This window comes from Narcine bancroftii, chromosome 3 (genome assembly GCF_036971445.1).
Source record: "Narcine bancroftii isolate sNarBan1 chromosome 3, sNarBan1.hap1, whole genome shotgun sequence".
In the NCBI taxonomy this organism is placed as follows: Eukaryota; Metazoa; Chordata; class Chondrichthyes; order Torpediniformes; family Narcinidae; genus Narcine; species Narcine bancroftii.
Genome location: NC_091471.1, coordinates 327,657,525 through 328,201,878, shown reverse-complemented (window position 1 = coordinate 328,201,878; position 544,354 = coordinate 327,657,525). Strand labels below are relative to the sequence as shown.

Sequence of the window (544,354 nt, the reverse complement as noted above, 5' to 3'; positions counted from 1 at the left end):
TATTGATATCTTTCCTGTAGTTCAGTGACCAAAACTGTACACAATTCTCCAAATTTGGCCTCACCAATGTCTTCTACAATTTTACCATAATGTTCCAACTCCTGGACTCAATACTTTGATTTATGAAAGCCAAGATGCCAAAAGCTCTCTTCACAACCCATGATTGAATGGTGGGGCTCACTTGATGGGCTGAATAGCCTTTTTCAGCTCCTATGTCTAGTAGAGTTGGGGAGGGGAATTATATACCGAGGGGAATTATATACCGAGGGGGTCTGGGAGCCAGTGACCTGCAAGGAGGCTCATTGATTGAGGAACTGATGCCGTATCCCCAAGGTGCCAGGGTTGGGGGGCGGGGTGAGAGCTTTGGGTAGCCGGGGTGGGGGAGGGGGGAGGGGGTGGGGAAAGAGGTCCTGCTCCCTATCTGAGCGAAGGAGGCTTCAGGCAAACCCACCGCCTACTGATGCCCAAGGCCGGAAGGATGCACCCCGCGGACCCCTCTGCCTCATCTTGCCTGGAGCAGTATCTTATGAGGGAAAGGTTGGCAGTGCTGAGACTTTTCTCTTTGGAGCGTCGAAGGATGAGAGAGACTTGATCGAGGTCGACAAAGTTCTGAGAGGTGTAGACTGGGTGGAGGTCAGCGCCTGTTTCCCAGGGCATGATCAGCAAACACCAGAGGACGTGTGTAGAAAGTGAAGGGAGGGTGTTTAGGAAAGTTCACAAAATAAAGGAACAGAAGTGGGCCATTCAACCCATCGAGCCTGCTCCGCCATTCCCCCCTGAACTGCACCATTCTTACCTCTAGTTCCAAATTCCGGCCTTTTCCCCTCGATTCCTGACTCATTAGACCCCTATCAATCTCCCCCAACGATTGAGCCTCCACGGCTGGACGTGGCAACGAATTCCCCAAACCCATGGCCCCTCTGGATCAAGAATTTTCTCCTCATCTCGGTTTTAAACGGGTGTCTTCTCATTCTAAGACTGTGGCCTCTTGTCCTGGATTCATCCACCAAGGGAAATATCTTATTCTGTCCAATCCTTTCAGCGATCAAAATGTACCTATGAGATCCCCTCTCATAATGAATGCAGTCTAAGAGCCGCTAAACGTTCCTCATCTGTTGGCCCAGGAATCATCCTGGTAAATCATCTCCAACATCAGTACATCCCTTCTAAGGGGCCCAAAACTGCACACGGTTCCTCCAAGTGAGATCTCCCCAGTGCCCCGTCCAGCCTCATCAACACCTCCTTCCTCTTAGACACTATTCCCCTTGACACAGAGTTGTGAGGGCCTGGAATTCATTGCTAAGGATGGTAGTGGAGGCTGGAACATTACAGGCATTTGAGAAACTCTGCAGCTGATGGGTTTCATTAGTCGGGGGGGGGGGGGGATTGAGCTCAGGAGTCGAGAGGTCAGTGAGACCCCACTTGGAGAATTGTGTTCAGTTCTGGTCACCTCATTACAGGAAGGATGTGGGAGATTGACTAGGATGTTGCCTGGATTGGGAAACATGTTTCATGAGGCAAAGTTAGCAGAGCTTTGGAGCATAGGAGGGTGAGAGGAGACTTGATAGAGGTCGACAAGATTCTGAAAGGCATAGATAGGGTGGACGGCCAGCGCCTGTTTCCCAGGGCAGGATCAACAACCACCAGAGGACATTTAGAGGAGACATCTGGGAGAGGTTTACCAAGATACTGGAGAATGGGTCTCATGAGGCAAGGGACCTTTCTCCTGGAAGCAAAGGATGAGAGGAGACTCAATAGATGTGCCTGGAATGCCTTGCCAGGGGTGGTGGTGGAGGCTGGAACATTTGGGGCATTTAAGAGACCCATGGATGGAAGTAAAATAGAAGGTTACGGGATAGGGAGGGGTTAGTCTTATTTTATGTAGAGGCCGGGTCATTGGGTGTATTTAAGGCAGAAGTTCTTGATTAGCCAGGGCATCAAAGGTTATGGGGGGAATACCTTGATGAAGGGCTCAAGCCTGAAACATCAGTGATGTATTTTTACCATTCCAGTATAAAGGAGTTTGACCTTCTGAGTTTCTCCAACGTCACGTTTTTACTTCAACCACGGGGTCTAAAGGAAAAGGTTCCATTATTGTCACACAATACCACATTTGGAACATAACGTACATGTAATTCTTTAACTTCCAGTGCCCCTCACCAAGTACAGCACCTGGTGTTCCTGGGCAATTTCCCCTCCAAGTACGAGCATCCGATAGTTCAGGGGTTAGAGCGCTGGTCTCGTTAAAGAAGGGGGGGGGTTGCGAGTTCGTCTCTTGCTGGGGCCTCATTTCTTGGACAAAGTGAGGCTCTGATAGCTCAGGGGTTAGAGCACTGGTCTCGTTAAACCAGTGGGGGGGCAGGGGTGGGGTCACAAATTTGTTCCTCGCTGGGGCCTTGTTTCTGTGAGGGGCACTGGACAAAGTGGAGATGCTCTTCCTTACGGTGGACAAAAGTTAAAAAGAATTTCATGCATGTTACATTCTAACGTGGCAATGATGGAACCTTTACCTTAAGTAATCCCTTGTTAATCACAGTAAAAAAAAATCACAGATTTCTGTAGAAGCTCGGCAGGTCAAACAGGGTCCTTTATGTAGCAAAGATAACGATACATCACCGGGCTCAAACCCTTCAATGTCGGTCATCTTTATCTCTTCCACATAAAGGACCCTGTTTGACCTGCTGTCTTTCTCCAGCATCATGTGTTTTTTACTTCATCTGCGGAGTCTTCAGATGGCCTGGGAGGTCTGTGGATGGCACACGAATTTGTGGATGGCCTGGAAGTCTGCGGATGACCCAATGTCTGCAGATGATCGGTGGGAGGTCTGCCGATGGCCCGGGGTCTCCAGAATCTTGTGATTTTTTTTTTCCCCTGACTAATCACAGAGACCTTAAGGTATAAGGCATCCCTCTCAGGGCTTCTGTACCCTCCCTCCTTTCTCCACCTATCATCTCCTCCCTTTGCCCTCTTCCCTTCCCCCCCCCCCCAACCCTTTTGTCCGGAAGCTTGCCAGCATTTTCCTGTTCTTTGATGAAGGTGCGAGCCCAAAACGTCGTTGATACATTGCTGCCTCTGCTACATAAAGGATGCTGTTTGATCTGCGGAGCTTCTCCAGTGTTGTGTGCTTTTACTTCAACTGTAGTGTCCGCAGAGTCTAGTGATTTACTGGTAGCACAGGGATTGCTTAAGGTGGAAGCAGAGTTTAGGAGGGGGCAGTTTGGAAACCTCTGAGTTATGAGAAGGCCAGGGGCAGCAGGGGGAGAGGGGGGTGCTGGGTGGGGCGAAGGGATCATCAGCTCATGACTGAATGACGGGACAGCCTCAATGGGCCAAATGCTCCTCCTGGGGTAATTCTGCTCCCGAGAGGGGGTATTTCTGCTCCCGAGAGGGGGTATTTCTGCTCCCGAGAGGGGGTATTTCTGCTCCCGAGAGGGGGTATTTCTGCTCCCGAGAGGGGGTATTTCTGCTCCCGAGAGGGGGTATTTCTGCTCCCGAGGGGGTATTTCTGCTCCCGAGAGGGGGTATTTCTGCTCCCGAGAGGGGTATTTCTGCTCCCGAGAGGGGTATTTCTGCACCCGAGAGGGGTATTTCTGCACCCGAGAGGGGTATTTCTGCACCCGAGAGGGGTATTTCTGCACCCGAGAGGGGTATTTCTGCACCCGAGAGGGGTATTTCTGCACCCGAGAGGGGTATTTCTGCACCCGAGAGGGGTATTTCTGCACCCGAGAGGGGTATTTCTGCACCCGAGAGGGGTATTTCTGCACCCGAGAGGGGTATTTCTGCACCTGAGAGGGGTTACTCCCGAGAGGGGTATTTCTGCACCTGAGAGGGGTTACTCCCGAGAGGGGTATTTCTGTACCTGAGAGGGGTATTTCTGTACCTGAGAGGGGTATTTCTGTACCTGAGAGGGGTATTTCTGTACCTGAGAGGGGTATTTCTGTACCTGAGAGGGGTATTTCTGTACCTGAGAGGGGTATTTCTGTACCTGAGAGGGGTATTTCTGCTCGTCCTGGGGTATTTTTGCACCCGAGAGGGGTCGAGCAGGCTCGCAAAGGCGGGTCGTCGCCACCCTTGCCGGGTGCCCCTACCTGAGCGAAGGCGGCTTCAGGCAACCCCGCCTCTCTAACGCCGGCGGCGCAGACCCCGCGGATCCCCGCCGGCGCTCTCCCTCGCCGGCCGGCGTAGCGGCGCACACCAGCGCGTAGTCGCGGCCGCCGTTGTTGGCCCAGCGCACGGCCGACCGGGCGGGGTCGTCGCCGGCCTCGTAGCGCACGGCGAAGTGCAGGCGGGCGCCGGGCCGGGCGTACAGCCGCGGGTAGGAGAGCACGAAGGCGAAGAGGTCGGTCTCGCCGTCCGGCGCTGACTCCACATAAGCAGCCGGGTGGTCGTAGTGGGTGGCCCAGCCGTCCAGGGTGGCCCGGGCGTGCACCGTCTTGCGGAAGGACACGTTCAGCACCCTGGCCAGCCCCCGCACTGACAGCGGCTCCCCTTCCACAGGCCGCACCGCCTCGACCTCCACGCCCTGCTCCCGCACCCGCTGCAGCAGGAGCCACGGCTCCGCCGGCACCTGGAAGTCGGGCAGCAGCCAGCAGACGGCCTCAGGCTTCTCCTCCGGGGACGGGGTCTCGTCAAACGGCCCGTAGCGGAACCAATGCTCCAGCTCCCGGCCGCAGGCATCGGCGAAGAGGACCTTACGGCGGCCGCCGGCGGGGGGCTCGTCCGCCTCGTCGCGGCTCCTATCCCGGCGCCGGGGGGTGGGCGACGAGCGGTGGCGGAGGTGCACGGTGAAGGCATCGCTGTCCTCGTCTTCCTCCTCCTCCTCGGCAACCCCGCTCCCCTCTTCCTCCGGCACCCGCAGCAGCAGCAGCCCCGGGCCGCTCATCGCGCTCTGGGTCCGGCCGCTGCAACGGCAGCTGTCAGTCATGGGCCGTCCGTCAGAGGTATGGGGGGGGGGTTCGGGAGATCAGCCAATCAGAGGGATCAGCGGCCTGTCCGACAGCGGGAGCTCAGCCGGTCGGCCAATCATAGAGGGCTGTAGCCTGTCCATCAGAGAGAACTCGACCAGTTTGCCAATCAGCGGTCAGTCCATCAGAGGGAAGAACAGAAGCCAATCAGAGGGAGGATCGGCCTGTCCATCAAAGGGGTGCTCGGCCACTCTGCCAATCAGATGGGGGAGGGGGCTTGTCCACCAGAGTAGGGCGGGGGCCGGTTGGAGAGGTTGGGCCGATCAGAGAGAGGCATGGCCTGTCCATCAGAGGAGGCTCGGCCAGTCTGCCAATCAGAATGGTCAGTGGCCTGTCCATTAGAGGGGGGCCGCGGCTTTTCTATTAGAGGATGGGCTCAGACAATCAGAGGGGGCCGTGGCTTGCCCATCATTGGTGGGCTCGGCCTGTCGGAGAATTTTGACCAAGCAGAAAGGGAAATCAGTCTGTCCATCAGAAGAGGCTCGGCCAATCTACCAATCAGAAGGGGCAGCGGCCTGTCCATCAGAGAGATAGTCGGGGCCAATCAGAGAGGGGCTCGGCCAGTCTTGAGGGGCCCTTGCTGCGGCCGGCCAGTTAGAGAGAGCCCGAGCCTGTCTTTCAGAGTGGGCACTGCCAATCAAAAGGATGGATTGACAATCAGAGCAGGCCCGACCAGTCGGAGACGGCCGGCCAACCAGAGGAAGTGGAGGGAGGGAGGGGGGGGCGTGAGGTTCATCAGAGGTGGTTCGGCCAGTCTGAGATAGCCGACCAAACAGAGGGCTTGAGCTGTCAATCAAATTGATCGACCAGTCAGAGTCGGCCGGAAGGTGGGACAGACACCTACCGGGGTCTGTCAGAGCGACTGCGGAAAGCCAATCAGAAAAGGTCCACGTTTGTCCATCAGAGTTGGCTCGACCAATCAGAGAGCTTCTAGGGGCGGGTTCTGTGGATCAGAACGGGACAGAGACGCCCCTGCACTTGCTGCGGCCTGTCATTAAAGGGGTCCGACCAATCAGAACGACCGCACGCTTGTCAATCGGATAGGCCGGGTCAATCAGAGCGGGACGGAGACGTCAGACCAATCGGAGAGAATCAAGGCTTGTCATTATATCGTGCCGGAATCGCCCCTGCCGTGGTCTGTCAATCACAGCGGGCCAGAAACACCACTTTCCTTGCCACAGCCTGTCAATCAGAGGGACTGGCCAATCAGAGAGATCTGTGGCTTGTCAATCAGAGGGGCTGGGCAATGTCCTAAACTTGCAACAGCCTGCTGCCAATCAGAATGACCTGACCATCTAGAGCACCTTGTCAATCAGAGCGGTGAAGCATCTGGCAACGCCCCTGCCGCGGCCGACCAATCAGAGCACCCTGGAGGCGCCCCTTAAATCGACCACTTGAGAACAATCCCTGTTCACCAATAGGAATCCAGACTGGGGACAGAGTGCACCAATAGGGGCACCTGCTGCTCAGCAGAATGCACCAATTGAAACCCAGCACAGCAGCAATGTGCAGATTTGTAGTCAGAGCCCATCACCTACAGCCCTGAGATTCTTTTGCACCTCAGCTCTGTCTGCGTGGATCTGCAAAGGGTCGCTCATTTCAATTCTCCGTTCCCTTGCCGGCGTGTCTGCCTGCAGTCTCATGTGTGACGAGACCGCCCGCAAATTGGAGGACCAACACCTCACTTTCCATCTGGGTCCTCTCCAACCGGAGGGCATTTAACATTGGCAAATGTGAGGTGATTCACTTTGGAATCGAAGATCGGGTTGTTATTTAAACGGCAAGCAATTGCAGCCTGCTGCCTTGCAGGAAGACCTGGGAGAGCTGGTGCATGAATCGCCAAAGTTTGGTCTGTGGGTTTGAAGGCAGATTGGTCTTCATTGCTGGAGGGGATTGAATTTGGGAACCAGGAGGTCCTGCTGCAACTGTATGAGGTCCTGGTGAGGCCGCAACTGGAGAACTGGGTGCAGTTCTGGTCTCCTGACTTGAGGAAGGATGTACTAGCTTTGGAGGTGATGCAGAGGAGGTTTACCAGGTTGGTTCCAGAGATGAGGCGGTTGGCCCATGAGGAGAGATTGCCTCGACTGGGGACTGGAATTTAGATGAATGAGAGGGGATCAGATAAAATGATGAAAGGCATGGATCAGGAGGGTAAGTTGATCCCACTGGTGGAGGAGACCAGAACGAGGGGACATCGCCTCAAGATCCAGGGGAGTAGATTTAGGTCAGAGATGCTTTTCCCAGAGGGTGGGGAAATCTCTGGAATTCGCTGTGTCGCCATTTTCAGGGAATTATATCTCTGTATTCCCAGATACCTCTGTTCTCCCGCACAGAGGGAAGGAGATGGAAGGAAGAAGAAGAGGGTTGTTCCTCCAATGTGCGGCTGGACTCAGTCCGGTCCGTGTGTGAGACCGCAGATGTCGGCAAGGGAACTGGACGGGGAAATTGAAACGGGAGGCCACCGGGAGATCCGCACTACCCCAGCGAACAGAGCCAAGGTGCTTGACAAAGTGACCTCCCAGAGGAGACTGCAATGGGGGCACTGGAGTCTTATCCTTTTCAGATGGAGTTGAAGCTGATTTCTCTGAAACTGGGGGTGGGGGGCTTTGCCTGCTTTTGCTTTCCAGGCGGGAAACGTTGATGACTCTCGACTTCCTACGGAGGCCACGAGACCTGCCAAGTTCGTGCATTGCTCTCGACCCCAGCGTCTGCAGGCCTCGTGGTTTGACAGGCCTGGTCGCCCTCTCCAGGCCTCCCTTCAGCACTCCAGCATCCCACACACCCCCCCCACCCCCGAGCTAGCCTCTGTACTTGCACCAGTAATAGCTCATCAAGGCAGTCGGGAGGGTGTGGGGGGCTCTGGCCCCATGGCATCCAGGTAGTCCAACAGAAAGGCGAAGGACAGCAGCAGGAGGCCGCTTGGCCTTCAGGAAGCGGCCATAGGTGGCTGTGTCACTCCTGCCTCACCAGCCGACCACCGTTCACCGCATCGAGCTTCTCCTTGTCTGGTGAAAGGGTTGCTAGTCTGGATGGTCCATCACATCCAGCAGGCTGGACTTCTCGATGCTGCCACCATTGCTGCCCTTCTCGAACAGCCAGAGGCATTGCACTGGGTCGTGGTCAGGGCGCCTTCCTTGCCTTCCTCATTGGGGGGCCGGCCTGTCCATGTAGTTGACAGGGGTCTCCTGACTCGGCCTAGGGCTCCCTTGCTAGGCTGAGTCCTCATATCCTGGTCTGGATCTTCCTCACTAGGTCAGGGTTTCTCTCAATAGTCCAAGGCCTCATGTCTAGGCCTCCCTCGCAAGGCTGAGGCCTTGTTCCTGTTTGGGCCTCCCTCCCTAGGCCAAAGTCTCATTTCCCCGTTTGGGCCTCCTTCACTAGGCTGAGGCCTCATGCCTAGACCTCCCTTGTGTGAGAGATGGGAAAATTGACCTAAAATTATGAACATGGAAGAAACTAAAGTTCATCAGTAAAATGGCTGAAACCAGTTCAAACAGGATAAGTTTGGGGCTTAGGATGCAGGAAAGCAGAGTCAGCACGATTAACATAAGAATCTTCTAGTCTTTGTGACAAGACCATAGGACTAAGATAAGGAATGGTAAGGTACAATAGAATGTAGGAAGTTGAGGTAGTCTGGATCAGATAAGGGTCTCCTAGCCCTGGACAGAAGTACCAAGTCATACATTTCTAATTAGCTAACCATACACAGATTTATACATATGAAATTAGCCAACCCTAGATAGAATGAGTCAACTCTGCATATTAAGAGACTGTAGCCCAGAGAATCAGGAAGGTGTGAATAAGGACAATGACATGATGGGGCACCCACAGGATACCCCCTGGTCCTCCAAGTGTACTGAAACTGCACGTAGGCAGGAAGAATTACCTATGCCAAACCCATCCAGGGGGCAGAAGAATGTAAGGGGGAGGGCATTCTGATACTGAAATTGACTGTATAAAAGTTGGGTGAGCCCCAATATGTGTGTGTATTCCCAGGGTAAGGGGAAGCACCCAACTTTGCATTGTTGTAGTAATAAATGTTCTTTGTTCTCAATTTTTGTCTCGAGCAATTTCTTTAAAGGTACTTTAATTCCTAACAAATGGGGGCTCGTCCGGGATCACACTCCCTCCACTGACAGAGTGCCCCGACGACGAGAGTAGGTGCACCCCGGCTGATTCAGCTGGACTCACGGGCGACGGGTGGCTGGTCAGTGGAAGAAGCGAGTGATATCCGAGAAGAGGCATTGAGAACAAACGGCGGAAGGACGCGCGCTAGAGCAGTACTGCCAGAACTCGGTAAGAGTATTTTACTTGTTCCTAAGTATGGGAATAGCGGGCAGTAGAGATGAGAGTCCTGACACAGGACGTGACCACCAGATAGCTACGTACAGCCCGCTTGGGATGATGTTATCTGAGTGGGGCACAGGAAAGACCCGCGGTAAAGACAAACTAGCGGGCAGTAGAGATGAGAGTCCTGACACAGGACGTGACCACCAGATAGCTACGTACAGCCCGCTTGGGATGATGTTATCTGAGTGGGGCACAGGAAAGACCCGCGGTAAAGACAAACTGACGACGGTCAGGTATTGTTGTAATGAATGGGTGGGATACCCGGTTAAAGGGAGCTCCGTGTACTGGCCAAAATTCGGATCCGAGGATGAATGGATGTGTGAAGCTTTGAACTTATGGCTCTATCAAAACCAGCCAGACAATGTTGAGAGCAGGGAATATGCAGCCTGCTGGCTCAAGGGATCCATTGAACAGCTGGTTTTGAATGAGAAAGAATCCAGGGATAAGAGAGACGAGGAACCTCTTGTCCCTGAATCACAGGGTTGGGATGTGTTACATTCCCTCCCTCCACCCTATGTTCCTCCTATGCCGGCTCCTATCTTTCCTTCCCCTCCTATGACCTACCCTTCTGCACCTTCCCCACCTCCCCCACCACTAGAGAAGAGAGAAGAGAGCAGGAGTGGTATGATAACTTGCTCACAAAGCACTCGATTACCACCTCTGTTGGCAGGAGAGAGAGGTAACTTTAATTCAGAACAGCGTGAGACTCTTCAGGAAGAAAGGGCAGAACCCTTTGATTCATTTCCCAGGGAGCAGGAACCCAGACCTAATAAGCCAGAAACCAATTGGATGAGACCACTGCGGGAAGTTCCCATGGGAGAGGGTCTCGGTTTCGTAAATGTGCCCCTGACCAGTACTGAAGTGTGTAACTTTAAGAAAGAACTGACCTCCCTGATAGAAGATCCCCAGGGATGTGCTGAACAGTTAGACCAATTTTTGGGACCATATATATATACAATATGGGGGTCTCGACATAGAATCCCCAGCAGGGGAACAATTGGTACTAACAGGTTTTGTTACCAACTCAGCCCCAGACATTAAGAGAAAATTACAAAAGACAGAAAATTGGCATGAGCAGGGAATAACCCAGCTTCTACAGATCACACAAAAAGCATTTGTCCAGACATCTGAGGATAAGCAGAAAGCAAAGGCTAACATTTTGATGCAAGCAGTTAAAGGAATAGTAGACGAGTAACATGAAAAAAAAAGGCAGGGACTGTGTGCCAGCTCCTGAATGTTGGGAGAAGTGCAGGGAGTGGGAGAGTAGAGACCAGAGATAATTTCATAAATCACGACTTCCCACTTCAGTCACTGACCAATATTGATTAAAATTCATGCTAAAATTTAAATGTCATAAATGATCGTTTTTCAATACTGAAGAATTAGCGAATTTAACTACCAGTTAATTCCAATTTATGAAATAAATTGTATTCAAATGTGATTTTGCACAGGGACTACCTGAGAATAGTGATGTTATAACATTTGCAGGGAGAAATGTTTGCGCAAATAGGGTGAGTTCTATACATCTTAACTTTAAGTGTATGTGAGATAAAGAAAGGATCTGATGTGTAAAGTGGCTGGATCAGCCAGTTGAAGGGGGAGTGTGCATGTCCCTTTAAGTGCACTGTGGCACTTGAAATTGAGGCTTCAGGCTCTTGTCTTGCAGTTAGAGGTATGGAGCCCTATCAACACATTTAATACATTTCTTCTACACATTCAGCAGTCAAGGTCCGTGAGTTTAAAGATCACCCACCTCTGGAGAATAAAGATACCTCTGGGGATTCCTATGGGGATTCCTATAAGTTTAATCATTCATTTCTCTGGTGCATTTTCCTCCGGAGTGAAATTAATGCCTCAGCACAATTTCTCTGTATTGCCGCTGTTATTTAATTCATGATAACTTTCCCCCATTCATCAGGTTTATATTTAAATCCGGTAGTGCGGAAGTTACATTGTAAATAATCACGGAGGTAAATCCTGCGCAACTGGATTCAGCTTAATGGAGAAATAAACCTGCGAACTGGTCTATGGTGGTGTGTGAGTACTGCAATAGGTGGAATATGATTTAAATTGGTGGCATCGTTCAGAACAATTGGGTGCATAAGAATAATAATATCATTAAGAACTCACAGATCTTGTACCAGATGCTATTCAGTACATCTTGACTTAAGGACTGGAGAAATTGGCATGTTAGAATGAGATTGGCATGGTACCAATATTTCTTGATTCAATAATGACTCCACAAGCTCCAGGATTCATGCAGCAGAACTTTTAAGTGGAATATAATAGAAACTAGCCTGTACTTAAATTATTGTGTGTGCAATCTTCATAAGAACATCTTTAACTTTTTTTGGTGCCTGTTTTACAGACTGTTTTAAATAAGGCCAGCTCCTGTGAGCTGTGGCACAAGGCATTTTACTTAAGGCAGAACTAAAGGTTGAATATGTTTCAAGTTCTCTTGCAGGGGCTCTTGTGCTGCAATGTCTGTTATGTACTCACTCTAACAAATTGGAGGGTTGTGCCCCATACAGACAAGCAGCTCCAACTGCATTTTAATAAGGTCTAACATATTCAAAACCCATGCAAATATGGTTTGTGTTTCATTTTACAATTTTTACACTAACACAAAGGAAAGTCAGATTGTTATTCATTTTATTAAAATCTAGTGATTGGTTATATGTAAAAGCATGGCAAGAGGATCAACTAAAACCTGCCTGGGATGGTCCCTTCTGTGTACTTTTAATTACAGACACCGCAGTAAGAACAAGAGAGAAAGGCTGGACCCACATTCAAAGAATTAATGACAAAGTGCCATAATGTTACAATTTTATTCGTTTTTTTTAATGGTTTATTCAGTTTTGTGTATTTTATTGCTGTTTTCAATGAGCTTTACATTTATCGTGGTTTATTCAGTTTTTGTGTATTTTATTGCTGTTTTCAATGAGCTTTACATTTATCGTGGTTTATTCAGTTTTGTGTGTTTTATTGCTGTTTTCAATGAGCTTTACATTTATCGTGGTTTATTCAGTTTTGTGTATTTTATTGCTGTTTTCAATGAGCTTTACATTTATCGTGGTTTATTCAGTTTTTGTGTATTTTATTGCTGTTTTCAATGAGCTTTACATTTATTGTGGTTTTATTCAGTTCTTCTTGCATTTTATTGCAGTTTTCAATGAGCTTTACATTTATTGTGTTTTATTCAGTTCTTATTGTATTTTATTGCAGTTTCCAATGAGTTTGACATTTATTGTGGTTTTATTCAGTTCTTCTTGCATTTTATTGCAGTTTTCAATGAGCTTTACATTTATTGTGTTTTATTCAGTTCTTATTGTATTTTATTGCAGTTTTCAATGAGCTTTACATTTTTTGTGTTTTATTCAGTTCTTATTGTATTTTAATGAGCTTACATGTATTCTTCATTGTTGTTTACTAATTTCTTTGGAATATTGTTCGTTAATGTTTTAAGCCCCCCTGGAATAGGGGCAGCAGAGGTTACAATTCAGCTCCTTTAGAATGTAGACAGGGCATAGATTTAATGTATAGTCATAATGGGATATAAGGGATCCCAATACGGACCAGGGGAATTAAACAGCTTTAGTGGAGTACTCTCGATGTTTTAAGTACTTCTGGAGAAGGGGTAGCAGAGGTTACAGATTGTACTGTTTTACAGGCTAGAGAGGGCATAGAGGCAAGGTATTTAGAATACGGATCAGGGAAACACAGTGGGGATAGGCAGTCACACAGTGAGGCACCTGTGTACACAGACTAACCGCAAAACAAACAATGTACATTTCACACAAAGGGGGAAACTAACAAGCTAACCGCAAAACAAACAGACACTTCACACAACCACGAGACACATAATCCCCCACCTGGCTCTCTCTCTCTGATCATCCCTGAAGGGGAACACCTGTTTTCAGGGAGCTGCTGCTCATCTGGTGGTTATATAACGTGGAAAGGAGCGAAGTAGAGTGCAGGGTGTCAAAATCCTCACAAAGGACATGGTGGGACAAAGACAGACAGAATGGTAGTCAGGATTGTACATGTAGCAGAGAGAGAGAGAGTTGACACATATGCTAATGTACACAGACAGGCTGCAACTCACAAGTTCAATGATATATATGCTAATGTTAGCAGACAAGCTGCAACACACAGTTAAATCACAAGAAACAATCCCCCCCCAGCTTGGTCTCTTTTCATCACCCCATGAAAGGGAGCACCAGTTTCCAACAACGTGAGCTGCTTGACACTTTAATATCAGGCTCCAAACAGCCTTCGGAGATCGGTGGCCCTAGGGTTCGGGGCTGAAGAGGACATCAGATACTAGCCACAATCAAACGGAACCGCCTGACTACTGCTACTCGTTCGCTGCTGAAGGCAGCGCTTCTCATAGACTGCGACTCGTTCGCTGCTGAAGGCAGCGCCTCTCACAGACTTCGTCGGGACAACACTTACAAAGGTCGTGTGCTTCAAAGACACTGCTTCAATATTTCAACGTATGGGATGGACTAGACTTTTTACTGAGAACTGGAGCCTGATACTCCAAACCCTAATAAGCAGCTGGACTCACTCCCCTGACCTTCATGGTGCTCCCCTACCTAAAGACTTTACACAGACATTACAATTCGGTTATTGACCAGCTGGGTAAAACTACACCTTACACTTGAAAGATCAGTGTTACTGATCTAAAAGAAAAGTGAGGAAAGTGGGGGGGGGGGGGGGGGGGATCAGTCACACTGACACTAGTAACCAAAGATCAGTAACACTGATCATGGTGAAAGATCAGTATTACTGATCTAAAAGAAAAGTGAGGATTGTGAGAGATGGGAAAATTGACCTAAAATTATGAACATGGAAGAAACTAAAGTTCATCAGTAAAATGGCTGAAACCAGTTCAAACAGGATAAGTTTGGGGCTTAGGATGCAGGAAAGCAGAGTCAGCACGATTAACATAAGAATCTTCTAGTCTTTGTGACAAGACCATAGGACTAAGATAAGGAATGGTAAGGTACAATAGAATGTAGGAAGTTGAGGTAGTCTGGATCAGATAAGGGTCTCCTAGCCCTGGACAGAAGTACCAAGTCATACATTTCTAATTAGCTAACCATACACAGATTTATACATATGAAATTAGCCAACCCTAGATAGAATGAGTCAACTCTGCATATTAAGAGACTGTAGCCCAGAGAATCAGGAAGGTGTGAATAAGGACAATGACATGATGGGGCACCCACAGGATACCCCCTGGTCCTCCAAGTGTACTGAAACTGCACGTAGGCAGGAAGAATTACCTATGCCAAACCCATCCAGGGGGCAGAAGAATGTAAGGGGGAGGGCATTCTGATACTGAAATTGACTGTATAAAAGTTGGGTGAGCCCCAGTATGTGTGTGTATTCCCAGGGTAAGGGGAAGCACCCAACTTTGCATTGTTGTAGTAATAAATGTTCTTTGTTCTCAATTTTTGTCTCGAGCAATTTCTTTAAAGGTACTTTAATTCCTAACACTTGCTAGGCTGAGACCTTATTCCCCAGCCTAGGTCTCCCTCGCTAGGTGAAGCCTCCTGCCCTGGTCTGGGCCTCTCTCACTAGGCTGCCTCGTGCCCAGGCCTCAGGTCAGGGCACCTTCCTTGTATTGCTCATCGGGGTCTGGCACATCCACGTAGTTCACCAGACTGTAAATGGATATGCCCATGAGAGTCCTGTCCCTTGGAGGAACCCCACCCCCCCCGCCTCTCTGCTGCCATCTGGTCCCCCCAGCCTGGCGCCCTTCTTCTGGTAGTAGTACTCGGCGAGAGCGCCCTGGCCAGGATCTCCCACTCGGGGATGGTCTTCCGTTGTAGGCGTCCAGGATAGCCGCCAGGAACTGGGTGAACCGCCAGTCGCGGCACCCACAAAATCCTTGCCACACACCACACCTCACTGGGTGAGGTAGCTCAGGCTCTCCCGGTACCTCTCCTCTCGTCACCTCCACCCCTCAGCCCTCTACTGTGGGCATCTCTGCCATCACATCTGTTGCCCTGGTCTCTCTTCCCCCAGCGCTGTCTCTGCTGGGCTCTCCACCCCATAGACCTCTCCTGCCAAAATCTCCACTCCACGGTGCTCTTCTGACGGGGTTTTCTCCCTGGAAGCTTCCCCTGCCAGGATTTCCCTGATATGATCCTAATTCCCTCATGTCCTCCCATAATCTCTCCCCCGGCGCCAACTCTGTCTGGATTGTTGCTGCTGGCTGTTCAGTCCCTCTTTTCCACCAGGATTTCCGCGCCTGGCATCTCCTTTGCCGGTGGCTCCTTGGGCAGCGCCGTCTCCTGCGATTTCTCCCCCCTCCCCCCCACCTCCACCAGTGACGTTTCCACCAGCATCTCCTGGCCCGGTACCTGCCTCAGGAGGCCACCCACCCGAGCCCCAGCCTCCTCCCCCCCCTTCACTGTCTTCCCCAACGTGTTCCCCACCGCCCCGGTCTCTCTGCCCTCTCCACCTCCACCTGGTTGCCAGCACCCCTCTCGTCTCCTCATCCCCTATCCCCTCCCTCCCCCCACCCGGGGTCAGCATGACCAGGGACGAAATCCCTTCTCTCAGGACAGACCCCCTCTTTCACCTATTATGAGTCCAGAGGACCCCAAAACCAAGCAGCAATAGATAAGCACCACAACAAAGGGTTACTTAAACAAAAGTTGCTTTCAATTATCTTTGAATGTGAAAATAGAATCAAACTTTAACTTATCTCTATTGACTCACTTAACCTACTTAACACCCTTCTAATTCTAAGTGCACTTATGTGTAATGTGTGTGTAAGTTCAGCAAAGTTATTTGGTTCACAGTTCAATTTCACTGATTGCAGGTAATTCTTGTACTGTGCACAGGAGTTAACATTAATAAAGTTCACCAGGCTTTGGTGCTTAACAGGTAAATGGTTACCACTCAGAATGGTTCTTGATGGTTTTCAGTGAGAGAGTTTTTCTTGTTCCAGGACATCCACAACTGATTCTTTTTTAATCAGCCACTCCGGTGTCTTGTTGATGAAACTTGCCCCCTTCAGGGTTCTCCAGATGTTTTCAGGTCACCACAGAGTTCCTTTCTGTTTCTCCTATTCCGAGGGAAAACACCAGACAGCCAGTCCTCTCCTTTGATCAGGCCGTCTTCCAAAGCTTGCCAGCTTGTCCCTCTGGAACCAATGTCTCTCCTCTCTCACTCTGAGAGCAAAGCAAGTTTTTTTCTGTTCTCTGCTGGCAAAGATCACATGACCTTCCAGACAGTAAGTTCTGTTTTCCAGACAGAGCTGCTACTGCCTGTTGTTCCATTTGTTGCCTTTTGCAAATGACAGTCCATCATGAGACTCTGAGTACTCTTGCAATAGCTCCTGCAAAGATTCTGTGTTTTAAAGTATTTGTGTGTGACCTACTCTAACAAATCTTTCCCAATTTATCTCCCAAACACCTCTATATACTCTATCATGCACCCCTTGCCTTTCCCCAGCTTCTGAACCACAGAACATAACAGACAGAAACAGGCCCCTTCTAGTCTGTGCCAAACCATTTTCCTGCCTCGTCCCACTGACCTGCACCCAGTCCGTACCCCTCCCATCCACGGACCTGTCCAAATTCTTCTTCAACGTTAAAATTGAGCCCACATTCCCCACCTCAGCTCATTCCACACTCTCTATGTGAAGTTCCTCCTAGACCTTTCCCCTTTCAACCTAAACCCATGTCCTCTGGTTTAGATCTCACCGACCCTCAGTGGAAAAACCCACCTACATTTACTCTGTCTAACCCCCTCATAATTTTAAATACCTCGATCAAATCTCCCCTCATTCTTCTACGCTCCAGAGAATAAAGTCCTAACATGTTTAACCTTTCCCTATAACTCAGTTCCTGAAGTCTGGGCAATATCCTAGTAAATCTTCTCTGCACTCTTTCTATCTTATTGATATCTTTCCTGCAGTTTGGTACCAAAACTGCACACAATTCTCCAAATTTGGCCTCACCAATGTCTTGTGCAACTTTACCATAACATCATGACCCTCCTTGAATCCCACTGTCACTGGGTTCCAGACGGAGAGGTCTACATGACCCTTCACGATCCCCACTCCCCCTGGGTTCAAGATGGAGAGATCCACGTGACCCTCCATGATACCACACTATGCCTCACCTGGTCCATCCTTGTGCTGTTCCTTCCCCTCCGTCCCTCCACCGCATCCTCCATCTTGCTTCCTCTACCACGTCCCACATGCCCCTCTGCAGCTCGTGCATGCTGCTGAACTCCACCATTTCCACACCCGAGCCTGGTGTGGACTCATCCTTCCCGACCGTGGTCTGAACCCCTCCACTCCCTGTTCACCCACCCCCCCAAACTCCGGGGTACCTGATCCACTAATTGTCCTTCATTATCGTCCCTTCTGCATTAGGGAGCTCCCTCCTCACTGCCCTCTCCCACAGTGTGAAGCTCCCTCCACACTGCCCCCTCCCACAGTGTGGAGCTCCCTCCTCACTGCCCATCCCACAGCATGGAGCTCCCTCCTGACCGACCCCTCCCACAGTGTGGAGCTCCCTCCTCACTGCCCATCCCAAAACGTGCTCCCTCTTCACCAACCCCTCCCATAGCATGGAGCTCCCACCTCGCCGCCCCTCCCTGCAGCTCGGAGTTCCGTCCCTCACCGTGGACCGCCTTGGTGTAACCCGTGATGTACCCCCCACGAACCACCTGGCGCATTCTGTTCCCGCACGCACTTCCCTCGAACCGGAGCGCCTCATTTCTCAGAACTTTGGGGAGGGTGGGGGGGGGGGGAAATGTGTGACGTTTACGTGAAACGGGCGTCTTTGCCAGGAAACCAGCAAGACCTGACCTTTTACCTGTTTGTGAAGCAAATATCAGAGCTGCATTTCTGGTGCTCTTTTCGTTCCTCCTCTCGTCTGACTTGAAGGTCGACCTTTCAGTGTTTTTTCCCTGCGACAAACTGCTGTGACATTGGGGGAGCAGGGGCTTTTGACGGGCGGGTGGTGGCTCAGGCCTGAGGCCTTCCTGGGCTTTAGAAGGGATGGGCCTTTACTGACCTCTTCATCTGGGACCTGGTGGGAGTGGGGATCATGAATGGCCACGTGACCTCTCTGTCTGGAATCTGGTGGGAGTCGGGATCATGTAAGGTCACGTGACCTCTCCGACTGAAACCCAGTGGGATTGTGGAGGGTCACGTGGACCTCTCCCATAATGGAGCCTCTGTTGACATCTCACATCCTGTCCCCCTCACCTCCTAGAGGGTCAGCTCCCCTCCCCCCACCACTTGCCATCCTGTCACCATTCCCCTCTGCCTCCGAACCATAGGACCTTCGGCCCTCTTGGTCTGTGCTGGCAGGGGGTGGTGGTCGTCGACAGCATCTGGCCCTCCCGTCGCAGTCTCATCATCTACATCATGGAGGCTGGGAGATCACTTTGCCAAGCACCTGGGCTCCATCCGCCACAACAGTGCAGATTTCCCAGTGGCCACCCGTTTCAGTTCCCCGTCTTGTCTGTGGTCTCGCACACGGCTGGGCTCAGACCGCCCGCCAATCAGAGGAATGGAGGTCATCTTCCGTCTGGGCTGGATGGCATTCACATCTAATTCTCCGGTTTCCATTAGAACCCCCATCTTTCCCTACGACTCCTTTCCCCAGTGCACGCTCTCTCTCTCTCTTTCTCTCTCTCTCTCTCTCTCTCTCTCTCTCTCTCTCTCTCTCTCCTTTTCCCATCTCCTTTCACGGAGCCAAAATCAATTCTCACCTCCCCTCTTATCTCCAATTAGCACCCTTTATCTGTTAGTATGGACTCCTCCCCACTCCCATTCTTCCCCCCCCCCCAATCTTTTCTCTCCCCTGGCCTTTAATTCAGACACCTGCCTGCTTTTTCAAGATGGGCTCAGACCCGAAACGTCGGTGATCTATCTCTATCTCCTACAGACGCCGTGAGACCGACTGAGATCCTCTGCTATTTACTGTGTGTTTTTGTGAACTAACCCCACTGACCTGCGACTAGTCCATACCCCTCCCATCACGACCCTGTGCAAATTTTTCTTAAAACATTTAAATCGAGCCAACATTAACCGCTCCAGCTCATGCCACAACCCCCACAGTTCTCTGTGGGAAGAGGTTTCCCCTAAACATTTCCCCTTTCACCCTTAACCCATGTCCCATAGTTTGGATCTCACCGACCCTCAGTGGAAAAAACCGACCGACATTTCAGCCGATTAAATCTCCCCTTATTATTCTATGCTCCAGGGAATAAAGTCCGAATCTGTTTAACCTTTCCCTGTAACTCAGTTCCTGAAGTCTGGGGAACGTCCCAGTAAATCTTCTCTGCACTCTTTCAATCTTACTGATATCTTTCCTGTAGTTCGGTGGCCAAAACTGTACACAATTTTCCCAATTTGGCCTCACCAATGTCTTGTACAACTTTACCATAACATCCCAACTCCTGGACTCAATATTTTGATTAATCAAGATCAGAATTTATTGTCATGAACATTCACAAAATTTGGTGTTTTGCAGCAGTGTCAAGATGCCAACATTCGTATAAACCACCGTACAACAATAAAAATAACTGGCATGAAAAGTCAGGCAGTGTCTGGGGTTCATTGTCCATTCAGGAATCTGGCAGCGGAGGGGAAGAAGCCGTCCTTGTGCCGCTGAGTGCTCATCTTCAGCTCCTGGACCTTTCCCTTGATGGGAGCAGAGTGAAGAGGGCCTGGCCTGGGGAGTGGTGGGGTCTTTGGGGATAGAGGCTGTTTTTTTAAGATGCTGCCTCATGTCAATGTCCTCAATGGAGTGAAGTCTGGGGCTGGTGATGTCACAGGTTGAGTTAACAACCCTCTTGTCCTGAGAGTTGCCGCCTTCGTACCAGGCATGGATGCAACCGGCCGGAACGCACTCCATGGTCCATCTGCATAGAGTCTCATACTGAATCCCCTAGACACCTTAGTGTATAGCCTCTGGTGAGCCTTCTTTGTGATTGCATTGACTTGGAGGCTCCAGGACAGATCCTCGGAGATGTTGACCCCGCCAGGAATTGCTATAAACTTACATTTAAAAATAAGTGAATTCGTGAAGAATAAAAGAAAGTGAGGTTGTGTCTGTGGATTGAGGCAGGGTCTTCATCACCTCCCTCTGCCCTCATGGGGCAGAAAACCCCACTGACAAGGGTGGGCCAAATGGTGCAGCATTCCTGACGTGGTGCATGAGTGTGCATGTATCTGCACAGCTCTGTGTGTGTGTGTGCGTATGCATGTGTCTGTGTATGTGGGTCTGTGTGTGTCTTTGTGGGTGTGTGTCTGTGTGTATGAGTATGTTGTGTGTGGGTCTGTGTGTGTTCATATGCGTGTGTGTGTGTGTGTGTGTGTGTGTGTGTGTGTGTGTGTGTGTGTAAGTGTGTGAATGTGCCCATGTGCCCTCTGTGGATACGTGTACACACCAGTGCATGTGTGAGTGAACTGCACAGTTTTTTTTTCCACAGAACCAGCTCCACCAAACAGGTTGTTGAGGCAGCCAGTCCCCCACCAACCACAAATGGCATCAATATCGAAAGCTGCATTGTTTATCTGATAAAGGTATGTTAAAATAAAAGGTTATCACAGTTTCTGTGGTCAGGATGTTATTTTTTTTTGGTTCTAGAAACCTGCCATGTTTTCAATGAACTCTTTCTGAGACACTAGAGGGACACGGGTGTTCTGCAGGAGGTCAACGAGAGCTGCCAGTGACTTGACGATCAATCCTCCCTCGGGAAGATATCTCAGACTCTTTGGTAAAGACTGAAATTATTAATTAGCGATTGATTGATGTCTTAAGGCTGGGGATCAGTGGGGGAATAATGTTTGGGAGCGTCAGCTGACAGGTCGACTCTGTCGCTCGATTGGACTGGGGTGTGCATGGTTGAATCCCAGTGTTTCATCAGGAGATACTCTTGGGAGTCAGCATGTTACGGTAAAGAGGTACAAGATATTGGTGAAGCCAAATTTGGAGAATTGTGTGCAGTTTTGGTCACCAAACCACAGGAAAGATATCAATAAGATAGAGAGCAGAGAAGATTTACTAGGATGTTCAGGAACTGAGTTATAGGGAAAGGTTAAACAGGTTCAGACTTTATTCCCTGGAGTGTAGAAGAATAAGGGGAGATTTGATTGAGGTGTTTAAAATTATGAGGGGAATCAACAGAGTAAACTTAGGTCGGCTTTTTCCACTGAGGGTCGGTGAGATACAAACCAGAGGACACGGGTTAAGGGTGAAAGGGGGAACTTCTTCACACAGAGAGTTCAGAACGAGCTGAATGCAGGCTCAATTTTAACATTTAAGAAGACTTTGGACAGGTAGGTGGATGGGTGAGGTATGGTCTGTGGGATGAGGCAGGATAATAGTTCTATGAAGAGTGCAGGGCTGGTCCTGCATGGTACCTCTGCTTGAAGGGCAGGTAGCAGGTTTGGGTGGGGGGGGGGGGATATGGAATTCGGGAGGGAAAGTGGGGGCAGGATGCGAGAGGCAGCTCTCAGAGGAAGCCAGAGCAGCACGTGGGCTTCTTTTCTTCCCGACCAAGGTGGAGGGGGCGCTTCGGGAAACCAGGGAGGAAGCAGAGGGTGCAATGTAGAGGTCAGCGCAATGCAGTTATGGCACCAGCGATGGGGACCTGCGGGGGTGTTCGAATCCCCGCGCTGTCTGTGAGGAGTTTGTACATTCTCCTGTGTCTGCTTGTGTTTTCCCCCCTGGGGGGGCTCCAGTTTCCTCCCACCATTCGAAATGTACCAGGGGGCGGGCTTGTAGGTTAATGGGGTGCAAATTGGGCAGCGCGGACACATGGGACCGAATTGGCTGGTCACGATCCTAAAACTAATTCTAGGGGTGCGGTGAGAAGATGGCAAAGGGGAAAACTGGCTTGGGGGGGATCCATGGGCCGGGAGAGGGGATGGCGAGAGGAGGTCTCACTGGAGCGGAGACGGAGGGGTTCTAGGGAAGGCAGCGGTGGGGAAAACCCTTTTCCCAGTGATGGGAGGTGGGGTGGGGTGGGATGGGGGGGGAGTGATGTGAGATCAGCCCTCGTCTCACTGGGTGCCCCTGTTATCTTGGGGGCCAAAGTGCCGGAGACGGAATTGCAAAAGGTTGGTCTGTGGGTTTGAAAGCAGATGGATTGTTGGCCTTCACGGCTGGGGGGATGGAATCTAGGGGCAGGGAGGTCCTACAAGGACCTGACGAGGCCACATCTGGAGGACTACATACAGTTCTGGTCTCCTGACTTGAGGAAGGGTGGACTGACTTTAGAGGTGGTGCAGAGGAGGTTCACTAGGTTGATTCCAGGGATGAGGCGGTTGGCCCACGAGGCGAGATTGCGGCGTCTGGGGCTGGACTCGTTGGAGTTTAGAAGAATGAGAGGGGAATCTGATAGAAATGTATAAAATGATGAAAGGCATGGATCAGATAGAGCTGGGTAAGTTGTTCCCATTGGTGGGGGAACCAGAATGAGGGGACATCGCCTCTGGATCTTGATTGAGGATTTAGATTTAGGACAGGGATGCTTTTCCCAGAGAGTGGGGAATCTGTGGAATTCGCTGCCATTGAAGATTTTTACATCATGGGGGAATTGAGGGGTATGGGGAAAAGGCAGGTGGGTGGAGATGAGCCTGTCATCAGATCAGCCATGATCTCATTGAACGGAGGGGCAGGCTTGACAGGCCAAATGGCCGACTCCCGCTCCTGTCTCTGACGTTTGGGAAATATGGGAGGGGGGGGAATTTCCCAGCGGAGGAGGGTTGGGGGATATCTTGGCCTGTCGTGGAAATCCCCGGTAGGGGGGAGGGTGTGTGTGCGAGCTAGCGCTGAACGGCGGGGTAGAGAGATTTCCGTCAGCTTCACCCCAAGGCAGTGGGGAATGCTGGGGGGGTGGTCTTGGGACCTTGGTGGGGGGGGAGTATGAGGGGAGGTGACATCTTGAGGGTCTGGTGGTGAGGGGGGGTGATCCTGGGGAGACTGTGGTTCTGGGTGGTGGAAGCGAGTGAGGCCTCTGACGTTACAGAATCGGAGCTGGGCTGGGGTGAGGGTGGAGGGGGAATTACCCCTCTGGAAGGTGGAGGCGGGCTGAGATGAGGTCCCAAGCATGGGGTTGCGTAGGCCAGCAGCTCCCAGACCCCTTGCCTGCCTCAGGGAGATACGACTGCCCTGCCTCGCAACCCCCCTGACCCATTTCCATCGAGCTATGAGAGAGAGAGAAACCCAGTCCTTTAGGGCATCAGGTTATGAGGTGGGAAAGGGGTGTGTGAGAGAAATGGAAAAGGGTGAGAAAGAAAGAGAGGGAAAGGGGGGGGAGAAAGGGAGAGAGAGAAGGGAGGGAAGGGAGAGAGGGAGGAGGGAGAGGCGAGAAAGAGGGAGAGGGGAGAGAGGCAGGAGAGACATTTCCTAATCCAGGTCAATTTCCTCTGTATGCTCTCTAGAGCGTCCACTTCCTTTCTGTCATGAGATGACTAGAACCAAACACCATCCTCCAAGAGGGATCTCACCAGAGACTTGTAGAGTTGCAACGTGACCCCATGACTCCTGAACTCAATCCCCCCAACTAATGAAGCCTAACATCCCATAGACCTTTTTAACTATCCCATCAACCTGCGTGGTAACCTTGAGGGATGTGTGGATTTGGACTCCAAGGACCCTCTATTTATCCACACTGTTCAGTAACCAACTATTAACCTTTCTGGTTTGTCCTTCTAAAATGCATCACCTCACAATGATACGGATTGAACTGCATCTGCCTCTTCTCCACCCAACTCTGCATCCTGTCTATATCCTCTTGAACCCTTTGACAACCCTCAACTCCGTCCACAACTCCACCAGTTGCAAACTGACCAACCTGTCCTTCTGCCTCTTCGTCCAGGTCATTTATAAAAATCACAAACACCAGGGGGTCCCAGAACCGTTCCCTGCAGCCCCTCCACCAGCCAGATCTCATTGAGGGTTGGAGCAGTTTGATTGACTGGATGGCCGACGTGTTCCAGCTTCTAATGCCCTGTTCCTCATGGATCAATCTTCTTCCACAATGACCACTCATTCCAAACCCTCTGTGTCTAAAAAATCATCTTAAAACTCCCACTTTCAACGCATGAATGTGATGTTTTCACCTTGTCTAACTTTACAATTCATCTCTTAACTTCACAAATTAGGGACCCAGGCTCTATTACCTCAGGAAAACACACCCCAAGTTAGACCAATCTAACCCTGTCACTCAAACTCTTCAAACCAGGTGACATCCTGGTGAACCTCTTCTGTATCAGTGCAGAGGGAACTTCACCCTGTATCCAACCCCGGGTGCGGAGGGAGCTTCACTCTGTGTCTGACCCCGGGTGTGTGTGATGGGACAGTGTGGAGGAAGCTTCACTCTGTGTCTGACCCCGGGTGTGTGTGATGGGACAGTGTGGAGGGAGCTTCACTCTGTGTCTGACCCCGGGTGTGTGTGATGGGACAGTGTGGAGGAAGCTTCACTCTGTGTCTGACCCCGGGTGTGTGTGATGGGACAGTGTGGAGGGAGCTTCACTCTGTGTCTGACCCCGGGAGTGTGTGATGGGATAGTGCGGGGGGGAGTTTCACTCTGTGTCTGACCTTGGGAATATGTGATGGGACGGTGCAGAGGAAACTTCACCCTGCATCTGACCATGGGAGTGTGTGATGGATTGGTGTGGAGGGAGCTTCACTCTGTGTCTAACCCCGGGAGTGTGTGATGGAGGGTACCGAGAGACACACTCTGTGTTTGACCCCGGGAATGTCTGATGGGATGGTGCGGGGGGAACTTCACTTTGCAGCTGACCCCGGGAGTGTGTGATCGGATGGTGCGGAGGGAGCTTCATTTTGTGTCAGACCCTGGGGAGTGTGTGATGGGACAGTACGGAGGGAACTTCACTCTGTGTCCAACCCCAGAGAGTGTGTGATGGGATGGTGCGGAGGGAGCTTCACTCTGAGTCTGACCGCGGAGTGTGTGATGGGACGGTGCAGAGGGAGCTTCACTCTGTGTCTGACCTTTTTAACTATCCCAGGGCGGATAGGGCGGAGGGACTTCACTCTTTCACTTACGATTTTGCCATTGCCCTTGTTCCAAGGGAGTGCAGGGTTCAAAAATCAGATGGGGGAAGGGAAATCATGAAGCAGAGAGTCTGTGCATTCGCCCTCCCCCCACCCACCTTGTCCCTCTAATCTCTGCGCATGTGCCCTGCCGTCTCAAAGCACTTGCCTCAGCTGAGCCTGCTTCTGTGCAGGGGCACATGAGCTGTCCTCCCTGAGGGCAGGGACATTCCCCATGGTCTCAGGGGAAATCACCTCCCTCCATCTCAGACACAAGGGAGTCATGAAAAGATACCCACCCCCTCGTCTGCCACAGTTTCCATCTCCCTCACACCCCCGGATAATAGTTCGAGCAGAGACCACACCTTAACAGATTCGTTCAGCGCAAATATTCCTTGGAGATGTCCCTGCCTGAGTGGCGTCAGTCACATTCTCGCTCAATTGCACTAGGTGTTGGCCAGTTCTTGTCAACTGGGATATAATACCACAGTTCTTTACCTGTCAAATTTTTGAGCATTCAAAATTCAATATTATGAGTGTTTATACGACAGGGTAAGGGTATCTTTACACTGTCCTACCCCTGATCTGGGAGTGTGTGATGGGACGGTGCAGAGGGATCTTCAGCCTGTATTGACCCCGGGAGAGGGTAACGGGATGGTGTGGAGAAACCTTCATTCTGTGTCCCACCCCGGGAGTGTGTGATGTGACAGTGCGGAGGAAGCTTCTATCTATGTCTGACCACGGGATAATGTAGCAGAAGAGTGAGGAGGGAGATTCCCTCTGCATCTAACCCCGGGAATGTGAGATGGAACGGTGCCGAAGGAACTTCACTCTGTGTCTGACCCCAGGAGTGTGTGATGGGACGATGCGGAGGGATCTTCACTCTGTGTCTGACCCCTGGACTTTGTGATGGGACAGTGTAGAGGGAGCATCACTCTGTGTCCCACCCCGGGAGTAGGAGATGTGATGGTGTGGAGGGAGCTTCACTCTGTATCTAACCCGGGAATGTGTGATGGGTCAGTGCAGATGGAGTTTCACTCTTTGTCTGACCCCAGGAGTGTGTGATGGGACGGTGCAGAGGGAGCTTCACTCTGTTTCTGTCTCCGGGAGTGTGTGATAGGACAGTGCAGAGGGAGCTTCACTCTGTGTCTGACCCCGGGTGTGTGTGATGGGACAGTTCCGAGGGAGCTTCACTCTGTGTCTGACTCCAGGATTGTGTGATGGGATCGTGCGGAGGGTGTTTCACTCTGTGCACGACCCCAGGAATGTGTGATGAGACGTAACGGAGGGAATTTCCCTCTGTATCTGAACCCAGGAATGTGTGATGGGACAGTGTGGGGGGAACTTTGCTCTGTGTGTGACCCCGGGAGTATGTGATGGGATGTTGCGGAGGGTGCTTCACTCTGTGTCTGACCCCGCTAATGTGTGATAGGACTGTGCGGAGGGAGCTTCACTTTGTGTTGACCACAGGAATGTGTGATGGGGCCGTGCAGAGGGATTTTCACTCTGCGTCTGACCCCGGGAGTGTGTGATGTGACGGTCCGAAGGGAGCTTCGCTCTTGTCTAACCCCGGGAGTGTGTGATGGGACGGTACAGAGGGGGCTTCACTCTGTGACTGACCACGGAAGTGTGTGATGGAACTGTGCGGGGGGAGTTTCACTCTGTGTATGACCCCGGGATTGTGAGATGGGACGGTGAGAAGGGAGCTTCACTCTGTGTCTGACCACGGGAATGTGTGATGGGACAAAGCGTGGGGAACATTACTTTGTGTGTGACCCCGGGAGTATGTGATGGGTGGGTGTGGAGGGAGCTTCACTCTGTGTCTGATCCCGGGAGTGTGTGATGGGACAGTGTGGAGGAAGCTTCACAATGTGTCTGACCCCGCGTGTCTGTGATGGGACAGTGTGGAGAGAGCTTCACTCTGTGTCTGACCCCGGGATTGTGTGATGGGAAGGTGTGGAGGGAGTTTCCCTCTGTATCTGAACCCGGGTATGTGTGATGGGACAGTGCGGGGGGAACTTTGCTCTGTGTGTCACCCCCGGATTTTGTGATGGGATGTTGCGGAGAGAGCTTCACACTGTGTTGACCACAGGAATGTGTGATGGGACGGTGCGGGGGGAACTTCACTCTGCGTCTGACCCCGGGAATGTGTGATGGGGCCGTGTGGAGGGATTTTCACTCTGTGTCTGACCACGGGAATGTGTGATGGGAAGTTGTGGGGGAACTTCACTCTGTGTCTGACATTGTGAGTGTGTGATGTGACGGTGCGGAGGGAGATACACTCTTTGTCTAATCCCTGGACTGTGTAATGGGACGGTGCAGAGTGAGCTTCACTCTGTGTCTGATCCCAGCAGTGTGTGATGGGACAGTGCTGAGAGAGCTTCTCTCTGTATCTGACCGCGGGAGTATGTGATTGGATGGTGCGGAGGGAGCTTCACTCTGTGTCTGGCCCCGGGAGTGTGTGATGTGAAGGTGCAGAGGGATCTTCACTCTGCGTCCCACCCCGGTAGTAGGTAATGTGATGGTGTGGATGGTGCATCACTCTGTGTCTGACCCCGAGGAGTGTGTGATGGAAAGGTGCGTAGGGAGCTTCACTCTGTGTCTGACCCCAGAATTGTGTGATGCAACGGTGTGATGGGAGCTTCCTTCAGTGTGTGACCACGGAAACGTGTGATGGGACGAAGCGAGGGGGAACTTCACTCTGTGTGTGACCCCGGGAGTATGTGATGGGAGGGTGTGGAAGGAGCTTCACTCTGTGTCTGACCCCGGGAGTGTGTGATGGGACAGTGCAGGGGGAACTTCATTCTGTGTGTGACCCCGGGAGTATGTGATGGTAGGGTGTGAAAGGAGCTTCACTCCGTGTCTGACCCCGGGAGTGTGTGATGGGACAGAGCGGAGGGAGCTTCGCTCTTGTCTGATCCCTGGAGTGTGTGATGGGACGGTGTGAAGGGAGCTTTTGTGTCTGACCACAGGAATGTGTGATGGGACGAAGCAGGGGGAACTTCACTCTCTGTGTGACCCCGGGAGTATTTGATAGGACGGTGTTGCGGGAGCTTCACTCTGTGTCTGACCCTGCGAATGTGTGATTGGACGGTGCAGAGGGAGCTTCACTCTGTGTCTGTCCACATGAATGTGTGCTGGGACGGTGCGGGGGGATCTTCACTCTGCGTCTGACCCTGAAAGTGTATGATGGGACGGTACCGAGGGAGCTTCATTCTGTGTATGACCCCAGGATTGTGTGATGGGACGGTGTGGAGGGAGCTTCACTCTGTGTCTGACCCCAGGATTGTGTGATGGGACAGTGTGGGGGGAACTTCACTCTGTGACTGACCCTGGGAGTGTGTGATGGGACGGTGTGGAGGGAGCTTCACTCTGTGTCTGACCCCGGATGTGTGTGATAGGACAGTTCTGAGGGAGCTTCACTCTGTGTCTGACTCCAGGATTGTGTGATGGGATCGTGCGGAGGGTGTTTCACTCTGTGTACGACCCCAGGAATGTGTGATGAGACGTAACGGAGGGAATTTCCCTCTGTTCTGAACCCAGAACTGTGTGACCCCGGGAGTATTTGATGGAATGTTGCAGAGGGAGCTTCACTCTGTGTCTGACCACGCTAATGTGTGATGGGACTGTGCGGAGGGAGGTTCACTCTGTATTGACCACAGGAATGTGTGATGGGGCCGTGCGGAGGGATTTTCACTCTGTGTCTGACCACGTGAATGTGTGATGGGACGTTGCGGTGGGAACTTCCCTCTGTGTCTGACATTGTGAGTGTGTGATGTGACGGTACGGAGGAAGATTCACTCTATGTCTGATCCCTGGACTCTGTGATGGGACGGTGCAAACAGAGCTTCACTCTGTGTCTGACCACATGAATGTGTATAGGACGGTGCGGGGGGAACTTCACTCTGCGTCTGACCCCGGGAGTGTGTGATGTGATGGTCCGTAGGGAGCTTCGCTCTTGTCTAACCCCGGGAGTGTGTGATGGGACGGTACAGAGGGAGCTTCACTCTGTGACTTAGCGCGGAAGTGTGTGATGGAACTGTGTGGGGGGAGTTTCACTCTGTGTCTTACCTTGAAAGTGTATGATGGGACGGTACTGAGGGAGCTTCACTCTGTGTCTGACCCCGAGCGTGTGTGATGGGATGGTGTGGAGGGAGCTTCACTCTGTGTATGACCCCGGGATTGTGCGATGGGACGGTGAGAAGGGAGCTTCACTCTGTGTCTGACCACGGGAATGTGTGATAGGACGAAGCGTGAGGAACATTACTCTGTGTGTGACCCCGGGAGTATGTGATGGGAGGGTGTGGAGGGAGCTTCACTCTGTGTCTGACCCCGGGAGTGTGTGATGGGACAGTGTGGAGGAAGCTTAACTCTGTGTCTGACCCCGCGTGTGTGTGATGGGACAGGGTGGAGGGAGCTTCACTCTGTGTCTGAACCCGGGATTGTGTGATGGGAAGGTGTGGAGGGAGTTTCCCTCTGTATCTGAACCCGGGTATGTGTGTTGGGACAGTGCAACGGGAACTTTGCTCTGTGTGTGACCCCGGGAGTATGTGATAGGAGGGTGTGGAGGTAGCTTCACTCTGTGTCTGACCCCGGGAGTGTGTGATGGGACAGTGTGGAGGAAGCTTAACTCTGTGTCTGACCCCACGTGTGTGTGATGGGATAGTGTGGAGGGAGCTTCACTCTGTGTCTGACCCCGGGATTGTGTGATGGGAAGGTGTGGAGGGAGTTTCCCTCTGTATCTGAACCCGGGTATGTGTATTGGGACAGTGCAGGGGGAACTTTGCTCTGTGTGTCACCCCGGGATTATGTGATGGGATGTTGCGGAGGGAGCTTCACTCTGTGTTGACCACAGGAATGTGTGATGGGATGGTGCGGGGGGAACTTCACTCTGCGTCTGACCCCGGGAATGTGTGATGGGGCCGTGCGGAGGGAGCTTCACTCTGTGTCTGACCACGGGAATGTGTGATGGGACATTGTGGGGGGAACTTCACTCTGTGTCTGACATTGTGAGTGTGTGATGTGACGGTGCGGAGGGAGATACACTCTATGTCTGATCCCTGGACTGTGTAATGGGACGGTGCAGAGTGAGCTTCACTCTGTGTCTGATCCCAGCAGTGTGTGATGGGACAGTGCTGAGAGAGCTTCTCTCTGTATCTGACCGCGGGAGTATGTGATTGGATGGTGCGGAGGGAGCTTCACTCTGTGTCTGACCCCGAGGAGTGTGTGATGGAATGGTGCGTAGGGAGCTTCACTCTGTGTCTGATCCCTGGTGTGTACGATTGCACGGTGCAGAGGGAGCTTCACTCTGTGTCTGACCCCAGAATTGTGTGACGCGACGGTGTGAAGGGAGCTTGCTTCTGTGTCTGACCACGGGAACGTGTGATGGGACGAAGCGGGGGGGAACTTCACTCTGTGTGTGACCCCGGAAGTATGTGATGGGAGAGTGTGGAGGGAGCTTCGCTCTTGTCTGACCCCGGGAATGTGTGATGGGATGGTACAGAGGGAGCTTCACTCTGTGTCTGACCCCGGGATTGTGTGATGGGACAGTGCAGGGGGAACTTCATTCTGTGTGTGACCCCGGGAGTATGTGATGGGAGGGTGTGGAAGGAGCTTCACTCCGTGTCTGACCCCGGGAGTGTGTGATGGGACAGAGCGGAGGGAGCTTCGCTCTCGTCTGATCCCTGGAGTGTGTGATGGGACGGAGTGAAGGGAGCTTTTGTGTCTGACCACAGGAATGTGTGATGGGACGAAGCATGGGGAACTTCACTCTCTGTATGACCCCGGGAGTATCTGATGGGACGGTGTGGCGGGAGCTTCACTCTGTGTCTGACCCTGCGAATGTGTGATGGGACGGTGCAGAGGGAGCTTCACTCTGTGTCTGTCCACATGAATGTGTGCTGGGACGGTGCGGGGGGATCTTCACTCTGCGTCTGACCCTGAATGTGTATGATGGGACGGTACCGAGGGAGCTTCACTCTGTGTATGACCCCGGGATTGTGTGATGGGACGGTGTGGAGGGAGCTTCACTCTGTGTCTGACCCCAGGATTGTGTGATGGGCTGGTGTGGAGGGAACTTCACTCTGTGTCTGACCCTGGGAGTGTGTGATGGGACGGTATGGAGGGAGCTTCACTCTGTTTTCTGACCCCGGATGTGTGTGATGGGACAGTTCTGAGGGAGCTTCACTCTGTGTCTGACCACAGGACTGTTTGATGGGATCGTGCAGAGTGAGTTTCATTCTGTGTTCGACCCCAGGAATATGTGATGAGACCTAGTGGAGGGAGTTTCCCTCTGAATCTTTACCCGGGAATGTGTGATGGGACAGTGCGGGTGGAACTTCACTCTGTGTGTGACCCCAGGAGTATGTGATGGGAGGGTGTGGAGGGAGCTTCACTCTGTGTCTGACCCCGGGACTGTGTAATGGGACAGTGCGGAGGGAGCTTCGCTCTTGTCTGATCCCGGGAATGTGTGATGGGATGGTACAGAGGGAGCTTCACTCCGACCCCAGGAGTGTGTGATGGGACGGTGTGGAGGGAGATTTCCTCTGTCTGACCCCGGGAATGTGTGATGGGATGGTACAGAGGGAGCTTCACTCTGACCCCAGGAGTGTGTGATGGGACTTCCCTCTGCCTGACCCTGGGAGTGGGTGATGGGATGGTGCGGAGGGAGCTTCACGGAGTCCGACCCCAGGAGTGTGTCATGGGACGGTGTGAAAGGATATTCCCTCTGTCTGACCCCGGGAGTGTGTGATGGGATGGTGCGGAGGGAGCTTCACTCTGTGTGTGACTCCAGGGATTGTGTGATGGGACGGTGCAGAGGGAGCTTCACCCTGTGTCTGACCCCGGGAGTGTGTAATGGGACAGTGCGGAGGGAACTTCACTCTGCATCTGACACCAGGCGTGTGTGATGGGAAGGTACGGAAGGAGCTTCATTCTGTGTCTGATCCCTCGAGTGTGTGATTGGAAGGTGCGGAGGGAGCTTCACTCTGTGTCTGACCACGGGAATGTGTGATGGGACGAAGCGGTGGGAACTTCACTCTGCGTCTGACACTGTGAATGTGTGATGTGTCGGGGTGGAGGGAGATTCACACTATGTCTGATCCCTGGAGTGTGTAATGCTACAGGGCAAAGTGAACTTCGCTCAGTGTCTGATCCCTGCAGTGTGTGATGGGACGTTGCTGAGGGAGCTTCTCTCTGTATCTGACCCCGGGAGTATGTGATGGGATGGTGTGGAGGGGGCTTCACTCTGTTTCTGACTCCGGGAGTGTGTGATTGGAGGATGCTAAGGGAGCTTCACTCTGTGTCTGACTCCAGTAGTGTGTGATGGGACGGTGTGGAGGGAGCTTCACTCTGTGTCTGACCCTGGGAGTGTGTGATGGGACGGTATGGAGGGAGCTTCACTCTGTGTCTGACCCCGGGTGTGTTAGATGGGACAGTTCTGAGGGAGCTTCGCTCTGTGTCTGACCACAGGACTGTGTGATCGTATCGTGAGGAGGGAGTTTTACTCTGTGTCTGAACCCGGGAATGTGTGATGAGACGTAGCGGAGGGAGTTTCCCTCTGTATCTGTACCCAGGAATGTGTGATTGGACAGTGCAGGGGAAACTTCGCTCTGTATGTGACCCCGGGAGTATGTGATGGGATGTTGCGGAGGGAGCTTCACTCTGTGTTGACCACAGGAATGTGTGATGGGACGGTGCGGGGGGATTTTCACTCTGCGTCTGACACTGAGTGTGTGATGTGACGGTGCAGAGGGATCTTCACGCTGTGTCCCACCCCGCTGGTAGGTAATGTGATGGTGTGGATGGTGCATCACTCTGTGCCTGACCCCGAGGAGTGTGTGATGCGACGGTGTATAGGGAGCTTCCTTCTGTGTCTGACCACGGGAACGTGTGATGGGACGAAGCAGGGGGGAACTTCACTCTGTGTGTGACCCCGGGAGTATGTGATGGGAGGGTGTGGAGGGAGCTTCACTCTGTGTCTGACCCCAGGAGTGTGTAAAGGGACAGTGCGGAGGGAGCTTCGCTCATGTCTGACCCCGCGAATGTGTGATGGGTCGATGCAGAGGGAGCTTCACTCTGTGTCTGACCACATGAATGTGTGATGGGACGGTGCGGGGGGTACTTCACTCTTCGTCTGACCCCGGGATTGTGTGATGGGACGGTGCGGAGGGAGCTTCGCTCTTGTCTGACCCCGAGAGTGTGTGATGGGACGGTGTGGAGGGAGCTTCACTCTGTGTATGACCCCGGGATTGTGTGATGGGACGGTGTGGAGGGAGCTTCACTCTGTGTCTGACCACAGGAGTGTGTGATGGGACGGTGTGGAGGGAGCTTCACTCTGTCTGACCCCGGATGTGTGCGATGGGACAGTTTTGGGGGAGCTTCACTCTGTGTCTGACCACAGAAATGTGTGATGAGACGTAGTGGAGGGAGTTTCCCTGTGAATCTGTACCCAGGAATGTGTGATGGGACGGTGCGGAGGGAGCTTTGTTCTTGTCTGACCTCGAGAGTGTGTGATGGGACGGTGTGGAGGGAGCTTCACTCTGTGTCTGACCCTGGGTGTGTGTGATGGGACTGTTCTGAGGGAGCTTCACTCTGTGTTTGACCACAGGAATGTGTGATGGGGCCATGTGGGGGGAACTTCACTCTGCATCTGACACCAGGCATGTGTGCTGGGAAGGTACTGAGGGACAGTGTCTGACCCCAGTTGTGTGTGTGTGATGGGACAGTGCAGAAGCAGCCTCACTCTGTGTCTGACCCTGTGAGTGTGTGGAGGGTGCTTCGCTCTGTGTCTGACCCCATGAGTGTATGATGGGACGGTGCAGATGGAGATTCACACTGTGTCTGACCCCAGGATTGTGTGCTGGGACAGTGAGATGGAGCTTCTGACCCCGGGAGACTGTGAAGGTGTGGCTGTAGACGGGGACTCCGTCTCTAGCCATTGGTGTAATGAAATCCTGTGGATTCTTTCTCAATTGCCTGCTTTCCTGTTTTCGGGAAGTTCAGTCCCACTGTATTCCTGCCTGTAGAAATGAACAACAGGGTTGCAAGTTTGTGTCCACTGTCACCTTGGTGAGAAGCCACAGAGAGACTCCCCGCTCTAGTTCTGGGTGATGAAGGAGTTCACTGTCTACATGGAAATTCACCGACCGCCTCAGCTCTGTATGCCACAATAGCACGGATCTCCCAGTGGTCACCTGTTTCAATTCCCTGTCCCGGTCCCTTGACGTCGCATCTGCCCGTGGTGTTGTGCACGGCTGGACTGAGACCACCCGCAACTTGGAGGAGCAACACTTTGTCTTTCATCGAGGGCCCCTCCAACTGGATGGGAGAGAACAGATCACAGAACATTACATGCTTACCCTTTCGTTTACAAGACCCTCCCTTCCCCGTGACTCTCTATTTTTCTTCCATCCGTGGGCCTGTCTCTTAAATGTTCCAGCCTCCTCCACCACCCCTGGCGAGGCTTTCCAGGACCCCACAACTCTCTTGTGTAAAAAAAAATTATCCCTAAGCTTCCCTCTTTTCATCTTGTACAGACGTCCTCTGGTGTCTGGGAAACAGTCGCTGGTCGTCCACCCTATCTAGGCCTCTCAGAAATTTGTCAACCTCTATCAAGTCTCCTCTCATCCTTCTACGCTCCAAAGCTCTGCTAACCTTGCCCCATAAAGACTTGTTCCCCATCCAGGCAATATCCTGCCCAATCTCCTCTGCCCCTTCTCCGTAGCTTCCACATCCTTCCTGTAATAAGGTGACCAGAACGAAACAGAATCCTCCAAGTGGGGACTCACCAGAGATTTGTAGAGTTGCAACGTGAGCTCTCGACTCCTGAACTCAATCCCCCCCAACTAATGAAGCCCAGCATTCCATAGACCTATCAATCCTATCAATCTGCGTGGCGATCTTGAGGGATGTATAATTTGGACCCCAACGACCCTCTGTTCCTCCACCCTGTTAAGTAACTGACCATTAACCCTTCTGGTTTGTCCTTCCAAAATGCATCACCTCACACTGATCCATATTGAACTCCCGACTCTACATCCTGTCTATATCCTCTTGTAACCTTCAGCTCCATCCACAACTCCCCCAACCATCCACAAACTTGCTGATCCCACTTCTCGTCCCACCTTGAGGAAGGCCTCAGACCCCGAACCTTCAGCAATATTCATTCACGTCCCATGCACGCCTCGAGGCTACCTGAGGTCCTCCAGCATCCGAAAGCTTTCATATTTGACACCTTCCCTTGCCTCCCCCTCCCACCCCCTGTGCTCCAGGAGAGGGGAGGAGAAGGGGAACAGAGGGGAGGAGACAATCACAAGGATTGATGGTCTATGTAGGACTACTATTGGCCAAGGATTAGCACAAAAGAAGATTTATAGTTATAATTAGGATCAGAAAAAAAGGTGGAATTTCCCCAAATGCAGATACGGGTGTTTGTTTTGTGATGTAGGAGCAGGAGGGGTTAATAGAGGGGTGTACACACACACACACACACACACACACACACGTATAAACACACTCACAGACACAGACATAAACACGTACACATACACACACACACACACACACACACACACACACACACACACACACACATAGGGGTGTAGGGGACTGGAGGGGGTGACAGAGACAGAGAGGGGTGTAGGGGACCAGAGAGGGGTTACAGAGACAGCGAGGGTGTAGGGGTCAAGGGGGGGGTGTTACAGAGACAGGGAAGGATGTCGGGGACCGGATGGGGTGACAGAGACATGGAGGGGTGACGGAGACCGGAGTGGGGGTTGCAGAGACAGGGAGGGGTGTAGGGAAATGGAGAGGGTTACAAAGACAGGGATGGGTGTAGGGGACTGGAGGGTGGTTAGAGAGACAGGGAGGGGTGTTGGGGAGTGGAGGGGGTTACAGAGCATGATGAAGATGATGTGAGTGCTTCTTGAAGAAGGATCTGGTTTCAGAGAAACTGAAATGAGAAATGTCACTGATTAGAGGGAGATTCAGTGAAGAAACCACCCCGTGCGTTGGAGAGTGGTTGTTTTGCAGCTGGGGATGTGTGTAACACACACCCCTCGTGTACCTGAAGTGGTGGTTCACATTGTCTTGCTGGGGACTGTACAAGGGGTACACACATACGCTCACACACAGACACGTATACACACACTCACAGACATAAACACACCCACACGTACACACACAGAGACACACACATACACACAGACATGTACACACACATAAACATACACGTACACACTCACACACACACACACGTACACACAGACACACACACACTCAGACACACATATACACACACACTCACATAGACACACTCACAAACACACACACACACACACAAATACACACTCACAGACACAGGCAGGATCCGGTTGTATGACAGTCGGGGGATGGTGGTGACAGAGAGGCCGTGAACCCCCTCTCACACCGTCCGTCTGTCTATCCACAGCTCCCCTGCAGCTGATGACGGGAACAGGCGATGGAGACCAGCCAGTGGAGACAGAGGTCCACCTCAACACCCCGACAGGTGGCACAGCGACCCTCCCTGCCGCTCAGATACAGGTGGGTGGGCCTTGGGGGTCAGGGGTGGGCCAGGGATAGGGTGACAGCTCTCCCTTATTCCCTCCCCTCCTCCCTCCCCATCCCCCACCCTTCCCTCATCCCCTCCCTTCCTCTCCATCCCCTCCCCTCCTCCCACCATCCTTACCCAATCCCCTCCCCTCCTCATTCTTTCCTCATCCCCTCCCTTCCTCCCCATCCTTCCCCATCCTCATCCCCTCCTCTCCTCCCACCATCATCCTTTCCTCATCCCCTCCCATCCTCCCCATCCTTCCCTCATCCCCTCCCCTCCACCCTTCCCTCCTCCCAGCCCCTCCTCACATTCTTCCCTATCCCCTCCCCTCCTTCCCCATTCTTCCCTCATCCTCTCACCTCCACCCCATCCCCTCCTCCCCTCACCTCCACCCCATCCCCTCCTCCCCTTCCCTCCTCCCCTCCCCCCTTCCCTCATCCCCTCCCCTCCTCCCCTTCCTTCCCTTATCCCCTCCCCTCTTCCCCCTTGTCCCTTCCCCTCCTCGCCATCCCCTCCCCTCCTCCCCATCATCCCTCATCCCCTCCCCTCCTCCTTCCCCCCCACCCCGGGGGAGAGCTGGGTAGGGTGGAGGTGGGTGGGGGGGGTGGGTTTGTCCACACCAGCTCTAACTCACCTTCTACCCCCCGTCTCCCCAGCAGGATCTGACTGCCGGGGGCCCTGTTCCCCATCGCAGGGCCCTGCACCTCCTGCAACCCCTTGGGCTGGTGGTCCTGAAGGCGGACCCCTTGGCTCTCACCCGCCACCTCATGCCCCAAGGTATGCGGGAGACTGGGGGGTGAGCAAGAGGGGAGGGGAGGTGGGAAAATCGTCCCCCACCCTACCCCCTATGCAGATGGTGAAGCTCAACAGTCTGATTCCTTCATTGGTGCCCCCCACTCCTCCTCTCCCCTCCCTCCCTCTGGTCTCACTCCTCTCCCTCCCTCCATTCTCCTTCCCACCCTCCCTCCAATCCCACTCCCATCCCCTCCCTCCCCCTGGTCCTTTTCCTCTCCCGTCCCCTCTCCAGACCCACTCCCCTTCCCTCCCTCCAGATCCCCTCCCCTTCGAATCCCTCCCTCTCTCTGTTCCCCTCCCTTTCCCCGTCGCCATCCCTCCCTCTCTCCGTTCCCCTCCCTCTAGTCCCACTCCTCTCCCCTCCCTTCCACCCCCTCTCCTCTGCCCTTCTGCCCATCCCTCCCTCCTATCCCAGCACCCCTTCAGCCTCTCATCTCCCCGCCCCTTCCCTTCCTCCCTCTCTCCAGTCCCACAATAGACAGCCCTTCTGGCCCCTCTATACTATCCCATCCTTCTCACTCCTTTCTCCATCCTATCCCACCCTCTTTTCTCCCTCCTGTCCCATTCCCTCTATCCCTTCTCCCTCTATCCCCCCCACCACTTTCTCCCCTCTCTACATCCTATCCACCTCTCTCCCTCATCCCACCTACTCTCCCACCTTTCTGCCCATCCCTCCCTACCCTGCCCTCTCCTCAGGGAAGATCTACCTGCTGATGGACTGCTCCTTCTTCCAGGGATGGTCCTGTCCAGCGAGACCTGGGCCCCTCACGAGGCAGACCCCTTCTTGAGAGAGGAGGAGCCCACCTACCCCATGAGCCTCCTCCTCCAAGAGCTGCCCTCGACTCCAGTGGCAGAGCCGACCCTCCGGAGGCCGGCCATCGTTCTCTGTTGTAGTCCCCCAGCCGGGGGCGAGGGGGTTTTGAAGGGCGACGGAGGGCTGTGAGTAAGGGCCGGTGAGGGAGGGAAGGGGGTGGGAGAGGGAGGGAAGGGGGTGGGAGAAGGAGGGAGAGGGGCAGGGATGGGGGCTGAAGGGGAAGTAGGGGGCTGAAGGGGAAGTAGGGGGTGAGGGGGGGCAATGAGCAGGGATGGGAGTGAGGGGGAGCAAGGGGGAGTGAGAAAGGGGAGGGGGAAGTGACAGGGAGCAAGGGGGAGAGAGGGGTGAGAGAGGGAATAAGAGGTGAGCAAGGGATGGTGAGGGGGACAGGGGTGAGGGAGGCGGGGGCATGGGGAGAGCGAGGGGAGAGGTGGGGAGAAAGGATGAGGGGGAGTGAGAAAGGAGTGAGAGGTGGTGGGGGGAGATGGGGTGAGAGGTGGAGAGGGGGGTAGTGAGGGGAGAAGGAGTAGGTGGAAGCATACAAATTGAATCCTCCTTTCCAATTCACGTTTCCCTCTCCTATCCCTCCTGCCCCCTCCTTCTGCCTCCCCTCCTGATCCCTCTCCCACCCCCTCATCCTGCCCCTCCAACACTTCCACTGACCACCATCCTGCCCTAAACTCCAACTCTCCCCAATCACTGCCTCTCTGCACTCTCTCCTGCCCCTCTTCCCTCCCCTACACCTCTCCTTCCTCTCCCCCCACTGACCCAACCTGCCCCATCCTCTCAACCTCACCCTAGGGAGCAGGGTGCATCGAGCCCTCTGTTCTCCCATGGTTTCTGCCGGTGGCTGGGGTGTGAGGAGGTCTTCAAGGAGTATGAGGTCTTCCTGAGGTAGGTGTCCCTCGGAGTGAAGGTGGGGAGGGAACTTGGTGGGAAGAGGGTAGGGTGGAACCTCAGGGAAGGGGTTCAGTGGGGTGGGTTGGGTGTGAAGGGAACCTCGGTGGAGAGGGGGTGGGAATGGGATGGGACACAGTGGGAGGGGATAACCTCTGTGTAGGGGGGGAGGGAGTCCCACAGCCCAACTGGAGGGGAGGGAATGTTGGAGAGTGGCACGAGAGGGAGAGGGGGTGTCTCCGCTGGGATCCCCGTGCCCTCTCTCTACCCTGCCATGGAAGCCCCCCGCATCCAAACCCTCCGCCCCTCCCACCCTGATGGGATGATTTGCTGCTGGTCTCCCCACAGGCACCTGGACCAGGTCCACGGGCTCGGACATACGAGCACAGCTCAGTGTCTCATCCAGAGGCAGAGGGTGGAGCAGATGCAGCGCGAGGTGGGTGGTCCGGCCAACACAGACACAGAGGTCAGGTGGCAGAGGGAAGGGGAGGGAGATTCAGGAAATTTTGTGTGTATGTGTCCGTCTGTGTGTGTGAGTGAGTGTGTGTCTGTGTGATTGTGTGTGTGTGAGTGTGTGTCTGTGTGATTGTGTGTGTGTCTGTGTGAGTGAGTGTGTGTGTGAGTGTGTCTGTTGCTGTGTGTGAGTATGTGTATCTGTGTGAGTGTGTGTGTCTGTCTGTGTGAGTGTGTCTGTCTGTGTGTGTTTGTGTCTGTGTGAGTGAGTGTGTGTGTGTGTGTGTGTATGAGTGTGTGTGCGTGTTTGCACGTGTGTCTCTGTGTGTGTCTGTGAGTGTGTGTCTGTGTGAGTGCATCTGTGTGTCCTTGTGTGTGTGAGTGTGTCTGTAAGTGCGTGTGTCTGTGTGTATGAGTGTGTGTGAGCGTTTGCATGTGTCTGTGAGAGTGTGAGTCTATGTGTCTGTGAGTTCCTGTGTCTGTATGTGTGTCTGTGAGTCTGTGTGCGTGTGAGTTAGAGAGAGAGGAAAGAGCGAAGAGAGTCAGAATGGAGTGAAGAAAGAGAAGTGGAGAGAAAGTGAGGGAGCGGGAGGACGAGTGAAGCAGAGAGAGGAGAGAGATGGACATAAAAATGATGCTGGGGCAATTCAGCAGGTCAAACCGCGTACTTTATGTAGCAAAGATAAAGAAACAGAACCAACATTTCGAGCTCGAGCCCCTCATCAAGGGATGAGCAAAGTGTCAGCATCCAAATGGAAGAGAGAGCAAGAGAGAAAAGTAAAGAAGAAAAACAGAGAGGAGAGAGAGAGAGGAGAGCGAGAAAGAGAGAGAGAGGAGAGAAGAGAGAGGGAAAAAGAGAGGGAGGGAAAAGGATAGAGATATGGGAGGGAGGGAGAACAAGAGAGAAATGTATGGAAGGGAGGGAGGGGGAGCAAGGTTTCAGAGAGGTCTGTGGAGGGAGCAAGAGAGCGAGGGGGGTAGGGAGGGGTAAAGAAGCAGAGAGTTGGGACAGAGGGGAATCAGGGGTTTGTGACTGCTGGGCAGAAGGGGGAAGGAAGGACGTGTGGGGTGAACGGGAGGAGCAGTGGTGTCACTAGGCTCAGTGCCGCCCTGCTCCCCACCCCCATGGACATCCTCCCATCCCAAACTGTACAGAATCCTTAGTGACATCTATTCACAAGATAAAGCAACAGAAGCGGGCCATTAGTCCATCGAGTCCAGTCCGGCCTTGATTCTCCCCCCCCCCACCCCCCCGATTCATTAGACCCCGATCAGTTCCCCCCTTAAACTCCCCCAGTGATTAGGCCTCCGCAGCCACACACGAATTCCCCAACCCCTCTGGCCGAAGAAATTTTCCTCAGTGCATTTAAAACAGCTCCCTTTGACCATACAGGTCATAAATTAGATCCTGGGTTCCCCAAGGTTCAAAATACGGTCACTTGGCGAATAAAATGATGATCTCAGGAGTTAGAGGAAAGGGGGGGGGGGGGTGTGTGGTTTGAACAATGTTTGGCGGCTGTAGACAAACTGGGCAACTTTAAAATCTATCTGGGCTGCCAGAGAATAGGAGTCTGGGGGAAATAGGGACCCTCTTCTTGGCTCCTGTCAGGAGCCTGGCCACCACATTCTCGGACCAGTTGCAGACGGGGTCATGACAGCCGACTATTTCCTGTGGAAAGGGAATTGGAGTGTCTAATCAGAAGAAAATGAGGGCGTGGATAACTCTCTCTCCAAAGATCTTTCAGTGAATTGATTTTATCAGAGCTGGAAACAGTTTTTGAAATGAAGGAGGGAGGAAATCTCAGAACCAAGGGTTTTGACATGAGGCTTTAATGACAGAAAATCACTTTTCAGAGTGTTTAGACAATCTCAGACAACAATAGTTTTATTCACGTTTACATCAATAACCAGCTGGGAGAATGAGCAAAAAGGTGGCCAATGGAGTTTAATGCAGACAAGTGTGAGGTGTTGCATTTTGGAAGGACAAACCAAGAAAGGACATACACGGTAAACGGTTGGACACTGAGGAGCAGAGGGATCAGGTAAACAGCCAGGCCTGGAGGAGCAGAGGGATCTGGTAAATGGCCAGGCCCAGAGGAGCAGAGGGATCTGTTAAATGGTTGGGCACTGAAGAGCAGAGGGATCTGGTAAATGGTCAGGCCCAGAGGAGCAGAGGGATCTGGTAAACAGTCAGGCACTGAGGAGCAGAGGGATCGGATAAATGGTCAGGCCCAGAGGAGCAGAGGGATCTGGTGAACGGTTGGGCATCTTGGCCCTTATAAATCAGAGTATTGAGTCCAGGAATGAGGATGTTTCAAAGAATGAGGAGAGATTTGAACCACTGGACGCTACAGCAAAGAAAACATGCCTTTCTAGTCTGTGCCGACCATCATCTCCTTAGCCCCACTGTCCTGCTCCCACTCCATAACCGTCCAGTCTGTGTATTTATCCAATTTATTCTTAAAACACACGATCGAGCACGTCACCACCTCAGCTCATTCCATTTGCTGTGTGAAGAAGTTCCCCCTAAACCTTTCCCCTTCCACCCTTGACCCATGGCCTCTGGTTTGGATCTCACCAACCCTCAGTGGGAAAAGCCAACCTCCACTTAGTCTGTCTGTCCCCCTCATAATTTTAAACACCTCGATCAAATCTCCCCTCATTCTTCTATGCTTGAGGCAATAAAGTCTGAACCTGTTTAACCATTCCCTGTAACTCAGTTCCTGAAGTCCAGTCAACATCCTAGTAAATCTTCTCTGCCCTCTTTCTATCTTATTGATATCATTCCTGTAGTTCGGTGACCAAAATTGCACACAATTCTCTAAATGTGGCCTCACCAATGTCTTATACAATTTTACCATAACGTCCCAACTCCCGGACTCAATACTTTGATTTCTGAAGGCCAATGTGCCAAAACTTCTCTTTACAACCCTGTCCACCTGTGACACCACTTTCAGGGAATTATGTCTCTGTATTCCTAGATCCCTCTGTTCTACCGCACTCCTCAGTGCCTGACTGTTCACCGTGTATGTCCTTTCTTGGTTTGTCCTTCCAAAATGCAACACCTCACCCTTGTCTGCATTAAACTCCATCGGCCATTTTCTCTCTAAAAATCATGTCCCAGTGCAGTCCATAACCTAGTGACACCAGTGCGTAAGGAGGGCTGGGGAGGTTGAGAGAGGGAGGGCGGGAGGTGAGGGTTGGTAGAGGGGGGTGTGGAGGAAGGCGGGATGGAGAGAGGGGTGTCAGGGAGGTCCGGCCTCCATCTGTCCTATCCTCCACAGCTGTCCTTCGAGAGGCAGAGGCTGGTGGCAATGCAGGCACAGCTGAGAGCCACTCCAGGCAAGGACTCGGCACATGGCAATGAGGTGAGTAGATGGGGGCAGGAGCTCCGTTGGGCGGGGACAAGAGGGCATGGAATATGTCTGACTCAGCCACACTGTCACCACGAAATAGTGCAGCACAGAGGCGTGCCCTTTTAATCTGTGCCAAATTATTCTTCTGTCTCGACCCACTGACCTGCACCCAGTTCAGAACCGTCCATAACCCTCCCATCCACGTACCTGTCCAAATTCTTCTTAAATCTTAAAACTGAGACAGGAAGGAGTGAGAGAGAGAGCGAGAGAGTGAGAGCCACTTCAGCTCATTCCACACCCCCACAGCTCTCTATGTGAAGAAGTTCCCCCTTAACTTTTCCCCTTTCACCCTTGACCCATGTCCTCTGGTTTGGATCTCACTGACCCTCAGTGGAAAACCCAACCTACATTTACTCTGTCTATCCCCCCCTCATAATTTTAAATACCTTGATCAAATCTTCCCCTCATTCTTCTACGCTCCAGGGAATAAAGTCTGAACCTGCTTAATCTTTCCCTGTAACTCAGTTCCTGAAGTCTGGTCAATGTCCCAGTAAATCTTCTCTGCCCTCTTTCTATCTTATTGATATCTTTCCTGTAGTTCGGTGACCAAAACTGCGCACAATTCTCCAAATTTGGCCTCACCAATGTTTTGTACAACTTTACTGTAACATCCCAACTCCTGGACTCGATACTTTGATTTCTGAAGGCCAAGATGCCAAATTTATGACCCTGTTCACCTGTGATGCCACTTTCAGGGAATTATGTCTCTGTATTCCCACTGTTCTACTGCACTCCTCAGTGCCCGACCATTCACTGTGTACGTCCTTGGTTTGTCCTTCCAAAATGCAACACCTCCCCTTTGTCTGTATTAAACTCCATTGGCCATTTTGCAGCCCATTTTTCCAGCTGGTCCAGACCCCTCTGCTATTTTTGAAAACCTTCCTCGCTGTCAACAATCTTAGTGTCATCTACCAACTTGTTGATCCATTTGACCACATTATCATCCAGATCATTGATATATACAACAAGCAACAATGGTCCCAGCACCGATCCCTGAGGCACACACTCTAATCACAGGCCTCCAGTCTGAGGAATTGTCCACCACCACTCTCTGACATCTCCCATCCAGTCCTTGTCAAAATCCAGTTCACTGCCTCACCATGAACACTGAGCGTCTAAACCTTCCTGACTAACCTCTCATGTGGAGCCTTGTCAAAAGGCCTCACTAAAGTCCACATAGACAATATCCACAGCCTTTCCTTCATCAACGTTCCTGGTAACCTCCTCGAAGACCTCTAGAACACTGAGACATCAGTAACTCTGATAAACCCCTTACCTTAACACCAGTGTTAGAAATTAAAGTACCTTTAAAGAAATTGCTCGAGACAAAAATTGAGAACAAAGAACATTTATTACTACAACAATGCAAAGTTGGGTGCTTCCCCTTACCCTGGGAATACACACACATACTGGGGCTCACCCAACTTTTATACAGTCAATTTCAGTATCAGAATGCCCTCCCCCTTACATTCTTCTGCCCCCCTGGATGGGTTTGGCATAGGTAATCCTTCCTGCCTACGTGCAGTTTCAGTACACTTGGAGGACCAGGGGGTATCCTGTGGGTGCCCCATCATGTCATTGTCCTTATTCACACCTTCCTGATTCTCTGGGCTACAGTCTCTTGATATGCAGAGTTGACTCATTCTATCTAGGGTTGGCTAATTTCATATGTATAAATCTGTGTATGGTTAGCTAATTAGAAATGTATGACTTGGTACTTCTGTCCAGGGCTAGGAGACCCTTATCTGATCCAGACTACCTCAACTTCCTACATTCTATTGTACCTTACCATTCCTTATCTTAGTCCTATGGTCTTGTCACAAAGACTAGAAGATTCTTATGTTAATCGTGCTGACTCTGCTTTCCTGCATCCTAAGCCCCAAGCTTATCCTGTTTGAACTGGTTACAGCCATTTACTGATGAACTTTAGTTTCTTCCATGTTCATAATTTTAGATCAATTTTCCCATCTCTCACAATCCTCACTTTTCTTTTAGATCAGTAATACTGATCTTTCACCATGATCAGTGTTACTGATCTTTGGCTACTAGTGTCAGTGTGACTGATTTCCCCCCCCCCCCCTTCCTCACTTTTCTTTTAGATCAGTAATACTGATCTTTCAAGTGTAAGGTGTAGTTTTACCCAGCTGGTCAATAACCGAAATGTAACACCTGTGTAAAATCTTTAGGTAGGGGAGCACCATGAAGGTCAGAGTAGCGAGTCCAGCTGCTTATTAGGGTTGCGAGTATCAGGCTCCAGTTCTCAGTAAAGAGTCTAGTCCATCCCATTCAGTCCGAAGTTGCCACGTCTGAACATGGGCATGGGCAGATTCACGTTGAAACATTGAAGCAGTGTCTTTTAACCACCCGACTTTTGTAAGCATTGTCCTGACGAAGTCTGTGAGAGACGCTGCCTTCAGCAGCGAACGAGTAGCAGTCTGTGAGAAACGCTGCCTTCAGCAGCGAACGAGTAGCAGTAGTCAGGCGGTTCCGTTGAATTGTGGCTAGTATCTGATGTCCTCTTCAGCCCCGAACCCTAGGGCCACCGATCTCCGAAGGCTGTTTGGAGCCTGATATTAAAGTGTCAAGCAGCTCACGTTGTTGGAAACTGGTGCTCCCCTTCACGGGGTGATGAAAAGTGACCAAGCTGGGGGGGGATTGTTTCTTGTGATTTAACTGTGTGTTGCAGCTTGTCTGCTAACATTAGCATATGTATCATTGAACTTGTGAGTTGCAGCCTGTCTGTGTACATTAGCATATGTATTAACTCTCTCTCTCTCTCTGCTACATGTACAATCCTGACTACCATTCTGTCTGTCTTTGTCCCACCATGTCCTTTGTGCTATCGCTTCAAAACTCTTGACTTTAATACCTGTGTAGGCTAAGATACAAATTAAATGTACTCCACTAAAGCTGTTCAGTTCCCCTGGTCCGTATTGGAATCCCTTGTTAACCCATATTCCACTATGACTATACATTAAATCTATGCCCTGTCTACATTCTAAAGGAGCACAATTGTAACCTCTGCTGCCCCTATTCCAGGGGGACTTAAAACATTAACGAACAATATTCCAAAAAATGAGTAAACAACAATGAAAGTAAAACCCATTGAAAGCAGCAAAAAAAAACAACAATAACTGAATAAACCACCATAAATGTAAAGCTCATTGAAAACAGCAATAAAATACAACAATAACTGAATAAACCACGATAAATGTAAAGCTCATTGAAAACAGCAATAAAATACAACAATAACTGAATAAACCACGATAAATGTAAAGCTCATTGAAAACAGCAATAAAATACACAAAAACTGAATAAACCACGATAAATGTAAAGCTCATTGAAAACAGCAATAAAATACACAAAACTGAATAAACCATTAAAAAAACGAATAAAATTGTAACATTACGGCACTTTGTCATTAATTCTTTGAATGTGGGTCCAGCCTTTCTCTCTTGTTCTTACTGCGGTGTCTGTAATTAAAAGTACACAGCAGGGACCATCCCAGGCAGGTTTTAGTTGATCCTCTTGCCATGCTTTTACATATAACCAATCACTAGATTTTAATAAAATGAATAACAATCTGACTTTCCTTTGTGTTAGTGTAAAAATTGTAAAATGAAACACAAACCATATTTGCATGGGTTTTGAATATGTTAGACCTTATTAAAATGCAGTTGGAGCTGCTTGTCTGTATGGGGCACAACCCTCCAATTTGTTAGAGTGAGTACATAACAGACATTGTAGCACAAGAGCCTCTGCAAGAGAACTTGAAACATATTCAACCTTTAGTTCTGCCTTAAGTAAAATGCCTTGTGCCACAGCTCACAGGAGCTGGCCTTATTTAAAACAGTCTGTAAAACAGGCACCAAAAAAAAGTTAAAAGATGTTCTTATGAAGATTGCACACACAATAATTTAAGTACAGGCTAGTTTCTATTATATTCCACTTAAAAGTTCTGCTGCATGAATCCTGGAGCTTGTGGAGTCATTATTGAATCAAGAAATATTGGTACCATGCCAATCTCATTCTAACATGCCAATTTCTCGTCCTTAAGTCAAGATGTATTGAATAGCATCTGGTACAAGATCTGTGAGTTCTTAATGATATTATTATTCTTATGCACCCAATTGTTCTGAACTATGCCACCAATTTAAATCATATTCCACCTATTGCAGTACTCACACAGCACCATAGACCAGTTCGCAGGTTTATTTCTCCATTAAGCTGAATCCAGTTGCGCAGGGTTTACCTCCGTGATTATTTACAATGTAACTTCCGCACTACCGGATTTAAATATAAACCTGATGAATGGGGGAAAGTTATCATGAATTAAATAACAGCGGCAATACAGAGAAATTGTGCTGAGGCATTAATTTCACTCCGGAGGAAAATGCACCAGAGAAATGAATGATTAAACTTATAGGAATCCCCATAGGAATCCCCAGAGGTTTCTTTATTCTCCAGAGGTGGGTGATCTTTAAACTCACGGACCTTGACTGCTGAATGTGTAGAAGAAATGTATTAAATGTGTTGATAGGGCTCCATACCTCTAACTGCAAGACAAGAGCCTGAAGCCTCAATTTCAAGTGCCACAGTGCACTTAAAGGGACATGCACACTCCTGCTTCAACTGGCTGAACCAGCCACTTTACACATCAGATCCTTTCTTTATCTTACATACACTTAAAATAAGACGTGTAGAACTCACCCTATTTGCGCAAACATTTCTCCCTGCAAATGTTATAACATCACAACTCTCAGGTACTCCCTGTGCAAAATCACATTTGAATACAATTTATTTCATAAATTGGAATTAACTGGTAGTTAAATTCGCTCATTCTACAGTATTGATAAACGATCCTTTATGACATTTAATTTTTAGAATGAATTTTAATCAATAATGGTCAGTGACTGAAGTGGGAAGTCGTGATTTATGAAATTATCTCTGGTCTCTACTCTCCCACTCCCTGCACTTCTCCCAACATTCAGGAGCTGGCACACAGTCCCTGCCTTTTTCCATGTTACTCATCTACTATTACTTTAACTGCTTGCATCAAAATGTTAGCCTTTGCTTTCTGCTTATCCTCAGATGTCTGGACAAATGCTTTTTGTGTGATCTGTAGAAGCTGGGTTATTCCCTGCTCATGCCAATTTTCTGTCTTTTGTAATTTTCTCTTAATGTCTGGGGCTGAGTTGGTAACAAAACCTGTTAGTACCAATTGTTCCCCTGCTGGGGATTCTATGTCGAGACCCCCATATTGTATATATATTTGGTCCCAAAAATTGGTCTTAACTGTTCGGCACATCCCTGGGGATCTTCTATCAGGGAGGTCAGTTCTTTCTTAAAGTTACGCACTTCAGTACTGGTCAGGGGCACATTTACGAAACCGAGACCCTCTCCCATGGGAACTTCCCGCAGTGGTCTCATCCAATTGGTTTCTTAGCTTATTAGGTCTGGGTTCCTGCTCCCTGGGAAATGAATCAAAGGGTTCTGCCCTTTCTTCCTGAAGAGTCTCACGCTGTTCTGAATTAAAGTTACCTCTCTCTCCTGTCAACAGAGGTGGTAATCGAGTGCTTTGTGAGCAAGTTATCATACCACTCCTGCTCTCTTCTCTCTTCTCTAGTGGTGGGGGAGGTGGGGAAGGTGCAGAAGGGTAGGTCATAGGAGGGGAAGGAAAGATAGGAGCCGGCATAGGAGGAACATAAGGTGGAGGGAGGGAATGTAACACATCCCAACCCTGTGATTCAGGGACAAAAGGTTCCTCCTCTCTCTTATCCCTGAATTCTTTCTCATTCAAAACCAGCTGTTCAATGGATCCCTTGAGCCAGCAGGCTGCATATTCCCTGCTCTCAACATTGTCTTTCTGGTTTTGATAGAGCCATAGGTTCAAAGCTTTACACATCCATTCATCCTCGGATCCGAATTTTGGCCAGTACACGGAGCTCCCTTTAACCGGGTATTTAACCCATTCAATACGACAATACCTGACCATTGTCAGTTTGTCTTTACCACGGGTCTTTCCTGTGCCCCACTCAGATAACATCAACCCAAGCGGGCTGTACGTAGCTATCTGGTGGTCACGTCCTGTGTCAGGACTCTCTTCTTTACTGCCCGTTATTCCCATGCTTAGAAACAAGTAAAATACCTGACCGTCGTCAGTTTCTCTTTACCACGGGTCTTTCCTGTGCCCCACTCAGATAACATCAACCCAAGCGGGCTGTACGTAGCTATCTGGTGGTCACGTCCTGTGTCAGGACTCTCATCTCTACTGCCCGCTATTCCCATGCTTAGGAACAAGTAAAATACTCTTACCGAGTTCTGGCAGTACTGCTCTAGCGCGCGTCCTTCCGCCGTTTGTTCTCAATGCCTCTTCTCGGATATCACTCGCTTCTTCCACTGACCAGCCACCCGTCGCCCGTGAGTCCAGCTGAATCAGCCGGGGTGCACCTACTCTCGTCGTCGGGGTACTCTGTCAGTGGAGGGAGTGTGATCCCGGACGAGCCCCCATTTGTTAGAAATTAAAGTACCTTTAAAGAAATTGCTCGAGACAAAAATTGAGAACAAAGAACATTTATTACTACAACAATGCAAAGTTGGGTGCTTCCCCTTACCCTGGGAATACACACACATACTGGGGCTCACCCAACTTTTATACAGTCAATTTCAGTATCAGAATGCCCTCCCCCTTACATTCTTCTGCCCCCCTGGATGGGTTTGGCATAGGTAATCCTTCCTGCCTACGTGCAGTTTCAGTACACTTGGAGGACCAGGGGGTATCCTGTGGGTGCCCCATCATGTCATTGTCCTTATTCACACCTTCCTGATTCTCTGGGCTACAGTCTCTTGATATGCAGAGTTGACTCATTCTATCTAGGGTTGGCTAATTTCATATGTATAAATCTGTGTATGGTTAGCTAATTAGAAATGTATGACTTGGTACTTCTGTCCAGGGCTAGGAGACCCTTATCTGATCCAGACTACCTCAACTTCCTACATTCTATTGTACCTTACCATTCCTTATCTTAGTCCTATGGTCTTGTCACAAAGACTAGAAGATTCTTATGTTAATCGTGCTGACTCTGCTTTCCTGCATCCTAAGCCCCAAGTTTATCCTGTTTGAACTGGTTACAGCCATTTACTGATGAACTTTAGTTTCTTCCATGTTCATAATTTTAGATCAATTTTCCCATCTCTCACACCAGTATGTCTCCAAATGCATGTCTCGACTTTCGGGGGAGGCCGAGGAGATTTGGCCCTCCATCCATCTGCGGGTTTACCATGGAAAGTGGGCTCCAGGCACAGCAGGGTCTGTCTCAGGCCCACCCCCTCCCGCCTAGTGCAGACGTCAATGTGAAAGCACGACCTCAAGGAGGCAGCCACCATTGTAACTGACTCCAACTTTGTATGTTTGTGGGTGACATGGAGGTCAGAGGAGTTGTGGATGGAGCTGAGGGTTGTCAAAGGTTACAAGAGGATATAGACAGGATGCACAGTAGGGCAGAGAAGTGGCAGATAGAGTTCAATCCGGATCAGTGTGAAGTGATGCATTTTGGAAGGACAAACCAGAAGGGTTAATGGTCATTTACTGAACAGTGTGGAGCAACAGAGGGACCTTGGGATCCAAATCCATACATCACTCAAGGTCACCTCACACATCAATAGGATAGTTAAGAAGACCTGTGGGATTCTGGGCTTCATTAGTCAGGGGATTGAGTTCTGGAGTCGAGGGGTCACTTTGCAAATTTACAAATCTCTGTTGAGATCTCACTTGTGTTCAGTTCTGGTCACCTCATTACAGGAAGAATGTGGAAGCTCTGGAGAGGGGGCAGAGGAGATTCACTATGTTAGAAATTAAAGTACCTTTAAAGAAATTGCTCGAGACAAAAATTGAGAACAAAGAACATTTATTACTACAACAATGCAAAGTTGGGTGCTTCCCCTTACCCTGGGAATACACACACACACTGGGGCTCACCCAACTTTTATACAGTTGATTTCAGTGTAGGAATACCCTCCCCCTTACATTCTTCTGCCTCCTGCTGGAGAGGTTTGGCATTAGGCAATCCTGCCTGCCTACGTGCAATTTCAGTATACTTGGAGAACCAGGGGGGGGTATCCTGTCGGTGTCCCTTCATGTCATTGTCCTTATTCACACCTTCCTGATTCTCGGGGCTACAGTCTCTTGATATGCAGAGTTGACTCATTCTATCTAGGGTTGGCTAATTTCATATGTATAAATCTGTGTATGGTTAGCTAATTAGAAATGTATGACTTGGTACTTCTGTCCAGGGCTAGGAGACCCTTATCTGATCCAGACTACCTCAACTTCCTACATTCTATTGTACCTTACCATTCCTTATCTTAGTCCTATGGTCTTGTCACAAAGACTAGAAGATTCTTATGTTAATCGTGCTGACTCTGCTTTCCTGCATCCTAAGCCCCAAACTTATCCTGTTTGAACTGGTTTCAGCCATTTTACTGATGAACTTTAGTTTCTTCCATGTTCATAATTTTAGGTCAATTTTCCCATCTCTCACAATCCTCACTTTTCTTTTAGATCAGTAATACTGATCTTTCACCATGATCAGTGTTACTGATCTTTGGTTACTAGTGTCAGTGTGACTGATTCCCCCCCCCCCCCTTTCCTCACTTTTCTTTTAGATCAGTAACACTGATCTTTCAAGTGTAAGGTGTAGTTTTACCCAGCTGGTCAATAACCGAATTGTAATGTCTGTGTAAAGTCTTTAGGTAGGGGAGCACCATGAAGGTCAGAGTAGCGAGTCCAGCTGCTTATTAGGGTTGTGAGTATCAGGCTCCAGTTCTCAGTAAAGAGTCTAGTCCATCCCACATCAGTCCGAAGTTGCCACGTCTGAACATGGGCATGGGCAGATTCACGTTGAAACATTGAAGCAGTGTCTTTTAACCACCCGACCTTTGTAAGTGTTGTCCCGACGAAGTCTGTGAGAGACGCTGCCTTCAGCAGCGAACAAGTAGCAGTCTATGAGAAGCGCTGCCTTCAGCAGCGAACGAGTAGCAGTCTATGAGAAGCGCTGCCTTCAGCAGCGAACGAGTAGCAGTAGTCAGGCGGTTCCGTTTGATTGTGGCTCGTATCTGATGTCCTCTTCAGCCCCGAACCCTAGGGCCACCGATCTCCGAAGGCTGTTTGGAGCCTGATATTAAAGTGTCAAGCAGCTCACGTTGTTGGAAACTGGTGCTCCCTTTCATGGGGTGATGAAAAGTGACCAAGCTGGGGGGGGTTGTTTCTTGTGATTTAACTGTGTGTTGCAGCTTGTCTGCTAACATTAGCATATGTATCATTGAACTTGTGAGTTGCAGCCTGTCTGTGTACATTAGCATATGTATTAACTCTCTCTCTCTCTGTTACATGTACAATCCTGACTACCATTCTGTCTGTCTTTGTCCCACCATGTCCTTTGTGCTATCGCCTCAAAACTCTTGTCTCTAATACCTGTGTAGGCTATGATACAAATTAGATGTACTCCACTAAAGCTGTTTAATTCCCCTGGTCCGTATTGGGATCCCTTATATCCCATTATGACTATACATTAAATCTATGCCCTGTCTACATTCTAAAGGAGCTGAATTGTAACCTCTGCTGCCCCTATTCCAGGGGGGCTTAAAACATTAACGAACAATATTCCAAAGAAATTAGTAAACAGCAATGAACAATACATGTAAAGCTCATTAAAAAAAAAACAGCAATAAAAGACAACAAGAACTGAATTAACCACAATAAATGTAAAGCTCATTGAAAACTGCAATAAAATACAATAAGAACTGAATATAACCACAATAAATGTAAAGCTCATTGAAAACTGCAATAAAATACAATGAGAACTGAATAAAGCACAATAAATGTAAAGCTCATTAAAAACAGCATTAAAATACAATAAGAACTGAATAAAGCACAATAAATGTAAAGCTCATTGAAAACTGCAATAAAATATAACAATAACTGAATAAACAACAATAAAGAAATGAAAAAAAATGTAACATTACGGCACTTTGTCACGGCGCAGTGTAAGTTTCAGGTCTGATGGATGAGGAACTGCACGCCAGGTTGAGGTTTGAATCTGTGTGTCGTGATGTTGTGGTTCAGAAGCTGTTTTAATTCTTTGAATGTGGGTCCAGCCTTTCTCTCTTGTTCTTACTGCGGTGTCTGTAATTAAAAGTACACAGAAGGGACCATCCCAGGCAGGTTTTAGTTGATCCTCTTGCCATGCTTTTACATAAACACAATCGCCAGGTTTTAATAAAATGAATAACAATCTGACTTTCCTTTGTGTTAGTGTAAAAAATGTAAAATGAAACACAAACCATATTTGCATGGGTTTTGAATATGTTAGACCTTATTAAAATGCAGTTGGAGCTGCTTGTCTGTATGGGGCACAACCCTCCAATTTGTTAGAGTACATAACAGACATTGTAGCACAAGAGCTCCAATTTGTTAGAGTACATAACAGACATTGTAGCACAAGAGCCTCTGCAAGAGAACTTGAAACATATTCAACCTTTAGTTCTGCCTTAAGTAAAATGCCTTGTGCCACAGCTCACAGGAGCTGGCCTTATTTAAAACAGTCTGTAAAACAGGCACCAAAAAAAAGTTAAAAGATGTTCTTATGAAGATTGCACACACAATAATTTAAGTACAGGCTAGTTTCTATTATATTCCACTTAAAAGTTCTGCTGCATGAATCCTGGAGCTTGTGGAGTCATTATTGAATCAAGAAATATTGGTACCATGCCAATCTCATTCTAACATGCCAATTTCTCGTCCTTAAGTCAAGATGTATTGAATAGCATCTGGTACAAGATCTGTGAGTTCTTAATGATATTATTATTCTTATGCACCCAATTGTTCTGAACTATGCCACCAATTTAAATCATATTCCACCTATTGCAGTACTCACACAGCACCATAGACCAGTTCGCAGGTTTATTTCTCCATTAAGCTGAATCCAGTTGCGCAGGGTTTACCTCCGTGATTATTTACAATGTAACTTCCGCACTACCGGATTTAAATATAAACCTGATGAATGGGGGAAAGTTATCATGAATTAAATAACAGCGGCAATACAGAGAAATTGTGCTGAGGCATTAATTTCACTCCGGAGGAAAATGCACCAGAGAAATGAATGATTAAACTTATAGGAATCCCCATAGGAATCCCCAGAGGTTTCTTTATTCTCCAGAGGTGGGTGATCTTTAAACTCACGGACCTTGACTGCTGAATGTGTAGAAGAAATGTATTAAATGTGTTGATAGGGCTCCATACCTCTAACTGCAAGACAAGAGCCTGAAGCCTCAATTTCAAGTGCCACAGTGCACTTAAAGGGACATGCACACTCCTGCTTCAACTGGCTGAACCAGCCACTTTACACATCAGATCCTTTCTTTATCTTACATACACTTAAAATAAGACGTGTAGAACTCACCCTATTTGCGCAAACATTTCTCCCTGCAAATGTTATAACATCACAACTCTCAGGTACTCCCTGTGCAAAATCACATTTGAATACAATTTATTTCATAAATTGGAATTAACTGGTAGTTAAATTCGCTCATTCTACAGTATTGATAAACGATCCTTTATGACATTTAATTTTTAGAATGAATTTTAATCAATAATGGTCAGTGACTGAAGTGGGAAGTCGTGATTTATGAAATTATCTCTGGTCTCTACTCTCCCACTCCCTGCACTTCTCCCAACATTCAGGAGCTGGCACACAGTCCCTGCCTTTTTCCATGTTACTCATCTACTATTACTTTAACTGCTTGCATCAAAATGTTAGCCTTTGCTTTCTGCTTATCCTCAGATGTCTGGACAAATGCTTTTTGTGTGATCTGTAGAAGCTGGGTTATTCCCTGCTCATGCCAATTTTCTGTCTTTTGTAATTTTCTCTTAATGTCTGGGGCTGAGTTGGTAACAAAACCTGTTAGTACCAATTGTTCCCCTGCTGGGGATTCTATGTCGAGACCCCCATATTGTATATATATTTGGTCCCAAAAATTGGTCTTAACTGTTCGGCACATCCCTGGGGATCTTCTATCAGGGAGGTCAGTTCTTTCTTAAAGTTACGCACTTCAGTACTGGTCAGGGGCACATTTACGAAACCGAGACCCTCTCCCATGGGAACTTCCCGCAGTGGTCTCATCCAATTGGTTTCTTAGCTTATTAGGTCTGGGTTCCTGCTCCCTGGGAAATGAATCAAAGGGTTCTGCCCTTTCTTCCTGAAGAGTCTCACGCTGTTCTGAATTAAAGTTACCTCTCTCTCCTGTCAACAGAGGTGGTAATCGAGTGCTTTGTGAGCAAGTTATCATACCACTCCTGCTCTCTTCTCTCTTCTCTAGTGGTGGGGGAGGTGGGGAAGGTGCAGAAGGGTAGGTCATAGGAGGGGAAGGAAAGATAGGAGCCGGCATAGGAGGAACATAAGGTGGAGGGAGGGAATGTAACACATCCCAACCCTGTGATTCAGGGACAAAAGGTTCCTCCTCTCTCTTATCCCTGAATTCTTTCTCATTCAAAACCAGCTGTTCAATGGATCCCTTGAGCCAGCAGGCTGCATATTCCCTGCTCTCAACATTGTCTTTCTGGTTTTGATAGAGCCATAGGTTCAAAGCTTTACACATCCATTCATCCTCGGATCCGAATTTTGGCCAGTACACGGAGCTCCCTTTAACCGGGTATTTAACCCATTCAATACGACAATACCTGACCGTCGTCAGTTTCTCTTTACCACGGGTCTTTCCTGTGCCCCACTCAGATAACATCAACCCAAGCGGGCTGTACGTAGCTATCTGGTGGTCACGTCCTGTGTCAGGACTCTCATCTCTACTGCCCGCTATTCCCATGCTTAGGAACAAGTAAAATACTCTTACCGAGTTCTGGCAGTACTGCTCTAGCGCGCGTCCTTCCGCCGTTTGTTCTCAATGCCTCTTCTCGGATATCACTCGCTTCTTCCACTGACCAGCCACCCGTCGCCCGTGAGTCCAGCTGAATCAGCCGGGGTGCACCTACTCTCGTCGTCGGGGTACTCTGTCAGTGGAGGGAGTGTGATCCCGGACGAGCCCCCATTTGTTAGAAATTAAAGTACCTTTAAAGAAATTGCTCGAGACAAAAATTGAGAACAAAGAACATTTATTACTACAACAATGCAAAGTTGGGTGCTTCCCCTTACCCTGGGAATACACACACACACTGGGGCTCACCCAACTTTTATACAGTTGATTTCAGTGTAGGAATACCCTCCCCCTTACATTCTTCTGCCTCCTGCTGGAGAGGTTTGGCATTAGGCAATCCTGCCTGCCTACGTGCAATTTCAGTATACTTGGAGAACCAGGGGGGGGTATCCTGTCGGTGTCCCTTCATGTCATTGTCCTTATTCACACCTTCCTGATTCTCGGGGCTACAGTCTCTTGATATGCAGAGTTGACTCATTCTATCTAGGGTTGGCTAATTTCATATGTATAAATCTGTGTATGGTTAGCTAATTAGAAATGTATGACTTGGTACTTCTGTCCAGGGCTAGGAGACCCTTATCTGATCCAGACTACCTCAACTTCCTACATTCTATTATACCTTACCATTCCTTATCTTAGTCCTATGGTCTTGTCACAAAGACTAGAAGATTCTTATGTTAATCGTGCTGACTCTGCTTTCCTGCATCCTAAGCCCCAAACTTATCCTGTTTGAACTGGTTTCAGCCATTTTACTGATGAACTTTAGTTTCTTCCATGTTCATAATTTTAGGTCAATTTTCCCATCTCTCACAACTAGGATTGGGAAACAAGTCTCATGAGGCATGATTTGCAGAGCTTCAGAGCATAGAAGGATGAGAGTGTTAGAAATAGAAGTACCTTTAAAGAAATTGCTCGAGACAAAAATTGAGAACAAAGAACATTTATTACAGCAACAATGCAAAGTTGGGTGCTTCCCCTTACCCTGGGAATACACACACATACTGGGGCTCACCCAACTTCTATACAGTTGATTTCAGTATAGGAATACCCTCCCCCTTACATTCTTCTGCCTCCTGCTGGAGAGGTTTGGCATTAGGCAATCCTGCCTGCCTACGTGCAATTTCAGTATACTTGGAGGACCAGTGGGTATCCTGTCGGTGTCCCTTCATGTTATTGTCCTTATTCACACCTTCCTGATTCTCGGGGCTACAGTCTCTTGATATGCAGAGTTGGCTCATCCTGTCTAGGGTTGGCTAATTTAATATGTATAAATCTGTGTAAGGTTAGCTAATTAGATATGTAGGACTTGGTACTTCTGTCCAGGGCTAGGAGACCCTTATCTGATCCAGACTACCTCAACTTCCTACATTCTATTGTTCCTTACCACTCCTTATCTTAGTCTTATGGTCTTGTCACAAAGACTAGAAGATTCTTATGTTAATCGTGCTGACTCTGCTTTCCTGCATCCTAATCCCCAAGTTCATCCTGTTTGTACTGGTTACAGCCATTAACTGATGTATGAATTTTAGTTTCCTTCATGTTCATAATTTTAGATCAGTTTTCCCATCTCTCACAAGAGGAAGCTTGATATTAATAGATTCTGAGAGTAGACAGGGTTGACGGCCAGTGCCTGCTTCCCAGAGCAGGATCACCAGTGGACAAAATGAAGGGAGGGAAGTTCAGGGTTAAGTATTTTTTCACACAGAGAGTAGTGGGGACCAGGAATGCCTCACCAGGGGGTAGTGATGAAGGCTGGAACATTTAAGAGACTCTTAGACAGGTCCACAGATGGGTCATGGGATAGGGAGGGATTAGTGTTTGTTTAAGGAATGTATGGGTCGGCACAAGATCGAGGGCCGAAGAGTCTGGACTGGGCTGCAGTGTTCGATGATCTAGGTGCATCCAGGTTGGGAAAACCCTGAACGATTTGGTGGGAGACACACTCGCCCGCAGCTGTTGACAGCCCGGGTGTAATCGTAGACATCCTCAGCCGAGTCCTTGAATGTTGCCCATTCTGCTAACTCAAAGATGCCCTGCTCTTGGGCATGAGGGTCACCGTGAGTTCCCTCCCCACTGCTGCCTTTATGAAGGCACCCATTGAGCCTTCAGGATTCAGGACTGACGGGAGCGAGCTCCCAATTGTCACCGTTTTACATCTCCCCTCTCCCCACCACCCCCCCCTCATTGCCACCCTCCGAATGCCGCAGGTCTCCGACTGGGTGAAGATCTGCGCGCTCCCTCCGGCCATGGACAACCCTAGTGACCAGCGCCGCAGCGAGAAGGAAGGCCGACGTCATCCCACAGGTGAGGCACCTGGGTGTCAGTGGGTGTCACTGTGGGATAGGTGAGAGGGGGTGGTGGGGAGGTGAAATGCCTTGGTGTGACAAAAGATGCCAGCTGCAACACCACACTGGCCAGGGGCATGTATCTGTCCGTGGGGAAATAGTGTTTCACCAACTTTAAAGGTTTAATTTACAAGATTCATCCTTCATTAGTTGGAGGATTGAGTTCAGGAGTCAAGAGGTCACATTGCAACTCTACAAATCTCTGGTGAGACCCCACTTGGAGGATTGTGTTCAGTTCTGGTCACCTCATTACAGGAAGAATGTGGTCGCTTTGGAGAGGGGGCAAAGGAGATTTACCAGGATTGGTGGGACTTTTCTCTTTGGAGTGTAGAAGGATGAGGGGAGACTTGATAGAGGTGAACAAGATTCTGAGAGGTGTAGACAGGGTGGACGGCCAGCGCCTGTTTCCCAGACACCAGAGGACAACTGTACAATGTGAAGGAAATTTTTTTCACACAGAGAGTTGTGGGGGCCTGGAATGCCTCACCAGATGTCTCAGTGGTGGAGGCTGGAACATTTAAGAGACTCTTAGACAGGCCCACAGATGGAAGGAAAATAGAGGGTTATGGGGCAGGGAAGATTAGGAATATATGGGTTGGCACCACATTGAGGACCAAAGGGTCTGTACTCTGCAGTCGCGTTCCATGTTCTGGCCCCATTCTTACTCCAAATCATTTCAGTAGGTTATAAAAGGCTCTGAACTCTGAGGCACTCCAGTTCCCAGCCCTACAGTCTTGGCAACTGCTCTCTCTACCCACTGTTGCTCACTTGATTTTCAAACCCAACCTTGTGGAACCTCATGAAATACTTTAATTTTAGACCCAGCGAGGTAAGAGGCCATTTTGGCCCGCAAGCCCATGCCACCCAAATTCATCCCATTAATCTACAACCCTGGCACGTTTTGAATGATGGGAGGAAACTGGAGCCCCCCCACCCCCCCAACCGGGTGGGGTGGGAAAGGAACTGACGTAGACACAGGGAGAACGTACAAACTCCTCAGACAGTGTGGGGTTGATTGCTGGCGCTGTAACTCAGTTCCTGAAGTCCAGGCAACATCCGGGTAAATCTTCTCTGCACTCTTTCTATCTTACTGATATCTTTCCTGTAGTTCGGTCACCAAAACTGCACACAATTCTCCAAATTTGGCCTCACCAATGTCTTATACAACTTTACCATCACATCCCAACTCCTGGACTCGATACTTTGATTTATGAAGGCCAGTGTGTCAAAAGCTCTCTTTACGACCCTGTCCACCTGTGACGCCACTTTCAGGGAATTATGTCTCTAGATTACCAGATCCCTCTGTTCTACCGCACTCCTCAGTTCCCGACCATTCACTGTGTATGTCTTTGTGGGTTTGTCCTTCCAAAATGCAACACCTCACTCTTGTCTGCATTAAACTCCCTCCCTTCATTTTGTCCAGATGTTCTCTGGTGTTACTGATCTTTCCCTGGGAAACAGGCGCTGGCCATCCACCCTATCTTTGCCTCTTAGAATCTTGTCAACCTCTATCGTCTCCACTCATCCTTTTACGCTTCAAAGAGGAAAGTCCCAGCTCTGTTTAACCTTGCCTCCTGAGACTTGTTTCCCATTCCTGGTGAATATCCTCTGCCCCCTCTCCAGAGCAATCACATCCTTCCAGCAATGAGGTGACCAGAACTGAACACAGTCCTCCAAGTGTGGAGAGTTACTGGGAGAAGCTGTTCCTCAGCCTGGTGGTCCTGGCTCTGATCCTCCTATATCTCTTCCCCAACAGGAGCAGCTGAAAGACGTTGTGTCTGGGGGAGGGGGGGAGCTCCTGGACGATTTTGTGTGACCTCTTCAGAAAACAATCCCAGTCGATCACATCGTTGGGATGGGGAGGGACACTTCTCTGTCGCTCTTGTGGTCCTGTGAATGGACCTCCGATCTGTTTCTCTGCAGCGACCATACCCACACTGTGATGCAGCCAGCCAGGATGCTCGAAATAGAGCTCCTATGGAAGGTTGACATGGCGGTGGCCTTGCCCACTTCAGTCTTCTCAGGAAGTACAGACACCGTTGCGCCTTCCTGACCAGAGAGGAGATGTTGAGTGTCCACGATGGGTCACTCGTTGAGTGAACTCCGAGGAACTTGGTTCTCACCATTCAAGAGTTGTTATGTGTAGTGGAGGGGAGTCATTCCTCAAGTCCACAGTCCATCTTTGTCATGAACAAGCAGGTTCAGCGGTTTAGGAAATGTTAACACAGAAACAGGTGAGGCTTGTCTCTCGAAATGAAAAGATGTAAAAGCTACCGTGTATATGTTTACAGGGCATAATCCCTACCTGGAATACTACAGAGTGTGTAATGCTCGGCCACCATTAACCTACGCTGCTCTCATCAGATGGGTAAGGCCCCAATCGGAAAATATCTCATTAATCCCCACATCCCCTCACTGTAACCCCCACACCCACCTCACTGTAGCCCCAACACCCCCACACTGTAACCCCAACACTCCCCTCACTGTAACCCCCACACCCCCTCACTTTAACCCCAACTCCCCACACACTGTAACCCCAACTCCCCACACACTGTAACCCCAACACCCCACTCACTGTAACCCCCACCACTCACTGTAACCCCCACACACCCTCAATGTAACCCGATACCACCTCACTGTAACACCCACATCCCCTTACTGTAACCCCCACATTCCCTCACTGTAACCCCCCACATCCCCTCACTGCAACCCCCACACACCTCACTGTAACCCCCACATCCCCTCACTGTAACCCCCACTCACCCTCATTGTAACCCACTCCACCCTCACTGTAACCCCCGTATCCCCTCACTGTAACCCCCACTCCCCATCAATGTAACCCCCACCCTCCCTCAGTGTAACCCCCAAATCCCCTCACTCTAACCTCCACTCCCTCCTCACTGTAACCCCAACACCACCTCACTGTAACCCCCACATCCCCCTCACTGTAACCCTCACATCCCCCTCACTGTAACCCCCACACACCCTCACTGTAACCCCACTCCCCCTCACTGTAAACCCGTCACCCCTCACTGTAACCCCGACAACCCCTCACTGTAACCCCCACATTCCCTCACTGTAACCCCCCACATTCCCTCACTGTAACCCCCCACATTCCCTCACTGTAACCCCCACATCCCCTCACTGTAACCCCCACTCACCCTCATTGTAACCCCCGTATCCCCTCACTGTAACCTCCACTCCCCCCTCACTGTAACCCCCACTCCCCCCTCACTGTAACACCCACATCCCCTCACTGTAACCCACACTCCCCCCTCAGTAACCCCGACATCCCCTCAATGTAACCCCCACTCCCCTCACTGTAACACCCACATCCCCTCACTGTAACCCACAGTCCCCCTCACTGTAACAGCCACATCCCCTCAATGTAACCCCCACTCCCCCCTCACTGTAACACCCACATCCCCTCACTGTAACCCCCACTCCCCCCTCACTGTAACACCCACATCCCCTCACTGTAACCCCCACTCCCCCCTCACTGTAACACCCACATCCCCTCACTGTAACCCCCACTCCCCCCTCACTGTAACACCCACATCCCCTCACTGTAACCCCCACTCCCCCCCAATATAACACCCACATCCCCTCAATGTAACCCCCACTCCCCCCTCACTGTAACACCCACATCCCCTCACTGTAACCCCCACTCCCCCCTCACTGTAACACCCACACCCTCCTCACTGTAACCGCCACTCCCGCCTCACTGTAACCCCTACACCCCCTCACTCTAACACTCTATCTTGTCCAGTCTCCGCCCTCGATTCGATCTGGGGGTCTCTGTTAGACCCTTTTCGTCCCCGTTTCTTGCGTCAGTCACCATCTCCCTCACCCCCTCCCCGCAGGCGATCCTGGAGTCCCCGAACCGTCAGCTCGCACTGAACGAAATCTACCGCTGGTTCACCAGCCGCTTTGCCTACTTCCGCTGCCACACCACCACCTGGAAGGTGAGGATGCCGGGGCGGTGGGGCGGTGGGTGGCAGTGAGAGGGTCCAGCTCGGGACCAGAGCCAGAGGGGAACTCAAGGGATGTTCCGATGGCGTTTCCCTGAACACTTTTCAGGGGCAGGGACAGGAGGGAAGGCGGGTTGGGGAGCGTCTGGGGCTGCGTCAGTGCGCGAAGCCCCAGGGAGTGCTGGATTGGATCGGAGTCGACGGGAGTGGGGGGGCGGGGGTCGCCGCTGAAGGGAAGCAACACCTCCCTTGTGGGTCCGCGTGGGTCATCCATTGCTCCCACTGTGGTGCCCTCTACATTGGCGAGCACCTCGGCTCTGACCATGACCACTGCAAGAGCACGGATCTCCCGGTAGCTGCCCGATTCAATTCTCCGTCCCGTTCCCTGGCCAACGTGTCTGTCCACAGTCTTGTGCACTGCTCGACTGAGACCACCCACAAATTGGAGGAGCAACACCTCATCTTCCGTTTCGGCCCCCTCCAAACGGATGGCATTAACATCAACTTTTCCGGTTTCCATTAGAAATCCGCCCCTTCTCCCCCATTCTTGGTCCCTGTCTCCTTTCCCCCAGCTTGGTCTTTCTCTCTTCCTGTCTCTCTCCCTCTCTCTCTTTATCTTCTTGTCTCTCTCTTCCGCCCCCTTTTCCCTTTGTCTCCTTTCACAGAGCCAAAATCAATTCTCACCTTCCCCCCCTCCTGTCATCATACCTAATTAACTCGTCTTGTCTGTATGTCTGGACTCCTCCCCCAACCTTTTAATACAAGTTGACGGTCTTTTTTACTCATACCGTGAAGACATGAATAAATACTCAGACTGGAGGCCTGTGCTTCAGGGATCGGTGCTGGGACTAGTGTTGTTTGTTGTCTGTATCTGGATAATCATGTGGGGAATTGGATCAGCAAGTTTGCAGATGACACTAAGATTGGAGGTGCTGTGGAACAGCTGATGGAGTTCAATGCAGACCAGTGTGAGGTGTTGCATTTTGGAAGGACATACCAAGAAAGGGCGTACACGGTGAACGGTCGGGCACTGAGGGAGAACAGAGGGATCTGGGAATCCAGAGACATAATTCCCTGAAAGTGGCGTCACAGGTGGACAGGGTCATAAAGAGAGTGCGAGAAACAGAAGTACCTTCACAGAATTTGCTTGAGACAAAAATTGAGAACAAAGAACTTTTATTATACAACAATGCAAAGTTGGGTGCTTCCCCTTACCCTGGGAATACACACACACACACTGGGGCTCACCCAACTTTTATACAGTTCATTTCAGTCTAGAAGCACCCTCCCCCTTACATTCTTCTGCCTCCTGGATGAGTTTGGCATTAGGCAATCCTGTCTGCCTACGTGCTGTTTTTGTGAACTTGGAGGATCAGTGGGTATCCTGTCGGTGTCCCATCATGCCATTGTCCTTATTCACACCTTCCGGACTCTCAGGGCTTACTAACTTCTTACACAGGTTAAGTGACAAGAAACACCCCTCCCCAACTTGGTCTCCTGTAAATCATCCTTTGGGTCACACAGACATTTGGAATGTTAAGAACCACCACTGTAAGGGGAGTTCCAGTTGTAAACGACGTAAGCTGCTCCAGAACACCACAGCTGCTTGGCATTTAAATCGTTTAATCAGACTCCAGCCTTGGAGATCATCACCGAACAGACAGTGATGGCCCTGAATTTATGGGCTTGCTAATTCTAAGGCTAGAAGACCCTTATCTTATTCAGACTAACATTCTATTATCTATCCTTATCCTATTCATACTGGCTTTATTCATTACACATATATCCATACTAGTTTTCTTCATCTTTTATATTTTCATATTAGTTTTACTCATCTCTCACAATCCTCACTTTTCTTTTAGCTACGCTTCGTGAATTCTCAACTGGAATGTATTACTTGTAAACTTGGTCTTTTTCCCAGCGGGTCAGTAAATGAACTGCAGTCTCAGCATCATCAGACAGAATTTGGGAAACATACATCCTTTGGGTTATAGTGTTCTGACGAGGGGTCTGTTGAATTAAATACTGCACACATCTTTTGGCAGGGGAGCACCATAATGGCCAGAATAGCGAGTCCAGCTGCTATAAGGGCTATGGGTATCAGACTCCATCCAGTTACCAATAAAAAGTCTAGTCCATCCCACAATGGACCGAGGTTGCCAAGTCTGAACCTGGGCATGGGAAGATTTTCGAACTCCTGAAGAAGTGTCTTTAACCGCCTGACCGTTGTGAGCATTGTCATTAACCAGTCTTTCACAAACGCTGCCTTCAGCAGCCAACGAGTAATCGAGAGCCAGGCGGTTTTGTTGAACTGTGGCTCGTATCTGTCGTCTTTCTTCAGCCCATAAATTCAGGGCCATCACTGACTGTTCGGTGATGATCTCCAAGGCTGGAGTCTGATTAAACGATTTAAATGCCAAGCAGCTGTGGTGTTCTGGAGCAGCTTACGTCGTTTACAACTGGAACTCCCCTTACAGTGGTGGTTCTTAACGTTCCAAATGTCTGTGTGCCCCAAAGGATGATTTACAGGAGACCAAGTTGGGGAGGGGTGTTTCTTGTCACTTAACCTGCGAGTTGCAGCTTGTCTGTGAACATTAGCATATGTATTCACTCTATCTCTGCTACATGTACAATCCTGACTAACATTCTGTCTGTCATTGTCCCACCATCTTCTTTGTGCTATCTCTTTAAAACTCCTCTTTTTAATATCTGTAGAGGCCAGAATACAAACCAAGTCTACTCCCTTAGGGCCGTTCTGTTCCCCTGGTCCATGTTGGGATCCTATATTAACCCATACTAAATAAGGTACCCCACTATGACTATACTCTATACCTGCACCCTGTCTGCATTCTAAAGGTAAATAATTGTCACCTCTGCTGCCCCTATTCCAGGAGGACTTAATACATTGTGAGCAATTTGGTGATTTCCCAAAAATTGGGAACCAACAAGTAAACAAAACAGCAAATGGTAAAAGCATTACAGCACTTTTTCCCGGCGTAGTGTAACTTTCAGATCAGAAGGATGAAGGACTGCACACCAGGTGGAGGGTAGATTATCAATGTCTTTAGTCTGTGGATCAGCAGCTTGTTTAATTCGTTCTATGTGAGTCCACCCCTTTTCTTTCGTTCGCACTGTAGTGCCTGTAATCAAAAGTACACAGTAGGGGCCGTCCCAGACAGGTTTTAGTTGGTGATCTTGCCATGCTTTTACATATACCCAATCACCAGATTTAATAAAATGAATAGGATGCTCCAGGGGTGGGTTTTGAGCTAATAAACCCTTCCGTTTTAATTCGTATAGACAGGCATAAAGTCCCTTTAAATATTTGGATATGTACTGGTCGTTCGCCTCAGGGGTAGGGGTATTAAAAGATGACACACAAGGTTCGAGTATACCATCTTTCACCAACTGGTCAATTACTGGCTGCAGCCCCTTTCGGCCAGCCATCGGAATTGGAACTGCTTTTGTCTAATTACTTGCTCAGGATCTTTTAAAGTAACTTGCAAGGGAGGAATATCTAACACTCCTCTATTGCCTCTTTTTGCCCATACTCCAGGATTTATTAGTTCCCGATCCTCCTCGGTTAATACATACAATTGAACCCCAATACCTGATTCCTGTGGTCTGGTGCCGATAGCCAATTGGTCCTGTAAATCTCGTCCTAACAAACAAACTCCAGCTTGGGGAACCAGTAGAATGTCCTCAGTTACTATCTTCTCTCCCATTTGTATTCTTACATCCCTTAATACAGGGACCATAAAATCTCTTCCTCCTACTCCCGAAATCATCACTGTCCCCTTTATCTTAACACCCTCGGGTGGTTGTAAAATACTAGACCGGGCTGCCCCAGAATCTACTAAAAAGGTCATCTTGTCACTGTGGGGTCCTATGCTTAAATTTACCAATGGTTCTCCGTGCAGCCCCACGGTGTGTATTGACTGTGACCTCCCCTATTCATAATCTGCTTCCATCTGTCTACCCTACCCTACCCTTAATTTAGTCTATGTGTCGTCTGAGTCCAGCGTGTTCGTTAAATGAAGTGATAGGAGAATCAGTTTATTACACAGCATAAGAATAAAGCTTAACAGAGCTCTGGTTCAGTCGTTAGTTCATAGGTCACCTGCACAGTGAGCTATTCCCCAAGACTGACCTCTACTGTCCAGTCTCTACAGTTTATATAGCTCAACCTTATCATACAGAACAAAAGTTGACTTCCTTTGCTAGATTTCTTGTATAAGATTCATCACAAGTAATTTCCTGCTCTGCAGTTATCTGGGGTGTAGAGCATCGGACTTGTCAGCCACAAACGAGCCTGCAGCTGACGTGGACTTTTTACCCCCTCCATAAATCTTCGTCCGCGAAGCCAAGCCAAAGAAAAAAAAAGAGCTCCCATCTTTTTTTTAATCCTCAAGGTCAGAATATCCTGTTGTTTTGATCAGAAATCAATTCATACCCCAGATATTTCTAATTATTTCTTTGTTCTCATCTGGCCATATTCTTCTGTTCTACTCAACACCTCCTTCTGTCTTAGCCTTCTTACTGAGTTAGTTTCCATTCTCTTTGTTTCTGACAGTCTCTGTCAGGATTCTCTTTGTTCTTGTCTGGCTCCTGTGCTAATCAACACCTCCTTTTGCCTTAACCTTCCTACTAAATTGTTTCAACATATCCTCTCTTTTGTATTTTGGGAGCAGGCAATTCTAAACCTACTGTAATCAGCCAACTTTGCTACATACTGTGGCTGCCCTTTACTTACATTACTCTTTCCCTTCACCATGAGGTAAATATTAAATTGTTACATGGTACTGAATTCATGTATACAAACTGAATAGTGCATAAGCATATATTCTACATATTTTCTATGATTAATTAACCCCTATATTCCAACACATCAGTGCGTAAGATCGCGTCTCCCTGGCTCGCATTGGGCATTCTCTCTTAAAATGTCCCTCCTTTTTACAATGGTAGCAAACTAATGCTCCTGTTTCCCAATTCCTACTGGGATTACGAGGTCCAGGGAACTGTCGTCGTCCCCGGAATTCCCCTCTACCCTTGCCCCTGCTCTGGTCTCTACTCTCCCACTCCCGGAGCTCCTCCCAATGTCCAGGAGCTGGCACACAGCCCCTACCCTTTCCTTGCTGTCCCTCCACGACTTCTTTGACTGCCTGCATCAAAATCTTAGCCTTTCCTTTCTGTTTATTGGGCATTCTCTCTTAAAATTACGCACCTCCATACTAGTCAGGGGCACATTTATGAAACCGAGACCCCCTCCCATGGGAACTTCCCATAAAGGTCTCATCCAGTTAATTTCTGGCTTATCCTCTCCTTTATAATGTCTAGATTCCTGCTCTCCGGGAAATGAATCAAAGGGTTTTGCCCTTCCCTCCTGGAGGGTCTCACACTGTTTTGAATCAAAGTCTCCTCCCTCTCTTGTCAATTGAGGTGGTAATCTAGTACTTTGTGAACAGGTCATCATACCACCCCTACTTTATTCTCCTTTCTTTAGCTGTGGGGGAAGAGGGGAAGGTAAGAAGGGTAGAGCATAGGAGAGAGGGGAAAGATAGGAGCCGGCATAGGAGGAGCATAAGGTGGAGGAAGGGAATGTAACACATCCCATCCTTGTGTTTCAGGGACAAAAGGTTCCTCATCCTTCTTGTCCTTACATTCCTTTTCATTCAAAACCAGTTGATCAACCGATCCACTGAGCCAGCAGGCTGGATATTCTCTGCTCTCAATATTATCTCTTTGATTTTGATAGAGCCAGATGTTCAATGCCTCTCACATCCAGTCCTCATCGGATCCGAACTTTGGCCAATATACCGAATTCCATTTTATCGGGTTTTTTAACCCATTCCAGAGAGCAATACCTGACCATGGTCTGTTTGTCTTTCCCGTGGGTTTTCCCCGCACCCCAATCAGATAGCATTAATCCTAACGGACTTTGCTTAGTTATCTGATTGTCCCGTCCTTCCTTAGGACTATTTCCTTTGCTACTCACACCTCCCATACTAACAGGTAAGTAAAATTCCTCTTACCGGGATCCAGTAGCTATTCCTAGCGCACTTCCTTAACGTCCTCCCGTCGTTTGTTCTCAGTGCCTCTTCTCGGATATCACTCACTTCATCCACTGACCAGTCATCCGCCGTCCGTGAGTCCAACTGAATCAGCCGGGGTGCACCTACCCTCGTCGTCGGGCACTCTGTCAGTGGAGGGAGTGGGATCCTGGACGAGCCCCCATTTGTGAGAAACAGAAGTTCCTTCACAGAATTTGCTCGAGACAAATATTGAGAACAAAGAACTTTTATTATACAACAATGCAAAGTTGGGTGCTTCCCTTTACCCTGGGAATACACACACAATGAGGCTCACCCAACTTTTATACAGTTTATTTCAGTATAGAAGTACCCTCCCCCTTACATTCTTCTGCCTCCTGGATGAGTTTGGCATTAGGCAATCCTGTTTCTGTGAATTTGGAGGACCAGGGGGTATCCTGTCGGTGTCCCATCATGTCATTGTCCTTATTCACACCTTCCTGACCCTCAGGGCTTACTAACTTCTTATATGCAGAACTTGCTAATTCTGTCTAAAAGGCTAGAAGACCCTTATCTTATTCAGACTAACTTTACTTTCTACATTCTATTATCTACCCTTATCCTATTCATACTGGCTTTATTCATTACACATATATCCATACTAGTTTTCTTCATCTTTCATATTTTCATATTAGTTTTACTCATCTCTCACAAGAGCTTTTGGCATATTGGCCTTCATAAATCAAAGTACTGAGTCCAGGAGTTGGGATGTTATGGTAAAGTTGTACAAGACATTGGTGAAGCCAAATTGGGAGAATTGTGAGCAGTTTTGGTACTGAACTAAGATAGTTCTATCAGTAAGATAGAAAGAGGGCAGAGAAGATTTACTAGGATGTTGCCCAGACTTCAGGAACTGAGTTACAGGGAAAGGTTAAACAGGTTCAGACTTTATTCCCTGGAGCGTAGAGGAATGAGGGGAGATTTGATTGAGGTGTTTAAAATTATGAGGGGGATCGACAGAGTAAATGTAGGTCGGCTTTTTCCACCAAAGGACACGGGTTAAGGGTGAAAGGGGAAAAGTTTAGGTGGAACGTCTTCACACAGCAAGTGATGGGAGTGTGGAACGAACTGAATGTGGGCTCACTTTTAACATCAAAGAATGGGAGGGGTACGGCGTAAGGAGGGGGATATCAGGGGAACAAACTGTTCCTCATCGAGAGAGACAGCAGCTTGTTGAGCAGTGCAACACCAACAACCTTGCGCTCAATGTCAGCAAAACCAAGGAGACGATTGTGGACTTCAGAAGGGAGGCAGGGGAACACGGTCCTCATCGAATGCTCAGCAACGGAGAGGGTCAAGTAGTTCCTGGGGGTCAACATCTCCATGGATCTGCCCTGGAGCCTCCACGTGGATGCCATCGCGAAGGAGGCTCGCCAGCAGCTACACTCTGTACGGTGTCTGAGGGGGCTACACTCTGTGTGGTGTTTGAGGGGATCTGGCCTTCCTACAGGTGGACCATGGACAGCATCCCTGCCTGGAGGGGGCTGTTAACTCGGCCTGTGACCTCATGGGCATCAGACTCCACTCCACTGAGAACGTTGATGATTACATTTTACGTAGGGCGGCATAGTTGGCGTGTGGGGGTTAACAACTTTACAGCACTGGTGACAGGTTCAAATCCCCGTGCTGTCTGTGAGGAGTTTGTATGTTATCCCATTATCTGTGGAGATTTTCCCTGGGGTCTCCCACCATTTGAAACATACCGGTGGCAATTGGGTGGCATGGGCTTGTGCGCTGGACAGGCCTGTTACCGCACCATGTCCACATTTAAAAATATATATTTAAATTGAATTTAGAGCTATATTCACACCAGTGACGCGCTCATGATGATAGATTCTCCTTCCCTCTGCTCCGCAGAATGCTGTTCGTCACAACCTCAGCCTGCACAAGTGCTTTGTGCGGCTGGAGGACATGAAGGGGGCAGTGTGGACCGTGGATGAGCTCGAGTACCAGCGGAGGCAAGCACGCAAGGCTGGCAGGTACAGACGCTCCCGGCTGTCTCGCTCATTCCCTGTCTCGCCCCACTCCCAGCCCTAACACACAGAAGACTACAGCACAGAAACAGGCCCCCTTCTAGTCTGTGCCAAGCCATTCTTCGTCCCACTGACCTGCACCCAGTCCGAACCCCTCCCATTCACAAAACTGCCCAAATTCTTCTCAAATGTTAAAATCGAGCCTGCATTCAGCTCATTCCACACTCTCCGTGTGAAGAAGTTCCCCCTAAACATCTCCCCTTTCACCCTTAACCCATGTCCTCTGGTTTGGATCTCACCGACCTACATTTACACTCTCTATCCCCTTCATAATTTTAAATACCTCGATCGAATCTCCCCTCATTCTTCTACGCTCCAGGGAATAAAGTCTGAACCTGTTTAACTTTTCCCTGTAACTCAGTTCCTGAAGTCCGGACAACATCCTAATAAATCTTCTCTGCCCTCTTTCTATCTTATTGATATCTTTCCTGTAGTTCAGTGACCAAAACTGCACACAATTCTCCAAATCTGGCCTCACCAATGTCTTATACAACTTTACCATCACATCCCAACATCTTTACGACCCTGTCCACCTCTGACACCACTTTCAGGGAATTATGTCTCTTTATTCCCACACAACAGACATACACGCATACACACACACAGTTCACACACAGACACAATTCACACACAGACAGACACAGGCGCCAGGTACCATGATACCAATGATATCCACTACATCCCCGATACCCACAGACAGACACAACTTAAAATGGGCCTTGGCCCTCCAATCTAGGTTATGAAGTGATCCCACCACCAGACACTCCTCCGCCTTCTGCAGGGACTACTCCCTCCGTGACTTCCTCGTCCACCCCCCCAACCACCAACCACCTGGGGCCGCAGGAGATGCTCCACTTGCCGCCCCCTCCCTCCCTCAGCGCCATTCGGGGCCCCAAACAGCCCTTCCAACTGAGGCAGCGCTTCACCTATGAATCTGTGGGGGGGGGGGGGGGGGAGTCTCCTGTCCGTCTCGCAGCGGGAGCAGTCGATGACCCCGCGGGCGGGGACACAAAGAAGTATTACTTGGCTCGGGAGGACAGTTGGTGAGGGGGCGGATACCGGGGGGGGGGGGCAAGCACGGCCCCTTCCCCAGAAGGCGATGGAAGGAGCCAATGGGAAGGTGGGGGCTGTTAAAGCAGCCAATTGATTTCGCCAGCGAGCGGGACCGATCCCTGAGGGTTGGGGGAGGAAGGTGTCGATGGGATCTTCTTCGCTAGAACCGGCCATTCCTCTCCGGATCCGGTGTCCCCATCGCCCACGGGTGCCCCGAGCCCCCCCGCCCCCCACTCCCTGCCCGCACCTCCCACCCGCCTTCACCGCAGCCGTTTTACAGGGACCCCGAGGCGCGGTGGAGCCCACAGGCGGGCCCGAGGTGATCGTGGCCGGTGGATGAAGCTGCGAAGAACAGGCCAGCTGGATCTCTACCTCACCCCCGCCCCCCTCGAGCTCCGTCGGGACCCACCGAGGGGCGACACGGCAGAGACCGGTGACGGGGGAAAGAAACCAGGACCTGGAAAAAGAAAAGCTCGCCAACGTCTTCATCTGCATCCTCAAGGCACTGATCGACCCACCCTGGCTCCACTTTCCCCGACACCGGCAAGGTCCCCCCCCTCCCTCCCCGACACCGGCAAGGTCCCCCTCCCTCCCCGACACCGGCAAGGTCCCCCCCTCCCTCCCCGACACCGGCAAGGTCCCCCCCTCCCTCCCCGACACCGGCAAGGTCCCCCCCTCCCTCCCCGACACCGGCAAGGTCCCCCCTCCCTCCCCGACACCGGCAAGGTCCCCCCCTCCCTCCCCGACACCGGCAAGGTCCCCCCCTCCCTCCCCGACACCGGCAAGGTCCCCCCCTCCCTCCCCGACACCGGCAAGGTCCCCCCCTCCCTCCCCGACACCGGCAAGGTCCCCTCCCTCCCCGACACCGGCAAGGTCCCCCCCTCCCTCCCCGACACCGGCAAGGTCCCCCCCTCCCTCCCCGACACCGGCAAGGTCCCCCCCCTCCCTCCCCGACACCGGCAAGGTCCCCCCCTCCCTCCCCGACACCGGCAAGGTCCCCCCCTCCCTCCCCGACACCGGCAAGGTCCCCCCCTCCCTCCCCGACACCGGCAAGGTCCCCCCCTCCCTCCCCGACACCGGCAAGGTCCCCCCCTCCCTCCCCGACACCGGCAAGGTCCTCCCCGACACCGGCAAGGTCCTCCCCGACACCGGCAAGGTCCTCCCCGACACCGGCAAGGTCCTCCCCGACACCGGCAAGGTCCTCCCCGACACCGGCAAGGTCCTCCCCGACACCGGCAAGGTCCTCCCCGACACCGGCAAGGTCCCCCCTCCCTCCCCGACACCGGCAAGGTCCCCCCTCCCTCCCCGACACCGGCAAGGTCCCCCCCTCCCTCCCCGACACCGGCAAGGTCCCCCCCTCCCTCCCCGACACCGGCAAGGTCCCCCCCTCCCTCCCCGACACCGGCAAGGTCCCCCCCTCCCTCCCCGACACCGGCAAGGTCCCCCCCTCCCTCCCCGACACCGGCAAGGTCCCCCCCTCCCTCCCCGACACCGGCAAGGTCCCCCCCTCCCTCCCCGACACCGGCAAGGTCCCCCCCTCCCTCCCCGACACCGGCAAGGTCCCCCCCTCCCTCCCCGACACCGGCAAGGTCCCCCCTCCCTCCCCGACACCGGCAAGGTCCCCCCTCCCTCCCCGACACCGGCAAGGTCCCCCCCTCCCTCCCCGACACCGGCAAGGTCCCCCCCTCCCTCCCCGACACCGGCAAGGTCCCCCCCTCCCTCCCCGACACCGGCAAGGTCCCCCCCTCCCTCCCCGACACCGGCAAGGTCCCCCCCTCCCTCCCCGACACCGGCAAGGTCCTCCCCGACACCGGCAAGGTCCCCCCTCCCTCCCCGACACCGGCAAGGTCCCCCCCTCCCTCCCCGACACCGGCAAGGTCCCCCCTCCCTCCCCGACACCGGCAAGGTCCCCCCCTCCCTCCCCGACACCGGCAAGGTCCCCCCCTCCCTCCCCGACACCGGCAAGGTCCTCACCGGCAAGGTCCCCCCCTCCCTCCCCGACACCGGCAAGGTCCCCCCCTCCCTCCCCGACACCGGCAAGGTCCCCCCCTCCCTCCCCGACACCGGCAAGGTCCCCCCCTCCCTCCCCGACACCGGCAAGGTCCCCCCCTCCCTCCCCGACACCGGCAAGGTCCCCCCCCTCCCTCCCTCCCCGACACCGGCAAGGTCCCCCCCTCCCTCCCTCCCCGACACCGGCAAGGTCCCCCCCTCCCTCCCTCCCCGACACCGGCAAGGTACCCCCTCCCTCCCCGACACCGGCAAGGTCCCCCTCCCTCCCCGACACCGGCAAGGTCCCCCTCCCTCCCCGACACCGGCAAGGTCCCCCCTCCCTCCCCGACACCGGCAAGGTCCCCCTCCCTCCCCGACACCGGCAAGGTCCCCCCTCCCTCCCCGACACCGGCAAGGTCCCCCCTCCCTCCCCGACACCGGCAAGGTCCCCCCTCCCTCCCCGACACCGGCAAGGTCCCCCCCTCCCTCCCCGACACCGGCAAGGTCCCCCCTCCCTCCCCGACACCGGCAACGTCCCCCCCTCCCCGACACCGGCAACGTCCCCCCCTCCCCGACACCGGCAACGTCCCTCCCTCCCTCCCCGACAGCTGAAAGGCTGCGGTCCCCGTGGTTGAAGTAAAAAAAAGTTGGCGAAACTCAGCAGGTCGAACAGCGTCCATTATGTAGCAACGTAACGGGCTTCATCAAGGCGTGGACAAAATGTCAGGGGGTTGGACGGGCAGGGGCAGGACCGCCATCCCACAGATCATAGGTGGATCAGGGAGGGTGGGGGACGGAGAAGGGGAGCGAGCTAACAAACCAGAGACCTGAGTTCCGTCCGGTTGGAAGGAACATTAGTCGTCTCCAATGTCCGGGTGGGAGCAGACAGGAGGATGTGGAAGTGGGGCACAGAATCGAAGCGGTCGGCCACAAGGAGGGCCCCAACGCTGACGTGGACAGAGCGAAGGTGCTCGGCAATCTCCCTGACATCGAGGGGGCCACGACGGGAGCACCAGACGCAGTGGGCGACTCCCGTGGGCACAGAAGTGAAGTGTTGCTTCGCTCGGAAGGGGCTGTCTGGGGGCCCCAATCGCCGGTGGGGAGGGAGGGGGTGTGGATGCAAGTGGACCATCTCCTGCGGTCACAGGGGCGATCGGCAGGGAGGGTGCACGAGGGAGTGGTCCTGATGAGGGGAAGATGCATCTGGCTGCAGGGTCACTTGGTGGTTGAGGGAAATTCTGGAAGTGGAGGAGGGGTTGGGGTGGGTGAGGACAAGGGGAATCCTGTGTTTGTTGGGATCTTGGGGCAGGGGGGGCCAGGGCAGGGCACCCCCCACCCTGGTTGATATGGGAACCCTACAAGGAGACCAGCCTAGGGGCTCAGCACGGGCATAAATAGGCTCACCGATGAGGAGGGGGGTTTGTGCTGGGAACTGAGAGGGCAAGAAGGGGCCTCGAGCGCTGATGTTCAAGCCCGGAGCTCGGGCAGCCGGTGGAACGAGCCCGTGTGGCTGCAGAAGCGCTGGACGACGAATCCACAAGCATTCGCCATTTCTGAGAGGGGGGCATTCTCTTCCTCTCGTGCTGCAAGGGGCGCCGGGCGTTTTGGTGCAACATGGCATGTTCTGCAAGGTTACAGGGCGATAAAGGGATCTGGAGTCTTGCATGTGGCTCCCCCCGCCCCCTCCAAGCATGAGAGACACCCAGCACATCTCTCCTCCCTACCCCCACTCAGGCTTTCATTCCAGCCCCAGGCGTAGGTCCCTCGCACGCACCCCCCCCCCCCCCCCCACCGAGTTGCCAGCAGCTCCGCTGCCTGTGCGGTTCCACTGCAGTGCCACCCCCCCCCCCCTCCCAACCCCCCCTCACTGGCCTGCCGCCGCGGTCATCGTCACCGCGGCTCTTCTCTGCTTCTGCTTAGATGGGTGGTGTCGGACTCTGGCTTTACCTTACTCTTAATTTAGTCTATGTGTAGTCTGAGTCCAGCGTGTTCTTTAAATGAAGTGATAGGAGAAGGTGTTTGGTTCAACAGTCAATTTATTACACAGCACAAGAATAAAACTTAACAGAGCTCTGGGTCAGTCCTTAGTTCATAGGTCACCTGCACAGTGAGCTATTCCCCAAGACTGACCCCTATTGTCCAGTTGGCTCAGTTTATATAAATCAACCTTATCATACAGAACAAAAGTTGGCTTTCTTTGCTAGATTTCTTGCATAAGATTTATCACAAGTAATTTCCTGCTCTGCAGTTATCTGGGGTGTAGAGCTCCCATCTTAATCCTCAAGGTCAGAATATCCTGTTGTTTTGATCAGAAATCAATTCATACCCCAGATATTTCTAATTATTTCTTTGTTCTCATCTGGCCATATTCTTCTGTTCTACTCAACACCTCCTTCTGTCTTAGCCTTCTTACTGATTCCATTCTCTTTGTTTCTGACAAAAGTTGTCTTCCTTTGCTAGATTTTTTTGCATAAGGGTTATCACAAGTCATCTCCTGTTTTGCAGATATCTGGGGTGTAGCACTCCCATCTTAATCGTCCAGGCCAGACTATCCTGTTGTTTTGATCAGAAATTAATTAATCCCCAGATATTTCTGATCACCATTCTGTTCCTGTCTGGCCAATTTCTGCTCTTCTCTTTAACACCTCCTCATGCCTTAATCTTCCTCCTAGACTGGTTTTCCATTCCCTTTGTTTCTTGCAGCCATTCTTTGTTCTGGTCTGGCCTGTGTCTCCTGTGCTACCCACCACCTCCTTCAGTTTGAGCATTCCTCCTAAATCGTTTTATGCATTTCCTCTCCCTGTATTTTGGAAGCAGACAATTTTGCTCAGCCAACTTTGCTCCATGCTGTGATTGCCACTTAATCACATTCCTCTTTTCCCCTGAACCATGCAGTAAATATAAAATTATTAATTAATCATTTCTTTCATAATGTTTTAACCCCCTAGATTCCAACAGTGGTCGTCTTCCCCCTCCTCGCCCCCGGTTTTCTAGTGCCCTGCACTGGTCCCTCTACTTCTCCCCCCCCCCAGTCTGAAAAACCCCGCTGGGCCGCTGCCCATCACAGGCACCGCCATCATGGGCCCACGTTAGATAAAGATACATCAGTCGTGTCTCGGGGCTTGAGCCCTTCGTCAAGGGGCAAGCAAAATGTCAGCAGGCGTCCAAACAAAATGGTGGATCAGGGAGGGAGGGCTCTGTGAATGGAGATGGAACAGGGTGGAGCGCTGGAGGGTAGGGAAGAGAGGGAGAACAGGGAGTGATCTCGCAGAGGTTAATGCCATCTGGTTGGAGAGTATCAGATATAAACAAACAATCATTTTTTTACTCTTCTACTGCAAGGTCATTGTTTAGGATCCGGGAGGTTCTTTTGCAACTGCACAAGGTCCTGGAGAACTGGGTGCCGTTCTTGTCTCCTGACTTGAGGGAGGGCAAACTGGTTTTGGAGGTGGTGCAGAGGAGGTTGATTCCAGGGATGAGGGGGTTGGCCCACAAGGAGAGATTGTGGCGTCTGGGGCTGGACTCATTGGAATTTAGACGAATGAGAGGGGATCTGATAGAAATGTATAAAATGATGAAAGGCATGGATCAGATAGAGGTGGGTAAGTTCCCATTGGTGGGGGAGACCAGAACAAGGGGACATCGCCTCAAGATCCAGGGGAGTAGATTTATGATGGAGATGCTTTTCCCCCAGGGCGGGGAATTGAAGTACTGGGGAGGACCTCAGTCGATTTATTTAAGATGATTTTTACGTTGTCAGGGAAATGAGGGATACGGTGAAAAGGCAGGTGGGTGGAGATGATCGTCAGATCAGCCACGGCCCCCTTGAATGTGGAGTACGGCTCGACTTTCTTGCTCCTGTTTCTGATGTTTTCATGCATCTCCGACATCAAGTTCACCAAGTTTGACCTGTTGTGTTTCTCCAGTATTGGGCTTTTACTTCTGGGGAAATGTATGCAGCTGACATTTTGGGCCTGAGGCCTTCCTCAAGGCCTGCCTGAATTGTAACACGAGTGCCCATGTAGTTGTACACACATTTTCACGCCATGAAACACAGTTGTTTCCAATAAATGCTGAGTTTGTCCAGGACGTCGGTATATTGCAGTTAAACATGAAACACAGGAGCTCAGATGTGATGGTAAAGTTGTACAAGACATTGGTGAGGTCAAATTTGGAGAATTGTGTGCAGTTTTGGTCACCAAACTATAGGAAAGATATCAATAAGATAGAAAGAGGGCAGAGAAGATTTACTAGGATATTGCCCACACTTCAGGACTTGCAGGTTAAACAGGTTCGGAGTTTATTCCCTGGAGCGTAGAAGAACGACGGAGATTTGATTGAGGAATTTAAAATTACGAGGGGACAGACAGAGTAAATTTAGGTTGGCTTTTTCCACTGAGGGTCGGTGAGATCCAAACCAGAGGACATGGGTTAAGGGTGAAAGGGGAGAAGTTTAGGGAGAATTTCTTCACGCAGAGAATGGAGGAAGTGTGGGACAGGCTGGATTTTAAGATTTAAGAGGAGTTTGGAGAGGTCCATGGACAAGAGGGGTAATAATACTAATAATAGCAGAATAATAATTCAATACAGAATCAAAGGCCGTTTTCTGTGCTCTATACAGTAAAAACAGAGACACTGGAGGAACTCCACAACTGTCACAACGTCCTGTAGGAGATATATTACCAGCGGTTTGGTTCTGTATTTCTTCCAACATATTAACGGCATCATGAAGAGCCTGTCAGTGCCTCTGCTTGCTCAGGAGTTTGCGGAGGTTCGGTACAACCCTGGTAAATTTCTACAGTGGTGTGGTGGAAAGTGCACTGACTGGCTGGTAGGGGACACCTGAGCGTAAATCCCTGTAGAAGGTAGTGGATGCAGCCCAACGACATCACAGGTGAAACCCATCCCCCACTGTCGAGGAGCAGCAGGGATCCACACCTGCCCAGCTCACGCTCCAATCTTGCCGCTGCCATTAGGAAAGAGGTCTGGGGGCCACAAGACTCATGCTAGCAGGTTCAGGACCAGCTGCTCCCCCTCCACCATCAGACTCCTCAATGACAAACTTTATTGACGTGCACTTTATTGATATTACCCTCTCTGTATCGCACAGTCAGTTTTTTCACATTTCTTTATCTGTGTACAGTTCGTTTTGCACTGCCAGTAAGTGGTAATTCTGCCATGCCCGCAGGATAAAGGACCTCAGGGTTGTATGTGATGTCATATATGTACTCTTGACAATAAATCTGACTGCAGTCAGTACGAATTGGAAATAATGTCTCCTCACTGATTATCAACACAGGCGCACCCCAATGGTGCGGGCTTAGTCCATTGTTCTACTCACTCTATACCCATGACTCTATGGCCAGGCACAAGCATCTACAAGTTTGGTGGTGACACCACGGTCATCGGCAGAATCCCAGACGGCAATGAGGAAGTGTGCAGGAGGGAGATGGATTGGCTCGTCGAACAACCTTGTAATCGACATCAGCAAAACCAAGGAGATGATTGTGGACTTCGGGAGGGAGTCAGGGAAACATGACCCAGTCCTCACTCGAGGGTTCAGTCGCGGAAAGGTCAAGAACTTCCAATTCCTGTGAGGGGTTGACATCTCCGAAGATCTGTCTACGTTGATAGTCACGAGGAAGGCTGGCCAGTGGCTAGACTTTGACTTAATTGTTCCTGAAATATTTTGCTTGAGAAAAATTGTCATTGATCCATTTTCTTTGGAGTTCTGAAATCATGCACATAACGAGTCAATAGGGGGAATTAAAACAGTGGTTTTCAACCTTTTTCTTCCCACCCACATCTCACCTTAAGCAACCCTTTACTAATCCCAGAGCACCAATGGCATAGGGATTACTTAAGATGGAATGTGAGTGGAAAGAAAATGGTTGAGAATCACTGCCATAACCTGATAACAACTGCCCTTACAAATCAATAATTCTAATTAATTCTGTCTAGGACTCAGTGATTTTCAACCTTTTTCTTTCCATTCACAGACCACTTTAAATATTCCCTAGGCCATCCCTAGAGACTTGAAGCCGGTAGTTTAAAAACAACCAAGAACTTTATTAACAAAATACAAACATCATATACCCTGCAGGAGAGCCCTGGAGGAGCTCCTGCTCCCGGCCAGCACTAGATTCAATTGGCACGCGTCTCTGCTGGTCTGATGCCACACGATTCTAACAGGGAAAGAACAGCCGATTGTACCAGCAACTGTGCATGAGGTAACATCAGACTAGGTGTGACAGATTATGTTACATTTTATATCATGTATAGATATATTTTTGCAAGATAGATAGGTTACAAACCGATACAAACACTTCAAAACAGATCTCATTTTAAGGTGGTGCCTACAAGTCTGCAAAGACAATAGACTCCTGGGAGTCACGTGATGGAGTAGTGGCCAGTAGGATAAAACCAGCCCTCTCCAGAAAAGAAAAAAAGTTAAGAAAAGACAAAGTTCAATAAATACAAAATATAAGAAATAAAAGATAAAGTTGTAGAGAAGAGAAAGAAAATGGCACCTACGAAAGGAAAAAGTAAAAACATCAGGAAAAAAAAGAAGAAAAGACACCGGAAAAGAAAGAAGAAGGCCTTACCTGCACGAAGGAACAGGGAGCCACGGTGGAGAAGAGCGCCCGATCTCCGAGGATGGTGACGGCCCCGCGGAGTTGCGACCCCCCCGACCGGTGGACTGCAAAAATGGCTCTCTGAACCAAACAAAAGTGCGCAATCTAAGGTAAAGGAAAACACCGACGGGAGGGGGGCTCAGCCAAGGAGCGGGCAACCACAGTGCAACCAGCTGAGGGACGCCCGATACCAGGGCTCTCAGCTGGAAGATGAGGAAAGTGGCAGGAAAGGGAGTGAGAAACCAGGTGAGAAAGAAAGTCGACAGGGTGAAAGGAAAGAAGAGCAGCAGCAGGAGGCTCAGATGAGCAGTTCAGAAGAAGAGGACCAACAGCAAGAGGCCAAGCAAGAAGAGGCCGGACAAAGTGAGACAAGCAACACATCAGGAAAATCAGAAGAGACACAGATACAAAGAAGAGAAGAAGAAGACACGAATACAGGTACAGATACAGAAGAAGAGAAAGAAGAGGACCAAGATCTTCACAGAGAGATAGAAGGTAAAACAGTTGGACAGAATATAGATAAAGCTTTTTTTGAAGAACAAATGAGATCATTTAAAGAATGGTTGTCATTAGAATTTAGTGCAATTAAAAGAAAAATGAAAAGAACAGAAGATAAAATGTAAAGATTAGAGTTAGTCATGACAGAAATAGGGAAAAGAGTAGAAAATGTGGAAAAATGAGAAACGGCTGTAGAAATGGAAATAAACGACTTAAGAGGAAAATTGGAAGAAAGTGATACAAAAATTGAAGAGTTGTTAGCTCAGAAAATTGATATGTTGGAAAATTATAGTAGGCAAAACAACATAAAAATAGTGGGCCTAGAGGAAGATGAAGGGCACAGATATGAAGGAATTTATAAAAGAATGGATCCCGAAGGTCCTGGGAATGACAGAAATGCAGGAAGGAATGGAAATAGAAAGGGCACACAGAACACGAGCTCCGAAACCACAGGCACATCAAAAACCAAGATCCATCTTAGTAAAATTTTTAAGATATACGGCAAGAGAAAATATACTGGAATGGGCAAGGAATAAAATTAGAGAAGATAATAAGCCATTGGAATACAAGGTCAAACAATATTTTTTTACCCAGATGTAAGTTTTGAACTCTTAAAGAAGAGGAAGGAGTTTAATACAGCAAAATCGATCCTATGGGAAAAAGGTTATAAATTCATATTAAGATATCCAGCTGTGCTTAAAATAGACTGTTCTCAGATCCGGAGGAAGCACAAGAATTTGCAGAACGCCTGCAGGACAGAAGGAGAGATGAAGGGATGTAACAAGAATGAAGAACGGCGATAAAATATATATAAAGATGTAAAAACAATGTATATGTAAAGAACTAATGAAGGGAAGGAAGGAAGTAAGGGAAAAAAGGGAGATCTTTGTTAAATGTGTAAAAAAAAAGTGTTTTCTGTGGGGGGTGTTGGGGGGGAGAGAATAACCGTCATTGCAAAATCATTTGACGTTTGCGAACAAGATCGCAATCCAAATGGGAAGGGGAGTTGTGGTTGCCCGGCAAGGGATAAGAGGCAACTCAGTATTTAGAATTAAGGTAATATTGGAAGTGGAAGTTGTTGGAGTATTTTATGTTTTAAATGTGTTGTCATACATTGAGTTTAAAAAGGGAAAACTGAGAGATGAAAATGAGGAAAAGGGGGATGGAGGTGGTGAGGAAGCAGAAAAGAGGTGTAAACAAGATATAAGATGACCACGTTGAACTATATGACTATAAATATTAACGTTTACATCCGGTACCGCACGGATGGCAGTCTCTTCAATCTGAGGCGCCTGCAAGCTCACACCAAGACACAAGAGAAACTTGTCCGTGAACTACTCTTTGCAGACGATGCCGCTTTAGTTGCCCATTCAGAGCCAGCTCTTCAGCGCTTGACGTCCTGCTTTGCGGAAACTGCCAAAATGTTTGGCCTGGAAGTCAGCCTGAAGAAAACTGAGGTCCTCCATCAGCCAGCTCCCCACCATGATTACCAGCCCCCCCACATCTCCATCGGGCACACAAAACTCAAAACGGTCAACCAGTTTACCTATCTCAGCTGCACCATTTCATCAGATGCAAGGATCGACAATGAGATAGACAACAGACTCGCCAAGGCAAATAGCGCCTTTGGAAGACTACACAAAAGAGTCTGGAAAAACAACCAACTGAAAAACCTCACAAAGATAAGCGTATACAGAGCCGTTGTCATACCCACACTCCTGTTCGGCTCCGAATCATGGGTCCTCTACCGGCACCACCTACGGCTCCTAGAACGCTTCCACCAGCGTTGTCTCCGCTCCATCCTCAACATCCATTGGAGCGCTTACATCCCTAACGTCGAAGTACTCGAGATGGCAGAGGTCGACAGCATCGAGTCCACGCTGCTGAAGATCCAGCTGCGCTGGATGGGTCACGTCTCCAGAATGGAGGACCATCGCCTTCCCAAGATCGTGTTATATGGCGAGCTCTCCACTGGCCACCGTGACAGAGGTGCACCAAAGAAAAGGTACAAGGACTGCCTAAAGAAATCTCTTGGTGCCTGCCACATTGACCACCGCCAGTGGGCTGATAACGCCTCAAACCGTGCATCTTGGTGCCTCACAGTTTGGCGGGCAGCAACCTCCTTTGAAGAAGACCGCAGAGCCCACCTCACTGACAAAAGGCAAAGGAGGAAAAACCCAACACCCAACCCCAACCAACCAATTTTCCCCTGCAACCGCTGCAATCGTGTCTGCCTGTCCCGCATCGGACTTGTCAGCCACAAACGAGCCTGCAGCTGACGTGGACTTTTTACCCCCTCCATAAATCTTCGTCCGCGAAGCCAAGCCAAAGAAGAAAGAAAGAAGAAATATTAACGGAATACATAACCAAATTAAAAGGAGAGGCTATTAAATTTACTGAAAAAAGAAAAAAATAGACATAGCATTTGTGCAGGAAACGCATCTAACTGAAGTGGAACATAATAAATTAAAGAGAGACTGGGTAGGACACGTAACGGCTGCATCATATAATTCAAAAGCTAGAGGTGTAGCTATATTAGTTAATAAAAATGTACCAATCAAAATAGAGGAGGAAATAATAGATCCAGCAGGGAGGTATGTAATGATAAAGTGTCAGATATTTTCAGAATTTTGGAATTTGATCAATATATATTCACCTAATGATGAGAATCAAAAGTTTATGCAAGATATTTTTTTTGAAGATTGTAGATACACAAGGAAATATATTGATAGGAGGGGATTTTAACCTTAATTTGGATCCAATGTTGGATAAAACTGGACAAAAGACAAGTAAAAAGAATAAAGTGGCAAAATTTATGGTTAAATCAATCAATGCAGGAAATGAAACTTATGGATATATGGAGGAGGCAGCACCCAAGAGAGAAGGAATACTCATATTATTCAAGTAGACATAAAACATACTCAAGGATTGATATGTTTTTGTTGTCGGCCCATATTCAAGGGAGAGTTAGGAAAATGGGATATAAAGCTAGATTGCTATCTGATCATTCACCCCTGTTATTAGCAATAGAACTGGAGGACATCCCACCAAGAATATATAGATGGAGGTTAAACTCCATGCTACTTAAAAGGCAGGAGTTTAGAGAGTTTGTTGAACGCCAAATTAAAACATATTTTGAAATAAATACGGAATCAGTGAAAGACACATTTATATTATGGGATGCAATGAAAGCCTTCATTAGAGGGCAGATAATAAGTTAACTAAGATGAAAAAGGACTACATTCGGGAAATAGAGCAGTTTGAAAGGGAGATAATAAGTACAGAAAAGGAACAAGTATTAAGGGATGATATAACAAAAAGGAGAGAATTGGCAGAGAAAAAAAAGTAAAATACAAAACATTACAAACGTACAAGGTGGAGAAGAACATAATGAATCTTCTTTTCTTTGGTTTGGCTTCGCGGACGAAGATTTATGGAGGGGTAAATGTCCACGTCAGCTGCAGGCTCGTTGGTGACTGACAAGTCCGATGCGGGACAGGCAGACACGGTTGCAGCGGTTGCAAGGGAAAATTGGTTGGTTGGGGTTGGGTGTTGGGTTTTTCCTCCTTTGTCTTTTGTCAGTGAGGTGGGCTCTGCGGTCTTCTTCAAAGGAGGTTGCTGCCCGCCGAACTGTGAGGCGCCAAGATGCACGGTTGGAGGCGATATCAGCCCACTGGCGGTGGTCAAAGTGGCAGGCACCAAGAGATTTCTTTAAGCAGTCCTTGTACCTCTTTGGTGCATCTCTGTCTCGGTAGCCAGTGGAGAGCTCGCCATATAACACGATCTTGGGAAGGCGATGGTCCTCCATTCTGGAGACGTGACCCACCCAGCGCAGTTGGGTCTTCGGCAACATGGATTCGATGCTTGCAGACTCTGTCAGCTCGAGTACTTCAATGTTGGTGATGAAGTCATTCCAATGAATGTTGAGGATGGAACGGAGACAGCGCTGATGGAAGCGTTCTAGGAGCCATAGGTGATGCCGGTAGAGGACCCATGATTCGGAGCCGAACAGGAGCGTGGGTATGACAACGGCTCTGTACACGCTGATCTTTGTGTGTTTCTTCAGGTGGTTCTTCAGACTCTTTTGTGTAGTCTTCCAAAGGCGCTATTTGCCTTGGCGAGTCTGTTGTCTATCTCTTTGTCGATCCTTGCATCAGATGAAATGGTGCAGCCGAGGTAGGTAAACTGGTTGACCGTTTTGAGTTTTGTGTGCCCGATAGAGATGTGGGGGGGCTGGTGGTCATGGTGGGGAGCTGGCTGATGGAGGACCTCAGTTTTCTTCAGGCTGACTTCCAGGCCAAACATTTTGGCAGTTTCCGCAAAACAGGACGTCAGGCGCTGGAGAGCTGGCTCTAAATGGGCAACTAAAGCGGCATCGTCTGCAAAGAGTAGTTCACGGACAGGTTGCTCTTGTGTCTTGGTGTGAGCTTGCAGGCGCCTCAGATTGAAGAGACTGCCATCTGTGCAGTACCGGATGTAAACACCGTCTTCATTGTTGAGTTCTTTCATGGCTTGTTTCAGCATCATGCTGAAGAAGATAGTCAAGAGGGTTGGTGCGAGGACGCAGCCTTGCTTCATGCCGTTGTCAAAGGAGAAGGGTTTGGAGAGCTCATTGCAGTATCTGACCCGACCTTGTTGGTTTTGTGCAGTTGGATAACCATGTTGAGGAACTTGGGGGGGGGGGCATCCAAGGCACTCTAGTATTTGCCAAAGCCCTTTCCTGCTCACGGTGTCAAAGGATTTGGTGAGGTCAACAAAGGCGATGTAGAGTCCTTTGTTTTGTTCTCTGCACTTTTCTTGGAGCTGTCCGAGGGCAAAGACCATGTCAGTAGTTCCTCTGTTTGCGCGAAAGCCACATTGTGATTCTGGGAGGACATTTTCGGCGACACTAGGTGTTAGTCTATTAAGGAGAATCCTAGCGAAGATTTTGCCTGCAATGGAGAGCAGCGTGATTTCCCTGTAGTTTGAGCAGTCTGATTTCTCGCCTTTGTTTTTGTACAAGGTGATGATGATGGCATCACGAAGGTCCTGAGGCAGCTTTCCTTGGTCCCAGCAGAGCATGAAAAACTCATGCAGTTTGGTATGTAGAGCTTTGCCGCCAGCCTTCCAGACTTCTGGGGGGGATTTCATCCATACCTGCTGCTTTGCCACTTTTCAGTTGTTCAATTGCCTTATATGTCTCTTCCCGGGTAAGGACTCAAGGGTTGTTGAGGGAGCTGGAGCAGGGCGGATTTTTGGACTTAGCGGTTGGCACTGAAAAGGGATTGGAAGTGTTCGATTGAGGATGGAGATCTTGTCGCTGAGGAGGATAAAGCAAAAGTATTACGAACTGGGAGAAAACAAAACACATAAAATATTAGCCTGGCAACTTAAAACAGAACAAGCTAAAAGAACTGTATTGGCATCAAGAAAAAGGACAACAAATTACATATAATCCAACAGGGATTAATGAGAACTTTAAGGAATTTTATGAACAATTATACCGAACTGAGAACGAGGGGAAAGATGATAAAATAGAAGAGTTTTTAGATAAAATTGAACTGCTGAAATTGCAAGAGGAACCAAACCAACTGATAAAACCATTTGAAATGGAGGAAGTACAGGATATATTAAAAAAGCTGCCGAACAATAAAATGCCTGGAGAGGATGGACTCCCAATAGAATTCTATAAAACATTTAAAGAGTTATTAATTCCTCCTCTCCTGGAAGTAATGAACCAGATAGAAGAAACACAAAGCTTGCCAGATTCATGTAAGACAGCAATAATTACAGTAATTCCAAAGACAGGGAAGGATCCATTAACACTAGCATCATATAGACCAATATCTCTACTTAATTCAGATTATAAGATAATAGCAAAATTATTAGCAAACAGATTAGCCGATTGTGACCCAAAAATAGTAAAACAAGATCAAACTGGATTTATTAAGAAAAGACAAACAGTGGATAATGTAAACTTATTAATCTAATTTATGCAGTTCAAGGAAATAAGAAGCCAACAGTGGCTGTTGCTTTAGTTGCGTAAAAACTCTTTGACAGAGTAGAATGGAATTATTTATTTAAAGAATTACAGAGGTTCAACCTACCAGAAAAATATGTTAATTGGATTAAAGCATTATATAATGGACCATTGGTGAAGGTAACAGTAAATGGATATGTATTGAACCAATTTAAATTAAGTAGATCAACTAGACAGGGATGTCCATTATCTCCCTCACTGTTCGCTTTAGCAATAAAACCATTGGCAGAACTGATAAGAACAGAAAATAAAATAAAAGGGATAAAAATAAAGGAGAAGGAGCATAAAATCAGTTTATTTGCAGATAACATCATAGTATACTTAACAGAACCAGAAATATCAATAAAAGAACTACATAAGAAATTGAAGGAATATGGAGAAATATCGGGGTACAAGATCAACACTAATAAAAGTGAAGTGATGCCAATGCGTAATGCGGATTATACAGAATTTAAAAAAGAATCACCATTTTAATGGCAAACACAAGCAATCCGATACCTAGGTATTAGGTTAGATAATAACTTAAGCCACTTGTACAAACTAAATTATCAGCCACTAATAAATAAATTCCAGGAAAACTTGGAACATTGGAAAGAATTACCGCTAACATTGATAGGGAGGGTAAACTGCATTAAAATGAACGTGTTTCCAAGGATTCAATACTTATTTCAAATGTTACCAATTCCTTTAACAGTAATTCTTTAATGAACTAAAGAGAATAATAAGGAAATTCTTGTGGAAAGGGGCGAAACCGAGGATAGCATTAGATAAATTAACAGAGAGGTACAACCAAGGTGGTTTGCAGTTACCAAACTTTAAAAATTATTATAGAGCAGCACAATTAAGGTATTTATCACATTTTTATCAGACAAGGGAAAAACCAGAATGGACTAAGATAGAGCTAGATAAAATATGAGAGAAGGTACCAGAACATATTCTGTATAAGTGGGATGAAAAACTGGTGAAAGAGCTCATCAGTATTGCATAATTTACTTAATATTTGGAAGAAGATTCATGTAGAAAGGAAAAAAATAAATTACCAAATACCAAAATTGTTATTGATGCAAAATCCACTTAATCCCTTTTATAATAGATAACCTTTCCTTTAGAAAGGTTTTATGGGAGAGAAAAGAATCAAAAGAATAGAAAATTGTTTTTTGGGAAATATTTTATTAACATTTGAACAGTTGAAGTACAAATATGGAATAACTCACGGTACATCAATTGAAAGCTTATTTAAAGGATAAATTGGGAAATAGACTGAGATTACCTGAAGGAAGCAACTTTGAATATGTGATTACAGACACCATGATAATTAAAAGATTTATAATGAACATGTACATTAAGCTGCAAGATAAAGAAAATGATGAAATAAACTATAAGCCTAAACAAAAGTAGGAAAAGGATTTAAACATAAAGATAAAAAAAATGAAACATGGGAGAAGTTATGTTCTGGGACTATGAAGAATATAATACGCATGATACAATATAATTGGTTACACAGGTTATATATCACATCCCAAAAGTTAAATAAATGGGACCCAACAGTATCAGACAGATGTTTTCGCTGTAAGAAGGAAATGGGAACAACAGTACATGTAATTTGGGCATGTGAGAAAGTGGAAAGGTTTTGGGAAGATCTAAATCAGATATTAAATAAAATCACAAAAAGCAACATACCAAAAAACCCAAAGATCTTTCTTCTAAATAATATAAGGAATTAGGCCTCAAACTGGATAAAGTGCAAAAAAGATTCATTACGATAGCCTAAGCAGTAGCAAAAAAATGTATAATGTCAACTTGCCTGGGAATACGGCAATGGTACATGGAAATGAATAAATGTATTCCATTGGAAAAAATAACATATAATTTAAAAAATAACGTCACATTATTTGAACAAATTTGGGAACCATACATGGAACATAACAGAATTATGGCCTCGGACCTCCACCCCCTAAAATGATAAGACAAAACGACTTGATCCAGTGTGTAAAAGTAATTGATACATTTTTCTTGTTTATTTTCATTGTGTGATGACATTGTTTAATGGTTTTATTGTATTGTATATGTTGAATGTTTATTGGTTTTGGAGGGGGGTGGGAAGAGGGGAGGGAGGGAAGGGGTGAAAAAAAGGGAGAAAATGCCACTGTGCATATTTAATGAGAAATGTTTGTATATATTTTGGTTGATATGGTTCACAGTGTGAAAAATAAAAAATATTAAAAAAAAGACTAGTCTCTTGTGCTGGAGATTTTCATAACGAGGTGCAAATGGAACGGCCTATCTCAAGAAATGGATAGGATCTCTCCACGAATTGAATTTGGGAGTCAGCAAGCTGTTTTGGTGGAGTGTGCTGTTTTAGGAAGGTCACATAGTTTTGCAAGTAGAGAGTCAAACAGGTTTTTCTCCAAGTGTGACAGAGAGAGACTGCTAGTTTTCTGCAGTGGCTTTTGGAAGCTGGTTTGAAACCCCATGTTGAAGACAGTTGTGAGTTCTGAGTTCAGCCTGTTGAAAGCCCTTGTGGTATAGACAAGAGGAGAGGACTGGCTGAGATAAGGGAAACAGAAAAGGAACTCTGTGGTGACCTGAAAGAAAGAGATTATCATCTGGAAAACCCTGATGGGGCAAGTTTCTTCGGAAGGACACTGAAGAGGCTGATCGGAAGGAATGAGTTTTCATCTCTCTCTGAAATCCGACAAGAACCTTCCTTTCAAGCACCAAAGCCTGGTGAAGATTCATAAATGTTAAATTCTGTGTACAGTGTAAGAATTGCCTGATCCCGTGAACTTGGGAGGAGTGAGAAGTGAGATTGTACTGTGAATCAAATAACTTTTCTGAACGTATACACACATTACACACATGTGTGTTTAGAATTAGAAGGGGATTGTTAGGTTAACAGTAAATAAATTAGTAAATTAAAAGTAACTTTTGTTTAAGTATTTATCTTGGTGAATTTCTATTGCTGCTGGGTTTTTAGGGTCCTCTGGGCCCGTAACATTGGACCAAGAAAACCTTAACCTGATAATCACAGCGAGAAAAATAAGTATTATCTACGTTAGGGTTCAATATTTTTCCCTCTCATGGACTCTGAGTTCCTCCCGGCTGTGTACTCGGCCCCAAGGCTTCGAAGGTGATTGTTGAAATAACCCTTTCTTTTCTCTTTGGCTTGGCTTCGCGGACGAAGATTTATGGAGGGAATAAGCACAACACCAACCTTCCCTCAGGCTGAGTGCCCGCAACCCATGTGAAACATGCCTACTTCCTGGAAATGGATCAGATGATGACGTAGATGAACACCGCCCAATCAGGCGGCAGCGCGGCCGTTGGATACATTGGGATCAAAGGTCGCACGGCCCCGGCGCTGCGGGAGATGGGCGAGGATGCGGATCCTATTAGCGTGATTCTGGTCAGCTCCGGGAGCAGGGGCAACAAGCTGCTCTTCCGTTACCCGTTCCAGAGGCACCCGGAGCAGCCGGGGGAACAGAGCAGTGAGTGAGGCCGGCTCCTCAGCCCCTCTTCTCCCGGGCGCGACACCCAATAACAAACCCCGCTTATAGGGCAAATTAACACCAGGAAGAATTCCCCCCGTCCCCTTTTCCCCTCTCTCTATCCCCCGTCTCCTATCCTCCAGCTCTTTCTCTATTCCCTTCCTCGTCTCTATCCTCCAGCTCCCTCTTTCTTGTCTCCTCCCTCTTCCTTGTCTCCTATCCAGCTCTCTCTTCCCTGTCTCCTTTCCTCTCTCTCTCTCTCTCTCTCCACCTTCCCCCCCCCCCCCCCTCATATCTCCTCAACTCTAGCTCTGTCCTTCCTTTCTTTAAATTTAAATGTAGACGTACAGCATGGTAACATGCCCTTCTGGCCCATGACCCCAATTTCACCCCATTAACTTACAACCCCCCAGTATGTTTTGAATGGTGGGAGGAAATCAGAGCCCCCGGGGGGGCATGAGACAGCGCGGGAATTCAAACTGTGCCAGCCCAAAAAAACTCTCTGGGGTTTTATTGTGGTGCCTCCGTACCAGGCATTGATGCCACTGGCCAGAACGCTCCCCACGAACACCTGTAGAAGTTTTCTAGGATCTTCAGTGATGCACCAAATCTCCTCAAACTCCTCACAAAGTACAGCCTCCTCAACAAATTAGATATGTTAAGAGGAGAGGTGAGAATTGATTTTTGTCTTTGTGAAAGGAGACAGAGGGAAGAGAGAAATATTGGGGAGGGAGAGGGGGGTAAGGTAGGAGAAGTGATTGGGGAGATCCTGGAACCCATCATAAAGGATTTGATAGCCATACACTTGAAAGTGTAAAAGAAAAGTCTATGTGGATCTATGAAAGGATCCATGTTTCATTAAATCTTGTGGCCGAGTCAGATTTGTTGTCCACGACATCACATAAAACCCTGAGATTCCTTTTTCCTGCACACAACAGAATTACCACTAATTAGTAGTGTAAAAAAACACTGTACTCAACGTACACACGTAAACAGATAAAGAAATGTGAACAAACTGTGATACAGAGAGGGTTTAAAAAAATGCAATAAAGTGCACAAGTCCTTAAGCGAGTTTGTTGTTGAGGAGTCTGATGGTAGAGGGGGAGCAGCTATTCCTGAACCTGGTGGGTGCGAGTCTTGCAGCCCCTAGACCTCTTTCCTGACCACAGCAGCAAGTACAGAGCTGGGCGGTGATCCCTGTCGACGTTCTCGACAGTGGGAAAGGGTTTTGCCAGTGATGCCCTGGGCTGTGTCCACTCCCTTTTGCAGGACTTCATGCTCGGGGGTATCAATGTGGGAGAGAGTAGTGGATGTGTGTTCAGAAGGATTTCCATGAGCTCTCACACAGGATTTTGTGGAACCTTGTGTACAGTTTATTTATTACACTACTAATTAGTGGTAATTCTGTCACACCCACAGGAAAAGGAATCTCAGGGTTGTTCATGATGTCGTGTATGTACTCTGACAAGAAATCTGAAATCTAAAGTGAAGGCGAAAGAAGGGGGGGTGGTTTAATGGAAACGGAGAAGTTGATGTTAGTACCATCTGGATGGAGGGGGCCCAGACGGAATAGGAAGTGTGGTATCTATCCCTCTCTCTCTGTCTCCCTCCTTCTCTCTGTCACCTCCCTCTCTCTGTCTCCCTGGCTCTTTATCTCCATCTACCTCACTTTTCCTCTATCTCAATGGTTTTCAAACCTTTTTTTCCCACCTTAAGTATTTCCTGTGCCATAGAGCAAGAAACAGTCAAAAATACATATCCTAAACTCTGTGAGGGTCTCAGACTGGTTCAGAACCCTAACACCAGTGGTTCTCAACTGTTTTCTTTCCACCCACATCCCACCTTAAGTAATCCCTACACCATCGGGGCTCTGTGATCAGTGAGGGTTTGCTTAATGTGGATGGAAAGAAAAAGGTTGAAAACCGCTGTTTTAATCATCCCTCATTGACTCGTTATGTACGCGGTTTCAGAATTCCCAAGGCCAATGACAATTTTTCTCAAGCAAAATATTTCAGGAACAATCAGGTCTAGAGCAGTGATTCTCAGAATAGTTTCAGCACAAAGCTGGAGAAACTCATCCTGTCAAACCGTGTACTTTATACGGCAAAGATACAGAACCATCATTTCAGGCTTGAGCACTTTGTCAAGGGGTGAGCAAAATGTTGGCAGGCGCCTGAACAAAATGGGCAGGAGGTCATAGGTAGATAAGGGAGGAAGGGCTCACCAGCAAACGGGGGGGAAGTGGGGCCGTCTCTGTGGATGGAGAGGGAAGGGGGAGGAGAGCTGGGGGATGGGGAAGGGAGGGAGAACGGGGAGTGAGCCAGCAGGAACTGGAGAGGCTGATGTTAACGCTGGAAAATCAGGGGTTGTTCTTCCGATTTGTGGTTGGTGTTCTTGGTGGGAGAGTACACGAGGGTGTGGACAAACGTGTTGGGGCAGAATGGAAGGAAGGTCCCCGTCACTGACGCAGAAGGAGCGAAGGTGTTCAACAAAGCACCGATGTCGAGGAGACCACCATCAGGTGCAGTCGGCATCCCCACACCCCCACTGCGGACGCACAAGCGAAGTGCCAATTCGCTTGGAAGGACCGTCTGGGGGGGCCCCTGACTGGTGGTGAGGGAGGAAGGGTAGGTGCAAGTGGGGGGGTGACCTCTCCGGCCTCTGCCAGCCCACTCCCCATTCTCCCTCCCTTCCCTGTCCCCTCTTTCCGCCAGCTCTCTGACTCCCCCTTCCCCCTCCATCAATGGAGCCATCCCCACCATTTACAACTGTGCCCTCCCTCCCTGACCCACCTATGACCTCCTGCCTGTGGGACCCCCTCCCCACCATTTTGTTGGGGCACCTGCTGACATTTTGCCCATCCCTTGACAAAGGGCTCAAGCCCGTAACGTCGGTTCTGTATCTTTACCTTTGCTGTATAAAGGACCTACTGAGTTTCTCCAGCATCACTTTTTTACTTCGACACCGGGATCTGCAGACGTTCGTGAATTCCAAGAGAGAGCTCGACCCACCCCCTCGCTCCTCTTCCGTGGTTATGACCCTTGAGTGCCTCCAACGTTCCCTCACAGAGCCCAGTCTGAACCTCCAGCATGGATCGGGGATCCTCCAACATTCCTCGGTGCCCTCTCGCCCTTCAGCCCACGCGGTTTCCTCGCCTCGAGCCACCAACAGCCCTGCTTGCTTGCCTGTGGGGGTCCTCCAGCCATAGAGCCCCCTCACTGGCCTGCCGCCGCGGTCACTATACCCGTGGGTCATCTTCTCTGCTTCTCAGACGTGGGGGGTTGGGGGGAATTGGTCTCCTCTGTGCTGGTCCTCCACTCCCCCCCCCCGGAATCTGAACCCAACGTGTCCACTGCTGATCACAGGTGCCGCAATCTTGGGCGGGATTTTAAATAAAGATGCCATTGGTTCCTTTAACATCCTGTGCGGAGACGGCAGCGGTCGGACACCGCAGGGGGTGGGGTTGGGGTAGAGCATGCTGGGTCTACTTGGATTCTCGTGGCTTCTTCCTCTGACGCACTGCCACTGAATTATTTCTGGCAGGCAAGCCCAGGAGCCCCTATGCATTCCACAGCCCGGCAGAGAGCGCCGATATTCAAGATGGAGACTCCAGGTGAGGCCCAGAGAAAGGGCTGTGTTGGGGGAAGGATCAGGTTCAGTGGGATCACAGAGAGACAAGGCCGGACACAAGGGTTACAATCGCAGGTAACTTTAGTGAACATTTGGGAGACAAATCGGGCAGAGCGTTAAATGATACTTGACCACGAATTCATGCTGGTGACATAAGTTAGACCACCGACAATGGTTAACCTATGCAGGTAGTCCTTAATTTACGAAGGGGTTATGATCTGGCATTCCCATCGAATATCGAAAAAATCATAAGGGCAATGGGATCAGTGTGGAGATTGACACGGAGCTGTGGGGAGAGAGCAGGGCAATGGGATCAGTGTGGGGAATGACATGGGGCTGTTGGGAGAGAGCGGGGCAGTGGGATCAGTGTGGGGACCGACACGGGGTTGTGGGGAGAGAGCGGGGCAGTGGGATCAGTGTGGGGACTGACACGGGGCTGTGGGGAGAGACCAGGGCTGTGGGATCAGTGTGGGGACAGACACGGGGCTATGGGGAGAGAGCGGGGCAGTGGGATTGGAATGGGGATTGACACGAGGCTGTGTTGAAACACTGAAATTTTGAAGTACTCCACGGATTCAAACCATCATAACTTTGAAAAGCCTACGTTGCACCTTTGTAAGTCGGGACTACATGTATTCGACCTCACTCACACATTACACATTGTTTCATTTCAATGACGATGCAGACATTCATCACGTCGGACATCAATAGGTCTCTGACTACGGTAAACCTATAACCAACCCCACTCACCCACTATAAACAGGGACTCTTATGCATGCTCCGGTTCCCTAATTAACGGGGCTGCATCTTGACTGCAAACACCGATCTATAATGACTCAGCTTTAGAACAATGCCCATCTCCCCACGATCCTTCCAGCATCATCCACAGTGGCCCCCTGCTGTGAAATGGTGCTGGCAGCTCAGACCATGAGGCAGGGACAGAGAATGTGCCATGTGCTGGCGTTCTATACAGGGCTAACCTGGCCTTCTAGCCAATAACGACCTGAGGTGATTTAAAGTAGCCAAGGGCAAGGTGTGCACTAATGGGTGGGTGAAGTCAAACTGTGATTGAAAGGTGACATAACTTCAGGATGTTTTGGACAGGGAGGACACCTGCAATCCACAATATCCCAGACAGATCATATCCTCTCCACGCACAACAGGCTGTCAGTCCCAAAGTCCCGGGACATCTAATGCCAACCAGGGCAAGGACCAATAGAGTGAGAGAGTGAGAGTCCAAAGGGTCCGGGTACCTCAAATGCCCTCCATCGTTTGGGACAAAGACTCTCTTTTCCTTCATTTGCCCCGTGCTCCACAGTTTTAACTTTGCAATCAAACAATTCACATGGAATTGAAGTGCACATTCCAGATTAGAATCAGAATTTATTGTCATGAACGAGTCACAAAATTCAGTGTTTTGCGACAGCATCACAGGGCAAACATTCATATTATAACCATCTTACAACATTACTGTAAAAATAAATAACAGTGCTTGGAAAGTGAGGCCGAGCCTGGGGTTCATTGATCATTCAGGAGTCTGTTGGTGGAGGGGAAGAAGCCGTCCTTGTGCCACTGAGTGCTTGTCTTCAGGCTCCTGGACCTTTTCCTGAATGGGAGCAGAGTTGGGGGCCGACTTTGAGGATTGAAGCTGCTTTTTTAAGACACTGCCTCATGTCGATGTCCTCGATGGAGTGAAGGTCTGGTGCCCGTGATGTCGCAGGCCGAGTTAACCACCCTCTGGGGTTTATTCTTGTCCTGAGAGTTGGCACCTCCGTACCAGGCAAGAATGCAACTGGCCAGAATGTGCTCCACCTGTCGAAGTTTACGAGAACCTTCACTGATCGACCAAATCTCCTCAGACTCCTCACAAAGTATAGCCGCTGGCGAGCCTTTTTCGTGATTGCATTGAGGTGGAGGCTCCAGGACAGGTCGACCCAAAGTTCTTGACCCTCTGCGCGACTGAGCCCTCGACGAGGACTGGGTCGTGTTTCCTCTGACTTACTGCTTGGGATATTTGAGATAGGATGTGCTGGCGTTGGAGAAGGTTCGGGGAAGATTTCCTGGAACGATACCAGGAATGAAAGGGTGAGCACATGAGGAATGTGTCCACTCTTGGCTTTCCTCATTGGGAGTACAGAAGGATGATTGGGGGGGGGGGGGGAACTCATAGAGGCATTTCGAATGCTGAAAGGTCTGGACAGAGTAGATCCCATGGAAGGGGAGTCTCAGACAAGAGGGCATAACTTCATGGTAAAAGGGCGTCAATTTAAAACAGATGCGGAGGAATTTCTTCAGCCAGAGGGAGGTGAATCTGTGGAAATTGTTGCCACAGGCGGCAGTGGAGGCCGGGTCATTGGGTGAATTCAAGGCAGAGGTTGATGGGTTCCTGATTTCACCACAAGACATAGGTACAGAAATGGGCCATTCAGCCCATCGAGTCTGCCCTGCCAATCAGTCATGAGCTGATCCGTTCTCCCGCCCAGCCCAGGGGAACGGTTGGTGAGCGAACATTTCTGCTGCAGCAGCTGAAGGCAAGAGGTGGTTTCCTGTCTAGTCTCGACTGTTGGGTTTCGTGTCTGGCCTTGTTGCCCCTTTCAGAAATTCGTCCACTCTCACTGACGAAGAGTTGGTGTTTGGGTAAGGAGTCAACCCTCACAATGCTGGCTCTCTGCCAACCCCCTCTCTCTCACTCCCACCACCCCACCTCTCCCCCCCCCCCCCGCCCATCTTGCCTCTGACCCACTCCCGGGGGTCTGATATTCAATATATAAACCCCTGGATCAGACCCCGGTCTGTAACCTACTCCTGGGGATGGGATATAAACCCCTCTGGATCAGACCCCAGCCTGTAACCTACTCTCGGGGATGGGATATAAACCCCTTGGATCAGACCCTGGCCTGTAACCCACTCCCAGGGATGGGATATAAACCCCCTGGATCAGACCCTGACCTGTAACCCACTCCAGCACTGTGATCTTGACCCCCTCCCTTGAGCTGCACAGCCGGACTGTGACCTTACTTTGTGATAAGTCCTGGTCTCGCTGTCCTGGCCTCTCTCTGCCCCGCAGTTTCCCAGCCTCTCTCTCTCCATTGCCATGTGACGTGTTTTGGGATCGATCTCCCTGGGGTCTTGTTTGCCTGGAGTAATTTTGCAATCTCCTCCAACTACCCCTCTCCCCCTCCCCAGTAGCATCACTAAGGTTGGTGTCAGTGCGGTAAGATGGTGTCACCCTCCCCCAGTGGACCTCCTCCCCTACCGGATCGTACAGGATCCTTAGTCATGTTTTTTGCACTAACTACCTGTGAATCATAACTCACTTACAAGATAAAGAACTGGCAAGTTTAAAGTTATACCTATAGTTACATCTTGATTAGTAACTGAGCGTAAACTTTCTCCTTCAATTCTCAAGAAAAAGTTATCGATCTCGGTTCACAATATTCTAGCCAAGCCACCAGAAAATTTGACAAAAACCGCAATCGCAAAAACTCTGGCAGCAACAAAAGCAACAGCGCTTGCTGATGGCACGTGCAGGCAAGGCCTCCTGATCGGAAGACTCGTCGGTGACAATGACGGCTCTGACCAGAGGTTCAAATAAAAAGAAGTAAACGAGCATCGGGTTTTTAGTCAGTGAACGATGACTGCGAACCAGTTTAAAAAAAGAGTTTATTACGCTAGCGAGAGAAAGGGGATACAAGAAAAAGTCGTGACTTCTATAGTGCTAAGTCCTTTCTCAAAGAACAGTCTTCAGGAGCTGATATATATTAGTCATTTGGATAGGTACCTATGTGCTGTTTCTCACATTCTCACTGATTGGAAACAGCTTCACACGTTCATTCAGAATTCGTAGCAGTTACTTTGATCAGTCAACTAGTAACGTACGTAAACCAGCAGTGATACAAGTTCACCAAGACCATGAGAGCTTCAAAACAATCATTTTTATTAATAACATAACTCTTCTTACTCAACTCTGGCTTCACCCCACGCTGCGGAAATGTATATACGGTACAACTCTGATGATCCGGGCCCATTTCGGATAATAAATGGTTCTTTCGAAGAATTGGTCATGTTTGAAAAACACCAGCCCAGTAGCCACAGCAAATCATTGGATTTTAAAAAACAAGCTTTTTCAACAGATGTAAAGTTTAATTCTCACCCCCCCACCAATAAAATGCTGGCCGCCACGCCGATCACCGAGGCCCCCTCCCCTCCGCCCTGCTTGTGCTGGGAGCCCGGGAAACAGAGGGGGGTCCTGTTCCTGCCCGGGAGCTTGAGGTCTGCTGCAGGGAGCTGGAGGTTCCTGCTGCCTCTGCTGGGAGCCCGACATCCTGGTCAGTTCGGCTCTGAAAAATATTGCGGATAACTGAGGATTTTGGATATCCTATCGTTTATCCAAAGATTTTTTTGTAAATTTGCAGATAGCTGAGGATTTTGGATATCCTCGTTTATCCAAAGAGTTTTTTTTTAAATAGCGAATAACAGCATCTCGGCGAATCCGGTTTCAGATAGTTGAAGTCTATTTGTGGCAGGTCCCAAAACCATTACAATTTAGGCCCAATTGCAAAAACGATAAATTTTTTTGTTAATTCAGATTTTGTGTTGATTCTGAAAATTGTTGCTCTGAAGTAATTATTGGATTAGGTGTGAGGCCTCGGTCCTCAAAACTCATAAAATTCTTGTCGGGTTGGCAGAGAGAAAGGGGGAGGGAAACTCAACTGGAAAGGCCTCCCCATCCCCCAATAGGGAAAGAGGGATTCCGACTATGGGGGATACCCTTTCACGTGGGCGGCCTACAGGGGGATACACGGGCCCGTAACCCCTGATAACCGGTACCCTGGTTAGCTTAATGGGTTTGCCCGTCCCTTCCCTGCGGCCGCATGTGAGAGAGGGAGTGAAACAGGGGCTTTATAACCAAGGGCTGTGAGGCTGGGGCTGGCCAATGGGAGTGTGTGCTGGTGGGCTCATGGCTGGGGGGTTGGGGGTTGCTGGGCGGTGCCTCGATGTTGCTGGGTGGTGCCTCGATGTTGCTGGGCAGCTGGCTTCAGCCCCGACGGGAAATGGTTACGTCCCCACCCCCCCAAACACAATTCCGTTGCACTTGCAAAGACGACACTGCTTTAAATCGACCATCAACGGTCAATCTGTGGAATGTCACACCTCAAACTCCCCCCCTCACCTTCCACTGGTCACAGGAATTGGTGGACAATTTACCGCTTCAGTGTCCTGGGGGGGAACCGGCGCCCACCAGCGGGGAAAAGTCGGGGGGGGGAGGGGGGTATGCTTGTTGAAGGCCCCGGTTGGTGGCTTGTGCCTGGGTTGAAAGAGGCCCAGTGGGGATGGCTTCTTTAATGGGGCTTCTACACATCCAAGCAGCTGGGATGCCGGTAGGAGAAGGGCTCAGATAAAACTGCGAATCCCTTCTCAGCTCCTCGACACAAAAAGGCCACAAAATATGTTAACTTGCCCTCAAACTATAACAGTTGGCGCTTTGGTCCATGTAAGGTAGGCTTACGAACAATGTTGCTATAATGACCCACCCCCCCGACGATGGTGCCCCTCCCTAGTGATGCCAGTGCCTGCCTCCCCTCTATAATTGAGGTCGATCGTCTATCTGGCATCAGACCTTGGTTCCGAATTGTTCTTCAGCAGGGCTTGGTGGGGGTGGGAAAGACATCAGGACCCAGCTACTCACTGGAGGACTTTTCTCTGCCTCAAGGTTCTCCGACGTCATGTTGGCTACCATCCTGGCCACCAAGTCGGATATGTGCGGGAAGAAGTTTGAGCTGAAGATAGACAACGTGCGCTTCGTGGGGCACCCGACTCTACTGCAGCAGCCACTGGGATTCCAGGTCAGGGGCTTCGCGGCTCCCCTCCCCCCTCCAACCAGTGCCGGCTTCCTCCCCACCCTCTCTGCTGCATCTACTGTCTGGGCACGTTCAGATTTCAGCCGTACCATCTTGGGGGGTGGGATGCAGAGCGGTGATCGGGACCGAGGTTCAGATCCTGGTGATCTTTGCATGCCCTCCCCGTGCCTGTGTAGGGTTTTCCGGAGGGAGGAGTGGGCTCTGGATCCCTCCCACCTTTCGAAACATACCAGGGGTGGGGGGGGTGTAGGTTAATTGGGCAACATGGGCTTGTGGGCTAAAGCAAAATACAGGCCCTTCAGCCCACTCAGCTTTTCCATCGCCCTCTATTTGTCCAAAAGTCTCTTCGAGAACCCCATCGGATCCACCTCTTCCATCATTAGCCATTCCGTGCACCCGCCACTCTCTGTGTCAAAAGGTCTTCCCCCCCCCCACCGACGTTTCCTCTGTCCCTACTCACCAGCACCTTAAACCCATGTCCTCTTATGGCCGCCCTTTCAGTCCTAGGGGGAAAGCCTCTGATGACAATCCACACGGTCAATGCCTTCAGATACCCCTCTCATCCCCAAGATTCTCTCCACTCTGTTTTCACGAGGCCTGATCCACAAACCAGGCACCCCCTCTGACTCCTTTCTACACCCTTCCAGTAGTGAGGTGACCAGAACACCAAGGGGGAGGTCTGACCAGGGTCCAATATAGTGGCAACATGCCTTCTCGGCTCCTCAATTCAGTCCCACCATGGATAAAGGCAGATCCACCGTGTGCCCTCTCAACCACAGGGTCAACCTGCATAGCATCCTATAGACTTGGACCCCCAAGACCCCTCTGCTCCTCTTCCCCGGAGTCTTACCGTGAATGCCACATTCTGCCGTCATGTTTGACCGACCGAAATGAACTGGGTTGAACTCCACCTGCCACTTCTCAGCCCAGTTCTGCATCCCATCAACGTCCCGCGGTAACCTCTGACATCCCTCCACACCGTACTCAAACCCCCCGACCTTTGCATCATCTGTTACCGAGCTGCATGTCTTAAGGAAAAAAAATGACATCACGTATGTCCCTGAAATTCTTTCTCCTGCGGGTGAGGCAGAATCACCACCCGCTGATCGAGCAAGAACAAATCTGACGTAACATACGCATGGAAACAGGTAAGGAAATAGGACCACTGAACTGTACATCACAGAAACAAGCCCTTCTAGTCCACGCCAAACTATTTATCTGCCTTGTCCTGCTGACGGTCCATCCACGTACCTGTCCAAAATCTTCCTAAATGTTAACATTGAGCCCGTGTTCACCACCACTCTCTGCGTGAAGAGGTTTACCTTTAACCCATGTCCTCTGGTTTGTATCTCAGTGGGAAAAGCCTTTCATCTATCTATTCCCCCCACCCCCTATTATTTTAAGTATCATATCTTCCCTCATTCTTCTACGCTCCAGGGAATAAAGTCCAAACCTGTTGAACCTTTTCCTGTTACTCAGTTCATGAAGTCCGGGCAAAATTCTAGAAAATCTTCTCTGTCTCATTGATATCTTTCCTGTAGTTCGGTGACCAAAACTGTGCGCAATTCTCCACTGCCTGACCTTCATGAACTGCCCTAATAACCGCCTCATAAAATCCCCTCATAAATCCACGCCGACTCTTCCTGATCAAGCCCTGCCTATCCAGGTTTCGAAATGTACCATCTCGAAGAATACTTTCCTTTAACCGTAAAGGGCAGGAGCACCTTTCCACTGTTCGACCTGCCGAGTTTCTCCAGCGTTGTGCGTTTACTGCGATCACGGTGTTTGCAGACTCTCGTGTTTTACTGCAGTTACTTACCACGATATTTTTGTGACCATGAATGATGATCCTCTCTCGCGTTTCCCGTCATGGTTCTCCCTCCTCCCCAACCAGGTCTCCAAGTTGGACCCCTCCCCGAAGCGTGAGATGCCCACCATGATCCTTTTCAACGTGGTGTTCGCTTTGCGGGTAAGCCTGGGGTTGGTGGGAGGGGCGGCTTTTCCAGAGCATCTACTCGGATCGCGGGAGGGACGGATTGGCCGTGGGGAGGTGGGGACACCTCAAATCCGAGGAGAGAGTGTCATTCGGCATTGCAAGGGGGGAGGAGTTTAATGGGGGAACATCCTTTTCCTAGGACCGGCCATCTTATGGAGATGGTGGAAGCAGGCAGGGACATCAGAGTGAGTCCACCCTGCCAGTCTCGTCATGATCCATTCAGCCCCACTCCCCGCCGCCCGCGGCCACAAGTTCCACAACCCTCCAGCTGAAGATGTACCTCCGCATTTCTTTGTTCTATGTTGACTCTGAAGTTGGGCCCTCTTGTCCTGGACTCCCCCACCGTGGGGAAAGACCTTTTGCCACATCTATTCTGTCCAGGCATTTCAGTGTTCGAAATGTGTCCCCCACCCCTTATCCTTCTGCACTCCCAACGAGTAGAGTCCAATTGTTCCTCGTATCCAAACCCTTTTGTCCTGGGATCAGTCTTCCCTGAACCCTCTTCAACAAAGCCGGCTCGTCTCTCCTCAATTACGGCTCCCAGAAATGGACACAGTTCTCCAAGTGAGGCCTCTCCAGCCCTTTGTAGAGTCTCAACGCCCATCCCTGATCTTGTACGTAATCCCAACACTGCATTCTCCTCCTTCTCCGCCAACCCAACCTTCAGGGGATCCTGCATAAGGACCCCCAGGCCCCCGCGGCACCTCGGGATTTTGAATTTTCTCCCCCTCAAAATAATAGTCCGCCCATCCATTTCTTCTGTCCCGACCACACACTTTCTAACACTGCATTTCACCTGGCCCACTTCTCTGCCCGCTCTCCGAATTTATCCAAGCTTCTCGGCACTCCCCTCCACCCACTTCGGTGTCGTCTGCACATTCAGCCATTGGTTCCACGGTCCAAAGAATTTCTGTCCAAAGTAGCCCAACACCGACCCCACCTCCCCGGGGAACGCTGCTGGTAACCCGCAGCTGACCAGGACAGGAACCCTCGATTCTGATGGTCTGTTTCCTGCTGATCAGCCAATGCTCTACCCGCAGAACGCTGCAGCCCCGAAAGTGGGCCGTTTGGCCCTTCTCGTCTGTGCTGACCACTGACCTTCCCCCATCCCATACCCCTCTGGGCCTCCCATCCACATATCCATCCAATCTGTTCTTAAACTCAAGATCAAGCCTGTGTTCACCACACTCATTCCACACCTCCACCGCTCTCTGAGTAAACCTTTCCCCCTTCAGCTTAAAACGACAACCCCTCGTATTGATCTCCCATGATCTAAGTGGGAAAAGCCTCCTCGTATCCACTCTGCCTATACCCCTCATAATCTTGTGAACCTCGATCAAATCTCCCCTCATTCTTCTACGCTTCAGGGAATAAAGTCCAAAACTGTTTAATATGACCAGGACTGGGGTCTCACCAGAGATTTGTAGAGTTGCAACATGACCTCTCGACTCCTGAACTCAATCCCCTCTGACTAATGAAGCCCAGCGTCCCATAGGGCTTCTTAATGATCCTATCAACCTGCACGGCGACTTTGAGGGATGTATGGATTTGGACCCCAAGGTTCATCCACACTAGGTACTGACCATTAACCCTGTACTCAGCCTTCTGGTTTGTCCTTTCAAAATGCATCACCTCACACTGATCCGGATTGAAGTCCATCTGCCACTTCTCTGCCCGACTCCACATCCTGTCTATACCCTCTTGTAACTTTCGACAACCCTCAGCTCAGTCTACAACTCCCCCAACCTTCACGTCATCTGGAAACTGACCAACCCATCCTTCCACCTCTTCGACCAGGTCATTTGTAAAAATCACAGAGGGCAGGGATTCCCAGAACAGATCCCTGCGGCCCCTCCACTGGTCACCGACCTCCACCACAACTCTATAGAAAACTATAACACAGAAACCAGACCATTCACCCCTTCTAGTCTATGCCGAACATCATCTCACTAGTCCCACTGACCCGCTCCCATTCCATAACCCTCCAGACCTCTCCATTCCATGTATCTATCCAATTTATTCTTAAAACTTGAGTGAGCCCACATTTACCACATCAGATGGCAGCTTGTTCCACCCTCCCACCATTCTCTGTTTGAAGAGGTTCCCCCTTTTCACCCTAAAGCCATGTCCTCTCATATTGATCTGCCCAATCTAAGGTGAAAAACCCAATCTACGTTTACTCCGTCTGTCCTCATAATTTTAAACACCTCGATCAAATCTCCCCTCATTCTTCTACGCTCCAGGGAATAAAGTCCAAACCTGTTTAACCTTTTCCTGTAACTCAGTTCCTGAAGTCAGGGCAACATCCTAGTAAATCTTCTCTGCCCTCTTTCTATCTTATTGATATCTTTCCTGTAGTTCGGTGACCAAAACTGCACACAGATCTCCAAATTTGGCCTCACCAATATCTTTACCAAAACATCCCAACTCCTGGACTCAATACTTTGATTTATGAAGGCCAAGTTGCCAAAAGCTCTCTTTACGACCCAGTCCACCTGTGACGCTACATTCAGGGAATTATGTCTCTGAATTCCCAGATCCCTCTGTTCTCCTCAGTTCCCAACCATTCACCGTTTACATCCTTCCTTCCAAAATGCAACACCTCACCCTTGTCTGCATTAAATTCCTTCGACCGTTTTGCAGCCCATTCTCCCACCTGGTCCAGATCCCTCTGCAAGCCTTGAAAACCTTCCTCACTGTCCACAACACCTCCAATCTTAGCGTCATCTGTGAACTTGCTGATCCAATTCCCCACATGATCATCCAGATCATTGATACAGACGTCAAACAACACTGGTCCCAGCACCGATCCCTGAGGCACACCCCTAGTCACAGGCCTCTAATCTGAGAAGGAATCGTCCACCACTACTCTCTGGCATCTCCCATCGAGGCCTTGTTGAATCCAGTTCACTGCTTCACCATGAACACCGAGCGTCTGAACCTTGCTGACTAACCTTCCACGTGGGGCCTCACTAAAGTTCATGTAGACAACAAAAAGCAAAAGACACTCAGCTCCTCCCGTTGTGGTCTCCTCTCTGTTGGAGTGACCGGGAGATCGCTTCGCCGAGCCCCTCGGCTCTGTCCAGTGCAGTAGCATGGATCTCCCAGTGGCCACCTATTTCAATTCTTTGTCCTGCTCCCTTGCTGACGTGTCTGTCCGCGGTCTCATGCACAGCCAGACTGAAACCGTCCGCACATTGAGGAACAACACCTCATCTTCTGGCTGGGTCCTCTCCAACCAGATGATGTTAATGTCAACTTCTCTGGTCTCCATTAAACCACAGCACCACACCCCCCCCCCCCCCCCAACCCCTTACTCCTTCCCCCAGCTCTCTTTCCCTCCCTTCTCGGTCTCCTCTCACACAGACAATCAATTCTCACCTCTCCTCTTATCACATCCAATTCACACCTGGTGTTGGTCTGGATTCCTCCCCCAGCCGGCACTCTCTGAATTCTGAGATTTCCTGCTTCTGGCTCATTCTGCTTCTTCCCTGAAGAAAGGTTCAGGCCTGAAAAGTCATCGATACAGCCATTCGCCGATGTACATCCAAGTTCTGTTCTGACCAAGCGGTAAGATCTCGAACTGGATGTTATCTTAGCATGGCATGTAGTCCCCACACTGATCCCACTGTCCCACTCATTCCCCACAGCCCCGTGTCAGTCCCATTACTGATCCCACTGCCCCGCTCTCTCCCCACAGCCATGTGTCAGTCCCCATACTGATCCCGCTGCCCCACTCTCTCTCCACAGCCCCATATTGGTCCCCATACTGATCGCGCTGCCCCACTCTCTCCCCACAGTCCTGTGTAACTGTACAACATTCTTTTATCCTGAGAACTGGGAGAGATGTTGTGATGTACACAATGTCGGGATATCGTCTGACGGTCCCCATCATGCACACCCGACCGTTCACACTGGTAGATGTGCGACCAAGTGTAATTTTATATTTACAAATATTTTTTCTTTTAAAAATGTATGCAGGTTTTTATTATCGATCGTACGTTTACAGATGGTCGTAAGACATAGGTCCAAATTTGGGAGAGGATGAATATCTTTTTCACCTACGGACACTGACAGACCGGCTGAATCCTCCAGTGTTTACGGCCTTGTCTTCCCCACGATCACCGCGTCTGCAGACTTACGTGTTTTGCAGAGTTTCTGTCCCCCCCCCCCCCCAACCTCCATCTTGACGGCTGCCACCCCTCTCTTCCCAGGCCAATGCGGACCCTTCAGTGATCGGCTGCATGCACACCCTGTCCCGCCGGATTGCCGTGGTCCTCCAGCATGAGGAGCGCCGATGCCAGTACCTGACCCGGGAGGCCAAGCTGATGCTTGCCATCCAGGACGAGGTGTCCGCCATGTCTGACGGTGAGTCTTGGACCAGTGGCAGGGGAGAGGGGGGGGTCCTTCCACATGGCCTCTCTGCTCTTTCCTGCTACATTAAAGGCAGCCACTCAGCCCATCGCTTGGAGCAGTTGTCAAACAATTTCTTTCCTCTCCCATCTCACCTTTAGTAATCCCTAGGCCATCGATGCTCTGTGATTAAGGGATTGCTTAAGGTAGGACTCATTATGCGCACGGTTTTCTAAGTCAAGAGGTTGCAGTTAAGAGCCGCGAGATATTGATGCAGCTCTACGAAACTCTGGTGAGACCACACTTGTGTCCAGTTCTGGTCACCTCATTTCAGGGACGACAGGAAAAGGCAGGGGTGGTGGTGGTGGGGGTAGAGGAGAATGACCAGGTTGAGAGAGGATGGATTCTGAGATCCAGGGAGCTCGGGGCTTTACTCTTCGATAGAGAAGGAAGGCGGGCGGGTGGGGGGTGAGGAGGTGTACGAGGAACAGATAGAGGGAATGGCCAGCGTCTCCTTCCCACCCAAGCGTGCCAGGCTTGAAGGGAAAAGGGAGTTTGAGGGAGATGGTGGAAGGACCCAGAGATTCTGAGAGATGAGGGAGATGTGAGAGGCAGGGGCCTATATTAATCCAAATTCTCCTAAATTTGCATCCCATAGCAAATCAATTCGGTACAATTAAAACAGTGGGGTTTTCAAACCTTTTCTTCCCACCCACATCACACCTGAAGCAATCCCTTACTAATCCCAGAGCACCGATGGCCTAGGGATGACTTAAAGTGGGATGTGAGTAGAAAGAAAAAGGTTGAGAACCCCTGGCTTAGATGTTCGCCAGTCTCCACCCCTCCCAATTCTTCCCTCTGGCCTCTCTTGTGCACTGTTAACCCGCATCAGCAATCTGGAAGAAGGGAGAATCAAAGTGGATCTTGTGTGCCCTAGGACGGTAGAGTTCAACACCAGCGACCAGGGTCTGAAACCGACGCTGTCTGTTGGCACATTGGTCTGCACAGGTTTCCTCTGGCCAGTCTGGATTCATCCCACTGATCCAGAAAAAGTACTGGGGGTGGTTTTACTGAGCCGTGCGTCTGCATTTAAAATCCACATTTGCTGCTGACACTAAATTGAGAGGAAAAGCAAATGGTGCAGAGGGTGCGGAGAGTCCACGGGGGGATATAGATAGGTCTGGTGAGTGGGCAAGGGTCCAGTGGGTGGAGAACAACGTTGGTAAACGTGAGGGGATTGACATTGGAAGGAAGAATGGAAGATCGGATTATTATTTGAACGGTAAGCGATTGCATCCTACTGCCGTGCAGGAGGACGGGAGAGCTGGTCCACGAATCGCAAAAGGTTGGTTTGCGGGTTTGAAGGCAAATGGAACGGTGGCCTTCATTGCCAGAGGGATCAAATTTGGGAGCTGAGAGGTTCTGCCGCAACTGTACGAGGTCCTGGTGAGGCCGCATTCTGGAGAACGACGTGCAGTTCTGGTCTCCTGACATGAGGAAGGACGTACTGGCTTTGGAGGAGGGGCAGAGGAGGTTCACCAGGTTGATTTCAGGGTTGGGAGGGGAGTTGGCCCACAAGGAGAGATTGAGTCGTCTGGGACTGGACGCTGGTTTAGAAGAATGAGAGAGGATCTGATAGAAACGTACAAAATGATGAAAGGCATGGATCAGGTAGAGGTGGGTAAGTTGTTCCCATTGGTGGGGGAGACCAGAACGAGAGGACATTGCCTCAAGATCCAGGGGAGTAGATTTAGGATGGAGATCCTTTTCCCAGAGGGTGGGAAATCTGTGGAATTTGCTGTCCATTGAAGCAGTGGAGGTGACCTCAGTAAATATATTTAAGTCAAGGTTGGATAGATTTTTACATCTTAGGGGAATTAAGGAATATGGGGAAAAAGCAGGTGGGTGGAGATGAGCAGATCATCAGATCAGGCATGATCTCGTTGAAGAGCGGAGCAGCCGCTCCTGTTACTGATGTTCTCGTATCTATGTTTTTGATGGTGACCCTTCCTCCCTGTGGGAGGGGAGAGAAGAGAGAGTGGCTGGGGTGGGAGGAGTCCATCAGTACGTTGGCTGCTCTCCTGAGGGGTGGGGGGGTTGACGGACTTTCTGAGGTCTCTAGGTGAGTGAAGGAAGCTCACCACGTTCCCAACGTTCCCTCACAGGCAACGGCTCGCAGTCACCTTTCCACCACGTCCTGCCCAAATGCAAGCTGGCGTCTGATCTGAAGCAAGCCTTCGACAGGTGAGTTCCTGGGGCTGCCCCCCCTTGCTGGCTCTCTCCCACCCTGGGAGGTCTCAGCTGAGATTCCATCCACCTTGCTTCTCTCCAAACCACGGCGATCGTATCGCAGTTTTGTGGCGTGTTTCACAGTGGTCAGAGTCTGGGGATTGTTGTGAACTATCACCTCCCCTCCCCCCCAGGGCTGTCCTTCCAATGGGGCCGAATCGTTTCCCTATTTGCATGTCAGGAGGTCGTTTATCATCAGCTGGCTAGACCCATTTCTTTCTTTGGTTTGGCTTCGCGGACGAAGATTAATGGAGGGGTAATGTCCACGTCAGCTGCAGGCTCGTTTGTGGCTGACAAGTCCAACGCAGGACAGGCAGACACGGTTGCAAGGGAATATTGAATATTGGTTTCTCCAGACCACAGTCTCACACACAATCACAGACACAAACAAAACACAGAGAGCGATACACACAGACAGAGAGAGAGAGAGAGAGACACACTCACACACAGACAGACACAGAGACACACACGATCACAGATACACACACAGAGACAGACACAGACACACAGAGACGCACGCACAGACACATACACAGACACCCTCACACACTCTCTTAGATGCACAGACACAAACATACACACACATACACATAGACACACATGCTTGCACGCTCATAGTCAGACACACATGTGCAATCACAAATGCTCACACACTCATAGAGGCATGAAGATACAGACACATGTCTGTGTGCACAGATGCAAACTATCTCGTATTCCTATGAAATCGGGCTTTACTATCTCCGTCCCAAACAGCCCAACACCTAATGGAAAGCAGCAACCACATTCGCAGGTCAGAAAATGGGATGGAAGGAGGCTGTTCGGCCCAACTCCTCTGAGCTGTCCACCTAGGCTAGTCCCATATGCCTGCATTAGCCCATATCTAAATTTAAAAATGTCTAAAGTTTATGTGGTAATTCTGCCTGCCCCACGTATAAAGAATGTCAGGGTTGTATGTGCCGTCATCTGTGTTCTGACGCGAAATCAGAACTTGGTGAGGATTCTGTTGACCTCCTCCATTTGCTCTCAGCCTCTGCACCTCAGGCATGGTTCACCTGCACGTCAACAACTGGCTGGAGCTCAGTTTCTGTCTCCCGCACAAGATCCACCGCGTTGGACCCGACCACATCCCCCCCGACGCCATTGAGCGCAGCCTCAAAGCTATCCGGTGCGTACCAGCCGCTGGGCCGTTCTCTTCCTCATTATCCCCCTCCCTCCTCGGGGCCGGCCGAGAGTGACCCCAGCGTTCGGCACACCTGACAGACTGCATCGATCGGCAGACTGGGCCTAGCTTGTCCCTTTAAAGTTTGATTTACTTTCATGTAACAAGACAGTGTAATATTACCCGGAATTTGCTTCCATTGGCCGTCAGACAGATTCGTCATAGACAGAAATTGCCTGAAGCCCCTCTTACAGTCAGAGAAAGAGAGTCACGTGTTTCCCCCCCCCCCCACCCGAGTCCCCGAGTGTCCATGCCTGAGCCCCAGATCTGAACCTCCAGCACGGATCAGGAAACCCTTAAGTGCCCATTCACCCACGTGTTCCAATACCCGGTGCCCCCTCCAGCTGCCTACAGCCCCACCTTCAAGTCCCTCGACTGTGGTTCCATGCCTCAAGCCGCCCATGCAGTTCCTTCCGTCGCAGAACCTTGCCGGCCCATCACTTGTGCGGGTTGTTTCCTCTGCTTCTCCTCCTCTTCAGACAAGGTAGGGGGGGTGAGAGGGGGAAGATTCCGTTTTGAGGGAGGTGGGGATGGTTTCAGAACCAGTGGTGGACTTCCTGCACTATCGGAAATGAGGACGATTGTACACAGCGAAATCTCAGGCCAAGCAGAAGTTGGCCTTTCGGCCCATCATCATGCTTGCTCGCCAATCAATGAGATCTGATGATCATCTCCACCCACCTGACTTTCCCCCTTATCCCTTAATCCCCCTACAATGTAAAACATCATCTTAAATATATTTACTGTGGTCACCTCCACTGCTTCAATGGGCAGCAAATTCCCCACCCTCTGGGAAAAGCATCTCCGTCCTAAATCTACTCCCTTGGATCTTGAGGTGATGTCCCCTCGTTCTGGGGATCCACTTTGGAAGGAAGAGTGGAAGATCGGATTATTATTTGAACGGTAAGTGATTGCATCCTGCTGCCGTGCAGAAGGACATGGGAGAGCTGGTGCATGAATTGCAAAAGGTTGGTTTGCTGGTGTAGCAGGCGGTCAATAGGACGTCGGCCTTCATTGCCAGAGGGTTTGAATTTAGGAACAGGGAGGTTCTGCTGAAACTGTACAAGGTCCTGGCGACGCTGCATCTGGAGAAATGCGTGGTCTCCTGACATGAGGAAGGACGAACTGGCTTTGGAGGCGGTGCAGAGGAGGTTCGCCAGGTGGATCCCTGGGACTTTACCTCCTGTGGATACTGCGAGACCGGCCGAGTTCCTCCACCTACAATCACAGTCTTCAGTGTTTTACCCTGATTCCAGAGATGAGGGGATTGGCCCACGAGGAGAGATTGAGGCATCTGGGACTGCACTCACTGGAGTTTAGACAAATGAGAGGGGATCTGATAAAATGATGAAAGGCGTGGATCAGATAGAGGTGGGTAAGTTGTTCCCATTGGTGGGGGAGTCCAGAACAAGGGGACATCGCCTCAAGATCCAGGTGAGTAGATTTAGGACGGAGATGCTTTTCCCAGAGGGTGGGGAATCTGTGGAATTCGCTGCCCATTGAAGCAGTGGAGGCGACCTCAGTAAATATATTTAAGTCAAGGTTGGATAGGTTTTTACATTGTAGGGAATTAAGGGATATGGGGAAAAGGCAGGTGGGTGGTGATGAGCCGATCATCAGATTAGCCATGATCACATTGACGGGCCAAATGGCTGACTCACATTCTCTACAAAGCCCCTGGTGAGCCATCACGTGGAGTATGGTGAGCAGTTTTGGGCTCCTGGTTGAAGAAAGGATGCGTGGACATTGGAGAGGGTTCAGAGGAGGCCCACTCCACGATTCAAAGGGTCATCATATGGGAAACGTTTGACGGCTCTTAGACTGAACTCGTTAGAATTTAGGAGAATGAGGGGGATATTGTTGAAGCATTTTGAGCATTGAAAGGCGTGGGCAGAGGAGATGGAGAAAGGTTCACTCCTCATTCCAGGAAGGATGTGGAAGCTGTGGAGAGGGGGCAGAGGAGATTGACTAGGATGTTGCCTGGATTGGGAAACAAGTCTCGTGGGACAGAGCTTCAGAGCGGAAAAGGACGTGAAGAGACTTCTTCGAGGTCGACAAGATTCTGAGAGGCATAGACAGGGTGTACGGCCAGCACCTGTTTCCCAGACACCAGAAGACGCCTGTACAAAGTGAAGAGAGGGAAGTGTTTTTACACACAGAGAGTTGTGGGGGCCTGGAATGCCTTGCCAGGAGCTGGTGGTGAAGGCTGGAACATTTAAGAGACTATTCGATGGGCCCACGGATGGAAGACAAATAGAGGGTTACAGGGTAGGGAAGGGTTAGTCTTTTTGGTTGGAATACATGGGTTGGGTCAACATCAAGGGCCGAAGGGCCTATATTGGGCTGTAGTGTTCAATGATGTTCCCCACGGTGGGAGAGCCTGGGACAACTTCAGGATTAAAGGGTGTCCATGTAGAACAGTCGCAGAGGAATTTCTTCAGCTGGAGGGCAGTGAATCTGCGGAGTTTGACATGGAGGCCGGGTCATTGGGTATATTTAAAGAAGATGGTTACAGGGAGAAAGGCAGGACAGGGAGGATGAGCAGAAGAACGGATCTGCTTGTGATTGGATGGAGGGGCAGAATAAATGGGCTGAATGGCCTTTTTCTCGGCATGAGGGGAAGGGAAGTCCTCCTTCTGCTGAGGAGCTGCATGGGGGGTGGGGAACATCATCAGGTGGCTAGGTCTTCCTCTGTCTCCTCCCCATCCCACTCACCACCTCACCACTCCAACAGACCGTACCACGCCCTGCTGCTGTTGGACGATGAGAAGTCACTGCTCGGCCAGTTGCCCGTCGACTGCTCCCCAGCCTTGGTGCGTGTCATCAAGAGCACATCAGCCATGAAGAACCTCCAGCAACTTGCCCAGGATGCCGACCTGGCCTTACTGCAGGTAGAGAAATGCGCTCTCTGTGTGCTCATGTGGGGTTTCCCCCGGTGTGGGGCAGAGGTGGTGGGCTCCACCGCTAAATAGGTCGTATTTAGTCCAGTAGGACTGGCCTGGAAGGTGTTTGTAAATCTGTTCACAGTTCCAGTATCGGTTGTGTTTAGTCCAGTGGGACTGGACTGGAAGGTGTTTGTAAATCTGGACACCGTTCCAGTATAGGCCGTGTTTAGTCCGGTGGGACTGGGCTGGACGATGTTTGTAAATCTGTACACAGTTCCAGTATCAGTTGTGTTTCGTATGGTGGGACTGGACTGGAAGGTGTTTGTAAATCTGTACACCTTTCCAGTATCGGTCGTGTTTATTCCAGTGGGACTGGGCTAGACGGTGTTTGTAAATCTGTTCACAGTTACGGTATCGGTCATGTTTAGACTGGTGTGACTGGGCTGGTCGGTGTTTGTAAATCTGTTCACAGTTCCGGTATCGGTCGTGTTTAGTCTGGTGGGACTGGTCTGGACGGTGTTTGTAAATCTGTACACCTTTCCAGTATCAGTCGTGTTTAGCCCTGTGGGACTGGACTGGACGGTGTTTGTAAATCTGTACACTGTTCCAGTATTGGCCGTGTTTAGTCCGGTGGGACTGGACTGGATGGTGTTTGTAAATCTGTACACAGTTCCAGTATCGGCCGTGTTTAGTCCAGTGGGACTGGACTGGAAGGTGTTTGTAAATCTGTACACCATTTCAGTATCGGCTGTGTTCAGCCCGGTGGGACTGGACTGGAAGGTGTTTGTAAATCTGTACACCTTTCCAGTATCAGTCGTGTTTAGCCCTGTGGGACTGGACTGGACTGGACGGTGTTTGTAAATCTGTACACAGTTCCAGTATCAGCCGTGTTTAGTCCAGTGGGACTGGACTGGATGGTGTTTGTAAATCTGTACACAGTTCCAGTATCGGCCGTGTTTAGTCCAGTGGGACTGGACAGGACGGTGTTTGTAATCTGTACACAGTTACTGCATCAATCATGTTTAGTCCAGTGGGACTGGACTGGACGGTGTTTAATCTGTACACAGTTACCGCATCAATCATGTTTAGTCCAGTGGGACTGGACAGGACGGTGTTTTTAATCTGTACACAGTTACCGCATCAATCATGTTAGTCCAGTGGGACTGGACTGGACAGTGTTTGTAAATCTGTACACAGTTCCCTTATTGGTCGTGTTTATTCCGGTGGGACTGGGCTGGACGATGTTTGTAAATCTGTACACAGTTCCAGTATCAGTTGTGTTTCGTCTGGTGGGACTGGACTGGAAGGTGTTTGTAAATCTGTACACCTTTCCAGTATCGGTCGTGTTTATTCCAGTGGGACTGGGCTAGACGGTGTTTGTAAATCTGTTCACAGTTACGGTATCGGTTATGTTTAGTCTGGTGGGACTGGACTGGACGGTGTTTGTAAATCTGTACATAGTTCCAGTATCAGTCGTGTTTAGACTGGTGTGACTGGGCTGGTTGGTGTTTGTAAATCTGTTCACAGTTCCGGTATCGGTCGTGTTTAGTCTGGTGGGACTGGACTGGACGGTGTTTGTAAATCTGTACACCTTTCCAGTATCAGTCGTGTTTAGCCCTGTGGGACTGGACTGGACTGGACGGTGTTTGTAAATCTGTACACAGTTCCACTATCGGCCGTATTTAGTCCGGTGGGACTGGACTGGATGGTGTTTGTAAATCTGTACACAGTTCCACTATCGGCCGTGTTTAGTCCAGTGGGACTGGACTGGAAGGTGTTTGTAAATCTGTACACCATTTCAGTATCGGCTGTGTTCAGCCCGTTGGGAAAGGACTGGACGGTGTTTGTAAATCTGTACACCTTTCCAGTATCAGTCGTGTTTAGCCCTGTGGGACTGGACTGGACTGGACTGGACGGTGTTTGTAAATCTGTACACAGTTCCAGATTCGGCCGTGTTTAGTCCAGTGGGACTGGACTGGATGGTGTTTGTAAATCTGTACACAGTTACTGCATCAATCATGTTTAGTCCAGTGGGACTGGACTGGACAGTGTTTGTAATCTGTACACAGTTACCACATCAATCATGTTTAGTCCATTGGGACTGGACAGGACGGTGTTTTTAATCTGTACACATTTACTGTATCAATCATGTTTAGTCCAGTGGGACCGGACTGGACAGTGTTTGTAAATCTGTACACAGTTCCCTTATTTGTCATGTTTATTCCGGTGGGACTGGGCTGGACGGTGTTTGTAAATCTGTACACAGTTCCGTTATTGGTCGTGTTTATTCCGGTGGGACTGGACTGGACGGTGTTTGTAAATCTGTACACAGTTCCGTTATTGGTCGTGTTTATTCCGGTGCGACTGGGCTGGACAGTGTTTGTAAATCTGTACATAGTTCCAGTATCGGCCGTGTTTAGCCCGGTGGGACTGGGCTGGACGGTGTTTGTAAATCTGTTTATTGTTACGGTATCGGTCATGTTTAGACTGGTGGGACTGGACTGGACGGTGTTTGTAAATCTGTACACCGTTCCAGTATCGGTCGTGTTTAGTCTGGTGGGACTGGGCTGGATAGTGTTTGTAAATTTGTACACAGTTTCGTTATTGGTCGTGTTTATTCCGGTGGGACTGGGCTGGACGGTGTTTGTAAATCTGTACACAGTCCCGTTATTGGTCGTGTTTATTCTGGTGGGACTGGGCTGGACAGTGTTTGTAAATCTGTACACAGTTCCGTTGTTGGTCGTGTTTATTCCGGTGGGACTGGGCTGGACGGTGTTTGTAAATCTGTACACAGTCCCGTTATTGGTCGTGTTTATTCTGGTGGGACTGGGCTGGACAGTGTTTGTAAATCTGTACACAGTTCCGTTGTTGGTCGTGTTTATTCCGGTGGGACTGGGCTGGACGGTGTTTGTAAATCTGTACACAGTTCCAGATTCGGCAGTGTTTAGTCCAGTGGGACTGGACTGGATGGTGTTTGTAAATCTGTACACAGTTACTGCATCAATCATGTTTAGTCCAGTGGGACTGGACTGGACGGTGTTTGTAATCTGTACACAGTTACCACATCAATCATGTTTAGTCCAGTGGGACTGGACAGGACGGTGTTTTTAATCTGTACACATTTACTGCATCAATCATGTTTAGTCCAGTGGGACTGGACTGGACAGTGTTTGTAAATCTGTACACAGTTCCCTTATTTGTCGTGTTTATTCCGGTGGGACTGGGCTGGACTGTGTTTGTAAATCTGTACACCGTTCCAGTATCTGTCTTGTTTAGCCCAGTGGGACTGGACTGGATGGTGTTTTTCTTTTGAAAATTTTATTTAAGAAGTTTACAAAATATTACAAAAAAGGAAAATACAAGATACAAATACAGATATATAAAAAAAGGAAAAAAAATATAAAAAATAATAATGGTACTGATGGTAAATATCCCCCCATCCCCCTCCCTTCCTCTACTTACATCATCTTAACTTCCTCCCTCACCCCTCGGATCCTTAAAAAAATTAGACATTTAAAATAAATTAATCAGCGTGCTAACTCTTTACCTCACTTTTACTTAAGATCACTAGCCATACAACCCAAATATAAACTCCACAATTTAACAAAAAAAGAATAATTATTTTGCAAATTGTGTTATTTTTTCCAAATATAAACACGATTGCGGTTCATTATGCCATCTTTGTATATTAATTTCCACATCATTTTTCCAAGTTATCGCTATGCATTTTCTTGCAACCGCTAACCATAACCGCAAAAATGCCAACTGTAGAACATCAAAAGTCTTTTCTGCATCCAACACCACTATCATTGGTTGATTAGCTTGTTGTCTAGCAGCATTAATTATAGAAATCAATTTAGTAATATTATCAACTGAATATCGACCTTTTATAAATCCAGCTTTGTCAACGTGTACTAATTTTGGCAAATAATTAGCCAATCTATTAGCTAATACTTTCACTACAATTTTATAATCTACATTTAATAGCGATATTGGTCGATAAGAAGACACTTCTAATGGATCTCTATCTTTCTTTGGAATAACAGTAATCAACGCCCTCGAAAATGATTCTGGAAATGAACCCACCTCAGTTGCCTGCTTCAAAACTTCCATATAAACCGGAAACAATCATTAAATTCTTTATAAAATTCTGCTGTAAACCCATCTTCACCCAGGGACTTTCCTCGCGATATTGATTGCAGTGCTTCCTTTAATTTCAGTTCCATAAAAGGACAATTTTAATCATTAATATCCTTCCCAGTCAACGATGGCAAATTTAAATTAGCCAAGAACAAGTTAATTTGCTCAGTATTTTGTCTACTAAAAAATTCCTCATTAATTTCCTGAGGTTTATAAGTAATCTCTGAATCTTTCCTAATTGCATTAATTGTTCTGGATGCTTGTTCTGTTTTTAATTGCCAAGCTAAAACCTTATGACCTCTTTCACCTAACTCATAATAACGCTGTTTCGATCTTTGTATCATTTTTTCATATTTATATGATTGCAATATATTATATTGTAATTTTAATTTAGATAAATGTATCTTATTATCTTCAGTAGAATTCTTCTGAAATTCTTTTTCTAACTTTTCAATTTCTTTTTCCAAATTTTGACTTTCAATCAAATATTGTTTTGTAATTCTAGCTGTATAACTAATGATCTGAGCTCTCAAATTTGCTTTTGAAGCATCCCATAAAAGAAATTTACTCTGAACTGAATCTTGATTCATTTGTAAATAAAAAGTAATTTGTTCCCTAATATATTTAATAAACTCAGGTCTTTTTAATAACCTCATTAAATCTCCAACGATAAATATTTCCTACCTTCTTAGTGCCCAAACAAGAGGCCAACAACAGTGAATGGTCAGACAAAATTCTACTTTTAGGCTCTGCTTGTATAAATCTACCTTGCAATTGAGCTGAAACTAAAAATAAATCAATTCTAGAAAATGAATTATGCCGTGCCAAGTGAAAAGAATAGTCTTTTTTTCAGTAGGGTTCCATTTTCTCCATATTTCCACCAAATTTAAATCCTTCATTGCCTCAATAATTTTCTTTGCCATTTTAGTTCTCTTCAGAGTCTTTGGAGATTTATATAACAAAGGATCTAAACAACAATTAAAGTTCCCTCCCACTAAAATATTTCCATTTGATTGGTTCAAATTTTAAAAAGTATCTGTAATAAATACTTCATAATTCTAATTCAGTGCAGAAACATTCATCAAAGTTCAGGCTTCCAAAAAAATTTTACAGTTCACCACCAAAATCCTACCAGCATTAACAAAAAAAAATCCAAAATAAACGATACTTTCTTATTTACCAAAATGGCTACTCCTCTGGCCTTAGAATTAAAAGATGAAGCAATCACATGTCCTACCCAATCTCTTTTCAATTTCAAATGTTCCTTCTCAGTTAAGTGAGTTTCTTGCAAAAATGCTATATCCTCCTTCAACATTTTAATATAATCCAATACTCGTTTCTGTTTTATTGGATGATTTAACCCCTTAACATTAAATGTTGCAAAATTCAAATTATTCATGATCACCTATAGAGTGGCGGTTAACAAAATTTTCTCTTACAATTAAACCGGCTCCCTCTCTATAAAAATCCCCAAAAAAAGGAAAAAAAGAAACAACAAAAACTCCCCCCCCCCCCCCACTTAATAACTCAACCATCAAATACAAACACAAAAATTCTCCACCTCCCTCCCAAACTGCTAAGCAGTCCCCCCCTCGTTGATCGATGTGGTCGATACCACTAGAAACAGCAGGACATCTGCCTCTCCCTGGCCAGCCTTCTAAAAAAAATTGAAAACTGATTGTCCAGTCTGCTTTATAATATCTTTCGCCTCATCAATCAGCTGTAGCATCTCCATCTTCTGCAGTTCGCTCTAATTTCCATTCTTGACTTTACGAACATTGATGCTGGTTTCTTGGAAAGATCAAAACTCAGCTTATTATCTGGGAAAGAATTAGCAAAGGTTAAGGCATCTTGATCTTTCTCAAACAACTGAAATGGAGACGGCCTGTAGAACACTTTCAGAACAGCCGGATATCTAAATGTCGACCTGTAACCCTTCTTCCACATCACCGACTTAGCTTGATTAAACTCCTTACGCTGCTGTATAACCTCCTGACTTAAATCCGCGAACCATTATTGGATTCTGATCAATTCGGGCTTTCTTCACTGTAAGATGCAAAATTGTCTCCCAATCTTGATATCTTAAACTTCTAATTAAAACTGCTCTTGGAGGTTGTCCTGGAAAAGGTTTTCTTCTTAACACTCGATGAGCCGTATCCAATTCCAATCCATCAGGAAACGCTTCCACCTCTAATATTTCTGGAATCTATTTATGAAAAAAATTTGTAGGGTCTTGACCTTCAAAGTCCTCTGGAAGTCCAACTATCTTTACATTATTCCATCAACTTTGATTTTCCGGAGGAGTCACGTGATGGAGTAGTGGCCGGTCGGGGAACTCCAGCCCTCTCCAGAAAAGTAAAAAAAAGACAGTGAAAAATCAAAGGCACAAACACAAAAAACAAAATAAAGTGAAAATAAAGGTGTGGAGAAAATGGCAGCGAAAAAAGAAAAGTCAAAAGCAACGGGAAGAAGAGAAGAAGAAAGGACGTCGGAAGAAGAAGGTGAAGGCGTTACCTGTCTGAGGAGGCCCGCCGCGGAGAGAGAAGCCCGCTCCCTGAGGTCAGTCGAAGCCCCGAACTCGGGACTACAAAAATGGCTCACGGAGCCAAACAAAAGTGCGCAACCGCGCATGCGCGATGCGCAAGACAAAAATAACACTGACGGGAGGGGGGACCAGCTGAGGAGTCGATCTCTACAGCTGAATATGACAACCACAACAAAGCAGCAAGAGGAAAACATAGAAAATAACGAGAACAAGAAAGAAGAGAGTAAAAAGAAATCAAAGAAACAACAGATGACTAACCCAGAGGAAGAAGACCAGCACCAAGACACTTCTAGTAAAAATAAGAAGACCAAAAATACCCAACAAAATAAAACAAGCAAACCAGCAAGAAAACCAGAAGAGACAGAGGTAAAGGACACAGATCCTGGAGTGGACTCAGAAGAAGAGGAGGAAGAACACAGAGAAATGGAAGATGAAGGGAAGGGCAAGTACATGGATATTTATTTTTTAAAGAATATATGGAAACAGTAAAAGAATGGCAGTCACAAGAATTCAGTGAAATAAAAAAAAGAGTAAAAAGTACAGAAGAAAAAATGAATAGATTAGAGATGATCATGTCAGATATAGGAAAAGGAGTGGACAAGGTGGAAGAACGAGAAACAGCCATAGAAATGGAAGTAGATGACTTAAAAAAGAAATTAGAAGAATCTGATAAAAAAGTTAGAGACACAAGAGCTGTTAGCTCAGAAAATAGATATAATGGAAAATTATAATAGAAGAAACAATATAAAGATAGTGGGCCTTAAGGAAGATGAAGAAGGCAAGAATATGAGAGAATTTATAAAAGAATGGATCCCCAGGGTCCTAGAAAGACCAGAATTACAGGAAGAAATGAAAATAGAAAGGGCACACAGAACATTACCCCCTAAACCACAACCACAACAAAAAACCAAGATCCATTCTAGTAAAATTCCTAACATATACAACAAGAGAAAATATATTGATCAAAGCAATGAAGAAACTAAGAGAAGACAAAAAGCCACTGGAATACAAAGGTCAAAAAATTTTTTTCTATCCAGACATAAGTTTTGAACTCCTGAAGAAGAGGAAGGAGTTTAATACAGCAAAAACGATCCTATGGAAAAAAGGATATAAATTTTTTTTAAATTTTTTTATTTTTCACAGTATAGATCACATTATTCAAGATATACACATTTCTCCTTTCAAATATATACAGTGTCGTTTTCTCCCCCCCTCCCTCCTCCCCTCCCCCCCCCACCTCCCCCTCCATCCATTCAAAACTCTGAGTCCAAGATACATCAAACCCATCAAACAATGTTGTCACTCAACATTAACGAACAAAAACTTCCACTGAGTCAATTCTTTCCATTCTCTTTTCCTTTTGTCATTTTAGGTGATAGATGTCCCGGTAGGTTTTCTCTATTATATTCCATGTACGGCTCCCATATTTGTTCAAATAATGTTATATTATTTCTTAAACTATATGTTATTTTTTCTAATGGAATACATTTATTCATTTCTATATACCATTGCTGTATTTTCAAATTATCTTCTAATTTCCAGTTTGACATAATACATTTTTTTGCTACAGCTAGGGCTATCTTAACAAATCTTTTTTGTACACCCTCCAAATCAAGTCCAAATTCTTTATTTTTTATGTTACTTAGGAGGAAGATCTCTGGGTTTTTTGGTATATTGCTTTCTGTAATTTTATTTAATATCTGGTTTAGATCTTCCCAAAATTTTTTCACCTTTTCACAAGTCCAGATTGCATGAATTGTTGTTCCTATTTCATTTTTACAATGAAAACATCTGTCAGATACTGTTGGATCCCATGTATTTAACTTTTGAGGAGTGATATATAACCTATGTATCCAATTATATTGTATCATACGTAATCTCGTATTTATTGTATTTCTCATAGTTCCTAAACATAACCTCTCCCATGTTTCCTTTTTTATCTTTATGTTTAGATCTTGTTCCCACTTTTGTTTAGTTTTATCATTTATTTCCTCATTCTCCTTTTCTTGTAATTTGATATACATGTTTGTTATAATTTTTTCAATTATCATTGTGTCTGTAATCAGATATTCAAAATTGCTTCCTTCTGGTAACTTCAGACTACTTCCCAATTTATCCTTTAAATAGGATTTCAATTAGTAATATGCCGGCACTGTATCTTGAGTTATATTATATTTATCCTTCATTTGTTCAAAGGATAATAATTTATTCCCCGAAAAACAATTTTCTATTCTTTTAATCCCTGTTTTCTCCCATTCTCTAAAAGACAGGTTATCTACCGTAAAAGGGATTAGTTGATTTTGCGTCAGTATTAGTTTTGATAATTGGTAGTTTGTTTTATTTCTTTCTACATGAATCTTCTTCCAAATATTAAGCAAATGGTGCAATACTGGAGAATTCCTATGTTTTACCAATTTTTCATCCCATTTATATAATATATGTTCAGGTATCTTCTCCCCTATTTTGTCTAGCTCTAATCTAGTCCAATCTGGCTTTTCTTTTGTTTGGTAAAAATCTGATAGATACCTTAATTGTGCGGCTCTATAATAATTTTTAAAATTTGGCAGTTGTAAGCCTCCTTGTCTATACCATTCGGTTAATTTATCTAGTGCTATCCTCGGTTTCCCCCCTTTCCATAAAAATTTCCTTTTTATTTTCTTTAACTCCTTAAAGAATTTTTCTGTCAAGTGTATTGGCAGTGCCTGAAATAGATATTGTATCCTTGGAAAAATATTCATTTTAATACAGTTTATCCTTCCTATTAGTGTTAATGGTAAGTCTTTCCAATGCTTTAAATCTTCCTCTATTTTTTTCATTAGTGGATAATAATTAAGTTTATATAGATGGCTGAGGGTTTTATTTATTTGTATACCTAGGTATCGTATTGTTTGCATTTGCCATCTAAACGGTGATTCTTTCTTAAATTTTGAGAAATCCGCATTATTCATTGGCATTGCTTCACTTTTATTTGCATTAATCTTGTATCCCGACACTTCTCCATACTCCTTCAATTTCTTATGTAATTCTTTTATTGATGTTTCTGGTTCCGTTAGGTATACCATAACATCATCTGCAAATAAACTGATTTTGTATTCCTTGCCTTTTATTTTTATCCCTTTTATTTTATTTTCTGTTCTTATCAGTTCTGCAAGTGGTTCTATGGCTAACGCGAACAATAAGGGCGATAGTGGGCATCCCTGTCTTGTTGATCTGCTTAAGTTAAAATGTTTTGATACATATCCATTTACTGTCACTCTTGCCAATGGCCCCTTATATAATGCTTTAATCCAATTAATATATTTCTCTGGTAAACTAAATTTTTGTAGTACCTTGAATAAATAATTCCATTCTACTCTGTCGAAGGCCTTCTCTGCGTCTAAAGCAACCGCTACTGTTGGAGTTTTATTTCCTTCTACTGCATGAATTAAGTTAATAAATTTACAAATATTATCTGTTGTTCGTCTTTTTTTTATGAATCCAGTTTGGTCTAGACTTACTATTTTTGGTACATAATCAGCTAATCTGTTTGCTAATAATTTAGCTATTATCTTGTAATCTGTGTTAAGTAGAGATATTGGTCGATATGATGCTGGTGCAAGTGGATCTTTCCCTGCCTTTGGTATTACTGTAATTATTGCTGTTTTGCACGAATCTGGTAAGCTTTGTGTTTTATCATTCTGGTTGATTACTTCCAGAAGGGAAGGAATTAATAAATCTTTAAATGTTTTATAGAATTCTATTGGGAGACCATCCTCTCCTGGTGTTTTATTATTCGGCAGATTTTTTATTGTCTCTTGTATTTCTACTATTTCAAATGGTTCTATTAATTTATTTTGTTCCTCTGTTTGTAATTTCGGTAGTTCAATTTTAGTTAAGAATTCATCTATTTTGCCTTCTTTCCCTTCGTTTTCAGTTTGGTATAATTGTTCGTAGAATTCTCTGAAATTTTCATTAATTTCCGTTGGATTATATGTGATCTGTTTGTCTTTTTTCCTTGATGCCAATACCATTCTTTTAGTTTATCTGTCTTAAGCTGCCACGCTAGAATTTTGTGCGTTTTTTCTCCTAGTTCGTAATATTTCTGCTTTGTCTTCATTATATTTTTCTCCACCTTATATGTTTGAAATGTTTCATATTTTATTTTTTTATATACCAATTCCCTTCTTTTAGTTGTGTCTTCCTTCCTTGCTAATTCTTTCTCTATATCTGCTATTTCCTTTTCCAACTGTTCTGTTTCCTGATTGTAATCCTTCTTCATCTTAGTTACGTAACTTATTATTTGCCCTCTGATGAACGCTTTCATTGCATCCCATAATATAAACTTATCCTTCACTGATTCCGTATTTATTTCAAAATACATTTTAATTTGTCTTTCTATGAATTCTCTAAAATCCTGTCTTTTAAGTAGCATGGGGTTTAATCTCCATCTATACATTCTTGGAGGGATGTCCTCTAACTCTATTGTCAATATCAAGGGTGAATGGTCCGATAATATTCTAGCTTTATATTCTGTTTTCCTAACTCTATCTTGGATACAAGCTGATAACAGGAATAAATCTATTCTTGAATATGTTTTATCTCTATCCGAATAATATGAATATTCCTTTTCCTTTGGGTGTTGTTTCCTCCATATATCCAAAAGTTGCATTTCTTGCATCGGTTCAATTATAAATTTGGTTACTTTATTCTTTCTGTTAATTTTTTTCCCGGTTTTATCTATGTTTGAATCCAAATTGAGATTGAAATCCCCTCCTATTAATATATTCCCTTGCGTATCTGCTATCTTCAGAAAAATATCCTGCATAAATTTTTGATCTTCTTCATTAGGCGAATATATATTAAGTAAATTCCAAAACTCCGAATATATCTGACATTTTATCATTACATATCTCCCTGCTGGATCTATTATTTCCTCTTCTATTTTAATTGGTACATTTTTACTGATTAATATAGCCACCCCTCTAGCTTTTGAGTTATATGACTCTGCCGTTACATGTCCTATCCAATCTCTCTTTAATTTCTTGTGCTTCACTTCAGTTAAGTGTGTTTCTTGCACAAATGCAATATCAATTTTTTCTTTTATCAGTAAATTTAGCAGTTTCTTCCTTTTGATTTGGTTATGTATTCCATTAATATTTAAAGTCATATAGTTTAATGTAGCCATTTTATACTTTGTTTATCTTTCCCTTCCGTTTCCTCATCATCACCTTTCTTTCTCATCCATTTCTGCTTTCTTTCTTTGAACAGTTTATAAGACAACATTTTTAACACATCAAACATTCCCCAAAAAAAGGATATAAATTTATGCTAAAGTATCCAGCGGTGCTTAAAATAGTTATTCCAGGGCAGCAAAACAGACTATTCTTGGATCCAGAGGAAGCACGAAAATTTGCAGAACAACTACAAAACAGACAGAGAGAGGAAGATATGTAATGAGAACCAAAATGACCACAAACTATATGTATGTGTGTATGTATATATATATAAAAAAAATAGAGTATAGGTAAGAACTAAGAAGGGAAGAATTAAGAGAGTGACCTTTGTTATACATGAAGATTAAAATCTTTTCTGGGGGGGGCTGGATGGGGAAGAATTATGGTCACCACGAAATCAGTTGACGCTTGCGAGTGAATTCGCAAATCCAAATGGAGAGGGGAGATGTGGTTGCCTGACAAGGGACAAAGGGCAACTCAGGAAGGGGAGGGGATAGTGGGGTTAAAGGAATTTTAGATAGGAGAATAATGGAAATATTTTATGTTTTAGAAATGTCTTATAATGTGTTCAAAAAAAGAAAGCAGAAATGGATAAGAAGGAAAGGTGATGATGAGGAAACAGAAAGGAAAGATAAACAAAGTATGAAATGGCTATGTTGAACTATATGACTTTAAATATTAATGGAATACATAACCAAATCAAAAGGAAGAAACTGCTAAGTTTACTGAAAAAAGAAAAAATTGATATAGCATTTGTGCAAGAAACACATTTAACTGAATTGGAGCACAAGAAATTAAAGAGAGATTGGATAGGACATGTAACAGCAGCGTCATATAATTCAAAAGCTAGAGGAGTAGCTATATTAATCAGTAAAATGTACCAATCAAAATAGAAGAGGAAATAATAGACCCAGCAGGGAGATATGTAATGATAAAATGTCAGATATATTCGGAGTTTTGGAATTTACTCAATGTATATTCACCTAACGAAGAAGATCAAAAATTTATGCAGGATATCTTTTTGAAGATAGCAGACACGCAAGGGAACATACTAATAGGAGGGGATTTCAACCTTAATTTGGATTCAAACATGGATAAAACTGGGAAAAAAATGAACAGAAAGAACAAAGTAACCAAATTTATAATTAAATCGATGCAAGAAATGCAACTTTTGGATATATGGAGGAAACAACACCCAAAGGAAAAGGAATATTCATATTATTCGGGTAGGCATAAAACATACTCAAGAATAGACCTATTCCTGTTATCAGCTCACATGCAAGAGAGAGTTAGGAAAACGGAATATAAAGCTAGACTATTATCGGATCACTCACCCCTGTTATTGGCAATAGAGTTAGAGGACATCCCACCAAGAATGTATAGATGGAGATTAAACTCCATGCTACTTAAAAGGCAGGATTTTAGAGAATTTACTAAATGACAAATTAAAATGTACTTTGAAATAAATACAGAATCAGTGAAAGATAAGTTTATACTATGGGACGCAATGAAAGCATTCATCAGAGGGCAAATAATAAGTTATGTAACTAAGATGAAGAAGGACTACAATCAGGAAACAGAGCAGTTGGAAAGGGAAATAGTAAAAATAGAAAAAGAATTAGCAATGAAGGAAGACACAACTAAAAGAAGAGAATTGGCAGATAAAAAAATAAAATATGAAACACTACAAACATATAAGGTGGAGAAGAACATAATGAAGACAAAACAGAAATATTATGAACTAGGGGAAAAAATGCACAAAATTCTAGCATGGCAGCTTAAGACAGAACAAGCTAAGAAAATGGTATTGGCATCAAGGAAAAAAGACAAACAGATCACATATAATCCAACGGAGATTAATGGAAACTTCAGAGAATTCTATGAACAATTATATCAAACTGAAAACGAAGGGAAAGAAGACAAAATAGATGAATTTTAAACTAAAATTGAACTACCGAAATTACAAACAGAGGAACAAAATAAATTAACAAAACCATTTGAAATAGAAGAAATACAGGAGATAATAAAAAAACTACCTAATAATAAAACACCAGGAGAGGATGGATTCCCAACAGAATTCTATAAAACATTTAAAGATTTATTAATTCCTCCCCTTTGGAAGTTATCAACCAGATTGATAAAACACAAAGCTTACCAGATTCATGCAAAACAGCAATAATTACAGTAATACCAAAGACAGGGAAAGATCCACTCGCACCAGCATCATATAGACCAATATCTTTACTTAACACAGTTTATAAGACAATATCTAAACTATTAGCAAACAGATTAGCTGATTATGTACCAAAAATAGTAAATCTAGACCAAACTGGATTTATTAAAAAAAGACGAACAACAGACAATATCTGTAAATTTATTAACTTAATTCATGCAGTAGAAGGAAAAAAAGCTCCAACAGTAGCGGTTGCTTTAGACGCAGAGAAGGCCTTTGACAGAGTAGAATGGAATTATTTATTCAAAGTACTACAAAAATTCAGCTTACCAGAGAAATATATTAATTGGATTAAAGCATTATATAAGGGGCCATTGGCAAAAGTGACAGTAAATGGATATATATCAAAACAATTTAACTTAAGCAGATCAACAAGGCAGGGATGCCCACTATCTCCCTTATTGTTCGCATTAGCCATAGAACCACTAGCAGAACTGATAAGAACAGAAAATAAAATAAAAGGGAGAAAAATAAAAGACAAGGAATATAAAATCAGTCTATTTGCTGACGACATTATAGTATACTTAACAGAACCAGAAATATCAATAAAATAATTACATAGGAAATTGAAGGAATATGGAGAAGTGTCGGGGTACAAGATTAACGCAAATAAAAGTGAAGCAATGACAATGAATAATGCGGATTTCTCAAAATTTAAGAAAGAATCACCATTCAGATGGCAAACGCAAGCAATGCGATACCTAGGTATACAAATAAATAAAAACCTCGGCCATCTATATAAACTCAATTATTATCCACTAATGAAAAAATTACAAGACGACTTAGAGCATTGGAAAGACTTACCACTAACACTGATAGGAAGGATAAACTGTATTAAAATGAACATTTTCCCAAGGATGCAATATCTATTTCAGACATTACCAATACGGTTAACAGAGAAATTTTTCAAGCAGTTAAAGAAAATAATGAGGAAATTTTTATGGAAAGGAGGGAAACTGAGAATAGCACTAGATAAATTAACAGAATGGTATAAACAAGGAGGCTTACAACTACCAAACTTTAAAAATTATTATAGAGCCGCACAATTAAGATACCTATCAGATTTTTATCAAACAAGGGAAAAGCCAGATTGGACTAGATTAGAACTAGATAAAATAGGGGAGAAGATACCTGAACATATATTATATAAATGGGATGAAAAATTGGTACAACGTACGAATTCTCCAGTATTACATCATCTGGTCAACATTTGGAAGAAGATTCACATAGAAAGGAATAAAACAAATTACCAACTACCAAAACTAATACTGACACAAAATCAGCTAATCCCTTTTACAATAGATAACCTTTCCTTTAGAGAATGGGAGAAAAAAGGGATCAAAAGAATAGAAAATTGTTTTTCGGGAAATAAATTATTATCCTTTGAACAAATGAAGGATAAATATAATATAACTCACGATACAGTGTTGGCATACTACCAACTGAAATCCTACTTGAAGGACAAATTGGGAGGCAGTCTGAGGTTACCAGAGGGAAGTAATTTTGAATATGTGATTACAGACACAATGATAATCAAAAAATTTGTAACAAACATTAAACTAATTAAACTACAAGAAAAGGAGAATGAGGAAACAAATGGTAAAACTAAACAAAAATGGGAACAAGATCTAAACATAAAGATAAAGAATGAAACATGGGAGAAGTTATGCTCCGGAACTATGAGAAATACAATAAACATGAGGTTACGTATGATACAATATAACTGGATACACAGGCTATACATTACACCTTAAAAGTTAAATAAATGGGACCCAACAGTATCTGACAGATGTTTTCGCTGTAAAAAAGAAATGGGAACAACAATTCATGCAATTTGGACATGTGAGAAAGTGAAAAAATTTTGGGAAGATCTAAACCAGATATTAAATAAAATCACAAAAAGCAATATACCAAAAAACCCAGAGATCTTCCTCCTAAGTAACATAAAAAACAAAGAATTTGGACTCGATTTGGATGGAGCACAAAAAAGATTTGTTATGATAGCCCTAGCTGTAGCAAAAAAATGTATTATTTCAACCTGGAAATTAGAAGATAACTTGAGAATACAACAATGGTATATAGAAATGAATAAATGTATTCCATTAGAAAAAATAACCTATAATTTAAGAAATAATATTACAATATTTGAACAAATATGGGAGCCATACATGAAACACAATAGAGAAAACCTACCGTGGACATCTACCACCTTAAATGAGAAGAGAATGAAAAGAACTGACTTAGTGGAATTTCTTGTTTATTTTTATTGAGTGACAACATTGTTTGACGGGTTTAATGTATCTTATTTTCTGAACTTTAAATAATTGGGAGTGGAGGTGAGGGAGGGAGGGAGGGGAGGAGGGAAGGGGGAGAAAATGACACTGTATATATTTAAGAAGGAAAATGTATGTATCTTGATCAATATGGTTTATAGTGTGAAAAATAAAAAATTAAAAAAAAACTTTTATTTTCCAAAGAATCAATTTTTTGCATAAACAAATTCTTTTGCATATCCCACCCAGATACTGATTTTTCCACTTTCTTGCATCTTTCCTTTACTTCGTCCACCGCAATAAAGCATTTTTTAAGATCTTCTTTCATAGCTGCAATTTCTCCACGCACATCTGAAATTTTACTTTTCACATCCACAAGTTGTTCATCAACATTATGAAAACCAGTGGTTATATAAGTCATAATATTTTCATTCTGTTTTGTTAACTCCTCAAACATTGTAACCACATCAGATCCAGGTGAAGGATTAGAAGTAGGTGAAGTAACATTTAAAAGAAGAAGCCATTTTTGTAGTTTTGGGCCTATCTTCCATTGTTTCAGCTGCCATCAATAACAATAACGGTGTTTGTAAATCTGTACACAGTTACAGTATCTGTCATGTTTTGTCCGGTAGGACTGCACTGAACGGTGTTTGTAAATCTGTACGCAGTTATGGTATCGGTCGTGTTTAGTTCGATGGGACTGGGTTGGATGGTGTTTGTAAATCTGTTCAGAGTTATGGTATCGGTTGTATTTAGTCCAGTGGGACTGGCCTGGACGGTGTTTGTAAATCTGTACATAGTTTCAGTATCAGTCATGTTTAGTCCGGTGGGACTGCGCTGGACGGTGTTTGTAAATAACATAACATATAACATAACATAACAATTACAGCACGGAAACAGGCCATTAGGCCCTTCTAGTCCGCACCGAACCAAACACCCCTTTCTAATCCCACCTCCCTGCACAATGCCCATAACCCTCCATCTTCTTCTCATCCATATACCTGTCCAACCTTTTCTTAAATAATACAATTGACTCCGCCGCCACTATTTCTCCCGGAAGATCATTCCACACAGCTACCACTCTCTGAGTAAAGAAGTTCCCCCTCATGTTACCTCTAAACCTCTGCCCCTTAATTCTTAACTCATGTCCTCTTGTTTTAAACTTTCCTCCTCTTAACGGAAATAATCTATCCACATCCATTCTGTCTATCCCTTTCATAATCTTAAATACTTCTATCAAATCCCCTCTCAACCTTCTACGCTCCAAAGAATAAAGACCCAATCTGTCCAATCTCTCCCCATACTCCAGATGCTTAAACCCAGGCAACATTCTGGTAAACCTTCTCTGCACTCTCTCCACTCTGTTTATATCCTTCCTATAATTAGGCGACCAGAACTGCACACAGAACTCCAAATTAGGCCGCACCAACGTCTTATACAATCTCAACATCACCTCCCAACTCCTATATTCCATGCAATGATTGATAAAGGCCAGCATACTAAAAGCCTTCTTCACCACCCTATTCACGTGAGTTTCTACCTTCAGGGAACGATGTACCGTCACTCCTAAATCTTTCTGCTCTTCTGTATTTCTCAATGCTCTCCCATTTACCACATATGTCCTATTCTGATTCTTCTTACCAAAATGAAGCACCTCACACTTATCAGCATTAAATTCCATCTGCCATTTTTCAGCCCACTTTTCTAAGCAGCCCAAATCCCTCTGCAATCCTTGAAAACCTTCTTCATTATCCACTATTCCACCTATCTTAGTATCGTCTGCATATTTACTAATCCAATTCACCACCCCATCATCTAGATCATTAATGTATATAACGAACAACAATGGGCCCAATACAGATCCTTGAGGCACACCACTGGTCACCGGCCTCCAACCTGACAGACAATTATCCACTACCACTCTCTGGCCTCTCCCTTTCAGCCAATGTTCAATCCATTTGACTATCTCAAAATTTATACCTAAAGTCTGCACCTTCCTAACTAACCTTCCATGTGGTTACTTATCGAAGGCCTTACTGAAGTCCATATAGACAACATCCACTGCGCTACCCTCATCCACATTCCTAGTCACCTCTTCAAAAAATTCAATCAGATTGGTCAAACATGACCTTCCTCCCACAAATCCATGTTGAGTGCTCCTGATCAGACCCTGTCTATCCAGATGTTTATAAGTACTATCTCTAAGAATTTTCTCCATTAATTTACCTACCACAGACGTCAAACTTACAGGCCGATAGTTGCCAGGCTTCCTCCTTGAACCCTTTTTAAATAACGGAACCACATGCGCAATGCGCCAATCCTCCGGCACTATCCCCATATCTAATGACATTTCTGTACACAGTTACAGTATCTCTCGTGTTTAGTCCGGTGGGACTGCGTCGAACGGTGTTTGTAAATCTGTACACAGTTCCCGTATCTGTCGTGTTTAGTCCAGTGGGACTGGGCTGGACGGTGTTTGTAAATCTGTACACAGTTACGGTATCGGTCGTGTTTAGTCCTGTGGGACTGGGCTGGACGGTGTTTGTAAATCTGTACACAGTTCCCGTATCTGTCGTGTTTAGTCCAGTGGGACTGGGCTGGACGGTGTTTGTAAATCTGTACACAGTTACGGTATCGGTCGTGTTTAGTCCTGTGGGACTGGGCTGGATGGTGTTTGTAAATCTGTACACAATTACGGTATCAGTCGTGTTTAGTCCAGTGGGACTGGGCTGGACGGTGTTTGTAAATCTGTACACAATTACGGTATCAGTCGTGTTTAGTCCAGTGGGACTGGGCTGGACGGTGTTTGTAAATCTGTACACAATTACGGTATCAGTCGTGTTTAGTCCAGTGGGACTGGGCTGGACGGTGTTTGTAAATCTGTACACAGTTACGGTATCGGTCGTGTTTAGTCCAGTGGGACTGGGTTGGACAGTGTGGTGTGATTGAGAGAACTAATGTGTGATCTCTCTGTTGCGATCCCCTTTGTGCGTTTTATTAAGGATCTTTCCTGTGTCCACTCTCGTTGAACTCACCGCACTTTTCCCTCACCATACAACCCCCTCGCAACCCCGCCCTCACAGGTCTTCCAGCTTGCTGCTCACTTGGTGTACTGGGGCAAGGCAATTGTCATCTACCCACTCTGTGAGAACAACTTCTACATGCTGTCTCCCGATGCCGATATCTGCATGTGAGTGATATTTTTAAAAATTCAGACGTACAGCCCTTCTGGTCTACGTGTCCGCGCCGACCAATTACAGCCCATTATCCTGCATTTTGAACGGGAGGAAGAATCCGGAGCCCTGGAGAAAACCCACGCAGACACAGGGAGAATGTACAAACTCCTCACCGACAACCCGTTCCCTAAAAATGTTTTGCTGCTGATTTTCGTTTGGACTCGACATCTGATGCCTCTCAGGTCAGTGTCCAACAAGAGTCGGTCAGCATTGACACATTGCAGCTTTCTACAGTTGCAATCTCCTAGTGAAACCTTTAACCACGTCCATCACTGACCACACCATTTGAGATCGGCCAGGATGAAGTCCGTGAGCGAGTGCAGAAAATTAATTTTCAAGGACGTGTCAAGCTTCCCAGTTCTTTCGGCTTGAAGTGGACTTAAAATATGACGGGAAATCACAGCAATAGGTTATATCTAACAAACAGGATGTGATGGGACATTTTAAAGGTGATTTTCGTGATCAGCAGCCCAAAATCTATTAAATACACCCCTAAGCATTCGTTGTCCAGTATTAACGTCCACGGCCCATCCCACCCCTCTGAGCCAAGATCCCTCTCGACTTTTTTTTTCAATCACAGTTCCTTTAAACATGACGGTTCCCCCCTCTGACAGCTTCTTCCTGACGTTCTGGAACCATAAGAACAATATGGAAAACAGGCCCTTCTCATCTGTGCCGAACCATTGTTTCTGCCCAGCCCCACTGACCTGCACCCGGTCCATATCCCTCCCATCTTCATATCTGTACAAATTCTTCTTAAATGTTAATATTGAACCCTTCAGCTCGTTCCATACTCCCACCACTCTCTGAGTGAAGAATTTCCTCCTAAATGTTTCCCCTTTCACCCTTAACCTCTGGTTTGAATCTCACCCATCCTCAGTGGGAAAAACCCGACCTACATTTACACTGTCTGTCCCCCTCATAATTTTAGATACCTCGATCAAATCTCCCCTCGTTCTTCTACGGTCCAGGGAATAAAGTCCGAACCTGTTTAACCTTTCCCTGTAACCAGGTAACATCCTAGTAAATCTTCTCTGCCCTCTTTCTAATTGATATCTTTCCTGTGGTTTGGTGACCAAAACTGCACACAATTCTCCCAATTTGGCCTCACCAATGTCTTGTACAACTTTACCATCACATCCCAACTCCTGGACTTTGATTTGTGAAGGCCAATGTGCCAAGAGCTCTCTTTGCAACGCTGTCCACCTACGACGCCACTTTCAGGGAATTATTTCTCTGATCCCGGATCCCCCTGTTCTCCTCAGTGCCCGAACATTCACCATGTATGTCCTTTATTGATTTGTCCTTCCAAAATGCAATACCTCACCCTTGTCTGCATTAACCTCCATTGGCCATTTTCCAGCCCATTCTCCCAGCTGGTACAGATCCCTCTGCAAGCTTTGAAAACCTTATTGCTGTCTACAACGTCTCCAATTTTAGTGTCGCCTGCAAATTTGCTGATAGAATTAGCCACATAATCATTGATACAAACGACAGCAAACACTGGTCCCAGCACCAATCCCTGAGGATACCCCTCATCACAGGCCTCCAGTCTGAGAAGGAATTGTCCACCACCACTTGCTGGCTTCTCCCGTCCAGCACTCCTTCACCATGAACTTCAGCAGCTGAACCTTCCCGACTAACCTCCCGTGCGGGACCTTGTCAAAAGCGTCACTAAAGTCCATTTAGGCCTTTCCTTCGTCAGCTTTCTTGGTAACCTCCTTGGAAAAACTCTACCAGATTGGTTAAACATGGCCTACCACACACAAAGCCATGTTGCTAATCAGTTTCTGGATATCCAAATAATTGTATATCTGATCTTCGAACACTTTCTAGTGATTTACGTCAGGCTCACCTGCCTATAATGTCTAGGGTTACTTTTGGAGCCTCTTAAACAACAGAACATCGTGAGCTACCCTCCAACCCTCCGGCACCTCCCCTGTGGCTAAAGGACATTTAAATATTTCTGCCAGAGCCCCTGCAATTTCTGCACAAACCTCCCTCAAGGCCCGAGGGAATATCTCATCAGGCACTGGGGATTTCTCCACCGTCATTTGCCTTAAGACAGTGAGCACCTCCTCTTAATCTGTATAGGTTCTATGACCTTGTTTTGCTGACTGTAAAAAAACACACAGTAAATGCTGGAGGGTCTCACCCGGTCTCGCAGCATCCAGCGGACATAAAGATATGAAGACCAATGTAGAGTCCAGCCCCACACAAGGTGTTAATTGGATAAGATAAGGGGAGAGGTGATGATTGATTTTTTTTGTCTGTGTGAAAGGAGGCAGAGGGAAGAGGGAGCCTTGGTGGTGGGAAGAGAGGGGGAGAAGGTCCCCTCAACATCGGCGAGCACCTCTGTCTGCCGCAATAACGCGGATCTCCCGGCGACCGTCGGTTCCAATTCCCTATCCCGTTCCCTTGCCCACATTGCTTTGTCTCCTACCAATGCCAAATAGGCTGGTTGAGATCCTCTGGTGTTTTACTGCAACCTGCTGTCTTCTCTCTTCCCTCCCACCCCCAACCCAGATTTTCTCCCCTCACCGAAAGGTTCTCCCAGCGATTCCCCAGGAACAACCTCCTTGGAGTCCTCTCCAAATTCTCACTGCCAACCTCCCTGTCGCAGTTCAAGAACCCCCTCGCTCCACCTGTCCAGGAGGTAGGTCCACTGTGGAAGGCTGAGGCCCAAGTTAACGGCAGGATTCTTGCTTGTGTGGTGGAGCAGAGGGACCTGGGTGGGGGGTGGGTGGTGGGGGGGGTGGTCTGTGACCATCATTCCCTGAAAGTTGCCTCACAGGCAGTTAAAGCTAATGGGGCATTAGTTTTTGTAAGTCAAAGGAGGGACACGGCTCCACAAGACTCTGGTTAGACCACACTCGGAGTCCTGTGTCCGGTTCTGGTTGCCTCCTTTCAGATTCATTTTATTGACAGAGTTATATGACAAGATATTTCATGATAGAGGGAACGGCCCAGTGACTCCTTCCCAGGGCACCCCTGCTCAATACAAGGGAGGCCTGGCTTGAGAGCGGGATCTTCAAGGAAAGTTTTAGAGCAAGGTGTTTTTTTAACCCAGAGCACGGTTGGTACAAGGAACACATGACCTGGGTCAGCACTGAAGACAGGTACCGTGGTGGATTCCAAGAGATGGCTTGTGGTGCCCACAGAGGAAGGGTCAGCCTGTATTGTCCTATGACCGAGGGGGAGGGTGAGAGGTGGGGCGAGGTGATAGGCCTGGTAATTCATGCTAGGCCATGGAGGGGGCCCCAGCGAGGGAAAGCCACCCGCAATGCCAGGGTGCACGAGCAAGAATCCAGGGTGATGGCGGCGGGGAGAGGGGAATGGGGGCGGTGGTTGGATGGCAGGAGCTCGATGGGCTGAAGGGTCTGGCCACGTGGTTGAAATTCTTTTCACACATTCAGCCTTTGCTTCCCTCTCCTTTGCTCTGACCCTCTCCCCCGGACCCATCTCCCCCCCCCCACCCCCTCACCCATCTGTCCTCCACCTCCCCACCCGTCTCGATCCCTTGACTCCCTCCCTGCTTTTTCCCCCTCTCTCCCCTCCACCATCCCCTTTCTCTTTCTCTCCCCTCCGCCTCTCTCTTCCTCCATCCCCTCCTCTCCTCCTCTGTTCCCTTTCTCTTCCTCTCCTCCTCTGTCCCCTTCTTTCTCTCCCTCCCCTCCTCCTCTCTCCCCTCATTCTCTCTCTCCCCCTCCTCTGTCCCCTTCTTTTCCTCCCCTCCTCCCCCTCCTCTCCTCCTCTGTCCCCTTATTTCTCTCCCTCCCCTCCTCCTCTCTCCCCTCATTCTCTCTCTCCCCCTCCTCTGTCCCCTTCTTTCCCTCCCCTCCTCCCCTCCTCTCTCTCCCCTCCTCTCCTCCTCTGTCCCCTTCTTTCTCTCCCTCCCCTCCTTTCTCCCCTCATTCTCTCTCTCCCCCTCTGTCCCCTTCTTTCCCTCCCCTCCTCCCCTCCTCTCTCTCTCGCCTCCTCTCTGTTCCCTTCTTTCTCTCCCTCCCCCTCCTCCTCTCTCTCCCCTCCTCTGTCCCCTTCTTTCTCTCTCTCTCCCCTCCTCCCTCTCCCCTCCTCTCTCTCCCCTCTTTCTCTCTCCACCCTTTCTCCCTCCCCCTTGCCAACTCCCTCCCCTTCGCCCCTGTCTCCCCCCTCTCCCCACCCCCCTCCGCAGGCCCAGCTGGTCCACATGGTGATCTGGATGCTACAGGAGCGGCTGCTTGTCCAGCTGCACACGTACGTCTGCCTGATGGTGCCCCCGAGGGAGGAGGAGGTGATGGGGCAGGACGACGACAACCTGGTGTCCTCCCGCGTCGGGGGCCGAAGCCTCAGCGCCCCCAACGCCCTGAGCTTCGGCTCACCAAGTATGTCCATTTGTTGGTGGGGGGGGTCCACTTTCAACAGCAGCCCAGCCCTTGCTTGTGTGGTAAACAAAGGAGACTGCAAGCCAAAGTCCATAAGACAAGGGAGCACAAATAGGTCATTCAGCCTGTCGTGCCTGCCCCGCTGCTCAATCACAAGCTGATCCATTCTCCCACTCAGTCCCACTGCCCGGCCGTCTCCCCATAACCCTGGCTCGTCCAGAACCTCTGCCTTAAATACTTCCAGCGACCCGACTTCAACAACCACCCGTGGCCACAGATTCAACACCCCACTCCGGCTGAAGGAACCTCCCCCTGCATCTCTGTCCTACGCAGACACCCTTCAATCCTGAAGTTGTCCCGGACTCTCCCACCACAGGGGAAGCAACCTCTCCAACGTCAGCACATCATCGAGGAGCCCAAAACTGCTCACAAATTCTCCCACGTGAGGCCTCACCAGGGCCTTGTAAAGCCTCAACATCACATCCCTGCTCTAGACCTCACCAGGGCCTTGTAAAGCCTCAACGTCACATCCCTGCTCTAGGCCTCACCAGGGCCTTGTAAAGCCTTATCATCACATCCCTGCTCTAGGCCTCACCAGGGCCTTGTAAAGCCTCAACGTCACATCCCTGCTCTAGGCCTCACCAGGGCCTTGTAAAGCCTTATCATCACATCCCTGCTCTAGGCCTCACCAGGGCCTTGTAAAGCCTCAACGTCACATCCCTGCTCAAGGCCTTACCAGGGCCTTGTAAAGCCTCAACGTCACATCCCTGCTCTAGGCCTCAACGACACATCCCTGCTCTAGGCCTCACCAGGGCCTTGTAAAGCCTCAACGTCACCAGGGCCTTGTAAAGCCTCAACGTCACATCCCTGTTCTTGGACCCAATTCCTCCCGAAATGAACATGGTGAGCTAGCTTGTGTCCACCCAACTTCCGCTAACTTCCCAAGAGATTAACTGGTTGCTACATCTACTAAATCCCGAGCCCGGTGCCAGCACATTAACACGCCCCTGCGGGACTGCCTCGATCACTCTCGCGGGTTGCTTCCCCCTTCCTTCTTGCCCTGTCCACTGGTCTCGTTCTGGTTCACGGTCGGTTCAGGGTCTTGTACTTTGATCAGAGACCTACCCTCACTCAACAGGGGTGTGCCTCAGGGATTGGTACTGGGATCAGTGTTGTTTGTCATCGATATCAACAATCTGGATGATCATGTGGGGAATTGGATCAGCAGGTTTGCAGATGGCACTAAGATCGGGGGCATTGTGGACAGCGAGGAAGATTTTCAAAGCTTGTAGAGGGACCTGGACCAGCTGGGAGAATGAGCTGGAAAATGGCCGATGGAGTTTAATGCAAACAAGGATGAGGTGTTGCATTTTGGAAGGACAAACCAAGAAAGGACGTACACGTTGAACGGTTGGGCACTGAGGAGTGCAGTAGAACAGAGGGATCTGGGAATACAGAGACATAATTCCCTGAAAGTGGCGTCACAGGTGGACAGGGTTGTAAAGAGAGCTTTTGGCAAATTGGCCTTCAGAAATCAAAGTATTGAGTCCAGGAGTTGGGACATTATGGTAAAGTTGTACAAGTCATTGATGAGGCCAAATTTGAAAAATTGTGTGCAGTTTTGGTCACCGAACTACAGGAAAGATATCAGTAAGATAGAAAGAGGGCAGAGAAGATTTACTGGGATGTTGCCCGGACTTTAGGAACTGAGTTACAGGGAAAGGTTAAACAGGTTCAGACTTTATTTCCTGGAGCATAGGAGAACAAGGGGTGTTTAAAATTATGAGGGGGACAAACAGAGTAAATGTAAGTCGGCTTTTTCCACTGAGGGTCGGTGAGATCCAAACCAAAGGACATGGGTTAAGGGTGAAAGGGGAAAAGTTTAAGGGGAACCTCTTCACACAGAGAGCGGTAGGAGTGTGGAATGAGCTGAACTGGTGAATGCGGGCTCAATTTTAACATTTAAGAAGAATTTGGACAAGTACATGGATGGGGGTACAGACTGGGTGCAGGTCAATGGAAATGGCTCAACACAGATTAGAAGGGACGAATCTGTCCAATGTCATAGATCAGAGGTACAGTCCCTTCGGCCCACTGAGAGTGCTGGCCAGTTGCGTTGACCCACAGGGTTTCTGGCTACCTAAGCTGGGATCCGAGCTTGCTTGTTGGGGTGAGATTAACCCCACCTCCCTTCCCCCCCCCCCTCTTCGCCTTGCAGCCAGCAGCGACGACATGACACTGACCAGCCCCAGCATGGACAACTCCAGCGCCGAGCTGGTCCCCGGCTCCGACTCCCCACTTGGTAAACGCCTGACAGAGAACCTGCTGGCCAGTCTGTCCGACCACGAGAGGAAGGTGATCCAGAACATTCCGGCCGCCCAGAACCCTGAGGACCTGCGCATGCTCGCCCGGTAAATGCTGGCAGAGGGAGGTGGGGGGGGAACGGTTCGCGGGGCAGCTCAATTGGTCACAAGGGGGCTGAAATAGGCTCATTCCAGCCCATCGGGTCTGCTCCGCCATTCTAACTGCGAGCTGATCCATCCTCCCACTCCCTGGTTTTCTCCCCGTCACCCTCAATGTTCTGACTGAACAAATACCTGTCAGTCTCTCCTTTTTCTCTTTGGAGTGTAGAAGGATGAGAGGAGACTTGATAGAGGTCAACAAGATTCTGAGAGGCAGAGACAGGGTGGATGGCCAATGCCTGTTTACCAGACAGCAGAGGATGTCCATAGAAAGTGAAGGGAGAAAATTTTTTTTTACACAGAGAGTTGTGGAGGACTGTAATGCCTCGCCAGGGGATGGTAATGGAGGCTGGAACATTTAAGAGACTCTTAGACGGGCCCACGGATAGAAGAAAAATAGAAGGTTATGGGGTAGGGAGGGATTAGTACTTTTTTAAGGAATGGGGCAGCATAACATGAAGGGCCAAAGGGCCTGTACTGTAGGTTTGAGGAAATACACCTAACGACCTCACCTCCACAGATGCACGACCCTTTGCCTAAAGAAACATTTCTAATCGTCCCTGAAGTTGTGGCCTCTTGTCCTGGACTCCCCCACAGTGGGAGTTACATCCTTGCCACATCCATTCCGTCCAGGCCTTCCAGCTTTGGAAAGGCCTCAATGAGGTCCCCCACCCTCACGTCTGCCTGTGGCCTCCTGCACTGGCCAAACCAAGACCACCAGTGAACTGGAGGAGCAGAACCCAACTTTTACACCCGAGCGCTCTCAAGTTGGGCAGCATCAGCACAGACGTCTCTGGTCTATGTTCACCCTCCCTTCCCCGTCTCCTATCCACCCCCTTCAACACTCTATCCCCCTTCTTGCTAGTGTGCCCTCCGTCCCCTGAGGGTCCCCCTTCACCATTTTGTTCAGGCACCTGCCGACATTATTCCAGGGCTCGAGCCCGAAATGTCGGTTCTGTATCTTTGCTGTGTAAAGGACGCTGTTTGACCTACAGAATTCTTCCAGTATCGTGTTTTTATGTTCAACTCCACCCCCCCCGCCCCCCACCACCTCCAACTTCCACTCACAGCCCAACTAAAGTAACCCTTGTGCTATGGGATCAGTAAGGGATTGCTTAAAGTGGGATTTGCGTGGAAAGAAAAAGCTTCACCCTGTGTCCGACACCAGGAGTGTGTGACGAGACAGTACGGAAGGAGCTTCACTCTGTGTCTGACCCCGGGATTGAGATGGGACGGTGCGGAGGGAGCTTCACTCTGTGTCTGACCTCGGGAGTGTGTAATGGGACGGTGCGGAGGGAGCTTCACTCTGTGTCTCACCCCAGGAGTGTATGATGGGACAGTGCGGAGGGAGCTTCACTTTGTGTCTGACCCCAAGATTATGAGATGGAACAGTACGGAGGGAGCTTCACTCTGTGTCTGACCCCAGGATTGTGAGATGGGATGGTGCGGAGGGAGCTTCACTCTGTATCTGATCCCGGGAGTGTGTGATGGGACGGTGCAGAGGGAGCTTCACTCTGTGTCTAACCCCGGGAGTGTGTGATGGGACGTTGCGGAGGGAGCTTCGCTCTTTGTCCCACCCCGAGTGAGGTGGCGTGAACTGAAGGGTCTCCTTGTCCTCACTGCCCCTCATAGGCTCCTACACTACTTTCGTGGCCACCACCACCTGGAGGAGATCATGTACAATGAGAACATGCGGCGCTCGGTCCTGCTGACGCTGATCGACAAGTTCCGCAGCGTGCTGGTGGTGAGGAACCACGAGGACCCCATCATCTCGGTCTTCCACTCCCCCTTTGTGTGAGGGCTGGAGAGGGAGCCGTGGAAGGAGACGGATGCCAGACCCAAGCCTTCTTTCCACCCACTCCCATGGTCCTGGGGCCGCTCAGAGGCCACAATGAATGTTTGTGGGTGAGAATCTATGACTCGAGGGTGTCTGACCCCGGGAGTGTGTGACGGGACGGTACAAAGGGAGCTTCACTGTGCAACAATTTTGTGGAAAACTTAACAGCATTTCCTGTTTAAGAACAGCAGAAAACTCTCAATACATGTATTTATTGCCTCAAATATTGTTATAAATTCTGGATAATAAAATTCAGTTCCGGCAAAGAACTGAAATGTCAAATTGACGCTCATCTTCACTTGTTATCTTACATGTTCATTCTGCTGAAGACTTTGTTGCTTTTCATCGCTGTGTTAAGGGTAGTCTTCAACCTACAATTAGCAGTGGGACTGACATGGGGCTGTGGGGAGAGAAAGGGGCAGTGGGATCAGTGTAGGGACAGACACAGGGCTATGGGGAGAGAGCAGGGCTGTGGGGAGAGAGCGGGGGAGTGGGATCAGTTTGGGGACTGACACGGGGCTGTGGGGAGAGAGCAGGGCAGTGGGATTCTCATGGGGACCGACATAGGGCTGTGAGGAGAGAGCGGGGCAGTGGGATTCTCGTGGGGACCGACACAGGGCTGCAGGGAGAGAGCGGGGCAGTGGGATCAATGTGGGGCTGACACGGAGCAGTGGGTCCACTGTACAATGTCTGTGTGTGGGTGTGAAGGTAACGTGGAATGGGGAGGAAAGGTTGCTTAGAAGGTTAGAGGGAGAAAGGTGTAAAGGGAGGGGCAAGAATGGAGAGGGGAACTGGGTTGACAGAGAGGATGGAGGGAGAGTATGCTGGTGAAGATTGGGAATGGGGAAGGGTAGAGGGAGTGAAAGACAGAGGGGAGGGAATAAAGGGAGAAGGAAGGTCAGGCTGGGGATGGGATGGCAGGGAGAAGGGGGAATGTGGTAAAAGGAGAGGGGGTAGAGGTAAGGGTTATGGGAGGGGTAGGGAAAGGGTGGAGGGAGGAGATGGGGAAGGGGAAGGTGACGGGGTAGAGGGAGGAGATGGAACCATACGAACATTACAGAAACAAGCCCCTTCAGCCCATCTCTTCTGTGCCGAACAATTTTTCTGCCTCATTCCCACTGACCTGCACCCAGTTCACACCCCTCCCATCCATGTAATTCTTCTTCAATTTGAGCCCACATTCACCTCATTCCACACTCCCACCGTTCTCCACGTGAAGAAGTTCCCCCTAAACCTTTCCGCTTTCACCCTTAACCTCTGGTTTGGATCTCACTGACCCTACATTTACTCTGTCCGTCCCCCTCATAATTTTAAACACCTCGATCAAATCTCCCTCATTCTTCTACGCTCCAGGGAATAAAGTCCAAACCTGTTTAACCTTTCCCTGTAACTCAGTTCCTGAAGTCTGGGCAACATCCTAGTAAATCTTCTCTGCCTTCTTTCTATCTTATTGATATCTTTCCTGTAGTTTGGTGACCAAAACTGCACACAGATCTCCAAATTTGGCCCCACCAATGTCTTGTACAACTTTACCATAACATCCCAACTCCTGGACGCAATACTTTGATTTCTGAATGCCAATGTGCCAAAAATTCTCTTTACGACCCTGTCCACCTGTGACGCCACTAAAGTGCACTCCTCAGTGCCTGACCGTTCACCGTGTACGTCCTTTCCTGGTTTGTCCTTGGAAGGGGAGGGTGGGTGAGGGAAGGTCAGGGTACGGGAAGGGAGGTGGAGGGGGAGGGTGGGTGAGGATAAGGGATTGGGTGAAGGAGTTGAACGGACCAAGTAGGGGTGCGACAGGTCTACTTTGCTAAGAATAAACTCACCTTGTATGATCTCCCTCATCCATACAAGGGGATGTGGAGGGACACCACAGATTCATCTGTCTCCATACGTAGCGGATCGCAAAAACCAGCCCCTTGCGTTGCTGCGACGTCCTCTTGTCTAAGTCTCTCCCCGCTGGTGGATGTCTGCCCTGTCGAGCACCCTTACAATCTTCAAGACAAGTTTTTGTACAAGTCCAACTGGACAAAACAGCATTCTCCGGTCTTTGGTGCAAAACACACAGTACATACACAGGACAGGACAAGTCTTTCATCTGAACAAATAAATATTGTTTCGTGACTGAGAGTCTTGCGGGGGTCCATATGAGTGATTCATTTGGTCGTTCAGCCCATGGGGAGAAGCTGCTCCTCAGCCTGGTGGTGCTGGCTCTGATCCTCCTGGTTCTCTTTCCCGACGGGAGCAGCTGTGAGCAGGAGTGGAAGGGGGTTCTTGATGATTCAGCGCACCCTCTTCAAATATCAATCCCAGTTGATCACATCAAAGGGAGGGGGAGGGAGACCGCTCTTACAGTCCTGTGGATGGATCTCCTATCCATTTCTCTACAGTGACCGTACCGCACCCCGATACAGCCGGCCAGGACACTCTTGATACAGCTCCTGTAGAAAGTTGACGTGACAGTGCCCGGTTCAGTCTTCTCGGGAAGTGCAGTCGCAGTTGCGCCTTCCTGACCAGTGATAAGATGTTGAGTGTCCGCTATAGGTCACTAGTTACACAAGCTCCAAGGAACCTTGTTCTCTCCACTACAGAGTGGCTGTCATGTAGAGGAGGGTGGCCGTTCCTGGTCCTCCCGACATCCACGATTATCTCCTTCATCCTGTCCATGTTGAGACTCAGGTTGTTCTTGAGATTTTTCACCTCTTCTGTAGAGCGACCCCTCGCCATTGCTGACGAGGCCAGCAAATGCCGCATGATTCGCCAACTGGCCGACATTGTTGGAGTTGGGTCTGGTGACGCAGCTGTGGGTCAAGTCGCATGATCAGGAGCGGGCCAAGCCCACAGCCCCACGGTGCGACAGCGCTCGATGTTCTGCTGCCGACCCAGACAGACTTTGTGTTGATAGAAACTCGCCCCTCATATTTTGAAACCCCTAAGTTCAGATCCCGGCCTCCACTGAGAGGGTACAGTGGCAGGAGCCACCACCCCGCCCCCCATCTCCCTCGTGAAAGCCACCAAAAGGGATTAAAACTTCAAATATTGACCAAACTAGAGAAGCAAGAGAGGGTTAGGGTGGGGTGGCGTTCATCGGCAAAGGGTAGTTTGTGTAAAGCTTGCGCCCGCAGCAACGGGACTGGAGCAGGACATGCGGGGCTCCCTTCCTCCTGGGCCTGGCATCAGGGCCTGTGATCGGTGTCCTTCCTTGCGTGCCAAGGGTTGAATGAGTCTCAGTTGCGCCAGAAGCAGACGAGGAGCAGGAGGGCAGCGCAGGTGGTGACAGTCTGCACCCGGGAGCTGATGAAGGGCAGCACCAGGGCCAACAGAGTGGACATCAGCATCAGGACGACGGCAAAGGCGATGAGCAGCAGGTTCATGGAATACTACAGTACAGTCCAGGCCCTTCGGCCCTCAATGGTGTGCCAACCCATGTATTCTTTAAAAAACACTAACACATCCCTACCCCATAACCCTTGATTTTTCTTCTATTTGTGGGCCCCTCTAAGAGTCCCTTAAATGTTCCAGCCTCTACCACCACCCCTGGCGAGGCATTCCAGGCCCCCACAACTCTCTGTAAAAAAAAACAACCCTAAATTTCCCTCCCTTCACTTTGTACGGATGTCCTCTGGTGTTTGCTGATCCCGCCCCAGGAAACAGGCGCTGGCCGTCCACCTCTCAGATCTAGTCGACCTCGACCAAATTCTCCTCTCATTCTTCTACGCTCCAAAGAGAAACGTCCCGGTTATGCTAACCTTGCCTCACGAGACTTGTTTCCCAATCCTGGTGAATCTCCTCTGCCCCTCTATCCAGAGTTTCCACATTTTTCCTGTAATGAGGTGACCAGAACTGAACACAATCCTCCAAGTGGGGTCTCACCAGAGATTTGTAGAGTTGCAACGTGACCTCTCGACTTCTGAACTCAATCCCCCCCCCCCACCGACTAATGAAGCCCAGTGTCCCATAAACTTTCTTAACTATCCTATCACCCTGCACAGCGACCTTGAGAGATGTGTGGATTTCGACCCCAAGGTCCCCCTGTTCCTCCACCCTATTAAGTAACCGACCGTTAAACCTTCTGGTTTGTCCTTCCAAAATGCATCACCTCACACTGATCCGGATTGGACTCCATCAGCCTCTTCTCCACCTGACTCTGCATTCTGTCCATACCCTGTTGAAACCTGGGAACATGTGAATTGTTTAATTACTAATTTAAAACTACATGATCATAAATGATTCTGGAGCCGTTGGGGCTGGAGACAGAGGGGGATGGACTATCCGAGACCAAGCACTGACTCCGCTCCTCTGTCACATGAAACAAATCTTTTTATTGGCAAAAAAAATGTCTGACCTCTGCAGCAGGTTAGAGAGAGAGCCCAGTGTCAGGCGGGGCCGTACCCACTGACAGCAACCTGGGTGGTCTCCCGGGGACCCGACATCCCTACTTGAGGTCCGTAGAACCTCTCCCACCCCGCTTGGGAGGGGGACAGGGTGGGGTGGTGTTCATCAGCAAAGGGTAGTTTGTGTAAAGCTTGCACCCGCGGCAAAGGGACTGGAGCAGGACATGCGGCGGCTCCCTTCCTCCCAGGCCTGGCATCAGGGCCTGTGATCGGCGTCCTTCCCTGCGGGCCAAGGGTTGAAGGAGTCCCAGTTGCGCCAGAAGCAGACGAGGAGCAGGAGGGCAGCGCAGGTGGTGACAGTCCGCGCCCGGGTGCTGATGAAGGGCAGCACCAGGGCCGACAGAGTGGACATCAGCATCAGGACGACGGCAAAGGCGATGAGCAGCAGGTTCATGGACTTGCCCAGGAGCTCCCGCGGGCTGAGGCTGTCGAGGCCCTCAACCTGAGACGCCTGCTGCTGCTGGTGCTCTAGTCGTGTCAGCTTGGTCTGGAAGCTCTCCAGCTCCTCCTAGCAGGACAGAGAGGGAGCACTGTGAACTCCAGGTGGGGGGGCTTCGATCCTCCCCCCTCCACCCGCTCTCCCCGTGGACCGAGATGCAGCGATTGTCTCACAAGATCGGAGGCGTTGTGGACGGCAAGGAAGGGTTTCGAAGCGTGCAGAGGGATCTGGACCAGCTGGAGGAAACAGCCAAATGGAGTTTAATGCAGACAAGGATTAATGCATTTTGGAAGGACAAACCAAGAAAGGATGTACATGGTAAACAGTCGGGCACTGAGGAGTGCAGTAGAACAGAGGGATCTGGGAATACAGAAACATAATTCCCTGAAAGTGGCGTCACAGGTGGACAGGATTATAAAGAAAGCTTTTGGCCTTCAGAAATTTATTCAATTTATTGTCATGGTAATAAAAGTGTTACAGAGTTCCTCCCCCCTCTCAGATGGTGGTGGGAGGGGGTGATCTTCCCATCCTCTGGTGCCCTGCTCCAGACCTCACTTCCCCAAAATCTGCAGCCCCTGGCGGCCGCTGCCGGAGAACAGGTGCTGCCATCTTGGCCACAGACCAGGGATTTCAACTAAACAATTCCACCCCCCCCCCCCCCACCGTCAGCTCCCTCAACAGGCCTTTCAAACCTCGCAGGAAACCGACGGCAGTCAATTGAACGGCTGGACCCATGGGGTGCTATTCTAAACGGCTGTTAAAACAGCAGCTCTGGCAGTGTCTCCATCTTATTGAGTACCCGGAGTTGGGATGTGATGGTAAAGTTGTACAAGACATTGGTGAGGCCAAATTGGGAGAATTGTGTGCAGTTTTGGTCACCAAACTACAGGAAAGATATCAATAAGATAGAAAGAGGGCAGAGAAGATTTACTAGGATGTTGCCCGGACTTCAGGAACTGAGTTACAGGGAAAGGTCAAACAGGTTCGGACTCTTTTCCCTGGAGTGTCGAAGAATGAGAGGAAATTTGATTGAGGTTTACAAGATTATGAGGGGGATTGACAGAGTAAATGTGAGTTGGCTCTTTCCACTTCGATTAGGAGAAATAAATATGATGGGACATGGCTTTAGGGTGAAAGGGGGAAAGGTTTAGGGGGAACTTCCACTCGGAGAGGGTGAATCAAGCTGCCCATCTGCCATGGTAAATGCGGGCTCACTCTTAAACTTTAAGAATAAATTGGACAGAAACATGGTTGGGAGAGGTCTGGAGGGTTATGGACTGGGAGCAGGTCAGCGGAATGAAGTTTTGGCACAGACTAGAAAGGCTGAATGGCCTGTTTTCTGTGTTGTTGTGTTCTATGGTTCTGTGCAGGCCAGATGGATATCTCGTACATAGAATACGACAGCACAGAAAACAAGCCTTTTAACCATCGCAACCTCTGGCAGCTTGTTCCCGACATCCGAGAACCAGATGACATTGCAGCACAGAAAACAGGCCCTTCGAGTCTGTGCCAAATTATTACCTTTCCCAGTTCTACTGACCAGAACCCGGACCATACCCCTCCCTTCCTTGTATCTGTCCAAATTCTTCTTAAATGTTAAAATCAAACCCACATATGCCACCTCAGTTTGTTCCATCGCTCTTTGTGTGAAGACGTTCCCTAAACTTTTCCCCTTTCACCCTTAACTCATATCCTCTGGTTGTATCTCACCAACCCTCAGTAGAAAAAGCCGACCTACATTTACTCTGTCAATCCCCCTCATAATTTTAAACACCTCGATCAAATCTCCCCTTATTCTTCTACGCTCCGGGGAATAAAGTCCGAACCTGTTTAACCTTCCCCTGTAACTCAGTTCCTGAAGTCCGGGCAACATCCTAGTAAATCTTCTCTGCCCTCTTTCTATCTTACTGATATCTTTCCTGTAGTTCGGTGACCAGAACTGCACACAATTCTCCCAATTTGGTCTCACCAATGTCTTGTACAACTTTACCATAACATCCCAGCTCCTGGACTCAATACTTTGATTTATGAAGGCCAAGATGCCAAAAGCTCTCTTTTACAACCCTGTCCACCTGTGACACCATTTTCAGGGAATTATGTCTCTGTATTCCCAGATCCCTCTGTTCTACCACACTCCTCAGTGCCCGATCATTCACCATGTACGTCCTTTCTCAGTTTGTCCTTCCAAAATGCAACGCCTCCCCCTTGTTTGCATTAAACTCCATTGGCCATTTTTTCACCCCATTCTCCCAGCTGGTCCAGATCCATCTGCAAGCTTTGAAAACCTCCCTCACTGTCCATGACGCCTCCAACCTTGGTTTCATCTGCAAACTTGCTGATCCAATTTCCCACATGATTATCCAGATCGTTATATCCACACGTGCTGGTTTTCAGCCTTCAGGGATGGTTGTGAGGCTGGATGTGTCTGTACAGACATGGTGGGATGTGCACCTGCACAGTGCTGCCTCAAGGTGGGTCATAAAGGACCCCCCCCCCCCCACTTCAATTGCTGGGTCACAGCCACCTTGGGGGAAGAAGGTACGGAAACCCTCTGGGTTCAAAAACAGGTTCTGTACAACATGTGTCCATTCCCCTTGCTGACATGCCTGCCCGCAGTCTCGGGTATGGCCAGACTAAGGCCACCCATAAATTGGAGCCTTGCGCCTGGCACCCTCCAACTGGACAGTGTTAACATCAACTTCCCCAACCTGTTAAAAACCCATCTTCTTTCTCTCACCACTTTGCCACCTCTGCCTTTGCCTCCCCTTTCCCTCCGTCCCCTCTCACAGAGCCAAAATCAATTCTCATCTCTCCTTGCCCAATTCACACCTTGTATCTGTTGGTCTGGACTCCTCGCCCCACCCATCAAACTTATAATTTTTTTAAGTTTCAACGTACTGGACAGTAACTGCCCTACGAGTCTGTGCAGCCTGATTTACACCTCATTAAATAACAAACGGTGGAAGGAAACCGGAGCCTCCCGGAGAAAACCCACATGGTCATGAGGAAGAACGTACAAACTCCTCACAGACTGTTTAGGGATTCGAACCCCAATCAGTGGGGCCGTAAAGGCACCACGCTGTTCACTACGGATTGCCTTTCTACTGCCCCCCTTTGATCGTTAATTAAGATGCCCGCCTGCTTTTTGCTCGTACCTTGAAGAAGGACCCAAAGCATCGGCGCTCTATCTCTGCCTCCTGTGGTTGCTGTGAGACCAGCTGGGTCCCCCTGCTGTTTCTGAGTTTTTAACTACAATCTCAGCGTCTGCAGGTTCCGTGTCTCTGAAATTCCCCCTTGTTACACTCATCAGGGACTGCTCCAATACCACAAAAGGACAGATTACTGTGAAACATTATCTGAGTTACGGATTGATCAGCCTGCTTAAATGTAATTAGTTCACTAACGCAGCTCATTTTCCACAGCAACTGATCAGCTGCAGGAAGTAAGAATCTCAGTAGGTACATGCAGTGTGCGACATTCAGGAGACAAACACATGGTCAGATACACATGGTCAGACGCACACTGACCACACACACACACACACACACACCCACAGACCACACTCACAGACCACACTCACAGACACACACACACACACACACACACACACACAGAACACACACCCACAGACCACATACCCAGATAGACACGATAGACACATACAGACAGACACACATACAGGCAACACACACAGACCACACACACAAACACACCCACAGAAACAGAGACCACACAGACACAGACACACCCACAGACACACGCACAGACCACACACAGCGCACACACACACGCACACAGACAGACTAGACACACACACACAAACATAGACACACACACAGACACACACACACAGACATAGACACACAGGCCACACATAGAAACACACACACACACACACACACACACACACACAGAGACACACACACAGAGACACACACACACACACAGACACACACACAGACACACACACACACACGGAAATGGTGATCGAGCATGAGGAGCCACGAGGCAGCTTCTCTCCCCACTGCCCCCACCATTCCCCATGGGTCTGATGGCAGAGACACCCTCCCTGTCCCAGTGCGCACTCACCCAGATGTCCCGGCCACTCTCGTACAATTGGTAGGCGATCTTCTCCTCCAGACTGGCCAGCTCCCTCTGGAGATTGCTGACCTCGCTGTCGTGGAGATCCATCAGGTCGTTCAGCTGAGCCTGCATCTGGCTGAGCCTGGAAGCAAGGGGGGCAGTCACCTCAGCTGCAGCAACTGCGGGAATGTCAGAGCGGGCAGGAGGGTCGCAGGTCCCCCCTCTAGGGCAGCGCAGCAGCCAGGAGATCAAGACCCTTCCACCCATCGAGCTCTGCACAGATCCAATATTTGCATAATAATTGACACCATGTAATAGTTGACCGCCCAACCCCGCTATTGTTGGGCCCGGCTGCACTCCCGTCGGAACTCCTGACACCCCGACCCTCTCCCCAGCCGCCCTGCCACCAGAGCTCCCAACACCTCAACCCTCTCCCCACAGCCACTCTCCAGCTGCAGCTCTCACCTGTCCGAGCTGCCAATGCCTTGAACGACGCAGGTACTTACCACGGTCAAAAGTTATGAGTGGAAAAGTTGGAACCCCCCCCAAATTTGACACGACAAATTGGTCCAAAAGATTCGACAATAATAAGAGTGCAGGATAAGTTTGGTCATGGCACAGTAACAGGCCACTTCATCCCATGAGCCCATGCCCAATGGACCTACAACCCCCAGTGTGTTTTGAACGGTGGGAGGAAACCGGAGCTCCCCCCCCCCAGGAAAACTCACGCAGACATGGGGGACAACGTGCACACATCTTACAGACAGTGCAGGAATTCAAACCCCAGACACTGGCCCTGTAACCACTACACCAACCAGGTCACACATGAGCCTATCGAAGAGTCTCTTAAATGCCCCTAACATTCCAGCCTCCACCAAGAAGGGGCATTCCAAGCCCCCACTGCATACAACACCTGCCCCCGACGTCTCCCCTAAACTTCCCTCCCTTCACTTTGTCCAGACGTCCTCCGGTGTCTGGGAAACAGACGTTGGCCGTCCATCCTGTCTACACCTCTATCTCATAGACCTCTATCAAGTCTCTTCTCATCCTTCTCCGCTCCAAAGCTCTACTAACCTTGCCCCATAAGACTTGTTTCCCAATCCTGGTGAATCTCTTCTGCCCACTCTCCAGAGCTGCCACATCCTTCCTGTAATGAGGCGACTAGAACTGAACACAATCCTCTAAGTGGGGTCTCACCAGAGATCTGTTGAGTTGCTTCGTGACCTCTCAACTCGACACAGGGGCATTGTAATGGTAATGGCACTGGGATCACCGTTAATGACAGTCGATTAACGCAGGTTGTTAGGAGGAAACCAGAGCACTTAGTGAGTGGGGGGTGGGGGGGGAACCCACAAGGTTAGAACGTGCTGTTACGGGCCCAGAGGATCCAAAACCCAGCAGCAATAGAAATTTAGCTAGACATATGGTTACTTAAACAAAAGTTACTTTGAATTATTTTTTAACATGAAAACAGGATCAATCTTTAACTTAACTAGCCTAACTTAACCCCCTCCTAATTCTAAGTATGTAATGTGTGTTAAAGTTCAGAAAAGTTATTTGATTCACAGTCCAATCTCACTCCTTCTACTGTGCACAGAATTTAACATTTATGAATCTTCACCAGGCTTTGGTGCTTGAAAGGTAAATGGTTACCGCTCAGGAAGGTTCTTGCCAGTTTTCAGAGAGAGATTTGTTGCTTGTTGGACACAAACTGATTCCTTCCGATCAGCCACTTCAGTGTCTTGCCGAAGAAACTTGCCCCATCAGGGTTTTCCAGATGATAACCTCTTTCTTTCAGGTAACTACAAAGTTCCTTTTCTGTTTCCCTTATTCACTCTTGTATGGACCACAAGGGCTTTGACCAGGCTGAACTAAGATCTTACAACCCGTCTTCAACATGGGGGTTTTCCACAAGTTTGCCAGCTCGTCCTGTTCTAGTCCCAGCTGCTGCTGCTGAACTGTAGAACGGAGTTCTCTCTCTCCCTCTCTCCCTCCCTCTCTCTCTCTCTATGTCCAATTAACACCTACTTGTCAAGTCTCTATAGGCATTATTCAAAGTTTTTGCAAAGGCACTCGAAGCCTGGACTGTCTGGCTGGAACAGAGCTCTGGCATTTTAACTTACATCTGTGTTGAAGTGTTTGTATGTGACCTACACTAAAAAACCTGCCACAATTTATCTCCTTTAAAACATATCTAAATACAATATAAAGCATAACATAATCCATCACAGCACCAACCCCAGACGCGAACAGTGGCGGGAGCTGGGGATCGAACCTGGGCTCTTGGAGGCTGTGGCACAGAGAGCAATACAAGCGGAAGGTCTGTGATGTTGTCGAGTCAAGTTTATCTTCATCTGATCGCACAAAGTACAACCCAACGAACACACATACAGACAATCAAATCATATTCAGGACAAGTCGTTCATCTGTACAAATAAGTATTGTTTTGTGACTATTAGAGTCTCGGAGGATCAGTGTGAGCATTCCTTTGGTCGTTCATCTGTTCCTCAGCCAGGTGGTGCTGGCTCTAATCCTCCTGGATCTCTTCCCCGATGGGAGCAGCTGTGAGTGGGGGTGGAAGGGGGTACACGATGATTCAGCGTGTCCTTTTTGGACAACAATCCTAGTCGATCACGTCGATGGGGAGTGAGACCTTTCTGTCGCTCTGTGGATGGATCTCCGATCTGTTTCTCTGTGGCGACTATACCGCACGGTGATGCAGCCGGCCAGGACACTCTTGATAGAGCTCCTGTAGAAGGTTGACGAGACGTTGGCCAGTAGCCTTGCCCACCTCATTCTTCTCAGGAAGTGCAGTTGCTGTTACGCCTTCCTGACAAGTGACGAGATGTTCAGTGTCCACAATAGGTCACTCATTAAGTGAACTTGAAGGAACTTGGGACCTTCCACAGCAGAGTGGTCAATGTGTAGAGGAAGATGGTCATTCCTGGTCCTCCTGACACCCATGATCATCTCCTTTGTCCTGTCCATGTTGAGGCCCAGATTGTTACCCTTGCTCTGCACCACAGGATCTTTCACCTCTCCTCTGTTGCAACTGGGAAAGAACTTGGTTAGACCCCTCTTCAATTGTCGTGCTCAGTTCTGATCACCTCGCTGCAGGAAGGATGGGGATGTGACAGAGAGGGTGCAGAGGAGACTTAAAGATTGGGGAGCACACCTTACGAGGAGAAGTTGCATGAACTTGGTCTATTCTCCTGGAACCTACGGAGGACTGGCTCCTTCACCGTGCCTTCCCGGTGAAACTGTGTGCCCTGAAAACCTGGAGCAACTCAGGGAGGTAAAGATATATCGCCGATGTTTTGGGCCTGAGCCTTTCATCAAGGTATGAGCAAAAAGCAGGCAGGCGCCTCAATTAAAAAAGGCTGAGGGGGGGGGGAAAGAAGGGAGGGAATGAGCAGAATGGACACAAGGTGTAAGTCAGATGTAAATATGAAGGGAGGGAAGGTGAGGGAGGAGGAGGAGGCTCTGTGAACACAGAGCTGGAGGACAGGAGACGGAGAGAAGGGAGAGACCTGATGGACATGTTCAAGATAATGAGAGGCATTGACCATGTGGACGGCCAGAGGCCTTTACCCCGGGGAAAGATTGAAGGACTACTAGAATGTTGCCTGGCCTTCAGGAATGGAACACAGAACACTACAGGCCCTTTAGTCCTCGATATTGTGCTGACCCATCAAAAACAAGTACTAACCCCTCCCTACCCCAAAACCCTCTATTTATCTTCCATCCATGGACCTAAGAATCTCTTAAATGTTCCAGCCTCCACCACCACCTCTGGTGAGGCATTTCAAGCCCCGACAACTCTCTGTGTTAAAAAAAAAACCCTCTCTTTTCTTTGTATAGACGTCCCCTGGTGTCTGGGAAATAGGCTCTGGCCATCCACCAGTCTCTGCTTCTCAGAATCTTGTCAACCTCTGTCAAGTCTCCTCTCATCCTTCTACGAACCTTGCCACATAAGACTTGTTTCCCAATCCAGGCAACATCCTGGTCAATCTCCTCTGCCCCCTCTCCAGAGCTTCCACGTCCTTCCTGTAATGAGGTGACCAGAACTGAACACAATCCTCCAATTTGTAGAGATTTGTAGAGTTGCAACATGACCTCTCTACCCTTGAACTCAATCCCCAACTGATGAAGCCTATTAAATGTTAAAATTGAGCCCGCATTCACCAACTCAGCTTGTTCCACACTCCCACCGTTCTCTATTTGAAGAAGTTCCCCCTAAATTTCTCCCCTTTTAAAAAAAATTAATATTTCACCGTGAACCAGGTCAATAACAATATAAGCAAATATTCATGATTAAAATATACACAGTGACATTTTCATTCCCCCCTTCCTCCCACCCTCGCCACCCCATATAACGTAAAGCAAGAAATAAAAAGAGAAAGAAAAATAGATAAACAATAGAAGAACGCAAAAGAAAAGAAGAAAAAGAAATCGTGTCGTCCAAAATTCCATTTGAAGTATTTTCGTACTTGTATCTGATCACTTTAAGAGATGGAGTCTGAAATCGGCGGTTTCTAATAAACTCCATGTGTGGTTCCCCAGTTTGTTCCAATAAAGTATATTTGTCTGTTAGATTGTAGGTAATTTTCTCTAATGGAAAACACTTGTTCATTTCTATTGGATTTTTAAAGTTGCCTCCGTTTTCCATGTTATTATTTTGCATTTTTTTAAAACGCAATCATAATAAATCTGTTTTTGAGCCCTGTCTGATTTTAGGCCTAATTCTTTATCTTTTATGTGGTTTAACAGGAAGATTTTTGGGTCTTTTGCTATCCTATTTTTTCTAATTCTATTTAATATTAGGTTTAAATCCTCCCAAAAAATGTTCACTTTTGTACATGTCCAAATTGCATGTAATGTTGTTCCAATTTCTTGTTTACAACGGAAGCTTCTGTCCGATATCGTTGGATTCCATTCTTTTAACTTTTGAGGTGTAACATTTAGTCTATGGAGCCAATTGTATTGTATCATACGAAACCGAGTGTTTTTTGTATAACTCGTGGTCCCTACGCATAGTTCCGCCCATGTTTCATTCTTGATTCCTATATTGAAATCTTTCTCCCAACCTTGTTTGGGTTTGTACATTTCTTCACCATTTTCCATGTTTTTAATAAATTGTTTTGCTATCCCAGTGTCTGTAATTAAGTTTTCATAGCAGCTACTCTCATGTTATCTTAGACTAGTTCCCAACTTTTCTTTAAATAAGTTTTCAACTGGAGGAGTCACGTGATGGAGTAGTGGCCAGTCGGGGAACTCCAGCCCTCTCCAGAAAAGTAAAAAAAAGACAGTGAAAAATCAAAGGCACAAACACAAAAACCAAAATAAAGTGAAAATAAAGGTGTGGAGAAAATGGCAGCGAAAAAAGAAAAGTCAAAAGCAACGGGAAGAAGAGAAGAAAGGACGTCGGAAGAAGAAGGTGAAGGCCTTACCTGTCCGAGGAGGCCCGCCGTGGAGAGAGAAGCCCGCTCCCTCAGGTCAGTCAAAGCCCCGAACTCGGGACTACAAAAATGGCTCACGGAGCCAAACAAAAGTGCGCAACCATGCATGCGCGAATCCTCGCGCTTGCGCGATGCGCAAGACAAACATAACACTGACGAGAGGGGGGACCAGCTGAAGAGTCGATCTCTACAGCTGAAATTGACAACCACAACAAAGCAGCAAGAGGAGAACATAGAAAATAACGAGAGCAAGAAAGAAGAGAGTAAAAAGAAATCAAAGAAACAACAGATGACCAACTCAGAGGAAGAAGACCAGCAGCAAGACACTTCTAATAAAAATAAGAAGACCAAAAATACCCAACAAAATAAAACAAGCAAACCAGCAAGAAAACAAGAAGAGACAGAGGTAAAGGACACAGATCCTGGAGTGGACTCAGAAGAAGAAGAGGAAGAACGCAGAGAAATGGAAGATGAAGGGAAGGGCAAGTACATGGATATTTATTTTTTAAAGAATATATGGAATCAGTAAATGAATGGCAGTCACAAGAATTCAGTGAAATAAAAAGAAGAGTAAAAAGTACAGAAGAAAAAGTGAATAGATTAGAGATGATCATGTCAGATATAGGAAAAAGAGTAGACAAGGTGGAAGAATGAGAAACAGCCATAGAAATGGAAGTAGATGACTTAAAAAAGAAATTAGAAGAATCTGATAAAAAAGTTAGAGACACAAGAGCTGTTAGCTCAGAAGATAGATATAATGGAAAATTATAATAGAAGAAACAATATAAAGATAGTGGGCCTTAAGGAAGATGAAGAAGGCAAGAATGAGAGAATTTATAAAAGAATGGATCCCCAGGGTCCTAGAAAGACCAGAATTACAGGAAGAAATGGAAATAGAAAGGGCACATAGAACATTAGCCCCGAAACCACAACCACCACAAAAACCAAGATCCATTCTAGTAAAATTCATAAGATATACAACAAGAGAAAATATATTGGAGAAGGCAATGAAAAAAATGAGAAGACAAAAAAACCACTGGAATACAAGGGTCAAAAAAATTTTTCTATCCAGATATAAGTTTTGAACTCCTGAAGAAGAGGAAGGAGTTTAATGCAGCAAAAATGATCCTATGGAAAAAAGGATATTAATTTATGCTAAAGTATCCAGCGGTACATAAAATAGTTATTCCAGGGGAACAAAACAGACTATTCTTGGATCCGGAGGAAGAAAGAAAATTTGCAGAACAACTACAAAACAGACAGAGAGAGGAAAATATGTAAGGAGAACAAAAATGACCACAAACTATATGTATGTGTGTATGTAGGTATTAAAAAAATAGAATATAGGTAAGAACTAAGAAGGGAAAGAAAGGGAAGAAAGGAAGTATGGGGGGAATTAAGAGAGTGACCTTTGTTGTATATGAAAATTAAAATCTTTTCTGGGAGGGCTGGGTGGGGAGGAGTTACGGTCACTGCGAAATCAGTTGACGCTTGCGAGTGAATTCGCAAATCCAAATGGAGAGGGGAGATGTCGTTGCCCGACAAGGGACAAAGGGCAACTCAGGAAGGGGAGGGGATAGTAGGGTTAAAGGAATTTTAGATAGGAGAATAAGGGAAATGTTTTATGTTTTAGAAATGTTGTCTTATAAAGTGTTCAAAAAAAGAAAGCAGAAATGGATAAGAAGGAAAGGTGATGATGAGGAAACGGAAAGGAAAGATAAACAAAGTATGAAATGGCTATGTTGAACTATATGACTTTAAATATTAACGGAATACATAACCAAATCAAAAGGAAGAAACTGCTAAATTTACTGAAAAAATAAAAAATTGATATAGCATTCGTACAAGAAACACACTTAACTGAAGTGGAGCACAAGAAATTAAAGAGAGATTGGATAGGACATGTAACAGCAGCGTCATATATTTCAAAAGCTAGAGGAGTAGCTAATCAGTAAAAATGTATCAATTAAAATAGAAGAGGAAATTATAGATCCAGCAGGGAGATATGTAATGATAAAATGTCAGATATATTCGGATTTTTGGAATTTACTCAATGTATATTCACCTAACGAAGAAGATCAAAAATTTATGCAAGATGTCTTTTTGAAGATTGCAGACACGCAAGGGAACATACTAATAGGTGGGGATTTCAACCTTAATTTGGATTCATACATGGATAAAACTGGGGGGAAAATTAACAGAAAGAACAAAGTAACCAAATTTATAATTAAATCGATGCAAGAAATGCAACTTTTGGATATATGGAGGAAACAACACCCAAAGGAAAAGAAATATTCATATTACTCGGCGAGACATAAAACATACTCAAGAATAGACCTATTCCTGTTATCAGCTCGCATGCAAGACAGAGTTAGGAAAACAGAATATAAAGCTAGACTATTATCGGACCACTCACCCCTGATATTGACAATAAAGTTAGAGGACATCCCACCAAGAATGTATAGATGGAGATTAAACTCCATGCTACTTAAAAGGCAGGATTTTAGAGAATTAATTGAACGTCAAATTAAAATGTACTTTGAAATAAATATGGAATCAGTGAAAGATAAGTTTATACTATGGGACGCAATGAAAGCATTCATCAGAGGGCAAATAATAAGTTATGTAACCAAGATAAAGAAGGACTACAATCAGGAAACAGAGCAGGGAAAGGGAAATAGCAAATATAGAAAAAGAATTAGCAATGAAGGAAGACACAACTAAAAGAAGAGAATTGGCAGATAAAAAAATAAAATATGAAACATATAAGGTGGAGAAGAACATAATGAAGATAAAACAGAAATATTATGAACTAGGAGCAAAAACGCACAAAATTCTAGTGTGGCAGCTTAAGAGAGAACAAACTAAGAGAATGGTATTGGCATTAAGGAAAAAAGACAAGCAAATCACATATAATCCAACGGAGATTAATGAAAACTTCAGAGAATTCTACGAACAATTATATCAAACTGAAAACGAAGGGAAAGAAGACAAAATAGATGAATTTTTAACTAAAATTGAACTACCGAAATTACAAACAGAGGAACAAAATAAATTAACAGAACCATTTGAAATAGTAGAAATACAAGAGATAATAAAAAAACTACCGAATAATAAAACACCAGGAGAGGATGGATTCCCAATAGAATTCTATAAAACATTTAAAGATTTATTAATTCCTCCCCTTCTGGAACTAATCAACCAGATTGATAAAACACAAAGCTTACCAGATTCATGCAAAACAGCAATAATTACAGTAATACCAAAGACAGGGAAAGATCCGCTCGCACCAGCATCATATAGGCCAATATCTTTACTTAACACAGTTTATAAGATAATATCTAAACTATTAGCAAACAGATTAGCCAACTATGTACCAAAAATAGTAAATCTAGACCAATCTGGATTTATTAAAAAAAGACAAACAACTGACAATATTTGTAAATTTATTAACTTAATTCATGCAGTAGAAGGAAATAAAGCTCCAACAGTAGCGGTTGCTTTAGACGCAGAGAAGGCCTTTGACAGAGTAGAATGGAATTATTTATTCAAAAATTCAGCTTACCAGAGAAATATATTAATTGGATTAAAGCATTATATAAGGGGCCATTGGCGAAAGTGACAGTAAATGGATATATATCAAAACAACTTAACTTAAGCAGATCAACAAGGCAGGGATGCCCACTATTGCCCTTATTGTTCGCGTTAGCCATAGAACCACTAGCAGAACTGATAAGAACAGAAAATAAAATAAAAGACAAGGAATATAAAATCAGTTTATTTGCAGATGACGTTATAGTATACTTAGCAGAACCAGAAATATCAATAAAAGAATTATATAGGAAATTGAAGGAATATGGAGAAATGTCGGGGTACAAGATTAACGCAAATAAAAGTGAAGCAATGCCAATGAATAATGCGGATTTCTCAAAATTTAAGAAAGAATCACCATTCAGATGGCAAACGCAAGCAATGCGATACCTAGGTATACAAATAAATAAAAACCTCAGCCATCTATATAAACTCAATTATTATCCACTAATGAAAAAATTACAAGATGACTTAGAGCATTGGAAAGACTTACCACTAACACTAATAGGAAGGATAAACTGTATTAAAATGAACATTTTCCCAAGGATATTATACCTATTTCAGGCATTGCCAATACACTTGACGGAGAAATTCTTCAAGGAGTTAAAGAAAATAATAAGGAAATTTTTATGGAAAGGGGGGAAACCAAGGATAGCACTAGATAAATTAACAGAATGGTATAAACAAGGAGACTTACAACTGCCAAACTTTAAAAATTATTATAGAGCCGCACAATTAAGATACCTATCATATTTTTATCAAACAAGGGAAAAGCCAGATTGGACTAGATTAGAACTAGATAAAATAGGGGAGAAGATACCTGAACATATATTATATAAATGGGATGAAAAATTGGTACAACGTACGAATTCTCCAGTATTACATCATCTGGTCAACATTTGGAAGAAGATTCACATAGAAAGGAATAAAACAAATTACCAACTACCAAAACTAATACTGACACAAAATCAGCTAATCCCTTTTACAATAGATAACCTTTCCTTTAGAGAATGGGAGAAAAAAGGGATCAAAAGAATAGAAAATTGTTTTTCGGGAAATAAATTATTATCCTTTGAACAAATGAAGGATAAATATAATATAACTCACGATACAGTGTTGGCATACTACCAACTGAAATCCTACTTGAAGGACAAATTGGGAGGCAGTCTGAGGTTACCAGAGGGAAGTAATTTTGAATATGTGATTACAGACACAATGATAATCAAAAAAATTGTAACAAACATTAAAATAATTAAACTACAAGAAAAGGAGAATGAGGAAACAAATGGTAAAACTAAACAAAAATGGGAACAAGATCTAAACATAAAGATAAAGAATGAAACATGGGAGAAGTTATGCTCCGGAACTATGAGAAATACAATAAACATGAGGTTACGTATGATACAATATAACTGGATACACAGGCTATACATTACACCTCAAAAGTTAAATAAATGGGACCCAACAGTATCTGACAGATGTTTTCGCTGTAAAAAGAAAATGGGAACAACAATTCATGCAATTTGGACATGTGAGAAAGTGAAAAAATTTTGGGAAGATCTAAACCAGATATTAAATAAAATCACAAAAAGCAATATACCAAAAAACCCAGAGATCTTCCTCCTAAGTAACATAAAAAACAAAGAATTTGGACTTGATTTGGATGGTGCACAAAAAAGATTTGTTATGATAGCCCTAGCTGTAGCAAAAAAATCCATTATGTCAGCCTGGAAATTAGAAGATAACTTGAGAATACAACAATGGTATATAGAAATGAATAAATGTATTCCATTAGAAAAAATAACATATAATTTAAGAAATAACATTACAATATTTGAACAAATATGGGAGCCATACATGAAACATAATAGAGAAAACCTACCGTGGACATCTACCACCTAAAATGACAGAAGGAGAAGAGAATGAAAAGAACTGACTCAGTGGAATTTTTTGTTTATTTTTATTGAGTGACAACATTGTTTGACGGGTTTAATGCATCTTATTTTCTGAACTTTAAATGAATGGGAGGGGAGGTAGGGAGGGAGGGAGGGGGGAGGAGGGAAGGGGGGAGAAAGTGACACTGTATATATTTAAGAAGGAAAATGTATGTATCTTGATCTATATGGTTTATAGTGTGAAAAATTAAAAAATTTTTAAAAATTTAAAAAAATAAGTTTTCAACTGATAGTATGAAAATATTCTACCACATGATATTCCGTATTTGTCTTTTAACTGTTCAAATGTTAATAAATTATTTCCCAAAAAGCAATCTTTTATTCTTTTAATTCCTTTTCTTGCCCATTCCTTTAAAAAATAAATTGTCTATTGTAAAAGGAATTAATTGGTTTTGCGTTAGTAGCATTTTTGGTATTTGATAATTTATCATCTTTCACTCCAGATCTATTCTCTTCCCTGTTTTTACTGTGTGATGACATGTTGGTAGATTGTTGTGTTGCACCAGTAGATTATTGTTTCTCATCCCATTTATAGAGTAAATGTTCTGGGACCTTTTCTCCTAATTTATATAATTCTATCTTGAGCCAAGCAGGTTTTTCTCCCTTCTGATAAAATTCTGATAGTTATCTTAACTGTGCTGCCGTATAACAGTTTTTCAAATTTGGTAGCTGCAATCCTCCTTGTTTATACACTCATGTTAATTTTTCCAAGGCCACTCTTGATTTTTTACCCTTCCATAGAAACTTTCTTATTAATTTAATTCATTTCATTAAAAATTCCCGTCAAGGGAAATCGGTAGCGTTTGGAACAGATATTGTAGCCGTGGAAATACATTCATCTTGACGCAGTTTACTCTCCCTATTAAAGTTCATGGTCAATCTTTCCATTGCTTGAAATCTTCCTGTATTTTTTTTATTAACAGTTGATAATTTAATTTATACAAATGATTTAAATTATTATCTATCCTGATACCAAGGTAGTGTATGGGCTGTGATTGTCATTTAAAAGAGGATTCTCTTTTATATTTTGTATAATCGACTTTGTTCATTGGCTTCACTTTTATCAATATTAACCTTGTATCCTGATATCGCCCCATATTCTTTCAATTTTGTATATAACCTTTTTATTGATTTATCTGGGTCTGTTAAATATACTATTGTAGCAGCTGTGTAGCGGGCTGAGCAGGCACTCAGCGCAGTACTGCGAACCACCACCATCAGTGCAATGCACAGACTTACCTAAGAGCTGGCATGCTAGCGGTACTGAGTGCTGAGGGGCGGCACGTTGATCAGCTGGGTCCCCTGCTGAAAGGCATGGGACATTAACAAGTCTCAATTTAAATCTGCTGGTACCATGGACCAGCAGCTGTTCCCTTAACAAGGTCCCACCTTGTCCCGTGGAGCCCGCTTGTAAAGCTTCAATAAACCAGTCTTTGGTTGACTATCCTGGTGTGATTGCTTTTTTCTCAGTAGCTCTACCATAGTAGCCACTACACTATAATATCATCCACAAATAAACTAATTTTAAATTCTTCCACTTTTACTTTTATTCCCTTTATTGTAGGTTCCCTTCTTATCAGCTCTGCCAATGGTTCTATAGCCAAAGCAAACAGAGAAGGTGATAATGGGCATCCCTGCCTAGCTGACCTACTTAATTTAAAGTGGTCTGAAACATATCCATTTGTTACCACTTTTGCCAAATGGCTGTTATACAGTGCTGTAATCCAATTAATACATTTTTCTGGTCATTTGAATTTCTGTAGTACTTTAAACAGGTAATTCCATTCCACCCTATCGAAAGCTTTCTCTGCATCTGCACCAACAGTTGGTATTTTATTTATTTGCACTGTATGGATAAATTAATAAATTTACAGACTTTATTTGCCATTCTTCTATTTTTTTTAAATCGTCTCTGATCTAGTGTCAGTAATTTTGGTCTACAGTCTGTCAAATTATTCGCTAATAATTTTGCTATTAATTTGTAATCTGTATGTAGTAAAGATATTGGTCTATATGATGCTGGTGACAGTGGATCATTTCCCATTTTTGGAATTACTGTAATTATTGCCGTTTTACATGAGTCAGGCAAATTCTGGGTCTCTTCCACCTGTTTCATTCCCTCTAAGAGGGGCGGGATTAATAGATTATTGAATAATTTATAGAACTCTGTCAGAAATCCATCTTCGCCTGGTGCTTTATTATTTGGTTGTGTCATTAGTATATCCTGTATTTCTGCAATTGTCAGGGGTTTTAGTAATTTATTTTGATCTTCCATTTGTAATTGGGGTAATTCAATATTTGACAAAAACTCATCTATTTTATCGTTTTTTTCACTGGGGTTTTCAGTTTGATACAATTTCTTATAATTTTTTAACATTTCCATTAATCTCTAATGGGTTATATGAGGTCTGTTTATCTTCCTTCCTTGTTGCTGAGATTGTTCTTGTTGCTTGTTCTGTTTTTAGTTACCAAGCCAATACTTTGTGGGTTTTCTCTCCTAATTCATAATCTCTTTGCTTTGTTTTCATAATGTTTTTCTCCACTTTGTATGTTTGCAATGTTGCATATTTTAATTTTTTTCTCTGTCAATTCTCTCTTTTCTCTATATCCCTTGTTGTTAAATCTTTCTCTATAATTACTATCTCTTTTCCCAACTGTTCAATTTCCTGATTATATTCTTTTTTAATCTTAGTCATGTAACTAATTATTTGTCCCCTAATAAAGGCCTTCATTGCATCCCATAATATAAATTTGTCTGTTACCACATTTGTATTTGTCTCACAATATATTTCAATTTGTTGTTCTACGTATTCCCGAAAGTCTCGCCTTTTTGACAATATGGAGTTTTGCCTCCATCTATATGTTTTCGGCAGAATATCCTCTAAAACAATTGTCAATAACAAGGGTGAGTGGTCTGATAAAAGTCTTGCTTTATATTCGGTTTTTCAAACTCTCCCTTGAATCTGAGCCGACAACAAGAACATATTAATCCTAGAATAGGTTTTATGTCTGTTTGAATAATATGAATAATCTCTTTCTTCTGGATGTTGTTTTTCTGCATGTATCAACTATCTTTATGTCATGCATTGAGTTCAATGTAAATTTAGCTGCTCTATTTTTTTATAGTTGTCTTCCTGGTTTTATCTGTTGATGGGTCAAGGTTAAAATTAAAGCCTCCTCCCTAGTAAAATGTGTCCCTGTGTGTCTGCTATCTTAAAAAATGTCCTGCATAAATTCCTGGTCATCTTCATTAGGTGCAAAATTTTTCCCCTTACCCCCTTAACCCATGTCCTCTGGTTTGTATCTCACCGACCCTCAGTGGAAAAAGCCGACCTACATTTACTCTGTCGATCCCCCTCATAATTTTAAACACCTTGATCAAATCTCCCCTCATTCTTCTATGCGCCAGGGATTAAAGTCTGAACCTGTTTAACCTTTCCCTGTAACTCAGTTCCTGAAGTCAGGGCAACATCCTAGTAAATCTTCTCTGCTCTCTTTCTATCTTATTAATAACTTTCCTGTAGTTCGGTACCAAAACTGCTCACAATTCTCCAATTTGGCCTCACCTATGTCTTGTACAACTTTACCGTAACATCACAACTCCTGGACTCAATACTTTGATTTATGAAGGCCAATGTGCCAAAAGCTCTCTTTACAATCCCGTCTACCTGTGACGCCACTTTCAGGGAATTATGTTTCTGTATTCCCAGATCCCTCTGTTCTACCGCACTCCCCAGAGCCCGACTATTCACCATGTATGTCCTTTCTTGGTTTGTCCTTCCAAAATGCAACACCTCACACTTCTCTGCATTAAACTCCATCTGCCCATTCTCCCAGCTGGTCCAGATCCATCTGCAAGCTTTGAAAACCTTCTTCGCTGTCCACAATGCCTCCAATCTTAGTGTCATCTGCAAACTTGCTGATCCATTTTCCAACATGATCATCCAGATCATTGATACAAATGACAAACAACACTGGTCCCAGCACTGATCCTTGAGGCATAGGCCTCCATTCTGAGAAGGATAAGCCACTCTCTGGCTTATCCCGTCCAGCCCTCGTCAAATCCAGTTCACTACTTCACCCTGAATACTGAGTGTCTGAACCTTCCCGACTAACCTTTCATGTGAGACCTTGTTAAAGGGTAGCACAGTTGGCGCAACGGTTTTTCCACACCAATGATTGGGACTGGTGTTCGAATCCCGCACTGTCTGTAAGGAATTTGTATGCATGGGTTTTTCCCAGGGGCTCCAGTTTCCTCCCACCATTCAAAACGTACGGTGTAGGTTAATCCACATGGGCTCGTGGGCCGGAAAGGCCTGTTACAGTGCTGTATGTCCAATTTAAAATTTAATAAATTTAAAGGCCTTTAAAAGACAATAAAGAAATCTTAAATCCCAAGGGTCCCAGTTAACTCAGACTTTGAGCCACGTGAGGAACCTGTGGTAGAATGTGCCAGCTCCGCAAGGACAGAGGGAGGGCCTATACCTGTAGGCATTCTCGTGCTTCAATCCCTCGAAGGCGGTGTGGTCCCGCCTGCACTCCTCAGTGACAAGCTTCAGACGGAACTCCAGGTTGAGCAAGGCCTCCTTCGCCTCAGCCAGCTCTTCAAGGAGGGAGAGAAGATCAGCTTCCTGCCCTCCGTCTTGAATCAGTGTGTCCTCCGAGCCATTGGTGAGCTGGGAGAGATGGTTGCCGGGGTTCGGCTCCAGGGCCTGGGCCTTGGGCAGGCCCATCTCTGGGTCTGGGGCACTGGGAAGGCCCATCTCTGGGTCTGGGGCGCTGGGCAGGCCTGTCTCCGGGTTCTGTGACTTGGGCAGGCCCATCGGGTCAAAGATCTGGTCCAGGTCATCCAGCCGCCTCAGGTGGCGCCCGAGGCGGGCCCGCTGGTTGGCGAGATGAGTCGACAGGCGCCCGTCCTTGGCCTGGAAGGCCTGCTCCAGCCTCCAGGCCTGCTCACTGTCCGCCAGGCTGCTGAGGCGCAGATACTCGGACATGTTGGCAAGGCGCGCAGCCTGGGTGTGCCGTGCCTTTTCTGTGAGCCTCAGCGCCTCCTGTTGCAATGCAGACCGCTCAGCTCGCACGTCTGCCGGCTGGGCCCCCTCACCGTCCACATCCTGCTTGGTGGCCTCTGGGCTAGAGTTGATGTGTAGCACTGGGACTCCAGGGTCCACCTGCTCTGGAGGGGGGGTCTGGGTGTGGGGTGGGAAGGGAGTGGGGATAGCGAGGAGGGGGATGGGGAAGAGGAGGGGGAGAGGGATGGGGTGGGAAAGTTAGAGGAGGGGATGAGATGGGGGGGGAAGGCAGACAAAAAGAATGGAGGGGAGAGAGGGTGAGCATCCACCCACACGAATGAACCACAAGACCATAAGACACAGGTGCAGAAATAGGCCATTCAGTCCATCAAATCTGCCCCACCACTCAATCATGAACTTGTACGTTCTTCCACTCGGCCCAACTGCCCGACCCTTCTCCCTGTAACCCTCGATGCCTTGGCTCATCAAGAATCTCTGCTTTAAATACACCCAATGACCTGGCCTCCACGACCGTGCATGGTAACAAATTCCACAGATTCTCCGACCCCCCCGCCCCCCACCTGAAGAAATCCCTCTGCGTCTGTTCTGAACGTATGCCCTCAATCCTGAAGTTGTCCTGGACTCTCCCACCTTTCTACATCTACTCTGTCTGCGCCATTCAACGTTCGAGATTCCCCCCTCATTCTCCTAAATTCCAACCAAGAGCTGTCAAATGCTCTCCGTAAAATAACCCTTTCCTTCCTGGAGTGAACCTCCTCCGAACCCTCTCCAATGTCAGCACATCAACAAGGATCCAAAAACTGCTCCCAATACTCCACAAGAGGGCTCGCCAGGGCCTTATAAGCCCTCAACATCACATCCCTGCTCTTGCAGAACACTATAGCACAATACAGGCCCTTCAGCCCTCAATGTTGTACCAAAAAATACTAACCCCTCCCTGCCCCAGAACCCTCCATTTTTCTTCCATACGTGGGCCTGTCTAAGAGTCTCTTAAAAGTCCCCAATGATCCAACCTCCACCACCACCCCTGGCAGAGCATTCCAGGCCCCCATAACTCTCTGTGTAAAAAAAACTTACACCTGATGTCCAATCTACACTCCTCCTGTCTCTGTAACCCCATCCAGTCCCCTACACCCCTCCCTGTCTCTGCAACCCCACCGGTCTCCAGCACCCCTCCCTGTCCCTGTAATCCCCTCTGGTCCCCTACACCCCTCCCCGTCCTTGTAACCCCGTCCGGTCCCCTACACCCCTCCCTGTCTCTGTTACCGCCTCCGGTCCCCTACACCCCTCCCTGTCCCTGTAACACCCTCTGGTCCCCTACGCCCCTCCCTGTCTCTGTAACCCCCTCCGGTCCCCTACACCTCCCTGTGTCTGTAACCCCCTCCGGTCCCCTACACCCCTCCCTGTCTCTGTAACTCCCTCCAGTTCCCTACACCCCTCCCTGTGTCTGTAAGCCCACCCCTAGTCCCCTACACTCATCCATGAATTTGTAATCCCCTCCAGTCCCAAAACCCCTCTCTGTCTCTGTAACCTCCTCCGGTCCCCTACATCCCTCTGTTTCTGTCACCCCCTCCAGTCCCCTATCTCTGTGGGGTAGACTCGATGGGCCAAATTGCCTATTCCTGGCCCTATGTTTATGGTCTTATGTGCAGAGGGAGCCCAACCTGTGGAGAGGACTGATCTGCATTCGGATCCCTGGAATGTCGCAAGGACTTGGATGGGAAAGGACATGGGCGGGGATAATGGGCCAAATCAGAGTGGAGGTGTTGAGTCAAATGAACTGATCCTTGTGTGGCAAAACTACATGACCGCTCCTGAGGCTAGGGACAGATCGTGAGAAATCTCGGCTGAGACCTCACTTGGAGAACTGCGTTCAGTTCTGGCCAACTCATTACAGGAACGATGTGGAAGCTGTGGAGAGGGGGCAGAAGAGATTCACCAGGATGTTGCCTGGATTGGGAAAACAGGTCTCATGAGGCAAAGTTAGTGGAGTTTTGGATCGTAGAAGGATGAGAGGAGACTTGATAGAGGTCGACAAGATACTGAGAGGTGTAGATAGGGTGAACGGGCAGCACCTGTTTCCCAGACAGCAGAGAATGTCTGTACAAAGTGAAGGGAGGGACGTTTAGGGGTAAGTTTTTTTTACACAGAGAGTTGTGGGGCCCTGGAATACCTCACCAGGGGCTGGTGGTGGAACATTTAAGAGAATCTTAGACGAGCCCATGGATGGAAGGAAAATAGAGGATTACAGGATAGGGAGGATTTCGTGTTTTTTTCAAAAGAATACATGGGTCAACACCACATCGAGGGCTGAAGGGCCTGTTGGATGATCGGGGAGGGAAGTTCTGCCTTACCTTCTGCTTCTTTGCCCCTCTCATCTTGAACAGGAGGTTGTGGAAGAACCTCAGGCTGTTGTCTTGATGTTGTCCCCAGGTTCCCGTGTTGATGCCTCTTCCTCCTGTTCCAATGACTCGTCCTCCCTGCTTGGCACGCTCCCCGCTGCAACCTGGCGCCGTCTGGCAGACCAGGGTCGTCCGGCCTCAACCCGAGGGGCCGGCTGCTGGTGAGTTGGAATTTCACTCCCCTGCCACTCAAAGTTTAACCTCCTCTCCCTCCCCTTCTTGGAGATCACTCGTTGACTCTCCCCCTTTGTGGAGTTCACTCGTTGACCCTCCCCCCGTGGAGATACCTCATTGACCCTCCCCTCTATGGAGATCCCTCACTGATCCCCCATGGAGATCCCTCGCTGACTCTCCCCTTGTGATCCCTCACTGACCCTCCCCCCTGGAGATCCCTCACTGACCCTCCCCCTGTGGAGATACCTCGCTGACCCTCCCATTGTAGTGATCCCTCACTGACCCTCCCCTCTGTGGAGATCCCACTGACCCTCCCCCCATGGAGATCCCTTGCTGACCCTTCCCTGTGGAGATCCCTCGCTGACCCTCCCCTGTGGAGATCCCTCACTGACCCTCCCCCTGTGGAGATACCTTGCTGACCCTCCCTTTGTAGAGATCCCTCACTGATCCCTCTGTGGAGATCCCTCACTGACCCTCCCCCACAGAGATCCCTCGCTGACCCTCCCCCTGTGGAGATCCCTTGCTGACCCTTCTTTCTTGCTCGTCCTTCGACAGACGACACCAAGGATCAGCCTCAACTCTGTCGGCCTCTCACCAATGCCAAACCTGTGGGGAAAATGACCAGGGTGAGGGAGGGAGTGAGGGGGGTGATAGGTGGGAGACAGAAGAGAGGGTACGAGGGGCGACGAGGGGAGCCAGAGGGTCAAAGGGCAGCGAGGGGAGCAGAAATTGAGGCCGGCAGAGTGGGGGTGGTGAGGGGGGGGTGAGAGGGAGCAATGAGGGTGAGGAGGGAGCAATGAGGGTGAGGAGGGGTGAGGGGGATGAAGGGGAGGGGAGGAGCGAGGACATGTGTGGGGCTGAGGGAAGGGTGAGGAGTGAGAGGGTGAGAGGAGGCGATGGGGTGGGAGCGGTGAAGGGGTGATGGGGCAAGGGAAAGGTGAGGGGTGAGAGGGGGAAGTGGGGAAGAGGAGGGGAGTGGGTGAGAGATGAGGGGATGAGGGAAGGGTGAGGGGGTGTGAGGGAGAGGTGAGAGGAGAGGGGGCAAAGGGTGAGGGGGGGACGAGGAGGGGTGAGGTGGGCGAGATGGAGGTGATGGGGTGGGAAAGGCAGTGGGGTGAGGGGTGCGAGGGGGAGGTGAGGGGGCAAGTGGGGGCAAAGGAGACGAGCACATGTTGGACAAGAACCAGGCTCCCCTCAGTTGGGAAGGCCGAACACCAGGTGAACCAGGCATCGCCCGGTCGGGCAGGGACCCTGAAGATCAAGACCAGAGGAACACAGAGAGGACATTGCTCATGGCAAGACCACTGCCCAGCACCAGCGGAATGGGCAGGAAGCTCAGGGGAGCACATCCCTGGGACTGCAGGGCCTCTCGGGAAAGGCCAGGGCCTTTCTCCCTGGAACGGAGGAGGCCAGGAGAAAGGCCCATCGTCTCAGGTCCAGGAATTGAAAACGAGAGATTTAAAGGGGGTCTTGTTTTCCCACTCAGAGGGTCGAGGGCAAAGAACAGTCCAACAAATAGGGAAAACCCTGGACCTTTGGAGACAAACAGGAAAGAAAGGAGGTGGGAAACAAGAGCAACAGTAAAAATGCTGAAGGAATTTGGAGTGGGAGTGCTTTAGGGCTTGGTGCCTTTGATGTGCACCAGAGAGGTAGTAGAAGTAATTATTTGGGATGCTTTAGGACAGATGCGTGGGGTCTGGGCCTAAGATGGTGGCGCCTATTCACCCGGCAGGAGCTGCGAGGGGCTGCAGACTCCAGGGGAGCAGGGCACCAGAGGACAGGAAAGATCACCCCCACCAGCCCTGGTGTGAGAGGGAGAAACGGAGGGGACGACCCGTGGGGACAGTGAAGATAACGGCTCCATTATTGTCACCTAATACTGCATTTAGTACATTAACTTTCTACCGTAAGAAAGACAGAGAACCCAGCACCCCTCAACCCCTCACAGAAACGAGGTCCCATTGATGAACAAACGTGCGACCATTCCCCCCCCCCCCCGGTTATCTCCCCCTTCCCTCCCTCACATCTGCACCCTCCATCCATGTAACTCAGAGTCTTTTAAATGCCCCCTACTGTTCCAGCCTCCACCACCACCCGCTCTGGTGAGGCATTTCAAGCCCACACAACTCTATGTAAAAAGAAAATTTCCCTTGCTCCACTTTGTACGGACGTCCTCCGGTATTTGCTGATCCCGCCCTGGGAAACAGGTGCTGGCCGTCTGCAGATGCTGTGACTGTAGTATGAATACAGGAAAATGTCGGGGGAACTCAGCCGGTCTTGCAGCATCTCTGCAGGAGATAAGGATCTATCGCCGACGTTTCGCCCTTCTTTGAGGGAATAAGCAAAGAACTGGGCGTCCATCCCTCCTCTCGTCCTTCACGTTGATGCAATCACGAAGAAGGCTCACCAGTGGCTGGACCTCGTGAGGGGATTGTTGAGATTTGTCACCCAAGACTCTTGCATGGTAAACCACTGTAATGTATAATGATCTGGTCAGCCGCATCTGTTGGCCAGTTGTCCCTGTGTCTGCTCCCCACAGGGTCCTGTAGAAAGGCAGCCCCCTCAGAGCAGGACAACTGAACCATATGTATGTGCTTGTGTTCTTAAGTGAATAAAATTGATGCACCATCAATTACTGGAAAAGCCTGTTGTTGTTTTTTGAGTTGGTGCTTTACCACGTAAATGTCAACAAGTGGACCGTAGGGAGTGTTCTGGCTGGTCACATCCCTGCCTGGTATAGAGGTGCTAACTCTTAGGGCAAAATAGTTGTTAGCTCGGCCTGCAACGTCCCAGGCACCAGATTTTACTCCACTGGGGACATCGAAAAAAAAAAGCAGCCTCTCTCTCCTCACCCTTCACTCTGCTTCCATCCAGGAGCCCGGTGTCGAGCACTCAGCAACACATGGCAGCATCCACTGTCAGGTTCCTGAACAGGCAACGAGCCCCAGACCCTCCCTGACTTTCTTTTTGCACTGTTAATGAGTGGTCACTCTACCACGCCCGCAGGGAAAATAATCTCGGGGTGAGAACATCAGAAACAGGAGTCGACCATCCAGCCTGTCGAGCCTGCTCCCCCATTCAATAAGCTCATGGCTGATCTGATCATTGACTCAACTCCACCCACCTGCCTTTTCCACATATCCCTTAATTACGTTTTATGTAGGGGGGAGTCACGTGATGGAGTAGTGGCCGGACGGTGAACTCCAGCCCTTTCCAGAAAAGTAAAAAAAAACAAAGGAAAACACAAAGGCACAGAAATAAAAGTTAAAGAAAAGTGAGTATAAAGGTGGAAAGAAGATGGCGACGAAAAAAGAAAAGTCGAAACCAACGGTAAGAAGAGAGGAAGAGAAGACAACGGAAGAAGAAGGAGAAGGCCTTACCTGTTCGAAGAGGCCCGCGGTGGAGAGAGAAACCCGCTCCCTCAGGTCGGTAGAAAGTGGACTACAAAAATGGCTCGCTGAGCCGAGTAAAAGTGCGCAACTGCGCATGCGCGAGGAGTCGCGCATGCGCGATGCGCATGAAAAAAACCACACTGACAGGAGGGGGGACCAGCTGGGGAGTCGATCTCCACAGCCGGCAACGACAGCTGCAGAACACCTGCAGCAAGAGGAGAACACAGAAGACAATGAAAACAAGAAAGAAGAGAAGAAAAGGGCAACAAAGAAACAACAGATGGCCAACCCAGAGGAAGAAGAAGAGGAAGAGGAAGAGTACAGTGAAATAGAAGAAGAAGGGAAAGGCAAGACAAAGGATATACTTTCTCTTATTAAAGGATACATGGAGTCATTTAAAGAATGGCAAACACAGGAATTTAATGATTTAAGAAGAAGAATAAACAACAGAGAAGAGAAAATGAATAAAATAGATATAACCTTAACAGAAATGGGAAAGAAAATGGACAAGATGGAAGAGCGGGCAGTAGCAGTAGAAATGGAGGTAGAGGACTTAAAAAAGAAATTAGAGGAATCTAATAAAAAAGTTATAGAGACACAAGAACTGTTAGCTCAGAAAATAGATATAATGGAAAACTATAACAGAAGAAATAACATAAAGATAGTGGGCCTTAAGGAAGATGAAGAAGGCAAGAATATGAGAGAGTTTATAAAAGATTGGATCCCTAGGATCCTAGGATGTCCAGAACTACAGCAAGAAATGGAAATAGAAAGGGCACATAGAGCATTGGCCTTTAAACCACAACAAAAACAAAGATCTATTTTAGTAAAATTCCTAAGATATACTACAAGAGAAAAGGTACTGGAGAAGACAATGGAAAAAGTAAGAGAGGGCAACAAGCCACTGGAGTACAAAGGGCAAAAAATCTTCATTTATCCAGATATAAGTTTTGAACTCCTAAAGAAGAGAAAGGAGTTCAATACAGCAAAGGCGATTTTATGGAAGAAAGGGTATAAATTTATACTAAAGCATCCAGCGGTATTGAAAATATTTATTCCAGGACAACAAAACAGACTATTCTCGGATCCAGAAGAAGCACAAGAATTTGCAGAACAATTACAAAATAGACTGAGGGATGAAGACGTGTAATGAGAGTAAAAATGACCACGATTTATATGTATGTGGGTAAAGAGGTATAAGTGTGTATATGTATAATGTGCATACGTGAATGTATCCGTATTTAGAGGAAAATATAGATAGTATAGACAAGAATTAATAAGGGAAGGAAATGGAATAGAGGGAATAAGGAGGGAACTAAAAGAGTGACCTTTGTTACATATGAAAAGTGAAATCTTTTCTGGGGGGGCTGGGTGGGGAGGAGTTGCGGTCACTGCAAAATCAGCTGACGCTTGCGAGTGAATTCGCAAACCCAAATGGAGAGGGGAGATGTTGTTGTCCGACAAGGGATAAAGGACAACTCAGGAGGGGAAGGGGAGATTGGGGCTAAAGAAGTTTTAAATAGGAGAATAAGGAAAATGTTTGATGTTTTAGGAATGTTGTCTTATGAAGGGTTTAAAATAAGAAAACAGAAATGGAAAGGGAGGAAAGGTAATGATGGAAAAACGGAAAGGGAAGATAAACAAAGTATAAAATGGCTACGTTGAACTATATGACTTTAAATATTAATGGAATACATAACCAAATTAAAAGGAAGAAACTGCTAAATTTACTGAAAAAAGAAAAAATTGATATAGCATTTGTGCAAGAAACACACTTAACTGAATTGGAGCACAAGAAATTAAAGAGAGATTGGGTAGGACATGTAACAGCAGCATCGTATAATTCAAAAGCAAGAGGAGTGGCTATATTAATTAGTAAAAATCTGCCATTTAAAATAGAAGAGGAAATAATAGATCCAGCAGGGAGATATGTAATGATAAAATGTCAGATATATTCGGAGTTTTGGAATCTACTCAATGTATATTCACCTAACGAAGAAGATCAAAAGTTTATGCAAGATATCTTTTTGAAGGTAGCAAATATGCAAGGGAACATATTAATAGGAGGGGATTTCAACCTGAATTTGGATTCAAATATGGATAAAACTGGGAAAAAAATTAACAGAAAGAACAAAGTAACCAAATTTATAATTAAATCAATGGAAGAAATGCAACTTTTGGATATATGGAGGAAACAACACCCAAAGGAAAAGGAATATTCATATCACTCGGCTAGACATAAAACATACTCAAGAATAGACCTATTTTTGTTATCAGCTAGTATGCAAGATAGAGTAAGAAAAACAGAATATAAAGCTAGAATACTATCGGACCACTCACCCTTAATATTGACAGTAAAGCTAGAGGACATCCCTCCAAGAATGTATAGATGGAGATTAAACCCCATGTTACGTAAAAGGCAGGATTTTAGAGAATTTATTGAAAAACAAATAAAAATGTATTTTGAAATAAATACAGAATCAGTGGAAGATAAGTTTATACTATGGGATGCAATGAAAGCATTCATTAGAGGGCAAATAATAAGTTATGTAACCAAGATGAAGAAGGACTATAATCAGGAAACAGAGCAGTTGGAAAGGGAAATAGTAAATATAGAAAAAGAATTAACAATGAAGGAAGATACAACTAAAAGAAGAGAATTAGCGGATAAAAATATAAAATATGAAACACTACAAACATATAAGGTGGAGAAGAATATAATGAAGACAAAACAGAAATATTATGAACTGGGTGAAAAAACGCACAAAATCCTAGCATGGCAGCTTAAGACAGAACAAGCTAAGAAAATGGTATTGGCATCAAGGAAAAAAGACAACCAAATTACATATAATCCAAAAGAAATTAAGGAAAACTTTAGAGAATTCTATGAACAATTATACTGAACTGAAAACAAAGGGAAAGAAGGGAAAATAGATGAATTTCTGACTAAAATTGAACTACCAAAACTACAAATAGAGGAACAAAATAAATTAACAGAACCATTTGGAATAGTAGAAATACAAGAGATAATTAAAAAATTACCAAATAATAAGACACCAGGAGAGGATGGATTCCCAATAGAATTCTACAAAACATTTAAAGACTTATTAATTCCGTCCCTCCTGGATGTAATCAACCAGATTGATAAAACACAAAGCTTACCAGATTCATGTAAAACAGCAATAATTACAGTAATAATAAAGCAAGGGAAAGATCCACTCTCACCAGCGTCATAAAGACCAATTCTTTACTAAACACAGATTATAAGATAATAGCTAAACTATTAGCAAACAGATTAGCAGAGCATGTACCGAAAATGGTAAATTTAGACCAAACTGGATTTATCAAAAAAAGACGCACAACAGACAATATTTGTAAATTTATTAACTTAATTCATGCAGTAGAAGGAAATAAAGCACCTACAGTTGCAGTTGCTTTGGACGCAGAGAAGGCCTTTGACAGAGTAGAATGGAATTATTTGTTCAAAGTATTGCAAAAATTCAGTTAACCGGAGAAGTATATTAATTGGATTAAAGCATTATATAAGGGACCGTTAGCGAAAGTGACAGTAAATGGACATGTATCAAAGCAATTTAACTTAAGCAGGTTAACGCGGCAGGGATGCCCACTATCACCTTTATTGTTTGCGTTAGCTATAGAACCACTAGCAGAATTGATAAGAATAGATAATAATATAAAAGGAATAAAAATAAAAGACAAGGAATATAAAATCAGTCTATTTGCGGATGATGTTATAGTGTACTTAACAGAACCAGAACTATCAATAAAAGAATTATATAAGAAATTGAAGGAATATGGAGAAGTGTCGGGTTACTAGATAAACGTAAATAAAAGTGAAGCAATGCATATGAATAATGCGGATTTCTCAAAATTTAAGAAGGAATCTCCATTTAGATGGCAAATGCAGGCAATAAGATACCTAGGTGTACAAATAAACAAAAATCTCGGCCAACTATATAAACTCAATTATTATCCACTAATGAAAAGATTACAGGACGATTTAGAACATTGGAAAGATTTACCACTAACACTAATAGGAAGGGTAAACTGTATTAAAATGAACATTTTTCCAAGGATATTATACTTATTTCAGGCATTGCCAATACACCTGACAGAGAAATTCTTCAAGGAGTTAAAGAAAATAATAAGGAAATTTTTATGGAGAGGGGGGAAACTGAGGATAGCACTAGATAAATTAACAGAATGGTATAAACAAGGAGGCTTACAACTGCCAAATTTTAAAAATTATTATAGAGCCGCACAATTAAGATACCTATCAGATTTTTATCAAACAATGGAAAAACCAGACTGGACGAGATTAGAATTAGATAAAATAGGGGAAAAGATACCTGAACACATATTATATAAATGGGATGAAAAATTGATACAACATAGAAGTTCTCCAGTATTACATCATCTCCTCAATATTTGGAAGAAGATTCATGTAGAAAGAAATAAAACAAATTATCAATTACCAAAACTAATATTGAAGCAAAACAAGTTACTCCCTTTTACAATAGATAAACTTTCCTTTAGAGAATGGGAAAAAAAAGGGATTAAAAGAATAGAAAATTGTTTTTCAGGAAATAGATTCTTATCCTTTGAACAAATGAAAGATATGTACAATATAACTCAAGATACAGCGCTGGCATATTACCAATTGAGATCCTACTTGAAGGATAAATTAGGAAGCAGTTTGAGTTTGCCAGAGGCAAGTAACCTTGAATATGTGATTACAGATACAATGATAATCAAAAGATTTATAACAAATATGTATATTAAACTGCAAGAAAAGGAGAATGAGGAAACAAATGGTAAAACTAAACAAAAATGGAAACAAGATTTAAATATAAAGATTAAAAAAGGAAACATGGGAGAAATTATGTTCTGGAACGATGAGAAATACAATAAATACGAGGCTACGTATGATACAATATAACTGGATACACAGACTATACATTACACCTCAAAAGTTAAATAAATGGGACCCAACAGTATCTGATAGATGTTTTCGATGTAAAAAAGAAATGTGAACAACAATTCATGCAATCTGGACATGTGAGAAAGTAGAAAAATTTTGGGACGATCTCAATCAGATATTAAATAAAATAACAGAAAACAATATACCAAAGAATCCAGAGATCTTTCTCCTAAGTAACATAAAGAACAAAGAATTTGGAATTGATTTGGAGGATGCACAAAAAAGATTTGTTAAGATATCTCTAGCCGTAGCAAAAAAATATATTATGTCAACCTGAAAATTGGAAGATAATTTGAAAATACAACAATGGTATATAGAAATGAATAAATGTATTCCATTAGAAAAAATAACATATAGTTTAAGAAATAATATTGAAATATTCGAACAAATATGGGAGCCTTACATTAAATACAATAGCGAAAACCTACCGGGGACAATCATTACCTAAGTTGATGGAAGGAGAAGGAAAGAAAAGAATGGACTCAGTAGAATTTTTGGTGTATTTTTGTTGAGTGACAACATTGTCTGACTGGTTTAATGTATCCTAGATTGTATACCTTAAATGGATGGGGGGGTGGGGGGGGGGTTTGGAGGAGGGAGGTGGGGAGGGAGAAAATGTCACTGTATATGTGTGAAAAGGAAAAAGTGTGTATCATGGCTAATGTGATTTATAGTGTGAAAAATAAAAAAAATTTTTTTAAAAATTACGTTTTATGTAGGAGTCACGTGATGGAGTAGTGGCCGGTCAGGGAATTCCAGTCCTCTCCGGAAAAGTTGAAAAAAAACACACAAAGCACAAAGGTACAAGAGTAAAAATTAAAACAAAGTAAAAATAAAGGTGAGAAAATGGCAGCGAAGAGAGAAAAGTCGAAAACAACGGGAAGAAGAGAAGATGAAAGAACGTCGGAAGAAGAAGGTGAAGGCCTTACCTGTCCGAGAAGGCCTGCCACGGAGAGAGAAGCCCGCTCCCTCAGGTCAGTGGAAGTCCCGGGCTCGGGACTACAAAAATGGCTCACAGAGCCGAGTAAAAGTGCGCAACCGCGCATGAAAAAAAACACACTGACGGGAGGGGGGAACAGCTGCGGAGTCGATCTCCACAGCTGAGAGTGACAGCTGCAACACAGCAACAGGAGCAGAACATGGAAAATAACGACAACAAGAGAGAAGAGGGTAAAAAGAAAACAAGGAAACAACAGATGGTCAACCCAGAGGAAGAAGAAGAAGAAGAACAGAAAGAAATGGAAGAAGAAGAGAAAGGCAAGACAATGGATGTATCTTTTTTTAAAGAATATATGGAATCAGTGAAAGAATGGCAATTACAAGAATTTGATGAGATAAAAAGAAGAATTAAGAATGCAGAAGAAAAAATGAATAAAATAGAAATGGTCATGTCAGAGATAGGAAAAAGAGTGGAAAATGTGGAAGAACGAGAAACAATTGTAGAAATGGAAGTTGAGGAATTAAAAGAGAAAGAAGAATCTAATAAAAAAGCTAAAGAGGCACATGAGCTGTTAGCTCAGAAGATAGATATAATGGAAAACTATAATAGAAGAAATAATATAAAGATAGTGGGCCTTAAGGAAGATGAAGAAGGCAAGAAAATGAGAGAATTTATAAAAGATTGGATCCCCAGGGTCCTAGGAAGACCAGAATTACAGGAAGAAATGGAAATAGAGAGGGCACATAGAACATTAGCCCCGAAACCACAACCACAGCAAAAACCAAGATCCATTCTAGTAAAATTTTTAAGATATACAAGAGAAAATATATTGGAGAAAGCAATGAAGTAAATAAGAGAAGACAAAAAGCCACTGGAATACAAAGGTCAAAAAATTTTTTTCTATCCAGACATAAGTTTTGAACTCCTGAAGAAGAGGAAGGAGTTCAATACAGCAAAAACGATCTTATGGAAATCTTATGGATTTGCAAATCCAAATGGAGAGGGGAGATGTGGTTGCCCGGCAAGGGATAAAGGGCAACTCAGGAGGGGGAGGGGAGAATGGGGTTAAAGAAGTTTTAAGTCGCAAAATAAGGAAAATGTTTGATGTTTTAGAAATGTTGTCTTATAAAGTGTTCAAAACAAGAAAGCAGAAATGGATAAGAAGGAAAGGTGATGATGGAGAAACGGAAAGGGAAGATAAACAAAGTATGAAATGGCTACGTTGAACTATATGACTTTAAATATTAACGGAATACATAACCAAATCAAAAGGAAGAAACTGCTAAATTTACTGAAAAAAGAAAAATTGATATAGCATTTGTGCAAGAAACACATTTAACTGAATTGAAGCACAAGAAATTAAAGAGAGATTGGGTAGGACATGTAACAGCAGCGTCGTATAATTCAAAAGCAAGAGGAGTAGCTATATTAATCAGTAAAATATACCAATTAAAATAGAAGAGGAAATAATAGATCCAGCAGGGAGATATGTAATGATAAAATGTAAGATATATTCGGAGTTTTGGAATCTACTCAATGTATATTCACCTAACGAAGAAGATCAAAAGTTTATGCAAGATATTTTTTTGAAGATAGCAGATACGCAAGGGAACATATTAATAGGAGGGGATTTCAATCTTAATTTGGATTCAAATATGGACAAAACTGGGAGAAAAATTAACAGAAAGAACAAAGTAACCAAATTTATAATTAAATCGATGCAAGAAATGCAACTTTTGGATATATGGAGGAAACAACACCCAAAGGAATATTATTCAGGTAGACATAAAACATACTCAAGAGTAGACCTATTTCTGTTATCAGCTCGTATGCAAGATAGAGTAAGAAAAACAGAATATAAAGCTAGAATATTATCGGACCATTCACCCTTGATATTGACAATAGAGGGGGGTGTGGCAAGATGGCGTAAGGAACAGACGTGCCTTCCAGTCCTCTCCTGACTCTAACTTATTGTTTTGTCTTTAAGTGCCCGTTAAAACTTTTTTTAAAAGTTTATAAATAGTATGAGATGTTGAATTAATACCTAATGGTACATTTGTTAAAAAAAAGTAAAAGGAAACATTAACAGATTGTTAAAAAATTATATTTTCCGAAATGATCTGAGCCTGCTTGTTTACAAAAAGCCACGACTCAGCGTGAAATGGATCCAGGAAAACAAGTGAAGAATTCGACCTTGGAGCTCCGTTCTGATTCCGTAAGTCTTTCTGAAGGTCGTTTTCAGCTGCCTTTAGAACAAGGTCTCCAAAGATGTAAGGTAGTATCCAGATTTTTAAAAGAAATGGAAGCAATGGTGATCGAAGTGGTAACGTTGATTTAAAAAAATAAATCTTTTATCTTTTTTTTGAAAAGAGTTTAAATAGTTTAAATAATGATGATAGTTTAATGAAATGGGAGTTGGGAGAGGGAACTGGGTGGGCACTAGTTTCCAGAAGTCATCAGCTACCTGTGAGTTATCTCACACCCAATATTTTGGGGGAGTTACCGCTTTGGTCGGTTTAAACAGGAGGAGGTAGTTGTGACCTCCGACCTGTTTTTTTTTTCTTTATAATTTTTGGGTTAAGAAGTGAAGGGATTTTTTTATTTTTTTTTAAATAAATAATTTTTTTTTAACTCTTTTTGTCTTGATTGTAATTGAAAGGGAATAAGGTTTTTTTTCTCTCCTTTTTTTTCTCTTTTATTGGGGTTTTTTTTCTATTTTTTCTTTCTTTTTTAAGAGGATGATGTCACAGAAGATAATAAGTCAAAAATTGAGGATGTTGAATTAGATGAAGAAGAAGATGAGGGGAAAGGTGATAAGAAGAAGAAGAAAATTAAGTACAAATACATTGAGGGAGAAGAGTTTAATAAAATTAAGTTAATTTTGATAGAGAATTTTGAAGATGTTATAAATGAAGAATATGGAGAATTTTATAAGAGTTTGAACTTTTTTTCTTTTTTTTCTTTTTTTATATAAGGGGAGGGGAAGGGAATAAAAAGTTTATCTGATTGTTTTTCTAAGGGATGTTTTTGTTCTCTCGATTAATTTTAAAGGAAACTTGGTATTAATGGAAATTCTGTATTTATGTATTATTAATTATGATTTTTTGTATAACAGATATGTGGTTGATATATGATTTTAATATTTGAATTTAGTTTTAAAGTGGATTTCATTTGTTAAATACATGAATTATGTTTGATTTAAATATATGTTTAAGGGTATTATTTTAGTATTGATATTTTTTTGTTGTTAGTAATTTTTTTTGTTGTTAAGTTTTATCCTTTTTTTCGTAAGTGGGGTTTTTTCTATTTTATTTACAACATTGTTAATTAATTCTTCACTCTTTATTTTGGGGGGGAGGGTTGGATTAATTTTAAATTACATGATTAATGTTGTGTTATAATTATTGGGGGGGTTAATTTGTGTAGTTTAATGATGTAGTATTCTAATTTTTATTATCTTATTTTTTATTATTTCTTTAAATGTAATTTTTATTTTATTCATGTCATAAAATTTTAAATAAAGTTTAAAAAAAAAGATATTGACAATAGAGTTAGAGGACATCCCTCCAAGAATGTATAGATGGAGATTAAACTCCATGCTACTTAAAAGGCAGGATTTTAGAGAATTCATTAAATGACAAATTAAAATGTACTTTGAAATAAATATGGAATCAGTGAAAGATAAGTTTATACTATGGGACGCAATGAAAGCATTCATCAGAGGGAAAATAATAAGTTATGTAACTAAGATGAAGAAGGACTACAATCAGGAAACAGAGCAATGTAGAAATGAATAAATGTATTCCATTAGAAAAAAATAACATATAATTTAAGAAATAATATTGAAATATTTGAACAAATATGGGAGCCATACATGAAACACAATAGAGAAAACCTACCGGGGACATCTACCACCTAAATTAACGAAAGGAGAAGGAAATGAAAAGAATTGACTCAGTGGAATTTCTTGTTTATTTTTATTGAATGACAACATTGTTTGACTGGTTTAATGTGCCTTCGATTTTGTACTTTAAATGAATGGGGGGGAGGTAGGGAGGGTGGGATGGGAGGAGGGAGGGAGGGGGGGAGAAAATGACACTGTATATATTTGAAAAGGAAAATGTATGTATCTTGGTCAGTGTGGTTTATGGTGTGAAAAATTAAAAAAAAAATTTTTTAAATTACGTTTTATGTAAAAATCTAACTGAACCATAAATAAGTTTAATGAAGTCACCTCAACTGCTTCCCTGGGCAGAGAATTCCGCAGATTCACGACTCTGGGAAAAACAGTTCTTCCTCATCCCCGTCTTAAAACTACTCCCTGTGTCCCTTAGTTCTGGTCTCACCTCCCAGTGAAAACAATTTTCCTGCCTCTGTCTTCTCTCTCCCTTTCATATTTTTAGATGTTTCTATAAGATCTCCTCTCATTCTTCTAAATTTGAATGAGTATAATCCCAGGCAATTTACTCTCTCCTGCTGTCCCTTCATCTCTGGGATCAACCTGGTGGACCTCCTTTGGACTGCCTCCAAGGCCAGTCTATCCTTCCTTAAATAAGGAGATCAGAACTGCACACAGCTCTCCAGGTGCGGCCTCACCAGGACCTTGTGTAGCTGCAGCAGAACCTCTCGACTCCTAAATTCAATCCCTCCGGTGATGAAGGCCACCGTTCCATTTGCCTTTTTTATAATCTTTTGTATCTGCAACCCAACTTCTTGCGATTCATGCACAGGCACTCCCAGGTCCTTCTTTAGACAGCAGGCTGCAGTCTCTCCATTTAAATAATAATCTGCTCTTCTCTTTTTCCTACCAAAATGGATGACCTCACATTTACTAATGTTATTCTCCATCTACCAGACCTTTCCCCATTCACCTACCTTCACTAGATCCTTCTTCAGCCTCTTCACCTCCTCTGCTTTTCTGCTCAGTATCATCCGCAAACTTGGCTACATGACACTCTGTCCCCTCTTCCAAATCCTCGGTGTAAATGGTGAACAGCTGCAGGCCCAAAACTGACCCCTGCAGCACCCCACCTACCACTGTTTGTCAATCAGAAAAACACCATGCATCCCGACTCTCTGCCTTCTGTCAGTTAACCAATCCTCAACCCATACCAATAGACTTCCCCAGACTACATTCATTGGTATCGTATTGATAAGTCTCTTGTGTGGCATCTTATTAAATGCCATCTGGAAATTCAAATAGGCAACGTCAACCTGTTCCCCTCTATCTACCGCACCCTCAAAGAACTCCAGCAAGTTTGTCAAACAAGACCTGCCCTTTCTGAATCCATGCTGCGTCTGCCTGATGAAACCCCTTCGTTCCAAATGTCTCTATTTCATTCTAATGACAGCTTCAAGAATTTCTCTGACTACAGATGTTATGCCTAAAAAGTGACGTGACATTTGCTTTCCTCCAATCCAGAGAATTTTAGTAAATGGTAACCAACGCAGTGAGATCAGTGTGGGAACAGATACAGGGCAGTGGGAAGAGAGAGGGGTCAGTGGGATCAGTGCAGAAACCAACACGAGCAGTGGGGAGAGAATGGGGCAGTGGGATTAGTGTGTGGCCTGAAACCGGGCTGTGGGGAGAGAGCGGGGCTTTGGGATCAGTGTGGGGACTTTCACAGGACAGTGGGGAAAGAGCCAGGCAGTGAGATCAGTGTGGGGACGGACAAGGAGCTGTGGGGAGAGAACGGGGCAGTAGGATCAGGGTGGGGACCAACCCGGGGCTATGGGAAGAGAATAGGGCAGTGGGATCATTGTGGGTACCGACATGGAATGTGGGGAGAGAACGGGGGAGTGGGATCGGTGTGGGGACTGACACAGGGCAGTGGGGAAAGAGCGGGGCAGTGGGCTCAGTGTGGAGATCGACATGGGACTGTGGGTAGACAGTCAGGCAGTGGGATCAGTGTGGGGACCAACAAGGAGGTGTCGGGAGAGAGCAGGGCAGTTAGATCAGCGTGCAGAATAACACGAGGATGTGTGTAGAGAGCTGTGCAGTTGGTTCAGTGTGGGGACCGACACGGGGTTGTGGGGAGAGAGCGGGGCAGTGGGATCAGTGTGGGAACCGACACGGGGCTGTGGAGAGAGAGCGGTGTAGTTGGATAAATGTCGGAACCAACACGGGGCTGTGGGGAGAGACTGGGGCAGTGGCATCAGTATGGAGATTGACATGGGGCTGTGGGGAGAGAGCAGGGCAGTGGGATCAGTAGTGGACTGACATGCAGCAGTGGGGTGAGAGTGGGGCAATGAGATCAAGGTGTTGACCGATACGTGGCAGTGGGGAGAGAGCGGGGCAGTGGGATTAGCGTGGAGTTTGACATGGGGTTGTGGGGAGAGAGCGGGGCAGTGAGATCAGTGTGGAGACTGACACGGGCTGTGGGGAGAGACTGGGGCAGTGGGATCAGTGTGGAGACCAACCTGGGGCTGTGGGTAGAGAGGGTGGCAGTGGGATCAGCTTGGGGACAGACATGGAGCTGTGGGGAGAGAGTGGCGCAATTTGATCATTGTCAGGACCGACGTGAGGTGTGGGGAGAGAGCAGGGCAGCGGAATCCATGTGGGGACCGACATGGGACTGTGGGGAGAGAGCGTGGCAGTGAGATCAGTGTGGAAACTGAAACAGGGCTGTGAGATCAGTGTGGGGACCAACACGGGGCTAAGTGGAGAGAGCAGGGCAGTGGGATGTATAGGGACCGACATGGGAGTGCAGGGAGAGAATGGGGCAGTGGGATCAGTGTGTCAAATGTAACAGGGCTGTGGGAAGAGAACGGGGCAGTGGAATCAGTGTGGGGACTGATATGGGGCTGTGTGGAGTCGGAAAGTGGGATCATTGTGGGGATTGACATGGGGTTTGGGGAGAGAGCGGTGAAGTGAGATCAGTGTTGTGACTGACACAGAGCTGAGGGGAGAGAGCGGGGCAGTGGGATCAATTTGGGTACTGACACGGGGCTGTGGGGAGAGAGCAGTGAAGTGGGATCAGTGTGCTGACCGACATGGGGCTGTGGGGAGAGAGCGGGGCAGTGAGATCAGTGTGGGGACCAACACAGAGCTGTGTGGAGAGAGCAAGGCAGTGGGATCAGTGTGGGGTCTGACATGGGACTGTGGGGAGAGAACGGGGCAGTGGGATCAGTGTGTCGAATGTAACAGGGTTGTGGGGAGAGAGCTGGGCAGTGGGATCATTGTGGGGACCGAAATGGGGTGTGGGGAGAGAGTGGTGAAGTGGGATCAGTGTGGGGACAGACACAGGCCTGTGTGGAGAGAGAAAGGCAGTGGGATCAGTGTGGGGACCAATATGGGGCTGTGGGAAGAAAACGGGGCAGTGGGATCAGTGTAGAAACCAACACGGGGCTGTGGAGAGAGCGGGGCAGTGGGATCAGTATGTGGCCTGATAAGGGGCAGTGGGGAGAGAGCGGGGCAGTGAGATCAGTGTGGAGACCGACATGGGGCTGTGTGGAGAGAGCAGGGCAATGGGATCAGTTTGGGGACGGACAAGGAGCTGTGGGGAAAGAGTGGGGCAATAAGATCAAGGTGTAGACCGACATGTGGCAGTGGGGAGAGAACTTGGCAGTGGGATCAGTGTGGAGACCGACACAGGAATGTGGGGTGAGAGCCAGTCAGTGGGATTAGTATGGGGACAGACAGGGGCTGTGGGGAGAGAACTCGGCAGTGAGATCAGTGTGGGGAGAGTTGGTTAGTGAGATCAGTGTGGAGGCTGACTTGCATCCATGGCATCAGTGTGGGCAATGACACGGGGCTGTGGGGAGAGGGTGGGGCTGTCGGTTCAGTGTTGAGACCAACATGGGGCTGTGGGGAGAGAGTGGGGCAGTGGGATCAGTGTGGGGAATGACACGGGGCTGTGTGGGGAGAGCGGGGCAGTGGGATCAGTGTGGGGAATGACCTGGGGCTGTGGGGTGAGAGCGGGGCAGCGGGATCACTTTTGGACTGTGGTTGACCATGGGCAACGTGTAACCATGAAAGTGAAACCACGAATAAGGAGGGAAGCTCTATAAAGAAATGTAAACAAAACTGTCTAATAAAGACAGAGAAAAATCAATAAAGTGCCCAAGTAAGAGTTCTTAAATGAGCCCCTGGTTGAGTTTGTTGTAGCGGTGTCTGGTGGGGAGGGGAAGGGGTAGCAGCTGTTCCTGAACCTGGTGACTTGTGACTCCTAGACCTCTTTCCTGACGGCAGCAGCGAGAAAAGAGCGTGTGCTGGGAGGGGTGGTTATTTGATGCTCGCCTCTGCTCTCCGATGGCAGTGTCCTCTGTAGATGTTCTCGATGGTGGGGGAGGGCTTTGCCTATGATGTCATGGGCTGTGTCCACTACCTTTCAGAGGGCTTTACGCACGAGGGTGTCGATGTCCCCTGTACCAGACGTTGAAGCAGCTGGTCAGCTCTTGCCACTGCATTTCTTGCTACCTACAGAGGTTGAATTTCCCCAACACTACAATCATTACATCTGTAAACTTTCACGTCTATAATTTAAACCTCTTGGTTGGGAAGGTTCAGATTATTCACCTAATCTCTGCCTCACAGTTTATTTATTTTTTAAAAGCTTCTTTCTGACCTTGGTCATTCCAGAGATTGTCCAAACTATCCCCAGTATTCATGTACTATAATCCAGACAATGTCCCGGTTAATCTCTTCTCAGCCATCCGTGTACCTTCCTGCAAACAGGGCCACACGTCATGAACTGCCAGCGGACCTGGAGCAGCTGGGGACAGCGAGTGTTTGAGAGTCTGGTGCGTGGAGAGGTAAATAAATATGGGCCAAATGTAGGAATCTGTGGTAACGGGCGGCGGCGGCAGGGGCCAGGTCATTGGATGTGTTTAAGGCAGAGATTTTTTTTGTTTTAATTTTTTTTTCACACCATAAATCACATTAACCATGGTACACACTTTTTCCTTTTCACACATATACAGTGCCATTTTCTACCCCCCCCCCTCCCTCCTCCCAACCCACCCTCCCCACCCCTCCCCCCTCCCATCCATTTAAGGTATACAATCTAGGATACATTAAACCAGTCAGACAATGTTGTCACTCAACAAAAATACACCAGAAATTCTACTGAGTCCATTCTTTTCTTTCCTTCTCCTTCCATCAACTTAGGTAATGATTGTCCCCGGTAGGTTTTCGCTATTGTATTTAATGTAAGGCTCCCATATTTGTTTGAATATTTCAATATTATTTCTTAAACTATATGTTATTTTTTCTAATGGAATACATTTATTCATTTCTATATACCATTGTTGTATTTTCAAATTATCTTCCGATTTCCAGGTTGACATAATACATTTTTTTGCTACGGCTAGAGCTATCTTAACAAATCTTTTTGTGCACCATCCAAATCAATTCCAAATTCTTTGTTTTTTATGCTACTTAGGAGGAAGATCTCTGGATTTTTTGGTATATTGTTTTCTGTAATTTTATTTAATATCTGGTTTATATCTTCCCAAAATTTTTCTACTTTCTCACATGTCCAGATTGCATGAATTGTTGTTCCCATTTCTTTTTTACATCGAAAACATCTATCAGATACTGTTGGGTCCCATTTATTTAACTTTTGAGGTGTAATGTATAGCCTGTGTATCCAGTTATATTGTATCATACGTAACCTCGTATTTATTGTATTTCTCATCGTTCCAGAACATAACTTCTCCCATGTTTCCTTTTTTATCTTTATATTTAAATCTTGTTCCCATTTTTGTTTAGTTTTACCATTTGTTTCCTCATTCTCCTTTTCTTGCAGTTTAATATACATATTTGTTATAAATCTTTTGATTATCATTGTATCTGTAATCACATATTCAAGGTTACTTGCCTCTGGCAAACTCAAACTGCTTCCTAATTTATCCTTCAAGTAGGATCTCATGCGATGCGCATGAAAAAAAACACACCGACGGGAGGGGGGACCAGCTGGGGAGTCGATCTCCACAGCCGGCAACGACAGCTGCTGAACACCTGCAGCAAGAAGAGACCACAGAAGACAATAGAAACAAGAAAGAAGAGAAGAAAAGGGCAACAAAGAAACAACAGATGGCCAACCCAGAGGAAGAAGAAGAGGAAGAGGAAGAGTACAGTGAAATAGAAGAAGAAGAGAAAGGCAAGATAAAGGAGGTAATTTCTCTTATTAAGGGATACATGGAGTCATTTAAAGAATGGCAAACACAGGAATTTAATGATTTAAGAAAAAGAATAAACAACACAGAAGAGAAAATGAATAAAATAGATATGACCTTAACAGAAATGGGAAAGAAAATGGACAAGATGGAAGAGCGGGCAGTAGCAGCAGAAATGGAGGTAGAAGACTTAAAAAAGAAATTGGAGGAATCTAATAAAAAAACTAAAGAGACACAAGAACTACTAGCTCAAAAAATAGATACAATGGAAAATTATAACAGAAGAAATAACATAAAGATAGTGGGCCTTAAGGAAGATGAAGAAGGCAAGAATATGAGGGAGTTTATAAAAGAGTGGATCCCTAAGACCCTAGGATGTCCAGAACTACAGCAAGAAATGGAAATAGAAAGGGCACATAGAGTATTGGCCTCTAAACCACAACCACAACAAAAACCAAGATCTATTGTAGTAAAATTCCTAAGATATACTACAAGAGAAAAGGTACTGGAGAAGACAATGGAAAAAGTAAGAGAGGGCAACAAACCACTGGAGTATAAAGGGCAAAAAATCTTCATTTATCCAGATATAAGTTTTGAACTCCTAAAGAAGAGAAAAGAGTTCAATACAGCAAAGGCGGTTTTATGGAAGAAGCGGTATTGAAAATATTTATTCCAGGACAACAAAACAGACTATTCTCGGATCCAGAAGAAGTACGAAAATTTGCAGAACAATTACAAAAATAGACTGAGGGAGGAAGACGGGTAATGAGAGTAAAAATGATCACGATTGATATGTATGTGGGTAAAGACAAAAATAGACTGAGGGATGAAGACGGGTAATGAGAGTAAAAATGATCACGATTGATATGTATGCGGGTAAAGAGGTATAAGAGTGAATAGAGACAATGTGCATACGTGAATGTATCTGTACTTAGAGGAAAATATAGATAGTATAGACAAGAATTAATAAGGGAAGGTAATGGAATAGAGAGAATAAGGAGGGAATTAAAAGAGTGACCTTTGTGACATATGAAAAGTGAAATCTTTTCTGGGGGGGGCGGGGTGGGGGGAAATAGCGATCACTGCAAAATCAGTTGACGCTTGCGAGTGGATTCGCAAATCCAAATGGAGAGGGGAGATGTGGTTGTCCAACAAGGGATAAAGGACAACTCAGGAGGGGAAGGGGAGATTGGGGAAAAAGAAGATAGAAATAGGAGAATAAGGAAAATGTTGGATGTTGTAGGAATGTTGTCTTATAAAGAGTTGAAAATAAGAAAACAGAAATGGAAAAGGAGGAAAGGTAATGATGGAAAAACGGAAAGAGAAGATAAACAAAATATAAAAGGGCTACGCTGAACTATATGACTTTCAATATTAATGGAATACATAACCAAATTAAAAGGAAGAAACTACTAAACTTAAATGAATAAATGTATTCCATTAGAAAAAATAACATATAGGTTAAGAAATAATATTGAAATATTCGAACAAGTATGGGAGCCTTACATTAAATACAATAGCAAAAACCTACCGGGGACAAACATTACCTAAGTTGATGGAAGGAGAAGGAAAGAAAAGAATGGACTCAGTAGAATTTCTGGTGTATTTTTGTTGAATGACAACATTGTCTGACTGGCTTAATGCAACCTAGATTGTATACCTAAAATGGATGGGAGGGGGGAGGGGTGGGGAGGGTGGGTTGGGAGGAGTGGGGGGGGGGGGGGGGAGAGAAAAAGTCACTGTATATGTGTGAAAAAGAAAAAGTGTATATCATGGCTAATGTGATTTATGGTGTGAAAAATAAAAAAATTAAAAAAAAAGGTTAAACAGGTTTAGACTTTATTCCCTGGAGCATAGAAGAACGAGGGGAGATGATCGAGGTGTTTAAAATTATGAGGGGGACAGAGTAAATGTAGGTCGTCTTTTCACATTTAGGGTGGGTGAGATCCAAACCAGAAGACATGGGTTAAGGGTGAAAGGGAAAAAGTTTAGGGGGAACTTTTTCACGCAGAGTGGAACGAGCTGAAGTGGTGAATACCGGCTCAATTTTAATATTTAAAATGAATTTGGATGGGTACGTGGACGGGAGAGGTCAGTGGGATGAGGCAGAATAATAGTTTGGTACAGACTAGAAGGGCCTGTTTCTGTGCTGTTGTGTTCAAGATTCCTTTATTGTCATGTAACAAAGACAGTGTAATATTACAGGGATTTTTTTTTTTGTTGGCCGTAAAGTGGACAGATTCGCCATTGGCAGAAATTGTCTGAAGTGCCTTACAGTCAGCGAGAGAAAAACAAGAGGGACCAACCCCCCCCCTCCAGCGAACCTCCACTCCCACCTTCTGATGAGCCAAGACACATCACGTCATCTTCTTGTCCACCCAAGGTCTTCGAGACTGACTGACCTCTCCTGAAGGAGAGGGATGGGAAATCGGAAATTTGTCATCCTCCAGGCTACGAGATTTGTTGTCCTTTGAGATTCCAGGATGCTTCTTCATGATAAACCTTACCGTGGAATATATTTAGGACTGGCCAGTGGTGTGGGATGAATTCCTGGCCTTCCCAGTCCCACAAACATTGCAGATGAGTGCACCACATCGATAGAGAACAGCAGCCGGGCCACCGCCAGTGGAGCATGTGGTCTCAGGGATGGGCTGCAGCTGGGTTTCTTGGACGGGACCAGATGGAGTGGGCAGAATTCAGGATGTTGGAGAGGGGGGGGGGGTTGGGGGAAACATTTGGCGGGGGGCCGATGCGAAGAGGGTGCAAGAGGCAGGAGTGGGGGACCATGGGATTATTTAGTTGAGTATTCAGACCCTGGAGGAGGTTGGACAAGGACCAGAATGGCCAAGGCACAAAGATCGGTAAATGGGACGAGCATTGATGTAAGGGATAGTAGGGAGCTGGTGGGCTGAAGAGCCTGTTACCATACCCTTTCAGAATTGCGCTGTGGAGAGGGCTCCTGTCGACGCGGCAACTGCTGCCCCTCACCCACCCCAACAGCAGTGACATCATGAAAGGGCGGGCCTCCCGGTGACATCACAAGATGGATTACATCAGCAGAGTGGGAATCCCAGTGACATCAGAGGAGCAGGTCTTCCAGTGACATCACATCAGAGGGGCAAGCCTCCTGGTAACATCACAAGAGGGTGACATCAATGAGGAAGGCCTCCTGGTGACATCACGAGGTGACATCAGAGGGGCAGGCCTCCTGATGACCTCAGGCCCAAAATGTTGGCTACCCTTTCCCACTGTGCGACCTGCTGAGATGTGTGTACTACACTACCATCTCATTGTCCACAGACTTTCCCAAACTCCTTCTGTCTGAGACTGCACTTCCTGAGAAGACTGAAGTGGGCAAGGCCACTGTCATGTCAATCTTCTACAGGAGCTCTATCCAGAGAGTCCTGGCCAACTGCATTACAGTGTGGGTACAGTCGCCGCAGAGAAATGGATCGGAGGTCCTTCAGCAAAGTGGCAGAGAGGATCACTGGAGTCTCCCTCGCTCCTCATCGGCGTGATCTACTGGATGGTTGTCTGAAGAGGACGTGCAAAATCGAGGACCCCTTCCACCCCGCACACGGTGTCTTTCACCTACTCCTGTTGGGAGATAGAGGAGGATCAGAGCCAGCACCACCAGGCTGAGGAACAGCTTCTTCCCATGGGCTCAATGATCAAAGGACTCTCAGTAACGAAACAATATTTGTACAGATGAAATACTTGTCCTGTGTTTGTATAGTTTGTTGTATGTGTGTTAAGTCTGGTTGTGTGTCTGCGTGTTTTGTACCGAGGACTGGAGAACGCTGTTTTGTTGGGTTGGACTTAAAACAATTGGACAAGAAGCTTGCTTTAAATCCCTCCTGCTGTACCAGCTGTCACCACCTCTCCCAGCAATGCATTCCAGACATCCATCACTTTCTGTGTGAAAGACTTACCTCTGATGTCTCCCATCACCTTTACACAACTCACCTTGTATAGATGTCCTCTGCTATTTGCTGTTGTCACCCTGGGAAGAAGGTGCTGGCTGTCCACCCTATCTAAGCCCCTCATCCACATCATCATTGTCTCTCATCCTTTGTCACTCCCAAGAGAGAAGCCCCACACTTGTGAAAATCTGAGGTTCAAGTTTGGAGGTGTAGTGGGGATCATGGTCACATGGACCTCTCCATCTGGAACCTGGTGGGAGTGGGGATTGTGGAGGGTCACGTTGACCTCTCCATTTGGAACCCGGTGGGAATGGGGATCATGGAGGGTCATGTGGACCTCTCTGTCTGGAACCTGGTGGGAGTCTGGATATGGAGAGTCACGTTGACCTCTCAGTCTGGAACCAAGTTGGAAGTCACATCACTTGCCAATCAAGACTGGGCTCTGCCCAATTAGAATAACCTCACCCGTGGCCCTTTTGATCACCTCATGATTACCTTGGTCGGACCTTCCCGTTCACTACACCATAAATTCCACCTCAGGCAGGTCGGATTTCCAAGACCATCACATTGTGCATGGGGGCCCCCACAGGGCTGCTTGCTTAACTACTGCTGTTCACTCTGTTGACCCACGACTGTACAGGTTGAACCACACCATCAAATTTGCTGACGACACAACCGTGGTGGGCTTGATCAGTAAGAATGAGGAGTCAGCGTACGGAGAAGAGGTGCACTCGCTAACAGACTGGGGAAGAGCCAACAACCTGTGTCTGGATGCTGGTCGATTTCAGGAGGGTCCAGGGGAGATCACACTCCACTGACCAGTCACGGCTCGACCGTTGAGGTTGTCAAGAGGATCAAGTTCCTTGGAATCCACCTGGTGGAGATTCTCAACACTAGCTCCATGGCCAAGAAGGCCAAGCAGCGCCTCTACTTCTATCTCCCACCCCCGTCCTCACTACATTCTACACAGGATGCATTGAAAGCATCCTGTGCAACTGCATCACCATCTGGCATCCCCTTAGATCGCAAGACCCTGCAGAGAATGGAGGTCAACGGAGACCACTGGGGGCTCTCTTCCTACCATGAAAGCCATTGACAACCCTTAATGCAGGCGGAAGGCAATAAACATTGCGAAGGACTCCACACACCCCTCGTGTAAACCGTTCTCCCTTCTGCAGTCAGGCAGGAGATACCGCAGCACTCGGGCTCTCAAGCCCAGAGTGGGAAACAGCTTTTCCCCCCTAGCCACCGGCTTCCTGAACTCCCAGTATAGATGTGGATAGTGCACCGTGGACTTTCAGTGTAACTTTTTCATATTTTAACGTGTTCACTGCTTTCCTAACTTGTATCTCTGTAAGTCTGGAGAACTGCAATCTTGTCTTTACTGTGCGATGCAGGGTATGAACGATCAATAAAGGAGACTTGACATGACTAGCTGCACTGTAATATTGTGTTATTCCTATTGCGATCCCCTTCAATAATTATTTCAGCCTGCGTTGAGACCTGCTATGAACCCTTAACACAATAGAAGGATATAATCTTCTCTCCACCTGAACGAACCCCGTAGGCCCCCCCCCCCCTTGTGAGTTCAAATTGCCCAAGCAGAGACCAAGCCCTCTCCAATGCCAGCACATCCTTTCTTAAATGAGCCCAAAACGACTCACAATGCTCCAAGAGAGCAGCACGTTTAGTGCAACGCTGTTACAGCGCCAGTGAGCTGGGTTCTAATCCGGCGCTGTTAGTGAGGAACTTGCTCATTTTCCCCATGTCTGGGAGAGTTTCCTCTGGGGGTTCTGGTTCCCTCCCATCCTTTGAAAGCATACTTGGGTGTAGGTATAATTGGGACAGCAGGGGCTCCTGGGCTGAAAGGGCCTGTTACGGTGCTGTTTGTCTGTACCAGTGTCTTTTCAAGCCTCAACGCTGCATCCCGGCTCTAATGTTCTATTCGTGACCCACCCCAGGAACTGGGCTGCACAGCCTTCGGCCCGCCAGGTGCCTGCTGACCCTCAGATCTTGTTCTGGTGCCTTTCAGTATGCCCAATTCCATCACCAGCTCTGGCCGAGGGATCCAGGACTCAAACTGAGTCAACTCTCACCACTCCGATCACCAAGCATTCCTCCTCTGGTTCTGCTCCATTCCCCCCCCCCCCCCCCCCCGACGAGCCGAGCTCGCTGCCACCCCCCCATCCCCCTGCTCCGGGGTCCCAGATGCACAGGAGGGATGGACTGGCCAGCGGGGACGCCGGTGAGCCGCACCCTTCCCAATCACTGCTCCTTCTCCGTACCAGGAATCTCCTCGCACGTTAGTTTGACACAAAGAGCACCCCCCCTCCACCTCGCCTGACAAGGGCCACTGGCATACAAATCACAACCTGTTCCTAGCGGTCGTGGAAATCAGATACCCTCCCCACCACCGGAGACTCAATTGCGCTTGGGAGGGATTCTTCCTCCCAATCCTCTGTAATGGGACAGTGCGGGTCCATGAGGAGAGGAATGAAAGGAACATTGTGCCTGACCGACACCCACTACTCCTCAAGTGCCCCCCTACCCGCCCAGAGCTGTGGCATGAGTGAGAATTTTTTAAAAATTCCCAATTTGATTGCTCCCCTCCTAAAAAAACCCTCAAATCCTCGCAGCAGAGAACAACAGACTCCTTTTTTCCAAACTAAACATTTAATGAATCTTCTTTGTATAATCTTGTTTATTTCTATTTCTTGGGCAGGACCGAACCCCCTCTCTCCTCCTCTCTCACACCCCTGAAACCCCCTGAGGCGGGCAAACAGACAGAGCTGATGTCAGGAGCTTCCCGATCCCCCTGTTGACTAAACCCCTCTCTTTGACCACTCAAGTGTAGAACTAAGTGAATCAAACCAGCTTTGTTTTTTTTTATTAAGTCCAGAATTGTCCAAAAATCTCAACGAATAAATATGGAAAAAAAAGAGAGTATGAACTTGGCTATTGACTGCATGTTTGCACATATTTTACAATTTTAAGCTTTTCTCCTGGATCGTTCTGTTCCCCCTCCTCACGGGAGCCTTTGCCTTTTAAAAAAAAATTGACCCCCCCCCCCCCCCCCCCATGTTACTGTCCAGTCGAAAACGGGGATCCGGTTAAAAGCCAACTTCTGCCCATGATTCACAAAAAAAAGCCCTCCCCTTGACCCCCTCCTCTTGCTGGCTCATGTCCCCCCTCCCCCCCTCCTTTCCACTGGCTGGATTAATAGGGACCACCCTGTGGGTCAGAACTCCGGCAATATTTATTTACATCTTCAGTATTTGCAATGGATTCAGCAGAGATCAACGTAATGGGGGAGGGGGGCGGGGGGGAAGTGACACGGAAACGGGCGGCCTCTGCAGCAGCTCTGGGGCCGGTTCTTGCTTGCAGGAGAGGCGGCGACTCCTCTTCGTCTGTTCAGGTGTGTGCAGGGGTTGAGACAACACACTCACGCAAACATAAAATGAAAAATGCTTCCCGAACAGGTGTGTGTGTGTGTGTGTATGTATGTATGTATGTGTGTGTGTGTGTGTGTGTGGGGGGGGTGGGTGACGTTTTGGGGAAATTTGAAAATAAAAAAAGTTTCCAAAGTTGGTAAGTTTTCCCCCCTCCCTTCCCCACCCGCCCTTCCCCTTCAAAGAAGCTCGCTCCAAAAATCCAGTCAGCAGGTTTGGTACCTCTCTTGCCACACGAGATTCCCCTTAAAGCGAGCCTACTGAAACAGTCCGACAGCAAGTTATGCGCATTTTACAGTCACGTTTTCTCTTTTTATAAATCTCCCCCTGGGTACTGCCTGCTTTCCTTCTTGTTCATCCACGTGCTCCTCTCCTCTTTCGCCGCTGCATCAGGCAAGGCCGAACCCTTCTGAGCACTCCTGGATTGCCAGCAGCAACATGTGACGGAGCTTCTCATAGCTCTCGTAGGCCGGAAGGTCCAGCTGGTTGAAGCTGCAAGAGAGTCAACAAAAGTCATTTGGAGGAAAGGGGAGGGGGGGGGAGGAAGAGAAACCAAATCCATACATCTCTCAAGGTCGATGTGCAGGTTGGTAGGGTGCTGAAGAAGGCCTGTGTGAGGCTGGGCTTCATTAGTCGAGGTGGGGATTGAATTCAGGAGTCAACTCTACAAATCAATGACACGTTATGTGCAGTTTCAGAACTCCAAAGAAAATGGGCCAAAGACAAGTGGGTGAGACCCCACTTGGAGGATTGCGTTCAGTTCTGGTCACCTCATTCCAGGAAGAATGGGGAAGCTCTGGAGAGAGGGAAGAGGAGATTCACCAGGATGTGGCCTGGATTGGGAAACAAGTCTTGATGATGCAAGGTAAGCAGAGCTGGGACTTTTCTCTTTGGAATGAAAAAGGATGAGAGGAGACTTCATAGAGGTCTATAAGATTCTGAGAGGCAGAGATAGGGTGGACTGTTTCCAGAAATTGCAAACACCACAGAATGTCTGTACAAAGTGAAGGGAGGGAAGTTTAGGGCTAAGTTTTTGTTTTACACAGAGTTATGGGGGCCTGGAATGCCTCGCCAGGGATGGTAGTGAAGGCTGGGGCATTTAAGAGGCTGTTAGCGCAATGTTGTTACAGCAATCGGGACCAGGGTTCGAATCCCACACTGTCTGCAAGGAGTTTGTACGTTCTCCCCGTGTTCTCCATAGGTTTTCCCCCAGGGGTTCCAGTTTCCTCCCACCATTCAAAATGTACCGGGGGTTGGAGGTCAATTGTGTGGCATGGCCTTGTGGGCCAGAAGGCCCTGTAATTGTCCTGTATGTCTAAATTTAAATTTAAAAAAATAATTAAATTTATAATCCTTCTTCGATCCAACGAAAAAAACCCAAACAGACTTTCTAAGTGAAGCAACACTTCATGTGGATCTGCAGGGTTTATCTACTGCGTTCAGTGCTCACATTTGTGGGATCCTCTACATTGGAGAGACCGGACACAGACTGGGTGACAGTTTCATTGACCACAATCACTCTGTCTGCTGTAATAACAGGGAACCTCCAGTGGCCAATTGTTCCATACACTATTCCCACACTGATACGTCATACACTGCCAAACTGAAGAGATCTACAAATTGGATGAGCAGCACTTAATATTCTGCAACCAGAAAGCATAAACATCAACTTCTCCAGTTTCCCCCCAGTGGTTCTCAACCTTTTTCTTTCCACTCATCCCATTTTAAGTAATCCCTGTTCCATCGGCGCTCTGTGATTAGTAAGGGATTGCTTAAGATGGGATGTGAGTGGGAAGGGAAGGTTGAGAATCACTGCTCGAGACACAATTGTTCCTGAAATATTTTGCTTGAGAAAAATTGTCTTTGGCCCATTTTCTTTGGAGTTCTGAAACTGCACATAACGTGTCGAGGGATGATTAAAACAATGGTTTTCAAACTTTTCCTTTCCACCCACATCCCACCTTAAGTATAGATGGCATTGGGATTACTTAAAGTGGGATGTGAGTGGAAAGAAAAAGATTAAATGAGAACCGCTGCGTTAAAGCCTTCCCCAAGTCTCTCTCTTTCCCTATTCTTTCCTCCAGCTCTCCACCCCCCTTCCCCTCTCCATTCAGTCACCTACCCCTTTCCTTCCATCTCCTCAGCATGTTTCTTTTCTAGCCTCCCACTCTGCTAACCTTGCCTCATAAGACACAATTTCCAATCCAGGTAACATCCTGGTCAGTCACCTCTGCCCCCTCTCCACGGCTTCCACATCCTTCCCGCATTGAGGCGACCAGAACTGAACATAATTCTCCAAGTGAACCTGGAATGAGCTGCCAGAGCAGACAATAGAAGAAGATCGATGGACAGAAAGGGATTAGAGACCAAAGACACGTAAATGGGATGAGCCCAGAATTAGCCAGCACGGTTGGGCCTGCCCTGAGCTGTGTGATTAAACAGTGAAGGTCAAAACTCACCAAGTATGAGCAGAGGGCAACCGGTCAGTGGAGCGATCGTCCCGATGAATCTGAAACTTCTGGATCCCGTTCATACCTTCCAGAGCAGCGAATCCCTGCAGGGGCACCTTGGAGGTGCCGGTGACGAACTGCAGGAACTTGGCCCGATCAGCCTGGTCGAAGGAACGCAGCGCCCGCCAGAACCACTGGATCTGTGGGTGATATGCGAGGCCTTTTACTCAGCGGGAAGGGGCTCTCAGGAGCACTCCCATCCACGAAGAGAGAGCAACAACGTGCTCACGGCCAGGAGCCCGTTCCCGCCAGTGGACCGAGTGACTCACATGGGAGGTCCCAGCCATGGAGAACAATGCAAGGAGTGCGTGGACTCTCATGGATCGGACACTAAAGGGCCAAGGTAAGCTCAGCACAGAAACGACAGATTGCACTGGACAATGAAGATTTTGCTTCCTGAAAACTTTTGGGTGCATTTTATAGATTTTGCGCTGCTGATCACAAAAATCACCTTAAAAATTACCTATCATGTACAGTTTTTGTTAGATAGAATCCATTATTGGGATTTCCTGTCATAATTTAAGTTTACTTCAAGCAAACAAAAACCATGAAGAGCAATGTATCATTGAAAATTCATTTTCTGCATTCACACAGACTTCTTCCCAGCCGATCTCAGTGTGCTCAGTGACAAACACAATGAACTGTTTCAGCGGGACATTGTGACTGTGGAAAGGCGGTATCAGGGCAACTGGAATCCATCAATGTCAGTCGACAGGTGTTGACATGAGAGGCATCAGATGACGAGTACAAACAAAAATCAGTAGCAAAACATTTTTAGGTCAGTTGAACTGATGCAACGTGTCGGCATCGTTATGCGATTAAACTTGCTCAATTCGATAAAAGTTAATTTAATGTTTCTCCACCTTCCTATGTGATATAGCAAATCTGAAATTATCTTTGTAACCAGATTGAAGCTGTCTATTATAATATCCAGTTTATTTTCAGGAAGCAAACCTATTGAAAGAAAATTTGTTGTCCAGTGTTATTGACCTGACCTGAATCAAGGTAAAATGTGTAGCTCGTGTACCTGACTGTTAGTCAGGCGACAGTTGCCTGGATTCTCAATTTTCTCCCTGGAGAAAAGAGCATTTTCTATAACATCCTGCCACACACTCCCCGGAACAAAGACGGCCAGGGTGGAATCTTGACTGAAGCTGTCTCTAAACTGTCCCATCTACACACTCAATTTGGGACGGAGTGAAGCTTCCTCCATACCGTCCCATCACACAATCCTGGGGTCAGACACAGAGTGAAGCTCCCTCCGCACCGTCCCATCACACACTCACGGGGTCAAACAAAGAGTAAAGATCCCTCCACACCGTCCCATCACACTCTCCCGGGGTCAGACACAGAGCAAAGCTCCCTCTGCACCATCCCATCACACAATCCCGGGGACAGACACAGAATGAAGCTCCCTCTGCACTGACCCGTCACACACTCCCAGGATAGGAACAGAACATTCAGATACATAGTGAAGCTCCTTCTACCTTGTCCCATTACACTCGCCTGGAGTAGGACCAACCCTGGGAAGAAATCACATTCCCTTCACTAACTATACACTGTCCAGGAGTAGTGTGCTCACCAGCCCTGTATCAGTCTTAAAGACCCACATTCCCCAATGGAATTCACCTGACCAACAGTAGAAGCCATGGGGGCCGTGTGAAGGGTGGAGGGGGTGGGGTGGAGATGGGTGTGAACTGCTGCTCACAGCTCACCTGTATGGAGTTAATCTGGTACTTGTGGTATTCGGTGTTGCCTTTCAAATCATCGATGTCAATCGTTGGCAAACCAGAGATGAGCAGCTCCAACTCCTGCTCCGTGAAAATCGAGATCAATCGCTTCGGAATAATCTCGTAGAAACCCTCCAGGAAGGCAGCCAGCTGTTTGCGGATGGCACCTGCCACAAAAACAGCAAGGAAGCAGAAATTATCCTTTCAACCCTCAAAAAAAAAAGGTCCTGGGTCCCACACTCCCAGCTGTCGCGGGGCGGTCTTGACTTACACGGGTGACCCAAAGGCTGGAGGTGTTGTGGACAGAGCAGAAGGTTGTCGTAGGTCACAACGGGATGCGGACAGGAGGCAGGGTTGGGTGGAGAAGCGGCAGATGGAGTTCCACCTGGACAAATGTGAAGTGATGCACTTGGGAAGGTTGAACTTGAAGACTGAGTGGGTGGTTAATGGCAGGATTCTTAACTGCGTGGGAGAACAGAGGGACCTTGGGTTCAACGATTTCATACAGGTTAACAGGGTGGTTAAGAAGGTGTGGAGTACACTGGCCTTCATTAGTTGGTGGGGTTGAGTTCAAGAGCCAAGAGGCCACACTGGAACTTCATAAAACTCTGGAGAAACCCCATTTAGAGGATTGTGTTCAGTTCTAGTTACCTCATTACAGGAAGGATGTGGTAACTCTGGAGAGGGAGCAGAGGAGATTGACCAGGATGTTGCGTAGATTGGAAAACGAAGCAAGGTTAGCAGAGCTGGGACTTTTCCCTTTGGAGTGATGAAGGATGAGAGGAGACCTAATAAAGGTGTGAAGATGAGGGGTTTTGACAGGATGGATAGCCAGCTCCTTTTACCGAAGGGAGACGTCAGGGTTGTTGTTTTTAACACAGAGAGAGGTAGGTATCTGGAATGTATTGCCGTGGTGTTGGTAGGAGGAAATTTAAAAGACTTGCAGACAGGCACATGGATGTCAGAAAAATATAGGGTTATGGGGATGAAGTAAGGAAGGATTAGATTGTTCTAGAATAGGTTTGCATAGGTCAGCACAACATTGTGAGCTGAGGGGCCTGGACTATACTGGAAGAAAGAGGTTAAGGCCATTCAGCCCCTCCATGGAAAGCATAGAACCAGACAGCACAGTGAAGAGGTCCTGCGCCAAAATATTATTCTATCTTGTTCCACTGATCTGTGCCCTTCCCAGACCCCTCCTGCCCAAATCTTTCTTAAGTGTCATTCACTGCTTCAGCTCGTTCCGCACTCCCACCACTACGTGTGAGGACATTCCCCCTAAACTTTCCCCCTTAACCCATGTCCTCTGGTTGGATCTCACTGACCCTCAGTGGGGAAAAAAACCGATCTATATTTACTCTGTCTGTACCCCTCACATTTTTAAACACCTTGATCAAATCTCCCCTCATTCTTGTACGCTCCAGGGAATAAAGTCCGAACTCAGTGGTTCTCAACCTTTCTCTTTCCACTCACATCCCACTTTAAGTAATCCCTATGCCATCGCTGCTCTGTGATTAGTAAGGGATTGCTTAAGGTGGGATGTGGTTGGAAGGAAAAAGTTTGAAAACCACTGCTTTAATCGTAATTAATTGACTCGTTAAGTGGTTCATATCCAGTATATCATGTTATATTTTGAAAGGATTATCACCTGACAATAAAAGGAAACATTGAACTCCACATTGCTGTACTAGGCTTGTGTTGACTTCATGGATTGCACACAAAACGACCCCTGCACACATGACAGACCTGGAGCCCTTGGCCACTCACCGGTCATCTTCATCTGACACACCAGATGGACGTATTCCTTCTTGTTTTCTTCCGTTGCGACGATGTGGGCTCCATTGGGCTTCAGCTCCCGCACCTCGCACACCCCAAACTCTTGAACCTGCGGCGAAGGGACATGCTGGGAAATACCGCTGCTCTTGGGAGAGGGGGGGCAAGGAGAGTGGGGAGTGCAGGGAGAGAGCGGGTGCAGGGAGAGGGGGGGTGCAGGGAGAGAGGGGAAGAGGGAGAGAGAGGGCAGAGGGAAAGTAGAGGGTGAGGGAGAGGGAAAGATGCATAGATGGGAGGGGTATGGAGGGCTATGGACTGGGTGCAAATCAGTTGGACTCGGTGGAAAATTGTTGGCACAGGTGAGAAGGGCTGAAAGGGCCATTTCTGTGCTGTGCTCTGGACTTCTAAGTAAATCTGATCCTTGTCAAAGTATTCATAAATGGAGTGGGAGAAGCCCAGGTGGGATATAAAAACATTCATGGAGAGAGTGCACAAGCTGACGTGGGAATTTTAAGGATTGACGTTAAGGAGGGCAGGGTACACCACAGGCAAGACACAGATAAGCAGCCCCGTTGGTGTAGTGGTTAGCGCAATGCTGTTACAGTACCAGCAATCGGGACAGGTGTTTGAATCCCTGCGCTGTCTGTAAGGAGTTTGTACGTTCTCCCCATGTTCTGCATAGTTTTCCCCTGGGGGCTCCAGTTTCCTCTCACTGCTTGAAATGTACTGGGGGTGGGAGGTCAAATGTGCAGCGCGGGGCTTGTGGGCCTAAGGGCCTGTTACCACGTTGTATGTCTAAATTTTTAAAATTTAAATTTTTACAGAGAGAGTGGTAATCAATCCTGGTTGGATAGTTCAATATTCACTCAATGGGATATTCAAGTCCTAATGGAGTGAAACAATGTTTTCGGCGGGAGGGTGGGGGGGGTTAATTCATGTGGAGAGGAGGAACAAAGTCTTCAGTGAGAGACAGAAGATGAAGGACTCCAGTGTAAGGAGAGTGGGATCAGCAAAGTGCAGCAGGATGCTGGGGAAGCCGGAGTCGAGAACAGCGTTCTCGTCACAAGGGCACAGGGCAGGAGATTCCCCTTGAAAAGCCTGCTGGGCGTACCTCTGTGCTGAAGGTGAGTTCATAGCCCAGAGTGGACACATCGTTTTCCAGCAGGTACACCAGACCCTGGTAAAAGTGGTAGTCTTCACTCTCCATGTCTGTATACCTGTCAAAACCAAAGGTGGGGGAAGAGTTTAAATTGATCATATTGAGTCCCTGTTTTACCACGAACATCCACCAACTTTACTGGCTGGGGAACTGGAGCATAGGCCCTGCACACAGCCTGCAATCACCAACAGTGGGAATGAGAAATGCAGGCAGCTGAACAAGCTGAAACCCACAGGTTGTAATATCCATGGAGAGGTCACTCAAACCCATGGGATAACTGCCCATGGCCTTGATGGTATCTGCGTGATGTCTTTATACCTCACGAATGGTACAGTAACTCAGACAGGGGTAAAGTGGCACATTAGAGACCAGGACGTACACGGTGAATGACAGTGCCATTGAACAGCAAATTCCCTGAGCATAGGGACACAATGAGACAGGGTAAAGAAGGTGCAAATGTCTGCGTGGGCAGGGACGGTTGGAGACAGGAGCTGGCTGCGGGCTGGAGGAGACCGGCTCATGGGAACCGGGTATTAGAGCTGGGATTCAAGAGGGTGCTGAGGGCGGTTCCTGAAGAGGCCTTGGGCGCTGAAGGCTTCCCGATCAATTTGGACATTGGTTTGGGTGGACAGCCAACATCTGTTTCCCCGGGTGGGATCAGCAAACACCAAAGGACGTCTGTACAAAGTGAAGGGATGGAAGTTTAGGGGTGTTTTTTTTTAACCAGAGAGTTATGGGAGTCTGGAATGCCTCATCAGGGATGGTGGTGGAGGCTGGAACATAAGGGGTATTTAAGAGACTCTTAGGCCCATGGATGGAATTAAAATAGAGGGTTATGGCGTAAGGAGGGTTGAGTACTTTTTTTAAGGAATATATGGGCCGGTACAACCTGGGGCTTGTACTGTGCTGCCTTGTTCATTCACACTGTTAAGTAACAAACCAATAACCCTGTATTCTGCCTTCTGGCTTGTCCTTCCAAAATGCATCACCTCACACTTATCCGGATTGAACTCCATCTGCCACTTCTCTGCCCGACTCTGCATCCTGTCTATATCCTTTTGTAACCTTAGACAACCTTCAGCTCCATCCACAACTCCTCCAGCCGCAAATTGACCGACCCGTCCTTCCGCCTCTTCGCCCAGGCCATTTATAAAGAGCACAAAGTCCAAGGGGTCCCAGAACAGACCCTTGTGGCACTCCACTCGTCATTGACCTCCAGGCAGAATATTTTCCTTCCACAGTGAGATACAAGAGGACATGGGTTAGGGTGAAAGGGGAAGAGTTTAGGGGGAATATTCAGGGGAATTTCTTTGCAAAGAGAGTGGTGGAGGTATGGAACGAGCTGAAGTGGTGAATGCAGGCTCAATTGTAACATTTAAGAAGAATTTGGACAGGTACATGGAAGGGAGGCGTGTAGAGGGCTATACCGGGTGCAGGTGAGGGAGACAAGACTGAATAATAGTTTGGCACAGACCTGAAGGCCCGTTTCTGGGCTGAAATGTTTTATGGTGCTTGGAGGGGTGCACAGAAAGGTTTTGAGGGATGTGGGCTGAATTACAGGCAGGAGGAGCTCAGGTGGGCTAACCAGTTGGAGCTAATGGGAACAGCTTCACCCATGATCAATGGCTTAACTGATCCCCCCCTCCCTCCCGGCTTCCTGCCTCACTTCCCTCCTCCTTCCCACCCCATCAAGCCAGCAAGGAGAGGGATAGAGGCCCTCCATACCTGACAGACTTGCCAAGGATGTGCTTGTAGAAGGAGCGGGTGAAGTAGCACTCCAGCAGGCGGTTGTCATAGACGGCCTTGGCCACGATGCGGCCCACGAACTTGAAGTAGCTGAGGTGGTTGGGGTTGCAATGGGACGAGGGGTTGATGGTGTAGGTGACCCGGTCGCCCGGTGAAGTGCGGAACAGGGCGTACATGGGGTTGAACATCTCCCGGGAGATGATCATGTACCACTCGCGGAGCAGGCCACCTGCGTCCTGACCTTCCTCCCCCTCGAACACAATGTACCTGGGGAAGCAGGACACAAATCAGAGGCTGTCAATGACACAAAATGCTCCCCTTCCTCAAAGCTGACCAACACTGATGAGGCAAGAACCCCATTTGGCCCATCTAGTCTGCTGCCCTTCATTCGACGAGATCAGGCTATGAACCATGCAGGGTCAGAAGTGGGCCACAGTGCCTGGCAAGGGCAAGGCCCCTCTCTGACGTCGGATCTCCCTCACTGAATGGTAGGCCCAGTTTGCCCCGACGTCAAGGGCCACAGCGGGTCTCAGTGTGCATGCTCACTTCAACCAACTGCCTGCCCACCTCCAACCCCCGTCTCTCTCCACAGGACGTCAGCTCCCCCATTGCTTCTTTCCACAGGACATCAGCCCCCCATTGCCTCTCTCCCCAGCACGTCACCTCCACCTCTTTCCCCAGAATGTCACTCCCACCTCTCTCCCTATGTTACCCTCCCTTTCCCTAGCACGTCACTCCCCTGCCTCTTGCCCTAACACACCCCCTCACCTCCCTCTGCAGACTCGGTGGGGGAGCTTCGACCTTGAACCTCCCTTCTGCCTCTAACCCTCAATGCCACTTCTGCTGGCCTGCTGTGCTGCCAGCTCATCCAAGGAAAACTTGGGATGAGGGATTGCAGAGGAGACCCACCTTACCTCAGGTATTGGCAATGAGGGCACCAAGTGATGGGGCAGCTCACACCACCCCCCCTCCACACCTTTTGGGGTCATCAGGTAAGAGGACATGGGCCACACATCCACTCCCACCCAGCGAGTTTTGGCCCGTGCCGAGTGCGAGAGAGATAGAGAGATGATGGGGAGTGGACTGGCCTTCCCTCCACCCCCCCCCTACCCCTCCCTGTAGTTTGCCACTGCACCGAGAGAGAGGGGTGAACCTGGGAGGCACTCTTACAGCCGGTTCTTCATCTCCTCGGGGGACTTCCTGTGCAGCTCGCGGTACGAGTCCTCAAAAACGTGGTCCCTTCTCACGTGCACCGCCAGGTCCTCCTTACGAATCCCCTCATCTAAACGTTCCAGCTCCTGGCGAAAGTACCTGGATGGTAGAAGCAGAGGAGGTGGGTCAGAGGACAGCGGGGGGGGGGGGGGGGGGGGGGGGGGGGGTGATGTAATCGAGCCTCCACAGAGGGCGACTGCAGGGGTGCTTTCCACCCACAGATCCAATCCTGCCTCATTTGCTCTGCCTGTGAAGAATTCAGGTGACAAGAATTTCTACATTTAGACACACAGCACGGTAACAGGCTCTTTGTGGCCCACAAGCTCCAATGCCAACCGATTACACCCAGTTAACTCTCAGCCCCCAGTACATTTTGAACAGTGGGAGGAAACCAGAGCCTCAGGGGAAAACCCATGGAGACACGGGGAGAACATATAAACCCTTTACAGACAGAGCGGGATTCAAACCCAGGTCGCTGGCATTGTAAGAGCGATGCTCTAACAGTTTCTAATCACATTATTGTCGTCTCTCAGTCCCTCCTATCTGATACATGACCACCTCCTTCCCACTTGTTCACTGCACAACACTGTGCCTCAAGGCAGTCCAGCCCCAGGAGACCAATGCTCCTTCACAGCGTCATACATGGTCGTAGACTCTGACAGTGACACCCTCCGATGTTGCCACACTTGGACACAACGTGTTCACAGGTACAGGTTTTCAAAAAAGATGGAGACACATTGATAACACTGGACAACAATTTTTTTCCTCCCAGAAAGTTTGCTTCCTGAAAGAAAATTGGGAATTATGATAGACAACTTCAAGCTGAACATAATGATAATTTCAGATTTGCTGTGACACGTATGAAGTTGGAGAAATGTCAACTCCAATTTAGCATGTTTAAACCCATAATGATGCTGACACATTATTTTAATTTAAAAAAAATTAGACGTGCAGCACGGTAACAGGCCCTTCTGGCCCATGCTGCCCAATTACACCCAGTTAACCTATAAACCCATGGTACGTTTTGTTGGGCAGATGTAGAAAGCCGGAGGTTGTTGACTAGCGGAGTGCCACAGGGTCCTGTTCTGGGACCCCTGCTCTCTGATTTTTATAAATGACCTGGATGAAGAGGCAGAAGGATGGGTCAGTGAGTTTGCAGATCTCACGAAGGTTGGAGGAGTTGTGGGCAGAGCTGAAGATTGTCGAAGGTTACAAGAGGATCTAGAGAGAAAGCAGAGTTAGACAGAAAAGCGGCAGATGGGGTTCAATCTGGATCAGTGTGAGGTGATGCATTTTGGAAGGCTGACTACAGGGTTAAGAGTCGGCTACTTAACAGTGTGGATGAACAGAGGGACCATGGGGTTCAAATCCAAATATGCCTCAAGGTCGCCATGCAGGTTGATAGGATCATAAAGAAGGTCAATGGGACACTGGACTTCATTAGTCGGGGGGGAGGGGGGAAGGAATGAGTTCAAGAGTCAAGAGGTCATGTTGCAACTCTACAAATCTCTCGTGAGACCCCACTTGGAGGATTGTATTCAGTTGTGGTCACCTCCTTACAGGAAAGATGTGGAAGCTCTGGAGAGGGGGGAGAGGAGATTGACCAGGATGTTGCCTGGTCTGGAAAATAAGTCTTATTGGGCAAGGTTAGCAGAGCTGGGACTTTTCTCCTTGGAGTGTAGAAGGATGAGAGAAGACTTGATAGAGGTCGACAAGATTCTGAAAGGTAGAGATAAGGTGGATGGTCAGCACTTGTTTCCCAGGGCAGGAATAGCAAACACCAGAAAACATCTGTACAAAGTGAAGGGAAAGAGGCTTAGGGGAGATGTCGGAATTTTTTTTTAACTATTTTTTTTATACACAGAGAATTGTGGGTGCCTGGAATAACTTGCTAGGGGTGGTGATGGAGGCTGGAACATTAGGGGCATTTAAGAAACTTTTAGACAGGCCCATGGATAGAAGGAAAATAGAGGTCAGGAGCATTTCGTTTTTTTTTGGATAGGGATATATGGGTCAACACAACATCGATGTTATGCCAGTCTTTTGGACTGGGGTTCAAACCCCCGTGCAGTCTGTGAGGAGTTTGTATGTTCTCCCCATGTCTGCGTGGGTTTCCCCCGGGGGCTCCGATTTCTTCCCATCCTTCGAAACATACTGGGGGTTTGTAGGTTATTAATCAGGTCTAATTGGACGGCATGGGCTAGTGGGCCAGAGGGCCTGTTACTGTGTTTACATCTAAAATTTAATTTAAAAAAGAAGTAACCAGACTGAACACAAAGTGTATCCAACCAGAGTTTTATCGAGTTGCAATGTTGCCTCACTGGTCTTGAATTCAACCCCCAACTAATGAGGGCCAGTATCCCACAAGTCTTCCCCATCAACATACGGCTTCGTACAGGCTGATCTCTTCTCACTGTAACTCTGCACCAAGGTTTTTCCAGGTCAAGACTCTAAAAATCTCCTCCCGTTTCCCCATTGCATTGGCAGCGATAAGTAGCAGTGGAGACCCGAATTTACGGCAGAGCTTGAACCAAGTTTACCGCAGGTCACAGGGTTCAGCAATCACCAGACAGGCACATACTTGCGTTTGACATCAAAATCGAGTATCCGGATGTAGTCCACGAGAACTGCAAAGGGACCGTCTGCCAGGTGTGTGGTGGACTGGCGTAGAATCTGGTTCAGCACAGTTCGATGGGTTTCTGCACAAAATATCAACTCAAATGGTGAATAGGGAGTGTCATTCACAACCTTATTGTGAGTACAATTATACACAGAGTGTAGCTCCCTCCACACTGTCCCATCACACACTCCTGGGGTCAGACACACAGTGAGGCTCCCTCCACACTGTCCCGTCACACAATCCCGGTGCCAGACACACTGCAAAGCTCCCTCCACACTGTCCCATCACACTCCCGGGGGGGGGGGGGGGGGTCAAAGACACAGCGAAGCTCCCTCCACACTGTCCCATCACACACTCCCGGGGTCAGACATAGAGTAAACTCACTCCACATTTTCCCATCACACACTTCCACGGTTAGCCACAGAATGAATATCCTTCCCCACCGTTCCATCACACTCTCGGGGTCAGACATAGAATGAAGCTCCCTCCACACTGTCCCATCACACTCCCAAGGCTTAGACATGGGAGTGAAGCTCCCTCCACACTGTCCCATCACACTCCTGGGGCTTAGACATGGAGTGAAGCTCCTTCCGCACCGTCCCATCACACACTCCCGAGGTCAGACACAGAGTGAAGCTCCTTCCACACTGTCCCATCACACTCCTGGGGATTAAACATGGAGTGAAGCGTCCTCCATACTGTCCCATCACACTCCCGGGGATTAAACATGGAGTGAAGCTCCCTCCACACTGTCCCATCACACTCTCAGGGTCAACACAGAGTGAAACTCCCTCCATCCACACTGTCCCATCACACTCCTGGGGATTAGACATGGAGTGAAGCTCCCTCCACACTGTCCCATCACACTCCCGGGGATTAAACATGGAGGGAAGCTCCCTCCACACTGTCCCATCACACTCCCGGGGATTAAACATGGAGGGAAGCTCCCTCCACACTGTCCCATCATTCTCCCGGGGTCAACACAGAGTGAAGCTCCCTCCACATTGTCGTGCCACTCGCACATCTTCAGAACAGTACAGGTAGAAATACCCAAGTTCTGTGGCATTGCTCTTACAACCAAACGATTCAACTACTGCCACGTTACAGCTCGCCAGGACGTGACCTGTCTCCTACCTGCAAAGCGAAGGAACTTCTGTGTGTCCGGAGGCAGGTTGGACGATATGTGCATAGATGAAGGCTCTCGGGAGAAGAAAGGGTCGAGGGAGGAAGGCGTCGCGGGGGTGACGGGAGCAGGTGAAAGAGGGGGTGCCTCATCCTTGATGTGTGCCAGCTGGCTCTCTCTCGTGTCACGCACGGGTGGTTTGCTCTCCCTCTCGGTGGCGTGGACCAGGAAGAAAGCCTCCACTGCGGGTTGTAACACTGCGGAGGGAGAGAGATAGAGATAGCTAAACCAAACCGTAACGAAGGTCACCCACTCTCCACTGCACACCAATGATTCCGTCGTGGAGAGCACAACATTCCTCAGTGCGTACAATGGACGGCCTATCAGTCCACAACACTTTCCCAGCAATAGTGCCTACACAAAGAGGTTGAAGAGGGCAAGAATACCAGCCCCCATCTCAACAACATTTTACAGGAGCACATTTGAGAGCGTCCTGCCCAGCTACATCATCGTGTGGGACAGTAGCTCCAAAGCATCAGACTGAAAGCCAATACAAAGGATCGTCAAAATGACCAAGCTCACTATGGCCTCCCTTTCCACTGTAGACAAAATTCACAGCACAGGTCCTTCACCCCTCTAAATTGTGCTGACCCATATATTTCAATCAAAGAAAAACAAAACCCTCCCTACCTCATAACCCTCTATTTTACTTCCATCCGTGTGTCTGTTTAAGAGTCTCTTGAATGCCCCTATTGTTCCAGCCCGGCAAGGTATTCCAGGCCCCCATAACTCTGCGTAAAAAAAACTTACCCCTAAACTTCCCTCCCTTAACTTTGTACAGACACACTCTGGTGTTTTCCGATCCTGCCCTGGGAAACAGGCACTGGACGTCCACCCTATCTACGCCTCTCAGAATCTTGTAGACCCCTATAAAGTCTCCTCTCATCCTTCTATGCTCCAAAGAGAAAAGTCCCAGCTCTGGTAACCTTGCCTCATAAGTCTTGTTTACCATTCCACCGGGAGCACTGCTTAAATCGGGCACAAAGAATGATCGAGGACCCTTTCCATCAAGCACACAGGATCTTTGACCCACTACCATCAAGGAGGTGGTGCAGGGGCATCAAACTCGGGATTGCTAGGCTGGGAACTAGCTCCTTCCTGCAGGCTGTGAGATTAGAACGATTGAACGCTACAGCGTAGAAATAGGCTCTTCGGCCCTTCAGGTTTGTGCTGCCTCGCCTTGCTGACCTACACCTAGGCCATACCCCTCCCATCCATGCACCTGTCCAAATTTTTCTTAAAATTCAAAGTTGAGCCTGCATTTACCGATTGGTCTACATTCCCACCACTCTCTGTGTGTGAAGAAGCTCCCCCTAATGGTCCCTTTAAACTTTACCCTCTATCCTCAGGCCCTCTTCATTGGGCTACCGTCAGGTAGGAGGTACAGGAGCCTGAAGACAAGCACCTACCCCTCCGCCATCGGATATCTGAGTGGACAATGAACCACAGACACCGCCTCACTTCCCCCCCACCTCCCCAATCTTCTTTTGCATTCATTTATTTTATTTTTTTAAACAGTGCATTTAGGGAAATGTTATTAATAGCAATTTTTGTACCTGTAATCCAAAATTATGCTACTGCAAATCAACAAATTACATGACACACGTTCATGAAATAAATTCTGGTTCTGATCTCTGGTTTGTATCTCACCTCAGTGGAAAAAAGCCCACTCGAATTTACTCTGTCTGTACCCCTCATAATTTTGTAACCCTCTCTCAAATCTCCTCTCCTTCTTTGTAAGTGAAGATGCCTGAAGACATAATGTTTAAAAGTGCTTGATAACTATTTCTGAACTGAGAATTTAAGATTTTCAAGCAAGACTGAAATGATGCTGAACTTTTAAAGATTGACTTTTCAGAGTGGGACTTTAGTTATATACACACATGCACATTTAGATTTCCGCATAGTGGGGTTAAGAAATGTTGTTATTAATAGTTTAATAAAAACTATTATTTTGAATTGCCATTGTCTGGTGAATTTTCCATTGCTGTTCCTGTGTGTGTGATAACAAAAGCCCTTCAGTCCCAAACATAATTAAAAAGGTTGTAGTGTGTAATATCCCCGTGTCCGTGTGTGTTTTCCCCAGGGGCTCCAGTTTCCTCCCACCGTTTGAAATGTACTGGGGGGGGGGGGGGGTAGGTTAAATTAGGTATAAATTGGGTGGCAGGCTTGTGGGCTGAAATGGCCTGTTACCATGCTGTATGTCTAAATTTAAATTTAAGATGAACATTTAATTTAAAATTATATCTATGCATATTCTAGCTGCTTTTCTCTGTACAGTCAGATGATAATAAATTTGAACCAACCTTGTTGCTCGTCTCCCTCCCACCCATCGATATGAATAATCGAGAATGTTGTTTCAAGAAGGCTCGCAAAATCGCTGAGGGCCCCTTTCACCACCGCACACAGCGTCTTTCAGCTGCTTTTGTAGGGGAAGAGATATGGGAGTATCACAGCCAGCACTACCAGGCTGAGGAACAGCTTCTTCCCATGGGCAGTGAGAATGAATGAGTGTTGAACTCTTGACTTCATTAGACCGTAGAATATTACAGCACAAAAACAGGCCCCTTCGGCCCTTCAAATCTGTGGCAAACCATTTTTTTTTGCCTCGATCCATTGATCTGCACCCAGTCCAACACCCTCCATAGATAGCTCTCCCATCCTTGTACCTGTCCAAATTCCTCTTAAAATTGAGCGTGCATTCACCACTTCGGCTGGAAACTCGTTCTACTCTCCAACTACTCTGTGCAAAGAAATTCCCCCTAAACTTCTTTCATTCTTAACCCATGCCCTCTGGTTTGAATCTCACTAAGCCTCAGTGGAAAAAGTTGACCTACATTTACTCTGTCGATCCCTCTTGTAATTTTAAATACCTCGATCAAATCTCCCCTCATTCTTCTACACTCTAGTTCCGGCAACATCCCAGTAAATCTTCTCTGCCCTCTTTCAATCTTATTGATATCTTTCCTGTAGTTCGGTGACCAAAATTGCACACAATTCTCCCAATTTGGACTCACCAATGTCTTGTACAACTTTACCATCACATCCCAACTCCTGGACTCAATACTTTGATTTACAAAAACCAATATGCCAAAAGCTCTCTTTATTTATTAGTTTTTGTTATATATGTACAGTAAAACCTCAGGTATCTGGAACTCAAGCAACCGGGAGCCTCAAGCAACTGGCAAAAAGATCGAGGAAAGTAAATTTTAAGAATTAAAATAAATAAGAAAAAAATACTGGGTTAAAAATACACGTTTAAAATTGTAAAAGTAAATGTTCACTGAAGTAACAGAAGATGGTAGCAAATATTCAGCCAGCGGAGTGCCTTGGTCAGGCTTGGCTTATAGTAGCTGTTGGAATAAAGTTGGGTGGAACTACGATGGCATCACCCAGCATCAAGAACTGGTCAATGCCGCTCGCTGATGGAGAGACTCTCTTAAAGTGTCCCCCTTATCCCTGCTTCGTAAGAGTCACCTCGGCCGGCCAGTCAGAGGCTTTATCTGTACATTTTGGGGAGGGAGGGGGGATAATTTATCTATAATGACTTTTGGGAGGCTCTGTAGGGGGGGAGAAACCTGCAGATGCAGCGACAGTTAAATGTTTTCAACTAATGTGACTGAAAACAAAGTAAAATGCTTTAAAGCTTATATATTCATGCAAGTAAAGTTTGTTCAGTGTAAGAACAGTATAATAAATTTAGATGACATGAAGGTCGGAGGCATTGTGGACGTAGCTGAAGGTTAACGAAGGTTACAAGATGATACAGATATAGAGTTGGGCAGAGAAAGTTCAATCTGGATCAATGTGAGGTGATGCATTTTGTAAGGACAAAGCAGAAGGCTGAGTACAGGGTGGAGGAACAGAGGGACCTTGGGGTCTAAATCCATACATGCCTCAAGGTCGCCACACAGGTTGATAGGATAGTTAAGAAGGCTTATGGGGTACTGGACTTCATTAATTGCGGGGGGGGTTTGAGTTCAGGAGTAGAGAGGCAATGTTGCAATTCTACAAGTCTCAGGTGAGTATTGTGTTTAGTTCTGGTCACTTCATTCCAGGAAGGATGTGGAAGCAGAGGAGATTGACCAGGATGTTGCCTGGAGTGGGAAACAAGTCTCATGGGGCAAGGTGAGCAGAGCTGGGACTTTTCTCTTTGGAATGTAGAAGGATGAAAGGAGATTTGATAGAGGTCTACAAGATTCTGAGAGGCATAGATAGGGTGGATGGCCAGTGCCTGCTTCCCAGGGCAGGATCAGCAAACACCAGAGGACGTTTGAACAAAGTGAAGGGAGGGAAGTTTAGGGGAGTTATCAGGGGTAAGTTTTTTTAAACAGAGAGTTGTGGATGCCTGGTATTTCTTCCCCGGGGTGGAGGCTGAAACAGTAGGGGCATCATAAGACAAACACATGGACGGAAAAAAAATAGATGGTTATAGGATAGGGAGGGGTTATTTTTTTTAGGAAAGAATATATGGGTTGGAACAACATCGAGGGCCCAACGGTCTGAACTGTTCGATAGTATTTTTGTCTTTTAAACTGTTAATTCTCTATACAGATGTATTTGGAAATGTAAGTCTCAAGCAACCAGAAAATGCACTTATCCAGCATCTACCCATAGGTGCCGGATACCAGGGTTTTACTGTATGAAGGTTATGTGTCTAGATATCATTCGTCTGTATGTGCGTAATGTTTGTCAGTGTATTTGCAATGTTTGGACACTGTTTTCTTGGTTGTTTTGTACAATCAGATGATAAGTGTATTTGAACTCGCTGAGTGTAGGATCGGTTCCACCTCCACGCCTCCTCCACCCCCCCCACCCTGAAGCTCACCCAAGACTGCATGCTGGTCGTGCGACTCCTCCAGCTCCTTCAGGCACTCGCCCAGCATGTCCCAGAGTTCATCCAGGCTCAGCTGCTCGCTCAGCAGAGGCAGCTCCGGCAGCCTCTCCTCCTCCTCCTTCTTCTCGCCGGCCTGGCCTGCCTCAGAACCTGCAGTGACAACACAAGGCCTTGAGATGTGGGTGTTTCCCACCTCTTGGAATGGTCACCGTGCAGAGTTTTGGACGGACACCGAGCTCAGACACTCCCCCACCCCGGTCCATTTATTCAGCAGCCCGATCCCTGGGGTAGATCACTGGTCACATTCCATCAATAAGGCGGGGGGAGTTGTGAAACTTTACTGTCACCTTTGCTCTATCCATAAGAAATAGGAGCGGGAACAGGCCTTCAGCCCATCGAGTCTGTCCCCACCTTCCCCCAGTCATGTATCTCTCCCAATCAAAGGTAAAGATTCCATTATTTACATTTAGAATGTAACCTTTGACTACTGTAAGGCAGACAGAGAGTCGCCACTTTGTCCAATGCCCCTCACAGAAATGACAGCTCCTGGCGTTCCTAGGTCGTCTCCCCTCCGTCCTCACCAGGCCTGACCCTGCTTAGCTTCTGATAACAGACAATCATAGGCATATTCAGGCTATTTGGCAATTAACACCTTTTGTTGGTTTGGAGTCCTCCCCCAAGCCAGCACTGTCTGTGTTATGAGATTTCCAGCTTTTTGCTCACTCTGCTTATTCCTGGAAGAGGGGCTCAGGCCCGAAACGTCACTGATAAATCTTTACCTCCTATGGACCGTGGAAGAGGGACTCAGGCCCAAAACGTCACTGATATATCTTTACCTCCTATGGACCCTGGAAGAAGGGCTCAGGCTCGAAACTTCACTGATATATCTTTACCTCCTATGGACCCTGGAAGAGGGGCTCAGGCTCAAAACGTCACTGATAAATCTTTAACTCCTATGGACCCTGGAAGAGGGGCTCAGGCCTGAAACATCAGTGATATATCTTTACCTCCTATGGACCCTGGAAGAGGGGCTCAAGCCCGAATCGTCACTGATAAATCTTTACCTCCTATGGACCCTGGAAGAGGGGCTCAGGCCTGAAACATCAGTGATATATCTTTACCTCCTATGGACCCTGGAAGAGGGGCTCAAGCCCGAAACGTCACTGATATATCTTTACCTCCTATGGACTCTGGAAGAGGGGCTCAGGCCCGAAACTTCATTGATAAATCTTTACCTCCTATGGACCCTGGAAGAGGGGCTCAGGTCTGAAACATCAGTGATATATCTTTACCTCCTATGGACCCTGGAAGAGGGGCTCAGTCCTGAAACATCAGTGATATATCTTTACCTCCTATGGACCCTGGAAGAGGGGCTCAGGCTCGAAACATCAGTGATATATTTTTACCTCCTATGGACTCTTGCTCAGTACCTCCACCATTTTGATGTGTTTTTGCCAAAATCACAGAAGCTGCAGACTTTCGTGCTTTACTCAGAACCTGTCAATCTCAGCCTTAAATGCACCCAATGATTTGGGCTCCACTACTGCCTGTGGGAACATATTCCACAGTAAGGCAGCACTGTGGGCGTTAGTGGTCAGCGTAACACCTTTCAGCGCCAGCGTTCTTGTTCTGCACTGTGTGTAAGGAGTTAGTGCGTTCTCCCTGTGTCTGTGTGGGTTTTCTCAGGGGGCTCCGGTTTCCTCCCACCATTCAAAAACGCATTGGGGGGAATTTAGCTTAATGGGGTGTAAATTGGGCGGCATGGACTCGAAATGGCCTGTTACCGTGCTTCACTCTCTGGCTAAATAAATTTCTGTGCATCTCTAAGTGGACCCTCTCAAATCCTGAAGTTGTGCCCTCTTGTCCTAGACTCTCCCACCGTGGGAAGCAACGTTTCCACATCTACTCTGTCCATGCCTTTCAACATTCAAAATGTTCCAATGAGATCCCTCCCTTTGATCTCCAAAATTCCAAGAGATGTCACAAGAACAAACAAGATGCAAGATTCCTTTATTGTCATTATTACAGAAGGTGTAATATGACTCACAAGGCTAACAAAGAGTTGCCAATAGTGTCGCCCGGTGCTCCTTACAACATGAGAAAGAGAAGCAAAAGAGTCCCTTCAGAGACACTGAGTGCCTGTAATTTCACCTCCAGCGCTCCCGCAGCCGCACTGATTCCTGTCGATCCATCAGCAACCTAACTCTAGATCCAAACCTCATGACAGGATACAAAGCAGAGGGGGCTCCTCATTAGAACATGTGAACCAGGATGGAGGGTGCTATCTACCCTGTCGAACCTGCTCCACCACTCAATGAGATGGCAGCTGAACTGGCTGTGGACTCGGCTCCCGTAACACTCAAACTCCCCTAAACACTCTCTCTCTCTGCTTTAAACACATTTAATAAGACAGCCTTTAGGTCCCTTGGGCAGAGTTCCCTGGATCCTCATCAGGCACAGAGTTCTTTCCGAAGAACGAGGAACCTGCACTGTCCCACATTCGCCTGTGTCTTTGCAGAGCTGCTCCGGGACGGCATCCAACAGCCTTGTTACCGTTCGGCAGACGTGGAGAAAGATGAACAGCAGCAGAAACACGATCTTCAGTATTAGCAAAGCTGAGGAACTGATTGTGGACATCAGGAGAACACGACCCAGTCCGCGAGGGCTCAGCAGTGGAGAGGATCAAGAACACGACCCAGTCCTCATCGAGGGCTCAGCAGTGGAGAGGATCAAGACCACAACCCAGTCCTCAACGAGGGCTCAGCAGTGGAGAGGATCAAGACCACAACCCAGTCCTCATCGAGGGCTCAGCAGTGGAGAGGATCAAGAACACGACCCAGTCCTCAACGAGGGCTCAGCAGTGGAGAGGATCAAGAACTTAAAATTCCTGGGTGTCAACATCTCCGAGGATCTGTCTTGGGGCCATGTCAATGCAATGAGAAAGAAGGCTCGTCAACAGCTATAGTTTGTAAGGCAATTCAGTAGGTCACCTATGACTCAAAATCTTTTACAGGTGGACCATGGAGAGCATTCTGACTGGCTGCATCACTCTCTGGTATGGAGGTGCTAACACGCAGGGGAGGAATGAACTCCAGAGGGTTGTTAACTTGGCCAGTTCCATCACAGGCACCAAGCTTCACTTCATCGAGGACATGACATGAGGCGGTGTCACAAGAAAGCAGCCTCTCTCCTCAAGGCCCCCCACCACCCAGGCCATGCCTTCTTCACTCTGCTACCATCGGGAAGGAGGTCCAGGAGGTTGAAGACGAGCACCCATTGGTAGGACAGATTCCTCCCCTCTGCCATCAGATTTACAAGCTGACAATGAATCACAGACACTCAGCATTTTCTCTTCTCTTGCTTATATTTTCTTTAAACGTACCCTAAATACCCGTGTTATAGTTGAGTTTTTTGGGGTCAAATTTAAGGCGGGTTGACTTTTAGGGTAAAACTTTTGCCCACGGTAAGTACCTGCATCATTCAAGGCACCAGGAAGCTTGGCCGCTGGGACCAGGTGGTGAGTCCATGTTTGGCATGTAGGGAGCTCGAATGGGCAGATGGATGGGGCCTGGGAGAGAGTCTGCGGCTGGTGGGCATTGGGAGCTCAGGTGGGCAGGCTGCTGGGGTGAGGATCCACGGATGGAGTGGCAGGAGCTTTGATGGACGGACAGCCGGGGTGAAGATTCATGGTTGTGTTGGGAGCTCCAGTGGATGGGCGGCTGGCCAGGGTGAGGGTCCGTGGTCGTGAGCTCAGATGGCCTGGACTGGGTGGGAAGTCCACGCTTGGGGTGTCAGGAATTCAGATGAGCGGGTGGCTGGGGTGAGGATCCAGTTAGGGTGTCGGGAGCTCTGGTGGGCGAGCGGACGGGAGCACCGGTGGGCGAGCGGACGGGAGCACCGGTGGGCGAGCGGACGGGAGCACCGGTGGGCGAGCGGTCGGGAGCTCCGGTGGGCGAGCGGTCGGGAGCTCCGGTGGGCGAGCGGTCGGGAGCTCCGGTGGGCGAGCGGTCGGGAGCTCCGGTGGGCGAGCGGTCGGGAGCTCCGGTGGGCGAGCGGTCGGGAGCTCCGGTGGGCGAGCGGTCGGGAGCTCCGGTGGGCGAGCGGTCGGGTCGAAAAATAGGGAAGGGTCGACTTTTACACATGTCATAGGCAAAACACACAATTACACGGAGTCGACTACTACATGAGTATTTCTAGCAATTTTTGGACTTGCAATGTTACTGCAAAACGACAAATTCGGTGACATGTCCATGACAACAAATTCTGATTCTAAGCCCACTGACCACCAATTCATAGCAAGCCCGCAGGGGGTCCCCAACAGCTCTGCCCTTGCTTTGCACAGGCTGTTCCTTCCTCACTGTGACCATGCACTTATTCTTCCACTTTACACACTTGCATGAACGTTGGATCTGACCTCCCTACAGACAAACTCCTCACCGCACTCCAGTGACACCAACTTCACTCTTTGGGCTCCATGTCCTGGCTTTCCAGGACAACCAACTAGGACATATACTCTGTGACCTGGTTTTCCAGGACATCCAACAAGCACATATACTCCATGTCCTGGTTTCCAGGACGACCAACTAGCACATATACTCCATGTCCTGGTTTTCCAGGACTCCAACAAGCATATATACTCCGGGATTGGTTTTATATGGGACTGGTGTATCTTTGCAAGATCGTGGAGTGTGGAGTAACCATATCCATACATCTCTCAAGGTCGCCGTGCAGGGTGATAGGATAGTTAAGAAGGTCTATGGAATGCTGGGCTTCATTAGTTGGTGGGGGGGTGGGATTGCGTTCAGGAGTTGAGAGATCACGTAGCAACTCTCCAAATTTCTGGTGAGACCCCACTTGGAGGATTGTGTTCAGTTCTGTCACTCAATACAGGAAGGATATGGACGCTATGGAGAGGATGCAGAGGAGATTGACCAAGACGTTGTCTGGATTGGGAAACATATTTCATGAGGCAAGGTTAGCAGAGGTGGGACTTTTCTCTTTGGAGTGGATGAGACGATTTAATAGAGGTCTACAAGACTGCCATCAAATTAGGGGAACAACCAACTGTGGTTTTATTTAAAATCCCGTAACTGTGGGGTCTGTGCTCAAGATGGAGGCACCTATGATCAGCTGCGTCCATGAGGGGTTGCAGCTTCCGGGGAAGCGGAGGACCGGCGCAGGGCACCATAACCCCCCCATCCCCCATTTGGAGAAAGAAAAGCAGAGGAGATGACCCACAGGACAGTGAGCACTGCGGCTGACCAGCGAGGGGCTCTGCGGCTAAAGATACACACAGATGGCGGCGTCAGTTGGCGACTTGAGGCGAGGAACCCACGCAGGCTACAGGCTGCTGGCGACATGCAGTTGAGGGACTCCTACCAGCTTACAGGCCGCTAGAAGCCAGCTGAAGGGGTACCGGGACGCGAGAAGGCGCCAAGGCACTGACACGTCTCCTGTCCCTGTTGGTTCGGATCTGGAGCTGATGGTTTGGACTGGACTCTATGTGGCTGTGGGAGCGCTGGAGGAAAATCCACGGACACTTTCTTTTGCTTCTCTCTCTCTCTCGGACTGTAAGAGGTGGGGTCAGATAGTGTCTGCCTTATGACACTAATATGACACTATTTTATTACAATGACAATAAAAGGAATCTTAAAATTTGCAGGCAAGGAATAAAAGGCCCTGGGTCCAACGGGGATGAGAGAAGGCAAGAAGAGACCAGGTAATCCGAGGACAGTGCAGAAAGTCTCCATGCTGCTGTCTCTCTTACTGACACTGGGCAGCCCAGAACATTTTCAGAGACAGAAGGAATATCAATTACCCCTCCCCTCCACCCCCCCCAGACTCCTCTGCATCTGAGGAAACCAAGCTTCCAAACTGACTCTGCAGGGGCAAGCCCACCTCCCTTCCCACCCACCCCAGGGAGCTTGGAATGGATTGGGGGGGGGTCCCGCGACACTCTGGCTGACCCACGGCGCATTTACCAAGTGACAGCGACTCCTGAGCAGCCGGCGAGGGCTGGTCCACATCCATGGGAGACTCGTCCCTCCGTGGGGCTCCCTCTGCTGGGGTCGACTCCGACTTTGGTGGGTGGTGGGGTGGGGGGGGGGGGAGAGAGAGAGAGAGAGAAGTGAATGATCAGAGTCAAAACTGGTGTGGAGGTGGGGGGGGGGGTGGGCAGTGGCGGAAGATGATTCGAGGACAAAGAGTGAGAGGGCGCCAGTCTGATCTTAGCTGGCTGAGCAGTGGGGGGCGGGTAGTGGAAGGGAAGGAGTCCCAGGTCTTCCCATTGCTGGATTCAACAGGCCTCTTGTTAACTCCCCTTCGTCACCGCCAGCTCCCCCACCTCCCACGAATGCGCACTCCACCCTCCAACCAGGATGAGGTCCTCAGTGCAGGCACTTCCCGATGTTTCCCCAGAAACTTCACCAGTGGGAGCTGCCGCAGTGGGGATTAGGAGACCCATTCCCACTAGGAGCCGTCAGGAGATGTAATGGGGTAGGGAGGGGACACTGATCAGGATATAGGCAGGAATACCCTGCCCTTGTGAGCTCCCCTGCCAAGGGCTGCAAGTGACCACCTTGTGATCATCAGTTACAACCTCTACATCCAAATTCCCAGAAAATGGGAGGATTCATCACTAGCCCCGTCAGAATGCTTCCCCGAGGGATACAAGCTTCCCGCAGAACTGATGGGGAGTCTGGGAGGGAGACACATTATTCCCCCCCCCACCTACCCACAAGTGCACTAGGGCTCCTCTGCCGCATCCTCAACACATGGGAAAGGTTGCCGCAGGTGTGTCAAAGGGAAGCGAGAGGTAGAGAGAGTCGCAAACTTCCTTGGATGCACCGGATCAGCCAACTTGCTGGCAGCTCACCAAGGCTGGAGGTGAAACGAGCCTGCTGGAAGATTCGGCACAATCCCCCACTGTGGAGGAGAGAGCAAATCAAAGCCCCTCATGGGGAGGGGGGGGAGGAAAGGAGGCAGAGAGTTAAGCTACGGGGTGCCAGCTAAAGGGAGAGGGGGTTTTGGGGTGGGTGGGAAGGTAATCATGTCAGTGGAAGAGGTGAAGAGTGAACACGGGATTTGTGAGGTGGGGTTTGGCCAGCGCAGAAGCCTTGGCACCTGCAGGGACTACGCAGGACAAGAGGCTCCCCACCCCACCCGGGTATCTGGTGGCTGACGAGGTCTTTGAATCGACTTGATGAGGCCAGGATTTGCCGACTCTCTCCTGCAGCCCAACGGATGTTTCGGGAAGCCACCCCACCCCCGCAGAACGCGTCACTTCGGCATGCCATTGACTAATCTTGGTCAGTGGGTCAGGCAGGGATGTCATGACGCTCGCTACTGCAGCGCCAGCGACCTGGTTCAAAGAGTTTGTGTGCACTCCCCTTGAGCTGCGCGGGTCTCCTCTGAGCACCCTGATTTCTTCCCACCTTCCGAAACCTATGGGTTTTCTATGTTAATTGGTCAGCATGGGACTCAACGGCCAGAATCGGCTTATTTCAAACCATTTAAATTTAAAACGATGCTTGTTGTGAAAGCAAAACTGGCACTGTTTTTAAAAACAATTCAACTGGAAGTTATTATCTTTTTTAATATATCAAGAATTGCTTTTTATAAGGTGAATTTTACAAAGCTGGGAGGATTTCACTGACCAGCAGAAATTTCCCCTCTGTCCCTATTTGTTTTGCCCAGCAGGTCGGTTGTATGAAGATCAGACCATTGGTTTGGAATGTGAACTAACACACAAATATCCGGCAAACTTAAGTTCTCTTAAATTCACTCCGACCCGTGCTGCCTGCTGCACTGTGTGGGAGGAATAAAACATTGCTCTCATCAATCTGCAAATGATGGCAAACCACTATGACTCGGCGTGTGAAGCCTGCAGACCCTGGGTCAAGGGCAACGCACAAAGGTGTTGGAGAGGGACTTTGGGGCCCAAATCCGCAGATCTCTCAAGGTTGCCTCGTGGGTTGATCTGTTAGTCGGGGGGACTGAGTTCAAGAGCCATGAGGTCATGTTGCAACTCTACAAGTCTCCTGGTGAGACCACACTTAAGAGTGTTGCTTTCAGTTCTGGTCATCTCATGATGGGAAGGATGTGGAAGCAGTGGAGAGGGGGCAGAGGAGATTGACTAGGATTGTAAAATATGTCTTTATGAGGCAAGGTTGGCAGAGCTGGGAATTTTCTCTTTGGAGCATAGAAGGATGAGAGGAGATTTCATAGTCTACAAGATTCTGAGAGGTGGACGGCCAACGCCTGTTTCCAAGACAGCAGAGGACGTCTGTACAAAGTGAAGGGAGGGAAGTTTAGGGCAGAAGTCAGGGGTAAGTTTTATTTTTTTTTTACAAAGTGAGTCGTGGGTGCCTGGAATGCATTTCCACGGGTGGTGGTGGAGACTGGTACAATAGGGGCATTTAAAACACTCTTAGACAGGTGCATGAATGAAAAATAGAGGGTTACGGGTATGAGGGAAGCAAGGTTTAGATTGCTGAGAAAGTTTATATAGGTTGGCACAACATCATGGGCTGAAGGGCCTGTACTGTGCTGGAATGGTTAGGACTAGGAAACATTGATGGACCATCTCTCCCCACGGATGCTGTCTGACCCACTGAGCCCCTCAGTTTGCTCAAGATTCCAGCACCTGAGGACTTTGTGTTTAGATGGGAGATTAATTGGCCACTGTAATTTGTGCTGGCAAGTGGCATAAAAGAAATCAGTGGGGAGTTCAGGGACGCACGAGAGAGGGAGGGAGAAGGGGGAGAGTCTGTCTCTGTGCCTCTCTATCCCCCTTGTTTGTCTGTTTCCTTGTCTCCCACTCTCTCTGTCTGCCTCCCTATCTCTCTCTCCCCCGTATCACCCTCTTTTTGTCTCTTCCCCGTCTGTCCCCCCCACTCCGCCCCAGTTCTCTTTCAGTCCCCCCTCTCTGTCCTCCCCTCTTTCTCTACCCCCTCTCTCCCCTTAGCCCTCTGTCCACCCCTCTTTCTCTGCCCCCACTCTGTCCCCCCCTTTCTCTGCCCACCCCTCTTTCTCTGTCCTCCCCTCTATCTCTCACCCTCTTGCAAACCCAAACTTTCCCCTGCCTGTGTTCTCGTCTGCAGAGCCAGGGTGGAGAGAGGGAAGAGAACAAGGCAAGAATTGATGAGGCCTAACCCAGCCACTGTTCCCACGTGATTGGATCAAGGCCCCGGTGCACCTCTCTCCACGAGCAGCAGAATGAAGGACACCCAGCCTGTCAGCGGTAAACAAGATGCATTGGCCTGGCAAAAGGGAGGGCCAGGTGAGCACACCCTCGGATCCAAGCGGGGTGGGTGATCACAGATGGCGGGGAGGAAAGGGGAAAACATAACCCAAACTTGAGGGGACAGGAGTGCGTGTGACGGAAATGGAAGAAGAAACAAAATTAAATCCACAAGTGCCCTGCCTCCGGCGCAGGCTTCATGCTAACCATGGCTGATTGCTGTTGTCTTCTGGCACGTTGGCCCTCACGTACCATTTGTATGATGGCGTCAGCCTCTGCCTCCAGCTGCCTCACAGCTGCCTGGATGCTGCTCGCAGAGCCCAAGGCCGAGGTCCCTGGATAGCGAGAGAGATTGGTTAGAGTTCCATCTAACCCAGTGAACAACTGAGCTCCACTCCACCTCCTCGTGCTGGGAAGTTCCGAGATCTCCACCACCACCAGCGTTTAACTCCCTTTCAACTTGTTAGAGGTAAGGCAAGAATACAAGGCGCATCGATCAACCATTTTCCGGGGTGGCGGGGTGTAGTACCAGGGGACAGCCATGGTGAGTGGAGGAAAGTTTAATATCTTTTCAAAACTGAGAGACATAGCACAGTAACAGGCCCTTCCAGCCCACAAGCCTGTGCCGTCCAAATACACTCATGGGACCAATTAACCCACCAATCCTGTGCGACTATGGAACGTGGTCAGAGACCCTTTTTCGAGGCATGTTTTTTTTTGTGGGTGCCTGATGGTGGTGGAAGAAACTGGTACAATAGGGGACATTTAAAAGACTCAAGACAGGATGTTATGGGTATGAGGGAGGGAAGTGTGAGATTGTGGAGATTTCCAATAGGTCGGCACAACATCGAAGAGCCGGAGGGCCGGTACTGTGCTTGTATGTCTCTACCTAAACCTTCGTCCTCGTTTCTGGTGCCAAGATCAGTTTTCACTGTTCTGAAACGGGAGGGTGACCCTGGTGTTCTTTGCTGCTCTGACCGGGGAGGAGGGGTTGATGTTACTGAGAGGAGTGTTCCCCCCACTCCTTCCCAACCTCTTCCATTGTAGGCCGCGCAATGGCAAGTACTCTGACACGTGCTTAACGTCTCGAGCAGAGCCTCACACACCACCTCTGCCTCGGTGGGACCGAACGCAGTCTGGGTAACTCCCTCGCCCAATGCCTGCACTGAGTCTGTGGATTCAAACTCCCAGGAGGCGACCACATCAAATGCCATCACCACTCTCACAGACACCTTTGTCCTCATTTTACTCCCCCGAATGCCATCCTCCTGTCCTCATTCTACTCCCTCGAACGGCATTCTCCTCCAATAGCAGTCAAAAGGTTTTTGCTTTACAAATTTTTGGTTTATGAACGGTTTCGTGTGAATGCTCTACGTCGTAAAGCTGGGTGGACCTCTTCTTTCCAAACACAATGGGTTGGGGGGGGGGGGGAAGGAAATCTCCACCCAGACCAGATTGAAGGTGCTGATGTGGAGATAGTGCAGTTTCCAGTTCCTGGGGGTAAATGTCTAACCAGGCCCACCCACAATGTACAGGAAAGTGGACCAGCACCTCTACTTCCTCAGAAGCCTGAAAAATCTGGCATGATCCCTGCACCCCTCGGCGAAGCTGTACTCTGTTGGGGAGGTATCTCTGCATGGGATGGGAACTGTTGCGCTCAGGACACCCCCCCCCCCCAACCGAGAAACTGCAGAGGTTTGCGAACAAAGCTCAGACCATCATGTGCAACCCCCTCCGACTCCTGCTACCCTGGAAAAGCAGCCGTCATGCCAAGAGGCTCGTCCCACCGCAGCTACAGGCCGTTTGGCCCATCGAGTCCACTCCGCCATTCCGTTCTCCCACTCAGCCCTGCTCCCCTGTCTTCTCTCCATCACCTTGATACCCTGATGAGTCAGGGATGAATCTCTGCCTTAATGACCTGGACTCCACAGCTGCACTTCTCTTCGCCACCCCCCTCCCCCACCACAACTACTGTTGAAGGAGAAGATTCACGACTGCAAGATCACCGGATCCGCAGACAGCTCCCTTCCTGCTGGAACCAGGCTCCTGCACGAATCCCTAAACGGCAAAAATCCTGCTGCCTTCGCTCCATACCAACCCACCTTCCCCCCTTGCAGCCTTGCGTGCTAGTCTTCCACCGCACTTGGGACAGCGCTCGAGATGTTTGACTGGTCTGTGGCGTCGCTGCGTCTGAGAGGCACAGTTAGCGCGACGCTATTACTGTTCCAGCGGCCCAGGTTCATATTTGTATTCTTCCCCGTGGGCTCCGGTTTCCTCCCACCCTCCAAAAACATATAGGACACGGTGCATTGTGGAGGTTCATGGCTATCACGTGATAAGATTACACTTAAAGCATTGTGCTCAGTTCTGATCACCTCATTACAGGAAGGATTTGGAAGCTCTGGAGAGGGGACAGAGGAGATTCCCTAGGATTTGGAAACAAGTCTTATGAGGCAAGGTTAGCAGAGCTGGAACATCTCTCTTTGGAGCATAGAAGGATGAGAGGAGACTTTATGGAGATCTACAAGATTCTGTGAGGTGTAGATAGGGTGGACAGCCCACGTTTGTTTCCCAGGGCAGGATCAGCAAACACCAGAGGACTCTGGACAAAGTGAAGGGAGGGGTTTAGGGGTGTTTTTTTTTAACAGAGAATTGTGGGGGACTAGAATGCCTTGCCAAGGGTGGTGGTGGAGGCTGGAACATTAGAGGCAATTAAGAGACTCTAGACAGGCCCATGGATGGAAGAAAAATAGAGGGTTACGGGGTAGGAAGGGTTTAGTACTTTTTTTTAAGGAATATAAGAATCGGCACAACATCAAAGGGCCTGTACTGTATTGACAGCACTGTCTGTTACCTGGTTGGAAGACACACCATCTGCCAATCAAGGTTTGGCCTCGCCCCACCCATCAGTCCCCACCTGACCATTAAGTATCCTTGTACTTGGCCCTGGGCCATTGGCAATGATTAGACTTTGTTGGAAGCGAGCCATCGAATCACTGTAGGTGACCTGGGCTAGACCCCCCCAGTCCTCCTGCACTTGGCCCTGGGACATTGTAATCGATCAGACCTGGGCTGGAAACCCCACCCCCCAAACCATAAAGGATGCCACATGTGCCCAGTTCTCTCTCTGCCATTTTCAAGGGACTGTCTGGCCTCCATGGAACGGCATTGGAGAATTGTTTGGTGAGGTGTGCAAATATTAAAGAGTTGTGGAAGCAACTTAGTTAGTGTCCCAAGTAGCATAGAGCTGTGCCTGCACTGAGTCAAGGGCTGGTGGGTATTGTATTGTATTTTCCCTTGATTGTATGTAACTATGTTGCTCGCATGTGCATGTGTTGTGATTTTCCCACCCTCATCTTCTATAAATTGTGTTCGTGTGTGCTTTATCTCCGTTGCAATGTTGCGATGAACAGAGTCCTTGCTTTTGAGCCCCGATTAATCAGTTCCCTCACTCACAACACGTGGGTTAATTGTCTTTGGACAGTGTGGGATTGTCGGGCCTGTCACTGTGCAGTATATCGACATTTTAAAAAATACACATGAAGCAGGTGGCAGGGGACAGAGGAGAGGAACACGTCTTTGGGGGTAAGGGGAACCACCGCTGCCTCCCTCATACCTAGTCTCCCCGTCTGCTTGACCTTCTTGTTGGCCCTGCGGGTCGCGTCCCGCAGCTGGATGATGACCTGAAGGATGCGGAGGAAGAACTTCTGAGTGGAGGTCTTGGACGTCAGCATTGACATGGAGGGCAGCTGGAGCTCCCGGCCGCCTAGTGGGCGCTTGTGGGATGCCACGATCACCACGTTCTCTGCTGTGTCAAACCTGGGAGCAGGGCGGAGGGAGAAGGAAAAAAAAAGTTCAAAGTCCGGTGAAATTATGCCCTGCTTCTGACCGACGATTTATCTCTCCCCGGAGGCCAAGCTTCTCGAACTCCTGAATGGTCTCGGTATTGGCCTGACTGGTTCATGGAGCTTTACAGGCACGAAAGCGGGGTGCTTCAAGTCTCCAAGATGGCCGGCGAAGTGGGCTCCATTCATTTGGTTGAGCACCTCAGCTCTGTCCACCGCATTAGCAGGGATCTCCCAGTAGCGGACCATTTCAAACCCCCACCCAATTCTCTTCCTGACATGTCTGTCCATGGTCTCATACACTGCCAGACTGAGACCACCCACAAATTGCAGGAACAACACCTCATTCCACACTCCCATCGCTCTCTGCATGCAAAAATTCCCCTGAACTTTTTCCCTTTCATCCTTAATCCTTGTCCTCTGGTTTGTATCTCACCGACCCTCAGTGAAAAAAGTCTACCATGTTTACTCTATCTACCCCCCCCCCATAATTTTAAACACCTTGATCAAATCTCCCCTCATTCTTCTATGCTCCAGGGAATAAAGTCCTTACCTCTTTAACCTTTCCCTGGCAACATCTCAGTAAATCTACTCTGCTCTCTTTCTATCCTATTGATAACTTTCCTGCAGTTCAGTGACCAAAACTGCACTCTGCAGTTTGACCAGCGGCATTGCAGAGGCCACACTCACCCTCTCTCCCTACCTCAGAGGTTTGACTGTACCAAAATCAATGGGGGGGGGGGGGGGGGGGCGGGGGCGGGAGGCTTGGCTTCCGTGTGCGTTGGTGAGTCAGTCACTGGGTCGGAGCGGAGCTGTGTGTCAGCCTCCCACCGCCCCCCCCCACTACCCCCGATGGAGGGGAGGAAAGTGGTGCCAGCCCCCCTCACCTGCTCTGCATCTTCCCTTTCGGCTTGGTCAGCTGGGGGTGGTCGTCGGATGCAGTCTCCGGCGACTGTCCATCACTTTGTGCCCTCCTCTGCTGCTCCAGGTTATACTCCCGCAGCTCAGCGAGCAGGGTACCTGCCGGGGAAAGGCAAGAATCGTCACTTAAAGACCTGGCCCAGGCTCTGATCCAATTCCCAATGTTCACAGGGGAGGAGAAAGAAAAAAATGTGGGACGATTCACAAGGGCTGGCAGAGAGATGTTGGGTCGAACCGCCCTTGGGTTCCGATGCAGATGAGAACTGCTTGGGAATTTGATACTTGCTCTGAACAAGCCAGTGAACAACACCTCGTATTTTGCCATGGCACTCCTCAGTCAAGTGATACTAACCCAACAATTGCACTTAGACCACACTGACACTCCTGTCAGTGGACCCGCAATGACACGCCTGTAGGTGGCCCCACACTGACACGGCTGTCTGTGGCCTCACACTGACACGCCTGTCTGTGGCCCCACACTGACACGCCTGTCTGTGGCCCCACACTGACACGCCCGTCTGTGGCCCCACTGACACGCCTGTCTGTGACCCCACTGACACGCCCGTCTGTGACCCTACTGACACGCCTGTCTGTGACCACAATGACACGCCCGTCTGTAACCCCACACACTGCCAAACTGAGACCACCTGCAAATTAGAGGAACACCCCATATTCCGCCTGGCACTCCCCAGCCAGATGCCATTAGTGTCTTGACTTCTTCCGTTTGTGTTAACCCCACCCCGAGTCTCTCCTTCTTTTCCTGTCTTCTTTCTACCCCTTTCCCTCTCCATTTAGAGAGCGACCACCTCCCTCCATCACATCTTCTACCCTTCCACCTGTAGCAACTGTTTACCTGTCAGCCTGTACATCTCCACATCTCCTCCTCCACCACCACCTCCCCCCCACCACCAACTCATTCAGGCACCAGCCTGTTTTTGGCTTGTACCTCGGCGAAGGGCCCAAGCCTGAAACATTGGCCAACTTTTAGTTTCTAGAACATGACAGCACAGTACAGGCCCTTCGGCCCTCAATGTTGCGCCAACCTATACATTCCTACCAACAAAAACAGTACTAACCCCTCCCTATCCTATAACCCTCTATTTTTCTTCCATCTGTCGGCCTGTCTAAGAGTCTATTAAATATTCAGCCTCCACCACTACCCCTGGTGAGGCTTTCCAGGCCCCCAAAACTGTGTAAAAAGAAACTTATCTCTAAACTTCCCTTCCTTCACTTTGTACAGATGTTCCCTGGTGATTGCCTATCCTGCCCCAGGAAAAAGGTGCTGGCCGTCCACCTCTTACAATCTTATGGTGTCTCGTCTCATCCTTCTGCACTCCAAAGAGAAACATTCCAGCTCTGCTAACCTTGCCTCATAAGACTTGCTTCCCAATCCTGGTGAATCTCCTTTGCCCCCTCTCCACAGCTGCTTCCAGATCCTTCCTGTCATGAGGTGACCAGAACTGAACACAATACTCCAAGTGTGCCTTTTATATAAGGGGGAGGGGAAGGGAATAAAAAGTTTATCTGATTGTTTTTCTAAGGGATGTTTTGGCCTCGCCAGGACCTTGTGCAGTTTCAGCAGAACCTCCCTGCTCCTAAATTCATTCCCTCCAGCAATGAAGGACAAAGTTCCATTTGCCTTCAAACCCGCAAACCAACCTTTTGCGATTCATGCATCAGCTCTCCCATGTCCTTCTGCATGGCAGCAGGCTGCATTTGTTTGCCATTTAAATAATAATCTTATCTTCCATTCTTCCTTCCAAAGTGGATCACCTCACATTTACCATCTTGTTTCACCAAAGGAAACAACTTACCAACCTCTATCATAATTTAAATGTTTTTATAGGAGCTCCTCTCATTCTTCTAAATTCCAGCGAGTACAGTCCCAGATGATTCAATCTTCTCCTCAGTCAGCTTCAATGGCCTACTGGTTGTGAGGGAAGGCCTCACTGGAAGAAAGGCAGAGGGTGGGGGTGGGGGAAGGAGAGACAGGTACCTATCTGCTGGCACAGGGTGTATCCCAACTGGCGAGCCCCGCTCAGCAGTAGCTTCAGAACGGTGTCCCTGGTGCCTGGCTCCCCCCTGGAGAGCTGGAGGAGGATGTTCGCTGCGTCTTCCAGACCTTCCTCTGAACACGAGTGGGACGTAAGCACCTGTCACACACAAAGCAGAGAGAGGGTGAGGGAAGGGGGGTTGGGTTCCCGGACAACGTCACCACCTCTGGTTGCTGTGCTCCTAGAGCGTCCAGCATGCAACAGCACTTTCACACTGCCCTCACGGAGATTTCATCTCATTGTATCTCCAGACAGGCAAAGGATCCACATGGGCATTGGGCAACCTGCAGTCGAAGAACCCACACTGGTTGCGGCTGATCTTGAGTTGGGAACCCACATGGGCTGTGGGTGATGTACAGTCGGGGACCCACACGGTCTACGAGTGACCTTGAGTTGGGAACCCATACGGCTGTGGGTGACATGTTGTCAGGGAACCTACATGGATTGAAGGTGACCTGCAGTTGGGGAACCAACACAGGCTGCGAGTGACCTTGAGTTGGGAACCCATACGGCTGTGGGTGACATGTTGTCAGGGAACCTACATGGATTGAAGGTGACCTGCAGTTGGGGAACCAACACAGGCTGCGAGTGACCTTGAGTCAGGAACCCACACTGAATGCGGGTGACGTGTGGTTGGGGAACCCACACGGACTCCAGGCGATGTGCAGTTGGGGAACCCACAATGGTTGCAGGTGATGTGCGATTGAGTGACCCACACGGACTGCGAGTGACCTTGAGTCAGGAACCCACACTGGCTATGGGTGACATGTGGTTGGGAAACCCACATTGGCTGCAGGTGACCTGTGGTTGGGAACCCACACAGACTGTGGGCGATGTGCGGTTAGAAACCCACACAGGCTGTGGGCGACCTGAAGTCGGGGAACCCACATGGGCTGCAGGTGACCTGTGGTTGGGAACCCACACAGACTGTGGGCGATGTGCGGTTGGGAACCCACACAGGCTGTGGGCGACCTGGAGTCGGGGAACCCTCATGGGCTGCAGGTGACCTGTGGTTGGGAATCCACACAGGCTGTGGGTGACTTGCGGTTGGGAACCCACACTGGCTGCGGGAGGCTGGCTTATGGTAACCAGGTATTGGAACTGGGATTTGAGAGGGCACTGAGGACAAGGAGGGCTCCCAAAGGCTTCCTCATTGTGTTTGGGGTTCAGATCTGGAACTCGGGTGACTGATGGATAGAACTGGTGAGGCTGCAGAAGAGTTGGAGGCGAATCCATGGACATTCAGCGTCTCTGAAGGGACCCTCTTTTGTTTCTTTTTCTCCTGTTGTTAGGGGTGCCAGGCAATGCTCACAGTGACTCTTTGCCTTTACGGCAAGGAAACACTGGAGGTGACATTTTAGATGTAATATTACGTGGCAATAAAAGAAACCTATGAAAGGCAGACAAGATTGAAGGCAAAGGGAAGAGTAACAAGGATGTGGCTAGGGCTCATGGAACTGAGTTACAGTGAAAGGTTAAACAGGTGAGGACTTTATTCGCTGGAGTGTCGGAGAATGAAGGGGGATTTGATTGAGGGGTACAAAATGACAGGGTACAGATAGAGAAGATGCTTCTTTCACTAAGGTTGGTCGAGACAAGAACTAACGAACGTGTTAAGGATGAAAGGTGAGATGACTAGGGGGATCTTCCCCATGCAGAGAGGGGCGAGGGTGTGTGACAAGCTGCCAGCTGAGGTGGTGAATTTGGGGTCAATAAAATTCAATAAAAATTTGGACGGGTACCTGGTCAAGAGGGGTGCGGAGGGATGTGGTAATGGAGGTCAGTGGGATTGGGCAGAATAATAGTTAGGCACAGACGAGAAGGGCCAAAGAGCCTGTTTACTGTGCTCTAATGTTCTATGGAGGTGCTGAATGGGACGTGATAGTAAAATTTTACAAGACATTGGTGAGGCCAGATTTGGAGAATTGTGTGCAGTTTTGGTCACCAAGCTACAGGAGAGATCAATAATATAGAAAGAGGGCAGAGAAGATTTACTCGGATGTTGTCTGGACTTGGGAACTGAGTTACAGGGAAAGGTTAAACAGGTTCGGTCTTTATTCCCTGGAGCGTAGAAGAACAACGGAGATTTGATCGAAGTAATTAAAATTATGAGGGGGACAGACAGAGATCGGCTTTTGCCACTGAGAGTCAGTGAGATATAAACCAGAGGACATGGGTTAAGGGTGAAAGGGAAAAGGTTTAGGGGGAACCTCTTCACACAGGTGGACCCTCTTCACACAGAGAATGGTGGGAGTGTGGAGTGAGCCGAGGTGGTAAATATGGGCTCAATTTTAACATTTAAGCAGAATTTGAACAGGACGGGAGGGGTATGGAGTGGGTGCAGGTTAGTGGGGCGAGGCAGGGTAATAGCCGAGTACATCGGGTTTTACCAAGGCGAGTGGCCACGTTACCTCCACAGAGAGCTGCAGCTGCTTCTCTGTCAGGCCAGAATTTGGGACCTTGCTGTCGTTGGCATTGATCGTCCCTTCCAACGTGGCCTTTGCAGGAGACTTGGTGGCCTTTGGAGTTGCTGGGAAGAATTAGAGCCAAGTTAGCCAAGCAGCCAGAGGGATCAGCTGTGTGCCCTCCATTGGAAAAGGATGCAGAAGTGATTCACGAAGATGGTGCTGGGATGGGAGGGAGGAGAAGCTGGGAAGTGTTTGCCAGGGGATAGGGAAGTCCATAATTAGAGGAGAGAGATTTAAGGTGAGGGGACATAGATTTAAATGGGTTTTCGGAACGATAAGAAGGGAAGGAGTAAAGGGGGAAATGAGGGAGGGGGGCACGAAGGAGGAGAGGAGGAATGAAGGAGGCAGAGGAGGAATGAGGGAGGGGAGAAGGAGGGAACCGAGGGAGGGGCAGGGGAGAACGAGGGAGGGGCAGGGGGAATGGAGGAGACCGAGGGAGAGGATGGGGAGGGGGTCAAGGGAGGGGAGACAAAGGGGAAAAGAGGGAGGGGAGGGGGAATGAGGGAGGGGAGGAGGAAATGAGGGAGGGGAGGAGGGAATGAAGGAGGGGAGGAGGGAATGAGGGAGGGGAGGAGGGAATGAGGGAGGGGAAGGAAACGAGGGAGGTGAAGAGTAAGGCAGTCAAGGGAAGTCAGACGGTGGGAGGAGACAGGGAGAGATGGACGAGCAGGATGGTGGACGGAGGGGGGGGAGGTGGATGAAGCTGGGAGACACAGAGGGGAGGAGGAGGCAGACCAGGGAGAAGGCGGACGAGGGGGAAGTCGGACAGAGGAAGCAGACGTGGGAGGGGAGAAGATGGGTGAGTGAGTAAATGGATAAGGGGAGGGAGAGACAGACAGGGGAGGTGGAGAGGGCGGGAGGAAGGCAGATGGAAGGGGAGGCAGACGGAACGGGGGAAAGCGGATGGGGGAGTCGGACCTGGATGGGGGAGGGGGTGGAATGAGAGGAGAAAGTGTACAAGGAGTGGAAGGCTGACGGGGCGGAGGGAGGCAGACGGAGGGGGGGGCGGGGCGGGGTGGTGCAGGGAAGGTGGACAAAGTGGGTGGTGGGGGGGTAGATGAAGAAGGTGCCAATGCGGGGAGGCACACAACTCACAGGTGACGGAGCCGACCATGGCAACCTCGGCACCCCCAGCCTGGCCTGCTGCCGCCTCTGTGGCCTTGTCAGGCAGGGCGATGGAGATGAGGGAGAGCAGTCTCAGCAGCTTCTCGGTAAGCAGCGAGCTGCGGCGGATGACCGGATGTGACAGCATGTTCATCAGCTGGCCCAGCGGTGAGGACTCCAGGCTGCCCGGACTGCCCTCGCCCTCGCTGGATGACAACGGCCCCACCTTCACCGACGTCTTGCCCTTCCGACTGACATTCATGTTGTCGAGCTTCACCAGCAGATCCCAGAAGTCGGTGGAGATGCCCATGCCAGTGCCGCCCGCTCCAGTCCCACCTCCTGCTGGCTGCCCCAGGCACGGGCTAGTAACGGGCTGCTTGTTCCCTTTCTCCTTTTCTGCTTCGCTGCTCCCCTCTTTGGGCTTCTGCTGCGTGAAGTGGCTCGGGAACACCTGCGGCAAGAAAAGTGGGACCGTCAGTGGGGGTGGATTGTCCAGGATGCTCGCCACTCCTTGCACCTCCTATTCTGGCTTTAGGAGACACACAAGCGGCGTATGTGTGATGGGACGGTGTGGAGGGAGCTTCATTCTGTGTCTGACCCAGGATATGCGTAATGGGAGTGTGCGGAGGGAGTTTCACTCTGTGTCTGACCCTGGGAGTGTGTGATGGGACGGTGTGGAGGGAGCTTCACTCTGTGTCTGACCCCGGGAGTGTGTAACAGGATGGTGGGGAGGGAGTTTCACTCTGTGTCTAACCTGGGGAGTGTGTGACGGGACGGTGTGGAGGGAGCTTCACTTTGTGTCCAACCCCAGGACCTAGAGGTTAGAGATAACCTGGTGAACTCTCACAGAACCATTCTTGTCACTGCTCCAACATGTCTCCCCTGGGCCCCAAAACTCCAGAGCAAACAACCTGACAATCTCCAACCCACCCCAGTGAGTTCCTCCTCTCCCATGCCTCAGCCCCCCTTCCCCATGGCCCTAGAGCACCCCCCTCACCTTGGCCAGCTGTATCAGTGTATCGAGGACGTGACGGCAGACCACGGGGGCAGCCTGGGGATGGATGTGCACAGTGGAGCCGCAGCCCGCGTGTTTCTCCGAGTGCTTGCGGCCGGCAGACCGCTGGATCTGGAAGATGTTGGTCCTGCAGCCTAGGGCGGCATCCATGGAGACGGAGAGCCAGGACAGCTGGCCGGTGGTCTTTGCCTCCATCTTATGCAGGAGGTCCAGGGGCCGGGGCTCATGTCCGGCCGATGCCTTGGCAGCCCTCTTGCCCTTCTCTTCGGTGTGTCGCGGCGTCTCGATGCACAGCTCACTCTCGCTGCTGCGCTGCAAGATGGACAGCAGGCTCTTGATGACCCAGCCACGGGTCTGCGCATGGTAGCACAGGTTGCGCAGCACCCGGTGCAGCCGGCTGGTGTTGAGCTTGGGCTCGTCGACAAAGAGCAGGACCAGCAGGCAGGACAGGGCCTCGTGGTCGAGGAGCAGCCGCCCCCTCAGCCGGAGAAGACTGTCCACGTTGCTGCTGCTCGAAGCCCTGCGAGAGGGAGAGAAAGAGAGGTGGCACAGGGAGCCAGAGGTCAATGAAACAGTTGAACGGGCATCGTGCAACCCCGCCAGAGGCCCTTCCACCCCTCGGGACAGTGACAGCCCCCTCACCCCTTTCAAAGTGGTAAGTCAGGCTGAACAGGCTTTCCCTGCCCAGAGGCTCCGAACCGACCTTCCTGAAACAATGAGTCTGTGTCCTATTGCAAGCATGCTTCAAGTCCGGTCCAATTTGCAATGGGTCAAATGTGTCAGAGAAACAGGTTTCCCCTTGTCCTCACCTACCAGCCCAATTATCTACCCAATTTCCACCACTTACTGCGTGATCCCACCACCAGACACATCTTCCCCTCTCCTCCTTCCCAGCAGACAACTACTTCAACCCCACTCTGACACCGACATGTCTGTCCATGGCCTTGTACTATCCCACCAAGACCGCCTGGAAATTGGAGGAGCAACACCTTATGTTCCATCCGGGCGCTCTCCAACCAGATCATGTTAACATCACCTTCTCCGGTTTCTGTTAGCTCACTCCCCGTTCTCCCTCCTTTTCCCACCCCTCTGTCTCCTTTCCTCCAGTTCTCCACCCCCTTTCCTCTCCCTTCACCCTTCTCCTCCTCTTCCCCCTTCTTGCTGGTGTGCCCCCCTCCCTAATCCACCTATTACCCCCTGAGTGAAGCTCCCTCTGCACCGTCCCATCACACACTCCCGGCTGCCTGTAGGACCGCGCTTCTCCCCCCGTCCTGCCATTTTGTTTGGACGCCTGCCTACATTTTGCTCACACCTCAATGACGAGCTCAAGCCCGAAACGTCAGTTCTCTTTGCTGAGTTAACCCAGCATTATGATTTGATTTCAGACACAGTGTCTGCAGACTTTCATGTTTTACTCCTGCGGAGAAACACAGCAAATTACGTAGCGTTTGTCGGCAGTCAAGGGTAGCCAAGGTTTCAGGCTTGGGATCCTTGGTCAGGCCTGAAAGGTTGTGACCCTTTGCTTTCCGTGGAGGCTGCACGACCTGCCAAGTTCCCTGTGACACATTTGTGACTCTTGCACTCAGCCCCAGGGGCTGCAGACTTTCACGTTCAGCTTCCAACTAATTCCGATCAAATGAAGACCCACCTCTCCGAAAGTCTGAGCACTGACATCTCTCCCGCCTCCCCCAAACACCCTGAGACATGTTTCCCCTTCAGGACCACTTTACGCCCTCTCCCCCCGGGGATTGGGGGGTAAATGGAGCAGATCGTCACATTTCAAGTGAGGATGGCGGTGGGAGGCCCGTGTTCCCAGACAAGGTGAAACGGGCAGCAACCAGGACGCAGGGAACCTCTAGTAGGGGTGCAGTAGTGGGGGAGGGGGATGGCAGACAGTGGATTCTGGATGGGGGATAGGGGGAGGGAGGGAGGAGGAGAGAAAGAGAATGGGAGGGAGAGAGAGAGAGATGGGGAGGAAGGAAGGGGAGGGAGAGGGAGGGAGGGGGAGCAAGAGAGGGAGGGAGAAACAGACATAAAAAGAGGACAGGAATAAAGGAGTGAAGAGGAGTTAAGGAATGGAGAGGAGTGAATGAGGAAAGAAGGTAGCTGCACCATCGAAGTAGACGATCCTGGGGCAGACGGTGGGAGAGCAGTTGGGGGTGACACGAGGTGGGAGGGGACAGAGGCAGGAGGGGGGCCTTCCCATGCTCAGAGGCAGCTGAGTTTTGCACTGTGCCTGCTCATCTCCTCCTGACCTCTGGCCCGCCCTCTGCCTCCGGGACGAGGGAGCCCGGGGTGAGACCGGCCAGCGGGAAAGACGCGCCGCTCCCAGGCAGAACCCCTTGCCTTGTGCTGGGACCAGAGCCTCGTTGCGGATCCCTGCGGCTCGACTGGCGCCGTGCCAGCCGGGAGTTCGCGGTGTACCTGTTGTGCGTGCCACTCCCCCACTGGAATGCTCCGCTTCTCTGCACGGCCAAGCGTGTGTATTGCACCCCTCGGTTTCCTCCCAAGCGACCGGTGAAGCCTGTGGTAACAAGGCAGAGAGTGAGGGAGCGCCGTGCGCCCACCCCCACTGAGGGATCCAGGACACCTTGGCAACCCCAGCATGGACACCACAAGGGGTCGTACTTAGTTTTCATCTCGTTGCCCCCCCCCCATCCCTGGAGTCAGTGGTCCTGGAACCGAACAGCTGAAGTTCGGGAGGAACCCAAGTGGGGAAGGGGTCTCATCTGGAAAGAGCCACAGAAACTTCTGACACTCAGGTGGACTGGGAGGGTTGGGAAGGGACCAGATGTGCGTGCAGTTGAATGAGCTGAAGGGCCTGCACTGTGTGCCCCCTGTGACCATTCGTTTAGTCTAGGTAAAGTAAATGTCACAGCTGAACTGGTCCGGGGATTCTCTGCTCTGCACAAGGAGACAAGGAAGCTGCCTCATTGGAACATTACAGCCCTTTGGCCCATCTTGACTCGATTTGCACCCTTATATCTGTCCAAACTTTCCTTAACTGTTAAGGAGCCTGCATTCACCACTTCAGCTTGTTCCACACTCCTGACACTCTTTGCGTGAAGTTGTTCCCCTGAATGCGCTGTCTGTACAGTTCTCCCTGTGTCTGCGTGGGTTTCCTCCCACCCTTCAAAACATTCCGGGGATTGCAGGTGTAATTAGGCAGCCAAAAGAGCCTGTTACCGTACTTAAGGCACAGACTGTAAATTGTAGTGGAATTGAGGGGTGACGGGGAAAGGGCAGGTCAGTGGAGTTGAGTCCACGGCCAGATCGGCCCCCATCTCATTGCACTGCGATTGGGGGGCAGGGGGAAGCAGGCTTGATAGGCTGGATGACCTCAAGGTTTCTTGTGCTCAACGCTGGATGTCAACGAGGGAATGGTAGGTTGGGGGCTACACATTAATCCAGTGGTTCTCAACCTTTTTCTTTCCACTCATCCCACCTTAAGTAACCCCTCTGCCATCGGTGCTCTGTGATCAGTAAGGGATTGCTTAAGATGGGATGTGAGTGGGAAGGGAAGGGATGGTTGAGAGTACTGCTCTGGACCCAGTTGTTCCTGAAATATTTTGCTTAAGAAAAATTGTCATTGGCTCATTTCCTTTGGAGTTCTGAAATCACGCATTTAACGAGTCAATGAGGGACAATTAAAACAGTGGTTTTCAAACTTTTTCTTTCCACCCATATCCCTTACTAATCACAGAGCACCAATAACATAGGGAATACTTAAAGTGGGATGAGAAAAAGGTTGAGAAGAATTGCACTAACCGCTCCAGGCTGCCATAATTCCCAGAAAGTGGCGTCACAGAGAGCTTTTGGCACATCGGCCTTCATGAATCAAGGTATGAGTACAGAAGTTGGGATGTTATGGTAAAGTTGTATGAGACATCAGTGAGGTCACATTTGGAGAATCGTGTGCAGTTTTGGACACAGAACTGCAGGAAAAATATCAATAAGATAGAAAGAGTGCAGTGAAGATTTACTGGGATGTTCAGGAACTGAGTTCCAGGAAAAGGTTAAATGGGTTCAGACTTTATTCCCAGGAATGTAGAAGAATGAAGGAAGATTTGATAAGGGTATTAAAATTAAGAGGGGGATCGACGAATAAATATAGATAGGATTTTTCCACTGTGGTAAGGTGAGATTCAAATCAGAGGACACAAGTTAAGGGTGAAAGGGGAAAAGTTTAGGGGAAACATCTTCACACAGAGAGTGTGGAACGAGCTGAAGTGGTGAATGCGGGCTCGATTTTAAAATTGAATTAAAATCTTTGACAGGATTGTTGGGGAGTGGAGAGATAAGGACTGGGGGCAGGTTAGTGTGAGAAAGCTGGAAAATAGTTTGGCGCAGACTAGAAGGGTCTGTTTCTGTGCTGTCGTGTTCTGTGGTTCAGTGACCCGACTGCAAGCACAGTGCCATTGGCCTCGCACTCCAGCGCCCCAGGTTCAATCCCTACCTCTGAAAAGACTGGGGGGGGGGGGGGGGGGGGGAGGGGGAAGGGGGCTGTCAGAGTGGAACTCTCCATGTCCCCCCAACCACAGTATACATTCCTTCCCCAGGGTTCTCTGTTGTCCTCTCCAGTACCAAAGGTGTGCTGGATTGGCAGTTGAACCCCATCCCTCTCTGTGAGCTCAGGGGTAAGTGAGAGGAAAGAGGGCTATGGGAACGGTGGGGAAAACAGGTCGCAGGGGGGAGGGGAAGATCATGTGAGCTCTGGGGACTTCACTAGGCTTGCGGACCCACCAGGGCCCCGCTCAGGGAGGATGACCGACGCTGTTCGGACAGGAAGGCAAAGAACCACACCAACCGAACCCCCCTCCCCCACACATGCAGAGTGCCCGCGAGACCGCCGAGGTAAGACTCTACCTGTGCTCCGCAGGATGGCGGAGAGGGCGGAGGAGCTGCTGTGGCTGAACAGGCGCTCGTGCATCAGCTGCCTTTGCCGGGCCTCCTGCTCACGGCGCAAGGCCTGGGCTTCAGCTGCGATGTCCGGCGGCATCACCGCCAGCACGCTGTCCTCCATGTCCTCCAGCACGCTCCGCCGCAGGTCGGATGGCAGTGTCTGGATGAAGGTGACTGGGTCCATGGGCGTGTCGGGGTTGGCCGTCTGTGCCAGCTCCCTCCGCTGCTGCTCCACCCTCTGCTGGGCCAGGACCTGCAGGAGTACGGGAAATGCAGGCCGCAGTTAGACCAACACTCGTTGAGGGGAGAGGGAGGAGGGGGAGGTAGGAAGTCTGCCAGGACCTATGGGGGTATTGGAATCACGACTAACACTTGTTGAGGAGAGAGGGAGAAGTGTGGAAGTCTCCAACTTCTGCTGGGCCAGGATCTACAGGAGAAAGAGGGGAACGGAAGGGATGAGGGAGAGGATGGGGGAATGGCCCAGACTCCCCCCACTTCCAATGCCAGGACCTACCACCTCCTTGATGCGGGGGCAGGAGACGGGAGGAGTGGGGATGACAGTGGGGTTGGGGTGAAGGGGGAGGGGGGGGAACAGCCAGTACACCCCTCCCCATCCCCACACCGGGGCCTATATCTTCCAGGATGGCGGGGGAACAGGACGAGGGACAGAGAACGACGGTCGGGATGGGGGAGGGGACAGGAATGGGGGAGGAAAGGCCTCGACTCCCCTCCCCATGCCGGGGGCCTATATCTCCTGGATGGCAGGGGAACGAGATGGAGGGATTGGGTAGACGGGACAGGGGGATGTTGGGGGGGGGGGGGAAGGGAAAGAGGGGGAGAAGGGCCCAGACTCCCCTCCCCAATGACAGGACCTACCTCCTCTTGGATGGTGGGGGGTAGAGAATGGTGAGGGGGAGCAAGACACAGACAGGGGACAGGGGGAGGGAATAGAGACACGGGATAGGCCCAGACTTGCCGGGACCTACCTCCTCCTGGATGGCAGGGGGCAGGGCAGCCAGGAATTCGGGGCTGACCTCGGTCACCCCCTGGGTGCCGACCAGGGCGGCGGCGGCAGCGGCAGTGGCAGCCACAGTGGCGGCGGCAGCGGAGGCAGCAGCACGGCTGGGGGGCCGGATGCCCAGCTGGTTCTGCAGCACCTCGCGGCGGATGTCATCCGGCAGAGCGGCCAGGAAGGACGGGTCCACTCCTTCCGGGAGGCTGATCCCTGCAGGGAGGGAATAAACAGAGGGGAGGGGTGAGGGGGGGGTCATACACCATCCCAGGAGATCACAATATCCCGGGACGCCCGTAGCTCACTCACAAACACTGGGGTTCCCACTTCACTCACGAGACTCAGAACTCCCAATCCACCTGAGACGCCCTTGGGCTCACTCCATCCCCATAGGCCTCCCACTCCGCCTCTGAGGACCCCCCCCCCTCCACCCCCGGAGCTCCCACTCTACCCGAGAACTGCTGGGGCTCCCTCTCCACCCTCAAGACACCAACACCCCACCACCTAGGGTCCCTGAGGCTCTAGCACCACCCCGAAAATCACACCCCACCCCTGAGCTTCTCACATCAACCCACCCCTCCTCGAGTACCTCACACCACCTCCCAGGATGACGCCCTGCACCAACAAGGTCCCTTGGATGCCAGGCGACCTGAGGACCAAACATTTTCTGGTCGTAGCAGAGCATGGGCGTGGGCAAAACAGTGAGGTTGTGCTACTGGAGAGACTCTGTTCCGGTCAGCATCCGTGGGGAGGAGTCAACAGTTGGGTACCCGTGGTCAAGGGCATAAGGGAACAAGTTGTACGGGGTTGGAGAAGGAAGCTGGTGGCAATGTAGTGGACGGAAATCATGGGGTGGGAAAGGTGAGAGGGAGAACGACGTTGGTGGGGGGGGGGGGGAGAGCAACGGGGGGAAAGGGAAGGTGAGGGGGAGCGCAAGAGGGGAAGTGGAAAGGCAAAGGAGTGCGCGAGGAGTAGAGGGAGAGGGGTTCTTCCATCTTTGCCCACCAAGTTCAAATATGGGGGAGCAATTGTCCAGTGACCATTGCTGACTCACAAGGCCTGCCTCCTCACGCAAGGTTCGAGTGTAGCCCATGCGCAGGGCTTGCTACTGAAGGGAAAGTCACCACAAACAGCTGTGGGGACAGCCCAGTCGGTGCCCAGTGAGGCTGTGAACCAGGCCTACCTGCCAGCGGGTCTTCGTCACTGTTCGAGGAGGGCTGCGCTTCAGAGGACGGAGCCGTTCCAGTGCCCGGTGTGCTATCCCTGGTAGGCAAGGCCACGGAGGAGGACACACTGTGGGTGGAGAGAGGTGCACACACACAGACGAATGCACACAGACACATGCGTGTACACAGAGATACATGCACACAAATGCATATATTCATAGACGCGCACACACGCATATATTCATAGACAGACACGCACATATACAGAATGACCCAGATGGGCACACATACACATACAGAAACACATACACATACACACACAAAATAACCAAGATGGACACACAGACAGAACAACCCAGATGGGCACACACACATATAAGGACACACACACACACACACACACACATATCCAACGACACAGACAAACAGACAGAGACACAGACATGGGGACACACACACAGACACAGAGAACAGGGTCAGCTTCGGTCTGGGGTTGTCTGCTCAGGTGGAACGAAACAAAGCCACTGGCTGCTCACCCCTCCAGATGGTAGTTTCACCATCACAGCAGAGCGGTCAGCGAGAACACCGGCATCTCTACACCCCCTCCCCAATCCCCGCTCCGCCAAGGGAGGGCTGGGTTATCACAACAGGTTCAATACTCTGACCCAAAGGCACAGACGGCTAGATTAGGGTCCTTCTTTAGGGAGGGGGATGGGGAGGTGACCACACACCAGGGGAGGCAAACATCACTGGATGGGACCCAGGGTGAGGGAGGTGACCCACAGAGCGGGGGGGACACTCAAACCTGGGGACAAAATACTCTCACCACTGAGCCAGGGAGGGAGGGGGGGGGATTCCGTTACCACCATGGTTCTGGAAAAGCATGGGACATTGGACACAACCACAGTGACGGGGAAGGTGAAGGTGAAATTCCGGCATGATCATGTGCCAGGGAGAGGGTGGGGGAAATATGGGGAATTCTGACACCGCCACGGTGCTGGGGAGTAGGAAAGGGGGATCCTGTCACGATCACGGTTCTGGGGGTGTAGGTAATTTCAACTCTGTCGCGGTGCTGGGGCCTCACCTCAGCTCTCCGGGCGCCTCTGGCTGGGCTTCTGGCGTGGCCACCAAGCCAGAGGACGGCCTTCTCCCCTCACTGTCCCGCTCACCGGCCCCAGTGCCCAGGCCCTCACCGGCAGCCTCCTCCAAGAGGCCGGACACAGGACTGCTGGTGTCCATGGGGGAACCTTCCAGCTGACTTCCTACTGATGCTGGGGCCTCCGTTCCCTCTGCTCTCTCTGGGGACTGGGATGCTGCGGAAAGAGGAGGTGCTGAGATTCAGCCTGACATCAGAATTTTGTTGTGAGCAATCACGAGATTCATTGCTTTGTGGCAGCATTACAGTGTAAGTATTGCTCAATCACATTTCAAAAATATATAAATAGTGCAAGAAAATAGGTGAAAGAGAGAGTATCTGCGGTTCATTGTTGGTTCAGGTACCTGATGGTTACCACAACGCTGTTACAGTGCCAGGGATTGGGACCGGGGTTCGGATTCCACGCTGTCTGTAAGGAGTTTGTACATTCTTCCTGTGTCTGCATGGGTTTTCCCCGGGGGCTCTGGTTTCCTCCCATCGTTCAAAATTGTGCCGGGAGTTGTAGGTCAATTGGTTGTAAATTGGGTGGCGCGGGCTCATGGGCCGAAAGGGCCTGTTACTGCACTGTGGGTCTAAATTTTAAAAAAGCGGTGAGGAAGAAGTTGTTTCTGTAGTGACGCGTGTTCGTCTTCAGGCTTCTGCACCTCCTTCCCGATGATAGCAGAATGAAGAGGGCATAGCCTGGGGGATGGGGGAGGTCCTTGAGGATAGAGGCTGTTTTTTTAGACACCGCCTCATGTCTATGTCCTCAATGGAGTGAAGTTTGGTGCCTGTAATGTCACAGGCCGAGTTCACTGTAGCCTTTCCCTGTCCTGAGCATTGGCATCTCCACACTAGGCAGTGATGCAACCAGCCAGAATGTTCTCTACGGAATACCTGTAGAAGTTTTTGAGTGACATACTGAATCTCCTCAAAAACTATAGCCGTTGATGAGCCTTCTTCTTGATTGCATTGACATGGAGGCTCCAATTCAGATCCTCGGAGATGTTGACCCCCAGGAATTTGAAGTTCTTGACCCTCTCTACTGCTGATCCCTCGATGAGGACTGCATCCCGTTCTCCTGACTTCATCCTGAAGTCCACAATCAGCTTTGCTAACGTTGAGTGCAAGGTTGTTGTCGTGTCACCACTCAACCAGCTGATCTATCTCCCTCCTGCACGCTTCCTCATTGCCATCTGTGATTCTCTGCATCAACGAAGCAGGGTCAGGCCACTGGGTCTGTCCATCCTGCACACCGCTCCCTCACCCTGGCCCTTCTATTTCCCATGACCCAGCTCGTGCAAATCCACGGGGCAGAGAGTTCCAGAGATTCAACCCCCCCTTGGTTTCACATCTTGAACATTCGCACCCCCATTCTTCTTGCAGACTCTCCAACATGTCAACATTGGTCAAGACCCTGCCAAGGCAGAGACTGATTAGTCAGGTTATGGGGGGGGGGTTGGGGTCGAATGGGAAAACGGATCAGCTCATGATTGAATGATGGGGCAGACTCGATGGTCTGAAGACCCCGTTTCTGCTCTTACGTCTTATGCCCCTTGTTGGGGCAACCATCTCATCCCAGGACCCAGCCTGGGCAATCTCCACAGCCTCCAGGACCACTACAGCTGGACAGACTGCACAGCAGCAGGCCCTTCTGGCCCATTTATACTCCCTGGTATGATGTAACTAGTAAGAATACGCTCTACGGTACACCTGTAGAAATTTGCAAGAGCCTTTGAACATGTACCAAATCTCTTCAAACTCCTGAGGAAATATAGCCACTGGCGAACCTTTTTCATGACATGATAGCCCCAAGGTATTTCCAGGCAGTGTCCTGGTAAATCCCCTCTGCACCCTCTCCATCGGTTCCACATCCTTCCTGTAGTGAGGTGGCAAGAACTAAACACAATCCTCCCAAGTGGGGTCTCACCAGAGATGTATAGAGCTGTAACATTACCTCACAACTCCTAAATTTAATCCCTCCAACTAATTAGTTAGTAACAAGGCTATTTCAGCCCACAGGCCCATGCCACCTGATTACACTCCATTAACCTACACCTTGGTACGTTTTGAATGGTGAGAGGAAACCAGAGCCCCCGGGGAAAATCTATGAAGATGCTTTGACCGCACTGTAAATAAAATTAAAAATGTACTGATGGGGACCTATCAAGGGTCTGGTTGAAGCAGACAAGAAATGGCCCTCAAGACTGGAGGTTGGTGTAAATGGCCTGACAGAAGTGGGGAGGAGAGTGCGGCCGGGGTGGGATGGGTCGACTAAATTGTTGGCAACGGGAGGTGCAGATAGGGGCTGGATTTGCGCAATGGGCTGAGCAGTCCCCTCCCCTTAGTTCCACCCACCCCACTAGCAGCAGGGACAGACGGAGAAGGAGGGAGTAGGTTTCTGCAAAGGTCTGAATGATCCCCTCCCTGCCCCACTACCGTCAGGGTCAGAGAAGAGGGGGTAGGTTAGTGTAATGGGCTGTGCGTTCCCCTTTCTATTCCCCTCAGCAGGAAGGGGGGGGGGGATTTGAATAATTGACTGAGCATTCCACCCCCCTTAGCAGGAAGGGCGGATGAAGGGGAGGGGAGTAGGTTTGTGTGATGAGCTGTGTCCTCCCTTCTCCTCCCCCATAGCAGCAAGGGCAGACAGAGGGGGAGGGGGGTGGGTTTGTGCGATGGGCTGAGTGTTCTCCCCTCAGCAGGAAGGACCGGTGAAGGGGTTTATTTGACGGTCAAACCCCCCCAGGCGAGGAAAGCCTCTCACCTGTGGTGGGTGCCGGCGACATTTCCATCTGCTGCAGAACCTCTGCCTCTCCGCCAGCTCTCTCCGCCACCACTGCCCCAGCAGCTTCCACTGGTAGCAGAGCGTGCGCTTCCTCCGCCGGCCGCTCGCCTGCCTGGGGCTGCTGGGACGTCTCCAGCCCAGTTTGGGGCCCGGCTCCCGAGCCCTCCATCTGGCTGGGAGCCGGCAGGAAGGTCTCCAGGGCTGGGGCATCCAGCCCAGTGGAACCCACCGTGGGTGGCTCCGAGTCTGTGAGAAGGGGGGTGGGGGAAAAAACGGACAGGTCACATGGCAGCATGGGACAGCAATGGCCTCCAGGACAGGTAAAAGGAGCGCACCCCTCCCCACTCCTCTCCCCAACCTCGTGAGCTCATCAACGGCTGCACCATACGTTCCAGCCCCAGGTATTCAGTAGTCCAGGCAGCATCTGTGGATAGGAATGGGTAATATTTCGGGACAGGGACCCTTAATCGAGGCAAGTGGGAAGAGGAGCAGGGTGATGGTCCCAGGACAGAAAGGGTGGGGAGACAGTGAGGGAGTGAAGATGAACTCCTCTCTCGCTTCCTGAGAGTCTCTCTCCCCTACCCCTCCCGCCTCTTATACCCCTGTCAATTCCTGATGCTCTCTCCCTCCACATCCCGCCTCCGGTTCCCCTCTCTCACATCCTGAAGGGGTCTGTCTCCCATCAGCAGGACAGCAGTGCTGAAGTGGTCTTCACCACAAGAGTTTTGAGCATCCTGTGTTGCTGGCAGAGATAAAGGAAACTGAGGGGGGGGGGGGGGGGTCAAATCGTGCACTGAGGGATGGGCTGTGGCTGCCATTTATGCTGTGTTAAACAGGTGCAAGCTGATTCTGTTGAGCCTGCAGCCCACACACTGTGCTGCTTAGCCGGCCAGAGCCGATTTTTGGACTCAATGCCATTTGAAGTCAGGGACCACCCCCACAACCCACGCCACTTCCTGGGAGAAAACTCACCTGCTAACTGGCCATGCGTCCTCATGGCCTCCAGTGCGGCTTCTGCGATCGAGGCAGCGATGTTGCTGATTGCTTCATTGGTGGCTGACAAGGCACTGGAGCACACGCCTGGGCGGAGGGAAAGAGAGCGCGGCTGAGAATGCTTCGCAGGCCTGGGGCCTAAAGGGCTGGGCAGGGAAGTGAGGGATCTCACACTGGCCCCTGATGTCCCTAACCCAGGGTTTGCCACATGTCCTAGCTAGGAGAGTGATTCGAGGCTCTGAACAGTGGTTCCAAAACAATATTCACAAACACACCATGGCAAAAACCAGAGGGTCTCAATGATTACCTGTCAGGTAACCGTGCAAACCTCAAAGTATTATGTCGGGAATCTCGCCCTATTACTTGATGTAGCTGATACTTTACCTTGCATCTTAGCAAGTTCAGCCCCTGCTCCAGGACCACGTGAAGGAATGGTGTGGAGGGAGCTTCACTCTATGTTTGACCCCGGAAGTGTGTGATGGGATGGTGCAGAGTCTGTCTGATGTCGGGACGGTGGACTGCCCAACGACCATCATATGTTCTTTGAATAACCAGCCAATTCAAAGAGCAGACAAGATTGGATACATTTCCACACACAGAGCACTGAAACAGCATCATCATTTCCCCCAAAAGCATTGCAGTTGCAATGGCACTGTTGGGAATTGGTCTGAGAGATGGCATGCCCATTGTCTGACTGCTCAGCGAGGAAGGCAGTAGGTTGTATAGTTATCTCCAGACAGGGCAAAAAGGAAATGCGGGGAATCACTGCCCTACAAATATACAACCTACTACCTCAGCATGCCAAAGCAGATGTAAACAGCTCCTCATGCCGGGCAGCACTTACAGGAGCCACGCGTGAAGCGATGCACAATCTCGACAAGGTGTTCACACTGAGGGACCTGAATGCACATCCCCATCCCCTTGCCTGTTGTTCACTTCCTGGTCCCAGCAGGGGTTTTTGGCCTCCTTTTGTCGATGACTCTTAACTCTGACCCTCCCACCACCAATCTACATGCGCTCGAGGATTCCAACGGTGGCGGGTGAGGTGAAGCAGTCCATCTATACGGACAGTGGGTGCTGCGCAGAGGAAGCGCAGTGGTCACTGTGCAGCCGGCACCAGGCATGCCGTGGGGGGGGGGGGGGGGGTGAGCGGGTCGAGCAGCGTCAGTGGGGGGTAAAGAGGAGAGGGGTCACTGCTTTGGGTCAGACTCCTCTTTCAGGGCTGAGCAAGGGAGAGCCAGCGGGACAATGACAAGCTGGGAGGGGAATGTGCGCAGAGTGCAAATCCAATGCTGGAAAAACTCAGCAGGTCAAACTGTCGCAAAGATAGATACATAACCAACGTTCCAGGCTTGAGCCCGTCATCAAGGGATGAGCAAAATGGAGGCAGGCACCCAAACAAAATGGTAGAGGGAGGAACACAGTCCCACAGGAAGGAGGTCGAAAATGGATAAAGGAGGGAGGGCACGCCAGCAAATGGGGGTGGGGGGGGGGTGGTGGGGAAGGCTCTGTGAATGGAGGGGAAAGGGGGTGGAGAGCTGGAGGAAAAGAGAGAGGGATGGGGGAGGGAGGGAGAACGGGGAGTGGGCTGGCAGAAACCAGAGATGCTGACATTAATGTCATTCAGTTGGAGGGCACCGAAACAGAAAATCAAGAGTTGTTCCTCCAACTTATGGGTGGTATTGGTGGGATAGTACATGAGGCCATGGACAGACATATCAGCACAGGAGAGGGGTGCGGAACTGATGGGGTTGCCCACCTGGAGATCCCTTTCACTGATGCGGACAAAGCGAAGGAGCTCAGCGAAGTGATCTCCCAGTCTGTGCCCAGCCTCTCCAATGTAGCAAAGGCCACAAAGGGAGCACCGGATGCTGTAAATCAATCCTGCAGATACACAAGTGGCGTTGCTTCACTTGAAAGGCTTGTCAGGGGCCCCAAACACTGTGGTGAGGGAGGAGGTGTGGGCACGTGGCACCCCCTGGGGCCACAGGGGAAGGTGGGGTGGGAAGGGATGAGTGCACGAGGGAGTCACAGAGGGAGCAGTCCCGATGGAAGGCAGAAAGGGGAGGAGAGGGAAAGATGCAATCCTGTTGTAAGTGCTGAAAATTACGAAGGATAATGATAGTGTGTTGGACCTGGAGGCTGGTGGGTGGTAGGAGAGGACAAGGAGCAGAGGGGCAGACCAGCAGAAAATGGAGGAGATTTTGGATGGTCTGGACTGGAAGACCTAATTTTGGGAACAGATGCAGCGGAGACAGAGAAATTGCGAGAAGGGGGTGGAATCCTTGCAGGGGATTGGATGTGAGGTAGTTGTGGGAGTTAGTGGGTTTGTAAAATAGGTCAGTGGTAAGCTTGTCTCCCGAGATGGTGACAGAGATCCAGGGAGAGTGTTGTCGTTGATGAACCAGGTAGAAGTTGGCAGCAAAGTGAATGAAGTTGACAAGCTCATCGCAGGTTCATAAGGAGTTCCTGATGTAGTCATCGATAGAGCGGAGGAAGGGTTGGAAGGGCCTTGGTTGCAGCATGGATTGCTCCACAAATAGGCAGGCTTAGCTGGGGACCCACAGCTCCTACTGCATGCGGACCCACATCCCTGCTCAGCAGCCTCCCTCGCACTCCCCATTACTGAAACGGTCTTCCAGACAGGAAGGCACGGCCAGGAGGCAACAAGCAACCCACCCCCCTTGCCCCTCCCCAATCCAGGCTATGAGGATCCTTTGGCCCCCTTGCAGGAACAGGACTGTGCTGGAGGACAGGCCTCGACTAGGGACACCGATGCAGATGGTAGCTGCGGCCCCAGTCACTAACCCTCCCAGTCGCACAGAGATCCTTGGTGAGAGGTGTCCACGCATCCTTCAGGAAGTCAGCATTGCCTCCGTGGGAAAGACAGTAGATTGTATAGTTAACTCCAAGATCGGGTATGACCCTAAAACTATACAACCTACTACCTCATCCCAAAGAGCACCATTCCATCTCCAGGCAGGCAGCGATGGTGAATGAAGACAAAGAGCAACAAGGAGAAAAAGGATCGTGGTCACAGAGACAACTCAGAGCTGTGTTGGTCAGTAGCTGCAAAGTGACGGATCGCATGTCAGTACAGAGGATCATCAAAACAACCGAGATGATTGATTGGGTCCCTCTTCCCTTTATTGGGAAAGTGCTTAAATTGGACTCAGAAGAATAAAGGAAGACCCTGTACATCCAGCACACAGGATCTATCACCCACTACCATCAAGAGGTACATGGCGTTCAGTTTTGGTCGCTTCATTGCAAGAAGAATGTGGAAGCTTTTGAAGGGTGAAGTGGATGAAGTCTGACCCCGGGAGTGTGTGATGGGACGGTGCAAAGGGAGCTTCACTACGTGTCTGAACCCAGAAGTGTGTGACAGGATGTCATGGGGGGAGCTTCACTCTGTGTCTGACCCTGGGAGGGTGTGATGGGATGGTGCGGACGATCTTCACTGTGGCTGACCCTGGGAGGGTGTGATGGGACGGTTCGGAGGGAGCTTCTCTGTGTCTGACCCCAGGAGTATGCGATTGGATGGTGTGGAGCGAGCCTCACTCTGTGTCTGACCCCGGAAGTGTGTGATGGGATGGTACGGAAGAAGCTTCACTGTGTCTGACCACAGGAATGTGTGATGGGACAGTGTGGAGGGAGCTTCACTCTGTGTCTGACCCCGGGAGTGTATGATAGGACGGTGCAGAGGGAGCTTCACTCTGTGTCTGACCCCAGGAATGTGTGATGGGACGGTGTGGAGGGAGCTTCACTCTGTGTCCGACTCTGAGAGTGTGTGATGGGACGGTGTGGAGAAGCTGGTCTGGATGCAAATGATTTTGAGCTTTAGTCATGGAATGTGGAAGAACAAGAGTGGTGATGATCGGGCAATTGATCTTCAGCATCCTGTCTCTCATATACAGTCCCCAGGGTCTGCTGAAGTCTCTCTGGGATCACACAGAAGCCACAAGCCATAAGCTGCAGACTGCCTGGTAACTAACCTGCCTGATTCTTGTCACCTTGAATGGATGAGTTGGCAGCACCGGTTGAACCTGTAGCCTGTTGGGAAAATAGTTCAGGAAAGTTGAATCAGTGACGAAACAAACCAAAGGATGAACACATCCACAGAAGTATCTTTCCAGCGGATAAAGCATCAATTCCAAGTAACTGGAGTTTGAGAGGCTGCAGGAGCGCTGGAGGCCAATCCACGGACACTGAAGAGCCTCTCTTTTGCTTCTTTCCCTCATGCTGCAAGGTGCGCCGGGCAATGCTCACAGTGCCTCTTTGCCTTACAGCTGGGAAAAGTTGAAGCTTATCTTGTCTATTACATTTTTATGTATTATTATGCAATGAGATAGACAACAGACACGCCAAGGCAAATAGCGCCTTTGGAAGACTACACAAAAGAGTCTGGAAAAACAACCAACTGAAAAACCTCACAAAGATAAGCGTATACAGAGCCGTTGTCATACCCACACTCCTGTTCGGCTCCGAATCACGGGTCCTCTACCGGCACCACCTACGGCTCCTAGAACGCTTCCACCAGCGTTGTCTCCGCTCCATCCTCAACATCCATTGGAGCGCTTTCATCCCTAACGTCGAAGTACTCGAGATGGCAGAGGTCGACAGCATCGAGTCCACGCTGCTGAAGATCCAGCTGAGCTGGATGGGTCACGTCTCCAGAATGGAGGACCATCGCCTTCCCAAGATCGTGTTATATGGCGAGCTCTCCACTGGCCACCGTGACAGAGGTGCACCAAAGAAAAGGTACAAGGACTGCCTAAAGAAATCTCTTGGTGCCTGCCACATTGACCACCGCCAGTGGGCTGATAACGCCTCAAACCGTGCATCTTGGCGCCTCACAGTTTGGCGGGCAGCAACCTCCTTTGAAGAAGACCGCAGAGCCTACCTCACTGACAAAAGGCAAAGGAGGAAAAACCCAACACCCAACCCCAACCCACCAATTTTCCCCTGCAACCGCGTCTGCCTGTCCCGCATCGGACTTGTCAGCCACAAACGAGCCTGCAGCTGACGTGGACTTTTTACCCCCTCCATAAATCTTCGTCCGCGAAGCCAAGCCAAAGAAGAAGAAAGATTATTATGCAACAATAAAAGGAACCTTTAAACTGGGCCACCATATGGTACAGGAGCAGAAGGCTGCTGGTGACTTCAGTTGAGGGATTTACACCAGGCAGTGCTCCTGATGACTTTGTTTGCCTTTACAGCAGGCAAACATTGAAAAATGTAGTACATTTCCCCATATCTGAAGTTCCATTAACCAAAATGATCCATTAACCAAAAAGGGAAAAGAGAGAGATACAGACAGACAGACAGAACTAGAGGGAAGGAGACGGGGCATTTCTCGGTTGAAGGGTGCCCAGATGGAAGATAAGGTGTTGTTCCTCCAGTTTGTGGGTGGTCTCAGTCTGATAGTACACGAGACCATGAACAGACATGATGGCAAGGAAATGGGATGGGAAATTAAAATGGGTGGCCACTGGGAGATCCCTTTGACTGCAGCGGACAGAGCTGAGGTGCTCGATTAAGCCATCTCCCAGTCTGCGCCCAGTCACATAGGAGGTTGCCAGATGCAGTAGATGACCCCTGCAGATTCGCAAGTGACCTGTTGCTTCACTTGGAAAAGCTGTTTGTAAAAGGGTGACCAACCCTTCAGTCCTGAGGTCCTTAAGGTGCACAATAAACCAGGCAGAGGCTGGAATAAAATGGGGGAGGAGGAGGAGGGGAAAGGAGCACAGGCAAGAGGTCATAGGCCCAGGCTTGAAACATCATCGACTCTTTTTATCGGCGGTGGGCAACCTTTAAATTTTAAATTTAGGCATACAGCATGATAACAGGCCAATTCAGTCCACGAGCCCGTGCTGCCCAATGAACCTACAACCCCGGTACCTACTCGTGGGCCAAAATGGCCTGTTAATGTGCTGTACAGTATGTCTGAATTTAAAATTAAATGGTCGCCCACCGTGGCTTTATGCCCTGAGTTTCTCCAGCACCACCCCAGCGTTGGCAGACTCTCGGGTCGAGCCCTGCAGGTTTTTGGGGATGGTGGGCTCTGCACCTCCTGCCATGACGGAGGCAGGGGAGGCTGGGGATTGGAGCCTAGAGCCGGAGAGGCCAATGCCTGGCAGCCACCCACTCACCGCTGCATTCTGCTCCTTGTTCTCCTTCTCCTCCTTGGCCTTCTCCTCCCGCCTAGCCTCTTCCTCGGCCAGCTGCTTTCTCCGTTTCTCCCGCCGTTCCTCCAGTTCTTCGTCGCGCAGAGATTCCAGGTGTTGGATAATGGGCAGCTTCACCACTGGGCCAAAAAGGAAATGGGAAGGTGGGGGGTTAGAACAGAGCTCTGAATGCTTCCAAAAGAAAAAGGAACAGGAGTCGACCATCTTGCCCATGACCGCCATTCAATGTGATCGTGGCTGATCTTATGATCAGCTCATCTCCTTTTCCCCACATCCCTTAATTCCCCTTCGATGTAAAAACCTATTCAATCTTGTCTTAAATATATTTACTGAGGTCTCCTCCACTGCTTTAATGGGCAGCGAATTCCACAGATTCCCTACCCTCTGATTCCCCTCCATCCTAAATCTACTCCCCTGGATCTTGAGGCGATGTCCCCTCGTTCTGGTCTCCCTAACCCATGGGAACAACTTACCAACTTCCATCTTATCTACGCCTTTCATAATTTTATACGTTTCTACAAGATCTCCCCTCATTCTTATCAATTCCAGAGAGTCCAGTCCCAGATGTCTCAATCTCTCCTTGTAGGCCAACCCCCTAATCTCTGGAATCTCCTCTGCGCCGTCTCTAAAGCCAGAACATCCTCCCCAAGTCAGGAGTCCAGAACTGCACGTGGTTTTCCAGATGCGGCCTCACCAGGACCTCCCTGCTCCAAAACTCAATCCCTGCAGCAATGAAGGCCGACGTCCCATTGGTCTTCTCAACAGCCTGTTGCACCCATAAACCAACTTTTTGAGATTCATACGACAGAATTCCCACGTCCTTCTGCACAGCAGCATTTAAATTTATTTAAACACCATTCCTCCTTCCAAATTTGATAACCTCACATTGTACTCCATCTGCCAGACTCTTGCCCATGCACCTAACCTATCTGTATCTCTCTGATTTCCCAGAGGGGAGAGGGCAGCATTTTTCTCCAACACAACTGTCAAAATGAGCCCTCCTCTGCTGACAGCAGAACCCAGGGAGCAACGTAGAACTGAGAAACCTGGGCTGAGGGAGTGAGGGAGGGGTTGAGGACAGGGGGAGAGGTGTTGGCCCAGTTTGACTACTGATGGCTCTGTACAGGCTTTAAACAGCCTTTTCAAGGAGCCAATGTCTAACAAAATCCTTCGACCATGGGGCCTGGGACCAAGATGGTGGCTTTTTTGGCAGCAGCCTTGAGGGGTGGCAGTCTCCAGAGAAGCAGAAGACTGGTGCAAGGCACTAGAAAATGGGGAGGACTCCCCCCACTCCCTTTTGAGATGGAGAAACAGAGGAGACTACCCAAGGGATGGTGACCACGATGGTGGACCAGCAAGAGGCTCTGCAGCTTTTAAGACACAGGTGGTGGGCTGTTGGTGACTTGAGATGAGGAACTCGCGCGGGCGGCTGGACACTGCAGTCAAGGAACTCGCATCGGGCTGCGGAAACTGGCTGGAAAATGGCTGAATGGGGTACCAGGTATCGGAACCAAGAGGGTGCCAAGGGTGCCGAAGGGTTCCTGATTGTGTTGGAGATTTGGATCTGGAGCTCAGACTGCCAGTGGTTTGGACTGGACTCTGTGTGGCTGTGAGAGCACTGGAGGCAAATCCAAGGGAACTCTCTGATGAAAGCGAATCTTTGCCTTATGGCAGACTAAATTCAATTTTGTGTAATATTACACCTTTGGTATTAAATGACAATAAAAGAATCTTGTGTAAGAAATCAAAGCCCAATCTGCAGGTCCACAAGAGCAGCAAACAGGATCACTGGAGTCTCCCTCTCCCCCACACTAAATCGACACAAACTACCGGGATTGATGTCTGAAGAGGGCGCGTAAAATCGTTGAGGACCCCTTCCGTCCCTCGTCTGGTTGTACTTGTTCAATCAGATGACGATAAACTTGGCTTAAAAGCATGGGTTTAAGAGGGGAAAGACATAACAGATGTGAAGGGCAAAGTTTTCCAGACAGAACAGAGGCTGAATGGAACGAGCTGCCAGGGGAAGTGGCGGAGGTGGGGACCATTCCCGTGTCCATGAATCAGGAAGGCTTGTGGGACAAACATAGGCCAATGGGTTGAGTCTTCATCAGCAGGGACAAGTTGAGCAGCATTGCTCATCTCTGTACTGTGAAACCTTGACTGCCATGGGTTCCAATCCCGCTCAAGTCTGATCCAAAGGGAAACACACTGCTGTCAGCATAAATGACACCGACACCATGATCGAGACTGCCCCAACCCACACCCCTCCCCACCGTGATTGGACTAGATTAATTCGGGAGTACCGCTTGCAATCTGAGGCCACCCATCACGCAAACTTACCCGCCACGCAGTCGTGCATGCTTTCTGCATCGAGCACCTTGCACTCCTCAGTCCAGCGGGTCAGCGCAGTCGGGATGCTGGACAGGGTACCTGTGCACACACAAACAATAAATAGAAGGACATCATCAGGACCGGGGAGGATGAGGTTGCGGGTGGAGTGGGGAATGGGATGGCCACCACTGGAATCTGCAGGGAGAACAGGGTTGTCAAACTAGGCTTGCGTGGTAGCCGGAGGGTCAGAGAACAATTTAAAGGCAAGGATTCACTGCACGACAGCCTGGGCAACGGACAGTTTCAATGTTTAAGGTCAGAAGGGGGGAGCGAGGACAGCCATTCAGACCGTCAAGCCTGTTGCCCCCTTCAGTGAGATTGGGGCCGATTGAGCTCCACCCAGCTGCCTCCTCCCCATAATCCTCCATCCTTCCTGCGTCTCGAACACATTTAATGGAGGTGGCCTCTTCTGCTTCCTTGAGCGGAGAATTCACCGGATTCCCTTCTCTCTGGCAGAAGCGGTTCCTCCTCACCTCCGCCCGAATTGTGCCCCACCGAATCTCGAGGCTCTTTCTAGCGTCACCCATCAGTGGAAATAACCTCCTTGCTTCAATCCGATCTATTCCTTTCATCATTTTATGTTTCTTTCTGATCTCCTTCAATCTTCTGAACTTCCATGGGCGTGGATCCAAGTGACTAATCTCTGGAAACAACCTGGTGGACCTCCTCTGCATCATCTCTAAAGTCAGTCTATTTTTTTTACTCAAGCAAGGAGAAAAGGGGCAAGAAGCAACTTGGCTGAACGGTACACAACAACAACCCCACACACAACGTTACCTAAACTAAGGAGCTGATTGTTGACTTCAGGAAGGGAAAGCCAGAGGTGCACGATCCAGTGATCACTGGGAGATCAAGAGGTGGAGAGGATAAGTTCTTTGGAGCCACTATCTCGGAGGATCGATCCTGAACCCCACACACTAATGGCATTGTGATCAAAGCACGTCAGTGTCTTGACTTCCTCAGGAATTTGCAGAGGTTCAGTTCAACACCGGAAACCCCGGCAAATTTCTAGATGGGTGGTGGAAAGTCTGCATCACAGTCTGGTACAGGGGACACCAATACCCCTGAGTGCAAAGCCCGCAAAAGGTAGTGGACACAGCCTAGGACATCACAGGCAAAACCCTCCCCCACTGTTGAGAATGTCTACGTGGCATGCTGGTCAGAGAGTAGCAGTGATCATCAAGGATCCTCACCACCCAGCACACGCTCTGTTCTTGCTGCTACCATCAGGAAAGAGGCCTAAGGGCCACAAGACTCACACCACCAGGTTCAGGAACAACTGCTCCCCCTCCACCGTAAGACTCCTCAACAACAAACTTAATCAGGGACTAATTTAAGGACTTGCACTTGTGCACTTTATTGATTTTTTTTTCCTCTCTGTATTGCAGTTTGTTCACATTTCTTTTCATGTATACATTGCGTATGGTTTTTTTACGCTGTCAATAAGTGGTGATTCTGCCGCGCCTGCAGGATAAAAAAATGTTGGGGTTGTATGTGATGTCACGTGTGTACTTTGACCATAAATCTGAAGTATGACATTGAGTGTGAGGTTATTGGTGCACCATGCAGTCAGGTTTTCATTCTCCCTCCTGTATGCTGACATCGCCCTTGTTTATACAGGTTGGACCTCTATTCCGGTGACGTTGGGACCTGGTCATTGCTGGACCACAGAAAAAGTGGGAAATTGACCCCCTAAGGGACCCCCCCCCTATGTAAACATATCAAAGGAAGACAAAGCTTAAAACAGGAAATAATTCTGTGGGGCAGCACGGTTAGCGTAACGATTGGCGCAACGCCTTTACAGCATCAGCGATGGGAATGTTAGTACAAACTCCTCACAGACAGCACGGGGCTTGAACCCCAGTCCCGATCATTGATGCTGTAAAGGTTGAATCTGCCACTGTTAGTACCAACTCCTTACAAACAACATGGGGCTTGAACGCCAGTCCCGATTGCAGCAGATTCGATCTTTACAGTGCCAGCGATCGAGACCAGGGTTTGAGCCCTGTGCTGTCTGTAAGGAGTTTGTACTAACGGCGGCAGATTCAATCTTTACAGTGCCAGCGAACGGGACCAGGGTTTGAGCCCTGTGCTGTCTGTAAGGAGTTTGTACTACCGGCGGCAGATTCGATCTTTACAGTGCCAGTAATCGGGACCAGGGTTCGACACCCATGCTGTCTGTCAGGAGTTTGTACTAACGTCGGCAAATTCAAAACTTGCCAAACCACAGGGCACCAGATAATAGATTCAACCTGAACAACCCACTACCGCGGTATTATCGGGAAAATTGGAGATGGTGTCATGTCATACTTGGTTTCGTTCAGATGTACTGTTGGCTGTTGGAGCCACTTTATTTTCTTGGAGAAAGTACTTGTTTGACTGTTGCAAGAATTTCAATGCCCCATAAACCATACTAATGCATTATCATCACTGGCAGCTGTCAATCAGACTCTGGAGCCCAGATTGAAGGGTGGGAATCTGGCGACAGGTGTGCCGAAGGGCCTCTGATGGTATACTGGGTAACACAAGCAGGGCGGAGGGCGGGAGGTTTACCTGCTTGGCTGGTAGTGGTGGTCTGGTCGTGGAAGAAGTCGTCCAGGAGGTCATCGTCGGACCGGGCGATGATATGCACATCGTCATTACCCACCAATAGCCGGGCCCGGCCGCGGCTCTGCAGAGGTAGGCTGCTGCTGAGCTGCAGGATGTCTGCGGCCGCTGAGGGTCCGAGCAACCTGGGTGGGGGAAGGCTAAGTATCAGCAGAGGCACTGGCAGCCCTGGTTCTCTGGGGGGGGGGGGTCACAGTCAGTGCAGGGATCTGGACACAACCACTCTAGGGTTTGGGACATTACCAATGAGGAGGGAGAAAAGATGGGAAGAGGGAGGGGAGGGAGAGATGAGGGAGGAGGGTGAGAAGATGGTTAGGGCAGGAGGGAAAAGATGGGGGAAGGGCAGGAGGGAAAAGATGGGGGAAGGGCAGGAGGGAAAAGATGGGGGAGGGCAGGAGGGAAAAGATGTGGAGGGCAGGAGGAAAAAGATGGGGGAGGGCAGGAGGGAAAAGATGGGGGGAGGGCAGGAGGGAAAAGATGGGGGAGGGCAGGAGGGAAAAGATGGGGGAGGGCAGGAGGGAAAAGATGGGGGGAGGGCAGGAGGGAAAAGATGGGGGAGGGCAGGAGGGAAAAGATGGGGGGAAGGCAGGAGGGAAAAGATGGGGGAAGGGCAGGAGGGAAAAGATGGGGGGAGGGCAGGAGGGAAAAGATGGGGGAGGGCAGGAGGGAAAAGATGGGGGGAGGGCAGGAGGGAAAAGATGGGGGAGGGCAGGAGGGAAAAGATGGGGGGAGGGCAGGAGGGAAAAGATGGGGGGAGGGCAGGAGGGAAAAGATGGGGGGAGGGCAGGAGGGAAAAGATGGGGGAAGGGCAGGAGGGAAAAGATGGGGGAGGGCAGGAGGGAAAAGATGGGGGGAGGGCAGGAGGGAAAAGATGTGGAGGGCAGGAGGAAAAAGATGGGGGAGGGCAGGAGGGAAAAGATGGGGGGAGGGCAGGAGGGAAAAGATGGGGGAGGGCAGGAGGGAAAAGATGGGGGAGGGCAGGAGGGAAAAGATGGGGGAGGGCAGGAGGGAAAAGATGGGGGGAGGGCAGGAGGGAAAAGATGGGGGGAGGGCAGGAGGGAAAAGATGGGGGGAGGGCAGGAGGGAAAAGATGGGGGGAGGGCAGGAGGGAAAAGATGGGGGGAGGGCAGGAGGGAAAAGATGGGGGGAAGGCAGGAGGGAAAAGATGGGGGAAGGGCAGGAGGGAAAAGATGGGGGGAAGGCAGGAGGGAAAAGATGGGGGGAGGGCAGGAGGGAAAAGATGTGGAGGGCAGGAGGAAAAAGATGGGGGAGGGCAGGAGGGAAAAGATGGGGGAGGGCAGGAGGGAAAAGATGGGGGAGGGCAGGAGGGAAAAGATGGGGGGAGGGCAGGAGGGAAAAGATGGGGGGAGGGCAGGAGGGAAAAGATGGGGGGAGGGCAGGAGGGAAAAGATGGTGGGTGGCAGGAGGGAAAAGATGGTGGGTGGCAGGAGGGAAAAGATGGGGAGGGCAGGAGGGAAAAGATTGGGGGAGAGCAGGAGGGAAAAGATTGGGGGAGAGCAGGAGGGAAAAGATGGGGGAGGGCAGGAGGGAAAAGATGGGGAGGGCAGGAGGGAAAAGATGGGGAGGGCAGGAGGGAGAAGAGGAGTGAGGGGAGGGCAGGAGGGGGAAGGGAGAGGGCAGGAGGGAGAAGAGGGAGAGGGCAGGAGGGAGAAGAGGGGAGGGAGGGAGAAGGGAGAGGGCAGAGAGAGAAGGGGAGAGGAGGGAGGAAGGGAGGGAGGGAGAGGAGGGAAGGGAAAGAAGACTGAGGAAGGGAGAAGCGGGGAGGGAGAGAAGAGAGGAAGAGGGAGGAGGAGTGGGGAACAGGGGCTGAAGGGTCAGTGGGGAAATGAGCAGCAAGCCGAGGGAGGGAGCGGGAGCTGAGGAGAAGAGCAGAGGCTTGGCGGGGGTGAGGGGTGAGTGAGTGGGAACAGGGCAGCAAGAGTATGCGACAAGCTTACCTCCTTCCCCCCCGCGGATCCAAGACCTTACCGTTGCAGGATGAGCGGTGGGTTGGGCTGCCGGTTGCCAGGGTAGTGCACATGGATGGTGTGGCCAGTGTTGGCTGCAAACGGCCGGATGGCCCGTTGGCTACGCCCGATGCCCTGAGTCAGCCGGGTGGTGGAGGAGCCTGTGCCAAGGGTCAGGGCGCTGTGGTCCGCATGCCGTACCATGAGCGGGTGTGTGGCGGGGATGTTGCCTGGGGCTGGGGGGATGTCGGCTGGGGGTGGGGGGGGGTGGGGAAGAGAGAGAGAGGTGGGGGGAAGGGGGGGGAAGAGAGAGAGAGGTGGGGGGAAGGGAGGGAGGGAGAGAGAGAGAGTTAGTGTGGAGACCATGACCCACCCAGGCATGGCATTCACTCCAATGCCTTCATGGACACTTCGAACACTATTTCGGCCCTTCTATTCTGTGCTGACTTATTATTCTGCCTCATCCCACTTATCATACCCCTCCGAACCAAATACCTGTCCAAAATTTTCTTAAATGTCAAAATTAAGCCTGCATTCAACTCGTTCCACACTCCCACAACTCTCTGTGTGAACAAGTTCCCCCTAAACCTTTCCCCTTTCACTCTTAACTCACATCCTTTGGTTAGTAAAAACAAAATGCTGCAGAAACTCAGCAATTCAACCACGGTGTCTAGAGGTTTTACTTCCTCTGGTTTGTACCTTACCTGCCCTCAGTGGAAAAAGCCGATCTAAATTTACTCTGTCTGTCCCCATCGTAATTTTAAACGCCTCGATCAAATCTCCCCTCATTCTTCTACGCTCCAGGGAATAAAGTCTGAACCTGTTTAACCTTTCCCTGTGACTCAGTTCCTGAAGTCTGGGCAACATCTCAGTAAATCTTCTCTGGTCTCTTTCTATCTTATTGATATCTTTCCTGTAGTTCGGTGACCAAAACTGCACACAATTCTCCAAATTTGGCCTCACCAATGTCTTGAACAAGTTTACCATCACATCCCAACTCCACAGAACACTACAGTGCAGAAAACAGGCTCTTTCGCCCTTCTAGTCTATGCCAAACTATTATTCTGCCCAGTTCCACTGACCTGCACCCAGTCCATATCCCTCCATACCTCTCCCATCCATGAACCTTAACCAATATCCTCCGGTTTGCATCTTCTATGCTCCAGGGAACAAAGTCCTAACTTGTTCAACATATCCCTGAGAATGGTGGCGGGGGGGCTTGGCGGAGGCAGAAAGAAGCCCCCTTCTGCACCACATTCACAGAATGACTCCAGACACTGAGCTCTTCCTAATGCCCCCCCTCCACTTCCTGAAGACCGGCCGGGGGGGGGGGGGGGGGGGGGGGGAGGGTTTGTAGGGGATGCAGAACAAATCCCCCTCTGTGATCACTATGCTCATCCCGATGCCCCTCCCCGGACACTTCTTGAGGACGGGGATGGGGGGGGAGGGGTTGTGGGAGATGTCGAACGAAGCTGCCTCTGTACTGCCCCACAGAATGAAGCAGCATGGGAGCAAGATGACCATCTCCAGGAGGCGGTAGAGACACGTGTGTGCTGATTCAGCTACTCGATCCATCTCCCTGCCAAATCCTTCCTGTGCAAATAATGGTCCGAATGTACCCGCCTTTGTTTGAATCGCATCAACAGATGACATGTGCTTGCAGACCGTGGTTTCAGCTGTGGAAAGTTTGAAGGAGATGCACGGGGCAAATTATTTTACCTTTCACAGAGAATGGCGGGTGCCGGAACGGACTGCTAGGGACAGCGGTGGAAACAGGTGCAACAGTCACGTCAATGAGACTTCTGTACAGATGTGGACGTGCAGGGAGGGGGCACAGCTGCGTTTTAATACAAACTGGGGGCCAAGGGAACCTGCTCCTGTGCTCTGCTCCTAACCCCAGGCCAGGCACGGGAAGGAGGAAATGAAACACTGTGAATGTCGTTCAGACCGCGATACCTTGCAGAAGGGCTCAGGACCGGAACGTCAGTAATACATCTTTACCTCCTGTGGACCTGCTGAGTTCCTCCAGTATTTCTGTGTGTTTACAGGCACTGAAATGAAACGTGGCATCTTCTCTGAACACGATTCACTGCCCATCCTTGTGAAATTCAACCTGCTTCTCCCACCACCAGGCCAGAGTCTGGTAAATGTCAATTCTAACATTTACAAAAATGGTTCAGAGCACAATGGTCCAGGTGCAGGTCAGTGGAACTAAGCAGAATGAAAGTGTGGCACAGATTATTTTCTATGCCATAGTGTTCTACAGTAGGATGGAGGCTTCTGCTTGACGGTAGAGAGTCAGGGATTGACCCATGACACCGTTCATGCAGAGTGAACAGTGACTCTGTCAGATCATGGTGGATTTGAGCTGAGCTTGAGCTGAGGAAACGAGGGGTTAGCGTGAAATGGAAGTGTGGAAAATGCGAGACAGAGCGGTCCACGTAAAGGCAGAGGTGATGGTTCAAGCACGGGCCCTTCCCTGCACCGGAAAAGGAGTGCGGCCCTCATTCATCCACCACTTATCAAACAGTGGGGTTTCGTTTCGGAGTCCCTCCACATGCTCCTACTGTGTCAGCCCTTGGATCAAGCATGGGATGCCGCCACACCAGTTTCTTCGGTCGAGAGTCCCCCACCCACCCTAAGCCAAGGTCCTACCTGCCGTGGAGAACATGTTGTCGAACTCGATGATCAGGTCGTCCTCACGGTCAAAGCGGACGAGTGACTCGTCGATGTCTGGATAGTCCTCATCCAGCTCCATCTCCGACCCCTCCTCATCCTCGTCATCCTCATCTCCCTCCTCTTCCTCTCCTTCCTCATCGTCCTGCGAAGGCAAGAGGGTGGCAGCCCAGTGAAGCACTCAGTTTCAAAATTCTCTTATTGTCAATTTAATGCAGACAAGTGTGAGGTGCTGCATTTTGGAAGGACAAACCAAGAAAGAACGTACACGGTGAATGGTCAGGCACTGAGGAGTACGGGAGGACAGAGGGACCTGGGAACACAGAATTAATTCCTTTAAAGTGGCATCACAGGTGGATAAGGTTATATAGAGAGCTTTTGGCATCTTGGCCTTCATAAATCAAAGTATTAAGTACAGAAGTTGGGATATGATGGTAAAGTTGTACAAGACATCGGTGAGGCCAAATTTGGAGAATTGTTTGCAGTTTTAGTCACCGAACTACAGGAAAGATATCAATAAGATAGAAAGAGTGCAGAGAAGAATTACAAGGATGCTACCCGGACTTCAGGAACTGAGTTACAGGGCAAGGTTAAACAGGTTCAGACTTTATTCCCTGGAACATAGAAGAATTAGGGAAGATTTGATCGAGGTATTTAAAATTATGAGGGGGACAAAGTAAATTTAGGTCGACTTTTCCCACTGAGGACATGGGTTAAGAGCGAAAGGGGAAAAGTTTAGGGGGAACTTCTTCACACAGAGTGATGAGAGTGTGGGACGAGCTGAGGTGGTAAATGCGGGCTCAATTTTAACATAGACTAGAAGGGCTGAGGTGGCCTGTTTCTGTGCTGTAATTGTTCTCTAAAACAGGTGAAATATTACACAAAATCTCCTTTAGTCCACCGTAAAGGATGATGAACACAGCATTGACATTACAGAGAACTTGCTGACACAAGGACACAATTGGCTGCTTGAAGTTCTGGAGTTTAGATATTTCAAGAGGAATAGGGAAGGAATGGAGGAAATGGCATTGGAAAGGGATAATATCACAGCTGTAGATAGGTAGATATGTGGGGGGATCTAGCGGAATTGTTTGAGTGAACCGGCGTGGACTTGAAGGGCCAAGATGGCCTGTTTCCATGCCATAAACTGTTATATAATTATATATGGTAAGGCAGACGAAGATTATCCATTAGCAAAAATTGTCTAATACTCCTTACAGTCAGATACAGAGAAGCAAATGAGAGTCCCTTCAGAGACATGAGTATCCATGTATTTGCCTCTAGCGCTCCCGAAGCCACAACACGATCTCCAGATCAGAACCTCCGACACAATCAGGAACGAGCCCCTCCCACCCAAGGCACCCTCTCACATCCCGGCTGATACCTGGTACCCCCTCAGCCAGTCTCCAGCAGTCGGAGCCTGTTGTAAATCCTTTGACCTCGCTGGTCCACTACCGTGTTAACGGTCCTGAAGGGATGTCTCCTCTGCTTCTCCTTCTCAAACGAAGTATTCTCCCCATTTTCTGGTGCCCATGCTCCAGACCGCTGCTCCCCACCCCGGAGTCCGTGACCCTTCGTGGTCTGCTGTCAGCACAGGTGTCTGCAACTCCCGCAGTTGCAGGATAAACCACCATCAACGTTTAAAGTCTGTGCTGAGCTGCCCATAGTTGGACTGGGCAGTAGGACCCTATGGAGCAGCGCTGGGTCTCCACTCCCCCGGGTCTGCACCAGCAGCAGCGCTACCGTTACAGCTGCTCCACCATTTGGCCCAGGGGAGGGCAGGAGCGAGTCAAGGATCCCCCACTGGTCCTGCAGGGTGTCGCCCTCAACTCCAAGCCTTCCAACACACAGGATGTGCACCTCCACGGAGGAGGAAGGTAAACACCCAGGTTGGGTAATGTGCCAAGGGTTGGAAAGACAAGAGCAGAAGGTGGGGGGGGGGAGAGAATATAAAATGGGAACTGGCAGTCTCAATGAAATCCTCACCACCCTCATTCTCGGATGCACACCTCGAAGTGCCATGACTCCCTGGGTTCTGCTTGGGGAGCTCAGCTGGGGTTTCAGGCCATGTCAGTGGGATTGACGTTTCATAGAACATAGCAGCACAGTACAGGCCCTTGATGTTGTTTCAACTAATGTATACTACCCCCAAAAAAAACCTAAACCCTTCCTACCCCGTAACACTCAATTTTTATTCTATCCACGTGTCTAAGAAGTCTCTTAAATGCCCCTATTGTTCCAGCTTCCACGGCAATGCATTCCAGGCCCACACATCTCTCTGAGTTAAAAAAAATATCCCTGAACATTCCTCCCTTCACTTTGTCCAGACGTCCTCGTGTTTGCTGATCCTGCCCTGGGAAACAGATGCTGGCTGACCACCTTATCTATGGCTCTCAGAATCTTGTAGAACTCTATCAAGTCTCCTCTCACCCTTCAACACTCCTAAGAGAAAGTCTCAGCTCTGCTGACCTTGCATCATAAAGATTTATTTTCCAATCCAGGCAACATCCTGGTCAGTCTCCTCTCCACAGCCTCCACGTCCTTCCTGTAATGAGCTGACCAGAACTGAACACAATCCTCCAAGTGGGGTCTCACCAGAGATTTATAGACCTCTCGACTCCTGAACTCCATCGCCCAACTAATGAAGCCTAGTGTCCCATAGGCCTTCTCAACTGTCCTATCAACCTGCATGGCGATTTTGAGAGATTGATGGATTTGGAACCCAAGGTTTCTCTGTTCCTCCACACTAGAGCCCTTCCTTAGGGCTTGGCGGCACAGGCAGCCAACTTGGCAATGAACTTGAAGGTGTACTCAAGTGCAAGGCAAGTCCTCTTCATCCCGTGGAAGCTGATCAACCTGCTGAGCTGTCCAGCAGTCTCCAGCGTCCTGCCAATACCACAGGCATGTTTATTGCATACAATGGTGAACACTTATTATTGTTCCCTTCCTTTTAGATTAATTTTTTCCTCCCTTTATGGCGCCTGGATCAGCCATTTTTCTGGCTGTGACCTCCTGAGACTCTGCTCAGAGTGTACTTCTCCCCTACCGACTACATAAAAAGGTTTATGTAACGTGAGGTGAAAGGAAAACAAGACTGTGGCCCCCCCAGGAAGGCAACGGGCCCCGGATAAGAATGGCTGGTCTAGAGAACTCTTAATTGTGTGCATCTTACATTCCCGTTAAATGCTCCTCGTATGAAGACCCTTTAATTCCTGGAATCATCCTTGTGAACCTCCTCCAAAGTCTTTAAAATGTCAGGACATCCTTTCTTGAAAGAGGAGCCCAAAACTGCTCACAAGTGAGGCCTTATAAAGCCTCAACATCACAACCCTGCTCTTGTATTCTATTCCTCTTGAAATTAATGCCAGAGATGCCCTCCCATTCAGGGTTGCACCCTCTTGACCTGGACTCTCCCACCGTGGGAAACAACTTTTCTACATCTACTCTGTCCAAGCCTTTCAACATTCAAAACACTTCAATGAGATTCCCGCCCCCTCATTCTCCTAAATTTTAGCAAGTACATGGCAAAAGCCATCAATCTGTATGATAATCCTTTCATTCCCAGAATCATTCTTGTGAATCTCCTCTGAACCCTCTCCAATGTCAGTACATCCTTTCTTCAACAAGAAGTCCCAAGCATCCACACGATCAACGTCTCTCATCTCGTACACCTCTATCAGGTCATCTCCTCACCCAGCAGATCTCCCAGGAAAAAAGACCAAGTTCACTCAGCCTCAAAGGCGTGGTCTCCAATCCAGACAGCATCCTTGTAAATCTCCTCTGCACCATCTCCAAAGCATTCACATTCCTTTTGTGACCAGAAGTGCACACAATATTCCAAGTGGGGTCTTACCAAGGTCTTGTGTAGCTTTTGTACCTTGTTCCACACACCCACCACTTTCTGTGTGAACAAGACGCCCCTCAGCCTCCCTTTAAACCTTTCCCCCCTCACCTAAAACCTATGCCCTCTAGTTTTAGACGTTCCTACCTTGGGAGGATAGGGGAGAGAATAAAGACTGACCATATCAATGCCCCTGATAGTTTTGTAAACCTCTATACATAACAGTACAGGCCATTCAGCCCTTGATATTGTGCCGACCCATATATTCCTTAAAAAAAAGTACTAAACCCTCCCTACCCTATAACCCTTTATTTTCCTTTCATCCATGAGCCGGTCTAGGAGTCTCTTAAATGCCCCTATTGTTCCAGCCTCCACCACCAACGCCGACCGTCGAGGCATTCCAGGCCCCCACAACTCCCTGTGTAAACAAAGCTCACCCTTAAAAACTTCCCTCCCTTCACTTTGTCCAGACGTCCTCTGGTATTTGCTGATCCTGTCTTAGGAAACAGGCACTGACCATCTACCCTCTCTCTGCCTCTCAGAATAGAAAGGTCCCAGCTCTACTGACTTTGCCTCATAAGACTTGTTTCCCAATCCGGGCGACATCCTAGTCATTCTCCTCTGCCCCCTCTCCACAGCTGTGGGAAGAGGTAGCTGGGGCAGTAGCTATGATCTTTGAGTCCTCTCTAGCTGCAGCGTAGGCACCGGAGGATTGGAGAATGGTAAATGTAGTCCCTTGGTTTCAAAAAAGGTAATCAGGAGAATCCTGGGAATTATAGAGTGGTGAGTTTCACATCAGTGGGGTGCAAACTAATGGAGAGGATTCTTAAGGACAGGATCTATGAGCATTTGGAGAAGTAGAGTCTACTCAAAGATAATCAGCATGGCTTTGTGAAGGGAAGGTCATGCTCACAAGCCTAATTGAGTTTATTGAGGAGGTCATAAAAGAAATTGATGAGGGGAGGGTGATAGATGTGGATAACATGGATTTTAGCAAGGCATTTGACAAGGTTGCCCTGGGCTCCCTTTGCTTCAAGGAGGAAAAAGCAGAGACAGGAAGAGCTGGGGCTTCACTCTAGCCTTTCTCCAGTCCAAGCCAAGACGTGGGAAATCTTACCTGCACCCTTTCCACGCACAGTGACACCCTTCCTGTGGCTGAGTGACCACAAGTGTAACACAAGATCCCAACTCCCGCACCCAGTGCCCCAACCGATGAAGCTTCTCTGGTGCCCTGTCCACCCCGTGGCTGCTGGATCCAGATTCCGGGACACCAGCAGTTGGTGAGGGTGACCCCAGGTCAGCAAGGGTGGATGGTGTGCGCTGGATGGGGGGGGGGGGGGGGGGGGGGAGGCGAGAGAAAGGGAAGAACAAGCCCCGAGGTACGTCCCCAGTGCCTCTCTCACCCCCTCACCTGATCGTCTTCATCTTCCTCCTCCTCCTCGTCCTCATCCTGGCTGTCATCGTCGTCTTCGTTGCTCCCACTACTGTCTTCCTCCTGCGTGTGCTCCTCGTCATCAGGATCCAGGATATTCATGGAATCTGCACGGAAGGCAAACCAGGTGAACCCGGGCAGAGCGGGCTTCACGCAAAAGGCCACAACCCCCACCCTCCGAGAAAGTCAACTTGCCAATCACTGACATCTCAAGTGAGAACCTTCTTAATGGGCAACCGTTCCTTCAAACAGCTGAAAGTGTTTTCTCGACAGCTGACGAGAAAGGGAGCGGTGCATGCAGCGACAGGATCCCATGCAGCTTATGCTCCTTCAGTGGGAGAGGCACCAAGCCCCTGGGAGGGATTCTCCTGCTCCTCTTCCAAAGGCAGGATCTACGGCGTCCCGCTCCACAGTTTCTCTGGCACTGTGCCTGCATTGTTCTCTGGCACACACATCGATGACACGCAACTCCAAGTCGCGTCGTTGCAGGGAGAGGGTCAGGTGCTAAGGGTGGCTATGCCAGTGCTTCTCAAGGGCCCGAATTGACTTCTCCCTGGGCGGGATTCCACCTATCAGGAGCGGGAGCAGGTATGCATCTCCAGGACGGTCCGGGTGAGCTGGTGGTGGGAGGTAACAGCCGAGACGGCTGACCACTTCTTCTGCCAGTTGGTCTGCTCTATGTCAGCACATGACATGGTACCTGCTCGTTTGATCCCAACAAACCTTGGCTTCATGGTGGCAGCTGAAGCTGACAAAGGGAATGCTGGGAACACCACAGTGAAAAGGTCTCGAAGTGAAGTGCCTTGAATGTCACACCCACGTACACTGGAATCTGGACTAGCAGGCAATCTCGGCTCTGACGTGGTGAAGGTGTAAGGTCCTTGGTGAAGTGATGATGCTCATGGCCCGGGGACATTGTCCACCCGTCTCCAGTGAAGGAGGGCATTGGGCCAATGGTCCACTCTGGTGCTGAAGGAAACATTATCGACCCCACGTGGTCCATCTGCTTGTCCCCAATGGCTCTGAACACGCCTCTCTCTCTCAAGTGATGGTCTGACCGATCTCGATCCTGGCGAGTCCTCTGGTCTCCGATACTAGTGACAGAACAACCTAGACACCGAGCAGCTCCCACTATCCCTAAGCAAATGCAGAGAGATCTCAGCCTCCAATATTCAAATGGGGTTGTGTGGAGCAAAGGGATCTGTCCCATCTTCTTCCCCTCCTCCATTCATCAGCTCGCAGTTCCAACACCCACCCAGACCACTGATAGCCACCGAACTCCCAGCCTCCCTGCAGAAGGCCTCTCGTGGAGCCTCCCCGCGGAAGGTCTCTCAGGTGGAGCCACTCCGCAGACAAGCCTGCCACACGCCTCTGCTGCTTGCTGTTGGCCATGCTGTTCCACAGGTCCCCTTGAATCCGATCCCGTGCCATAGAGGCCAAAGGGAGGTGCATGTGGGCGGCCCTCCCTTTATAATGCCGTCACCACTGACACGGACGGGACAAAAGCAAATGGGGATCATTGACTTGTGGGGGCGGTTTCCGTGCTGCATTGCACTCCGACAACAGCGGCAGAGAAGACAAGCTGCTGGAATGAACCCGGTTCCATCACCAATCCCCTCCACCTCCCCATCATCCCCAGCACTCCAACAGACCCCAAACACTGGCTCTCACGCCCATCGATGGAACCACAGGGCCAACAGCGAAAACTGGGTGCTTGTGAGGAAGTCCCTCTCATTGACGAAAGCCTTCCCGTCCGCTGCTTACTAAAGAGGGGAGGGGTGGGGGGTGAGGGGAGAAGGGCAGATGGATGGAGCAACTACTGGGAGGAACGGGGAGGGGGGTAAGACTGCCGGGTGGAGAGGTGGGAAGGTATTAGAACTGGTTGGGATGGGGAGAGAGGGGAAGAGAGGGAGATGAGACTGTTCTATGGAGAGGGAATGGAGATGGGAAATGATCAGACACTCGCCCCCTTCAATTTCCCAAGGTTTCGAGCACTGCCCACTTCTTTGCCTGCTGCACATAGAAAACTTTTCAAAAAAAAAACTCAGGTGGGAAAAGAGGGCTCTCCTTCTGCACAACAGCAAAGACGGTTGGTTCGTTTTCTTGTTGTACCTTCTCGGTTGGCCTGCAGAGTGGGCGCCTGACTGAGATTTGAGGGAGCCTCATCCATCAACACATCCTCCTGGGACTCATCCTCAGTACTCCTGCAAGCTGTGGCACCGGAGGGAGGAAATAAAAATACAAGACGTGAATGCAAGGCCGCGGCAGCGCATTCGACACTGCCCACGATCGCCTCCGGGACCACTCCGGAGCTCGAGGGCTCGGGCTGGGAGCATGCACTTGTGGGGGGGGGGGGGGGATGGGGGGGAGGGGGGGGCGGGTCAATAAGACTCTCTCGCCATCGCAGAGCTTTGAATTTTAATTTCAGAGATATTTCACTGGGTATTGGGGAAGGGGGGTGGTGGGTGCGGGAATGAGATCAGTAGAGAGGTCATGTTGCAGCTCTACAAATCTCTGGTGAGACCGCACGCAGGATTGCGTTCAGTTCTGGTCACCTCATTACAGGAAGGACGTGGAAGCTCTGGAGAGGGTGCAGAGTAGATTGACTGGGATGTTGTCTGGATTGGAAAATAAATCTTTATGAGGCAAGGTGAGTAGAGCTGGGACTTTTCTCTTTGGAGCAGAGAAGGAGACTTGGTAGAGGTCAACAAGATTCTGAGAGGCTTAGATAGGGTGGACGGCCAATTTCTGTTTGCCAGGGCAGGGTCAGCAAACACCAGAGAACATCTGTACAAAGTGAAGGGAGGGAAGTTTAGGGGTAAGCTTTTGACACAGAGAGTAGTGGGGGCTTGGAATTCCTTGCAGGGGTGGTAGTGGACACTGGATCATTAGGGGCATTAAGACTCTTAAGACACATGGATGGAAGAAAAATAGAGGGTTACAGGGTAGGGAGGGAGGGCCGAATGGCCTGTACTGTGCTCTAGTGTTCTATGTCATGTGCACTGGAGCTGGGCATCCCTCGCTGGTCAGTGTGGGGAGGTTCCAGAGTTCTCGTAAGGAAGAAGGGGCTCAGCAGTGGGGTGGATTTAAAGTCTCCTTGCAAGGTTGCTAGGTGCTGGCCCAGAGGCAGCTTGGAGAGGCAAACGGTTAGTCTCCCTTTGGTTCCTGGCAATGCCTGTTCCAAGCAGTAGTCCGGGGAGGTGGTACAGGTGGGAGTGTCTAGCCGCAGTGGGTAGAAGCTGCTTGAGGGCCGGGGAAAATCCACTGTGAGTCGCCAGAAAGCTTGCCGCAGTCAAGGTTGGGATGGGGGGATTCTGGTGGGGAGGGTGGAACAAAGGAGGAAGGGAACAAGCCAGGAACTCCCAGTTTCGCCGTTGTGCCGAGGGGAGCAAGTTCCTGTGGCAAGACTGGAGGAATAGGGAAGATCAGACAAAACGGTAAAGAGGTGGGGTTGGGGGGGGGGGGGGGGTGGGGAAGGAAGGAAAGTGAAGATGCCTTCCAACTCACAGCAGTAAACCATGTAGGCTCTTGTTCACCTTCCTGCGGCAACGTTGGTTGTTCAACGGTGTGGCATCACCTCCCCTTGGCTTCATCAACCCCTACCGAGTGTAGCATTTGCCCTGCCCTTCTACCATTTTTGGTATCGTGTTCCCAAGGCCACAGCACCCCCCCTTTCCTGCTCCGTGACTGGTCCCCTTCAACTTTGGCACCAGAGTCACAAGCTGGCAGCAAAGCCTTCAATTACCCTACCCCACTCTGGCTCTCCCTGGTGCTCAACCCCCCCCTCCCCCACCTACCGCCCCACCACCTCGAAAGTGAATGTAGCAATTGCGCCGCAAGCCACCAGCCTGAGAGGGAGGCGCCACAGCGTTCCTGCCCTCACCCTCTGTCGGTTCCCACTCTGGATGCTGCACAAATGACAGCCCAACAGATGTGTTCATTCCGAAATTCTGCAGTTTCCTGCCCACTTTCCCTCAGCCGGTCAGGAAAAGGAAGGCCGGGACCCTGCCTGGGGGGCCTTACCGATGATGGTGCTGCTCACGGTGTCTACGTCCCTCTCCAGCAACTCGTCGATCAGGTCCTCCAGCTCATTCTCCACCTGGAAAAGAGCAGCGAGAGGCACCTCAGGCTCAGCAGGCAGGCCAGATGCTGTTTTCCCATGCTCACACCAGGATTCGTCCATTCATAACGTGACCCACCCATCCCACGGAAGCAGCAACGAGTAGAGAACGTGGGAGTTTGGAGCCAGCAATCACATTCCTGCCCTGAACAATCTCTCCGAAAATAATTTAGACCCTTTGTGATGTCTGTCACCAAGACTATTTAAAAATTTCGCCCCAATTTCACTTGAATTATATTTTCTAAGCTGCTGCAGAGGAATTCGATCTGTCTTGGAATGAGAGATCCGCAACCCTACCCGCGCAGAAAGGCGATAATGCCTCTCCCTGTCTCACTTGTGTGCTCTGGCCTGCTGGGGCATGGCCCGCTTGACGTCGTGGTTAGCACAACTCAGTGCCAGCAACTGAGGTTCAAATCAGTGTCAGTAGTGTGTACGTTCTCCCCATGTCTGCTGTCTGCGTGGGTCTCCCCTGGGGCTCAGGTTTCCTCCCACCCTCCAAAACCTACTGGGTTGTAGGTCAACAGGGTGTAATTGGGCAGAACGGACTTGAGGGACAAAAGGGCCAGTTACCACACTGTAGGTCTCAATTTAAATTTAAAATTAAAAAGATAATTAAGTTTCAGAAAGGAACCCGGAGAAGCAGCCAATCTCCCCAACACTTGCTGCTTCAGGCCCACACTGACTTGCTTCTCTCTCTCTCTCTCAAAGGAACTCCTCACACTAACCATCTAACACTCGAGGGAAGGCAGCAGGCAGATACCTTCCTTTCTCAACAACATTCACTTATTTGTACAGATGAAATAATTGTCCTGCATATCATCGGAGAGATTGGGCGCAGATTGGGAGATCATTTCGCTAAGCACCTTCGCTCCGTCCGCACCAGTGACAGGGACCTCCCAGTAGCCAACCATTTCAACTCTGCGTCACACTCCCATACACCATGCCCTTATGTATTGTCCCATTAAGACAACCCACAGATTGGAGGAACTCCACTTGATTTTCTGTCTGGGCACTCTCCAATCGGATGGCATTAATATTGACTTTTCTGGATTCTGCTCTCCTCTTCCCCCTTCCCTCCTTCTCCTCCCTCCCTCTCCCTTCACCTTGCCAACCCTCGCCCCCTTGATCTCTGCTGTTCCCCCCCTCCCTTCTACTTTGCGACCACATCTGCCCCCAACTCTTTTGTTCGGACGCCTACCAACATTTTTCCAAACCTTGATGAAGGGCTCAAGCTTGAAACATCAGTGATGTATTTATTTTACCTTTGCTACATAAAGGGCACTGTTTGACTGGCTAAGTTTCTCCAGCTTTCAGCATTTTTACTTCAACTGCAGTGTCCAGATTTTCATGTTTTACCACTTGTCCTGCGTATGTATTGTTTGTCTGCATGTGTGTTATGTTTGGGGGTGTGTCTGCCTATTTTTCACCGAGGACCAGAGAACACTGTTGCTTCAGGTTATACTTGTGCAATCAAACAACAATTAACTTGACTTGTCTCTGAAGGGTTACTTACTGGATGTGTTAACTGGTACTGCTAGCGCTGGGGGTGGAGGGAGAGTCACAGGTCAAGGATTATCCTCTGCAGCTCAAACCTGTGTGTTACGCCTGCCAATCACCCTCCTCTTCCGAGGTGCAGCCCTGACTCATTGGCCCACGACCGTCACCGCCAGTGCGGGGCGTAACGTTGGGGACAGGCCGCTGCAAATCTAAATCAGGCTCCACTGGGGGTGACTGGACTCCTTTCTTCCCTTAAACCCAGGAGCGCCCACTGGATTGGGGGGGGGATTTCATCCCCGACCACCCCAACCAGGAATCAGAGCCAGGATTCGAGAGGGTGCTGGGGGGCGCAAGGAGAGATCCCCAAAAAAGACTCGGGTGCTGAGGGGATCCTGACCGTGTTGTAGGTTTGGATCCGGAGGCCGCTGTCAATGGTTTCAACAGGCGCATGTGTGGCAATTCTAATGGTTACACTATGTTTGCCTTAAGGCAGGGAAAATTATGGATTTTTGTGATTATTAGATTTTTTCTGTTATTACATGATGATAAAAGAACCCTGTACCCCTCTCCACTGGCCCCACAAACATTCTCCAGAAACACTTGATGTTGTCTGTTCCCAAATCCTATCTCAGCTTTACAAGTAAAGCAGCCCCATTCAGATCGTCCTCACAGCCTCCTGGCACTGCCAGGAAGGATTTGAACAGCTATCCATTCTACTCTTTCCTCTCTCACCAGGCTGACCCCCGCAAGGTCAGGCAAAGTGGGGAGGCAGTTACCTGCATCTCCTGGGCATTCAGCACCTCCGTCTGCCCAGTGATCACCACCGTGTCTGCCTCGGGCTCCCCATCCATGATGTCGCCATCCCCCACTCCGGGGGTCGCATGGCCTTCCTGCGCCTCTGCCTCGCCACTCTCACCTGGTCAATTTGAGGAAAAAGAAGAAAATTTAGAGCTGATGCCAGCCAGGGCCTCTGTGAACGTGCGGCGAGAGAGTGCCTGGGCAGCAGTGGTGAGCTGAAGCGAGCTTTGAGTCTACATCGCCAGCGACGCAGGCTGGTCCGCCCACCACGACACTACCCAGTGCTTTGCCTTCCTCGGAGGCAAAAGGAAGTCCAGCTCGCCGTTTGCGCCCCGCCAAACCAGGGCCACCCACAAATTGTTCTGTCTGGCCACCCTCCAACCGGATGGCAGTAACATCGACTTCTCCGGTTTTTACTAGCCCACTCCCCGTTCTCCCTCCCTTCCCCATCCCTCCAGCTACCCACCCTCTCCCTTCACAGAGGCATTCCCTGCTGTGCCCTCCCTCCCTTATCCTCCTGCCCAAAACTTCTCAGACTGTATGTTGGTGAGTTTTTCTGGCACATTCGTGCATTGGCCTCTCCCCTAGTACCCAACAGGTCTCAACCATTGTTGACCATGGGCTCGACAATCCCAGCGGCCTCCCTGTCACAGCCCTCCATGCACTCAAATCTATCTTACATACCCACTTCTCCAACCTCTCCCACACTCCGATATCCTCCTCCTCTGCCTGCGGGCTCTGCTGCCAGCCCATTCCCACCCACCCTCCTGCCTAAACCTTCACTCTGTCGGCTACAGTACCACAGAACTCCCATTGGCCGAGGCACTGTGTTTACAGCAGTAACACAGTACAGTGGTCTCTTAGCGTCCACGGCAAAGATGTATTGCCAACATTTCAGGCCTGAGCCTTTCCTTGCTGCTACCCTGAGGAAGGGCTCAGGCCTGAAATGTCAGCAATACATCCTTCCCTCCAATGGACGCTGCAAGATGTGCTGAATTCCTCCAGCAATTCTGCTTCTGCCTCTCAGTGGCCAACCATATCAATTCCACACCCTGCCTCCATTCCAACATGGCCTCACATACCATCAAACAGAGGCCACCCGCAAATTGAAGGAACAACGCTTTGTATTCCTTACAGGCACTCCCCAGTCAGACAGCATTAACATCGACTTCTTCAGTTTCCATTAGGCCACTCCCCTGTCACTGTCTTCCCCATCCCTGTCTCCTTTCCTCCAGCTTCCCTCCACCTTTCCTTCCCTCTCAATTCAGCTAACTCTTCCCCCATCTCTTCTACCCTTAGCTGTTGGCCTGTACTCCTCCCCCTGCCCCTTTCGTCCTATCCTCCTCCCCCTTCTCCTCCCCTGTCCCCTTCCTCCCTCCTCCCCTTCTTCCTCATTCTCCTGCCCCATCCCTACCCTTGACGATGCACCCAGGGTACACTTGATGAATGGGCCTTGGTCTTCCTTAACAATGAGCCCTGGATACCCTTTAGGCTCTAGACATTGCTTGACCTGTGGATTTTCTACAGCGATGTTTGTGTGTGGCCCTTGACCCCTACGCCTGCAGGCCACTCTGTTGAATCCCTGGCTGAAGGCATCACCAGGCAGGCCCACTGTGCCGAATCCAGGAGGGGGGGTGGGGGGGGAGAGCTGCACTCACCGGTGTCCGGAGGGTTGCCGTTGGCATCGCTGCTGGTGATGTTGGTGTCCTGCTCAGACTTGTTCTTGTTCGATGCATTCTTGCTGCCGAAGAGGCTGCTCGGCTGGTTGACAATGCGGGACAAAGTCTCCAGGGGTTTCAGGGCAGCATTCACCGTGTTCGCCATGTTGGGGCTGAAATACAACCATGTATGGTGCAAATCTCTCAGCTTCATTCCAACCAGACGAAACAGCGTTCCTCTGGACCACAGAGGGTGCACACACACACACACACTCTCTCTCTCCCATTCAACTCACTGAGGTCCCAGTTCTAACACTCAGACACATGCACACATCTGCCACATGGCATAAAATAATCACAAAAATAAAAATATAATTCACAATAAACATGCATATCAATTCTGGAATAATTTGCTCCATTTCATTTATAAGGATACAAAATTTATAGGATTTTGCCCGCGGCTACCAGCCTGGAATTTTGATGCTTTGCACATCCTTCCTAGATTTTGTAGATAAGGTGGCGGGGAGACCAGACCCATATCGACATAAGGCAGGACGAGGGAAATGGAGGGTAGCGGGTAGTAGGGCTGACTCACTGCCGCAGACACTGGGTTCAATCCCAACATCTGGGGCAGTCAGTGGTCAGGCCTTCTTCCCACTGAGTCTGGGGAGACAAGCAGGCCCGGAGAAGGGTGGTGAAGGATACCGCAGATGACCGGTGTGGGGTTGAGAGGCCAACCCCGGGAGTGTGTGATGGAATGGTGCGGAGGGAGCTTCATTCTGTGTCTGACCCTGGGAGTGTCTGATTGGACGGTGAGAAAGGAGCTCCACTCTGTGTATGACCCTGGGAGTGTGTGATGGGATGGTGCGGAGGGAGCTTCATTCTGTATCATGTTTCCAATGATGGGAAAATCCAGAGCCCGGGGCCATGGTTTGAGGATAATAGGCAAACCATTTAGGACCGAGATGAGGAGGAATTTCTTTACCCAGAGGGTGGTGAATCTGTGGAATTCATTGCCACAGAGGGCAGTAGAGACAGGTTCATTAAATATATTTCAGAGGGAATTAGATATATTTCTTCAGTATAAGGGTATTAAAGGTTACGGAGAGAAGGCGGGGATGGGGTACTGAACTTTAAGATCAGCCATGATCTCGTTGAATGGCGGAGCAGGCTCGAAGGGTCGAATGACCTACTCGTGCTTCTATCTTCTATGTTTCTATAACCCCGGGAGTGTGTGATGGGATGGTGCGGAGGGAGCTTCACTCTGTATCTGATGATGGGATGGTGCGGAGGGAGCTTCATTCTGTGTCTGATTCGGGAGTGTGTGTGGTGTGTGACGGGATGGTGCAGAGAGAGTTTCACTCTGTGCCTGGCCCCAGGGAGTGTGTGACAGGACAGTGTGAAGGGAGCTTCATTCTGTGTCTGACCCTGAGAATATGTTACGGGACGGTGCAGAGGGAGCTTTACTCTGTGTCTGACCCCGAGTATGTGTGGTGAGATGTTGTGGAGAGAGCTTCGCTCTGTGTCTGACAACCCCCCTCCCTTCTGGCTACACAGCAGTCATGAACATTCGTTTCTAAAGACCTGGGGTTGTGAACCCCCCTGCCCCTCATCTCCCAACACTGCCCCTTCCACTCCCCACCGCCCTTCACCGCCACCGAGGGCAGAGAGGGTAGACGCGAGGTGGAGATGGCAGGCTCGGTCAAGTGAACACAGGCCACAGTACCTTGACAGGTCGAGGCTGTGTGGCACACGGGCCAGGTCATTCACCAGCCCCTTCTTCAGGAAGAGCCGGATGATGTTGTTCATGCCATTGTGCTGCGACTTGACGGCATTGCTGCTGTAGAAGCTTGAAGTCGATGGGCAGGATTCCATGATGGTGCTGATTATGCACATCACCGCCTGCAACCTGTGTGGGGGGAAGACAGGAGGACACGATCAGCACTCGGGACTCCCACCCAAACGAGATGCTGCAGCCGGCACCCAACTGCCAATCACTCGTTTTCGCTGCGGTTCCCAGAGCTCTCAGAGGACAGAGAGCAGTTTCTGTCTTTGCATGATTTCAGATGTATTATCAAAGTACATACACAACATCACATACAACCCTGAGATTCTTTTTCCTGTGACCGTAGTGCAAAAAAAAACTGTACACAGCGTACACATGGAAACAGATAAATAAATTAAAAACAAACTGATTATGCCATACAGAGAGAGTACAAATCAATAAGTGCACAAGTCCTTAAATGAGTCCCTGATTGAGTTTGTTGTTGAGGAGTTTGATGGTGGAGGGGAAGCAGCTGTTCCTGCACCTAGTGGTGCGAGTCTTGTAGCCCCTAGACCTCTTTCCTTTTTTTTAAATTAAACTTTATTTGAAGAATCATTAATAGTAATACAGAATGCATTCCATAAAGAGAATTTTATATGAATATATATATATATTTTAAAAATATTTTAATAAGAAAAAAAAATTAAATTAAATCTCCACCCCCCTCCCAGCCCATCAGCCACTCTCTTAAGGAGAGCTAAAAATATATAAACAGAAACTAAAAGTATATAATAAATAAAAATATATCTAAATGCATCTATTCCAAATATGGTAACTACTTATTCACAAAAAAATAATTGTCATGCAGATTATATGTAATTTTTTCAACAATATAAGCTTTCAATTCATTCTGCCACTGCGTTATATTATTCACTATATTATCTTTCCATGTACTTGCTACACATTTTCAAGCTACAGACAATGCTAAATATATAAATCTAATTTGAAATTTATCCAACCTTAATCCCTTTAAATGAATCATATAACCCATTAAAAAAATAGATGGATCTAATGGTAACTTAAAATTATATAATTTTTTCCAAAATTAACTTAATTTCATCCTAGAATGGATGTACATACACACAACGCCAAACAACATGTAAAAAAGTTCCAGTACATACACCACATCTAAAACAAGAATCCAAATTACTAAAACCATATTTTTTCAATTTCTCTGGGGTTAAATACAACTGATGTAGAAAGTTATAATTAACTATTCCATACCATATATTCGTCAATTTATTAACACTATCATGACATGTATCTGCCAGTAGTCTTCAGGAAAAACAAAAGCTAAATCATTTTCCCATTTAAGCTTCGACTTCTCCCATTCCAACTTATCCACATTATCTTGTAATACTTGGTATATAACAGAAATATAACCCTTTTTTGGTATAGAAGAAATCAAAGACTTGAATTCTGTCAATACAGGTAAAATCATCTCTCTACCATACATATTTTTCACCAAAGATCGAAGTTGATAATAAACAAATAAAGAATTTTCAGCAATATCAAAACACTCTTTCAATTGATTAAAAGAAAGAAACTGTCCTTCTACAAAACAATCCTGTAATGTTTTTATACTCTTAGAATCCCAACTCTTTAAATGACTATTAAACATTGAAAAAGAAATAAGCTGTTTATTAAATAATGGAGTTAAAATTGACAATTTACCTTTTGATCCTCAAATCTTATATTTTTTAATCCATAGTTTTAATATCGTGATATTATATTCCCTCAACAAATTTATATTCCATCAAAATATAAATTGATACACCTCAACTTCAGAAATACAAGCCATCTCAACTTTAGCCCAACTCGGGGATTGGTCCAAATCCATCAATCAACTAATAAATTTCAACTGGGCTGCTTCATAATAATTTTGAAAATGAGGTAATTGAAGCCCACCTAACGCATACTTCCAAGTAAGTTTATATAATGCTACCCATGGTAGTTTACCTTTCCATAAAAATTCTCTTGTAACTTTATTTAAACCCTTAAAGAAACTCTTTGAAAGAGAACACAGTATTGATTGAAATAAATATTGAATACGAGGAAAAATATTCATCTTAATACAGTTAACTCGACCAATTAAAGTTAACGGAAGATCTATCCATTTAATTAAATCTACTTTAATCTTTTTTAATAATGGAACATAACTTAACTTGTATAAAGATTGATTCTCAGTATTTACAATTATTCCTAAATATTTAATTTTATCAGACCATTTCAGTTTTATAATATTTTTATACTCTGAATAATCTCCTTCTCCAACTGGCAAAATTTCACTCTTGTCCCAGTTAACTTTATATCCAGATAATGTTTCATATTGTAATAAACATTCCCGCAAATGTGGCAATGATTGTTCTGGGTTTGTTAAATATGTCAAAACATCATCTGCAAATAAATTAATCTTCTACTCTTCATCCATAACTCTCATCCCTCTTATCTGTTCATTCTGCCTTATTGTTTGAGCTAACAGTTCAATAGCCAATGCAAACAGAGCTGGTGACAATGGACAACCTTGTCGAGTTGAACATGTCAATTTAAACGTTGATGAAACTCGACCATTTGTCACAACCCTAGCAGTTGAGTTCATATATAAAACTTTAACCCAACCAATAAAAAAAGGGCCAAATTTAAAACTTCTCCAATACTTTAAATAAAAACAAATCCCATTCCACCCTATCAAAGGCTTTTTCTTCATCAAGATGGTTGGGCTGTTGTCGATATGCATTGACCAAATTAATCAATCGAAGAATATTATCTGAAACATTTCTATTTTTAATAAAATCTGTTTGATCAACATGTATCAATTTAGGTAAATACTTAGCAAGTCGATTTGCTAACACTTTTGCTATAATTTTATAATCAACATTCAATAAAGAAATAGGTCTATATGAAGACACTTTCAATGGGTCTCTATCTTTTTTCAAGATTACAGTAATTAAAGCACTAAAGCAAGATTCTGGTAACTCATGCTGTTCAGTCACTTGTTGTAATACTTCCTCAAACACTGAAGATAAATCTTTATAAAAAGTTTTATAAAATTCCACCGAAAACCCGTCATCGTCTGGTGACTTCCCATTGGGCATTTCCAATATAGCTGCCTTAATCTCTAATTCATTAAACGGAGCTTCCAGATCCATATCATCCTCCTCTTCTAATGCTGATAACGTTAACTTAGATAAATAAGAATCAATAGAACCACTATCCTGTTTCCCCTCAGAAGTATATAATTTTTTTAAAAAATGAATAAAACTGGTCATTAATTTCCTGAGGCTTAGAGGTAACTGTTGAATTCTTTTTTACAGCATTAATAATCCGTGAAACCTCTTCCTTCTTTAACTGCCATGCAAGTATCTTATGTGCCCTCTCACCCACCTCATAATAACGCTGCTTAGATTGATTAATTAAACATTCAAATTGATGTCTGCAACATACTATAACGCAATTTCAATTTAGTCAAAGCCACTTTTTTTTATCTTCTGTCACTTTCTTCTGAAATTCCTTCTCCAATTCATCAATTTGCTTTTCTAATTCTAAACTTTCTGCCATATACTGCTTCTTAACTTTAGTGGTATAGCTAATAATCTGTCCTCTTAAATAAGCTTTCAACACATCCCATAACACAAAATGACTTTTTACTGAATTAGCATTTTCAGACAAAAAAAGTAATCTGTTCTTTAACAAAGATAACAAACTCTGTTTTTTTCAACAACATTGTGTTAAATCTTCATCTATAAGATGAACATACCTCTTCTGAACTTACATAAGAAAAAAATAATAAAGAATGATCTGATATAACCCTGCTTTTATATTCTGCCTGTAATACCCTTCCTTGTAAATGTGCCAATATTTTTAAAAAATCTATTCTAGAAAATGAATCATGTCGAGACAAGTAAAAAGAAAAATCCTTCTCTGTAGGATTAACCCTTCTCCAAATATCCACCAAATTTAAATCCTTCATCAAGGCCCCAATTTGTATTGCTATCTTTAATTTCTTTATACTTTTTGGGGATCTATCCAACAAAGGATCCAAGACACAATTAAAATCTCCCCAACTAAAATATTTTCATTAGATTGATTTAATAACAAAAAAGCATCCAAAATAAAGCACTCATTGTCCATGTTAGGTGCATAAACATTAAGCAAAGTCCAAGATTCAGTAAAAATTTTACAATTTACCTTTAACACCCTTCCAGCATTCCCTTCCATAGTTTGCAACTCAAAAGACAAATTCTTATGAATTAAAATTGCTACACCCCTTGCCTTAGTATTAAATGAAGAAAAAAACACACGACCAACCCAATCTCTCTTCAATTTCAAATGTTCTTTTTCAGTCAAATGAGTTTCTTGTAAAAAGGCAAAATCAACTTTCATTTTCTTGATATAAGCCAGAACTCGCTTTCAAGTAATCGGATTATTTAACCCCTGAACATTAAAAGTTGCAAATTTCAAATTAGACATCCTTATAAACTAACAATATAATCACTTACTACAAAATATCACTCCCCTTCTAGTAAATGAAAACCACTCTCCCTCCCCTAAATATATATATATAAATTTAATTATCCCCCCACCAAAAAAAAACTACCCAAAGGTAGTAACGCCCTAAAAAAACTGGGTGTGGTAAACCCCACTAGTGGCAGATGACTACCAAAGATTTCAGTGATATCAACCACCCCCCCCAGCCAGAAATGCATCATTCACATCAATACAATCCAATACTGTAAATATATTCAACCCAATGACTCCAATCCCAATGATTGTTCCAGATCTTCAATGTCAATAAGACTTTGGGTTAAAACCTCTTTCTTTCCATTTGCCTTTTTTTTAGGGGACGGTGGAGAAACTCTTCCATGTCATCATAAATCCGGTAATGAATTAGCAAAAACTAATGCATCATGGTCATTCCCAAAAAATTGAGATTGAAAGTTACCATAAAAGACTTTTAACACAGCAGGATATTGAAAAGCAAATTTATAACCCTTCCACCACAGTACTTCTTTAGCCAAATTAAATTCCCGTCGTTGCCTAATAATTTCTTGACTCAAACCTGCGTAAAAAAAATACTCTGTTATTTTGAGTCATCATTGGAGATCGACTGTCGCCGTCTGTCCCGCCAACCGTAATATCATTTCTCTGTCTTGATAGCTCAGGCACCGAACTAAGACTGCTTGTGATGGTTGTCACGGTAATGGCTTCTTTCGTAATGCTCTATGTGCCCGCTCCAGTACTAAACCTTCCGAAAAAAACTCTTTGCCCAACACCTCGGGAATCTAACTCTTGAAAAGTTTTATTGGATCAGACCCTTCAATGTCTTCTGGAAGACCCACAATTTTCATATTTTTTCTCCGACTTTGATTTTCCAATGAATCAATTTTTTTCAATAAGTCTTTCTTCTGGATTCCCCAATCCACAAACGAATCTTCCACTTTCTCTATTTTTTCCTTGTTACGTTCAACTTGAATTTTACATTCAGAAAAAGCTGTTTCAATTTTTTTTAAAATTTTCTTGCACTGTATCCACTGACAATACATTTACTGACATCCCTCTTAACTGTAGATATATCTTCAGACATATTAGATATTTTCAGTCATTTGTTTAGACACATTGTCTATTTGATAGGCAATTCCTTCCAAGAATGTGCAAACAGACTCCATTCCGGATTCCAGTTCCACGTTTTGAGGCCTACCTTCTCTAGACTCCACCTCCAATTGTTCCCGTGAACTGCTCGTTAAAGGTAAGTTTTCCTCTTTCTTCTAACGCTGTCAGGCCCTTCCCGATGCGGCTGCGGATCTGCACACCCGACGGCCCATACGCGGTCCAGTAACTCATGGACCCTTGAAGCACCACGCATGCCTGGCAAGGCCAGGGACTGCGCAGAGGCAGCTTCCGGAGCCATTCTGTGTGTCCCCGGCTCACCTGACTGCAGCCCGGGCTCAAGGGCTCTTCTCTCAGCCAGGTCGCCCGCGCATCCAACATCGCAAATGCGTGAATCCACTCCAGCCGAGCTTATCAACATGCCGGCACCATCTTGTGGAGACAAGGTCGGCGCTGGTGTGATACTCAGCTTGGCAGGAGTTCTCTGTGCCTTGGAGGTTCCAAACGACAATTCCGTGGTTTCAGCTGAATAGGTAGGCCTCAATTCTTCAGCACTTTTAAAAAGTAATTTCTTCTGTAATTGACTTTCATTTTTTTAACATTAGTCGCCATTATGACCCACCAATGTTCCCTAAAATAAAGATTCAACTTTTAATCGCTTAGATAAAACTTTAAAGACTGGTGCTTAAAAAACTGGCTGAGGAGGGGTGGGATCGCACATCTGCCCTCTACCAGCTTGCCACGCACCCCCCCCCCCCCACCCCAGACCTCTTTCCTGACAGCAGCAGTGAAAACTGTGCTGGGTGGTGCAGATCCTTGATGATTTCTGCTGCTCTCCGACAACAGTCTTCCCTGCAGATGTTCTCGATGGTGGGGAGGGTTTTACCTGTGATGTTCCTGGGCTGTGTCCATTACCCTTTGCAGGGCTTTACACTCAGGGGTATTGATGTCCCCATACAAGATCAGGGTTGCAGCCGGTCAGCACATTTTCCACCGCATCTCTGTAGAAATTTGCCAGGGTTTCTGATGTCGTACCAACCTCCTCAAACTCCTGACGAATTAGAGGCGCTGATGTGCTTTCTTCACGATGCTGTGGGGGTTGGGTCCAGAAAAGATCCTCCGAGATAGAAACTCACAAGAACTTAAATGTGTTCACCCTTTCCACCTGATTCCCCAATGATCACTGGATCGTTCCCTCCCTAAAGTCAATGATAAATTACAAGATGTGCTTTTATAACATGGATGTGCTCTATAAGAGTGATAATTTTGTTGTGTTCTTTAATTTTTCACATCTCTGTTGTGTACTTTACAAATTTTCTGAATTTGCTTAGTTAAGTTGGTATTTGAGAAAAAATGTTTGAAAGCAACTGATCTAGAGTCAGAGGCTGAGGGAAGACCCAATAAAAGTTTACAATAACATGGACAGTTGGGAATCTTTCTCCTCTTCAGGGCTAAAAATGTCACAAACAAAAGAACACACATTTAAGGTGGGAGGGGGAAGCGCGGCCATGTTTGTTTTCTGCCCACAGATTGCTAGTAGGCAGGCTATGCAATAGCAATGGTCCATAGGAGGCAAGCAAGAGGATACGGAGGGAATAGGGATGTGTGCAAATGGCCAAGTTGTAGCTTCATTTGGCATCGTGCTTGGTGCAGAAACGGTGGGCAATTCCTGCACGTGGTTTTGTGTTGCATTGAGCTCTCTGCCCTCCGCCCTCAGTTTTTAGGCAACCGTCAAACATTCCACAGGCACGATCCACCACCCAACCTGTCGGATTAGGATGGCGGTTGCCTTGGGGTGAAGGGAGAGGACATACGACCACCGACGGGAGGGTGCGCCGTTAGTTACCTGGCGTGCTTCTCTGTACTCTCTGCCATTGCCAGCGCTCTGCTGAGGGCCGCCTTGACCTCATTGACCAACGCAGCCTGGGCTTCTGTGCTCTGTGTCGCTGCAGCCAGGCTGGCCAGGAAGAGCCTGGCCAGTGCCGGCGTGTCTTTGTCCCCTACGCTCTGAGTCTGGGGCAACAGGTGGTCCAGGACGAACGCCAGCACACTGCAATCCTATGGCAGAATGAAGGCACATGGTTAGCACCTCGGAGACAACCACTGACAAGTCATAAAGATGGTGCCCAATGCCAGCCAAAGCTCCCAGAACACAATCCCACAGGCCTTGTTGGCACCAGCCCGAGGGACTTTCGCTGGAGAGGAGGGCCACCCGAGGATTACGTGCGACGGTGATCAGCTAGTTAATTGGTCAGATCCAGCATTTCTTTGTCCACCACAGTCTGAGTGGGTCACAGCTGACACAACGCTATTACAGCACCAGTGACCCGGGTTCGAATCTGCCACTCTCTGTAAGGTGTTCATACCTTCCGGTTTCCCCCCCACCCTCCAAAAAATTGGGAATTGTAGGCTTATTGGGCGGTAAAAGAGGGAAGAATGGGAGAGAGAGGAGTCCAGACCAACAGACAAAAGATATTAATTGGTATGATAAGAGGAAAGGTGAGAATTGAATTTGGCTCAGTGAAAGGTGACAGAGGGAAGGTGGGGGGGCGGGGAGGAAGAGAGAGAGGAAAGATAGAAATACAGTGCGAGAGAAAGATGGAGAGAGAGAATAAGCAAACTAGAGGGAAAGAGATGGGGAAGAAGAAAAGGGGGGGGGAGAATTTCTTAACAGAAGCCAGAGAACTCGATGCGAATGCCATCCATTTGGAGGTTGCCCAGACAGATGAGTTGTTCCTCCAATTTGTGGGTGGTCTCAGTCTGCCAGTGCATGAGAGCAAGGACAGACATGTTAGCAAGGAAATGGGGTGGGAAATTGAACTGGGTGACCTCTGGGAGATCTGCGCTATTGCGGTAGACAGAGCAGAGCTGCTTGACGAAGCAATCTCCCAGCCTTTGCCCAGTTTCCCTGATGGAAGGAGTGCCAAATGCAGATGTCCCCCATTCACCCACCAAACAGACCCACCAGCACCCTTCACCCCCCCCTCCACCCCGGGCCAGGAGTCCCACTCGCTCACCTCTTTGATCAGCTCAGACTGGCCAGCCGTGTAGTTGTAGCCAGCGATCAGAGTGGCAATGCCAATGTAGGAGCGCACCAACTCTGCAAGAAGCCTCAGGATGGTGGAGGTGGGCATGAGGGGCTTGGAGCCTTTCGCCTTCTGCTTCCCATCCTCAGAGGCTTTGTCGCCATCTTTGTCCTTCTTGCCCTCCTGGCTCTCCTCCGGTGTAGGAACTGTGCGAGATGGGAGAGAGCTCGAGGCAAATGGTGGGCAGCCGCAAAGCGACCGTGTCACTGATGGGGAGGGCGAGACGGCACCAAGGAAAGGTGACGGGAGATTAAAATGGATGGAAGAGGAGTGACAGGGTGGGGGGGTAGGGGGAAGGAAGGATGAACGCAGACAGGGATTTGCAGTCGAGGAACTCCAGGTTGAGTCCGCAGTGAAGAAAAATAGATTAGCACAGATTAGAAGGGCCAAAAAAAACATTGCTGGAACGGGCAAGAGTATGTTAGGCATAATTGGGTCAACACATCTGTGAGGGAGGGAAACAGGTTGGCGATCTTCCATCAGGACTTTGAATGGTCTTGGAAGGTCAGAAGAACTGTTGTTTGAGCTGGCATTAGGGTTTCACAGCATTGTAGGAGGCCAGAGTGAGACTGGGATGGGCAATCAGAAGCTTAGATGCCTTGCAGCTTGGTCTGGGGATCTGCTGCAACTTGGTGGCTATGGAAGCCTTTCATTGGGAGAATTTAAGGCATAGAGTGACAGGTATTTGATTAGTTAGGGCCCTAAGGGTTACTGGGAGAAGGCCAGGGAGTGGGGCTGAGTGATGAGGAACAGCTTATGATTAAATGGCAGAGCAGACCCAGCAGGTTGATTGGCCTATTCTGCTCTTGTACCTAGTGAATAACAGTAGGCATATCTGTGACCGGACACAGAGGGCCAAAGCCAGATGTGGTCTGCAATGTCAAAAGGTGACCAGATCCCTCCCCAGATGGGAGAAGATTTGTTCCATAACCAACCTCTCCATTATCACAGCGCCAGCGACCTGGGTTTGAATTCGCGCTCTACGCAGTTTGTTTGTTCTCCCTGTGGATTCATTCCAGTTTCCTCCCAAGTTCCAAACACGTGTGGGGGGTTGGCAGATTAATGGGTCACTTGGATGTACTTGGGCAGTGTGAGCTCATGGGCTGGAAGGGCTTCTTAAGGTGCTATATCTCAAAAATTAAAAAACACGGTTGTGTCATCAGCTTGGAGACACTGAGGCAAGTCACTTTGCTTTTCTTAGGCACCAAAATAATGGATGCCCTCTTGAAGCAGGCAGAGGGAAGTAAAAGATTGCAAATGCAATGATAGCGTTCATTTCAAGAGGAATAGGGTACAAGAGCAGGGATGTGACATTGAGGCTTTATAAAGCCCTAGTGAGACCTCACTTGGGGTACTGTGAGCAGTTTTGGGCTCCTCATTTAAGAAAAGATGTAGTGACATTGGAGAGGAGGTTCACAAAGATGATTCTGGGAATGAAAGGGTTATCACATGAGGAGCGTTTGACGGCTCTTGGACTGTACTCATTGGAATTTAGGAGAAATTCTAGATCTCACTAAAACATTTTGAATATTGAAAGGCGTGGACAGAGTAGATGTGGGAGAGTCGAGGAAAAGAGAGCACAACTTCAGGATTAAAGGGCGTCTGCTAAGAAATTTCTTCAGCCAAAGGGCAGTGAAACTGTGGAATTGGTTGCCACAGGTGGCTGTGAAGGCCAGGTCACCCAATGACATTGGGTGTATTTAAGGCCAAGAATGATAGACTCTTGATTAGCCAGGGCATCAAAGGTTGTGGGGAGAAGAGCAGGCAGTGGGACTGAGTGGGAGAATGTGGATCAGCTCATGATTAAATGGTTGGGCAGACTCGATAGGCTGAACGACCCATTTCTGCTGTGTCTAATGCCGACAAAAACTCCAGCCAGTTTGTCCGTACGGGTTTAGGGGTACAGTCAGGTAGGCCGTCAGAGACTGATGCTTCTCGGAAACTGGGGCCATGAGAGTTCTTGCCATTTTAGCTTTCAAAGTGAGCAGAAGTGGCACTGAGCTCATCCTGGAAGGGGTGTATAGAAACAAATGGCTCTGCCTTGTTTCAGCAGATTTCACCTTCAAAGCGTCCGGGGGCCGTTGGTTAACTGGGTGGCTCAGGCTCGTGAGCTGAAAGGGCCTGTAACCTGCTAGATGTCTAAATTTAAAAATTTTAATTTAATATTTTATGTGATGAGGTACAAACCCTGCCACAGCTGCTGGGCACTTGTCTGAGACCCCAGCCTGGCCATGATCTGCCTCCCCCTGTGTCGGAACAGCGGCCAGTCTCCCAGCGACATATGACACCCAGTTCAACCCTTATAATATTCCTGATTTCCTGTTTCTCATTCTGCTGCAAAAAGAAAGTGAAGCCACTGCTGAGTCTGGAAACAAAGAAGACCAGGGACTGGGGACGGAGCAGATCAGGTATGGGAAGAGCGTACACCTGGAGAAGACCAGGGACTGGGGTCGGAGCAGTTCAGGTATGGGAAGAGCGTGCACCTGGAGAAGACCAGGGACTGGGGTTGGAGCAGTTCAGGTATGGGAAGAGCGTGCACCTAGAGAAGACCAGGGACTGGGGATGGAGCTGTTCAGGTATGGGAAGAGGCTGGGTTTGTGCTTTCGGGAACGGAGGTGGCAAAGGGAGGCCACAATGGAGGTGCTTCAAGTTGTGGGGGGGGTCATGGATAGGATTGACTGAAGGAAACTTTTCAATGTTGAGGTGGAGGATGTAGGTTTGAAGGAAAGGGAGCAGAATGATAGGGGACCAGAGATGGGAATTCTTCTTCACAATGGCGAGGTGCTGGAGAGTGTGGAAAACAGGGTGATGAATGGTTTAGATGAATCAGTCAGACATGAGAAAGTTACAGGCCCACTGAGGTCGATGGAACAAACAGAGGTAATATTGTAACTATATAGGACTCTGGTCAGACCCCACTTGGAGCACTGTGCACAGCTCTGGTCCCTCACTATCGGAAGGATGTGGAAGCCACCGAAAGGGTGCAGAGGAGATGTTACCTGGATTAGCGAGCAGGCCTTATGAAAACAGGCTGCATGAACTCGGCATTTTCTCCTTGGAGTGGTGGAGGATGAGAGGTGACCAGATAGAGGCACTGATCGCAGGAACAGTCAGAAGCTTTTCTCCAGGACTGATAATGATTGCCGCAAGAGAACATGGGTTTAAAGCAGTGGTTCTCAACCTTTCTCTTTCCACTCGCATACCACTTTAAGTATTCCCTATGCAATCAGTGCTCTGTCATTAGTAAGGCTGGGATGTGAGTGGGAAGGGAAGGTTGAGAATCACTGTTCTAGACCCAATTGTTCCTGAAATATTTTGCTTGCGAAAAATTGTCATTGGCCCATTTCCTTTGGAGTTATGAAACCGTGCACATGACAAGACAATGAGGGACGATTAAAACAGTGGTTTTCAAACATTTTCTTTCCACTCACATTCCACCTTAAGCAATCCCTTACTAATCACAGAGCACCGATGACATGGAGAATACTTAAAATGGGATGTAAGTGGAAAGAAAAAGGTTGAGAACCACTGGTTTAAGATGCTGGGGAGTAGATACAGAGGAGATGTCAAGGGGTTTTTTTTAAGTGCAAAGGGAGCGTGGAATGAGCCGCCAGCAGTGGTTATGGAGGCAGATACGATAGGGTATTTTAGGAGACTTTTGGATAGAGTCATGGAGGTTAGAAAAATAGAGGATGATGAGAAAGCCTAGTCATTTCTATAATAGGGACATGTTCGGCACAACTCTGGGGCAAAGGGCATGTATGTTCTAACTCAGCTCCAGGAACATCAACATCATTTAGAAATAGCCCAGATCACCCACCCTCAACCATTTTTTCGGCCAGGTCCCCCTTAGTCCCTGCTCAGAGTTTATGGGACTCCCTTCCCTCTGAAGCAGTCAAGTTTAGTTGTGTTCTTCCGCAGAGACAAAAACTCAGATCGTTTGAGCACAGGGCCAATGAGTTGGGCGATGGGGTTACCATGGAAGGGTCCCCATGGAAGAATGTGGACCAATCAGGCCGCAGGATTTTACCACCTTTGTCACTAATGCTTACCTTCTCCTTGAGATGTCCCCGGCTGAGTGGCATCAGCCGCTGCGCCATCCGCAACAAAAACCTGGGTCTGTGAGGAGCAAATTCATGGGTCACTAATCTGACAGCTGATAGGTACGCCAGCTTTCCCTCCCCTCTCTGGAGGGACAACCACGCTGCCCTGATATTAATAGGACTTAGCTTTCCTCCCAGTGTTACACAGTGACAGACCCGTCCCCACCAGTACTGTACCCCAGTGTTATACAGTGTCAGACCCCCGTCCCCACCAGCACAAAGATTATACAACGACGTGTTCTGTTTCCCTGACCTGCCCTCATTCCTTTCTGGTCATTCCTGCCCAGTGTCATGCGATTGCCGGGTGAACCTTGGCCCACAGATGGTCTGCGTATTTGAGGCTGACAGCCTCACTCAGTGCCTTGGAGCTAGGAGTGACTCACATTGATGGTGAAGCTCTGCTGTGAGTCAAAGTCACTGCCCTGCCGGGTCAGCGAGCGGTACTGCTGGTACATGTCATCGCCCACATCCTGGAGCAGCTGGCTCAGCTCCTGGTTCACGCTCACCAGCTTTACCTCCACCTTCTCCGCTGCAGCATTTGGGGAGGGGGAGAGGGGGGAAGCAGAAAGAGCAATCAGTCAGCATGGCAAGGGTTCCTCTGCCCATCAACCACCCACCTTCATCCATCTTTCCAATTGAAGCAACATTTCACCTGCGATTCTGTGGGGGCCACCTACTGCATCTGGTGCTCCCATCGTGGTCTCCTCTACATCGGGGAGATCGCTTTGTTGAGCACCTCGACTCTGTCCACCACAATAGTGTGGATCTCCCAATGGCCACCCATTTTAATTTCCCACCCCATTCCCTTGCTGATGTGTCTGTCCGTGGTCTCGTGTCCTGCCAGATTGAGACCTCCCGCAAATTGGAGGAACAACACCATCTTCCTTCTGGGCACCCTCCAACCGAATGGCCTTAACATTAACTTCTCTGGTTTTCGTTAAACCCTCTCACATCTTTGTCCCCCTGTCTCCTTTGTACTAGCTATGTCTGTCCCTCTCTCTCCCCTTTTCACATTAACTAGCCAGTAAATTGGCTGCTCAACGAACCGGTTTAAGAAGCCGTTTATGCCATACACACTGGACCCCTGTGAACTGGTTCCCTGTGTCCTTTCACCCTCACCACCCGGCATCCCAGGGGAGAGGGCGCCTATCCTCCACCGGTGACGTCCGCTATGCGTCACTAATTTATCCCATGTTCCCTCCCCACTGGGCTAACCGGCACGCAGGCATCAGATCGCCCCGCCAATGATACACACTCCCTTGGTGGTCCATCCCTGGGGCAATCTGACACCTGCGTGCCAATTCACAAGCATTCACACTGACACGTTAACTGGTAGATTGGCAGTTAATTACCCGTGTGAATGGGGCTTCTCTCTCTTCCCTTTTCTCCCTGTCCCCTTTCACAGAGCCAAAATCAATTTCCGCTTAAAACGTTTTGCCTGTTTGTCTGGGACCCACCATTCCTCCCCCCCCCCCCAATTGTTCCCCTTTCTTTAATTCAGACGCATGCCTGTTGTTTACTCATACCTTGAAGAAGGGCTCAGGCCCAAAACGTCGGCGATATATCTTTACCTCCCATGAATGCTGTGAGACTGGCAGAGTTCCCCCAGCAGTGGTGTTTCTATGTTTGTAGACTTTCATTCCCCAACTCAGCCCAGGTTCCACCGCCAGACACTCAGGGCAACGATCAACAGCACATTTATCCGCCATCCCTTGCGGAAACCGGTTCATCCTCACAACGAGGATGAGCCAGGTGACACAGAGGAGGTTCGGCAGCTCGTAAAACAGTGCATGATCAACAACCCGAGTCCCAACGTGGACAAGGAAAAGGAGGTGGTGTTAACCAAAGACTGCAGACACTGTGATGGTAGCTTGATACAAGTGGAGAAACTCAGCGAGTCACACAGGGCTCTTTATGTCAAAGATACATAACCAGTGATTTGGGTCTGATGAGTAGGAGGAAGGCAGGTGGCTGAATAAAATGGTGGGGTGGGGGGGAAGAGACATAGGAAATTATTGTGGACTTCCAAAGGGCAAAAGTCAACCACTCTCCACTTCACAGGAATGGCTATGTCGTGGAGAGCGCAAAGTTGCTTGGTATGCCTCTCAATAGATGACCCATCCTGGACCCACAACACCTCCTTGTTTGTCAGGAAGGCGCAGCTTAAACTTCCTGAACTGGAGGCTGGAAGCCGACCTGCCACCTTTGACCCCTGGGTCGAGGTTCCTTAGGGAGGACCAACACCTCACTTGCCAGGTCAGTTGCAGGGTCCCCATTGTCAGCCATTTTAATTCCCTTCGCCCCATCATCCACTGCAACGGTTGAGTCCAATCCATATACGAAGAGCAGCATATCCGACTACACCATCGTGAAGATTGGTCACCCCATCCACTCAGGTCCTCCCCAGACAAAAGATGGTTCCCCAGTTCCTACCCCTCCCCCTACCTGAACCTCCTTTCTGTGGGACCACCCATCTCATCAGTCCCTTACCCTGTCCCCTCTCGAGTTATCCCATTCAGATCCTGGGCTGGAACCAACCCTGGCACCCTCCCACAAGCCTTAACTTGCACCCCCTCCCCTCCCCAAAAGCAGGCAACGGAGCTGACAGACTTACCCTCATCGGGCGCATGGTACGCCGATAGCGCATTCAGCATGTCGTAAATGACCTCCTTGATGGTGTCCGGGATCGTTGGAAGTGGCGACGGCTTCACCGGGGTGGTCTTCACCAGCTGCACGGCATTGGGACCCTTGATGCGCAGGTTCTCAAACTCATCGTCGGAAGCTGGGTGAGAAGAGACGGAGGTTACCTTTTGGGCTCAGGGCATGGGAGCAGTTGAGTGCTGCCTCTGCTGCCGAGCGCCCCACACCCAAAACCCCTTCTCCCTTGGTTTCTTTTGTCCATCTCCAGTAATCCCTTCCCAATTGTTTGCACCTCCTCTGGATTTCAGAGCACCGAACTTCCCCTCCATCCCACACAAGGACATCTTCTTCCCCTCTGACAACAGATTTCCGAATGGACAATAAACCTCAGACTCTGCCTCATTTGGTCTTTTTCTTGAACTATTTTTATTTATTTTGTAGGATGGTTTGTTTGATCCATGACACTGCTGCAAAATAATGAATTTTGTGACGTGTTGATGACAATAAATTCAGATAAATCAAAGTACTGAGTCCAGGAGTTGGGATGTGATGGATGGTAAAGTTGTACAAGACATTGGTGAGGCCAAATTGAGAGAATTGTGTGCAATTCTGGTCACCGAATGACAAGAAAGATATCAAAGAGGACAGAGAAGATTTACTGGGATGTTGCCCGGACTTCAGGAACTGAGTAACGGACAGGTTCGGACTTTATTCCCTGGAGCGTAGAAGAATGAGGGGAGAGCTGACAAGAGGTATGAGGGGGCATAGATAAGAGTTAATGCAAACAGGCTTTTCCCACTGAGGTTGGATGAGACAGGACATGGATGAAGGGGGAGGGGTGGGAGGTGTGGGAACACAGTGTGGAACAAGTTCTCAAAAAAAATGGCAGTGATGGCGTTGGAGCAGACACACAGAGAGGTGAAGTCTCAGCGCTCCATCCGACTGCTGTCAGCTCTATACGGGCTTTAGAATCCCACGACCACAGAGTCTGGCCGAAAATGGCAGCACCTGTGTTCAGTAGTGGTCTTGAAGGGTTGCAGGCTCCAGGCAAGCGGAGGACTGGTGCAGAGCACCAGAAAAGGGAAGATTGCCCCCGTTTCAGAAGGAGATCCACAGCAGCTGAACAGTGGTTGGTGGGGGGGAGAAAGAAGGTCTGAAGCTGAAGGACACACGGGAGGCAGCGGGCTGTTGGTGACTTGAGACGAGGTAAAGGGCTGTGGACTGCTGGAGGGGTTTGAGGCAGAGAAACTAGGATACGAGAGGGCGCTGGAGGTTCCTTGATCATGTCAGAGATGTGCATCTGGCACTGGGAGTGCTGACGGTTCGGACCGAAGTCTGTGTGGCTGTGGGAGCACTGGATGCAATTCAGTGACCGGGGCTGGAGCTCTCTTTTGCTCCTCTTTCTCTGGCTGTAAGGGGCGCCGGACAATTTTTGCTAATGGTAAATAATTGTCTGCCTTTATAGTAGACTAAAGGAAACATGTGTAATTCCCATTTTCTGTTTTATTACATGTCAATAAGACACCCTTTTTTTAAAATTTTTTATTTTTCACACTATGAACCATATTGACCAAGATACATACAGATATTTTTTCTCTTAAATATATAGTGTAATTTTCTCCTCCTTTTTCCCCCCTCCCTCCCTCACCCCCTTTCCCATTTATAATGTATCTATAAGATACATTAAACCCATTAAACAATGTTGTCACTTAATAAAAATAAACAAGAAATTTTACTGAGTCAGTTCGTTTTGTTGTCTTCTCCTTCTGTCATTTTAGGTGGTGGAAATCCATGGTATGATTAATCTATATCTATATGTATGGCTCCCATATTTGTTTGAATATTGCAATGTTATTTCTTAAATTATATGTTATTATTTCTAATGGAATACATTTATTCATTTCTATATACCATTGTTGTATTCTCAAGTTGTCTTCCAATTTCCAGATTGACATAATACATTTTTTTGCTACAGCTCGGGCTATAATAAAAAATCTTTTTTGTGCTCCATCCAAATCGAGTCCAAATTCTTTATTTCTTATATTACTTAGGAGGAAGATCTCTGGGTTTTTTGGTATATTGCTTTTTGTGATTTTATTTAATATCTGGTTTGGATCTTCCCAAATTTTTTCACTTTCTCACATGTCCAAATTGCATGAATTGTTGTTCCCATTTCCTTTTTACAGTGAAAACATCTGTCTGATACCGTTGGGTCCCATTTATTTAACTTTTGAGGTGTGATGTATAGCCTGTGTATCCAGTTATATTGTATCATGCGTAACCTCGTGTTTATTGTATTTCTCATAGTTATGGAGCATAGCTTTTCCCATGTTTCATTCTTTATCTTTAGATCTTGTTCCCATTTTTGTTTAGGTTTACCGTTTGTTTCCTTGTTCTCCTTTTCTTGCAGTTTGATGTACATGTTTGTTACAAATTTTTTAATTATCATTGTGTCTGTAATCACATATTCAAAATTGCTTCCTTCTGGTAACCTCAGACTGTTTCCCAATTTGTCCTTCAAGTAGGTTTTCAGTTGGTGGTATGCAAAGATTGTATCGTGAGTTATATTATATTTATCCTTCATTTGTTCAAAGGATAATAATTTATTTCCCGAAAAACAATTTTCTATTCTTTTGATTCCTTTTCTCTCCCATTCTCTAAAGGAAAGATTATCTATTGTGAAAGGGATTAGTTGATTTTGCATCAATATTAGTTTTGGTAGTTGGTAATTTGTCTTATTCCTTTCTATGTGAATCTTCTTCCAAATGTTGAGCAGATGATGCAATACCGGTGAATTCCTACGTTGCACCAATTTTTCATCCCATTTATATAGTATAGGTTCAGGTATCTTCTCCCCTATTTTATCTAGTTCTAATCTGGTCCAATCTGGTTTTCCCCTTGTTTGATAAAAATCTGATAGGTATCTTAATTGTGCGGCTCTATAATAATTCTTAAAGTTTGGTAGTTGTAAGCCTCCTTGTTTGTACCATTCTGTTAATTTATTTAGTGCTATCCTCTGTTTCTCCCCTTTCCATAAGAATTTCCTTATTATGATCTTTAACTCCTTGAAGAATTTCTCTGTTAGGTGTATTGGTAATGACTGAAATAGGTATTGTATCCTTGGGAAAATGTTCATCTTAATACAGTTTATCCTTCCTATCAGTGTTAGTGGTAAGGCTTTCCAATGCTCTAAGTCGTCTTGTAATTTTTTCATTAATGGATGATAATTTAGTTTATATAGATGGCCAAGATTTTTATTTAGTTGTATACCTAGGTATCGCATTGCTTGTGTTTGCCATCTAAATGGTGATTCTTTCTTGAACTTTGTGAAATCCGCATTATTCATTGGCATTGCTTTACTTTTATTTGTGTTGATCTTGTACCCCAATACTTCTCCATATTCCTTCAATTTCCTATGTAATTCTTTTATTGATATTTCTGCTTCTGTTAAGTATATTATAACGTCATCTGCAAATAGACTGATTTTATATTCCTTCTCTTTTATTTTTATCCCTCTTATTTTATTTTCTGTTCTTATCAGTTCTGCTAGTGGTTCTATAGCTAATGTGAACAGTGAGGGAGATAGTGGACATCCCTGCCTTGTTGATCTGTTTAAGTTAAATTGTTTTGATATATATCCATTTACTGTCACTTTCGCCAATGGCCCCTTATATAATGCTTTAATCCAATTAATATATTTCTCTGGTAGGCTGAATTTTTGTAGTACTTTGAATAAATAATTCCATTCTACTCTGTCAAAGGCCTTCTCTGCATCTAAAGCAACCGCTACTGTTGGAGTTTTATTTCCTTCTACTGCATGAATTAAGTTAATTAATTTACAGATATTGTCCGTTGTTCGTCTTTTTTTAATAAATCCAGTTTGGTCTAGATTTAATATTTTTGGTACATAGTCAGCCAATCTGTTTGCTAATAGTTTAGCTATTATCTTATAATCTGTGTTAAGTAGAGATATTGGTCTATATGACGCTGGTGCTAGTGGATCTTTCCCTGTCTTTGGTATTACTGTAATTATTGCTGTTTTGCATGAATCTGGTAAGCTTTGTGTTTTATCAGTCTGGTTGATTATTTCCAGGAGGGGAGGAATTAACAAGTCTTTAAATATTTTATAGATTTCTATTGGGAATCCATCCTCTCCTGGTGTTTTATTGTTCGGTAGTTTTTTTAATATCTCCTGTAATTCTTCTATTTCAAATGGTTTTATTAATTTATTTTGCTCCTCTGTTTGTAATTTCGGTAGTTCAATTTTAGTTAGAAATTCATCTATTTTGTCTTCTTTCCCTTCGTTTTCAGTTTGATATAGTTGCTCGTAGAATTCCCTGAAGTTTTCATTGATCTCCGTTGGATTATATGTAATTTGTTTGTCCTTTTTCCTTGATGCCAATACCATTCTTTTAGTTTGTTCTGTCTTAAGCTGCCACACTAGAATTTTGTGCGTTTTTTTCAACTAGCGCATAATATTTCTGTTTTGTCTTCATTATGTTCTTGTCCACCTTATATGTTTGTAGTGTTTCATATTTTATATTTTTGTCTGCCAATTCTCTTCTTTTTGTTGTATCTTCCTTTATTGCTAATTCTTTTTCTGTATTTATTTCCCTTTCCAACTGTTCTGTTTCCCGATTGTAGTCCTTCTTTATCTTAGTTACATAACTTATTATTTGCCCTCTGATGAACGCTTTCATTGCGTCCCATAATATAAACTTATCTTTCACTGATTCCGTATTCATTTCAAAGTACATTTTAATTGGTCGTTCAATGAATTCTCTAAAATGCTGTCTTTTAAGTAGCATGGAGTTTAATCTCCATCTATACATTCTTGGTTTCTTCTCTGGACAGGACGGTTTTGTAAGGTGAGCCTTGTAAGGTGATGCCACCATCATCACCCTGTACAAAAACAAAGGCGAGTAATCAGACTGCTCAAACTACAGGGGAATCACGCTGCTCTCCATTGCAGGCAAAATCTTCACTAGGATTCTACTAAATAGAATAATACCTAGTGTCGCCGAGAATATTCTCCCAGAATCACAGTGCGGCTTTCGCGCAAACAGAGGAACTACTGACATGGTCTTTGCCCTCAGACAGCTCCAAGAAAAGTGCAGAGAACAAAACAAAGGACTCTACATCACCTTTGTTGACCTCAGCAAAGCCTTCGACACCGTGAGCAGGAAAGGGCTTTGGCAAATACTAGAGCGCACCGGATGTCCCCCAAAGTTCCTCAACATGATTATCCAACTGCACGAAAACCAACAAGGTCGGGTCAGATACAGCAATGAGCTCTCTGAACCCTTCTCCATTAACAATGGCGTGAAGCAAGGCTGTGTTCTCGCACCAACCCTCTTTTCAATCTTCTTCAGCATGATGCTGAACCAAGCCATGAAAGACCCCAACAATGAAGACGCTGTTTACATCCGGTACCGCACGGATGACAGTCTCTTCAATCTGAGGTCCTGCAAGCTCACACCAAGACACAAGAGAAACTTGTCCGTGAACTACTCTTTGCAGACGATGCCACTTTAGTTGCCCATTCAGAGCCAGCTCTTCAGCACTTGACGTCCTGCTTTGCGGAAACTGCCAAAATGTTTGGCCTGGAAGTCAGCCTGAAGAAAACTGAGGTCCTCCATCAGCCAGCTCCCCACCATGACTACCAGCCACCCCACATCTCCATCGGGCACACAAAACTCAAAACGGTCAACCAGTTTACCTATCTCGGCTGCACCATTTCATCAGATGCAAGGATCGACAATGAGATAGACAACAGACTCGCCAAGGCAAATAGCGCCTTTGGAAGACTACACAAAAGAGTCTGGAAAAACAACCAACTGAAAAACCTCACAAAGATAAGCGTATACAGAGCCGTTGTCATACCCACACTCCTGTTCGGCTCCGAATCATGGGTCCTCTACCGGCATCACCTACGGCTCCTAGAACGCTTCCACCAGCGTTGTCTCCACTCCATCCTCAACATCCATTGGAGCGCTTTCATCCCTAACGTCGAAGTACTCGAGATGGCAGAGGTCGACAGCATCGAGTCCACGCTGCTCAAGATCCAGCTGCGCTGGATGGGTCACGTCTCCAGAATGGAGGACCATCGCCTTCCCAAGATCGTGTTATATGGCGAGCTCTCCAATGGCCACCGTGACAGAGGTGCACCAAAGAAAAGGTACAAGGACTGCCTAAAGAAATCTCTTGGTGCCTGCCACATTGACCACCGCCAGTGGGCTGATATCGCCTCAAACCGTGCATCTTGGCGCCTTACAGTTTGGCGGGCAGCAACCTCCTTTGAAGAAGACCGCAGAGCCCACCTCACTGACAAAAGGCAAAGGAGGAAAAACCCAACACCCAACCCCAACCAACCAATTTTCCCCTGCAGCCGCTGCAACCGTGTCTGCCTGTCCCTCATCGGACTTGTCAGCCACAAACGAGCCTGCAGCTGACGTGGACTTTTACCCCCTCCATAAATATTCATCCGCGAAGCCAAGCCAAAGAAGAAGATACATTCTTGGTGGGATGTCCTCTAGCTCTATTACCAATAACAGGGGTGAGTGATCCGATAATAGTCTAGCTTTATATTCCGTTTTCCTAACTCTCCCTTGAATGTGGGCTGATAACAGGAATTGGTCTACCCTTGAGTATGTTTTGTGTCTACCCTAATAATATGAATATTCTTTTTCCTTTGGGTGTTGTTTCCTCCATATATCCAAAAGTTGCATTTCTTGCATCGATTTAATTATAAATTTGGTTACTTTGTTCTTTCTGTTAATTTTTTTTCCAGTTTTATCCATGTTTGAGTCCAAATTAAGGTTAAAATCCCCTCCTATTAGTATGTTCCCTTGCGTATCTGCTATCTTCAAAAAGATATCTTGCATAAATTTTTGATCTTCTTCATTAGGTGAGTATACATTGAGTAAATTCCAAAATTCTGAATATATCTGACATTTTATCATTACATATCTCCCTGCTGGATCTATTATTTCCTCTTCTATTTTAATTGGTACATTTTTACTGATTAATATAGCTACTCCTCTGGCTTTTGAATTATATGATGCTGCTGTTACATGTCCTATCCAATCTCTTTTTAATTTCTTGTGTTCCACTTCAATTAGATGTGTTTCTTGTATGAATGCTATATCAATTTTTTCTTTTTTCAGTAAATTTAAGTTTCTTCCTTTTGATTTGGTTATGTATTCCATTAATATTTAAAGTCATATAGTTCAACATAGACATTTAATACTTTGTTTATCTTTCCTTTCCGTTTCCTCATCACCACCTTCCCATCTTGTCCATTTCTGCTTTTTTTTTTTGAAAACATGAAAAGACAACATTTCTAAAACATAAAATATTTCCACTATTCTCATTTCTAAAATTCCTTTAACCCCAATAGTCCCTCCCCTTTCTCAGTTGCCCTTTGTCCCTTGTCGGGCAACCACATCTCCCCTCTCCATTTGGATTTGCGAATCCGCTCGCAAGCGTCAACTGATTTCGCAGTGACTGTTATTCTTCCCCACCCAACCCCCCCAGAAAAGATTTTAATCTTCCTATATAACAAAGGTCACTCTCTTAATTCCCTCCTTACTTCCTTTCTTCCCTTTCTTTCCCTTCTTAGTTCCTACTTATACTCTGTTTTATATAGACACACACACATATATATATATATAGTTTGTTGTCATTTTTGTACTTTTTTAAAAAAATTTTATTTTTCACACTATAAACCACATTCATCAAGATACATATATTTTCCTTTTCAAATATATAGTGTCTTTTTCTGCCCCCCACTCCCTCTTGCCCTCCCACCCTCCCTACCTCCCCTCCCATTCATTTAAAGTTCAGAATCTAAGATACATTAAACCCGTCAAACAATGTTGTCACGCAATAAAAATAAACAAGAAATTCCACTGAGTCAGTTCTTTTCATTCTCTTCTCCTTCTGTCATTTTAGGTGGTAGATGTCCCCGGTAGGTTTTCTCTATTATGTTTCATGTATGGCTCCCATATTTGTTCAAATATTGTAATGTTATTTCTTAAATTATAGGTTATTTTTTCTAATGGAATACATTTATTCATTTCTATATACCATTGTATTCTCAAGTTATCTTCTAATTTCCAGGCTGACATAATACATTTTTTTTGCTACAGCTAGGGCTATCATAACAAATCTTTTTTGTGCACCATCTAAATCAAGTCCAAATTCTTTGTTTTTTATGTTACTTAGGAGGAAGATCTCTGGGTTTTTTGGTATATTGCATTTTGTGATTTTATTTAATATCTGGTTTAGATCTTCCCAAAATTTTTTCACTTTCTCACATGTCCAGATTGCATGAATTGTTGTTCCCATTTCCTTTTTACAGCGAAAACATCTGTCAGATACTGTTGAGTCCCATTTATTTAACTTTTGAGGTGTAATATATAGCCTGTGTATCCAGTTATATTGTATCATACGTAACCTCATATTTATTGTATTTCTCATAGCTCCTGAGCATAACTTCTCCCATGTTTCCTTCTTTATCTTTGTTTAGATCTTGTTCCCATTTTTGTTTAGTTTTACCATTTGTTTCCTCATTCTCCTTTTCTTGTAGTTTAATATACATGTTTGTTACAAATCTTTTGATTATCATCGTGTCTGTAATCACATATTCAAACTTACTTCCCTCTGGTAACCTCAGACTGCTTCCCAATTTGTCCTTCAAGTAGGATTTCAGTTGGTAGTATGCCAACACTGTATCGTGAGTTATATTTATGCTTCATTTGTTCAAAGGATAATAATTTATTTCCCGAAAAGCAATTTTCTATTCTTTTGATCCCTTTTTCTCCCATTCTCTAAAGGAAAGGTTATCTATTGTAAAAGGGATTAGCTGATTTTGCGTCAGTATTAGTTTTGGTAATTGATAATTTGTTTTATTCCTTTCTACATGAATCTTCTTCCACATATTGAGCAGATGATGTAATACTGGAGAATTTCTGCGTTGTACCAATTTTTCATCCCATTTATATAATATATGTTCGGGTATCTTCTCCCCTATTTTATCTAGTTCTAATCTAGTCCAATCTGGCTTTTCCCTTGTTTGATAAAAATCTGATAGGTATCTTAATTGTGCGGCTCTATAATAATTTTTGAAGTTTGGCAGTTGTAAGCCTCCTTGTTTATACCATTCTGTTAATTTATCTAGTGCTATCCTCGGTTTCCCCCCTTTCCATAAAAATTTCCTTATTATTTTCTTTAACACCTTGAAGAATTTCTCTGTCAAGTGTATTGGCAATGCCTGAAATAGGTATTGTATCCTTGGGAAAATGTTCATTTTAATACAGTTTATCCTTCCTATTAGTGTTTGTGGTAAATCTTTCCAATGCTCTAAGTCGTCTTGTAATTTTTTCATTAGTGGATAATAATTGAGCTTATATAGATGGCCGAGGTTTTTATTTATTTGTATACCTAGGTATCGCATTGCTTGCATTTGCCATCTGAATGGTGATTCTTCCTTAAATTTTGAGAAATCCGCATTATTCATTGGCATTGCTTCACTTTTATTTGCGTTAATCTTGTATCCCGACACTTCTCCATATTCCTTCAATTTCTTATGTAATTCTTTTATTGATATTTCTGCTTCTGTTAAGTATACTATAACGTCATCTGCAAATAAACTGATTTTATATTCCTTGTCTTTTATTTTTATCCCTTTTATTTTATTTTCTGTTCTTATCAGTTCTGCTAGTGGTTCTATGGCTAACGCGAACAATAAGGGCGATAGTGGCCATCCCTGCCTTGTTGATCTGCTTAAGTTAAATTGTTTTGATATATATCCATTTACTGTCACTTTCACCAATGGCCCCTTATATAATGCTTTAATCTAATTAATATATTTCTCTGGTAAGCTGAATTTTTGTAGTACTTTCAATAAATAATTCCATTCTACTCTGTCAAAGGCCTTCTCTGCATCTAAAGCAACCGCTACTGTTGGAGTTTTATTTCCTTCTACTGCATGAATTAAGTTAATAAATTTACAAATATTGTCTGTTGTTCGTCTTTTTTTAATAAATCCAGTTTGGTCTAGATTTACTATTTTTGGTACATAGTCGGCTAAACTGTTTGCTAATAGTTTAGCTATTAACTTATAATCTGTGTTAAGCAAAGATATTGGTCTATATGACGCTGGTGCGAGTGGATCTTTCCCTGTCTTTGGTATTACTGTAATTATTGCTGTTTTGCATGAATCTGGTAAGCTTTGTGTTTTATCAATCTGGTTGATTACTTCCAGGAGGGCAGGAATTAATAAATCTTTAAATTCTTTTGGGAATCCATCCTCTCCTGGTGTTTTATTATTCGGTAGCTTTTTAATTATCTCTTGTATTTCTACTATTTCAAATGGTTCTGTTAATTTATTTTGTTCCTCTGTAATTTCGATAGTTCAATTTTAGTTAAAAATTCATCTATTTTGTCTTCTTTCCCCTCGTTTTCAGTTTGGTATAATTGTTCGTAGAATTCTCTGAAGTTTTCATTAATCTCCGTTGGATTATATGTGATTTGTTTGTCTTTTTTCCTTGTTGCCAATACCATTCTCTTAGGTTGTTCTGTCTTAAGCTGCCACGCTAGAATTTTGTGCGTTTTCTCTCCTAGTTCATAATATTTCTGTTTTGTCTTCATTATGTTCTTCTCCACCTTATATGTTTGTAGTGTTTCATATTTTATTTTTTTATCTGCCAATTCTCTTCTTTTAGTTGTGTCTTCCTTCATTGCTAATTCTTTTTCTATATTTGCTATTTCCCTTTCCAACTACTCTGTTTCCTGATTGTAGTCCTTCTTCATCTTGGTTACATAACTTATTATTTGCCCTCTGATGAACGCTTTCATTGCGTCCCATAGTATAAACTTATCTTTCACTGATTCCGTATTTATTTCAAAGTACATTTTAATTTGTCGATCAATGAATTCTCTAAAATCCTGCCTTTTCAGTCATTTTTGTTCTTGTTACATCTCTTCATCTCTCTGTCTGTTTTGTAGTTGTTCTGCAAATTTTCGTGCTTCTTCCAGTTCTGAGAATAGTTTGCTTTGCTGCCCCGGGATAACTATTTTAAGTACCGCTGGGTATTTTAATATAAATTTATAACCTTTTTTCCATAGGGTCGTTTTTGCTGCATTAAACTCCTTCCTCTTCTTCAGGAGTTCAAAACTTATATTTCTTTGCTGCCATTTTCTCCACACTTTCACTTTCAATTTGTTATGGTTTCTGTGTTTGTGCCTTTGTTTTTTCTCTACCTTTTTTTCACTTTTCTGGAGAGGGCTGGAGTTCCCCTACCGGCCACCACTCCATCACGTGACTCCTCTCAATAAGACAACCTTGAAGCTGTCAGATGAAGTGGTGAATGTGGACTTAATTTTGATGTTTAATTAAAAATTTGGACAGGTACTTGGATAGGAGGTATAAGGTCTGGGGGCAGGTCAGTGAGATGAGGTAGAATAATCATATGGCACAGACTAGATGGGCTAAAGGGCCTGTTTCAGTGTTGCAGCACTCGATGGTTCTCTGGCTTTGAAGAACTTTTATTAGTTGACCATTTAAATCAGTATCCCCCAACCAAAAAAAGTCCAGACACGAGGAAAATGTAAAATAGGTTATGAGATAGCTTAAAGAAAATATCCCGGTGGGGGGGGGAGGGGGATTAAGTCAGCTCCCCAACCCCCCACTTCGATGGTGGTCCACGTAGTTGCTACAGGTGGTCAGCGATAAGTAAAGGAATGCATGAGGCACCTCCTCACTGACAATCAACGATGCATGCTTTACCCGAGGCTCTACCCCAGTCCACACTCGTGACTCTGTGGTCAGATACAATTCCAATGTCATCTACAAATTTGACGACGACACCATAGTCGTCAGCAAAAATCACAGACGGCAATGAGGAGGCATACAGGAGGGAGATCGATCGGCTCGCTGAGTGGTGCCACACCAAAGACCTGCGCTCAACGTCAGCAAAACCAAGGAGATCAGGAGGAAGTCAGGGAACCTTAAGCCGGTTCTCATCGAGGGGTCAGCAGTGGAGAGGATATGTCCTGGAGCATTCGTATTGATGCCATCGTAAAGAAGGCTCGCCAATCACCATTTAGATGGCAAACACAAGCAATCCGATACCTAGGTATAAAACTAGATAATAATCTAGGCCAGGGGTGTCAAACTCAAATTCACAGAAGGCCAAAATTAAAAACTTGAACTAAGTCATGGGCCAAACTAAATATTTATTGAAAATTTTCAACAACATCTGCATGTTTTCTTTTCTTTCAACATATGTAATGTTAAACTTTTTCTTATTAAAATAAATGTTTAATAATAGTTTTGGTTAAACTCTTTCCAGAAGAAGCATTAACAAATGAGAAATAAAATATTCAATAAATAATATTTCTCCATAGCCTTTAAGCTCCTTTTAAATGTATTTTTTTTCACAAGCCAAAAAGTCAAAAAAATAACTTGCTTCAATGACAAACAGGTTTGTCTTTTAAAATGATGAACATATAGTCTCCCTCCCACCTGTCTTGAAAGGTCCTGTTTTCTGTCTTTCGTTTGGCCATTTTTCGTAAGGGGTTTATTACACGTGAGTTGGGCGACAGGTCGCAGATGCTAATGAAAGTAAAGAGAGGAGGTGGGGGCAATTAGCGGGCTGACGCCAACGCATTTGCAAAGCATTCTGGGATTTGTAGCATTAGCTGTGCTTGTGCTATACTGGCGCGGCCGCCAGCGGGCCAGCTCTAATACATATTTGATATGATCTTGCGGGCCAAATATAATTATATCACGGGCCAAATTTGGCTCGTGGGCCTGAGTTTGACATGTGTGATCTAGGCCATTTATACAAACTAAATTATCAGCCATTAATTAAGAAACTACAAGATGACTTAGAGCATTGGAAAGATTTACCACTAACACTGATAGGAAGGGTAAATTGCATTAAAATGAATATCTTCCCAAGGATACAATACCTATTCCAATCGTTACCAATTCACCTAACAGAGAAATTCTTCAAGGAGCTAAAGAAAATAATAAGGAAATTCTTATGGAAAGGGGGGAAACCGAGGATAGCACTAGATAAATTAACAGAATGGTACAAACAAGGAGGCTTACAGCTACCAAACTAAGAATTATTATAGAGCAGCACAAATAAGATACCTATCAGATTTTTATCAAATAAGGGAAAAACCAGATTGGACCAGATTAGAGCTAGATAAAATAGGGAAGAAGGTACCTGAACATATTCTATATAAGAGGGATGAAAAGCTGGTGCAACATGGGAATTCACCAGTACTGCACCATCTGCTCAACATTTGGAAGAAGATTCACGTAGAAAGGAAAAAAACAAATGATCAACTACCAAAGTTAATATTGATGCAAAATCAACTAATCCCCTTCACAAAAGATAACCTTTCCTTTAGAGAATGGGAGAGAAAAGGGATCAAAAGAATAGAAAATTGTTTTTCGGGAAATAAATTATTATCTTTTGAAGAAAGTGCAAATATGGTATAACTCATGGTACAATGTTTGCATACCACCAACTGAAAACCTACTTGAAGGACAAATTGGGAAGCAGGCTGACGTTACCAGAAGGAAGCAATTTTGAATATGTGATTACAGACACAATGATAATTAAAAGACTTATAACAAACATGTACATCAAACTGCAAGAGAAAGAGAATGAGGAAACAAGCTGTAAACCCAAACAAAAATGGGAACAAGATCTAAACATAAAGATAAAGAATGAAACATGGGAAAAGCTATGCTCCAGAACTATGAGAAATATAATAAACACGAGGTTACGCATGATATAATATAATTGGTTACACAGGCTATACACCATGCCCCAAAAGTTAAATAAATATGACCCAACAGTATCAGACAGATGTTTTCACTGTAAGAAGGAAACGGGAACAGCAGTACATGCAATTTGGGCATGTGAGAAAGTGAAAAAGTTTTGTGAAGATCTAAACCAGGTATTAAATAAAATCACAAAAAACAACATACCAAAAAATCCAGAGATCTTTCTTCTAAGTAATACAAGAAGTAAAGAATTTGGACTCGATTTGGATGGAGCACAAAAAAGATTTATTATGATAGCCTTAGGTGTAGCTAAAAAATGTATTATGTCAACCTGGAAATTAGATATAGCCTGAGAAAACAGCAATTGTACATAGAAATGAATAAATGTATTCCATTGGAAAAAATAACATAATTTAAGAAATAACATCACAGTATTCGAACAAATTTGGGAACTGTACATGGAACACAACAGAGAAGTCCTACCGTGGATCTCCACCGCCTAAAATGACAGAAGGAGAAGACGACGAAATGAACTTACCCAGTATGTAAAAGTAGATGACACAAATTTTTTGTTTATTTTCATGTGTGATGACATTGTTTAATGGGTTTAATGTTGAACGTTGAGTGGGTGGGAAGGGGGGGTGAAGGAGGGAGGGAAGGGAGGGGGGAAAAGGGGAGAAAATGACACTGTGTATATTCAAGAGGGAAATGCTTGTGTGTATTTTGGTCAGTATGGTTCATAGTGTGAAAAATAAAAAAAATGTTTTAAAAAGGCTCACCATAGTAGTTTTAGGGGATTCAGTAGGTCACCAAAGACTTTTGCAAATGTCTACAGGTGGACCGCAGAGAGCATTCTGCAACAAGAGGGTTGTTAACTTGGCCTGCGCCATCATAGGCATCAGACTTCACACTATCGAGGATGTCGACATGTGGCAGAGCCTTAAGGAAACAGCCTCTATCCTCAAAGACCCCCACCACCCTGGCACCACCTCTTCATTCAGCTCCCATCAGGGAAAAAATAGAGGAGGCTGAAGACGAGCACTCAACGACACAAGGACAGCTTCTTCCCCTCTGTCATCAGATTCCTGAATGGACAGTAAACCAGACCCGACACCACTTGCTCACTTTTCTAAAAAATTTAGTACAAAAACAAATTTATTGCAATATTTGCACCCGTGATGCTGCCATAAACAACAAATTTTGTAACTGTTCATGACAATAAATTCTGATTCTGAGGCTGTCCCTTGGGTTGCAAAGGCCAGGAATCACTGGTTTAGAACAAAGGCTGGTTTAAACTCACCAGGCCCCTGTCTCTCACCCTGGTTTTAGTCCATTGACTGCTCAGCCCATGCTATTGTTTTTCCCCCGAAACTCTGGGCACCAATCAACTGACCGATGAGGAGCGCATGCACTGCCTGGTCTGCATGCAAAGGTCAGGGCTGGGGTATGACCTGTGGATTCCGGAGCAAGGACGCACAAAGCCAAGGTTGGGGGGGGGGGGTTACTCACCGGTGCCGTTGCCTCGGGGTGCAGGAAGGGCGATCCTGATGCAGTTCTTCGCCACCTCAGTGAAGATGTCAGGGTTCCTGCAGGCGGCTGGTCCCAGCACCCTCAGGATATAATTGATCTCCCTGGAGCCCAGGCTCCCGGACACCACACCGGAGGTCGTGCTGCCGGCGCCGCTGGTGGCTGCCGAGCGCACCACCTGGAAGAGAGGGAGAGGCAGTGTCAGACCGGGAGCAACCAGAAGATGCAGAGGAGATTGACCGGGATGTTGCCTGGAATGGGAAACAAGTCTTATGAGGCAAGGTTAGCAGACCTGGGACTTTCCTCTTTGGAGCATAGAAGGATGAGAGGAAACTTGATTGAGATCGACAAGATTCTGAGAAGCAAGAGTAGGAAAGATTAGTGGAAGTAAAGGATTCTGCCTGCAGGTCCGTAACTAGTGGAGTGTCCCAAGGATATTTTCTGGGGCCCCTCCTCTTTCTGATTTTTATAAATGATCTGGGTGAAGTGGCAGGAGGATGGGTCAGTCAGTTTGAGGATGACACAAACGTTGGAGGAGTTGTGAATGGAGCTGAAGGTTGTTTAAGGTTACAAGAGGATCTAGACTGGATGCAGAGCTGGGCAGAAAAGTGGCAGAGCAGTGTGAGATGAAGCATTTTGGAAGGACGAAAAGAAGGCTGAGCACAGGGTTAATAGTTGGTTACTTAACAATGGGGATGAAGAGAGGGACCTCGGGTCCAAATCCATACAACCCTCAAGGTCACCGCGTAGGTTAATGGGATAGTTATGAAGGCCTATGGGATGCTGGGCTTCATTAGTCGGGGGTTTGAGTCGTGAGGTGATGTTGCAACTCTACAAATCTCTGGGGAGATCACATTCAGTTCTGGTCACCTCATTATAGGGAGGATGTGGAAGCACATGAGGGGGCACAGGAGATTGATCAGGAGAGTTGCCTGGATTAGAAAATAATTCTTATATTACAAGGTTAGCAGAGCTGGGACTTTTCTCTCTGGATCAAAGATGTCAGAAGACTTAATAGAGGTCTATATGATTCTGAAAAGTAGACAATCAATACTTTTTGCCAGAGCACGAGTAGCAAACATTAGAGAACATCTGCACAAGGTGAAGGGAGGAAAGTTTAGGAGAGGAGGTGGGGTAATTTTTTTTTTGAACGGAGTGATGGTGTCTGGAATGCATTGCCAGGGGTGGTGACAGAGACTGGTACAATAGGGGACATTTAAAAGACTCAGATGGGCACATGGCTGCAAGAAAAACTGAAGGTTATGGTTGTGAGGGAGGGAAGGTTTAGAATGTGGAGTAGGTTTATTTGGTCAGCACATCGTGGATCGAAGGGCCTGAACTGTGCCGTACTATTCTATGTAAATGGCCAGCCAATGCTTTGGGCTGGGCCTCAAGTGGGGGTGGACTCCACCCCTCCCCTTCGCACAGAGCCAGTGGCCTACCTTCTCCATGGTGTGCTTGAGCGTGCAGGGATCCTCGATGACGTGCCGGAACAGGAGGGTGACGAGGGGCGTGAAACCGGTGAAGCCAGAGCCCTGGGTCAGGCTGAGGATCATGCGGGTGCTGCCCAGCTCAGCGAACATCACGGCGCACTTGTGCTGGCGGGTGAGCCGCAGGCAGAGGCGCAGGGTGGCGTGCAGGGTGTCGGGGTCCACCGGCACACTGATCATGCTGACGCACGCGCGGATCAGCACCGTCATCTGCTCCTCCGTCAGTCCCTGGATGACGATATCGCTGGCCTTCACCTCCTCCCGCGGCTCCTTCTCCACCACTTCCTCAGGAACAGCCTCCACCTCTGGACACACACAAACACCAGTCAGTTCACATGCCGGCCGGTTCACCCACTGCGACCCCAGCCGTACAGGAGACCAGGAACCCCGGGGGGGGTAGAGGGTGGAAGGGGAGAAGAGGAAGGTAGGAAGAGAAAGGGGGAGGGGGAGAGTGGGAGATCGGGTGGGAGAGAGTAGGGAGGGAAGGAGAGAGGGTGGGAAGAATAGAAGGACAGAGGGAAGGAGAGAGGGAGTTACAGGTGCAGTGAAGTCGATGTGATTGCTCACCACTGCTCTTCTCTTCGCTGGGCTTGGCCTCTGGTTCTTTTCCCTCCTCCAGTGTCTTCTCCAGGTCCTGGACAAACTGCGAGCTGCCAGCTTTGGCATTGACTTCCTTCCGGGGCAGCCGCTGAAGAGTCAGCATCACTGGCCGCCTGTTACCCGTCTCTTCGTTAACCTGGAAAGGCAAGTGAGAAGGTGGGCTCTGGAACAGCACAGCACCACCCCACTGTGCCCGAGCCTGAACACGCTACCACCTGGCTAAACTGAATCTCTGGCTGCTTGCCCACGAAACACACCCCCTCCATCTCTTCATTCACCCGTAGAAACATAGAACAATTACAGCACAGAAACAGGCCCCTTCGGCCCTTCTAGTCTGTGCCAAACCATTCCCCCCCACCCCCACTGAGTCCCATTGACCTGCACCCAGCCCATAGCCCTCCATACCTCTCCTATGCATGTACCTGCCCAAGTTCGTCTTAAATGTTAAAATTGAGCACGCATTCACCACTTCAGCTCGTTCCATACTCCCTCCGCTCTCTGTGTGAATAAGTTCCCTCTCATGTTACCCCTAAAATGGTTCCCTTTCACCCTTAACCCATGTCCTCTGGTTTCAATCTCACCTACCCTCAGTGGAAAATGCTGACCTACATTTACTCTCTCTGTCCCCCTCATAATTTTAAATACTTCAATCAAATCTCCCCTCATTCTTCTATGCTCCAGCGAATAAAGCCCGAACCTGTTTAACCTGCCCCTGCAATTCAGTTCCTGAAGTCCAGGCAACATTCTAGTAAATCTTCTCTGCCCTCTTTCTGCCTTATTGATATCCTTCCTGTAGTTTGGTGACCAAAACTGCACACAATTCTCCAAATATGGCCTCACCAATGTCTTAATCACAATGGCTATCTCTTGAACAACTGTGTCTGCTTCCACCCCAGTTCTCTCTCTCTCTCTCTCTCTCTCTCCCATCCTCCCAATTTTCTCTCTCTTGTCCTCACGATTCTCTCTCTCCCTTTCCCAATTCTATTTCAGCCACACACCCCCGGATCTCTCTCCCTCCCATCTCCGACTTTCTCTCTCTCTGCCCTATCCTGATTCTCTCTCTTTGTGTCCCATCCTCCCCCGATTCTCTCTCTGCCTCGTCCCCTGGATCTCTCTCTCTCCATCCTGCCCCCCGACTCTCTCTCTCTCTCTCTCTCTCTCTGTGTACCCACCCCCCGATTCTCTCTCTGCCTCGTCCCCGGGATCGATCTTTCTCCATCCTGTCCCCGACTCTCTCTCTGCCCAATTCCCTGATTTTCTCTCTCTCTCTCCGTTCCCCGATTCTCTCTCTCTCCCCGTTCCCAGATTCTCTCTCCCCGTTCCCCAACTCTCTCCCCGTTCCCCAACTCTCTCCCCGTTCCCCAACTCTCTCCCCGTTCCCCAATTCTCTCCCCGTTCCCCAACTCTCTCCCCGTTCCCCAACTCTCTCCCCGTCCCCCAACTCTCTCCCCGTCCCCCAACTCTCTCACTCTCTCTCTCCACCCCATCCCCTATTTCTCTCTCTCTCTCTCTGTCCTGTTCCTCCCCCGATTCTCTCTCCCCATCCCCCGATTTGCTCTCTCTGTCATCTCCCAGATCTCTCTCACTCTATCCTGTCCCTTGACTCTCTCTGCCCCGTCCCCCGATTCTCTCTCTCTCTCTCTCTACCCCATCCCTCGATTATCTCTCTCTGTCCTGTGCCCCCGATTCTCTCCCTCTCTCTTTCTCTCCACCTCATCCCCTGGAACTCTCTCGCTTTATCCCATCCCCCGATTCTCTCTTTCAGCCTCTTCTCACAGATCTCTCTCACTCTATCCTGTCCCAACTCCTCCCTGTCCCGTCGCCCAATTCTCTCTCTCTCTCTCTCACCCTGTCTCTTTTTTGCTCTATCCCGACCCCCGATTCTCTCTCTCTCCTCATCCCCGATTCTCTGTCACGTCCTCAGATTTTCTCTCTCTGACCCGTCCCGATTCTTTGTTTCTCTCTGCCCTGTTCCCAGATTCTCTCCCTCTGCCTCATTTCTCCAATTCTTTCCCTCTCCCATCCTCCAAATTCTGTCTCTCTCTGTCCTGTTCCCCCAGTGTTCGTTCTCTCTTGCTCTCCCCCATCCTCCAGATTCTCTCTCCCTCTGCTTTGTTCCTCCGATTCTCTCTCTTCTGTCCTTCCAATTCTCTGTCTCTCTCCATCCATTCCCCCAGTTCTCTCTCTCTCCCAATTATCTCCCTCTCTTCTGTCCTCCCGATTACCTTCTCTCTCTCTTTGACCCATCCACCGATTTTGTCTCTCTGCTTCGTTCCCAGATTCTCTCTCCCTCCCATCTTCCCAATTCTGTTTCTCTCTCTCTCTCTCTCTCTCTCCCATCCCCAATTCTCATTCTCTCCCATCCCTAATTCTTCATCTCTCTCTCTGCCCTGTTCCCAGATTCTCTCTCTCTCTCCTGTCCCCCGATTCTGTCACTCTCTGACTCATTCCCAGATTTTCTCTCTCTCCCATCCCAATTCTCTCTCCCGTTCCTAATTCTTCATCTCTCTCTCCCGTACCCCGATTCTCTCTCCTATCCCCAATTCTTCATCTCTCTCTGCCTTGTTCCCAGATTTTCTCTCTCTCTCTCTCCTGACCCCCGATTCTTTGTCACTCTCTCTGCCCTGTTCCCAGATTCTCTCTCCCTCTACCTCATTCCTCCAATTCTCTCTCTCTCTCCTGCCCTTTCAATTCTCTGTCTCTCTCCGTCTCGTTCCCCCAGTTTTCTCTCTCTCTCCTGTCCTACTGATTCTTTGTATCTCTGCTCCATCTCCCAATATCTCTCTGTCACTTGGAGTAGCTAGGAGCAACAGGATGAGTACATTACCTGCACCATGGTGTTGAACTGCACAGTGTACCTCCGCCGACCGGCGGTGAACCGCACGCTGGTCTCTCCCACCCTCCATGCCGCGTCGATGGTGCTGTTGTTGCTGGCACTGTAGCTGCACCAGCGCCCTGATCGATCATCAAACCACCGCCAGTTGTTCCCTGTGGGCTGCAGGAACTGTGCAGGAATGACATTCTGTCAGCTGTGATCAATTCGCCCCCATCCCGTTCCAAGTCACAGGAACCAGCCAGGTTTCCACCTTTTTGCACCACCACACAGTTCACACGTTTTAATTTCAGGGGCCCCTGCGATTTATTTAATGACTACTGACCTACACCATTACGAAGTGCTTTGAGCGTCTGCTGATGGAACACATCTGAGACACTGGGCCCATTTCAATTTGCCTATAGAAGAAACAGTTCCACTAACGATGCTATAGCCTTGCCATTTCACTCCATCCCAGCCAACCTGGAGAATGACGCCTCATACGCCTGCTGTTCATTGACTTCAGCTCAGTGTTTAACACGATCGTTCCCTAGAGGCTGGATAAAGCTGTCCTTGCTGGGACTCAACACCCCACTCTGTATCTGGATCCTGGACTTCCAAATGAAAAGATTGCAGTCTGCCTGCCCGGGTCAGTAGCAGAATATTGAGCACTGTCACATCGAGCACTGGCGCACTCAGGGCTATGTACTCAGCCCGCTCCTATTTACCAAGATGTTGCCTGGATTGGGGAACTCGTCTTATGCAGGAAGTTTGGCCTACTTCAACACAAGAAACACCCTCAGCACAATAGATTTTTCCTCTCCTCACCGGTCTCATCCTAAACAAAATGGCAGTGCTGCCACTTGTGTGGACCCAAGGGGGAGTGGGGAGCAGAGACACAGCGCTGCTCCACTGGATCCTACTGCTCGGTCCTAATGCCGACAGCTTCGACCTTTGTGACATATAAAAAGTGAAATCTTTTCTGGGGGGGGCGGGGTGGGGGGAAATAGCGGTCACTGCAAAATCAGTTGACGCTTGCGAGTGGATTCGCAAATCCAAATGGAGAGGGGAGATGTGGTTGTCCGACAAGGGATAAAGGACAACTCAGGAGGGGAAGGGGAGATTGGGGATAAATAAGATAGAAATAGGAGAATAAGGAAAATGTTGGATGTTGTAGGAATGTTGTCTTATAAAGAGTTGAAAATAAGAAAACAGAAATGGAAAGGGAGGAAAGGTAATGATGGAAAAACAGAAAGAGAAGACAAACAAAATATAAAAGGGCTACGCTGAACTATATGACTTTAAATATTAATGGAATACATAACCAAATTAAAAGGAAGAAACTACTAAACTTAAATGAATAAATGTATTCCATTAGAGAAAATAACATATAGTTTAAGAAATAATATTGAAATATTCGAACAAGTATAGGAGCCTTACATTAAATACAATAGCGAAAACCTACCGGGGACAAACATTACCTAAGTTGATGGAAGGAGAAGGAAAGAAAAGAATGGACTCAGTAGAATTTCTGGTGTATTTTTGTTGAATGACAACATTGTCTGACTGGCTTAATGCAACCTAGATTGTATACCTAAAATGGATGAGAGGGGGGGGGTGGGGGGGTGGCTTGGGAGGAGGGGGGGGGGGAGAAAAAGTCACTGTATATGTGTGAAAAAAAAATAGTGTATATCATGGCTAATGTGATTTATGGTGTGAAAAATAAAAAATTTAAAAAAAAAGGAGCAGACAAGAAAGGGACTGTTAAAGGAGCTGATGGGGTTTTTTTTTAAAATAAAAATTCTGCAACCACGGAGGTCTGAGCCCAAGGTGGCCCCGTCTGTGCTGGGCACTGTACCATGAGGGGTTGCAGATTCCAGGAAAACAGCAGACCAGCACAGGGCATCAGAAATGGGGAGAATATCTCCTGTCTGTTGAGAAGGAGAAGCAAAGGAGATGGCCCTATGGGACAGTGACCACGGCAGCATACCAGCAAGGGGCTCAGCGGGTGAAGGATCCACACAGGCTGGAGGTGACTTGCAGTCAAAGGACCCATGTGGGAGGAAGGAGCCTCAGGCGCTCAATGCTACATGATTTTATTAGGAGGTTTGGATGTGGAGTTCAGGTAGCCATTGATTTGAACTGGAATCTGTGCAGCTGCAGAGCGCTGGAGGCAACACTCAATGTTTCTGGGGATCTCTCTTTTGATTCTCTTTCTCTGACTGTAATTTCTGATGATCTCCCTGCCTCATGACAAATTAAAGCAAAATTTTGAATAATATTATACCTGTTTTACTACATGACAATAATGGAATCTTGAAGGTACCACAGACAAATGGGCCTGGAGAACAACTCCACTCACCCGCCTTCTCTGAAGCGCATTCAATGGAATCTTTCACCCATTGCGCTGGGCCTTTCCGAGAAATACCCCTCCAAGAGGCTCAGCTCCCCTTCGCACCCACTCCCAGAGTGGGAGCCCAATAGGAAGAGACCCCCCCCCCTCCCCCATAAGCGAAAGCCAGGAAACCCCGCACAAGTGCTCGACGCTCACCTTGTTCATCTGCGCTCTCCTCTTCGAGGACACCGACATCTTCTCGTAGAAGTCAATGAGCAGCAGAACTGGGGTGATCCACCTAGAATGTGAGGGGAGGGAGGAGAAAGAGGAAGAGTCAAGCCAAGCTCCACTTAAGGGCTCACGGATCTAAGCAGGAAGCAATGGGCCTCCCGCCACAGAGCTCCTTTTCTCCGCGGCGCATGGAACTGTAGCTGTCGCAGGCCGGGAAGAAATTCCGCGAAACCGACAGAGGCCCAGCGACTCTCTGAGGACCTTGGCACGATGACCACAAGCACTCAGCAAGGAGATTTCATTTCATTCTTTCCAGAGTTTGTGCAACACTCTTACAGCACCAGTGACCTGGGTTCAAATCTGGTGCTGTTTGTAAGGGGATTGCAAGGTATTGAACACTGGGCGTGAAGCACTTACTTGGGCGTGTGCACTTCCTTCTGCTCTTTGGCTGCTTGAAGACAAGGCTGGGCAACCTCCAGCAACTTGATCAGGACATCCAGGATGCCGCTGGTCTCCACAATCCTGGCACAGGTCAGCTTGAGTTCCTGAACCGAGGCAAAAGCGCACGAGTGGTTAGACTCAGGAGTCTCCGAGGCACTGAGTGCGCACACCAAGCCTTCCACCAATCAGACACACGCCCCCCTCCCCCCTCCCGTCTCTTGTCACCCAGCTGTTGAAGGAGTCCAATTCGACCACACCAACCCTGGCCCCTGGAGTCGAGGGGCAAGAGGGAGCTGCACAGTTCCAGCAACATCTCGACCTCAGTGCCCAGTTCGCATGTGCTCCCTCTGCTCTTGCTTTTCATAAAACTATAGCTGGTCGTTCAGCGAACCTGAGAAATCGGCAGATCGCTTGTCATGCAACATACGCCCAGCACCCGAGACCAGGGGACCAACTCCAACACTGGGCCTTTGAGGTGACGATATTGCTCCTTACATCCTCAGTCCCTACGACAGGCTGCCCCAACAGGATGCCCACATCAAGCTCTGCTGCTTGCACTTGGGATTTCCCTCTGCCCCTTCATCTTCACCTGCTCGCCTCAAAGCCTCTCAAGCATGATGGCTGTACCTGCTTCTTCCACAGCCCCAGCAGCCCATTCCAAACACCAACCCCCACTGTGTAAAATAAAAAATCTCCCACTCATCCCAGCACGGTTGGCACAACACTGTTACAGCACCAGTGATCGGGACTGGGGTTTTCCCTGAGTCTGCATAGGTTTCCTCCGGGGTCTCTGGTTTCCTCCCACCATTCAAAATGTACTGGGAGTTGTAGGTCAACTGGGTGTAAATTGGGCAGCACAGACTCGTGGGCAAAAATGCCCAGTAACTGAGCTGTATGTCAAAAATTTCAACAAATTTAAATTTAAATTTAAAAATCTCCTGTGCTCTTCCACTTAAACACTTGCATCTTATGCAGTAAGGATGTCCGAGTTTGGCCCACTTCAACATACAATCATCATCGGTCTCATCCTAAATAAAACGGCAGTGCTGCCACTCGTGTGGACCAGAGACACAGCACTGCTCCTACTTCATGCTGACACCTCCGTACAGGAATTAAACAGACTGTTCGACCACGGAGGTCTGTGCCCAAGAAAGCCCTGCCTGTACTGGGCACTGTACCACGGGGGGTTGCAAACTCCAGGAGAGCAGCAGACCAGCACAGGGCACCAGAAACAGAGAGGACAAGGAGCCAACTGTGTTTTTTTAAAATAAAAATCCTGCGACCGATGTGTGCGATGCTTTTACAGTGGGTGAAAAGAGTCTGACTGCCCCCCTATCGATGGCACTCATGATTTTATAGTCTCCGACATTAGGGAGAAAAAGGGATAGAATTTGTCCCAACCTGTTCCGGCACTTCCCCCACCCCCCCACCTCTGATCCAGGCAAACTTCTTCCGCAGCCTTTCTGAAGCCCATATCCCCCAACCCAGTCCTTCCTGCTTTGGGGGGGGCCTGACCGGAACTGCACACATTGGGTCAATCATTGCGTGTACCTCAAACAGCAGGGTGAGCAGCAGGATCCTGGTGGCCAGGTTGGAGGCCTGCGGCAGCGTCGCCATCTGGCTGGTCCATTCCGCCACCGTCTTGGTGTCGCTGGTGGTCAGGGGGAGGGCTGCCTTGATGAGGACGTTGGCAGCTTCCCACACCTGTCGAGAGAAACCAGCGCTGATTCAATCTCCGCAACAATGAAGTTGGAACTTCAACCCCATCCTCCATCTCCCTCCCACCCCCGCATCTGATAATAGGACCCTCACCTGAAAAATAAACCTTCTCTTTCCATGTATGCTGCCCAACCAGCTGAGCTTTTCCGGCCTTACCATCTTCCATGCACACCAATCTCACGTACCAGGGAAGTCTCCGCAGCCTTTCTGTCAACAGCGCCTGACAGCAGCTTAACGTGATGACCACCATGTCCCCCTCCCTCCGTGAAACCACTGGTTCGCTCCACAACTCACTGCCTCCACCCACCTCGTTCCCAGATCTGATGATAGGCCAAAACTCCGCGGACGCTGCCCAACTTGCTGAGTGTTTCTCCCCAACTCTCAGTGTTTGTTTATTGCTAAATTTAGGTATACAGCACGGTAACAGGCTCTTCTGGCCCACGAGCTCGTGCTGCCCAATTACACTCAATTAACCTACCACACCCACCCCGGACCCTCCCACACCTCGAACACTTTGAAGGGTAGGAGGAAACCTGAGCACTGGAAGAAAACACATGCAGACATGGGGAGAACATACAAACTCTCTTTAAATTTAGATGTACCAGACGGTAACAGGCCCTTCTGCCCGACGAGTCTGTGCCACCCAATTTACACCCCATTAACCAACAACCCCTCCCCGCTAGGTTTCAAACAGTGGGAGAAAACCAGAGCCCCCAGGGAAAACCCACACAGATTCAGGGAGAGCATGCACATTCCTTACAGACAGCGCAGGATTCAAACCCCAGTCCCCATCGCTGGCGCTCTAATGGTGTTACGCCAACCACGCCAACTCCTTACATACAGCGTGGGATTTAAATCCTGGTCGGTGGTGCTGCATTAACTACCATGCTAACCGTGCTGCCCTTTAACGTGACATTCCAGCCCCGAACCAGGCCCGGCAGCGACTCACCTGCTCCACAACCTGCTTCAGAATCAGGTCCCTGTAGTCGGCCCCGTTGCGCTTGACGGCAGTCATGATCAGGTCGCAGACGCGGTACACCGTGTCTGGCAACTCGTCCAGCAGGTGGAAACACCCCGGCAGCATCTTCTCCGTGAAGGCATTCAGCTCTGGGGGCTCCAGAGGCTCGGCATCCTGGTACCGCTCCAAGCTCCTCGCCTCTTCCTCCTCCTGTCTCTCACGCGCTTTACGTTCCTCCTCCTCCTTGCGACGGGCTGCCTCCTGGGGCGGGTGGGGAGGGGGGAGAGAGAGGGGGGAACAGGTCAGAGGGCAAGTAGAGACATCCAGTTCTCCCGTGGCACGCAAGCATCAAGGTGGAGGCAAAAAAAAACAGCAGGCGCATGAATAAAGAGGTGGGGAGAGGAGGGAGGGAGGGACAAGGAGGAAGGGGCAGTGGGGAGAGGAGGCAGGAAAGGGTGGGGGAGGAAGGGATGGGGAGAGGAGGGATGGGGAGGAGGCGGCAGTGGGGAGAGAAGGCAGGAAAGGGTGGGGGAGGAAGGGGTGGGGAAAGGAGGGAGGAAGTGGCAGCAGGGAGAGGAGGGAGAAAAGGATGGGAAGGAAGGGCAGGGGAGTGAGGAAGGGGCAGGGAGGAAGGAGCGGTGAAGAAGCAGCAGCAGGGAGGAGGCAGAAAAGAGTGGGGGAAGAAAGGGTGGAGAGGGAGGGAAGAAGGGGCAGGGAGGAGGGGCAAGGGTAAAAGGAGAGGAAGGGGCAAAAGGAGAGGAGAGGAAGGGGCAAGGGGAAGAGGTGGGAGGATGGGGCAAGGGGAAGAGATGGGAGGATGGGGCGAGGGGAAGAGAGGAGGTGGGAGGATGGGGCAAGGGGAACAGAGGAGGTGGGAGGATGGGGCAAGGGGAACAGAGGTGGGAGGAGCAAAGTAGGGAGAAAGGGACAGGGGGATGCAAAAGGCAAGTTCAAAACAGGGTGGTGGGTATATGGGATATGGTGCCAGCAGTGGTGGTGAAGACTGGGATAAAAGGATCTTTTATGAGACAATTCTTTAGGTGCATGGAACTGAGAGAAATGGCAGGTTATGCAGTGGGGAAATTCTAGGCAGTTGTGAGAGTAGGTTATTAGGTCGGTAGAGCACTGAGGGCTGAAGAGCCTGTACTGTGTTGCGGATTTTTATGCGGTGGATCCCAAGGGTGGGGGGAAGAAGGTGGAGGAAAACAGAGGCACGGGAATGTACTCAGTCCCAGAGCAAACTTGTAAATTCCATTGCTGGCACACAGCGCTGAGAACTAACACCCAGAGGCCTGGACGACTGAGCAAGAGACAAGAGTTGAAATTCAAGAGATTCCAGGAGACAAGGCGGATCGGCTGCTGCAGTGACTTCTCATTTCTCCTCAGACACATGGCCAACCTCAATCAATAACTTTGCAGTTGCGTGGGCAGTCAAGGCCAGTAACCTCTTTGCCATATGAAGTGAGAAGGGGCAAGGCAGGCATTCCTTTGCTCCACATCCACCAGTGCTGGCAGGACAGTGAACGAGTTTGGAGGACAAACGAGGGTCAGAGTGTGGTGCTTCATAATTACCTCTGGTGATTCCGCGCTTTGGTCCATTGGAATATCCTGGCCCAGTGACATGGCTATGGCCCTCATCATCTGGTCCTCCTCTGACATGCTGAGTTCCTGTGCACACACGTGAAAATACGGCTTCAGGAACGCTCCTGGGGAATCAAATTGTGTACAGAATCCCCGAGCTCCTTGGGTCACATCCCAGCCTGTAACCCATTCCCGAGGATCAGTAATTCTGTACAGAATCCCCCAAACCCTTGGGTCAGATCCCAGTCTGTAACCCACTCGCTGGGATCAGTAATTCTGTACAGAATCCCCCAAGCTCCTTGGGTCACATCCCAGCCTGTAACCCATTCCCAAGGATCAGTAATTCTGTACAGAATCCCCTGAACTCCCTGGGTCAGATCTCAGCCTGTTCCCCACTCCCGGGGATCAGTAATTCTGTACAGAATCCCCTGAACTCCTGGGCTCAGATCCCAGCCTGTAACCCACTCCTGGGGATCAGTAAATCTATAAATAATCCTCCGAACCCCTTGATCAGATCCCGTCCTGTAACCAACCCACTCCTGGGGATCAGTAATTCTATAAATAATCCCGTGAATCCCCTGGTTCAGATCCTGGCCTGTAATCCACTCCTGGGGATCAGTAATTCTCCACAAAATCCCCTGAACCCTTGGGTCAGACCCCAGTCTGTAACCCACTCCCAGTAATCTGTTATTCAATATATATGGCCCCTGCCTCCTGAGCCCCTGAACTTGCCTTGACTCTGGGTATGAATTCAGGATGAGAAGCATCAAGGCAGTGTGTACAGAAGCTCCAGAGGTCAACCTCTGGGCCTCAAGGCCAATGAAAGAGCACAGAGACACAACCCAGGAACCCTCCCCAACAGCTCTAGCAAACCTGCCCACCAGTTCCCCTTGGCACTGCACGTCAAAATGTGGATACTTGCCCTCACGCGCACGGCACCGCCCAGGAGAGGTGGCGGGTGGGTCAGGAGGTATTCTGTCGCTTGCTCCATGCTGCTCGTGTTGAGCAGGGCCTCCATGGCGTGCTCGCGGGTGAAACCCATGTCCATGAGCTGGAAAACAAGAGCACAGTGCAGTCCGGCATTTCCTCAACACACGCAGAGACCTTGCATTCTCCCCCTACCTCCTCACCCCACCAAGGATGTCCAACTAAAGCAACCATCCTCAATGACGTCGTGCGCACAGCCAAAGAGCTAGAGCTGAAGGCACTGGTGGCAGGGGCATCAGAACACAAATAATCGATGGCAAGAGACGGCTATTGGCCTGTTGAACCTGCTCCATTTTCAATGATCCTACTGTGAACTCAGCTCCACTTACCCTGCCCATTCCACAGAATATTTAATTCTTAAAAAAACCTTTAAAAAAAAAATATTTGTAACAGCAGCGCTGCAGCTGATTTGGACCCTGAAGAGTGGAGACACACCAGGGTCCTCATGCAAACAGCATAACTTTTTGAAAATCCTGCAATCACAGGCTCTGTGCCTGAGATGCTAGCACCTGAGCTGGGCAGTAGACCTGCATACTCCAGGGAATCGTTGGTCCAGTGCAGGGCACCAGAAACCTCCCCCACCCCCCCCACCCCGTTCAGAAACACAGGAGACTACTCTATAGGACAGTGACCAGCAAGGGGCTCAGTGGCTGAAGGACCCTCACAGGCTGTATGCTGCTGGAGACTTGCACTCAAAGGGCCCACTTGGGCTGCTGAAGACTGGCTTGTACGAACCAGGTATCAGAGCAGGGATTCAAGAAGGAGCTGAGGGCAAGTAGGAGTATCGGGCGCTGAAGGCTTCCTGATTATATCGGAGACTTGGATCTGGAGCTCGGATTGCCGATGGATTGAACAGCTGCAGAGGCTGTGGAGTGCTGGAGAGGAACCCATGGACATTCAGTGTCTCTTTTGCTTTTCTTTCTCCTATTGTTAGGGGCTCACAGTGACTTTGTTTGGCTTTATGGCTGGGAGAAATTGAAGTACATCATCATCATTCAGGTGGCTTGCCATTCGGCATGGGCGATCATGTCTCTCTCCCCGTCACAATCTCTGACCCTCTGAATTGTAGTTGTTGCCTCTTCTCCTTTCATGAAGGCTCCATCTTTGAGCTGAGGTCATAGTCGGTGTTGAGTTCATGATCATACATGGAAAAATTCCGAAGTGGTTTCCCGTTGCCTTCTTCAGTTGCAGTGTCCATACTGGATGGGTAACCCTGGCCCATCGATCAGCAGATTCATCTGCCCAGCGTTTTTAGTTTTACAACCATAAATTCCAATTTGTAGAATCTGCTTGTAAAAAAAACCATTCACCATCTGCAATCCATGGCTTCACGTGACCCTGATTAGGAGGCTAAATAGGTACTACACCTTGCCCAAGGGTGACCTGCAGGCTATCGGACAGAAGGAGCATCTTACACCTCCTTTTGCTGAGTAATTGCACAGTACCGATGCCAGAGTCGTGCATGTTACATTTTTAATGTATTACTGCAGGACAATAAAAAGGAACCCTCGACATTTGAATTCAACAATCTCGTCACCTGTGTTTCAAATATATTCAACGAGACAGCCTCTCCTGCTTCATCGGGCAGAGTTCCACAAATTCACTTCTCTCTGGGAGAAGCGTCTCTGCCTCAAATCTATTGCCCCGAAACTTGGGGCACAATTTCATCAGATACAAGAGAAATCAGGCAGGCTGGGGGAGTGGAGGAAAGAATAGGGAAGGAACACAGGAAAGAGGTGACAGGTTTAGGAGGGAAACATTGGTCACTCTTTACTTCCCCTGAACACTGCGTGACCTTGCTGAGTTTCTCCAGGACGCTTGTGGGCTGCACTCGACCCCAGGGTCTGCAGACTTCCTTGTTTAACCTGGTACAGGTATGGCCCCCTTTTCGAAAGTTCACTTTTACAAAAGGCCTACATTAGTACCTGTTTTCGCTGACTGAAAGAATCCCGAAGAGGATTTTCGGTTCTACGAAAGAAGGCGAAAAGTGAGAATAGTATTCAGCGAGCTGTTATGGAGGCAGCGCACACCTTGAGCGGCAAGAGTGGCACCGCCAGGCTCCTTCCCCAGGAATTACACTCAGCATCAAGCCGCCAACAGAGCTTTGAACTGTGTCAGTGAGCACCAGTGCTCCACCACAAATTTATTTTGTGCATCCGTTAGCAAGATGTGCCCTCAGGTAAAGCCCAAAAGATCTCATAAGGGTGTTACGCTTAGCGTAAAACTGGATGTAATTAAGCATTTCGATCAAGGTGATTGAAGTAAAGACATTGGGCATGTGTTGAACTTGCCTGCACCAACCATTCATACTATTTTCATGCAGAAAGAAAGAATCTCGAGAGCTGCCGAAGTTACTATTGGCTCTGCTAGTAGCAAAGTGGTCTCTTTTAGTCGGCATCCAGTAATGGTTATTTTCTGGGTCAAGGAACACTCAAAAATGATTCCATATAAATTAATGGCAATTGCTTCATTGCTTTATGCCATTTCGGTTTATGAAAGGTTTCATAGTTTTGGATAGCAGGGGAAACCCGTACTCTGTCAGTGTACTCAGCCACCAGGCTGCATTCACATGGACTTCTCTGATCTCTGTTAACCCCCACCCACATCTCCCTCTGACAGCAAAAAAGTCCAGCTCTGGGGTGCTATTCATGCATCTCAACTCATGCAGTACAGAGTACAACAACTTGAGCGACAGTTAGCATGGCGGTTAGAGCAACACTGTTACAGCGCCAGTGATCAGGAACGGGGTTCAAATCCCGCAATGTTTGTAAGGAGTTTATACGTTCTCCCCGTGTCTGCATGGGTTTTCCCCTGGGGCTCCGGTTTCCTCCTTTCAAAATGTATCGGGGATTGTAGGCTAATTGGGCGGCACAGACTCGTGAGCCAAAGGGCCTGTAACTATGCAGTATGTCTAAATATAAACAAATACGGTTTAACAGTGAATTGTGTGACTAGCCAAGGGACTGAGTACCATTCGAGGAGGTTCTTAGGGATAGGTGCTTAACTGGGCTGGATAGAGCCACACCCAGCACCATGAAAGCAGGTGACCTCCCCCCCACCCCCTCACCTGCTGCAACTGCTGCTGATTGACCTGGGGCTCCCGTCTCGGCGCCGTCCCCTCCTCCTGTGGCCCTTCCTCCTCTGTCCGACTGCCTTCCTTCTCCTTGGCCAGCCGCTCGCGGATGACAGGCTCCCCCCTCAGGATGTGGCACAGGATAGCCAGCATAGACTCGGCCATGCGGCCGCCGTACACCTTCAGGGGCTTGCGGTTCCACAGGCTCTTGATGCAGTCGAAGGCTGCCTGAGAGGCAAGGGAGGAACAGTGAGCCGGAGGGGGCGGAGATGAGGTTCGGTGTCATACACGCGAGTACTGAGAACTCAGGAATATGAAATGGTGGCGCTGCTGGAACTTCTGTAGCGTTGCCGCTGGTATCGAGCAGGCGAACAACCAGACATCACATACATACAGACAAGCGATACATGTGTAGAATGGCATGGTTGCCGTAGCAGTCAGTGCAACGCCTTTATAGTGCCAGCAATTGGAACCAGGGTTCGAATCCCCGGACTGTCTGTAAGAGGTTTGTATGTTCTCCCCACGTCTGTGTGGGGTTTCCTCCCACTGTTCAAAACGTACTGGGGGTGTAGGTTAACTGGGTGTATATTGGGCAGCACGGACTCACAGGCCGAAAGGGCCTGTTACCGTGCTGCATGTCTAAATTTAAATGGATAAACATACAGTCCCCACCACCCCCCCCACAACATTTTGGACAAAGACACAATTTTCCCTTTATTTGTCCCTGTGCTCCAGTCCACATTCCAGATTTTATTAAAGGTTATTGAAATACATTGTGGTTTGACCATGTAGAAATTACAGCACTAACGATGGGAGTAGCGAAGTGAATTCTGAAGTGTATAGAAACATCTTATAAAATCATAGAAAACCTACAGCACAATTACAGGCCCTTTGGCCCACAAAGTTGTGCCGAACGTCCCCATCTTAGAAATTACTAGGTTTACCCATCGCCCTCTATTTTTCCAAGCTCCATGTACCTATCTAAAAGTCTCGTAAAAGACCCTATCGTATCTGCCTCCACTGCCATTGCCAGCAGTCCATTCCACGCTCCCATCACTTTCTGTGTAAAAAAAAATATCCCTGACATCTCCTCTCTACCTACTCCCAGCACCTTAAACCCGTGTCCTCTTGTGGCAGCCATTTCAGACCCGGGTAAAAAACCCCTGATGATCCACACGATCAATGCCTCTCATCATCTCTATCGGGTCAACTCTCATCCTCCGCCGCTCCGAGGAGAAAAGGCCGAGTTCAATTCACCTGTTTTCATAAGGTCTGCTCCCTAATCCAGGCAACCTCCTTGTAAATCTCCTTTGCACCCTTTCGATGGCTTCCACATCCTTCTGGTAGTGAGATGACCAGCACTAAGCACAGGACTCCAAGTGGGGTCTGACCTACTCAAGTTCGAGCAAATGCCTCCAAAATCATGGATGCTTTATCCTACAGCAAGACAATAATTCCAAACGTCCTGCTGAAGCAACAAAGCTAAAAAACTGGAAAATTCTCAAATGGCCAAGTCAGTCACCTGATCTAAATCCAATTGAGCATGCCTTCCATACGCTGAAGAGAAATCACAGTGGTACAAGCCCCCGAAACAAACAGGATCTGATGATGGCTGCAGTAGAGGCCTGGCAGAACATCTCCAGAGAAGATGTCTGTGAATCACAGTTTTCAGGCAGTCGTTGTATGCAGTGGATATGCAACGAAGCACTAAACATGACTAATATACATACCATTGCTATGTCCCAAGTATTACGGTGCCCTGAAGTGAGGGGATGATGCATAAAAAGTGCTGTAAATTATACATGGTCAAACCAAAAATGTACATAATTACACTTTAATAAAATCTGGAAAGTGCACTATAATCATGTATGAACTGATTGATTGCAAATATAAAACTGTACAGCACGGGGGCAAATAAAAGGGAAAAAAAGTGTCTGCCCCAAAGACCCCTGCTCTTTGTGATCTTTACAAATCAAGAGGGAGAAAGATGGGTCAGTCGGTTTGTAGATGATACAAAGGTTGGAGAAGTTGTGGATGGAGATGAAGGTTGTCGAAGGTTATAAGAGGATACAGACAGGATGCAGAGTCGGGAGAAGTGGCAGATGGAGCTCGATCCAGATAAGGTGATGCATTTTGGAAGGACAAACCAGAAGGCTGAGTACAGGGTTAAACCAAAATGTTAAACCAAAACCAAAACTTAACCGTGTGGATGAACAAAGGGACCTCGGGTTAAACCAAAATGTATACAAATAATCGTGTATGAACTGTTTGATTGCAAATTTAAAACTGTGCAGCACGGGGGCAAATAAAGGGAAAAAAGTGTCTTGATGGAAACTTGTCCTGCATATGCATTGTTTGTCTCTATGTGTGTTATGTCTGGGTGTGTGACTGCACCGAAGACCGGAGATCGCTGTTTCATCAGGGTGTACTTGTGCAATCAGATGACAATAAACTTGAACAGTCATACAAAGAGGTGCAAGAGGCTGATCATTGTTTTTTGGGGGGGGGGGGGGGCGGAGGAGAGGGGGTGAGGGAATGGAGCCTGTTCTAAAAACCTGCAGTGCTGAATTTCAGGCTTCTGTACCTTCTGCTCGAAGGGAGCAGACGGGCATTTGGACAGCAGCTTGGAGAGGGATGCGGATTTAATTCCGGCAAACGGGCAGAGCCAGAATGGAGCGCGCAGATTCCATGGCACCACCGAACCACAGAGGTCCACCTACCTTCTGGGTGACCACCAGGAAGCGCAGGGCACTGAACTGTGGGAAGTTCTGGCCTCCGGGGGGCTTGGCAGGCAGAGAGTGCGGGGACTCCAGCACAGTGGTCGGATTCACCATCTTCTCCACGAGCATCAGCCAGGCGTCGAGGAACTCACCCGTGCCATCTGGCAGGTCAGTGTGCTCCAGGCCTTCCGCCACTGGCACTTTCCCACCCATCGACAGGGCCCAGTTGAAGGTCCTGAGGGACGAGAGCAAACGAGGATGTTTGAAACTGGACAAGGCTTTCTCACAACTCGGGTTGTTTTTCATCAGATCCAAAAACAAGGGGGCTTATGAATTTGAGGGGGAGGGGGTGTGCAAATCGCTGACCTCCTCTCCCGGTCCAACTGTGCCGAAACAGAGAGCATGCCAGTGCTTCTGCTTCCTCCAAAGCCAGAGGAAATACAGCATGTCACTTGAAAGAGGATGGAGGTATGCCAGCAGGATACATCGACGGTGTGACACAGGAACTACTCCGCCCAAAGGGAGCAGGTGAAGCAAGGGTGGTGAACACAACCCTCTCCCCTCTGCCCACCCCTCTTACAGCCTCAGAAGGGTAGTTAAAGACATCAAAGATTCCTCTCACCCCCTCCCCCATCTGGAAGAAGATTCACGAGGGCGAGATCACCCCCACCCCCCCCCCCTCACTGGATTCAAGGACAGCTTATTTCCCGCCGTTAAAACTCCGGGAGACACCCCGCACTAGTAAAATTATGTTACCCTTGCTCCATTCTAACTAATCCCCCTCTGTTGTGTTATTTCATGAGGAAGTCAGGAGCAGGAGAACACAAACCAGTCATCATCGGGGGATAGGCAGAGGAAAGGGTCAAGAATTTCAAGTTTGCAAGGACCTGTCCTGGGGCCTCCATGTTGATGCAATCACAAAGAAGGCTGGCCAGTGGCTATACTTTGTGAGGAGATTCGGTACGTCACCGAAGACTCTCAAAAACATCTCCAGGTGTACAGTGGAGAGCATTCTGTCTGCTACAGAGGTTCCAATGCACAGGACAGGAAAAGAAAACTTCAGAGAGTTGTTAACTCGGCCAGCGACATCACGGGCACCAGTCTCAGAACGTAGAACACCACAGCACAGTACAGATCCTCGATGTTGTGTCAAACATATATTGCTTAAAAGATATTTTTTCACATGCATTGGACCATGAAGCACAGACTTTATCACTATATCCTATTTTCTTGAATTACTGTTTCAGCTGGTGTCATAGTCGGCCGGGGAGCGGCAGGTGGAGGTCAACTTTCACATGGGCCATACTTTTGACCACGGTAAGTACCTGCGACACTTAAGGCGCAGAGAAGGAATGGCCAGGACTGGGTGGTGAATCCACGCTCAGGGTGTTGGGATCAGTGAGTCAGGATGAGGAGAGAGTCTGTGTTCAGGGCATCAGGAGCTCGGATGGGCGGGTGATAGGGGGTCCAAGAGAGAGTTTGTGGCTGGGGGCGATGGGAGGTATTGTGGGTGGGCAGTTGGGGTGAGGATCCGCGGTTGAGGCATCGGGAGCTCCGAAGGGCGAGCGGACAGGGCAAGGATCCACAGTCGGAGCAGCAGAAGCTCCGGTGGGCAGGTGACCAAGGAGAGAGTTTGCAGTCAAGGTATCGGGAGACCTGGTGGGCAGACGACTGGGGTGAGGATCTGCAGTCGGGGCATCAGGGCAGCCAAGGAGAGAGTTCGCAGTCAGGACATCAGGAGCATTGGTGGGTGGGTGGCTGGAGCGTCAAGAGTTTGGGGCCAAAAAAAAAAAGGTTCAAAAAACTTTTACACGGTCACATGGAAAACATGCGATTTTAGTCATTGCCAACGTCCCAGGCAGGTATACTCACTCAAACAGGGCATCATGCCCTCCGGAACACAGAAACTTCTGCAGCATCAGGTGGTACGGGTACTTCCTCTCGTCGAACAGCATGGGTGATGTGAACCCAACGGAGCAAATAAAGAAGGTCAGCCTGAGGAAAGAGGAGCGAGTTACTCCAACGAGGATCAACTGCTGCCCATCTCCCCTCCCCTCCGAGGTACTGAAGGGTCAGTCGCATTGACGTGTCCAGAAACCCGTGTGTCAAAGATGCCATACTCCTTCCTCCCAAGGACAGCCAACCAGGAGTGTTGGTGAGTCGGTCTCTCACACTCTCCCCCTTGCACTCTCCATCTCTCGTGTGCCCCCTCTCTCGCTCAACAAATTCCTGGCGGTTTTGTAGCGACCCAGATTCCAAACCAGTGCTGTCTGTTTGGAGTTTGTATGTTTTCCTCGTCTGTGTGGGTTTCCTCCGGGAATTCCAGTTTCTACCCACCTTTGAAAATATACGGGGATTGGAGGTCAACTGGATGTAATTAGGTGGCACGGGCTCATGGGCCGAAAGGGCCTATTACTGTGCAAAACATCTAAACTTAAAATGTAAATAACCGGAAGACACCATTGAGGGATTTGAAGGCATCTGCGGACCGGTGGCCCCGAACCTGGCTGGCTGCCACTCCTGCACCTTCATCCTTTTACGCATCCACACACGAATCAGGATGGTGGGGGGGGGGGGGTGGGGGGGGAACAAGAGCACTGGGGGGGGGGGGGGGTGGGGTGGGGGTTGGGAGTGTCACCGTTTGGGTTCCTGGAGCTGGAGCAGCCTTTGTGACTCGGAAGTTGTTTGGCCCCCACCCCATCCCCATCCCTGCTTGAAAGTCGTGGCCCTACAAACATCCCTGTCTGTGACCATTCTGTGATTCGCTAAGGAAATGAAAATCCTAAATCTATTCAGGTTTCAAAAGACTGAGAAAGAGAGAAAACTTTAATTTTAAAGTAACAAGGAGAGTGTGGGAGGAACAAGATAGACAATAGGAATACAGTAGTTCCCCCCGTATCTGGGGTGAGGATGGGGGAAGGAATATACTCCAAGACCCCAACGGATGCATGAATCCGTCGATAGTACCAAATCCTATACCGGGTGCACGCCACTTAACGTCTACAACACAGTCTGTGAAATTGGGAATTATACAATGTTGACGTTGTGTGAACACCACGTCATATACTTAGCAAAGCTTTATGGGACACTGTAGGGTACCTATGTAAGTAGGGATCAGTGTGGGAACCGACAGGCGGCTGGGGCAGAGAAAGCGGGGCAGTGGGATCAATGTGGGGAGTGATACAGGGCTGTGGGGAGAGAACCGAGCAGTGGGATCAGTGTGAGGGCTGATAGAGGGCTGTAGGGACAGAGTGGGGCAGCCAGATCAGTTTCAGACCACAGTTGACCGTGGATAATTGAACTGCAGAAAGCGAAACCACAGATGGCATACTGGAAGGGGGAGGGAGGAGAACCACTGTATTTACGATTGGGTGGCCAGCTGATGGGCAGGAGAGAGAAGAGGGGAACGTTTCAAGTGGTTTCGTGCAGATGGGATAGCAAGAGTGGAGAGAAAAATCCCCTCGTCAGTATTAACCACAGCAAAATGGCTAATGACCTGAAATTGCCAAGTTTGGCTGAGTCCCAGAGACTGCGGTGTAGCCCAGACAGAGCAGGCTGCTGTTCAGGCCAACCCTGAAGCCAGAGCTGGGGACAAGGCTGAAGAATTCAAGTGACAGGAGATGGAAGTGTGGTGGAGAGAAAGTGGATACTTGGGAAATAAATCTGCACTTGGTTTCTCCAATGTAGCTCATGTTGCTCCATTATTTAAAACAGGTTGCAAAAGTAACCATGGAAATTATAGGCTGGTGAGCCGGACGTCAATAGTAGATAAGTTATTGGAAAGCGTTCTAAGAAATCAGATGTACAAGAGTTTGAATAGCCAGGGACTGATTCGGGATAGTGGTAGGTCATGTTTAAACAATCTTAAATTTTTCAAGTTTGCCAGGAAAGTTGAAGTGGATGTTGTTGTCTAAGGCCTTTAACAAGGTCCCACATGGGACATTAGACAGGAAGGTTCAGATGCTCGGTATTCATGGTGAAGTAGTGAACTAGATTCAACAAGGGTTGGATGGGAGAAGCCAGAGATTAGTGACAGGTGTTTGCTTCTCAGGCTGGAGGCCTGTGACGAGGGGCATGCCTCAGGGATCAGTGCTGGAACCTCATCTGTATCAATGATCATGTTGTCAATTGGATCAGCAAGTTTGCAGATTACACTAGGTTCGGTGGTGTTGTGGACAGCGAGGAAGGTTTTCAAAGCTTATAGAAGGATCTGGACCAGCTGGTAAAGTGGACTGAAAAATGGAAGATGGAGTTTAATGGAGATAAGGGTGAGGTGTTGCATTTTGGAAGGATAAACCAAGAAAGGACGTACACCGTGAATGGTTGAGCACTGAAGAGTGCAGTAGAACAGAGGGATCTGGGAATACAGAGACATAATTCCCTGAAAGTGGTAGATAGGGATGTGAAGAGAGCTTTTGGCACATTGGCCTTCAGAAATCAAAGTATTGAGTCCAGGAGTTGGGATGTTATGGTAAAGTTGTACAAGACATTGGTGAGGCCAAATTGGGAGAATTGTGTGTAGTTTTAGTCACCAAATTGCAGGAAAGATGTCAATAAGATTGAAAGAGGGCAGAGAAGATTTACTAGAATGTTGCCCGGACTTCAGGAACTGAGTTACAGAGAAAGGTTAAATAGGTTCTGACTTTATTCCCTGGAGTGTAGAAGAACGAGGGGAGATTTGATAGAGGTATTTAAAAAGGGATAGTCAGAGTAAATGCGAGCAGACTTTTTCCACTGAGAATGGGTGAGATATAAACCAGACGACATGGGTTAAGAGTGAAAGGGGAAAGGTTGAGGGGGATCATTAGAGGGAACTTCATAAGGGAGTGTGGAACAAATGCCAGCCAAAGTGGTGAATATGGGCTCAATTTCCACATTTCAGAAAAATGCCTGCATGGAGATAGATAGGGGACTAGATGAAGCAGGAAAAATAGGACATCACCATGTGGTCAGCAGTTCCAGATCTGAAGGCTGTCAGAAGTGGCAATAGATGCAGGCTCTGTGAACCATTTTAAACTACAGATTAGATTTGTTCAGAGATGAGGATCCCTGCGCCAGGATTGAAGCTGGGACACATAAGCAGATAGAACATTACAACACAGAAAGAGGCCCCTTCAAGTTTGAGCCGAACCATTTTTTCTGCCTAGTCCCACTGTCATGCACCCAGTCCATAGCCCTCCATACCCCTCCCATCCATGTACCTGACCAAATTATCCTTAAATTTTCAAATTGTGCCTGCATTCACCACCTCAGCTGCAAGCTTGTTCCACACTCCTACCACTTTCTGTGTGAGAATTTCCACTTCATGTTCCCCCTAAACCTTTCCCCCTTAACCCATCTCCTCTGGTTTGTATCTCACCGACCCTCAGTGGAAAAAGCCGACCTACATTTACTCTGTCTGTCCCCCCTCATAATTTTAAAAACCTCTGACAAATCTCCCCACATTCTTCTACGCTCCAGGGAATAAAGTCCGAACCTGTTTATCCTTTCCCTGTAACTCAGTTCCTGAAGTCTGGGCAACATCCCAGTAAATCTTCTCTGCCCTCTTTCAATCTTATTGATATCTTTCCTGTAGTTCGGTGACCAAAACTGCACACAATTCTCCCAATTTGGCCTCACCAATGTCTTATACAACTTTTACCATAATATCCCAACTCCTGGACTCAATACTTTGATTTCTGAAGGCCAATGTGCCAAAAGCTCTCTTTACGACCCTGTCTGTTCTATCGCATTCCTAATGCAACACCTCACATTTGTCTGCCTTAAATTCCATCTGCTATTTTTCAGCCCATTTTTCCAGCTGAGTGAGGGGCTGAATGACCTCCCCCCTTCACATTTTTGACCAAGGCCACACCACACAGTCTGAACAGACGAATCCTTTCCCAATTAGCCAGCAAGAGTGAGAATGGAACCGAGACTGTACCTGAATCGGGGAGTTGGCGTGTATGGGGGAGGCTGCCACGATAGCCCTTTGGTCAGCAGCTTGGTGAGGGCGGACGCTGTTCCCCGGGCTGCCGGTGTGGGCGCTGTCGTCGTGCTGGCAGGGTGATGGCTCCGTCGCTGCCGCACCGGTGATCCGACGCACAGCTTGACCAGCAAACCGAAGAGCTCTGCCAGTGCCCGGCCGAGCCTGGAGGACGCTGGGGAGGAGGCAGGAGAGTTGTTAAAGGCAGAGGGGAGAGCTAATCCAAATAAGGTCAAATAGGGTGTTGCGGGTATCTCCTTATCAGCACAGTACAGGCCCTTCGGCCCTCAATGTTGTGCCAACCCATATATACCTTTATAAAAAGTACTAAAACCTCCCTACCCGATAACCCTCTACTTTTCTTGCATCCATGGGCCTGTCCAAGGGTCTCTCAAATGCCCCTAATGTTTCAGCCTCCACCACCCCTCTGGGAAGGCAATCCAAGGACCCACATCTGTGTGAAATTTGAATATGTGATTACAGACACAATGATAATCAAAAAATTTATAACAAACATGTATATTAAACTACAAGAAAAAGAGAATGAGGAAACAAATGGTAAAACTAAACAAAAAAGATCTAAACATAAAGATAAAGAATGAAACATGGGAGAAGTTATGCTCAGGAACCATTAGAAATACAATAAATACGAGGTTACGTATGATACAATATAACTGGATATACAGGCTATACATTACACCTCAAAAGTTAAATAAATGGGACCCAACAGTATCTGACAGATGTTTTCACTGTAAAAAGGAAATGGGAACAACAATTCATGCAATCTGGACATGTGAGAAAGTGAAAAAATTTTGGGAAGATCTAAACCAGATATTAAATAAAATCACAAAAAGCAATATACCAAAAAACCCAGAGATCTTCCTCCTAAGTAATATAAGAAATAAAGAATTTGGACTCGATTTGGATGGAGCACAAAAAAGATTTGTTATGATAGCCCTAGCCGTAGCAAAAAAATGTATTATGTCAGCCTGGAAATTAGAAGATAACTTGAGAATACAACAATGGTATATAGAAATGAATAAATGTATTCCATTAGAAAAAATAACATATAATTTAAGAAATAACATTACAATATTTGAACAAATATGGGAGCCATACATGAAACATAATAGAGAAAACCTACCGTGGACATCTACCACCTAAAATGACAGAAGGAGAAGAGAATGAAAATAACTGATTCAGTGGAATTTTTTGTTTATTTTTATTAAGTGACAACATTGTTTGACGGGTTTAATGTATCTTAGATTCTGAACTTTAAATGAATGGGAGGGGAGGTAGGGAGTGTAGGATGGGAAGAGGGGGGGGGGAAGAAAACGACACTGTATATATTTGAAAAGGAAAATGTATGTATCTTGATCAATGTGGTTTATAGTGTGAAAAATAAAAAAAAAAATTTAAAAACTTCCCTCCCTTCACTTTATCCAGATGCCCTCTGGTGTTTGCTGATCCTGCCCTGGGAAACAGATGCTAGCTGTCCACACTATCTATGGCTCCCAGAATCTTGTAGACCTCTATCAAGTCTACTCTCATCCTTCTACACTCAAAAATGAAATGTCCCAGCTCTGCTGACCTTGCCCCATAAGACTTATTTTCCAGTCCAGGGAAGATCCTAGTCAATCTCCTCTCCACTCTCTCCATAGCTTCCACATCCTTCCTGTAATGAGGTGACCAGAACTGAACACAATACTCCAAGGGTGATCTCACCAGAGATTTGTAGAGTTGAAAGATGACCTCGACTCCTGAACTCAATCCCCTGACTAATGAAGCCAAGTGTCCTATAGGTCTTCTTAACTATCCTATCAATATTCCTTGAGAGATGTTTGGATTGGACCCCAAGGTCCTACTGTTCATCCACACTCCTAAGTAACCAACCATTAACCCTGTACTCAGCCTTCTGGTTAGTCCTTCCAAAATGCACCACCTCACACTAATCTGGATTAAACTCCTTCTGCCACTTCTCTGCCCGACTCTGCATCCTGTCTATATCCTTTTGTAACCTTAGACAACCTTCAGCTCCATCTACAACTCTTTCACCCATCCTATTACATCCTAAACTCATTGACCCATCCTTCTGCTATAAAAAAAAAAATCGCAAAGAGGAGGGGGTCCCAGAACAGATCCCTGCAGCCCCTCCACTAGTTACCAACCACTGACAGAATACTTTCCATCCACTACAACTCTCTGCATTGTACATGCAAGCCAATTTTTTTATCCACACAGCTAAGGTTCCATGGACCCATGACTTTCTGAACGAGTTCAAATGCCTTGCTAAAATCCACGTCATCTACATCTACTGCCCGGCCCTCATCAATTTCTTTTGTTACCTCCTCAAAAAACTCAATTCGTCTCATGAGGCACGACCTTCACTTCACAAAGCCATGCTGATATCATTGAGTAGACTGTACTTCTCCAAATGCTCATAAATCACATCCTTGTGGCTTATCGTTATGTGGGGTCAATGACGGGACCACTAGGGGTCTAACAGCAGGACCCATTGCAGTACGAATGAATAGAGGGATCTCGGGGTCCAGGTCCATAGATCCCTCAAGATTGCCCTGCAAGTTGGATAAGACAGTGAACAATATGCTGGTCTTCATTAGTTGGGGGATTAAGTTCAAGAGTAAGTTCATATTGCAGGTCTAAAAAAACTCTGGTAAGACCACACTTGGGAGTATAGTGTTCAGTTCTGGTTGCCTCATTACAGGAAGGTTATGGAACCTATGGAGAAGGGGCAGAGGAAACCAACCATGGTGTTGCCTGGATTAGAGAATCTGTCTTATGAGGCAAGGTAGCTGAGCTGGGATTTTTCCCTTTGGAGTAAAGGAGGAAGGGAGGTTACTGGGAGGGCTACAAGATTTTGAGTAGCTTAAATCAGGTGGACAGCCAGCACCTTTCTCCCCAGGGCGAGATTAGCAAACTCCAGAGGACATCTGTTTAAGGTGAGGGAAGGAAAGTTCAGGGGGGGACATCAGAGGCAAGTTTTTTTTAAATCAGAGAGTGAAGGGTGCCTTGAATACATTTCTGGAGGTGGTGGTGGAGGCTGGCACAATAGGGGCATTCAAAATTTCTCTTAGACGGGCACACGGATGTAAGAAAAATTGAGGGCTATGGGTGTGAAGGAGGGGTGAGACTAACTGTTGTGGAGTAGGTTTACATAGTTCGGCAGAACATCATGGGCTGAAGGGCCTGTACAGTGTTCTAAAGGCACCAACTGGTCTGTGCTAGAACAGAGGAGTGATGGAACCAGAGGCACCCACTGGTACCAGCATTTCGGGGTTTCATTGTCCCCACCCATCCATTCACCTGACAGCAAGGGCTTGATCTGCTTGATCCGTGCGGCCATGGCTGGGGTGATCTTGGACTTGCCCTTGGCATCGGCCGTGCTGGGCTCGTCGGTCTCCATCGGTGCCAGTGTGTCACCATCCAGGCTGATGCCCTCCAGGAGACCCTGCGCCGAAGTCTCCACGCCTCCTCCTGTTGCCTCCATCTCGGCTTCTGACAAGGTGGGGAGAGACAAGGTCAAGGATCGGGGAGTGCCATGCTTGAAAGGTGCCAACTTTGCAGTCGGTCTCACCGTCTACCCCATTCCTGGTCAAGGTACCTGAAACTTGGTTACTGCCAACCACCCCCCCAACTACCCTGCATCGGCTCTATCTCAGCTGATCATCTGCAAAGAGGGCATCACTGAGTTTTGGGCCGAGGCTGGAATGCCAGATGACCTCCCTCCCTGTAGCCGGCATTCCATATTGCACACAGACATGCCCTTCTATTCCGTGCCAAAATATTATTCCGCCTGGTCCCATTGACTTGAACCCAGATCTTATCCTTCCATACTGCTCCCGTCCAAGTGCTATGGAACAGAGAACAATGCAGCACAGAAGGCCCTTCTAATCTGTGCCGATCTATTATTCTGCCTCGTCCCCACGACATGCACCTGGGCAATATCCCTCCATAACCCTCCCATCCATGTATCTGTCCAAATTTTTGTTAGATTTCAAAATTAACCCTTCATTTACCAAGTCAGCTCATTCCACACTCCCATGTAAAGAGGTTCCCTTTAAACTTCTCCTCTTAACCTACCACCTCTGGTTTGTATCTCACCTAACCTCACAGGAAAAGCCTGCTTGCATTTACTCTGTTGATGCCTCAGTCAAATCTCCCCTTGTTTTTCTGCACTCCAGCTGGCAGCTCATTCCACACTCCCACCACTGCTCTGAGTGAAGACGCTACCCCTGAATCTCTCAGCTCTCTCACACACGAAGGGTGAGAGTCGATATGTCTGTCTCTTTGTGTTTTGTGCCTCATCCAACCTCAGTGGGAAAAGCCTCCTTTTATTTTCCCTATCCACATCCCTCAGAATTTTGTGCACCCATGTCAAATCTCCCCTCTTTCCCCAACCCTCCAGGGAATAAACCCCCAACATGTTAACCCTTTCCCAATAACTCAACTCTAAGTCCCGGCAACATCCTTGTAAATCTTCCATCTCGAGGCGGCTGGGCTAACTTCATACGTGCCCTCGGGGTGGGGAACAACAAGGAAAACCAGGGGAAGGGGCCTGCTCACCTGATCTCTTCAATCCGGCCACAGAGCCTGGCTGGGCAGTGGCCGCCGGCTTCTCTTCCTTGGGCACCAGTTTCTGCATGTCAGCCTGGCCGAACTCGCAGCCTGCGGGGAGACTGAAGGGGAGAGCAACAGGTTAGCCACATGCTTGACTCGGGGTGGGTGACACATGCCTACTCCGCAAAAGACATCGCATAAAATAAATGTCCCAACTTTATCAGAGGTCATTTGGATAGGAATGGTATGGAGGACTATGGACTGGGTGGAGGTCAGTGGGACTAGGCAGAAAAATAAATCTGCACAGACTAGAAGGGCCAAAGGACCTGTTTTGATGCTGTAATGTTCTATGGTACAGGGGGCCAGCGGTGAACACTCATCAACATCTGACTGCTGCCCTCAAAATGTGCTAGGACTGAGGCAGGGAGAAGGACTGGATGAATTGATGGGAGTGCGGAGGGAGCTTCACTCTGTGCCTGACCCCAGGAAGTGTGTGATGGGACTGTACGGAGAGAGCTTCACTCTGTCTGACCCCGGGAGTGTGTGATGGGACGGTGCGGAGGGAGCTTCATTTTGTGTCTGATCGCGAGAGTATTTGATGGAACAGTGCAGAGGGAGCTTCACTCTGTGTCTGACCCAGGGAGTGTGTGATGGGATGGTGCGGAGGGAGCTTCACTCTGTGTATGACCCCAGAGAATGTGTGACGGGACGTGCCACCCGCAAGCCACACTGTGCACTCTAGCAAAGTCTCTTGCCTCGCTGCTTCCACCATGCCTCGGCCTCACTCACCTGTTGGGGGTACAGAGGGAGAGGAGCACAGTGCTTTCCCACACCAGTGAGCAGTAAAGTTGGCTGAGCTTGTTCAGCACGTTCAGGCCCAGCTGGGAGCCCCACTGGTTCACTGATATGGAACGGATCTCGCTCTGAAATCACAGGGGAGATGAGAGGAGGGTCACAATATGTCAAAGCCTTAAAACCCACCACCCCTGATGGGAAAGCAGGCAGTATTTTTTTTTAAATTTAGACATACAGCACGGTAACAGGCCCTTTCGGCTCACGAGCCTGTCCCGCTCAATATAAACCCCATTAACCTATACCCCTCCCAGTACATTACGAATGGTGAGAGGAGACTAGTGCCCCTGGAGAAAACCCATGCAGACATGGGGAGAACATACAAACTCCTTTTAGACAGCGCGGGATTTGAAGCCCAGTCCTGATCGCTGGTGCTATACAGGCATTGCGCTAACCGAATGGCCTGAAGGTGTACACGTGTGTACCACCAAGCAATTTATAGAGGCCCTTCCACACCCAGCACAAGGCAAGGAAGTGAATTGCTAACCTTGACACCTTGAGTGTATCATTGCGGAGTAATTCAGACAGGTTGCGACGGTGCTTTGAGAAAGTGTGGGAGTATAGATCGCAAAGAGTCAGGAGCACAGGGCTCAATGAGGCTCCAGCAACCAGGGCACCAGGAGGGAACCTGTGCCCAGAAACCCAGGTCTGGGCGGCAAGAAACCGGTGGCCAGTTAGCACCAGCAACCCGGGTTTGAATCTGCCACTGACTGAAAGGTTCTTCCCGTGTCTATGTGGTTTTTCTCCAGATGCTCCAGTTTCCTCCAAAAAAAACCATACCTATTTAGGTTAATGGGTGTATTTGCATGGCACAGGCTTGGGACTTTTATCAAAGAAAAAAATATAAAAACCTTCACCCGGACCCACGGAATTTGGGAAACCAGGCGCCGGTCTGCTCAGGCGGTAGTCAGGGACCCTCAGAGATCTGGGAAACAACACGCCCAAACTCCGAGAGGTCGGGCACTAGAGGTGAAAGTTCGAAGGGAACCAGCAGAATTGTTTTCCCTCCTGGCTGGCATCTTGATCCTGAGTTTGGGGCCAGGCGTGGGTCAGGCCTCCGATCCATAGCAGCAGGGATGCCGGTTCGATCCTTGCCTCTGGCACTGTGACCATGTGAGTGTCTCTACCCACCACACTAAAATCTGCAGGCGCCGTGGTTGAAGTACAAACACAATGCTGGATAAACTCAGCAGGTCAAAAAGCATTATATACATAACCAACGTTTCAGGCTTGAGCCCTTCATCAAGATATTTGTCATATAATCTCAAATCTTGAGATTAGCAACGATTTCAGATGGGGATCAGAGAGGGAGAATCCCATGGAACTCCCTTCGGAGACCTTGGAGAACTTCTTCAAGGCAGGCATCCCTCGAAGAGATTTCAGAGTATACAAGACACAAAAGTCTACAGACACTGTGGTTGAAGAACACAACACTGAAGAAAGTCAGCTCGCCCAATGGGCTAAGATAAAGATACTTCTTCTTTCTTTCTTTGGCTTGGCTTTGCGGACGAAGACTTATGGAGGGGTATGTCCACGACTGCTGCAGGCTCGTTGGTGACTGACAAGTCCGATGCGGAACAGGCAGGCATGGTTGCAGTGGTTGCAAGGGAAAATTGCTGGGTTGGGGTTGGGTGTTGGGTTTTTCCTCCTTTGTCTTTTGTCAGTGAGGTGGGCTCCTTCTTCAAAGGAGGTTACTGCCCGCCAAACTGTGAGGCGCTAAGATGCACGGTTGGAGGCGATATCAGCCCACTGGCAGTGGGCCATGTGGCAGGCACCAAGATACTTAACCAATGTTAATCGAGTCAAAATGTTGTTTAACTTTAAATTCAGTCTTTCACATCCACTGTTTGAATTGCTGAGTTTCTCCAGCATCATGTTCCCAACTTGAGTGCTCTGATTTTCTGCCACATGCAGGTCGGAGGATGTTGCTCCAGGCATAGGGAAGGGAGTCGGGAAAAGACCACAGGACGGGAGTTGGGGAGAGGCTGACAGGAGCCGGAGCGCTAATAGGAGCAGGAGAGCGCTGACGGGAGCCAGGGAGAGGCGCTGGGGTGGGATTCGGGGAGGGTCAATGGGAGTTAGGCAGAGCCGACGGGAGTCAGGGAGAGCAGATGGGACGGGAGCGCCAACAGGACGGGAGCCGGGGAGCGCCGACGGGACGGGAGTGCCGACGGGACGAGAGCGCCGACGGGACGGGAGCACCGACGGGACGGGAGCCGGGGAGAGCCGACGGGACGGGAGCCGGGGAGAGCCGACGGGACGGGAGCCGGGGAGAGCCGACGGGACGGGAGCCGGGGAGAGCCGACGGGACGGGAGCCGGGGAGAGCCGACGGGACGGGAGCCGGGGAGAGCCGACGGGACGGGAGCCGGGGAGAGCCGACGGGACGGGAGCCGGGGAGAGCCGACGGGACGGGAGCCGGGGAGAGCCGACGGGACGGGAGCCGGGGAGAGCCGACGGGACGGGAGCCGGGGAGAGCCGACGGGACGGGAGCCGGGGAGAGCCGATGAGACGGGAGCCGGGGAGAGCCGACGGGACGGGAGAGCTGACGGGACGGGAGCAGGGGAGAGCCGACGGGACGGGAGCCGGGGAGAGCCGACGGGACGGAGGTTTGGACAGCCAACGGGACGGCGGTCGGGGACAGCCGACGGCACGGCGGTCGGGGAGTGCTGATGGGACGGCGGTCGGGGAGAGCTGACGGGAGTCAGGGAGTGCTGACGGGACGGGAGTCGGGTAGAGCTGACAGGAGTTGGAGAGAGTTGATGGGACAGGAGACAAGGAGAGTTGATGGGACAGGAGACAAGGAGAGTTGATGGGACAGGAGACAAGGAGAGTTGATGGGACAGGAGACAGGGAGGGTTGATGGAACAGGAGACGGAGGGTTGATGGGACAGGAGACAGGGATGGTTGATGGGACAGGAGACAGGGAGGGTTGACGGGACAGGAGACAGGGAAGGTTGATGCGTGAGGTGAGCGCAGACGGAGCAAGGGCCTCTGATGGCAGATCGCAAACATCCTGGTACTGTGGAGCCTCACCTGTCCCACCCGGCAGGTGTGCACGAACATCATGATGTAGGCATGGGCAGCAGTGAGGGCGTGTAGCAGTGGCGTGGCCTGGGCGGAGAGGGTGGCATCAGCCACATTGCCGGCGTTTGCCAGCTCGCGCAGCAGCACGGAGCCACCGGGGGCATCGATGGGGCGGTGCAGGGGCTCCAGCGATGACAGAATGGTGTCCAGCTGGACCAGTCCCTCCTGGAGAACCTTCAGCTCATGCGACAGCGTCTGCAGGATGGAGACAGCAGAGACCAATCAGTCAGTCGATCTGTGTCGTGGACAGACCCGTCAGGCGACCATTGCATGCCTCTTGGTCTTGCCCCACCCTCGAATTCTGTGGCAGTAAATTCCCCTCACCCAGCCTCTTGGTGTTACTAAAGCGATTCTGCTCAACAACGTCCTTCCAATTGCCAGTCAATCCAAACCCCATGCACTGGTTCTAGCATGGCAGGTCCAATGTCTTCTGCAGCGGCAACTGGAAGCTGCCACTCTTCTACTAGCTACTCTGACAAGTGAACTGGGAATGCCAAACAACCCCCCCAATGCTGGTGAAACCGCACGCGCCAGAACTTTCATCCGGGTCTTTGAAACCAAGTGTGCCAGAACTCACTACCAGGGCAACCGATGAAACCAGTTGTGCCTGAATCCCTCCTCCTTACAACATGAAGTGAAACCAGTCATGTCTGAAACCCCCTCCCCCCCAACCCCCGGTGAAACCAGTCGGGCCTGAACCCCCCTGTGAAACAAGTTGGGTCAGACCTCTTTCCATCAGCCAGTGAAACCAGTCATGCCAAACCCCCTTCCATCACCTGTTGAAACCAGTTGCGCCAGACCCTCCCTCCATCACCTGGTGAAACCAGTTGCGCCAGACCATCCCTCCGTCACCTAGTGAAACCAGTCATGCAAGACCCTCCCTCCAGCTCCTGGTGAAACCAGTCGTGCCAGACCCTCCCTCCAGCACCTGGTGAAACCAGTTGTGCCAGACCCTCCCTTCGTCATCTGGTGAAACAACTCATGCCAGATCCTCCCTCCGTCACCTGGTGCAACCAGTCATGCCAGACCCTCCCTCCGTCACCAGGTGAAACCAGTCGTGCCAGACCCTCCCTCTATCACCTGGTGAAACCAGTCATGCCAGACCCTCCCTCCAGCACCGATGAAGCCAGGTGAGTCAGACCTTCATTCCAGCACCAATGCATCCAGGTGAACCTGACCCCTTTCCCCCAACGGTGCCAGAAATCCCCCTCCAGCACTCTACCAGGCACGAGAGCAACCAAAGTCTACACCGTTTACTGCGGGTGGGAAGCCAACATATTACAGGTGAACATCTTAAGCAGGACTGCCCACACTAATGCAAACCCCCACCCTGTGCCACCTACCAGAATGGACTTGCAAACCCCTGCCACGGCCTGACAGGCAGCGGAGGTGGGGAAGTCGATGGGTAGGTTGGGAAGCCCCAGAATGCAGACCAGAGGCTGCAGCCCTTTCTGGGTCACAAACTCCTGGCAGTGATCGTCCGTCGTGTTGTTGCTGAGGATTGATTCCACAAACTTCATCTTCCCAAGAAGAGAGAGAGCCATGGTTAAAAGGGGGGGGGGGGGCAATTTTTATTAATAACGCGGCACATGCAGATTCCAGCCCACACCACCCTATCCCACCCAATTAAACAACAATCCCACACGTTGTTGGAAGGTGGGAGGAAATCTAAGCACCTGGGGACAACGGGCACATTTTTATTGACAGTGCTAGAATTGAACCTGGGTAGCTGGCACTGCGGACGTTGAGTACACAGATCCCTCAAGGCTGGCATGCAGGTTGAGAGGGTAGTTAAGGATTTAGGACATTTTAGCACTGGGCATTTTTCCACCCAGTTTGGCAGCAGACATTTTGGTGCTAACAGTGAGCTGGGTTTCACCGCGGGAAGAGGGGAGTGGGGAGATGTCACCATTGGGAAAGGGGAGTGGGGAGATGTCACCATTGGGAAAGGGGAGTGGGGAGACGTCACCGCAGAGAGAGGGACGTGGGGAATGTCACCGCGGGAAGAGAGTGGAACGCGGGATGAGGAGAGTGGGGAGATGTCACCATGGGAGAGGGGAGTGCAGACATGTCACCGTGGGGAAAGGGGATACCATGGGGAGAGGGGAGTGGGAAGATGTCACTGCGAGGAGTGGGGAAACTGCGAGGGAGACGGGAGTGCAGAGATGTCACCGCAGGGAAAAGGGTTACTGCGGGGAGAGGTTAGTGGGGAGATGTTATCGCGGGGAAAGAGGATACCGTAGGGAGAGGGGAGTCTGCAGGGTGAGGAGAGTGCAGAGATGTCACTGCGGGGAGATGGGAGTTCACAGATGTCACCGCGGGGAAAGGGGATACCGCGAGGAGAAGGGAGTGGGGAGATATCAACACGGTGAGAGGGGAGTGCGAAAATGTCACCGCGGGGAGAGGGGAGTGCAGAGATGTCTCCGCGGGGAGGGGAGTGGGGAGATGTCACCGCGGGGAGAGGGGAGTGCAGAGATGTCACCGCGGGGAGAGGGGAGTGCAGAGATGTCACCGCGGGGAGAGGGGAGTGCAGAGATGTCACCGCGGGGAAAAGGGAGAGGGGAGATGTTATCGCAGGGAAAGAGGATACCGTGGGGAGAGGGAAGTCAGCGAGTGGGGAGATGTCACCGCGGGGAGAGGGGAGTTCAGAGATGTCACAGTGGGGAAAGGGGATACCACGAGGAGAAGGGAATGGGGAGATGTCAGCACGGTGAGAGGGGAGTGCAGAAATGTCACCGCAGGGAAAGGAGAGTGCAGAAATGTCAACGTGGGGAGAGGGGAATGGGGAGATGTCACTGCGGGGAGAGGGGAGTGCAGAAATGTCGCCATGGAGACAGGGGAGTGCAGAGATTTTATTCCATTATATTTAATTTAAAATATAATAAATTAAATGTTTTGTCATCCGTCGCCAAAATACAAGTGCCAAAATATCCTGCGCCAAAATGTCTGATTCCAAGTTAAGAAGGTTTATGGTATGCTGGCCTTCACTAGTTGGGGGATTGGGTCCACAAGCTGTGAGGTACTGCTGGAGCTCTGTAAATCTCTGGTTAGATTGCACTTGGAGTTTCGTGTTCTGTTCTGGTCACCTAATTCCAGGAAGGATGTGGAAGCTATGGAGAGGGTGCAGAGGAGATTGACCAGGATGTTCCCTGGATTGGAAAATAACTCTTATGAGGCAAGATTAGCAGAGTTGGGGGATTTTCTCTGGAGCAAAGAAATATGAGAGGCGACTGAGGCCTACAAGAAGCATAGAGGGGACAGCCAGCGACTGTTTCCCAGGACAGAAGTAGCAAATACCAGAGAACATATGTAGAAGGTGAGGGGAAGAAAGTTTAGGGGAGACACCAGGGGTAAGTTTTTTTTTAACATTAGAGAGTTGTGGATGTATGGAATGCTTTGCCAGGAATGGAAGCTGGAACATTAAGAGCATTTAAGGGACTCTTGGCCTCATTAGTCAGGCATTCTGTTCAAGAGTTGAGAGGACAGGTTGCAGTTCTAGAAGCAAGAAAAATAGAGGATTATGGGCATGAGGAAGGGAAGGTTAAGATTGTTAAGTGTGTGTATATATGTCAGCACGACATCTTAACTGTGTTGGAATGTTTTACATTGTGGGTGAGGGCCATCAAACGATGACTGAAGCTGGTTCACGGAATGACCAGCCACAGATTAAAGGAGGCCTGGGTTCAATCGCAGGTCACAGATCACTCTTAGAGGGAGGAACTGTGGTCAACGTTGCACACAGCAGGCATCAAATCATTCCAAAGCATATTGGGCTGGTTGCTTAGTGAAACAACGAAGTTTGCAGATGCTGAGGTCAAGGGCAGTACGCCATCGTGCGGGAGGGAAACTCAGCAGGTCACGCAGAACGCATAGGGTGACCAACACTTCGGGATTGGGCCCCTTGTCAGGTGTGGGCTGGTAATCGGGCACTTTATGGGAAATGAAGGGAACTTCTACCACGTTGAATCATTTTTTTTAAAAACTGGAACTCACCAGGCGAGCATTAGAGTGTGATTAGAGGACTGGTTAGCGCTCAGGGTCAGAACCTTGGACGGGCACCCCATTCTTTTCCCGCCGCGGATGCTGTTCAACCTGCAGATACGCCTCTCCCTCCAGGTACAGGTGAAACAGGCATGAATCTTTGAGCTATGGCAGGGGCCCCCCAAAAGGTTTGAGACCATCAACTCCTTCATGGAATCCTTGATCTCTCATCGACCTCCAGGCATAGAATTCTCCCCACTGGCGACATTCTTGTACGTCGGGCAGGAGGGGGGGGGTGAGGGGTGCTGCATCACCACCATTCCCCCCAACATTCAAAGAATACACACCTCGTTCTTCTTCATTCCGTCCACCCTCCCTCATCCTGCTCTTCCCTCTCAACCAAGACCAAAGCCAAATACAACATGGCGGCCACCAAGGCCTGCTCTTGTGAGAGGTTGGTGGCTCTGCCATGGGCACTATTTTCTGTATTTTCTACTGCCCCCCCCCCCCCCCAAAACCAGGCATTTATCAACCCCCAAGGTTACTTTGGAGACCCCCTGAGCTACAGGGACAATTGGAAGGGGGGTAAGCTGATACAAGCATGGTTCAACCCAAACTTAGGATGCAAGAGTCTCAAAAATCATTTTGGCTTGTATGGAAAACCATTAAAGTCCGACTGAAATGGATATGCTCCAGTCCACATAACTAAACCCCTTTCCTCTGCATCTTGATTTACCCCTCCAACTCACCAGAAGTAAGAACGTCACTTACCACATTCAGGATGTAATCCATGAGAGGGATGGGAATCCTCTCCTCGGTCCCCACCACCCTGGAAAGTGCAGAAGGAAAGGAAAAAGTCGACTTGGGAAGCAGATGGCAGTTGAAAAGCAAAAGCAGCCAAGGTCCCGTAAAACCATAGGGAGCTGGTGCTGGCATCTCGGTGAGTGGCCACAAACACGAGGGAGAAACGCAGCAGGTCACACAGCATCAAGAGGAAGAGAAGGGTGTCCAAGGTTTCAAGCCTGATCAAGCTGTGAGCGAAGTCAGGCAGAAGGTTAAATAAAAAGATGGTGGAGGAATAGGAGAGCAAATGACAGGGTAAGGGAAGGAGAGGAGGGAGGAAGGGGCAAGAGGAGGAGAGGAGGGAGGAACTGACAGGGGGAGAAGAGGATGGAGGACGGGGCAGGGCAGGAGAGGAGGAAGAGGTAGGGGAGAAGGAAGGAAGGGGCAGGGGAGGAGAGGAGGAGGGAAGGGGCAGGGAGAGAGGAGGAGGGAAGGGGAGGGGGAGGAGAGGAGGAAGGGGCAGGGGAGGAGGAGAGGAGAGACAATGGGGTGAGGAGGGAAGATGGGGCATGGTGGAGAAGAGGGAGGAGGAGAGGAGAGTGGAAGGGGCAGAGGGAGGAGAGAAGGGAGGAGGTGCAAAGGGGAGGAGGAGAGAAGAAGGGGCAGGGAGGAAAGGAGGGAGGAAGGGGCAAGGAGGAAGGGGCAGGGAGGAAAGGAGGGAGGAAGGGGCAGGGGAGGAGAGGAGGGGGGCAGAGGGTAGGGAGGCAGAGGGGGAAAGGAGCGAGGGAGCAGAGAGGAAGGGGCAGAGGGGAGGAGGGAGGGGGCAGTGGGGAGGATGGAGGGGGCAGTGGGGAGGAGGGAGGGGGCAGTGGGGAGGATGGAGGGGGCAGTGGGGAGGAGGGAGGGGGCAGTGGGGAGGAGGGAGGGGGCAGTGTGGAGGAGGAAGGGGGCTGTGGGGAGGAGGGAGGGGGCAGTGGGGAGGAGGGAGGGGGCAGAGGAGAGGAGAGGAGGGAGGGGCAGAGGGTTGGAGCGAGGGAAGGGGCAGAGGAGAGGATCGTGGGAAGGGGCAGAGGAGAGGATTGTGGGAAGGGGCAGAGAAGAGGAGGAGGGAGGAAGGGACAGAGGGGAGGAGAGAAGGAAGGGACAGAGGGGAGGAGAGGATAGAGGAGAGGAGAGGAAGGGGCAGAGGGGAGGAAAGGAAGGGGCAGAGGGGAGGAGAGGAAGGGGCAGAGGGGAGGAGAGGAAGGGGCAGAGGGGAGGAGAGGAAGGGGCAGAGGGGAGGAGAGGAAGGGGCAGAGGAGAGGAAAGGGCAGAGGGGAGGAGAGGAAGGGGCAGAGGGGAGGAGCACAGGCTAATGCACAAGAGGTGGATCCAATGTTGGCCACTGCTGAGAGTAATCTGTAAGCTCCTCTCTTCCTTCCCTACCCCCTTATTAAGGGAAAAGCTGTGGTGATGGGAGAGGGAAGGGGGTGAGGATGCTGGAAGAAAGAAGACAGAAGGATCAGGACAGAGAGAGACTCAGGGAGGGGTTGAAGCCGACATGAATGCCATGTGGCTGGAGAGTGCCCCAGATGGAGTACAACGTCTCTCCTTCAATTTGTGGGCATTCTTGGTTTGGCTCAGGCCTGAAACATTGGCTGCGCGACCTTTATTGGCATTGGGAGATGAGTTTAACTTTTTTTCTGGAAATTAATACAGTGGCTTTGAAGCCCAGGGCTCAAAGAATTTGCTTTCAGGAGGCACAAAGGATGAGGGAGAAATTCCACGAGAGACAGAACCATCGACCATTACAGCACAGAAACAGGCCCTTTCGACCTTTCTAGTTGCTGCCAAACCATTTTTTCTGTCTCGTCCCACTGACCTGCACCCAGCCCATAACCCTCCCGTCCATGTACCCGTCCAAATTCTTCTTAAATGTAAAAACTGAACGCGCGTTCACCACTTCAGCTCATTCCACACTTCCCCCACTCTCTGTGTGAAAAGGTTCCCTTCCATGTTCCCCCTAAATGGTTCCCCTTTCACCATGAATCCACGTACTCTGGTTTACGATGGGCCGACTTAACGGTTTTTCAAAGTTATGATGGTTTGAATCCGTACTTTCAATTTCGAATTCAGATTTGTTCCTGAAAAGTGCGGTATATTGCTCTCTTGTAATGCTGGAAAATGGCAGCAACACATGAGAATGTCGTACAGCATACTTTTTCACGATGTTGACTCAACCATGTGTATGTTAATGGTTTTTTTAAGTGTGGGGTAAAGGTATTCAAACTTTAATTATAAAAAATGGTAGGTGCAGTCTTCTTTTCAACTTACGGAGGGTTTGGCGAAACATAACCCCTTCATAAGTTGAGCTGAGGTTCCCCCTCAGCCTTTCCCTTTCACCCTTAACCCATATCCTCTGGTTTGTATCTCACTGACCCTCAGTAGAAAAAGCCGACCTACATTTAGACCTCTCATCATTGTAAAACACCTCAATCAAATCTCCCCTCATTCTTCTACGCTCCAGGGAATAAAGTCTGAACCTGTTTAACCTTTTCCTGTAACTCGGTTCCTGAAGTCCTGGCAAAGTCCCAGTAAATCTTCTCTGCCCTCTTTCACATTGGAGCAGCCATCAAGACTGCCCTGCAATTCAATCATAAGCTGATCTACTCAGCCCCTTTGCCCGCCACCTTCCCCTCTCTCCCCGACCCTTTCCCTGTGCAGTCCACCTTAGCCTCTTGCAGCTGAGTTCTGGCAAATGCTGGTCCCCAGAACACATGCCAGCAGCACTTTGTAAAGGAATCAATAGTTCCCCTCGTTCCCAGCTGGTGGTACTAACCCTTCGACAACCACACTGCTTTTTCCCAGGCTAACGCCTCATCCTGGAAGTCAATCAGGTCAACTGATGAACATCTAAACTGGGAGTTCAAATCTCTGGTGAGATTGTGTCCAGTTCTGATTACCTCATTACAAGAAGGACATGGAAGCTATAGAGAGGGTGCAGAGGAGATTTACCAGGATGTGCCATGGATGGGAAAGTAAGTCTTATCAATCAAGGTGAGCAGAACTGGGACTTTTCTCTTTGGAGCAAAGAAGGATGAGAGGAGACTTGACAGAAGTAGACAAGATTCTGAAACATAGATAGGGTGGACAGCCAGTGCCTGTTTCCCAGGGCAGAATCGGCAAACACCAGAGGGCATCTGTACAAAGTGAAGGGAGGGAAGTTTAGGGGTAAGTGTTTTTTTTTACACAGAGAGTTGTGGAGGGCTGGAATGCCTCGCCAGGGGTGGTGGTGGAAGCTGGAACATTAGGGGACCTTTAAAAGACTCTTAGACGGGCACATGGATGAAACAAAAATAGAAGGTTACAGGGAAGAGAGGGTTTAGTACATTTTATTAGGAAAGAATATATGGGCTGGCACATCAAGGGCTGAAGGGCCTGTACTGTTCTAAGACAGCAAGGATTTTTTTTTCTGCCACATCAGAGCATCACAAATGGCAAGGATGTCCTTACAGAGCAGGGCGTCATCCTGAGTGACGAGGGCCACTTTGTGCACAGGACGTTCTTGGAGCTCACGGTGAGACCACTCTTGGGAGCGCTGGGTGTAGGTCTGGTCACCTAGCTAATCAGAAGGATGCCAACAAGTTGGAAAGGGGTGCAGAGAAGATTCATAGAACCCTTCAGGTCTGTACAGGCCTTTTGACCCTCGATGTTGTGCAATCCTATACATTCCCAGCAAAAAAAGCTAAACCATCCCTACCTTGTAACCTTATATTTTTCTTCCATCCATGGGCCTAAAAACCTCTTAAATGCCCCCTAAAGTTCCAGCCTCCACCACCAGCCCTGGCAAGGCATTCCACGCCCCCACAACACTCTGTGTAAACAAAAACTTACCCCTACAGTCTGCCCTAAACTTTCCTCCCCTCATCTTGCACATGTCCTCTGGTGTTTGCTACTCCCACCCTGGGAAAAAGGCACTGGCACCTTATCTATGCCTCTCAGAACCTTGAAGACAATTCACCTGGAGAAGTTCGAGTTTTCGGGAGAAGCTGGGAATTTTCTCTCTAGAGTGCGGGGGTGGGTGGGGGGTGGCTGAGGGGTGGACATCATGGAGCTCTATAAATCAAAATGGAAAGGAAAGAGTGAATGTTGGTGTCTATCACCCAGGAAGTCTATGGCACATATTCAGGTTAAAAAAAAGTTGCCCCTCGTCTCCCTTTTAGGGAGAAATTGTGGAGAGGGTGAGCATAGGGGAGGACCCACACACCAATGGCATCATGAAGAAAGCACCTTTACTTCCTCAGGAGATTGTGGAGATTTGGTACAGAGAGGCGGTGGGAAGGGTGCTGCATCACGGCCTGGTATGGGAACTCCGATACCCCTGAGCGTAAAGCCCTCCAAAAGGTAGTGGACACAGCCTAGGACATCACAGGCAAAACCTTTCCCCACCGTCGAGAACATCGACGGCGAACGCTGCCGTCGGGGAGCAGCAGCAATCGTCAAAGATCGACACCACTCAGCATACGCTCTGTTCTCACTGCTGCTGTCAGGAAAGAGGTATCGAGGCCACAAGACTCGCACCACCAAATTCAACAGCTGCTACGCCTCCACCATCAGACTCCTCGATTACGTACTCATCCAGGGACTTACTTTTGCACTATAATGAATTCCCCCCCCCCCCACCCACCGGCTCTGTAGTGCAGTTTGTTCACATTTCTTGATTTGTTTATTTGTACATTATGTACAGTTTCTTTATGCAGGACCAATAAGTGGTAATTCTGTCGGTTACAAGTGATGTCACATATGTATTGACAATAAATCTGAAGCTGAGATTTGTTAGGACAGAGGGGCAACTTTTCCCACTCAAGAGTAATCTGTATCTTGAATGAGCTGCCAGAAGGCCGGGCATGGGACTGAGTGGGAGAATGGATCAGCTCACGATTGAATGCCGGGAGTAGACTCGATGAGCTGAATGGCTCGTTTCTGCTGCTATGTCTTCTGGACCCTTTCCACCTTTCATACAACATTGCAGCACAGTACAGGCCCTCCAGCCCTCGATATTGTGCTCTCCTATAGATACTAAAGTAAAACCAAAGCCTCCCACCTCATAACCTTCTAATTCTCTTTCATCCATGTGGCTGTCTTAGGAGTCTGTGTCGTTAGTATGGACATGCCACCAGCGTAGCTACTTCAAGCACCAATTACCCCTTCACCCCCAGACACCATGCGTGCACGCGCTTGAGTGCATCTCAGCAAGGACTCACTGCTGGCTGGGCTCGGGGTCGCTCTGCTGAGCAGCCATGCTGCTGCTGAAACTCTGCATGGCCTGAACCTCCTCCTCCTCCTCGTCCTCACTGGACGCTTCCTCGGCAGCATGGCTAGACCGGGGGGGTGGGGTGCTGGCCGTGCCATCCGCCTTCTGGATGGACGGCTTCTGGCAGATGTACTTGGGGTCTCTGCCCAGGTTGCAGATTTCTTCCAGCAGCTGAATACAAGAGGGAGGCAGGCGTTAGGCTGGAGAAAACCCCTCTGTGCTCAACATCCTCCCCCCTTCCCCTCGTTCACCCAGCAGCGCAGGTGACAGCATTGCCCATCAGTCCTCGCTCCTGCTGGCGCTCAAAGCAGAGCTCAGAGAAGGGGTCTTCGGCCCATCTAGGGAATACCAGACTATCCGATGCCCTGAACTGTCTGAGCAAGGAACAGCCCCATCCAGGCCACAATGATGCCCCAGAACAAAACCAGGACGACAACACAGAACACCATGATTATCATGGCAGTCAGCACAACATGGTTACAGCACCAGTGACTGAAGTTCGAGTCTGGCACTGTCTGTAAGGAGTTTGTACGTTCTCCCTGTTTCTGCATAGGTTTCCTTCCACCCGTCAAAATGTACAGGATAGTAGCTCAATAGATTTGCACAGACTCAAGGGCCAAAAGAGCCTGTTACTGTGCTGTGGGTCTAAATTTAAACTTGGACCAAACCCACAGATGAGTTCAAGATGCACCTTGAAGTTGGGGTTTGTTTTCGGACAGAGTCGCTACCCTGCCAATGGCGGAAGAGGGGCAAGGACCCAGGTCAGAACAAACCTCACGCCACCCTCTTTGCTGTGCATGAACGGTTCTCTCCCCATCCCTCTGCCAGCACAGTCTAGCTGGGGCCCTGGCAAAAGAAACTTGGCATGAGCAAGTATAAACCTGGGTTGGGGAGGCGCCCAGCCGCACCATAGGCCTCTCAACAGCCTCCCAACGGCCGATGAAGCACCCCAGAGATATGGGCAACCTCAGAGACACAAGAGGGCGTGGAGCAAATCTGACACCCCCAATGCCTGGCTGCTGATACCATCCCAACCCATTTATTTCACATGGCACAGTGGCATAACAAATTCTGCTATGATTTTAAGGGCAGTGTGGAAGATATTTTTTTTTAAATTTCAACATCACAGGACGGTGACAGGCCCTTCTGGTCCATGAGTGGGCACTGGCCAAATGCACCCACGAGACCAATGAGCCAACCAACCCTGTACATTTTTGGAGGATGGCAGAAAATTGGAGCAGCCAGAGGAAACTCACACTGGTCTCGGGGGAGGAACATATAAACTCCTTGCACATGGCGCCGGATTCAAAGCTGGGTGGCTGGCGCCATAATAACCGAGGCCATGACCAAGGGGCAGCATCGTTAGCGTAGCGGTCCGCACCACGCTGTTAACAGCACCAGCAAGTCGGGTTCAAACCCAGCACAGTCTGTAAGGAGTTTGCACGTTCTCCCCGAGTCTGTGTTGGTTTTCCCTGGGGACTCCAGTTTCCTCCCACCCTTCAAAACATATGAGGTTGTAGGATAATTGGGTGTAATTGGGCAGCACGGGCTCGAAAGGCATATTACTGAGCTGTCCGCATGACTAAAACTATTGAGTCTGTGCGCATGGAGCAGCCCCGTTGTCCCTGAAGGTGGGAGAGTGTCGCACAGACAGCGCTGAAGGTGGAGTCTGAACTAGGGCAGCAGGAGCAACAAGGGTGCAACGGAGACCGAGATACACACTTTTATGATGGCTGTGGTGGCGTCAGTCTTCAGAGTTGGTTGGTGTCTCATCAGTTCATCCACAGCACTGCCGAGGTTCGACGCTGTGTCACCTGTGCAAGAGGTTTCAATGATACTTGCTAAGTCACCGCTTCAACTCACATCAGATTGCTCCGAATTTTGACCCGCTGTCCCTGTATCACCACAACAAAGTGGAGAAGGACCATCCTTCACCGTCATCGAGTCTAAATCCCAGGACTCCCCCAACAATATTGTGGACGAACCCACACCTGGTGGACTGCAGTGGCTCAAGACACTTTCAAGGGTAATGGGGGGGGAGAGAGCAATTAAATTAAGCAGGGAGATCCACAGACACTGGGGGTTGTTGCAAAATGCACAAGCGCTGGAGAATTTCCCCCACATCGCCCCCCACCCTGAGCCCCAACTGCGCACTTGGGCGGCACAGGCTCGTGGGCCAGAAGGGACTAATTCCATGCTGCATGTCTAAAAATGTTTCTGTTGTTGTAATGAACGACAGGGATATTTTTATCAAAAATCATAACTTTCTACTGAAGCACTGCACAACAATTTTATAGACGGTAATTTTGGTGTCTTCCACCTCCCCCCCACCCCCGTGATGGTGGGCGAAGCCAGAGTTGCATTGTGGTGGTGGGGGGGAATCAAAAACTGAGCCCGGAGATATAGCATGGGTTAGTGCACGTCCCAACAGAACAATTTTAAACATCGGGTTAGGGGTGGGGAATAGGGATGGGAGAAATGCTGACCTAAAGGGTCCGAACTTCTGCGTCTCCTCATTGCAGGCAGGTAGTCGGGAGACAGCAGCACCTTGAAGAGTCGCTCGAAGGGCTGGCACTGCACGAAGGACTGCAGCCCCCGAGCATTCAGGCACAGTGCGCTGAAAACATTTGGCAAGGAACCCAGCACTTCACGTGTGGCAGGCACCTGAGAGAGAGGAGGAAGGAGAACATTAGGAACTGGAGGTGAGGGCAGATTGCGCTGTGACACTAGGCTCCCTCATGAAATGGTACTGACTTACAGAGGCATACTGTGAAAAAGGTATAAGCGAATATTTACCTAATGAGAGGGCTATGGGGAGAACTGAAGGAATGAGGGGAAGAAAAGGAAGTTTATTTGTTAAGTTAAACCCAATACAGTGAGGTGTTGCTTTTATTTGCTATCAGTACAGGACTGAAGAGTGCCTGAGGGCAAGAAGGGCTCCCGAAGGGGCGTTGGGAGCTAAAGGCTTCCTGATCATGTTGGAGGTTCAGATCTGGAGCTCGGGCTGCTGTTGGCTTGGACTGAAGCACTGGAGGAGAAATCCACAGACAAAACAAATTCTATGTGATATGGCACTGTCCTTATAACATGACAATAAAATGAATGCGATGGTGATTTTAGTTTGCCTCTGCAGGGCATATAATGGAAAGAACTTGACCATTTCCAGCACACAACAATAAAATGGTTGAATCAAACATCTCTTTGACACCACGCCGGCAACCCAGGTTCAAACCTGGCAGCGGCTCTAAGGAGTTTGTACATTTTCCCCATGACCTGCGTGGGTTTCCTCTGGCTGTTCCAATTTCCTCCCACCCTCCTAAAATGTACAGGGTTTGTAGGTTAATGGGCCCACTTCGGCGGCACAGCCTCGTGGGCCAGAAGGGACTAATTTCATGCTGCACGTCTAAATCTACAAAGGAGACACACCTTTACACAAAGGGTAATCAGCATCAGTGGAATCCTCTGCCCAGAGACTGCCTCATTAAGTATACAGTAAAATCCTTGGTGTCTGGCACCTATGAGAATTGGGTGATGCTGGACAAGTGTTTCCGATTGTGTGATTGGAGAACAAAACAGTGAGGCACACTAATTTTAAACTTCTGTATTTTTTTTTCATATTAATTTTCCACTTTTTTTTTTTGCTGATTGCTTGAGGCCAACAGTTGCTGAATTCCAGATATCAGGCATTTTACTGTATTTAAGACAAATTTTTTTTTACATCAAAGCCAAATTTATGGTTATGGGGGAGGACAGCAGATCAGCCGTTACCTTGTTAAATGGCGGAGGGGCATAAGGAATGCAAGAGGTTGCAGACTATCCCTCCAGGGTTGGGGATTCTAAAACTGGAGATCATCAGCTTACGGGTGAGAGGGGAAAGATTTAAAATGAGCATGCACGCTGGGGCCAAGGGGGAAATTTGGGGCAAAATTGAAGGAGAAAGAGTGCTAGAGAGAAGACTCAAGCTGTTGAGGGAGAATAACCAGCGGGGTGACAGCAGTACTCGGTGTGGGAAGGTGGGCAGCAGTGAAAACTGAGAGACAGCCAGGATTTTAATGGGGGGGCGAGGGGGTGACTCACATCTTTTATCAACAAAGCGTGGAGCATGACGTCCGTCAGCCCGTTATCCTGGAGCGAGGACAGCAGCGAAGGCTCTTGGAACACAAACACCGTCACCACCTCTGTCGCTAGAAGGAAATGAACAAAGACAGACAGACATCAGCACTGCAACACAGACCAGCTCACAGTTCAAATGTCACTGGATCCGAAAGAGGATCAGAGTTGGTGGGGGCAAGGAACGAGAGGGGCTGAGGCAGGGTGGGACAACTGCAACATTTGAAAGAAACAATCAAAGAAAGTCAAGGTTTTAAAGTGATGCGTGCTGAACTCAGGCAAATGGGGCGAGCTTGGTCTGCGTGGCCAAGTCAGGCCAAAGGGCCTGCATCCGTGTTGTAAAACACCTTGGCCGACATCTTGGAAGGTAATTATCATCCTGCAATAATGAGGACCCTTACTTACAGTGGGCCAGCACCAAGAAGCAAATGAATAGTCAGATGCAAAGCATCTCGATCAGGGACTCGTTTCTCTGACTTGTGCACTTAATTAATTTGCTCTGTGTTGCACAGTCCGTTTGTTCCCACTTCTTTATTTGTTTACGTGCTGGGTGCAGTTCTTCTTTGGCAGTTCCTGCCAATAAGTGGTAATTCAGATATTTTGGACTTGCCCTAGTTTTGATGATTTTTGGAAAAATTATATTCTATCTTTATCAGTTCTTTTTAGGGTCAAGTGAGAACATATAACCCTGAACGCTAGATTCAAATCTGGGTGGCTGACACCATAATAACCGAGGCCATAACCAAGGGGCAGCATCGTTAGCGTAACCCTTAACTGCTCTATTTAGTTTTCTCAAGAAGAGGAAATAATATGGACTTCACTTCAGAGGCGAATGTTAGCGTTTACCTCATTGAAAGCTAGACGGGCAATGTTTTTTTTTAATTTTTTATTTTTCACACTATAAACCATATTGACCAAGATACCTACAGACATTTTTTCTCTTGAATATAAGGTGTCATTTTCTCCCCCTTTTTCCCCACTCCCTTCCCTCCCTCCCTCACCCCCTTCCCCATTTATTTGGAGTTCAATCTATAAGATACATTAAACCCGTTAAACAATGTTGTCACTTAATATAAATAAACAAGAAATTTTACTGAGTCAGTTCTTTTCGTTGACTTCTCCTTCTGGAATTTTAGGCGGTGGAAGTCCATGGTAGGATTTCTCTATTGTATTTCATGTATGGCTCCCATATTTCTTCGAATATTGTGATGTTATTTCTTAAATTATATGTTATTTTTTCTAATGGAATACACTTATTCATTTCTATGTAAATTGTTGTATTCTCAAGTTGTATTCTAATTTCCAGGTTGACACAATACATTTTTTTGCTACAGCTAAGGCTATCATAACAAATCTTTTTTGTGCTCCAACCAAATCGAGTCCAAATTCTTTATTTCTTATATTACTTAGGAGGAAGACTCTGGGTTTTTTGGTATATTGCTTTTTGTGATTTTATTTAATATCTGGTTTAAATCTTCCCAAAATTTTTTCACTTTCTCACATGTCCAAATTGCATGAATTGTTGTTCCCATTTCCTTTTTACAGCGAAAACATCTGTCAGATACTGTTGGGTCCCATTTATTTAACTTTTGAGGTGCGATGTATAGCCTGTGTATCCAGTTATATTGTATCATGCGTAACCTCGTGTTTATTGTATTTCTGATAGTTCCGGAGCATAGCTTTTCCCATGTTTCATTCTTTATCTTTATGTTTAGATCTTCTTCCCATTTTTGTTTAGGTTTACCGTTTGTTCCCTCGTTCTCCTTTTCTTGCAGTTTGATGTACATGTTTGTTATAAATTTTTTAATTATCATTGTGTCTGTAATCACATATTCAAAATTGCTTCCTTCTGGTAACCTCAGACTGTTTCCCAAATTGTCCTTCAAAGTAGGTTTTCAGTTGAGTTATATTATATTTATCCTTCATTTGTTCAAAGGATAATAATTTATTTCCCGAAAAACAATTTTCTATTCTTCTGATCCCTTTTCTCTCCCATTCTCTGAAGGAAAGCTTATCTATTGTGAAAGGGATTAGTTGATTTTGCGTCAATATTTGTTTTGGTAGTTGGTAATTTGTTTCATTCCTTTCTATGTGAATCTTCTTCCAAATGTTGAGCAGATGATGCAATACCGGTGAATTCCTACGTTGCACCAATTTTTCATCCCATTTATATAGTATATGTTCAGGTATCTTATCCGCTATTTTAACTAGTTCTAATCTGGTCCAATCTGGTTTTTCCCTTGTTTGATAAAAATCTGATAGGTATCTTTTTTGAGCGGCTCTATAATAATTCTTAAAGTTTGGTAGTTGTAAGCCTCCTTGTTTGTACCATTCTGTTAATTTATCTAGTGCTATCCTCGGTTTCCCCCCCTTTCCATAAGAATTTCCTTATTATTTTCTTTAGCTCCTTGAAGAATTTCTCTGTTAGGTGAATTGGTAATGACTGAAATAGGTATTGTATCCTTGGGAAAATGTTCATTTTAATACAGTTTATCCTTCCTATCAGTGTTAGTGGTAAGGCTTTCCAATGCTCTAAGTCGTCTTGTAATTTTTTCATTAATGGATGATAATTTAGTTTATATAGATGGCCAAGATTTTTATTCAGTTGTATACCTAGGTATCACATTGCTTGTGTTTGCTATCCAAATGGTGATTCTTTCTTAAACTTTGTGAAATCCGCATTATTCATTGGCATTGCTTCACTTTTATTTGCGTTGATCTTTTACCCCGATACTTCTCCATATTCCTTCAATTTCCTATGTAATTCTTTTATTGATATTTCTGCTTCTGTTAAGTATATTATAACGTCATCTGCAAATAGACTGATTTTATATTCCTTCTCTTTTATTTTTATCCCTCTTATTTTATTTTCTGTTCTTATCAGTTCTGCTAGTGGTTCTATAGCTAACGCGAACAGTGAGGGAGATAGTGGACATCCCTGCCTTGTTGATCTACTTAAGTTAAATTGTTTTGATATATATCCATTTACTGTCACTTTCGCCAATGGCCCCTTATATAATGCTTTAATCCAATTAATATATTTCTCTGGTAGGCTGAATTTTTGTAGTACTTTGAATAAATAATTCCATTCTACTCTGTCAAAGGCCTTCTCTGCGTCTAAAGCAACCGCTACTGTTGGAGTTTTATTTCCTTCTACTGCATGAATTAAGTTAATAAATTTACAGATATTGACCGTTGTTCGTCTTTTTTTAATAAATCCAGTTTGGTCTAGATTTACTATTTTTGGTACATAGTCAGCCAATCTGTTTGCTAATAGTTTAACTAGTATCTTATAATCTGTGTTAAGTAGAGATATTGGTCTATATAACGCTGGTGCTAGTGGATCTTTCCCTGTCTTTGTTATTACTGTAATTATCGCTGTTTTGCATGAATCTGGTATATTTTGTGTTTTATCAATTTGGTTGATTACTTCCAGGAGGGGAGGAATTAATAAGTCTTTAAATGTTTTATAGAATTCTACTGGAAATCCATCCTCTCCTGGTGTTTTATTGTTCGGTAGTTTTTTTTAATTATCTCCTGTAATTCTTCTATTTTAAATGATTTTTATTAATTTATTTTGCTCCACTGTTTGTAATTTTGGTAGATCAATTCTAGTTAGAAATTCATCTATTTTGTCTTCTTTTCCTTCATTTTCAGTTTGATTTAGTTGTTCGTAGAATTCACTGAAGTTTTCATTGATCTCCGTTGGATTATATGTAATTTGTTTGTCCTTTTTCCTTAATGCCAATACCATTCTTTTATTTTTTTCTGTCTTAAGCTGCCACGCTAGAATTTTGTGCGTTTTTTCTCCTAGTTCATAATATTTCTGTTTTGTCTTCATTATGTTCTTCTCCACCTTATATGTTTGTAGTGTTTCATATTTTTGTTTGTCTGCCAATTCTCTTCTTTATGTTGTATCTTCCTTTATTGCTAATTCTTTTTCTGTATTTATTTCCCTTTCCAACTGTTCTGTTTCCCGATTGTAGTCCTTCTTCATCTTAGTTACATAACTTATTATTTGCCCTCTGATGAACACTTTCATTGCATCCCATAGTATAAACTTATCTTTCACTGATTCTGTATTTATTTCAAAGTACATTTTAATTTGTTGTTCAATTAATTCTCTAAAATCCTGTCTTTTAAGTAGCATGGAGTTTAATCTCCATCTATACATTCTTGGTGGGATGTCCTCTAGCTCTATTGCCAATAACAGGGGTGAGTGATCCAATAATAGTCTAGCTTTATACTCCGTTTTCCTAACTCTCCCTTGAATGTGGACTGATAACAGGAATAGGTCTATCCTTGAGTATGTTATGTGTCTACCCTAATAATATGAATATTCTTTTTCCTTTGGGTGTTATTTCCTCCATATATCCAAAAGTTGCATTTCTTGCATCGATTTAATTATAAATTTGGTTACTTTGTTCTTTCAGTTAGTTTTTTTTCCAGTTTTATCCATGTTTGAGTCCAAATTAAGGTTAAAATCCCCTCCTATTAGTATGTTCCCTTGCGTATCTGCTTTCTTCAAAAAGATATCTTGCATAAATTTTTGATCTTCTTCATTAGGTGAGTATACATTGAGTAAATTCCAAAATTCTGAATATATCTGACATTTTATCATTACATATCTCCCTGCTGGATCTATTATTTTCTCTTCTATTTTTTGATGGTACATTTTTATTGATTAATATAGCTAATCATTAATATGGCTTTTGAATTATATAATGCTGCTGTTACATGTCCTCTCTTTAATTTCTTGTGTTCCATTTCAGTTAGATGTGTTTCTTGTACGAATGCTATATCAATTTTTTCTTTTTTCAGTAAATTTAAGTTTCTTCCTTTTGATTTGGTTATGTATTCATTAATATTTAAAGTCATATAGTTCAACATAGTCATATCATACTTTGTTTATCTTTCCTTTCCGTTTCCTCATCACCACCTTCCCTTCTTATCCATTTCTGCTTTCTTTTTTTGAACACATTATAAGACAACATTTCTAAAACATAAAATATTTCCACTATTCTCATATCTAAAATTCCTTTAACCCCAATCGTCCCTCCCCTTTCTGAGTTGCCCTTTGTCCCTTGTCGGGCAACCACATCTCCCCTCACCATTTGGATTTGCGAATCCGCTCGCAAGCGTCAACTGATTTCGCAGTGACTGTTATTCTTCACCACCCAGCCCCCCCCAGAAAAGATTTTAATCTTCATATATAACAAAGGTCACTCTCTTAATTCCCTCCTTACTTCCTTTCTTCCCTTTCTTTCCCTTCTTAGTTCTTGTTGTCATTTTTGTTCTTGTTACATCTCTTCATCTCTTTGTCTGTTTTGTAGTTGTTCTGCAAATTTTCATGCTTTTTCCGGATCCGAGAATAGTTTGCTTTGCTGCCCCGGGATAACTATTTTAAATACCGCTGGGTATTTTAACATAAATATATAACCTTTTTTCCATAGGGTCGTTTTTGCTGTATTAAACTCCTTCCTCTTCTTTAGGAGTTCAAAACTTATATCTGGATAGAAAAAAAAATTTTGACCCTTGTATTCCAGTGGTTTTTTTTGTCTTATTTTATTTTTTTCATTGCCTTCTCCAATATATTTTCTCTTGTCGTATATCTTAGGAATTTTACTAGAATGGATCTTGGTTTTTGTTGTGGTTGTGGTTTCGGGGCTAATGTTCTGTGTGCCCTTTCTATATCCATTTCTTCCTGTAATTCTGGTCTTCCCAGGACCCTGGGGATCCATTCTTTTATAAATTCTTTCATATTTTTGCCTTCTTCATCTTCCTTAAGGCCCACTATCTTTATATTGTTTCTTTATTATAATTTTCCATTATATCTATCTTCTGAGCTAACAGCTCCTGTGTCTCTTTAACTTTTTTTATCAGATTCTTCTAATTTATTTTTTAAGTCATCTACCTCCATTTCTATGGCCGTTTCTCATTCTTCCACCTTGTCTACTCTTTTTCCTATATCTGTCATGATCATCTCTAATCTATTCATTTTTTCTTCTGTACTTTTTATTCTTCTTTTTATTTCACTGAATTCTTGCGTCTGCCATTCTTTTACCGTTTCCATATATTCTTTAAAAAAAAATATATCCATGTACTTGCCCTTCCCTTCATCTTCCATTTCTCTGTGTTCTCCCTCCTCTTCTACTGAGTCCACTCCAGGATCTGTGTCTTTTTCCTCTGTCTCTTCTGGTTTTCTTGTTGGATTGTTTATTTTGTTTTGTTGGGTATTTTTGTTCTTCTTATTTTTATTAAAAGTGTCTTGGTGTTGGTCTTGTTCCTCTGGGTTGTTTCTTTGATTTCCTATTTTTATTCTCTTCCTTCTTGATCCCGTTATTTTCTATGTTTTCCTGTTGAGAGTCTTGCTGTCGTGTTATACTTGTCTATTTCGGCTGTGGAGATTTACTCCTCAGCTGGTCTCCTCTTGTCGGTGTTGTTTTTGTCTTGTGCATCGCGCATGCACAGTTGCGCACTTTTGTTTGGCTCTGTGAGCCATCTTTGTAGTCCTGAGTTCGGGGTTTCCACTGACCTCGAGGAGCGGGCTTCTCTCTCCACGGCGGGCCTCCTCGTACCGGTAAGGCCTTCACCTTCCTCCTCCGACGTCCTTCCTTCTTTTCTTCCGTTTGTTTTTGGTTTTTCTTTCTTTGCTGCCATTTTCTCCACACTTTCACTTTCAATTTGTTATGGTTTCTGTGTTAGTGACTTTGTTTTTTTCCCTAACTTTTTTTTAACTTTTCTGGAGAGGGCTGGAGTTCCCCTACCAGCCACTACTCCATCACGTGACTCCTCCCTAGACGGGCAATGTTGATGAAATGTTCACCTACTCACTCTCAACGGTCACAGGAGGTCACGTCCCTCCTAAGTTTAGAAAAGGTCAGATGCAACATGAAAGATTGAAAAGTGAATTTTTACAAAACATGGGGGCCTGTCATGGAGTATAACCATCATTTAAGTAATTAGGGTTTTTGGACGCTCCCAAACATTGCTGTCTGCCTTCCAAATGTCATCATTTGTTCCTTCAGGATTTCAGGTATACAAGCAAACCTTGTTTGAGGGTTTGATTAATTGGGGGTGGGGGCGTTCTTTTCTTTTTGCTTTCTTTTGAGATATTTTGGAAAAGGGGTGTTCTTTTTCATTATTATCCAGTGATTTACTTATATATGACGTCTCTCCCTCCCCCATTCCAACCCCCTCAACCCTCCCCCCAGGAAAAAAAAATAGACGTGATATAAAACAGAAAAGTTAGAAAAGGAGAAGAGTAAAGAGAAGAAACAAGAGGTTGAATGTGACGTCAGCATTTCTTTGGAAAAGGGGTTTGATCAAGGGGAGTACAACATAATTTTCCTTTGTATTGGAGAAGTATAAATTGTTTTTTTTAAATCTTTCAATCTATGTACTGGATCCATATGTGTGTACTTTTTTAAAATTAAATTCGATAAAGATATTTTAAAAAGAAAAGCGGTAACTTTGCCATGCCCGCAGAGAAAAAGAATCTCAGGGTTGTATGTGATGTCATTGTGTGCACTCTAACGATAAATCTGAAATACTATAGGTTTTTTTTTTAAAAGTACACAGGTTCATCGACTTTAGAAGATTCACATGATGACTTTTGGAATGAACGCATCAGCAGTCAAACAGGAAGGTCTGCAGACATTGTGGTTGTAGAAAAACCACAAAGCTGGAGAGACTCAGGAGGTCAGTGTCCTTTATATAGCAAAGAAAGATACATAACTGACATTTTGGGCTTGAGCCCTTCATCAAGTTAAGGGAGAGACTGGCAGGAGATTAGCAGACAACCAAAGCGTAAGAAATTAATTTTCCATCCAGGCACTCTGACCGGATGCCATTACGTCAACGTCTCCGGATTCTGCTAGACCCCTCCCCATTCTCCCTCCCTTTCCCCTCTGTCTCTTTACCTCCAGCTCTTCACCCCCTTCCCCCCTTTTGCTGGTGTGCCCTCCCTTATCCATCCATTACGCTCCTCCCCCTGTCCCCCCCCCCCATCCACTTTGTTCGAACGCCTGCCTGCATTGTGCTTGTCCCTTTAATGAAGGTGCAGGCTCAAAACATTGGTTATGCATCTTGATCTTTGCTATGACCTCTGATTTTCTTCAGCATTCTGTGTGCTTACTTCTATCACTGCATCTGCAGACTTCGAGTTTCACTCCGCAAGAAATTCTAACCCCTTCCAGCAACGCAGAGGGGCGAGGAACAAATGAGCCTTCTTACCGAGCAGAAAGAGCGATGGTCCGTAATACTCGGCATTGCTGATGACGTGCTTCAGTGAGGTAGGCAGAGATCCATCCATGACTGAAAGGAGAGACGCAAGAATTACAGTTAAACTCTGGTATCCAGCATCTACAGGCATTGGTGGGTAAGTGTGTTTTCCAGTTGCTTGAGTCTTGCTCTTACAAAGCCTAACTAAAGCGTCTACATTAAGAATAAACAGTTTAAAAGACCATACTGTACTTACACTGAACAAACCTCACTTGCAGGAATATAAACCTGAAAGTTCAGTGTCACATTCTGTGAAAACATTTAACTGTCAATGCATCTACAGGTTCCTCCCCCTCCATGGAGCCGTCCAAAAGACAAACAATATTATAGATAATTAACCCTCCCCCTAAGTTTTCAGATAAAAGCTCTGACCAGGGTGACTCTTACTAATCGGGGTTAAGGGCACATTTTAAGAGAGTTAACCCAAAGGCGAGAGGCATCGACCAGCTCTTCCTCCTGGGTGATGCCATTGCTGTTTCACGTAAAGCCTGACCACGGCGCTCCGCTGGCTGAATATTTGCTCCCATCTTCACCAAAGTTTCATATGCTACTTCAGAGAATATTTACTTTTAAAATTTTTAACTTATGTATTTTTTAACCTATTATTTTATTCTTATTCATTTTGATTTTTTTAATTTAATTTTCCTAGATTTTTTTTTCCAGTGCTTGAATTCCAGATACATGGGGTTTTACTGTACATCAGCACTTCTCCCAGAGTTGCACCAGGCCACGGGCTCGGAACCACTCCGCAGATCTGCACTCCTCTCCGGCATTCTTTTTGCAGGAGGGGTGATGGAGAAAGAGAATCCTTTGACAGTTAAATATCGGGTTAGGGAATGTCGGCGAAACAGGGCGTACAGCCAAACTCATCCACGCCAACTGAGCCCACGTTGAGGACCCCTTCAACTCTGCACACAGCATCTTTCAGCTGATCCCATCGGGGAAGAGATACAGGAGGATCAGAGCCAGCACCACCAGGCTGAGGAGGAGCTTCTTCCCACAGGCAGTGAGGATGCTGAATAACCAAAGGAACTGCTCACGCTAGTATTTAATGAACAATATTTATTATTTGTATATATGAATAATTGTCCTGCATATATATTGTTTGTCTGTATCTATTTTATGTCCAATTATGTGTCTGTATGTTTTGCACCAGGGACTAGAAAATGCAATTTTGCTATGTTACATGGTGTATATACTGTATTTTCACTCACTTAACACGCACACACACATATAACATGCAGAAAATCATAAATGTGTAAATATTTTTTCATATAACGTGCACATGCATATATTGTGCGAGTATTGTATTCTAATTTCTGACTGGCAGTAGCAATTTGCATTTCAGTGGGACATGAGACAAAGTACAAACAAGTATCTGCCACACAGTTAATCTCCCGTAATTAACACCCAATCAACTTCACCCAGAGGTGTAAATCGCCCATTACATAGATGATATCCTGCTGCAATACATTAACAAGCTTTGGAGAGGAATCGGTTAAATGGAATTAGAGTTAAGCAGGATTTTAATTCTAATGTTGTCTCAAATCAGAGGCACTTGATATGTTAATCTCCTCCCTCAGGGATGGGTCTGGGCAATTTACATTGATATGGTGAAGGGCCCTAGCCAGAATGTCCTGTTTAACACCATGGCACCTCTGTACAAAGAAATATTCCCAAGATCAAAATTTCCCATGCCTGCTATAAATTGCCGGTTCAACTTTCCCAAGGCCTCTATTAATTGAATGTGTTCTTTCAGTAAATATATCCTCGAATAGCATGGGGGGGGGGGTGGAGGAATGGTTTGTAAAATACACATAAAAAGAAAAATATGGTACTCGCACTTTGGGGGTCACATTTTGACCGCGGTAAGTACCTTCTTTGTTCAAGGTGTCAGGAGCTCGGATAGCCGTGGTTAGTCCATAGTCGAGGTATCAGTAGCTCCAGTGGGTGGGCGGCGGGGCGAGGATGGCCAGGGAGCCAGGAACTATGAGAGTCTGTGGTTGGGGCATCGGGAGGGTGGGCAACTTGGTTGAGAGTCTGGAGACAGGGCTTTTGGGAGCTCCAGTGGGCAGATAGTCAGCCAAGACAAAGAACTGTGGTTAGGGCATTGGGGCTCCAGAGGGCAAGCAACCGGGTCGAGGATCTGCGATCATGGCATCGGGAGCTCCAGTGGGTGGGCAGCTGGGGTTGAGGAGGATATGTAGCTGGGACGTGGGGAACTCTGGTGGGCAGGTGGCCGAGCTGAGGAGAGTTTGCAGCTGGGATGTGCGGAGCTCTGGTGGGTGGGCAGCCTGGCCAAGGCAAGTATGTGGCTGGGACGTCAGGAGCTCTGGTGGGCAGGCGACCAGGCTGAGGAGTTTGCAGCTGGAATGTCAGGAGCTCCAGTGGGCGGACAGCCAGGGCCAAGGAGAGTTTATGGCCGGGATGTCAGGAGCTCTAGTGGGTGGGTGGCCAGTCCGAGGAGAGTACGTGGCTGGACATTGGGAGCTCTGGTGGGTGGGTGGGCAGGGCAATGATCTGTTGTTAGGCCATCAGAAACTCAGATGGGCGGGGCAGCTGACTTTTATGCCGGTCATATGGAAAACACCCGAATTTTAGGCCAAGGGGGGGGGGGGGGGTCAACTATTACATGAGTATTATGGTACTTGTGCATTGGGATGATAATAAACGAATGTTGGAATGAACAACGGGGAAACTCATGGAGCGCCAACAAGTCAAGCGAGGGACCCTCCTGTACTGGTGACCGAAACGCCAAGCTCAATGCCAAGTTCATCAATTGAGCCCCCTCCCACCCACCGCCATCTGGTTCCCTATACTTCCATCCTACCTGCGCACTCCGCTTCCCGAAAACCCCATCACTCTGCCCCCTTCCATCCGCCCATCCCCCGATATACTGAATTTGCACAGAGCACGTGGGCACGGAGACTCCAAACACTTGTGGATATGGTGGATTGGACAGTGCTGGTGCACGATTCACGGGAGATAGATGAGTTTGTATATGCCAATGTCCAGACTCAGGTACTGCTTCCCTCCTGTCATTGCCAGAATTTTCAATGAATCCTAGCGGTCAAGACACAGTGCTTTTCTCTGGACCCTGCACTTTGCTCATTTGTAACACAACTATCTGCTCTTCTTGTTTATCTCGGCACGAGTCGCTGCAGGAGTCCACTCAGCCAGATGCACTCACAAACCCCAAGCTCGATGCACATGACAACACAACAGCCCATTACCGTGTCGAATGCTATCCGAGAAGGCTGGGTCTTGGATGGCCTTCTTCAGGAAGTTCAGCATTGATTTCAACAGGGCCGCACGCTGGGGGATGCACTGGACCCCTGCAGGGAAAGAAAACACTGGCAGTTCACGTCCACCCACTGACATTTTGATCCCACAGGAATCCGCAGTCTATGAACGAGGGGCATTGAAACAAGTTGGCAGCAGCCAAGCCACAGCTTTAGGTTAGTAGCTTACCTTCTCCCTCAGGGCCAGCTGGATCCCTTCCATCACCCAGGACAAAGTGACCTCTTTCCCACCCTCGCAGGCAGTGGGGACCTGAAAGACGGCGGCTCTTACCCGTTCTCGGTGGGTAGCTCATGACCGTGTTCGGGCCTCTGGACTCTGCCTCTGGCCTGGGTTCGGTGGACGAAGTCGATGGACCTGGACTACTCTCCATGGCGATATCTGTAACTGCAGACAGAACGACGAATAAGGTACAGAGGATTAGCGTACCACAGTGGGGGTGGAGGGCGGGGTGGAAGCAAGCAACCAGCAGTTACCTTCAGATTCTGTCTCCATCTCCTCACCCTCCTGAGCCATACTCGATCGCTGAATCTTTGGCTTGATGACAAAAGGGCACTCTTTCCGGCAAATATCAACTTCGTGCTGAAGAGGAGGAAAAAGTCCAAAGTGAGTTGACTACATCCATGACATCAAATACAACTCTGAGATTCTTTTTCCTGCAGGCCAGGTTTAGCAAATCTTAAGTGGAGTGAAACGAAAGGGTCTGCAGATACTCTGATTGCAGTAAAAACACAGAAATGCCGCCAGAACTCAGCCATTCTCGCAGCGTCCGTAGGTAAAGATATACCACCGATGTTTCGGGCCTGAGCCCTTCTTCAGGGTATGAGTAAAAAGCAGATATGAGGTGTCATATCTATTCCTTTGTCTCCTTTCCTCTTGCTCTCTCTCTCTCTTCACCCCCCCCCCACCTCTGTCTCATTTACCCCAGCTCTGCATTCACAGAGCAAAACCCCACCCCCGCCGATCATCGCCTTCCCTCTCCCCTGTCCGCCTGTACTCATCTCCATTGGTCGGTACTCCACCCCCTGCCCTCTCTTTCCCTCTCCCCAGCCTATTAATTCAGCCGCCTGCCTGGTTTTTACTCATATCTCCAAAAGGGCTCAGGCCCAAAACATCAGTATCTTTACTTCTTATAGACACTGGAAAACCTGCTGAGTTCCTCCAGCATTACACTTTTTAGCAAATCTTTAGACCAGTAACTATAAACTAACTTTGCAAATACTAGGTGAACAGCAATAAATCACAAGCATAAGGGTCTTTAAATAAGTCTCTGAGTGAGTACAGTTATCCTATTGTTGGGGGAGAGCAACTCTTCTTGAACATGGTGGCACAGAACCCAAGGCCTCTATTATTTTTCTAATGGGAGCAGAGAGAACAGAGCATGTCCTGAGTGATCCTGCTGCAACGTTTCAGGTAGATGTGCTCAAAGGTGGGGGTGAGTTTTGCCTGTGATGTGCTGGGGGAAGTCCACTACTTTAAGGTATTGGGGCTGTGATGCAAGCTAGCAGGGAAAGCAAGACAGGGAGGTCCAAGGAAAGCTCCGAGCTTTCCTTCCCCAAGGTGTGAGCCTGGACAACAGAGACAAGCTTCACTCTGCTAAACACAAAGTGAAGCTCCATCCTCACCATCCCATCGTCATTCCTGGAGTCAGAGTGAAACTCCCTCCACACCATCGCAGCACATACTCCGGGAGTCAGACACAGGGTGCAGCTCCCTCCGTATTGTCCCATCATACACTCCTGGGGTCAGAAACAAAGTGAAGCTCCCTCCTCACCATCCCATCGCCATTCCTGGAGTCAGAGTGAAGCTCGCTCCACACCATCGCAGCACACATTCCTGGAGTCAGACACAGGGTGCAGCTCCCTCCGCACTGTCCCATCATACACTCCTGGGGTCAAAAACAAAGTGAAGCTCCCTCCTCACCATCCCATCATCATTCCCGGAGTCAGAGAGAAGCTCCCTCTGCACCATCTCATCACACACTCCTGGGGTCAAATACAGAGTGAAGCTCCCTTCGCACCGTCCCATCACACACTCTTGGGGTCAAACACAAAGTGAAGCTCCCTCTGAACTGTCCCATCACACACTCCTGGGGTGAGACAGAGTGAAGCTCCTTCCACATCATCCCATTACACACTCCAGGATTGGACAGAGAAGCTGCTCCACACTCACACTTCCTTCAAACATGCGTGCCAGACCACACTTCCAGGAACACATTGCGAGTGTCTGCCTCCCCTCTGGCTCAGGTGCCACGTACCTCCAGTCGGTTGATGAAAACGGCCAGTCCGCTGTGCGATTGGAAGGCCGCCATGTCCAGGTTGGTGATGAGATCAACTACTCGAACAGCCCTGGTCACAAAAGTGATCTGATCCTGCTCATCACCAAGATATTTGATCACCTTAGGAAAGAGAAGACAACGTGGAAAATCACAACTGCGTCAATTAAATTTTAAGAGAAACACAAAAGTCTGCAGATGCTGTGATTGTAGTTAAAACATTGAAATCCTGGAGGTACTAGTGCTCCACAAGTTACGATAGGGTTATGTTGCATCAACCCCATCGTAAGTCGGAAAAAAAATCACGTTCAAAAAAAGAATACAGCTCCTACCATTTTTTATAATTATGTTTTGTATTCCTTTTTTCACAAGATAAAGGGTCAGAAGTAGGCCATTTGGCCCATTGAGTCTGCTCCGCAAATCCACCCTGACCTAAACCGTTCTTGCACCTAGTTCCAAATTCTGGCCTTTTCCCCACATCCCTTGATCCCCTAATTAGATACCTGTCAATCCCCTCCTGAAACTCCCCCAGTGATTGGGTCCCCTCAGCTGTACATGGCAACGAATTCCACAAATACCCAAACCTCAAGCTAAAGAAATTTCTCCTCGTCTCTGTTATAAATGGGTCCCTTCTCATTCTAAGACTGTGCTCTCTTGTCCTGGATTCACCCACCAAGGGACACATCTTTTTCACACCTTCTCTGTCAGATCCTTTCAGCATTCAAAATTTTTCTGAGGTCTCCTCTCATTCTTCTACACTCCAGTGAAGACAGTCCGAGGGCCGCTAAACGTTCCTCACTGAAAAACCATTAACGTACACAGCTGAAAACAAATTGGGCATGAAGAATGCTTGAAGCGTTGTACTAAAATTAATCGCTGAATGGTGGGGATGCTAAAGAGACAGGGTCATCAATTTCACTCTCTACTGATAATGCTTCAGAAGAGCGTCATCAACGCTCATTGACAGCCCCAGGGCATTGACGCTCTTGAAGACGCTGGGGTGTCAACGCTTGTTGAAGGCCCCATGGCATCAACGCTCTTGAAGACGCTGGGGTATCCATGCTCGTTGAAGGCCCCGGGGCATTGACACTAGTTTAACAAGCATCGTCTTCTTCAGGAAGATATAAATTTTTGACTAGAGAGTTTGTTTCTCCTTTATGTTGTAAATTTCTCTGCAGCAAGGGCATCCTGTATATGCCTGTCAGCTCTTACAAATCTCTTGTAATTGACATCCATTTCTTCTGACAGACCATACCACAAACGTGGGAACAGATCGGAATTCAAAATTGAAAATATGGATTTGAACCAACGTACGTTTGAAAAACCATAAGCAGGGGAGCACCTGCACTCAGCATGTGTCCATAGGTAAAGATAAAGATATAGGTAAAGATATATTACCGACATTTTGGACCTGAGCCTTTCTTCATGGTTAAAAAAAAGGCTGAATTAAAAAGCTGAGAGAAGAAGAGGCAGGGGGAGGAGCACAGACCAACAGACAAAAAGAGATAATTGGACATAGATAGGAGAACAGGAGGGGAAAGGTGAGAATTTGGTGTAACGGTTAGCACAGCAGGATTCAAATCCTGCAATGTCTGTAAGGAGTTTGTACGTTCTCTCCATGTCTGCATGGGCTTTTTCCAGCGGCTCTGGTTTCCTCCCACCATTCAAAACATACTGGTTGTTGAAGGTTAATGGGGTGTAAATTGGGCAGCACGGACTGGTAGGCCCAAATGGCCTTTTACTGTGCTGCGTGGCTTAAAAAAAATTAATTGGATTGAGGTGGCTCTCTGAATGCAGAGTTTGGAGAAAGGAGACAGAGGGAAACTGAAAAAGATGGAGTCACAAAGTTATACGAAGAAATAGGAATTGATGGCTGGGGGAATAGGGGGTGTGGGTGTAATGAAAACTGGAGAGGTCAATGTTAATGCAATCCAGTTGGAGGTTGCCCAGATGGAATACGAGGTGTTGTTCCTCCAATTTGCTGGCTGTCCTAGCCCAACAATACACGAGACCATGGACAGACACACGGCAAAGGAGTGGGGCGGCCAATGGGAGATCACGCTACTGCAGCAGACAGAGCAGAGGGGCTCAGCGAAGTAATCTCCCAGTCTCTCCAATGAAGAGGAGGCCCCAACAGGAGCACCAGATGCAGCAGAATCAGAAGTGAAGTGTTTCGGGCTCCGAATGGTGGAGAGGAAAGAGGTGGAGGTGTAGGAGGGAAGTGTAGCACTTACATACATACAGACATGCGGCACAGCAACAGGCCCTTCTGACCCATGAGCCTAGGCTGCCCAATTACATTCCATTAACCTACAACCCCCAGAGCGTTTTGAACAGTGGGAGGAAACCAGAGCACCTGGGGGTGGGGGGGAACCCATGGAGACACGGGGAGAACGTACAAACTCCGTGCAGATTAGAACCCAGGTTGCTGTGCTGTAACTGTGGCACCCTTATTTCCATCCTTTTCCAGAACCACCATCAAAAAAGATATTGGTTGGAGCAGGATCTTCCCAATTAGTGGCCACTAAATCTCCTAAGCACTGCAACCACACCATCCACTGCCCCCCCGTCCCAGTTTGAGAAGAAGCAGAAGAGGTGACCCATGGGACAGTGACAGACCAGCAAGCAGCTGAAGAACATGCGGACGGCAGGCTGCTGGTGACTCAAAGTGAGGGACCCACGCAGGCTGCGAGCTCCTGGTGACTACGGTCAAGGGACTCGCAGCAAACTGCAGGCTGCTGAAGACTGGATACTAGGAATCGGAACTGGAATGCGAGAGGGTGCTAAAAGCTTTCTGATTGTGTCAGAGGTTCGGATCTAAAGCTTGTGTTGCTAATAGTTCAGGCTGAAGGCAGTGTGGCTAAGGAGGGTGCGGGAATGCTGGGGGGGTGGCAAACCACAGGCACAGTTACTGTGAGGGGGGTTCTCTCTTTTGCTTCTCTTTCTCTAATTGTGAAGGGCACCGGGCAATTTCTGCCGATGGCAAACCTTTGCCCACCTTATGGCAATCAAAAGGAAATTAATTGTAATATCTCATTTTCTGCTTTATTACAGGACAATAAAATAATCTTTTTTTTTGGCAGCAGTTTTTTTTTAATTTTTTATTTTTCACACTATAAACCACTTTGATCAAGATACATACATTTCCCTTTTCAAATATATGCAGTGTCGTTTTCTCCCCCTCCCTCTTCCCATCCCACCCTCCCTACCTACGCTCCCATTCATTTCAAGTTCAGAAAATAAGATACATTAAACCCGTCAAACAATGTTGTCACTTAATAAAAATAAACAAAAAATTCCACTGAATCAGTTATTTTCATTCTCTTCTCCTTCTGTCATTTTAGGTGGTAGATGTCCACGGTAGGTTTTCTCTATTATGTTTCATGTATGGCTCCCATATTTGTTCAAATATTGTAATGTTATTTCTTAAATTATATGTTATTTTTTCTAATGGAATACATTTATTCATTTCTATATACCATTGTTGTATTCTCAAGTTATCTTCTAATTTCCAGGCTGACATAATACATTTTTTTGATACAGCTAGGGCTATCATAACAAATCTTTTTTGTGCACCATCCAAATCAAGTCCAAATTTTTTGTTTTTTATGTTACTTAGGAGGAAGATCTCTGGGTTTTTTGGTATATTGCTTTTTGTGATTTTATTTAATATCTGGTTTAGATCTTCCCAAAATTTTTTCACTTTCTCACATGTCCAGATTGCATGAATTGTTGTTCCCATTTCCTTTTTACAGAAAAAACATCTGTCAGATACTGTTGGGTCCCATTTATTTAACTTTTGAGGTGTAATATATAGCCTGTGTATTCAGTTATATTGTATCATATGTAACCTCGTATTTATTGTATTTCTCATAGTTCCTGAGCATAACTTCTCCCATGTTTCCTTCTTTATGTTTAGATCTTGTTCCCATTTTTGTTTAGTTTTACCATTTGTTTCCTCATTCTCCTTTTCTTGTAGTTTAATATACATGTTTGTTATAAATTTTTTGATTATCATTGTGTCTGGAATCACATATTCAAAATTACTTCCCTCTGGTAACCTCAGACTGCTTCCCAATTTGTCCTTCAAGTAGGATTTCAGTTGGTAGTATGCCAACACTGTATCATGAGTTATATTATATTTATCCTTCAATTGTTCAAAGGATAATAATTTATTTCCTGAAAAGCAATTTTCTATTCTTTTGATCCCTTTTTTCTCCCATTCTCTAAAGGAAAGGTTATCTATTGTAAAAGGGATTAGCTGATTTTGCATCAGTATTAGTTTTGGTAGTTGGTAATTTGTTTTATTCCTTTCTACATGAAACTTCTTCCAAATATTGAGCAGATGATGTAATACTTTAGAATTCCTACGTTGTACCAATTTTTCATCCCATTTATATAATATATGTTCGGGTATCTTCTCCCCTATTTTATCTAGTTCTAATCTAGTCCAATCTGGCTTTTCCCTTGTTTGATAAAAATCTGATAGGTATCTTAATTGTACGGCTCTATAATAATTTTTAAAGTTTGCCAGTTGTAAGCCTCCTTGTTTATACCATTCTGTGAATTTATCTAGTGCTATACTCGGTTTCCCCCCCTTTCCATAAAAATTTCCTTATTATTTTCTTTAACTCCTTGAAGAATTTCTCTGTCAAGTGTATTGGCAATGCCTGAAATAGGTATTGTATCATTGGGGAAATGTTCATTTTAATACAGCTTATCCTTCCTATTAGTGTTAGTGGTAAGTCTTTCCAATGCTCTAAGTCGACTTGTAATTTTTTAATTAGTGGATAATAATTGAGTTTATATAGATGGCCGAGGTTTTTATTTATTTGTATACCTAGGTATCGCATTGCTTGCATTTGCCATCTGAATGGTGATTCTTTCTTAAATTTTGAGAAATCTGCATTATTCATTGGCATTGCTTCACTTTTATTTGCGTTAATCTTGTATCCCGACACTTCTCCATATTCCTTCAATTTCTTATGCAATTCTTTTATTGATATTTCTGGTTCTGTTAAGTATACTATAACGTCATCTGCAAATAAATTGATTTTATATTCCTTGTCTTTTATTTTCATCCCTTTTATTTTATTTTCTGTTCTTATCAGTTCTGCTAGTGGTTCTATGGCTAACACGAACAATAAGGGAGATAGTGGACATCCCTGCCTTGTTGATCTGCTTAAGTTAAATTGTTTTGATATATATCCATTTACTGTCACTTTTGCCCCTTATATAATGCTTTAATCCAATTAATATATTTCTCTGGTACGCTGAATTTTTGTAGTACTTTGAATAAATAATTCCATTCTACTTTGTCAAAGGCCTTCTCTGCGTCTAAAGCAACCGCAACTGTTGGAGCTTTATTTCCTTCTACTGCATGAATTAAGTTAATAAATTTACAATTATTGTCTGTTGTTCATCTTTTTTTAATAAATCCAGTTTGGTCTAGATTTACTATTTTTGGTACACAGTCGGCTAATCTGTTTGCTAATAGTTTAGCTATTATCTTATAATCTGTGTTAAGTAAAGATATTGGTCTATATGACGCTGGTGCGCGGGGATCTTTCCTTGTCTTTGGTATTACTGTAATTATTGCTGTTTTGCATGAAACTGGTAAGCTTTGTGTTTTATCAATCTGGTTGATTACTTCCAGGAGAGGAGGAATTAATAAATCTTTAAATGTTTTATAGAATTCTATTGGGAATCCATCCTCTCCTGGTGTTTTATTATTCGGTAGATTTTTTTATTATCTCTTGTATTTCTACTATTTCAAATGGTTCTGTTAATTTATTTTGTTCCTCTGTTTGTAATTTCGCTAGTTCAATTTTAGTTAAAAATTCATCTATTTTGTCTTCTTTCCCTTCGTTTTCAGTTTGGTATAATTGTTCGTAGAATTCTCTGAAGTTTTCATTAATCTCCGTTCGATTATATGTGATTTGTTTGTCTTTTTTCCTTGATGCCAATACCATTCTCTTAGTTTGTTCTGTCTTAAGCTGCCATGCTAGAATTTTGTGTGTTTTTTCTCCTAGTTCATAATATTTCTGTTTTGTCTTCATTATGTTCTTCTCCACCTTATATGTTTGTAGAGTTTCATATTTTATTTCTTTATCTGCCAATTCTCTTCTTTTAGTTGTGTCTTCCTTCATTGCTAATTCTTTTTCTACATTTACTATTTCCCTTTCCAACTGCTCTGTTTCCTGATTGTAGTCCTTTTACATCTTGGTTACATAACTTATTATTTGCCCTCTGATGAATGGTTTCATTGCGTCCCATAGTATAAACTTATCTTTCACTGATTCCGTATTTATTTCAAAGTACATTTTAATTTGTCTTTCAATGAATTCTCTAAAATCCTTCCTTTTAAGTAGCATGGAGTTTAATCTCCATCTATACATTCTTGGAGGGATGTCCTCTAACTCTATTGTCAATATCAGGGGTGAGTGGTCCGATAATAGTCTAGCTTTATATTCCGTTTTCCTAACTCTGTCTTGCATGCGAGCTGATAACAGGAATAGGTCTATTCTTGAGTATGTTTTATGTCTACCCGAATAATATGAATATTCCTTTTCCTTTGGGTGTTGTTTCCTCCATATATCCAAAAGTTGCATTTCTTGCATCGATTTAATTATAAATTTGGTTACTTTGTTCTTTCTGTTAATTTTTTTCCCAGTTTTATCCATGTATGAATCCAAATTAAGGTTGAAATCCCCTCTTATTACTATGTTCCATTGCGTGTCTGCTATCTTCAAAAAAATATCTTGCATAAATTTTTGATCTTCTTCGTTAGGTAAATATATATTGAGTAAATTCCAAAACTCCGAATATATCTGACATTTTATCATTACATATCTCCCTGCTGGATCTATTATTTCCTCTTCTATTTTAATTGGTACATTTTTACTGATTAATATAGCTACTCCTCTTGCTTTTGAATTATATGACGCTGCTGTTATATGTCCTATCCAATCTCTCTTTAATTTCTTGTGCTCCACTTCAGTTAAGTGTGTTTCTTGCACGAATGCTATATCAATTTTTTTCTTTTTTCAGCAAATTTAGCAGTTTCTTGCTTTTGATTTGGTTATGTATTCCGTTAATATTTAAAGTCATATAGTTCAACATAGCCATTTCATACTTTGTTTATCTTTCCTTTTCGTTTCCTCATCATCACCTTTCCTTCTTATCCATTTCTGCTTTCTTTTTTTGAACACTTTGTAAGACAACATTTCTAAAACATCAAACATTTCCTTTATTCTCCTATCTAAAATTTCTTTAACCCCACTATCCCCTCCCCTTCCTGAGTTGCCCTTTATCCCTTGTCGGGCAACCACATCTCCCCTCTCCATTTGGATTTGCGAATTCACTCGCAAGCGTCAACTGATTTCGCAGTGACCGTAACTCCTCCCCACCCAGCCCCCCCCAGAAAAGATTTTAATTTTCATATACAACAAAGGTCACTCTCTTAATTCCCTCCTTACTTCCTTTCTTTCCCTTATTACTTCTTATCTATACTCTATATATTTTCTTTTAAATACGCACACTCATGTATACACATATATACATACACACACACATATATATATACCCATATACACACATACATATAGTTCGTGGTCATTTTTGCTCTCGTTACATGTCTTCATCTCTCTGTCTGTTTTGTAGTTGTTCTGCAAATTTTCGTGCTTCCTCCGGATCCGAGAATAGTCTGTTTTGCTGCCCTGGAATAACTATTTTAAGTACCGCTGGGTACTTTAGCATAAATTTATATCCTTTTTTCCATAGGATTGCTTTTGCTGTATTAAACTCCTTCCTCTTCTTCAGGAGTTCAAAACTTATATCTGGATTTTAAAAAATTTTTGACCTTTGTATTCCAGTGGCTTTTTGTCTTCTCTTATTTTCTTCAATGCTTTCTCCAATATATTTTCTCTTGTTCTATGTGCCCTTTCTATTTCCATTTCTTCCTGTAATTCTGGTCTTCCTAGGACCCTGGGGATCCAATCTTTTATAAATTCTCTCATATTCTTGCCTTCTTCATCTTCCTTAAGGCCCACTATCTTTATATTATTTCTTCTATTATAATTTTCCATTATATCTATCTTCTGAGCTCTTGTGTCTCTTTAACTTTTTTTATTAGATTCTTCTGATTTCTTTTTTAAGTCCTCTACTTCCATTTCTTCCCACCTTTACTTTCACTTTATTTTAATTTTCGTGTTTGTCTTTGCGTTTTCTCTGCTTTTTTTAAACTTTTCCGGAGAGGGCTGGAGTTCCCCGACCGGCCACTACTCCATAATGTGACTCCTCCACAATAAAATAATCTTGAATCTTGGATCTGCTCCAGCACCCAGGATTTTGTTTGTACATGTATATCACACACGCAATTCCTGAAAATTACTCTGTGTGTTTGTGTGTGTATACGCGCGAGAGCATGAAAAAATAAGTATGTGTGACTGAGAGTGAGTGTACATGTTTACGTGTAGTCGTGTGTGTGTGTGTGTGTGTGTGTGTGTGTGATATGTATGCACCAAATTCATACTTGCTGGAACCAAACTGGTATTTAAAACCCCGATAGTATGCAGGTATGGGCAACGTCTGACCCCATGTACGTCCATGGTCCGATAGGGTTATAATGGACTTCAGTCAGAAATCCCGATCGAAGAACGGGTAACCGCAATTGAATAAGAGGCGAGGGAAAAGGAAACTGCAGAAGGAGAAGAACAGGTGCAGAAGAGGTTCACTGTTAAGGCGTTAGTCAAATTCTTTGCAGACCTTAACAATTTGCTGAAGAGATGGACCCAAACACTGAATGCTTCTCACTGATAGAGAGGAATGCTAATGCAGTATTTGCTGAAGATAAAGACATTTATGAAGAAAAGGCAATCCCTTCGTACTGGAGGGATTTTGGAGGCAATCTAGGTAAACAACACTGGACATGTGCCTGAAGAAAAGCCTCAGCCAGGTCCTTCGGGCATTACAGCGTTACAGTTCATCAGTGGAGGCTATTTGACCTGAAACTCTTCACTCTGATTCTGCCGAGGTAGTTTGCTGCATCTGGTGCTCCTGTTAGGGCCTCCTCTACATCGGAGAGACTGGGAGATTGCTTCGCTAAGCCCCTCTGCTCTGTCTGCTGCAGTAGCGTGATATCCCATTGGCCGCCCCACTCCTTTGCCGTGTGTCTGTCATTGGTCTCGTGTATTGTTGGGAACACTATGAGGGAGTTGAGAACAGCAACTCGGAGGATTCTGATCCTCTTTGTTAAATTGTGTGTGATATAGGTTAAAAATGTCTTTACATAAAAGATTAAACAGTTTTTTAAAAAATTAAACAGTTTAATTTAGCGTAAGTTCAGAACCCATAGCTTTGCTAAGTATATAATATGGTGTTCGCACAATGTCCACATCACGTAATGCCCAATTTCAAAGAATGTATCATGGATGTTAAGCTGCGCATAATCGGTACTTAATTATAAAGATACTCAAAAGAGATGAATATTCGCAGATATCGAATGCAAATAAATAACTTCACAGTAGTACAATCGTTTTGTACCATCTACAGTCCAGGAACAAGGGAAGTTCAATGAACATTCCAGGGGTTTAAAAGAAAAATCGAGACTCCACCCATATACTGGAGACGTACAAGGGCAGCTCGTGATGGGACCAGAGGTTTAATCTGCAGAGGGAGATCAGCTAACACAGTAGGCCTTTTCAGGTGAACCATCCTCCTTGAGGCCGGCGACAGGAGCAGATTTAAAACTGCGAACCCCCACCTTTCAGGTGGCAGCCCTAAAAAGCTGCTGCAGCATTAACTGGTCCACCTGAAGGGCCTATTCATATCCAGGGCCGCCTTATAGCGTCTCCGGATCAGATGGAGTCAGGGCGACTGGTGCCGCAGCGCCACCCGTAATAAGTATGCAGCATAGCAATGGCCGTCTTTACTACCCATAATCTCTCACGCAGGTGGAACCACTCTGGGTTTCCCACAACTGTTCCAGCTGCGTGGGGGATTATGGGTAGGGAAAACAGCAATTGATGTGCCGCATTTTGAGCCGCAGAGAGCTGCCAGCCGGGCTGTGACATTGCATCAGCACCCCCTCCCCCCCACCCCCCCTCACCACCGACATCCCCAGACGGCCACCCCTGCTCTGACATCCCACAACGGTCACTGACAACCTCCCTTCCCCGGTGGGGCAGGGACTGTCAGGCGGTGGGGCAGGGGTGAGGCTGTCTGGGGCAGGGGGGGGCTGTCAGGCAGCAGGGGTGGGGGTGCTTCAGGCAGCGGTGAGTTAGGTCACGGGCTGATGAGAGTCATCAGCCCACCCCCATGCTGCCGCTTACAGCAGCTGCACATTCAAATGCGTCAGTGGAGCGCCTATTATCCTTCCCGGAAGAGGGTTGCCATCGGTGCCTCGGAGGCGCTTCCGCCACATTCAAGTGAGTATGTCAATAACCGCAAGGGGGAGGATTATGGTGCTTTACAAGGGGGTGTTCAGGCCACCATAAAGGGCCTAGAGGTTCTCAGCATCTTTCAACTCACATACTACTTTAAGTATTCCCTAGGCCATCGGTGCTCTGTGATTAGTATGGTATTGCTTAGGGTGGGATGCAAGTGAAAAGGGAAGGTTGAGAACCACTGTTTTAATCATCCCTAATTGACTCATGAGGTGCACGGTTTCAGAACTCCCAAGGAAATGCGCCAATGACAATTTTTCTCAAGCAAATTTTTCACTAACAATTGGGTCTAGAGCAATTGGGTCTTCCCTTCTTCCCACTCACATCCTACCTTAACCAATCCCTTACTAATCACAGCACCGATGGCATAGGGATTACTTAAAGTGAGATGTGAGTGGGAAAAAAAAAGGTTGAGAACCACTGAGCTAATGAATGCAAATTGTGGGGGTGGGAGCAGAGTCGGGACCTCTTGCGTTGTGGGGGGTGGGGATTGGAGAATTAAGATCGTCATGTAATAAACCAGAAAATGTGATAGAACACATTTTTGCGCGGTTGGCGTGACACCTTTACAATGCCAGCAACTGGGTCCTGGGTTCGAATCTTGTGATATCCTGTAAGAAGTTTGTACATTCTCCCCATATCTGAGTAGGTTTTCCCCAGGGGAGGGAAGGCACTCTGGTTTCTTCCCACCGGTTGAAACATACTGGAGGTTGTAGGTCAATTGGGTTTAATTAGACGGCACGGACTCATGGGCCAAAAGGGCCTGTACCATGCTGTATGTCTACATTTTTTTTAATTAAAAAAAATACACAAAAGGCAGAAATTGCCTAGTGCCCCTTGCAGTCAGAGAAAGAGGAGCAAGAGAGAGTCCCCACGAAGTCACTGAGCGTCCAAGCATTCGCCTCCAGTGCTCCCACAGCCACACAGACACCATTTAAAAGAGTGTCAACTCACAGTACATCATTGAAGGCCAAGACAATAACGATGAACTGTAAGGACAACATTGTAAACAGACTGGGTTCATGCAAGAGCAGCCAACTAGTACAAAGCCGGAGCTAATCAACTTTTCTCCCCCCACCCTTTTACTCAGGCACGTTCTTTTTTTGGACTTGTACCTTGACAGAGGGCTCGGGCCCAAAATGCTGGTTCCCTTTTCCTTCGTAAGGATGCTGCGTTACTTGCCATGTTTCTCCAGCATGTTTGCGCATTGCATTCCACATGAAGCTGAAGCCAAATTGGAGATGCTCATGGATCAAACAGGCCCTTTGCTCCAACCCATTGCCAACACGAGCTGGATGACTCCTCATCACAGCCAATCTGCCCTTTCCATGAGGAGCATCAACGGGAACGCAAGAAACGAGTGCAGGAGTCGGCAAACTAGGCCCCTGGAGCCTGCTCCAATGTTCAACAAGGTCACAGCTGAGCTGGCCGCGGACTGGTCTCCACCCACTCATCCATTCCTCATCACCCTTCATTCCCCTTCCACTCAATAGTCAGACTGTGAGATAAACACATTTAATGAGGCAGCCTCCCCCTGCTTCCCCAAGTAGAGAATTCCCCGGATTCATTACTCTCTGGGTGAAGCAGTTCCTCCTCAACTCAGTCCGAAATCTACTCCCCCCCAACCCCCGACACCCCTCCCAACCCACGGAATCTTGAGGCTGTGTTCCTGATTTCTTGTCTCACCAGCCGGTGGAAGCATCTCCTCACTTCTTTCTTTCAGAATTTTATACATTGAGATGTCTCGCAATTCTTTTACTCTATCATTTCACGACTTTCAAAACAAAATGTAATTCCAGAGAAGGTTTGGGAGCAAACCTGGAGGCTCTTGACCCAGGTACAATTCCACTGCATCTCATCTGCACCCTTAAGGCCTTGAGATCACCTTGTCCAGGTGCAGTTCCTGGAAGCAGGCTCACTGACCTGGGACAGGCCTTTCCAAGGGTTAACACACCTTTCTTGTTAAAACAGTTTCAACGTGGCAGACTGAAACCGTCACCACAAGAAGTGCCGTTTTACCTTGAGCAAGGCTTCCATCATTCCACAGGAGACCAAAGCTTCCCCGCCAGCGTCGTAACTGGCCAGGTGGTAGAGGAACGAGAATAGCGCTGTCGCAAACTGATGGGGATACGGCTCCATCGATGGATCTAACAGCAGGATAAAATTAAAATTAAAACTGATGCACATGAGATTCCCCCCCCCCCCTCACATACCACCTTAAGCAATCCCTTACTAACCACAAGGCATTGGGTGCTCTGTGGTTAGTAAGGGATTACTAAGGAGGTACAAGTGGCAAAAAAAAGGTTGAGAACCACTGATATAGAACATGTATTGGCTGACCTTCCATGGATAAGATTGAAATAGTGCAGAGAAGATGTACAAGCATGTTGTCAGGACTCGAGGAACTGAGTTACAGGGAAAAGTAAAACAGGTTAGGACTTTATTCCCTCAAGTGTTGGTGAATGAGGGGAGGTTTGACTGAGGTATAGAAATTTACGAGGAGTAGAGTGTAAATGTAAGCAGGCTTTTTCCACTGAGGTTGGGTGAGAGGCAAACCAGAGGACATGGGTGAAGGGGAGAAGTTTAGAGGTACTTCCTTCACAGAGAGTGGTGGGAGTGTGGAACCAGGTGAAGTGGTGAATGTGGGCTTGATTTTAACATTCAAGGAAAATTTGGACAGGTATATGGATGCAGGTCAGTGGGACGAGGCAGGACATTAGTTTGGCACATACTGATGAGGTCAAATTTGGAGTATTGAGTGCAGTTTTGGTCACCTAACCACAGGAAAGATCTCAATGAGATTGAGAGAGCAGATGTTGCCCAGACTTCAGGAACTGAGTTACAGGAAAAGGTTAAACAGGTTAGGACTTTATACCCTGGAGCGTAAAAGAATGAGGGGAGATGATAGAGGTGTAGAAAAATCAATCTTTTTCTTTCCACTCACATCCCACTTTAAGTATTCCCTAGGCCATCAGTGCTCTGTGATTATTAAGGGATTATTTAAGGTGGGATGTGAGTAGGAAAAAAAGTTTGAAAACCACTGTTTTAATCGTACTCGTTAGGTGCAGTTTCATAACTCAAAAGGAAATGGACCAATGACAATTTTTATCAAGCAAAATATTTCAGGAACAAATGGATCTAGAGCAGTGATTCTCAACCTTCTCTACCCACTCACATCCCACCTTAAGCAATCCCTCCCTAATCACAGAGCACCGATGGGAGTGGGAAAGAAAAAAGTTGAGAACCACTGGTGTAGAGTAAATGCAAGCAGTCTTTTTCCATCGAGTTTGGGGGAGACAGGAACTCGACAGCTATTTGAACCCTTTCTTAGCTATGGTCCTCTAGGACTCTGCTCAAAGTTAATGGGCCCCCTTCCCTGTGAGGCAGGCAAATTTAGTTGGTTTCCTTCGTATTTCTCTCCTACCAACTACATAAAAAATATTTTACAACTTCAGTCCTTGACCCCTTCCTTAAATGTGTTGTGGTCCCCGAGGGTGGGGCGAAAGCCAACTGAGAATAGCTGAGCTAGAGTACATAGATTTGAGGGTGAAAGGCAAGGTGCTTAGAAAATGGAGCGTGGAACAAGGTGATGAATGCATGATCAATTTCAACTTTTAATGGAAGGTTCCTGGATGGGAGAGTTTTGAATGGCAATGGCCGGATCAATGAGGCTTGGCAGATTAACAGTTCAGCACAGACGAGAAGGGCTGAAGAGCCAGTTCCTGTGCTGCAGTATTCTGTGGTTCTATGGAATGGCTTGTGCAATGCTGCAGAAAAAGGGATGTTAATGAGTGGACTACTTGTTGCTTGAATTGTAGGAGGACCAGAGGAGCGGACACGCAGTTGCCAGTCACTCCAGAGCTCTGTAGCCCTTCGGCCCAACCCACCAGTGCTGAACCAATTGCCTTTCTGAGCCCACCCGGTTTGGCTCAGATCGCCCTCCGATCTTGCGCCCCACTGACCAAAAGGAACATCGAGCTGCACCTCCCCCACACTTCCACCACAGACCAGCACCTCTCCCTCCTCGGTACCAAGCTTCGAGTCCATCCATTCACCTATCATGGCCTGGATGCAGTTCCGCACTAAGACAGGCAGGAAGCCGTGGTAAGAGGCCGTTCCTGTGCAGTCGATGATGCTGCTCAACTTGGGCGTGCGCTCCAGGTGAACGATCGACGTCAGCGTCCTCAAGGAGGCAGCTTTAATGTCCTGTCAATAAAAGAGCAGGGAAAAATCATTTCACGTAGGCAGCAAGGGGAGTGAAACCTATACCACATTGTACCCCAGCGGTGGGGTGGGCTCCACACCCTGCCCGTGACTTGAGAAAGCCAAATTGTAGAGCGACAGAAGTTGAGAGGTGGCTTAATAGCAGTCTGTAAAAAATGAGAGGCAGAGATAGGACAAAGTGTTGCATTTTGGAAGATCGAACTTCAAGGCAGACCACATTGTTAATGGAAGGTTTCTTAAAAGTGTGGAACGACAGAAGAGCCTTGGGGTCCAAATCCATACATCCATCAAGGTTGCCACACAGGTTAATAGAATAGTTAAGAATGCCTATAGGATGCTGGGTTCATTGGGTGGCATGGTTGGTATAACAGTTAGCGCAACGCCTTAAGAGCAATAGCAATTGGGGTTTGAATCCACGCTGTCTGTAAGGAGTTTGTGCTAGGTTTTTCCTGGGGGCTCAGGATTCCTCCCACCATTGGAAAAGTTCCGGGGTGTAGGTTAATTGGGTGCAAATTGGGTAGCAGGGGCTCGTAGGCCGAAAGGGCCTGTTACCATGCTGTATATCTAAATTCAATTTTTTCACAAGATTAATTAGTTGGAAGGATTCAGTTTAGGAATTGTGAGGTAGTGTTGCAGCTCTATACATTCCACCCAACACCCAGGCCATGCCCTCTTTACTCTGCTCCCATTGGGAAGGAGGTTCAGGAGCCGGAAGACGAGCACTCAGTGGCACAAGGGCAGCTTCTTCCCCTCTGCCGTCAGATTCCTGAATAATCAATAAACCAAACACTCCCACACCTTTTCCACTTTTTGCATGAATTTTTAAATACAGCATTTATTGAACTGTAATTTATAGCAATTTTGCACCTATAACACCCAAAACTGCTGCAGAAAACAACAAATTTTGTGACACATGTTCTTGATGATAAACCAGATTCTCACTGCCCCCTCGAATCCTACAAAACAGGTGCCGGAGGCCATTCGGTCCCTCATACCTGCACCACCTTCCAACCCGATCATGCAACTTCCAGAACCCATTCCCCTGTCCATCCATGCCCCCTGTCATCCCCCACAGGCTGCATCCAACTCCCGCATGGAGTCAGTCACCCAACAGTCTGGCCTTTGCAACTTGCAGTTGCGGGCAGTTCTCTCATTTCACCGCTCTTCAAATGAAGAGGTTCTCCATCCTTGATGGTTCTCCCCTCCCTCCTTTCTCTGCAGACAGTAACCTCCATGTTCTGGTCTTCCCCAGCTCCGGGAATGTTCTCGAGGCATCCAACGTGATTTGTCAGGACAGAGATTCAGCAAAAACCCCTCTCACATTAAAATTCCAATGAAGATGACCATGATCTATCCAGTCTTTCTCTACAGGGTCAATCCTCACAAGATCTAGGAGCAGGAGTAGGCCCATCGAATCTGCTGCACCATTCTATCATGAGCAGACCCATGCTTCCACTCCCCGGCTTTCTCCACGTAACTCTTGATGCCCTGACTGATCAAATATCTCTGCCGTAAATACACTCAATGAGCTTAATTCCATAATTACCTGTGGCAACTAGTTCCACACACTCAAGACCCTCCAGCTAAAGAAATGTTTCTCTGTCTTTGTTTGAAGTTGACGCCCATTTTATCCTGAATTGGGTTGGATTGGGAAATTCCTCCGTATCTCTGTTCCAGGTGGAGGTCCTTTTATCCTGAAGATGTGCCCTCTTGTCCTAAACTCCCCTACCGTAGGAAACAACTTTGCTGCATCTGCTGTGACCAGGATTCAAAATGCCTCCAAGTCCTCCCTTCATCCTTCTGCACTCCAATGAATACAGTCCAATAGCCGACTATTGTTCCTCAAGCTAAATAACTCTTTCATCCCTGGTATCAGTCAAGTAAAGCTCTCAAATGCCAGCACGTCTTTAGTCAAATAGGGCTCCCAAAACAATACACAGTACTCCAAGTGTGGTCTCACAAATGCTTTATGAAGTCTTAACAACAGTCTGCCCCAATCAGGTCAAGGAACAAACTGCAGCCCCTTTCACTGTCTTCTGTACCTCTTTCCACCCCCCACCCCACCCCCACCACTCCACACTTAGCCTCTGCCACGTTCCCTCTCATTTGGGGTCAGGTACGATCCTGGTCAGACACTCACCATCAGCTGCTTGTCAGCAATCTGCAGAACATCCACCAGCTCCTCAATCAAGCCATTGTACAATATGCTGTTGGCGGACTCTTGGAGCGCGTTAGAGTAAACTGGAGAGGCAAGATGGTACAAGAGGTCAGTGAATAGTCACCAGGACACACCTCATCCCTTTCCACTCCCCCACCCTGGTGACCTCATTTCTTTTCTCTTTGCGGACAAAGAACTGAAGGGCCAGTTTCTGTGCTGTATCGTTCTATGCCCCATAGGTTTTCCGGTGAAGGCTCTGCCCTTCCCCCTCCCACCCCACCACACACTTGATCACCAGATACCAGATTATCAGAGTTTCACTTGGGTAATGGTAATCCCTTTTCATGCCCACCCAAAGGAGTGAGCAACCTTCCTTCGGGGTCCTGGGCAGCTAGTGGACTAACAAACTGACTTCCGAACAGGTCTCAAGAAGGTTACTCAGCTGGGACATACTTCTGATGTGAGGTCAATGTTGTGGGGAAGCAAATGCTGCCATCCATTTTGTTCTCTCAGTGATTTTTAAATTTAAATTTAGACGTACAGCACAGTAACAGGTAATTTAGGCCCACAAACCCATGGCGCCCAATTACATTCGATTAACTTACAACCCTGGTACGTTTGGAACGGTGGAAAGAAACCCATGCAGACACGGGAGAACCTACAAGCACCTTACAGAAGGTGCGGGATTCGACCCGCCAGTCATGATCACTGGCGCTGTAACAGTGTTGCGTAACCACTAGGCTATCCGTGGTGTCCCCTACACTACTCGTGCCGCCCCATATGACAATAGTCAGATCGTTTGCAATGGTAATGTTGACTGAAGTATTAAGGTTGGCCCCAGAACGCCAGAGGCAACTCCCACTCCACTGTACAAAAGAACAGTGATCAGGGATCTCCGAGGGGCTCAGGATAGCACCTCTGACAGTGAAACCACCTCCCCCAAGAATGCTGGCCGAGGTAAAAAAAAAAGAAACACACGCTTTGGTCCATTCAATGATGGACCAAAGCGATCACATCTCCCTGGCTCCTTTCAGCCGGATGCACTTGTGACCAAGAGATATCCCCCGTGTTCTCCCAGGACACACAAAACACAAGCAACACCCTCCCATTTTCTTGTGACTGGTCGGAGTCTCTCACCTAATATGGAGATTGCGTGCAACCGGGCTTGTACTGCTTGAAGCCGCTTCTTGTGATTCGAGAAACCGTGAGCGAGCCTTATGTGTGTAAAAAGTAGCATCTATCGAAGGCAAAGAGAATTCAACGAACGTTTAAATCGTCGGCAATGTTATGGTAACAATTGTATAAGATATCGGTGAGGCCACATTTGGAGAATTGGGTGCAGTTTTGGTCACCAACTACAGGAAAGATATCAAAAAGATAGAAAGAGGGCAGAGAAGATTTACTAGGATGTTGCCTGAACTTCAGGAACTGAATTACGGGAAAGGTTAAACAGGTTCAGACTTTATTCCCTGAAGTGTAGAAGAACAAGGGAGATTTGATTGAGGTGCACAAAATGATGAGGGATATAGACCGAGTAAATGCAAGCAGACATTTTCCAGTGAGGTCAGGGGAGAACTGCTTTTCCCAGAGATTAATCTGTGGAATTCGCTGCCCATTGAAGCAGTGGAGGTGACCTCAGTAAATATATTTAAGACAAGGTTGGATAGATTTTTACATCATAAGGAAATGAGGGAATATGGGGAAAAGGCAAGTCGGTGGAGATGAGCCTCTCAACAGATCAGCCGTGATCTCGTTGAATGGCGGATCTTGTAGAAACAAAGGATATTACAGAAACCATAAAATTCTGAAAGGAACTGAGGTTGGTTAGTTGTTCCCATTCGTGGGGGAGACCAGAACTAATGGACACAGTCTCAAGGTCCAAGGTAGTAGATTTAGGATTCAGATGAGATGTTTTTCCTTCTGTTCCCTTTTGTACTCTTCCTGAAGGGAGGGGATGCATCCAGTTCAGCCAATCTCACTGGCACCAGTGACAGACGCCCAGCGTGGCAGAGTGGGGCACTCACCTGTTTATCCTTTGGGATACTGTACATTTTGGTTAAAGACTCCATAATTTCAGAAGGGCTTTCCGATATCTGAGAACAGAAACAAAATTAATAATTAAACAAGGCCACATATTTTCTTGGAAAAAGTCCGACACCCCAACTCAGGAGGGGAAGGGGAGATTGGGGATAAAGAAGATAGAAATAGGAGAATAAGGAAAATGTTAGATGTTGTAGGAATGTTGTCTGGTAAAGAGTTGAAAATAAGAAAACAGAAATGGAAAAGGAGGAAAGGTAATGATGGAAAAACGGAAAGAGAAGATAAACAAAATATAAAATGGCTACGCTGAACTATATGACTCTAAATATTAATGGAATACATAACCAAATTAAAAGGAAGAAACTACTAAATTTACTGAAAAAGGAAAAAATAGATATAGCATTTGTCCAAGAAACACATTTAACTGAAATGGAGCACAAGAAATTAAAGAGAGATTGGGTAGGACATGTAACAGCAGCATCGTATAATTCAAAAGCAAGAGGAGTGGCTATATTAATTAGCAAAAATGTGCCATTTAAAATAGAAGAGGAAATAATAGATCCAGCAGGGAGATATGTTATGATAAAATGTCAGATATATTCAGAGCTTTGGAATCTACTTAATATATATTCACCTAACGAAGAAGATCAAAAGTTTATGCAAGATATCTTTTTGAAGGTAGCTAATACGCAAGGGAACATACTAATAGGAGGGGATTTCAATCTGAATTTGGATCCAAATATGGATAAAACGGGGAAAAAAATTAACAGGAAGAACAAAGTAACCAAATTTATAATTAAATCAATGCAAGAAATGAAACTTGTGGACATATGGAGGAAACAAAACCCAAAAGAAAAGGAATACTCATACTACTCGACTAGACATAAAACATACTCAAGGATAGACCTATTCCTGTTATCAGCCCACATACAAGGGAGAGTTAGGAAAACGGAATATAAAGCTAGACTATTATCGGACCACTCACCCCTGTTATTGGCAATAGAGCTAGAAGACATCCCTCCAAGAATGTATAGATGGAGATTAAACCCCATGCTACTTAAAAGACAGGATTTTAGAGAATTTATTGAAAAACAATTAAAAATGTACTTTGAAGTAAATACGGAATCAGTGGAAGATAAGTTTATACTATGGGACGCAATGAAAGCATTCATTAGAGGGCAAATAATAAGTTATGCAACCAAGATGAAGAAGGACTATAATCAGGAAACAGAGCAGTTGGAAAGGGAAATAATAAACATAGAAAAAAAATTAGCAATAAAGGAAGATACAACCAAAAGAAGAGAATTGGCGGATAAAAAAATAAAATATGAAACATTACAAACATATAAGGTGGAGAAGAATATAATGAAGACAAAACAGAAATATTATGAACTAGGGGAAAAAACACACAAAATCCTAGCATGGCAGCTTAAGACAGAGCAAATTAAGAAAACGGTATTGGCAACAAGGAAAAAAGACAAACAAATTACATATAATCCAAAAGAAATTAAGGAAAACTTCAGAGAATTCTATGAACAATTATACCGAACCGAAAACGAAGGGAAAGAAGGGAAAATAGATGAATTTTTGACTAAAATTGAACTACCAAAACTACAAATAGAGGAACAAAATAAATTAACAGAACCATTTGGAACAGTAGAAATACAAGAGATAATAAAAAATTTACCAAATAATAAGACACCAGGAGAGGATGGACTCCCAATAGAATTCTACAAAACATTTAAAGACCTAATAATACCGCCCCTCCTGGATGTAATCAACCAGATTGATGAGACACAAAACTTACCAGATTCATGTAAAACAGCAATAATTACAGTGATACTAAAACAAGGGAAAGATCCACTCTCACCAGCGTCATATAGACCAATATCTTTGCTAAACACAGATTATAAGATAATAGCTAAACTATTAGCGAACAGATTAGCAGAACAGGTACCGAAAATGGTAAATTTAGACCAAACTGGATTTATCAAAAAAAGACGCACAACAGACAATATTTGTAAATTTATTAACTTAATTCATGCAGTAGAAGGAAATAAAGCACCGGCAGTAGCAGTTGCTTTAGACGCAGAGAAGGCCTTCGACAGAGTAGAATGGAAGTACTTGTTCAAAGTATTGCAAAAATTCAGTTTACCGGAGAAGTATATTAATTGGATTAAAGCATTATATAAGGGACCGTTAGCGAAAGTGACAGTAAATGGACATGTATCAAAGCAATTTAACTTAAGCAGGTCAACGCGGCAGGGATGCCCACTATCACCATTATTGTTTGCGCTAGCTATAGAACCACTAGCAGAATCGATAAGAAGAGATAATAATATAAAAGGAATAAAAATAAAAGACAGGGAATATAAAATCAGTCTGTTTGCGGATGATGTGATAGTGTACTTAACAGAACCAGAACTATCAATAAAAGAACTATATAAGAAATTGAAGGAATATGGAGAAGTGTCGGGATACAAGATAAACGTAAATAAAAGTGAAGCAATGCCTATGAATAACGCGGATTTCTCAAAATTTAAGGAGGAATCCCCATTCAGATGGCAAACGCAGGCAATAAGATACCTAGGTGTGCAAATAAACAAAAATCTAGGCCAATTATATAAACTCAATTACAATCCACTAATGAAAAAACTACAGGACGATTTAGAGCATTGGAAAGAGCTACCACTAACACTGATAGGAAGGATAAACTGTATTAAAATGAACATTTTTCCAAGGATACTATACTTATTTCAGGCATTGCCAATACAACTGACAGAAAAATTCTTCAAAGAGTTAAAGAAAATAATAAGGAGATTTTTATGGAGAGGGGGGAAACCGAGGATAGCACTAGACAAATTAACAGAATGGTATAAACAAGGAGGCTTACAATTGCCAAACTTCAAAAATTATTATAGAGCCGCACAATTAAGGTACCTATCAGATTTTTATCAAACAAGGGAAAAACCAGACTGGACGAGACTAGAATTAGATAAAATAGGGGAAAAGATACCTGAACACATATTATATAAATGGGACGAAAAATTGGTACAACATAGAACTTCTCCAGTAGTACACCATCTCCTCAATATATGGAAGAAGATACATGTAGAAAGAAATAAAATAAATTACCAAATACCAAAACTAATATTGACGCAAAATAAGCTACTCCCTTTTACAATAGACAACCTTGCCTTTAGAAAATGGGAAAAAAAAGGGATTAAAAGAATAGAAAATTGTTTTTCAGGAAGTAGATTCTTATCCTTTGAACAAATGAGAGATAAGTACAATATAACGGGAGATACAGCGCTGGCATATTACCAACTGAGATCCTACTTGAAAGATAAATTAGGAAGCAACTTGAGTTTACCAGAGGGAAGTAACCTTGAATATGTGATTACAGATACAATGTTAATCAAAAGATTTATAAAAAATATGTATATTAAACTGCAAGAAAAGGAAAATGAGGAAACAAATGGTAAAACTAAACAAAAATGGGAACAAGATTTAAATATAAAGATAAAAAAGGAAACATGGGAGAAGTTATGCTCTGGAACGATGAGAAATACAATAAATACGAGGCTGCGTATGATACAATATAATTGGTTACACAGACTATACATTACACCGCAAAAGTTAAATAAATGGGACCCAACAGTATCTGATAGATGTTTTCGATGTAAAAAAGAAAGGGGAACAACAATTCATGCAATCTGGACATGTGAGAGAGTAGAAAAATTTTGGGATGATCTCAATCAGATATTAAATAAAATAACAGAAAACAATATACCAAAGAATCCAGAGATCTTTCTCCTAAGTAACATAAAAAATAAAGAATTTGGAATTGACTTGGAGGATGCACAAAAAAGATTTGTTAAGATAGCCCTAGCTGTAGCAAAAAAATGTATTATGTCAACCTGGAAATTGGAAGATAATTTGAAAATACAACAATGGTATATAGAAATGAATAAATGTATTCCATTAGAAAAAAATAACATATAGTTTAAGAAATAATATTGAAATATTCGAACAAGTATGGGAGCCTTACATTAAATACAATAGCGAAAACCTACCGGGAACAAACATTACCTAAGTTGATGGAAGGAGAAGAGAAGAAAAAAATGGACTCAGTAGAATTTCTGGTGTATTTTTGTTGAATGACAACATTGTCTAACTGAATTAATGCAACCTAGATTGTATAACTAAAATGGATGAGAGGGGGGAGGGATGGGGGGGTGGCTTGGGAGGAGGGAGGGGGGAGGGAGAAAAAGTCACTGTAAATGTGTGGAAAAGAAAAAGTGTATATCATGGCTATTGTGATTTATGGTGTGAAAAATAAAAAAAAAAAAAAAAAAAAAAAAAAAAAAAAAAAAAAAAAAAAAGAAAAAGTCCCAACCTGGCAGCAGGGAAGTGGCCACAACCTATAGGAGACACCAAGGCCTGGCAGGACTCTGCACTCAAGTCCCATAACAACCCTAAACCTGGCAGTGCACAAAGATCACCAAGCAAAACTTCCAACAATCATCTATTATTTGCTATTTTATTCACTCCACTGACAAGCTGCGCAGATGGCTAAATGAGACCCCTTCAGAAGTCAAAAACAAAGCCATCTTTAAAACTAGAAATTTTGTTATAGGTTGGAGGGAGCTTCACTATGTGTCTGTCCCTGAGAGTGTGTGATGGGATGGTGCTATTGGAGTATCTCTCTGTGTCTGACCTCGGGAGAGTGTGATGGGATGGTGTGGAGGGAGCTTCACTCTGTGTCTGACCCCAGGAGTGTGTGATGGGATGGTGTGGAGGGAGCTTCCCTCTGTATATGACCCAGGAGTTTGTGATGGGCGGAGTGGAAGGGGCTTCACTCTATGTCTGACCCCAGGAGTATGTGATGGGATGGTGTGGAGGGAGCCTCCCTCTGTGTATGACCCAGGAGTGTGTGATGTGACAGAGTGGAGGGAGCTTCACTCTGTGTCTGACCCCAGGAGTGTGTGATGGGATGGTGTGGAGGGAGCTTCCCTCTGTGTCTGACCCAGGAATGTGTGATGGAATGGAGTGAAGGGAGCTTCACTCTTTGTCTGACCCTGGGGAGTGTATGACAGGACATGTGGAGGGAGCTTCACTCTGTGTCTGACCCTGGGGGGTGTTTAAATATACTTTTTTTTGTTTTGTGGCATGTTATGGTAATTTACAAGATCATTTAAGATTCCCTTAGTGTCATGTACACTTTTCCCTCCTGTACAAACCATAACATATCGGAGCAGAAGAAGGGCATTCAGCCCATCGGGTCTGCCCTGCCATTCTTGAGCTGAGCTACTGTCCCACTCAGCCTCACTCCTCGCCTTATCCCCATAATCTGATTTCCTATTCAGATTCCTGTCAATCTCTGCCTTAAACACAGCTAAGGACAAGGCCTCCACAGCTTGCCCATGGCAGCAAATTCACAGGTTCACCACCTTCCAGCTACAAGAAAGACATGCTCAACTGCTGTTGGTGCATATTGTACACCCGTGTGGAGGTACAGTTATCCGAATTCAAACAATCGACAGCCTCAAGCAACTGGGAAAAAAAATAAGTAAATCAGTAAAATAATTGGTGTGCCTCGCCGTTACTCCACCAATCACACAAACTCAAGCAACCGGAAAAGATTCTCATCCGGCATCTACTCATCCCCAGATACCAGGGGTTTAACTGTTGTTACAGGATAGTTATTTTTTATTTGTATTTTTATATATATTTTAGAAAATTATTTTTGAGGGTGGGGCACCATTTTGAAACAGACTCAGAAGCTCCGTCAAGTAGAAGCCGTAAAAAACCTTGTTAATGTTCCACTGAAAGTCTGAAACAATGGAATGTCCGCTCAAAGACACCTGTTCAAACAAAAAGGATATGTTGCATGTTGACTCGTGCTTAAGAGGACTGAAGCTAAAATCCAAGTATGACTCAAGAAAGTCATGTGATTAAAGACGCTTCGAAAAGCAGCTTCAGTATCATCGACCACGGTCATATGAAGACATGCAGTGAGATGAACACAGCTGTTGTGTTCTCCTTCCTGGGGGAGGAATAAATGATTTGCTGTGGCTTTTGTAATGGTCACTTGTGACTGACCCATATCTGGGTAAAGAAACAAAGATTATTCTTGCATTTGGATCACAACCATTTCAATGTGGTGTTCTGTGTGTTTCACTGTCCAACATTTCCGCCCCCCCAAAAAAAAAATAAAAATACAACATAACCTGTAACAACAGTCAAACCCCCTGGTATCTGGGGATGAGTAGATGCCGGATGAGAATCTTTTCCAGTTGCTTGAGATTGTGAGATTGGCGAAGTAATGGCGAGGCATGCCAATTTTAATCCTTGCTGGGTCCATAACAGCATCGTGGAGGTCACAGATGCATGAAAGGGGGAAGTTGTTGAAAAATCATTCGTATAAAGAAACAGTTCTCTGAAAGCAACTCAACAGGAATTTGCGAGTTTTGAGAAATCTGATGACTCAGTGTCTCAACTACTGCCTAATTACTTCTGAACAACAGTTTCAAGATTCTGAATTTCAACCCAAGATTTCTAGTCTGAACTTTGAATTTGATTTTTCAGAATTGTGCCTAAGCTGTAATGGTTTGGGTGATCCATACACACATATATATACATTTACGCATCGTTGAGGAGAAGTTTAGAGTTAAGTAACATGTCATATTTTTAAGTTATTATTAAAAATTATTGTTTTATAGATACCATTGCCTTGGTGAATTTACATTGCTACTGGTCTATGATGGAACCCTGTACATCCACTCTACTTAGATATGTGACAATGTCCCCAGACCCTGCTCCCTGCACTTGCGTATTTTTTGTTGCACTGCCTGCTGTAAGAGCTGACTTGCCTGGACAGTGTACAAAACAAAGCCTTTTAATGCACCTCAGCACACATGTCAATGAAGAATTCAATAAGAGGAAGCACTGCACATTGATCCAAAGAACATCCCGTGGTGCAACCATTTTACAGAGACCCAGGATTCCATGCACACTGTGTTAACGTTGCTAACCCACGAGGTTGACCAGCAAACTATCCACAGACAGCTTAAAGCCATCTCTCCCATTCTCCGACTGCAGAAGTAGAAAGTGGAAGGACTCACCTTGTCTAATTGTTCTATGTGAATGTAATGTAGTGTGTTGTTTGTGGTGGCCTGCAAGAGAGGAAAGGTACAAAATGGGGGTCAATTCGACTTCACACAATGCGATGCAATTGGCAAACGAGAGTCCCTTTCAAATCAAAAGCAAAGACGATCTTTAAAATAAGAAACTTAGTTATTGGGGTGAAGAAGCTTCATTCTGTGTCTGACCCCAGGAGAGTGTGATGGGACAGTGCAAATCGAGCTTCACTCTATCTCTGACCTTGGTAGTGAGTGATGGAACGGTACGGAGGGAGTTTCACTCTGTCTCTGACCTTGGGAGTGTGTGACGGAATGATGTGGAGGGAACTTCACTGTGTCTGACCACAGGAATGCGTAATGGAATGGTACAGAGGGAGTTTCACTCTGTCTCTGAGCTTAAGAGTGTGTGATGAGATAGTACAGAGGGAGCTTCACTCTGTGTCCCATCCTGGGAGTATGTGAGGGGATAGTGATGAGGGAGCCATGACCTGCTCAAGGCTCTCGGCACAATGCCATCTGTCAGCGGCGGTCATGCAGGACAAGGTGACAGCAACACTACCAAGGAAGAATGCATGGCTCTGTGGAAGAATGAGAAAAAGACCATTTCACAAGGGGCCAGCGCCTTCCACAAACTTATGTTTCCAAAAAAAAGACCAGAGTCCCCATGGAAGGCTGTGGCACAGACCTGCAGCCAATGTGTCACCGGATACCCAACAGGAAAAAACCAGTCAGAGGTGAGAGTGGCCGACCTTGAGGCTCACTTCATCCATTGGTGGTTGGGGGAGGCGGGGGGGGGGGGGAGGGGGTGGGAGGGAAAAGAAAGGATTTGGAAGGCTGTCGTCCATTGAGCAGTCAATTGCACTCCCAACCTACAATGTTCTCATAAGAGAGGAGTCGACCCCGTGATCTCAGCAACCCCGGAACAGATGGCAGGTCCTCGCTGTTGGTGCACTTCCAAACGAGTGCTGTTCATTGGCTCCCAACCTTGGTGATGTCACTGAGCCACTCCCTTTGGATTCAAGGGAGGATTTCGAGGGTTGGGAATTCTTCTTGCAGGAGAGCCCAGTGTGCAACCAATGTGAAGTGGAGGGATGGTGGGCGAAGCAGATTCAATCCTGGCCTCCGGCGATGCCTGAGTGGAGCGTGAACATCCTCCATGATCAAGGGTAGGAGAGAGTCGCATTCCGGCTCCCTCCCACCTCCCTGAGACTTGCTAGGTCGCGAGGGGCAACTAGCCAAAGAAGCATGTGCATGAGACCCAAGGGGTGGGAGTTGGGAGGAATGAGACCAACGTCGGATTAGTCATACAGCACGGTATCAGACCATTTTAGCCTCACGAGCCCGTGCCATCCAATTTACACCCCATTAACCTACACCCTGATACGTTTTGAACCATGGGAGGAAACCAGAGCCCCCAGGGAAAACCCATGCAGACATGGAGAAAATGTACAAACCCCTTACAGGCAGCGCAGGATTCGAACCCTGGTTCCAATCGCTAGCACTGTGAAGGCATCGCGCTGACCGCTAAGCCAACCATGCCACCCCGAAATTAATTTTTAATTCAAATTAGCATGAATGGCTGGACTCTTGATGAGCTAGAGGGTCTAAATGGTGTGGCTTGTCCGGACCTCAGCAGATACTCCATCTGTGAGTCAAGGGCACATCATCACAGCGTTACAGTAGGACGTTCGAAATGACTTCTGCTTCCAGATATTCCATTCGGTAAACAAGCATGGAAGACATACAACTGAGAAATGACTGGCAGGTCTGAAGGCTTAGACTGTACGTCGAGGAATGACATGAACTAGCCATTCTCTGAGTCCTCTTGGCAGCGATTTGTTAAAACATAGGAGGGTACCCCGGCTTCATTTCCAGAAATGTCGCTGGTGTTCCTCGACTTCTGGGATCAGAATGTGATCACTGTGGAGAAACACCTTGAGGGAGACGAGCGGAGCTGGAGGGACGCAGTGGATCAGGCAGCAGCCGGCGCAGTTGGTGTGGCAGTTAGCGCAACGCTGTTACAACGGCAGTGACCTGGGTTCATATCTAGCACTGCCTGGAAGGAGTATGTATGTTTTTCCCATGTCCCACAGAGGGGGTGAGGGTTAAAGATCAATTAGGCGGCACAGGCTGGTGGGCATGTTACCGTGCTGTATGCCTGTATGATATTTAAAATTTAAACATTTCAAGTCAGGTCTCATTGCCTTGATGAGGAATCCCAAGCAGAAACACTGACCAACAATTTCTCTGCCTGACCTACTGAGTCTCTCCCCTCCATCTCCAGCTAAATTATTTCCTTGAATCAAGAAGCTCCACCAAATTACAACCGGGGAATGGAGTGGGGGAAGGGGAACGGTCAGGTGCAGCTGCTCTCTCCAGAGGGCTGTGTACATTCATGGCCAAGCAACACTGTTTCAGGCTGCAGGGCGAAGTGGCGGTCGAAGTCGGCCGGCCAGGTTGACAGGTTGGGACGTTCTCCCATGCCAAGGGTGGCACCATAGTCGAGATTAGAGTGATGGGGAGAAATTCCGCTGTCTGCACCACAATAGCTCTGCTTCCCCTCAGCAATCACATCAGCACCTTTTCCTGTAGGACTCTGAGGTTACCAAACTTCGGACCCTGCACATCTTTCTTCCACCCCTCCTCATCAGGACTGCTTACGCTTCAACAGACTGTGAAGGTGCTCCATGTTGTTTGGATGGGAACTGGAGGGCTAGCCTACTCCCAGAGATCCTATGGCAAGACCGCAATTTATTCCCACACGCAACATCAACCCACCCACAAGATATAGGAGCAAAAAATAGGTCATTCAGCCCATCAAGTTCCCCACCATTTAAACATGAGCTGATCAATTTTCCCGTTCAGCCCCACTGCCTGGCCTTCTCCCCATAACCCTTGATGACCTGGCTAATCAAGAACCTCTGCCTGAAATACACCCAATCACCTTGCCTCCACAACTGCCTGTGGCAACAAATTCCACAGATTCTCCGCCCTCTGGGTGAAGAAATTCCTCCGCGTCTCTGTTCTAAGTGGACACCCTTCAATCCTGAAGTTGTGCCCTCTTGTTCTAGACCAGTGGTTTTCAAGCTTTTTCTTTCCACTCACATCCCACCTTAAGTAATCCTTACGCCATAGGTGCTCTGTGATTAGTAAAGTGGGATGCGAGTAGGAAAAAAAGTTTGAAAGCCACTGTTTTAATCGTACTCGTGAGGTGCACGGTTTCATAACTCCAAAGGAAATGGGCCAATGACAATTTTTCTCAAGCAAAATATTTCAAGAAAAATTAGGTGTAGAGCAGTAGTTCTCAACCTTCTCTTCCCACTCACATTGCACCTTAAGCAATCTCTTACCAATCACAGAGCATGTATGGCATAGGGATTACTTAAGGTGGTATGTGAGTGGAAAGAAAAAGTTTGAAAACCACTGTTCTGGAGACTCCCACCGTGGGGAACAACCTTTCTACATCTATTCTGCCAGTGCCTTTCAACACAAGATGGGATTCATTAAGGTATGTTATGTAGGACAAGATGTTAATATCCTCAGGAGTCAAGAGGTCATGTTGCAACTCTACAAATCTCTGGTGAGACCCCACTTGGGAGGATTGTGTTCAGTTCTGGTCACCTCATTACAGGAAGGATGGGGAAGCAGTTGTGGAGAGGGTGCAGAGGAGATTCACCAGGATGTTGCCTGGATTGGGAAACAAGTCTTATGAAGCAAGGTTAGCAGAGCTGGGACTTTTCTCTTTGGAGGGAAGAAAGATGAGAGGAGCCTTGATAGAGGTCAACAAGATTCTGAGAAGTGGACAGCCAGTTCCCAAGGCAGGAATAGCAAACATCAGAGGACGTCTGTACAAAGTGAAGAGAGGGAAGTTTAGGAGAGACGTCAGGGGTGGTTTTTTTTTAAACACAGAGTGTTGTGGGACCTGGAGTGCCTTGCCAGAGGTGATTGTCGAGGCTGAAATATTTAAGAGACTTCTGGACAGGCACATGGATTAAAGAAAAATAGAGGGTTATGGGATAGGGAGGAGTTAGTTTTTTTTTAAGGCATATATGGGTCAGCTCAACTTTGAGGGTGAAAGGGTCTATGCTGTGCTGTAGTGTTCTCTGTTTCCATGAGATCCCCCTCGTTCTTCTAAATTCCAATCGAGCTGTCAAATGCTTTCATTCCCGCAATCATCCTTCTGAACCCTCTCCAATGTCACCATAAGCGAGGGGCCCAAAACCACTCACCATGCTCCGAATGAGGATCCCCCCCCCACCCCCCAGTCTCCAGAAACCCTGGCTGCTGTGTTCCTCCCAACACCCCCACCCCCCACCACACCAGCCAACATGCTTCAAAAAGTCCCTCACCGCCCCGCTCCACCTAGCGGCAGAGGATGCAAAAAGGGCGACTGGAATGCCGGCCCATCCTTGCCCTTTGACCTAGTGCTTGTTCAAAATTTATCTTTGGGGATTTGAAAAAAAAAGAAACCTCACCTTTTTGTCCAACTTCACCTCGGCACTTGGCTCTGCATAGAACTCAAAGTGTAGTGTTGTTGCACTAGGTGGGTATTTCTATATAAAAAAAGGATAAAAAAAAAAGGGAATTTAATACCCAATTTATGGTTTCCACTCCATGAGCTACTTTAAAATGTGAACACTCAATTAAGCTAAGGTTTAATGAAGCATCCTTGCCTGGCAGACAAGAGTTAGCCCCAAAGACTGAAGAGGGAAATGGCCGCTAATGACAGACCAGAGCTGGAGAAAACAAAACTGACCTCAACAGCTCTGAAATCAGATTGCTGATATTAGGGGTAACATCTCTGCTTGGGGTGGCAGGACAGGATGAGATGGGGAGGGGAGGGCACTCAGGACTCTTGGCCAAATGCTTGCGCTTTCAAGATCTGCTGCCCGCCTCCCGGCGGCACGAATCCAGGGCCCTGGCCTTTGTCCGGCAAAGAGAAAGCACAACACGCCAAGGGGTTCAATCACCGAGGGCTCGTTCCGCCGACACTGGCTGAAGTGCTATCCTTGGGAAGCAACACAAGACTTCACAAATGAAAACAGAGTGTTTGCTGAGCGCCGCTCTGTCGTATCAAACGCTCCCACTCCCTTACACGGGCTGGCAGAAGGAGCCCGCAGTTCTTTTGACGTTTACACAGCTGCAAAAGGAGTGGGGTGCAAAGTTGACAGCGACGCAGGATGGGAAAAGCCACGGAGATGGTGGAAGCCACGGAAGATGTAAAGCTGGGGCAGAGCAATCCATGGAAGCTGCGTGCGCTGAGCCCTTGCACCTCTGGGTCTCACGCCGAGATAACATTTAATTCCTGCCCAGCCAGTCAGTTCTCCTGCTATGAACGTGGCTCCTCTTGGGTGAACCACGCCTTCCAAGTTTGAGCCCACAATTTAAAGGGGCTTTGGGAAGGAGAGAAAAAAAAAAGGAGGGTGAGGAATTTGACCTCAAGACAGCAGCTCATTTACTGTAGCGTTAGCACAACACCGTTACAGCACCAGCAGTCGGGACCAAGGTTCGAATCCCACGCTGTCTGTAAAGAGTTTGTGTGTTCTTCCCGCGTCTGCATGGATTTTCCCAGGGGATCTGGTTTCCTCCCACTATTCAAAAATGTACCGGAGTTTTATGTCCATTGGGTGGCATGGACTCTTGGGCCAAAAGGGCTTGTTACCATGCTGTATGACTACATATTAAATTTAAATTTTAAGATTTTTCCCGTTTTATCACGAACTGGAACAATACCACATAATTCTTGTAAGAATGGCACGTGGTGTGCTCTCCACCCAGAACAAGACACAGAGGCCTGGTTGATGCAGAGCCTGGGCCGCATCCAGGTTCTGCATCAACCAGGGATCGTCGGCGAGAACAAGCCACAAAGGGGGAAACCCCGGGGTGCAGGGAAACGCTTGTACCCATTTCCTGGGTCTCCGCAAAGCCACTTACCGACATCTGCAAGTCACGGCAGCATTCGGCAAGACCAAAACCATTCTCCTTTCCGCCCCAGCTCTGCAGAAACAAAGACCCACATTCCTCGTCATACAAAGCGGTCTGCAAGATCAAGTAAAGCCTTCCACTTCAGTGACACTGTGAAGAGCATCCAGTGCAGCACACAAAAAAACATGCAGGAGAAAGTTGGCGAGTCGCGCACTATCCACAGGAAGTGAAGGGTGACCGATTTTTCGGAACTGGGAATAAGAAACGTCAGTTCTCCTTCACTTCCAATGGACACTGCTGAGTTGCTCCAGCATGTTCCTGTGCTGCACTCGCCCCCAGCATCAGGAGACTTTTTTGTTCAACTCCAGTGACCAGCTTTTGATGGCTGATAAATTGCACTGCAGACTCAAAGTCCTGTGGCTCCATAGAATTCGAGCCACACTGAGAAAGCTGGTTAAATTAGAACCACAGAACAATTACAGCACAGAAGCAGGCCACCTCGACCTCTCTAATCTGTGCTAAACCACTTTTTTCCTAGTCCCACTGACCTGCATCCTGCCCATAGTCCTTTATACCACTCCCATCCTTGTATCTGTCCAAATTCTTCTTAAATGTTAAAAATGAGCCCACATTCACCACTTCAGCTCATTCCACACTCCCATCGCTCTCTCTGTATGAAGAGGTTCCCCCTAAACTTTCCCCCTTAACCCATGTCCTCTGGTTTGTATCTCACCAACCCTCAGTGGAAAAAGCCAACCTACATTTACTTTGTCTGTCCCCCTCAATTTTAAACACCTCTGATAAATCTCCCCTCATTCTTTTACACTCCCGGGAATAAAGTCCTAATTAACGTGGAACAAAAAAGTAGCATCAATTTGGTGATCATGAAAGTTGTTCAAAGGAGGTTCACCAGGTTGATTCCAGAGATGAGGTGGAGGAGAGATCGAGTTGTCTGGATCTGGACTTGCTGGAATTTAGAAGGATGAGAGGGGATCTTATAGAAAAGTACAAAACTATGAAAGGCATAAATAAGATAGAGGTTATTAAGTTGCTTCCAATGGTGGGGGAGACCAGAACTAGGGGACAAAACCTTAAGATTCAGGATAGTAGATTTAGAACGGAGATACTTTTCCCAGAGGATGGTGAACCTGGGGAATTCGCTGCCCATTGAAGCAGTGGAGACGACCTCAGTAAATATATTTAAGACAGGGTTGGATAGATTTTTACAAAGATGGGGAATGAAGGGATCTGGGGAAAAGGCAGGTTGGTGCACGTGGCATAACGGTCAGCACAATCGCCTTTACAGCACCAGCGATTGGGTCTAGAGTTCGAATCCCCATGCTGATTGTATGGAGTTTGTATGTTCTCCCTGTGTCTGCGTGGGTTTCCTCCCACTGTTCAAAATGAACAGGGGGTTAATTGGGCGGTACGGCTCATGGACCAAAATGACCTGTTGCCATGCTGTATATCTAAATTTTTAATACAACTTCTGCACCTATTTCTCATAGGCCGTAAAAGTCATCCTCATCTGTAACTCCAGATCCACAGCAATGTTGTAGATTCTTAATGGCTTTGCAAATGGGCGTGCAAGGCACCGTCACAAGGATAAAATATGCCTCACTCTTCAGCACCAACACCCAGACAGCAGTTGTTTCAGGTTTTAACTAAGTTCCTCACACCCCTAACAGGAAGGTGACCACAGCAGTGGACCAGTGAGGGGCTCAACGGCTAAGGACCTACACAAGCTATGGGCTGTTAGTGAATTGTGGTTGAAGGACCCGCACAGGGCTGCAGGCTGCCGAAGACTGGCTCACGGGAACCAGATCTCGGCACCAGGATTCAAGAGGGAGCTAAGGACAAGAAGGGCCTCAGCTGCTGAAGACTTCTCAATTGTGTCAAAGATATGTATCTGGAGCTTGGGTGGTCGATGATTTGGACAGGAGTATGTTTAGCAGCAGAGGGTGCAGGAGTGCTGGAGGCGAATCCACACTCAGTGACTCTGAAGGGCTTTTCTTTTGTTCTTCTTTCTCTTGTATGTACGGAACGCCAGGCAATACCAATGGCAACTCTTTACCTTACAGCTGGAAAAAGTAGCTGCATATACTCTTGAAATCATCAACCCTGCCTCGCTTTGTGGCCCAAAAATCTGATGTTTTCTATATCACCCATGTAAGAGTTGACTCCCCTGTTTTTGGCCCAGGCCACTCTCCCATCTGAGCTCCAGTTGCGCAAACTGAACCCTCAACTCGGCCACCCCGACTGCAGATCCTCACCTCAGCTGCTCTCCCATCCGAGCTCCCGATGCCCCGGCCACAAACCCTCACCCTGGCCGCCCTCCCATCCGAGCTCCCGATGCCCCAACAGCAGACTCTCATCCTGGCCACCCGCCCACCCGAGCTCCCGACACCCCAACTGTGGATCCTCGCCCCGACCACCTGCCCATTCAAGTTTCCGAAGCCCCATCCAAGCTCCCAACCACAAAAACTTGCCCCAGACAGCCACCCGCCCACCAAGTTCCCGACACTCCAACTGCTGATCCTTGCCTCAGCTGCCCGCCCACCAGAATGCCCCAACTGCAGACACACCACCTGACACTTCAACGATGCAGGTACTTACCGCGGTCAAAAGTATGACCCATGTAAAAGTCGAAACCCCCCCCCCCTCCAAATTTAACCCAAAAATTTGGTTCAAATAATTCGACAATTACACGAGTATAATCAGTAAAGTATATATGCATGTTTCATTATTGTGACAATAACTATGGGATAAAAGGAATGGAAGAAAAGCCAACACATCTTACACGGTTCAGTCCGGAGGTGGGGAAAACGGGAGAGGGAATACACCAATGGAAGGGAGACGGAAGGCTCTCTCAAACTCACCTCTGCAAGGTGCTGCAGCCTTGACAACAAAGGTGTTCTCTTATCAGATCCAAGGCGAGTGATATAATTTGACCTCTTGCTGAAGACATACAGCAGATTTAATACAGCCAGCACCACTTGCATGTCGCAAGAGGCTAACAACGTGGTCAGGTGCTGCAAAGAAAGGAGGAAGATTTAGTTAGTACATTCCATCTGCAACCCAGCTTCGGGCAATCAGAACACCGGCACACCTCAGGGGTGGAAACAAACCAATGGGTGGGCCCTGTGTTGGCAGGATATAGCCAAAGGAAGTTTAGCAGAGACATCAGGGGTACTGTATATACCAATGACGTGGCCAATCCTCAAAACTTTAACATTGGGGGTGGGGGGTTGTCCTACACGCCGGGTCTAAAATCCAAAGCTTGACAGCGAAGTCTCAACATCACTGCCATCTCCAACGCAATCTCGCACATGCCCCAGTAGTTATCAGCGGTCACTGCGCTCCTCCGTGGGGTCCATCCATCCAGTCCAACTGCCGTTAGCTCTGCACAAGCTTTAAACAGCCTGTTGCAGGAGACAATGGTGGTTTATTTACAGAGTTTTGGGTGACTGGAGTGTTTGCCAGGAGTGGTGGTGGAGGCTGAAACATTGGGGCGTTTAAGAGACTCTTCAACAGGCACGTGGATGGAAGAAAACAGAGAGCTACGAGGTAGGAAGGGTTTAGATTATTTTTGTAGGAATATATTGGTCAGCACAATATCGAGGGCTGAAGGGCCTGTACTGTGCTGAGGTGTTCTATGAAGCAACACAAAGAATCGCTAGCTCTGAGCACACACCTGCCGAGGTTCCTGACGAGTTCTCCATCCCAACTACATACCCAGCCTGCTCCCTGAGCAACGCAGCGCCATCGTCTAAACACTGGGCTCTAGGTATTGCAGGAAGGAGGATAACAAGACCTCTACATACTAACGAGCAGGTCAGATGCAGAACGGTGAAGATTTCCAAATAGTCAGATACTGGATTAACGGAGCAACACATTGGGAGGAACTCAGCAAGTTGAGCATCACAAGTGGGAGAAAAAGAATGGACAGAACAGGACAAGAGCACAGAGGGGAGAGAGATCTGGTATAATGAGGACAGGGGCAAGTCATAGACCTGTGAAGGGCAGCAGGGAAAGAGGTGACGGGCATACAGGCAGGGGAAAATGTTTTCACCAAAGTGCTGGAGAAACTCAGCAGGTCACGCAGCACTTCATGGTGCAGAGATGTTTCAGCCCGAGCCCTCTGTCCAAGCTACGAGCAAAAAGCAGACAGGTTCCTGAAGAAAATTGAGGGGATGGGGCAGGGGAAGGACCACAGGCCCTCAAGCAAGAGATAGAGTAAAACACCAAAGTTTGCAAACACAGTGACTGGAAGTTAAAAACACAATGCTGGAGAAACTCAGCAGGTCAAACAGCGTCCTTTTAATATAAAAAACCCAAAACTCAGCTGGTTTGACAAAAATATTCTCGATGCTGAATAAACCAGCTGAGTTCCTGCAGCATTTTCGGGGTTTTTACAACAATTGCAGCGTCTGCAGCCAATTGTGTTTCTCTCGGTGTACTTTTTTTTACTGTCAATACTAACTTTATTGAGATTTGCCCTGCCTTATATAGGCCCACTGAGCCTGGTGGTTACACTGCTTCCAGCAGAAATGACATTGCCAGCCATGGATAGGCTGGAAGTCCCGCCGGTGCTTGCTGTTTCCCGCCATGCAGCTGGCAGCTTGTGAAGAAAGCCAACTTAGTTAGCTTGGCTCTTACAGGATTGTCGTTTTTGGACATCATCTTGTGTGTTGGGCTACCACACGACTCCCACCCCCAGAACTGATGATCCGGGTGCTGTCCTGGTTTTGGGCTGCCTCCTTCTGAGATGTGGGGCTGGTGGGTTGATTGGCTGGCTGGTGTCCATATGTGCTGGTTTGAGGTGGTCAGTGGTAAATGTTTCCTCCTTGTCACTGATGTACAGCAAATGTAGTCCCGTTATGCCTGACCACGTGGTTTAGCTCCTCGTATGGCCGCTGTAGCAGCCCCTCTCTCAGTGTACTTTATACAGATCCAGGCATGGGAAGATGGAAATCTATTAAATTCCAGTATATGGGGGAGCGATACCCCGAACAATCCAAAACACTATACCTCTTTTTCTAGTTTTATTACTAATATATATTATTTTTTGAGAGGGGTTGAGAGAGGGAGGGGAGGGGTTATAACCCTCATGTAACGAAGGAAAATGTTTCAATTTAATCAGTAATTAAATTAATCAGCATGAAGATTTATTAATTGCATGTATGGAAAAAACATTTAGATAAAATATTCAAATAAAGTGTACTTTATATAGCAAAGACCCCTCCACCACCATGATCTCTGACATCCACCCTGACCTACTCCACCCTGACACAAAATAAAAAGAGGGTTCACCTTGTCCTTGCCTCCCCCCCACCTCCACATTTGCTGTCACCTACAACATGATCCCACCATCAGACAATCTTTGCCTCTCCACCTTTCCGTAGGGACTGCTCCCTCCGTAACTCCGTCATGCACTCATCCCTCTCCCCTTTTTCTCCTTCCCTTCATCCAGCCATCCCTCCTCTCCTTGATTGCTGCTGTCCCTTTCCTCCCTTCCCCCAACCATCCTTCCTCTTCTTGATTGCTGCTGTCCCCTCCCTCCCTTTTTCACCAATTGCCTCCTGCCTTTACGACCACCCTTTCCCCTACTCTTTTGTACGGAAGCCTGCCGACATTTTTCCATACCTTGATGACGGGCTCAAGCCCGAAACGTTGGTTATGTATTTTTACATATTGCTAAAGTACACTGTTTGACCTGTTAAATTTCTCCAGCATGGTTTTTTTTTAACCTCCTCACCAATCGCCCCCTTGGCACCTTCTCCTGCAACCGTGGGAAAGTACCACACCTCCTTCCTCATCACCATTCGGGGCACCAAAAAGTCCTCGCAAGAGAACCAATGCTTCGCTTGTCAATCTGCGGGCATCATTAGCTGCATCCCATTGCGGAGAGACTGGGCTTGGCACTCACCTCGATGGAACTGTACAGATGCCTCGAAAAGCTGTACTCGATGAGCAGGGCGGTGAAGTTTAAGACAGCCAGGAGGAGGGCTTTGAGCTGCTCGTTTTCTGGTCTGTCGCACACCAACATCCAAGACATGGTTTCCACCGTCTGACCAGCGTCCGACAGAATCCCGTCGAACCGATCCAGCATGTCCACCCAGTGGTACAGCTCGCACTGGTGGGAGGGAAGAGGAATCAAGCTCAAATAGCAATTTAACTCACTCCTGCAGAGAACACTTGTAGCACAGTATCAGCCCCTTTGGCCCATCTGCCACTGATACCATCAAAATTGGCCTTTCGCCAACTGAGAATCTCAACTAGAGGATCAAACCCACCGCATGTGCCATCATACAGGAAGATCCTCAAAACATAAAAATTTCATCTTAAAATCAGGGCGTCCTAGACACCAGGTCTAAAATCCGTTCCGTGACAGAGAAAACTCAAAACCCACCGCTCCCAAAGCAATCTCACGTGTTAGTTATCAGCGAAGTCTCAGTTCTCCTCCACAGGGTCCATCCACCTGGTCTGACTGCTGTCAGCTCTGTGCAGGCATTAAATGCCCGCCAGTGGTTTATTTTAAAATATCCAAACAAAATTGAAACCTTTACATGATCATGTGTTATTAAACTATTGGGTATCGCTCAAAACCAACATTTTAGGGGGAAATTTTGGGATCTTCAGATACACAGTTGTCCTACATGCTGGCATATACGGTATCCTTACTGTGATCAGTCTGGTCACCTCATTACAAGAAAGATGTGAAAACTTTGGAGAGGGTGCAGAGAAAATTGTCTGGATTGGGGGATATCTGAGGAAAAACTAACAGAGCTGGGGGGCTTTTCTCTTTGGAGCAAAAGAGGATGAGAGATGACTTAATAGAGATCTACTAGATCAGGGGTGTCAAATTCAAATTCACGGAGGGCCAAAATTAAAAACTTGGACTCAGTTGAGGGCCAAACTAAATATTTATTGAAAATTTTCAACAACATCTGCATGTTTTCTCTTCTTTCAACATATGTAATGTTAAACTTTTTCTTATTAAAATAAATGTTTAATAATAGTTTTGGATAAACTCTTTCCAGAAGCATTAACAAATGAGAAATAAAATATTCAATAAATAATATTTCTCTATAGAGGATTTGTCAAATGTTGCTAGTGTGCTGTCGAATAGTAAAATCTGAGGGCTATTGAGAATGTGGGAGAATAACATGATTCCTGAAACAATCAAATGGGTGACTGATTGTAGGCATGAACTCTAGCAGGGTTATTTGCCATGCCCTTTTTCCATTGGTACAGATATCATTTGATTTACACACTTTTCAAGTTTTATGCCTAATGAGCTTGTATCCAGGTGCAGGACCATTTTTAACCAGGAATATATTTATCACTGTGACATGAAACTATTGGAAGATCGTTTTATCCTGAGATTAAAGTTCATAATACTTACTCAGGCCTGTGTGTGGGAGGGCGGGGTTTGCGGGCGATCGGGTTGGACAATGACAGTGCGAGGGCATTGACTCTCGCTGCAGGGCGGCATCTCGGCGGATCAGAGGCCCCGTCACCGTGAGTGAAACTCAGCAGGTCGGCCTGCGGCAGGGAGGGGGTAACGGTCCTGGCGAGGTCAGGCCCCCCCTGAGTTTCTGCCGGACCCCCCTTGACCTGCTGAGTTTCTCCCGGACCCCCCTTGACCTGCTGAGTTTCTGCCGGACCCCCCTTGACCTGCTGAGTTTCTGCCGGACCCCCCTTGACCTGCTGAGTTTCTCCCGGACCCCCCTTGACCTACTGAGTTTCTCTCAGACGCCCCTTTGACCTGCTGAGTTTCTCCCGGATCCCCCTTTGACCTGCTGAGTTTCTCCCGGACCCCCTTTGACCTGCTGAGTTTCTCCCTTCTGGTGTTTTTACGAGAACCACAGACTTTCGCTCATTCATTGATGAGGGGGATCAAGGGCCAAACATTGTCAGGTACCTCTCTGCTGGATAAAGGATACGGTTTAACCTGCAGAGTTTCTCCAGTTTTGGGTTTTCACGAGGTAGAGTCAAAGGGCCGAAGGGCCTGTTTCTGATCTGTAATGTTTTACGGACCCTGCTCTTCTTTCCGTGCCGGTATCCCAGGACCTTTCCAGGGCAGTCTCCGCGCTCAGGACCGCGCTGGGATCCCAGTCAGCGGTGGAGGAGCAGGTGAGTGCGGCTAATCCCGATCCAGCCCACGCCACTCCCAAGATTGGCGGGGGGGGTTCCACCCTACCTGCCCGACCAGCCTCGCTCTCCACGTGTACTCCGGGCACCCACCGCTGGTCCGGTGGGAAGGTGCAGGGCAGCCGGCGGCCGGCACCCCCATCGCCCGGCGGGGAGCCCCAATCTTCCCTCCGGCACCCCGACTCCATCTGCAGCTCCAAGAAATGCTGTGCCACTGGGGTTCCGGGCGCTGGGAAGCGGCCTTGGCTTCCCCTGACACCAGCCAGGCCGCGCTGCGGTGGGGGGGTGGGCGGGGGAACACGACAGCGTGTTTATAAGACCACCCACCACTACTTTTCAAGGACCAGGATTTTTCTCTCTCTCTCTCTCACCCTGGGACACAGCGGTTACTGTGCATGCGCTATACTGGCGCGGCGGCCAGCGGGCCACCTCTAATACATTTTTGATATGATCTTGCAGGCCAAATATAATTATATCGCGGGCCAGGGTTTGACATGTGTGTACTAGATTATGAAAGGCATCGATAGAGTGAGCAGCCAGCACCCGTTTCCCAGGACAGGAGAGGCAAACACCAGAGGACACATACAAGGTGAGGGGAGAAGTCTGGGATAAGCTTATTTTGTACAGAATGAGTGGTAGGTGCCACGCAAGAAAAATACGGGTTATGGTGTAAGGGAGGGAAAATTTAGATTGTTTAGTAGGTTTATAAAGGTTGGCACCACATTGTGGGCCAAAGGGCCAGGACAATGCTGGAATGATCCATGTTCTTTTATGCTGAAGCTAATGGCATTACAGGCAGTCTCTGGGTTACGAACAACTCGTACTTACAAATGGGCTGTTCCCCAATTCGCTTGTGTGGATAAATGTTACCTCACGAATGCTAAATAAGGACCATTAGACCATTAGTTCTGCCTCATGTACAAATTCAGCTTATGGACAGACCCAGTTACCGGAACTCGTTCGCAACCTGGAGACTGCCTGTATGATCTTTACATCCAATTATTCCCGTACACACACTTCCATGACCTGTCTTGCTCTCTAAAATGAGATTCAGTATCACCCTTTCTAGCTGGAACCTACAATATTGGTTTAGGAAACTTTCCTCAACACATTTGACAAACTCAAACCATCTTACAGTGTTCTCATGTCCTCATGTTTCTTGCAACTGTCTACTATCTCCCTACAAATTTGATCCTCCAATTCCCATCGATTATTGGGAGGTCTATTATACAATTCCATTAATGTAATCATTCTATTCTCATTCCTCAGTTCCACCCACATAGCTTCAGTAGACAAGTCAAGTTTATTATCATCCGATTGTACAAGTCCAACCAGACGAAACAGCGTTCTCCGGTCCTCAGTTCAAAGCACGCAGACACGCACCTAGACATAACGCACATACATACAGAGAAACAATACATAGGCAAGACAAGTATTCATAGATACAAATAAATAATTATTGTTTCATGAATACAAGTCTCAGATGGTTAGTGTGAGCAGTTCCTTTGGTTGTTCAGCATCCTCACAGCCGTGGGAATTCTCATACCCTCTAATCTGTCCTGTCTGAGCACTGCGTTGACATTTTCCCCTTCTAGCAAAGGCACCCCTGCCCCTTTTATCCCTCCCACTCCATCACACCTGAAACAGAAACCCAGAACATTGAACTTCCAGTCCTGCAGCCAAGTCTCACTGATGGCTCGATCCCATAATTCCACTTGCTGAGCCATGCTCTAAAACCTCCACCTTTCCTATGATACCCCTTGCACTGAAGTAGACGGAACACAGACCATTATTCCCACCATGCTCAACCTTTCTATTTATGTCTGCAGGCTTCACGTCTTCTGTCACCACCACTCTGCTATCTCCATGGGTTCCCATGTCCCTTCAACTCTCATTTAAACCAGTTTTTTAAAAAACTTTATCCTCTCTCTGGCCCATTTTCCACTGGCACCCTGTTCCAGGAATTTACTGGGACAGGGTCCATGGAAAAGGAACACTGTCCGAGTGCTGGCGTCAAATGACATCATTTCACATCGGGGATTAATCATCTCTATCCCTACTCATACCCCCAGCGTATGGTGACACCAGCGTGCTGATAAAACCAGTGGAAAAGGGATGGCAGAAAGTCACCCATTTCCAGTTGAAGGGAGAACACTCCAATCCCCAGGGATGAGTGTGTTCAGTGGAAACGGCACAAAGGGCTTCCTATCCCAGGATAATGCACGGCTAATTAACTGGGATGCCAGCGGGAAAGGGGCTTATTATTCTGGAGAATTCAATAACCTGTCCTGCGTACTTCACCATCACATCAACCTTCTGCAGGAGCTCTATCAAGAGCGTCCTGACCAGCTGCATCATGGTGCGGTACGGTTGCTGCAGAGAGGTGGATCGGAGGTCAATCCAGAGGACCATAAGAGTGGCAGAGAGGATTAATGGAGTCCCCTTCTCATCCTCCTCCCCCACATCGATGCGATCTATCGGGATTGTTGGCTGAAGAGGGGGGCACAAAATTATTAAGGACCTCCTTCCACCCCACACACACAGCATCTTTCAGCTGCTCCCTTCGGGGAAGAAATACAGTAAAATCAGAGCCAGCACGACCAGGCTGAGGAGCAGCTTCTTTCCACGGGCAGTGAGAATGCTGATCGACCAAAGGAACGGCTCACACTGACCCTCGATGAATCTTATATGTACAAAACAATATTTATTTGTATAGATGAAATACTTGTCCTGCATATGAATAGATTGACTGTATGTGTGTTTTGCCTGGTTGTGTGTTGGTGTGTTTTGCACAGCAGACCCGAGAACGCTGTTTTGAAAGGTTGTACTTATGCAATCGCATGCCACACACGCCACCCTCTTTTCAATCTTCTTCAGCATGATGCTGAAACAAGCCATGAAAGACTTCAACAATGAAGACGCTGTTTACATCTGGTACCGCACGGATGGCAGTCTCTTAAATCTGAGGCGCCTGCAAGTTCACACCAAGACACAAGAGCAACTTGTCCGTGAACTACTCTTTGCAGACGATGACGCTTTAGTTGCCCATTCAGAGCCAGCTCTTCAGCGCTTGACGTCCTGCTTTGCGGAAACTGCCAAAATGTTTGGCCTGGAAGTCAGCCTGAAGAAAACTGAGGTCCTCCATCAGCAAGCTCCCCACCATGACTACCTGCCCCCCCCACATCTCCATCGGGCACACAAAACTTAAAACGGTCAACCAGTTTACCTATCTCGGCTGCACCATTTCATCGGATGCAAGGATCGACAAAGAGATAGACAACAGACTCTGGAAAAACGACCAACTGAAAAACCTCACAAAGATTAGCGTATACAGAGCCGTTGTCATACCCACACTCCTGTTCGGCTCCGAATCATGGGTCCTCTACTGGCATCACCTACGGCTCCTAGAACGCTTCCACCAGTGTTGTCTCCGCTCTATTCTCAACATTCATTGGAGCGACTTCATTACCAACATCGAAGTACTCGAGATGGCAGAGGCCGACAGCATCGAATCCACGCTGCTGAAGATCCAACTGCGCTGGGTAGGTCACGTCTCCAGAATGGAGGACCATCGCCTTCCCAAGATCGTGTTATATGGCGAGCTCTCCACTGGCCACCGTGACAGAGGTGCACCAAAGAAGAGGTACAAGGACTGCCTAAAGAAATCTCTTGGTGCCTGCCACATTGACCACCGCCAGTGGGCTGATATCGCCTCAAACCGTGCATCTTGGCGCCTCACAGTTCGGCGGGCAGCAACCTCCTTTGAAGAAGACCGCAGAGCCCACCTCACTGACAAAAGACAAAGGAGGAAAAACCCAACACTCAACCCCAACCAACCAATTTTCCCTTGCAACCGCTGCAACCGTGTCTGCCTGTCCCGCATCGGACTTGTCAGCCACAAACGAGCCTGCAGCTGACGTGGACATTACCCCTCCATAAATCTTCGTCCGCAAAGCCAAGCCAAAGAAAGACTTATGCAATCAGACAATAACAAACTTGATTCAACTCCTATAAGGGATCCAATTTCCAATCTGTTGAACCACCCACCCACCCCCACCCCCCCCACCACCGGGTTAAAAGCCCTAACTGCTTATGTGATTCTCTAGGACCCTGCTCCCAGCACAGTTCAAGTGAAGCCTGTCCCATTGGAGCAGCTCCCCTCTTCGCCAACACTGGTGACCGTGCCCCACGACCTCAAACCCACTTCTCCCTTCAAGCCATGCATTAAACTCCCTAATCTAATCAATCTTGTGCCAATTTGCTCATGGCTGCTCAGGAAGCAATCCAGAGATGATTACCTCTTTGGTTCTGTTTTTTAATTTAGTCCCAGGCTGTTTAAATTATTTCAGTGGAACCTCTTTCCCAGTTCTACCCATGTTGTCAGCACATGTTGTGGAGAGGGAGAGCAAATTTAAGTTTTACCCAACACACTAAAGGCATCAGTAAGAGAGCACGTCAGCAACTCTACTTCCTCAGGAGTTTGCGGAGGTTTTGTACGACACCAGAAACCCCGGCAAATTTCTAGAGGTGTGGTGGAAAGTGCGCTGACCGGCTGCATCATGGTCTGGTATGGGGACACCAATGTCCCTGAGCATAATGGCCTCCAAAAGGTAGTGGGCACAGCCCAGGACATCACAGGCAAAACACTCCCCACTATTGAGTAAAGAGAATGCTGCAGGTGGAGAACAGCAGCAATGATCAAAGACCCTCACCACCCAGCAAACGCTCTGTTTTCGCCGCTGCCGTCAGAAGAGGTCTAGGTGCCACAAGAACTCGCACCATCAGATTCAGGAACAGCTGCTACCCCTCCACCATCAGACTCCTGAACAACAAACTCAATCAAGGATTCATTCAAGGACTCTTACTTGGGCACTTTATTTTCTTTTTGTTCTCTCTGTATTACAGTTTGTTTACATTTGTCATCTCTTTACAGTTCTTTGGTTGTTTACACTGTTTACAGTCAATTTTTTTCACTACCAATTAATGGTAATTCTGCCGCGCCCGCAGGAAAAAGAAATCTCAGTGTTGTATGTACTCTTGACAATAAATGTGAAATCTAAATCTGACCCACGTGGACCACGACAACTGGATCTTACCCCCCTCCCTCTCCCCCTTCCTCTGTGGGTCATGTGAGATGTCCCAACTCCAGGCACCACCTCCGGGACTCTGGATCCTCCCTATAGAGAGGAGTGTCCACACCCCTGACAATGGTATTCCCTATTACCACCGCGTTTCTCTCCTCTCCCCCATCTTGAGCACCGCCCTAAACCATGGGGCACCGCAGTTTGCTTGTCCATCCTGCAGCCCCACAAGGTGCGATACTCTCCAACCCAATGAACGAGCTCAAGGGCCGAGGTGCCTCCAGCGCAGCTGCTTGGATCCTCCAACCTGCCTCACCAGCTGCCCCGCCCTCGCCCCTGACCACAGGTCAAATTTAAAGCAGTCAATTACCCCTTTCACACAGACAATTAAAACTGGGTATTATCCACCTTTCGAACAATCACCTAGCTGTGTGAACACATTGAAGGTGGATTGGGGGAAGGGGGGGTCTGAACTTACCTGGCTTTAATCCACCAAGGTAGGTAGCATCGAGGTGAAGCGGGGTTGTACTGTACTACACATCCCGCCTCCTTTGCTTCAGGAAGCCGGCTTGCTGTGTAAAAGGACTCACCAGCCCAGCTTTTCTACTGTTCTGTGTGAACAAGCGAGCTGGGTTCCGGACGGAGATGGGTCGCGTACACGGCAATAATGCGGCCTTTCAATGTAAAAAGGGCTAATGTTAAGGGTGCGACTGTCTCTTGATACACAATCCAGGAATTGTGGAAGTGTCAAGCAGGGCTGGATAAGAGAGATGCAGTGGGTGTTGTGCACTTGGATTTTCAGAAGGCATTTGACATTAACAAGATCCCATGGTATAACAGGAAACATACTAGCATGGGTAGAACATTGGCTGTTTGGCAGGAAGCAGAGATCCTAGAGTCCAAGGATCATATTCTGATTGGCTGCCATATGCTAGGGGGTTGGTGTAAAAGCTGCTTCCTTTCATATTGTATACTAGCAGGGTACCCGGCTGGCCCGGGAAATAAAACACTGTTATTCACTACATGATGGAAACAAAAACCCCAAAATACCATGGTAATTCTGCATAAATATATTTTTTCCTTGTCTTGCTGCCTGCTCCTTGTTTGTCTGGAGACCTGAGCACGGAGACAGGCCCGGTGTTGCTGTTCTGTTTCCCGCTGCCTGCTCCTTGTTTGTCTGGAGGCCTGAGCACGGAGGTGGGCCTGGTGTTGCTGTTCTGTTTCCCCTTGCCTATGTAGAGGTCTGAGCCCTGAGACGGGCATATCGTTGCTGTTCTGCTTCTCACTGTCTGTTCGTTGCATGTCTGGAACCGTCAACAGCGAGGTCAGACTGCTGTTCCCCCGCTGTCTCCTGCTTTCTCCTTTGTCTAACTCTACAGGCTTGTGAAGAGATTCTGCCAATGTTGCTTCACTTTTTTCGGGCCCAGATTTAACTGGGTTTGGTTTTTGAATGTACATTGATGCGCAGCACCGTAACTAATTGAAGTGTGCCTCGTGCAAGTTCAATTTATTTTTTGATTTTTGAACGTCATATGACCTTAAAGGTTAAATTCAATGTGATCATCATATTCAGCATCAAATGTTACCACAATTATAATAAACAGTAATGCAAGTCAGTGCTAATAAATACTTGTATAATAATGCCAGTCAGTGCAAGCTGGTCAAAAAACACTTTTTAACTTCATACGATCTTCAAGGTTAAATTCAATGTGGACATGACATTCAGCATCAAATGTTACCCCTACTGAACCACCCTGGACATTTCTAGAGTGCTCCAGATTGATTTGCATGGAGAACAGACAAACATACATGCACCAATATATATTAGAACAGCTTTGTGGCCAAGTTTGCAGACGCGACAAAGGTAGGTGGAGGAGCAGGTCATGTCGAGGAAACACGGAGGCTGCAGAAGGTCAGAGAAGTGGCAAATGAAATACAATGTTGGAAAGTGTACAGTCATGCCAGAAGGTAGAAAAAACTAAACGAGCAGACTTTTTATTTTACATGGGGATAAAACTGAAAATTCCCAGAGGACCTGGGAGTCCTCGTGCAGGACAGCCTGAAGGTCAATCTGAAGGTTGAGTCAGTTGGTGAAGAAGGCAAATGCAATGTTGGTGTTCATTTCAAGAGGAATAGAAGAAAAGGGATGTGACTTTGAGGCTTTATCGGGCACTGGTGAGCCCTCATTTGGGAGTATTGTGAGTAGTTTTGGGATCCTCATGGAAGAAAGGTTGTGCTGGCTTTGGAGAGGGTTCAGGTTCACAAGGATGGTTCTGGGAATGACTCACTAAAGTAAAAGATAAAATTCGGCTCTGAATGGATCAGTAATACATCATTCCAAAAAGAGCAATTAAAGGGCAAGGTTCCAATTTTAAAATCAAAATCACGGATAGTGTTTGAAAAACATCCTTCCAAAATTTTACTAAGCTTGGGCAGGCCCAGAACATATGAACTCAAGAGCTATCACCTGTTTTTCATTAATCACATGAAGGATTTATATCTGATTTTAAAAACGGGACAGTTTAACTTTAGACATATGTGCTCGGCTTTAAATTGCAGCAGACAAGGCTGGTGCACAAAGAGATGTTGTTTTAATCAGTTTAAAATTCCCAAACCTCATTGAACAGTTCAAATCCTGCTCCCAGGAGTTCTTGATTTTAATTAACAGGGCCTGTCTTAAATCAGCCAATTTGTCATAAATAAGAGATATTAAGTCTTAATAAGGAGGTTTAGTCCACAAAAAATGTATCAAGAACATTCGCCTTGGAGATTACGGGAAAATCAGAAATCTGAGATCGAACAAAATGTCTTAATTTTTCAATATCTAAGAAAATGAATGTTAGGCAAGTTCAATTTTATCACCAATTGTTCAAAAGATGCAAAACTGTTACCAATAAAAAGATCTTTAAAACATTTAATACCCAACCAGTGCCAGCCATTAAAAGCAGTCTTGCAAAGAAGGTTGAAAAAGGCCTGACAAAAGATAAACTCTGAAATCCAAAAACCTTCTAAATTGTGGGCATATTCTCAAACTGTGTTTAATTATCAGATTATCAGCTCATTTATATAGAGAAGAGGGTAAAGAGGATCCTAGAATTGCCAACATGGAAGTCTTCTTAGCCAAATTTAGATCCATTTACTTAATCTTTTATTGATTAAATTGATTTGTTTATATCTTTTATATGGCAAGGAAAACACCCCCACTTAAATAAAGATCATCTTCAGTCAGCCAAAAGGTACAGTGGTTTGGCATTTCATAATTTTTGATTTTATATTGGGCTGTCAATACTCCTAACTTGATTCTTTTGCTACAATTTGATAATTGAGTTAACAGCAAAATTTTGCTAAGAATACTTCCATGATGAAAGAGTTATCGCAAGAGGAAAATTGGACAGTTCTTGGCCTGTATTCGTTAGAATTTAGGAGAATAAAGGGGGATCTCATTGAAACTTTTTGAATGTTGAAAGGCGTGGACAGAGTAGACGTAGAAAGGTTGTTTCCCCATAGTGGGAGAGTCCAGGACTAGAGGGCACAACTTCAGGATCAAAGGGCATCCACTTAGAACAGAGATGTGGAGGAATCTCTTCAGCTGGAGGGCAGTGAATCTGTGGAATTTGTTTCCACAGGCGGTTGTGGAGGTCGGGTCATAGTGTGTTTTTAAGGCAGAGATTGATTAGCCAGGGCATCAAAGGTTATGGGGAGAAGGCCGAGCAGTGGGGCTGAGTGGGAGATGGATCAGCTGGCTCATGATTGTATGGTTGGACACACTCAATGGGCTATTTCTGCTCCCAAGTCATGGTCTTAAGATAACTCTCCCCCTTCGTCAAGCAGCCAATACTATCTGCAGACGTGGTCACCTGGAACCAACAGCTCCACCAGCCTTGCATCTGGCCCGCATACTTATTTTATTTTTATTTAATTTGTGGTAATGGCTTTGTTCCTGGTTCACAAACCGCCCACGATCGCCGACTCATCAACGTCACCACTGCACCCACGACCCAAGGAGACAACCTACCTTTCCAATGTTCCATGTCTTGATCTGCTGTAGTTCTGTCAGGAGCTGTTCATCATTGCAGGCTTTCAGCTTATCAATAAGAGCTCGGCAGTCAGCAGGCTGGAACAGATGGGAGAAAACATCACCTTAGCTTTGTCGAAGCTCAATGAAGTGCACCCCTATTCAATGAAACCAGCATTGATCACTGTTCACATCTCCCGCGATCCTATGTGACACACAAAGGTGCTGGAGAAACTCAGCAAGTAACGCAGCAGCCACAGGATGAGTAACCAACGTTTCGGGCCTGGGTCAGATACAAGTAAACATAGGCAGGCGCCCAAATAAAATGGTGACAGGAGGGGGTGGTGGTGTAGGGAGAGAGAAGGGGATGGGAGCTCCAAGCAGAAACAGCCAGGCACTCAAATATAAGGGTGATGGGCGCGGGGTGAGGAGAAGAAGGGATGGGAGGAGCACGGGTCACAGGTGGGAGGGTACAAGAGAAAATAGCTGAAAAGTAGTAAAGGGTAGCTCTCTGATAGAGAGAGGGAAAAGGCCAGTAAGCTGGATGGAAGAAGACAGAGAGATAGGGAACAAGAGACTCGAGGGAAGACGCCAGTTGTGTATCCGTAGGAGTTGTCTTCTACATCTAGTATTCCCGTTATGGCCTTCTCTACATCGGAGAAACTGGGTGCAGACTGGGAGATCCCTTTGCTCTGCCCGCATCAGTGACAGGGATCTCCCAGTGACCGACTATTTCAATTCCATGCCCCTCTCCCATGCTCAGGTGTCCGTCCATGGTCTCATGTACTATCCCACCAAGACCACCGGTACATTGGAGGAATAACACTTGATTTTTCCATCTGGGCTCTCTCCAATAGGATGGCAATGACATCGACCTCAGCTTTCTGCTAGCCCACTCCCCATCCTCCCTCCCTTCCCTATCCCCTCTGTCTCCTTTCCTCCAGCTCTCCATCCCCTTCTCAGAGCCATCCTTTCTCCCTCATCCACTGATTACCTCCTGTCTGTGGAACCATGCTGCTCCCCCCACCATTTTGTTCAGGCGCCTGCCGACATTTTGTTCATACTTGATGAAGGCGTCAAGCCCAAAACACTCATTCTGTATCTTTCTCTTTGCTCTATAAAGGATACTGTTTGACCTGCTGAGTTTCCCACTGTTGTGTTTTAACTTCAGTCATGGTATCTGCAGACTTTCATGTTTGATTCAGGCGGGAGGGGGTGGTTGACGGAAGTTGGAGGTTAATGTTAATGCCTTCTGGTTGGAGGGTGCCCAGACAGAATACAAGGTGTTCACCCAATTTGCGGGTTGCCTCAGTTTGGCAGTGCATGAGGCCGCCGACAGACAGTTTGTGCAAACCCACATTGGGTGATCTCAGTCTTCCTGCATGTACATTGTTCCTGCTTTTCTTTCAAAAACTATTGAAAACCTCTGCCAGTGGACCGTGGAGAGCACTCTGGTCAGAGGCTATGGTACAGAGGCGCTAATGCTCAGGACAAGAATAAATTCCAGAAGGTTGTTAACTCGGCATGCGACATCACAGGTACCAGACTTCACTTCATCGACATGAGGTGGTGTCTTAAAAAAAGTAGCCTCTCGACCCCCCCCCCCCCCCCCTATTCCCCAGGCCATACCCTCTTCACTCTGCTCCCATCAGGGAAAAGGTACAAGAGCCTGAAGACGAGGACTCAGCAGCACAAGGACAGCTTCTTCTCTTCCACCAATAGACCCCTGAATGATCAATGAACCATAGACACCACCTCTGACATTTTCTTGCACTATTTTTATTTATTGTGTAAAGTGTTTATAGAAATGTTTGCTCTGTGATGCTGCCGCAAGACAACAAATTTTGTGACAAGTTCATGTCAATAAATTCTGGTTCATAAAACTAATCTCAATGGCATTTAACAGGGATATTAAGTCCAAAGCCCCAAGTCCAAAGCCCCAAGTCCAAAGCCCCAAGTCCAAAGCCCCAAGTCCAAAGCCCCAAGTCCAAAGCCCCAAGCCCCAAGCCCCAAGCCCCAAGCCCCAAGCCCCAAGCCCCAAGCCCCAAGTCCCAAGCCCCAAGTCCCAAGCCCCAAGTCCCAAGCCCCAAGTCCAAAGCCCCAAGTCCAAAGCCCCAAGTCCAAAGCCCCAAGTCCAAAGCCCCAAGTCCAAAGCCCCGTCCAAAGCCCCAAGTCCAAAGCCCCAAGTCCAAAGCCCCAAGTCCAAAGCCCCAAGTCCAAAGCCCCAAGTCCAAAGCCCCAAGTCCAAAGCCCCAAGTCCAAAGCCCCAAGTCCAAAGCCCCAAGCCCAAAGCCCCAAGTCCAAAGCCCGCTGTGCAGCTCAGACGGCAAAGTCCTCCTCAGTGACAAGATCTCCATCCTCAACCGATGGCCAGAACACTTCCAATCTCTTTTCAGTCCCAACCGCTCAGTCAAAGAATCCGCCCTGCTCCAGCTCCCTCAACAGCCCTTGAGGCTAGAGCTGGATAATGTCCTCACCCGGGAAGAGACATATAAGGCAATTGAACAACTGAAAAGTGGCAAAGCAGCAGGTATGGATGGAATCCCCTCCCCCACCAAAGGTCTGGAAGGCTGATGGCAAAACTCTGCATGCCAAACTGCATGAGTTTTTCATGCTCTGCTGGGACCAAGGAAAGCTGCCTCAGGACCTTCGTGATGCCATCATCATCACCCTGTACAAAAACAAAGACGAAAAATCAGACTGCTCAAACTACAGGGGAATCACGCTGCTCTCCATTGCAGGCAAAATCTTCGCTAGGATTCTCCTAAATAGAATAATACCTAGTGTGGCCAAAAACGTTCTCCCAGAATCACAGTGCGGCTTTCGCGCAAACAGAGGAACTACTGACATGGTCTTTGCCCTCAGAGAGCTCCAAGAAAAGTGCAGAGAACAAAACAAAGGACTCTACATCACCTTTGTTGACCTCACCAAAGCCTTCGACACCGTGAGTAGGAAAGGGCTTTGGCAAATACTAGAGCGTCTCGGATGTCCCCCAAAGTTCCTCAACATGGTATCCAACTGCACGAAAATCAACAAGGTCGGGTCAGATACAGCAATGAGCTCTCTGAACCCTTCTCCATTAACAATGGCGTGAAGCAAGGCTGCGTTCTCGCACCAACCCTCTTTTCAATCTTCTTCAGCATGATGCTGAAACAAGCCATGAAAGACCTCAAAAATGAAGACGCTGTTTACATCCGGTTCCGCACGGATGGCAGTCTCTTCAATCTGAGGCGCCTGCAAGCTCACACCAAGACACAAGAGCAACTCGTCCGTGAACTACTCTTTGCAGACGATGCCGCTTTAGTTGCCCATTCAGAGCCAGCTCTTCAGCGCTTGACGTCCTGTTTTGCGGAAACTGCCAAAATGTTTGGCCTGAAAGTCAGCCTGAAGAAAACTGAGGTCCTCCATCAGCCAGCTCCCCACCATGACTACCAGCCCCCCCACATCTCCATCGGGCACACAAAACTCAAACGGTCAACCAGTTTACCTATCTCGGCTGCACCATTTCATCGGATGCAAGCATCGACAACGAGATAGACAACAGACTCGCCAAGGCAAATAGCGCCTTTGGAAGACTACACAAAAGAGTCTGGATAAACAACCAACTGAAAAATCTCACAAAGATTAGCGTGTACAGAGCCGTTGTCATACCCACGCTCCTGTTCGGCTCTACTGGCATCACCTACGGCTCCTAGAACGCTTCCACCAGCATTGTCTCCGCTCCATCCTCAACATTCATTGGAGCGACTTCATTACCAACATCGAAGTACTCGAGATGGCAGAGGCCGACAGCATCGAATCCACGCTGCTGAAGATCCAACTGCGCTGGGTCAATCACGTCTCCAGAATGGAGGACCATCGCCTTCCCAAGATCGTGTTATATGGCGAGCTCTCCACTGGCCACCGAGACAGAGGTGCACCAAAGAAGAGGTATAAGGACTGCCTAAAGAAATCTCTTGGTGCCTGCCACATTGACCACTGCCAGTGGCTGATACGCCCTCAAACCGTGGCGCCTCACAGTTCGGCGGGCAACAACCTCCTTTGAAGAAGACCGCAGAGCCCACCTCACTGACAAAAGACAAAGGAGGAAAAACCCAACACCCAACCCCAACCAACCAATTTTCCCTTGCAACCGCTACAACCGTGTCTGCCTGTCCCGCATCGGACTTGTCAGCCACAAACGAGCCTGCAGCTGACGTGGACATTGCCCCTCCATAAATCTTCGTCCGCGAAGCCAAGCCAAAGAGACAAGCACCAACTGAGGTGTACCTGGACCCAAGAGACTAGAATTTGAATTGGCAACAGTATATGCACTCAATGGACAAGTGCACAGATTAGTTTCACCTGAGCATTAAATTTTCCAATTCCAGGTGATCTCCATCTCAATCTAGTTTCATTGTTGGCTCCAAGAGCCAACAATCATTCTCAAAATGCTAACCCTTTCATTTCTGGTATCATTCTAGTGTTTCTACCCCAATATCTCTCCAACTCCAGCACATCTTTTCTCAAATACGGTGCCCAGAACTGAACTCCACGTGAAGTCTACCCAGTGTTTTATAAAGTCTCCCCATTACATCCCTTCTCTTGTATGCTGTCCCGCTAGAAATGAATATTGACATTACATTCGCCTTCTTCATCAATGAATCAACCTGGAGGTCAACCTTCAGGATATCCTGCTCGAGGACTCCCAAGCCCCTTTGCACATCAGAATTTTCTCCCCATCTAAATAAGAGTCGGCCCATCAATCACTTCGACCAAAGTACACGACCGTCCACTTCCCAATAGTGCATTTCATCTGCCTCCTCTTTGCCCACTCTCTGAATCTCTCCAAGTCTCTCTGCAGCCTTTCCGTGTCCTCAGCACCGCCTTCCTACCACCTATTTTGGCCACAAAGCCTTCTATTCCATAATCCAAATCATTAATATATGATGTTAAAAGAAGCAGCCCAACACCGACCCATGCAGAACACTGCTTGTAACCAGTAACCAACCAGAATAGGATCCCTTGCTACTGTTTCCTGCCGACCAGCCAATGCTCTACCCATGCTAGTTTCCTTCCTGCAATTCCATGGGCTCTCGTCTTGTTTAGCAGCCTTATGAGTTGCATCCTGTCAAAGGGCTTTTGAAAGTCCAAATAAACAAGATCCACTGTATCTCCCCTGTCTATCCTACTTGTGACCTCTTGAAAAAAGATTATAATAGATTTGTCAGGCATTGATTTTCTTTTTTTAAGGCTTGCTGCCTCTCCTTCTCTCTTCAGTCTTAAGAAAGTGTCCCATTCCGAATCACTGACTGTCACTTTCCCTGCTGAGTTACGACAATCATATTTCCCCAGCACACTTGTTCCCTGGCACATTTGTGGATTGTACAGGGAGTCCCCGGGTTACGATCATCCAACTTACGACAACTCGTACTTATCAACAAATTGTGCCCCCAATTCACGCATGCACACAATGTTACCTCACGAATGCCCCTTCCGGAATGCAAGACATTGATGGAATGAGAGTAAGTGTCAACTTATTATCATTATTTTTTTTTCTTTCCAAACTGTTTTAAGAACTGTTTCTTTTTTTTTTACAGTACTAAGACAAACATTTGACTCTAAATACGAACCGTATCTACCTGTTCCAACTGACCTACAAATTCGACTTAAAGACAGACCTAGGAAGGGATCTCATTCATAACCTGGGGACTCCCTGTACTACCACCTTTTGCTGTTTCATGCCTTTGAAGTGCTGGGTTGATGTGTCATAAAACACACAGTCTGCAACCCCAGGATTGAACAGAAATTAAAACCATTAAAATGCTAGAGGATATCAAATGGTCTTCCTTGCGCCCATATCTCGCCAACGTTTTGGGCCTGAGCCCTTCTTCAAGGAAGAAGCAGATTGAGCCAGAAGCAGGAAATCTCAGAATTCAGAGAGTGCCGGCTGAGGGAGGAATCCAGACCAACACCAGGTGTGAATTGGATATGATATAGGGAGAGGTGAGAATTGATCATGTCTGTGCAAAAGGAGACAAGGGAAAGACAGAGCTGGGGCAAAGTATCAGAGGAGAAGTGGGGGGGGGGTGGGAGATATTAATGCCATCCAGTTGGAGAATGCCCAGTTGGAAGATGAGGTGCTGTTCCTCCATTTCGCAGGCGGTCTCAGTCTAGCAGTGCATGACATCATGGACAGACATATCAGCAAGGGAATGGGGAGGGAAATTGAAATGAGTACCCACTGGGAGATCCATGCTGACAGAGGCACTCAACGATGCGATTTCCCAGTTTGTGCCCCCAGTCTCTCCGACATCGGGGCGACCTCAACAGGAGCACCAGATGCATTAGACAACACCTACAGACTCACAAGTGAAATGATGTTTCACCTGGAAGGCCCCTAAATGGTGGTGAGGGAGGGTTGAAATACTAGTCAGAAGAGAAAAATTCCCCACACATTCTGGCAGTCACAGAACATTGGTGGAAACTCCCAACTTTTGTAGATTGCGAGATTTTTGTATCTTTGAGAAGCAAATCACAACATCCCTTGCAAACCAGGTTTCACAGCTCTCACTGCAGCTCCCTTTAGTAGACACGTGAGAACTCAGCCAATTTTGTGGGAACTCCAGGGGAAACTCCTAGACTTTGTTTAAACAAAATGACAATAAAAACACCAAGGGCAAGAGACCACCAAAGGTCATCCATCTTTCTCTGGAGCCAAAGCACTTGGAAAGTTTTCCTTTTAACTCGATGTTCTCAGAATTGAGCTCAATCAATGGGGGGGAAATCAACAAAAGAGCAGATGCTGGAAGTCAGAAATAAAATCAGAAAATGCTGAAAACACTCAGAGCTCAGAGACAAGCAGTGAAGACCATGTCCTGTAAACACCACCAGCTCCTAGGAGTAAAACACCAAAGTCTCCAGCCACCATGGTTGAAGTAAAAACACAATGCTGCAGAAACTCAGCAGGTCAAACAGTGTCCTTTAAAGAGCAAAGATAAAGGAGCATGACCAATGTTTCAGGCTTGAGCCCTTCATCAAAACATTGGTGATGTATATTTATCTTTGCTGTGCAAAGTACACTGTTTGACCTGCTGAGTTTCACCAGCATCGTGTTTTTTATCAGCTCCCAGTTGTCCAATGTCTCCAACTTAAAGTCCTTCCCTCCAATCTTGTAACTCCATTACAGTGAAGGACAGATATGCAAATGACAAAAATATAATCACTTTCACCTCCACTTCCTCAGGAGGTTTGGTATGACATCTGGCAAATTTCTACAGAGGTGCGGTGAAAACTGTGCTGACCGGCTGCATCACGGTCTGATATGGGGACATCAATAGCCCCTGACCGTAAACCCCTGCAAAAAGTAGCAAGCACAGCCCAGGGCATGACAGGTAAAATCCTGCCCACCATTGAGAACATCTACGGGGAAATGCTGCCATCGGAGGGCAGCACCAATCAAGGATCCGCACCACCCAACACACACTGTGTTCTCATTCCTGCCATCAGAAAAGAGGTATCGGTGCCACAAGACTCACACCACCAGGTTCAGGAACAGCTGCTCCCCCTCCACCATCAGACTCTTCAACAACAAACTCAATCAGGGACTCATTTAAGGACTCACACTTGTGCACTTTATTGATTTGCTTTTTCTCTCTCCATTGCTGTTTGTTTACATTTCTTTATTTTTAAGTAATTTGGAAAGGCCCTTTCAGCCCAATTACTCCAACAACCCACACAGACACGAGGTGAACATAGCTTCTTGAGTATAGATTTTTGTACCACTGCCTCTCCCACAGAATCTCAACATTGCATGTGATGCCACGCACAGGTACTCCCCGACATACGTCTGTGTTCCATTCTGGACAACTGGTCGTACCTCGGAATGGACATTTATCGGGGAATTGCATACTTACCTTGTTTGTCGGCATCATCCAGGGGTCCATTGGCTGGGCGCAGTCATCTTGATTCCTGTGCGCATGCATGAGTCTTCGGTTGGCACATGCCCCAGTGGGTTCATGAATTGGAGTCCAGTTGGTGTGGGAGTGAGAGTTTAGCACCCTGACGATATTGAATTTGCACCCTTAACTCTTGCGTACCCGCTAACCGAACTCCAAATCGCGAACCCACCAGGCATGTGCCACCTGAAGACTCGCACGTTCACACAGGAATCAAGATGGCCGCACCCAGCCAACGAAACCCAAGACGCCGACTAACAAGTCCGCATGTTTTGACTCTTACATGCCCTGTATCCCTGTTATAGTTTGTCAAATACAACATAAACTGTGTAAATATTATATTTTTCTTTATTTTTTTTTAATTTCAGTTGTTTGTGCGAATGATCGTAGGTCGCATAGGACATTTGCCGATGAGTATCTGTATGTACTCTTGACAACAAATCTGAACTCCCAAAATAAATCATGTGGTAACCAGACATAATTGACAACAAAATTACCCCATCACAACCTCTCTGACAGGGAAGTGCCTAACAGCCACCTCGTTCTATATTAACAGGCTGAACTACAGCCACCATAACCATAAGATAACAGAGCAGAATTAGGCCATTCAGCCCATCTTCCCTGTCATTTCATCAAGAGCTGAACTAATTTACCCCTCAACACCACACCTTACTCCCCATAACCTTTGTTGCCCTGGCCAATCAAGAACTTCTACCCACTCAATGACCTGGTCTCCACAACCACCTGGGACAGCAAATTCCACAGATTCACTGCCCTGCAGCTGAAGAAATTCCTCCACATCTCTGTTCTAAGTCCACGCCCTTCTATCTTGAAGTTGTGCCCTCTTGTCCTAGATTCTCCCATTGTGGGAAACAACCTTTCTACATCTACTCTGTCCACACCTTCCAATATTCAAAATGTTTTAGCGAGATCCTGCCCCCCCTTATTCTCCTAAATTCCATTGAGCTCAGATCATCAAATACACCTCATATGATAACCCTTTTGTTCCCAGAATCATTCTTGTGAATCTCCTCTGAACCCTCTCCAAAGTCAGCACACAAGTCCAAAATTGCTCACAATACTCCAAGTGAGGTCTCACCAGTGCCTTATAAAGCTTCAACATCACATCCCTGCTCTTGTATTCTATTCCTCTTGGAATGAATGCCAGCATTGCATTTGCCACCTTCACCCTCGACTCATCCTGCAGGTTTACCATCAGGCTGTCCTGCATGAGGACTTCTGGGTCCCTCTGCATCTAAGAATTTTCAATTTTCATTTGGAAAATAGTCTGCCCGTTCATTTCTTCTACCAAAGTGCATATCCACAGACTTTCTGACATTTGTGTTTCATCTGCTACTTCTCTGCCCAATCTTCTAATCCAATAAATACTCTATCACCTAACAGCAATCAACAGATTATTACTATTTGTCACCTTAGCTAGATTGGGGTATCAACCAAGGAAACATATAGTGGGACAGAAAAATACCAAGCCAACCAGGAGACCAAGTGGCCTGAACTCACCGCTTCAGTCGGAGTCTTCTTCAACTTTGTTCTGTCGACTTTCATTTTTCTTTCTGTTTCTACAATCTAGTTCTGCAAGAAATGGGAAAACCGTTTGAGCAAGCAGCAAAGTTTGGCTGGAATAAAATGTGGACACAATAACCTCTTAATTAATGGAAAGCAGGAATTTTTAAATCATAAAGAAACTACCATATATTTGGGCATTAAAGACGACCCCAATTTCAGTCTGAATTTCATGGTTTTATCTTACATTGGCTGACCATCGATGGCTCCACCGTCGAGGTAGTCAAGAGCTCCAAATTCCTTGGCATGCACCTGGCGGAAGATTTCTCCTAGTCTCCAACACCAGATCCATTGCAAAGAAGGCCCAACAACACCTTTTCTTCCTGCAGAGGTTGACGGAAGTCCAGCTTCCACCCTCACTACATACTACATTGAGAACAGCCTATATAACCACATCATCGCCTGGTTCGGGAGATGCACCATTCCAGAACGCTAGTAAATATTGCTGAGAGGATTACTGAGGTCTCTCTCCCTGCCACGATGGACATTTATAATGGCCGTTGTTTGTGGAAAGCCATAAGCCACCCCTCCAGCAATCTGTTTGCCCTCCTGGCATCCAGGAAGAGGTACTGAAGTATTCAGGCCCTCACAACCAGTTTTTTTCCCCCCAAGCCATGAACTCTGGGGACTTAGGGCTAGCATATGTATCATAATATTTAATAAGTGATATTTATAAAAAGTTCTGAGGTAATTTATCCATGTAAATAACCAGCTCCATAGTCCGGAGAAACACTATCTTGTTTTCACTGTACACTGCAATGGTTATGGTATGAACAACAAATAAACATGACTTGACTTGATAAGATAACCCCCCCCCCCCCCCCATACATGTGTTGACTGTGCTGGTGTCACGTTGACTGAGCTGTTGGGCGTGGCTTGAAGGTGGGTGTTATCATGGAGCCTCCAGCAAAACAAAGCAAGTTTTAAGTTCAATGTCATTGAAGTAGCCGAGGAATCTACCAACTGTGCTGCTGTGAGGACATCGGAAATAAACCGAAGACGGGAAGAGAGTGGAGAAAAATGCCAAAGAAACAACGAGTTGGAAAAGCATGCTGCAGAAGGGGTACTCGAACAGAGACAAGATTGCTAATATAGTCACAAGAAATGAAATCAGAGCCTGTGCACTGAACAGTGGAGAGTTTAAAGAAACAGTAGGGAGGTGCCAACCATTTCACAAACCGGAAAAATCTGGTAATACGACTTTTAAAAAAACAAAAATTGCTCAGAAGATCCTTATGACAGTGTAAACAGCAAGACCCCGGATGTGCTTGCTGAGTTCTTTGCTTGATGGTGATATTGAAGGATTTTAGGTGTGTTTATTTTAAACAATAAAAATTACTTTCTAATACATCAGTAGCTTGAAAATTTCCTGTAGTGTGGGGTCTGAGTGGGGTCTGGAATCAATCGAGTGGTGTTCTGTATCTGGCCTCTAAGACGACTCTTTTTTTTGGAATGCTTCTACGCCAAAATATACAGTAGTTGCAGAAGCAAAACCGAGGATTGCACCCACTCATTTTTGTTACCTACAGCCAGAAAATATTTAGGATAATATTGGTAATCATAAAACAGAGACTCGCGAGAATCCTCAGCAAACCATGGAGAGTCAAGCCAGGACCGTGAGGTTTATTGTCACCTGATGTACAAGTACAATGCAACAAAAGAGCGTTCTCTTTATAGGGGAATTTAAAATGAGGCTGTCAAAATATCAATTAAAATTCGTTCCTCTCGCTTTAGCAGTGGCCAGGAAATGCAGAGCAATTACTTGAAAATCTGATTCCCAACAAAGTTTAGCCCTGGAGAAGATCAGCTAGAACCTCAGAAACAGGTAGGATGTAATTTCAAGAACATGGAATTACCTAAGGTACATCGGGGTAAATCTTTAACAATCCCCCCCGTCTGTCTCTTCCCCGGTTCTCGCATGCTGCGAGAAGGACCCTAGATGTCAGGTTATTTGTCCCTTGATGGGGGTGGGGTTTATCTGAGGTGAAGCCAATCTTTTTCTTATTCTTTCTCTTTGTTCTTTTGGGGGGGAGGGTGTCCTCTTATTTTATTCTTCTTTCTATGATCTTTTTCTCCCTTTGGTTCAACATGGGAGTTGCATTTTTGTAGTAATAATGTAATTTTTCATTCTTTATAATAATTGAATCACACGTGGACTCTTTTTTCCTCATTTTATTTAATATCGACGTGCAGATCGATGTTTGTATGATTTTGTTAATATTATGGATATCGATGTTTTTCTTTTTGATTATTCGACGTTTTGACTGCATGTCGATTGAAAATTCTCCAAATAAAATTTTTTTTTTAAGTGTTCTCTGGTCCTTGATGCAAAACACACATACAATACACACGCAGGACAGGCATTTCATCTCTACAAATAAATAAATTAGTATTATTTTGTACAAATGAGAGTCTCAGAGCATTGGTGTGAGCTATTCCTTTGATCGTTCAGCGTTCTCACTGCCCGTGGGAAGAAGCTGTTCCTCAGCCTGGTGGTGTTGGCTCTGATGAGAGAAAGCAGAGCACAAAAACCAAATCGCCAATAACAACAGGTCCTAGCTGTTGCAGCGGACAGAATGAGAGGTGCTCCGCTGCCCTCCTACAGTATCTCGAAGGGCTGGTAACCTCTTAAGAGGGGTGACCAGCTAGAGGAACTCCTCAGCCCATCCATCCTTGGACTGTGATGAGAATGAATGAGAATCAAATCCCACGATGTTTGTAAGGAGTTTATATGTCCTTCCCCGTGTCTGCATGGGTTTTCTCCTACCCATTCAAAACGTAGAGGGGATGTAGGTTAATGGGGTGTAATTGGGTGGAACGGATTCATGGGCCAAAATGGCCTGTTATCATGCTGTATGTCTAAATTTAAAAATATATTTTTTTAAATTTTTTGAAGCTTGCAGACACTGTGATTGTAGTCAAAACACAGATAGGCTGGAGGAACTCAGCTGGTCTCACCGTGTCCGTGGGAGGTAAAGGTGTATTAACGACGTTTCAGGCCTGAGCCCTTCCTCGAGGCATCAGAATAAAGAGTGAAGAATGAGGACTTCTTCCTGGCTGATCTTGGTGCAGTCAGTCACAAGCTCGATGAAAGGTTTCAGCAGGACATTGCATCTCTGGAAAAGCGGTATCAGGGCAACTGGAATCCAACAATGTTGGCCGACTGTTGGACAGTGACCAAGAGGCATCAGGCACAGAATATAAATGAAAATCAGCGGCAGAACAGTTTTAGGCCAGTTGAACTGATATAATGTGTCAGCATCAAACATGCTGAATTCAATAAAAGTTAATGTAATGTTTCTCCAACTTCCTACGTGATAGAGTAAATTTGAAATTATCTTTGTCTATCATAATCCCCAAATTATTTTCAGAAAGCAAATCTTTTGAAAAAAAAATTGTTGTCCAAAGTCATCAACCTAAGAGTCTTTCCACGTCTCCTTTATCTCAAAATATAGTGAGCAGAACTATACGTAGAATTCTAAAGCAGTCTAAGATAAAATTACAATTAAAAAACTACATTCCGAATGACTTGCTCTAGAACCAAACTCTGCTGCAGAGCTCCTCTACTGCTTTGGCTACACGTGTACTTCCAGGCTTGAAATGCACCTAGCCGTTCGTCACACAAAATGCAATCTTGACAAGCTGCATATCTTCCTCGTTAAATGTGGCTACTCGACTCGCAAACATCATGACCAAACCACCGAAGTTGACAAATCCATTTCAATTTCCCCGCCCCATTTCCACACCGACATATTGTCCGTGATCTTGTGCACTCCCAAATCAAGGCAAACTGGAGGAACAGCACCTCGTATTCCGGCTGGGCACCCTCCAACCGAATGGCATTAACATCGACTTCTCCAGCTTCCGTTAGCCACCACCACCCCCCCCCCCCCCCGCCATCTTTCCCTACGTCTCATTTCCTCTAGCTCTCATTTCTTTTCCCTTGGATTTCTTTCAAAGAACCAAAAACAACCCCCTCCCCCAATCGTCTCACTTTCCTCTCTCCTGCCCTCCTATCATATCCAATTAACATCTTTTTTCAGTTGGCTGGGCTTCTCTCCCTCCCATTCTTCTCTTTAGCTCAGACTTTTAATTCAGGCGCCTACTTGCTTTTAACTCATACCTTGAGGAAGAGCTCAGGCCCAAAACATCGGTGGTACATCTTCACCTCCTATGGGCGCTGTGAGGACAGCTAAGTTCTGTCTGTGTCCTTGCTTTATGACAACTGGCCACTTTTAAATGAATAGGGATCAGCTGTAGAGCTGCTGACTCCACACCGGTCGGTGAGAAGAGGGTTGGCAGGTCGATTGGCCACTAAAGCTTTGACACGAATGCGGAGTCGAGTAGGGCTGCTGATGGAAATGCAATGACACAAAAAGATGGGATGTGCAAGTCGCTATGTGAAGGCTAGCACAGACTATGTGGATTGATGGGCCCATTTCTCAACTCTGAGCCCTGACAATTGAATACTCATATAAATGGTGGCGGGGCAAGAAACTCATCTCAAATCTTTGTACAGGACATTAAATTTAATTTTTCTTTATTGAGACATAACGTGGTCACCGGCCATTTCGACCACCCCAATTGAGCTTCAACCCCTGGCACATTTCAAACGGGGGGAGAAAATCAAAGACACCAAGGAAAACCCAGGCAAACACAGGGAGAACGTATAAGCTCCTTACAGACAGTGCAGGAATACAAACCTTAGTCCTGTAACAACGTTGCGTTAACTGCTGCACCAACTGTGCCATCCATTAATTATTACATTATTAAGCAGCCCTCCACAACGAAGTCTTACTTTCCACATAATTTCACAAGATAAAGGAACAGAGTCTGTTCCGCAACGCTACCCTAAGCTGAACTATACTCACATCTAGTTCCAATTGCCAGCCTTTTCCCCATATCTTCTGATGCCTAACCAATTAGATACTTATCAATCTCCTGCTTAAACTCTCCCAGTGATCGGGCCTCCATCACTGTATGCGGCAATGAGTTCCACAAAGCCACAACCCTCGGACTAAAGAAGTTTTTTTTCTTATCTCTGTTTTAAATGGATAACTTCTAATTTTAAGACTGTAACTCTTTGTCCTTGATTCACCCACCAAGAGAAGCATCTTATCTACATCTACTCTGTCAAAACCTATGATAATACAAAATGTTTCTGAGACCCCCTCTCTTTCTTCTGTTTTCTTTGGCTTGGCTTCGCGGACGAAGATTTATGGAGGGGGTAAAAAGTCCACGTCAGCTGCAGGCTCGTTTGTGGCTGACAAGTCCGATGCGGGACAGGCAGACACGATTGCAGCGGTTGCAGGGGAAAATTGGTGGGTTGGGGTTGGGTGTTGGGTTTTTCCTCCTTTGCCTTTTGTCAGTGAGGTAGGCTCTGCGGTCTTCTTCAAAGGAGGTTGCTGCCCGCCAAACTGTGAGGCGCCAAGATGCACGGTTTGAGGCGATATCAGCCCACTGGCGGTGGTCAATGTGGCAGGCACCAAGAGATTTCTTTAGGCAGTCCTTGTACCTTTTCTTTGGTGCACCTCTGTCACAGTGGCCAGTGGAGAGCTCGCCATATAACACGATCTTGGGAAGGCGATGGTCCTCCATTTTGGAGACGTGACCCATCCAGCGCAGCTGGATCTTCAGCAGTGTGGACTCGATGCTGTCGACCTCTGCCATCTCGAGTACTTCGACGTTAGGGATGTAAGCGCTCCAATGGATGTTGAGGATGGAGCGGAGACAACGCTGGTGGAAGCGTTCTAGGAGCCGTAGGTGGTGCCGGTAGAGGACCCATGATTCGGAGCCGAACAGGAGTGTGGGTATGACAACGGCTCTGTATACGCTTATCTTTGTGAGGTTTTTCAGTTGGTTGTTTTTCCAGACTCTTTTGTGTAGTCTTCCAAAGGCGCTATTTGCCTTGGCGAGTCTGTTGTCTATCTCACTGTCGATCCTTGCATCTGATGAAATGGTGCAGCCGAGATAGGTAAACTGGTTGACCGTTTTGAATAATACCTAGTGTCGCCGAGAATATTCTCCCAGAATCACAGTGCTCTTCTGTACTCCAATGAAAACAATGCAAGAGCTGGCAAACGTTCTTCGTATGTTAGCCCTTGTATTCCAGGAATCATCCTATTAAACCTCCTTTGCACTCTCTCCAACAACATCACATCCTTTCTAAGATAGGGGGCCCAAAACTGTAATTTATTGTCATCGAATATTTATTTCCTATATTGCACAGTTTGTTTGCATACCCTTGTTTACAACTCTCACTTTTGTGCACATTTTTTCTCAAGCAGTTTTTTTTATTTAAATTTAGACATACAGCACAGTAACAGGCCCAAGAGTCCATGCTGACCAATTACACTCCATTAACCTTCAACTCCCAGTACATTTTGAACAGTGGGAGGAAAACAAAGCCCCCAGGGAAAACCTATGCAGACACGGAAGAATGTACAAACTCCTTACAGACAGTGCAGGGATTCGAACCCCCCTTCTAGATCATTGGCGCTGTAACAGCGATGCGCTGACAGCTATGCCAACCATGCACTATTGAAAAGTAGAAATTCTGCCTGGCCTGCAGGGAAAAAAGAATCTCAAGGTTGTATGTGACGGCATCCATGGACTCTGAAAGTAAATCTGAACTTTGAACTTGAGATAGGAGATGCTGAACCAAACCTCCAGGCAGCCACAAAGGAACCAATGCCAGGGTAAGACGCTGATCAGCATGGTTCAAACAGCACCACTGATCTCACCTCAGCTTCCTCAGCAACATCCCACCCCCAATCCCACTCGAGAGAAAATTGGGTCATGGTGAACATATCAGGTAAGGCCCTTGAACGTGTCCATTATGCTCATAGTGGACAGAGCAAATCCATAACACCATCAACACCAGACAATTCACATTTTCCACACAGACCACCAGACTTGGTACGTCACCAAAGACCATTGCAAACTTCTACAGGTGTACTGTGGAGAGCATTCCCACTGGCTGCATCACTGCCTGGCGTGGAAGTGCCACTGCACAGGAAAGGAAAAGGTTACAGAGAGTTGTGAACTCGGCCTGCAATATCACCAGTCTTCTCTCCATTGAGAACATCAACAAGGGATGGTGTCTCAGGAAAGCACCCTCTCTACTCAAGGAACCCCCATCACCACCTAGGCCATGCCCTCTTCACTCTGCTCCCACCGGGAAGGAAGTACAGGAGCCTTAAGACGAATATATACTGGCACAAGGATGCTCTGCCACCAGATTCCTGAGCGGATAATGACCCACAGACACTACCTCACTTTCTCTTCTTTTTTTTTAATGTCATTTATGGCACTATTTGCACCTCCAACGCTGCTGCAAAAACAATGAATTTCATTACCCATGCTCATGACAATAAATTCTGATCATTTTTTTAAATGTAGTGTCTCACACTTGTCTCCTAAACTGTGGCAAGTTTTTTTTTGTCCAGTCCACAAGTTTAATCTCTTGGTGCTGACTGCTGCCCCTTGATTATCACCCGGTATCATATGTCAGACTTAGAAATTGTTTTCCGTCACCCAAATATCACATAGGAATATTAAAAAACTGTCACTATGTATGCTTGCTGAACCTGCGAGACAAGTTACCACCTCGTGAGCTGGCAACACAACATTCCTGCGGTGCTGGCACTGAGGCTGTCAGAGGAGACTGTACACTCTAATGCCACATGGTGGTCAAATCTTTCTCTGAAGGCAAGAATACCATTACCAAGATAAGCCAACCCCTCCCCCAGCATCCAAAACCGCTCTGAAGTGAGAGACACACTCGGTAACAGGCCCTTCCGGACCACGAGCCCACACTGCCCAAATACACCTGCGAGTCCGATTAACCTGGAGCCTCTGTAAACCTTTGGAACATAGAAGGAAACAGGGAAAATGTACAAACTCCATGCAGACGTCACTGGAGCTGAAAGAGGGAATGGAGCCAACTGGGCATATCTGGTACTCAATTAGCACCAGATTATAACATTCTCCCAGTCTTGTAGTGTGCTCTTCCTGTCACATGTTGAACGCTCAACAGGTCCTGATGTCCTCTAAATACAGTAAATACCCTGGTATCTGGAATTCAAGCAACCAGCAAAAAAAAAACTAAAAAGAATAATAAAAGGTAAAAAAAAACAGGAAAAAAAAATTCAAAACTTTAAACTTTAACTGTTCTCTGAAGTAACAGGTAAACCTTTGGTGAAGATTGGAGCAACTATTCAACTGGCAGAGTGCTTTGCTCGCAGCAGCTGTTTGAATAAAGTTGTGTGAAACAGCAATGGCATCGCCCAGGATAAAGAGCTAGTCAATGCCTCTTGCTATTGGGGTGACTCTCCTAAAGTGTCTCTATTGCAGTGGACAGATTCGAGGTGCTCATCAACATGATCTCCCAGTCTGCTCCAGTCTCTCCATTGTAAAGGAGACCACAACAGGAGCTCTGAATGTAGTAGATGACCCCTGCAGATTCACAAATGCAATTATTCACTTGGAAGGGCTGTTTGAGGCCCCGATAGGTGGTGAGGGAGGAAGTGTGGGTGCAAGTAGAGCATCTCCTGCAATCACAAGGGGATGATCGGTGGGGAGGGAGAGGTCCCTGCAGAATGCAGGAAGGGGAGGAGCAGGGAACATGTCAAGAGATGGGATCACGTCATCGGTGGCAGAAATGGTGGAAGTTTTGGATGCGGAGGCTGGTGGGGTGGTAGGACAAGGGGAATTCCTGTTATTGATGTGTGTGGGGGATGAAGGGGGCCAGGGCAGATGTGCAAGTCACGGATGATATGGGGATGATTACACCCTTAACTTCAAGATGGGCTTGCAAACTGCCACAGTGGCTGAACGTCACGGGTATGTGCATCATTCTCACTGGCGTGTTAATAACGGCACCTGATAGTAGTTATTGGCCCTTCTTATCTCTCTCAGCTCAATTAACAATTTGAGTTCTCTGATGCAGGAGCTTGCTCGACAACATGCTAACAAACCTGTCATGAGCTCACGAATTAGACAATGTATGGAAAGCATCAATCAAGGCAAGCAGCTAATTCACGAAAGTTCTGGAGAAATTCAGCAGGTACCACAGTGTCCATAAGAGGCAACGATGCATGTAATCAACGCTTCAGGCCTGAGCCCCTCGTTAAGGCAAGGACTCTGTTCCAACAGCAGCAGATTTTACTTGGGCACTGACTTGGGAGGAATAAGAAGGGGGGAAAATGGTTCTGTTGGAATGTTGCCACCTCTGTGCTCAAATGACCCTCCCCCCCCACCGAAACCACAAGGGAGGCCGGAGGGGAGAACATATAATAGAGCAACCATTCTGAAGGGGGCCACAACACATTCTAGTAAAAGGCCTGTTTTCTTTTCACTTCACGTAACATTTTCTAATGTATTCGGTAGAAGCACAGAAGAAACCAAGCTTGACTGCTTCGCAGGGAAGGGAATTCATAAACTTTGAGCAGAGTCTAAAACAAAAGTTGAGCATTTTAAATGAAATTTTAAATTTAGGCCTACAGCCATTTGGTTCCACGAGCCCATGCCAACCTACAACCCTGTATGTTTCGAGCGGTGGGAGGAATCCATGCAGACACAGGGAGGACATACATACACCTTACAGGCAGCGCGAGGGTTCGAAACCTGATCCTGATCACCTTGATCTAACCATGCCAAGAATGGCTTCAAATGTCCATTCCGCCGCCCCTCAATTTCACTCAATTAGGACCATTAGCATTCACTTGCTCTCAAAGGGGAGTGAGGGAAAGGGGTAAAGAGGACAGTGAATGAATGATCGAGGGTTAAATCTCTTCACACTTCCAGTACTCAGAAGATTTTCACATGGTAAATTCAAGAGACACAACATTCCTCTTCTGCCACAGATATTGCATTGATCAGCGGTGATGTATCATGGTTCTAAAAACATGCAGCAACTAGTCTCAAAATCCTGGAAGCATTTACTGTGGGAACATTCGGAGGCTCCCAAATATAATTTGTGTCATCTATTATTCATTAATTTTCAATTTTAACCAATCCTAGTGTATTTTTAGATCACACCAAGATGCAAATTACCCAAGATACATGGAGCACAGATCTTATAATGCAGTGTGCTTGGAGACATCAGCCAGCACCCAGACTAACAACATTCAGAGGGACCTTGAATTTCAAATCCATACATCGCTCAAGGTCGCCGCACAGGTTGATAGGTTAAGAAGGCCTGTGGGATACTGGGCTTCATTAGTCAGAGGATTGAGTTCAGGAGTCAAGAGGTCATGTTGCAGCTCTACAAATCTCTGGTGAGATTCTAATTGGTTCAGTTCTGGTCACCACATTACAGGAAGGATGTGGAAGCTCTGGAGAGCGTGCAGAGAAGATTGACCAGGATGTGGCCTGGATTGGGAAACAAGTCAAGGCAAGGTTAGCAAAGGAAGGTTTTTCCTCTTTGGAGCATGGAAGGATGAGAGGAAACTTGTTAGAGGTCTGCAAGATTATGAGAGACATAGGTAAGGTGGATAGCTAGCCTGTTTCCCAGGGCAGGAATAGCAAAAACCAGAGGAAGGGAGGGAAGTTTAGGGGAGGCATCAGGGATGTTTCTTTCTTTTACACAGAGTTATGGCTGGTGGTGGAGGGCATGGGGGAAATTGCTCTCCGCTAACTATTGATGACTCGACCATTGAGATCGTCAAGAGTATCAAGTTCCTTGGTGTGCACTTAGCGGAGAATCTCACATGGTCCCTTAACACCAGCTCCATAGCCAAGAAGGCCCAGCAGCACCTTTACTTCCTGAGAAGGCTGGGGAACGTTCATTTCACACCCTCTGTTCTCACTATATCTACAGAAGATGTTTTGAGCACATCCTGTGCAACTTCATCTCCCACCCTCCCTCTGTGCTCACATTCTACAGAGGATGTATTGAGAAGATCCTGTGCAACTGCAATACCATCTGGTTGGGAAGCTGTACCCCTTCAGACCTCAAGACCCTGCAAGAGGAGAGTGGAGTCGGTGGAGGTGATCATTTGGGTCTTTCTTCTAACCATGACGGACATCGACAACACCCAATGCAAGCAGAAGGCAAATAACACTGTGAAGGACTCCACACACCCCTCACATAAACTTTTCTCCTTTCTACCATGTGGTAGGAAGTACCACAACATTTGGGCCCACATGTCCAGGCTGTGCAATAGTTTTCACTTCACTACCCACCCACCCCACCCCACCCCGCCCCCCCCACCCAAGCCATTACGCTGCTCAAATCCTAGAACATTCCTAGTACTAGTATATCATAAATTTTGAATAATATTTAACTCCTATTTATGTAAATCTGCTCCATAGTCCTGGAGAACCCGTATCTCATTTTTACTGTGCATTGTTTTAGCAGTTTTGGTATAAAGGTGACTTAACTTGACAACTTGGAGGCTGGAAAATTAAGAGCCATTTAAGGGACTCTTAAGCAGGCAAATGGATCAAAGAAATATATAGAGAGTTATGGGTTTGGTCCTTTTTTTTAAAAAGATATGGGTTGGCACAATATTGAAGGCCAAAGGCCTCGGTGTTGTTGTGTTCTACATTCTATTCCTTTTAATGTCTTATCATAATACAAAAAAATGTAATATAATCCCAAATGTCCGTTAGCATTGCCGAGCACTACCGCAAGAGAGAGAAGCAAAAGACAGTCCCTTCAGAGAAACTGAGTGCCCGTGGAATCGCCTCCAGTGCTCTTGCAGCCTCCACAGCTGAACAGACTGTTCGGTCCATCAGCAACCCGAGCTCCAGATCCAAACCTCCGAAACGATCAGGAAACCTTCAGCGCCGAAGGCCCTTCTTGCCTTCAGCACCCTCTCAAATTCCAGTTCCAATCCCTGGCTCCCATGAGCCGGTCTCCAGCAGCCAGCAACCTGGTGTGGGTCCTTCGACCTCAAGTCGACTGGAGCCGGCAGCCTGCACAAGATCTCCAGCGGCTGAGCCCCTCGCTGGTCCACTACCGTGGTTTACTGTCCTGTACAGTCGTCTCCTATGCTTTTCCCTCTCAATAGAGGTATTTTCCCCGTTTCTGCGTCGGTCTGCTGCTCCCCTGGAGTCTGCAATCCCTTATAGTCCGCTGCCCAACAGAGGCGCCGCCATCTTGGGCACAAGCCCTGCAGTTGCAGGGTTTTTAAAAACTCATTTAAAGGCTGTTCAGAGCAGTCGGCATTAGGACCAGGGCGTAGGGCCCTGCGGAGCAGCACTGGGTCTCCGCTCCCTGGGCCAGCACCAGCACTGCTGTTACAGCATCTCTGGCAGCACCGCCATTTTGTTCCCTTGCTTGCATGCCATGCTTAAAGAATACACGTTTAAAACAAAATCCACTACTTACAAAATGATCTTTATCTGCTCCATTATTTATACCAGTTGATCAAAGTTAAACTGACATTATGTGAAAAAATGAAGGCTTTATAAAACTTGCACAAAATACCTTTGAAAGAAGCTGCCTGTGTCCAAATACAAGTTACCGTATATGCTGTTTTAATAGGACAATACCAAAATTTTCCCCTAAAATGTTGGTTTTGAGTGATACCCTTTGTATAAGACCTCAAATCTGGCACTTACCATTGTTGCTGTTAAAAGAAAATCACAATATTTTCATAACAAATTACCACGTAAAGCTCTCAATTTTATTTGGATATTTTAAAATAAACCACCGTCAGCTCTTGTAATAGGCCGTTTAAAGCTTGTGCAGAGCCAACTGCAGACAGACTGGACGGATGGTCCCCGCAGAGGAGTGCGGAGACTTCACTGATAACTAACGAGGGAACGGGTGAGATTGCGTTGGAGCCGGGGGTAGTGTTGAGTCTTCACTTTAAAACCCGGGATGCAGAACTTCAAGGTTTTGGGTCGTCCTATATGACCAAGTTGAAATACAGAAAAATTTCAACCACCGTGACTTCGCCTGGCAAATATAGATCAACGGATCACTCAAATGGAAGATTCCCTTATTTACAACTTGGGATGCATCCAAAATGTATTTGCAAAGATGAAAATAACCATTTCCTCCTTGCCTTAGTCCAGGGGTCACCAACTCTTAATTTTTAATTTAGACAAACAGCACAGTTACAGGTCATTTCGGCCTCTAAATCCATACTGCCCAATTAATCTACACCCCTGGAATATATTTAGTCAAATGCAAAGAATATCTCGTTCTGCTCATTTGTCAGTCATGAGACTCTCATAATTCATGAAACAATATTCATGTATGTATTTGTAGAGATAAAATGCTTGCCCTGCTTATGTAATGTTTGTCTTTGTGTGAGTTACGTCTGGTTGTGCGTCTGCGTGTTTTGCACCGAGGACCGAAGATCACTGTTACACTGTTTCGTCGGGTTGTACTTGTGTAATCAGATGACAATAAACTTGCGTTGCAGCCCTGTTTTTGCAGTCTGTGTGCTTTCTGAATTTGGTCACAAGATTAAAGTGTGGTAGGCAGGGCCAGTGTGTTACACAAGCCTGTTTATCCTGGATTTGACTTGTCTTGTCTGCCACTGCATAGGCCAGTTAAAAATCATCCACCTCGTGGGCTGGAGCCTACCTCGTTAGGCCGGGAACAACCTGCATATCGTCTCAAAGTTCACATATATTGTCAGAGAACGTACATGTCATCACATACAACCCTGAGGTTGCTTTTCCTGCAGGCGAGGCAGAATTTCTTACTCATTGGTAGTCAAAAAACTGTACTCAAGAAAAGATATGTATACAAGAGGAATGTAAACAAAGAAAGAAATGCAAACAAACTGTGCAAAACAGAAAATAAAAAAATTAATAATAAATAACGTGCAAAGTAAGTGCCCTCAAAAGAAATGGAGTTTAATGTTTGGGAGTCTGATGGCAGAGGGGTACCAGCTGTTTCTGAACTTATGGGTGCAAGTTTTAGAACCATAGAATAATACAACACAGAAACAGGACCCTTCAGCCTCTCTAGTTTGTGCCAGTCCATTTTTATCTCCCTCGTCCTACTGACCTGTACCCAGTCTATATCCCTCCCATCCATGTACCTGTCCAAATTCCTTTTAAATGTTAAAATTGAGCCCGCATTCACCACCTCAGCTTGCACCACACTCCCACCGCTCTCCGTGTGAAGAAGTTCCCCCTCATGTTCCCACTGAATTTTTCCCCTTTCACTCTTAACCCATGTCCTCTGGTTCATATGTCACCGATCCTCAGGGGAAAAAGCCAACCAACATTTACTCTGTCTATGCCCCTCATAATTTCAAACACCTCGATCAAATCTCCCCTCATTCTTCTACACTCCAGGGAATAAAGTCCTAACCTTTTCCTGTAACTCAGTTCCTGAAGTCCGGGCAATTTCCTAGTTAATCTTCTTTGCCCTCTTTCTATCTTATTGATATCTTATGGCACCTATACCTCTTTCTTGATTTGTGCTGGGTGGTGTAGATCCTTGATTGTTGTTGCTCTCCAACAGCAGCGTTCCCCATAGGTGGTGAGGAAGGTTTTGCCTGTGATGTCCTGGGCTGCGTTCACTTCCTTTTGCAGGGCTTTATGGCCGCATATCAGACAATGATGCAGCCGGAAAGCACACTTTCCACCACATATCTATAGAAATTTGCCAGGGTTTCTGATGTTGTACCAAACCTCTGCAAACTCCTGATGAAGTAGAGGCACTGACGTGCTTTCTTCACAATGGGTCCAAGAAAAATCATCCGAGATGGTGACTCCCAAGAACTTTATTTGGTCACCCTCTCCACCTCTGATCCCCCAATGATTACTGGATCATACATTTCTGCTTTTCCCTTCCTGAAGTCATCAATCAGCACCTTGGTTTAGTTTCAGTTGGAAAGCTCCTTTGAATAAATCAGAGTAAGGGCCCACTTCACTTACTGTGAAAGAGAGGGCAGCTGATTTAACAGGAAATCAATACAATTTCATGATAAAGACCACATCGATGAGAGGTCAGTGCAAGCAGATCACACCCAAGGTAGACACCCAAAAACAAATGCTGCACTGTGCCAAGATCAAACAGTGCTGGATGACTGTAAGAAAATTTCCTCTCACATTCTAAAGACGACAGGTTGTGTAGGTTAATTGATCATGGGGGCACATTTGGGCAGCGTGGGCTCATGGCCGCAAGGGCCTGTTACTGTGCTACATCTCTCAGTAAAGACAAACTGCAACTCTCAGAACATCTGATGACTTTGTCTCTAAATTTGCAGATGATACCAAAATAAGTGGTAGGGGAGCCAAAAGGCTGCTGAGAGACTTGGATAGATTAGGAGAACTGCAAATGAAATACAATGTTGGACTATTATTTAGCTGGGGAGAAAATTCAAAGTTCCAAAGTGCAACGGTGCTTGGGACTCCTCGTGCAGGATACCCTAAAGCAGGGGTGTGAAACTCAAATTCACGGAGGGCCAAAATTAAAAACTTGGACTAAGTCGAGGGCCGAACTAAATATTTATTGAAAATTTTCAACAACAACTGCATGTTTTCTCTTCTTTCAACATATGTAATGTTAAACTTTAGGATATAACTTTAGGAGGATAATGTTACAGGTCAGGAGTAGGTAGCTCAAGTTCACCCTTTGCTTGACCTGAGGGAAACCTATTTGGTCCCTGTGGAGATGTAGTCAGCATTCACAGGCTGTGTCCATTTTGGCCTGCATCAGGACTCAGCATTTCCTGCTCACTCCTCAGGCTCTAGGCCTCTTTTCACCCTCGACCCACCATCCCTCTATCTGACCAGTCCTTTACCCAAACTCTACTCACCCCTCACTCCACTCGCTCTGCCTCTACCCACCCCATCCTATACACGCCCCTCTACTGCCTTTCCCCTCAACCTGTTCCTCCCTCTACCCGTCTCTCACCCTCTAATCACTCCTCCCCTACTCGCCCTGCCCCTCCCCTTTTACCTCTTCCCTATCCACCCCTCCTTCTACCCATCCCTCCCTCTAATTGCCCCTCGCACCACCATAACTTCCCCTGCCCATTACTCCTCACCTACACCCTCTGCCCACCCCTGCTTACCCACCCACTCAGGCCCAGCGCGCTGCCGATCAGCCTTTGCGGACAGCCACCATCTCTCTCTTCACGTGCAGGGCCGAACCAGCCGTCCCTGGGGTCCACACGGGTGCAAGCGCTGAAGGCAGTGGTGACCGGGAGAAGTGCGCTCGCGCTGTGGAAGGGCCGTCCGGTGCCAGTCGCGCGGGGCTCGCGCTGCCCGGGGGCCGTGCGCAGCCTGCCATGCCCGTCGCGCCGACAGGAAATCACAGGCGCTCGCCCATCCGCCGCACCGCTCGACAGGTGGGAGAAGTGACTGGTTGTGCAGGGAGCCTTCCAACTGGCTTGCCGGCTGATGACATCGACAGACTTCTCGTGTTACAATTTCTCGTGTTACAATGGGGAAGGATGTGCAATGAAGGGGGAGGATGGTGGGGGTGACATTACCAAAAAACAGCATCGGCTCTCGCTGCAGGGCGGGCCACCTCTAATACATTTTTGAAATGATCTTGCGGGCCAAATATATATATATCGCGGGCCAGAGTTTGACATGTGTGCCCTAAAGGTCACCCTCCAGGTTGAGTCAGCGGTAAAGAAGGCAAATGCAATGATGCCATTCATTTTGAGAGGGATGGCGTACAAGTGCAGGGATGTGATGTTGAGACTCTATGAAGCACTGGTGAGACCTCACCGGGAGAGCTGTGTACAGTTTTGGCCACGTGCTGGCGTTAGAGGTTCAGGGAAGATTCATTATAATGATACCAGAATGATTGTTGTCTCTTGGTCTGTACCACTTGAAAAGCCAAACCAAGAGGTAAAATTGTCAAACCAAGCTACTCATTAAATTTAAATTTTTACTGAGCACAGTAACAGCCCCTTCCACCCAACGAGTCCGTGCTGCCCAATTACACCCAATTAACCTATACCCCAGTACGTTTCGAACTGTGGGAGGAAACCGGAGCCCCCTAGGGAAAACCCACGCAGACACGGGGAGAACGTACAAACTCCTTACAGACAGCGCAGGATTCGAACCCCGGTCCCGATCGCTGTAATGACATTGCACCAACTGCCATGTCAACCATGCCACCCTTGTTGAAGTCTTTAAGTTGACATGCCACTTTTAAAATAAACTTTTTCACTGGGTACAATGATGGGCAATTCTGCATCTGCTAAAAAAGCACAGATTCCAACTCCAAACGGAATCAGACGGATGATGGGCGCTAACGGATGATGGGCGCTAACGGATGATGGGCGCTAACGGATGATGGGCGCTAACGGATGATGGGCGCTAACGGATGATGGGCGCTAACGGATGATGGGCGCTAACGGATGATGGGCGCTAACGGATGATGGGCGCTAACGGAAGATGGGCGCTAACGGAAGATGGGCGCTAACGGATGATGGGCGCTAACGGAAGATGGGCGCTAACGGATGATGGGCGCTAACGGATGATGGGCGCTAACGGATGATGGGCGCTAACGGATGATGGGCGCTAACGGATGATGGGCGCTAACGGATGATGGGCGCTAACGGAAGATGGGCGCTAACGGAAGATGGGCGCTAATGGAAGATGGGCGCTAACGGATGATGGGCGCTAACGGATGATGGGCGCTAACGGATGATGGGCGCTAACGGATGATGGGCGCTAACGGATGATGGGCGCTAACGGATGATGGGCGCTAACGGAAGATGGGCGCTAACGGATGATGGGCGCTAACGGATGATGGGCGCTAACGGATGATGGGCGCTAACGGATGATGGGCGCTAACGGATGATGGGCGCTAACGGATGATGGGCGCTAACGGATGATGGGGGCTAACGGATGATGGGGGCTAACGGATGATGGGGGCTAACGGATGATGGGGGCTAACGGATGGGCACTAACAATGCTTTCTTCAATTTTTAAGGAAAATTACCCATAGAACAATTACCGCACAGAAACAGATCACTTCAGCCCCAAACCACTTTTTCTTGCCTAGTCCCATTGACATGCACCCAAATCCATAGCCCTACATACCTCTCTCATCCATAGACCTGTCCAAATTTCCGATAAACGTTAAAATTGAGCCCGCATCTACCACTTCAACTAGAAGCTCGTTCCACACTCCCACCGCTCTCTAAGTGAAGAAATTCCCCCTCATGTTCCCCCTAAACTTATCCCCTTTCACCCTTAACCCATGTCCTCTGGTTTGTAGCTGATCTACATTTACTCTATCTGGCCGTCCCCCTCTAACTACCTCGATCAAATCTCCCCTCATTCTTCTACGCTCCAGGGAATAAAGTCCTAACATATTTAATTAACCTGTCCCTGTAACTTAGTTCCTGAAGACCAGGCAACATCCTCGTAAATCCTCTCTGCAGCCAGGTGACCAAAACTGCATACAATTCTCCAAAATTGGCCTAACAATGTCTTATATAACTTTAACATAACAGCCCATCGCATGTACTTTGATTTATGAAGGCCAATATGCCAAAAGCTCTCTTTACGACCCTGTCCACCCGTGACACCAGTTTCAGGGAATTATGTATTTGTTCTTCCACACTCCTCAGTGCCTGACCATTTACCGTGTACGTCCTTTCTTGGTTTGTCCTTCCAAAATGCAACACCTCACCCTTGTCTGCATTAAACTCCATCTCCCATTTTTCAGCCCACTTTACCAGTTGGTCCAGATCCCTCTCCAAGCTTTGAAAGCCTTCTCCCTTATCCATAAAGTGTCCAAACTTAATATCACCCACAAATTTACTAATCCAATTTATTACATTATCATCCAGATCACTGATGTATAATCACAAAAAACAATGGTCCCAGAGCCGATCCCTGAGGCACACCATTAGGCACAGGCCTCCAGTCTGAGAAGTAATCATCCACCACAATCTCTGGCTTCTCTCATCCAGCCATTGTCAAATCCAGTTCATTACTTCACCACGAATATCTAGCATTCCCCAAAATTCTGTTTGAAAACAGAAATTTTGTCTGGTATTAGTAATTGGGTGTCATTTATTAAGAATTTCATGTGAAAATAACACTGGAATTCGATGCTTCAATTGCTTGAATTAAATTATCAGAACATTTTACAATTAACTGGGTTATGTAGACTTGCTTCCTATACTGTCAAATGGGACAGTATTCAGCCCAAAGTTAACCCTTTCGACTTCAGCTGTTTTTAACCTTTCAGAAAATACACTCCAGACTGGGTCCATGAGTAAACTACAGTATGAACACCAGTATAAATTAGCTGGTTGGGTATAAAGCCAGTCTCAGAAAACCAGGACACGGAGTCATCCGCTTGTTGATTGTCCCAGAAAACTGGGACACAGATCACCAGGTTCAGGAATATCTGCTACCCCTCCACCATCAGACTCCTCAATGACAAACTCAATCAGAAACTCATTTAAGGACTCTAACTTTTGCTCTTTATAATTTTATTTTATCTGTACTGCAGTTTGTTTACATTCATTATCTGTTTACATGTGTACGTTGTGTAGAGTTTTTTTTGCACTGCCAATACTTCTGCCTGCCCACAGGTAAAAGAATCTCAGGGTTGTATGTGACGTGACATCATGTGTGTACTCCAACAATAAATCTGAATTTGTGCTTGTTGGTAGTCCCAGAAAACCAGGACATGGAGTCCAAAGGGTTAATACAGATGTAAAAACAGCATTTCTAGAGATTTGCAACAGTAAAATCTAAGATCTGCTACGCGATTAATAGCATTTCAAAACCACTCCAAAATGTTGAGACTCAGGGTTGGGGGGGAGGGAGGGGGGAAAGGAGGAAACACAGAGTGTAACAGAGAGGGAGTGAGAGAATCCTTACTAGCCATTTGGTGATGGAATTACACAGACCAATAATATTCTACAAATCGAATCTCTGCTCGACTTTCTTTGCTCCAGGGAGCGCAATCCCAGCTTCTCTGCTCTAACCTCAGAGCTGAAAGCACTCATCCCTGGAACAATTCCAGTAAATCTTTTCATATCCTTCCCAATGAAGTTTTACCAGGATCAGAGGGTGCTCCAATTGTGGCTTTAAACCTGTGCCAAGTTATTTTTTTAAATCTCCATGGTAGAACATACACAACTTTATTTTTAAAATGCAGGATTTAGAATGCTCCATTCCTGAAATGAATCTTAACTTTGTTTCTTTATGTGGTTCTTTTTTTTAATTATTTTCAAAATTTGTAAGATTAATTTGTTTCTGGTTTTTGACCCCATTGTTTATCTTCTTTTTTATTAATAGTAGTGGACTGTTTATGTTAAGCCAGGAGCCTCTGAAGGGAGGGGATCAATAATTAGTATAGTGGATGCCAGATATCAAATGATTCAATACAATTTTCTACATCAACTCCACTACACTCCATATAAATTAAATGGACTTAACTCCAATTATTCTGATCAATGTTTTCGATGTAATAGGGACTTTTTTTTTACATTCAGTTTTATCCTGTGTAAAAGTGAAAGAATTTTGGAAGGATTTGAGTATATTATTAGGACAAATTATGAAGATAAAAATACAAAAAGAACCGAAAATATTTTTAATTGGTAATATATATGAAGCAAATACAAAATCAAAGTTGGATAAACATCAAACAAAATTTCTGAGTACAGCAATAGCAGCAGTGAAGAAATGTGTAGCAACGTGGAAAACTGAGAATTTTGTAACAATGGAATATTGAAATACAAAATTGTATATCATTAGAAAAAATTACTTTTAGTTTAAGAAATCAGATTGGGAGTTTTTATAAGATCTGGGAACTGTATATGGATTTTGTGAATAAAAGTCCATCCACATCCTTCACATCACCCGCTCCTCTCTGTTAACAGTTAATAATTAATGGTTAGAAATAAAATAACTGTGGTAATAATAGCAAATGCAAAGATTTAAGTGTTTTTCTTTCTTTCTTTTCTTTGAGGGGTAAGAGGGAGGGGGTGGGGGAGAAAATTGATTAAAATTTTTGTATCATTTTGTAATATGTTGTTATAAGATATTATCTTTATTGAGCTAATTTTTGTATAAATATAGTGGGGGGCTTTTTTACTTTTTTTCAACATGGGTTTCAATACCATTTTAATTACTATGTAAGATTTGTTAATATTTTATTTTATTGTCATGTACCTATGAAACATTCAATGAAACCAATAAAAATATTGAAAAAGGAAATGCAGGATTTAAAACATCTAGGAGCAAGAGTCAGCTTACAACCGCGTCAGGCTTAATTTTAATAAAAGCAGTGTCTGGCCCAAGCAAATTTCTACGGGTGTACCATGGAGAGCATTCGAATTCCTGGTATCACTGTCTGGTGTGGAGGTGCCAATGCAAAGGATAGGAAAAGGCTTCAGAGAGTTCTGACCTCGGCCAGTGCCATCAAGGGCACTCCATCGAGGACATCTACATGAGGTAATGTCTTAAGAAAGCAGTCTCCATCCTCAAGGAACCCCCATCATTCAGGCCTTGCCCTCTTTACCGTGCTACCACCAGGAAGGAGGTACAGAAGCCTGAAGCGGCACAAGAACAGCTTCTTTCCCTCCACCATCAGATTTCTAAACGGACAACAAACCACTGACACTCCCTCATTTTCTCTTATTTTGCACTTTTTTAAAAAATTCAAGATTCAATTTATTGTCATGGTACTAAAGGTGTCATATTACATAAAATTCTTGTTGCCAGGAAGATTCACCACCGGCAGGAATTTCCTAAGTGAGAGGTCCCCCCCCAGAATCTCCAGCACTCCTGTAATAAAATGTAATTTATAGCAATTTTGCACCTGTACTGCTGCCCCAAAACAACGAATTTTGTGACTTGTTCATGACACCAGCGCTCATGGCTTAGAGGACTGGTCTTGCTAAATGAGGGGCTGCGAGTTCACTCTTCACCATGAAGGACGCTGGACAAAGTGGCGACTTTCTGTCTTCCTTATGGGAGACCAAATAAAAAATTTCATGTTTGTTACATTCTAAATGTAGTATTACATGACAGTAAGGGAACCTTTACAATAAATTCTGATTCTAAAGTCATTGCCTGGCATACTAATAATTCTCCTTCAGCTGAGTTGTGTGCTTAAACAGCATCTTTAACTTGACAGGAAGAGATTTTTTTTTAATCTGACTACTGTCGATGACCAAAATTTCCACAAGAGTTAGGTTGAAAAGAATGGGGGTGGGAACGGAAGGTGACTTGAAGGAATAACAGGAGGCAATTATTGTGCATGAAAGCCTGGCATCAAATGGTAACTCAATTAAATTCAGGGATGTTCAGGTCAAAATAAAGTTAGCGGCGAATTAGCCTTCTTTCTTCATCCAATTCCCATCAAGGCCTTGTCTTGTAATCTACGCACCATCACCTAAAACCTCACTGAATATCTCCTCAAATGTCAGGAAGGTGCAACTGTGACTGCACGTCCTGAGAAGACTGAAACAGGCAAGGTTACCAGCCACCGTTATGTAAACCTTCTAAAGGAGCTCTATCGAGAGCTTCCTAGCTGGCTGCATCACAGGGTAGCACAATCGCTGCAGAGAAATGGATCGGGGGTCAATCCACAGGGCCATAAAAGAGGATCACTGGGGTCTCCTGACAACCCCCGCCCCCTCCCAAATCGATGTGATCTACCGGGATTGTTGTCTGAAGAAGGTTCACAAAATCGTTAATAACTCCTACCACCCCAAACGTAGCATCGACCATCTACTCCTGTCAGGAACATCAGAGCCAGAACCACCAGGCTGAGAAACAGCTTCCTCCTACAGAAAGTGAGAATTCTGAACAACCAAAGGAAACACTCATGCAAACCCACCAAGACTCTACCATTTATGTATCAAATATTTATTTATATACTGCATATGTGCCATTGTGTAGGACGACCCTGGAACGTCCACTTAAAATATTGGTTTTGATACCCTTTGTATAAGACAACACCTCCCTCCCAAAAGAAATCTGGCACTTACCGCTGACCAGTGCATGCTGATAAAAGCCAAATCACAATATTTTAACAACAAATTATCATTTAAACGGTTAAATTTAATTTAGATGTTTTAAAATAAAACACTGTTGGCTCCTGTAAAAGGCCATTTTAAAGCCTATTCAGAGCCAAGGGCAGTTGGACAGGGCAGTCAGTACTGGAGCCTCTACTAGTACGCCTATTAAGAACCCTCCTTTGACATAATAGATATATTACCCACATCAATGCCACGGATCCTAAAATGAAATTTTTTTAAATTTCTCATACTGTGATCCATATCAACCAAAATATGTAGAAACGTTTCTCATTAAAAATCTAAAATGAAATCTTAACTCTGCCAGACTTGCTGGAGTCTTTCCAGCTTTTTCCTATTTCCAACAATGCACCAAGCCCACATTAAATGTTCTACTTGACACTCTTCAAGAAATAAACATGTTATTGACCAAAACAAACAAGTATCAGTTCTTAACATACTGTACCTGCAAATAAATGTAGGCATTATAAAGAGAACTGATTTATCAGTGCCCATTTTTTTTTGCTTCTGAAATTTTCAACCACTTTTTTTCCTTTAAAATACATTTTTTTTGCTTTCAGAAGGTGGACCACTTTAGAACTCTTTTTCAAAGGACAATCCAAGCAGTCTTTGCCCTTTTCACATTTGCCAGTGATCCCAGGAACTGAACGCCAATCGGCCTTTAAAGTGGCCTAGTGTGAAATCAAAATCTGCTCAATGCCAGTGCCAGGTGATGTCATCTCACGCCGGGGATTGCTGGCTTCAACCCCTAGTACAATTCCTGGCATCTGGAGACGCCAGCGTTGAGATCAGGGAAGTGTGAAACATGCAACAACTTTGCAGGCACTTCCGATTAAAGGGGATAAAGCGTTTAAGTGTCCCGGTTAGTTTAGGAGGTCTAGTGTGAAAGGCCAAACCCCCATTCCTATCCCCAGGACAGTGAATGGCCGATTTACTGGGATGCAAGTGTGAAAGGGGCTTTTAAGTATTCAAGGGGTATTCAAGCTTCCAGTTAATGACCTGGAAAAGAATAATACTTGATAATCATCAACCGGACAAATTTACGCTGGTTGAAGCCTAACTGCACGCTGTAGTCTTGTTTGTTGAAGGGCTTTGCAGGAAATACCCAAGAGGAATATTGGTTTCTATTTCACTGAAATGCAGCAACTCAGCGACATAGGAAAGATAACAGAACAAAAATGAAAACAGCAAGTTTTGTAGACTAATTGGACAGTGAGAAAATTAAAAGAATAAAGGGGAATAAACAAGCTGATTTACTGTTGGTCAACAGAGTGGATTTGCCAGACATGTAACAAGTGCACATACGGTAGAGGGAATAGAGGAGTGGCGCCCCACATTCTGATACTTAGTAACAGATTATGCCAGCCAAACCTGCATACAGTATCTGCTGTCTTTTTATTCATTACTTGATTTTGTACACAATCAATGACCCCCACATTGGCAAGGAGGGAATGATAAATATCTTACTATAAATACCTCACTGCAGACATGGTGGCATCCAAATTTTAGGTAAAGGGATACCATGCCAGCAGGGACATACCTCTTGCGAGGAGGCCATTTTTCAAGTTTATAATTAGCTATTTTTCTTTTTATTTAAAGACAATACTGCTTTAACTGATAGTTAACATTTTGTTTTACTGCTTTCACTGTGGGTTTAAAATAATTCCTTGCTATGGACTGCCTGAAGCACTGAGTTCAGATAATGTAGCCAAGATTAATGAAAAATTGTATAAGGAATTGGGGTTCCACTACTCCCATTTAACCCCAGGCAGCAGGAATAGTGGAAGGTGCAAATCAAACACCTTTTCAAGCTGCCATGTAAAATGGGGTTAACTGGGCAATTTGCCCAGTTTGCGCCCCACTCATGGCAGCTTGAAAGAGTTCGACCCAGTCAAGGTGGTCCAAATCCAACTAGGTCCCTGACCTACCTCGGAGGTAGTCAGGGAACCCAGATAAACTTACCTAGGTCCCGTCCACCGGCAGCTTGAAAACAAAAATGGCCGACCCGGTTGTTCTGGTGACGTCTGCACTTGCTTCCGTGCGCCACCGGACTGCATCGACTAAAATGTGCAGTGCTTCCATCCAGCTGCTCCTCCAATGACTGCAGCATTCGACTGACAGCGGTGGTCACAACAGTTGCCTGCTGTACTGCAGCACAGCAGTTGCTCAGCCAGCATCTGAAGATCACTCCTATTCACCATTTAGACTTCAATTCGTCACTGCCGGTAAGTGTGTTGTGCGTCATTCAACGCATCATCGTGGGGACGGGATTCCCCTTAAATCACCAGGTTGGCAATTTAATGGGTTCATCCCCCTGCAGCTTAAAAGGTGCTGAAAGGTCCCAAGAGGGATACCAGGTGCTGCAGCTTAAAAAGTGTCTATTAAAACAGTGCTGGTGAAATTACTACCCCTAGTATTGTTTAAAATGCAAATGACACTGCAGGCTAAGTGTGGGAAATCTGCTGCAGAGATGGTTCACCTGGGGAAGCAAAGCCCACATCGCCAGTAGGGATGGATTTATTATCATCGGGCACTAACATAGCAAATATTTGAGTAATCTAAAACTTTATCAAGCGGTGCATTCACAGGTATATTAAGCTCACCTAAAGGAGGGTGATCCAACAGATCATAATGTCAAACCTGAAAATTACATTCTTGTAAGGAATTGGGATCAGAAGAAATTGCTAATTCGGTGGAAAGGGCCAATTGCAGTAAAGCTTGAAGGACAGCCTCACATACTGAAGGAAAAAGGCCCACCTAAAACCTAGACTTTTATTAAAACAGGTTAAAAAAAAAAGAGCCCACCTACAACATGAGAACTTTATTGTTATGCCTTTTTGTCACCATGACATTTAAACTTAATACCAGAGTTGTGACTGAAAAGAGGAATTTTAGATGGCAGCATAATACCTTTTAAATGTGTCTCATCTGTATGTTGAATGTTTATAGCTGTTGAATCTATTCCCATCTTCTAACCAACACAACGGGAGGTATCCCCTCAAGACCCAGCCCCTACCCCATACAGGAAATGATAGAATAGATTTTGAGACAGAACAGTTCACAGATAACAGATAAAATAAGAATATGTACATGTGGAGGAGAGCAGGGTATAACATGACATCTTTTATTAAATGGTACATAGACCAAAACTAGGAGAAAGTTGATATTAAGCCTTTTACTGTTTACAATGAAACTTATTTAATTTTTGACATAAGACATATCCAAGGCTGACTACTAATTGAATGGGGTCCTGTCAATTGGGATAAGTGATTACCTATATACATCATGTACAGATTGGCCAGATGTAAGCGGGTTCAGGACAAAGAGAGGTATCTCTAAGATGGAGCAGGTCTTTATGATTCTGCTCCCCTTTTACGGTACTGCAAAGGCATCCAAAGAGCTGATTCACCATCTTAATGTAGGAGTTATTGGCTAATGACAAGGCTAAGGGGCTCCAAGGAGCTGGGATGGCAGTTCCTCAACTGCCAGCAGAAATGTTTGCCATCCATACTATGACGATTCAGTACCAAATGGACCCTGGCTTTATTTTGGCTGGTCGTGGGGAGACTTGTAAAATTATAGATCGAGATTGCTGTACAAATAGCTCTGACAACATCCCTAAATTGATGAGCCATACGGAAAAAAAAGATACAGGACTTGTGAGAAATTGGTGCGAAATGCCTGACTATCACGTCTACCCTTCTTAGCACATTGCTTTGCCACTGGATAGATCCAATGGCTAGAAAAAGCTTTACTGTATTATACACCCAGTTATTCTTGTAGATTAACTGTTTCTATGCTGTCCAAGAATCTACTCAGTCCTTTCAGTGGTTATCAGTGAATGATATAAAGGAGGGAAAAGGGAGGGCTATGGGGACCCATCTTACATTATGGAAGCATTTTACTGTTGATCATCTTGGTAGCAATCTTGTTTAAAATGTTCAAAATGTTTATCTATGCCTCTCATAATCTTGTAGACCTCTATGAAGTCTCCTCTTGTCCTTCACTCCAAAGAGAAAGGTCCCAACTCTGCTAATCTTGCCTCATAAGACATTTTCCAATCCAGGCAACGTTCTGGTCAATCTCCTCTGCACCCTCTCCACAGTTTCCACATCCTTCCTGTAATGAGGTGACCAGAAATGAACCCAATATTCTAAATGAGGTCTCACCAGAGATTTCTGGAGTTGAACATTTAAAAATTTTAAATTTAAAAAATTGAAAGAAAGAGATTTCAAGAAAAATATTGGGGGAATGGGAAGGCTCTGCGATTTAGATCACATGGGGCAAATGGACCATGAGGAAAGAAAATAAAATAATTCCCACAGGAAATATGTGCCCACGAATGGCTCTTTTTCTCTTTAAAATTCAAGATTTTTTTATTGTCGTGTAATAAAACACACAAGTGGAGGAGGCAGACAAAGATTCACCATTGACAGAAATTGCCCAGTGCTCTTTACAGTCAGAGAAGGAGAAGCAAAACAGAGTCCCTTCAGAATCACTGAGTGTCCATGAATTCACCTCCAGCGCTCCCACGGCTGCAGATAGATTGATGTTCAATCCATCAGCAGCCCAGATCCAAACCTTCCACATGACCCGAAGCCGCTCAGGAGCTCATCCAGTCCTCGGCACCCTCTCTTATCCCGGTCCAGATACCTGGTGCCCCTTCAGCCATCCTCAAGCAGATCGCAGCCTGGTGTGAGTCCATTGCTCCTGCAGGAGCACTGTATTTTTTCTCCTCGCTCTCCGCGGGTCTGCACCATTGCCACTTTTTTCATCCAAATGACATCGCTGACCTGCATTCCAGCCCAGTAAGTTGACACAAAATGACATCCCTCAGTTTTTAACCCAGATTAATTCCTCAAACCTGCTGGATAAGCTCTTGCAACAGTCAGTGAGCCGACAGCAATGTGTCAACAGCAAGATTAGGTGCAGGGAAAGTGCAGCAGGAATGATTCTAAGATCTAGCAGCTTTCAGATTCAGAATTACTGGTCAGAGAACAGACATGACATCACATACAACCCTGACATTCTTTTTCCTGCGGACCAGATAGAATTACCACTTAATGGTCGTCCAAAAAAACTGTACCCAATGTTCACATGTCAACAAATAAAGAAATGTGAACAAACTGTGCAATAAAGAGAGAGAAAAAAAAAATCAATAAAGTGCAAAAGAGTCTTTAAATGAGTCCCTGATTGTTTGTCTGGCAGCAGTTCCTGAATCTGGTGGTACGAGTCTTGTGGCCCCTAGACCTCTTTCCTGATGGCATTAGTGAGAACAGAGCATATGCTGGGCAGTGTGGATCCTTGATGATCACTGCTGCTCTCTTGACAGCAGCATTCCCTGTAGATATTCTCGATGGTTGGAGGAGGTTTTGCCCGTGATGTCCTGGGCTATGTCCACTACTTTTTGCAAGGCTTTACACTCGGGTATTGGTGTCCCTGTACCAAATGCAGCCAGTTAGTACACTGTCCACCACATCTGCAGAAATTTGCCAGGGTTTCTGATATCATACCAAACTTCCACAAACTCCTGAGGAACCAGAGGCACTGACGCATTTTCTTCACGATGCCATTTGTGTGTTGGGTCCAGGAACAATCCTCTAAGATAGTGACTCCCAAGAATTTAAATTTACAGTCCAGTGATTTAGAGGAGGGGACATGACAAAAAAAATTAAGCAAACTAAAAGGTCACAGGTACTTCGTGAAAGACATTTTCTGTGGAGTTGAAGGTGTGTTTCTCAAAAAAAAAAATCAGGATTGAGAGCAAAAGACAAGTTCAAGCAGCAGGCAAGAAAACTGAATTTAGCTCACTGGAATAAAAAGGCGGTGTCAGCAAGTGCGATCGTGGAACCCCGGTTATTAAAATACATCTGCTTAATTAAGAGGGATTCCGAATGTACGGTCGTAACATGCTCCACGAAATTCATTTTGTGGCAGCATTATAGATGCAAAAATTGCTATAAATTACAGCTTTAAAAAATAAATAAATTAGTGCAAAAAAAGGTGAGGGAGCATCTGTGGCTCACTGTCCATTCAGAAATCTGATGGTGGAGGGGAAGAAGCTGCTTTGGTACTGTTGGATGTCGTCTTCAGGCTCCTGCAACTCCTTCCTAATGGGAGCAGTGAGAAGAGGGTGGTGGGGGGAGTCCTTGAAGAGAGGGGTCGCTTTCCTGAGGCACTGCCTCTTGTAGACATCCTCGATGGAAAGAAGGCTGGGGCCCATGATGGCACTGGCCAAGTTCACATCCCTCTGTATTTTTTTTCCAGTTCACCATGCAACCAGTCAGAATGGTCTCCACAGTACACCTCAAGTCTACAAATTCCTCACAAAGCATAGCCACCGGCAAGCCTTCTTCATGATTGCAACGAGATGGAGGCCCCAGGAGAGATCTTCAGAGATAGACACCCAGACCCTCTCTAAGATCATCACTGTGACACCGCCCAACCAGCTGATCTCCCTCCTGTACACTGCTGTCTGTGATTCTGCCAATGACCATGGTACCATCTGCAAATTTGTAGAATCAAAACACTTGGATTTCTTCCATTCTCTCCGTTACAGTCAGTTATGGAAACCTGGTCATCAAGTGCCTTCAAGGGCAAGACTGCAAAATTTCTGCACTGCCTCATGGGTCCAACACCCAGACATTGCATGTGTTCAATGTGGCTTCTAATACCTTCTCCCATCAGCCCCTTGGGCTGCCTGCCTCCATCCCCCCCCCCCCCGCTGCTCCCCCCCACATTCTCTAGTTTCCTCCTGCATCCCAAAAACACCCAGTATGCTCCCTCTCCCCACTAAGACGAGCCATCCTCAATCTTTTTCCAGCTCATGCTCCACACCCCCACAACTCTACTCAAAGTTTATGGACTCCCAATGAAGCAGTCAAGCTTTGTATTCTTCTATTCTTCTATCGACGATATAACAAAAAGATATTTATGCTACAAGGTGAAAATAAGGCTTTTATTTAAATGTGCTGTGGTCCACAGGGCTCCCAAAGAATGCTACAGTACAGAAAACAGGCCATTCGGCCTTCCTACTCTGTGCCAACCATCATCTCATTAGTCCCACTGACCTGCTCCCATTCTATAACCCTCCAGACCTCTCCCATCCATGTATCGATCCAAAATTTGTTCTTAAAACACACGATCGAGCCCACATTCACATCAGATGGCAGCTCATTCCAACTTGCACCACTCTCTAAGTGAAAAATTTCCCCCTAATGTTCTCCCTAAACCTTTCTCCTTTCACCCTAAATGGAAAGAGTCTACTCACATCTACTCTGAACCTCTCATAATCTTGTAAACCTTGATCAAATCTCCCCTCATTCTTCTTTACTTCAAGGAATAAAGTCCTAACCTGCTTAACCTTTCCCTGTAACTCAACTCCTGAGGACCCGGCAACATCCTAGTAAATCTTCTCTGCATTCTTTCAATCTTATTAACATCCTTCCTGTAGTTAGGTGCCCAGAACTGCACACAAGATTTCAAATTTGCCCTCGCCAATGTCTTAAACAACTTCAACATAGCATCTCATCTCCTGTACTCAATACTTTGATTTATAAAGGCTAAGATGCTAAAAGCTTTCTTTACAACCCTGTCCACCTGCGACACCACCTTCAGGAAACGATGTCTCTTTATTCCCAGATCTCTCTGCTCCTCCGACCATTTACTGTGTATGTCCTACCTTGGTTTGCTCTTCCAAAATGCAACACCTCACACTTGTCTGCAATAACTCCATCTGCTATTTTTTGGCCCATTCTCTCAACTGGTCCAGATCCCTCTGAAAGCTTTGAAAATTTTCCTTGCTGTCCACAACACCTATCTTTGTGTCATCAGCTTAACAAACAACAATGAGAATGACTGACCTAATGACAGGAGTTGATGGGCATGGGAAATAAATGAGTGGGATTAATGGAATGCTATGAAACTCAATGGGCTGAACAGGCTCCTTGATTGACATGTAAATATGAAGTTTGGTAAGCAAGAAGAGACCTTAAAACTTAGGCAGCATGGAACCAGGCCCTTCCAGCCCTTGCTGCCCAAATACACCCAATTAACCCTGTAATTTTTGGAGGGTGGGAGGAAACTGGAGCACCCAGAGGAAAACCACGCAGAACATGGGCACTCAACACCCGATTTAAAACCAGGTCATCCTTACCGAAAGGCAGCAGGCTCGAGGCAATCAAATGACAAGAACCAGTTCCAGACATCCTCTCCGATTTCCTTGGCCGCAATTCAGAACATGCATTTTATTGTACCAACGGGTTCTTCAAGCCGATTTTGTCTGCCGTATGGTTAAGCGAGCCATTTTACATGGACAAGAACTTTGAGTGCAGCAGAACGTATTCTTCTGCTAAAGCAAAGCTGCCAGTATATGACCTCAAAGCGGCTTGATTCAAACTGATGTGAAGACTGGCTGCTGGAGTTCAGTTTAATAATAGGTTGGCTGCTAAAAACAATCTGCCACGATAAAACACTGTTCAATCAGAACAGGAAGTAGGCGGCTCTAAGTCACAGCCTTGCTCTTCAATTGCTTAGATTCTGTGAGGTCTACATGACTCATGTACGATGACAGGGTCCTGGATTATATCACCAAGATTCTTTCCTGCTCTTTTACAAAACAATATTCCACGATTGTATCACAACCACAGCAGTATGGTCTTTTTCCTGACACCACCTCAATCCCTCTGTCATTCACCACGATGTCAACGTCCAACTGAAGGAATCGGAGCCGGAATAGGTTTTCAAGTTTGTGCTCAAACTTCAAAAAGGCTCAAAGGATACATTCCTACTATGACAATTGCTTGATCCACACCACTGACAGAAACCTCCCAGTAGCCATTTTAGTTCCATGTCACACTCCCACACTCATGTGTCTGTCCATGGCCTTATGTACTGTCCACCAAGACCATCCATAAACTGGAGGATCAACACTTGATTTTCTGTCTGGGTACTCTCCAGCCAGATGACATTAACGTGGACTTTTCTGGATTCTGCTAACTGGCTCTCCTCCCCCTCTTCACCCTTTATTCACCAACCATCCCTCCTCCCTTTGCTTCCTGCTGTCCCCTCCCTCTCTTCTCCACCTATTACCTCCAGCCTCTGTGACCACACCTGTCCCCTACTCTTTTATTTGGACACCTGCCAACATTTTTCCATACCTTGATGAAGGGCTCAAGCCCAAAACGTCGGTTATGTATTTTTTTTAAAACCTTTGCTAATACAAAGGACAATGTTTAACCTGCTGAGTTTCATCAGCTTTGTGTTTTTACTTTATCACAATTATTTTGCTGCTTTAAATAGGTGGGTCAACAAGATATTGATTACGCCTCGCCTTAAACATAGGCCGAGATTCTTGACGGGAGTGTTAAAATTAGAGGCACACAAGGCAATAGCTGGTCAACAATGTTTTAAGGGAGAGCATCAAAGAAGGGAGAGGATCTTGCCTTCTATGGCTCCAGTCACCTGGAGTGAAGCAACAGAGGTTTAAAAGTTGGAGGTGTGGAAGGGTTTTTTAATTTCAACATGCAGGCCCTTTCTGCCCAAGAGTCTGTGCTGCCCAATTACACCCAAATGGCCTCCAACGTCCGGTACATTTTCAAGGATGGGAGGAAACTGGGGGGGATGGGGAGGAGAGAACATACAAACTCTTTAAAGACCGCGCTGGATTCAAACCTGGTCGCTGGCGCTGTGACAGCTTTGTGCTAACTATGCCCACCCATTTTGATCACAGACTACAAAAATTAAAATTCTAATTTCTGTATCATCACGGCTTAACCAGCAGTGATGAATAAGTAGAGGTTGAGTCTTCTTTTTCTTTGGCTTGGCTTCGCGGACGAAGATTTATGGAGGGGGTAAAAAAGTCCACGTCAGCTGCAGGCTCGTTTGTGGCTGACCAGTCCGATGCGGGACAGGCAGACACGATTGCAGCGGTTGCAAGGGAAAATTGGTTGGTTGGGGTTGGGTGTTGGGTTTTTTCCTCCTTTGCCTTTTGTCAGTGAGGTGGGCTCTGCGGTCTTCTTCAAAGGAGGCTGCTGCCCGCCAAACTGTGAGGCGCCAAGATGCACGGTTTGAGGCGTTATCAGCCCACTGGCGGTGGTCAATGTGGCAGGCACCAAGAGATTTCTTTAGGCAGTCCTTGTACCTTTTCTTTGGTGCACCTCTGTCACGGTGGCCAGTGGAGAGCTCGCCATATAATACGATCTTGGGAAGGCGATGGTCCTCCATTCTGGAGACGTGACCCATCCAGCGCAGCTGGATCTTCAGCAGCGTGGACTCGATGCTGTCGACCTCTGCCATCTCGAGTTGAGTACCCCTTATCCAAATACCCGAAATGATCCAAAGTCCAAAAAATTTTTTGTCCATGGTCCCATAAGGTAATACAGGACGTAGCGGGCGCAAGTAGTGCATTAATGAGTGTAGATTTTTCCCTGACATACGTCCAAGTTCCATTCTGACCAACCAGTCGTTCCTCGAGATGAACATATGTTAGCATGACCTGTAGAAGTCAAAAATCGTCATTTTCAATTCCAAATCGAGCGCCTTTCTCGGCTTCTTGCCAGATCTATCAGCAGGGGATGGGTTTTTCCTCTTGTTCACCATCTTTATTGGAGAGCTTACCGAATGGCAACTGAGAGACAGTCACTATTGTATGCATGCAGCCGTTATTTTTCTTCGGTCATATGTATGGATGGTCACGTAGGTTGTAAGTAGGGGAGAAGATGTGTATATTGACTTCAGTTAATTTGTCCTTAGGTAAATATTTGTATTGAGATGTGAATGCGTGTTTATTTAAGTCTGAATGAATGAGAACATTTTTAAAATGGTAAATCCTAAATCCTAAACACTTCTGGTCCCGTGCATTTCAGAAAAGGAGTACTTGACCTGTATTTAGTAAGATGCAGAATTCAGACAATGCTGGATCATCTCAGGTTAGCAAAGGATAGAGTAACGAACAGGACCCATTTACCAGATTACAACATACACTGGCACAGTCAAAGGCACTTTCAAATATGCTGATGAACAGATTTTCAAAACTCAATCAAAGAGAAAAGCAATTACAGGTGCTGGTAATCTGAAATTAAAGCAGGAAACAGTCAGAGCGGGCAGCTTCCACGGGGAGAGAGGACAGGGGTCGACATTTCAGGATCTCACCTTTCAGAGGAATCAGGAAGAGCAAGAGATGCTAGAATTTTGTAGCTTGTAGGGCGAGGTGGGAGAACAAAGGAAATATCTACGACAGAGACCAAGAGAAAACGATGCAAGGTGGTGAAAATGTGCTGATCACCACTTAGCTACTTGGAGAAGTTCTAAACAAGACAACAAAATCGATATTTCGTTCAGGCGCCTGCCAACATTTTGCTCACACCTTAAAGGGGTCAAGCCTGAAACATCTTTATCTTTGGTATACAAAGTTCACTGTTTGGCCTGCTGAGTTTCTCCAGCTTTGTATTTTTACTTCATGAAAATCTACAGGAGTTGAGTTACAGGTTAGGACTTTATTCCTTGGAACAAAGAACAATATGGGGAGATTTGATGGAGGTTTACAAGATTATGAGAGTTACAGAGTGGACGTGAGTAGGCTTTTTCCACTTAGATTTGGAGAGATAAATACGAGAGGACAATAGCTTTAGGGTGAAAGGGGAAAGGTTTAGGGGAAATATTAGGGGGAAGTTCTTCACTCAGAGAGTGGTGGGAGTGTGGAATGAGCTGCCATCTGACATGGTGAATGCAGGCTCAATCTTGAGTTTTTAGAATAAATTTTGGATTGACGTAGATGGGAGAAGGCTGGAGGGTTATGGAATGATAGCAGGTCAGTGGGACTAGCGAAATGATGGTCAGCACAAACTGGAATGGTGGAATGGCCTGTTTTCTGTGCTGTAGCGTTCTATGATTCTACTGCATACTACAGGCCCTTCAGCCCACAGTATTGTGCCGATTCAAAATCCTACTCTAACAACTGCCTCGAATTTCCGCACTTTGTGTCCCTCCAGTTCCACATACCTTATCGAACAGTCTCTCAACAGATCCGCCACTCAGTATGGAAAAACATACCTCTTAGATTCCCCAGTGCTTGCCCCCAAACACTTTAAATATGCCCCCTCGGGGCCATTTCAGCCCCCGGGAAAAAAGCTACTGACCGTTCAATGCCTCTTTATCATCTTGCACACCTCTATGAAGTCACCTCCCATTCTCCGTCATTCCAAGGAGAAAAGACAAAATTCAATCAACCTATCCTAACAATCCAGGCAACATCCTTGTAAATCTCCTCTGCACCTACTCTTTAGCATTCACATCCTGCCCCCAGTGGTGGACCCCAAGAGGGGTCTAACTCCGGTCTTATAAAACTGCAACATTATCTCACACAGGGAAATCCAACAAAAAAGGGATATAATACATTTCAGTTGTTGAAAACATGAAATAAATATTGCTGGAAATTCTCAAGCAGTATGGATCTGAGGAGACCACAGATTTGTGATTTTTTGTTACAAGTAGGCCAGTCTGACAAAAAAGGCTCATCATGCAAAATTACTGAATGTAAGAGTTCCGAGGTCTGCAACATTCCTTGTTGGAAGATGAGGTACTATTGCCCAAACTCTCAAAAACTTTCATAGGTGTACAGTGGATAGCATTCTGTTTGGTATGGAGGTGCTAACAATCAGGACAGGGAAAAACTCCAAGGGGGTTGTTATCTCGGCCTACACCAGTCTCCAATCCATTGGAGACATCAACAAGGGGCACCCTCTATCCTCAAGGACCCCCACCACCCAGGCCATGCCCTCTTCACTCTGCTACCATCAAGTAAGAGGTACAGAAGCCTGAAGACGAGCACTCAACAACACAAGGACAGCTTCTTCCCCTCCGCCATCAGATTCCTAGATGATCAATGACCCACAGACACCTGCTCACCTTGTCTTTTCCTTTTTCTTACACTATTTATATTTATTTTTAAATGTGGTTTGCACTGTGATGCTGCCACAGAACAACAAATTTTGTGACATGTTCATGACAATAAATTCTGATCCTGGCTTCATGCTTTGCTGATACACCTTCTTCCTCTCCAACACATCACCTCTGTGACTCATTTGATCATGCTCTCAGTTTAGGGTCCAGGACTCTTTCCCCTACATTTGACAGGACAGGTTAGCAGACATCCATCAGAAGCCCAGCAACTCCTGATGTTGCCACCTCCCTCAGACTTCCTGCCCATGTGTATCCATTCCAATTTGTCCAGCTATGTCCACTGTGTGTCTACACTGATGCCAGTGCTTCCAAGGTTATTTTCTTCCAACCATCCATGTTCCATTCCCAACATTTCATGCCTTAAGAATATTACAGCACAGTATAGACCCTTCAGCCCACAAAATTGTGCAGACCCATATAAACCTACTCAACAATCTGAACCTTCCTTACCTCACACCCACAAAAGCTCTATTTTTCTTGCATCCATGTGCCTAAGAGTCCCAGCTTCCAACCCCACCTTGGCAATGCACGGGCAGGATGGCTAACGTAGCCAGATGGCACTGTCAGTGTAGCGGTTAGTGCAACTGTGTTACAGCAACAATGACCAGGATCTTGGTTCAAATCAGGTGCTGTCTCCAATGAGTTTGTTCGCTCTCCCGGTGTCTGCGTGGGTTTCCTCCAAACATTCAAAATCGTACTGGGAGTTGCAAGTCAGTTGGGTATAATTAGGCGGCACCGGCTCGTGGGCCGAAAGGGCCTGTTATCATGCTCTATGTCTGAATTAAAAAATTTTAATTCCAGGCACTCATTACTCTATGTAAGAAAAATTTACCCCTGACATCTCCCATCCTTATACAGATGTCCTCTGGTAGTTGCTACTGTCACCCTGGGAAAAAGGTACTGGCTGTCCACATTATCTGTGCCTCTCAATCTTGTAGAGTACCTTTTATGGATAGGGCTCCCCTGGTCTTTGCTTTCCACACCACCACCCTAGATTAATCCCTCCGCGATGCCCACCTGGCTGCTATCACTCGACATCTCCCGCCTCTCTTTTTGAGATTCCTCCAGCAACTCCCCAAGTCACTTTTCCACCTCAACCACTGGCCTCCAGATGTCACTGGGGCAATACTGCTCCTTCACCTCTTTTCAGAACATGCCCGTCCGATGAAGAAACAATTCATGTTGTCCTCATTTTAACATGACCCGCTGCATTCACTGTCCAGAACCCTTCGATTCAGCTGGCATTGAGGCAGGGGAAGGAGGAGGGTCTATTGCCTATAAACCCATACAAGTATAGTCTGGTGTAGCGTTACAAAATTCAAGATTCAGAGCATGGGTGGCCAAACCTGATGAATGCAAGAGCCACATAAGATATTTGAGACCCTCAAGGCACGAAAAAATATTACATACACATTTTCACTCTTACATGCACATTTTGCTATTAAAAAAATTTAAATAATTATTAAGAAATAATGTATAGGTTGAACCTCTTTAAGCCAGTGACGTTAGGACCTGGCCATTGCCAGACCACATAAAATCGTTCTCAAAGGTGAGGCAGGTGCCTCGATCAGATCCATTTTCTGAGCCAAAAGGATCAAATGTATCACCATCAAATCCCAGTTGGTATAGTGGTAAGCGCCACGCCTTTACAGCCGCAGCAATAAGGACCGGGGTTTGAGCCCCACACTGTCAGAAGCTTGTACTGATGGCAGCAGATTCAACCTTTACGGTGCCAGTGGACCGGGGTTTGAGTCTCGCGCTGTCTGTAAGGAGTTGGTTCTGTCAGCAGCAGGTTCAACCTTTAGAGCAACAGTGATCGTGACTAAAGTTAGAGTTCCGCACTGTTTATAAGGAGTTTGCACTAATGGCGGCAGATTCAAAACGTGCCGGACCATGGGAGTTGCCAGACCACAGAGCACTGGATAATAGAGGTTCAATATGTATGTAATAATATTTATTCATGTGTGTAGTTTGTACTAGTTTCAATAATCAAAAAGTACACTTACTGAATATGTGTGTAATAGTTCAATTTTCTGGACCAGAATTTAGGGGTCAACTATTACACACGTACTAGTTTTGACCACAGTAAATGCCTGCATCATTTTGGGCGTCGGGATCTTGGATGGGCAGGCAGGTGGCCGGGACCGGATGGTAAGTACACCTTCAGGGAGTCAGGAGCTCAGATGGGTGAACAGCTGGAGCACCAGCTCAGACAATTCCTGTATCAACCAACATATTCCGCAACCTATGTCAAAGAGCCACATGTGGCTCACGAATCGTGGTATGGCCACCCCTGGTATATAGTAAAAACAGCGCAGGGCCATCATCTTTTACCAACGAGGGGTCAGTTTCAGAGACAGACAACAGAAGAAAAAGAAACTGACCTTGAATCTAGTGATTTGTATTTTCAAGCTTGTGCACATTCTGACCAAAAGAAGGGGTGGGGGAAGACCAAGAAAGAAAACCAGGGTTGGATGGGTCCTTTCAGATCTTGGCAGCTTTCCCATGGCAGCAGTAGGCATAGAAGGAAAATTGGCTTCACAAGACCTGGGAGCAGAAGTAGGCCGATTGAGTCTGCTCCATTATTCTAATTGTGAGCTGATCCATCCTCCCACTCAGCCCAACTTTCTCCCCCTAACCCTTGATACTCTGGCAAATCAAATACTTGTCAATCTCTCCCTTAAATACATCCAAAGACCTTGCTTCCACAGCCGCCTATGGCTACGTTCCACAGACTCACAACCCTCTGACTAAAGAAATGTTTCCACGTCTCTGTTTTAAATTGACGTCCTTTTATCCTGAAGTTGTGCCCTCTTGTCTAGACTCCCCTGCCATGGGAAACATCCTTGCCACATCCACTCTGTCCAACCTTTCAGCATTCAAAGTATCTCTCTGAGGTTCTCCCCCCCCCCGCCCATCCTTCTGTACTCCCAAAGAGTACAGTCCAAGAGCCAACACATTCCTCATATGCTAACCCTTTAATTCCTGATTTCTCTCCAGTAAATCTTTCCTTAACCCTCTCCAATGCCAGCAAGTCTTTTCTCAAGACATGGTTAGTACAACACTGTTTGAATCCCGCACTCTAAGAAGTTTACAATTTCTCTCTGGGTTCCCTCCGACCACCCAAAACATACCAAGGGCTGTGTCAATTGGGCCAAGGCCCAAAAGGTCTGCCACTGTGCTGTTCATCTAAATGTCAAATAAAGTGCCCAACTCTGTATATAGTATTCCATGTGGTCTCACCAGTGCCCCTATTATTCTCAACATCACATCCCTGTTTTTATTTGTTATCCTTCTAGAAATGAATGCCAACATTGCATTCGCCTTCTTCACAAGCAACTCAACTTGGAGGTTAACCTTAAGGGTAGGGTATCCAACCTTTAGGGCTCACCCCCCATGAACTGCATTCACAACCCTCTGCGTTTTCTTGCAGTCTGGTGCACAGCAGGTCCCCAGACCAAGCTGCAAGGCATCTGAGCTTCCAGTGGCCACCACTGATTCCCAAGCCCAGTCTCACACTGGCCTCTGACAACACTCCCTGTGAAAGTCAGCACCAGCTCAAGTAACTGGGCGTCACCTTCCGACCTTCCGAGACCAGACAATGCGCTCAATGTCCTGATGGAAGGTCAACAACCTGTCTCTTCCCTCCATGGATGTGTTGACCTAATTATGCCCAATTCCTCCATTGCCTATTCCAGCAATGTTTTCAGTCACTCATTTCCATAGAACCATACATTACAGCACAGAAACAGGCCCTCTGGCCCTTCTAGTTAATGCCAAACTATTTTTCAGCCTCGCCCCACTAACCTGAATCCAGTCTCTATCCTCCATTCTTCTTAAAATTTAAAATTAAGACCGCATTCACGTCAGCTCATTCCACACTCCCACCATTCTCTGTGTGAAGAAGTTCCCCCTAAACTCTTCCCCTTTCACCCTGAACCTATACCTTCTAGTTTGAATCTCACCTACCCTCTGTGGACAAAAAGCCTATCAACATTTACTGTCTATTCACCTCAATATTTAAATACCTCTATCAAATCTCCCCTCACTCTTCTACTCTCCAGGGAATAAAGTCCTAACCTGTTTAACTTTTCCCTGTAACTCAGTTCCTCAAGTCCCAGCAACATCCTGGTAAATCTTCTCAGGCAATCAAAACTGTACACAATACTCACCAATGTCTTGTACAACCTTATCATAACATCCCAACTCCTGTACTCAATACTTTGATTTATGAAGGCCAATAAGCCAAAAGCGCTCTTTACAACCTTCCACTTTCAGGGAATTATGTGTATATATTGCCAGATCCTTCTGTTCTACCGCACTCCTCAGTGCCTGACCGTTTACTGTGTATGTCCTTTCTTGGTTTGTTCTTCCAAAATGCAACACCTCAATCTTGTCTGCATTAAATTCCATCTGCCAGACCATTTTTACAGCTGGTCCAGATCCCTCTGCAAGCTTCCACAATGCCTCCAATCTTAGTGTCATCTGCAAACTTGCTGATCCAATTTGTCACATTATCATCCAAATCATTGATATAGATGACAAACAACAATGGTCAAAGAACAATACAGCACTGTACAATACAGTACAGGCCCTTCAGTCTTCAATGTTGTGCTGACCCATATATTCCTTTAAAAAAGTACTAAACCCTCCCTACCCCATAACCCTCTATTTTCCTTTCATCCATGTGTCTGTTTAAGAGTCTCTTAAATGCCCCCAATGTTCCAGCCTCCACCACCATCCCCGGAAAGGCATTAAAGGCCCCCACAACTCTCTGTAAAAAAAACTTACCCCAAATGTCTCCCCTAAATTTCCCTCCCTTCACTTTGTGAAGATGTCCTCTGGTGTTTGCTGATCCTGCCCTGGGAAACAGGTGCTGGCCGTCCACCCTATCTTCACCTCTCAATCTTGTCAACCTCTATCAAGTCTCCTCTCATCCTTCTACGCGCCAAAGAGAAAAGTCCCAGCTCTGCTAACCTTGCCTCATAAGACTTGTTTCCCAATCCAGGAAACATCCTGGTGAATCTCTTCTGCCTCCTCTCCACAGCTTCCACATCCTTCATGTAATGAGGTGACCAGAACTGAACACAATACTCTGTGTGGTCTTACTGAATTCAATCCCCCTATTAATGAAACCTAGCATCCCATAGGCCTTTTTAACTATTCTATCAATGGCGACATTGAGGGATATATGGATTTGGACCCCAAAGTCCCTCTGTTCATCCACAATCTTAAATAACCAGTTTGTCCTTCCAAAATGCATCACCTTTCACTTATCCGGATTGAACTCCAATTTGTCACTTTTCTGCCCAACTCTACATCCTGTCCATAATCTTCTTGTAACCAACAACCTTCTGCTCCATCCTCCAACCTTCATGTCATCCGCAAACTTACTGACCCATCCTTCCGCCTCTTCATCCAGGTCACTGGCTTAAAGAGGTTCAACCTATACATTATTTCTTAATAATTATTTATTTTTTTTTATAGCAAAATGTGCATGTAAGAGTGAAAATGTGTATGTAATATTTTTTCGTGCCTTGAGGGTCTCAAATATCTTATGTGGCTCTTGCATTCATCAGGTTTGGCCACCCATGCTCTGAATCTAGAATTTTGTAACGCTACACCAGACTATACTTGTATGGGTTTATAGGCAATAGACCCTCCTCCTTCCCCTGCCTCAATGCCAGCTGAATCGAAGGGTTCTAGTCAGTGAATGCAGCGGGTCATGTTAAAATGAGGACAACATGAATTGTTTCTTCATCGGACGGGCATGTTCTGAAAAGAGAGCGGGGGGGGTCCCAGAACAGGTCCCAGGGACCCTCCACTAGTCACTGACCTCCAGGCAGAATACTTTCCATCCACTACTACTCTCTGCTTTCTTCCTACAAGCCAATTTTTTTTATCCACACAGCTGAAGTTCCACTGATTCTGTGCCTCATGAATTTCTGGATGAGTTTCTCATGGGAAACCTTGTCAAATGCCTTGCTAAAATCCATGCAGACCACTTCTATAGGTACAAATGTGTAAAACATGAAGTACACAGCATAAATGATCACAATATACCAAAAGTCAGAAAAAGGTAACACTTACTTAAAAGATAGATTAATATTCACAGCTGGTGGAACAAAAATTTTATGCTTCAACTGTGCAAACAGATCTTTTGGTGGACCCGGGCCAGTTTGAGATTAGGGTAGTGTGAGATTTAACAGCCTGTCAACGAACGCAAATTTCTTGGCCTGAGATGTACCAAACTTCAGACTTCTATCCTTCTGCCTGAAGGGTGCAGCAAGAAGAGATTGTGACCAGGGTGATGAGGATCCTTTAAAACGTTGCCCACCTTCAGGAGGCAGCATCTCACGAAGATGTCTTCAGCAGACTAGAGGTCAGTGTCCATGATTGCTTTGAGTCGGTTTGCCACTTTTATGTGGCCAGGAATGCAGAAGGTTGGAGACTCTCCAAACCAAGCCACGATGCAGCACCCAGTCAATATACTTTCCATAGCATTCCCAACAGCCCCGTCACACCCGAACCATCGTTTATTCCTTATTCATGGACAGCACAGTGAGCATAATGGCTAGTACAAATGCTGTTAGAGCAACAGCGACCCAGGTTCGAATCCCATGCTGAGTTTGTGCATTCTCTCCATGATCTATGTGGGTTTCCTCTGGGTGCTCTAGTTTCTTCACACCCTTCAAAACATATGAGGGTTGTAAGTGAACTTGGGATATTTGGGCGGCATTGCCTCATGTGCCAGAAGGGCCCGTTACCGTGTTGCACGTCTAAATTTTAAATTTAAATCCCCATTCAATGAAAACAGCCTCACTGGTCACCATCACAACTCTTTGTGGTGCACTGATCTGTACAAATTAGCCAACATGACCGTCCGTGAACTCATGCACTGCCAAACCAACACAACCCACAAATTGGAGGAGCAACACCCAATATTCCATCTGGGCACTCTCCAGACAGATGGCATAAAGATAGACTTCACTGGTTTCTGTTAAAGGAAGACAGAGGAAGGACCTATCTCCTTTCCTCCCTCTCCATTCAGAGAGCCATCCCTTCCTCTCCCTTCACTTCACAGCTTCTTTTCCTCTTTGAGCCACCCTCCCATATCCACCCATGACCTCTTGCCTGTGGGCTTGTGATCCCCTCCCTGCTCCTCCCACCCACCCATTTTATTCAAGTGCCTGCCTGCTTATTGCTCATACCTTGACAACGGGCTCAGGCCCGAAACGTTGGTTACATCTTTATCTCTGCTACATAAAGTACATTGCATGACATCTTGAATTTCTCCCGCATTTTTGTATTTCAAATTATCTGCCCCATTTTTTAAAACTGCAACTACATTTTTTTTTAAATGCTCTGGGACTTTCAAATTAAAATGTTGCTGCAGAGAAGTCCAAATTTCCTGATGCAATGAACCAGAAGCATACACTCTTGTTCTTTTTGTTTAAATCAACACCTTAGTTCAAAAGATTGAAGACCAAACAACAACTTTCCGTTGTTGCAGACTTGCAGCTATTGAAGACGATACCAATCAAACACACAGGCGGTGGGGCTGTTGCAACTCAAGTTGAGGAACCTGCGCAGGAGACTGCAGTTGAGGGATTCACACCAGGCTGGAGACTATAGGATGTGAGTAGGTGCCAAGAGTCCCTGATCGTGTCGGAGGTTCAGATCTGCTGATGATCTGGGGCTGGAGTCTGGATGGCTATGGGAGCACTGGAGGGGAATCCACACACACTCGACCACTCTGGGGGGGTGCAGGGTGGGGGGGGAACTTTCTTATTACATGGCAATAAAGGAATCTTAAATCCTGAATTTAACAAGAATATCAATGAATCACATGGTTCAGCTCTTCACCTAGGAGAACAAGTACTCCTGACTCATGGAATGCAGAGCATTGCAGACAAGTCCAACATTTGACAAACTTGAGACAGGACTGAGTCATGCTCTTGAACTGCTGCAGATAATGTGATGCAAGCATCCCATGGGAGAACGATCAGTCATTTCCTCCTTCCAAATCGAGAGAAACACATAGCACAAAAGGGAATCTCCATGGCAGTGACGACGCTCCAATCTGACCAACTGACAACATCATTCCACTAAGCAGAAGCCACAGGCTCAAAGGGCTGCTGTGAAAGCATTTACAGCAATTGATACGATAGTTAAAGTTCTATCCAGATAAGTGTGAGGCATTTTGGAAGGTCAACCGTGGCTGAGTACAGGGTTAATGGTTGGATCCTTAACAGTGTGGAGGAACAGAGGGACCTTGGGATCCAAATCCACACATCCCTCAAAGTCGCCCACAGGTTGATAGGATGGTTAAGAAGGGCTATGAGATGTTGGGCTTTATTAGGCGGGGAATTAAGTTCAAGAGTCACGAGGTCACGTTGCAACTCTACAAATCTCTGGTGAGACCACAGGGTATTGTATTCAGTTCTGGTCACCTCATTACAGGAAGGATGTGGAAGCTCTGAAAAGGGTGCAGAGAAGATTTACCAGAGTGTTGCCTGCATTGGAAAATAAGTCTAATGAGGCAAGATTAGTAGAGCGGGACTTTTTTCTTTTGAGCAGAGGATAAGAGGAGACTTAATACAGGTTATGAGATGATGAGGCAGAGATAGGACAGGCACATGGATGAAAGAGGTGGGAAGTGTTTAGTACTTTTTGGTGGGAATATATAGGTCGGCACAACATCAAGGGCTGAAGGTTCTGTACTGTGCTATAATGTTCTATCAGCAGGCCAAAAGATACTGCAAGATGATGACAGAGAAGATTGGGCTTTGTGAATTGTAACTGCCAGAAACACAAGTACTGGTAATTTCCCAATCACTGAAGTCATGGATGAGCAGAAATGAGGGTGCTGCAGAGCACAGGCTTTGATTTGACAGTTCAGTTGAAGATGGAGATGGTAATGTCAAACCATACACCTGAAAATGGGTTTGACCCCATTGAAATTCACCTCCCACACCCTTCATATTTAAAACTTCTAATGTTTTGGGAAGCTGAGGGGTCGAAAGTTTAAGATCGTTGTAAAAACAACAAAAATGACAAAGGACTTCATTGCTCGAATACAAGAAATGGCCCATCGAGCCTGTTCTGCCATTCAAATAAGATCCACGCTGAGCACTTTTGCTCAGTCGGCACCAATGACCAACCTTTTCAATTCCACACCTCACTCCCACATGTCTGTCTGTGGCCTCATGTACTATCCCACCAAGATGACCTATAAATTGGATAAACAACATTTGATTTTCCATTTGGGCTCTCTCCAACCAGAAGGCATCAATGTCAACTTCTCCAGTTTCTGCTAGCCCACTCCCTATTCTCCCTCCCTTCCCCATCCCTCTGTCTCCTTTCCCTTCCATTTACAGAGCCATCCCCCCCTCCCCCTGCTTGCCTGTGTGCCCTCCCTCCCCTGTCCACCTATTACCTCCTGCCTGTGAGGCCACCCTCCTCCCCGCTGCCCCTCTCCTCCACCATTATGTTCGGGCACATTTTTCCATACCCTGATGAAGGCTCAAGCCCGAAATGTTTGCTTTACAAATTGCACTGTTTGACCTGCTGAGTTTCTCCAGCATTGTGTTTTAACTTCAACCACAATGTCTGCAGATTCTCAAGGTTTACTTCAGATCCATGGCTGATCTGGCCATGGACTCAGTTCAAATGACCCACGTTCCCCATAACCCTCCAAAACTCTGTGACTTGAATACATCGAATGAGGCTGTTATCACTTGGTAATATTTAGATCAGTAAACATCCATAAAACAAAGATCCATGCTTTCCAAAATGGCCACAATAATTGTCTTTATATACAGTCCCACAATTAAAAGCAAGCTTGCACCATTAAAACCTGACCAATTTTCACCTTAAATATCTGTAACACAAGAGTGCTACAGAAATAAAACCAAAGTCTCTTGAAAATCTGAAGGCAATTAGCGGATTTTAAAAAATATAATTGGGGAGATGGGGGGGGTAAATCTTAACATCTACATCCTTTTCCAATATCAAAAATACTTAAATTATCTTAAAATTGGACATTAACTTGCATTACAGAAAAAAGTGGGTTCAATGGCTTTGGACTAATCATTTAAAATTAACCCCTTATGCTTTCAAAATTACTCCTACACAAATGCTTCGTCAAAATTTCAATTCTTTGTATGCAAAATTCCAACTGATTTAAACCACCCAAAGAGGAAAAATCAGCTTTTTGAAACATCTCCCAGAAGAGACATGACTTTTTTTTTTAAAAAGACCCTCAATAAGCAAGCAACTAACAAGATTTAAGTTCTTAACCGCTACGTTTGCTGCAAGTAACCAGAATCTGAAAATTAGGGAGGGGGAGGTGAAATTACCTGGATGGAATTTCTGACAAGGAACAGCAGTTCAGAGTAAAGGCACACCATTCCTTAAAAATTCTGTGGCATCCTCCCATATTGTTTTAAAAGTCTTCTGAAAGCCATCTTAAGCACAGAGGGTGGCGAGGGGGAGGAAATTAAAACATAATAATTGTCGAACAGGTTTTAAAATAAAGCAGAAGCCTGAATTCCATGAAGGATGTTGAAGTGAAAGGCTGGGAAGGCTGTGTGTGTGAGAGCTCCTTGGTGCTTAGTCAGTCCCACCATCAGGCCTCAGGCTTCACTTGCAATAACCAACTACCACCACGCATACGCCTTCTCTCGCTCCCCTCTCTCTACACCCTCTTTCCATTCCTTCCCTTTACCCCCTCTTTCCATTCCTTCCCTCTCCTCCCTCTCTAACCCTTCCCTCCCCCTCTCTCCATCTCTTCCCTCTCCCTTCTCTCACTCCATCCTTCCCTCTCCCTTCTCTCACTCCATCCCTTCCCTCTCCTCTCACTCCATCCCTTCCCTCTCCTCTCACTCCATCCCTTCCCTCTCCTCTCACTCCATCCCTTCCCTCTCCTCTCACTCCATCCCTTCCCTCTCCTCTCACTCCATCCCTTCCCTCTCCTCTCACTCCATCCCTTCCCTCTCCTCTCACTCCATCCCTTCCCTCTCCTCTCACTCCATCCCTTCCCTCTCCTCTCACTCCATCCCTTCCCTCTCCTCTCACTCCATCCCTTCCCTCTCCTCTCACTCCATCCCTTCCCTCTCCTCTCACTCCATCCCTTCCCTCTCCTCTCACTCCATCCCTTCCCTCTCCTCTCACTCCATCCCTTCCCTCTCCTCTCACTCCATCCCTTCCCTCTCCTCTCACTCCATCCCTTCCCTCTCCTCTCACTCCATCCCTTCCCTCTCCTCTCACTCCATCCCTTCCCTCTCACTCCATCCCTTCCCTCTCCCTTCATCCCTTCCCTCTCCCTTCATCCCTTCCCTCTCCCTTCATCCCTTCCCTCTCCCTTCTCTCCATCCCTTCCCTCTCCCTTCTCTCTCCATCCCTTCCCTCTCCCTTCTCTCACTCCATCCCTTCCCTCTCCCTTCTCTCACTCCATCCCTTCCCTCTCCCTTCTCTCACTCCATCCCTTCCCTCTCCCTTCTCTCACTCCATCCCTTCCCTCTCCTCTCCTCTCACTCCATCCCTTCCCTCTCCTCTCACTCCATCCCTTCCCTCTCCTCTCACTCCATCCCTTCCCTCTCCTCTCACTCCATCCCTTCCCTCTCCTCTCACTCCATCCCTTCCCTCTCCTCTCACTCCATCCCTTCCCTCTCCTCTCACTCCATCCCTTCCCTCTCCTCTCACTCCCCCTTCCCTCTCCCTTCATCCCTTCCCTCTCCCTTCTCTCCATCCCTTCCCTCTCCCTTCTCTCTCCATCCCTTCCCTCTCCCTTCTCTCACTCCATCCCTTCCCTCTCCCTTCTCTCACTCCATTCCTTCCCTCTCCCTTCTCTCACTCTCACTCCATCCGTTCCCTCTCCCTTCTCTCACTCTCACTCCATCACTTCCCTCTCCCTTCTCTCTCACTCCATCCCTTCCCTCTCCCTTCTCTCTCTCCATCCCTTCCCTCTACCCATCCCTTCCCTCTCCTCTCTCTCCATCCCTTCCCTCTCTCCTTCCCTCTCCCTTCTCTCACTCCATCCCTTCCCTCTCCCTTCTCACTCCATCCCTTCCCTCTCCCTTCTCTCTCCATCTCTTCCCTCTCCCTTCTCTCTCCATCCCTTCCCTCTCCCTTCTCTCTCCATCCCTTCCCTCTCTCTCACTCCATCCCTTCCCTCTCCCTTCTCTCTCCATCCCTTCCCTCTCTCTCACTCCATCCCTTCCCTCTCTCTCACTCCATCCCTTCCCTCTTTCACTCCATCCCTTCCCTCTCTCTCACTCCATCCCTTCCCTCTCTCTCACTCCATCCCTTCCCTCTCTCTCACTCCATCCCTTCCCTCTCTCTCACTCCATCCCTTCCCTCTCCCTCACTCCATCCCTTCCCTCTCCCTCACTCCATCCCTTCCCTCTCTCTCACTCCATCCCTTCCCTCTCTCTCCATCCCTTCCCTCTCTCTCACTCCATCCCTTCCCTCTCTCTCACTCCATCCCTTCCCTCTCTCTCACTCCATCCCTTCCCTCTCTCTCACTCCATCCCTTCCCTCTCTCTCACTCCATCCCTTCCCTCTCTCTCACTCCATCCCTTCCCTCTCTCACTTCATTCCTTCCCTCTCTCTCACTCCATCCCTTCCCTCTCTCTCACTCCATCCATTCCCTCTCTCTCACTCCATCCATTCCCTCTCTCTCACTCCATCCATTCCCTCTCTCTCACTCCATCCCTTCCCTCTCTCTCACTCCATCCCTTCCCTCTCTCTCTCTCACTCCATCCCTTCCCTCTCTCTCTCACTCCTTCCCTCACTCCATCCCTTCATTCCCCTCTCCCTTACTCAATCCCTTCATTCCCCTCTCCCTTACTCAATCCCTTCATTCCCCTCTCCCTTACTCCATCCCTTCATTCCCCTCTCCCTTACTCCATCCCTTCATTCCCCTCCCCACTGGTCCCTTCCCTCTCTCCCCCCTCCACACTTATTTATCGCAGCAACCATTTACAGATAAAGGAAAAAATTAAATGACCCGAGCTCGATCGAGAAGGGGGGGGGGAGTGGAAAGAGAGAATTAAAAATCCTATTCTATCTCCCTGAATAAAAAAGGAAGCGTTTTTTTAAAAAAAATACATTTCCCGGGCTCCAGAAAGGGGGGGGCGGGAAGAAGAGCCTGATTCTGACCACACAACAACTTTTAACCCACCCCCCCATCAAAAACAGTGAGGGGGAAAAACCTAAAATGGCGGCCCTGGGCCTCCCTCCTGAAATTTTCAAGTAAAATGCATTTAAATCTTCTCCCACCTTCATAACGAACCGTATGTATTGATTTGAAGAGGAAGGGCTGTGTTTGGCGTCTGCTGCGAGGAGATGAGTGGGATGATGATGATGGGGAGGTGGAGGGGGGGAAGACATGAAGTAAAATGGTGGGGGATGGGGAGGGAGGTCACTTTAACCACGTAAAATAGGGGCTCTCCTGACCTTCTGCCTCCTCCCTGCCTCAACTTTCCTTCTTGGACGTTCCCCCCTCCTTATTCGGGGAGGCGGGAGGAGGGAAGGGGCTCCAAAGGGGGAGGGAAGAGAGAGAGCGCGGTCCCCTCACCTGAACAACGTCGGCCATGTTCCCGCCGCAGTGCCCGGATGATGGCAGCCGCGGCCCGGCCACAGAGCAGCCGAGGGGGCGCGCGCCGCGCTCGCGCCTTGAGGCGCGACGGGGGGAAGGTGGGGGCTGGGGAGGCAGCGAGGCGCCGGCGATGTCGCCGCCCTGCCGGCGGGGCGAGCAAGCGAGCGCGCGCCCGGCTGCCCGTCCTTCCCCCGCCCCCAGGCTGGGGCATGCGCCCGCCCCGCCCCACGGCCGGCCATGCGTGCCCCCATCCGGGAGACGCCGCCGGCCCCGCGCCTGCGCCCTCCCGGGGAGCGCAGGATTCGACGGCAACGCCGCCGCCCTGTGGCCAGGAGGAGAGGGGTGGTAGACAATATCACGTCACCCATGGACGTCACCCTGGAGAACAACATCAACTTGAGTTGAAAAAGTCAAGTTTATGATCACCAAATTGACCAAGTGCCACCTTTTTTTAAAATTTTTTATTTTTCACACCATAAATCACATTAGCCATGATACACACTTTTTCCTTTTCACACATATACAGTGACATTTTCTCCCCCCACCTCCCTCCTCCCAACCCACCCCCCCCCCCACCCACCCCCTCCCATCCATTTAAGGTATACAATCTAGGATACATTAAACCAGTCAGACAATGTTGTCACTCAACAAAAAAAACACCAGAAATTCTACTGAGTCCATTCTTTTCTTTCCTTCTCCTTCCATCAACTTAGGTAATGATTGTCCCCGGTAGGTTTTCGCTATTGTATTTAATGTAAGGCTCCCATATTTGTTCAAATATTTCAAGATTATTTCTTAAACTATATGTTATATTTTCTAATGGAATACATTTATTCATTTCTATATACCATTGTTGTATTTTCAAATTATCTTCCAATTTCCAGGTTGACATAATACATTTTTTTGCTACGGCTAGAGCTATCTTAACAAATCTTTTTTGTGCATCCTCCAAATCAATTCCAAATTCTTTGTTTTTTATGTTACTTAGGAGAAAGATCTCTGGATTCTTTGGTATATTGTTTTCTGTTATTTTATTTAATATCTGGTTGAGATCTTCCCAAAATTTTTCTACTTTCTCACATGTCCAGATTGCATGAATTGTTGTTCCCATTTCTTTTTTACATCGAAAACATCTATCAGATACTGTTGGGTCCCATTTATTTAACTTTTGAGGTGTAATGTATAGTCTGTGTATCCAGTTATATTGTATCATACGTAGCCTCGTATTTATTGTATTTCTCATCGTTCCAGAACATAATTTCTCCCATGTTTCCTGTTTTATCTTTATATTTAAATCTTGTTCCCATTTTTGCTTAATTTTACCATTTGTTTCCTCATTCTCCTTTTCTTGCAGTTTAATATACATATTTGTTATAAATCTTTTGATTATCATTGTATCTGTAATCACATATTCAAGGTTACTTGCCTCTGGCAAACTCAAACTGCTTCCTAATTTATCCTTCAAGTAGGATCTCAATTGGTAATATGCCAGCGCTGTATCTTGAGTTATATTGTACTTATCTTTCATTTGTTCAAAGGATAAGAATCTATTTCCTGAAAAACAATTTTCTATTCTTTTAATCCCTTTTTTTCCTATTCTCTAAAGGAAAGGCTATCTATTGTAAAAGGGAGTAACTTGTTTTGCGTCAATATTAGTTTTGGTAATTGATAATTTGTTTTAGTTCTTTCTACATGAATCTTCTTCCAAATATTGAGGAGATGATGTAATACTGGAGAACTTCTATGTTGTACCAATTTTTCATCCCATTTATACAATATGTGTTCAGGTATCTTTTCCCCTATTTTATCGAATTCTAATCTCGTCCAGTCTGGTTTCTCCCTTGTTTGATAAAAATCTGATAGGTATCTTAATTGTGCGGCTCTATAATAATTTTTAAAGTTTGGCAGTTGTAAGCCTCCTTGTTTATACCATTCTGTTAATTTATCTAGTGCTATCCTCGGTTTCCCCCCTCTCCATAAAAATTTCCTCATTATTTTCTTTAACTCCTTGAAGAATTTTTCTGTCAGTTGTATTGGCAATGCCTGAAATAAGTATAATATCCTTGGAAAAATGTTCATTTTAATACAGTATATCCTTCCTATTAGTGTTAGTGGTAAATCTTTCCAATGCTCTAAATCGTCCTGTAATTTTTTCATTAGTGGATAATAATTGAGTTTATATAGTTGGCCGAGATTTTTGTTTATTTGTACACCTAGGTATCTTATTGCCTGTATTTGCCATCTAAATGGAGATTCCTTCTTAAATTTTGAGAAATCTGCATTATTCATAGGCATTGCTTCACTTTTATTTACGTTTATCTTGTAACCCGACACTTCTCCATATTCCTTCAATTTCTTATATAATTTTTTTATTGATAGTTCTGGTTCTGTTAAGTACACTATAACATCATCTGCAAATAGACTGATTTTATATTCCTTGTCTTTTATTTTTATTCCTTTTATATTATTATCTATTCTTATCAATTCTGCTAGTGGTTCTATAGCTAACGCAAACAATAAAGGTGATAGTGGGCATCCTTGCCGCGTTGACCTGCTTAAGTTAAATTGCTTTGATACATGTCCATTTACTGTCACTTTCGCTAACGGTCCCTTATATAATGCTTTAATCCAATTAATATACTTCTCCGGTAAACTGAATTTTTGCAATACTTTGAACAAATAATTCCATTCTACTCTGTCAAAGGCCTTCTCTGCGTCTAAAGCAACTGCTACTGTAGGTGCTTTATTTCATTCTACTGCATGAATTAAGTTAATAAATTTACAAATATTATCTGTTGTGCACCTTTTTTTGATAAATCCAGTTTGGTCTAAATTTACCATTTTCGGTACATGCTCTGCTAATCTGTTTGCTAATAGTTTAGCTATTATCTTATAATCTGTGTTTAGTAAAGATATTGGTCTATATGACGCTGGTAAGAGTGGATCTTTCCCTTGCTTTAGTATTACTGTAATTATTGCTGTTTTACATGAATCTGGTAAGCTTTGTGTTTCATCAATCTGGTTGATTACATCCAGGAGGGGCGGAATTAATAAGTCTTTAAATGTTTTATAGAATTCTATTGGAAATCCACCCTCTCCTGGTGTCTTATTATTTGGTAATTTTTTTATTATCTCTTGTATTTCTACTATTCCAAATGGTTCTGTTAATTTATTTTGTTCCTCTATTTGTAGTTTTGGTAGTTCAATTTTAGTCAGAAATTCATCTATTTTCCCTTCTTTCCCTTCGTTTTCAGTTTGGTATAATTGTTCATAAAATTCTCTAAAGTTTTCCTTAATTTCTTTTGGATTATATGTAATTTGGTCGTCTTTTTTCCTTGATGCCAATACCATTTTCTTAGCTTGTTCTGTCTTAAGCTGCCATGCTAGGATTTTGTGCGTTTTTTCACCCAGTTCATAATATTTCTGTTCTGTCTTCATTATGTTCTTCTCCACCTTATATGTTTGTAGTGTTTCATATTTTATTTTTTTATCCGCCAATTCTCTTCTTTTAGTTGTATCTTCCTTCATTGCTAATTTTTTTTCTATATTTACTATTTCCCTTTCCAACTGCTCTGTTTCCTGATTATAGTCCTTCTTCATCTTGGTTACATAACTTATTATTTGCCCTCTAATGAATGCTTTCATTGCATCCCATAGTATAAACTTATCTTCCACTGATTCCGTATTTATTTCAAAACACATTTTTATTTGTTTTTCAATAAATTCTCTAAAATCCTGCCTTTTAAGTAACATGGGGTTTAATCTCCATCTATACATTCTTGGAGGGATGTCCTCTTGCTTTACTGTCAATATTAAGGGTGAATGGTCCAATAGTATTCTAGCTTTATATTCTGTTTTTCTTACTCTATCTTGCATACTAGCTGATAACAAAAATAGGTCTATTCTTGAGTATGTTTTATGTCTAGCCGAGTAATATGAATATTCCTTTTCTTTTGGGTGTTGTTTCCTCCATATATCCAAAAGTTGCATTTCTTCCATTGATTTAATTATAAATTTGGTTACTTTGTTCTTTCTGTTAATTTTTTTCCCAGTTTTATCCATATTTGAATCCAAATTCAGGTTGAAATCCCCTCCTATTAATATGTTCCCTTGCGTATTTGCTACCTTCAAAAAGATATCTTGCATAAACTTTTGATCTTCTTCGTTAGGTGAATATACATTGAGTAGATTCCAAAACTCCGAATATATCTGACATTTTATCATTACATATCTCCCTGCTGGATCTATTATTTCCTCTTCTATTTTAAATGGCAAATTTTTACTAATTAATATAGCCACTCCTCTTGCATTTGAATTATATGATGCTGCTGTTACATGTCCTACCCAATCTCTCTTTAATTTCTTGTGCTCCAATTCAGTTAAGTGTGTTTCTTGCACAAATGCTATATCAATTTTTTCTTTTTTCAGTAAATTTAGCAGTTTCTTCCTTTTAATTTGGTTATGTATTCCATTAATATTTAAAGTCATATAGTTCAACGTAGCCATTTTATATTTTGTTTATCTTCCCTTTCCGTTTTTCCGTCATTACCTTTCCTCCTTTTCCATTTCTGTTTTCTTATTTTAAACCCTTTATAAGACAACATTCCTAAAACATCAGACATTTTCCTTATTCCCCTATTTAAGACTTCTTTAGCCCCAATCTCCCCTTCCCCTCCTGAGTTGTCCTTTATCCCTTGTCGGATAACAACATTTCCCCTCTCCATTTGGGTTTGCGAATTCACTCGCAAGCGTCAGCTGATTTTGCAGTGACCGCAACTCCTCCCCCCCCAGCCCCCCCAGAAAAGATTTCACTTTTCATATGTAACAAAGGTCACTCTTTTAGTTCCCTCCTTATTCCCTCTATTCCATTTCCTTCCCTTATTAATTCTTGTCTATACTATCTATATTTTCCTCTAAATACGGACACATTCACGTATGCACATTATACATATACACACTTATACCTCTTTACCCACATACATATAAATCGTGGTCATTTTTACTCTCATTACACGTCTTCATCCCTCAGTCTATTTTGTAATTGTTCTGCAAATTTTCGTGCTTCTTCTGGATCGGAGAATAGTCTGTTTTGTTGTCCTGGAGTAAATATTTTCAATACCGCTGGATGCTTTAGTATAAATTTATACCCTTTCTTCCATAAAATCGCCTTTTCTGTATTGAACTCCTTTCTCTTCTTTAGGAGTTCGAAACTTATATCTGGATAAATGAAGATTTTTTGCCCTTTGTACTCCAGTGGCTTGTTGCCCTCTCTTACTTTTTCCATTGTCTTCTCCAGTACCTTTTCTCTTGTAGTATATCTTAGGAATTTTATTAAAATAGATCTTGGTTTTTGTTGTGGTTGTGGTTTAAAGGCCAATGCTCTATTTGCCCTTTCTATTTCCATTTCTTGCTGTAGTTCTGGACATCCTAGGATCCTAGGGATCCACTCTTTTATAAACTCTCTCATATTCTTGCCTTCTTCATCTTCCTTAAGGCCCACTATCTTTATGTTATTTCTTCTGTTATAATTTTCCATTATATCTATTTTCTGAGCTAACAGTTCTTGTGTCTCTATAACTTTTTTATTAGATTCCTCTAATTTCTTTTTTAAGTCCTCTACCTCTATTTCTACTGCTGCTTCCTGCTCTTCCATCTTGTCCATTTTCTTTCCCATTTCTGTTAAGGTCATATCTATTTTATTCATTTTCTCTTCTGTGTTGTTTATTCTTCTTCTTAAATCATTAAATTCCTGTGTTTGCCATTCTTTAAATGACTCCATGTATTCTTTAATAAGAGAAAGTATATCCTTTATCTTGCCTTTCCCTTCTTCTTCTATTTCACTGTACTCTTCCTCTTCCTCTTCTTCTTCCTCTGGGTTGGCCATCTGTTGTTTCTTTGTTGCCCTTTTCTTCTCTTCTTTCTTGTTTTCATTGTCTTCTGTGTTCTCTTCTTGCTGCAGGTGTTCTGCAGCTGTCGTTGCCGGCTGTGGAGATCGACTCCCCAGCTGGTCCCCCCTCCCGTCGGTGTGTTTTTTTTTCATGCGCGGTTGCGCACTTTTACTCGGCTCTACGAGCCATTTTTGTAGTCCACTTTCTACCGACCTGAGGGAGCGGGTTTCTCTCTCCACCGCGGGCCTCTTCGAACAGGTAAGGCCTTCTCCTTCTTCCTCCATTGTCTTCTCTTCCTCTCTTCTTACCGTTGATTTCGATTTTTCTTTTTTTGTCGCCATCTTCTTTCCACCTTTATACTCACTTTTCTTTTACTTTTATTTCTGTGCCTTTGTGTTTTCCTTTGTTTTTTCCGACTTTTCTGGAGAGGGCTGGAGTTCACCGTCCGGCCACTACTCCATCACGTGACTCCCCCCCACCAAGTGCTACCTGATGAAACAATGTTCTCCAATCCGCAGTCACGCAACCAGACATAATGCATGTACAGACAAGCAATACATTCAAGATTGAAAAGGAATTAGACGGATTGAAGACTATTAGGAGGAAGGGCTACTGATTACCTTTGAACAACTAAAACAGAAATATGGACCCCACCATGGTCCTGCCCTTCAACTAACCAAGTGGAGGGGATGCTTCAGCTGGGAAATACATCTAAATTTATAATTGGGAGGTATTCGCTAAGCCAGGCCTACAAAAGTCGAGGGCAGGGTTGGTGCCAGAATGTGTTGGAGGAGCATTAGCGAGTTAGAAGGGGAGGGAAAGACCGACATCAACAGGGTTGGGGGGTTTGCTGGCAGGGTCTGACCTGTCGCTGAGGCTATCACTCCAGCGTGGGACAGGAGGGCGCAATTTTCATTGCACCAAGCGTCACTGGATGATACTGACGCTTGACGCACACTCATGACACGGCCGGGGGGGTGAATTCTTGACTAAGAACAATCCACGCAAGACCTCGGCAGAGGCGGACAACGTTACTCTGAACTCAATGGCTGTGAAACATAGAAAGTAGGAGGGGGCCATTTGGCCATTTGACCATTCAAGCCTACACCCTCATTCATTTTGATTATGGCTGATCTTCTCAGTACCCAGTACCTGCCTTCTCCTCATACCCCATGATCCCCTTAGCCACAAGGGCCAAATCTAACTCCCTCTTAAATATAGATAAGGAACGAACTTCAACCACTTCCTGTGGCAAAGATTCCACAGATCCACCACTTTATGAGAGAAAACTTTTTTCTCATTTCTGACCCCTGGTTCTGGTTTTCCTCAACAATGGGAACAACCTTCCCACATCCAGCCTGTCCAATCCCTTAAGAATTTTATATGTTTCTACAAGATCCCCCCTCAATCTTCTAAATTCCAGTGAGAATAAGCCTAGTCAATGCAGCCTTTCCTCATATGTAAGTCCTGCCACCCCTGATATCAGCCTAGTGAACCTTCTCTGCACCCGTTCCATGGCAAGGATGTCTTTCCTCAGAGACAGAGACCAGAACTGTGCTCAATACTCCAGGTGTGATCTCACCAAGGCCCTGTTACAGCTGCCACAAATCTGTCATCTCCAGTCATCGTGGTTTCAACGCCATTGGAACGAGATGGTTGATTTGTGAAGTATCACATGCTCCTTGGAGTGCAACATCAAACAAGTCTACACACATCCCTCTGGTGGAAACGGTGAGAAATGGATCCAAAGCCATCATCCTTGGCCAAGGGATAGCCATGGCCGAGAGTGTGATGTCAACCATCAATGCAAGATAATGAACTGGTTCAATACCAGAAAAACTGCATAAATTAAAATCTGAAATATCCAAAATGTGCTTCAGATGTGGCATATTTAGTTACATATGCTAGCCATGTGTCCACGGAGTTCAGAAGCCTCACAGCTTGGGGGAAAAGTCTGGTCGTGAGGGCCCAAATGCTTCAGTACCTCTTCCCGGGTGGCAGGAGGGCGAACAGATTGAGGGAGGGGCACGTGGAGGCCTTCACAATGTTCATGGCTTCCCACAAACATTATAAATCACCGCCATGGCCAGGAAGAGAGACCCCAGTCCTTACTATTCACCGCAGGGCCTTGCCTTCCAGGATTGCTGTGGCTCCCGAACCGGGCAGTGATGCTATTATGTAGGAGGCTTTCAATGCATCACCTGTAGAACGCAATGAGGGTGGGATCTTCCTCAGCCTCCGCAGGAAGCAGAGGCGACATTGGGCCTTCTCGGCAATGGATCTAGTGTTGGGGGGGATTGCCAGGAGAGATTCAGTGCCAGGTGCCCCATCATGTTGGGTTTGCACACACACAATAAAGACCACGTTGAGCTTAGCGTTCAGAACCTTTATTGGAAACGACCTCTCGGTACACTTTTCATGTGGGGCCTATCCTTCAGCTCCATCACCCCCCCCCCCATCTGAAATACACAATACTGAAGTCCCCACCTATCATCAACAGGTGAAATGCCAAACTAATAACATTAGACCACGTCCCCCTTACTTTAAGTTCAAAATTAGCAGTGGCTTCAGCTCACTTCAATTAACACGAAAAACATTCACAATGCATCTTTCCTTTGAACTCTTTTCTTTATTCAATCTCTCACGGGTTAAGGGTCCCTGCTTTTATAACTTTTCGACCTGACCTCGTTCTCATGATGCCAGGCATACTCTGGGATTTTGTAGCTGGTGTCAAAGTCCCTGAACCTGCTTCTGCAGGAGTGTTCACTTCCGGCAGGTGCTCTGGTGGATTCCTGAGATGCCGGCACCAGTGACAGTTATTCCTCAGTCTTCCTCATGGTCCACTGCCCAGCTATGAGTATGGGCCGCAGTGTATGGATGCCTCACACCCTTGCATCAGGGATCCCAACAGGGTCCCCGTGTGACAGCTTTTTCAGGCCACTGACATTGAAAGGCTTTCCATCCATCCCTCTCCTTGTGACAGAGCTGTAGCAGGGCTGAGGAGAGCCAGCTGCAACCACTCTGGAAGGGTCCCAAGGTGACACCCCATGAGTAAATGGGCAGGGCTGTAGCTGTTGCTCAGAGGTGTGACTAATAAGGCACAATATGGATCTTTTTAAGCAAGTTTTTAAATAGTTTGAACAGCATGTTCTGCCTTGCCATTATTCTAGGGATATTTTTACAAGCTTCTTACACTCCACCAGCAGTATCTGAGAGACACACAGATGAATGGGTTGAGTTTAACACAAAATTTATTAACAAGCAATGACAGAATTAACCCGATAAACTTAACACCTGAACACCAGCATTAATGGCAACTCTATATAAACAACAGATTATTATGCAGTGATGAATTGGGTGGGGGGGGGGGGGGGGGGGAACCCCAGACCATTACAGTCCAAGCTCAAATGCCCCAAAAAATCAATAAAATTCCCAAACAAAACCTCCCAGGTCAGTCATATCAAGTCTGTCAGTCCAGAAGGATCAGTTCACGGATCTGGTCTCCAGGCTTGGGATGATTTGTTTGCTTGCCCATTGGTCTTTTAGTTTGAGGCTGTATCCAGATGACTGTGGTCCCTGTAGACTTTCAACCCTGTCAGGGGAACACAAGACTGGCTCGAGTTTTGAATGGGGCAATGACCATCTTTACTTCCTTCAGCCAGGAATTTTCACAGTGACCTCTGAAGACCTCCTTTGGGTTAACAAGTGACCTTCTGTCACATGAGTCCTTTCCTTTGGACACCCTGACTTGAGTGGTCACATGACTCCTGCCACACGAAGTCCTCCTCTTGAAAGGGGACGGGAGAGGCACTGGTCAGTCCCACACACACTCTGGGTATCACAGTTCCCCAAACTGTCAGGACAACAGAGGTGGCACCCGTGGACAAAGTTGCTCAGTCCTCCTTTTCCCACTGAAACTACTTGGTGAGCACACTGACATACAGTTCCAGACGGCAGTGTTGGCACCTGTGAACAAAGCAACTCAGCGTGGGGCTCGCTGAAGTTGCACAGTCAGACCAACTGTCTAACTGCCTGCAGTCCAATCCACCGACTAATCTCTTCAAAACCAGCACGCCGGACTTTTTAAACTGCCTAGCGCTGCCTCCAGCTCTCCCCGGAGGTTAACAGCTGCAGACTCGCTCTCCTGTGAGCCCACGGACTTCCAGCGCATGGCTCCCATGCTTTGAAAGGCCCCTAGCAGTAGCCCAGTGCTACCACAGCTCCTAGCAGCTGTCAAAGCCCCTGCAGTAGACTGAGCTGCCCTATTTCTATGCATCTGGAGAAATAGTCCATCACTAGCGAATAGGAACAGTCTCTGAGGGTGAACAGACCTGCACCTAGTTTTTGTCTGGGAATTTGGTTGGCATCAGAGATTCTGCTGAATTTGCCCTTTCCTGCATTTAAGGACAAGCTCTCCAGTCCAGGCCACCACACTGTCTATCTGGCGCGTTCCCCTGCACTTTACTACCCCCTGATGGCCCTCGTGTATTTCTCTCCAGTACATTTCTTTGGATGCAGAAAAGGCCTTTGATAGAGTAGAGTGGAGTTTTTTTATTTAAAGTTTTGGAGAAATTTAAATTTGGCCCCTTTTTTATCGGTTGGATTAAGACTTTATATAGAAGTCCTGTTTGCCAGAGTCGCGACAAATGGACATTTATCATTACCTTTTATGTTGACTAGATCAACTAGGCAAGGCTGCCCTTTGTCACCAGCTCTATTTGCATTAGTTATTGAATCTTTGGCTCAGGTGATTAAACAAGATAGTAATATTAAAGGTATTAAGGTGAAATCTGATGAATTTAAAATTAATATGTTTGCAGATGATGTCTTGATATATTTAACACAATTTCAGAATCCTTTGAGGATCTTATATCATAGATTGAAACAGTACAGTGAGTTATCAGGTTATAAAATTAATTGGGAAAAGAGGTGAGATTATGCCCTTAGCTGAAATGGATTATTCTTCATGTAGGCATATTGTGAAATTGAAATGGTCAGATCAGATTAAGTATTTAGATGTTAAGGTAAATTGTAATTATAGTTATTTATATGAATTAAATTATTTGCCTTTATTGTCTAAAATTAAATATAATTTAAATCAATGTAAAGATTTACCGATTACATTAATAGGATGAGTTCATTGTATCAAAATGAATTATTTTTTCTCAAATTCAGTATTTTTTTCCTTTACTTTGTTAAGGATTTAAATGCTTTGGTGAGGAAATTTTTATGGAAGGATAAAATGGTAAGGGTATCTTTACAAAAATTAACTTGTAAATATGAATTAGGAGATTTGCAAATTCCTAATTTTCAAAATTATTATGAGGCACCACAATTGAAATTTATTAATAGGATGTTTGAAATAAATAAATCTTTGATATGGGCTGATACTGAGTTATCTCAGATTGGTGAGAGGAAGGTGGATCAGTTTATCTATAGATGGAATCCTCAATTACTGAGTAATTATAATTTACGTTTTTAGAAACATTTAATGGATTTATGGTATTAAAAAAAATGAAGCCATAGGTACTTGAAGCCAGGGTAAGATTTCAGGTAAAACTCCATTGTATTAAAATAAGCTTTACATTTAATAATCAACTTTTGAAGTTATGGGATCAAAAGGATATTAAATTGGTGCAAGATTGTTATGAAGCAGGATATTTTGTTTCTTTTCAAAGAATGAAAGAGAAATATAAAAAAAAAGAATGAAAGAGAAATATGATATATCTTCAAATACTCTTTTTTCTTACTATCAAATTAAAGCTTTACTGTTAGATAATTTTGGACATATTTTACAGTTACCTAGACGAATTAAGTTTGAAATTTTACTTATTGAGGGTGGTAAGAGGGATTTATATCTGAGATGTATTACAGAATTTATTACAGAATAAAATGCTTAAGTCGGATATTCATAAATCTAGATCGAAATGGGGGGGAGTCAGAGGTGATGGAGTAGTGGCCGGTCAGGGAACTCCAGCCCTCTCCGGAAAAGTTTTTAAAAAACACACAAAACAAAAAGGCACAAACATAAAAATTAAAACAAAGTGAAAGTAAAGGTGGGAAGAAAATGGCAGCGAAGAAAGAAAAGTCGAAAGTCAAGAGAAGAAGAAAGAACGTCGGAAGAAGAAGGTGAAGGCCTGACCTGTCCGAGGAGGCCCGCTGCGGAGAGAGAAGCCCGCTCCCTAAGGTCAGTTGAAGTCCCGAGCTCGGGACTACAAAAATGCTCGCAGAGCCAAGTAAAAGTGCGCAACCACGCATGCGCGAGGAGTCGCACATTCGCGATGCGCATGAAAAGAAAAATACTGACGGGAGGGGGGACCAGCTGAGGAGTCGATCTCCACAGCTGAGAATGACAGCTACAACACAACAACAGGAAGAGAACATAGAAAATAAAGAGAACAAGAAAGAAGAGAGTAAAAAGAAAACAAGGAAACAACAGATGACCAACCCAGAGGAAGAAGAAGAAGAACATAGAGAAATGGAAGAAGAAGGGAAAGGCAAGACAATGGATATATATATTTTTTTTAAATATATGGAATCAGTAAAAGAATGGCAATTACAAGAATTTAGTGAAATAAAAAGAATTAAAAGTGGAGAAGAAAAAATGAATAGATTAGAGATGGTCATGTCAGATATAGGAAAAAGAGTGGACAAGGTGGAAGAACGAGAAATAGCCATAGAAATGGAAGTAGAGGACTTAAAAAAGAAATTAGAAGAATCTAATAAAAAAGTTAAAGAGACACAAGAGCTGTTAGCTCAGAAGATAGATATAATGGAAAATTATAATAGAAGAAATAATATAAAGATAGTGGGCCTTAAGGAAGATGAAGAACGCAAGAATTTGAGAGAATTTATAAAAGATTGGATCCCCAGAGTCCGAGGAAGACCAGAATTACAGGAAGAAATGGAAATAGAAAGGGCACATAGAACATTAGCCCAGAAACCACAGCCACAACAAAAACCAAGATCCATTTTAGTAAAATTCTTAAGATATACAACAAGCGAAAATATATTGATGAAAGCAATGAAGAAACTAAGAGAAGACAAAAAACCACTGGAATACAAAGGTCAAAAAATTTTCTTCTATCCAGACATAAGTTTTGAACTCCTGAAGAAGAGGAAGGAGTTTAATACAGCAAAAGCAATCCTATGGAAAAAAGGATATAAATTTATGGTAAAGTACCCAGCGGTACTTAAAATAGTTATTCCAGGGAAGCAAAACAGACTATTCTTGGATCCGGAGGAAGCACGAAAATTTGCAGAACAACTACAAAACAGGCAGAGAGATGAAGACATGTTACGAGAGTAAAAATGACCACGAACTATATGTATGTGTGTATAGGGGTATATGTGTGTGTATATATATATATATATATATATACATATATATATATATATATATATATATATATATACATATGTGTGTGTGTATGTATATATGTGTGTACATGAGTGTATCCGTATTTAAAGGAAAATATGTAGAGTATAGAAAAGAATTAAGAAGGGAAAGAAAGGGAAGAGAGGAAGTAAGGAGGGAATTAATAGAGTGACCTTTGTTACATATGAAAATTGAAATCTTTTCTGGGGGGGCTGGGTGGGGAGGAGTTACAGTCACTGAGAAATCAGTTGACGCTTGCGAGTGAATTCGCAAATCCAAATGGAGAGGGGAGATGTGGTTGCCCGACAAGGGATAAAGGGCAACTCAGGAAGGGGAAGGGATTGTGGGGTTAAATAAATTTTAGATAGGAGAATAAGGGAAATGTTTGATGTTTTAGAAATGTTGTCTTATAAAGTGTTCAAAACAAGAAAGCAAAAATGGATAAGAAGGAAAGGTGATGATGAGGAAATGGAAAGGAAAGATAAACAAAGTATGAAATGGCTACGTTGAACTATATGACTTTAAATATTAACGGAATACATAACCAAATCAAAAGGAAGAAACTGCTAAATTTACTGAAAAAAGAAATAATTGATATAGCATTCGTGCACGAAACACATTTAACTGAAATGCAGCACAAGAAATTAAAGAGAGATTGGGTAGGACATGTAACAGCAGCATCATGTAATTCAAAAGCTAGAGGAGTAGCGATATTAATCAGTAAAAATGTACCAATTAAAATAGAAGAGGAAATAATAGATCCAGCAGGGGGATATGTAATGATAAAATGTCAGATATATTCGGAGTTTTGGAATTTACTCAATGTATATTCACCTAACAAAGAAGATCAAAAATTTATGCAAGATTTTTTTTGAAGATAGCAGACACGCAAGGAAACATACTAATAGGAGGGGATTTCAACCTTAATTTGCATTAAAACATGGATAAAACTGGGAAAAAAATTGACAGGAAGAACAAAGTAACCAAATTGATAATTAAATCGATGCAAGAAATGCAACTTTTGGATATATGGAGGAAACAACACCCAAAGGAAAAGGAATATTCATATTATTCGGCTAGACATAAAACATACTCAAGAATAGACCTATTCCTGTTATCAGCTCGTATGCAAGACAGAGTAAGAAAAACAGAATATAAAGCTAGAATATTATCGGACCACTCACCCCTGATATTGACAATAGAGTTAGAGGACATCCCACCAAGAATGTATAGATGGAGATTAAACTTCATGCTACTTAAAAGGCAGGATTTTAGAGAATTAATTGAAAGACAAATTAAAATGTACTTTGAAATAAATACGGAATCAGTGAAAGATAAGTTTATACTATGGGACGCAATGAAAGCGTTCATCAGAGGGCAAATAATAAGTTATGTAACCAAGATGAAGAAGGACTACAATCGGGAAACAGAGCAGTTGGAAAGGGAAATAGTAAATATAGAAAAAGAATTAGCAATGAAGGAAGATACAACTAAAAGAAGAGAATTGGCAGATAAAAAAATACAATATGAAACACTACAAACATATAAGATGGAGAAGAACATAATGAAGACAAAACAGAAGTATTATGAACTAGGAGAAAAAACGCAAAAAATTCTAGTATGGCAGCTTAAGACAGAACAATCTAAGAGAATGGTATTGGCATCAAGGAAAAAAGACAAACAAATCACATATAATCCAACGGAGATTAATGAAAACTTCAGAGAATTCTATGAACAATTATACCAAACAGAAAACGAAGGGAAAGAAGACAAAATAGACAAATTTTTAACTAAAATTGAACTACCAAAATTACAAATAGAGGAACAAAATAAATTAACAGAACGATTTGAAATAGTAGAAATACAAGAGATAATTTAAAAAAACTACCAAATAATAAAACACCAGGAGAGGATGGATTCCCAATAGAATTCTATAAAACATTTAAAGATTTATTAATTCCTCCCCTTCTAGAAGTAATCAACCAGATTGATAAAACACCAAGCTTACCAGATTCATGTAAAACAGCAATAATTACAGTAATACCAAAGACAGGGAAAGATCCACTCGCACCAGCGTCATATAGACCAATATCTTTACTTAACACAGATTATAAGATAATAGCTAAACTATTAGCAAACAGATTAGCCAACTATGTACCAAAAATAGTAAATCTAGATCAAACTGGATTTATTAAAAAAAGACGAACAACGGACAATATTTGTAAATTTATTAACTTAATTCATGCAGTAGAAGGGAATAAAGCTCCAACAGTAGCAGTTGCTTTAGATGCAGAGAAGGCCTTTGACAGAGTAGAATGGAATTATTTATTCAAAGTATTATAAAAATTCAGTTTACCAGAGAAGTATATTAATTGGATTAAAGCATTATATAAGGGGCCATTGGTGAAAGTGACAGTAAATGGATATATATCAAAGCAATTTAACTTAAGCAGATCAACAAGGCAGGGATGTCCACTATCTCCCTCACTGTTCGTGTTAGCTATAGAACCACTAGCAGAATTGATAAAGAACAGAAAATAATATAAAAGGGATAAAAATAAAAGACAAGGAATATAAAATCAGTTTATTTGCGGATGATGTTATAGTATACTTAACAGAACCAGAACTATCAATAAAAGAATTATATAAGAAATTGAAGGAATATGGAGAAGTGTCGGGTTACAAGATTAACGCAAATAAAAGTGAAGCAATGCCAATGAATAATGCGGATTTCTCAAAATTTAAGAAAGAATCACCATTCAGATGGCAAATGCAAGCAATGCGATACCTAGGTATACAAATAAATAAAAACCTCGGCCATCTATATAAACTCAATTATTATCCACTAATGAAAAAATTACAGGACGACTTAGAGCATTGGAAAGACTTACCACTAACACTAATAGGAAGGATAAACTGTATTAAAATGAACATTTTCCCAAGGATACAATACCTATTTCAGGCATTGCCAATACACTTGATGGAGAAATTCTTCAAGGAGTTCAAGAAAATAATAAGGAAATTTTTATGGATGGGGGGAAACTGAGGATAGCACTAGATTAATTAACAGAATGGTATAAACAAGGAGGCTTACAATTGCCAAACTTTAAAAATTATTATAGAGCTGCAGATTTTTATCAAACAAGGGAAAAGCCAGATTGGACTAGATTAGAACTAGATAAAATAGGGGAGAAGATACCTGAACATATATAAATGGGATGAAAAATTGGTACAATGTAGGAATTCTCCAGTATTTCATCATCTGCTCAATATTTGGAAGAAGATTCATGTAGAAAGGAATAAAACAAATTACCAATTACCAAAACTAATACTGATGCAAAATCAGCTAATCCCTTTTACAATAGATAACCTTTCCTTTAGAGAATGGGAGAAAAAAGGGATCAAAAGAATAGAAAATTGCTTTTCGGGAAATAAATTATTATCCTTTGAACTAATGAAGGATAAATATAATATAACTCACGATACAGTGTTGGCATACTACCAATTGAAATCCTACTTGAAGGACAAATTGGGAAGCAGTCTGAGGTTACCAGAGGGAAGTAATTTTGAATATGTGATTACAGACACAATGATAATCAAAAAATTTGTAACAAACATGTATGTTAAACTACAAGAAAAGGAGAATGAGGAAACAAATGGTAAAACTAAACAAAAATGGGAACAAGATCTAAACAAAGATAAAGAATGAAACATGGGAGAAGTTATGCTCAGGAACTATTAGAAATACAATAAATACGAGGTTACGTATGATACAATATAACTGGATATACAGGCTATACATTACACCTCAAAAGTTAAATAAATGGGACCCAACAGTATCTGACAGATGTTTTTGCTGTAAAAAGGAAATGGGAACAACAATTCATGCAATCTGGACATGTGAGAAAGTGAAAAAATTTTGGGAAGATCTAAACCAGATATTAAATAAAATCACAAAAAGCAATATACCAAAAAACCCAGAGATCTCCCTCCTAAGTAACATAAAAAACAAAGAATTTGGACTTGATTTGGATGGTGCACAAAAAAGATTTGTTAGGATAGCCCTAGCTGTAGCAAAAAAATGTATTATGTCAGCCTGGAAATTAGAAGATAACTTGAGAATACAACAATGGTATATAGAAATGAATAAATATATTCCACTAGAAAAAATAACATATAATTTAAGAAATAATATTACAATATTTGAACAAATATGGGAGCCATACATGAAACACAATAGAGAAAACCTACCGGGGACATCTACCACCTAAAATGACAGAAGGAGAAGGAAATGAAAAGAATTGACTCAGTAGAACTTCTTGTTTATTTTTATTGAGTGACAACATTGTTTGACGGGTTTAATGTATCTTAGATTCTGAACTTTAAATGAATAGGAGGGGAGGTAGGGAGGGTGGGATGGGAAGAGGGGGGGGAGAAAATGACACTGTATATATTTGAAAAGAAAAATGTATGTATCTTGATCAATGTGGTTTATAGTGTGAAAAATAAAAAAATAAAAAAATAAAAAATCTAGATCGAAATGGGAGAAAGATTTAGGTGTATGTATTTCTCAGGATGATTCGATGAGTTTATGTTGGGATAGTATGACTAAAATTGTAAATGTAAGGTATCGATTGGTTCGTTATAATTTTATTCATCAATTATATTTAACTCCGGAAAAATTAGGGAAATATAATTTTATTTCTTCGGATTTATGTTTTAGATGTCATAAGGAGATAGGTTCTTTTCTACATTCTACTTGGTCATGTGAGTCACTGAAACCCTTTTGGAATAATCTTAAGGAATTTCTAGAAGTTATTTTGAAAGTGAAATTTTATTAGATCCTGTGGTGTTCTTGTTGTGTAATATTAAGAGAATTTGCTTCGAATCAAATCACTTTTTTGAGATTGGCTTTAGCTGTGGCCAGAATATGTTTGGCAATTACTTGGAAAAATGGGCCTGATTTGAGTATTCAGCGATGGCATTTGGAGTTGAGGTCTTGTATTCTATTGGAAAAGATAATATATAATTTACACAATAATTATCTTTTTATTGCTGTTGACAAGAGCAGCCGGCGATCAGTAAAGGTAAATAAATACAAAATCATGGGTGTGACCCACAGAGTCCGTAAGTTACTGGAAAGTCTGTGCAGCATTTCTCAACCCAAAAGGTATACGCAGAAATTCAAAAAGGCCGAATGGCGTCTTTAGGATGTCATCAGGGTAAATTAGAATTTGATGATATCCCCTCAGCAGGTCAATTTTGGAGAATACCTAGGCACCATCTGGGTTTGCAGTGAAATCCTGGATGTGCGGGTCAGATGTCGTGATGCCGTTTAACTGGCGATAATCTCCACGTGGCCTCTATCCTCCAGTAGCTTTCGAGCGACGGACTATGCCCACATCCTCCATTTTACAGAGCTCCCCTCTGGCGATTTGTAGTCTGCTTGGAGGTAGTCTGCATCCCCTGGCATGCAGCGGTGCTTCTCCTGTGGGATACAATGCTAGGACCCCCGTGCTTGGGTCGAACAGCAGAGGACTGTGGGGTGACTATGGCTGAAAATTCTGCCAAGATCTCGGCATGCTCGTTCTAGGAAAATGTGACTGAATCCAAATGGGGAGCCAGCAGAATGGCCTGACGCAAGGCAAGCGATTCAAATGTTTTGAAGTTAACCAACCATTTTCCCTTAAGGTCCACTAATAGAGAGTTAGCTCATGGGAAATCTGAGCCCACCGGAGGTTGTGTTACATTAGCCATCGTGAATGTCCATACCAATCAGTGAGGGCTGAATTCGTGGAATAATCCACACCCTATATGTGTTAATATTGCTGTTGTTAGTATGATGGGCCCAGAGGACCCCAAAACTCAGCAGCAATGAAATTTCACCGATAAATAGTTACTTAAACAAAAGTCATTTTTAATTTTCTTTAAACATATTAACTTATTAGACAATAGACAATAGACAATAGGACAATAGGAGCTGGAGTAGGCCCTTCGGCCCATCGAGCCAGCACCCGCCATTTTACAGATCATGGCTGATCACTACCATCAGTACCCCTTTCCAGCCTTATCCCCATAACCCTTAACTCCTTTGCCCACTAGAGTCTTATCTAACTCTCTTTTGAACATAATCAGCGAATCTGCCTCTACCACCCTCTGTGGCAGAGCATTCCACAGATTCACACTTCTCTGGGTAAAAAAATGTTTTCTCATCTCCGTCCTAAAGGGCCTACCCTGTATTCTTAAACTATGCCCTCTAGTCCTCGTCTCCCCCATCATTGGGAACAAGTAATCAGACTTCACCTTGTCTATCCCCCTGATGATTTTGTATACCTCAATCATGTCCCCCCTCATCCTTCTAAACTCCATCGGATACAAGTCCAGTTTTTCTAGCCTTTCAGCATATGTCAACCCCGCCATCCCTGGAACTAACCTTGTAAATCTGCGCTGCACACCCTCTATAGCTAGTATGTCCTTCCTCAAAATTGGAGACCAGAACTGGACGCAGTACTCCAGGTGGGGTCTCACCAGGGCCCTGTACAACTGCAGAAGGGCGTCTCTGTTCCTATACTCCAATCCCCTCTTTATGAAAGCCAACATGCTATTAGTCTTCTTCACAGCTTTCTGAACCTGCATGCTAGTCTTCAGTGACCGGTGAACAAGTACTCCCAGATCCATTTGCTCCTCCCCACTCCCTAGCTTGTCTCCATTTAAATAATACTCAGCTTTCCTATTATTGCCCCCAAAATGGATAACCTCACATTTGCTTACATTGAACGTCATCTTCCATTCAGCAGCCCACTCCCCCAACCTGTCCAAGTCCCTCTGCATTTTCCTGACATCCTCCTCACACCCCACACCGCCACCCAGTTTCGTGTCATCTGCAAATTTGCTTAAATTATTAATAATCCCCTCATCCAAATCATTTACATAAATTACAAACAACTGTTTGTAAAATACCGATCCCTGCGGCACTCCACTCATCACATCCTGCCATCCTGAAAAAGACCCGCTTACCCCAACCCTTTGTTTCCTATTTCTTAACCAATTTCCTATCCATGTCAGCACCTTACCTCCAATACCATGCTCCCTGATCTTGCCCACTAGTCTCCCGTGCGGTACCTTATCAAGGGCCTTCTGGAAGTCCAAATACACCACATCCACAGGCTCTCCCAAGTCCACCATTTTTGTCACATCCTCGAAAAATTCCAGAAGGTTAGTCAAGCATGACTCACCCTTAAGGAATCCTTGCTGACTAGCCCTTATACTATTATTTCTGCCTAAGTGTTCTGCTATTACTCCTTTTATGATAGACTCCAATATCTTCCCCACCACTGACGTCAGGCTGACCGGTCTATAATTTCCCATTTTCTCCCTCCCTCCCTTCTTAAAAATCGGCACCACATCAGCCACTCTCCAATCCTCAGGGACCTCCCCTGAATCTATGGAACTTTGGAAAATGTTGACCAGTGCTTCCACAATTTCCAAAGCAACTTCTTTAAGCACCCTGGGATGCAGCCCATCAGGCCCTGGGGATTTATCAGCCCTCAGTCCCAACAATTTACTCACAACCTCCTGTTTCTGGATCCGGATATCCATTAGATCCCCTACTTCCCCAGGAAAGTTCCCCAAGTCTCTTGACACTGCATGACCATTACCCCCTAACTGACCATAACCTATATCCTCCTTGGTGAAGACAGTTGCAAAGTATTCGTTAAATTCCTCAGCCATCTCCTTGTTTCCGGTAATAATTTCACCCTTTTCCATTCTTAATGGACCAATTTTGGACCGAACCAATTTCTTCCTCTTCACATATTTAAAAAAGCTTTTGCTATCCTCCATTATATTATTTGCTAATTTCCTCTCGTACTTAATTTTCCCCTCTCTTATGACTTTCTTAGTTACCCTCTGATGCTCTTTGAAGGTTTCCCAATCCTCTAACTTCCCACTCCGCTTCGCTATCCTATACTTACTCCCTTTGGATTTGATATTACACTTGATTTCATTAGTTAGCCACGGCTGCCATTTGCATCTCCTAGAGCATTTCCTCCACTTTGGAATAAATTTGTCCTGAAACCTGTGAAAAATGTCCAAAAATACCAGTTGTCCTCCCAGCTAGTGTATCTTTCCATTTTATTTTGGCTAGCTCCTCCCTCAGAGCTGCATAATCCCCTTTATTTAACTGCAGTACAGATGCTTCCGACTTCCTTTCTTTTTCCCTTTCTAATTGCAGCTCAAAAGCAACCATACCATGGTCACTATTCCCTAATGGCTCCCCTACATCGAGGTCACTTATTAACTCTGCGTCACTGCACAGCACCAAGTCCAGAATCTACTTCCCCCTGGTAGGTTCCTCCACTAGCTGCTCCAAGAAAGTATCTCGTAGACATTCAATAAACTCAGTCTCTTGTGCTCCTGCCCCCGTCTGATTATCCCAGTCCACCTTCATGTTAAAGTCCCCCATAACTACTAAATTGCTACCACTTTGACATGCCACTCTTAATTCCTGATTTATACTTCTACTGATATCTAAGCTACTTTTCGGAGGCCTGTAAATGACCCCCATTATGGTCCTCATGCCTTTACAATTTCTTAATTCTATCCAAACAGACTCTGCCCCACCTGTTTCAATGTCTTTCCTTTCAAACGCCTGAATTTCATTTCTTGCCAACAGAGCTACCCCACCTCCTCTTACTAACTTTCTGTCTTTTCTATAGGACGTGTACCCTGGAACATTTATTTCCCAATCCTGCCCTTCCCACAGCCATGTCTCCGTTACTCCGACAATATCATAACCTCCCATTGCCATTTGTGCCTCAAGCTCATCCATTTTATTTCTTACACTCCATGCATTCATACACAATCTCTCTTCTTCTCTTTGGCTTGGCTTCGCGGACGAAGATTTATGGAGGGGGTAAAAAGTCCACGTCAGCTGCAGGCTCGTTTGTGGCTGACAAGTCCGATGCGGGACAGGCAGACACGATTGCAGCGGTTGCAGGGGAAAATTGGTGGGTTGGGGTTGGGTGTTGGGTTTTTCCTCCTCTGCCTTTTGTCAGTGAGGTAGGCTCTGCGGTCTTCTTCAAAGGAGGTTGCTGCCCGCCAAACTGTGAGGCGCCAAGATGCACGGTTTGAGGCGATATCAGCCCACTGGCGGTGGTCAATGTGGCAGGCACCAAGAGATTTCTTTAGGCAGTCCTTGTACCTTTTCTTTGGTGCACCTCTGTCACGGTGGCCAGTGGAGAGCTCGCCATATAACACGATCTTGGGAAGGCGATGGTCCTCCATTCTGGAGACGTGACCCATCCAGCGCAGCTGGATCTTCAGCAGCGTGGACTCGATGCTGTCGACCTCTGCCATCTCGAGTACTTCGACGTTAGGGATGTAAGCGCTCCAATGGATGTTGAGGATGGAGCGGAGACAACGCTGGTGGAAGCGTTCTAGGAGCCGTAGGTGGTGCCGGTAGAGGACCCATGATTCGGAGCCGAACAGGAGTGTGGGTATGACAACGGCTCTGTATACGCTTATCTTTGTGAGGTTTTTCAGTTGGTTGTTTTTCCAGACTCTTTTGTGTAGTCTTCCAAAGGCGCTATTTGCCTTGGCGAGTCTGTTGTCTATCTCATTGTCGATCCTTGCATCTGATGAAATGGTGCAGCCGAGATAGGTAAACTGGTTGACCGTTTTGAGTTTTGTGTGCCCGATGGAGATGTGGGGGGGCTGGTAATCATGGTGGGGAGCTGGCTGATGGAGGACCTCAGTTTTCTTCAGGCTGACTTCCAGGCCAAACATTTTGGCAGTTTCCGCAAAGCAGGACGTCAAGCGCTGAAGAGCTGGCTCTGAATGGGCAACTAAAGCGGCATCATCTGCAAAGAGTAGTTCACGGACAAGTTTCTCTTGTGTCTTGGTGTGAGCTTGCAGGCGCCTCAGTACCTTGCAATACCTTGATACCATATCTCCTTTCTCCCTCCACCTTTGTTCTCGATGCACTTGCCCCAACTCTCCTATTCTTTTTAGTTCCCTTTTTCCTTATTGTTTCACCCTCTAACGGAAACACCCCTATATTCACTCTCCTATCTGCTTCCCTATCAGTCCTGTTCCCTTCCCCCTGCCAAATTAGTTTAAATCAAATCTGACAGCATTTTTAAACCTAACTGCCAGTATATTGGCCCCCATTGCATTCAGGTGTAAACCATCCCTCCTGTAGAGGTCTTGTCTTCCCCAGAAGAGATCCCAATGGTCAATGAACCTGAATCCCTGCACTCTGCACCATTCCTCCAGCCACACATTTAGCCTCCTGATTTTATTATTTTTGCCCCCACCCATGTACAGTACAGGTAGCAGCCCCGAGATTACAATCCTGGAGGTTCTGCTTCTTAACCTCCTTCCGAGCTCACGGTAGTCCCTCTTCAGGTTCTCCCCTTCATCTTATCCACGTCATTTGTACCCACGTGTATCAGGACTTCTAGCCGTTCACCTTCCCCCCCCAGGATACTCTGAACCCTATCCAAGATGTCTCGCACCCTGGCTCCTGGGAGGCAACACACCACACGGGAACACTTGTCAGGTTCGCAGAATCTTTTGTCTGTTCCCCTGACAATGGAGTCCCCAATGACCACCTTGTTCCCCTTCCTTCCTTTCCGCACGACCAGTTCCCTTGGTGCAACCTCTGGCAGGTTATCTTCCCCAACTACATCCAATACACTATATTTGTTGCTAAGAGCAGTAGCCACCGGGGTGCTCACCACAGAGCAAGCAATTATCCCCCCTCCCCTGACAGTAGTCCACTTACCTGACCCCCCAAATCCAGGGGTAACCTAACTTAACCCCCTTCTAATTCTAAGTGTATATGTATGTAATGTGTAAATAACTTCAGAAAAGTTCTTTGATTCGCAGTCCAATCTCACTTCTCACTCCTTCCAGTTCACTGGTATCAGGCAATTCTTCTACTGTACACAGAATGTAACATTTATGAATCTTCACCAGGTTCTTGTGCTTGAAATGTAATTGGTTACCGCTCAGGAAGGTTCTTGTCAGTTTCTGGAGAGAGATTTGTTGCTCGTTGGACACATGCAAACTGATTCCTTTGGATCAGCCACTTCAGTGTCTTGCCGAAGAAACTTGCCCCATCAGGGTTTTCCAGATAATAACCTCTTTCTTTCAGGTAACCACAGAGTTTCTTTTCTGTTTCCTTTATCTCAGGTGAAACATTATGCAGCCAGTCCTCTACTCTTGTATTGTCCACAAGGGCTTTGAACAGGCTGAACTAAGAACTCACAACCAGTCTTCAAAATAGGGTTTCCACAAGTTTGCCAGCTTGTCCTATTCCAGTCCCAACTCCTGCTGCTGAACTGTAGAACTGAATCTCTCTCTCCCTCTCACACAGAGAAAACTACATGACCCTCTTAGAACAGCAAACTGCATTCAGACAGACTACGGCACTTCTGAGCCAGTTCATTTGTTGCTTTCCGAAACAATAATGCATGACTCCACAGCATGTCCAATTAACACCTACTTGTGAAATCCTTCAGCAAAGCAGTTTCCATTGTCTTTACAAAGACATTGGGAACTTGGACTGTCTGGCTTAAGCAGAGCTCAGACATTTTAAATGGGATCTATGTTGTGAAGTGTTGGTGTCAGTTTGTGACCTACACTAAAAAAAACCCCACAATTTATCTCCTTTAAAACATATCTATATACAATATAAAATATAACATAGTCTGTCACACTGTAATGTCCCAGACTACAGGAATATTATAATTAAAATAATATTATTAATTAACAATAATTTGACAAGTAATTTATCTAACTTATCCAAACATCACCCAACTCTGCACAAATATACGTGGGCGCGCGTGTGTGCGTGCATGCGTGCGTGTTTGTGTGTGTGTGTGCGCGCATGGGTGGAATATCCCTAACCACTACAGCTCAAGGCACAATTCTCAAAAGGCAGTTCCAAGTTCTGCCTCAGAACATCCAATATCAACCCGTAGACTTTAGATGGGTGTGAAGCAATTCACGAAGTGAGTGGGAGAAACCGGGGATGTTTCTCAACTCACGAACCTTTGTTGAGCTGCTTCCGGTGAAACATCCCCCTCGAGACGAGTGCCAGCCAAAACCCCGCACCCCCCCACCCTTCTTTGGCATAGAGAACATGATGATCCGTGGGTCAGCCAATCAAAGTGACCTTAACTTTTTGGTTTTTTCATTCCATGATAACCTGGGGAATATCAGACAGTTTGTCTAGAACTACACATGAGGCCACATTCAGCACGAAATTACTTCCAAGAGCCCTGCCCCACAGAACTACTGGAAGAGGGAATAAACAGGCAGATGATTATTTGGGGGTGGAATTCAAGATTCAGAAGTGCAAAGAGACTGGGGGGGTCCTCGTGCAGGATCACCTAAAGGTGAACCACCAGGTTGGATTAGCAGTAAAGAAAGCGAATGCTATGTTGGCCCTTGTTTCAAAGGGAATACTGTCTAAGAGGGAGGAGGTGTTGATGAGTCTCGATGGGGCACTGGGGAGACCTCATTTCGAGTAACCATGTGCAGTTTTGGGCCCCTTATCTTAGAAGGGATGTACTGATGTTGGAGAAGATTTACCAGGATGATTCCTGGGCCAATATATGAGGACTGTTTAGTGGCCCTCAGACTGTATTAATTGGAGAGTAGGAGAATGAGAGGGGATCTCATTGAAACATTTTGAACACTGACAAAAACTACACTAAAAAAAACCCCACAATCTATCTTCCACATATCTATATACAATATAAAATATAACATAATCTGTCACATTAGCAGCTGTAAGGGTTGGTCCAGACTTTCCATTGTGGGTGTTCTGGCCTGTAGGAGGTAAAACACTGACCTGTACTCCTCTGTCCACAAGGCACTGCCAACCCGAATGCCAGTCCCCTAGGTAGAGGAGGTTGTCTTGATGGCCGGCCACCACAGACACCATCGACAACCAACCTGGGCATTTGCCCAGTATGAGCAAGATGGGCAGCGATGGCATGGGGGGGTGCGCAGAACCCCCAAGTCCAATAATACTAGTCCTTATTTGGAAAGCTGTTATCACTGGTCTACATCCCACCGAGTGCTCTAGAGTGGAGCAGCAATTAAATACATGGTGGATCCCATCATGTTGTCTCGCGTGCCAGAGGATATCAGCATGGGCCACCAGTTCACATTGGGGGGGAGTCATCAAAATCATCAAAATGTCCTCAGGGAGGGGGAGTCACGTGATGGAGTAGTGGCCAGTTGGGGAACTCCAGCCCTCTCTGGAAAAGTAAAAAAGTGAAAAAACAAAGGCACAAACACAAAAACCTAAATAAAGTGAAAGTAAAGGTGTGGAGAAAATGGAAGCGAAAAAAGAAAAGCCAAAAGCAATGGGAAGAAGAGAAGAAGAGAAGAAGAAAGGACGTCGGAAGAAGAAGGTGAAGACCTTACCTGTACGAGTAGGCCCGCCGTGGACAGAGAAGCCTGCTCCCTAAGGTCAGTCGAAGCCCCGAACTCGGGACTACAAAAATGGCTCACGGAGCCAAACAAAAGTGCGCATGCGCGATGCGCAAGACAAAAATAACACTGACGGGAGGGGGGACCAGCTGTGGAGTCAATCTCCACAGCTGAAATTGACAGCCACAACAAAGCAGCAAGAGGAAAACACAAAAAATAACGAGAACAAGAAAGAAGAGAGTAAAAAGAAATCAAACAAACAACAGATGACCAACCCAGAGGAAGAAGACCAGCATCAAGACACTTCTATTAAAAATAAGAAGACCAAAAATACCCAACAAAATAAAACAAATAAACCAACAAGAAAACCAGAAGAGACAGAGGTAAAGGACACAGATCCTGGAGTGGACTCAGAAGAAGAAGGGGAAGAACACAGAGAAATGGAAGATGAAGGGAAGGGCAAGTACATGGATATATTTTTTTTAAAGAATATATGGAATCAGTAAAAGAATGGCAGTCACAAGAATTCAGTGAAATAAAAAGAAGAGTAAAAAGTACAGAAGAAAAAATGAATAGATTAGAGATGATCATGTCAGATATAGGAAAAAGAGTGGACAAGGTGGAAGAATGAGAAACAGCCATAGAAATGGAAGTAGAGGACTTAAAAAAGAAATTAGAAGAATCTGATAAAAAAGTTAAAGAGTCACAGGAGCTGTTAGCTCAGAAGATAGATATAATGGAAAATTATAGTAGAAGAAACAATATAAAGATAGTGGGCCTTAAGGAAGATGAAGAAGGCAAGAATATGAGAGAATTTATAAAAGCATGGATCCCCAGGGTCCTAGGAAGACCAGAATTACAGGAAGAAATGGAAATAGAAAGGGCACACAGAACATTAGCCCCTAAACCACAACCACAACAAAAACCAAGATCCATTTTAGTAAAATTCTTAAGATATACAACAAGACAAAATATATTGGAGAAAGCAATGATGAAAATAAGAGAAGACAAAAAATCCACTGGAATACAAAGGTCAAAAAAATTTTTTCTATCCAGATATAAGTTTTGAACTCCTGAAGAAGAGGAAGGAGTTTAATACAGCAAGAACGATCCTATGGAAAAAAGGATATAAATTTATGCTAAAGTATCCAGCGGTATTTAAAATAATTTTTCCAGGGCAGCAAAACAGACTATTCTTGGATCCGGAGGAAGCAAGAAAATTTGCAGAACAACTACAAAACAGACAGAGAGAGGAAAATATGTAACGAGAACAAAAATTACCACAAACTACATGTATATGTGTATGTATATATATATAGAAAAAAATAGAATATAGGTAAGAATTAAGAAGGGAAAGAAAGGGAAGAAAGGAAGTATGGGGGGAATTAAGAGAGTGACCTTTGTTATATATGAAGATTAAAATCTTTTCTGGGGGGGCTGGGTGGGGAAGAGGTACGGTCACTGCGAAATCAGTTGACGCTTGCGAGTGAATTCGCAAATCCAAATGGAGAGGGGAGATGTGGTTGCCCAACAAGGGACAAAGGGCAACTCAGGAAGGGGAGGGGATAGTGGGGTTAAAGGAATTTTAGATAGAAGAATAAGGGAAATGTTTTATGTTTTAGAAATGTTGTCTTATAAAGTGTTCAAAAAAAGAAAGCAGAAATGGATAAGAAGGAAAGGTGATGATGAGGAAACGGAAAGGAAAGATAAACAAAGTATGAAATGGCTATGCTGAACTATATGACTTTAAATATTAATGGAATACATAACCAAATCAAAAGGAAGAAACTGCTAAATTTTCTGAAAAAAGAAAAAATTGATATAGCATTCGTACAAGAAACACACTTAACTGAAGTGGAACACAAGAAATTAAAAAGAGATTGGATAGGACATGTAACAGCAGCGTCGTATAATTCAAAAGCAAGAGGAGTAGCTATATTAATCAGTAAAAATGTACCAATCAAAATAGAAGAGGAAATAATAGATCCAGCAGGGAGATATGTAATGATAAAATGTCAGATATATTCGGAGTTTTGGAATTTACTCAATGTATATTCACCTAACGAAGTAGATCAAAAATTTACGCAAGATATTTTTTTGAAGATAACAGACACGCAAGCGAACATACTAATAGGAGGGGATTTCAACCTGAATTTGCATTCAAACATGGATAAAACTGGGAAAAAAAATTAACAGAAAGAACAAAGTAACCAAATTTATAATTAAATCGATGCAAGAAATGCAACTTTTGGATATATGGAGGAAACAACACCCAAAGGAAAAGGAATATTGATATTATTCAGGTAGACATAAAACATACTCAAGAATAGACCTATTCCTGTTATCAGCTCGCATGCAAGACAGAGTTAGGAAAATGGAATATAAATCTAGACTATTATCGGACCACTCACCCCTGATATTGACAATAGAGTTAGAGGACATCCCACCAAGAATGTATAGATGGAGATTAAACTCCATGCTACTTAAAAGGCAGGATTTTAGAGAATTCATTGAACAACACATTAAAATGTACTTTGAAATAAATACGGAATCAATGAAAGATAAGTTTATACTATGGGACGCAATGAAAGCATTCATCAGAGGGCAAATAATAAGTTATGTAACCAAGATGAAGAAGGACTACAATCAGGAAACAGAGTAGTTGGAAAGGGAAATAGTAAATATAGAAAAAGAATTAACAATGAAGGAAGACACAACTAAAAGAAGAGAATTGGCAGATAAAAAAATAAAATATGAAACACTACAAACATATAAGGTGGAGAAGAACATAATGAAGACAAAACAGAAATATTATGAACTAGGAGAAAAAACGCACAAAATTCTAGTGTGGCAGCTTAAGACAGAACAAACTAAGAGAATGGTATTGGCGTTAAGGAAAAAAGACAAGCAAATCACATATAATCCAACGGAAATTAATGGAAACTTCAGAGAATTCTATGAACAATTATATCAAACTGAAAACGAAGGGAAAGAAGACAAAATAGATGAATTTTTAACTAAAATTGAACTACTGAAATTACAAATAGAGGAACAAAATAAATTTACAAAACCATTTGAAATAGAAGAAATACAGGAGATAATAAAAAAAACTACCGAATAATAAAACACCAGGAGAGGATGGATTCCCAATAGAATTCTATAAAACATTTAAAGATTTATTAATTCCTCCCCTTCTGGAAGTAATCAACCAGATTGATAAAACACCAAGCTTACCAGATTCATGCAAAACAGCAATTATTACAGTAATACCAAAGACAGGGAAAGATCCACTCGCACCAGCGTCATATAGACCAATATCTTTACTTAACACAGATTATAAGATAATAGCTAAACTATTAGCAAACAGATTAGCCAACTATGTACCAAAAATAGTAAATCTAGATCAAACTGGATTTATTAAAAAAAGACGAACAACGGACAATATTTGTAAATTTATTAACTTAATTCATGCAGTAGAAGGGAATAAAGCTCCAACAGTAGCAGTTGCTTTAGACGCAGAGAAGGCCTTTGACAGAGTAGAATGGAATTATTTATTCAAAGTATTATAAAAATTCAGTTTACCAGAGAAGTATATTAATTGGATTAAAGCATTATATAAGGGGCCATTGGTGAAAGTGACAGTAAATGGATATATATCAAAGCAATTTAACTTAAGCAGATCCACAAGGCAGGGATGCCCACTATCACCCTTATTTTTCGTGTTAGCTATAGAACCACTAGCAGAATTGATAAGAACAGAAAATAAAATAAAAGGGATAAAAATAAAAGACAAGGAATATAAAATCAGTTTATTTGCAGATGAAGTTATAGTATACTTAACAGAACCAGAAATATCATAAGAAATTGAAGGAATATGGAGAAGTGTCGGGGTACAAGATTAACGCAAATAAAAGTGAAGCAATGCCAATGAATAATGCGGATTTCTCAAAATTTAAGAAAGCATCACCATTCAGATGGCAAACGCAAGCAATGCGATGCCTAGGTATACAAATAAATAAAAACCTCGGCCATCTATATAAACTCAATTATTATCCACTAATGAAAAAATTACAAGACAACTTAGAGCATTGGAAAGACTTACCACTAACACTGATAGAAAGGATAAACTGTATTAAAATGAACATTTTCCCAAGGATACAATACCTATTTCAGGCATTACCAATACACTTGACAGAAAAATTCTTCAAGGAGTTAAATAAAATAATAAGGAAATTTTTATGGAAAGGGGGGGAAACCGAGGATAGCACTAGATAAATTAACAGAATGGTATAAACAAGGAGGCTTACAACTACCAAACTTTAAAAATTATTATAGAGCCGCACAGTTAAGATACCTATCAGATTTTTATCAAACAAGGAAATTAGAACCTGGAAATTAAAAGATGGCCTGAGAATACAACAATGGTATATAGAAATTAATAAATGTATTCCATTAGAAAAAATAACATATAATTTAAGAAATAACATCACAATATTTGAACAAATATGGGAGCCATACATGAAACACAATAGAGAAATCCTACCATGGACTTCCACCACCTAAAATGACAGAAGGAGAACACAACGAAAAGAACTGACTCAGTAAAATTTCTTGTTTATTTTTATTAAGTGACAACATTGTTTAACGGGTTTAATGTATCTTATAGATTGAACTTCAAATAAATGGGAAAGGGAGTGAGGGAGGGAGAAGTGAAAAAGGGGAGAAAATGACACTGTATATGTTCAAGAGAAAAAAATGTCTGTATGTATCTTGGTTTATAGTGTGAAAAATAAAAAATTTCAAAAAAAAATGTCCTCAGGGCCAGGTGCTGACCATTAGTGCCATCATTTCAGTCATAAGGGCAGATGGTATTCGATCGCCCAGGCCATCCATCTTTAGCAGCCTCACAGCTCGTTCGCAGCTGGACAGCCTGAATGTGCGAATCAGTAGTGTCTTAATGGCATCGTACCTGTTATCCTCAGTGGTTGGGGGGGGGGGGGAGTGGGAGGGGGGTTGTCTCAGGAAATCGACAATCCTTCCAGCCATGTCCTGGTCCAGTGAACCGACCAAGTAAGAGTACTTGGTGGAGTCCATTGTGATCTTATGAACATGGATCTGGGCCTCTGCCTAGGCCATGGGGCCCAGAAGGTAGGCAGTTTGAACGCCCCCAAGTTCTGAACGTTGTCTTCAGTCACCTTGGGTCCAAATCGCCGAATGGGCCCGTTGTGATCATTAAGTGATGAACTAAACTCACTGTCATTGTAGTTAAGACCAGCTGCCTCACTCAACCCTGACATGCATTTTATTTCCAAAATGCCCGAGCTCCACAGCCTTCGTGATGCTCGGACCGCAAATGACATAATCTCTGACAACCGGCACTCCAGGTCTTCCTGGTCCTGCTGACTCAGACCTCCGGGACCCAGTTCAGCCCACTACAGCACATTCATTACAGTTATGGCAACCATACTTGGATCACGTGGGGGGTTCAGATATAAATTTGACCCTTCAATGTGTTTGACGATGTAACATCATCCCCTAAAAAGAAAAATTAGATGGTGCGAGAAGTTATATTTTACTATTCCTTGGGTGGTGGGAAGGGAGGGGGTGTTTGTGGGTCATCTTCTCCTTCTCAGGTTGGTGTTCTCCCCATTTTTTGCGACAGTCTGCAACACCTCATGGGCGCTGCTGATCACAGGCACCGCCATCTTGGGCACAGACCCAGCGGTCATGGGAGATTTAATTAAAGCCACCTTTAAGGGGCTGGTTAAACCCTGAACGGAGCCGCAGACTGGGCGGTTGGACCCACCAGAAGCGCTGTATCTCCACTCCTCGCTGCCCGCGGCTGCACCATTTTCTACCACATACGCCGGAGGGCCCTCAAACAGCCCTTCCGTGTGAAGCCACACTTCATTCATGTGTCTGTGGGAGTCCTCCACTGCATACGGTGCTCCTGAAGTGGTCTCCTCTCCGGACACAGACTGTGAAAGGGACCTCCCTGTGGCCAACCCCTTCAATTCCATGCCCCACTCCCACTTCTGTCCACGACCTTGTGTACTCTCCTACCAAGACCACCCGTAAATTGGAGAATAGCGCTTGATTTTCCGTCTCCAACCCGATGGCATTAACATCGATGTCAGAATCAGAATTTATCGTCAGGAACGTCACAAAATTCGGTGTTTTGCGACAGCATCACAGGGTAAACATTCATATCATAACCATCTTACAACATTATTGTAAAAAATAATAGTGTTCAAAAAGTGAGGCCATGTCTGTGGTTCATTGATCATTCAGGAATCTGATGGCGGAGGGGAAGAAGCCGTCCTTGTGCTCGTCTTCAGGCTCCTGGACCTCCTTCCCAATGGTAGCAGAGTGAAGAGGTTATGTCCTGGGGGGGTGGGGGATCCTTGAGAATAGATGCTGCTTCCTTGTGACGCCACCTCACTCGATGGAGTGAAGTCTGGTGCCTGTGATGTCCTGAGCGGTTCTGGCCACCAAGGTGGGCAACCTCACATTTGGCTGCTTTGGTTGAGCAGTGTCTTGCCCTGAGCTGCACTTTCAATCCTCCTGGATCTTGGGCAGTTCCTGTCCCTGCCAGACAGGGTGCTTTCAGATTTAGTGTCCATACTTCACATACAACCCTGAGATTCCTTTCTCCTTTTTACCCCATAGGGGAATTAAGGAATGTGGGGAAAAGGTAGGTCGGTGGAGACGAGCCTGTCATCAGATCAGCCACGATCACATTGAATAATGGATCTCCTGGTCCTGCTTCTAATGTTATGAGAGGTTGTTGAGATTGGGGAAGGAATTTGGATGGCGAGGGGCAAGAGAATGGCTGAGACTGTCGACTACCATCATCCCCTCAAAACTGATCAGCAAACTCCAAGACCTGGGACTCAACACTCCCACTGTGTAGTTGGATCATGGATTTCCCCATAATCGGTGAAGAACTTCTCCTCCCCAATCTCCATCAGTACTGGACCACCACAGGGCTATGTTCTTAGCCCCCTGCTCTACTCACTTCATACCTGGCTCGGGAAAATGTTAAAACCATCTATAAATTTGCTGACATCCCACGTGGTGGGTTATATAAAGGAAGGGGATGAGTCGGCCTACAGGAGGGAGATTGAAAACTCGGCCAGATGGGGCACCAACAACAACCTCATGATCAACGTCACCAACACCAAAGAGCTGATTGTTGACTTCAGGAAGGGAAAACCAGTGATCACTGGGGGCATCAGAGGTGAAGAGGGGGGAGCAAATTTAAATTCCTGGCTGTCACTATCTCAAAGGATCTTTCCTGTGAATGTGAAGTATGCCCAACGGCATCGTGAAGAAAGCCCGTCAGCACCTAGACTTCCTCAAGAGTTTGCGAAGGTTCGGCACAACATCGGAAACCCCAGTCAAATTTCTACAGAAAGTGCTGACTGGCTGGTATAGGGACACCAATTTCCCCCCCTCCAACCCCGAGCATAAAGTCCTTGAAAAGGTAGTGGACACGGCCCAGGACATCTACGGGGAACGCATCGAAGAGCAGCAGTGATAATCAAGGATCCACACCCACCCAGCATGCACTCTGGTCAGGAAAGAGTTCTAGGGGCCACAGGTCTTGCACCATCAGGTCCAGGAACAACTGCTACCCCTCCACCATCAGACTCTTCAATGACAATCTCAATCAGGAACTTGTTTAAGGACTCTCAGTTTGCCCTCTCTGTATTGCACAGTCAGTTTGTTCACATTTCTTTATCTGTTTACATATGTAGAGTATTTTTTTCCACTACCAACTAGTGAGAATTCCGCTGCAGGAAAAGGAATCTCAGGGTTGTATGTGATAGCAAGCATGTACAGTAAATGGGGAGGGGAGGTGGGGAAATGAAGGGTGAGGCAAGGCTGTGGGTTTGCCTCCCGAGGGTAAACATCACTAGCTGAGGTCACAAAACATGAAAGACATCACAGCACCCCCTCCCCCCACCTCCACACACAGGCCCCTCTTGAAAAGTTCCCAGCTACAATGACAAAGCGCCTGACCCTGCTCCCTTCCGAAGGACCAAAAAGGGCCTTGTGTGGGCTGAGGGAAGGAGCTGGGGTCACTGGGATGTCTCTGCAAAACGGAACTGGACCTCGGGGGAAGGGTCTGCTGAGTGGCTCTGGGTGTCATGAGATAGCAAGAGGCTGAGAGAGGCGAGACAGGTCGGTTCCTGCTTGCAGGAAGGGCCGAAGACCGACCGCTCTGCGGCTTAAAGAACCAGGCAAGGGGGTTGGGTGGGTGGGTGGGAGGGAGTAGGAGGAAAACCCCTTGGCTCTCTCCTGAGGACACGAGGATGGAGCAGGAAGGCAAGCAAGCAGCTGAGGGGGAGTCTGAGGCAAGCCTCCACCAGGTGATGGGGAGAGCGTTGGACCGGGCAATGGCGAGAATGACCGAGACGGTGATGGACCGGATGGCAGAGAGGTGGCGCAGGGAGAACCGGCAGCGGGTCGAGAGGGCTGTGGTGGAGACGGCGAGGGAGAGCAGGGCGGAGGAGGAGCCGGGGCCAAGGGTGCGGAAGCTGGTGGGACTGGTGGCAGATGAGGTTGCCCGGCTGATGGAGCAGGTGATGGGACAGGTGGAGGGGAAGCTGCAAGGGAAGACTGGTGAAGAAGAGGAGGAGGACTCCTCAGTGGGCCAGATGCCACCCTTGGGTGCCATGGAGGAGGAGGAGGAGGAGGACTCGGTGTGCCAGATGCCACCCTTGGGTGCCATGGAGGAGGAGGATGAACCTCTGACTCCAAACCAACTCGAGGCATTTCAGGAGATTTTCCAGCAGCTCTCACACAGCGGGAAACCAGTCATCGACTTCACCAGCCTGAAGACCTCTCTGGAGGACATCGGGGTGCCGGCGAATGAGGTGGTCATCCATGGCACCTTGGAAGCCATGGATTCCGATGGGGACGGGGAAGCCACCTTCGAGGACTTCCTCAGGCTGGCCACCAGCACCTGCCACTTTGTCGCCTTCCACCGAGAGCTGCCGGACCGCTGCGAGGGCTCGGGCGCCCAAACGGGCAGCGTAGATGACACGATCTTCTTCCAAGTGCTGGCCCGGCTGATCCAAATGCAAATGCTGTCGGAGGAAGCCACCAGGACTCTCTCCAGGTACTACTACCGCAAGAAGAAAGGGGCCAGGCTGAAGACTCGCAAGCAGGAGGGAGACCAGGTCCTCCCACTGCCCCTGTTCCTTGGCCAGACGATCTACACCTTGGCCACCTACGTGGATGTGCTGGAGCCCGATGAGGTGTACCAGGAGGTCCCACCGAGCAAGGAGGAGGTGCGAGCCTTCAGGGAGCTCTTTGAGATGTTCTCCCTGGATGAGCGAGGCTGTATTGATGTGAACAGCTTGCTGAAGACCCTGGCCGAGGTGGAAATCCACCTAGAGAGCCCCCTGATCCCTGACGAGATGAAATGCGCCGAGGTGAACGGGGGAAAAGAGGTGAGCTTTCAGGATCTGCTCCGCATCCTGACGGACACTGGGACGTTCGCCCGGTACCTGGCACCAGAGATCGAGGCGTGCCCGTGGGGCTCGGCTCCCACCCTGCTCTTCCACGCTGTCAACCGGCTGGTGAGCTCGCCCTTCCTCTCGGCCAAGACCAGAGGCATCATTGCCTCTTACTACCGCGGCAAGTTCACCACAGCAGCCGCCCAGGGTTGCGGCGTGGACGGTGAGCCACTCACCCCTCCGGCTGGGGCTAGCAAGGACCGGGGTACGCCTGACAGCCCCCCCGCTCCTCCTCCTCCTCCTCCAGCCAAGGGCAGCACGAAGGCTCACCCAGGCAAGATCAAGGAGCCCTGGGCTCGGAGGAGGGAAAACATACAGAGGAGGTTCCAGGCTGCCTTGAAGAACCCGGCTTTTCTGGAAGCCTTCAAGGCTTACTCATGGACGTGGAAGGAGAGTGGGCGTTTGTAGCCCACCCACCCCCATCAAGTCTGATCCACACCCAGGAAGATGCACTCACCCACTCAAAATAAAGTGCTCATTCTAATGTCATGTCTACCTCGGTAACTTCAATGTGATGGTAAAGTTGTACAAGACATTGGTGAGGCCAAATTTGGAGAATTGTGTGCAGTTTTGGTACCGAACTACAGATAGAAAGAGGGCAGAGAAGATTTACTAGGATGTTGCCCGAACTTCAGGAACTGAGTTACAGGTTAAACAGGTTAGGACTTTATTCCCTGGAGCGTAGAAGAATGAGGGGGGATTTGATTGAGGTGTTTAAAATTATGGGGGAGACGGACAGAGTAAATGCGAGTTGGGTCTTTCCACTTAGATTAGGGGAGATCAACAAGAGAGGACATGGTTTTAGGGTGAAAGGGGAAAGGTTTAGGGGGAACCTCTTCACCAGAGACTGGTGGGTGTGAGGAACAAGCTGACTCAAGTTTTAAGAATAAACTGGATAGTTACATGGATGGGAGGGGTTTGGGGGGTGTACAGACTGGGTGCAGGTCACTGGGACCAGTGGAGTGATGTTTTGGCACAGATTAGAAGGGCTGAATGGCCTGTTTTCAGTGCTGTCATGTTCTATGGTTCTAATGTATCGGTGGGTTACAGTAGGCTGGGAGATTGCCCTGGCTGTGCCCACCACAGTGGATCTCCCGGTGGCTGCCCTTTTCAATTCCCTGACCCGTTCCCTTGTCGACATGTCTGTCCATGGTCTCATGCATGGCCGGACTGAGACCACCCACAAATTGGAGAAACAACACCTCATCTTCCGATTGGGCCCCCTCCAAACCGGATGGTACAAATTTTTAAATTTAGACATACAGCACGGTAACAGGCCCTTCTGGCTCACGAGACCATGCCCTCCAATTATACCCCATTGACCTACACCCCCAGTACATTTCGAATGGGCAGAGCCCCAGGGAAACCCCATGCAGACACAGAGAGACAGACAGCGCGGGGATTCGAATCCCGGTCCCGATCTCTGGCTCTGTAACAACGTTACGCTAACTGCTATACCAGCTGTGGTGCACCTTAACACCGACTTCTCCAGTATCCGTGAGTTAGTTCCTCCCCTCCATGTCTCCTTTCCTCTCTCTCTCTTCCCTTTTCCCCGTCTCCCCCAGGTCTGCATTCACAGACCCTCTCAATCCTTACCTTTCCCCTCTCTTGTCTTCCTTGTATCTGTTGGTCTGAATTTCTTTTAATTCAGACACCTTTTTACTCACACCTTGAGGAAGGGCTCAGGCCAGAAACATCAGTGATATACCCTATAGATGCTGCAAGACCAGCTGAGATTCCCCCCCCCCCCCCACCCCTCAGCATCACTATCCAGCTTTGACAAGATAGATTCGAAGCCTGCCTGCATGGGCCCAGGCATGGAAAATCATGGAGACAGAGATCACCCTGAAACTTTTGGGACTGGGGCTTGAATCCCCGCACTGCCCGTAAAGAGCTTGTTCTTCCTCCCTGTGTCTGCGTAGGTTTAACCCGGGAGGGGTGCGTAGGTTTAACCTGGGGGGGCTCCGGTTTCTTCCCACCATTCAAAAAGTTTGTAGATCAGTTGGGCAACATGGGCTTGAGGGGCAGAAGGCCCTGTTACTGCCCCGTGTGTTTAAATTTAATGTCAAGCTGAATACAAACATCATTTCTGATTTGCTGCATCATGTGGGAAGTCACAGAAAATCAACTTTTATTGAACTCAGAACCTTTAATTACATAACGATGCTGACACATCGCGTCAGTTCACCCAACAAAAAGATGTTTTGCCACTGATTTTCATTTGTACTCAGCATCTAATGCCTCTCAGGTCAGTGTTTGACAACAGCTGGCCAGCATTGACAGATTCCATTTGCTCCCCCCCAATGCCGCTTTTCCATAGTCACAAAGTTCCGGTGAAATCTTTCATCGCATCCATCACCGAGATCATCCAGGAAGAAGTCCATGTGTGAGTGCAGAAAATGAATTTTCAAGGACGTGTCAAGCTTCCCGGTTCTGTCGGCTTAAAGTGGACTTAAAATATGACAGGAAATCACAACAATAGGTTATATCTAACAAACAGGATGTGATGAGACATTTTAAAGGTGATTTTCTATAAAATACACCCCTACCTGTTCAGAATGCAAAATATTAAATTTTAAATTTAGATGTACAGCTGGGGGTTGTAGGGTCAAAGAGAGGTGCACTGTGGGAGGGGCCATGAGGAGGGAATGAGGAGGGAAGAGTGAGGAGGGGGTCAGGCATGGGGAGAGCGAGGAGGACAGGGATGGGGACAGGGAGAGTGCAAGGGAGACAGGGATGGGGATGAGTTGGGGGCATGGGATAAAAGCAGGGACAGTGTGGAAGGGCGTGGGGAGAGTGTGTGGACAGGGAATGAAGGGGGTGGCAAGTGTGGGTCACAGCTGCAGTGAAACCGCCCATCCTGTCCCACATGAACCGGATCCTGTGCCCACTACAGTCTCCTAAGTATCTGGTGCATGGATAGAACCCAGTCTTGTACCCACCGGTAGTGAGCTGTTGTATTGAGAAAGTGTGTCAGTGTTACAAATTTTATATTTAGGCATTGCCCATTAACCTACAATCCCCCATACATTTCGAGTGGTGGGAGGAAACTGGGAGAAACCCACTCAGACACAGGGAGAACGTATCAACCCCCGCGCGATTTGAACCCCGGTTCTGATCATTGGCGCTATAAAGGCATTGAGCTAACTGCTACGCTGTGCCGTCCACACGTAACTTTTATTAACACATGGAGGAGAACGTCAATGGTATTCAATCATGACTTCAACAACGATGCAGACGTTCACCACCCCAGACATCAGTTGGATTCCGACAATGGTAAACCTATATCCGACCCCGCTCACCCACTATAAACAGGGACTCTTATGCACACCCAGATTCCTGATCAACGGAACTGCATCTTGACTGCAAGCATTGATCCCACCAACCCTTCCTGCATGGAGTGGTGTCCAGGGCTTGGACCACGAGGCAGGGAGAGAGAATGTGCCATGTGCTGGGATTCTATACAGGGCTAATCTGGGCTTCCAGCCAATAACAACCTGAGGTGATTTGAATTAGCCAAGGGTAAGGTGTGCACTAATGGGTGGATGGAGTCCAACCTTGATTGACAGGTGACGTGACTTCTGGATAAGTTTCAGGCAGGGAGGCTACATCTCGTCCACTCACAATAGGAGGGTGGTCCCAACCCAAGCAGGTCTGAGCTGGGGGAGGTTCTTGTCCTTGTGACAGAGGCTTCTGATGTCACAAACACTCAATGCCTCACCCTCCATCTCCCACAGTGCAACCACGACACTCCCACCAACAAGATCTATCCACCTCCGCCTCCCCTTGTCCCAAGAAGAAACTGGAAACACACCAACCCGCTCCGCACCAAACAACGCTCATGAGAAGATCCTCAGTGCGCCAGAACAGAGTGAGGGTCAGGCATACTGTGGGCAAAGGTGAACCGTAGGGGTTCAGGAGGAGTGTTGGAATAAGGGACCCGCAGGCTTGGGTGCAAGAAGAGATGGAGGCTGCTGGCAAGAGAGAGGAGGGAGAGGAAAGAGGGCGGGGGCCAGCTTGGGACATGGGCAATGAGGAGGAGGCAGGAATGCAGGAGGGAGAGGGAGAGCAAAAGGCAGAGGGAAGAAAGTTGGAGGAGAAGGGGAGAATGGCAAAGATGGCAACAGAGGAAGAAAATGGGGGAGAGGAAGGAGGGGTGGATGAGGAAGGGATGAAGAGGGACACAGAGAAACCTGAAAGGGAGAGGGTGACAGAGGAAGAAGGAGGGAAGGAGGAGGGAGAGGTGGAAGAGGGAGAGAAGGTGCAAGAAGGAGAGGTGGGAGAGGGAGAGAAGGTGCAAGACGGAGGGGTGGAAGAGGGAGAGAAGGTGCAAGAAGGAGAGGTGGAAGAGGGAGAGAAGGTGCAAGAAGGTGAGGTGGGAGAGATAGAAGAAGGAGAGGTGGGAGAGAAGGTGCAAGAAGGAGAAGTGGAAGAGGGAGAGAAGGTGGAAGGAGAGGTTGGAGAGAAGGTGGAAGAGGGAGAGTTGGTGGAGGGAGAAAATGTGGAGGGAGAGAACGTGGAAGAGGGAGAAAAGGTGGAAGAAGATACAGAAAGAGTGGTCAGAGAGGGGGAGAAGATAACAGGAGAGGCGGTGGACGAGGAAGAGCAACAAGAGATGGTGACTGACGAGATGGGGAGATGGCTGCGTGGGGAAATGGGGCCGGTGCCCGGGGAGGAAGGGATGGAGATGGAGGGTGAGGCTGCACCAAGGAGAGAGCAGGTGGAATGGGGAGGAGAGGGAACGTGGGGGAAGGTGCATGAGCAGGGAGCAGAGGTTGCCTCTGAGTGTGTGACCGACTGGAGTGAGGAGAGTTTGGAGCCACAATCGCTTAGTTCATCATCAATTAGTGACGTGTGTGAACCTGAGTTGGAGGAGAAGGGAGAGTATAAGGCAGGGGAAAGGGGAGGGAAAGAGGCAGCAGTGGAAAGTGAACAAATAGAGAGGGAAAGTCTAGGGATAGAGGAAAGGAGTGAGGAGCCTCAAGGGAAGGAGAGGGTGGGGAACGAGGGAGTGAAAGAGGCAGCGGGGGGAGGAGAGAGGCCTGCGGTGGCAGAGGAGGTGGGAGAGAGGGAGGAACCAGCAGAGGAGGCTGGAAAGGGGGAGAAACTAGCAGAGGAGGTTGGAGAGGTGAAACCAGCAGAGGAGGTAGGAGAGGTGAATAAACCAGCAGAGGAGGTGGAAGAGGGGGAGAAATCAACAGGGGAGGTAGGAGAGGTGGAGAAACCAGAAGAGGGGGTGGGAGAGGTGAAGAAAAGAGCAGAGGAGGCAGGAGAGGTGAATAAACTAGCAGAGGAGGTGGGAGAGGGGGAGAAACCATCAGAGGAGGTGGGAGAAGTGGAGAAACCAGCAGAGACTGGAGAGGGGGAGAAACCAGCAGAATTAGAGAAACCAATAGAGGAGGAAAGAGAGGTGGAAAAACCAACAGTGGGAGAAGTAGAGAAATCAGCAGAGGAGATGGGACTGGATAAACCAGCAGGAGAGGTGGATAAACCAGCAGAGGATGTGGGAGAGGTAGAGAAACCAGGAGAGGTGGGAGAGAGGGACAAACCATCAGAGGAGGAGGGAGAGGTGGATAAACCAGCAGAGGAGGGAGAGGTGGAGAAACCAGCAGAGGAGGTGGGAGAGGTAGATAAACCAGCAGAGGAGGTGGGAGAGGTAGAGAAACAATTAAAGGTTGGAGAGGGGGAGAAACCAGCAGTAGGAGAGGGGAAACCAGCAGAGGAGCCTGGAGAGGGGGAGAAACCAGCAGAGGAGATTGGAGAGGGGGAGAAAAAAGCAGAGGAGGCAGGAGAGGTAGGGAAACCAGAAGAGGAGATGGGAGAGGTAGAAAAGCCAGCAGAGGAGGCAGGAGAGGTGGAGAAACCATCAGAGGAGGCGGGAGAGGTGGAGAAACCAGCAGAGGAGGCGGGAGAGGTGGATAAACCAGAAGTGGAGGTTGGAGAGGGGGAGAAACCAGCAGAGGAGGGAGAGGTAGAGAAACCAGCAGAGGAAGTTGGAGAGGAGCATGAACCAGCAGAGGAGGCAGGAGAGATGGAGAATCCAGCAGAGGAGGTGGGAGAGGTAGGGAAACCAGCAGAGGAGGTGGGGGAGGGGGAGAAACCATCAGAGGGGTTGGGAGAGGTGGAGAAACCAGCAGAGGCTGGAGAGATAAAACCAGCAGAGGAGGCTGGAGAGGAGAGACCAGCAGAGGAGGTTGGAGAGGGGGAAAACCCAGCAGAGGAAACAGCAGAGGTGGAGGAACCAGCAGAGGAGGCTGGAGAGGGGGAGAAACCAGCAGAGGAGGCTGGAGAGTGGGAGGAACCAGCAGAGGAGCTGGGAGAGGTAGAGAAACCAGCAGAGGAGGTTGGAGGGGTGAAGGATCAAGCAGAGGAGGCAGAAGGGGTGGAGGAACAAGCAGAGGAGGCAGGAGAGGTAGAGAAACCAGCAGAGGAGGTGGGAGAAGTGGAACAACCAGCAGTGGAAGCAGAAGAGGTGGATAAACCAGCAGAGACAGGAGAGAGGGAGAAACCAGCAGAAGTGGGTGGAGAAGAGGAGACACCAGCAGAGGTGGTGGGAGAGGAGACACCAGAAGAGGTGATGGGAGAGGTGAAGAAACTAGTAGAGGCTGGAGATGATAAACCAGCAGAAGAGGCGGGAGAAGCAGAAAAACCAGCAGAGGAGGCCGGAGTGGAGAAACCAGCAGAGGAGGCAGGAGAGGATGAGAAACCAGCAGAGGTGGGTGGAGAAGGTAAGAAGAAATCAGCAGAGGAGGCAAGAGAGGTGGATAAACCAGCAGAGGAGGTGGTGAAACCGGCAGAGGAGTCAGAAGAGGGGGATAAACCAGCAGAGAAGTTTGGAGAGGAAGAGAAACCAGCAGGGGCTTCTGGAGAGGAGGATAAACCACCAGAGGAGGTAGGAGAGGTGGAGAAAACATCAGAGGAGGTGGAAGAGGTGGATAAATCAGCAGAGGAGGCTGCAGAGGGGGAGAAACCAGCAGAGGAGGTGGGAGAGGTAGGAAAACCTGCAGAGCTGCTTGGAGAGGTAGGTAAACCAGCAGAGAAAGTGGGAGAGGTGGAGAAACCAGCAGAGAAGGCGGGAGAGGTGGGGAAACCAGCAGAGGAGGTGGGAGTGGCGAAACCAGCAGAGGAGTCAGGAGAGGGGGATAAACCAGCAGAGAAGCTTGGAGAGGAAGAGAAACCAACAGGGGCTTCTGGAGAGGAGGATAAACCACAAGAGGAGGTGGGAGAGGTGGAGAAACCAGCAGAAGAGGCGGAAGAGGTGGAGAAACCAGCAGAGGAGGCTGCAGAGGGGGAGAAACTAGCAGAGGAGGCGGGAGAGGTAGGAAAACCTGCAGAGCTGCTTGGAGAGGTAGGTAAACCAGCAGAGAAAGTGGGAGAGGAGGAGAAACCAGCAGAGGAGGCAAGAGAGGAGGATAAATCAGCAGAGGAGGCGAGAGAAGTGGAGAGACCAGCAGAAGAGACTGGGGAGGTAGAGAGACCAGAAGAGAAAGAGGGGCAGGTGGAGAGACCAGCAGAGGTGGCTGTAATGTTGAAGAGACCAGTAGAGGAGGCTGGAGTGGTGGAGAAACCAGCAGTGGAGGCTGGAGAGGTGGAGAGACCAGCAGAGGAGGCTGAAGAGGAGAGACCAGCAGAGGAGACTGGCGAGGAGGGGAGACCAGCAGAGGAGGTGGGAGAGATGGAGAAACCAGGAGAGGAGGCTGGAGAATTGGAGAGACCAGCAGAGGAGGCGAGAAAGGTAGAGAGACCAGCAGAGGAGGCGAGAAAGGTGGAGAAACCAGCAGAGGTGAGACAGGTAGAGAGACCAGCAGAGGAGGCTGGAGAGGAGGAGAGACCAGCAGAGGAGACTGGCGATGAGGGGAGACCAGTGGAGGAGAAGGGAGAGGTGGAGAAACCAGTAGAGGAGGCTGGAGTGGTGGAGAGACCAGCAGAGGAGGCAAGAAAGGAGGAGAAACCAGCAGAGCTGGGACAGGCAGAGAGACCAGCAGCAGAGGCTGGGGAGGTGGAGAGACCAGCAGAGGAGGCTGGAGAGGAGTGGAGACCAGCAGAGGAGGTGGGCGAGGTGGAGAAACCAGGAGAGGAGGCTGGAGAGGTGGAGAGACCAGTAGAGGAGCCGAGAAATGTGGAGAAACCAGCAGAGGTGGGACAGGTGGAGAGACCAGCAGCAGAAGCTGAAGAGGTGGAGAGACCAGCAGAGGAGGTGGGAGAGGTGGAGAGACTGGCGGAGGCGGTGGGAGTGGTGGAGAGACCAGCAGAGGAGGCTGGAGAGGTGGAGAGACCAGCAGAGGAGGCTGGAGAGGAGGAGAGACCAGCAGAAGAGGCGCAAAATGTGGAGAAACCAGCAGAGGTGGGACAGGTGGAGAGACCAGCAGCAGAGGCTGGAGAGGTGAAGAAACCAGGAGAGGAGGCGGGAAAGGTGGAGAGACCAGCAAAGGAGGTGGGAGAGGTGGAGAGACTGGCGGAGGAGGTGGGAGATATGGAGAGACCAGCAGTGGGAGAGTTTGAGAGTCCAGCAGAGGAGGCTGGAGAGGTGGATAAACTAGAAGATGAGGCTGGAGAGTTGGAGAAACCAGCAGAGGAGGCTGGAGAGGAGGGGAGACCAGCAGAGGAGGCTGGAGAAGTGGAGAGACCAACAGTGGAGGCAAGAGAAGAGGAGAGACCAGCAGAGAAGGTGGGACAGGTGGAGAGATCATCAGAGGAGGCTGGAGAGGAGAGACCAGTAGAGGAGGCTGGAGAGGAGAGACCAGCAGAGGTGGCTGGAGAGGAGGAGAGACCAGCAGAAGAGGCGCAAAATGTGGAGAAACCAGCAGAGGTGGGACAGGTGGAGAGACCAGCAGCAGAGGCTGGAGAGGTGAAGAAACCAGGAGAGGAGGCGGGAAAGGTGGAGAGACCAGCAAAGGAGGTGGGAGAGGTGGAGAGACTGGCGGAGGAGGTGGGAGAGATGGAGAGACCAGCAGTGGGAGAGTTTGAGAGTCCAGCAGAGGAGGCTGGAGAGGTGGATAAACTAGAAGATGAGGCTGGAGAGTTGGAGAAACCAGCAGAGGAGGCTGGAGAGGAGGGGAGACCAGCAGAGGAGGCTGGAGAAGTGGAGAGACCAACAGTGGAGGCAAGAGAAGAGGAGAGACCAGCAGAGAAGGTGGGACAGGTGGAGAGACCAGTAGAGGAGGAGAGAGAGGAGAGACCAGCAGAGGGTGGAGAGGTGGAGAGACCAGCAGAGGAGGAGAGGCCAGTAGAGGAGGCTGGAGAGGTGGAGAGATCATCAGAGGAGGCTGGAGAGGAGAGACCAGTAGAGGAGGCTGGAGAGGAGAGACCAGCAGAGGTGGCTGGAGAGGAGGAGAGACCAGCAGAGGAGGCTGGAGAGGATAGACCAGCAGAGGAATCTGGAGAGGTGGAGAGACCAGCAGAGGGGGCGGGAGAGATGGAGAGACCAGTAGAGGAGGCAGGAGAGGAGAGACCAGCAGAGGGTGGAGAGGTGAAGAGACCAGCAGAGGAGGAGGAGAGGCCAGTAGAGGAGGCTGGAGAGGTGGAGAGATCATCAGAGGAGACAGGAGAGGAGAGACCAGCAGAGGTGGCTGGAGAGGTGGAGAGACCAGCAGTAGAGGCAGGAGAGGAGGAGAGACCAGCAGAGGAGGTGGGAGAGATGGAGAGACCAGCAGAGGTGGCTGGAGAGGTGGAGAGGCCAGAAGTGGAGGCTGGAGAAGTGGAGAGACCAACAGTGGAGGCAAGAGAAGAGGAGAGACCAGCAGAGGTGGCTGGAGAGGTGGAGAGACCAGCAGTAGAGGCAGGAGAGGAGGAGAGACCAGCAGAGGAGGTGGGAGAGATGGAGAGACCAGCAGAGGTGGCTGGAGAGGTGGAGAGGCCAGAAGTGGAGGCAGGAGAGGAGGAGAAACCAGCAGAGGAGGCTGGAGAGGTGGAGAGACCAGCAGAGGAGGCAGGAGAGGTGGAGAGACCAGCAGAGGAGACTGGAGAGGAGGAGAGACCAGCAGAGGAGGCTGGAGAGGATAGACCAGCAGAGGAAGCTGGAGAGGTGGAGAGACCAGCAGAGGAGGCGGGAGAGGAGAGACCAGCAGAGGGTGGTGAGGTGGAGAGACCACCAGAGGAGGAGGAGGAGAGGCCAGTAGAGGAGGCTGGAGAGGTGGAGAGATCATCAGAGGCTGGAGAGGATAGACCAGCAGAGGAGGCGGGAGAGGAGGAGAGACCAGCAGAGGAGGCTGGAGAGGTGGGGAGACCAGCAGAGGTGGCTGGAGAGGTGGAGAGACCAGCAGTAGAGGCAGGAGAGAAGGAGAGACCAGCAGAGGAGGCTGGAGAGGTGGGGAGACCAGCAGAGGTGGCTGGAGAGTTGGAGAGACAAGCACAGGAGGTGGGAGAGGTGGAAAGACCAGTAGAGGAGAGACCAGCAGAGGAGGCTGGAGAGGTGGAGAGACCAGCAGAGGAGGCGGGAGAGATGGACAGACCAGCAGAGGTGGCTGGAGAGGTGGAGAGGCCAGCAGTGGAGGCAGGAGAGGAGGAGAGACCAGCAGAGGAGGCTGGAGAGGTGGAGAGACCAGCAGAGGAGGCAGGAGAGGTGGAGAGACCAGCAGAGGAGATTGGAGAGGAGGAGAGACCAGCAGAGGAGGCGGGAGAGGTGGGGAGATTAGCAGTGGATGCGCACGTGTCAGATGCAGCCTTGGGTGTCGCTGTCCAGAAGTTGGTGGAGGCAGGAAGGAAAGCGAGTGAAAAGAAGGAAGAGGAAAAGTCCGAAGAATCTGTTTGCGAGGAGCCAGAAGAGTTGGAGGAAGAGGAGAACCAAATATTTGATGCATCGACTGTGACAACAGCATCGTCTATGGAAGAAGTCTGTGAACTACCAGTGTCCGAGGAAGAGGATATTGAGCCGGGGAAAGGAGAAGGCGTCAGGAAATTGGCCGAAGGAGAGAAGGTCGGAGAGGGTGAGGCACTGGCAGACGGAGAGAAGGTGGAAGAGAAGATTGGAGAAGGAGAGGTTGAAGAGATCAGAGATGGAGAGAAGATGGAAGAGAAAATCAGAGAGGGAGAGAAGGTAGAAGTGAAGATTGGAGAGAGAGAGTTTGAAGAGATCAGAGATGGAGAGAAGATGGAAGAGAAAATCAGAGAGGGAGAGAAGGTAGAAGAGAAGATTGGAGAGAGAGACTGGAGAGGTGGGGAGACTGATGATAGAGAGAAGGTGGAAGAGATTATTAGAGAGGGCAAGAAGCCCTCAGAAGCAGAAAAGCCGGTGGACAAGGCAAAGCCTGAGATACCCGCGGTGAGTGAATCCGAGAAGACAGGGATGTCGGGAAGGGAGTGGCCGGAGGAAGACGAACAGCAGAGGAAGGTGGATGGTGTGGTGAGAGTGATGGTGAAGGTGGTGGAAGGTGTGGTGGACAGGGTCATGGACAGGGTGACGGCGAAGATGGTGGAGCTGAGCCGGAAGGAACAGGTGGCCAAGGTGGTGGAGAAGGTGGTGGAGGAGGTGGTATCTAGAGTGGAGCGGCTCATGGAAGACTTGGGCAAGGTGGGAGAGGAGGTGCCGGAGAAGCAGATCGAGTGGATGGTGGACACGGTGGTGGAGGAGGGCCGCAAGCTCTTCGACAGAATGCTGACCGGGATGCTGGAGGGAGAGTGGAGGGAAGCCGCCACGCCAGAGTCCTGCCAGAGGAGAGTCCAGGAGACCCGGACCGAGGTGGAGAAAGTCAAAGGCCTGAAGGAGAGCGCGACCAAGGAAGAGGAAGGAGCGAGGAAGAAAACACCGGGGAAAGGGAAGAAGAGGGAAGAGCAGCCGCGGAGAAAGGAGGTCGTGGGTTTCAATAAGACAGAGAAGGCGGTGGCCAAGGAGCCGGCCAAGGAAGGCAGGGAGCCAACCAAGGAGGGCAGGGAGCCGGCCAAGGAACCACCGCCGCCCGAGTTGGACACAGAGCTCCGCCGCCTCCACTCCCAGCTGGTGGAGAAGGCGGGCGGAGCGCTGGACCTGCCCCACTACTGCCTCCTCCTTGGCCAGGAGAAGCTCGCCAGCGGCAAGGAGCGGGCAGCCGAAGCCTTCGCCCGCCTGGACGCCGACGGAGATGGAATTATCGGCGTCCAGGACCTGGTGCACGCCATCTCCGATGCCCAGCTCCTGGGCCAGTTCTTCTCTGAGCTCCCGGACAGCTGCGAAGGCACGGAGCCCCAGAAGGGTCTGGTGGACGACACGGTCTTCTTCCAGATCCTGGCTCGACTGCTGGCCGCCCGTGTCGTCTCTGAGGACTCCACAGCGAAGATCATCGAGTACTTTTACCGCAAGAAGACGGGCGCGCGACTGAAATCCCGGCAGGAGAACAAGAGCGCTTGCCCTGGGGCGTCGGCCGCCACCTTCCTGGGAGTGTCTGTCTACAGCCTGATCCAGTATTTGGACATCCTGGAGACGGTACAACCCTACAAGGATGTGGCCCTGAGGCCAGAGGTGCTCCTGGCATTCCACGAGGTCTTCCAGCTCTTCCCCACCGACGGCGAGGAGAGAGTGGACACGCAATGCCTGGCCCGAATGATGAGCCAAGTGGAGATGCCCCTGCGTAACCCTCTGCTCCCCGACCGTCTCCGCTTCTCCGGGGTCAACGGCGGGCGGCCGGTCGACTTCCGGGATTTCCTGGCCATCCTGTCGGACACTGAGGTCTTTGGTCGCTACCTGGATCCCCATCCCCACCCCCACGAGAGGGAGGAGGGGGAACTTTCGCCTGAGCTGCTTCCCTTCGTGCTCCTCCTGCGGGCCTTGGAGAGCAACGAGGTGGCGACGGGGGCGAGAGCCGCCTTGGCTTCCTACTTCCACGGCAAGGTGGACGGGTTCAAACCCAAGAGGCAAGCCAAGGCTAAACCTCTCAGCGCGCCCACCCGCCCGCCAGCAGCCCCCAGGTCAACCCCACCTCCCCAGACCAGAGCCCAGAAGCCGACCGCCCCCAAGTCACCCAGACCCCGGAGGCTGACCGCCCCCAAGTCCCCCAGACCCCAGAGGGCCACCTCGCCCAGCAAGGTGACGCGCCCCTTAACGACAGGCAGCCAGACCATGGAGGAGAGAGCCAAGGAGAAGACGGACGAGTCCACCCGCAACATGCTCGCCAATCGGCAGTACTACGAGAAGAAGTTCAGGACCGTGCTGAAAAACCCAGCCTTCTACGACGCCTTCAGGGAATACACGTGGACGTGGAGGGCAGATCGCAGTCGGGCCACGCTCTCCAAGAAGAAAGAAGAGAAAGGGAGAAGAGAGAAGTAGGGATGGTTCTTCGTGGCGAGCACGAACCCTGGTGAAAGGAAGGGGGAGGGTGGGGGGAAAAGGCGCGAGTCCTCCCTGCCATGGAAGGACCGTTGCGGTTCAGTCACTGTCCCGGGTGTGAAGTAATAAAGTACGATCTCTCTCCAACTTCATGGTGGAGACTCTTCACTTGGGAGAAGAGGGTGGGATCAGGGGAGGGAGAAGGGTGGGGGAGAGAGCAAGTGGGGTAGAGGAGAGGGGACAAAGGGAGGGAGGGTTGGGGAGAGGGGGAGGAAGTGGGGGTAGGGAGAGGAGGGGAGAGAGTGGGGGAGTGCGTGCGGAAGGGGGGAGGAGGAGAGAGTGGGGGAGGGTGTGCGGGATGGAGGAGAGAGTGGAGGAGAAGGGAGGGGGGAAATGGGAAGTGTAGTTGGGCTGGGTTTTCGGAGGTTGGGAGGGACAGGAGAGATGCAGGAGAGAGAGGAAGAGGGTCATTTCATCATGGTCGTTCAGGTGGCAGCGCTGGCCATCTGAAAGGGACAACTGCGAGGGAGGTGCCTCGGAGCGCACACCGGCTCCTGTACCTTCGGGAGGGCAGAAAAGTGGGATCAGTGTGGGGACCGACATGGGGCAAGTTTAATTGGGGCGATCATGTTTGGTGCAGAAATTATGGGCAAACGGGCTGTTCCTGTGCTTTTTTAGATATTAATTCTATTTGGTGTTTGCATTTCCCGCTCACAAACTCCCAGGGTTTTTATTTGCCACCCTCATGTTTGTTGCTAACTCTCTGCTGGTCTGATTCCTCTCTGAGCATCAAGGTTTGGAGAACATTTGGTGCTCGGTGCCCGCATTGGAAAGCAACAAATTAATCCGTCGCTCATAAGTGGGATCAGTGTGGGGACAGCCCACGCCACCGCCCCAACCTCTAGAGCCCGCGCCGGCTGCCCCTGACCTGACGTCCCACACCGGCCGCCCCGCGCGGGGGTCAGGAGCAGCGGGGAGGGAGGCTGTCAGGCACTCGCTTGCTGTTTGTCATCCCCTTAGCAGTCGCTTTCAGGCGGCTGCATCCAGGTTGGGGGGGGGGGGGCTGCTCAGTGCTCCGGCGATTATCCCTCCCGGAGGAGGGTTACCAAGTGCGCCTCGCAGGCGCCTCTTGCGCTTTCAGTCGCCCTCCCGACAGCCGCATAGGGGTATAATATGCGGCTTTACATCGGGGGATTTTGGCCACCTGAAAGTGCCTTGTAGTTCCCGGGGAAGGAGCAGATCCATACATGTGTGGTTCTAGCTAATCAAGCAGGACACCGCTGTCATCACATTTCTACATTGGTTTCCCACCCAGGCGCAACATTCCAGGAGTCTCCATGATTCAAGACTCTTTTATTGTCGTGGTAAATCAGGTAGAATATGCACGATGACAACTCCTTCCGGCTACCGTGAGATTCGCCACCGGCGCCCTCCCCCCTTCACACATAGAGAAAAGGATGAAGAGAACAAGCCCCTTGAAATTTAACACAGGAGTACAGGTGACAGTGGACTCTCACACAACAGGGCGTCTCAGAAGGACGTGAGAAACGGGAGCAGGGCTCCGCCATTCAATTGGCTCGTCTCCACCGACCTGCCTTTTCCCCACATCCCTCAGTTCCTCTCCAATGTAAAAATCTACCCAATCTCCTCTTAAATATCTTTACTGAGGTCAATGGGCAGCGAATTCCACAGATTCCCCGTCCTAAATCTACTCCCCTGGATCTTGAGGCGATGTCCCCTTGTTCTGGACTCCCCTGCCAATGGGAACAACTTACCCACCTCTATCTGATCCACGCCTTTCATCATTTTATCAGATCCCCTCTCATTTGTCTAAACTCCAGTGAGTGCAGTCCCAGACGCCTCAATCTCTCCTCGGGGGCCAATCCCCTCATCTCTGGAATCAGGGTGAAACACTGAAGACTGTGATTGTAGGTGGAGGAACTCGGCCGGTCTCGCAGTATCCACAGGAGGTAAAGTCCCAGGGATCCACCTGGCGAACCTCCTCTGCACCGCCTCCAAAGCCAGTTCGTCCTTCCTCATGTCAGGAGACCACGCATTTCTCCAGATGCAGCCTCGCCAGGACCTTGTACAGTTTCAGCAGAACCCTGCTCCTAAATTCAAACCCTCTGGCAATGAAGGCCGCTACACCAGCAAACCAACCTTTTGCGATTCATGCACCAGCTCTCCCGCGTCCTTCTGCACGGCAGCAGGATGCAATCACTTACCGTTCAAATAATAATCCGATCTTCCTTCCAAAGTGGATCCCCTCACATTTACCATCTACCAGACCCTTGCCCACTCATCTATCTATCTACAACGTGGTCTATCCCAGTAATACTGAGACTGGAACAGTGCGCTTCACTCCTGGCCTCGTCTAACCCAGGGATGTAGAGATCAGAATTCTGGTCTCAATGTGGTCTTTTAAAAGCTCCTGTCCTTCCATTACTTCAATTAAACACAACCTCATGTCACAACAACAGGCCAATCTGGTGCTGATCTAACTGGGTTCTGCCCCACCATTGTCAGAATCAAAACTTACTGTCGTGAACACATCACGAAACTTGTTGTTTTGCCGCAGCATCGCTGTGAAAACATTTATATAAACCGCTTTGCCAAAATATTGTTGACGTTTTTAGACCGATTTTTCAGGTCAAATTTGGAGGGGTGGGGGGGTGTCGACTTTTACACGGGTCCAACTTCTGACCAGTCGATACCTGCGTTGAGAGCTCGGAGTGCCGGGACCAAGTATTGAGTACGTGTTCGGGGTGCTGGGAGAGCCGGTGGGCGGGCGGGCAGCCGGGGTGAGGGTCCGCGATCGGGAGCCGGGATGACAGGGCCGAAAACAGAGGGAGGGAGCGGGGAAGAGGTAAGAAGCCGCCCTTGTGCCGCTGAGCTCATCTTCAGGCTTTGGACCTTTCCCCCAATGGGAGCAGAGTGAAGAGGGCCTGGCCTGCGGGGGGGGGGGGGGGTCTTTGAGGATAAAGGCTGCTTTATTTAGACACCGTCTCATGTCGATGTCCTTGACAGAGTGAAGTCTGGGACCGGTGATATTGCAGGTTGGATTCAAGTCAAGTTTTTTGCCATCTAATTTAAGTCCAACCCGACGAAAGTGTTCTCCGGTACTCAGTGCGAAACAGGCAGACACTCACCCAGACATAACACACGCAGGCAAACAGTACATGTGCAGGACAAGTATATAATTGATACAAATATTGTTTCATGTCTATGAGAGTCTCGGAGGGTCAGTGTGAGCCATTCCTTTGGTCTTCCAGCCCATGGGAAGAAACTGTTCCTCAACCTGGTGGCACTGGCTCTGATCCTCCTGTATCCCTTCCCCGATGGGAGCTGCTGGAAGACACTGTGTGCGGGGGTGGAAGGGATCCTCGATGATTTAGCGCATCCTCTTCAATGATCCCAATAGATCACGTTGATGGGAGGGGGAGTGAGACCTCTCTGTTAATGTATTTCTCTGCAGCGACCATCCTGCACTGATGCAGCCGGCCAGGATGCTCTGGATAGAGCTCCTGTGGAAGGTCGACACAGGAAGTGCAGTCGTGGTGGCGCCTTCCTGACAAGTGAGATGTGTCCACGATAGGTCAACACAAGAGACAGTTAGCAACCCTGAGCACTGGCACCTCCATACCAGATAGTGATGTAACCAGCCAGGATTCTCCCCGCAGACTCCATTGTAATACTGATGTTGTCTGTCCACTGCATCTCCTTCAACAAAATCTGGTGCCTTGATCTAACTAGCATCAAGCTCCAGTTACCAGCTGCCTAACACTGGTTCCTATTCAAGTGATGGAATGTGAAGGTGATGTACAAGACATTGGTGAGGCCAAATTCAGAGAATTGTGTACAGTTTTGATCACCGAACCATAGGAAAGATATCAATAGGATTGAACGAGTGCAGAGATTGACTGGGATGTTGCCCAGACTTCAGGAACTGAGTTTCAAGGTTAAGGAGGTTTGGACTTTATTCCCTGGAGCATAGAAGAATGAGGGGAGATTTGACAGAGGTATTTAAAATTATGTGGGGGGGGGGGTAGACAGAGTAAATGTTGGTTGGCTTTGCCCACTGAGGGTTGGTGAGATACAAACCAGAGGGCATGGGTTAAGGGTGAAAGGGGAAAAGTTTGGGGGGAACTTCTTCACACAGAGCAGTGGGAGTGTGGAACGAGCTGAGGTAGTGAATGTAAGCTCAATTTTACCATTTAAGATGAATTTGGACAGTTAAATGGATGGAAGGGGTATGGATTGGGTGCAGATCAGTAGGATGAGACATTAAAAAAGATGTTTCAGCACAGACTAGAAGAGCCAAAGGGGCCAGTTTCTGTGTTGAAAAGTTCGACAGCACTGGAGAAACTCAGCAGGTCATACAGTGTCCTTTATACAGCAACAATATTGAGCCACTATTTCAGGTTTGAGCCCTTGGTCAAGGGACCAGAAAAATGTCAGCAGGCGCCCGAACAAAATGGTAGGGGGGGGTCGAGGGGTGGGAGAGGAGCACGGTCCCACAGGTGGCAGGGAGGGCACAGCAGTAAACAGGGGATAACTGTGAATGGAGAGGGAAGTGGGTGGAGAGCTGGAGGGAAGGAGATGGAGGGGATGAGGAAGGAAAAACGGTGTATGAACCATGTTCATACCATCTGGCTGGAGAGGGGCTGGACGGAAAATAAGGTGTTGCTCCTCCTATTTACAGGTGGTCCTGGTGGGATAATTCACGAGGACATGGATGGACACAGGAGTGGGGCAGGGATTCAGATGCTCGGTCACCGGGAGATCCCTGGTAGGTGATTCACTGCCAGGTGCAACCAGCTGACTAGCTGAGACATTAGGTCAATAATGAAGGACAATTGGTGGGTGACATCAGTGGGTCAGGCACCAGGAGTCGGAGGGAGGGGCACAGACTGCAGATGGGAAGTACGTCCACACCAGGCCCGGGGGCGGGGGTGAATGGCAGAGTTCAGCAGCACACATGAGCTGCAGAGGGGCACGTGGGTCATGGAAGCCTCTTTGAGAGCAAAGCGCCAGATGGAGGAGGCGGTGGAGGGACGGAAGGGAAGTAGCGGCACGAGGACAGAGCAGGTGAAATGGGGAGCATAGTGTGGGATCGTGGAGGGTCACGTTGACCTCTCCATCTGAACCTGGTGGGAGTGGGGATCGTGGAGGGTCACATTGACCTCTCCATCTGGAACCTGGTGGGAGTGTAGGATCGTGGAGGGTCACATTGACTTCTCTGTCTGGAATCTGGTGGGAGTGGGGATTGTGGAGGGTCACATTGACCTCTCCATCTGGAACCTGGTGGGAGTGTAGGATCGTGGAGGGTCACATTGACCTCTCTGTCTGGAACCTAGTGGGAGTGGGGATATTCTGGTCTCCCCCACCAATGGGAACAACTTACTCACCTCTATCTGATCCACACCTTTCATCATTTTATAGGTTTCTATCAGATCGCCTCTCATTAGTCTAAACTCCAGTGAGCCCAGTCCCAGATGCTTCAATCTCTCCTCATAGGCCAACCCCCTCATCTCTGAAATCAACCTGGTGAATCTCCTCTGTACCACCTCCAAAGCCAGTACATCCTTCCTCAAATCAGCAAACCAAAAATGAATGTAGTTCTCCAGATGCAGCCTCACCAGGACCTTGTACAGTTGCAGCTGAACCTCCCGGCTCCTAAGTTCATTCCTTCTGGCAATGAAGGACAACATTCCATTTGCCTTCAAACCCACAAACCAACCTTTTGAGATTCATGCACCAGCTTTCCCATGTCCTCCTGCACAGCAGCAGGCTGCAATCGCTTACTGTTCAAATAATAATCCTATCTTCCATTCTTCCGTCCAAAGTGGATCACCTCAGTTACTAACATTGTTCTCCATCTGCCAGACCCTTGCCCACTCACTGAACATACAGGCCCTTCGCCTCTTGATTTTGTGCTGAATCATATAATTCCTAAATAAAAGTATTAACCCTCCCTACCCTGTATCCCTTTATTTTCCTTCCATCTGTGGGCCTGTCTCTTAAATGTTCCAGCCTCCATCACCACCCCCTGGTAAGGCATTCCAGGCCCCCCACAACTGTGTTTAAAAAAAACGTACCCCTAAACTTCCCTCCCCTCACTTTTTCACTTTGTACGGACGTCCTCTGATGTCTGGGAAACAGACACTGGCCATCCACTCTATCTCTGCCCCTCAGGATCTTGCCGACCTCAATCAAGTCTCCTCTCATCCTTCTCCATTCCGAAGTTCGGGTTTGTTTAGTTGCTTCCAATGGCTTTCTCCTATACTTTGTGAGATAGTGTGAGTGATATTTGGCTAGCGGGCAAATAAAGATTGTTAACACATTCCATGAAACCACAGAATATTAGAGGAGAAACAGGCCCTTCTGGTCTGTGGTGAGCCATTTTTCTACCCAGCCCCATTGTCCTGCACCCAGTCCATGGACCTGTCCAAATTCTTCTTAAATGTCAAGATCAAGTCTCCCTTCACCACCATTCTCTGTGTGAAGAAATTCCCCTTTCACCCTGAACCCATGTCTTCTGCTTTGTATCTCACCGACCCTCAGTGGAAAAAGCCGACCTACATTTACTCTGTCTGTTCCCCTCATAATTTTAAACACGATCATATCTCCCCTCATTCTTCTACACTCCAGGGAATAAAGTCCGAACCTGTTTAACCTTTCCCTGTAACTCAGTTCCTGAAGTCCAGGCAACATCCGAGTAAATCTTCTCTGCCCTTTCTATCTTACTGATATCTTTCCTGTAGTTCGGTACCAAAACTGCACACAATTCTCCCAATTTGGCCTCACCAATGACTTGTATAACTTTACCATCACATCCCAATTCCTGAACTCAATACTTTGATTTATGAAGGCCAATGTGCCAAAAAGCTCCCTTTATGATCCTGTCCACATGTGACGCCACTTTCAGGGAAGTTTGGTGCATTTTTGACGACACTTGAACCATGACTGGACCTATCACTTTTTTGACCTGTCAGACTTGTTCATTACCCAACAGGGGAACAAGGACTTCCATGCCAGATCATCAGAGTTGTCCTCCTTGACCACCATCAACTCGGTCCTCACCTCCATGATCCGCACATCTGCCTTGGCCCCACCACGCGCAACAAGGATGAGATTCCTCTTGACCTCTCCAGTTACCACCTCGCCCTCTGCCATTTCTGCCCCTACCTCATGACTCCATCACTAGACACATCTTGTCCTCTCCACCTTCCGCAGGGACTGCTCCCTCCCTGCTGATCACCCCTTTGGGATGTTCCCCTATGACCGTAGGAGATGTTACACTTGCCGCCCGCATCCCCTTTCCGTCAGTGCAATTCGGCCCCCCCCCAAAAAAAAAACAGCCGAGTGAAGCAACACTTCACTTGTGAATCTGGTACATCTGGGGCTCCCACTGTGGTCTCATCTACGTTGGAAAGACCAGGAAATTGCTTCACCGACCACCTCGGCTACGTCCGCCGCAGTAGCACGGATCTCCCAATGGTTGCCCAGTTCTGTTCTCCATTCCATTCCCATGCTGATGTGTCTACCCACGGTCTCATATGCAGCCAAACTGAGACCGCCAATGAATTGGAGGAACAACCTCATCTTCCGAATGCCCCCCTTCCAATCGGAGAGCATTAATACAAACTCTGGCTTTCATTAAACACCACCCCTTGCTTCCCCCTTGGTCTGCCCATTCCCCATTGGTCTGGATTCCTTCAGAGACTTTCAGATAGATCCTGCCTTTTGTGACTTCAACTTGAAGAAGGGCCCAGGCCTGAACCATCAGCCAGGTTTCTCCAGCATTACTGTTTGTTTTTTTTTTACAACAGGGGGCCCGGTGGGTTGGTGAGGGCAGCGCACTGCTGGCGGTGGCAGAGGTCTTGCAGAAGATGGATGGAGTGCTGGACCAGATGATCAGGGACGTGGCGGAGATGGAAAGGGAGCACGCACGGAGACAGGAGGTGCGGCAGGGCGAGAAACCCGGGGAAGGCCAAGGGGCAACGGAGGGAAGAAGGCATTCCTTCCCCGGTGGCAGCCAGCCCCGGGATGGCGAGGAGACGGGAGGGCTGATGGCAGCAGAAGTGGAGAGGGTGGTGATGATCATCCTGGAGGCGGTGGAGAGGGTGGTGGACAAGGTAGTGGAGGAAATGATGGGGAAGATGCTGAATGGTAGGTAAAGTCCCAACACTCCAGGGAATAAAGTCTGATCCTTGGTGTGAAAAGCCGACCTGCATTTACTTTGTCTATCCACCTCATAATTTTAAACACTTCCATCAAATCTCCCTCGTTCTTCAACACTCCAGGGAATAAAGACCTTTCCCTGTAACTCAGTTCCTGAAATCCAGGCAACATCCTAGTAAATCTTCTCTGCCCTCTTTCTATCTTATTGATATCTTTCCTGTAGTTCAGTGACCAAAACTGCACCCAATTCTCCAGATTTGGCCTCACCAATGTCTTAGAACGTTACAGCCATTCAGCCCCTCTTGTCTGTGCAAACCATCACTCTGCAGGTCCCACCTGCTCCCACTTCATAACCCTCCAGCCCATGTATCCATCCAATTTATTCTTAAACTCAAGATTGAGCCTGCAAGCACATCAGCTCATTCCACACTCCCACTGCTCCGAGCGAAGAACGTCACCTAAACCTTTCCCTTTCAGCTAAAATAGACGACCCCTTGTATTGATCTACGTGGGAAAAGCCTCCTCGCATCCACTCTGCCTACACCCATTACCTTATAAACCTCGATCAAATCTCCCCTCATTCTTATATGCTCCAGGAAATAAAGTCTGAACCTGTTTAACCTTTCCCTGTAACTCAGCTCCTGAAGTTTGAGTAAATCTTCTCTGCACTCTATCTTCATGACATCCTTCCTGTGGTTCGGCACCCAGAACTGCACAATTCTCCAAATTTGGCCTCACCAATGTCTTAAACAACTTCACCATAACATCCCAACTCCTGTACTCAATACTTTGATTTATAAAGGCCAAGATGCCAAAAGCTCCCTTTACAACCCTGTCCACCTGCGCTTCGAGGAACAATGTCTCTCTATTCCTAGATCTCCCTGCTCCTCTGCACTCCTCAGGGCCCGACCGTTTACTGCGTACGTCCTACCTTGATTTGTCTTGCACAGGTTCATGACTTGACATTCCATAAATGCAGCCCTGCTCCAACTGTGACTCAACTCCGTTCAAGAACCCACCGTCCACGCTCCCTCAGCCTTCAAAGATTCTGCACAGCCCTGTCAAACCATGAGGCCTGTGGACGCTGGTCGAGAGCAATGCACAAACTCAGCAGGTCTCGCAGCGTCCGTAGGAAGTCGAGAGTCACTAACGTTTCCGTCCTGGGAAGCAAAAGAGGGGAAAACCGCCCACCCCCAGTTTCAGAGAAATCAGCTCATCTGTGTCCCAAAAGAACAGGCCTTTTACTTCCTTGACTGCATTTGGTTGCTCTCACTGTGGACTCCTCTAGGTCGGACAGACCGGGAGATCACCGTCAAGCCCCTCAGCTCTGTCCACTACAGTAGCGTGGATCTCCCGGTGGCCACCTGTTTCAATTTCCTGTCCCACTCCTTTGCCGATGTGTCTGTGAGTGGTCTCATGCATGGCTGGACTGAGACCATCTGCACATTGGAGGAACAGAACCTCATCTACGCAAGGTTGACAGTGGTCAGCACAATGCCTTTACAGTGCCAGCAATTGTGACCGGGGTTCAAATCCCACGCTGTCCGTAAGGAGTTCATACGTTTTCCCCGTGTCTATGTGGAGGCTCTGCTTTCCTCCCACCGCTCAAAGTGTACCGGTGCAGGTTAATGGGGTGTAAATTTGGTGGCATGGGCTCGTGGGCCGAAATGGCCTGTTACCATGCTGTATGTCCAAATTAAACATGTAAATTCCCATCTGGGAACAATCCAACTGGATGGCAGTAATGTTCACTTCCCCCGTTTCCGTGAAGAAACCCTCATTTTCTTCCCTGTCTGTCTTCCCCACTGAAGATTATCACAGCTTGCAGAGGGATCTGGACCAACTGGAAAAATGGGCTGAAAAAAAAAAATGGCTGATGGAGTTTAATGCAGACAAGTGTGAGGTGTTGCATTTTGGAAGGACAAACCAAGAAAGGATGTACACGGTAAATGATCAGACACTGAGGAGAACAGAGGGATCTGGGAATACAGACATAATTTCCTGAAAGTTGTGTCACAGATGGACAGGGTCGTAAAGAGAGCTTTTGGCACATTGGCCTTCAGAAATCAAAGTATTGAGTCCAGGAGTTGGGATGTTACAGTATGTACAAGACACTGGTGAGGCCAAATTGGGAGAATTGTGTGCAGTTTTGGTACTGAACTACAGGATAGACATCAATAAGATAGAAAGAGGGCAGAGATTTACTAGGATGTTACCTAGACTTCAGGAACTGAGTTACAGGGAAAGGTTAAACAGGTTCAGGAGTTTATTCCCTGGAGCATGAAGAATGTGGGGAGATTTGATCGAGGTGTTTAAAATTATGAGGTGGATCGACAGAGTAAATGTAGGTCGGCTTTTTCCACTGAGGGTCGGTGAGATACAAACCAGAGGATAAGGGTTCAGGGTGAAAGGGGAAAAGTTTAGGGGGAACTTCTTCACTCAGAGAACGGTGGGAGTGTGGAACGAGCTGCCATCTGAAATGGTAAATGCAGGCTTGATCTTGAGTTTCAAGAATGTTGGTCAGATACATGGATGGGAGCAGTCTGGAGAGTTACAGACTGGTTGCAGGTCGGTGGGACTAGAGGAATGATGTTTTGGCACAGTCTAGAAGGGCCGAATGGCCTGTGCTGCAGTTTTCTATGGTTGTTACACTAATACCTTGAGATGGAATGAAAAGGACTGGGATGAGGGTGGGGGGGGGGGGGGGGGGGGGAAGTGGTCAAGCCCCCAGCCCTGGGAACAGCTGGGAGAATTTGTTTAAAAATTTAAATTTAGGCATACAGTGCGGTAACTGGTCCTTTCAGCCCACGAGCTAGTGCCGCCCAAGTACACCCCAGTTGACCAACAACCCCCGGTATGCTTTGAAGGGTGGGAGGAAACCGGAGGCCCCGTGGAAAACCCTATGCAGACACGGGGAAAACATACACACTCATGACGGACAGCATGGGATTTGAACCTGGGCCACTGGCGCTGTGAGTTTTGTGCTGACTGTATTGCCTGGTCCACTTTCCCAAATGACACCTCAGGCAGTGACCATTCCTGATCTCGGTCTACGTAAGAAGGATTGAAAAGGGGAGGCGGGCAGGTGTGGGGGAAGCAAAAAGAGGATTCAAAAGTGAGAGATTCCCACAACTGTCCAAGGTGGGAGGGGAGGCACCTCTCTCTGTGGAGTCCATGGGATTGTCAATGCCTCCCATCCGACCTCTCCCCAGGGAAGGATGGGGGGGGAGTGAACTCTCCGCATGGGGTGGTGGGGGTGGGGGGGTATGGTGGTGGAGGGGTGGGAGCATCTTCTCACACACCCGGGGCAGGACAAAGTGGCTCGAGCTTCGAGCACCTGAAGGCGCAGACGGACGGAGGGATGGTCTTGCTGGATCGGGGCTGGGTGATGCAGAGAAGGTGCTTCACGGGGAAAGCATGGAACATGATTGCAGGGCAGGGGGCGCGGATGGCAGGTGGTGAATTAGCTCACACTCTGAAATGGAATCAGAGAACGATCACACATCCTGCTCCTTCTCACCCACCCGTTCCACCGACCCTCTGGCTGAAGAAATCCCTCCACATCTCTATTCTAAGTGGACGTCCTTCAATCCTGAAGTTGTGCTCTCTTGTCCTTGACTCTCCCACCATGGGGAAATGACCTTTCTGCATCTACTCTGTCCACAGCTTTCAATGCTCAAAATATTTCAACAAGCCTCCCCCCGCCATTCTCCTAAATTCCAACAAGTACAGGCCAATAGCTGTCAAACACTCCTTGTATGATGACCTTTTCATCCCAGGATCATCTTTGTGAACCTCCTCTGAACCTTCTCCAACGTCAGCACATCCTTTCTTCAACGAGGAGCCAAAAACTGCTCACAATTCTCCACGTGAGGTCTCACCAGGGCCTTATAAAGCCTCAATGTCACATCCCTGCTCTTTGATTAGAGCAGGGATGAAATGAACGCCAGCATCACATTGCCCGCCTTCACCCGTGTCCCCCCCCCCCCCCCCCACCAACTCCACCTGCAAGTTGACCTTCAGGCTGTCCTGCATGAGGGCTCCCAGTTCCCTTTGCATCCGGGGATTTGCAATTTTCTCCCAGTTTAGAAAATCATCCACCCGGTTAGTTTTTCTACCTAAGTGCCTGACCCAAGTTTCTGACACTGCCATTCATCTGCCCGTTCTCCTCTTCCGTCCAAGTCCTTCCACAGTCCCCGTTTCCTCGACACGACCGCCCCTCCACCGACCTTCTGCAAACTTGGCCGTTCATTCCATAATCCAAATCATTCATTCACAACGTAAAAAGTGGCCCCAAGCCTGAAAACGGGCAGCCCTCTGCCTCTCTCCTCCATTTGCACTTTGAGTCACTGTGGTTTGCAGAACTCACCCAGCCCTGGTTCAAGTCCTTCAATGTACGATCTCCCTTTCACCCTTGTGAACCTCCTCTGAATCCTCTCTGATGCCAGCACATCCTTTCTCAAACAAGGAGCCCACAACTGCTGACAATCTACTCCCTCTGCAATGTCTGAGAACGCTACAGCACTGCCCTGCTTGGCCCCGCATCCCCGGTCAAAAGCAGCGCCACCTCCCACCCCAGTGGCGAACCCGCAAGGTGCATCGGGTGACCACAGAAAAAAAAAAATCAAAGATGTTTTCCGAAATAAACCACACTTCTTTCTTCTCAGGAAAATACCATCAGACGTTTAAAAAACCTGCACAACAAATAAAGAGTTGTTACAAACTAATGACTTTATGTATTTTTTTTACAAAAGGAAAATCTTGGGAGGATGCAGGGTGGAGGGAACAGGGAGAAGTGCTTTGTCAAAGAGGCATCTGGACATTGGAGGCCGGGAAGTGCAAAGAGATGGGCACTGGCGCCCACATGCCCATTGGCCTTCCGGACCCCAGGGGGTGGACAGACGTACCTCCCACTGGGAAGCTCCAGCTAGCCACGCAGCTTCTGCGAAATGGGCCTGGGAATGGGGTGTAGGAGAGATTTTGGGATGGAATACATCCTGGATTGGAGGAAGCAATCCAGATGGATCCCAATCCCTCATAGACCGGGATGAACCTAACATGGATCAGAATCCCTCGTGGATCAGCCTCTCAGGATTGGAGCGCACACACACACACACTCACTCTCCCGATTTCTCCTGAACAGCTGGGGTGGCGAGGGGAAGTGAGCGGATATTGAGTGTTCGAAGAAATTCAACTGTACAGAGATATACAAACACGTTCAGTTCCAACATGGTACAAAATAGAAAAATATTCAAAGCAAAAGCTTCCCGTTCCGGTGAATCTTGAGAATCTTCCCCAGGCGCTGCTTCGCTGTGGCCAGACCTTTCTTCGGGCGCTTTCCTGTTGTCAGATGGGAGGAGAGACAAACATCAGCCTGCCCCTGATACTGAGGCAACCATTTTCCATCCCTCCAAACCTCCCCAACAGTTTGCAGAGGTGCTGGTGGTTTATTTTTGCAGGAGAAAAGCTCGTGGCACCGGGAGCTCAAGTTGATGGTGGAAATGGAGGGGGAGAAAGCAAGGCCTCCAAGCCCCTGCTTCACTCCCGGAGGGGCCAGTGGGAGCCCAAGTAGATGTGATAAACATAGTAATGAGGTAAAGGGAGAAAGCGGGGTTTCCAAGCCCCACGTTTGCTCCGGGAGGAGCCAATGGATTCTTGGTAAAAGGGAGGGAAGGCTGCCAACTCCAGGAGGGGCCAATGGGAATACTTGTAGATACCACATACACAGTAACAAAGGAGGGGAGAAAGCAGAGCCGTTGACTACCAGCACACCTCGGGGGGGGCAGTGGGAATCCAGGACGATGCCGTGGACGCGGTAACGAGGGAGGAGAGAATGCAGGATCTGCTCACACCTGATTGGCTGCCTTGCGAGGAGGTGGACGTGCGGCGCTGGGTGAGGAAGACGCCGGGAGCCATGGGGGTGGAGCCGCGGCTAATCTGGGGCAGGCCGAAAGTGCTGGGCCCTGCTGTGTACTCGTGGTCGAGCAGGCTGCCGGAGAAGGCCTCGGGCTTGACCTCGGCCATGGGGCTGCCGGGCTGGGGCTTGGGGGCGGGCTCCTCGGCCGCCAGCTTCTTCTTGGCGCTCTTCCTCTTCTGCACCTTCTGATGCTCCTGCAGGGCGGAGGGAGAGGGTCAGGGCACAGAGAGCTGGGGGTAGACCCCCCCCCACTTCGATCCTCACCACCTCCCCCTTCCTCCATCCCCAGCTGGGGGTTGTTGGCCCTACTCCCCAGCTGGGGGTTGTTGTCCCTACTCCCCAGCTGGGGGTTGTTGGCCCTACTCCCCAGCTGGGGGTTGTTGGCCCTACTCCCCTTCCTCCATCCCCAGCTGGGGGTTGTTGGCCCTACTCCCCTTCCTCCATCCCCAGCTGGCGGTTGTTGGCCCTACTCCCCTTCCTCCATCCCCAGCTGGGGGTTGTTGGCCCTACTCCCCTTCCTCCATCCCCAGCTGGGGGTTGTTGGCCCTACTCCCCTTCCTCCATCCCCAGCTGGGGTTTGTTGGCCCTACTCCCCTTCCTCCATCCCCAGCTGGGGGTTGTTGGCCCTACTCCCCTTCCTCCATCACCAGCTGGGGGTTGTTGGCCCTACTCCCCTTCCTCCATCCCCAGCTGGGGGTTGTTGGCCCTACTCCCCTTCCTCCATCCCCAGCTGGGGGTTGTTGGCCCTACTCCCCTTCCTCCATCCCCAGCTGGGGGTTGTTGGCCCTACTCCCCTTCCTCCATCCCCAGCTGGGGGTTGTTGGCCCTACTCCCCTTCCTCCATCCCCAGCTGGGGGTTGTTGGCCCTACTCCCCTTCCTCCATCCCCAGCTGGGGGTTGTTGGCCCTACTCCCCTTCCTCCATCCCCAGCTGGGGGTTGTTGGCCCTACTCCCCTTCCTCCATCCCCAGCTGGGGGTTGTTGGCCCTACTCCCCTTCCTCCATCCCCAGCTGGGGGTTGTTGGCCCTACTCCCCTTCCTCCATCCCCAGCTGGGGGTTGTTGGCCCTACTCCCCTTCTCTCATAACCTGAGGGACACTGGTAGTTGACAGCTCTGCTCACTTCCCTATCCATCATCCATCTCCCTTCCTCCCCACTACCTCTGCCCTCCACCTCGCCCTATATCCTCCCTCTCCCCCACAATCCCTCCCCCATTTCCCATCTTCCCTCTCCCCACCACCACTCCTCTCCCCTCTCCCCACCACCACTCCTCTCCCCTCTCCCCACCACCACTCCTCTCCCCTCTCCCCACCACCACTCCTCTCCCCTCTCCCCACCACCACTCCTCTCCCCTCTCCCCACCACCACTCCTCTCCCCTCTCCCACCACCACTCCTCTCCCCTCTCCCCACCACCACTCCTCTCCCCTCTCCCCACCACCACTCCCTCTCCCCTCTCCCCACCACCACTCCCTCTCCCCTCTCCCCACCACCACTCCTCTCCCCTCTCCCCACCACCACTCCTCTCCCCTCTCCCCACCACCACTCCTCTCCCCTCTCCCCACCACCTCTCCTCTCCCCTCTCCCCACCACCACTCCTCTCCCCTCTCCCCACCACCACTCCTCTCCCCTCTCCCCACCACCACTCCTCTCCCTCTCCCCACCACCACTCCTCTCCCCTCTCCCCACCACCACTCCTCTCCCCTCTCCCCACCACCACTCCTCTCCCCTCTCCCCACCACCACTCCTCTCCCCTCTCCCCACCACCACTCCTCTCACCTCTCCCCACCACCACTCCTCTCCCCACTCCCCACCACCACTCCTCTCCCCTCTCCCCACCACCCACTCCTCTCCCTCTCCCCACCACCACTCCTCACTCCTCTCCCCTCTCCCCACCACCACTCCTCACTCCTCTCCCCTCTCCCCACCACCACTCCTCACTCCTCTCCCCTCTCCCCACCCCACTCACTCCTCTCCCTCTCCCCACCACCACTCCTCTCCCCTCTCCCCACCACCACTCCTCTCCCCTCTCCCCACCACCAACTCCTCTCCCCTCTCCCCACCACCACTCCTCTTCCCTCTCCCCACCACCAACTCCTCTCCCTCTCCCCACCACCACTCCTCTCCCCTCTCCCCACCACCACTCCTCTCCCCTCTCCCCACCACCACTCCTCTCCCCTCTCCCCACCACCACTCCTCTCCCCTCTCCCCACCACCACTCCTCTCCCCTCTCCCCACCACCACTCCTCTCCCCTCTCCCCACCACCACTCCTCTCCCCTCTCCCCACCACCACTCTCTCCCCTCTCCCCACCACCACTCCTCTCCCCTCTCCCCACCACCACTCCTCTCCTCTCTCCCCACCACCACTCCTCTCCCCTCTCCCCACCACCAACTCCTCTCCCCTCTCCCCACCCAACCACTCCACTCCTCCCCTCTCTCGCCTTCACTCCACTCCCCTCCATTCCTCCTCTCCCCTCTCCCCACCACTCCTCTCCCCTCTCGCTCCCCCACTACCTCTCTTCTCTCCCTACCACCTCTCCCCTCGCCCCTGCCTCTCCCCGCACACTCCCTCCACTCATCAGTGCCCACATTCACCACTTCAGCTA

At 47.3% G+C, this 544,354-nt stretch overlaps 9 protein-coding genes and 1 long non-coding RNA gene across 21 annotated transcripts in view; 5 read left to right on the top strand and 5 right to left on the bottom strand.

The window, feature by feature from the left end:
* Positions 1-1,046: 1,046 nt before the first annotated feature.
* LOC138759155 (protein phosphatase 1 regulatory subunit 3A-like) lies at positions 1,047-4,926 on the bottom strand. The gene is made up of 2 exons (XM_069929169.1): positions 4,089-4,926; positions 1,047-2,073 (listed from the first exon to the last, which is right to left on the bottom strand). Exons 1-2 carry the CDS (start codon positions 4,922-4,924, stop codon positions 2,061-2,063), a joined length of 849 nt encoding a protein of 282 aa, XP_069785270.1. The 5' UTR covers positions 4,925-4,926; the 3' UTR covers positions 1,047-2,060.
* Positions 4,927-17,912: 12,986 nt separating this feature from the next.
* Positions 17,913-72,492, top strand: LOC138756875 (forkhead box protein P1-like). The gene is made up of 17 exons (XM_069923269.1): positions 17,913-18,081; positions 18,232-18,379; positions 18,630-18,868; positions 19,829-20,039; positions 20,305-20,397; positions 20,989-21,077; positions 36,813-36,925; positions 37,595-37,712; positions 38,465-38,669; positions 39,346-39,438; positions 39,790-39,877; positions 43,179-43,262; positions 58,502-58,598; positions 60,931-61,007; positions 62,503-62,604; positions 70,557-70,678; positions 72,066-72,492. The coding sequence occupies exons 1-17, from the start codon at positions 17,913-17,915 to the stop codon at positions 72,106-72,108; spliced, it is 2,091 nt and encodes a 696-aa protein (XP_069779370.1). The 3' UTR covers positions 72,109-72,492.
* Positions 72,493-90,241: 17,749 nt separating this feature from the next.
* On the top strand, positions 90,242-141,236 carry nprl3 (NPR3-like, GATOR1 complex subunit). Of its 2 annotated transcripts, none has more exons than XM_069929139.1 (13): positions 90,242-90,414; positions 93,958-94,027; positions 99,758-99,890; positions 101,800-101,874; positions 106,116-106,269; positions 108,420-108,498; positions 109,571-109,708; positions 112,497-112,653; positions 132,267-132,469; positions 134,814-134,943; positions 136,462-136,651; positions 138,870-139,062; positions 140,746-141,236. In XM_069929139.1, the coding sequence occupies exons 1-13, from the start codon at positions 90,297-90,299 to the stop codon at positions 140,909-140,911; spliced, it is 1,806 nt and encodes a 601-aa protein (XP_069785240.1). In that variant the 5' UTR covers positions 90,242-90,296; the 3' UTR covers positions 140,912-141,236. The 2 variants fall into 2 exon arrangements, with proteins under 2 accessions (XP_069785240.1, XP_069785241.1); XM_069929140.1 differs by lacking the exon at positions 132,267-132,469 and adding an exon at positions 132,135-132,241 and having other exon boundaries at positions 90,244-90,414.
* A 4,028-nt stretch (positions 141,237-145,264) lies between these two features.
* LOC138759153 (transmembrane and coiled-coil domains protein 1-like) lies at positions 145,265-191,140 on the bottom strand. Of its 2 annotated transcripts, XM_069929163.1 has the most exons (6): positions 190,866-191,140; positions 169,012-169,089; positions 168,262-168,464; positions 165,360-166,063; positions 149,876-150,011; positions 145,265-145,855 (listed from the first exon to the last, which is right to left on the bottom strand). In XM_069929163.1, exons 3-6 carry the CDS (start codon positions 168,283-168,285, stop codon positions 145,544-145,546), a joined length of 1,176 nt encoding a protein of 391 aa, XP_069785264.1. In that variant the 5' UTR covers positions 168,286-168,464; positions 169,012-169,089; positions 190,866-191,140; the 3' UTR covers positions 145,265-145,543. The 2 variants fall into 2 exon arrangements, with proteins under 2 accessions (XP_069785264.1, XP_069785263.1); XM_069929162.1 differs by lacking the exons at positions 169,012-169,089; positions 190,866-191,140 and having other exon boundaries at positions 168,262-168,688.
* Positions 190,719-193,290, top strand: LOC138759163 (uncharacterized). The gene is made up of 2 exons (XR_011354645.1): positions 190,719-191,621; positions 192,500-193,290. It is a non-coding gene; the product is annotated as an uncharacterized lncRNA (long non-coding RNA).
* A 1,430-nt stretch (positions 193,291-194,720) lies between these two features.
* huwe1 (HECT, UBA and WWE domain containing E3 ubiquitin protein ligase 1) lies at positions 194,721-478,251 on the bottom strand. 10 transcript variants are annotated; one of them, XM_069929119.1, is made up of 85 exons: positions 478,150-478,236; positions 474,929-475,036; positions 428,593-428,664; positions 419,135-419,233; positions 407,811-408,017; positions 404,761-404,913; positions 401,891-401,953; positions 400,432-400,509; positions 395,939-395,989; positions 388,796-388,864; positions 387,909-388,008; positions 386,754-386,854; positions 384,445-384,595; positions 382,409-382,536; positions 369,927-370,067; positions 368,146-368,251; positions 367,943-368,056; positions 367,603-367,704; positions 364,322-364,402; positions 356,054-356,160; positions 354,463-354,640; positions 353,699-353,790; positions 351,927-352,147; positions 346,672-346,729; positions 343,263-343,439; positions 341,869-342,114; positions 338,772-338,905; positions 337,989-338,101; positions 336,729-336,920; positions 333,363-333,579; positions 329,312-329,434; positions 327,440-327,674; positions 324,714-324,947; positions 321,582-321,710; positions 320,651-320,746; positions 319,070-319,339; positions 317,953-318,105; positions 316,378-316,505; positions 315,946-316,027; positions 313,410-313,586; positions 310,550-310,718; positions 309,935-310,287; positions 308,475-308,670; positions 293,130-293,297; positions 290,899-291,044; positions 290,465-290,531; positions 286,344-286,558; positions 285,173-285,384; positions 277,621-277,803; positions 275,895-276,067; positions 274,215-274,354; positions 271,845-271,920; positions 269,934-270,032; positions 267,801-267,928; positions 262,528-262,693; positions 259,895-260,123; positions 257,852-258,030; positions 255,248-255,337; positions 252,872-253,026; positions 250,715-250,772; positions 246,699-246,806; positions 245,706-245,972; positions 242,891-243,119; positions 241,824-241,933; positions 240,615-240,853; positions 239,593-239,881; positions 237,073-237,250; positions 234,709-235,246; positions 233,703-234,162; positions 232,551-232,669; positions 230,082-230,238; positions 228,052-228,184; positions 226,936-227,138; positions 223,527-223,654; positions 220,060-220,156; positions 214,070-214,228; positions 209,193-209,438; positions 208,020-208,137; positions 205,397-205,537; positions 204,206-204,493; positions 202,433-202,538; positions 201,316-201,433; positions 199,534-199,715; positions 197,768-197,958; positions 194,721-195,800 (listed from the first exon to the last, which is right to left on the bottom strand). In XM_069929119.1, the coding sequence occupies exons 3-85, from the start codon at positions 428,635-428,637 to the stop codon at positions 195,698-195,700; spliced, it is 13,260 nt and encodes a 4,419-aa protein (XP_069785220.1). In that variant the 5' UTR covers positions 428,638-428,664; positions 474,929-475,036; positions 478,150-478,236; the 3' UTR covers positions 194,721-195,697. The 10 variants fall into 10 exon arrangements, with proteins under 10 accessions (XP_069785220.1, XP_069785222.1, XP_069785223.1 ...); XM_069929121.1 differs by having other exon boundaries at positions 223,572-223,654; XM_069929122.1 differs by having other exon boundaries at positions 240,663-240,853.
* Positions 478,252-512,833: 34,582 nt separating this feature from the next.
* Positions 512,834-514,896, top strand: LOC138759147 (uncharacterized). The gene has a single exon (XM_069929141.1). It carries the CDS (start codon positions 513,204-513,206, stop codon positions 514,818-514,820), a length of 1,617 nt encoding a protein of 538 aa, XP_069785242.1. The 5' UTR covers positions 512,834-513,203; the 3' UTR covers positions 514,821-514,896.
* Positions 514,897-518,138: 3,242 nt separating this feature from the next.
* LOC138759143 (microtubule-associated protein futsch-like) lies at positions 518,139-527,796 on the top strand. The gene has a single exon (XM_069929129.1). It carries the CDS (start codon positions 518,377-518,379, stop codon positions 527,647-527,649), a length of 9,273 nt encoding a protein of 3,090 aa, XP_069785230.1. The 5' UTR covers positions 518,139-518,376; the 3' UTR covers positions 527,650-527,796.
* A 12,750-nt stretch (positions 527,797-540,546) lies between these two features.
* Positions 540,547-542,092, bottom strand: LOC138759160 (histone lysine demethylase PHF8-like). Its single transcript, XM_069929175.1, has 2 exons — positions 541,686-542,092; positions 540,547-541,173 (listed from the first exon to the last, which is right to left on the bottom strand). Exons 1-2 carry the CDS (start codon positions 541,855-541,857, stop codon positions 541,085-541,087), a joined length of 261 nt encoding a protein of 86 aa, XP_069785276.1. The 5' UTR covers positions 541,858-542,092; the 3' UTR covers positions 540,547-541,084.
* A 644-nt stretch (positions 542,093-542,736) lies between these two features.
* LOC138756874 (uncharacterized) overlaps positions 542,737-544,354 on the bottom strand; it is a 3,335-nt gene continuing 1,717 nt past the window's right edge. Inside the window, exon 4 of the mRNA XM_069923268.1 lies at positions 542,737-542,837. Within this exon, the coding sequence (XP_069779369.1) occupies positions 542,737-542,837 (101 nt within the window). The remainder of the gene's footprint in view (positions 542,838-544,354) is intronic.

What these genes read in the sequence shown, in the direction of transcription:
- LOC138759155 (XM_069929169.1), bottom strand. Translation starts at nt 4,924, where the DNA reads ATGACTGACAGCTGCCGTTGCAGCGGCCGGACCCAGAGCGCGATGAGC.
- LOC138756875 (XM_069923269.1), top strand. Translation starts at nt 17,913, where the DNA reads ATGGAGCTCCCACCTCGCCGCCCCTCCCTGCAGCTCGGAGTTCCGTCC. An exon ending in TTCGTGAAGAATAAAAGAAA is followed by an intron (nt 20,398 to 20,988) that starts GTGAGGTTGTGT and finishes CTGAGACACTAG; the next exon opens with AGGGACACGGGTGTTCTGCA. An exon ending in AGGCCGACGTCATCCCACAG is followed by an intron (nt 58,599 to 60,930) that starts GTGAGGCACCTG and finishes ATATGTTTACAG; the next exon opens with GGCATAATCCCTACCTGGAA.
- nprl3 (XM_069929139.1), top strand. Translation starts at nt 90,297, where the DNA reads ATGGGCGAGGATGCGGATCCTATTAGCGTGATTCTGGTCAGCTCCGGG. An exon ending in ATTCAAGATGGAGACTCCAG is followed by an intron (nt 94,028 to 99,757) that starts GTGAGGCCCAGA and finishes CTCTGCCTCAAG; the next exon opens with GTTCTCCGACGTCATGTTGG. An exon ending in ACGTGGTGTTCGCTTTGCGG is followed by an intron (nt 101,875 to 106,115) that starts GTAAGCCTGGGG and finishes CTCTCTTCCCAG; the next exon opens with GCCAATGCGGACCCTTCAGT.
- LOC138759153 (XM_069929163.1), bottom strand. Translation starts at nt 168,285, where the DNA reads ATGAGAGGGGCAAAGAAGCAGAAG. An exon ending in GAGGGGCAAAGAAGCAGAAG is followed by an intron (nt 166,064 to 168,261) that starts GTAAGGCAGAAC and finishes CCCCACACCCAG; the next exon opens with ACCCCCCCTCCAGAGCAGGT. An exon ending in AAGCACGAGAATGCCTACAG is followed by an intron (nt 150,012 to 165,359) that starts GTATAGGCCCTC and finishes CCTTGCTTCCAG; the next exon opens with GCTCAGCCAGATGCAGGCTC.
- huwe1 (XM_069929120.1), bottom strand. Translation starts at nt 428,637, where the DNA reads ATGAAAGTCGACAGAACAAAGTTGAAGAAGACTCCGACTGAAGCG. An exon ending in GGCTGCAGCACCTTGCAGAG is followed by an intron (nt 401,954 to 404,760) that starts GTGAGTTTGAGA and finishes TTGTTTCTGCAG; the next exon opens with AGCTGGGGCGGAAAGGAGAA. An exon ending in TCCCTCTGTACCCCCAACAG is followed by an intron (nt 338,102 to 338,771) that starts GTGAGTGAGGCC and finishes TCTCCCCTTCAG; the next exon opens with TCTCCCCGCAGGCTGCGAGT.
- LOC138759147 (XM_069929141.1), top strand. Translation starts at nt 513,204, where the DNA reads ATGGAGCAGGAAGGCAAGCAAGCAGCTGAGGGGGAGTCTGAGGCAAGC.
- LOC138759143 (XM_069929129.1), top strand. Translation starts at nt 518,377, where the DNA reads ATGGAGGCTGCTGGCAAGAGAGAGGAGGGAGAGGAAAGAGGGCGGGGG.
- LOC138759160 (XM_069929175.1), bottom strand. Translation starts at nt 541,857, where the DNA reads ATGGCCGAGGTCAAGCCCGAGGCCTTCTCCGGCAGCCTGCTCGACCAC. An exon ending in CTCGCAAGGCAGCCAATCAG is followed by an intron (nt 541,174 to 541,685) that starts GTGTGAGCAGAT and finishes ATCTGACAACAG; the next exon opens with GAAAGCGCCCGAAGAAAGGT.